Source organism: Schistocerca serialis, chromosome 1, assembly GCF_023864345.2.
Source record: "Schistocerca serialis cubense isolate TAMUIC-IGC-003099 chromosome 1, iqSchSeri2.2, whole genome shotgun sequence".
NCBI lineage: Eukaryota > Metazoa > Arthropoda > Insecta > Orthoptera > Acrididae > Schistocerca > Schistocerca serialis.
Genome location: NC_064638.1, coordinates 485,300,724 through 485,756,894, shown reverse-complemented (window position 1 = coordinate 485,756,894; position 456,171 = coordinate 485,300,724). Strand labels below are relative to the sequence as shown.

General features: G+C 40.5%; 1 protein-coding gene and 1 pseudogene across 1 annotated transcript; both read left to right on the top strand.

The window, feature by feature from the left end:
• Nucleotides 1–390: 390 nt before the first annotated feature.
• On the top strand, nt 391–303,318 carry LOC126484459 (mutS protein homolog 4-like). Its single transcript, XM_050108020.1, has 16 exons — nt 391–613; nt 692–828; nt 13,997–14,145; nt 36,710–36,900; nt 48,794–48,915; nt 78,076–78,296; nt 125,358–125,552; nt 137,138–137,324; nt 175,794–175,933; nt 190,304–190,407; nt 194,049–194,268; nt 194,354–194,455; nt 222,186–222,299; nt 271,014–271,222; nt 300,919–301,114; nt 303,028–303,318. Exons 1-16 carry the CDS (start codon nt 414–416, stop codon nt 303,316–303,318), a joined length of 2,778 nt encoding a protein of 925 aa, XP_049963977.1. The 5' UTR covers nt 391–413.
• Nucleotides 303,319–364,523: 61,205 nt separating this feature from the next.
• Nucleotides 364,524–364,641, top strand: LOC126419811 (5S ribosomal RNA; annotated as a pseudogene).
• Nucleotides 364,642–456,171: the final 91,530 nt, after the last annotated feature.

Genomic DNA, 456,171 nt, shown 5'->3' with positions numbered 1-456,171 from the left:
CCGCAAATTTTTGAAATAAAGAATTTGAGGGGCTTCGTTGAGATTCATTACATATACTTTTTGTATTGAAGATCTATGTTAAACAAAAATGAATGTCATAAGGACGGATAAAACAAATTCCAGAAATAGGGGATGGCCGTTTCTTCAAAACGTACGGGCACAGACAGGTAAGTATCAACTTTTTCTCATTCAGATTTACTGTTCAAGGTACAATAAGTCATATAAATGCTATTTTTTCCGCAGTTGGTATGATTCCAAGAGGAATACGTTCAGGAGTTACAACAGGTATCTCTACATGCCAATCCAACGCTTTCTTTAAGACACCAGGTTATATTACTTCGGCGTCAGTTTCAAGATCGTCGTCCACAGCTCCGAACGCTGAGGAAAGAATAAGTGCTCGCCTTTCTTCGCTAATGGCAAATACTACCCCGCATTCTTCAACGACTACAGATAAAAATCCAAACTCGATTTTGGCTATCTTAAATAAATTTGCAAATAAAACTCCGTCGAATAAACAAATGTCTGTGCTCCCCAGGACATCATCATCGTCATCATCATTTCGAAATGCAGCTACCCGTTGGTCGACGTCGGATGATCAGAAAACGCTTGTAAGGTGCGCTAATTTAAATTATATAAATGCTGATATGGTTTTGTTTTCTACAGACTCAAAAAATAACAATGTGTAAATCAGGACCAGCACTTCCAGTGGCAGTGGAGGTCAGACGCGCAACAGATCATCGACTTCAAGAACTCCAATGAGGACTCCAGTACGAACACCAAAATCAATGACAACTACATCATCAGAAAGTGACGCTACTTGTATCGTTGGTAAATCACTTTGTTTAATTACATTTACTCGTTCTACAGTTCACTAGTCAATGGCCATGCTGTTAATGATCATTACATTACTCTTATAAAGATGACTCTTACTGCTGTGTAGAATGCAATGTATAGAGAACACATTGTGCCTGTTATTGCCATAGTTGCAAGTATTGGAATTTCCAGCAGAAGTATTATGATAAGTTGAGTAAATCGGCAGGTCTCTTAGTTTATAATAATGTATATTTGTTAGCGGCACTATATAGCTAGTTATATCTTTTAATTTACTGTTCTTGAATCTTTGTGCATTTGCCCAAAGATTTTTCTACTTAAAGGTATTAAGTGGGTGGGTGATAAATGACTTAATTATTAAAAACAAAGGAAAAAGTTGTGTTTTATGAACATTGAAAACTTCTTGAACTAGATAGTGTTGTTGGTTGGTGTATATTTTTATTGTTACTACAGTTTTACCAATCTGTCGAATTTTCTGCCTTAGTCAAGATCATAGCATTGTTGTTTACTCATATGAGCATACCAGATTTTGAACCAAACCACTACAATGATGTTTTTAAGTGGAAGAATCATTCCTTGACCACAGTTTTGCTGAAATTTTGGGAAAATCCACATACACATACAGCAGAAAATTGATATTATTGAAAAATGGACATTTAGAATTTTAAAAAATAATGCAGATCACCATCAGTAGCAATTCATTTTCTAGTTCATTCTTTTCACGTTTGCAGGTTGCCTACATAGATGTATTTTGTAGCTAGGAACAATTAATCCATAGAGCATATGGTGCACTTTATTGTAGGTGTAGGTTGTGTTTGAATTTTCTGAAGTTTCTCCTATTGTTGATCTCTGCATGAGCCTGATTACAAGCTGCCATTAACTTTTAGGTTGTGAGGAAGGTACCTCCTGTGAGTGGTTAAATTCACTACTTTGTGCATATGCTTCGTAAAACAGTGATTCATGCATTCAGGCTCCACATTCAGCTTAGGTTACAACAGGTGTGATATGGGAGGTGTAATATTATTTTGGGCACAAAATATTTTGTGTGTTTGAGCTCTAAATTGAGTACATTTACATCTACATCTATACTATGCAAACCACTGTGATGTGCATGGCAGAGGGTACATCCCTTTGTACCAGCTGTTAGGGTTTTACCAGCTATTAGGGTTTCTTCCTGTTCCATTCATGTGTGGAGTGCTGGAAGAATGATTGATTGAAGAATGCTTCTTTGTATGCAGCAATTAAACTAGTGTTATCCTCATGGTCCCTATGTAAGTGATACATTGGGGGTTGTAGCATATTCCTAGAGTAATCACTTAAAGCCGATTCTTGAAACTTTGTTAATAGATGTTCTCAGGATAGTTTACATCTATCTTCAAGAGTTTTCCAATTCAGTTGCTTCAGTATCTGTGACACTCTCCCACAGATTAAGCAAACCTGTCACCATTTGTGCAGCCCTTCTCTGTATACATTCAGTATCCTCTGTTAGTACTATCAGGTACAGATCCCACACACTTGAACAATATTCTAGAGCCAGCTGCACAAGTGAAAGTGATTTGTAAGTAATCTCCTTTGCAAACTGATTGCTCTTCCCCAGTATTCTACCAATAAACCGAAGTGTACCACCTGCAATACCCAAGACTGAGCCTGTGTGATCACCACCTTTCATTTCCCTATAAAGTCTTGCACCATGGTATTTGTATGAGTTGGCCGATTCCAACAGTAACTCATTGTTATTATAGTCACAGGTACTAAGGTGATTTTTTTTTTTTTTTTTTTTTTTTTTTTTTTTTTTTTTTTTTTTAAATGTGCAAAATTTTACATTTCTGAACATTTAAAGAAAATTGCCAATCTCTGAATCACTTTGAAATCTTATCAAGATCTGACTGAATATTTATGCAGCTTCTTTCAGGTAGTACTTCATTATACATAGCTGCATTATTTGCAAAAACCCTGATTTCACTGTTAATATTGTCTGCAAGATCATTAATATACAACATGGACAGCAAAGGTCCCAACACACTTTCCTGGGGCATGCCCAATGTTCCTTATACATCTGACGATGACTCTCCATCCAAGATAACATGCTGCATCCTCCTTACCAAAAAGTTCTCAGTCTGGTCACAAATTTCACTTGATACCCCATATGACTGAACTTTTGACAAGAAGCGTAGGTGTGGTACTGAGTCAAATGCTTTACAAAAATCAATAAATACTGCATGTACCTGATTGCCTTGATCCAAAGCTTTCAGTAAGTCATGTGGTATTGTGGAGGTTATTCTGTTCAAAATATCTCATTATGTTTGAGCTCAGAATATGTGCTAAGATTCTACAGCAAATCGATGTCAAGGATACTGGACGTAAGGGACTGCTGCTTGTGAATTAAATTGAGATTTTTGACAAAGTAGATTCCATATCTCAGAAGTGGTGCTGTGCACTGGCATGGCAAGAAGATATTTGGAAATCGTGCCAACCACTATAAGGCACCGTGCAAAAGCGACATGCAATCACTGCCAATGCCTCATTAGGATTGTTCATGGTGGAAAGCATACGAGGTGTAAGTGCGTGTTGCTGGGTACAGTCTTGGCATGAGTAGGCCAACATCTTGTTATTTTTAGCAAGTCTTGGCTAATAGACATGGTAATGGGTCAATAACTCAAATAGCAGGTGCGTATGTCACTAAGGATGCTGTCAATCTGAGAACTGAATCGAGCTACAGAAAAATCATAATTGCAATCCTGAGCTCTGACAAACTTAACTTTATTTTTCTTTTACAGCTGATTTGACTTTGTTGGCTATATTAGGGATAAAATGAATGTAGTAATTAACTTCACTCCATATACTGAATACTTGTTTGGAGAAAATGACATTTTTATAAATCTTGTTTAACACCTGCATCTTTTGAAGCAATGGATACAAAGTCACAGATTTTGTGTGTAGTTCTGGTAAGTGCTTTTGTTTATCATCTCCTTCTGTGGATTAGGTGTCAATATCACCTTTCCAGTCTCTATCATCTGTCCATCTCTTATGATGTCTGCCTAGTTTTCTCTTTCTGTTCGGATCAACAAGTCATTATCTTTTTAGGCAATCTATTTGCTGTCATTCTCTCAGCATATTGTTCAATTTCATTTTATCCTCTTCCGTATCTTGTCATTAACTGAAAAGATTTTTAAAACTGATCTTATTGTTTCATTCCTTATTTCATCCATTTTATTACAGCCTCTTACATATATTATGAACTTCATCTCTGCTGCTTGCATACCCGATTTTTCTTTTTTTTTCTATTTCCCATGATTCAGAGCCATATGCAAGAGTAAACACCTTCATAACTTCATTGAATTTCATTTGTGTTTCTTCCAGTTGTTCCACAGATGCCTTGATGTTTATTAACCTTCTTCTCAATGTCTTTGTCATAGTTAAAACTAATGTCACCGAAGATAACTGAAGTAGGATACTTCTTCTAAAAATTTATCATTTGTTTTCATTTTCTTGTCACAACATCACCAATATCATCAGTACAAAAAGTAACTAATGGGAGTTATTTCTCTAGGAACCACTGTGAACTTGCTGCTGTGTTATTATTCTCTAAAGGTAAGCACTTGAAACAATACAGCGTGAATGCTGTGTAAATCATGAGCAGCTGTTTAGTTTGGTATGAAGCAGAGATTGCAGGTATGAATTGTACAAACTGGTTTCTGACAAATATGAGGTGAAATCAAAAAGTAAGTGACTTTTGCAATTTCTCACCATAGGGCTTGGTAACACCGCTAGCATACAGGGCTGAGGTATTGTCATATGCAACAATTCCATGCAAACATGTCACTCTTATTCCACGTTAGTTGTTGTATTGTAATAGCTGTGAAACATGGCAGTTCCATTGTTGATCTGCACGAAGGAGGAAATGAGTGCAGTGATTTGCCTTTTGTTTGTGGAAGATGTTAAACCTGTGGAAATTATTCATTGAATGCAAGCACGGTGTGGTGATGGTTGTTTATCACAAAGCAAGATCTATGAATGTTTAGAGCACTTCAAACAGGGAAGAACTTCTCTATGTCACGAAGAAAAATGAGGCAGGCCATCAATGTCAACAACTGACGATACTTTGGAAGTCATTGAGGTTATGGTGATGGAAAACAGATGAATCACAGTGGGCAAAATCACCAACATTTTACTTATCAGTCATGGTTCAGCATATTCCATCTTGCACTACAGGCTAGATTTTTGGAAAGCACGTGCAACATGGGTACCAAAAGAATTGTCAGCATAGCATAAGACACAAAGAATGGACATCTCTCATAAACATCTGGCCCATTATCATCACAAGGGAGATGGATTTTTACTGCAAACCATTACTGTATATGAAACTTGGGTCATCATCACGAACCGGAAAGTAAGGCTACAGGCATGGCTTGGAAACACTCATCATCACCAGAAGTTAAAAAATTTAAATGGCACCCATTAGCTAGTAAGATTATGCTACGGCTATTCTGGGACATGAAGGGTGTGGTAGCCGTTTATTTAATCCCAAGAGCCAAAACTGTAAACAGTGAGAAATATTGTGTTGTGTTGTGTTGTGAACTAAACTGAAACCTGCAATCAGATGCAAATGTCATGGAAAACTGCAAAAAGACATAATACTGCAGCAAGGTAATGCTCAGCCACATTCTGCCAAACAGACAGCTGAAACAATAAAGAAGTTGAGATTCGAATTGCTGGAACACCTGCTGTACCTTCCAGACCTGGATCCAAGCGAATTCAATATGTTTGGACCATTGAAATAAGCTCTCAGGGGAAGAAGATCTGCAACCAATGCAGAAGTCATTGATGTATTGCATAATTGGTTACAGGTGCAACCAAAAAACGTTTTTCCTGACAGATTCAAAAAACTTGTGAAACATTGGACGAATTACATTGAAGTGTAAGGAGGTTACATAGATCAATAATATATGCTCCAGTTTTCTTTCATTAGAATAAATATTCCTTTTCTCAAAAATCCCTTTACTTTTTGACTTCCCCTCGTACTTTTTGCACTATTTTCAAAGGAACAAATTCTTTCAGTGGGATGAAAGATAGAAATCCACTACTGACGAGAATTTATAATAGCCTTGAAGTTACAACATAAACAGTTTCCCTTTATTTTTATGTGTGACTGCTAATAGCAGGACACATTCATTTACAGAAAATTGCTCTGCCATCACTAGAACTATCAGTCTGTCTAATTCATCTTCAAATTTGCTCTGGAGAGGATGAGGAAAAGGCTAAAAAAATACATGCAACGTGATGGATGGAAGTGAAGCAATGTGAGTTTCAGACTACGACACAATAATGTATGTGCATAGGATTCCACTGCTGGTGTTAATTTCAATAAAATCCATGTGGGTTTTAGGCTGCACCATTTTATAGCACTAAAAACAACTATAAAATAAAAGCAACTTCATGTGACAGCATGGAGAATCACAATCATGTAAGTTAGCAGCCTACATGAAAACTTACAGTTTCCACTGGAAACAGAGAGTAATGGCACTGTTTCTTTATTGAATGTAGAAGTATGCAAAACATTTAGGGGCAAACCAGGATGTAAGATGTTTCATGCAAAGTTGCACCATTGTCCAGCACAAAAAAATGATGTGTTGTGTACACTGACAGTGTGGGCTCACCATATAAGCACTGTTGACAACCGTCCTTTTGAACCAAACAAGCTGCACAATGTTCTATGCAAATGGATATGGTTGTAAAAACATAAAATGTGCTATGAGACACAGTGAAGACTAAGTAGATAATGAAACTGAAGAACATCCCATTGCTGCTTGCTTACTATATATGAGAGGTACAACGAAGGAATTTTTCCTATGCTCCAGAGTGACCTTAGAATCTATTGAGACCCACAATTGATTTCATAGATGCTCTCCACACCACAGGTTTTTGCGAACCGCAGTGTGAATGTATTGATGTCTATGTTGGCATAACCGGGAAACTGATTAGTAGTTGCTTTCTGGAGCAAAAATAGTATGTACAACTTAGGAAACACAGCAAACAGCAATAGCCAAATATCACCTGGACTGTGACCAACCTATCAGTTTTCAGGAAGTCCATAAGCTTGCTCAGTAGCCATGGACAAAAAAAACATAAACTAAAACAATCAAATAATGACAGTACAATGAAGAGGGTTGATTGCTACTCACCATATGAAGGAGATGTTAACTCACAGACAGAGACAACAAAATGATTGCTATACATTTTAGCTTTCAGCCAAAAACCTTTTTTCTGAGGTAGGAAACACATTCACACAAGCACAACTCATACTTGCATGAGCACTCTGGTTGCTGTGGCCAGACATAGTCTGCAACTTAACTTCTCCATATGGTGAATAGCAATCTATCTTTTTCATAATGTTGTCGAAACATAAAACAAGAGCTACAGTAATGGCATGGAGGATGGCTACAAGCTACCAACATCCTAGCCACCAATAGTTACAGTCCAATGGGTTGTATGCATTTGTTGTCCAATGGCTTTGCAAGGCCTGAATTCAACACCATAAACAAGCATTCCTCCCATGCAGCATCAGTGTCTTGCTTCAAGGAGTCTCTGTCCCTGGGTATAAGCTCCTGATTTACTGTTATATGCTAATCATCTGCTGCAGTAGCACAGGCAGTTGCCTTCCATACAGCCACCTATCCACAGGCGTCTTAACTTTGGACTATCCGTTGATGTTCAAGAATGATGATGTGGGTTGGTACAAAAGGAAGACACTTGGCAGACTGAGCAGTTTCATTGCTTTGAACAAGACTGCTGTGAAGACAGATGTATTTGTTGTATAGTTATTTTTAGTGTTATAGTATGAAATAGCCTAATACCCAAAAGGATGCTATTGAAAATGAGGTCCTACCTAAACCTAGCACTGTGTGAACATCTAGACTCATCTTCTACTTCTGGAAATCGGAGGGCAAAGCAATATTTGGCATATAAACTCCAAAAGGAAACCAATTCCAAGATATTCTGAACACTTGATGAGACTGTTGTTACAAATATTACTTATGGTACCAAGAACTCTTCCTATAAGACATCTGTACATTAAAACTTCATTTAATAGGATCTTGCTCTCTGCTACAGCTTCCTAATTTGTGCTTAAGGCTGTTAGTGTAGGAGATCAAAGCCAAATAAATGTTTTCCCCAATTACCAATGACTGATGAACCGGTATTGACTTGGAAGTTATAGTCACTGATACAATTCGGAAGCTATTGAAGGCTTCAGTGAAAGAGCTAGATGCAAGATTCCAAGCAATTCCACTGTATTACACCTAAACCAAGGAATTCTTTTGAGCTTAATGCCAACATTTGCAGAGATTATGGCCAGTACCTCAGCAACATTGCCATTACGACCGCTTATATGAACGGATAAATGTGTGTAAATAAGCTACTCACCATATAGTGGAGACTGAGTGGCAGATAGGCACAACAAAAAGACTCACAATTATAGCTTTTGGCCAATAAGGCCTTTGTCAACAATAGACACACACACACACACACACGCACACACAAGTGCAACTTACACACACGACTGCAGTTTCAGGCAACTGAAACCACACTGTGAGTAGCAGCACCAGTGCATGATGGGAATGGTGACTGGGTGGGGGTAAGGAGAAGGGTAGGGTGGGGAGGGGGAGGGATAGTATGGTGGGAGAGGCAGACACTGAAGTGCTGCAGGTTAGATGGAGGGCTGGGGAGAGGGGGGCAGGGGAAGTAGGAGAAAGGGAGATAAATTAGAAGACTGGGTGTGTTGGTGAAATGAGAACTGTGTAGTGCTGGAATGGGAACAGGGAAGGGGCTGGATGGATGAGGACAGGGACTAACAAAGTTTGAGGCCAGCAGGACGGTTACGGGACCGGAGGATGTATTACAGGGAAAGTTCCCACTTGTGTAATTCAGAAAAGCTGGTGTAGTGGGAAGGATCCATGTGTGTGTATTGTTGACGAAGGTCTTAATGGCCAAAAGCTATAATTGTGAGTCTTTTTGTTATGCCTATGTGCGACTCAGCATCTCTGCTATATGGTGAGTAGCAACTTTCTTCTCATAATTTGTTACATTCCATCCTCGATTTTTCATAGTTTGAGTAAATAAGCCCATTAGTTCATATTTAACAATGTGTCACTGTCAGCAGAAAAATGTTGGTGCCAATTTTTGAACAGATAAGGGGGGGGGGGGGTTAATGCTCCATTGACATTAAAGTCATTAGGATAGAACAAATAAGATCTGTGTGAGATTTTCATACCATTTGCCTGTTAAATGTCAAGTCCATCAAAGTTTGAAGTTCTCTGAAAACTTATTCCCCTAATTTAATCTTGATATCTTCCATGGTGGCTGCGACATTTGCTTGTATTTTCATGTATCTATGTTTTTTTTCTTAATGAGTAGTGGTCTCTCCGTAATTCTCTCCAGAGTTTTTATTTTTCTTTTCTATATGCAGACAAACTATTACATCAAAATTTCTATCAATTAACTATCTACTACTAGATACGTGACATTTGTACAGATTATCACACACTTGTTACTGGTATGTTAACTTAAAGTGAATCCTCTGATATGCCATGTACCACAGTTGAAATTCAGGATGTACATTTCACTTATTATTATGTTCCTCTTACTACTGACATAGAAAAATCTGTTTTCTTACATTATGAATCATTTATACTGGCATGCTCTATCTATTTTTTTGTCCAGTGGACAGTCTAACAGTGAGTCTCCAGTGACTAAGACTATACCAACATTTTCCTTCTTTTAAGAGTTCATTGCTTATAATGTGTTGCACTTTACTGCTAATTCACTAGAAATGAAGTCTGATAACAAGGTCAGTAAAATCTCATTTAAGCCGGACAGAAAAATGTATACCATCAGCAGCAGTGTGATGTGGAACAAGACCAATATTACATGCTGTACTGTCAACTAGCTCTGTTTGATTGTGGGGAGGGGGAGTGAGAGTGAGTGAGAGTGTATAGCATGGTAATTTTCTCAATAACTCAAAAGATGTAACCACACAGATAGTGATACAAAATTTTCCCAGGTTTCCAATTTGCACCACTTAGGGCGTTAGGCTGATTACCACCAGTGTCCCTAAATTGTAAGTTCGCCTACTTCTTTATCTAAAAACATAATGTCATGGGCAAAAGCTTACGTATAAATGTACGGTATTTGCAGAGAACCAAGGACATTGGTCAACAGCTAGAATTTCAGGGTGCTAGGCACAGAAGCAGGTTTATAATGTGTTTGTTGCCAACAGATTAATTACTAGTACATATGTTACAAAATCTCTTTATTATATAGCTTTGAAAAATTTACAGTAGCTTTCAGGTCTCAAAGGTACAAGGGTGTGCTGTTAAGCAATGCCTCCAAATGTTTTATGGGAAAACTCTTGAAGCTTTTTAAATGAAACAAACATTATTGACATTCTATATCTTTATTCTTCATGTCTACACATTTGCTGCCCTCTGCCACTAGAGGACTCTGAATTGTAGCATGTAACATGAAAGTGTGTAATGTAACTATGTTGATGTATGAGAAACAGCATGTTGTTATTGAGTTTCAAATTCACAGAGTTCATCCACACATTAAACACCATCTCAGTCAGTATGACAGTGCCACACCACACACAGTCATTGCAACATCTGCGACATTGTGACCTCAGGTCCTTCTGTTCACGATTTGGATTGTCTCTCTCGTTGCTCTTCACCTGCTGATGCCATTGTGATGAAGGTTTCTGCTTTGCACTTCATTGTCTACAGTCGTTGCTTTGGTCTCGTCCTTGTCTGTGCCATGACCATAGACAGTCATCTGTGTTTAGCCTCGCTAGTGCTTGGTGTCATGTTCCCTTCTGTAGCAGCCCTTCTGCCTTGTGGCCGCAGGTGTTTGCCTCCTGGGCTTTGATGTGTGCGCTGGTATCTGGCTACTTGCAGATACAGCAACTGTAGCAGTTTTTAACATGTGTTTTATGCTAATGTATTAACTGACTAGTTCTCCTTTATACTGAGATTCATTTATCACAATCCAGGAGGAAGTGAATGAAGGGGCCTGGTTGTTTGATATAACTTAATTCACAAACAATAGAAATTATTGCTATACATTTCAGCAGAGTCTGACCTGAAAATTTTGTTTTGATTATGAATGGAAACAACAATGAAGGTTGCCATGAAGTCATGTAAACATCACACTCCTTTAGGAAGCCATTAAAAGGCTCTTGACCAGATTATTTAACTAGCTCACAGTGTGAGTACTGAAATCTAGGAAACTTATTAGTTGTTTTTGAAAATACTTGATTCTACAGCTGACAGCCTAGTTCCATTGAGAATGATAATGCAGAATACTTAAATGTGAAGCTGCTATATGGAAGATGCATTTCTTCAGTAAAAAATGCATTGTTACTTTTTTATTTTCTTGAAGATCTCCCCCCCCCCCCTTCCCCCCTCCATCCTTCCAAAGTAGTTTTATGTAAATGACTTCCAGTTTTGCCATAATGTATTGTTCACAGCACTGTTCTTACAGTCTTCTGTCTATGATTTCCTTGATGGGTGGGATCCAAGCCACCCCTTATTTTTTAACCATGTCATTAAAATTCCAACAATATATGTAGCTCTTAATGTGTATGACATCACTCATGGTTAGTCAAGATAGAAATTGTTGCTGAACAGATGCACCTAGATAAATATAAACAGTATCACATTACTATAGGCCTGATCTGATTAAAGGAGGAGTTACTATGTATAGAACAAAGTTGAATTGAGTCATAGGCCATAAAACCCTTGCGAGTACTGCACTGAACACTTCTTTAAGTGCTGTATTTCAGCAGTATAAGTAGAAACAAACATAGTAGTTGTTCTGAAGTGTACAGATCATAAATGGGAAATGTTTTAAACTTTCAGAGTATTTAGACTTAACATAAATAATTGTCCACTGATTGTATTCAGTGATTTCAATGTTGATTACATCCAAATAGTTGTGGACAAAGGCACCTGGAATCACTGATGTCTCTAATTTTGCTCTGATACTTGCAATAACATTTCCAACAAGAATAGGGCATAGTGCCATAACAATTAACAATTTATTTCTAAATCCAACTATATTTCATGAAACAGATGGAAGTCTCATAATATGTCATTTTCTGACCATTATAATCAAGTGGCAGAAATTAAATTTACAAAAAATCAGGTTTAAACTCAGAAGGAAAAAGTAAGATTTCACAGCATTGTAAATACTGCCTCAGATACACTATTCAATGAGAATTTACTTAATGAAAAATGGGAAGAAGTTTACCAAGGACACACAATAGATGAAAAATTTATTTCTCTCATAGAAGTTTTCTTACATTAATATGAATCCAGTTTTTCTTCACAATGGCACGGGCACAGTTATATTGGCAGGTGAGAGAAAGGGAAGCTAACATCTGAGATTAAAATGTCGTGTGCTAGGAGGAAAGTGCTTAATTTATAGCAGGTGAATAACTTTAATCAAGACTCACAAATTCACTACAATCTGTCATGTAAAAATCTTCACTGTGTCAACAAAAAGAAAAAAAATGTACTACACACAAAAATTCATGATTCCAATAACGAAGTAAGGACAGTTTGGATCATTATTGGACATGAAACGAAGAAACCTGATGAAGCAAATGCTACTCAACTTCCTAAAGCCAGTAGCTGTGAGACAGATGATATTAAATTCAATTTGTGGGCCACTAAATTCCTAAAAGTAGCTAAAAACACAGGGATATAAATGATCCATTAAAGGCAGGTCTATTAAATTTACTTAAAAAGTCATTGCATACTCTGCCATCAGTCACCAGTTTTGCTAAATCGCCTGTTAAAAGCCTACAAATATCATTAGGTCACTACAGTAGCAACTCTTGTGACTACGGATGCCGTTATACAGTATTCCAATCTAATGCATAGTTGGTAGCCCCCAGCCCTCCCCTGAGTTACCTTTGTAACGAGCCTATAAGTAAAGGTATATTTCATAAAAGACTGAAATAAGAAGCAGTACCATCCATTTATAGAACTGGATGTATGCTAATTACAGACACACTTACATCATTCCATGTTCTCTGAGTTTTTGGCTTTCATAAAAGCTTCTCTATGGATAAGAATTTATAATATCAGAAAATCACTGCAGTTAGAAGTAAATAAGACGAAGATGTTGGCATTTTCTGTGATATTGCTAACATTTTTGATCATGTAGACAATAAAATTATACTATGGAAAACAAACTGGTATGGCATTAAATGCATTCCGTCTGCAAGGATGGAGGTGCATGTTAGCAACAGAAAATAGATGACCACATTAGAAATGATAGAATAGGAATAAAACTAAATTCAGAGTGGGAAAACCTTAAATGTGGTGTTCCACAAGCTTACATCCTCAATTTCCTCCTCATCTTGGCCTGCATAAATGATTTACTCTGATTATTGGAGACATCTTCAAAAACTATAAAATGTTCTCTAATAACAGAAATAGCCAAATACACCCATACCAGACATAGCCAGGAGAATAATGAAACAAGATTACAACTGGTTCATGGTTCACATCTAGGAGCATAACCCTTAATTTCACAAAAACTCATGTTATGGAGATCCAGACAAATTGTATTCACTTACAGATACCAGAAGTAGAGATCAATGGCCATACACTGGATGGTGCCCCATGTGTGAATTTCCTAAGCAACTGCATCACCCTGTGGATAAGTTAACAAAAAGGCCTCCTTCTGCCTGCTTTGCACATAAAAAAGGTACCTCATTGTGTTGACCTACTGGCAACACTGCTAATATAGTCTTACCATTATATGTATGTAGCTTACATGTGACTGTCTCCCAAGTCTCATCTTTCATAGATGGGCAGAAATTAATGTTTGGCCATTTTTATGTTTAATTTGTGCATTTTGTTGCTTGATGTGTCATATCTTTTCAATGGAATGTAAATTGTTTATCCAATCACAATTTTTTTCTGTACCATAGCGTATTTATGCACTATTCCTTACGCAACTATTATGCTTCGTCTGTGTACTTTATTAGTTGAGAAATCAATGAAAATATTTCTGTTTATATAAGATCTACATGAAAAGAACAGTCATATTGAGTAATTTTCAATAATAATTTTGGACTTTGTTTTTTGTTCTATTGAAAAAGCAATCTGTGAGGGTCGTGGCTATGCTCGAGGAGAAGTGGGAATTGCAGCACTTGATGTTCGACATCCTCATCTGGTCCTCTGTCAAATAAGTGACAGTCAGAGTTATGTCAGTACACTTACAAAAGTGAATATATTCAATCCTGTTGAAGTAAGTTTTACCCTAGCTATATACAAAATTTGTATAAATAATATTTTATTTATTTTTGAAATATGGTGTAATGAAACTGTGATAATTCGGACATTTATTACAGGATTAGTGTTTCTGAATTGTGCAACAGCTGTAGTGATCACTGGTTTTATATCAAAGGGGTCACTAAAAATGTAGCTACTTTGAAGGTTTCATATTATATGATGTGTAGAAATACTGAATAACCTGGCATATGTAAGAAGTACATAATAATACTGAATAACATACCACATGTTACAAAGTTTTGGAGCAAAATGCATTTTTGATTTTACAGCATACCTTATGATCAGAAGATGGCACTCTGTGAAAATCAAAACTGTAATAAAAACTATGTTCATCCAGTGTGATGAAAAATCAGTCGTTTTGACTAGATGCTATTCCCCACAATAACATCTGGAACATGTCGTACTATTTTTTATTTGTATCAAAATTGAATTTCAGTTGTGAAAATTGTTAAATTATAACTAGAAAGAATGGCTTGCCAATAATTACTGTCAGGAAGTGAAATTTCAAGCACTATCAACAGAAACACTTAAAAGCAGAAGTAGTTTGTCTTAGATTGCAGAAATTTTATGTTCCTTCCTCATAGAGAAAACAGTTATTTGTTGGGAGGGTTGTAAAGGGAGGCTGAGAGGGAAGTTGAGATGGACCAATGTGTTGTGAGTACAGAAAGAGACAAAGAAGAAGGGAAAGTCATCAGAGATAGCAGAAGGTCTAAGATAGTGCATTGACAAGCACAGTACCAGTGAGGGTGGAGTAAAGAGAAAGAGAAATAAAAAATCATATTCATAATCCAATTAAGAACCAGGAGAAATGCAGAAAAAGTGTGTGGGAAACCTAAAAGAGAGACATAAAGAAAAATGTAGATAAAATAGAAATTCAATAAATAATAATATTCTTAATCATAAAAAAAATATTTTGGGGTCTTAATGGGTGTTAAGCCCTTGATAGTACTAGGATGCATGGATATATAGAGGACTACGGTCCCATCTATGGTGTTCAAGGAAACTAGTATTCAGCGAGAAGATCCAAACAGTATGTATGGGGTTTAGTGTTTACTCAGGTGTCTTGAATCATGCTGTAGAGTAAATAGATACTGGGTGGCCACAATATGAACAGTTCTTCTGTGTTCATTCAAAGTTCTACCAGTTTAGTTACAGTCATATTTCTATAAAAAAATACATGCAGTGAAAACATTTGTTAGTAAATAACATGCATGGCTTCAAATGTTGCTCTGCCTTTGATGTTGTAAGATTTACCATTGGTGGAGCTGGAGTAAGTGGTAATTGATGGAGACAAGAAACAAGTTTTACAGTGGGAATGACGTGAGAGTTTGAACTGTGCGGTAGGGATAAAGGTACTGGGAGGTCATATGGTTTTACACAAATGCTACAGAGGTTAGATGGGTTACTGTTGGTGACGTGGGAATATTGTCAGAGAGAGATGATCTTATTTCAGGGCTAGACTTGTGAAAGTCTTATCCTTGTTGGTGTACCATAATGAAACGTTTGAGGCCTAGGTGGCACTGTGTAAGAAAGGGGGTGCAGCTGAGTTTTTGAAAGTGGGAGGTGTGTTTGTCAGAAAGTAAGTAGAGGAGATTATCTGGGCAACTTGTTTGTAGGTAAGATTTGTAGTAATAGAGGAAGATTTGAACCTTTCAGCTATGTAGTGGAAAACTACATGAAGCCAAACGGGGCTGTTGTTAAAACGCTATTCTTAAAAAGATGGTACAATGTTGTATTGTAAGCTATCTTCTCAAAAATATTTGAGAATGTGAGAAGAAGAAAAATGAGTCTACAATTAGAGGTCACTTGTGTATCTCCATTTTCTTTATAAATAGTTGTTACTGTTACATTTCAGTCTTTCAGAAAATACATCTTGACTCATCGACTACAGATCAGAGGTTGTTTAGCTGTGGAATATGATAGTATGGCTCTCTTTTTCAGTCACCACATCATTGTTGAGACTGAGATAAGTGGTCATGGAATAGAAAATTAATTGCAATCACTCAACAGAGGAAAAGCATGTGGACCTGATGGTGTACCTGTAATTGTGTATAGATTATGCAATGAAACACTTCTCCTTGCAGTATATACTAATGACTGAAACAAGATTTTTGGTCATAAGTTGTGGTTTCCGCAAGTAATTAAATGAGATTATTGCAATTTCTCCCACAAGTCCAACTCATCAATCACAATGTAGGACATGGGCAAGGGCAGCCTGTAGGGGCAAAGTACAGTGGAGACTGTTTGTGCCCTGAGACCGATTGGTGGTTGTGAAGGTCCTACAGGAACCCTGAAAAGTGATGGTCAGTTGGGTTCTGGTGAAGCTACAATACGTCCAGCAAGCCAGTAATGGATAATCCTATTGCTTTCGTGAATGGAACAAGCCGTGGAAAGGATAGACCAAGAACCTGTGGTGAACATGGATTATCATTTGGAGCAATGAATATTCGCACATTGACAGAGAAGGCTGAGGGAGATATTCATTGACAGAGAAGGTTGAGGGAGATGGTGGATATGATGGAAAGGGGGAAATTGGATTTGTTTGGGTTGGCAGAAACAAGGTGGAAAGGAGAAGGAAGGAGGGAATTGAGAATAGACTGTCAATTATATTTGAGGGGATTACTGATAGAAGGAGAAATGGAATGGGAGTAGTAATGACAGAAAAGTTAAAATAAGATGTGAAGAGAATAAGTGACAGGATGATGATAGTAAAAATATCACTGAAGAGACATACGATGGAGATATTTCAAGTGGGTAGGCTGCACTTCTGCAGAAAAACAAGAATTTTAAGTAGGAATATAGACACAGATGGAGGAAAGAATGTGATTATAATGGGAGTTGAAACAAGCACGTTGGAAGAGAACGGCAAGGCTATGAAGTGTGATTGTACCAGAGGGTTGGGGCAATCAAAATGAGGAAGGTAAAAGACTTGTAAATTTCTGCCAAAGGAATGTTTTGTTGGTCATAAACTGTTGTTTCCAGAAAAAGGAGAGCCACAAGATTACCTGTCACATCAATAATTTCAGTAGAAAGTTGTAGCTGACTATTCAGTATGATTGAGAAATGAATGGGAACATAACAGGTCTCAAGGTAATACCATCAGAGGCCTTGGATAGCAACTATCAACTGCTGATCATGAATGTTAATAAGACTAAAGAAAGGGACAGAAAACCAGGATAGGTTTGTAAGGATATAGAAGCTGAAAGAAGAAGAGAGTAGGGATGATTGCCTCAGAATATCGAAGAAAAGATATCCGAATGGTAGAGGAATTGGATAGATTTGGGACGGGGGGGGGAGGAGGAGTAATGTTCTGTCAACATCAATGTCATTAGAGTTGGGTAGATTTATGAGGACATTAGCTAGTGTGGCAGAAATAGCATGTGGTAAAACAAGCAACAAAAAGAGATGAAAGGAAACACCATGGTGAAAGGAGAGACTGTGGTGAAAGGAAACACCATGGAGGAAGGAAACACCATGGTGGAATTAATAAATGAAAGATATGGTGCAGAAGAAGAATAGATTCTTTAGTGCATGCTTCCTGAAAAGAACAGTAGAGACAAGAGAAGAGTACCAGACAAGAAAGGCAGAGGCAAAAAAGAGTGGTGGCAGAGGACAGAAGAAGGTGGGTGGATGGATGTGTGGAGTAGAATGATGGAGGAAGCTAGTGCAGATTCAGAAAGGTGCTATATGAGATGGTTAAAAGTAAGAGATGGAATTATATGATGGACTATGTTCAAACAGTGAATAAAAGTGGCCAAGAGCTAGAAAATAAAGAACAACTCAAGATCATGTGGTGAGAATAATTTGAAGAACTCTTCACTCCATACGGACACCTGTGGGAGGAGGAAGAAGAGCCGCGTCTTGTGGTGCCCACGTCTTTGCGTGCTTCGGTCTTGTGCCCCCTTCACCAAGGGCACTGGGGTGTGTCTCGCACAAAATCTCTGGCGCGCTGTCATGTGTACTGGCCCGGCATCGACTCTGAAATCGCACACATGGTCGCTGCCTGCGGCCCTTGTGCATCACAGGCCGCTGCCCCGAAGTCATCTTTGTCACCGTGGCCTTCGCCTGAGAAGCCCTGGCAGCGTATTCATGCTGACTTCACAGGACCTTTTTTAGGTACTTATTGGCTTCTCGTTATTGAGTCCTATTCTAACTTTCCTTTCATTGTCCGTTGCACGTCGCCTACCACCGCGGCAACCACCAATGCTCTAGCTCGCATTTTCTCTTTGTAAGGCCTTCCCTCTACTCTTGTTACTGATAATGGCCCGCAATTTGCCTCTTCCGATTTTGCGGATTTTTGTGCCCGTCATGGCGTTATGCATGTCACGGTCCCTCCGTTCCATCCACAGTCAAACGGTGAGGCTGAGTGACTGGTCCGCACATTTAAGGCTCAGATGACGAAACTCCTGACTTCTGCTGATGATGCGCTTCTCCAATTTCTGGCTTCTTACCGTTTCACCCCCATGGGCGACCACAGCCCGGCTGAGCTCTTACATGGCCAACAGCACCGCATGCTACTTCATCTTCTGCGGCTTTCCACCTCACGGCCGCAGGTGCCTTCGCTTGGCCGGTTCACCGCCGATGGCCTTGTATGGGTACAGGGATATGGTAGGCGGCCAAACTGGAGTCCTGGCCGCATCTTACGACACCGTGGCCAACGCCTGTATGAAATCCAGATGGACACGGGTGTTGCCGTGCGCCATTTGGACCAGCTTCGGCCTTGTGTGCCGGCAACGCCTGTTCCAGATGCTGCTACACCACCTTCGGCTCTACCTGACACTCAGAATACTGGAATCTCTCATTACTCACAACACAGTCCTCTCACCATCATATCGGTGCCAGCACAAGAACTGACGCCACCAGGAGACATGCCCATGCAGGAACCAGATGACCATCATCTTTCGGAGCAACTCAACTCGCCTCCTTCTCCTACAGACGCGGACACATCGCCCATGTCTCCTGTTATAACAACCGGACTTGTCACAATGGGCAGATTGGTGCACCGGGCCCCAACAGATTCGACCCCCATGTCTCCTGTCATCTCGACCCGTTATCATCGGGGACACTTCCATCCGTACGGAAAGCCTCCTCCTCGAGACTTTACGGCCAGTCAAACAACACCTATGGACGTTAGCAATCTACAGGCCACCTCCATCAAGACCTGTGCAAAAAATTCAAAGGGGGGAAAAGTGTTGTTACTCACCGATCTTTCAAAGTGCCGCCGCGCAGTTACGCTCGCCCTCTACGTGCAGCGCTGTCTGCAGGTTCGACCCCCACATCTCGTGTCATCTCGACCCGTTGTCATCGGGGACACTTCCATCTGTACGGGAAGCCTCCTCCTTGAGATTTTACGGCCAGTCAAACATCACCTATGGACGTTAGCAATCTACAGGCCACCTCCATCAAGATCTGTGCAAAAAATTCAAAGGGGGGAAAAGTGTTGTGACTCACCGATCTTTCAAAGTGCCGCCACGCAGTTACGCGCGTCCTCTACATGCGACGCTGTCTGCCAGCCATGCAGCAGCAGTGCCACCTAAGCGGCCAGCCAGCCAGCGGCCACTAACCTTGGACTCAGTTATGATTTGACTGTTAAAGTGTACACACATCTTACTCTGTTTACTTGATCTGTGACTTTCATGTATTGCGTCTCCCTTGAAATATATTTGTTCGACTTGAAGTTATTACATAAACTTTCTACATTATTTATAATAATAATTTGCACAAAGAATGTGTGAGAATACTGAAAATCTTGTATGACTGTGCTGTAGCTTAGGTAGCTGTAGCGTAGGTGGGCCAGTTTGAGGTAGTTTCCTGAAATGATAGACCACAAATGTCCTATATCAAATTGGTTGTCTCATTTTCCTATGTAGTACTGTGGTACATTGCGAACACTGACAGTGTTTGACTAATACAGAAAATAAATAACCATGTGCATTAAATGTGTTCTATCTTGCAAATCATTTGGAATAGGGTATCTGTACATATATGAAGTTTTCCATTCAGAATCACTAATACTATCATCCCTTAAAGCATGTACTTTTCCTGCTGACTTACCTTGTAGAATGATTAGTGTAAACTGAAAATCAAGACCTGATAAAAAATATATGTCCATACAATTAAATCATAATGTTTATGAAAGAGATGTACCATATACTTCAGTCTGTTACACTCCCCTCCTCAAATCTCGTACATACAATTTATGGATATTCTGGCAGTACGTCCATGGAACAAGAAAGGGTGGGGAGGGGGGGGGGGTGACATTTTTACGTGTCAGAATTGTGTAGACACTGATTTAACTGACTCACCATGAGTCTATATTTGTTACAAGTGTCCCTGTAAACAGTAACTGTCTGTACTGTTTGCCAGACTGTATTACGCTATACGTAACTCATTAAAATAAAAATAATATTTTAATAATTTTCGTTTTCTTTCTTGTCTCTGGGACCAATCATCCATTTCAATCTCTTTTGCTAGAATCTTGCTTAAATTCCACACCACAGGTATCTTTCCTCATACAAATAATAAATTATAATTAATGTTGAATCAAACCCAGGGCATAAAAGATACAATATTCATCAACAATCTGTAAATGTCAGGTAGATAGATAATATACATAATCAGAAATGTCTCTTTATGTTTTGTCGTATTGAGAAACATGATAATTGAAAATGTGTTCACAACCTATAGATATATATCAATAAACATACAAATGTAAATGCAGTGTAAATAGAATAAGTTCAATGTCCTTGGTAAGCAATCTATCAGATTCTAACCTAATCATGCAACAGGAAATCCAGGATGGATAATTGCTAGCCTAAACTAGTCATGCAGTGGAAAACCCAGTGGAAAATAACAATATGCCAAAGATAAATTTGCTACTCATGACATAGAGGAGGTGTTGAACCACAGACAGGCACATTGGAAAAAAATGCTTGAAATATTCAGCTTCTGGACTAAGTCCTTCATCATACACAGAAAACTCTCATACATTTGCACAAGCACAACTCACACACATGACAATTGTTGTCTCCGGGCCCCAAGGCCCAACTCCAACTGCATCTTAGGTGAACAGGAATCTATCTGAGATGTGTATTTGCAGCTATGTTGGTAGACCACACAGCTGCTTTCACAGGTGGTGCTGCCTTAGGCGGGATAGCAAATGCCTCTGACAGGATTGTACTAGGTGGTAGTGAAAGAATTTATATGCCAGATCATGCATCTATGTCTATGAGGCACAACTGAAGGTGTTGGGAGTAGGAGTGGAGTAGGAGGGACAAGGATCTTGTGTAGATTGGTTGGTTGGCAGAATACCATTGTGGGACGGATATTTCTCATTTCAGATCATGATGAGAGTTAGTCGAAACCCTGACAAAGAATATGATTCAGTTCGCTCCAGTCATGAGGGGTGTGCTCCTTTGTGGCTGGACAGTGGGTTTCTGTGGGATGCTAGGTGACTGAGCGGGCAAGACATGAGACGTCTATTTCTGGACAAGGTTGGGAGAGTAATTTTGGTCAGTGAAGGTCTCAGTGATGATACCCTTGGCTTAATTAGAAAAGGGCTACTCATCGCTACAGATGCAATGACCACAGGTTGTTAAGCTGTATGGAAAGACTTTTTGGAGTGGAATGGGTTGCAGCTATGGAAGTGGAGTTACTGTTGGTGTTTGGTAAGTCTCATGTGGACAGAGGTACTGTTGTAGTCATTTTTGAGATGGAGGTTGACATCAAGTAAGATGGCTTGTTGGATCTCAGGAGGACCATGTGAAGCTAGTGGGGGAGAAGATGTTGAGGTTCTGGAGGAATGTGGATAGGGTGTCCTCACCTTTGGTCAAGATCATGAAGATGTCAGCAGTTAATCTGAACCAGATTATGTGTTCGGGATTCTGGGTGGTTAGGATGGATTCCTCTAGGCGGCCCATAAATAGGTTAGTATTGGATTGTTTGTAAGTGATGCCTTCAAAAAAGAAGTAACTGAAATGAGGATATAGTTGGTCATGCTGACAAGGAAGGAAGTTGTTGGTTTCAAGACAGTTGGGCACTGTGAAAGAGAATGTTCAATAGTAGCAAGGCCATGGGCAATGAGGACAATAGTGTAAAGAGAGTGACACCAACAATGATGAGCAGGGTGGTGCAGGAACAAGAAATGTCAAGTCCAAAGAGGAAGTAGGTGACAGGTAATAATCTGGAGGTGTTAGTCCACAAGTGCAGAGATTTAGTTAGGGCACAGTAATCACCCAAAATGTTGCATCATGGGTGGATGGGTTTACGTACTTTGTAGAAGATAGATGTGTGGGGAATGGTAGGGATGAGGAGAGAATTAGACTCAAGAGAGAAGTTTGGGATGGATCTAAGGACTTGAAGAAGGACTGAAGATGCTGATGGCTTTCAGGAATGGGGTCACTATGACAGCGCATGTCAATGGACTTGACTGACAGCTGACAGAGTCCCTCTGCCAGATAATCCCTGTGATTCATAACCACAGTGTGGAGCCTTTTTTGGCAAGTGGGATGGTAAGTTTGGGATCAGTTTTTAGGTGCAGGATTTCAGTTCTATCGGTGGATGTAAGGCTGGTTTCCATGTTAAGGAATTTGGGGAATGATGGGGAGGTAAAGTTCAAGGTCAGAAAATTTTTGAAAGTTGTCAGGGAATGATATTTAGGGACGTGACAAGTGGGAGGGGGGGCGGTTGGATCATGTTTAGATGTAATAATAGAGTGAGTCAAGCAGATTTCAATATTTGTTTTTGAGTGTGATTAATAGCGTTAGTGACTAAAAAGTGTTTTCACTGTAGTGAATTGAACAAGGAGAAAAGGTCTTTAATAAGCCCAGCGTTATTGAATTTGGGAGTGGGACAAAAGGTGAAGCTTATGGAAAGTATTGATTTGCAGGTGACTGAGGCTTTTGAAGGAGAGGTTCATAACTGTGTTGTGGGTCTGTTTAGGTTCTGGGTTCTGTGGACTGGTGAGAGGAAGAGTCTGATGGTGTGGTAAATGTAATGCATATGTGACGCAGGATTTGGCAGCTGTGAGTGGATGTGGAGCAAGTTTTATGGAGACTGTTGTACTGGCGGTGATAATGGTATTGTTATTCCAAGCCAGTTTATGAATGGTGTTGTGCACACTGCTCATTTTTGCATAATTTCAATAAAAGAATCACTCAAATGGTCTATGGACTTGTAACGAATTAAGTCCTAATTCCTGGAGGGTAAGGGTTTTGATCTGTGAAATGGAATGCAGGAATTCGGGATTGCAGAGCAGAAGGACCTTACTGATGGAGAAGAGTTATTGCAAAGAAATCTGGGCCTGATTTATATGGTTTTGCAAGACTAGGCTGGTGAGAGCTATGGTATGATGGAATTTGAATAGAAAGAGCTCACTGTGAGAGTAGGGGCTGCAGCTGGAGGTGAGCAATTTGAAGGTCAAACTGTTTGGGTGGATTCTGTGAAGGAGGCACCTAGATAGGAACAATATGCAAGTCTTGGTTCTGGCTAGGTATAAGGAAGCTCCTGTGAATTGGTACAGATGGAAAGAGCAAAGATCTGTAGTCAAGCAAAAAAAAAAAAAAAAAAAAAAAAACGTAAAAAATATATGGCAAAATCACAAAAAAATACAAAACGCATGAAGTATAATGAAATGAGAGGAAACCTAAGTAGGAGCTTTAGTGAAAAACAAAAGTGAATTACAATTGATGTGAGAACAGGAAGAGACCAAAACGAAAAAATAAATAATAATGCAATAATAGAGTGGGTGCAGGTCAGTGAGTGGATGTATGTGAAGAGAGGGTCAACAGGTTTTATTGGCTTAGGTGAGATCAGTAAGTCAATAAAGTGTGTGCATCAATAAGGAAAAAGAGGGAGGCAGGCTGTAAGGTATGAGGTACAAGAAAGTACACGAGGTACAGGAAAATGTGCAAAAATATGTCAGGTGAAGGGAGTTGATGAAATCAGCCTGAAGGTCCAGGAATAATTGTATCACTACACATACAATCCATGCTAGCTTATAACTGTGTGTTGTGTGCTGATGAGACCATTGATACAGGGTAGCTCAGAAGTCAGAGATTCACAAGGTGTGTGGTAAGCAGTGGGCAGCGTGTTCAGGTTGAAAGATGACAATAAAACAAGGAAAAAAGTATGGACACTAAGTAATGTAATGTGATACAGAATAGTAAGAAGGAGAATCAGCACTGGGTTGCGTATGGAAGGAAGCCATTAAGTAAAATCAGACACTGACAAATCCAGGATGGAATAACAATATGGAAAGGATAGATTGCTACTCACCCATAGTGAGGCATTGAGTTGCAAACATGCACAAATGGAAAAGAATGCTTGAAATATTCAGTTTTTGGTCTAAGTCCTTCATGAGACACAGAAAACTCACAGAAGCACCTCTCTCACACAGGTGATCACTGTCTTCTGGCTGCTAAGGCCTGACTGTGACTGCATTTGAGGTGAGCAGCATTCTAACTGGGATGGATATATGGGCTACAGAAGAGACATAGGGTGAGGAGGGGGGAGAGACATGGGCTGGGGAGGGGGAGAGATACCAGGGTTGTGGTGTGTATAGGATAGGGCATTTGAGAGTGTTTCAGGGATGTGGTTGGGATAGGATAGGGCTTGAAGGTACAGCATCAGTGGCTGTGTTAGGGGGAAGGGCAGGGGAGAAGAATAGTTGAGAAGGGGAAAAGACTGTGTAGGTGCACTGGCGGAAAAAAGGGGAGTGTAGTATTGGAGTGGGAGCAGGGTAGAGGATAGGCAGGGGGAGGACAGGGAGTAGTGAAGGTTGAGGTCAGGGGTGTTATGGAAATGAATATGTTGCAAGAAGACTTCCCACTTACACAATCAGAAGAGCTGGTGCCCGTGGGAAGGATCCAAATAGTGTAAGCTGTGAAACAATCATTCAAATGACACATATTGTTATTAAACATACTGGAATAGGCCTTTTTGAAATGTTTATGGTAATTTAAAATGCTTCACCTTTACTATTGGTATGCTGCTCCAGATAACTTAATTCTTTGCCGGGCAATGTAATTTCCACATTCTGGATGATAATGTTCTTTATTATAATGAAAGATGGAAAATAACGCTCCATTTTATTATTCTGGAAATGTGACCATGCTCTGAAGCATTGTACCTTTACCAGAATAAGTTCATATTTTTATGTTCTTGCAGCCTGATTGTCTTACATTTATGATATATTTTTTTATGCCTTTGCAAACACTAAGGGTTTAACCAACCCATGTTCTTATCCTTCCTTTCAATAAAAATGTGAAACTCAGTGTACACTTTCATTTGCTGCACATTTTGGTTTCTCCCACTTACCACATCTGCATTTGTTGCTTCAAGTTCCATATGAAGTATGATATCTAACTAGAAAATCTGTCCTGTCTTTCTGAATGCATTCATATCATTTTATCAGATTTACTTCTTTGCTGCTTATTTTCACTGTAATCCATCCATTACTCTATGGGGTCTTCCCAGGACCTGTCATCTCAGTGGCTTTATTAACTTATCGTGGAATATTGTCATCTTATCTTATAGTATTTAAAGCACCCACTATCACTCTATTTAGTTATGTCATTGGTACTTGACAATTATTGCTGTCAGATATGAATCCAGGGTTCATATCTTTGGGGATTTTTGTGTGTGTGTGTGTGTGTGTGTGTGTGTGTGTGTGTTTGGGGGGGGGGGGAGGTGTCTGTTTGTCTTTGGCTAAATATAACTTGTCTTTGTCCTCACTTTCAATGTGCCATAAATGTTTATGATTTTAATAATAGTAATAATAATAACAGTAAGTAGAGAATATTTTAGTATAATAATAATAAATTGTTTAATTATTATAAAATATATTAAACATTTAATAACAATAATAATTTGTTACTGTCAGTGCTTAGTACATCACTGTAGATAACATCCAAGAAATTGCAATTTAGAGAAATGCAGCACTTGAAAAGCATTCATCCAAAAATTTTAGAAGTGCATGTGTCATGCATTTGGTTTAAGAACTATAATAGCAACGACATCATAATTTATACACTATAAAATCAAAGTGTGAACTCACAGTTATCAGAATTTCATATAGCACTGTGATTGTAAACATAAGTTTGCAGACAGTTGCTATGCAAGCATATAACTCAGAGTAATGCCTGATATATGTAAAAATATAAACATTTTTACTACTTTTTTTAGAAAAGTGGGTGAGTGAGTAATGACGCTGATGATGTCCCCTGGTATTCACCCCTGATTGCTGTTGAGTCCACTACAATTCATATTTTCACTGTACATTTTCACCGTTCCACGTGTATATATATTATCAAGAATGTTTAGTGACTCATTTGCTCAACAGCTGAAAAGTATTGCTATCTCTAATGACAGTGCACAGAAGAATTTTAGATATTTCTCATGATTTACCTGAGCAATGACAAGATAAATTAAGTAACAACTATTCTGCACTTCAGTTGGATGAAACACCTGTCATTCACAATAGTGCTCATTTGACTATTTATGTTTATTTCATTGATGAGCTTAATGTTCGAGAGAAAACGCTTTTCTGTTATCTGACACTGAAAAAAGCTGAAACTCTCAGCAGTGGATTCCACTGCTTGCCTCTATTTCCACTTGATGTCCCTGCTGTGAAGTTATGGCAGGTTGCTCTGTGTATTACGTTTGTAAGTGTGGGTCTACAATTGCACTATTCTGACCTGCTGGTACGACTTTATTAAGATCTGCAGTTCCATCTGGTTAGACATGTGCTTCAATTTAGCAAAGAGCCTTTATATGGTTTTTAAAATATTGGAAAAGAAAAAGCTCTCTGCTTGTCCATCTAATTAATATGTGATTCAGAGCCATTTAATTGTTTTTAATATGCTGTAAAAGGAAAATTTTAAGATAATATGAAGATGCCTCATGAAGGTGAAATGCATTGTTAATAAAAAAAATAATAAGTCGGTACCAAGATTGCTTTTAGTTCAAAAACCTTTTTTTTTTAAATCAAGACAGGACATCATGGAATAGGTGCATTGAAGTATGCACAGATGGAGCTCACTCAATGTCTGGAATCCATGTTGGATTGCAAGCAAAAGTTGAATGTGTAGCTCCTGATGCAGTATGGATGCACTGCATGATACACTAGGAGGTTCTGGCTGCTAAAGAACTTTGCCTATACCTTCATTAAGTGCAGCAAACAGTTACAGAAACAGTTAATATTAAAAGGTAAAGTCTATAAATTCAAGGCTTTTTAATGTGCTTTGTGAGAAGATAAACCGTGAACACATTCAACTGCTCTTTTTTTAGTAATGCTTGATAACTTTCAAGGGGTAAAGTATGAAAAAGAATGTTTGAACTGGGAATGAGGTATTCTGTTTCTTAAAGAAGAAAAGTCTCTCAGGAATGAAGATTTTGAGAAACTAAATGTTCTCAACACTTCACTTCAAGATAATCATGTAACTGTACTATCTTGGAATGAAAAAGTGGAGACATTCATTAAGAAATTAGAGTTGTGGCACAATCAAATAGAAAGTGGTTTGCCAAGTATGTTCCTTACTCTAGTGTCACTGCTAGAAGATACAGATAATTTGGAGATAAAACCTTGTCTCCTTTATCATCTGGCAACACTAAAAGTTCACTTCAAAAAGTATTTCAGCAATGATTTTGATAAATTTAATTGGATTAAAAGTCCATTCACAAATGTTCCTGGACCACCATGTCTAAATATAAAAGAACAAGAGCATTTTATTAATCTCATTTGTGATACTTCATTGAAGAGTAAATTTAATAAATGATTGTAAGAGCAGTAAAAATTTGAATTACAGAATTCATTGGAAGGGATGAGCTTGCTTTTGAGAAGAAAGTTTCTCAAGTTGTGGTGTAATAGCAGGAACTTGAAGTTCTTTGCTTACATAGAGTTTTGAATGGTAGTTTGACTTCATAGCTGCAAAACTGAAAAGCCAGTCTCACATAAATATTTTTTGCAAAAGGACACTGGATCTTCATCGCATTTTGGCTCAGCATTGGGAACTCCTTGCTAATTTGTATCCAAAACTCCAACAAAGACACTTTATTAAATTTACTCTTCAATGAAGTATCACAAATGAGTAATAAAATGCTCTTGTTCTTTTATATTTAGACAGGTTAGACAAATGTCTGCTTGTGTCTGTGTATGTGCGGATGGATATGTGTGTGTGTGCGAGTGTATACCTGCCCTTTTTTGCCCCTAAGGTAAGTCTTTCCGCTCCCGGGATTGGAATGACTCCTTACCCTCTCCGTAAAACCCACATCCTTTCGTCTTTCCCTCTCCTTCCCTCTTTCCTGATGAAGCTTGAATTTTGTGTGTATGTTTGTGCTTGTTTGTGTGTCTATTGACCTGCCAGCGCTTTTGTTTGGTAAGTCTCATCATCTTTGTTTTTTTATTTTTATATATATATATATATATATATATATATATATATATATATATATATATATATATATATAAAAACAAAGATGAGGTGACTTACCGAACAAAAGCGCTGGCAGGTCGATAGACACACAAACAAACACAAACACACACACAAAATTCAAGCTTTCGCAACAAACTGTTGCCTCATCAGGAAAGAGGGAAGGAGAGGGGAAGACGAAAGGAAGTGGGTTTTAAGGGAGAGGGTAAGGAGTCATTCCAATCCCGGGAGCGGAAAGACTTACCTTAGGGGGAAAAAAGGACAGGTATACACTCGCACACACGCACATATCCATCCACACATACAGACACAAGCAGACATATTTAAAGACAAAGAGTTTGGGCAGAGATGTCAGTCGTGGCAGAAGTGTAGAGGCAAAGAAGTTGTTGAAAGACAGGTGAGGTATGAGTGGCGGCAACTTGAAATTAGCGGAGATTGAGGCCTGGCGGATGACGAGAAGAGAGGATATACTGAAGGGCAAGTTCCCATCTCCGGAGTTGGGATAGGTTGGTGTTGGTGGGAAGTATCCAGATAACCCGGACGGTGTAACACTGTGCCAAGATGTGCTGGCTGTGCACCAAGGCATGTTTAGCCACAGGGTGATCCTCATTACCAACAAACACTGTCTGCCTGTGTCCATTCATGCGAATGGACAGTTTGTTGCTGGTCATTCCCACATAGAATGCATCACAGTGTAGGCAGGTCAGTTGGTAAATCACGTGGGTGCTTTCACACGTGGCTCTGCCTCTGATCGTGTACACCTTCCGGGTTACAGGACTGGAGTAGGTGGTGGTGGGAGGGTGCATGGGACAGGTTTTGCATCGGGGGCGGTTACAGTTAACCTTTCCTCCAAACCTCTCTCCCAATCCGAAACCTCTGTCCTATCCAAAGGCCTCACCTTCAGCCCCACTCCCCGATTCAACCAAACAGCCCTCGTCAAAGATTTACTGTCCTACACCCGTACTCTCTGCTGGAAGTATCACTTTGCCACGAAGAAAAATGATCCTAATCCTACTCCTAATGATCCGACTCCTCAAGACACCATCCAAATTGAACCCTGCCTGGAACAGTTCCGTCCTCCGTCACAGCGGGACCCACCTCCTCTTCCTCAAAATCACCCTCTCCAAACCTTCCAGGAATTTCTGACTTCCAGCCTTGCATCTCAATCCTTCTTAAAAAACCTTAATCCTACACCCAACATCACCACTGCTGAAGCCCAGGCTATCCGTGATCTGAAGGCTGACCGATCCATCGTCATTCTTCCGGCGGACAAGGGTTCCACGACCGTGGTGCTTGATCGTCGGGAGTATGTGGCTGAGGGACTGCGTCAGCTTACAGACAACACCACATACAAAGTTTGCCAAGGTAACCCCATTCCCGATGTCCAGGCGGAGCTTCGAGGAATCCTCAGAACCTTAGGCCCCCTGCAAAACCTTTCACCTGACTCCATCAACCTCCTGACCCCACCGACACCCCGCACCCCTACCTTCTACCTTCTTCCTAAAATCCACAAACCCAATCATCCCGGCCGCCCCATTGTAGCTGGTTACCAAGCCCCCACAGAACGTATCTCTGCCTACGTAGATCAACACCTTCAACCCATTACATGCAGTCTCCCATCCTTCATCAAGGACACCAACCACTTCCTTGAACGCCTGGAATCCTTACCCAATCTGTTACCCCCGGAAACCATCCTTGTAACCATTGATGCCACGTCCTTATACACAAATATTCCGCACGTCCAGGGCCTCGCTGCGATGGAGCATTTCCTTTCACGCCGATCACCTGCCACCCTACCTAAAACCTCTTTCCTCATCACCTTAGCCAGCTTCATCCTGACCCACAACTTCTTCACTTTTGAGGGCCAGACATACCAACAATTAAAGGGAACAGCCATGGGCACCAGGATGGCCCCCTCGTACGCCAACCTATTCATGGGTCGCTTAGAGGAAGCCTTCTTGGTTACCCAAGTCTGCCAACCCAAAGTTTGGTACAGATTTATTGATGACATCTTCATGATCTGGACTCACAGTGAAGAAGAACTCCAGAACTTCCTCTCCAACCTCAACTCCTTTGGTTCCATCAGTTTCACCTGGTCCTACTCCAAATCCCATGCCACTTTCCTTGACGTTGACCTCCACCTGTCCAATGGCCAACTTCACACGTCGGTCCACATCAAACCCACCAACAAGCAACAGTACCTCCATTATGACAGCTGCCACCCATTCCACATCAAACGGTCCCTTCCCTACAGCCTAGGTCTTCGTGGCAAACGAATCTGCTCCAGTCCGGAATCCCTGAATCATTACACCAACAACCTGAAAACAGCTTTCGCATCCCGCAACTACCCTCCCGACCTGGTACAGAAGCAAATAACCAGAGCCACTTCCTCGTCCCCTCAAACCCAGAATCCCCCACAGAAGAACCACAAAAGTGCCCCACTTGTGACAGGATACTTTCCGGGACTGGACCAGACTCTGAATGTGGCTCTCCAGCAGGGATACGACTTCCTCAAATCCTGCCCTGAAATGAGATCCATCCTTCATGAAATCCTCCCCACTCCGCCAAGAGTGTCTTTCCGCCGTCCACCTAACCTTCGTAACCTGTTAGTTCATCCCTATGAAATCCCCAAACCACCTTCCCTACCCTCTGGCTCCATCCTTGTAACCGCCCCCGATGCAAAACCTGTCCCATGCACCCTCCCACCACCACCTACTCCAGTCCTGTAACCCGGAAGGTGTACACGATCAGAGGCAGAGCCACGTGTGAAAGCACCCACGTGATTTACCAACTGACCTGCCTACACTGTGATGCATTCTATGTGGGAATGACCAGCAACAAACTGTCCATTCGCATGAATGGACACAGGCAGACAGTGTTTGTTGGTAATGAGGATCACCCTGTGGCTAAACATGCCTTGGTGCACAGCCAGCACATCTTGGCACAGTGTTACACCGTCCGGGTTATCTGGATACTTCCCACCAACACCAACCTATCCCAACTCCGGAGATGGGAACTTGCCCTTCAGTATATCCTCTCTTCTCGTCATCCGCCAGGCCTCAATCTCCGCTAATTTCAAGTTGCCGCCACTCATACCTCACCTGTCTTTCAACAACTTCTTTGCCTCTACACTTCTGCCACGACTGACATCTCTGCCCAAACTCTTTGTCTTTAAATATGTCTGCTTGTGTCTGTATGTGTGGATGGATATGTGCGTGTGTGCGAGTGTATACCTGTCCTTTTTTCCCCCTAAGGTAAGTCTTTCCGCTCCCGGGATTGGAATGACTCCTTACCCTCTCCCTTAAAACCCACTTCCTTTCGTCTTCCCCTCTCCTTCCCTCTTTCCTGATGAGGCAACAGTTTGTTGCGAAAGCTTGAATTTTGTGTGTGTGTTTGTGTTTGTTTGTGTGTCTATCGACCTGCCAGCGCTTTTGTTCGGTAAGTCACCTCATCTTTGTTTTTATATATAATTTTTCCCACGTGGAATGTTTCCTTCCATTATATATATATATATGCTGCTGGTAAAGCCAGAGTTTCTGCAACCATATGGGCTTTTTTTCTTGCATTAAGCAGTCCTATTCAAAATCTTATGAGAGGCTAAAAGGACCTTAGAAATCATTTATCATTTGTCAACTTGGCAAATTTCTTCCGGGTAGAAAATAAATATTTTGTTTCATTGTAAAAAAAGTCTTTTGGTTTTCCTGTTACTTCAGGATATTTGATTTCAAGATGTCTCTTTAACTTGTTAGGCTTCACACTATCAGCAGCTGAAATGGTTAAACAAATCATACACTATGGACATTCTTCACTATTGACTGTACTTTCTGTAAAGCCTAGCAATAAATAGTTCTCATCATATATTCTCATTTTTGCGTTTGGAGTATCTCCCTCCCCTCTGCCAGTTGATAGACCACTAGAGTCATCATGTCTGATAGACTGTAAGGGGGCGTTGAGATACATGAGTCAAAACTTGCACCTCACATGATAGTTAAGGGTACAGTCACAGTTCAGCCAACAATAGGTGATTCCACCAATGGCCAACGTTGCCCAGATTGCCTGATCATTGCAAACAGTACAGTTTCATTGTCTTGAAGCTCATCTGGTGTAACACAGATGTTGTGTGAAATTTAACCCAGATCAATGGCATCTTCTTTGTTAAAAGGAGAAAATGAACATAACACTGCATATGTGTCATGTTGGTTTACTGGTCCTCTTCAATCGTGCTGCATAACTGAGTTAATTTGACTTTCACAAAATTCTACAGCTACAGAATCACAACCATGTCAAAATTCTGCAAAGCAAATGCAAACAGTTTTTTTTTCTGAAGTTGGCTCATTATAAGCAGCTGATTGCAGTGATTTTAGGCCGTGGAGTTCGCTCTTTATGAAAATTTTGAAAATGATCTGATGAAAACATTCATGTAAAGCTTCGATTTTTTTCATAGCACTGTTTCTTTAACGGCGCACTGTAATCTAACTACTAAGCAAATTACTAAGCTGGCCATTGTTTTATCAAAATCAAATGATGGCTCTTAAGTGAAAAGTAATGTTGTATCTTAATATCACCATCTAGTGGTCATGTTTAAAAACTTTAAACATGACTTTCATTCATCTGTTGCAGATTGTTAAACGGTAGGAAAGGAAGCATTTGTGGAAAGTGCGACAGCTGTCAAAGTAGAGGTATTGATTATTAATTGGTTTTATATGGACTGGTGTTGGAATGTGAGCTTGGCTGAGATGGAGGTCAAAATCAAGAATGATGGCTTCAAATTGGGAAAAGGTCCAGATAAATATGAGTTAAGAATAATAGTTAAGCTCTTGTGGGAATTGAATTATTCTTCAGCATGAGTCCAGACCACCAAGGTAACATTAATAAACCAGTACCAAGCCTTGCAGCTTAACGTCTGCGTGTTGTAAAATGCCATAAAAAGTTAGTATAGAGTGGCACAATCATGATTCTCATAGCTTTTCCATTGATTTGTTGTGAGTTTGGCCTTCAAATGGCACACGGTTATGTATAAGGATGCAGTTGGTGACGGTGCCAATAAACAAGATTTTTGGGAGACTTTTAGCATATGTAGGACACTGGTTTACAGCAAGGTTTTGTAATGGTGTCAAGAAAGGTTCTGGGTGGGAGAAGGGTGAGAGAGGATTTGAGATGATCGAAGAAGTAACTGTTTCTTTTATGTACGAGGGTAATCCCAAAAGTAAGGTCTCCTATTTTTTTATAAGTACAGAACCCTGTTTGTGTGGTAGTTCATCACACTGTTATGAAGAGTGCTACACACACTGTGTGTAAACATGTGCACACTGTGAAGAGGTACTTAGTCTTGGCTTGACAGCCGTTGAGAATGGAGCTCCCATTGGATGTTACCGCCAAGTGTAAATTGCGCACAGTTATTCGGTTTTTGAACGCAAAGGGCACTGCGCTGATTGCAATCCATCGCCAATTGACGGAAGTGTATGGTGAGTCATGCGTGGATGTCAAAAATGTTCGTAAGTGGTGTAGAGAGTTTGCAGCTGGTCAAACCGAAACTCACGACGAATAAAGGAACGGGAGACCGTCAATGTAGTAACCAAAACCAACCGCAGGAACGCCTTGGGCTGCGGATCGGAGCCGCCAGGCAAGGAAGCCGCCGGTGGTGGAGCACACACCACCAGGTAAACACAAGGACGAGCCGGACGACAGACCAACGACAACCGACAATAACCGACAACGACCAACTATGACCGACACAACAAGGAAGAGATAAACAATGGAGGCTTGTAGAAACCACAACACCAAACACCAACAAAAAATCCACTCGGAACCAGAGCCAGGCGAATGTCAGCAACGAGCAACGACCAGAACGCAGTACCGCCGAGATAGAGACGCAATCCAGAGCGAGTACCAGACTGACTGGACTAGGGCAGAGCAGGTCCCTATATACGAAACCTGAGGGAGCGGCTATTGGCCACGGTCTGCACGTGGTGTAGGGGTGGCACCCTCGCTGCGCGAGAGCCGCTGCGTGGAAGAGCCGCCGCGGACGCGGAGCCCTCTATGGGCTGGCCACGTCCATTTGTTCTGGCGCATGTTCGACTTCCGCGGTGGGAGGTACTAGAGTCAATGTCTGAGGAGACAGTATTGAAGGTTTTGCAAAGCATGCTTGAAGATCGGCAGATCACCCTGGATGATCTCTGCACGTTGGTTCCTGAGGTTTTCCGAAGCACTGCTCACAGCATTTTAACAGAAACATTGAACTACCAGAACGTGTGTGCAAGATGGGTGCCATGCATGCTGACTGAGGACCACATGCAGCAACGAGTTGATGCTTCCTGCGCATTTCTTCACCGCCTTGCAGCTGAACAGGACAACTTTCTGGACTCAATTGTCACCGGTGACAAAACCTGGGCATACCACTTTACACCTGAGACCAAGCAACAATCACGCCAGTGGCAGCATCCTTCTTCACCAAAGCCGCGGAAATTCAAACAAACAGTCTGCCGGTAAAGTCATGACAACAGTTTTTGGGATTCGAAAGGGGTATTGCTGGTCAACTTTATGGCCACTGGGACCACAATTAACACTGACAGGTATGTGAGACTCTGAAAAACTCAAACGGGCAATTCAGAACCAGAGAAGAGGAATGTTGAGCAAAGGCATACACATTCTCCATGACAACGCTCACGCACACATCACTTGGCAAACCGTTGCTCTCCTGCAATAGTTTCAGTGGAACATAATCACCCAACCACCCTATAGTCCTGACTTGGCACCCAGTGACTATCACATGTTCCCTAGGTTAAAAGAACATTTGGCCAGAAAGCGATTCTGCTCCGACGACAAGGTGAAAGAAGAGGTTCATAACTTTCTGAACAGCATGGCAGCGAGCTGGTATGACATGGGCATACAAAAACTGCCACAGTGTCTACAAAAATGCATCAACAGAAATGGTGATTATGTCGAAAAAGAGCTAAATGTTCAAGCTGTAAACTGATATAAACCATTGTAAAAATAAACAGGTCTATGTACATATAAAAAAATAGGAGACCTTACTTTTGGGATTACCCTCGTAGAATAGGAGGCACCATGTGATGGATTGGAAGTGAGGTCTATCAGGTTTGTGATGCATTCAGTAGGGGCTTTGAAGCCTGTTACAGTGAGATGGTTGTTTTTATTTGTTTTATGAAGTACATAGGAGATAAAACCACTTGAGTTAGTAGGTGTAAGCGATTCTATGGGGGCAGTTGTAGACTGTGTGAGGGGTGTAGGGTTTTTAGCAATTTTTGCAGCTTCACCTGGGTGGAAGGCTGTGATCATTAGGAGCAATTTTGTATCTCAAAGTGTCTTTTAGCCAGAAAGGCACCTCTGCCACTTACTAACACTTCTAACAGTGAAGTATCACAGTGGTGGAGCCTTTGTCTTAAGGTAAGATGAGTATCAAGCGATCTGCCTTCAGATCGCAGGAGGCTCATGACGACAAGGTTGAGTAAGGTTTTTGCTATATTTTTCAGAAAGGTATAGGAGGCAAGACTGGAAGCAAGAAATCCCATGTGCACTAGAGAGGATTGTTTTGGGGAAGAGGAGAAGGAACTTTGATGGAGCTGTTCTTTTGATGGAACAGAGGGATTCAGCATGAGAGGTTTAGGTCTGAGCGACGGGTTACTTGTGTAGGGTTTGAATGTGGCTATGGCTACAGCTGAACTTGGATGGAGGATATTCTGGGAGTACAAGGTTAAGCAGGGTGACCTCACTGGGCTTGTTGTCTAGAAAGAGGGGAAGTTCGTGTGGTACATTGTTGTGGATGGTGCTTGTGGGGAAGGAATACCACTTTTGAGGTATTTAACCATCAGGATGAATAGTTTCCTCAGGTGGTGTGAGGCACTTTCTTCAGTTTTTTTACTGACTTCAACAAGAATTACACTGAGTGTGCTCACCGACAAATGAGCTGGAAAGTGGAGGATGGCTCCATCTTATGTCAATACTTTCATGAGCTGAAGAGAAGTGACATTCATCAGCACCCAAAAGCTTGGCTACCTGACTTGGTGCAGCCATTGTTTGTAAAATTCATATTCCAATTTATGAGTCTTATGCAATGATTTCTGTCTGCAGATACTGGTCCCTCACACATTTTGTGAAAATCAACAAACTAGTAAACTCTTTTCAAGCATAAATGAAATGTTTCCTACAGTAACATTAACATCTGTGCAGAGGAGGCACTTTAATGAAACTAGTGGTCTAACACAGGTTCAGCATCTTTGTGCAACAGAGTTTGCAACAGTTGAACTGTTGGTACAACACAAGTAAGTTTCTTTGTTGCAATACTGTTGTTTGATTGTGCCTGTAATATTTGACAAGAACTGTAGCTTATATAACATATCTTAGGAGAAATTCTAAATATTTATGGAGCCAGATTTATATATAATTTCTAGTTTAAAAGGTTCATATAAACTTCTGCAATTTTCATTGGATATACATGTTTAAATATTTGTTTTATCTTTCTGTGTTAAACACTGATATGTGCTTGTCAAAGATCTACTGACTGAAGAATGATTTTTACATCATTGCAATATCTGTAACTGGGCATTCAGAAGAAATAAGTGCTCAGCAATTTGCTTTTAGGAAACCACCTGCTTGTAAAAAGCAGCAGAGTATTTCCATGCACCTGAATATTTGGCATTTGTAAAGATGTGAGATATTATTTTAAATTCCAGTGCCACCACAACATTTCATTTCAGCTTTGATTCATATGTCAAAGCTGTGTGGTGCTGATCTGTTCCAGACTAAAGCCTGTACATCAGAATTACTCATGTCAGATTCAAACAGGCTGTATTCACACATACACTGAGAACTGAATAAAAGTTTGCATGGGTTAAAATTTAAGTACATAGGCACTGCTGTTGCTTATATATTTTGTGAAATAATGTTGGTGTTGCTGACTGCAGGATGTGACGTGAACTTAAGGGGGAATGATATGATGTTGCCATGCATGTGTTATTCCGAATTACAATGCAATGTTCCTTCAGATATGCGTGCATCTCTGAAAGGACAGGCACTGCGATGACTACAGCCATTATGAAAGACATGAAATGTACTTGCAGTTGCAAATATGGACAACCATCAGCTGTATACTAGACTGACAACAATGAAAATTTGTGCTGGACTGGGACTCAGAACCAGATTTCCCACTTTTTGCAAGCAGTCACCTAACCATTTTGCTATCCGAGACGACTCACAGTAAGAGCCTACTTCCATATGTCATCAAGCATGTGTCTGCAACCTGTACTTGTTCATCCATTATGTATATTCCCGTACAGAGAGACATTTTACATGAAAGTCGCTTGCCCGGCATCAGTGGATAAATACGATATTTCAGTGCTGTGTTATTCTGAATTACAATGCTATGCCTGAAGGAACAGGCACTGCAGCGACTACAACTGAAATGTACATGAAATCTATTCACAGTTGTGAATATGGACAACCACCAGATGTATAATGAAATGATGACAATGAAAGTTTGTGCCACACTGGGACACAAACCCAAATTTCCTGCATATCACAACCAGTCGCCTTACCATTTGTCTATCTAAGCATGACTCACAACCAGACCCAAACTTTTGTATGTCGTCAAATGCACATGCATGTCCAAAGGAACATTGCATTGTAATTTGGAATAACATGGGCACTGCAATATCGTATTTATCTGCTGACACCAGGGAAGCGACTTTCAAGTAAAATGTCTCCTCTGTACTGGAATATACATAATGGATGTATGAGTAAAGGGCTGTAGAAACATGGTTGATGACATATGGAAGTCTGGATTAGACCATGAGTCACGCTCGGATAACCAAATGGTAAGGCGACCACTCACGATAAGCGGGAATCTCAGTTTGAATCCTGATCTGGCACAAATTTTCGTTGTTGTCATTCCAGACAACTGTCAATTGTATATTGGAAAGATGTGATACCTCACACTCAAGGAATCGAACATATCACTACAATGCTTGACAACATCGTTTCACACCCTGATGAGGAAGAATTACAATGTGACAAAATTTGTGCATTTTTCTCACCCTCTAACATGATGAGTTTAATGCAGCCTATGGACCAAGGCATTTTACAATGCTTGGAAAAAAGGTATCTTGTCGTCTGCTTCAGATACTTCTACAAACAACAGAATATAAAGAAACCATCAAAGACTATCTAAAAAAAGACATAGTTTATTTGATAGCCGATTCATGATCTGAAATAAAGGTGGAGACATTAAAGAAGTCTTGGAGCCAGATTTTACAGAATGAAATGGATACCTACAGTATATAAGATGAAAAAGATTGCTGGATGTGAAAATGCAAGTGATCTTTCAGAATGGATGAACACTTTGAAGTGACTGATCTTGCAACTGTCAAAATGGTTAGTCAATCCGCTGAAAACAGTGACAACAAGGAATTGCGTAAAGAAATTGTACCAGTGATTACTCGCATCGAGGGTTTGGCAGCACTAAATGTGGCACTGCATTATATCGAGCAACGACTGGAAGCCACTTCAACTAACATTATGCTTCTTAGAAGATGGCACGATATTGTTAGTAAAAATAATGTTCTGTTTTAAAACAAAGAACTATGAACAGTTTCTTTAAAATGTAACTTATATTTTTGCAACTTGGAAATGTGTGCCCATATATGTTCATATAACACAGGTATGTTCTATGTTGTTTTTTTAAATTTATTTTTTTAATCATTATGTGCTCATTAAACATCTATTCATGATTTACTCATTGATTTAGTGATATTTCCATATTATACAAGTTTTTTTGTTATTTGAGGTAGCATCAGAGCCAATTAGCACAAATTACCAGGGTTCTACTGTAATAATAACAGTACTTTGGGAAACATACAAAGCTATAATAGAAGTAAAAATAGAATCATGTTCAACTAAAATTAAAGAACGAAAAAATCCAGAAACAAAAACATAAATTATCTATGGTGTACTTTTATAATATCAATTTATTATTTGTTAGTAATGTATCTTGTAGGCTTAGTTTCCAGTAGCTGTTTCTATGTATTGTTTTACTTCTTGATTCATTCCAAATCCCTACATGGGTACTTCCATGTCAGTTTAGCATAGAAAAGTAATATTTCCAACCTGGCCATCCCAGATTTCCTTCAAATTTGGTGCATCCAGTGATCCAGATAAGAGACGGAAAAATACGAATTTGCAGAGATGTATGACAATTGAAAAGGAAGTTAAAAGTCTGCAAAGTTTGGTACTGTGTGAAATTTAAATATCTCTGTTGCAACATAATTACTATAATTTTAGTTCTAATCCAGATACAGAAAACAAGCTTGTATCATTGCAAAGCCAATGAGTGGAGCTACACATTGATATGCACTGTGCTGTCTTTCTAAGAATTTCCAAATTCAAGGTCACAGACCTCGAATATCTCAAAACACGCCACCTTCAATTTTTTTTTTAAAAAAAAGAAAAAAAAAACATATTCTATTACTCCAATGTCCTACTATAAACACGGTAAATGTCAAGAGGGCACATCAAAGGCATCATACCCAAAAATTTATTTTGTCAGCATCAGTACACTATCAAAATGCACATAAAAATGAAACACAAATTATTAAAAAATACAAAAAACAAGTAATGTCATACAGAAGTATGGTATACATTAGTGTACTGGTATTGTGAACCATATACAGTGTAGCTTCAATGAAAAGGCAATAAAAAGTTGTTACATCTCATTTGATGTGTTTCTAGTTAAATTGTTATGTTCAGCAGATCTGATGCAGGGAGAGAGCATGTCCTTCCAGTTGGTGTCACTGTATCCGGTCCTGTCAGAATGTCATATCTACTTTTCTAACACAAATATGTGGTATGACAGGGAACACAAATGATGGAAATAGTTCATGTGGATGCAAGAAGCTGGCTTGTACTTCATGTCGTTCTTCATAAGCTTAAAAGCCATATGCAACCCACCAATGACTATCATACGTACAAACAAAAGTCCATGTATATATGATAACCCTACCCCTATGAACAATGGACCTTGCCGTTGGTGGGGAGGCTTGCGTGCCTCAGTGATACAGATGGCCTTACCATAGGTGCAACCACAACGGAGGGGTATCTGTTGAGAGGCCAGACAAACATGTGGTTCCTGAAGAGGGGCAGCAGCCTTTTCAGTAGTAGCAGGGGCAACAGTCTCGATGATTGACTGATCTGGCCTTGCAACACTAACCAAAACAGCCTTGCTGTGTTGGTACTGCGAACGGCTGAAAGCAAGGGGAAACTACAGCCGTAATTTTTCCCGAGGGCGTGCAGCTTTGCTGTATGGTTAAATGATCATGGCGTCCTCTTGGGTAAAATATTCCGAAGGTAAAATAGTCCCCCATTTGGATCTCTGGGCGGGGACTACTCAAGAGGACATTGTTATCAGGAGAAAGAAAACTGGCATTCTACGGATCGGAACGCGGAATGTCAGATCCCTTAATTGGGCAGGTAGGTTAGAAAATTTAAAAAGGGAAATGGATAGGTTAAAGTTAGATATCGTGGGAATTAGTGAAGTTTGGTGGCAGGAGGAACAAGACTTTTGGTCAGGTGAATACAGGGTTATAAATACAAAGTCAAATAGGGGTAATGCAGAAGTAGGTTTAATAATGAATAAAAAAATAGGGGTGCGGGTAAGCTACTACAAACAGCATAGTGAACGCATTATTGTGGCCAAGATAGACACAAAGCCCATGCCTACTACAGTAGTACAAGTTTATATGCCAACTAGCTCTGCAGATGATGAAGAAATTGATGAAATGTGTGATGAGATAAAAGAAATTATTCAGGTAGTGAAGGGAGACGAAAATTTAATAGTCATGGGTGACTGGAATTCGAGAGTAGGAAAAGGGAGAGATGGAAACATAGTGGGTGAAAATGGATTGGGGGAGAGAAATGAAAGAGGAAGCCGTCTGGTAGAATTTTGCACAGAGCATAACTTAATCATAGCTAACACTTGGTTCAAGAATCATAAAAGAAAGTTGTATACACGGACAAATCCTGGAGATACTAGAAGGTATCAGATAGATTATATAATGGTAAGACAGAGATTTAGGAACCAGGTTTTAAATTGTAAGACATTTCCAGGGGCAGATGTGGACTCTGACCACAATCTATTGGTTATGAACTGTAGATTAAAACTGAAGAAACTGCAAAAAGATGGGAATTTAAGGAGATGGGACCTCGATAAAATGACTAAACCAGAGGTTGTACAGAGTTTCAGGGAGAGCATAAGGGAACAATTGACAGGAATGGGGGAAAGAAATACAGTACAAGAAGAATGGGTAGCTCTGAGGGATGAAGTAGTGAAGGCAGCAGAGGATCAAGTAGATAAAAAGACGAGGGCTAGTAGAAATCCTTGAGTAACAGAAGAAATACTGAATTTAATTGATGAAAGGAGAAAATATAAAAATGCAATAAATGAAGCAGGCAAAAAGGAATACAAACGTCTCAAAAATGAGATCGACAGGAAGTGTAAAATGGCTAAGCAGGGATGGCTAGAGGACAAATGTAAGGATGTAGAGGCTTATCTCACTAGGGGTAAGATAGATACTGCCTACAGGAAAATTAAAGAGATGCTTGGAGAAAAGAGGGCCACTTGTAAGAATATCAAGAGCTCAGATTGAAACCCAGTTCTAAGCAAAGAAGGGAAAGCAGAAAGGTGGAAGGAGTATATAGAGGGACTATACAAGGGCGATGTACTTGAGGACAATATTATGGTAATGGAAGAGGATGTAGATGACGATGAAATGGGAGATACGATACTGCGTCAAGAGTTTGACAGAGCACTGAAAGACCTGAGTCAAAACAAGGCCCCAGGAGTAGACAACATTCCATTAGACCTACGGACGGCCTTGGGAGAGCCAGCCCTGACAAAACTCTACCATCTGGTGAGCAAGATGTATGAGACAGGTGAAATAACCTCAGACTTCGAGAAGAATATAATAAATCCAATCCCAAAGAAAGCAGGTGTTGACAGATGTGAAAATTACCGAACTGTCAGTTTAATAAGTCACAGCTGCAAAATACTAACGCGAATTCTTTATAGACGAATGGAAAAACTGGTAGAAGCCGACCTCGGCGAAGATCAGTTTGGATTCCGCAGAAATGTTGGAATACGTGAGGCAATACTGACCCTATGACTTATCTTAGAAAATAGATTAAGGAAAGGCAAACCTACATTTCTGGCATTTGTAGACTTAGAGAAAGCTTTTGACAATGTTGACTGGAATACTCTCTTTCAAATCCTAAAGGTGGCAGGGGTAAAATACAGGGAGCGAAAAGCTATTTACAATTTGTACAGAAACCAGATGCCAGTTATAAGAGTCGACGGGCATGAAAGGGAAGCAGCGGTTTGGAAGGGAGTGAGACAGGGTTGTAGCCTGTCCCCAATGTTATTCAATCTGTATATTGAGCAAGCAGTAAAGGAAACAAAAGAAAAATTCAGAGTAGGTATAAAAGTCCATGGAGAAGAAATAAAAATGTTGAGGTTCGCCGATGACATTTTAATTCTGTCAGAGACAGCAAAGGACTTGGAACAGCTGTTGAACGGAATGGACAGTGTCTTGAAAGGAGGATATAAGATGAAGATCAACAAAAGCAAAATGAAGATAATGGAATGTAGTTGAATTAAGTCGGGTGATGCTGAGCGAATTAGATTAGGAAATGAGACAATTAATGTAGTAAAGGAGTTTTGCTATTTGGGGAGCAAAATAACTGATAATGGTTGAAGTAGAGAGGATATAAAATGTAGACTGGCAATGGCAAGGAAAGCGTTTCTGAAGAAGAGAAATTTGTTAACATCGGGTATAGATTTAAGTGTGAGGAAGTCATTTCTGAAAGTATTTGTATGCAGTGTAGCCATGTATGGAAGTGAAACATGGATGATAAATAGTTCGGACAAGAAGAGAATAGAAGCTTTCGAAATGTGGTGCTACAGAAGAATGCTGAAAATTAGATGGTTAGATCACATAACTAATGAGGAGGTATTGAATAGAATTGGGGAGAAGAGCAGTTTGTGGCACAACTTGACAAAAAGAAGGGACCGGTTGGTAGGACATGTTCTGAGGCATCAAGGGATCACAAATTTAGCATTGGAGGGCAGCGTGAAGGGTAAAAATCGTAGAGGGAGACCAAGAGATGAGTACACTAAGCAGATTCAGAAGGATGTAGGTTGCAGTAAGTACTGGGAGATGAAGAAGCTTGCACAGGATAGAGTAGCATGGAGAGCTGCATCAAACCAGTCTCAGGACTGAAGACAACAACAACAACAACAACAACATATGATAACAGAATTTATTTCCACACAGCAATCACTGACTCTTCACTGTTTACTAAAGAAGCAGAACACGTCCTTGTTTTTACAATACCTTTGTTGTTAGGTGTTACACATTGAAGCTTATTGAACCTGGAAACATACTTGAATTCTTGAATTGTTGCTTCAGTCTCTTAATCTTGATTCTAAACAATGTACAATCAAAGACACATGAAGGAATATTTTCTTTGCATGACTGAAACAACAGTCATGGTGTCAAACTATACTTTTCATGATGTTGCTTGCACTCGGCAAGTGTGTTTAATCTCTTTACAGCCCCTTCAACGTCAATTGCTGTAGCATAAAAATGCCATTCAAAATCTTCCTGATGGTAGCACATTCATGAAATTCTTTCTGTTTTTGTAATTTATGAAATTCTTCGTGTTTTTGTATTGGGCGGTACATTCATCTGAAAAGTGATAAATCTGCTTTGGAGTTAGAAAGTGACATTTTAAGAAATTGACAAAATGTGGCTGGATAGCATGCACAAACACATGCTGCATCACACTGAAGGCAATCAGACATTTCCGCATATGACATATGGTGTATTTTGTTGGTATTTGCATCTCTGGAGTAAGCTACAAACAGGTGAATTGCAGCCTGTGAATTATTGCAGTGAAATCCTTGTATTTAACCCTGAATTCTCTTAAAATAACAAACAACAAGATATTCATTTACCTTTTAATTCTTCTTTAGCGGTTTTAAAGATCTGTAACTGCTACCGGGTAGTCCATGAGTGTGGTAGGAGCTGTTGTAAATGCAATACAAACCCATCAATGGACTTGTCTATTGATTTTGTTGTAGTCTCTAATCTGCCCAGCCAGTAGTTAACCATCGTTTGTATGTAATGCAGTTCATACCAAGCAGTTTAAATAGATAATCAGTCTTGTCAAACTTGGACAATAGGAACATGCACAAAAGAAACATTTTGGGAGTGTAGGATTTCATATAACAAGTGCTTTTATGATAGTAATGTTGTTAGTTCTTTCAATTTACACTCTTAAGCCATTAACTTAAAATTCTTGTGTGAGACACACAAACAAGCGGTATGAGTCTCACTGGCATAGACAAGAACACAGTGCTTTGGCTGGAACTCACAAAATTTTGAGAATCCAATATTTACATCTGGGTATTTATCTCTGAAATATGAAATATGCACATAGTCCCTTAAGATCGTGCAACCCTAGATGCTTCTACTTACATACTCTAATTTCATTTTCTTCCACAGACACATAGTCTTTTCTTCCTGACGTCACATGGCTCACATTATGATCACAGTAAAAATCATGTACATGTTGAATGTTCTTTCACAAAATGTCTTTTCTGCCTTTGAATTTTGTGTCACTAGTATACCATGTTCTACTAGTATCATGGTTTTGCTCTTCATACCATGTAATCGGAAGGGGAAAATTCTTTCATGGCTTTCCTTATACTGTAACTCCTGGGAAGTACTCTCAAAATTTGTATTTTGTCATGTGTACATTCTGTATTGTGAAATTTATCATCTTTCAGCTGACCTATTATTTGTCTTTCTTCATTTTTTTCATGCTCTTCTTTTTCCATATGTGCCACCTAAGTATGCTCCAACACTGGGGCAAAGTATTGCTTTGGTACTTTTTGTCTCAATGAAACCTCTTTTTCTTCACAGGAAATTTACCTAAAAACTGAGGACTAGTAATTTAAAAATCCAGTGCCAGATCCAATGCTATTTCATATTCACTTAAGATCTTCTCTGGAAGTACCCAGCACAGCGTAGGCAACACATGTAGGGTTGATGGATTTTGTGATATTTGCTACAAATTTTTCCACCTAGCAGTACATTAGAACACTAGTGTACTATCCACTCCTGAACATTCCTCAAAACACACAAATAAAGAAAAGATGTTATGTGGACATGTGTCCCGAAATGCTTAATTTCTATGTTAGAGCTCATTTTAGTTTCGTCAGTATGTACTGTACTTCCTCGATTCACCGCCAGTTGGCCCAATTGAAGGAAGGTAATGTTGACTTCGGTGCTTGTGTTGACATGCGACTCATTGCTCTACCGTACTAGCATCAAGCACATCAGTACGTAGCATCAACAGGTTAGTGTTCATCACGAACGTGGTTTTGCAGTCAGTGCAATGTTTACAAATGTGGAGTTGGCAGATGCCCATTTGATGTATGGATTAGCACGGGGCAATAGCCGTGGCGCGGTACATTTGTATCGAGACAGATTTCCAGAACGAAGGTGTCCCGACAGGAAGACGTTCGAAACAATTGATCGGCGTCTTAGGGAGCACGGAACATTCCAGCCTACGACTCGCAACTGGGGAAGACCTAGAACGACGAGGACACCTGCAATGGACGAGGTAATTCTTCGTGCAGTTGACGATAACCCAAATGTCAGCGTCAGAGAAGTTGTTGCTGTACAAGGTAACATTGACCACGTCACTGTATGGAGAGTGCTACGGGAGAACCAGTTTTTTCCGAACCATGTACAGCGTGTGCAGGCACTATCAGCAGCTGATTGGCCTCCACAGGTACACTTCTGCGAATGGTTCATCCAACAATGTGTCAATCCTCATTTCAGTGTAAATGTTCTCTTTATGGATGAGGCTTCATTCCAACGCGATCAAATTGTAAATTTTCACAATCAACATATGTTGGCTGACGAGAATCCGCACGCAATTGTGCAATCACGTCATCAACACAGATTTTCTGTGAACGTTTGGGCAGGCATTGTTGGTGATGTCTTGATTGGGCCCCATGTTCTTCCACCTACGCTCAATGGAGCACGTTATCATGATTTCATACGGGATAATCTACCTGTGCTGCTAGAACATGTGCCTTTACAAGTGCAACACAACATGTGGTTCATGCACGAAGAAGCTCCTGCACATTTCAGTCGAAGTGATCGTATGCTTCTCAACAACAGATTCGGTGACCGATGGATTGGTAGAGGTGGATCAATTCCATGGCCTCCACGCTCTCCTGACCTCAACCCTCTTGGCTTTCATTTATGGGGGCATCTGAAAGCTCTTGTTTACGCAACCCCGGTACCAAATCTAGAGACTCTTCGTGCTCGTATGGTGGACGGCTGTGATACAATACGCCATTCTCCAAGGCTGCATCAGCGCATCAGGGATTCCATGCGACGGAGGGTGGATGCATGTATCCTCGCTAACGGAGGAAATTTTGAACATTTCCTGTAACAAAGTGTTTGAAGTCACGCTGGTATTCTGTTGCTGTGTGTTTCCGTTCCATGATTAATGTGATTTGAAGAGAAGTAATAAAATGAGCTCTAACATGGAAAGTAAGCGTTTCCGGACACATGTCCACATAACATATTTTCTTTCGTTGTGTGTGAGGAATGTTTCCTGAAAGTTTGGCCGTACCTTTTATGTAACACCCTGTATATATATCTAAAATGATGTAACTTACCAAACGAAGGTGTTGGTGTGTTGATAGAGACAATAACAAACACAAACACACACACACACACACACAAAATTCAAGCTTTCGCAACCCACGGTTGCTTCATCAGGAAAGAGGGAAAGACGAAAGGATGTGTGTTTTAAGGGAGAGGGTAAGGAGTAGGGTAAGGAGTCATTCCAATCCCAGGAGCGGAAAGACTTACCTTAGGGGGAAAAAAGGACAGGTATACACTCGCTCACACACACATATCGATCCGCACACATACAGACACAGGCTGACATATGTAAAGACCATATATGGGGAGAGATAAAGGTGAACTAGAAAGCAACTGGAGATCTGGTGTGAAAAAAGTTGAAAAAGTGTTGGTTAAAGCTGAGCTATGTTGATCCTGTGGTGAACTTGGGTTGGTAAACAACGATGTGCGCAAAGGTTAGATGGTTGTGTTGCCTCCAAAACACATTAGTGGAGAAATTCGGGAAAATTTCGAAAAACTGCGTGTAAATGTATTAAAAGGAGTGGATTTGTGGTGGCAGATTATGAAAATGAGGCTAACAATTGTCTGACGAAGAAATAATGACGTTAAAACCTGTGGGAAGCAGCTACAAAATGATCAGTGATGTGGGAAAAATGGAAATGGAAATAAAGCAAAAGTTGTTAGAGCTAGCCAAAATGGTTGTTTAATAGGTGAAAGGATATGTTTGTGAACTGGGAACGGTTGATTTTATTGCAGCGGTAGTGTTGAACGCAGAAAAAAATTTTTGGTTATGGTTTGGAAGTAAGTTTTAGATATATTTTTCCCATGTGGAATGTTTCCCTCTATTATATATATATGTAGACCCACACTTACTGAAATTTTTTAGCTTCGTGATACAGGTCATGATGCCTTTGGAGTGCCATCTTGATATTTACCAAGTTTATAGTAGCATTCTGGACTAGATCAGAGGTTAAGATCAATGACTTTGAATGTGAAAATTCTTAGAAACCCACAAAGTTGCATATCAGTGTAAAGCTCTACTCATTAGCTTTTCAGTGGTACAAGATTCATTGTTGTATCTGTATTGGAATCATATTTAGTAATTTATGTTGAGACAGTTGCATGTAAATTTCACACAATTTTCGAACTTTGTAGACCTGTAACTTTCTTCATAATTGTCATATACCTCAGCAAATTGGTAGTTTTCCATGTCTTATCTGAATCATGCAATGCATCAAATTTGAAATAAACATGAGAAGCTTGCGTTGAGTGCTGTGTTGAATTCATATGGTGTATTTTTTTACATGATGATATATAGGGTACAAAATGTGCGACTGAATGAATTTAGAAGTGTAAATGCTTAATATTACTGTTGTTTTTGTATGTACCTTTTTTTAAATTAAAAAGGAAGTTTTTTTTGGAACGCTTTATTTTGCTATAGGTTTTATGCATTAGCATCAGCAGCAGCACTGCTGAAATATGTGGAGTATATGCAGAATATGATATTTGCTGCTAGATCACTGAAGATTGAGTACCAAGGATCTAAAGACACCACACAGATAGGTATTTTTATGAATAAAACGGTACTAATTTCGATCATCAATATTTTTTGTATGTTATCAGCCAGCCACATATCCCTGTGTAATAGTTTAGCATTCTGACTTATTATTAATGTTTTCTTAGAGAGTCAAAGAACATGTGTTCAAATTAATGGCATCTTAAAGGATGTGACACGATGTGATTACTAGTATAACACTCAATAGTTTCTGAGATTCTGCTATGTGGAATTTTTCAGGAATGGGAACCTTGCAGTTGGCAGCAAATTACTAGATTGTTACTTGTGCTATGTTGTCAATGTATCTTTACAACTTGTACATGTACATTGCTCACAGTGTTTACACTTTGACCAACATACTGAAGACAGAAATATTTAATGATTGTACTGGTGGTTCTTTCCAATTTAAGTTCCTCATTATTGTAATTCCTAGGTATTTAGTTGAATTTACAGCCTTTAGACTTGTTTGATTTATTGTGTAACTGAAGTTAATGGATTCCTTTTTGCACTCATGTTGATGACCTCACTCTTTTCATTTTTTAGGGTCGATTGCTAATTTTCACACCTTACAAATACTTTTTCTAAATCATTTTGCAATTTGTTTTGATCTTCTGATGACTTCAGTAGATGATAAATGACAGCATCATTTGCTAACAACCTATGATGGCTGCTTGGATTGTCTCCTCAATCATTTGTATAGATAGGAAAGAAGAAGGCCTATGGGTCATTCCATGTCAATTCAACCAATTTGAGAAAATGTTCCAGCTGATAGCCTCAGATTTGGCTGAAATTTGGCACACCAATGCTACCAAGTGTGGAACACTCATGTACAAAATTTTTAGTTCCCCTGCCAATTAGCTCCAGAATTATGGCATGTGAAAGAAGGTGGCGTTACCCGGAAATTGCAACTCGCATCTGGCAATCTGTCTTCAGACCGAACTTCAGGTCTTAATAACTTTGGAACTATTTCGCACAGTCCAGCGAAATTTTTACAACCCAGTAACATCCACTTAGAGAACACACTCGATGAATCAAAATGCCAACAACATATTTCTGAGGGAAAATAAAAAATTCCAAAATGTGATTAAAAAAATGTAATACGTTAAAAGGTACATAATGTAGGTGCCAAATATAATTCACTCAAAAAGGGTATAAATTTTTTTGTGGTAAGCTTAATGTAGCCCTAACACACACAGAACTCATCTTGCCCATATCAGTCATACAAACAGAATTACATGCACACAAAAATACAAAAATTTGAAAAATTACCTGAAAAATATGGATTTCTGAAGTGTGGTAGCACAAAAGGGACAAGTGGTATCCAAGCCCAATTTCAAACACTGCATAAGTAGACCATAATATAATATGTGGCAAAATTTCAACTTGTTATTGCAAGCCATTTGTGTACAATAAAAGTTGACAGATGTATTTGTTTACATTTCTTTTAACACGATTTAGCAAGTAATAGTGATAATGCAGACAGCGTGTTTCAGATAAAACTGCAGCAATTGTTGGGAACCATTAGAATGAGTCATTGTTTGGCAGAAACAACAAAGGACACAAGCAACAATTACAGGTTACTCATGTTTTTAAGATTCTAGTTCAGACTGGTCAGTACTGTTGTGGAAAGTCAGTATGGAGGCAGAAGAGTGTACTAGTGGTGCTTTTGTTCAAACAAGTTACAGTATTGGTAGAGCACAAGCATCTGAATGTCATAAAACAACATATGGAACAAAATGTGGCATTCACTTTGTACTGTATCATCTGGATGAATCGAACCAAGATTTGTTGCTATGGAGATCTGGGATACACCCTGTGGGCACAAGAAGTACAGTTCCAGGAAACTTTAGTGTTTGTTACCATTATATGAAAGTGTTTCTGGATAAGTATTCTTTCCTACAAAGAAGTTGTTTTGATCCATTTCGTTTTCATAAGAAGACAGTGAAGTGTAGCCTCAGAGAAATTGATATAAAATCGGTATTGAAAGTGAATCAGTGCATGGGACTTAACATGAAACCAGGACAAAAGTTATGTTCCAGGTATGTTACACTGCTAAAAAATGAAGAATATTCTGATAATTTACATGACAGTGATGAAGAGTATCAGCCAGCTACAACCATAGCAGATGAGCAATTATATACTTCAGTGACTGCTCTTGGTTTGTCTTGCATGAAGACACACAAAGTTGGGAAAAGAGACAGGCCCAGATATGGTAGAAGAAAACTACAAGAAGCTCAAATGGAATTAAAACAAAATATCGCTGTCACACTAATGGTGGAAGAGGATGAACTATCTGCTTCAAACGAACAGAAATCATGCCAGAAATGCTCTGATTTGGACAAAATTGTGCATGATCTGAAAGAAAGATCTGAAAGAAAAATGTGCCATATCCACATGCCAGAAAAAAGTAGCTATTCTTACCCTTGCACCTTCCAGCTGGTCTATTGACTACACTGCAAAGGAATTCAATGTTTCTACATATATGGTAAAGCAAGCTAGGAAAATAAGAGCAACCCAAGGAGTGCTTCCACAACTTCAGCAGGCTCAGGGTAAGCAATTGAGTTCAGAAATAAAGGTGCTAGTGTCGGAGATTTATGAAAATAATGACTACAGCCAAATAATGTCTGGAAAAAAAGACTATGTAATGGTGAAAATGGGAAATGTACATGTACAGATGGAAAAAAGACTGTTGCTATGCAACATATCAGAACTATATGTAGAATTCAAGGAAAAGTATCCCAATACCAAAGTAGGTTTATCATCTTTTTTCAATCTTTGGCCAAAATGTGTTGTGCCTGTAAGTGCAAGGGGCACCCACAATGTTTGTGTATGTGAGACCCATCGAAATGCTAAGCTGATGTTTGCTGCTATAAAGGATTCTGGTCCGGAGTACAAAGGTGCAATGAAGCTGCTAGTGTGTGACATCAGTTCCTACCAGTACATGATACACAGGTGTGAAAAGTGTCCTGGTAAGGCAAATCTTGCAGAACACATGAATAACAAACCGTATTGTGAACTCCTTATGGATGACGATGAACTTGCTTCTTATAAACAATAGACACACATGGATCGCACAAGTCTTGAAACAAAGCAAAGTACAGTGGAAGATTTTGTTGAAATGTGTTGTCAAAAAACGGACAAGCTGACCACACACAGCTTTACAGCAACAGCACAATCGGCTTATCTCCAATTTTTTAAGGATAATTTGAAACAAGATGAAATTATAGTAATACTAAACTTTTCTGAAAATTATGCATTTATAGTTCAAGATGCCATCCAAGGATATCATTGGGATAACAGTCGAGCAACTCTCCAGCCATTTGCGATTTACTATAGAGGTGAATCAGGTGATGTGTCTGTCATGAGCCTGTGCGTTTTTAGTGACTGTTTAATTCATGATGCCATTGCAGTTCATGCCCACATTTGCACTGTCATGGCGTATGTGAAAAACAAGCTGCCCCACATACATTTTGCGAAATACGTGGGGCAGCTAGTCAGTACAAAAACTGTAAAAATCTCAAAAATTTATGCATGCATTACCATGATTTTCGGATTCACGCAGAATGGAATTTTTTCGCAACAATTCAGGGTAAAAATGTATGTGATGGTATTGGTGCTACCATTAAGCGCATGGCATCATGAGCTAGTCTGCAGCATCCTACAGAAGTTCACATTCTAGCACCTCTTCAATTATTCTATGTTTCAAAAGATAAATCAGTCAAAGAGTTGCTAAAAAGCAGACTAGAACGTGTTAAAACTGTTGTAGGCACAAGGTGCCATCATCACTTCTCTCCAGCGGACTCTGACAATGTGTAGATGAGCAGGCTGTCCAGTTATAACTATAGGTTCATGCACAACATGTGTCTTCACAGTGTGTCTGACTCAGGATTCAGAAGAAAAAGCAGGAACGTACAACCAGGTTGCTATGTTATTGCTGTTTATGGTGACAAATGGTACTTAGGATGTGTTGCAGAGTGCTGTGAAGCAGAAGGTGATGTATTTGTGAACTTCATGGCACCAGCAGGACCAGCAAGGTCATTTCATTGGCCACGTTTGGCAGACAGGAGTTGGATTCCTTTTGAACATAGTCTTGTGACAGTTCCAGTTCCTACCACAGTGTCAGGAAGACAGTACAATTTGCCACTCAATGTACAGAGTACAGTAGCTAAAGTGTGGGAGAACTTCTGTACGAAGCACGATCGACTGGTTTTTAGCAGTTAAGGTGGAGTAAACATTAATGATAGGTTGTGTTAATCTGTCTATATGTTGTTGCTTAGTGATTAAACAGTTGTGGGAGAGGATAAGAAGAGGCAGAACAGTTTATGATATGTTTTTACAAAATTGTGTTGTGGAACAATGGCCACATCACCAAATACATCTGTGAACTTCCACTGTACACAAATGTCGTGCAATAACTTGCTGAAATTTTGAGATATATATCATTATGGTCTACTTATGCAGTGTAAGAAATTTGGCTTGGATACCACTTGTCCCTTTTGTGCTACCACACTTCAAAAATCCATGTTTTTCAGGTAATTTTTCAAATTTTGTGCCGGCCGATGGGGCCGTGCAGTTCTAGGCGCTTCAGTCTGGAACCGTGTGACCGCTACAGTCGCAGGTTCGAATCCTGCCTCAGGCATGGACGTGTGTGATGTCCTTACGTTAGTTAGGTTTAAGTAGTTCTAAGTTCTAGGGGACTGATGACCTCAGAAGTTAAGTCCCATAGTGCTCAGAGCCATTTGATTTTTCAAATTTTTGTATTTTCGTGTGCATGTAACTTAGTTTTTGTGACTGATATGGGCACGATGAGTTCTGTGTGTGTTTAGGCCACATTAAGCTTACCACAAAAAATTTATACTCTTTTTGAATGAATTATATTTGGCACAGAGGGCACCTACAATATGTTCCTTTTAACGTATTACATTTTTTATCACATTTTGGAATTTTTTGTTTTCCCTCAGAAATAAGTTGTTGGAGTTTTGATTCATGGAGTGTGTTCTCTAAATGGATGTTACTGGGTTGTAAAAATTTCACTGGACTGTGTGGAATAGTTCCAAAGTTATTAAGACCTGAAGTTGGGTCTAAAGATAGATTGCCAGATGCAGGTTGCAATTTCTGGGTCACGCCACCTTCCTTCACAAGTCATAATTCTGGAACTAATTGGCAGGGGAAACTAATACTTTGTACACGAGTGTTCCACACATGGTAGAATTAGTGTACTGAATTTCAGTCAAATATGAGACTATGAGCTGGAGCCTCTGGTTGAACTGACATGGAATGACCCCTATAACACTACCTTGGGTATGCCGGAAATCACTTCTCTTTTACTCAATGACTTTCCATCAGTTACTACAAACTGTCACCTCTCTGACAGGAAATTGCAAATGCAGTCACATAACTGAGATGATATATTCTTAATGCAAAATACAAATTTGCTCAGACATGGGTATTTCTTATTTAATGCCTTACAGACTCAATGAATAGCATGCACAATTCGGGTCGCATGTATTAAGATACAGAACATAGACTTGAGATTGGAGAATGCAAATAATGTGTAAGAAATTTGATTGCTCATTTGATTTCTGGTGCTTTTTGTTGATTTATAGGTGAAGGCATAATTTTCTAAAAGCTTTCTTATCAGACCCAGTCTTTCCATTATTCTTCTTCAGGTATGATTTTATAATGGGGTTGTTGAACTTGGAGAGAGGAATACCATGTGCTAGAAATTCTGCCACTCTTTCACAAAAAAATTAATTTCTCCTTTTTGAAGTCTGAAGATGTCATTGCCTCCAGTCTCACCTTGTTGCAATTCCATATTGGGGAATAATGCTACATACATAGTATTTTCGATGAAACCACACGTTTCCTGTCCCCCACCACCACCCAGATCATTAGGGTTATATAAACCCCAATAGAAAAAAACCACTATCTCAAGGTGTTCCATTTGCCAATGAGACATATGGCTGTTGATGCTGAACGATTTCTGGTGGGCAACTGCTGGGGCACCTGTATGTCTGCTGTATAAGGCTTTCTGAGGTAAGTGGGGTTCTGTCTGGATGGACTGTTGTTTCTCTAGATGCTAAGTGGAGCCATTGGACTTCTCATCCAAGTGGAATGTGTGTACTGCTGCTGGGTACTGACATCCAACCCAGCAAAATGGCTAGTGTAGCCAGCTCTGAGGCTCTCTCTGTCTGGAGTAGAGACTAAAGTATCTACCTTGAAGAGTGGAAGATAAAATAGCATACAACAAAGCCAGTTCAACAATATCTATAAAGCAAAGCTAATTTCCACTTTCGGTACTTCATTCGCTTCAGCTCTCAAAAGGCCCATTCAGAATGCCCACACCTTTATACAAGCGGAAGTTAATTCTGCTTGCACTGACATCTCTATTTGTATGTACAGCTGCAACAGTGCTGTTATTACAAAATCTGTAGCTCCCCCCAGAATATCAAGAAAGGCCACAGTTGCCAATATTATAGAGCATCTGCACCTCAACAGGCAGACTCCAATAAACAGACCAGTAATGCTGCCACCACTGCCACAAATGTTCCTCTGTAGTGGTAAAAGGAAATCCTCCTAGAATATTTTAATTTGATATGGCAGAATACTCTCTTTCAAATTCTAAAGGTGGCAGGGGTAAAATACAGGGAGCGAAAGGCTATTTACAATTTGTACGGAAACCAGATGGCAGTTATAAGAGTCGAGGGGCATGAAAGGGAAGCAGTGGTTGGGAAGGGAGTAAGACAGGGTTGTAGCCTCTCCCCGATGTTGTTCAATCTGTATATTGAGCAAGCAGTAAAGGAAACAAAAGAAAAATTCGGAGTAGGTATTAAAATTCATGGAGAAGAAATAAAAACTTTGAGGTTCGCCGATGACATTGTAATTCTGTCAGAGACAGCAAAGGACTTGGAAGAGCAGTTGAATGGAATGGACAGTGTCTTGAAAGGAGGATATAAGATGAACATCAACAAAAGCAAAACAAGGATAATGGAATGTAGTCTAATTAAGTCGGGTGATGCTGAGGGAATTAGATTAGGAAATGAGGCACTTAAAGTAGTAAAGGAGTTTTGCTATTTGGGGAGCAAAATAACTGATGATGGTCGAAGTAGAGAGGATATAAAATGTAGGCTGGCAATGGCAAGGAAAGCGTTTCTGAAGAAGAGAAATTTGTTTACATCCAGTATTGATTTAAGTGTCAGGAAGTCATTTCTGAAAGTATTCGTATGGAGTGTAGCCATGTATGGAAGTGAAACATGGACGATAAATAGTTTGGACAAGAAGAGAATAGAAGCTTTCGAAATGTGGTGCTACAGAAGAATGCTGAAGATTAGATGGGTAGATCACATAACTAATGAGGAAGTATTGAATAGGATTGGGGAGAAGAGAAGTTTGTGGCACAACTTGACCAGAAGAAGGGATCGGTTGGTGGGACATGTTCTGAGGCATCAAGGGATCACCAATTTAGTATTGGAGGGTAGCGTGGAGGGTAGAAATCGTAGAGGGAGACCAAGAGATGAATACACTAAGCAGATTCAGAAGGATGTAGGTTGCAGTAGGTACTGGGAGATGAAGAAGCTTGCACAGGATAGAGTAGCATGGAGAGCTGCATCAAACCAGTCTCAGGACTGAAGACCACAACAACAACATGGCAGACATGACAGTTTCTCAACTCATGGAGGGAGGCAACTTTGACACCTCTCCTCATAGCGGGAAAGAGCCAAATGTGTCCCAGTGGTTACTGAAGCATCATCTTAATGAGCTGTAAAGGAAAAACATTGGAGTGAGTGGTCAACTGTCATTTGGTCTGGATATTAGAGACCAAGCAGCTCCTTATATGCTCTCAGTGTGGAACAGGTGATGTTGATCCACTGTTGACAATCTGACCCTACATAAACAGCACTGTGTAGTGATATTTTTTTGACATCAGTAAGGTGTACTACACTATTTGGAGGTACAGTCTTTCAGGACAGCTCCACCAGTGGGGCTTTCATGGTCACCTCCTGATATTCATTCAGCCTTCCTATCTAAATGCTTTTTGGGTACTGAGTGACTTTCCGTCAAATAGTTTTGAGTAGAAGAATGATTTTTCCCAGGCCAGTGTTTTAATTTTACTCTCTATGCATAGCCATAAATAGTATAGTGTGTAGGGTAAGGAGTATGGTGCAATGCTCCTTATTTGTGGACGATTTGTCAATTCTCTGTTCCTCCTCCAACCCTACAACTACAGCTCATAAGTTACAAACTACAGCTAAGAGATTTGAGGAGTGAGCTTCAAAGACAAGTTTTCAATATTCTGCAGGTAAGATGTGCATTTGTTGATTTTAATTATTACCTCTCTTGTGTGTGAGGAACACCATTCCACATTTTAAAGACTTGGTGAGATTTCTGGGCCTATTTTTTTATTCAAAATTGTTGTGGATACTACACTTCCAGAAAGCACTGAATATCTTAATGTGCCTTAGCCACAGGTCTTGGGGAGTGGACAGGTCACATCTGCTCCAGTTTTAAAGGGCTTTCAAGAGATCACATTTCAACTGAGAGTGCATAGTGTATGCATCAGCAAGACCTTCTTACCTGAAGATCATTGATGCTATCCATCATGAGGAGATCAGGCTAACCATGGGTGCTTACACAACCAGCCCCATACACAGTCTCTGTGCTGAGATTGGGGAACCATCACTAACCTCCAGTGGAGCACCTCCAGATGTGCCAGGCTTAAAAGTCCCTCACTGTTCCCTTCTCACCAGCTATGGAACACCTTTTCTTAAACTGTCCATGAGCAACAAGGCCATTTGGGAACAACATGAAGCATAGGTTGGCATCATTTGATGTGGGATAATTCCAAACCCAAATCCAGAGTTGGCACTGTCTGTTATTACAGAGTAATTTTGGATTTAGTGCAATACAGGAGAGGCTCATGCTCCTGTGTTTTTAATACAGTATTTTATGACATTTTAAATGAGTGCCATAAGTATATAGTTGTATTCTCAGATGGATCTAAAGATAAGGATTCCCTTAACTACTCTAATGTTTCCCCTGATCATGTCATCAAGACCCCGTTACCTCAACACTTCATTGTGTTCAACCCTGAGTTATATGTGATCTTGAGGGCTTTGGAGCAGATGGAATGTGCTGCAGCTGCTAAATTACTAATCTGATGCAATTCCTTGAGTGCCCTTAACCCTCTACAACACTTGTACCCAACAGATAAAGTAGGTGTAACTATCCAGAATGCTCTTCTCCACCTACAAAGGCTGGGGAAGGAGATATCTTTTTTTCTGCTTACCAGGGTACATAGTTATTAATGGAAACAAAATGGTAGATGTAGCAGCCAAGGAGATGTTTCATGATATTCAGATAGTTCAATGCACCATACCCCTACAGGATCTTACCTCATTGTTGAGTTATATTGTCATTTAAAGATGCAAAGATGAGTGGGTGGAAATCATACACAATAAGCTGCATCTAGTAAAGTCAACAGCTCAGCCATGTCGTATCTCGTTCCAATCATGCAGACAGGATGAAGTCCTTCCTACTCATCTTCTCATAGGACACAGCCCCATGTTGCTTGGATTCTTGCTGTGGAGGGAGGACCCTCCAATGTTCGGTCGTTGTGGTGTGCAGATCACAAAGTGTGCTACAGTTTAATTGACTGTGTTTTATGTTCAGACAAGAGGGCATCAAGTAATCTACCTACAGATTTGCCCTCTGTTTTAACTGACAAAGACAATGATGTGATATGGCTTTTGAGGTTCCATAAAATATTCAACCTTTTTCCTAAAATTTTAGGGAGAAATTTTTTACATATTATGCGTATGGCTCGCTCGTCTACATTTTCTGCGTTATCAGCCAGCCACATATTCCTGTGTAAATTATTTTAGCTTTCCTCTTGTATTACTTACAATTTAATTGACAATTTTAGAACATCTGACCTTTGTGCAATTGTGCGGGTGACCGTGTGAGGTTGGGAGTGCAATTTTGTGTCAGATGACCTCTTACTTCTTTTATAACATTTTTTATATTCTAAACACATTTGTTTTTACTAATTTTCATAAAGGTACCTCTAAACTATACCCCCTCCCCCAAACACACACACTTAAACACATAGTTCCTTATTCTTGGTGTGGTTTTCACTTTTCACTTGCTGCTGAGAATGATTTTGTGCTCCTTTTCATCAGTTGTGATTGAATCATAGTCTCAGCACAGAAATTTATCAACTGCAAGAAAATGTAGCAAATTTATGGAGCACAAGAACCACGTGGTCTAAGCTGAATGTAAACAGTGAGATTCTTAGTTATAGAAATTTTACTAATAGTATAAAAATGTGCCAGAGCTGTAAAACTAGTATTGGGTATGACAATCAGAAAAGCATTTCATATTGTATCATTAACAATGTGACAGAAAAATATAAGATAAAATTGGATAACAGGGTGAAAATGTGCAAAAGTATACCTTCATCACCTGCAGAAAATGTTCACTGCATGGAGGATGACACAAACGAATGTTTCTGCAAAAGAACAACTATCAAAGGAATCGTGAGTGTAAAATGTAAAATAATGTTTCACCTTAGCTGTGCAAAAGCAAACCAAAGAAAAAATGCTGCTGAGTTCAAAGTTTTTGCATCCCAAAACTAAGCCTACAAGAAAGAAGCAAAGAAGAAATCATTTCTGTACTAACTAAAGATGTACAAATGTGGCAAGACAAATACAGAAAGTTACAACTGTCAAAAATGCACACTATTCACCAGGAAAGTGCAACAAATTATACTGTAATTTCAGCAGACAAGATGAACTGTATTGTTACTAATATCAAAAATAGTTCTGGTTAGGTAAACAGTTCAGACGTACAGTGATGAGGGAAAAGAAAACAGGTTGCCTTAATTGATACTATGAAACATATTGAGCTTCAAAATTAACACAAGAAAAAGGACATACGAAAATGCAACTCTCCAGTTTTCAATGAAGATGCACAAGTATCTCCCTGAGATTCTAAGTCATAACACTGTACAGCCCGTATATGTCAAGATACAAAAAAGTGACATGAGATTTATTAGTCTTTGCTGACAGTCATGGTCATGGGGCTGCTACTTGGATCAGTGACATAAAAGCTGGAAAAACAACAGCCTTTGTTAAGCCTGGTGCTCCAATGTCTGAAATAGGAAAATGATCCATCTGCCTGAAGTCAGCAGTTTAACTCATAATGATTTTATTGTGTTATTTGGAGGAGCAAATGATGTATTTAAAAATAAACCTTAACAGCCACTAACAAATTAAAAAAGTGTTTAGGGCATGTGACTCACACAAATTGTCTGTCGATGACTATTCCACACTGATACAAGCTACTACCTTCATGGTTGTATGTAAACAAAGAGATAAGTACTGCAAACGTTCTTCTCGAAAATGTGCACACAATATGAAAATGTAGAAACTATTGACCACAGTGGTATAGGACATATATTTCACACTACATATGGACTATACTTAAATGGCCTAGGGAATCAGTTGGTGGTGGTAAAAATAAGATGTGCCATCAACAAATCGGAGATATGACATACAGTATCAATGAAAACAGATTCATATCCACATCTTCTCCGTTCACCAAAACATCAGTCATCTCCCTCTTATACACAAATGGTCCACAGTTCATTGGAAGAAAAGGTTCGAACTCCAACAACTCAGAAGAAGATTCCAGGCTCCCAAATACATGGACAAATCCTTAACAAGCAAAAATGAGGTTAGTGGTGTAACTCTAATATTAATATAAAAATCAGTACTGATAATCAAATAAATTGCAGCAATAAAGGTCTTATTGTTTGCAATCAAAATATTCAGTCAATAACAAACAAAATATAGATGTAGAGATTTTACTAACTTCAGAACTCCACTTTATATGTTCTGTGCATTACAGAGCACTGGCTAAACATTGATAAAATTGTCTCTTTTTTTCTATATCAACTTATTTATATAGAACCAGTTATAAATATGGAGGCACTGTAATTTTCATCTCTATGGTCTAAAATATAAATTTATTAATACGTTTCAGCATCTCATTGTGGAAAGGGACTTTGAGCTGGCACTCATTGAAGTCACTGAGGCAAATACATTTGTAGCATGTATTTATTGCTTCCAAAATGGAAATTTTAAGTCATTCCTAAATAAGCTTAAATATTTAATAAATAGGCCAAGAAAGCAACATGACATTTGGGGGCTTCAACATTGATTTTCTTGGAACCAGCACATGTAAAGAGCTACTTCTCAACTTCACAGATACTTTCTACTTGAAATAGATGATAACAACCTCAAGAAGAATTACAAAAACTACTTCCCCTGCTCTTATCAGATATTTGTGAATACAAACTGCACTGCAAAATGTTTCACCTTAGCTGTCAAAAGCAGACCGAAGAAAAACTGCTGCTGTGTTTAAAGTATTGCATGCCCTTAGGGAACTCTAATATTAATATAAGAATCAGCACTGGTTAGCACTATTCAAGCAGTTACCCTCCAAAGCTACTCAGTGGCCATCCAGAACTACAAAAGAACTGTAACAGAAGAAGCAAATAATATAGAATTCCCTATTCTCAGGAGAAGTTTTACAAATAAATGACACCAACAAAAACTTCCAGAAATTCTCTAGCTTCTTCAGTGATTTTGAAATTGCATTCCCTCTCAAAATACAACTTATAAGAGGCACAACTCCAAAAGCAAAGAGGTGGATAGCAACAGGTATCAAAATCTTAAGTGTAAGGCAAAGAGAATTACTAGATACAGGAAAAAAACTAACACAACCCTGCTTCTGAACAGCTACATTCAGAAATACATTCGAATCTACAAAAGAGTGATATGCCAGGCAAAAAAATAAAAAAAATGGCCAATGATAAGTTCGTGACATAGTTAGTAAATAAAATCCAAGAAGTATGGAAAGCAATAAGGAAAGAAGCAAATAAAGTGTCCACTAAAATGGATAATATCAGTCTAAACCATGAACAAGAGTGTAACTGATACACAATGCATCCCAAACTCTTTCAGATATCACACATAATAATAAATGGCAAAACAGATACTAGAAAGAAACTGAAAAACAAAGTGCAATCATGTTCTTCTTCAATCTATATTTGTGGACCAAGTCCAGAAGAAATCATCTGTGTTGCATCAACTCTTAAGAAAGTGTCATCTGGAATTGATGGTATTCCTGATTGCATCATAGAGCAATGTGAGGGAATATGGTATAGTTGTAGGTAAACAACTAGAATTCTCTCATATACAGATTTATTCACACTTAGCGTCTACACAGATACAAGTCCGGAGGCTTACTACCGTTAGCTTCCAACATGCTCTCCAAAGCCCCCTCCTCAAAGATAGCACACTTATGCACAGAACAAATATCGATTTTTATGGCGCTCTACGCCACATAGCCGCCCCCCCCCCCCCCCCTCCGCAGTATGGAGTAAGTCCCTGTGAATGGGGGGGGGGGGGGGGTTAGAAGTTAGAAAGGTAATGCACAGTTCTTCTGGGTCTGTGGTCGACTGGTAGGAGACCGGGGGGGTGAAGCCCGGTACGTTGACGGTGAAGTCAGCAAGCGACGCTGGCGGCTGAAGACGACGTCCCGTCCTGGAGTGAAGGTGTAGCACTTCGTCAGCTGGCAGGCGCAGAATCACCTTGCCAGAAGGCCTAACAAAGGCACGCAAATTGCCACACGCAGCACTTCTGCTCAATTTAAAGCGGCGCACCACACGAGATTCTGCACTTCCTCCCTCAATGTTGTCACACACGAGTACCACACACACTGTATCGCCATCTACGACAACAGATAATTTATGTATGTCATCAGGGTGCACATGTGTTGTGAATTCTTGGATGGCACCTGTACGAGCAATGGTAGGGAGGCAGGGAGGTGTGGGAAAGCCATGGCAGGGGGAAGCATCTGCTAAGAGGGGGGTGGCAGGTGCACTAGACTGTGCAGGAGACAACCTCGGGCGATCAGCTGACAGACGAGGGAGCATGACCGAAGGCAACGATGAGCCAGTGTGGGTTGAACGGCGTGACAAAGAGCTGTCACACGAAGGTGGTAACACAATGGTAGAATCCGAGTGGTTGGCAGTTCGACTGCGAGGGCTGTGAGGAGTGAAGCCCCGAAAAGATTGGCCACTCAAATTAGATGAACGCGGAGAAGGAGCAGTGCTCGGCAGAGAAACACGCTGTGGAAAATCAATACCCAAATGCATGGTGTGGGAAGATGGATGGCCGCTCGAAGCAGGAGTGGGAGAAATAGGGGCAGAATCAGGGAGGTTCACCTGAGGCTCAATGAGCTGGTTTCACTCGGTTGAGTGAGACCGTGGTTACAGAGTCTTTTATGAGGAGATCCATGTTATTCTCAGAGCGTTTGATGACCTTGTAAGGACCTGTGTAGGGCGACTGAAGCGGGGCTTTGACTGAGTCATCTCTGAGATACACGTACTCACAAGAGTCTAGCGTGCGCGGTACGTACACGCGCGGAGGTGTATGAGCAGCCGGAGGTGGCGGCTGAATTTTGCTGCAGTGCAAGCGCACCCTCTCGAGAAGTGAAGGGAGTTCAGAGGGCCGTGGAAGTGGGGTCGGAGTGACTAATTCTCCAAGCAAAACCAGAGGTTGGCCATATACAAACTCGGCTACGGACCCCTTGAGGTCTTCCTTGAAAGTCGCACGAAGGCCAAGAAGCACGAAGGGCAGTGCCTCTGTCCATAGTGAGTCATGGCAATGCAAGGCAGACTTCAGGGTGCGATGCCATCGCTCGACAAGCCCTTGCTTTGGGGGTGGTATGCAGAAGTATGAATTTTGACAATACCACACATTTTACATAAGTCAGAGAAAACTGAAGACTCGAATTGTCGCCCCTGGTCAGTGGTGAGGTAAACAGGTGAGCCAAATCTAGAGATCCACGAATCTAAGAATGCTCGACTTACTGTCTCAGAGGTAATGTTTGGAATAGGCACAGCCTCAGCCCACCGAGTCATCCTGTCAATAGCTGTAAACAAGTAACGGAAACCCTCGGAGGGGAGCAAAGGGCCTACGAGGGCGACATGAACATGGTGAAACCAGCCTGGAGGTTGGGCAAAACAGCCAAGGGGTGGAGAAGTGTGCCTGGAAACTTTGTTCTGTTGACACACCATGCATGCCCTTGCCCAAGACTGACAGTCATGGCGCATGTTTCTCCAGACAAACCGTTCAGCTACCAGACGGGTGGAGGCTTTGACACCGGGGTGTGCTAATGTGTGTAGTTTGTCAAAGACCTGGCGTTGAAGGGGCTTAGGAATGAATGGCCGCAACGTACCAGTCGATTCATCACACCACACTAAGTCAGATATGCCAGGGAAAGTAGAGCGTACCGGTTGGAGAGAGGAGCTGTGGTCTGAAATTAGCTGCATGGTATCGGGGTCTGCCGATTGCAACCGAGGTAGGTCCGTTAAGTCAATTAAGGTTGTGACAGCACCAACACGCGAGAGAAAATCAGTGACCACATTGTCCACTCCTCGGATGTAGCGAATGTCATTTGTAAATTGCAAGATGTAATCGATGCAACGGAAGCGTCGTGGGGGCGGATCAGCCGCAGGATTTTTTATGGCAGGAACCAACGGCTTGTGATCAGTGAGCACATAGAAATCTCGTCCCTCAACATCAGTTCTGAAGTGTCTTATGGCCTCGTAAACTGCAAGTAGTTCTCTGTCGAATGCTGAGTATTTCTTCTGCGCGTTGTTTAGCTTTTTTGAGAAAAACTGCAGGGGGGTCGTAACATCGTTGTATGTCTGACTCAGTACTGCGCCTATAGCATTGTCACTAGCGTCAGTAGTGATAAACATTGTGGTGTCCGCCCGTGGGTGAGCAATAGTGACAGCGGAGGCCAACAGCTGTTTGAGTTCATTAAATGCCTTGTCCATGTCTGGTGTCCATGGTACCTGGCAGGTGCCAGAAGTTTGTGGGCCAGCGAGAGCATCTGTGAGAGGAGCCTGCACCGCAGAAGCGGCTGGCAAATGTTTCCGGTAATAATTAACTGTTCCGATGAACCTGCGTAATTCCCTGTAGGTCTGAGGGCTTAGCATCTCGAGAACAGGCTTGATCTTGTCCTGTGGTGGTGTCAGACCGTCCGATGACACAACATAACTTAGGAATGTGACGGATGACTGGTGCAATTGAGTCTTTTTATTGTTCATTTCAATACCAGCGGCTGCTAAAATATCTGTCACGACTTGAACACGCTCCTCACTCTGTTCCAAAGTAGAAGCAAAAACCAATATGTCGTCCATATATACGAAACAAAAGTATAGTTGGGATAAAGTTTGATTGGTGAAACGCTGCCACGTTTGGGGTGCATTTTACAACCCAAATGGCATAAATTTGTATTGGAACAGCCCGAAGGGAGTGGTTATGGCAGTCTTTTCAATGTCCTCCGGAGCCATAGGAATCTGATGAAATGCGTGCTTACAGTCCAAAACAGAGAAGTACTTTGCACCTGCAAGGGCATGATTGAAGTCTGCGATGTGTGGGACCGGATATTTATCAATGATGGTGCGGACATTTAAACGCCTATAGTCTCCGACCATATGCCAAGTACCGTCTTTCTTTTGGTCAAACAGGATAGGACTAGTCCAGCAACCGGAAGAAGGTTCAATTATTCCCTTTTGTAACAGATCGTCCAATTGTTCTTTTGCAATTTTCATAAATTCCGGCTTGAGGCGGCGTGGACGTTGCGATATGGGCGGCCCATCGGTTAGACGTAACCGATGAACTGTGCCGTTAGTGACTACTGCAATACGTGGCGCGGCACGATAGTCAGATGTTCGTGAAGCGGAGCAGGCAGTGGCGGACGGGCCAAGCTGTGGCACTGAGGGCACGGAAGTACAGGTGTGCCACCCGCTCGTAGGCTGCGTAAAGGCCGCACACGTGTTAACATGGGCGAGGTTGGTACACTGGTTCTTGGTAGCGGACCGTGCCGCTACGAGCGCTGTAGGCACAAGTTGGCATGGCTGGACAGCAGATGGCCGTAGTTCATTGCCACAAGCTTGGCAAGTTAATTTTCCATTCGGAACGCAAGGAGCATGAGCACTCGGGCATACCCTATCATTAAAAAAGAAGGTGCTGACACAGTTTACAGAGTTCACAACATTGTCGTTAACGTGCGCGGGCACGGGAACACCAGATTGGCACGGATTGACCTTGTCTGTAGCCAACGAGTCGTCTGCTTGTAGTGCCGCGAGGCATTGTTGTGTGGAGGCCAACTCGTGGTGTATGTCACAGAGATGCAGCAGCATTTCCATACGTTCCATCCGCAACTTAGAAGACTTGGCGCACTCCACTAGCCACTTGTTTGTCCAAGATTGCAGCTCCAAGGATAGGTTTACACACTTCTTAGCACAGCACACATGTTTGGTGTTAGCCGAACTGTCACTCGGCGAAGCGAAAGGAATATGTTTGTTAAAGGAGGGGTAAAACACAGTATTTTGCACAAAATCTAGTGACAACTGATAGTGCTTGAGGAAATCAATTCCGAGAATAGGTTCTTCAATTGTTGACACTAGAAACGTCCACTCCAGCTTGCACTCGGGCGAAAGTTTCACTGTATACAAAGTGGAACCCGAACACTGTAGGGTAGACAAGTTCACTGCACGAAGTACTGTTTTGTGTGGTTGCACTTTATTGGTTGCTAGGCGAACCGGCAGCAAAGAGACGTCTGCGCCAGTGTCTACCAGAAAACATACACCTGATCGTAAATCGCGAACATAGACTCGACCACACTTACTGTTATTGTCCGAAACGGAGTGCAACGTGGGATGGTGCCCATTGTTTACATAGCAGGAGGTGGCACCGTAGCCTACCTGCCGTTGGAGTTTGGGTAAGAACACGGTGACTGGCATTTGCGAGCTTGCTCCCCGAATCTCGCGGGGAAGAAACAGTAAGGTTGGGCGGGCCTGTGCCCTTGTGGGTAGTTGCTAGGTGACGGAGTATGTGCCCCAGAGTCTTCCACAGAGGCCGATGAACTGTCGTTGCGAGGAGTTGAAGGTGCAGGCAGGGCGGCTAGTTTAAAAAACTTGTTATCAGCAGCACCAGACAAGGGCGTGGCGTCAGAAAGCGTCTTAGTGCGGTCACGTCCAGAATGCAGTGCACGGAGCTCACGTTGCCTGGCAGAGTATGCTGTCGGCGGAGCATAAACGTTCATTTACTGGCCTATCTTCATACGCAGAGATTGCAGTCTGGACAGGCAAAGGCAGCTTTTCAGTCCAGATTTCTGCGAGCGTGTCATCAGGCATAACTTGCTCATCGACGAGAAGACGGATGCACCGCCACAGTTGGGACGGAGACCTGTCGCCGAGACGCTCTTCGTAGATGAGCTGTCGCACATTTTCTCTCCTGGTTTGTTTCGCCACAGTATACTTCCCTGCTAGGGGGGGTGCTTTGACCAGGTCATAAATTAAATCGACGCGGTCGTGAAGATGGTTCATGAGGCAGGCGAAGCGTGCGTCGTCGTCCAAAGCACAGACATTGAATGTTTGCTCAACCAGGTTAAACCAGAACTCCGGGTGAGCGGGTTTGAAGTCTGGTAATTTCGGCAGATTCGGCACTGCAGTCACTGCGGAGGTGCGCCTATTACTTCGGACGGAAGTAGAGCATGCAGAAGATTGCGAGTCCGGATTATTGGCGTCCCGTAATGCGGGAATCGCGAAATTCACTTGACGTCAGGGGGGGGGGGGGGGGGGGGCGGCGGCTGAGAAGCGACGGACGCACGAATGGTGTGAGGATCGTAGTCAAAATGTGTATTCTCATTGACGTGGTAGCTCGGAGAGAAGCCACAAGTGCTTAAGTACGCCGGTGAATGTCCGTTATGCACACAGTATTCACTCGACCGTGAGTGGTGGGGCTGGTTGTAGATGTCGGAGTAATTACTATCCAGCACAGAATTGTTGACCTTATTAGAAGCAACACAAGGATCCCACACACGTCCACTAGGATGCACACTCGGTGTGATATTTGCTGTTTGGCGAGCATTGAACACCTGTTGACTAGCCGGCGCGGAAGGATACACACGTGGCGGGAACTGATTCGAGTTTGAATTTACTACTGGATTTTCCAAGGTAGCAAAACCTCGCTCGACGCCACGAACTGTATTGAATTGTGTGTTCGACACAGCAGTAGAAATGTTCCGACCAACACTCTGTGGAGAACACGTGGGAAGGTCCAGGCTAACAAAGCCAGAGTCCACGACCGTTTGCGGTTGGAAGAAACTCGATGAATTCCACTGCATGTTCTGGCTGAAAGATTCCGAAGATTCTTGCGGCATGTCCACTACGACGGCAGGAGTGCTGGAGAGATGTTGCTGGAATCTGGGCGGCGGTGAATGCTGAAAGGCCATTGTCTGGAGCTGAACAAAGGCCCTCACGATCGCGGAGAAACCCGACGCGGTAGGTGCGTAAATAACCTTCAGGCTGTAACTCGGACGCGTATTACACAAAAACGGGGTCACCAGTGAGGGAATATGGTATAGTTGTAGGTAAACAACTAGAATTCTCTCATATACAGATTTATTCACACTTAGCGTCTACACAGATACAAGTCCGGAGGCTAACTACCGTTAGCGTCCAACATGCTCTCCAAAGCCCCCTCCTCAAAGATAGCACACTTACGCACAGAACAAATATCGATTTTTATGGTGCTCTACTCCACAAATGTATTACAAGCAATTCACTGCCTCTTTCAGATATAGTCAATTCATCTTTTTGGAAAGTCACATTTCCAGACTGTTTAGAAACTGTAAAGTGGCCCCTATTCAAGAAAGGAGATAAATCATATATAGAAAACTATAGACCAGTTGCCTTAGAAAATCATATAAAAACTAATGTGTAATATGTTAATGAAATTTTTAGAAAAAAAAAACAAAATTTTCACTGATACTCAGCATGAATCCAGGAAAAATAAATCAACAACTAGTGCCATCTATGGTTTATATACAATGCCCTGCAAACAGTGGACAAAAAGCAAAGTGGTGCCACTGATATTTTTTAGACTTAAGTAAAGCCTTTGACATATTTGAACACAACATAATGTTAGACAAGCTCCAAGCTTGTGGTATTAAAGCAACTGTATTAATATTGTTTACATTGTGCTTAACATACAGGAAACAGAAAATACAAATGAAACATGAACTAAAGGAAAATACTACGATATATTTCTCAGATGCAGAAATCATAAATAAGGTGGCCCTTAGGGATCCATTCTTAGGCCTATCCTTTTTATTCTTATGTAAATAATTTAGTCCTAAATATGGAATCACAAAGAAATACTTTTTTTTTTGCAGACGATGCGAGCATTCTTATTACAGGAAACACCCCAGGTCAGCTACAAGCAGCTGTAAATAAAACTACAGCACAGCTAAATACATGGTTCGAGGTGAATAAACTACTGATAAATAAAAAAAACCAGCATTCCTAAATTTCTGTTTAAAAATAGATGCAAGCAACACCAGTTTGACAATAAACTCCAACAAAAATGTCATCTTCTCTGGGAGCAAAGCAGCTCTTTACCATCGTCCACCCCTTCCCTGCTCTCCTTTTCCCTCCCTGTCCCAGCGTCCTCTTTACCCCCAGCACCCAGACTGCTTCTGCCACGATACATTGCTGCTCACAGTCTGCCTCAGCAGTCAGAGACTGTAGTCGTGTGTGTGTGAGTTCCATTGTGTTAATGTTTGTGCATGTTGACTATTTCAGATGAAGGCCTTTTTAGCCTAAAGCTTACTTGTTTGACGGTCTTTTTGTTGTGTCTGTCTGCAACTCAACATCCCCACTGTACAGTGAGTAGCAATCTATCCTTTTCATAATATTGTCATTATTCCATCCTGGATTTTCCATTGTTTGAATACTAAATAAAATGTGTTATATTCTATGTTTACTCTCTATTAAAGCAAGTTTTAGCACTGTCCAAACTGCCTACTTTGCTCAATTTGATAGCATCCTACTGTAGGGAATTATATTCTGGGATAATACACCATCTATTTCACTCATTTTCCTAACAGGAAAAAAACTGTAAGAGCAATGCAACAAGTTCAACAAACATATTCTTGCAAATACCTCTTTCAAAAGTCGTCAGTCCCCAATACTAGATATATATAAGTATGTTAAAAAGAATTTAAAAGACATAAATGAAAATTTTAATATCCATGAGTCATATACAAGTCCAAAGGAAAAGCTTCATGTATACCGTATTTACTCGAATCTAAGCCGCACCTGAAAAATGAGACTCAAAATTGAGGGAAAAAAAAAATTCCCGAATCTAAGCCGCGTCTGAAATTTGAGACTCGACATTCAAGGGGAGAGAGAAGTTTTAGGCCGCACCTCCAAATCGAAACTAAGTTGGTCTATTGTAATGTGAGACACAATTGAGGTCGAATGAATGACTATACAGCTACAGTAGTTTGGTTCGAGTCGTGTGCTTAGCAGTTAAGCTTTTCCAGGTAGCCATTGCTGTGCGTCAGGTGCTCCGTCCATATTTATACGGGTACCCTTCCTTTCTCACGTGCTTTCTCTGGTTTGAATTGATTGCTTATTTTTCTTTGATCTGACAAGTGCCGTTCTCTTTGTTATAGGTGTTTACGTCACTCTAAGCTGAAAGTGCATTACTGTGCTGTGCCATGCATTGTTTGTCGCATTCTGATAATGAGTGTTTACGACCTATCGCCGCTCGCGGCATGGCTTGCTTTTGTGCGCGCTACCGCCGCTTACAATTTAAATAAAAAAGAGAGGAATCTTCTCATTAGCGTAACAATGGCAAAAGACTGCTATTTGTTGTTACTAACACTGCTGCTTTCTTTGATAATGATCAACAAGAACCAAATAATAGACTGCGTATGATAGAAGATGTTCTGAACGAGAGTTTAGCGAAAATTTTTCTCCGTTTGAAAATCTTTGAAGGCGCCTCTTTAGTACATTACATTCTGCACAGAAATTAGAGTCATCTTAGATTTAAAAATCTAGTCAATTGCCAGTGCTTCATTTGTGACTGTACCACTATAAGGCATAAGAATAATATGAATATAAACATGACATGATATTTATATTCTTCCGCGTTTGCTGTTGTCTCACTCTAGTTTCGTAGTTTATTAGGCAGACAGGATTTAAATGAGATAGCAGCAAACACGAAACAATACATGGCAAAATGGTTATATTCGTATTATCCTTATGGTTAAGAGAACACTGCATGTAATTCACAATTCATAAAAGTTCCTATTAGCAACCATCTCTTCTCACAGGTAGTAAAAAAATCGGAATGTAGAGTTGGCCATATTGACACACATCCCAAACAGTCTTGCCAGTCGGATTTTCGTAGTACATTGAAATGCTGCTACATTCGAAAATGAACAATACGGAATTTGTACTTACTTCTTTGGATAATGTATGAAAATGCAGTGGTTGAAACTCGGGGCGGAGAAAAATGCTCGTCTTCCACCCTTCTTTTAAATTTATTTACTGACGCAGAGGTTTTGGCGCCAGTATTTATCTTTGTGCCTGCAAAGCATGCCTGTGTAGCGCTACATATATTCGACGGCAGAAGGTAGTTGTGGCGGCACCTACCAACATTTTTAAGAACTTCCGCTTGCTTTGCATTCGATTCTAAGCCACAGGCGGTTTTTTGGATTACAAAAACCGGAAAAAAAGTGCGGCTTAGATTCGAGTAAATACGGTAGTCAGTATGGACTTCACCGTACAAAACTTCCATAATAAACAGTGGTATACAGGTTTACAGTAAACTGCACATAGGTAAAAATAATATCTTCATTCACACTCTTTTGTAAAACCCTAAAGGCATTACTGCTATTCATTTGTAGGATTTTTATAACATTTGAGGTACAAGAGACTTGAAATAAGACAGTACAGCTATTGCAAGTAGTGGAAGCTCTCTTGTGGATAAAGCTAAAATTTATATACCTACTGAAATAATACTGATTATGTCACTGTTTTGTTTGGTGTTTGTTCTGTGTCCCACAATCTAGAACGATTTTTTGGTGGATAAATAAATAAACATTACAAATTCTGCATCTTACAACAGACCCATCCAGCACACTGTTACTGTTAAATTGTTTAACAATAGCATACATTCTCCCAATACTCCTTTAGGATTTCAGCATCTTGGATGCAGACAACAAGGAAACATTAAACCACAAGCCTCATAAGCTTCCACTGTATGTGAAGTACTGAACATGAAACAACTACTGCTAATGCAGCAGTCACATTCACACTGCAAACAATCACAAATCAACAATTATTAGAAGTGACTTGCTTAAGTAGTTGGCCCTACAGGGAATATTTGTAATTTTTGACATTTATTCACATAACTAATAGAGATGGACATACTTTTTTGCTTCATTTGATGTTTTTAGCAATTGATTTACTAACAGTTTTTAACCATTTCATCAGTTTTACCTTATTTTGGGTTTAATTTTAGTTTTGTTTGTTATTCATGATGATGTGAGAATAGTGTCTTACATTACCAAATTACACATCTTTCTTCATTGTACATCAGGTCTGAAAAACTTATTGCTGAAAGTAATATGTTGTCTTTTCTATTTCTGTTGGATAAACAGTTGATGTGTAAACAATAAATTTACTGATGGAGATAAATCACTTGAAATAAAAGAATATTCCCTAATATCTTACTTGAGAATGAAAATGGTGTGGAAGGGAAGTAGGATGAGTAGGTGGCAGCAGGCGAGCTTTTAGGCTTATAAGTACTACCCACACAAGGGCATCCAATAAGGCTGAAGATCACTGGAAGGGGTGTATGAACATTTCAGGCAAAAAACCTAAAACGTAAGCCTAACATCAATGACATGAGAAGTTATTCAAAGGCACTTTCAAGGAATGGTGTCATTTACTGTGAGGAAGTAGTCACATAGGAAGGTACTCAACTGCAAAGCAGCCTGAGAGATAAATGATTGTGTTGTAATTCACAACACAAAAACGCGATACACCATTTCCAGAACATTCACACGGTACAACATGGACTGCAGAGATGGTGGAAATGCCATGTGGTAGACAAAACATGACAGTTCAGTAAACATAGTGAGTAGTATGCAGAGTCAGAACAGAAAGAGAGCAATCACCGGGTGACTGTACCACACATAGACAGCAAGTTGCATGTGGTGCTGGGCTACGTCTATGCAGTTATCATGCGCTGATGCACAGCCACGGTGGCATCCCCTAACACCCATGCTCTGCAATAGCGGACATGGAGTGGCTGTTGTCTCTTATGTGCTTGTCTTGCGACAACAGCCGATGTCAGAGATATCGTCCAGTGCCCGATGATTAGGTGGTAGCTCAGTGGTTTACCATATCCATTCTCCCATGGGGAAGTGGTGAGTGGTGTGTCAATAAAGTGACCCTTGCCCAACTGGACACTTGTGGAGCTCTCTAAATCGAGCTGCCATTGTTGGAAGCATGGACGACTTCTCCAGCACAACCAGCTCTCAGTTGGTATGAATGGGGGCGTACAGCCAGAAGGACCCTGTCCAATGACACAGCCATAGTTGTAGTGACACCAGTGCTGGTAGTGGAAACCACGCCATTTCTACATATGGTCTCAGCATGGAGGAGACACCAACAGAAGGGTGTCGCCATCAGGTCTGGTACAGCATCCGGTACTCCATCTGGCACTTGTTCACCACAAGCATCCTGCAAATAGGGGGAGATGAGGATAGGGTTGGCTTGGCAAACAAGGTGGAGAAACTGGGGGCAGGAACAGTTCAGCAGTCCAGGAGTGGGAGAGTAGGGAGCAGATGGTTTTCCGGAGACACTTCTCCCTTATCAGCATTGACTGGTAGGAGCTGAAAAGAAAAGATGAGATATTCATTCATGGGAACATCAGCCACATACTTCTTCATTTGTGTTCTAAAACTTCACACTAGCCATTTGGTCTTATCATTCGACAAAGGGTGAAATGGCGGAGGCAGCAGGTGGTGAATGCAATTTCTGCAACAGAAATTGTGAAAAGCTTGGGAATGAAATTGTGTTGTGGCTCATTGTCCAATGCCATCATGAGAGGAAGTCTTTTAAAGGTGAAGATTCTGCTGAGCACTGCAACCGTAGCCTCTGTACTTGGGAGTGACAGTTGGCCATGTACAGAAAATTGAAGTATGCCTTGTGGACAATCAGCCAGGTGGTATCCAAGAAGAGGCCCATAAAATCAACATGAACCTGCTTTCATGGGTACGAGGGTGTTGGACAGGGAGAGAATATCTGGCATGGAGCTGCCTGTTGTCATTCACATTGTTGTCAGGTGTGAATCAGATGTTCGATCTGCCAGTCTATATCCAGCCAGTACACATGGGGCTAGGTGAGCATTTTGGTGTGAGGGCTACCCCCAGTGACCTTGGTGTAGGAGCCATAAGATTGATGGATGTAGAGGTTCCAGATGGACTACAATGAGAGACCGATCCTGATCCACCAGGATTAACTGGTGATGAAGGTTTAAGTTATGTCGCAATGGGTTGGAAACGCAACTGAGAATGTGATCTGGCCAATCCTGTTGGATGTACCACCGCACCTGCTGCAAGGTGGTGTCCTTGGCCATGGCCACAGCCAGACAGGTCCCCATGACGAGAAAAGTCTTGATTGCCTGTTAAGCCTAAACATCCAGTTATAAACACGAAATCTTGTTTTGGTCAAATTCTAGGTCAGGATCCAGTGGAAGATGGGACACGGTGTCTGCGTTAGCATGTTGAGTGAGTATCATGAAAGTGATTTCGTAATTGTACCTGCTGAGGAAAAGTGACCAGCTCCGGAGTTGGGCAGTCTGCTCAGGTACTTTGGCACATGATTGGAAATGCAAATCACGGCTTGTGATCTGCAGTAATGTGAAACTTTGTACCATGTAGAAAAACATGGAATTTCTTTAGCACCAAAATAATCATAAGGGCTCCTTTTTCAGTTTGCAAATACCTCTTCTGTGTGGCACTGAGCGTCTTTGACACAAATACAGTCAGATGTTCAGAGCGATCCACATCTCTAGGGGCCAGGGTGGCCCTCTGGCCACATTCAGAAGTGTCCACTGCCACGATCAACTATTTCCCGGGTTGAAATGTGACAAGATAATGGGGCGACAAAAGGGCCTGCTTCAGTGTCTGAAATGCCTGGTCACATGCCTTCAACCATACAAAGGGACCACTCTTCTTCTGCAGGTTGCTGAATGGCTATGCAATCGAGTACCACGGCTGAGATAAATTTCCCATAATGGGTAACCTTTTTCAAAAAATGACTGCAGCTCCTTTAAATTTGTGGTGCAATGATGCCTTTCACCAGTTTCTGCCTGGGCTTAATACTGTCACAGGAGGTAATGTTCCTACATGTTCCTCTAATAATTCAGAAAAGGAGAGATTTCTCGAGATTGCATTTGAGACCCACAAACAGGAGGGTGTGGAACAGCCACCACAAGTTCGCTAAGTGTTCTGCTGTTGTGGTCCCTGTCATCACGATGTCATCCAGATAATTAATGCAGTCTGGAACATCCAGTAGCAGTTGCTTAAGAAATCTTTGAAAAGTATCTGGGGCATTAGCCACCCCAAAAACTAAGGATTTGAACCTATATAATCTGTGTGGCATGTTGACACCAAGGCCTTCTGTGATTCTTTAGCCAGGAGTAGTTGCAAGCAATCTTTCAAAAAAGGTTGGCCTCCCATGAATGCAAAGAAAAGCTCATTGGGTTTCAGAATGGGATACATGTTGATCTCAGAAACGGAAATGACTGTAACCTTAAAGTCTCCACATTGGCACAGCTTCTCCAACATTTGTTTGTACTATAACCCAGGGCACTCCCACTCACTTGCAGGTGTGGGTTTAGTGACATTCACTGCTTCCAATCTGTCTAATTCAGCCTTGACAGTACCCTGCAGTGCGAGGTGCATGGCCAACCATGAAAGCATGCCGAAGCCTTTAATGTGATCTGCTCCGTAAAGTTCTTTGCTTTGCCCAGCCACCCAGAGAAAATCTCAGTGAACACCTGACTAAGGGTTTCCAATTCCTGAAACACTATTTGTTCCAAGATCAGCTGAAAAGGCATCAAGGCCAAAGAGATTCTCTGTATCTATGCTGTGGACCAAAAGAAATGCGAGATGTCATACAACAGGTTTGTACTTTGCTGTGATCATGATTTGTCATTTGAGTGGAATGTTTTATTTGTTATATGCCATTAAGAAGTGCACTGTGGAGTAAAGGGGTAAATCACCCAACAGGAGATTTATTTAAAAATTCAACAGGGACATGGAGGCACTGGTGTCAACCTGTAGTCGAACATGTTTACTGCACAATGTGAATGTGCTAAGCATTTTCTGAGGCGAATTTGCCGGGATGCGAGATTCAGACAAGATTACATTAATGTGCATTAGTTCCTGATGAGATGAGTGTTTCTCATCCTTAGTGATGTAGACAGCTGCAAAATTCCCATCCTTCCAGCATACCTCACACTGTGTCTATCTGTCGGAGCAGTCTTCTCGGACATGTGTTCAAAAACAGTCCGGACATGACAAAAACGAGTGTCAATCAGGGGCCCAAGACTTCTTTCCTTGTTTAAGAGACAGAGATGGAGGGCAGATGGTGTTTGTGTATTAGCATTCCTGCAGTGGTTGCATTGGTCAGAGTGAACCCCTCTTTCAGGTCTGACGTGATGGTCGCTATCTTGTCCCAAAACTCTAACCGATGGCCCATGGCCTGGGAAACTTTGAAAGATTGGGCCCACTTTAAAACATCATCCAAAGAAGGAGCTTTGAGACACACTTTGTTATCTGGAGCCGCTCAAACAAATCCACCCTAATCATCTCTTCTGCATGTGATTCTGCAGGGTCAGGAGCCACAAAACTACATTTCATACTGAGTCAGTGCAGTTCAACCACCTATGTGCAGTACGACTGGTTAGGCTGTTTTGACACTGGTAAAACTCCACATGGCATGCAATTACATGGCAATGGCGGTGAAAGTAGGTAGTTAATGAAGTACACATTTTGTCAAAATTCAGGTGCACTGAATTCGTGAGAAGGGGCAGTTTGCATAAAAGCTGATACATACTAGGTGAGAGTCATGACAGGAAAAGTGATTTGATCACAGCTGGTTCCATTGCCTGGAATGTGGTGAAAAGCTGCTGGAGGTGTGGTGAAAAGTTGCTGGATGCGTTTTTTGTATGCCCCTCATTCTTCCACTGACTTGGCGTGTGGTAGGAATGGTGTTGGACTCGCAGCTGCCTGCTAGAAGAGCAATGCGCACAACAAGGCTTCACTACATTTCTCTCCCTCTAACTGTTGCTGGAGGAACTGTTGAAACTTGACTTCCATTGACAAATCTGATAAACTAGCTTGTGGTGCAGACTCCATGGTTCAAAACAAACATGAAAAAATGCCTACGATGGTTGCAATTTTTTTTTAAACTCTCAACATAAAAACATGAAGAGCCGCTTCCAGAACAAGTATATTTAACATTCATATGGTGCAATGTGAATTGCCGCGTGGCAGATAAATACACAACAGTTGAGTAAACGTAGTGAATAGTGAGTGGAGTCAGAACAGAATCAGAGTGATCGCTGGACGACGATTGCATACATAGCTGCAAGTTTGAGGTGGCACTCAGCTGTGCCTACATAGTTGTCACACAATGTTGCTTAGCCACTGTGTCACCCCCTGGCGACCAAGCTCTGCAATAGTGAATGCAGAGTAGCACCCATCTCTTGCACACCTGTCTTGTGGCAACAGCCGATGTCAAAGATGTCATCCGGTAGCTGACGTCTAGGTGGTAGCTCGATGGTATACAATATATTACTTTACAATAATCTACTGAAAAAGTGTAAAAGAAGGCTGGAACTGTACGGATGAAATATTAATGATATCTGCATTTAAATTAATGCTTTCGTCTTTATTTTCCACTCATAATTAATAATTAGTGGCCATTTACTATTGGTGTCCTATGCCCATGGTGTAAGAGGAGATAGATGTATACAACACCTATAAACTTTTCAAAATAATTTCCATTAGCTCACAGGCCAGGAAAACAGGGGACAGTCATATTATGATTATAGACACTCCATTAGTTATAGTGTGCTCTTTTGCAACCTTTTAGTTGCTGTTTACTTCATCAGTTTTTATAAACCTATAAAATGGTTCATATCTTCTTACAGATGTTCATACTTCAAACCGCTTGGAATTAGTAAGAAGTTTGCGTGGATGTGGAGCTCATCACAGTCTTATAGGCATACTAAATCATTGTCATACTGGCTGTGGGAGCAGGTTATTGCGAGCCTCCATTCTGCAACCACCCTTTCTTCTTCCGACAATTACAACCCGCCTGGAGGCTGTGAAAGAGATTGTTGAAACACCTGATCTTCTCAATAGTTTGCAGGTAGGTATGTGGTTTAATATTTGTCTTCTAGTACATCTGTTTCATTACCTTGATCTCATTTCAAAGTAAATTCAGACTTGTTCAGTTCCAGAAAATGTGCTACCTCATTCTCTCAAATGCTTATAAGCCTGTAATGTTCTATCGAGTCTGCAGTTTTCAGGCATTATTCATAATCAAATTATCATTTGGCTTATTAGCATCTGATATTATGCTCTGAAACTGAACGTCCTGGATGGAAAACAGGTAACATAAAGAAGTGTGCTCCCTGCCGCCGTTGGATAAGCAGCTGCAGCAGCAAGTCGTATACCCCTAGCTTACTTATTTGTTACGTAGTTTAATTCTTAATTTCTTTGCGTGTTTTTGGGTACTTGCATTGTTTAATTCATAAATTTCGGGCGTATTATAGTATTTGAGAGTCGTAGCATTGCGCTTTAGCACCTGAATAGTGTAAACTCGCGTAGTCGTCTGTCTTCTGTTTTTGTTTTGAACGGCCAGTGTCGGTTGGTCACAGCCAGTGTGCTCCCTGCCGTCGTTGGATAAGCAGCTGCAGCAGCAGGTTGTATACCCCTAGCTTACTTATTTGTTACATAGTTTAATTCTTAATTTCTTTGTGTGGTTTTGGGTACTTGCATTGTTTAATTCATAAATTTCGGGCGTATTATAGTATTTGAGGATTGTAGCATCGCGCTTTAGCGTTTACTTCATAGATTCTTACTTAAATTGCGTGTGAGTTTCGTATAGGAGGTGTAATTTCGAGTTTTAGTTACTGTAATCGTAAATTCAGGCATATTGTAGCGCAGTAGTTAGGCATTTGTACAGGTTAGTTAATACATTCTTTGCATGTTTCCCTTGCGTTATCTAGGCACGGACTCGTGTTTCAGTAACTGTTGTTCAACATCGGGTAGAATGGACAGGGACTGTGATTGCTGTGTTTGGATGAGGGCTGAGTTGGCATCCCTTTGCTCACAGCTGCAAGTGGCGCTGACTTCGGTCGTGCAGCTTGAGGCTGTTGCCAATGAGCGCCACTGTGGGGAGCCGGACTTGGGTATCACAGGGATGTCAACCTCGTCCCGTCTGTCCCCAGATCGGTCTGCCGCTGTGGTTGCCCCGGTTGCTGCCCGCAGTGGGGCTGAGCTCTCGCCTGTGGTTGATTTGGAGGTCGTTCCAAGGCATGGCAGGCAGCGAAAGACGTCCCCGGAGGCTGATCAGAAAGCCTCCCCGGTGCGTCTGACAAACAGGTTTCAGGCACTGTCTCTGGCTGAGCCAGATGCAGCTGCCTGCCCTGTTTCAGAGGATGATTCTCAGCCTTCAAGGTCCGGGCAATCACAGAGGGTGGGCTTATTGATAGTTGGGAGCTCCAATGTTAGGCGCGTAATGGGGCCCCTTAGGGATATGGCGGCTAAGGAGGGGAAGAAATCCAGTGTGCACTCCGTGTGGAGTCGTTCCTGATGTGGAAAGGGTCCTTCCGGATGCCATGAAGAGCACAGGATGCAGCCAGCTGCAGGTGGTGGCACATGTCGGCACTAATGACGTGTGTCGCTTTGGATCTGAGGAAATTCTCTCTGGATTACAGCAGCTATCTGATCTGGTGAAGGCTGCCGGTCTTGCTTACGAGATGAAGGCAGAGCTCACCATCTGCAGCTTCGTTGACAGAACCGATTGCGGACCTTTGGTGCAGAGCTGGGTGGAGGGTCTGAATCAGAGGCTCAGACAGTTTTGCAACCGTGTTGGCTGCAGATTCCTTGACTTGCGACAGGGTGGTGGGGTTTCGGGTTCTGCTGAATAGGTCAGGAGTTCACTACACTCAGCTGGCGGCTACACGGGTAGCAGAGGCTGTGTGGCGTGGACTGGGCAGTTTTTTAGGTTAGAAGGCCTCGGGAAAGTACGGGATGGGCTGCAATCTCAAAGGGTGCATGGCAAATACAGGACGTGCTTGGATCAAGGAACAGTCGGAATTGTAGTTGTAAATTGTTGTAGTTGTGCTGAGAAAGTCCCTGAGCTTCAAGCGCTAATAGAAAGTACAGAAGCTGAAATCGTTATAGGTACAGAAAGCTGGCTAAAGCCTGAAATAAGTTCTGCAGAAATTTTTACGAAGTCTCAGACGGTGTTCAGGAAAGATAGATTAGGCAGAATTGGTGGTGGAGTGTTTGTGTCTGCCAGTAGTGGTTTATCTTGTAGTGTAGTCGAAGTAGCAAATTGGTATGGGTGGAGGTTATACTTAACAGCCGAACTAAGTTAATAATTGGCTCCTTCTACCGACCCCCAGACTCCGATGATATAGTTGCTGAACAGTTCAGAGAAAATTTGAGTCTCGTAACAAATAAATACCCCACTCATACGGTTATAGTTGGTGGGGACTTCAACCTTCCCTCGATATGTTGGCAAAAATACTTGTTCAAAACCAGTGGTAGGCAGAAAACATCTTCCAAGATTGTCCTAAATGCTTTCTCCGAAAATTATTTCAAGCAGTTAGTCCACGAACCCACACGAATTGTAAATGGTTGCGAAAACACACTTGACCTCTTAGCCACAAACAATCCAGAGCTGATAGAGAGCATCATGACTGATACAGGGATTAGTGATCACAAGGTCGTTGTAGCTAGGCTCAATACCGTTTCTTCCAAATCCACCAGAAACAAACACAAAATAATTTTATTTAAAAAAGCGGATAAAGTGTCACTAGAGGCCTTCCTAAGAGACAATCTCCATTCCTTCCGATCTGACTATGCAAATGTAGACGAGATGTGGCTCAAATTCAAAGATATAGTAGCAACAGCAATTGAGAGATTCATACCTCATAAATTGGTAAGAGATGGAACTGATCCCCCATGGTACACAAAACAGGTCCGAACGCTGTTGCAGAGGCAATGGAAAAAGCATGCGAAGTTCAGAAGAACGCGAAATCCCGAAGATTGGCTACAATTTACAGACGCGCGAAATTTGGCACGGACTTCAATGCGAGATGCCTTTAATAGGTTCCACAATGAAACATTGTCTCGAAATTTGGTAGAAAATCCGAAGAAATTCTGGTCGTATGTAAAGTACACAAGCCGCAAGACGCAATCAATACCTTCGCTGCACAGTGCCGATGGTACTGTTACCGACGACTGTGCCGCTAAAGGGGTTATTGAATGCAGTTTTCCGAAATTCCTTCACCAGGGAAGACGAATGGAATATCCAGAATTTGAAACATGAACAGCTGTTCGCATGAGTTTCTTAGAAGTAGATACCTTAGGGGTTGCGAAACAACTCAAATCGGGCAATACGGGCAAGTCTTCAGGTCCAGATTGTATACCGATTAGGTTCCTTTCAGATTATGCTGATACAATAGCTCCCTACTTAGCAATCATATACAACCGCTCGCTCACCGATAGATCTGTACCTACAGATTGGAAAATTGCGCAGTTCGCACCAGTGTTTAAGAAGGGTATTAGGAGTAATCCATCGAACTACAGACCTATATCACTGACGTCGGTTTGCAGTAGGGTTTTGGAGCATATACTGTATGCAAACATTATGAATCACCTCGAAGGGAACGATCTATTGATGCATAATCAGCAAGGTTTCAGAAAGCATCGTTCTTGTGCAACGCAGCTAGCTCTTTATTCGCGTGAAGTAATGGCCGCTATCGACAGGGGATCTCAAGTTGATTCCGTATTTCTAGATTTCCGGAAAGCTTTTGACGCCGTTCCTCACAAGCGACTTCTAATCAAGCTGTGGGCCTATGGGGTATCGTCTCAGGTGTGCGACTGGATTCGTGATTTCCTGTCAGGAAGGTCGCAGTTCGTAGTAATAGACGGCAAATCATTGAGTAAAACTGAAGTGATATCAGGTGTTCCCCAGGGAAGCGTCCTGGGACCTCTGCTGTTCCTGATCTATATAAATGACCTGGGTGACAATCTGAGCAGTTCTCTTAGGTTGTTCGCAGATGATGCTGTAATTTACCGTCTAGTAAGGTCATCCGAAGACCAGTATCAGTTGCAAAGCGATTTAGAAAAGATTGCTGTATGATGTGGCAGGTGGCAGTTGACGCTAAATAACGAAAAGTGTGAGGTGATCCACATGAGTTCCAAAAGAAATCCGTTAGAATTCGATTACTCGATAAATAGTACAATTCTCAAGGCTGTCAATTCAACTAAGTACCTGGGTGTTAAAATTTCGAACAACTTCAGTTGGAAAGACCACATAGATAATATTGTGGCGAAGTCGAGCCAAAGGTTGCGTTTCATTGGCAGGACACTTAGAAGATGCAACAAGTCCACTAAAGAGACAGCTTACACTACACTCGTTTGTCCTCTGTTAGAATATTGCTGCACTGTGTGGGATCCTTACCAGGTGGGACTGACGAAGGACATCGAAAGGGTGCAAAAAAGGGCAGCTCGTTTTGTATTATCAAGTAATAGGGGAGAGAGTGTGGCAGATATGATACGCGAGTTGGGATGGAAGTCATTAAAGCAAAGACTTTTTCGTCGCGGCGAGATCTATTTACGAAATTTCTGTCGCCAACTTTCTCTTCCGAATGCGAAAATATTTTGTTGAGCCCAACCTACATAGGTAGGAATGATCATCAAAATAAAATAAGAGAAATCAGAGCTCGAACAGAAAGGTTTAGGTGTTCGTTTTTCCCACGCGCTGTTCGGGAGTGGAATGGTAGAGAGATAGTATGATTGTGGTTCGATGAACCCTCTGCCAAGCACTTAAATGTGAATTGCAGAGTAGTCATGTAGATGTAGATGCAGATGAACAATAGTAACCAGTCAACCTGCTATGCTGAAACTATGTTGTCAGACGGGATTCTCTCTCTCTCTCTCTCTCTCTCTCTCTCTCTCTCTCTCTCTGTGTGTGTGTGTGTGTGTGTGTGTGTGTGTGTGTGTGTCTGTGTGTGTGTGTGTGGGCGGGTGGGTGGGTGTGCAAGTGAGTAGTATTAGCTATCTCCAAAGAAGGACATTGCCTGAAGGCTAAGGTGCATTTTCAGTCTTATTGTTTAAGCACCTGTTGACTACTCATCACTTCGACTATTGGGTGAGTGGTTATTTTATACTTCTGGCACTCTTTAATCATGTAGTAGCCGACATAGACTTGGGTACAGTTGTGGAGAAGACTAGTAACACCAGCAAAGATACCCTTACAGCATTCTTTGCATCTGACATTGACTCAGCTCTGTGATGTCTTGGCAGATATATATTGTATGAACTGCTTGTTGTGTTAGCAATCTTCTTGTTAGTAATAAATTACTTCAAGGAGAAGTAGTTTATAACAATTGACAGTAAGTTGGTTTGAACTGTATGTGTAAACTAGCAACTAGCAGAATTGATTATGTAGTGATATTGAAGTACACCATCAAGAGAAAATGAAGCAATTGGACAAGACGTGGCTGTAGTTGATGTAAACAATCAACGACAAAAAATGGTTCAAATGGCTCTGAGCACTATGGGACTCAACAACTTAGGTCATAAGTCCCCTAGAACTTAGAACTACTTAAACCTAACTAACCTAAGGACAGCACACACACCCATGCCCGAGGCAGGATACGAACCTGCGACCGTAGCAGTCCCGCGGTTCCGGACTGCAGCGCCAGAACCGCTAGACCACCGTGGCCGGCCAATCAACGACAAATTGATGCGCAAAATGCTGTGTGGAACACACAGAAGGGCTTTGCACCAGTTATATCCATGTTCCATTCACTCAATGAGGACTCGGATGAGTAAGAGTTGTATCTTAAAGAACTGCATCGATACTTCAAAACTTTTAAGGTAGAGAGTGTACAGGATGATTATAATTAAAGCTCCAGTTTCAAAGTGCTGTAAAAAAGAACTGCTGCTAAGAATGATGTCAAATATGAAAGGGATATTATCAAAGAAGTGGGAAACATCGTGTAAACAAAAAAGATTAACGCGCAATATGCATGACCACACAAGTTTGGCATCCAACAGCTGTGGCACTGTTAGAAAAAGCCATCAACCATGGCAAGGTCATACCACATTGGATTGGAAAAATCTGTTTATAATTGTTCTGAGGCCAAAAACCACGTAACAGCAACAATTGCATTTGTTTTAATTGTCACAAGGCCAAAATCTGCCAAAAAATATTAAAAAAAATGGTTTTTAATTGTCCTGTGCCCAAAACTGCATAAAAAGCAACAATGGAATCAGTATTTAATTGTTGTGAGACTGGCTCAAGACATGTTCGATACACAGTCCACCATTTTTTTGCTACAATTTGAAACTGAGAAACAGCATATTCCACAACAGATCGGAGTGTCTCAGGGGTCATGTTCAGAATGCGTTGTGCAGTGCATGCCTTCAATTCAGTTACATTTGTAATTGGAACACTAAACACAGCATCTTTCTGATAACCCCACAGCCAGAAGTCACATGGATTAAGATCGGTATTGGCAGGCAGAAAGGATACGATGGCTGATATCTCTAGCATTTCAAAAATCCCTTCGCAGCAACTTCTTCACTGGATACTAAATGTGCAGAGGAATGCTATCTCGCATAAAAATGATCCTACCTACACATCCATGCTGTTAATGGGTTGGAATGACGTCTGTTTGCAAAAGGCTCTCATAGCATTTACCAATGATGATACAGGTAACAGGACACATCTAAAAATAACTTGATCCTATGATAAATGCTGCTATCAACCTGCATCACATAGTTGTCTTTGCAGAATGAAGTGGTATTGATTTTTTGTGGCCCATTTTCTGCAAGTCTGTGGATATGGAAACAGGCACGCTGTCTGTCCAAAGAATCTTCCATGGCTATTTATTGTCTGCTTCCAAATGAGCAAGAAATTCTGGAGCAAATGTTTGTCTTACTGGCAGGCCAGCATGAAGCAACTCCTGAATATGGGTTATACAGGCTCTGGCAGTTGGCACTGAACATAAAGAAATGTAACATATTGCGCATACATAGGAAAAGAAATCCATTACCATGTAGCTACGCTATTGATGACAAACTGCTGGAAACAGTATCTGATATAAAATATATAGGAGTCACTATCCACAGTGATCTTAAGTGAAATGACCACATAAAGCATGTAGTGGGAAAAGCAGATGCCAGACTCAGGTTTGTAGGAAAAATTATAACTCATCCATGGAGGAAGTGGCTTATAAGGCACTTGTTCGACTGATTCTTGACTATTGTTCATCTATCTCGGATCCCTACCACGTAGGACTGATTGAATAGACAGAGAAGATCCAGTGAAGAGTGGTGCATTTTGTCATGGGATTGTTTATTCGCCACAAGAGCCTTACGGAGATCCTCAACAAACTCCATTGGCAGACGTTACAAGAGAGATGTTATGCATCACATAAAGATTTACTATTGAAATTTCAAGAGAGTGCTTTCCGAGAAGAGTCGAAAAACATATAATGCCGCTCCCCCCTCCCCAAATACATTTCACATAAATACCATGAGGAGAAAATTCGAGAAATTAGAGCCAGTACAGAGCCTTGCCAACAATCATTCTTCCCACATGCTATTTGCGAGTGGAACAGGGTTGGAGGGCTCAGTTAGTGGTACATAAAGTTTCCTTTGACACACACTGTTAGGTAGCTTGCAGAATATGGTACAAATGTAGGTATAGATTTTGTATGGGTTGCAATGCAGGATGTTCCGTAGAATTTTATGCACTGTGCTCACAGGCATGTCCAAAGTTCGAGCAATTCCCTGTGTGATACATGTTTATAAGTGGTGAGCTGTGCAGTTTATAAGTGGCTGGAAGGAAAACATTAATTACACACACATTAACCAGGAAAGCTTCTGTTACAAGATATTACACATAGTAAAAAAGTCAGAGCATTCATAATTACACCCAAGCAATGCAAAAGATGCTTTAACAAGTGAGGCAAAGTTTTTAAATTCTCTTACCTTCACTAGAATCATGTCTGCACAAAACAAAAATTCAAAATCTATATTTGCAGTGGAAAACATTTTAGCAGCAGATGATGACGAGGTGTTGCCCGAGATTTTGTCGTCAGGTGTGCCAGCATTCAGTCTGAAGTTATATGTTCCACTACAGTGAGTTGGGCGTTTGTGGTATCTACAAACTTCATTTGAACCTTGTAGCTATTAGTCTTAGATAATTCAATTGGTGCCTTATTGTGACACAGTAATATGACAGAATCCTTCTTGGGGTGTGGAGATATTTCACTGTTTAATCTCTGAAGCCATAGAGCCCCTTAACATGCATTCAGCCTCGGTTGTAGATCAGGCTACTGTTGGCTGTTCCTTACTATGTCAGAATATCACTATTCCTTGAGATATAAAAAGATATCCTGTTTTGACATTGTATTCTCATAATCTCTAGCTCAGTCTACATCACAACTACCTATTATGTGGCATTCCTCTTGCATTGAAATGAGACATTCGTAAGTTGTGTTCAAATGGCTCCATTTTTATGCTGGAGGGCAGTGCAAGAGACGAATGAGGGTATTTTTGTCAGTAACTATCGAGTGTTTGAGAGTAAGGAGTGAACTCTCAAATGAGAGAAAGAAGAAGAGGCGTGTGAGAGGTGAGAACTGAGATTGCTTGGTTAATGATCTGAAGTGTTAATTTTTGTAATTTGGTATATTTTGTGATTACTGGGGGAGAAAAGAGTGACTCAATCTGATTTTCATGATATTGCATATTGCAGTTAAATTTGTTGACATGAAATAATGACAAAATTGAGAAAACTGAGCTTGATTGTTGATAATTATAAGGCAGTGTTCCTCATTTTGGCTTTATAATTGTACAAGGTTAAATACAGTGTAGATTGATTTAACAGTAGAAGTATATTATAGGAGACTGATTTTGCAGATATCAATCTTTAAACTTCGTACAGACTCCTGAATACATCGATGAGGAGTAGTCAATTATAACCCATTTTTTGATGGCGTTCAACAAGTTATTGTGAGTGGAAAAATAATTTATTATTTTCGATATCTCAAGGGATGTACTTTGGCAGTTTTCATTGTCTTTTTAGTGTGCAAATTTTATTTTTGTTTTTGTTTTGTGTTCTAATTGATGGTATCAACTGTGCTGGGTCCCATTTTCTAATTATTGCCAGTTGGCTATTCATATTGGCTAACTTTGGTGTGGCACAAATTGGTGTTTCGGTTGGTGTATCAATGTAGTTGTATTGAATTCTTTTTCCACCTAGTCTCAAGTATTTTACTACACTCAGCTTTAGAAGACAGTAGTGTCATATTCTTGGTACCTTTTAGGTATGTAGAGGTACTTTTGGATTTCTGTCATTCAGGCAGTGTGGTATCCCCGGATTATTAAAAAACTGACAGACAATTTCTATAGAGTTAGCCAGATCTGGCCTTGTTCCTAACTGAGTCTACATCAAACTTTCTAATGCTTCAAAATTGGGTTTATTCTGCATAGTTTCTTTCTCCTGTTCTGTTTTTGGACTCATATCATGAGTGAGCACTTAGTCATTGATCAGTGGCACAGATATTGGGCTTACATCATCCATATTGAATCTGTTGAGGATTGGCTTCACATACTGTATCTAGTCTACCCACAAATAACTTTCTTTGCAGTTCCTTGTAATTTTTATACCTAAGTAGTTAGTGGTCTCATTGATCATCTTGAATTTTTCTTTCATGTTGTTCCTGAAGACATCTTTCACTTGTGTATTGTTACTGAGAATTAGTATGGTAACTATAAAAATGTCTGAACCTTGATTTTAACAATAGACACATAGATCAGCTGTTGATCTTTTGAAGTTTAGATTCAACAGTGTACTCTCTAATTGCAGATTCCAGTAATGACCACCTTGCTTCAATCCATGTACTGTCTTTTTTTAGTCTTTTAATACCAATATCTTTCACCATCTTCATAACTGAATTATTTTTAACAGCCATAGTAAATAAATAGCTTAATGAGACTTGACATTGAATCCCGAGCTTTCCGGAGTACATTAAATCCTGAGCTTTCCGGAGTTGCAGCGCATTATGTCAAACCACCTGGTACCTGGGGCTACCAGTATATGCCACACTCAGTGAATTGTTCTTTTCTGGACTTTTGAAAATGACTATAATGTATTTCAGTTATTGTTGCATTTGTTACATACTCAGTGTGTGTTTGCACTCTGGTCAGACAGCATCTGTGTATAGATTTTATGCCTGTAAGTGTGTATATGTGCTTTTATCTGACAAGGGGCCCTATTTAAGTGAGAATGTGTATGAGATTTTATCAGACAATGGGACCTTATGGACTGGCCCTATTAGATTTTCTTTGTGTGTATTTGTGGAATTCAAAAGTCTGTGCACAGACATCAGTTTCCTAATTTGCTGTTTTTGATGTCATGATCTTCAGTCTGAACTTTGGTTTGATGCAACTCTCCACGCTACTCTATCCTGTTCAAGCCTCTTCATCCCCAAATAACTATGTAACCTACATCTTTCTGAATCTGCTTACTGTATTCACCTCTTGTTCTTCTTGTATGATTTTTACCTGCTCCACTTCCCTCCAACACTAAATTGGTGATCCCTTGGTGTCACAGAATGTGTCCTATCAACTGATCACTTCCTTCGGTCAAGTGCTGCCACAGATTTCTTGTCTCCCTGATTCAGTTCAGTACTTCCTCATTGGTTATGTGATCAATCCATCTAATCTTCAACATTCTTCTGTAGCACCACATGCTTAAGCTTCTGTTCTCTCTTTGTCTAAACTATTTATTGTCGACGTTTCACTTCCATATATGGTTACATTCCAGACGCATGCTTTCAGAAAAAACTTCCTTACACTTAAACCTATATTCAATGTTACAATGTTAATAAATTTCTCATCTTCAGGAATGTTTTTCTTGCCATTGCCAGCGTACATTTTATACCCTCTCGACTTCACCCATCATCATTTATTTTACTGCCCAAATAGCAAAACTCACCTACTACTTTAAGTGTATCATTTCCCAATCCCATAGCATCATTGATTTAATTTGACCACATTCCATTATCCTCATTTTGCTTTTGTTGATGTTCATCTTATATACTCCTTTCAAGACACTGCCCATTCCATTCAATTGCTCGTCCAAGTCCTTTGCCGTCTATGACAGAATTACAATGTCATTAGCAAACCTAAAAGTTTGTATTCTTTCTCCATGAACTTTAATCCCTATTCCAAATTTTTCTTTGGTTTCCTTTACTGCTTGTTCAATGTACATATTGAATAACATCAGGTGTAGGCTATAACCCTGTCTCACTCCCATCTCAACTACTACTTCCCTGCCACAATCCTGTCTCCCTCCCTTCCCAACCACTGCTTCCCTTTCATGCCCCTTGACACTTATAACTGTTATTAGGTTTCTACATAAGTTGCAGATAGCCTTTTGATCCCTGTTTTTTACCCCTGCTACCTTCAGAATTTCAAAAAGAATATTCCTGTCAACATTGTGAAAAGCTTTCTCTAAGTCTACAAATGCTATAAATGTAGGTTTGCCTTTCCTTAACTTACCTTCTAAGATAAGCTGTTGGTCAGTTTTCCCTCATGTGTTCCTACATTTCTCTGGAACCCAAACTGAACTTCCCCAAGGCCAACCTCTACCAGGTTTTCCATTCTTCTGTAGAAAATTTATATTATTATTTTTTAACCGAGACTTATAAACTAATAGATCAGTTATTTTCACACCTAACAGCAACTAGTTCCTTTGGAATTGGAATTACTATTTCTTCTTGAAATCTGAAGGTATTTTGCCTATCTCATACATCTTGCTCACCAGATGGAAGAGTTTTGTCATGGCTGGCTCTCCAAAGGCCATCAGTAGCTCTATCGGAATGTTGTCTACTCCCAGGGTCTTTGCCAAATTCTCCACACAGTATCCTATCTCCCTTCCCATCTTCCTCTACATCCTCTTCCACTTCCATAATATTTCCCTCAAGTGGATCTCCCTTCTATAGACCCTCTGTATACTTTTTCCACCTTTCCACTTTCCCTACTTTGCTTAGGATTGGTTTTCCATCTGAGCTCTTGATATTTGTACAGCTGCTTCTCTTTTCCCCAGAGGCCCCTTTAATTTTCCTGCAGGCAGTATCTATCTTTCCCCTAGTGAAATATGCTTCTGGATCCTTACATTTGTCCTCTAGCCATTCCCGCTTAACTATTTTGCACTTCCTGTCACTCCTTTTTTTAAACATTTGTATTCCCTTTCACCTGCTTCCCTTGGCGGATTTTAAATTTTCTCCTTTCATCAGTTAAATTCAATATCTCTTGTGTTATCCAAGGATTTCTACTAGGCATTGTATTTTTACCTATTTGAGCCCCTGCTGCCTTCGCTATTTCGTCTCTTAAAGCCAACCATTCATCTTCTACTGTATTCCTTTCCACTGTTCAACTGTTTCCTAATGCTCCCTGTGAAACTCTCAACAACTTATGGTTCATTCAACTTATCTATATCCCATCTCTTTAATTTCCTACCTTTTCCCAATTTTTTTCAGTTTTAATCTACAGTTCATATCCAATAAATTGTTGCCAGAATCCACATTTGCCCCTGGAAATGTCATACAATTTAAAATCTGGTTCCTAAATCTCTGTCTAACCATTATATAATCAATCTGAAACCTTCTGGTGTCTCCAGGTCTCTTCCACATATACAACCTTCTTTTATGATTCTTTAACCAAGTGTTAGCGATGATTAAATTATGTTCCATGCGAAATTCTGCAAGGTGGCTTCCTCTTTCATTTCTTTCCCCCAGTCCCTATTCACCTATTATTTTTCCTTCTCTTCCTTTTCCTGCTATCAACTTCCAGTCCCCTACCACAGTTAAATTTTTGCCTCCTTTATTATTATCTGAATATTATTATCATTTGTTTCTTCACTCTCCTTACCATCTGTGGAGTTAGTTGGCATATAAACTTTTACTACTGTGGTATGCATGGGCTTCATGTCTATCTTGGCTATGATAATGTGTTCATTACGCTGTTCATAGTAGCTTACCCGCATTCCATTTCCTTATTCATTATTAAACACAATCCTGCATTACACCTAATTTAACTTTGTATTTATTTACTCTGTATTCACCTGACCCGTTCCTCCTGCCACTAAACTTCACTAATTTCCACTATATGTAACTTCAATCTGTTTCCCTTTTTAAATTTTCTAACCCACTGCCCGATTAAGAGATCTAGCATTCTACACTCAGATCCATAAAATGCCAATTTTATTTCTCCTGATCACCACATCCTCCAGAGTAGTCCCTGCCCAGAGATCCAAATGGGGGATTATTTTACCTCTGGATTATTTTACCATCATCATTTAACCATACGGTAGAGCTGCATGTCCTCAGGAAAAATTGTGGCTGTAGTTTCCCCTTGCTTCCAGCCGCTCGCAGTACCAGCACAGCAAGGCTGTTTTGGTTGATGTCACCAGACAATCATCCAGACTACTTCCCATGCAGCTACTGAAAAGGCTGCTGCCCCTGTTCACGAATCACACATTTGTTTGGCCTCTCAACAGATACCCTTCCATTGTGGTTGTACCCATTGTACGGCTATTTGTATCGCTGTTGCATGTGAGACATAATTTTAAAAAAGAAAAAGTTGAACAAGTTGCCTGTAAAACAGATGATTTCCAAGGTACAAAGGAATTCACCAAGTTGAAGCAACCCCTGTGGCTGACTCTCTCTCCCTCTCTCTTTTTTAATTCTATATTTTCTGTCAGGTGGAAATAATAAACGGAATCATAATTTTCTAATGAAAATAAAATCATTTTCTTTTAAATTATGGGGCACATGAAACAAATAAACATTTGATGCTGACATGACAGGCATCTCATTGTTTCTACTATGAATGTTTTAATGTTCAGATATTCCATTTTATCCTGGCCTATATGACACTGTATCTGTCATCAGATCCCTTCTTGTTTGAAACAGTGTATCATATTATTGTTCACATATTCTCTGCCATTATCGATGTTTAGAGCTGATATACTGTTTCAAGATTTGCTTTCAACTAGGTGTCTGAAGTCATGAATTATCTGTTGTGTTTGATTTTTATTTCTGAGAGTATATACAAATACTTTTTCAGGAATAGTGAGTAGGAAGTATTTGGACCCTCCAATTGAGCTAATTTGCATTGGCCCCTACAAATTCAAGTGCACTAGCTTCATAATTTCCATGGTTCTAGAGTTATATCAGAAAAAAGGAAGTATCACTTTCCCTCTAAGCAAACTACACATGGAATATTAACTGCTCTCTCAGACTGAATGCCACTAACAAGACCTTTATGTACTGCTTGAATTACTTCAGAATTCAGATGGTCTAGTCTTTTATGCCACAAGTTTGCATTGTTTGGCTGCAATGCCAATCCTGCTTCAAAATTCCAATCATATAGTTGGTCTAGTCAGTATATTCCATTTGTTATGATACATTATGAACTACATTTTTAGATGTTTCATAAATATGACAGCCTTATCACTCACATAAAATCGAATAACCTTTTTCTGCTATTTTGCTAACAGATATTCAGATATTAGATTTGTGCTCAGTGGAGGTACATACGAAATATACCTTACTTTAGTCTGACCTTTATTTCTGCCCATGAGAACATTTATAAATCACGACTCTATTCCTTTCGCAAGTAATTATTTGCTACTATAACTTGTGAGCATATCACCATTAGAACTTTATTTTCATCACATGAATATGTGCAGTAAAGCATCTCACTTTAATTACCATTCCATTCTTGTATTTTTACCTGCAGGTGCTTTTGAAAAGAATACATGGTGGTCTGCTATGTGGGCTGATGATTTTTCGTCAGTTTTGTCCATGCTGTACTTACAATTACAGAACCTGGAGCCTTTTTCTAATGTAATGGCATCTTAATTTTTCTTGGTTATTCACAGGGTATTGTTGCTAGTCAAGGGCAATGCAAGCATCATTGTTATTTGTAGCAGTAAAATATTTTGTCTGAAGTCTCCTGTGATTAGCAAGCTTGAATTTTCAAATCTTGCAATCATAAGTTTATATTTATCCAGCAGCACTGCAAGTAAAATACACCTAATCCATTCTTCTTTAACTTATAATTTCAATCCATTTAATTTTTAGGGTGTAGAAATTATCTTTGACACATATCCTTCACTCATGGATTATTTTCAAGTCTGGTTGTCAACACTGTCATCATTGGGAGAGGCCAGAGTCTTGCTTTAGCTTGTCTCACACTTTTTTAGCTATAGAGGTATCTTCCAGATGAATACATACCAATGAATGGATGGAGAGTTTAATTTTTGTCCCTTGCTGTACACGCTTTAGTTACACCTGTTATTTTACCACCACTGACACAACCCCACAATTGTTCATGTTCTTGGTAAGTTCACATAGTGAACAGTCACAAACCACAGGTTTCTCTCCCCCTCAGTTTTTCAGTTGGAGGCATTGTGTCAGTGATTAAGTCCTTCTAAATTGCTACTTGTTGCCAAAAATGGTCACTAACCAGTGAACTTGTATTTACAGAATATTGTATTGATGTACACTGCCTGGGTCCATAACTGTTAGCACAGTAATTTACAGTCAGTATTTGTTTGGAACAAAGACATTTATTGCAGCCACATTAATTGTACCAACTTCTTGTACAAGATATTACATGGAGTAAAATCGTGTCAGTGCCCATAGTTGCACCATAGCAACACAAAAGATGCTTAACAAGTGAGCCATGGATTCTAAATTCTTAAAGTTCCACAAGAGAACTCTGATATGTTGCCACTATTGACAAAGTGTGGGCTGAACATTAAAGAAAAAGAAAAAAAGAGTAGTAACAGTTTGTTTAAAATTCAACCTGGTTAAACATGACTAGTGTGGAGTACTGACCTTCAAGGCCTAAGCCATTATTGTAAAATTCAGTGTGAAAATTCCCCATGCACAGTCCTACACAAGATGCTGTGTTAAAGTAGCTCCTGACAAAAAGTGTGGATCACAAGTGCTAAAGACACATCTGTTCATATCAAGAAGAATATGTATCAGCAATGCTACAGTTTACATGTGCCAGCTTGATATCACAGGTCTAGCGTGAATCCATAAAATCAGAAATTGTCAGATTGCAAGAACAAACCATAATAACACCTATTCTACCAAGTTCTTGGTCTTCTCTTCTTATCATGCTACTAAAATTCTCCCTCAGAATCTTGTAGAACCTCAGGCATTTTTGAGAAGGTTAATTGTTATAGTCACTTAATTCCAAATGTGGCCCAGATTTCTAAACAACTAAACAATCATGGAAGAAAGACATAGCATTTGTGTGGTCCACAGAATGTGACAAAGGACTCAGAAGCTCACAACAAAAGCTCCATTCAGCTTCTTGTCTCATCATAGTTTTCGCACGAAAACCCTTGTCCTGGAAACCGATGCATCCAGTTATGAAATAGGTGTTGGTCTGTCATTGTGGGTCTATCACAGAAAGACCAAAATGGTGCCAAGCATTCAATTACATGTACTTAAAAAATATTAAATTTGACATAAGTCAGCTGTTCACAAACCAAAAAGGCATTATACATGCAGTATGCGATTCCATACTTATTTATCCAAGGTGAAGTTTATTCTGCTGGCAGACCACAAACCAGGTCTGTTGATATTTTTAAAAATATCAGGAATCCGATACATCAACATGTAAAAAAATATCACTGTTGGCTCACAATATATCGAAAAAAAGTATCAATACATCGACAACCGGCCTACAAAAATATCAGCTGCACATTGTAAATATACTACAATTTTTAGAGCTGTATATTACATACCAGATTTGTCTGGAACGCTTCATGTTGCCTTCCCAAATTATTATTACTATTATTATTATTATTTTCCCCCTGCCAATGCCAGTAGTCTAGCAGTCATCCTGTCAAAATTATGTGGTGAAGGTAAAGTAGCAGTTTCTGTTGGTAACGCTGAGCACCATTTGGATTAGCATTTACCCTCGCTTGTCTCTGCCCACCACAAAGATCGGTTGTCATTTAGATTTTTGTTCATCACTTTCAGAAACTGTTTTTGAATGATGCTGATGTGAAGAAATAGCACACCAGTTGCATAAAAAATTGTTATTCCATTCACATCTTCACTCTTCAGTGCAATTGGACTTCTTCTTTTTTGCCACCTACAACTGTGTCACACAGTCAAAGAGGAAGACTGGACGCGATGCAAGCTCAAAAAGTAGTAAGACTCGTCCACACAGTGAAAGTAGAATCATGTTCTACTACAATTTCAAAAGAACAGCTTCAAATATGTATCCAAAATTGTGAAAAAGAATCATGTAAAATAACAATATTGTCATTTGATATGACCATTTTGATACTGATATATTGGGGGAAAAATATCGATATATCAGTCTATCAACATTTTATTAACAGCACTACCACAAACCTCTATTCTTCCACTCTGGCCACAGGTCTTCCTTATCACATAACCAGTGCCTACAAAGGTGGACTTTCTTTCTCAGTTCTTACTCATGCACAACTCAGTATAAGTGCACATTTTGTCAACACTGAAGCATTGCGTTGCCTCCCACAAGTCCCCGACTCCAAATTTCACAAACAAGAGGTTGTGTGTTTCCAGTTAGATGAAGAAGCATGTCAAGCACTTCAAGAGTTATGAACATCATGACTGTCAGTAGCTTCACATCCTCAAAAGACTGGATCTTATGGAAGGTCCTTCATTAGGTGCAAAGCATCAGACTAAAGCACTTGTCTTCTGGTATTGATTCACTGTGCAAAACTTACCTTTGGTGAAGTAAAGGTTACCTGTCACACAATATATGCTTCTTCTACTGACAGAGAATGACATATTTTTTGTGATTCTTTCATACTCTGGATGAAGCACTTACACTATGGGTTAGTATTTATATCCTATGATGCCAATACTGATTCACACTTGAAAGCAGAGAATTACATGGTGTTGCTTCATTATGTTATAATTTTTACTTATGACATCTTTATCTTCCCCAAGTTTACTAATATTAATTTCCATTTGTTTGCAGACTTGATATTCTACAGTGTGAGAAGGAAAATTAAAAGGGCGTTAAGAACAGGGATGATGACTGTGATGAAGTATGAACGTATCTGTCATCAATAGCATTCATTAAAATGCCACTGAGTGGCACAGAACTTCTATATCTGGTTCAAAAACATTACTGTGGATAAAATTCTTCCCTTGTACAAAATATTCTCTGACTCTTCCAAAAACAATCTCTTTATGTTTAGAATATAGACATCCTCTGACTTTTCAGCATGCAACAAAAAATATGCCACTTGATAAAAATAATCTTTGTAATCCCAATAAATTGGTGCATGACTTTCCATTAAAATAAGTCAATAATACAACAGCAAGCATCAATCCTGTAGGACCAAAACAAACAATGGTTACAGCTACCACAGTAACAACAGCAGTCGTCAACGTCAGTATTGCCTCAGTCAGTGCCCTTTGCTGCTTTCAGTGAAGGAGAAGCAACCTGTGATGTCTATTTATTGCATATCTTAATATATTGCAAGGCAAACTCCATTTCAGTCCCAGCCCAACAGTGTGGTGTTTTGCTGTCTTATAGTAGTCCCTTATACAAACTGGTGCAAAAATTGCACTCTATAGGTTTCTGTTGTCTGTAGTTTCCTGACAAAACACTACACTTTATAAACTTGCACTACAACTGCAAGAGAGAAATTTAGCCAATGCACCAAACAGATGAATCAATCCCATTCAGCATGTGTCACAGGACAACAGCATTTATCCTGCTGTTGCAATTTCTTATGCTTATCTTGCAAGGTGTCATACCCACCATTACTAATGAAGTGTTGGCAGAAGAGCCAACACTGTGTTGCTAGAGGAGGCCGAAATACACGCGTTTAAGCTCACGCAGGTTGGCATGAGGTCTGGAACAGTTAAGGGAATTTTTAGTAGCAAATAAAGTACGTAGTTGATGTAATACTTAACTTTAATCCACAATTGTAGAACATCTCTCTTGACGGTACATGTTATAACCACAATATAAAATAATATCAAATGCTATGGCGCCTTGCTAGGTCGTAGCAAATGACGTAGCTGAAGGCTATGCTAACTATCGTCTCGGCAAATGAGAGCGTAGTTGTCAGTGTAGCGTCGCTAGCAAAGTCGGCTGTACAACTGGGGCGAGTGCTAGTAAGTCTCTCTAGACCTGCTGTGTGGTGGTGCTTGGTCTGCAATCACTGACAGTGGCGACACGCGGGTCCGACGTATACTAACGGACCGCGGCCGATTTAAAGGCTACCACCTAGCAAGTGTGGTGTCTGGCGGTGACACCACATCTAATTCACAACATCATTGTAGGTTAGCATTTGAGAGATACATCAAAACAAGGGCATTAAGCTATCCATACCAGTCACTTGATGAGGTCCTACAAATAGCACAAGTATCTGCAATGGTCACTTCTGCTCGGCTTCAAGGATAACATTGATGTTTCTACAGCATCTGCTAACAGATGTTGTCAGCTAGCCTAAGTGCAACTGTCATCATCCTGAAGATCATCTTTAAGCCTGCCAAAATGGTGTAAATTAGCTAGTAAATTGCTTATCGCTGTGTTGGTATAGAGTTACAGATTTAAAACATGTAGTTGACTGTTAGGTGACAGTGTGTGTGACATTTCCAAACCTCCATTGCATCTCATTGCTGCCTCAGCTCCATAATGTTAGGTAGCAGAAATTATGCCCTGAGTGTTATTCAAAATATCAGTGCTATTGATGTCCTTATTACAGCATGAAGTGTGATGCATACTGCAAGCTCAGCTACCTAACCAGCGTTTGCTCGGACAAGTGGATGCCAACACTCTCATGACATAATGCACTGCTCTATGCCATTACATTATCACCCTTCATAGAACTTCAAGCAAGCTGCTGATCTAAATAACTATTTGTGGCATCTCTGGCACAGAGCACCATATTTGTGACTCTGACCACTTTGAACTGCTTTTGTTCTATGCCTCTCGGCATGCAACTTGTTACTGCCATGGTTGTTCTTCTTGCCTCGGTGTCTCATAAATGCATTTGTGATATTTAAAGTGTGTTATTACCGACCAGCCTTACGTGATAACCACAGTGGTGACCCCGACGTCATCATTGTGTGATCGCGAGTGATTTTATGCTTCTCTTCATCATTAATGGACTTCGTGTACCACCCCACATTGTTATTGGAACAAGGGATCTACCAGTGTCCTTCGGTGCTAGTGCCATACATCCTATTAACTGTGCTTGTGACCATGAGTGCTCAAGTGTACTTCATATGCCTTTGGTTAAAAGTGAACAATTATCTACGCCCAGCCATGCCAATGGCCACTTAACCTTAACCAGCTCAACACGACCATCGTCAAGTGCGGCAGCTCAACACTGGCCACAACATGGACAGTGCACGCCACCTAATGACACAGTGGATGATCATCCAGTTAAGGATGTTGTGATTTATCCCTCAGCTATGCAGTCTCCTTCAGTTTGGTTTGACGTGCCGACAAAGTTCCAGAACTGTGATTTGAACATTCCTATGCATGGGGTTGCACATGCTTATATGGCTAGTGCTGCAGCACCCCTCCCCACATGTCGTTTCGGTGATGCCGGTCACCTCGACCATGCTGCTTTCTGCGACTGTCTCTCCGTGGTTACACCACAACCGACTTCCGCCTGCTATCATAACAACACCGGCCGTTACAAGTGCACTGCGTTCATCGCTGGCCTGCAGTTTGGACACAACGTGCCGACTTTTGTACCTGCACACTCCACACTGTATGCTACATGCAGCCCCCCCCCCCCCCCCTCCCACACACACACACACAGACCTCAGGCGCTGCACCTTCCACCGCTACTGCACTTCCGGTGTCAGGGGCGTACTGCTCTGCTCGCACGGATCTCCGTCTGCCAGTGCTGCCTCAACATGTGTTACCCGGCAGGTTTCCTAAGCTGCCTGCTTTGCAGAAAGATAAACCAAAGACTTGGTTCGTATTAGTGGATCACCTACTGGATATCCATGGTGTTTCGGATGACAACACACGTTTTGTCTGCCTGGTGAGTCACCTCCACACTCATCCAGACTTCATTAGCGATCTGCTTCTCTCATCACCCGCCTTGCACAAGTATTTGACGGTGAAAGCACTGCTCATCAAGCACCTTTCTCGCCCCCCGGCAGAGACTATCCACCACATTATTCATGATGAGCATCTTGATGACTGCACCTCTTCGCAGCTTTGGTGGCGCCTCCTTGCATTAATTGATGATCAAGCATTACCTGACGCCAAGCTTTGGACATTGTGGATGGTCAAAATGCCTTCAGATCGACAATTTCATCCGCTGTCTCAAGTTGCCGACCCACTCAATGTTCGTTTTCACATAGCTGATCACCGACACCACCTGTCACGGACTACTTCTCCATCACCATCAGTTGGCACACCTGCACCTTCAGTTCCGTGCCCTCCCAGCAGAAGCCAGTGCGCTTGCCTCGGTACTTCAGCTGCCAGTCAAGAGCTGCCACCTGCTACTTAAGGGGACGCCGCATGCAACTGCCGTGTTCCTTGCGCCTACCCAAACGATTCCATGGGCACATTCAGGCACCACGTCCCACCACATTCCTTCACGGTGCCTACCGTCCGATGCCGCACCACTTGCGTCAGTAGCCTCGACGCCACTGACTTGTCATCGGGCAATCGCTTCCTTGTTGATACCTTCATCGATGTCAGTGCTATCCCAGCCAAACACACCGGCAACATACTTTCACCTGCTAACCTCGCTTTGATCATTGCCAATCATTCTCCTATTGTGGTCCGTGGCTCCATAAAGATGTCGCCTCACCTATCATCAGTCCACACCTTCCCTTGAACTTTCCACAATGCTAACATGGATCAGGTTGGACTTTCTACACCATTATGAACTTTCACCAGACCTGCAGGCCACGGCGCTCCTCCACCCATCTGGTTCTACTGTTCCATGCTCTCTGCCTCCTTGGCTACACTTTCCACATGTACATCTCTGCTCTCAATTGTATTACTACACGTCTCTCTGATTTGTCGCACATGCACACACAAATTGATGAACTCAGCACCCAGAATGATGCGTTACGCACTCACATTGCCTGTGCCTCCACTGAATTGTCACACGCACGGCGAACGATACATTGCCTATGTGCAGAACCCCAATGACAAGTACCAACACATGCATCTTCTCACCAATTTGCTCCTGTGTTGAGCATTCCACCACCTGCTGCCATTTTCGCATCACTGTGGATGAATCTCCAGGTCGCTCCTGCTCACACTGCTCCAGATTCCTCACACCACGCGTCTACTGCACCATGCCTTCCATCGTCGACTACAGCCAATGCCCCGCATATGCTGCCCCGATCCAGCAAGGTCAGTGAACTGACATTACCTCCAGACCCCTCTTGATCCCTCTTGCCGGCCTCCCTTCACGAGTATCGGCCATCAGTAATGACACTTCTCATAGGATTCGCACCACAGATGGCCCACCTGTACATTATAAGGCCAGGCACCTTAACGCTTCCAAACTTCTGTGCGCAAAAGAAACCATTCAGGATATATTGGCTTCAGGCGTGCTCAACCCCTCTGATAGCAACTGGTCTTCATCTATTCACCTTGTTCCTAAAAAGGATGGCTCCCTACACATGTGCGGGGACTACAGGTCTCTTAATGCTCACACAATTATTGATAACTACCCCACTTCCCATATACAGGATTTCACACAATTACTTCATGGTTGTAGGTTTTTCTCTGTGTTAGATTGTTCCAAGGCATACCATCAAATCCCTATGCATCCACTGGATATTCTGACGATGGCTATCATCACACCCTTCAGCCTATTTGAATAGTGTTACATGCCTTATTGATTGAAAAATCCTGCACAGACTTGGCAGTGGTTCGTTGATTCCGTTTTGCTACCTCTGCCATTTGCTTATGCATACTTAGATGATATACTGATCTTTTCCTCCTCTGCTGAGGAGCATCAAGTTCACCTTGATGCAGTCATTCGGCCCTCGATGCCAATGTTGTAGTGATCATGTAGTGATAAATCTCAACTCAGTTCCACATCTGTTACCTTCCTAGGCCATTTTGTCTCTGCTGACAGCCTCCATTCAATGAGATTCTTCGTGTCGAAACCGTACTCAATCTTCCTCTTCCTGTGGACTATGCTCAGCTCCATCATTTTCTAGGTATGGCAAACTTTTACCACCACCATATTTCTCAAGCTGCCCTCACCGATGCCCTCTTTGGCAAAAACACCATGGAGACATGGAAGTTGGACTGGACTAAACCCATGTTTGACACATCTAGTAACCTTAAAACTGCCCTCGCAAAAGCCGTTACACTTGCCCACCCTGATCCTGAGGCCCCTGTTTGGATCGCGACTGATGCCAGTGACTCAGTTGTGGGTGCTGTTTAACAACAGCACGCCAAAGACTCAACCCAACCGCTCCGTTTCTTTTCAAAGAAACTGACTAAGAGCCAGTGTAAGTGGTTGGCTTTCGACTGTGAGCTCCTCGTTGTGTACGAGGAGATTAAACACTTCTGTAGTGACCTCGAGGAGCGACCTTTCATGATCCACTCTGATCCAAAGCCTCTTGTGGATGCTATTCATAACACGGCTAAGGACCATCCACCGAGGCATTTCCGCCATATGGACTACATCTGTCAGCACTCTTCCGACACAAGCTATATCCGCGGTGCAGAGAATGTTGTGGCAGACTAACTATCCTGCACCTGCGTGCTAACTGCACCGTTGAATCTGTAAGAGCTCGCCCGACTTCAAACTGAAGATGACAATATACAGTGATTAATTTCAGACAACGAGTCATCGCTCTCTGTCAACCCTATATCCTATATGGGTCGACGACCCCAGTCCTTTGCGACATCTCTACGGGCACTCCCTGCCCCCATGTCCCTACCGCCCTTCGTCAAGGGCCTTTAATGCTTTGCACCACTTGGATCACGCTGGAACATGAGCCATGACAAGGCTGGTTACTAAGCTATTTGTCTGGCCCAGTGTGAAGCATGACTGCCACACTTGGATCCGCTCGTGTGTACCATGCCAGCATATCAAGGTCAGCAGGCATGCTCAGCCTCCATTAGGCAAGTTTGACATTCCAAGAGGGCACCTTCGACACATCCACATTGATTTCGTTGGCCCCTCCCCCCTTTCCAAGGGGTACAGATACATCTTATCAATCATTGACCGTGTAACCCACTGGATCGAGGCAGTCCCTCTTGTTGACATCATGGCCAAGACCATCACTCGTTCTTTCATCTCGGCATGGGTTGCTCATTTCGGCTGTCCCCTGTCTCCCATGACTGGCTAGGGACAAGGATTTGAGTCCATCCTCTTTGCACAACTCTGTGAACTCTGCGGTGTTGCTAAATTCCACACCACGGCTTACCACCCTTAGGCAAATGGCCTGGTCGAAAAGTAACGTCACACTCTCAAGGGCGCACTTATGTGCCACGGTTGCTTATGGTCCAAGGTCCTCCCTTGAGTCCTGCTGGGCATTCGCTCGCCCCCCAAAGAAGACTTGAACGCATTGCTCGCTGAGATTCTATACAGCAAACCTCTCCTCCATCCAGCAGAGTTCATGAGGGATTCACCGTCGGCCGATACTGTGGATCTTCCAGCTCTGGTTGAATGGGTTCGTGAGCATGTTGTACGTCTCCGCACCCCCCTGCCATGCCCTCACTCTACCCTGCCAATGTTCTTCCACAACCGGCGTGGTCATTCTCCAACCTGCCTTCTGATGCTTCTGACCTGCCTTCCCTCGCTGCCGCTCTGCTTCCCAGCGCAGTTGACCTGCCTTCGACCGACATCTATCCGCCTATGCAGCAGTTGCTTGCAAGGGACCCTTGCAGCGCAGTTTGCAACATGCCTACTTCTCACTCCATCCATTGTCTACACCTGCCGCACTGGCATGGCGATTATGAATTCAAGTGATCAAGTTTCCCTCTGCCATGCTCCACACTACCGGAAAGGGGGGGGGGGGGGGGGCTCTGTGGCATCTCAGGTGCAGAGCACTCTATCTTTGATTCTGTCCTCTTTGAACTGCTTTTGTTCTATGTCTCAGGGTGCGCAACTTGTTACTGCCATGTTTGTTCTTCTTGCCCCATGCGTTTACGGTATTTAAAATGTGTTTTTACCGACCAGCCGTACGTGATAACCAAATATTAATAGAGCTCTGGGTGAATGTAGGGACAGCTGTGTCATTAATCAACTAGCACACTGTCATTCGCATTCCTCGGTTACACAGGACAGACATGCAAGCAGCCTGTTACAGTTTCCAGTGCTAGTGAGTGACACCATTCTTCTTCTTTTTAAAAATATGTCGCTGTTAATATATGTAGAAAATTCAAGGACACAGAAAATGCTTAATCAAATATTGACCTCTATCCATTTCCATAGCTGGAGGAGATGCTGGCAAAATTAGCTGGAGGCCGGTGTTTCACTAAATTCATTTGGAACATGCATATTCACAGCTTCCCATATATGATGAATCAAAGAATCTCCTGGTTCTGAACACATCTCTCTGGTCATTCCAGTATAAACAGTTGCCGTTTGGAGTGGCTAGTGTGAATGCTGTATTTTAGAGAGGTCCTGAACGAGAGAGTTGAGTTTTTCCCAATTATGAAAAATTTCACTTCATTACAGACCATAAACTTTTCACCACTTTGTTTAGCACTTGTTTCTGGCTTCTCAAAAAGAACAGCACAGCACTTACAAAGGTGTGCTCTCTACCTCACAAAGCCTGCAAATGCAGACATCATGTCCTGTCAAGCTATGCTCCAGATACAGTACTTGCCAGTTATGAGCCATGTATTTTATGCTCAATGATAACATGAATAAGACTGTAGATTAAGTCCCAATAACTGCTAGTCATATAGCTGCAGCCACAGGGTGGGATGCACTACTTCATTGGCATTGTTGTCAATGCATAGGGATTTCTACAGTGTCCGCAAAAAGGTACTGATCCACAGTACATGACATTCTTTTCTTTGTGTGCCTGCCTCAGTACCAAGGAATGTGTCATATTATTAGCTGCAGAAGAAGTGTAATGTCAAGCTGTCATTCCTTCCTCACTCTAACCCTATAGCCTTCAGTTGTTTCACACATTGCACTGGAGAATGCACCAACACATTGCTATGCTTAGTTGCATGAAATCAAAGTACTGTTGAGGCCTACCAAACTTGTGCCAGCCTCAGCTTAACATTTCTCCTGATGGCCTAAAGCTGAGCATCCATGGGAGAGGGTACACATTGACTTTACTGGCCCATTCAAGGGGCCAATATGGTTACTAGTAATTAATGCATTCTCTGCTTTTACATTCCTGGCATGGGCATCAAGCATCTCTGTGACAGCTATTATCCATGCCCCGGCCACTATTTATTCAACAGAAGGGGCTCCTGTGTCCAGCAATGGTTCCTAGTTGGTTACGGTTGTAGTTCTGTCTCTGTAATAGCTCATAACACCTTATCGCTCTCACTTTCATTCAGCAGTCAATTCCAAGGTGGAAAGTATAGTCAAGATGCGCAGTCCACGAATGTGAAACGCCGTGGTGTCTATGTCAGCTGAGAAACCTGCCAGTAGTTTCCTTATGATATATCAATCCATCCTTTCAGCAGGTGTGGCCTGATCATAATTCCATATGGAAGCAGATGCAACATGTTAGACAACCTTCTGCATCCGACACAGAAAGCCTGGAGTTTGTGTGTGCACGCACACTCTGCAATTGTGTGCACTGTCTGTTCTGTTTAGCATTGGAGAGTAGGCATAATTATCTCACAGAACATTCAAGACATCCACCATGTTACTGCAACAGCTGAGCACATTCACTTGTTAAAGGTAGTCCACCGCCCAGTTTTGATACTGTGTCTTTATTTGTTGCCACTGATGTGAATACCATTGTTCAGCAAGTGCTGTGGAGCCCTGAGTATAGAATCATCTGCTTATTGATAACTGGTCGACTTTTCCAATGAATTATGAGCCAGCTGTTTGACATATGACTGATTTACACTTGTTTCATAAATTTGTGGTGAATAACACTCTTGCCACAGTTTTATCTTTACAATTATTAACTTGAGCAGTATCTGTTGTGCTAGCATCTATTTTGTTATGCTATGATATTAAAATGCATGTTCCAACATCATGTTAACTTCAAAGACATTAAAACTGGAGAACTTGCTCAGATAAATCTGCAAAAAAAGTGTCATAAATGCGATCTACTCGATTGCCTTCCCATTTTTGATTTAGCACTGTGCTTTATAACAGAAAAAAATACCCCAGAATGTTAATGGAATAGTATACTCAGCATTTAAGTTCACGAACTGTTACCTGTCAGTAACAAAGAAAAATATGTGGTGTAACTTGCTCATTTATATAACAAAAGTATTGTGAAAAGGATAGACTGTTACTCACCTGAAAGATGACACTTTGATTTGCAGACAGACACAACAAATAGACTGTTACACATTGAACTTTTGGCCAAAGCACTCTTCATGAAAGAAAACACACACATTCACACAAACAGGCACCATCACATACACATATAAATGACCACTATCTCCTACAGCTATCTTGTTGAACAAAATCAGCAGTTCGGAGTGGGGTGGGGAAAAGGGAAGGACAGTAGGGTATGGCTGCAGGGAGAGAAGAGTGTTGTCAGGTGGAGTGTGTTAGCACTAAGTGGCAGCAGAACAACGCTGCCAGGCACAGCATCGGGAGACTATGGGAGAGAGGGGGAAGAGAGATGGGGAGTAGAAAAGGAGAGAAGCAGAGAAAAGGAAAAGATCAGTGGTGCACAGTTAAGGTAAGAGGATGTGAAATTACGTTGAGGCCAGGATAATTTCAGGAATGGAGAATGTGTTGTAGGGGTAACTTCCATCTGCGCAGTTCAGAAAAGCTGGTGGTAGAAGTGAGAATCCAATGGCCAGGTCGTGAAGCAACCTTTGAAATCAAGTATAATATGTTCAGCTGCATGTTGTGCCACAGTGTGATCATTTTGCTCTTTGCCACAGTTTGGCAGTGACTATTCATCCTGATGGACAGATGGTTGGTACTCATACAACACAAAAAAGCAGTGCAGTGATTGCAGTATAGCTAGTATATGACATGGCTGTTTTCACAGGTGGCCCGGCCTCTGATGTGGTAGGATAAGCCTGTGACAGGACTGGAGTAGGAAATGCTGGTCAGGTGGATTGGGCAGGTCTTGCATCTGGATCTTCCAAAGGGATACGACCCCTGGGGCCTGAAGTCTGGAGTATGAGTGGCATGGGAATTGACCAGGATGTTGTGTAGGTTGGGTGGGTGACAGAATACCATTTTAGGAGGGTCGGGTGGGACCTTGGCTATGATGCCCCTCACTTCTGGCCGGGATGATTGATAATCAAAGCCCTGACAAAGGATATGTTGCAGTTGCTCCAATTTAGGGTGATATTGTGTGACAAGGGGGTGCTCCTTTGTGTCTGATTATTGGAGGTGGTGGGAGGATTATGGGTGTGTGAGGTTATGGCATGGGAAATCTGTTTGTGGACTAGGTTTTGGGGGTATTGCCTGTCTGTGAAGGCCTTTGTGAGGGCTTCAGCATAATGGGCATGGGAGTTCTTGTCACTGCAGGTAGGTCGTCCACAGATGGTTAGACTGTATAGGAGGGATTTTTTGGTGGTTAGTGGATTTAATGTGGCAACAGACGTGGATAGAGCCCTCAGTGAGGTGGAGGTCAATGTCCAGGAAGATGACATTCTGGGTAGAGGAGGACCGTATGAAGTAGAAAAGGGAGAAAAGGTGTTGAGGGTCTGAAGGAATGCGGATAAGGTGTCTTGGTCCTGAGTCCAGATCAGAAGATATCATCAATGAACCTGAAGCAGGCTAGGGGTTGGGAGTCTGGGGAGGCTATGAAGGTTTCCTCTAGGTGGCCCATAAACAGGTAGGTATAGGGGTGTGCCATGCAGGTCCCCATGGCTGTTTTGCAGGTTTATTTGTATACATTCCCTTCAAAGGAGAGGTAGTTGTTTGCTAGGATAAAGTTAGTAAGGTAGAGTCTGAAGGACATTAAGAGAGACAGTGTTCAGCAGTGGCGAGGCCATGGGCATGAGGGATGTTGGCATTTGGGAAGTGGTGTCAACAGTGATGAGTAGGTATCCAGGGGTAAAGGGATGGGGATGGCAGAAGGAAGTGGTTGGTATCATCCAGAATTGTTGGTATTGTGGATTTTGAGGAAGCATTCCTCCCCTTTCCCCACCCCACTCTTAACTGCTGCTTTCATTCAAGAAAAGAGTTGCAGTCTGGCTGCAGCGGCCAGAGATAGTGGTCATGTGTATGTCAGATGTGAGTGCTTCTGTCAACGTGTGTGTGTTTTCTTTTATGAATGATTTTGGCTGAAAGCTCAATGTGTAACAGTCTTTCCATTGTGCCTGTCTGAAATGCAACATGCCATCTTTCCATTGAGTAACAGTCTATCCCTTTTCATAATATTGTTGATATTCCAACCTGGACTTTGTGTTGTTTCATTTATTTAACACTGAGTCATAAATTAATTTGTGATAGTTACTAGTATGTTATTTGTGTTATATCCGAATTCATTATTATTCAGACAGTGAAGGGAGATGGAAATTTAATGGTCATGGGGGACTGGAATTCAATAGTACGAAAAGGAAGAGAAGGAAAAGTAGTAGGTGAATACGGAATGGGGGTAAGGAATGAAAGAGGAAGCCCCCTGGTAGAGTTTTGCACAGAGCATAAGGTAATAATAGCTAACACTTGATTTAAGAATTATGAAAGAAGGTTGTATATGTGTAAGAGGACTGGAGAGACTGGAAGGTTTCAGCTAGATTATATAATGGTATGACAGAGATTCAGGAACCAGGTTTGAAATTGTAATACATTTCCAGGGGCAGATGTGGACTCTGGCCACAATCTATTGGTTATGAACTGTAGATTAAAACTGAAGAAACTGCGAAAAGGTGGGAATTTAAGGAGATGGGACCTGGATAAACTGAAAGAACCAATGGTTGTAGAGAGTTTCAGAGAGCATTAGGGAACTTTAGAGAAGAACAGGGGAAAGAAATACAGTAGAAGAGGAATGGGTAGCTTTGATAGATGAAATAATGAAGGCAGCAGAGGATCAAGTAGGTAAAAAGATGAGGGTTGGTAGAAATCCTTGGGTAACAGAAGAGGTATTGAATTTAATTGATGAAAGGAGAAAATACAAAATGCGGTAAATGAAGCAGGCAAAAAGGAATACAAACATCTCAAAAATGAGATCGACAGGAATTGCAAAGTGGCTAAACAGGGATAGCTAGAGCACAAATGTAAGGATGTAGAAGCATGTATCACAAGGGGTAAGATAAATACTGCCTACAGGAAAATTAATGAGACCTTTGGAGAAAAGAGAACCACTTGTATGAATATCAAGAGCACAGATGGGAAACCAGTTCTAAGCAAAGAAGGGAAAGCAGAAAGGTGGAAGGAATATATGGAGGGTCTATATAATGGTGATGTAATCGAGGGCAATATTATGAAAATGGAACAGGACATATGTAAAGAGTGAAATGGGAGATATGACTCTGCGTGAAGAATTTGACAGAGCACTGAAAGACCCAAGTTGAAACAAGGACCCAGGAGTAGACAACATTCCATTAGAACTACTGATAGCCTTTTGAGAGCCAGCCCTAAAAAAACTCTACCATCTGGTGAGCAAGATGTATGACACAGGTGAAATACCCTCAGACTTCAAGAAGAATATAATAATTCCAATCCCAAAGAAAGCAGGTGCTGACAAGTGTGAAAATTACCAAACTATCAGTTTAATAAGTCACGGCAACAAAACACTGATACAAATGATTTACAGACGAATGGAAAAATTGGTAGAAGCTGACCTTGGGGAAGATCAGTTTGGATTCTGTAAAATGTTGGAACATGTGAGGCAATATTGAGCCTATGACTTATCTTAGAAAATAGATTTAAAAAAGGCAAACCCAGGTTCCTAGCATTTTTAGACTTAGAGAAAGCTTTTGAGAATGTTCACTGGAATACTCTCTTTCAAATTCTGAAGGTGGCAGGTGTCAAATACAGGGAGCGAAAGGTATTTACAATTTGTACAGAAACCAGATGGCGATTATTGGAGTCAAGAGGCATGAAAGGCACGCAGTGGTTTGGAAAGGAGTGAGACAGGGTTGTAGCCTATCCCTGATGTTATTCGATCTATATATTGAGCAAGCAGTAAAGGAAACTAAAGAAAAATTTGGACTAGGAATTAAAATCTATGGAGAAGAAATAAAAACTTTTAGGTTTGCTGATGACATTCTAATTCTGTCAGAGGCGGCAAAGGATCTGAAAGAGCAGCTGAATGAAATGGACAGTGTCTTCAAAGTAGGATATAATATGAAACATCAACAAAAGCAAAACAAGCATAATGGAATGTAGTCGAATTAAATCAGGTGATGCTGAGGGAATTAGATTAGGAAATGAGACACTTCAAGTAGTAGATGCGTTTTGCTAAACACATCAAAAAAAGTTTTGCATCACCTCGGTTCTGAGAGTTCCGGAACCTGTAAGGAAAATTGGAATAGAGATCAACATAAACATCAATTCCGCCCTTTTTATTGGTCATGAAAACCACACATTGCATATTGTACCACCATACAGCAAGACCATCAGAGGTGGTGATCCAGATTGCTCTAAACACTGTGCCTCTAATATCCAGTAGCACGTCCATTTGCGTTGTTGCATGCCTGTATTCATTGTGGCATACTATCTACAAGTTCATCAAGGCACTGTTGGTCCAGATTGTCCCACTCCTCAATGGCGATTCGGCATAGATCTCTCAGAGTGGTTTGTGGGTCACATCTTCCATAAACAGGTCTTTTCAATCTATTCCAGGTGTGTTCGATAGTGTTCATGTCTGTAGAACATGCTAGCCACTCTAGTCGAGCGATGTTGGTACCCTGAAGAAAGTCATTCACAATATGTGCTCGATGGGGCATGAATTGCCGTCCATGAAGATGAATGCCTTGCGAATATGCTTCCAATTAGGTTGCACTATCAGTTAGAAGATGGCATTCACATATCATACAGTCATTACGGCATCTTCATGACCACCAGCGCAGTATGTCGGACCACATAATGCCACCCCAAAACAGCAGGGAACCTCCACCTTGCTGCACTTGCTGGACAGTGTTTCTAAGGTGTTCAGCCTGACCGGGTTGCCTTCAAACACGTCTCCAACAGTCGTCTGGTTGAAGGCACATGCGACACCTATCAGTGAAGAGAACATGATGCCAATCCTGAGCGGTCCATTCGGCATGTTGTAGGGCCCATCTGTACCATGCTGCATGGTATCCTGGTTGCAAAGATGGACCTCACCATGGACATCGGGAGTGAAGTTGCGCATCATGCAGCCTATTGTGCACAGTTTGAGTTGTAACATGATATCCTGTGGCTGCATGAAAAGCATTATTCAACATGGTGGCACTCTGTCAGGATTCCTCTGATACATTGAAGCTTTGTTTGTAGGCTTTCTCTGGATAGTTTAAGTCTGTCTTCAAGAGTCTACCATTTCAGTTTCTTCAGCATCTCTGTGACACTCTCCCATGGGTCAAACAAACCTGTGACCACTCTCACTGTTTTTCTCTGTATATATTGAATGTCCCCTTTTAGTCCTGTTTGATATAGGTTCCACATACTTGAGCAATATTCTAGAACTAGTCACACAAGTCATTTGTAAGCAATTTCCTTTGTACACTGAATGCACTTTCCCAGCACTGTACCAATAAACAACTGGTCTATGTGATCATTCCATTTTATGCCCCTATACTGTGTTACACCCAGGTATTTGTATGAATTGGCTGACTCCAACTGTGTCTCATTTATATTATAGTCAGAGGATACTGTGCTGTTTTTGTTTTTTGTTTTGTGAAGTGCACAATTTTACATTTCTGAACATTTAAAGCAAGTTGCCAATCTTTACACCACCTTGAAATCTTATCGAGATCTGACTGAATATTTATGTAGCTTCTTTCAGACAGTACTCCATTATAGATAACTGCATCATCTGCAAAAAGTTGAGTTTACTGTTAATATTCTCCACTAGGCCATTAATATACAACAAGAACAGCAAGTGTCCCATCATACTTCTCTGGAACATATCTGAAGCTGCATCTACAGCTGACAATGATTCTCCATTCTAAATAACATGCCATGTCTTCCCTACCAAAAGTCCTCAATCCAGTCACAAATTTCACTTGATACACCATATGATCATACTTTTGACAATAAGCTTAGGTGTGGTACTAAGTTGTATGCTTTTTGGAAATCAAGAAATTCTGCATTTACCTGACTGCCTTGATCCAAAGCTTTCAGTATGTCTTGTGCATAAAGTGTGATTGTGTTTCACATGATCAATGTTTTCGGAATCCATGCTGATTGGCATGGAGGAGGTTATTCTGTTCAAGATACCTCATTATGATTGAGCTTGGAATATGTGCTAAGATTCTACAACAAATCAGTATTAAGGATATTGGATTGTAGTTTTGTGGATCACTTCTACTACCCTTCTTGTAGATGGCTCTGACCTGTGCATTCTTCTAACTATTGTGCATGGGTTTTTGTTTGAGGAATCTATGATAGATAACAGAAAGGAGAATGACTAACTCAGCTGCAAATTCAGTATAGAATCTGATAGGGATTCCATCAAGCCCTGGAGCACTGTTCAGTTCTAATGATTTCAGCTTTTTCTCAACACCACTGACACTAACACTTATTGCACTCATATTTTCAATGATGTGAGGATTAAACTGGGACTATTCTTCTGGGTTTACCTGTGTAAAAGAACATTTGAAAACAGAGTTAAGCATTTCATCTTTTACGTTACCACCCCTTGCTGCCATCTCATTCACTAGGGACAGGACACTAATTTTGGTGCCACTAACACCCTTTACATACAATCAGAATTTCTCTGTGTTTTGTGAAAGGTAATTTGACAATATTCTGTTATGGTAGTTATTGAAGACTTCACACATCGTTCCCTTGACAGCCAAACATGTTTCATTGATCTTCTCTCTCGCTTTAGTCTTATTCTTTGTTTTCACCTACTATTCAGTAACTTTTATTCCTTAGAAGTTCCTTTACAGTGACTGTACACCATGGAGAGTTCCATCCATTATGAACTGTTCTACTGGGTACATATCTATCCAGTGAATGGTCAATTATTCTTTTAAACTTGATCCATAGTTTCTCTACGTGCTCCTTCCCTGTGCTGAAAGTTTCAGGTTTCTCATTGAGATATGACACTACTGACTTTTTATCTAGTTTTCTGAACATACATATCTCCTGTTTGTTTTAGCTGTCCTTTGTACTTTGGTAATCATTGATGTTACAACTGTGTTATGGTCACTGATACCAGTTTAAATGTGGATATTCTCAAAGAGACCACTCTATTTGTTGCCATTAGATCCAATATATTTCCATCATGAATGGGGTTCTGAGCTATCTGTTCTATGTAGTTTCCAGAGAAGACATTTAGTAATGTTTCACAGGATGTCTTATTACACCCACTACTAACAAAAGAGCAATTTTCCCAGTTGATTTTTGGGTGAGTAAAGTCTCCACTGATGATTACAGTATGATTGGGAAACTTATGTACAAGTGAACAGAGGTTTTCTCTAAAGGTTTTGGTTACATCATGAGGTGAGTCTAGTGCACAATAGAAGGATCCAATTACCATTTTATGACCATCTCTAATATTGAGTTTTGCCCAAACAGTCTCATGTGCAACTTCAGTTTCTATCCTGGCGTGTTTGAGTTTCTTGTCTACAGCAACAAATGCACCACCTCCATTTTCCATTAGCCTATCCTTATGATATATATTTTCCTCAAAAATCTCATTACTGTCAGATTCAGGTTACAACCAGGTTTCTGCGCCTAGTATTTGTGAGCTTTGCCACTCTTCAGGAGCACTTTGGACTCTGGCATTTTGTTGCAAATGCTTTGGCAGTTAACCTCTAGGATTTTAATACTCTCACCTGTGGGAGACATTTTTTTTTTTATCTTGCACTGTTACTTCTGGATTTCCTACAGCTATTGTTATCTGTATTGGAAGGAGAGTCACCTAATCTATAAAATCCTTGTGTGCAACCTACACACAGTCAGCTACCTGGGTAGCTATAGTGCAAGTCCAGGAAGTCACAGCCTAACTTGTAGCTTGTCACAGACCCCCTTGCCACGCGGAGTGGCCGTGTTGTTTGAGATGCCATGTCATGGATTGCGCGGCCCCTCCCGCTGGAGGTTCCATGCCTCGGGCATGGGTGTGTGGTTTTTTTCTTAGCATAAGTTAGTTTAAGTAGTGTGTAAGTCTAAGGACTGATAGCCTCAGCAGTTTGGTCCCTTATGAATTCACACACACTGGAATAGAACCCTTGAAGCCTCTGGTTCAGTCTTTCGACTCAACTCAGAAAAAAGGGGCCATGACCAGTTTTGGGGACAATGTTCTAAATTGCGAACTTCATTGAAGCTCCATGTGCAAGACTGGTGTTCTCAGCCCTCTCTGCTAATCACTGGAATGATCCAAGTACGACACTGGAGCCCAGTCAGGTATCATTTTTTCCAAAGTGCACTGCAATCAGCAGTTGATTGCGCCCTGTTCCTTCAATGGCTGTTGGAACAGCCTCTTCAACATATTGAATGAGACCCCCAGGCATACACAGAGAGTGCAGTTGGTGTCTTCTCCTGTCCCTTGCTACCATTTCCCTAAGTGGAATTCCTGACACTTAATAAGCCCCTACCCTTTTGTGTTTGTCTTCCCTTTTCACTGGATAAAACAGATTTTCACAAAACAGTCGGAGTAAGTCTTGCTGGCTCAGTTTCAGTGAAAGACAGCACCTCAAACTTCCTGGTTAGTGGGATCGATATACACCCTGAGTCATGCCTTGTTTACGTCCACCTTGTACAGGGTGCATCGATCTACCATTGAAATGCCACTCACAGTCAAGTGGATGAGTAACGTCAGATCCTGTACTACCTGCAGAGGAGACAGTTTCCACAGATGAGGATAGTACTGGAGATACCTTTGGTACCAGTACCACAGATACACGACTCTTTGGAGCACTTCCAACACATTGACTTGCAGCAGCTACCAATTGTATGACAGTAGTCAGGGTGATTTCCAGCTGCTTACAAATGTCAACCAACTCATCCTGTGTTTGGAGCCTGCATTTTTGCTGATGCCTTGTATTACAGAAGAGTGAACAAGCAACTTTAAACTAAGCCTGCTGATTACATTTCTATCTGTTGAGCTAAAATATTACTAATACCCTATAAGAACTGAAGCAAATATGCAAAGCAAGATTTATGTTAAGAATGTAAAACTTTTTGAGGTTAATTATAGTTGTTAGCAAATCCAAAAATAGGGTTAATTTACAATAAATGCAGATAATATATACTCCTCTATAAGGAAAAATTAGATGTAACACAGTATGTTAATTACAATATCTGCTACAGAAATTAAATCATAAACACTGATTTACTACTTATCAGACTATGCACATAACAATGGTAACTTCAGAAAATTCTAATACAATTCTTGTTTACTTTGCAATGATTTACAGGGAAATTCAGATCATCTATTCTTTTGCTATAACTGTGAAACATTAACGCTGATTTGCTATGAAATAACTTATCCAAATCACTCATACCAATAACTTATGAAAATACAGTTTTGTAAGCATCCAAAAATTCTCAAAAAACGCTTTTTCTCACTTAATTATGCAATGAAATCAAAGAATGAGTATTTGAATGAGGACAGACTATTTTCAAAAATTTTAAAGGAGCACAAGTAATTTTAAGCGTACAATTCATGATAACAGTATGAGTTTATCAAGGCATTTGCGAATGTTCGAAATTTCGCTGTATATCACAATACAAGTGAATCGCTGTTTGCAGAAACAACACTTGTCCACTTTTTGGTTAAATTGAGTTTAGAGCTGATTTCCATGTTATGGCACTCCGTCTATTGAATGAATGCAGAAACATTTGTCCATCATTCTTAATGGGACAAACAAGATCCCGATGTTATGAGTGAGAGGAGAAAGAACACTTGCCCAGGACTATTGCTATTTCTGCAGCGAACGTTGGCTAGCTTGTTGTGTCATATCATCTCTGTGTTCGCATGGTTTTTCTTTGTGAAGCACAGCAATGTTGAACAGGGAAGATATGGATGTACATGATGGTGGTGAAAGTAGAAAAAGGAAGAATGTTGAGTATCAGCATGAAATCATAAAAAGGCCGCGAATTAAAGGTTTAGAGTACAAAAACTACAGTGGAAAGTTAGTTTCAAAGAAAAGCATTGGTGTGGACTGCAAGTAAGTAATGTTCTAATCCAGGTTATATGTCAGTAAAATAGTAAACTAATGATTTATTTCATGACTGAAATATCTGTGTAATTTTGTAGATGTCATAGAAGCTGCTTTGGAAGAATTCCTGAAGAGGAAAGAAATGAAGTATTTTCACTTTTCTACAATATGACCATGTACCGTGGACATTGCCATTTGTGGGGAGGCTTGCTTGCCTCAATGATACAGATAGCCGTACCGTAGGTGCAACCACAACGGAGGGGTATCTGTTGAGAGGCCAGACAAACGTGTGGTTCCTGAAGAGGGGCAGCAGCCTTTTCAGTAGTTGCAGGGGCAACAGTCTGGATCATTGACTGATCTGGCCTTGTAACGCTAACCAAAACGTCCTTGCTGTTGTGGTATTGCGAACGGCTGAAAGCAAGGGGAAACTACAGCCGTGATATTTCCCGAGGGCATGCAGCTTTACTGTATGATTAAATGATAATGGCGTCCTCTTGGGTAAAATATTCTGGAGGTAAAATAGTCCCCCATTCGGATCTCTGGGCGGGGACTACTCAAGAGGACGTCGTTATCAGGAGAAAGAAAACTGGCGTTCTACGGATCGGAGCGTGGAATGTCAGATCTCTTAATCAGGCAGGTAGGTTAGAAAATTTGAAAAGGGAAATGGATAGGTTAAAGTTAGATATAGTGGGAATTAGTGAAGTTTGGTGCAGGAGGAACAAGACTTGGTCAGGTGAATACAGGGTTATAAATACAAAATCAAATAGGGGTAATGCAGGAGTAGGTTTAATAATGAATAAAAAATAGGAGTGCGGGTAAGGTACTACAAACAGCATAGTGAACGCATTATTGTGGCTAAGATAGACACGAAGCCCACGCCTACTACAGTAGTACAAGTTTATATGCCAACTAGCTCTGCAGATGATGAAGAAATTGATGAAATGTATGATGAGATAAAAGAAATTATTCAGGTAGTGAAGGGAGATGAAAATTTATTAGTCATTGGTGACTGGAATTCAACAGTAGGAAAAGGAAGAGAAGGAAACGTAGTAGATGAATATGGATTAGGGCTAAGAAATGAAAGAGGAAGCTGCCTGGTAGAATTTTGCACAGAGCATAACTTAATCATAGCTAACACTTGGTTCAAGAATCATGAAAGAAGGTTGTATACATGGAAGAACCCTGGAGATACTAAAAGGTTTCAGATATATTGTATAATGGTAAGACAGAGATTTAGGAACCAGGTTTTAAATTGTAAGACATTTCCAGGGGCAGATGTAGACTCTGACCACAATCTATTGGTTATGAACTGTAGATTAAAACTGAAGAAACTGCAAAAATGTAGGAATTTAAGGAGATAGGACCTAGATAAACTGACTAAACCAGAGGTTGTACAGAGTTTCAGGGAGAGCATAAGGGAAAAATTGACAGGAATGGGGGAAAGAAATACAGTAGAAGAAGAATGGGTAGCTTTGAGGGATGAAGTAGTGAAGGCAGCAAAGGATCAAGTAGGTAAAAAGACAAGGGCTAGTAGAAATCCTTGGATAACAGAAGAGATACTGCATTTAATTGATGAAAGGAGAAAATATAAAAATGCAGTAAATGAAGCAGGCAAAAAGGAATACAAACGTCTCAAAAATGAGATCGACAGGAAGTGTAAAATGGCTAAGCAGGGATGGCTAGAGGACAAATGTAAGGATGTAGAGGCTTATCTCACTAGGGGTAAGATAGATACTGCCTACAGGAAAATTAAAGAGATGCTTGGAGAAAAGAGGGCCACTTGTAAGAATATCAAGAGCTCAGATGGAAACTCAGTTCTAACCAAAGAAGGGAAAGCAGAAAGGTGGAAGGAGTATATAGAGGTTCTATACAGGGGCGATGTTCTTGAGGACAATATTATGGAAATGGAAAACATGCAGACTTCATCGGGACCCTTCTTTGCTACACCTTCGTGATAAATGTAGAATGTTGCATATCCTGTCTTCAGGTTGTGGATATTGCATACATTAACATTGAGTTGCCGAAGGTAGAAAACTTCCTGAACTGGAATGGTAGGAAGGGACAGATTTTGCATAAAATCTATGGCGATACCTGCAACATCCTCATCTTTTTGACACAATACTTGTACTTCACGAATATGAGCAGAAAACTTTGTGGCCCTGCGTTTATGAATCATCATTTCTGCCGCGGCAACCCTCTTAGCCTTTTCATTCAGTATTTTGTTTCGTAATTTTTTTTGCTGCACTTCACAAGTATCACATGTGTCAACTCGTGGTCGACCAAATGTAAGTGAAAAATATTCTTTTAATATTTTTAAGGGGTGTAGGATATCAAACGGGCTGACTTCGAGAAGGAGAGGCACCACAGGACATTTTAATTTGCGCTGTCTATACTTTTACAAATAAATTCATAAAACTTTGTCAGCATGACCAGGAAGGATTCAGGATTCACACTCATAACAGTGGAAGTTCAAAAACACAAAAAAATAATATTTTGTAAATGCGAAATTTCATGATTTTTTTCACTTACTAGTGGCTGCATTTGTTGCTATAGGTATACTTTTCTTCATAAGTAGGAGAGATTCTTCGATGAATTTTGCACAGCTTACAAACCATACTTACAGGTGTATGAAACTCTAGAAATTATTTAATCTATGAAAAAATGAATGGGCTGTTACATTTTAAACTTCGTGTTTAGAGAAAACTCGAATTTTATAGTTAATTATCTCAATTTTTACCACAGTTTTTAACAGATTTGGCAAATTCTAGAGTTTCATACACCTCTAAGTATGGTTTGTATGCTGTGCAAAATTCATCGAAGAATCTCTCTTACTAATGAAGAAAAGTGTACCTACAGCAACAAATGCAGCCAATAATACCAAGTGAAAAAATGATGAAATTTCACATGTAAACAAAATTTGTTTTGTTATGTTTTTGAACTTCTTCTGCTATGAATGTGAATCCTGAATCCTTCCTGGTCACGCTAACAAAGTTTTATGAATTTATTTGTAAAAGTATAGACAGTGTAAATTAAAATGTCCTGTGGTGCCTCTCCTGCTCCAAGTCGGCCCATTTCACATCCTACCCCCCTTAAATAAAATTCGTACTTATTATTACTTGCTTGGGGATGTCGTAATCTGAACTGATCATGCATGATCTTGTCTATTTAAATAACACTGTCCTTTTGTACCATAGTGAGTAATTTTTTGAGGATAGGAATTTATGTGATCAATCAAACTTATTTCTACCCCACCGATTTGATTTCCTGATGGATTTTTCCCCCGCTGGTCACTAGGCGACTTTCCACAAGCAAGCAGATTGCTTATCCATCTCACCCTTTGGTTTGTGACGCCATGGATACTTAAGAAAGCTTTCTTGCATACCTCTGATCGTCCAGTGCTGGAATTAATAAAATACTGAAAATTGTTTCATCTTGGTTTGCAGTTGTCTCCTTCTGGTACTCTTCTTTGTCTTCTGGAAATATTACCTACAGTAATCAGCACTTGGAGATAAGAATCTTGTGCATCCTTTGATGTCATGTTGTTGTTGTTGTTGTGGTCTTCAGTCCAGCAACTGGTTTGATGCAGCTCTCCATGCTACTCTATCCTGTGCAAGCTTCTTCATCTCCCAGTACCTACATCCTTCTGAATCTGCTTAGTGTATTCATCTCTTGGTCTCTCTCTATTATTTTTACCCTCCACACTGCCCTCCAATACTAAATTGGTGATCCCTTGATGCCTCAGAATATGCCCTACCAACTGATCCCTTCTTCTAGTCAAGTTGTACCACAAACTCCTCTTCTCCCCAATTCTATTCAATACCTCCTCATTAGTTATGTGATCTACCCATCTAATCTTCAGCATTCTTCTGTAGCACAACATTTCGAAAGCTTCCATTCTCTTCTTGTCTAAACTATTTATCGTCCATGTTTCATTTCCATACATGGCCACACTCCATACAAATACTTTCAGAAACGACTTCTTGACATTTAAATCAATAATCAATGTTAACAAATTTCTCTTCTTCAGAAACGCTTTCCTTGCCATTGCCAGTCTACATTTTATATCCTCTCTACTTCAACCATCATCAGTTATTTTGCTCCCCAAATAGCAAAACTCCTTTACTACTTTAAGTGTCTCATTTCCTAATCTAATTCCCTCACCATCACCCAGCTTAATTCGACTACATTCCATTACCCTCGTTTTGCTTTTGTTGATCTTCATCTTATATCCTCCTTTCAAGACACTGTCCATTCTGTTCAACAGCTCTTCCAAGTCCTTTGCTGTCTCTGACAGAATTACAATGTCATCGGCGAACCTCAAAGTTTTTATTTCTTCTCCATGGATTTTAATACCTACTCCAAACTTTTCTTTTGTTTCCTTTACTGCTTGCTCATTATACAGATTGAATAGCATCGGGGAGAGGCTACAACCCTGTCTCACTTCCTTCCCAACCACTGCTTCCCTTTCATGTCCCTCGACTCTTATAACTGCCATCTGCTTTCTGTACAAATTGTAAATAGCCCTTCGCTCCCTGTATTTTACCCCTGCCACCTTCAGAACTTGAAAGAGAGTATTCCAGTCAACATTGTCAAAGCTTTCTCTAAGTCTACAAATGCTATAAACCTATGTCTGCCTTTCCTTAATCTTTCTTCTAAGATAAGTCATAGGGTCAGTATTGCCTCACGTGTTCCAACATTTCTACGGAATCCAAACTGATCTTCCCTGAGGTCGGCTTCTACCAGTATGTCCATTCGTCTGTAAAGAATTCGCGTTAGTATCTTGCAGCTGTGACTTATTAAACTAATAGTTCGGTAATTTTCACATCTGTCAACACCTGCTTTCTTTGGGATTGGAATTATTATATTCTTCTTGAAGTCTGAGGGAATTTCGCCTGTCTCATAGACTTGCTCACCAGATGGTAGAGTTTTGTCAGGACTGGCTCTCCCAAGGCTGTCAGTAGTTCTAATGGAATGTTGTCTACGCTGGATTACATACGAAACAAGTTGCCACTAAACATAAAATACCTTCATATATTTTCAGATCGCTGCCCAGGGCAGAATAAGAATAATACTATGATCAGGTTCCTCATGGCAGTTGCAGCATTTCAGCATTTACTCAGAATTTATCATTATTTCCCGGACAGAGGCCATTTATTCTTAACCTGTGACAGGACTTTGCATTGATTAAGAGGAAAGTTCGAGCTGTTGATAGGATTTATAGCATCATGTTTGTAGAACTTACTGTTGCTGCAAGTACCTTTAACAAATACCAGGTTAAAGTTGTTTCAACAGTGTTTGTACTGGCTTTCAAACAATGGTGGCCTAAATTTTACAAACGCAATGCCTTGTTTTTGGAAACAATGAACAGCAAAGTGCTCACAAGGAATGAGAAACAATACTTCACTGTTTCAGAATTCATGGAATTTGAATACAACAGTGAGTGTAGTGGAAACATCATTGCAAAACTATACATTGGAAAGCTGGTGACGCACACTTATCATTTACTTCTTGATTTAAAAACTACAGTAACTCTACTGACAGCTGCAGCATACGAAAAATGTGTACCACTAAGTGAGAAGAAAATAGCTGACCTCAAGAAATTGGAGCCGTATATCCCTGAAGAGCACTTTTACTTTTACAGAGCTCTCTACAACTGGCCTTCAGTAGACAGCAGAGGGCCTGACAGTGAATAATAGACATGGGAATAAGCAATATTTCACTAAGCTTGCTATTTACCTGATTGTAATTTGTAATTAAAAGTAGTTGTTCAGAATCTGTTATGTACACATAAAATAAGAAGTTTGGTAATGAGAAATAATATAGCTGATCTTCAAAAACTGTAATGTAGCCTAATAATAACAATTTTTGTATTGAACATGATAAATTTACAAATAAACTGCTGAATAACACAGACTTACATTTCTGGCAACCAATTGATTTCAGAAACAGCATATGTCCATGAACTTTGCGTATTTAAATCATTATATAATCTAATCATTACATCATTGAAAATGGTGTCTGTACATCACCAGAAACTGTGCCAATCAAAGTAAAATAGAGCTGTTAAAGAAAATAGAATACTCAGGCCCACAAACTTATTTTTCCGTTTTTCTCGAAATAAACATGCATGGACTAATGCTGTTTCTGCAATCAGTGATTCAAGTGGGTATTGACGCAATCAGTGAAAGATTATACAGAAATGATGTGAACAGTAAAATATACGAATCTAGAATTTCAAATCAGCACATGAATCTTGAACATGCAGTTTCAAACAAAGAAAAATTCTGATGTTGACTTTTACATGTAAATAAACATGGAAATTCCATTGATTTTTTACTTACCTGTTTCTGTGCCAACTTCTACACTGGCATCCTGATGATGAGCATTGCAGCATAAGTTTATCCAGTTAAAATCTCAAAAATTCACAGCACAATGCATGTCTTCTGCCTGTTGCAGCTGTGTGGTCGGACACATTCCTGGGATGGTGTTTTGGCAGGTGGACTAGGATGTGGTGTAGGTTTTGTCGGGTGGAACAGGTAAAGGGAGAGAGATTCAGGAGTCAAGAAGATGGGTTGGAGATGAAGAGCTTGCAGTGAGGCAGCAGGTTTGCTGGCTAGGTATGAAGGAGAGAGGAGAGGCATGTGTACAGGCTGGGCCTGTGATAGAAGGGTACTGGAAGTGCAGCACATGATGAAGGTGATGTGGATTGAGAAGTGCTGTCAGGACAGAGGAAGAAGGAACTGTTGGATAGAGGGTGTGTGGACAGTGGGTTAGCAGAGATTGTGACCAGGAAGGTCATGGGAGGGAAGGATGTGTTGCAAGGATACTTTGAATCTGCTTAGTTGAGAGAAGCTGGTGCTGGAGTGAATGATTCAGATGGTATGGGTTGTGGAGGCAGCCATTGAACTCAATCACATTGTGCTCAGTTGCCTATTGTGTCATTGGGTGGTCAGCTTTTTTGGCCACATGTTGGTGGTGGCCATTCATTCCAGTGATTGCTTGGTTCTCATTCCAACATAGAGAGCTATGCATGGATTGCAGCAGAGTTGGTATATGATGTGGTTGCTTTTGCAGGTGGCCCTGCCTCTGACTTGATAGGATAAGTCTGTGACAGGGCTGGAGCAGGAAGTGCTGGGTGGGTGGATTGGGTAGGTCTTGCATTGTATCTTCCACCAGGATACGACCCCTGTTGCAAAAGGTTGGGAGTAAGAGTGACATGGGGATGGACCAGGAAGTTGTGTTGGTTGGGTAGACAAAGAATACCAGTTTAGGAGGGGGGTCTTGGGTAGGATGTCTCTCATTTCTGGCCAGTATGATAGATAATCAAAGCCCTAGCAAAGGATGTTGTTTAGTTGTTCCAGTTCATGGTGGTATTGGGTGACTGGGGGAGTTTCTTGTATCTGATAGTTTATTGGTGATGGTGGGTGATTAGGGTTGTGTATGGATATGGCACAGGAAATCTGTGGACTGACTAGGTTTTGAGGGGAGGGGGGAGGGTAGTGCCTGTTTGTGAAGGCTTTGGTGATACCTTCAACATACTGGGCAAGGAAATTCTTATCATTGCAGTTATGCTGTCTGTGGGTATCAAAATTGTTAGAGAGCAATTTTGTGTGTGGAAGTGATGACAACTGTCAAAATTCAGGTCCAGTTGGTAATTAGTGGCTTTAATATGGACAAGGGTGTTGATGGACCCATCACAGAGGTGGAGGTCCATGTCCAGGAAGGTGGCATGTTAGGCTGAGGGGGACCAGGTGAAGCAGACAGGGGAGGGGATGGTGAGGTTACAGAGAAATGAAGGTAGTTCATCTTGGCCTTGAATATGTGTGTGTGTGTGTGTGTGTGTGTGTGTGTTTGTTTGTGTATGCTAAATTATTTGCAGAGTACAAAATAGATAGAGTTGAAATAATAACAATCAGTCATTGCACAACATAAACCACAATACCAAAATAATCATTATGCATTTGTGGTGCAGCATAGATCTTATCATAAAATACAACAGTTTAAGTTCAGAAGTTCATTCACTTAAATATAGCCAAACAGTTTTTTAATCATCTACAATATTATGAAAAAGATAGATTGTTACTCACCATATAGAAGAGATGATGAGTTGCAGATAGACACAATGAAAAGACTGGTTTACATTCTAACTGTCACCCAAAAGGCCATCTTCTGAAGTAGAAAACACACACACATTCACACAAGCACGGCTCACACATACACGACCACTGTCTCTGGCTGCTATGGCCAGATTAAAATTTTAAATTCTCTGTAATAGAAATTTGTGTCCATTACTGTTGTTTTTGTAACGCAAACATATTAATCTGTCTGGTTGCTTTGTAAGTCTTACAATTAGTACATCCTGCATTACCTTCTCCATCTCAAAGTTATAGCCAAACACAATCCTACCATTACATTTCCAGACAGTCTCTTACCTAATCTAACAATCACATCTAACCTGTGTAATTTTTAATGAAAGCAGATATGACTTTACATTCACTTACTTTGGTAATCTCTCACCTTAGGACTACTGCCAAGTTCTGATTAGCTATTTTTTTCACAAGTGTCAAACATTTGAAATGAATTAACATAATTTACTGCATTAACATTAAGTTCTATCCATTTGACTTATAAATGTCTGCAAAATAAATGCAAGTGCTTCATCCACCATTAAGACTTCAGTGTTCCACAGAATTCTGATAATTTTGTCCGTATAGATTTGTTTGAACAAAATTTAGGATTTACACAACTTTCTGTATCTAATGGTGAAAATTCAGTTGCTACTGTCAAGTCAGACTCCTCATTTTTACTTTCCACAGACACAAAGTCATATTTCAAAGTGAGAAAACAGTTTACATCAACACCTTTTACTGAATTTACATAATCACCACAGAAATTAACTATATTAGCAGTGTACTAACTAAACCAGGTACATCAAAATTTTTAACATTATCTAGAGTGTTAGTTCCACCTTGGAAATCAGTTACTCCTTGATTGATGGTTTAAGATTTGGATTCTGTGTTGGTAAATTTGTCATTTAGCATGCCAAGTTTGCAGTGTTCCATTGAAAACTGATCTTTCAGTTCATCTTTAAATACAGTGATTTTACTGTCCAGTTCTTCTTTAAATAGCAAAAATTTCTTCATTAATTATTTTTATGTTAGTAAAGCTTTTGGAAATTAGATTGTTTGTTCCAGAAGCTTGATTTTTATTTAACACATCTTAACTTTGGGTTGTTTTATTGTTTATTTCAGAAAATTAATTTTTCACCTCACGTAAATTTTGGCAATTTGAATTTTAAAATCATTTTATCTCATCACAGCTTTCAACTATTAACATTGTCATGTCCCTCATGACTCTTTATTTGCTGGACTTATTCTAATTTCCTTGTCTGACACTTTGACTGTTTATGAATAATGGAAATCTGAATGAAAAATTGCATTACACACAAAGGAGAGTCGCAACTAATAAAATTTTGTCATTGTTTTCTACCCAAATGAAATAATTAAAAGAGAAAACTTTCACATAAACCACTGTTGTAGGTCCAGTTATGTCCACTTCATATCCAGTACTATTGTTCACAGGTTGTAATACGTTTTCAGTCAAGTTGCCATACCAATAAATTAGTCAATTTCCTCAATTTTATTTATTTTTTACATTATGGAAATTCATGTTTCATAATTTATTTGTAAGTTATGTTTATTAATATTTAAATGATGAGTAATATAATTGGTTATATATTGTCTCTCTTCAGGTAACCCTACCAAAATTTTCTGACATTGACAAATTGCTGTTGATTTGCATGCATGTTCCACAGCAAGATAGCCTGAAAGCAGCAGAACTACAGCTAAATTATGCCCTAATGCTGAAAACTATTTTGGAGTTGTTACCTGCTCTTAGTGACATACTTGAAAACTGTACTTCAGGATTTCTGTGCTCTGTGCGAGAGGTAAATTTTAAATTATACTGTTCAGTCTTACATAAGTTTGTCCTCAGTTTAAGGGAAAAAGTACTATTTCATCTGTGACTGACTGATTAAGAGATCAGAACACCATCTGTTTATTACCTGTTTTATCAGTTACCAAGCATGTGGAAGAGCGACAAGGGGATGTTGGTAGATCATATTTTTATATTTGAAATGCTGGAAACTGAGCAGAAAGGTAGAAGCAATGGTTCACCCTACCATTACATTTACATTTTGTCAGGGTGTATAGAACCCAGGACAACCGGGAGATCCAGGAAAAACCCGGGAATTTTTTCATCCGGGAGAAAACCAGGAAAAACCCGGGATATTTTTAAAATTCTGGGAATTTTTCATTGTTTTAGTTTTCAGTTAAATTTTTGTAATTTTGACTGAGAGAACCGATACTCTAACAAAGAATATTACTGTATCCCACTACTGCAGAATAATACTTCAACAATAAAACATAAACGAGAGAAAAAAACGAAAATAACTTAAATTGCAAAGGAAATGTGCCATATACAACAATGACACACATTGCTCATGCAAGTGTTTGCCAATTGAAAATGTGTAAAGGCTTTAGGAAGACTACGCAGTGCTTCATAACAACAAATTGCCTCCAATGAACATGAAGTCGCAACTGTTTACATTCGATTTGTTTTAGCAGTTACGCGCGGGCTCATGCACATGCGCAGGTGAGTCACGTTTGAATAGTAGATTCTCCCACTTCTGGCAACAGAAATGTGACTGTTGGCTGTGGAAGCAGTCGCAGCAAGCAGCTAGATGCTACCGGAAAAAGGGGGTGCCAAGTTAATATTCTTGAGGAAAAAAACTTGTTTCACAAAGCACCTAGCATCCAGCGCACATTTGCCTATTGATTATTCATATGATTTTGAAACGTTTCCTTGTTGGTTTTTGAACATATTTTAAGTTGATTTCTGAATGAATCATAAGTTGACTTTTGAATGCATCCATAGTGTACATGATGTCTCTGTCAGGAGAATCCTCGTCGCATCTAGAAATAAACTTTCCTCAGACAAAAGGGGATGGGGCTATACGAGCTGAGGGAGTAAAGCCGAACGGATGAATGCCAATCGCTGTCTGATTATGTGGTTGACTGGGTTTGCGAAAGATCAGCATTGTTATAATTACTAGCAAAATCCATAGATTCAGACTGCCAGAATGGAAATAAACGACTGACAGGAATAACAGGTGAGAAAGATTACGTATTATCTTCTCGGTAGTACAGTCCCCAGCTAGCAGTCACGTAAATTCTATTCTGGAAGTAACGCAGAAAACATGTTGTTCGAACACGTAATAATGCCTAACTGGGAAATAATCGTGGGATAACTAAATTTGTGATTCTGGCAGGGTTATTGAAGTTAATCGGTGAACAAATTTTGACAGTGGCAGCAATAGCTACAGAATTGGTGATGACAAGATTGTTTGTTAGAACGAGGAAGGAGAAGAAACGGGAACATCACACAAATTATGGAAGAATAAGATGATTCCAAATTTATATAAAAATTTCATAATACTACTTTTCGATCTCATGCTTGAGAAGCTGGTGCGTATTAATGAAATGTGAAACTATTTCCTAACATAAAGCTTTTTGCTTGTAGTAGGCCTAATAGGCATTTGATATTGGTACTTATTGGATTATATTCTGATGTTTTATAAAAATGGCCATGTGTGTCAAAACAGTCTTGTTTATTTGGTGTGTTACAAAATTGCTGCCATATTAGAAAGCCCTATTTTGTTTCATCTAGCAGACAGTGGCAAAATAGACGTAATCAGATCGAGAAACCACACCAACCTTGGGTATTATTTGTATTAACAGGTTTTTCAGTATTAGATAACTACATTTCGATTTTTCATGTAGCAAAACATTTGATGAACTTTGATGAGGTAATAGATTCTTTCGCAGAAAGGAAAGCCTGCCATGTAAAGCTGTAGCAAGATTAGAGAGAAAAAAATGCTAGGAGCTAAGGTTTGAAGAAACGTATAATTTCTTGCTTATCTCTTGTCAGTATTGGTTTTATATATCCTATATTTAATTTTATGTCACGCAAAACAGCAAGTTATTAACTAATAGGTAATAAAGAGTTCAGGTTTTCTGAAGAGTTCTTGTTCTCTTGATTACAGATAATCCCATCTGCTATTAATGGCGAGATTTTTTTAAAGAAGGGCAGGCTGTCAAACCGACCAAGTGGGACCAGGAGAGGCACCACAGGACATTTCAATTTCCACTCTCCTGAATATAGTTTGGACATGGGGTAGAAAAATGCTTTATGAATAGGGGTGGCACTGCACTTTGGCATATTTAAGACCAAATAATATGTCTTACATTTCCTCGAATACATATGTTTTATGTTTCAGACTTTTCAGAAAGATGTGCGCTACAAGATAAACATATTTTCAAAATTTGATTTTTTTTAGTATTAACCCAGTTCGCAAATGTCGTAGATCCGGGGCTGATGCGCAGAGCAGTTTGAGTTATAGTGGGTAGTCTCCACGTGACCCGTGTTTACATTTAGTGATTTTGCTGTTTCTCCTGCGTTTTCTGTCACATCAAATGAAAACAAAACAGATATCTGTGGCCGGGAGCTATCAAGTGAATTAAAACAAATTCACATAATTACGGAAGGCTGAAATATGTCACTAGTTTCAGATTTTATTTTATTTCCACCTTTATGACAGTCAAGCATTAATCGGCTTGCAGAACAATGAAGTTATTTTTGTCTGTTTGCTAATGAAATTTGACTTTTGTTAACCTTTTCCGCAGAGGCAGTCAATGTATTTGAAACGAAATGTTTAATTCCACAGTACTGGCTAGTTTCAACTGTTCACTGCATTTCAAGTGCACGTTTTCATTTTCTAGCACGTATGGCATTATGCCATAATAAAGAACCAAACATGATATAATACAGTACTGGTGCTCCAGGAAAATTTACATCCCGAAAACCACACTGAAAAGCTTAATATCAAGTCGAGGTCTACTTCAAAAATGGGTCAAATGGCTCTGTGCACTATGGGACTTAACTTCTGAGGTCATCAGTCCCCTAGAACTTAGAACTAATTAAACCTAACTAACCTAAGGACATCACACACATCCATGCCCGAGGCACAATTCGAACCTGCGACTGTAGCAGTCATGCAGTTCCAGACTTTAGCGCCTAGAACCGCTCGGCCACTCCGGCCGGCTGAGGTCTACTTCATTGGGAATCTGGACATATGAATGTGCCCTTTAAGTATGCACTTTAAATGTGCACATTTTAATATGGTTCACGAAATTCCGATGCGCCTGTGGTATCTTCAGATGTCTTGTTTCTTTTATGACATAATGTATGATCTTTCAATGTTTTACACATACGTACATATGAACTTCCTACATAATGGTTGCTATGCAAGCGCGCGGTGTCGTCTGTTATTCGCGCTCTCTGGCAACTGCTGAAACGAACCTATTTCTAACAGGTCGTGGGAAAATATTGCAAATAGTGGTTTGAAAAGCGCTACTTTCAATATAAATATCCTTTTATGGAAGTTGAGTTATGTGCAAGAATGTACCATGAATTTATTAAATCACAGAGCGTTTGACTCTCAATTAAACATCAACTGTTTGATGATGAGCCATTTAGAAGAATTTCGAACCCTGAAGATCAGAAATTTATGTCATTATTAAAAATATTACTGGCACATTTGTGTGATACATTTTAAAGTGTAACACACGCAAAAAATATCAACGGTATATGGGAAAGCTTAGCTTCTCTTGCAGCTTGAGACCAATATTATATGTGAAAGATTTGCTTTTCTTGTAGCAACACTATGTATATTAATTTAAAATATTAACTTTCCCTGTTTGTGTGTTCGTGCTACAGTGATGTTGCTGCTGGCTGACTACATCACGTGCTATGCTCTGAATATCCGCTGTCATCGGCTGATGAGATCACATGGCATGAGCTACGAACGGCTTACAAAATCACATCGAAATCTTGATTTCAATGATTCAGAAAGTAACATGTGGTGTTTGGTGGAATTCCAATGTATGCTTTCGTAATACGAAAATACACATCATACATGTTGCTGCACATCAAAGATATTTCCAAAACGCGTCTTTTTCCCTGAGTTTAGTTTTCTAAAGTGCCAGGAAATTGTACGCCCGTGTATAAAACCATAACCATTCAAAGGATTGATAAGGGAAAATATACTGTCACCCTGGAGAAAGTGTATTTTTAACCAGGAAATCTGGGATTTTTTTTTCCTTGTCCACGTATACACCCTGTTTTGTGAGCTTTTTATTTGGAAAAAAGCTGAATCCACAAAGATTAAATACAGCTAAGGACTGAACTGAAAGTGAAAGAAACTTGGAGTTAAATAACTCCAATGATACATTTAAACAATTTGAATCAAAAGTCTTTCATTCTGCAACTGTGATCATTCATTAGTAAGCCAAAAATATGAACTACTTTCACCTGAAATGAAAAAAGCTAAACAGATAGAATTATTTAAATATATAAGAAAAATGGTCAAAGAAAACTATCAACCCATCCTTAAATAGCAATGTTCAGGTATGGTATGAGTTAAGTCTTCCATCTTCTCAAGAATCTTCCCTCCAGTAAAGAAAAGTGTTCATAACACTGCTATAATGTTTAGCAGAGTGAATATATGTATGTCTGGGATATCTTCCAAATCCCTGAATCTATTTCAACCAAATTTGGCAAAGAAACAGCAGGCCTCACAAGTGTCAACACTGTAGAGTTTATAATCTTCGGCTTCAGTAGGAGAAGAGAATGGGCAAGCATGTGTTCTTCCAGCCCCTGGTATATGATAAGCAAGTTTTGTGGGAATATTATCTGTCTGCTAAATCAACCTGCTTTGCTAGGCAGCCTATGTGTCAGGGAAAAGAAACGGTTTTCCAGGCCCTGACGTGTAGGGGCTGCCCCGCTTGGCCCTGCTTGAAAGGTGTGTTATGTTAGAATTGTATCAGCCTGCTTTATTGACCTGTGTTACATGACAGCCTGTATGTCAGGTCAAATAAATAATTTTTAAGCTCCTGATATGTAGCCTACCCCGCCATACAGGTATGTTGTGGGAGCAGTATTGGCCTGCTTTATTGAACTATACTGCAGGGGCCAAATGTACCTATGAGAATGGCTGGGGACAGGTTGAGATGGATAGAGGAGGGGATGGACAGAGTGAGGGGGAGGAGAAAATGGACAGAAAGAGAGGGGAAAAGGGAAGGTGCATGAGGCAGATGGAAGTTGTAGAGGACTAGTGGACCAGTGGAAAAGGAAGAGAAGGAGGTGGATATGGAAAGAGAGAAAGAGGGAGGATATGGTCATAGGGAGGGGGAGGAAGATACAATCAGAGAGAAGGTAAGAGGAAATCGACAAAAGGAAAGGGAGATGGAGTTGAAGAGACAGGGAGAGTGGGGAGGAGGAGACAGACAGGAAGAGGTGGGAGGATGGGTGAACAGACATGAGGACATAGAGGTGGACACAGAAAGGGGGAGGAGGAGGAGGAGTATTTGGGATATGTTTTGAATGCATACACAGGCAAAGCCATGGGGAAAACACTAGTTGGACAATAAATTCAAGACTGGCACCAAATAGTTTTTGATTTGAACCATATTGATTTATGTATCAGCAAGGTCGAATAAAACGTCGGGATGTCTGCATCAACATGAAAACATTTCACCTAATGTATAAATCAAGTACTTTCCTGCATTCTATAATTCTGATGCAGTTAATGTATAACATTGATTTAGATACGAGTGATCTTGTTTGTTTACATAATTAATGTCATTCCTCATGCTTGAGGATGGTCTGTTGTTTGACTGAAACTGGAAGTTTCAATAAAAAAAGTGGCATAAGGCTGTTGCAGTAAGTCATGATTTTTCGAAAATATATCCTCACTAGCTAAGTTTAGGAAATCATGACTGTGTGGAATAATTACTTTTATTTTCTACCAGTCATGCAGAAAATTTTTACTTAAAGGTAAAATGTCTTAAGCTAAATTAGCATAGAACTTTTTCGTTCACTGTTCGTTTCTGGAGTGCTATTGTGAATTGTGATTTATTTGTCTCATCATGTATATAATCTAAATCATTTGATTCACATACAGTAGACACATCAAACTGTGGTAAAATTTCACCATAAACAAAGAACAGCTGATCTTAATAGACAGCATCATAATAATAATACAATTTTGTTGTACACTGGAGAGCCAAAGAAACTGGTACACCTGACTAATATCTTGTATGGCCCCCGTGAGCACATAGAAGTGATGCAGCATGATGTGGCTTGGAGTTGACTAACGTCTGAAGTAGTGTTGGAGCGAATTGACACCATGAATCCTGCAGGGCTGTCCATAGATCCATAAGAGTACGAGAGAATGGAGGTCTCTTCTGAACTGCATGTTGCAAGGCACCCCAAATGTGCTCAATAATTTTCATGTCTGGTGAGTTTGGTGGCCAGTGGAAGTGTTTAAACTCAGAAGAGTGTTCCTAGAGCCACTTTGTAGCAATTCTGGGCATGTGGGGTGTCACATTGGCCTGCTGGAATTGCCCAAGTCCGTCGGAATGCACAGTGGACATGAATGGATGCAGGAGTTCAGACAGGAAGCTTACGTATGTCTCACCTGTCAGAGTCATATCTAGATGTATCAGGGGTCCCATATCACTCCAACTGCACATGCCCCATACCATTACAGAGCCTCCACCAGCTTGAACAGCCCCCTGCTGACTTACATGGCCCATGGATTCATGAGGTTGTCTCCATACTCGTATACAATCATCCACTCAATACAATTTGAAATGAGACCTGTCCAACCAGGCAACATGTTTCCAGTCATCAACAGTCAAACGTTGGTGTTGATAGGCCCAGGCAAGGCATAAAGTTTTGTGTCATGCAGTCATCAAGGATACAAGTGCGCCTTCTGCTCTGAAAGCCCGTATCGTTGATGTTTCATTGAATGGTTCACACGCTGATACTTGTTGATGGTACAGCATTGAAATCTGCAGGAACTTGCAGAAGGGTGCACTTCTGTCATGTTGAACAATTCTCTTCAGTCGTCATTGGTCCCATTCTTGCAGGATCTTTTCCAGGTCACAGCGATGTCAGAGATTTGATGTTTTACCAGATTCCTAATATTCACGGTACACTCATGAAATGGTTGTATTGGAAAATTCCCACTTCATTGCTACCTTGGAGATGCTGTGTCGCATCGCTCATGCGCCAACTATAACACCACAATCAAACTCACTTGAATCTTGATAACTTACTATTGTAGCAGCAGTAACCAGTCTAACAACTGCACCACACACTTGTTCTCTTATATAAGCATTGCCAACCACAGTGCTGTATTCTGCCTGTTTACATACCTCTGTATTTGAATATGCATGCCTATACCAGTTTCTTTGGCACTTCAGTGTGCATACATACACTAAAATCTAACACTTAATTACCCCTTGCTCAATTGATCATTTCATCCTCTATGAATCCTTTTATATAGAAAAACAAAGATGAGGTGACTTACCGAACGAAAGCGCTGGCAGGTTGATAGACACACAAACAAACACAAACATACACACAAAATTCAAGCTTTCGCAACAAACTGTTGCCTCATCAGGAAAGAGGGAAGGAGAGGGGAAGACGAAAGGAAGTGGGTTTTAAGGGAGAGGGTAAGGAGTCATTCCAATCCCGGGAGCGGAAAGACTTACCTTAGGGGGAAAAAAGGACAGGTATACACTCGCACACACGCACATATCCATATATCCATCCACACAAGTGTCTGTATGTGTGGATGGATATGTGCGTGTGTGCAAGTGTATACCTGTCCTTTTTTCCCCCTAAGGTAAGTCTTTCCGCTCCCGGGATTGGAATGACTCCTTACCCTCTCCCTTAAAACACACTTCCTTTCGTCTTCCCCTCTCCTTCCCTCTTTCCTGATGAGGCAACAGTTTGTTGCGAAAGCTTGAATTTTGTGTGTATGTTTGTGTTTGTTTGTGTGTCTATCGACCTGCCAGCGCTTTCGTTCGGTAAGTCACCTCATCTTTGTTTTTATATATAATTTTTCCCACGTGGAATGTTTCCCTCTATTATATTGATATCTATGAATCCTTTTATTGAATAGTAGCATTTCTCCCACAGAATCTGCTATAGTCTCATTTTTAAAATTTTTGATTTCATATCAAATATGTTTTTGCCAATTAACTTGTTGTATATTGTCATCCCCATGTACTGCAGAGTCCATGCATATAATTTTAACTGGTGTGTGGGTAGCATAAAATTATTTTTATTTCTTGTGTTGTATGTAAGGTTAAAATGATTCTGCTCAAATAATTTTTGTTTCCTGTGTAGGAAGATTATAATTTCATAAATATATATGGAGGGAACTGTAGTGGTTAATAAAAAAGAAAAAGAGAAGAAAAGAAAAGGTTGAAAATGTGGGAAGAAATGGTGAATAAAAAGGGGGTTTTAAAATCGTAAATGACTGTGAAAAAGGGAAAGAATAAATGCAAATCGGACTCCATATTACAGAAAAGCTATCGGACTTCGTGATTAGGAAAAGCTATTGTTGGGGTGGTCCTTGTGGCGTTTTTGGGCAAAAGTTAAACCAATTTCCACTACAAAAATTATTTGAAAAAAGACAGAGAATAACAAATGTAACTAACAGGGGGAGATGGCGTAGATAAGAGTTCATCCTTTACCAGGTTAACATGTCTTCTTTCATGCGGCATCCAAGTCTTCAAAAATCTCCTACTTCATTTCTGCGTGAAAAGTCTGCCCCGAAATCTTGCAATAAGTTTCATTGTCCAGGAATTTCTAATGTATACAAAACCGTCTTGATATTAAATACAATTTATTTTACGTTGCTTCCCTCCTCCAAATGTCATAACAACTTCCACAATATGTCTACACATTAATAAGTTTTTTTCGTTTTCATCAGATCACGTGTGCATTAAGCTTCTGCTCTCAAGAGACAATAAAGAAATAGAAAAAAGATAGAAAAAAAAGAGTTACCATTTTAGTATTTTCTCTGCCGTCGAGCGCTCATACCGCTGCGACGGTATAATTTATGTCTGAGGGAACAAGTGTAGCGCGGCGAAATTCAAACTCCCGCTACAGAACACTTAGAATTTGCAGTTTTCTAAATAATGGGCGACAAGACTCTGTTTGCTATGCACTATATATGTCTTGGACAATTTTCATTTGCAGTTCCAGTATTTGAGATACACTAGTTGAACTTCTGCAGAAAATTATCCCATATCTAATTACAGATTCAAAATAACTATGATATGTAATTTTTTGTGTGCTCTAGTCGGTGGAATTTGCTAGTATTTGCATTACAAATGCAAAACTGCTTAGTTTATTTGATAGGAAGTCAATATATGTATTCCAGCTTAAGTTATTGCCCGCATTTAGTCCTAGGAATTTGATCGTGTCAACCTCTTTCATAGGCTGATTGTTATGTTGTATTTCAAGTTTCACACATTTCGAATGTTTGGTTATGAACTGTACCAAATGGGTTTCTGCAATGTTCAGTTTCAACCCATTTAACTGTAACCAGTTTTCTAAGGTATTCGTTGTCTTATGGTGGAGCTCGCAAGTTTTTATGCATCATCATCTTCAATTAAAACAGAAGTATCATCTGCAAACGAAACTGATGGGGAATTTGTATTTACGGGTAAGTCATTTATGTTGAATAGGAACAGGATTGGCTCCAAAATGGAACCCTGAGGCACACCTTGTTATGCTGTATTCCATTTAGAATAATAATTCACTGCATCTGAGGTGATAGTTACACTTTGTTTTCTGTTGTGTAAGTATGATGTTAGCCAATTTAGAGCATTGTACTCAGTCCTGCATTTGTCTAATTTGTAGATAAGCAAGTCATGGTTCACAGAGCCGAATGCTTTTGTGAGATCATGGAAGATACCTGCAACTCTGCTCCTCTGATCCAATGATTTGTATATATTTTCATTAACATTATTTACTGCATTCAGAGTGTTTTTTCCTGGTTGAAATCCAAATTGGTTACTAATAATAATATCATTTTGTATAATAAAACTGTTGATCTAGTTTGCAGCTACTTTCTCTAACACTTTTGACAGGACTGGAAGAACAGAAATAGGCCAATAGTTTCCCATATCTTCCCTCGACACTTTCTTGAACAGAGGTCTAACTTTGGCAAACTTCAAAACACCAGGAAAGCACCCCAGTTCAAAAGACTGGTTGAATATTTTAGTTAGGAGAGGTTCTATTATGCCAAGCACTGTTTTAATCACTTTAGCGAGTATCCCATCCCACCCAGCAGAGTTTTTACTTGTTAATGAAAACATAACTTTTTTGACACCCTTTAAGGTAACTTTTTAAAAAGCCATAATATACTCAGCTTCTGTATGGATTCCAAAGGTATTTACTTTACTCTGATACTCTGCTACATCAGCATTTGACTTTCCCACATTTATGAAGAATCCATTTAAACACTCTGATATTTGTACCAGGTGTACAATAAAGCTATCATATGCTTTAATTGTACATATTTCGTTACTACTAACACTTAACTCTGATTTGACAACAGACCACATGGCTTTTGTTTTACTTTTATGTTGTACAATAAACTTCTTATTTGCCATGTGTTTGGCTGCCTTCACAACTTTTTAAATATAGCTTTTTAATGACAAACATCTGTTTCTATTATATTTCAGTTCATTGTGGAGTTTCCTTTTCCTAGCACTAGAAATTTTTATACCCTGGGTTATCCATTTAAATTTATTAGTCGTTTTATTGCCTGTGGTTCTAAGTGAAAAAGTTTCATTAAATATTTCAAGAAAGCTACTTAAAAATTGTTGAAGTTACTATTACTCAAAATACAGCTATTGTAAGGCCATCCAACCTCTCTTAACTTATTTGTAAATGTAATTGAATGTTTTTCATTTAATTTTATTTTCATATGGCTTTTGTTACAAGAAATATGTTTCCTAATTTTTGGTAATTCAGTGAATAATGCAAAGAGATCAGAGATTACTAAATCCATGCAAAATTTATGAAGGCCAGGACACGGCATGTACCGAAAATTGACACACACGGACCGATACCTGCATAAACCTTCAAATCACCACCTGAGGCAGAAAAGAGGCATGATTAATACACTCATAACGTGAGCAAGACTGAGGCACCGAGTGGTTGAAAATCAATGTCAAGTGGTATCTTCTAGTTATGTGGAGCTGCATCTCATTTGTTGTGATTGACGCCACACCCTGTGTAGGATGCAGATTGTTTTGCATTAGTTGTTTTGCATTAGTTGTTATGGTTAATATCTGTGTGACATGCTTTTTATATGTCAGGTGTTCATGTACGATTTTGGTGTCTCAAAGCTTCATTTGCATTTCTTTCTTTCAGATCTAACCAGGGCAACATTTTTAAATTTTGTCCTGTACATGACATAAACAGTCTTGTCATCGATAGATATATTTTGTCTCAATAAACTAGTCACTATGTGAAATTAAAAAAAATAGTTATGATTCTGTAATTTCTCATGGCTTATGATTTTATGTTATTGTTTTCCAGGTTATTAAAGAACCTTCTTATTCAAAAATTTTGAAAAGACTTCTGGATACGTTGCATGAAGATGCTCATGCTGTAAAAGGATTTACAGCATGTCAGATGCAAAGAAGCTTTGCCGTTAAACCTCAAGTAAACATTCTACTTGATGTGGCTCGGAAAACATATTGTGAAGTTATTGATGATATTACAAGTTAGTTCTTAGTGTGAGCCCTACTGTAACTATCTATCTTGTGCTAAAAGTAATGAGAATTCATGTATTTCTGCTAAAGTATGTGCATATGTTCTCTTGACAATTTTTTAATGTTTAATACTAAACATTACCAACTTGATGGAGTTGCAGTATTAGATTGCTAAAGTGGCAATAAATCAATGTTGTCAGAACGTGTAATTTGCCATTGAGATCAAAGTTATGTAAATATTACACACTTTTTGAAAATAACTGGTACATAAAGAAACAAACATCAGTCCACTTAATCTGCTGCTGTTGATGCAGTCCAATCATACCGTCCTCATTCACCCCATCCTCCAACTACTCAAAAGAAAAAAAAAGGCCACATTTCATTGTGTCGACCTCCATTGCTCTCAAAAAAGTGATTCCACAGTTTCATCTTAGTGTAATTACTATCATGAACATGTTATCCACTGTCAGTGGTGTAAGTCTACTTGTTCCACACTAGGCAAATAAAACTGAGTCAGCAGGCAATACAAATAACAGGTGATTGTCCAGAATATGAAACTTGCTGGCAGATTAAAACTGTGTGCTGAACCGAGACTTGAACTCAAGACCTGCGGGCAAGTGCTCTGCCAACTGAGCTACCCAAGGGTGACTCACGACTCGTCCTCACAGCTTCAATTCTGCCAGTACCTCATCTCCCACCTCCCAAACTTCACAGAAGTTCTTCTGCAAACCTTGCAAAACTATCACTCCTGGGAGAAATGGTATTGCGGAGACATCACTTAGCCACAGCCTGAGGGTTGTTTCCAGATGGGATTTTCACTCTGCACTCCTGAGTTTGGGTCTCAGTTTGGCACACAGTTTTAATCTGCCAGGAAATTTCAACAGTTAATCTTAATCAAAGTTTAAGTATGTTCTCAGATTATTCCACATCCCCAATGGCAAATGGTTCCATTTAATTGAGTCTCCTCTTATATTATTATCTATGTAATGTTCATAGCAGTTTGCTGTTTTCATTGGATTAGTTACAGCATCGTTGACTGGTATTTAGAGTCCTTATATTGGGTTTGCTTTTCTAAACCTATGATAATTGTATGGTTTTGTAGTTTACTACTACAAGTCTTGGTATCTTTCTTATGATACAGAAGTATCTGGAAATAGTTTAATCTGTTCTTCTCACTCAAATTTTTTCATAGGACTATGATGAATGAGATGGAAAATGACAGGAGATGATAGGCTAGGACAAGACAGTGGAGAGGGTGGACTAACTGAGACTTAGGTAGGGGGACTGAAAAAATGTAAGATATGCTAAAGGAACAAATCTCTCCTCAGCTATTCAGAGGAACTGGTGTATGGGGGAGAAAGGGGGCTGAACATTCAACTGGTTCAAAATCAGCAAGGCCATGAAAGTGAGATGCAAGTATATGCCACTCAAATGGACAATCAGCTAGGCTACGCTGCTTTGAATGTAACAGAATGGTGTGACTAAGTGAAAAAATCTTGATGAAACATATACATTAACTAAGTACTGAAGTAGCTGTTGAACCCACTGGTTTTACAGCGTGCAGCATCCTCCATAACTGGATGGTTAAGCCATAGTTTGATTATGTTGTTGTTAACTACCCCAAGCAGAAGACATCCTTTATTGGTGCTCTACAATTAATTCCAATTTTCAGTGGGATACAGTGATGCCATAGGGGTCATTTTTGACATGTGGTGGCATAGAAGTTGCTACTAAATAAAGTAATTTTTTATCCGTGCATTCACATGTCCAGTTATTCCTGACGTCCAGTTATTCCTTTGTGTGAGACTTCAAGTGTCAAGTGTATAACATATTTACTAATAATTCAACAGTCTTGTTCTACTGTTGTGTGTTCTCTGTGCTCTGAAGCTACTTATGTCATCAGTGCAGTATTTTCACTTTTTTCCACTGACTGAAGGTTTCATGTAAGCCCCTGTTTGAAATTCTACAATTTCTGCATAAATTTAGATCTTCTGAAGTCGTCTGCTATGGTTTAATATTGTGTTTTGCATATGTTATAACTATCATGTTGTGCTCCACTTAGTACCCCCTTGCCTTTGTCAGTGGTCTATATTATCTATATTTGTCTTACTGTAGCAATGTTTCTGACGCTTTTGTATATGCTTGTTAGTTAGTATAACCTCAATAAAAGTTTGAGATTCAAGGTTACATTCAAGATATCAATAAGAAATCAGTAAATTTTCTCCATGTTTCTCTCTCATTACAACACAGACCACTTCCTTGGGTGATGACGATTCCTTCTGATTTTAAAAGGAAAACTGAAATTCTTGTAGCATAAATGATTATGAAATTAAATATGTGACAAAGCAAGCTGGGATCTCTTTACTTCCTCTCTTGTTCCACCATCTGCCTCTTTAAATTCATTTTACTTTCATTTTTGCCTAATTACCATTAACATGCATGAGTATAAGCTGCATTTCTATAAAAGAGAAAGTTTGACCCTCAGTCTTAAGGAATATTGACCCAGGTCTAATTTTGTACTTAGTTTTGAGTACCGGTATGTAATTAATTCCCTAATTTATTTAGACCATTCCTAGTTAATATCTTTTGCTACAGATCACTATAGGGTGAAATCAGTAATTGTTTTGTGACTTAGACTCTATTGTTGAGTTATAAACAAATATAAATTCTGTGCTAATTATAAATATTTGGAAGAAGAACTACTAGAATTCTTGAAGTATTTATTTGGCTCTATTTAAAAACATATTAGCAAAGCCAGCCCTTAATTAATTCCAAAATAATTACCAGATTTGTGAAAAGTGTAACAATATCTGTTAATTTCATTATTTAAACAAATAATTTGGCCCAACCTTTGTGCTAGAAGGAACTGTTAAAAAGAAGGAATTTTTTTATGTATTCAGTTAATTGAATGAGTTATGTTTTAATTGTAATTCCTGTAACTTAAACAACAAACAATGTATATTTCAGTGCCTATTATTGTAAGGGTATATAAAGGATCGATTTTTGGTCCTGAGACAGTCAGTCCATGGCTGATTTTCAAACGTGAAACATGTATTGGTTAGATTAACAACAATGCATCAACTTAACGGTGGAAAAAGTGTAACGTGAATAGGCTGTGTGTTAGAAGAGTTAATGACAATGTCTGTTTAATTTATTTGAAAAATAGTGTCATATGTACTGTATTATTCTTAAAGAACTGTGAACTGTGTGGTTAGGTTTTTACTGCTCATAGTTGTTCAATAGCAAACTATTGTAGCAGTATGTTGATGTTGCCTGCAACCTATTAATGAGGCTTATCAACATTTGCCAACAGTTTACTGGCCATATAATTGTGTAATATTGGGGGGTTGTGAACAGAACTGTGAAACTCAGTTGTGCAACTGTTGGCTACATTGAACTTCCACCCCCCATTTTTTAGCCATTATAAGAATGCAGTACATTTACACCAAGGACTACCAACAAAGAAATAAAGCAGGTGAATGTCACATATGGTGCCCTTTTGGGCGAGGAACTATTGTATTTGGACACAATAAACAAGACTCATGAACTTTGAACAATGAACAGTGCAGTTTGAACATTGTGACTGAATTTAAAGTACGGGTGGCACTAGTAGTATTGAGAAGAGTGAATAGACTAATTAACAGTGAAAAGTAATTACAGTATTCTGAAACTTTGATCACGCATGAACAAGTAATGTAATAAGAAGCATCAACTACACAGCATAACAACAGAAGATTGTTGGCTGAGGTTATGGAGGCAGCCATTACAAATGTTGGACGCAGCAGCCAATCTGGAATCAAGCTCAGTGAAGCAGCTATTATTACAGCCAACCGGCAATCTAGCTCATCGAGCAGCCATAATGAAGAGGAGCCACAGCAGCTAATCAGCGCACCATCTGGATTCAACACACCTGACGTAAACAAGCAGGTTTTTGGCGAGTGGAAGAAACACAGCAGCAGCAGGAGGTGAGAGAATAAAAATAATTCGTAGCAAAAGCCGTTTTATATTAAGTGATACATAATGAGTGGCTTTAACAAAAAAGACAGTGTGATTAGGGAGAATGGACAACAAGGGAGTGATGTGATTAATAACAATGCTGTAGAGGTTAAGTTTTTAAATGATCAGTAAGACATATTGGGGACTGATTTGGTAGATGATAGTGGTTATAAATCAGACATGAATGTAACTTTAATGATGGGGATGAAAGTCATATTGCAGATGACATGATAAAAGTGTCACCTACATTGTGTGCTGATGTGAGCAAAATGGACAAAACAGTACTGAAGTGGGTGAAACTGTTAAGGCCAAGGAGGAAGAATCTAGTAGCGAAAGTCAGCAAAAACAAAAGTTTATGACAGATGGAAAATTGGAAGTGCTGTTAAGGCAAATTTTGAGTAGTATGAGTATGAAAAAAGATATTAGTAGGGTGGAAAATAAAACTGATAGCACTAAAACTGACATTGCTAATGTAAAGGATGATCTGAAGAAAGAAATTAAAAAAAAAAAATTAAGGTAGTCACTTCTAATCTTTCAGAATTGAATAAGAAGATTTAGGTGGCAGTGAAATATTGTGGTGAAAAGATAAGGAAAGTAGTACAGAATACTAATGAGAAATCAATATTAATGAGTAGAAAATGTGTAGAAGAGAGAGAAAAACTTTCTGATGACTATAGTAGGAGCATGGAGCCTTCCGAGAAACAGTGTGAAGACGAAGTCAAAGCAGCCAGGAAATTTTGTGCTGAAACTAGGGTTGAATTTTTTAATCACATTAAAAATGATTTAGAAACAGAGGTAGAAACCAAGTGTGCAGTAGTGGTAGAGGAAAAACTGATAAAAGTAAATAAAAATGTAGCTTCAAAATTGGCGAAATGGAGAAAAAAGTGAAAGAGGTACAAAATCTAAAGCATAGAGTGTTTAGTGTACCAAACAGTCCTTCATTTGTTAGTTGTAAAAAATATAATAATTTTGAACCATGTGAGGAAGTGCACCCACTGGATTCCATTAGGGAGTTTAATGATTTGCCATAAACATGAAATGACAAAGAGAAAATGTCATTTTCAAGAGGTTTTTTGAAAGGGGGTGCTTATGAATTGGCAGCTCAGGTAGCTGATAGTTGTACTTCATGACATAGTTTTAAGAAAGCATTTTTTTTGGTCCAAAGAGAAGCAGCAGAGAATTTTGAGTGAATTTGTGGAGGGGAGAGATTTGAGTCCAGGAAAGGTGCTGTGAAAGGTTTCTGTCAGTTTTGGATAAGCAAACTTAAATGTTTGGACAAAGAGCTATGTAGTGAACAAATAATTATGGGTTTGGAAACTAAGTTGCCTCAGAAAGTTAGATACTTGCTTGTACTTGCCCCTAGGAGTAGTACTAGTGATTTTTTTAATTATGTTGATAAAGTGCAAAGGATGAAGCGCTCAGTGGAAGATTCGTAGGAGGAATTTTGATGATAATAATCAATCAGGGAGAGAGTTTCAGGTAAACAGGATGAACAGAACTAATTCTAGTAGAAATTAAAGGAATGATTGGGTGGAGGTTAGCCAGAATGGGCACGGAAATGGTAGGAGAAATTCAAGGAACAGAAATGGATGAGAGGAAGGTAGTTCTGGATCAAACCATAGCAATTAGGGGATTCAGCATTCTGTTTTGGATTCAATTATGTGCTGATAATGCTTACCCCAGCTGTCTGTCTCATTTTTAATGTTTCCAGGGTCATTCAGACTCTTCTCCTATCCTATCTGTAGTTTATAAGTGAATCAGAAACATTCTATCTTTGACTTTCATGTGATTTTGACAGCAGGATGCTTTAGTGTAGGAATATTTTAGAAAAGGTTTCTCCAGTGTTATCTAAATATATTATGTTGTGGTAGTGGTAGGTAATGGAATCATAAGATGATGGAAGAAAAGGCAATATAAAAAGGAGCAGAAGTATTTGGTAATAATCCATGAGATACTGTGTTTATTCTGGTTTTATGAAATATGGTGAAAGTAAATTGGTGTCATGGTTAAAGAATTTCTGTCATATAAAGAGATAAAATTAACAGAAAATGAAAGGCGTCAACATATGTAGAGGAGAAGGTGCACAGATTATCTGAAAACTATAAATAACTTCTGAAGTACCAACTCATGTGTGAAATTAGTATAATTTGGTGCAGCAGCAGAGGCAATATGCAGTACAAACCATCTCAAATACTAGTTTGTAATATTAATTGTGGTATTCAGAGCAGTCAATATATGAAAATAACTATCTACGTATAGAAGTGTGTCATGGTACAGCCTCTTCTAACACTAAGGAAATAAAACTTTAAACATAGTTGCCTAGAATAACGTATGTGGAAAGAATAACAAGATTTATATGTATGTCACCCTTCAGGCTAGAATCTCAAGCCATTTGATGAAATTCAGTGAAATAATAGTTTTCTAAGTAATAATTTTGTCTGGCGAGTAATGAGAGTTAAGCTTGCCTTAGCATAAGAATCTGTTACTGTGGAGTGTTTTTCAGTAGTTTCAGTTTTGCATTGAATAAACAGAGCAGGTTTTTATTTATTAGGCAATGAAGCAGTAATGAAATAATGAATAATGTTAGCGTCTTAATGATTAGGAAGCCTGTGTCTGCAGTAGGGATATTTTTTTGAGAATGCACTCCACTAGCTAACGAGGTAAGAAATGTACGTAAAATAAAGTAATGAAAAAGATAACTGTATACAAATAAATGTGATGTAACTATTTTGATGATCTATTTTTGAACTAGGCAACTGTGTATATTGAGCAATTCACGACACTGCAGCTCGGAATGAGGGCTTAACAGAAAGAGCAATATTCTAGTGAGATATAAGTTATATAATGCTGCGTTATCGGCTCTATAGGTTATCTGAAAACTTGTATTTGTGTTCTGAGGAAATATAAGCTTAAAGTGGTAATAATGGAATAAAGAAAAGTAATTTTGCCGGTTAGCTGATAACTGTGGTGCTAGAGTGATGTGAATATTCTGATAGGTCAAGTATTTGGTAACATTTTGTGAGGATTTAATTTTCTGGCTGAATGAGAGTAGTACTCAGAGTGAGTGGAGAAGTAAGTGAAGATTTGATACAACTTCCATCCCCTTAATTTTGATTTGAGTAATAATTACATTATGTGATGGTGACTCTATTCTTTTTTCATAATGTAATTATTAGTAAATCTATGCTACTGCACAACTTCAGTTTTTGCTAGAGGGAATGTACATATTTTAGACACTAAGGTGATACGAGTCCATAAATGGTGTGAATTTCAAACCAGGACTTTGGCATTTTAGTGATTTTTCAAATGGAAAAGAAACCCAAATATTTCAAGTGTAAACAGTTTGGGACAGAGTTATGACCTAGAGTATTGTTTTTAGTGTAATGTCTGCCTAGTTTTAAAATTTTTACTAGTCCCCACCTTTTGTACTATAGTCAATTTTAGTGCTAATTATTGTGACATTATGAGACCTGTGTAATGTATTTATTTATAAAGTAATGACTATTATTTGTCATTAGAGTGAAACATTTTTTTCCTTACACTTAGTTAGAAGTAAAAGTGAGTGTACTAAAGTAGGGTATTTGTCTAATTTTTTCATGTGTTGTGGTGGAGGAGGACCAAATGCCACTTGGACCTGTTGAAGGAGTGGATGACTTGGTGTGAAAATGTGTTAAAACTCATTAAAAGAGTGAAAGTGTTTGTGCAAAACGCTAAACACTTAAAAAGTGGAATTTTCTGTCGGAAAATGAACTGCAAGGTGCAGTGCTATTTAACTTTTTGTAACTTGTATAAAGTGATATGTATCTTAGAATGTAATCTGTGTTTATCCAAAAAGCACATGACTTATGATGAAGATGCCTATTTTTATTAAAAATGTAATTTGTGGATATTTTATGCTATTGTATAGTACACTACATGTAAATATTTTGTATGGGGATTTTCATATGGCCAGTTTGTATACGCAGAAATTTGAAAACCATATGTATTGTAGTTATTGATAAGGAGATTTCTGATGTAATATTCTTTTGTGTGTAGAATATTAAACCCACTTTCTGGGGTCACTTGAGGTCATCGAATTGCTCAATTCGATATTTACAATATCTATATACAATATCTATCAGGTCAATCCAATGAGGGCATTATGTGACAAAGCAAGCTGGGACCTCTTTACATCTTCTCTTGTTTTGCCATCTGCCTCCTTAAATTTAATATTTTCAGTTGTGCCTAATTACCATTTACATGCATGAGTATAATCTGTATTTCCATAAAAGAGAAAGGTTGGTCCTCAGCCTTACGGAATATAGCACCAGGTCTAATTTTGTGCTTAGTTTTGTGTAAGTAATTAATTTCCTAATTTATTTAGACCATTCCTAGTTAATATCTTTTGCTACAGATTATTATAGGGTGAAATCAATAATTGTTTCATGACTTAGATTCCTACTGTTGAATTATAAACATATATAAATTCTGTACTAATTATAAACATTTGGAAGAAGAACTACTAGGATTCTTAAACTATTTATTTAGCTCTATTCAAAAATGTATTAGCAACGCCAGCCCTTAATTAATTCCAAAATAATTATCAGGTTAGTGAAAAGTATTGTTTGTGTAACTATACCTGTTAATTTCATTATTTAAACAAATAATTTGGCCCAACCTTTGTGCTAGAAGGAACTGTTAAAAAGAAGGAATTTTTCGATGTATTCAGCTAATTGAATGAGTTATGTTTTAATTGTAATTCCTGTAACTTAAACAATTAACAATGTATAGTTTCAGTTCCTATTATTGTGAGGGTATATAAAGGAATGATTTTTGGTCCCGAGACAGTCAGTCCATGGCCAATTTTCAGAAGTGAAACATGTATTGGTTAGATTAACAACAATGCATCAACTTAACAGTGGAAAAAGTGTAACGTGAATAGGCTGTGTGTTAGAAGAGTTAATGACAATATCTGTTTAATTTATTTGAAAAATAGTGTCACACGTATTGTATTATTCTTAAAGAACTGTGAACTATGTGGTTAGGTTTTTACTGCTCATAGATGTTCAATAGCAAACTATTGTAGCAGTATGCTGATGTTGCCTGCAACCTATTATTGAGGCTTATCAACATTTGTTAACAGTGTACTGGCCATATAATTGTGTAATATTGGGGGGTTGTGAACAGAACTGTGAAACTCAATTGTGCAACTGTCTGCTACATCATTTACAGTAGTCAGTGTTGAACTTCCCCCCCCCCCCCCCCCCCTATTTTTCAGCCATTATAAGAATGCAGTAATGCAGTACATCGACACCAAGGACTATCGATGAAGAAATAAAGCAGGCAAACGTCACAAACAGAATCAGTGCTGTTTGTTAAGTTACTTGTTTAATGTTGAGAGAAACATTGCATTAGTCAGGATGCAGCCAAACTGTGAATGTTGTTGCTGGGAATTGATGAGCTAGTTGCTATTCATTGGCAGCTGGAGATCACTATCAATTGCTGTCAAGTGATTGGAACCTCTTGTGAATGTGTGTGTTGGACAAACTACTGAGAGTCATGTACCAAATGTACTATCATCTCCATTGAAGCTCTCTCCTGTCCTGGATAAAAAACCTATCACTACCCAATAACTAGACTGTGAGTGATGAGTCACTGATAGGAGTTTCACCAAAGCTCACAGTCTAGATCATTGAGCCATAACTGATTCTGTCCCTCTGTTTCTGAGTCAAGTAGAGGGCTGGAAACAGAGATTTTGAAGGTTCTTTTACAAGTTAGGCTGTTTTCCATCATCAAGTTGAGAATTGTAGGGTTCCTCTTAATGTGCCAGTGATGCACTACACATCAGACACTGCTAACCAGGTGACAGTGTAGAGTGCACACAACAATTGCTTCTCTTGGGTGACTCTATTCAATCCAAAAAATGACCACTGCAGTATTAATGTAATACCCAAAGAAATATTTTTGAATATGTGAATATTAAAATCCTAGTAAGTGACTGCGTCACTAGAGTTTGTAGCACTTCTAAATATCAGCAGAGCTCAATTATACTATGTACAGAAACCTGGCAAAACTCTAAAACTGACCGCAGTGACAATAAATGGGAAGGATAGATTGCTGCTCACCATATATTGTAGATTTTGAGTCACAGACAGGCACAACAAAAAGTCTGCTAAATAAATAGGCGTTAGCTATGTGTAGTAAGGAGGTTACACAGAGGGTGTGGGGGAGAGGGGCAGGAGGAATGGAAAATGAGAGAAGTAAAAATACTGTGGGTGTGTTGGAGGAATAGAAGAGTGTGTAGTGCTGGAGTGGGAGCAAGGAAGGGGATAGGTAGGTGAAGGACAGGGACTAGCAAATATGGGGCTAGGATACTTACAAAGACATAGGACATACTGCAGGGAGAGTTCCCACCTGAGTACACTTGTGCAGGTAGAAAGGATCCAGATGGTATATTGTTTTGAGCAGCTTGCTCAGCAAATGGGTGGTCCAGCTGTTTCTAGGCCACAGTTTGTCATTGGCTATTCATGCTGACAGATAGCTTATTGGTTGTCATGCCCACATAGAACGCGGGACAGTGGTTGCAGATTAGCTTATGTATCAGATGACTGATTTCACTGGCAGGTCTTGCGTTTATGTCTATTATAGGGATATGAACTATGAGGCAAGGGAGTGAGAGCAGGACTGCATAGGGATGGAAGAGGATACTGTATAGGTTCCGTGGTCAGTGGAATATGTCTATGGGAGGGGTGGAAAGGATAGTGGGTAGGACATTCCTCATTCCAGGGAACAACAAGCAGTGGGACATTCGTCATATTTCAAAGCACAAGAGGTACTTGACTCCAGCACTACATAGCCTTCTATTGCAGCAATGCACCCACAGTCTTTTTTCTTCTCTCCTTCTCCACTCCCCCTCCCCCCTCCCGCACCCTCTGTCTAACCTCCCGACTTCACCTAGCTACCCTATTTTCTCCCCATCTCATCCCTGTATGCTCCCACAAGCAGCACATTATTGTCCCTCACCTCTACTCTGTTATCCCCCCCCCCCCCCCCATCCTCCTTCCCCCCCAGTCACCTCCTTACCCCCACCACTCATTTGTTGCTCCCATCATGCGCTGTTGCTCACAGTCTGGCCTCTGCAGCAAGAGACATTGGTCTTCTGTGTGTGACCTGTGTTTGCATGACTTTTTGTGTATGTTGTGTAATTCAGGAGAAGGCCTTTTGGCCAAAAGCTTACTTGTTTAGCAGTCTTTTTGTTGTGCCTGTCTGCGATTCAATGTCTCCACTACATGGTAAGTAGCAATCTATCCTTTCCATAATATTGTCATTATTCCATCCTGGATATTCCATTGTTTAAAATTGACAGCAGTGAGATTATGGGGTAAATATGAGGGTATAACAAAAGGCTAGGCTAATGGGAAAGGGAGGTTGTGTATTTATCACAGCAGACAAGAAACTCAGATCCATTAACATGGAAATTGAAGTCACATGTGAGATTCTTTGGTCAAGACTCAATAGCAAGGGTGAGCATAAACTTATAGTTGGGTTCTTCTATCAACCACCAGATTTACCCCTATATGTAAGCATAAACTTAAACCTTCAGGTCACTAATACTTATGTTCCCCAATTATACTGTCATCATTGGAGGAGACTTAAATCATTCAACTGTTGATTGGGATGATTACAGTTTTAAACGTTGTGGACATAACAAGACAACCTGTAAAATAATACTAGATTCTTTCTCAGTAAACTGTTTGGAACAAATAGTTAGGAAGCCTCTGCATAATAGAAAAATATTAGCTCTACTAGCAATTGAGTAGTGTCATAAATCAACCTATCACGCCAGGCTTTCATGAGTGCTCATCTTTGGCTCGAATGCATCCATGGGCAGCTTCTAAGAGGTGTCTGGCAAGCTCACTCTCTGGCAGACAGTCCATCTAGGAGGCAGGTTGTGCCTAGCTGGAAAATGCATGTGCCATGCAGAGCACTTGGTGGTCCATGGTTGGCAGCTTTCAATGACAGGCATGTGGGCTGCATTCTGCTGTAGCTGATGGTATCTTAGGAAGAGGGGCATTTTCCACCATGGCCTAAGGACTGGTACCAGAGTTCTACTCTACATGCCACCACGGGACTGCAAGCTGCATGTTTCAGTCTCTCCATTAATGCATAATGAGGAACTTTGAAGTGATTGCTTACAATTAGCAGTGCAGCAGTGCTGTTCTAACTGCAATTATTCCACATTATACCAGCTGAGGTGCACTAGCATGGGTAATGCTTGTTAACTGGACAGACCTTTGAGAGAAACAGATACTCACTAATTGTGATCTTGGTATTTAAATAATTTCATTTGTTGGACAAGGTTCATCCTCCTGTGGTAAAACATCCTTCTAATTACATGCTTGCTTTTTATTGCATTGGTCCTTTGGTGAGACAAGTGGACAAGGACATATGTCTTACATTGAGTACATTTTGCTTCTGTATGCATCATAAAGTTTTGGTGTGACCTTAAACACTCCACCTGTGTTCTTGCAGCCATCCTGATGGAGTTGACCCAGCCTCAGCCTTCTAGTTATTAAGGCAATTATTTATTTAAGATTGGTAGTGTGGGTCTTGCAACCAAAAGTTTTCTTCTTCTTCTTCTAAATGAGGCAACATTGTATTAACTTATTGTAGTCCTGTGTTATATCATCTGATACAGGAATTTTTTACTTGTCCTTTCTTAAATTATAAAATGGAGAGTGTAATTTTTTTCTTTCTTTCTACGTAATTCCGTAGCTCTCAATTCGTTCGAGCAATCAATCATTCATGATAGGAAATACAGTCATAGCTCAGTCACTCAAAATGATTCTGAAATTTTACTTGTTAGAATGAAATCAGGCAATGATTCTTCTTCTCTGCAGGCTCGTGCTTTGCGGCAGTCTGCTAGTCTATACAAATAAAATGCCTCGTAATTTTGGGAGCGTTGTATAATCAGTCGGGAAACCTCATATCAAGCGGATATTTGGCTTTGATGAAGTTTAACCTTCCGAAGAAGTAATGGAGCTCTTGGATTACTAAATGCAGGCTCGTATCCAGTCTTTCGGAAGTTCCCTTCTGATTAACAACTACGCAATATATCGATAAATATCATTAATTCTCAAATTTCAAATACACACCTTTGAGCAATCTATATATATATTTCCTCTTAATCGTACATTTTCGTCTCAGTTATCTTCTGTGATAAATCTCAATAATCAGATTACAGTTCTTCCAAACCAAGCTCAGGCTAATCGGCACGAAGACAATCTCGGAAGCTCCCTTTCCTTTTTTTTTTTTTTTTTTTTTTTTTTTTTTTTTTAACAACCACCAGAGAGAGTACTACAAAGAATACTTATGCGCTCATGGCATAGCTATTGTATGAACTACTTTTCGCATGGATTCTGCGAGTATGAAGATAGAAAATTAGTAAACGTCATTCAAGGGTAAAATTGTATCTGAATAATTCATCGCTCGCTCGCAGCGAGCAAAGTTAATGATAATACACTTTGCGAGCTAACAGAAAAAAATTTGTTGGGTTGTTTATTCAAAAGAGGAATATTTTGAATTAGTAGAATTTTGCTATAGAGAGTATGGGTAACATGTTAAGACAATAAGTTACGAGAATACCTAAGCTGTAGCTTTTACATGTACCGGGGTATACCCGCATCCCGAGTACATAACCAGGGAAGATGTAGATTGGTGTAATTACGAAAAAGGTCTACCCATTTGGGAACTGGCCTTCGCAGGGAAACCCTGGAAAACCCGGAAGAATAGACCCCAGCTCAGGTATTAAAGAAGATAGGAAAGCCTAAATCCAGTAATTTTGAAATATATAGAAGCTCCATAGATTAGATCGAAGGAAAAGTGCCCAATAGCCAAAAAAATTTTACAATATTGCTCAAAAAAAATTTCAAAATTCTTCTTTCGACGATGTAGCCGGCGATCTCGTTGTGAAGTCGATGGAACAGGAACACTGGGTACGGACACCGGGTAGGCGACGTACAGCGTTTGGTGGAGGCGGCACGGAGGACAGGCGATGGCTTATGGTACAGGATAGACGCTGGTAATGTGCCGTAGAAACAGGAAGATGATCTCAGGAGCAGATGGTCCGGGACGTGAACATGAAACAGGTTTAAAATGGAATAAGAAAAGGTTCTGACTGAGTAAATCCCTGGAAGAGAGTGTATTAAGGCAACGAAGTCCATATTTCATCGTTGAACTCAAAATCGGAGTCGATTCTTATATTCTTCCATCCGTACTAGACTGGAATATCCATCAGTTCTGACAATCACGAATTTTTTTTTTTGTAGTCCTCAATACCAAAGTTGTTTTGCATTACAACTGCTGATTGTCCAAAACATTGCCATATAGACCGTGGGCATTTAAATTTTGTTGTAGCTCATATCGAATGTATTCCTCTCAAAAAAAATTTTAATCTAATCTTCGTTTTGTTATAGTGCAGGTGGAAGTAGAGCACTGAATCTGTCCGAGGTTTGCTTTCAATTACGAAATTAAGGATAAAATTTAAGTTTACACCTGATGAAAAATTTTAAACATAGGTATATGACACTGACTCCACAAAAGGAATAATTTGAAAAATTTTCATTATTCTTATAATTAATTGATTTATAGATCCACTTGCAAATAAATATCATTAATGATGACGTATGTTCATTTAACAAATCATACAATCGCAGAATCTTCTTCATCCTCTCATGAACATTTATGGAAATATATTTCAACAATTATGTCCATAACATGAAACACACAAACTGCTATTCTTAAAATGTTAGTTAAAATTCTTAAATTAATTCTCCTGGTAAAGAAGGCATAATTAAAAAATCTAAAAATTTTAATAATTTTCTCTCGCGCAACCAGAGAGTTTCTTCAATTGTTTGCAACAGTGACATTATCGACTGTTGCTTCATTTCACAGTTCATTTGTTTTCTTGCGCGAACAGCGCACATCATACACACAGCGTATTTACCTACATATCCCACACTGTTCAAGTTTCACACGCAATTCTCACATAAGTGCCGTGTCTTGAGGAAATGTAGATGCACTTTCATTGTATATCACTGTGGCTTCTGCTCATAGTCCACACTTACAAACACTAGTAATTAACAAATTCTTCTACCTATCTTAAAAATTTTGTGCTAAACTATCACAGGAGTAATCTCACTGTCTCTTAACCTATCACAGGAGTAATCTCACTGTCTCTTAACCTATCACAGGAGTAATCTCACTGTCTCTTAACCTAGCACAGGAGTAGTCTCATTGTCTCTTAACCTCTAGACAACATAAACTTCTTGATATTTATATACACATTCGACTCATAGTCAAATTCCACTCTAAATTCTTCTCCATATTTGGTATCACAGATCTACGATCCTTCAAAAAATTTCTTAATATCATTATGCGGGAATAATCCCTTTATTCTTTTCGATTCGGGATATGCCAACAGGTATGATCCAGGATTTGGTATATTTACAATAACATATGGTCCGGTATAAATAAGATTCCATTTCTTTATGTTCTTCATCAGTTTCGAGGAATGGATGTGTCGCCTCAATAAAACCTTTTCTCCAAGATGAAACGTCTGAATCCGGTGAATCCGTTTATCATATATCAATTTCCGTTGTATTGCCTTTTTAGTTAAATTGACAAGTGCGAGTCGAATCTTTTCCTCCCATTTTAAATTCTGGTCTTCATACTTTTCGTCCGTTGCCTCCAGGTTTTGGAACGACTAAGAGCGGAGAACAATATGGACTAGTTGATGGCTCAATCAAGTTCCATTCTAACATTCTATTTATCTCCCTTTGAACGGATTGTTTTAAACGCCAGGGGATCGGATAGTGCGTGTAACAGTAAGTCTGATGTGGCTTCACTTGTAGGTGACAAATATACCCTTTAATAATTCCTGGTTTCTCATCAAAAATCTCTTCATATGCCTCTAACAAATAATGAAGCTGCTGTCTTTGTTCTCCGGTAAGCTGATTTGATTCACTAGCTTTTATCATTGTTGTTTGGTAAAAGTCCTCCTGTTGTATCAAATCCTTTGAAAGCTGCTTCCAACGACCGTTTGTAGTGTCAATTAATTGAATTATGACACCGCGACAATATTTCTCATGCACCGTTTCCTTTCTATTTAAATCCAGTGCTATCTCTTCTCCATTTAATCTAAATTTAACTATTCCTTCCAAAAAATCTATCTGACAATCGTACTCTTGCATACTCCCAATACCAAGAATACAGTCCACTAATAACTTCTCCACTACAAGGAACGTGCATTTTATTGCTACATTTCCCATTTTCATCTCTAATTGTGTTTGTATTTTGACATTGGGAGAGCGTGCTCCAACAGCTCCGATGATTTTGCAGTTCTGTACTGGCAAAATTGGTACCTTCTTCTTCCTAATAATTCTCCGAATAAGAGCGCCTGAGATGACATTGGCGGAAGCGGCGGTGTCCAATATCACATTCGTTGGAACTTCCTCTATTTCAACACATACTTCCGATACCGGAACACTCGATCTGTCATTATGACACGTTATTAAATCCTTTGTTAACTCTTCAGTCAACAGCTCACCATCATTATATCTTAACAATTGTAATTTTACTGTTTCGCCCCTAACAGATCCCCTGACCGCTCCTCCGGGGCACGATGCGGTCACGTTTAGTTTGACTGACTGTTGGTCCGATTGGTATTTGTCTCTTCAGCTACTTCAGTGATTATCGGTTGTTGTGGTGAATTCGGTCTATATTGTCTTGCTTGATTCGTGTAATTATTGTTGTTGTTTTGCTGGTGTTGGTAGAACTGTCCTGTGTTGCCATACATTGGATTATATCGATTAAAATTCCTATTGTAAATTCCTATTGTTCCTAAAATAGCCCCTCGCTGCACCATTACTAAAGTTTACATTATGATAATAATTATTGTTTGCATTTTGTCCATTGCTAAGTCTCCTCGGAGAGTGTAGTTGGTTATGATTATTGTTACTGCTACCATTACTGCCATTCCCACTCGAGTTGCAGCTCGGATTCGCTTCTGTTGCTCTTCTTTGATATGACATTTCTCTTGCCCTTTTATTGTCCTCCTCAATTATATCAATACGATCAAGCGCAGTCATAAATGAGTCTATATCCTTATCATTTATATATAACAGCTGATTCCTTATACTGGTGGGTAGTCTGGACTTGAGTATTCTAAGTATATCCGACAAAGGAATCGGTACATCCCAATACAAAGATTTATTAATGTATTTCTCAAAATATCTCTTTAGACATCCTCTAGAAAATGAGAAAGGCTCAGGATATAATACTTCCTGCCTAAGTCTTTCTTGTATTCCAGCAGACCAATATTTTGCTAGAAAAGCCTGCTCAAATTCTTTGTAACATTTACAAGAAGATGTTTGTTCGGATGCCCACAATGCTCCTGTTCCTTGTATATATCCAGATACAAAACTAATCTTTTGCCATTCTGTCCAAGATCGTGGAAATAGACCTCTGAAACTTCGAATAAAGACTACAGGATGAACATTCTTTTTTTCAGGGTTAAAGATTTGAAATTGTCTCTGTTTAATCATCTTTTCCTCAACGGTACTACGATTCCAAAAATCATCCTGTTCGTACTCTTCCCTGTGGCTATCCGTTATATCGAATCTAACTTGTGACGTACCAGTTCTGTCTACATTGGATCTTGACGTGGACGGAATGTCACGCACAGATTGAGAGTTTTGTTTCCTACTTCTCGGTGTTTCTAAATCCTCCTGCGAGAGATTTAGTGATCTTTCGATATTTTCTTTCCAACGCGAGAAATCTTCGCCAAGTTGTTCTCGAACTTCCTTTAACCCTTTGTTAAAAAAATTATCCTCGGAACTCTCTGAAATTGACTGTAAAGCTACTTTCACAGTTTCTTCTATCGTTTCCGAAGGAGAATTTTGCCGCTCTAATGTCATTTCTGAAAACTTTCCCGCAAGTACATTCATTCTATGTTCCACTATCTCCTGTTTTTCCTTCACTTCGTCAAATTGCTTCTTTAGATTATCTTGGGATTCTGTTATTTCTGGTATCATAGCTACGGAACACTGTATGTCCTTTTGAGCTTGTATTACTTGAGGAACCAGTTCTACTTGTTTTTGTATCGTGTCAATTTTGACGGATACATATTCGGTTAGTTCCGCTTTTAACTTACTATTGTTTTCTTGGCATTGTTGGCGGACCTGCTCAATTCGAGCAATAAGATTCTGTTCGGTCCTTTCTGCCTGTTCCTTTATTTCCTGTGTCTGGGTATTTAATCTCTGATCTAATTCGGTAAAGGTTGCTCTTAACCGATTTTGTAATTCTGTTTGATTTTCGGCTAATTGATTTTGGAGTTCATTTTGTATAACGGATAAGTCTCGTTTTACCTCCGCTTGTCCTTCGACTAATAGAGACAACTGTTGCATAATAACAACTAATGTGTCAACAACCCTCTGATCAGCTGTTGTATGAATGTTTTCTGAACCAGCGGGAATATTTATATTGCTACCGCTAGGCACAACAGTCTCAGAATTGCTATCCGTGGCCTCTGCTTCTGTGCAAACAGCTGAAGGCTGTTGCACGTCTCGTTGCTGATTCAATGACATTTTAAATGCCACTCTAGTCAGTACCATTAAATAACTGTCAATATCAGGTTCCAGTCACTAAATACAGTTTCAAATTTACTGTCGTACACACACTTAACTTTCAAATTACTTCACAGATGGTATAAAGTTCAATGTCCAGATACGAAAATCACACAATATACAGTTCTACAATCTAACTACTATCTGGAAAAAAGTTCTTTCTAAATTGATTTCAAACTATTTTTACTACAGGATAAAAAAATTAGATTTCTCTGGCCTTGTTCTGTAGTCTCGGTGTTGTCCAATAGTTGAAATCGTTTCTTGGTATCAGCAATCTTTTACTATGGGCACCGAATCTCTCTTCAGATTAGTTACCTCTCGTTCTCGTTGGTTTTCATGAAACAAAAAAAAGACATATATTATATAACAATCCAAGAGAGTCCTGTCACGGTCGCCACTGTAATTTTTTTCTTTCTTTCTACGTAATTCCGTAGCTCTCAATTCGTTCGAGCAATCAATCATTCATGATAGGAAATACAGTCATAGCTCAGTCACTCAAAATGATTCTGAAATTTTACTTGTTAGAATGAAATCAGGCGATGATTCTTCTTCTCTGCAGGCTCGTGCTTTGCGGCAGTCTGCTAGTCTATACAAATAAAATGCCTCGTAATTTTGGGAGCGTTGTATAATCAGTCGGGAAACCTCATATCAAGCGGATATTTGGCTTTGATGAAGTTTAACCTTCCGAAGAAGTAATGGAGCTCTTGGATTACTAAATGCAGGCTCGTATCCAGTCTTTCGGAAGTTCCCTTCTGATTAACAACTACGCAATATATCGATAAATATCATTAATTCTCAAATTTCAAATACACACCTTTGAGCAATCTATATATATATTTCCTCTTAATCGTACATTTTCGTCTCAGTTATCTTCTGTGATAAATCTCAATAATCAGATTACAGTTCTTCCAAACCAAGCTCAGGCTAATCGGCACGAAGACAATCTCGGAAGCTCCCTTTCCTCCTCTTTTTTTTTTTTTTTTTTTTTTTTTTTTTTTTTTTTTTTTTTTTTTAACAACCACCAGAGAGAGTACTACAAAGAATACTTATGCGCTCATGGCATAGCTATTGTATGAACTACTTTTCGCATGGATTCTGCGAGTATGAAGATAGAAAATTAGTAAACGTCATTCAAGGGTAAAATTGTATCTGAATAATTCATCGAATATAAAGAGATATTACAATAGGTATTGAAGAAAGGGATGCAGCTAATCCCTAAATCTAATCCCCAGAGTGTGAGATTCAGCTGTTTGTTGCCACACTATATAGTGTGCTTGTTAATTTTATTGTGTTTGTAATAACAGGCTTGTGTATGTTTTAGAACCAGTTAATTTCAGTTGCTTGGCCATGTTCTTGTGTCATGGGTTCTACAGCCTGGTGCAATCCGCTTGCAATATCAGAAGGTTGCTCAGAATATTTTGTAAAAGTTTCACCTTCAAATTTCTTATTACAATTGTTGTGTATGTCTTTTCTTAAAACATTTTATCAAAATTGATTTAACTGTCACTGGATGTGCCCAGTTAAGGTTCAGTTGGGTGTCACTGTAAGTTTGTGTACATTATTTCACGCACTGCTAAAAGCTTTTAAGAGTTGTTTGGTTATATTTAAAGCATATACCACCAAGATTATATCATTTCACTCTCAAATGCTCACTGATGTAAGGAATATTTGGTAAATTTCATCATACCTAAATCTTTGCCTTGCAGTGCTCTCAATTTAGAAATTGTAACTATACCCTTTGGTTGTGAGTGCCATCCTTTTAAGTTTGCTGAGTTATGTGGAATCTTGTAATCTTAATAAATTGTAATTCAAATGTGCATTGATGAGTGATGTTCAATCCCAATTTGGCCAGGTCGTCCTTGTCTTTCCTAGAAGAGGCACATTGAGGCATCTCAGCCATAAATAGAGGTGATCTCTTTAAGGGCGTCCACATTTAAACTGGTGTCTGTGAGCATGAGGCACTTAGTAAATAATGTACAAAGAGCAACTAGAATGACTAGCAAGAGCTACACATTCAGTAAACTAGATAAAGAGGCAGTCACAAATATCAGAGAGAGGAACTGTGTACATTTACCTGTGTGAAGAGCATGTAGAGCTATTGTGGCTCAAGTTTGAGCTGGATGGATATGCACTTAGTAGAACAGTTTTATGTTGGGAGGAACAATCCATAATCAACAGTGTAAAGAAATTCTCCATAATCAATAGTGTAAAGAAACTCCTAAGGAAACAGAGACTACTGTATAATATTTGTGAAACAAAGTATTCAGCTACAGACAGAGAGATTTTGAATGAAATGCATTTAGCTGCCAAAAGGGTAATGTGTGAAGCCTGCACTGACTACCATATCAGAATCTTAGCAAGGATCTATCACAAAACTGAAAGAAATTCTGGTCATATGTAAAGGCCGTCAATGGCACCAAAATTAGTGTCCCAGACATTCTAGGATTAAACAGAATCCAAAATTGAGAACAACAAAGCTAAAGCCAAAATGCTGAACTCCATTTTTAAATGTTCCTTTAACAAGCAAATATTTTTGAATTAAAAGAGCCACACAATAAAAAAGTTGATGCATTGACTCATCAATAGACACACACAAAAGAGAGGAAACTTGCTACCTCCTTTCAGAGTAATCCTTTCTTTGAGCTTGAGTAAAATACGCACATACACATGCGCGCCCTCACACACACACACACACACACACACACACACACACACACACACACACACACACACACACATACACATACACACTATTCTACCAGAACTTTCCTATGGACTTTACAAAGTAAGATACAGAAGTACTGTCTTGCACCATTGCAAAAGATGAACGATTAGATATTTGTGTCAGTGGTGCTGAAAAACGCAGAAACTGAAATTGCTACAATGGGACAAGACTCCAGGGCCCAATGGAATCCACGTCAGATTCCAGAAAGAATTTACCACTGAGTTAGCTCCCATTTTAATCATAATATGCTCTAGATGCCTCAGACAAGACACTATGCAGAGTGAATGGAAAAAAGTGTAAGTCACATCAGTTTACGAGAATGGTAGCAGAAATGGTCAAGAAAACTATTGTCCAGTTTTGTTGATGTCCATTTGTTGTAACTCAAATATAATGAGATATTTCAAGCAGAACAACCTCCTCCATGACAACCATCATGGATTCCAAAAATATCAGTCAATGGAAACCAAACTAGTGCTTTTCTTGTTACATCCTGAAAGACATGTATCTAGGCAGTCTGGTGGATGCAGGATTTCTTGTCTCAGTATTTAGTACAAAACACTTTTGCATCCCATCTTAGAACATTGGTACATGTTGCACTTTGCCTATCCTTCTAGGGTCATCAAAAACTCGATTCTCAATATTTCATGTAGTTATTGATCAGATTTAAAATGCTATCATAATATGCTCATGTCCGCCCCTGGTAGCTGACTGATCAGCTCGACAGAATGTCAATCCTAAGGGCCCGGGTTCGATTCCTGGCTGGGTCAGAGATTTTCTCCGCTCAGGGACTGGGTATTGTGTTGTCCTAATCATCATCATTTCATCCCCATCAACGCGCAAGTCGCCGAAGTGGCGTCCAAATGAAAGACTTGCACCCGGCAAATGGTCTACCCAACAGGAGGCCCTAGTCACACGACATACAATATACTCATTAAGAGGTATAATCTTATGTTAAAAGTTTAACACAATAAGACCAGAAACTTTTTCTTCCTGATCCCCCCCCCCCCCCTCTCCCGCACACACACAGAATGATGAATGGAGAAAAGTTTATTCCTTGCTACATTTTTGCTGTTCATACAGATTAGATGTAGCATTTTAATTTATTACTTCTTCAGTACCAACTCTATTCACAACACAGTGTGGATAGAGAATCTACATTTACCACTGAATGTACCTGCAAAATTACAACACTGTATGACACACAATTCAGGAGATATGCCACCATAAACATTGAGCTGCATGAAAAATTGCTTCTGCTTAAAATGTACCATGCATTATTCAGACTTTATTTATCTAATGTTTCATGAATGCACTTACCAACTTCCAACAAAGTTTAAGCATACTTTAAAACCTTTTTCAAAATTTTTCTCACTTACATAACAAATGTCCAATATTTAAGACATTAATTCATTTGTAATCACACATTTAAAGCTTTTTTATGCATGAGAGTTAAATTATGTAAAGAATTGAGGGTTTACTGATGTAGGACTAATGGGGGATGTTCAATGTACATAAAAAAGGACAGCACAAATGGTCACAGGTTTCTTTGATTCATGGGGGAGCAGCAGAAGACCACAAGTTAGTTAATTGCATGTTTTACAGCTACAGTGTGCTTTCTCAGTGGAGAATATGGCAACATGCTGCTTGTGTAGATGATTTCTTAAGGCTTTTTCCATATAAAGATTCATACTTAACTACGTTAAATGCCTTTCTCTCCCTCTCCTAAAAACACACACACACACACATTTATTGTATAGAGAGCAGTGGTTCCCAACCTTTTTAAGAACATTACCCCTGAGTGCAATCAGGTATTATCCAATGCTCTCCCTCCCCCTCCTCCTCCCCCCTAACCAAACTTAAGAATGCAAGAGAATTAAGTTTGAATATTTTCATTTTTGAAGTAATGAAAGATAAATGATATTTAATTTATGTAGGTATTTTATTAAACCACTACCTAAAGAGTCATTGAGACAGTTGATAATGCTTATTTCTAACAATCTATTTTTTATATAATGATGAAGCAATTGTCTGTGGATTGTGAATGCTACCTACAACTCCTTATCAGAAGAGAAAGCAAACTATCCCCCACTGACAGTATAAACTTGAAATAAAACATGCTGCCTCTGTACCATTCATGTCCCTAGCAAACCATGTGCCTCCATGTAAAAACAATCAAGTTAAAATTTGGGCTCTTTACTTAGGCCCAGTTTTTGTAAATCACTTGATTGCTGGACTACTTATTTCTGAACTGACAGAACCTGGAAGAATCTGGCGTCAGTGCTTTGCACCTGATCACTGCCACTAATAACAATAGTAATAATAATAATAAAAGTATTTAAGGATTAAAGGAAACCACTCACCGAAAAGCAGAGGCATTGAGTTGTCGATAGGCACACTCAAAAGAAAGAAAACTGGCTAGCTTTCAGAGTTATCCTTTGATGAACTAGAGTAAAAAGCTCACACACACACACACATGTGACTCTATATGGTTCCAGCAAGATTGACAGTGCCAGTGCCTTTCCTCTTGCTGTCTGCAAATTTTCTTTTATCTCATCTGTCATTGCAAATCTTTGTCCTTTCAATGGGATTTTCAACTTTGGAAATTAAAACAAATGTCTGAAAGAGCCAAGACTGAAGAGTACAGAGAATGAGGCAGCACAGTGATTTTGGCTTTTGTGCAATATTCAGGCACTGAGAGGAATGAATGTGTGGGTGTGTTACTGTGACGCAAAAGTCATGAATTGAGTTGCCACATTTCAGGCTGTTTCTTTCTCACATTTTCTTGCAGGCATCACAACATAATCAATTAACATCCATCAATTAACAGTTTGTCTCTCTCGCACAAATTCATGATGAACTAATCCTTCTACGTAAAAGAAAATTATTAGCATGTCTTTGACATGTGACCTGACCTGACAAGCTTTTTTTGGTCTTGGAGATTATTTCACCACTCACTGTGAAGATTGGACCTTGGTCTCAACATCCCAACCATAGACCCAAATCTCATCACCAATTACAATTCTCTTAAGGAACATCTCATTCTCATTGGCACAATCCTAAATCTCTGCACAGATTGCGAGGCAAAGGTCTTCGTGGTCTTGACTCATGATCATTGTGGTGAACTTGGCAGCAGCATGAAGCAATCCGAGATGCTATGTCAGGATTTTATGACATGTTCCAAATGAAATATTACATTCTTCTTCAATCTCTCATACAGTCAGTCTTTGATTGGCATGCCCAGTTTCGTTGACTTCCTGACATGAGTGTTGTCAGTAGACGAAGGATATTCTGAATGAGGGTCATCTTTAACTTCTGTCTGACCATATTTAAACTGTGTGAACCATTGTTAGCACCAAGTATAGCTTAAGTACTTGTCACCTTACGCTTCCTGCATCATTTACTGTGTATCTGTAAAGGTTTTCTTGAGTTTCACACAAAATTTAGTGCAGAGGAGTAGCTGCTCTAACTCTGAAAGCTTGTAATTTGCAAGCTGTGCAACATAGCATTCTACTCAATGGAGCACTGAACAATACATAACTGACATACAACAATGAAACTTCCGGCAGTTACACATTAAACACAATCATGTGTAGGGATGCCAACGGCATTTCGCTCCAACACACCATTGGTGGAAAATTACAAATATTCCGGAATTTTTTGGACAGAACTCGTACGACAAGGCTGCTCTCACATGTGGCCCTGCTTGTGATAGGGTAGGATAAGCCTGTGACAGGACTGGAGTAGGAAGTGCTGGGAGAATGGATTGGACAGCTCTTGCTCTTGGATTTTCCATGGGGATGTGACCGCTGTGTCAAGGGTTTGGGTATAAGAGTGGCAGAGGTATGGACCAGGATGTTATATAGGTGGGTGGACAATAGCATGTGAGGATATGGCATGGGAAATCTGTTTGTGGACTAGGTTTGAGGGGTATTGCCTGTCTGTGAAGGCTTTTGTGAGGCTTTCAGCATACTGGGCAAGGTAGTTCTTGTCATTGCAGATACATCATCCACAGTTAACTAGGCCGTACGGGAGGGATTTTTTGGTGTTGAAGGGAGAGCATCTGTCAAAATACAGGTACAGATGGTGCTTAGTGGGTTTAATGTGGATGGAGCCATCAGTGATGTAGAGGTCAACATCCAGGAAGGTGGCGTGTCGATTAGAGGAGGACCAGGTGAAGCAGATGGGAGAAAAGATGTTGAGGTTGTGAAGGAATGAGGATAAGGGATCGCAGCCCTGAGTTCAGATCATGAAGATATCATCAATAAACCTGAATCAGACTAGGGATTGGTGTAAGAGTGTGTCATGCGGGTGCCCATAGCAATGCCGCAGATTTGTTTGTAAACCTTCCCTTCAAAGCAAAAGTAGTTGTGGGTCAGGCTGTAGTTGGTAAGACATATAAGGAATGAGTTGGTGGGTTTGTAGCCTGAAGGATATTGGGAGAGGTAGTGTTTGATGGCAGCAAGGCCATGGGCGAGAGGGATGTTGGTATATAGGGAGGTGGCATCAACCCATGAGGTAAAGGTGTGGGCATGGTGTAAAGTTGATCAAGGAAGTGGTTAATACTTTGATGATGGAGGCAAGGTTTCAGGAAATTGGTTGGAGGCGGTGGTCGACAAGAGTGGAAATTCTTTCAGTGAGAGCACAATAGCCCGATACAATAAGGCATCCAAGATTATTTAGATTGTGGATTTTGAAGAGTATGTAGAAGGGGGATATGCAGAATGTTGTTAGGGTGAGGAGGGAGGTGGACTCAGCTGAGAAGTTCTGGGATGGGCCTACGGATTTCATTGGGGATTGGAGTTTATTTGGACTTCAGGGATGGGATCATTCTGGCAGAGCTTGTAAGTGGAGGAGTCAGAAAGCTGGCAGTGACAGCACTTCATCTCAAGAGTAATGGAGCCTATATCTGCAGGGAGAATGATTAGGTCTTGATCTGTTTGCAGGTTTGTTATTGCTGTCTTTTCTTCTGCTGAAAGGGTGTGTTCTTAGGAAGGGGCCCGGGAAAGGACAGTGAGACCGAGCTGGAGGTAAGGAATTCCTGGTAGCTGACTAGAGATGGTTAGCTAGTGAGTCAATGGATAGGTCTGAAAACTAGCAAGTTTTATTTCTTTTGTGTGTGCCTATTGACAAATCATTGGTTCTGCTTTTCAGCGAGTGATCTCCTTTAATCTCAAATCTATCAATTTTGTGTGTGCACCACTTCATAGTTTGCATGTGAAGTTTGTGCTTCATTCAGCCATTAGAGGCCACCCGGCCTGCTAATACAACAGCAGTTGCATGTACAGTCTGCCAGCTGTACCCCACTGTTGGAACTAATGACTATTAAGGCCGGAGTGCAAGGCTTTGCTGGCAACTTGTGTATTGCTAATAATATTGTACCTTGTCTTCCGTATGTGTATACTGTTTGAGCAGTGAATTTGAATTAGTGTTCTTTAGTTAGAATACTTTTTGGCAATGAGTACAGTATTTGAATCCATGTGTTCCACTTCAGTCATTGGTCCTTTGAGTTTGATTCTCATGTTTCATGGAGGCAGTGCTTAAATCTCTTCTTGAGCAGTAGCAATCACTGACAATTGCGATTTCCAGTTTAATGACTATACTGACACAACCTGCAGCGCCGTCAACTACGTATCCGCTGACATTCACTGCATATGATGATGCAGAAGAAGACTGGGATGCTTAGAAAAAATGTCTATGATGACATTTCCAGGCATTTGGGATAACAGACATAAACTTGTGCAAAGCCCTTTTTTTGTCATGGAATTCATCTTGCACATATCAGTTGTTGTGCCAGCTCATCCCCATACAAGAGCTTTCAAATCTTTCTTTTGATCATATGTGTGAATTACTCTCTACCTAACACTGTAAATGTACTCATGTTATTGCTGCTCATGTAGAATTTTACTGCTGCCAAAAATGGCCAAAACAATCATATATGGCATGGGCAGCAGAACTACAAGGACTTAGCCATCATTGTAATTTTGTGACAAATGTTCATAAGAAATCCTATGCAGATCAAATAGTTTGTAATGCAATCATGTGTTTTGCTCCTGATAGGAAAGTTCAAGAGCGAGCTCTATAATGTGAAAATCCTACGCTTGTGGAAGTATTGAACATAGCTCAGTCATCTGAAGTTTCATGGGCTGCATGTAGTCAGATAGAAGCCTGGTCTGAAGTTTCAGAAATAAGTTCCTCTCAGTCTTCAGTCAGTTTGCAAGGGAATGTAGACATTATTGCAGCAATCCAGCAGATGGCTGAGCATTTCATAGGTAATCGTCATTCGTGTCAACAGTAGTCCACATCAAAATAGCAGTAGCCCTGTGCCCTGCTAACTTTATGCCCACACTGCTTACTGAACATGAATGAACCACTTGTCCCAAGTGCTTGGCAATGTGTAATTGGTACCATAGGAAAGGACACACTGCTTCTGTATGTAATGCCTTTCCAAACCTCTATGAGAATGAAACAAACATGGATGTGAACAGTGTGTGAGTAGTGACGGTGTCATGAAGCAAGTTATACCCTGAAGTGTGTGAGTTTAACAAACTATTGAGAGTACAGGTGGAAATGAGTGCAGCAGCAATGTTGGTGAATTCTCGTTTTATGTGTATATCAGTTCTGCCCTCTGACTACAGTTGTCACAGAGGCTGGAGAGTAATAACAAACAACAGATTCCCATTCTTGAGCAGTTTTCTGCCTGTGACTTGCAAGACTGTGGATTGTTCATTAACATTCCCAGTTGTGGACAATGCTTACATTGAAAATCTGTTTCGTTTAGATGCTTTTAAAATTTTCCATCAGTGATGAAGTGCATTTGGTTTCTCAACAAGTTCCGTATCAACAGTTAGATGTTCTCTGTGCTTAATTTACCTCTGTTTTCTCCTGGAGGGCCGTGCAACAAAACTTCAGGCTCATATTATGATGAAACAGTCTGCCTGGTCCCATTTTTTCTGGGTCTGCCCATACTGGTAACTTTACAGGATCAAGTACAAGCAGTCTTATATCATCTTCAATCATTTGATGTGTTGTGGACTGGCAAGACAGCCAATCCACAGTGACGGGTAACCGAAAGGCACGTGCTTAAACTCACACAGGCTGGTGTGAGGTCTGAAACAGGATACGTAATGAATGCTGTAAAGAAAAGTACGTAGCTGCTGGAATACTTAACTTTAATCCACAATTGGTGAACATTGGTCTTGTTGATACAGTATATGCGTCATTAGATACATAGCAAAGGATAAATGGCGCCTTGCTAGGTCGTAGCAATTGATTTAGCTGAAGGCTATGCTAACTATCGTCTCGGCAAATGAGAGCATAATTCTCAGTGAACCTTTCCTAGCAAAGTCAGCTGTACAACTGGGGCGAGTGCTAGTAAGTCTCTATAGACCTGCCGTGTGGCGGCGCTCGGTCTGCAATCACTGATAGTGGCGACACGCGGGTCCGACGTATACTAGCGGACCGCGGCCGATTTAAAAGCTACCACCTAGCAAGTGTGGCGTCTGGAGGTGACACCACAGAAATATCGCACCACAAATCGGCGAACGGTTGTATTATAAGGCTTCCGCCCGCCGTGGGGAGGACCCCATGTTGACATTTGCGACGAGGTGGGGAGCCTAACAACAGGCGAGGCTGTGCCACCCGTACCCGGCCATTCGGTCCGAGGGGAGCTAGGAAACGCCTGAAAACCTAGTCCAGGGTGCACGCCAACGTGCGGGGTATGCGCCCGTAAAGAGACAGGAGGGGCCGAAGGGTCGACCTCCATTGCGTCGGGGCACCCGACGGGCGAAGACGACATCTGGTCCGGAGCGGGCAAGAGATCCATGCCGGAGGACAGCTGGTCACGGGAAGCGATCGGCGGCGTGGGACCCAGGGAGGCGCCCGGCGGTTGCAGCGACGCGTCCACTGCGGGCGGCGGCTGCGGCGGCAGCACGTCGCCATGGGGCAAAAGGGAAGGCAGCGTCGGTAACACGTGGGGATGAGGCGTGCCAGTAGATGGGTCCCCAGGGCGCTGACCGGACGGCACCGTCGCTGAAAGCAGATGGGGAGCGGCAGAACCCAGGCGACGACAGAGGCGCAGCTGATTGAGATGCCGACGCACCTCACCAGAGGCCCCCAAAACCAGATACATAGCGCGGCCGAGGCAGCGAAGAATGCGCCCTGCGAGCCAACGCCGTGAACCTCGATAGTTGCGAAAGTATACAACGTCGCCTGGAGCAAAAGCAGGCGTTTGCCGCTGCACAGGAACCTGATGTGGCGGATGCAGCAAAGACATCAAGGTTCGATGAGGACGACCATGGAGCAACTCAGCCGGCGAGCGACCATCTCGGGGCTGAGAGCGATATGAAGACAAAAAGAGCAATAACGCGTCCTCCCGCGAATGTGACTCTTTCAACTTCAACATCTGTGACTTGAAAGTCCAGACCAATCGTTCAGCAGCACCGTTTCAGGCGAAAACGGCGCGAATGTCAGATGTTGAATACCATTGGCCTTGCAGAATGACTGAAATTCTGCGGACATGAATTGTGGGCCATTGTTGGAAACAATAGTCTGCGGAAGACATTCAATGCAAAAGATAGCGGATAACGCTTGGATGGTGACAGATGACGTTGTGGAAGACATCCTGATAACAAAAGGAAAATTACTGAATGAATCAACCACAAACAACCATCGAGCATTCCAGAATGGACCAGCAAAATCGATGTGTAAGTGTTGCCAAGGGGAAGTGGCTTTCGGCCATGCAAAGAATTTCCGCGGTGGTGCGGATTGTTGTGCGGCACACGCCATGCAAGAAGAGCACATATTCGTAATCGCAGCATCGATTCCGAACCAAGTACAGTGCTGACGAGCAAGTTGTTTCGTTCGCACTATACCCCAATGTCCTTGGTGGAGAAGCCATAAGACAGAGGACTGTAACGAACACGGGACCACGACTCTGGACTGATCATTAGCAGAACGCAACAGCAAAACACCACGTCGAACAAAAAGTCTCTCCTTGTGAGCAAAAAATCGGCGAACCAACGGATCCTCAATCCGTGACTTTGACAAGGGCCATTGCGTAGCAACAAAACACAAAACGGTAGCAAGGACAGGGTCAGCAGCTGTGGCTGTAGCTACACGACGAAAATCAATCGGAAACGATTTGACCACATCATCTGTTTCCGAATCAATGAACATGCAAGCAAGTTCGGAGGAATCGAATGCTCTATCCTCAGCAACAGGCAAACGGGACAACGCATCGGCGTTTCCGTGCTTAGCAGTGGACCGATACAAGATATCGTAGCGGTACTGCGAGAGGAAAATAGACCAGCGAATGAATTTCTGCGCTGTACGTGAAGGTACAGGCTTGTTCGGATGAAAAAGCGATGTCAAAGGTTTGTGGTCTGTGATGATGGTAAAGGGATGACCATACAAGAAATCATGAAACTTAGTAACACCAAATACGAGAGCCAAAGCTTCTTTCTCTATCTGTGAATAATTTCTTTGCGCTGATGAGAGCAATTTGGACGCAAAGGCAATAGGGCGATCATGTGATCCATCTTTGTGGGCAAGCACAGCTCCGATCCCGAAATCCGATGCATCTACCATCAACAAAAGGGGTTTCTGGGGATCGAATGGCATAAGGCAAGTATGAGCAAGCAACTGGCGAAAGGCACGTTCGCGTTCCGTCGTCCAGACGAACGGAACACCTTTGCGGCGTAAGCGATGAAGCGGAGCTGAAATGGAAGAGGCATGTGGGATATGGTTATGATAGTTAATTTTTCCCAGCACACTCTGTAGCTGCATCAAATTCTGCGGCGAAGGCAAGTCTTGTATTGCACGGAGGTGCTCTTGACTCGGATGTATGCCTTGAGCATTGATTACATGTCCCAAATATGGTAAGTCATGAGCAAAAACACACATTTGTCCTTTCGCAAGCGAAGACCATTTTGTCGCAAGACCTGAAATAATGTTCGGAGGTTGGCTAAATGTTCTTCTTCCGTCTTTCCGGAGATCACAATATCGTCCAGATAGTTTGCTGCAGTAGGGACCGACGCACAAACAGTTTGCAGATATTGCTGAAACAATGCAGGGGCGGATGCACACCCGAATGGCAGTCTTTTGAATCGATACAAACCAAGATGCGTGTGAAACACCAAAACGCGCTGTGATTCGGCGTCCACCGGTATTTGCAAGTACGCATCTGCTAGGTCCAACTTCGAAAAATATTTACCCGGGCACTGTTTGTCAAAAAGATCTTCCGGGCGGGGTACAGGATGAGTCGCAATCACTAGTTGTGGATTCACCGTAGCCTTGAAGTCCATACAAAGTCTCAATTTTCCGGAAGGTTTTGGGAAAATTACTAAGGGTGAGCCCCAGAGAGAAGCCAGCACACGTTCAATCACACCTTGTGATTCCAAATCGTTTAATGTTCTTGCGACTTCATCACGCAATGCGTGGGGAACATTGCGCGCTCTGAAAAATTTCGGTTGCGCGTTTACTGTCAGTTCCAAATGTGCTTTATAGTTCTTAGCGCAACCAAGGTCTGGTGCAAAAATGTCTGCAAACTCTTCACATAGACGAGAAACACTGGCTGAAGGCACAGTCTGGTTCACTGATAGGACCTGATTGACGATAGACAAGTTAAACAACTGAAATAAATCTAAACCAAACAAGTTCACTGCAGAAGAAGAACGAAGTACGTAAAATGACACAAGTTTTGTTTGTCCCTTGTATGTTGCAAGAAGGCTGCACTATCCTAACACAGGGATATGCTGTCCTGAATAACTATGTAACTTAACATTTGCGGCACGCAACGGAGGTGTGCCCAGTTGTTTGTACGTGTCTTTATTGAACAATGAAACTGCAGCCCCGGTATCGAGCTGGAATGGGATCACATTGCCATCAATGTCCAAGTCTACAAAAAGTTTATTGTCCTGCTGACGACAAGAGTGACTGTCTCGTGCAACGTGAACAGACACTGGTACAGAATCACTTGCGACTTGACGTGATTTCCGTCGATGTCGACGCACACTTTTTGGGGGACGAACACAGGCACTGTTAGAGAGAGTGGCACTAGGCGGAGTGGAATTAACTACATGAATTTCCATGGGTGAAGGTTCACGAGCCTGAGTATTCTTGGTGTGATTCCGGCGCGAAGCAAAGGGCCTGGAATGGTTTTTAGTGTCCGATCTGAGCTTTTTCTGGCAAACACTTTGAACATGTCCTTTTTTATTACAGGAAAAGCAAATAGCGTGGCGTGACGGGCAATTCTCACGTGAATGTCTAGTAGCACACCCTGGGCATGATTTTAGTACTGCATTTGCTTGCTGGAGTGTGACACGTGGCTGCTCGGACGTGTGCGAGGGCTGTTTACAGTTCCGTGCAGCTCGCCCGACGGGCCGGTTAATGTGACACACAGCTGGCGAAGTTTCAAATGATTCCTGAGCAAAGTCAAGTGTGTCTTGCCTATCCAATATGTCTATCACTTGTTGAAGGGAGGGATTGACGAGTTTCAAAATTTGCTCCCGTATACGAACATCAGAAATGTTCTGTGCAATTGCATCACGTATCATAGTATCTGAATAAGGGAGTCCACATTCACACTCAAAAGCACAATCCCTTGTAAGGCCTTGCAAAGTTGCAACCCACTCCCGATTACTTTGATCGACCGTACGTTTTGTACAAAAGAACGTATACCGTTTTGCAACTACATTAACTGATTTTCCATCAGTGATGAAGTGCATTTGGTTTCTCAACAAGTTCCGTATCAACAGTTAGATGTTCTCTGTGCTTAATTTACCTCTGTTTTCTCCTGGAGGGCCGTGCAACAAAACTTCAGGCTCATATTATGATGAAACAGTCTGCCTGGTCCCATTTTTTCTGGGTCTGCCCATACTGGTAACTTTACAGGATCAAGTACAAGCAGTCTTATATCATCTTCAATCATTTGATGTGTTGTGGACTGGCAAGACAGCCAATCCACAGTGACGGGTAACCGAAAGGCATGCGCTTAAACTCACGCAGGCTGGCGTGAGGTCTGAAACAGGATACGTAATGAATGCTATAAAGAAAAGTACGTAGCTGCTGGAATACTTAACTTTAATCCAGAATTGGTGAACATTGGTCTTGTTGATACAGTATGTGCGTCATTAGATACATAGCAAAGGATAAATGGCGCCTTGCTAGGTCGTAGCAATTGACTTAGCTGAAGGCTATGCTAACTATCGTCTCGGCAAATGAGAGCGTAATTCTCAGTGAACCTTTCCTAGCAAAGTCGGCTGTACAACTGGGGCGAGTGCTAGTAAGTCTCTATAGACCTGCCGTGTGGCGGCGCTCAGTCTGCAATCACTGATAGTGGCGACATGCGGGTCCGACGTATACTAGCGGACCGCGGCCGATTTAAAAGCTACCACCTAGCAAGTGTGGTGTCTGGCGGTGACACCACATGATGTATTTCTTCCAGTGAATGGTCAACACTAGTGGTGACAGAAAAAACCTACAGGTAAATTATACCGCTGTGGTGATTTTTGATGTACCTTCGCTCATAATGTGCATGATTTCAGAGATCGTGCATCCATACAGTTCACACAGGCCTTTTTATAGAGGCCACCTGGATCATCTCCCTGGTGCACTCTGGTGAACCTCCAAAGAAACAATATTATTTAAGTGATCGCAAATGAGTGCTCGGCCGGTTCTATAACCTTTACTACTATTCTCCATTCATTGTGTTCAATGCTATTTGCAGTCTGTTCTTCATTGTATTTTATGTTGGCTCTATAAAGTACTATGTTCTATAAATCATTGTTGTTCTTGCTTTAACAATTTTTAAAAATCTACGAGGGTGGTTTGAAAAGTTCTTGAAACAGAATAGAAAAAAAGTACTTACATCAGTGAAACTTTCTTTTTATTTTTCAATGTAGTCTTCTTGTAAATTAATGCACTTGGTCCAACGAAGTTCCAGTGCCTTGATCTCATCTCAAAAATGAGTTTCCTTCAGGCCTGTAAACTAATTGTCAACTCTGGCTATCAGTTCTTCATTTGAAGTGAATCTTCGTCCACCAAGAAAAATTTTCAGTTTTGGGAAGAGATGGAAGTCTGACAGTTCTATATCAGGTGAATAAGGCAGGCGTGGCAACAACTCATACCTTAGTTGATGTAATTTTGCCATGGCAACATCACATGTGTGCGGGTACACAAAACAAGATTCGCGGCACCCATCTTGCAGGTAATTTTTTAATTTCTAATTCTTCAGTTAAAATGTGATATACCCTATCAGATGACATCTGTCAAGTGTGAGCAATTTCACGCACTTTCAATCCTCCATGACCATTTTGTGCACTTTTGCAATGATTTCTGAAGTAGTGATACATCTTGGCCAACCATTGCACGGATCATCATCTAAGCTCTCCTGACCAAATTTAAATTCTTTTTCCACTTGGCAACAGTTGAATATCAAGGAGCAGAGCCCCCAGTGTATTCTGGAAATCAGCATGAATGTCCTTTGCTTTCACACCTATCTTTACGAAGTACTTAATCACTGCTCGAATCTCAATTTTTTCCATCTTCGCAAATCACTACACTGGAGCACCAACAGAGTCACGTCACTGCCACAGGTCTCTTTCAAGAGCAGTGACGTGGCACATGTTTACAGGCAACAGTCCAATGAACATCACGTGAACTTTTCAAACCACCCTTGTATTAATACACAGTCAATCATTGATACCTATCCTTTGCTGCATCCTGACAAGCTGTCAGCAAGATGTCAAATGGCCATTATTTTCAAAGAATGACTTGGCCAAGGCATATTTAGAAGAAGCTAAATGTCTTCTAGTTATCAAACCCCGTCTGTGCATTATCAGTACCAGTGTTTGTCTTTTGGTATGGCAAGTGCACCAGCTCTGTTTCAGTGCTTTTTAGAGCAACTTATTCATCAGTTTCAGGCTTGATCAACTATTTAGATGACATGGTAGTGTCTGGTGCCTCTACAAAAGAACATGTGCAGAACCTTCTTGCTCTATTTTCTGTTTTACAGTATTCAGGGGTAAAGTGCAATTTAGAAAAGACACGTTTTTTCAGTCATCCATTTTTTATTTAGGTTTTGAAATGTCACATTCTGGCATTACACCATTGCACCAAAATATTGATAATATTGCTGCATTGCCACACCCCACTTCCATCAAAGGATTACACGTATTTTTAGGCAAAATTGTGTACTACCACAAATTCATGCTGGATGCTGCTACTGTGGCAAAACCACTCCATGCAATATTACATAAAGATGTTCCTTTCCACTGGTTGCTGGCTTGTGATCAGGCATTCAAGTTGTTGAAATCTAAGCTGCAATCAGCTCCTTGTTTGAGCACTTTTCAGCTGGACCAGACAAATCTCTGGCATGTGCTTCTGATCCTTTCAGAAATTATTTTGTATTACAGGATTATCTTTCTATTTGAGACAAAGAACTGCTGTTAGCTACAGAGATACAGCTCCCTGGGTTGAAGTCCTGTCTGCCGTTTGGCGTGAGGTTATGCATTTATTAGATGTGAACCACTGGGTTGTGTCACACAGTGTTAGCACAAAGACACGTCTTTTGGCCAGACATAGATGGAGAAATAGTGCGAGTTGTTGCAGCCTGCCCACAGTGTGCCGCCCATGAGGCAACTCCCCATGGTTTTTGTTGTTGTGGTTGGATCCAAAGCAGCCTTGAGAAAGAAATTATGTAGATTTTGCAGGATCTTTTTTGAATTTCTACTGGCTTGTTGTAATTGATGCTTATTCTAGGTTTCCATATGTGGTGCGTTGTCTGTCTAGTTCTGTGGTGCAAAAATTTCTGCTTTGTCAAAAACTTTTACAATGGAAGGTCTTCCATGTATATTAGTTACAGACAATGACCCCCAGTTCATTTCTCAGGAATTTGAAAGTTTCTAAAAAATGGTGTCCTTCTTTTCACTCTCAATTGAACAGGGAAGCAGAACAACTAGTCTGAACATTAAGACTCAGATGAAAGAATACATTTTGGATTTGATACCAGAAGTAGCTCTTTACTAGTTCCTCAGTTCTTATAGGTTCAGCCTTGTTGGGGACAAGAGTCTGGGAGTGTTGTTGCACAGTTGTCAGCCCCAGACTCTGTACATCTGCTTTGGCCAATGCCAGGCTGTCCGCTGGCACCGGTGCTACAGTGCTTCTAGCCTGGCACAGCTCTTTGGGCTTGAGAGTTTGGCCTCTGGCCAAAATAGCTGCCAGCAGTACACATTGCTGATGCCTCCGTGTCATCTGCAGGACTGAGGGGAAGGCGCCATTACACTTCGACCAGCTATGACCTAGCATGGCAGCTGCACACCAGGTGAGCCGCCGAGGCCCCTGCATCCTCCGTCTGCCTGGTTGTCTCCTAAATTGCAACCAGTGCCCTTTCCTTCTCTGTTGCCCCTACTGATGTTTCCACAATTGTCTCCTCTGCTGTGGGTGCCCCCTTCAGCTGTTGGGGACCACAGCTGGACCCCAGCACCCACACTGTCACAGCAGACGCCTCTCCTGCTGCTGCCTCCATCATAGCCAGCACTGCTTGTTCTGCCATCTTCACTGTAACCTCCTTCCCTGGTGTTGGACTCAAGTGTGGAAACTGAAGCTGAACCAACATCACCTGTCCTCCCATACAGCCTCTCACAGGGGGGCGGACTTCACACATGCCTGTGCTCACTCTACTTTCAACCCTACACATGACTCAACAACCTACATTGACCACAGAAGAAATAGATGCGAGCACAGTGCTCAGTTCTTCACAAAGGAAGAAGAGTGCTGTAACTACCAATTTTGTGTGTGTGCTGCTTGATAGTTCACGTGTGAAGTTTATGCTTAATTCAGCCACTAGAGGCCATCTGGCCTGCTAATACAATCACAGTTGTGTGCCCAGCCGGCCGATAGCACCCCTTGTTGGAATGAATGACTATGTAGACTGAAACACAAGGCTCCGGCAGCCATGTGTGTATCACAAATTGTATTGTACCTTGTCTTGCATGAATGTGTACTGTTCAACAATAAATTATAGTGCTGTTTGGTTAGAACAATCTACATTCTATTAGAACTTTTCTGCAATGTTATAATAATAAAATTCTGTGTAGAACCTGCAGCAGTTTATTAGCCATTACACAGTTACTGTTGAGCTGTGCTGTCAATTTCTTCCTCCACTATTACAAAGTGAATAATGTAGTAATTTCCAGTCTAATGTGGGAACTACCTACAACTCAGAGAATGCACACACTTCTGTGTGCTGATCATTGCAAAATCTACTTATCTCAATGTTTTTGTACTTCATGTTCTGTCGTAATATATGTAACAACTCCTCCTTTTCCATAATCCCTAAGGTGCTTGAGTGCAATCTTTCACCTAACCCTGTAGGTACATAGTCAGATAGGCACAGGATATCTCTCTTTTCGGGAGTTCTCTAAATTTTCGAGACAAGAAACTCCTCTACCTTATCACTCAATCCTCTAAAATAAGCTAACTTTACTTAATTCTGTGCATTCTTAGTAATTTTGTGGGACTGTTCTGTTATTTGAGCTTCCTTCATAACAGAGTGCCTGAATCCTGATTCTAACCTGAAAAGAGTACCCCTCTCTCTCCATCTCCCTCCCCTCCCCCCATCTCCCCTTCTCTCTCGCTCTCTCCTCTCTCTCTCTCTCTCTCTCTCTCTCTCTCTCTCTCTCTCTCTCTCTCTCTCTCTCTCTCTATCTGACACCAGTAACCACAGGGATCTTGCTTCTTGTGATGGTCCCCACCCCTATACATTTTCTGCAAGAAGCTCAGCCAACCTATCTTTCGCTCTCTTATTCAGGTGTAGACAGGTTGATTGGAATACCTGTGTATTGTGCTTGAATGCTGATGAATTTTTTTGTACTGCTGTATGTGTTTATGCAGCCCCAATCAGTCAACTACAAATGAATTCTTCCTTTCTTCATTTTTGTTTCACACTGAAAATACTTGTTTTACCTGTTCTTACATAATAATGACAATGGGTGGACTGACATGAAAATAAGATGTATTGGGTTTTGCTATATACACCTATTTCACATGTAGTTCTGATATTTGTTAGTGCTGATAATTTATGCTTTGTTTTGTTGCAGGATTAGTGAAAGATCTTGCAGAAGAACACAATTTACCACTGAGAGTTAATCTTAATTCCACCAGGGGCTTTCATATTCAAATGCCAGTTGGGAAGAAACAAAAATTTAATCAGACAGATCTTCCACCAGTTTTCATTCAGGTACTGCTATGTCTTTACGTGTGGACTCAGACAGCTACATTGAACTACGATGCTTTAAAATAAATGTCTTATATGCAATGCATATTGATATGCTCTGTGTGAAATCACATGGTCAGTCTAGTGAATCCCATGCAATGGCTCCAGACAATGACTTTGTTATTGTGTGTAAATAATAACACGACAAAATAATTCTGCTTCATGATCATCATTCCCATCTATTGGCTCATTCTGGTGCTCAGCTTGTTTCAATGATAATTTAGATAGTGAAAAACTCGGTTTTAAGATGTAGGATGAGAGTATAATCCAAGGAATACAAATTTTAAATTACTAAATGTTTTAACTTCAAGATTCAAATTACAGGAATAAATGACAAACACTGTTTTGACTGATGACCATGTAGTTTGGTCCCTTCTACACCCAACAAATGACAACCACTGTTTTCTAATTCTGTGTTGTTATCGTTGTGGTCTTCAGTCCAGAGGCTAGTTTAATGCAGCTCTCCATGGTGCTCTATCCTGCACAAGCCTCTTTATCTCTGAGTAACTACTGCAACCTACATCCTTTTGAATCTGCATAGTGTATTCATCCTTAGGTCTTCCTCTACAATTCTTACCCTCCACACTTCCGTGCAATACTAAATTGGTGATCCCTTGATGCCTCTTAACTTGTCCTACTGACCGATCCCTACTTCTAGTCAATTTGTGCCACAAATTCCTCTTCTTCCCAGTTATGTTTAGTACCTCCTCATTAGTTATATGACCTACCCATCTAATCTTCAGCACTCTTCTGTGGCAATACATTTCAAAAGCTTCTATTTTCTTCTTATCTAAACTATTTATCATCCACATTTCACTTCCATACAAGGATACACTCCACACAAATACTTTCAGAAAAGATTTCCTTACACTTAAATCTATACTCGATGTTAATAAACTTCTCTTATTCAGAAACCCTTTCCTTGCCATTGTCAGTCTACTTTTTATATCCTCTCTCTACTTCAACCACCATCAGTTATTTTGCTGCCTAAATAGCAAAACTCATCTACTACTTTCAGTGTCTCATTTCCTAATCTTACTTCCTCAGCATCACCTGATTTAATTCAACTACATTCCATTATCGTCATTTTGCTTTTGTTGATGTTCATCTTATATCCTCCTTCAAGACACTCTCCATTCCTTTCAGCTGCTCTTCCGGGTCCTTTGCTGTCTCTGACAGAATTACAATGTTATCGGCAAACCACAAAGTTTTTATTTCTTCACTGTGATTTCAATTCCTACTCCAAATTTTTCTTTTGTTTCCTTTACTGCTTGCTCAGTATACAGATTGAATAACACCAGGGATAGACTACAACCCTGTCTCCCTCCCTTCCCCACCACTGCTTCCCTTTCATGCCCCTCGTCTTTTATAAGTGCCATCTGGTTTCTGTACAAATTGTAAATAGCCTTTTACTCACTGTATTTGACCCCTGCCACCCTCAGAATTTGAAAAAGAGTATTCCAGGCATTGTTGCCAAAAGGTTACTTTAAGTCTCTCTTCTAAGATAAGTTGTAGGGCCAGTACTGCCTTGGGCGTTCCAACATTTCTACAGAATCAAAACTGATCTTCCCTGAGGTGTGCGTCTGCCAGTTTTTCCATTCGTCTGTAAAGTATTCACATTCGTATTTTTCAGCTGAGATTTATTAAACTGATAGTTCGGTAATTTTCTTACCTGTCAACACCTGCTTTCTTTGGGACTTACATTGTTGTATTCTTCTTGAAGCCTGAGGGTATTTTGCCTGTCTCGTATATCTTGCCCACCAGATGGAAGAGTTTCATCATGGATGGCTCCCCCCAAGGCTATCAGTAGTTCTAATGGAATGTTGTCTGCTTCCAGGGCCTTCCTTTGACTTAGGTTTTTCAGTGCTCTGTCAACTTCTTCATGCAGTATCATATCTCCCATTTCATCTTCATCTATATCCTCTTCCATTTCCATAATGTTGCCCTCAAGTACATCGCCCTTGTATAGACACTCTATATGCTCCTTCCACCTTTCTGCTTTCCCTTCTTTGCTTAGAACTGGTTTTCCATCTGAGCTCTCGATATTCATACAGGTAGTTTTCTTTTCTCCAAAGATCTCTGTAATTTTCCTGCAGGCAGTATTTATCTTACCCCTTGTGATATATGCTTCTACATCCTTACATTTGTCCTCTAGCTATCCCTGTTTAGCCACTTTGCAATTCCTGTCGATCTCATTTTTGAGATGTTTGTATTCCTTTTCACCTGCTTCATTTACCGTATTTTTATATTTTCTCCTTTCATCAATTAAATTCAATATCTCTTCTGTTACCCAAGGATTTCTACTAGCCCTTGCGTTTTTACCTACTTGATCCTCTGCTGCCTTCACTGTTTCATCTCTCAAAGCTACCCATTCTTCTTCTACTGTATTTATTTCCATCATTCTTGTCAATCATTCCCTAATGCTCTCTCTTAAACTCTCTACAACCTCTGGTTCTTTCAGTTTATCCAGGTCCCATGTCCTTAAATTCCCACCCTTTTGCAGTTTCTTCAGTTTTAATTTACAGTTCATAACCAATAAACTGTGGTCAGAGTCCACATCTGCCCCTGGAAATGTATTACAGTTTAAAACCTAATTCCTACATCTCTGTCTTACCATTGTATAATCTGCGAGGGTGGTTTGAAGAGTTCCCAGAATCACCACAAGAGGTCAGTGTTACTGCAACGAGTTGTTCATGTGGTATTCATTCGGCTGTTGCTGTAATGTCACTTCAGTGCTCTTGGAAGAGAGCTGTGGCAATGATATGGCTCTGTTGTTGTTCCCACATAGTGATTTGCAAATATGGAAAAAATCGAAATTTGAGCAGTGATTAAGTACTTCGTAAAGAAATGTATGAAAGGAAAGGACATTCATCCCAATTTCCAGAATACACTGGGGGACTGCTCCTTCATATTCAACTATTGCCAAGTGGTGAATGAATTTAAATTTGGTCAGGAAAGCTTAGATGATGATCGCTGCAATGGTCGGCCAAGATGTGTCACTACTCCAGAAATCATTGCAAAACTGCACAAAATGATCATGGAGGACTGAAAGTGCATGATATTGCTCACCCTTACCAGATGTCATCTGAAAGGGTGTATCAAAAATGCGTGAAATGGATGTATCGGAACAATGTTTGGCCCGTTTTAGGAGAAACAAACAAGATTTTCTGCACTAGTTTGTGACCACAGATGAAACTTGGGTGCACTACTATACCCCAGAGAAAAAAAAAACAACAGTCAAAGGAGTGGCAACAGCTGATTCTTCACCACCAAAGAAAGCAGAAACAATTATTTTTGCAGGAAAGGCTGTGATATCAGTGTTCTAGGATGCAAAGGGGACTCTGTTAGTAGATTATCTCCCTACTCGGCATACAATTACTGGAGAAAACTATTGTAACCTCCCGGACAAATTGTAACAAAAGATACGCAGATAAAGGCCAGGTTTAGCAAGGAAGAAAGTTATCTTCCATCAAGACAATGCGCACCCGCACACATGTGATGTTGCCATGGCAAAATTACATAAACTAAGGTATGAATTGTTGCCACACCTGTCTTATTCACCTGATGTGGGTCCGTTAGGATTCCATCTATTCCCAAAACTGAACATTTTTCTTGGTGGACACAGATTCACTTCAAACGAAGAACTGATAGCTAGAGTTGACAACTATTTTGCAGGCCTGGAGGAAACTCATTTCCAATATGGGATCAAGGCACTGGAACATCATTGGGCCAGGTGCATAATCTACAAGGAGACTACATTGAAAACTAAAAAAATGTTTCAGTGATGTAAGTACTTTTTTTCTGTTCCTTTTTGAGAACTTTTCAAACCACCCTTGTATCTGAAACCTTCCAGTGTCTCCAGGCCTCTTCCACGAATACAACCACCTTTCATGATTCTTAAACCAAGTGCTAGCTATGATTAAGTTATGCTCTGTGCAGAATTCTACCAGGCAGCTTCCCCTTTCATTCCCTATCCCCATTCCATATTCACCTACTACTTTTCCTTCTCTTCCATTTCCTACTATCAAATTCCTGTCTCCTATGACTATTAAATTTTCATCTCCCTTCACTATCTGTCTCTTCATCATCTGCGGAGCAAGTTAGCATATAAACTTGTACTGCTGTGGTAGCCGTGGGCTTTATGTCTATCTCGGCTACAATAATGCGTTTATTATGCTTTTTATAATAGCTTATCCATGCTCCTATTTTTTATTTATTATTAAACCTACTCCTGCTTTACCCCTATTTGATTTTGTATTTATAACCCAGTATTCACCTGATCAGAAGTCCTATTCTTCCTGCTACTGAACTTCACTAATTCCCACTATATCTAACTTGAACCTATCCATTTCCCTTTTTAAATTTTCTAACCTACCGGCCCGATTAAGGGATCTGACATTCCACGCTCCGATCTGTAGAACACTAGGTTTCTTTCTCCTGATAATGACATCCTCCTGAGTAGTCCCTGTCTGGAGATTCAGATGGGGGACTATTTTGCCTTTTACCTCTGGACTATTTTACCCAGGAGGACACCATCATCATTTAACCTTACAGTAGAACTGCATACCCTCGTGAAGAGTTAAGGCTGTAGTTTCCCCTAGTTTTCAGCTGTTTGTGGTACAAGCACAGTAAGGCCGTTTTGGTTGTGTTACAGTGCCACATCAGTCAATCATCCAGACTGTTGCCCTTGCAACTACTGAAAAGGCTGCTGCCCCTCTTGAGGAATCACACATTTGTCTGGCCTCTCAGCAGATACCCTCCATTTTGGTTGCAACTTCGGCACGGCTATTGGCATTGCTAAGGCACACAAGCCTCCCTGCCAACAGCAAGGTCCATGTTTCATGGACTCTGAAATAAAGATCCTGGCAAGTACTTACCTTTAAGAGGCAATATTTTAGTACTACTGACAGATGCATATGAAAGAATAAGAAACTATCCTACCCCTTAACTCAACAAAGCCTTCCCACCTACACAGAAATTTTATCCCTCCATATTCAAGGACTGCACATTGACTACATCTGAAATCAGAGATGGGGCAGGCAGACAAGTGACCTCGACTAAGTGCTGACTCAGCTTCATGTGCCATATGCTTACTTTAAGGCCCTCATTCAATCCAATGAATGATCCATCAGTCAAAGTCTGTATAGACAGATTAGCAAATTATAATTAATAATATTGAATAAATCCCGAAAGATTAATAATGGTAGACAACACTGCTGAATTATGTTTAAAATCAATTAAAGATTTATTGTAACAAATGAGTAATCAGAAAATTGTAGCCTCACATCAGGTGCAGTTAATAGTCAAATAATGAAACTGTGCAGAACAGTAAAACAGCATAATCGCAAGACATGTGCATACATATTCCCTTGTCATTCCATCAATGTAAGAAAACACATATATCATTCAAAGTTTGGTGGCAATCTTCACTAAAGTAAACCATGTAATATTGTTCATAATTTGGAATAATTTGCATGAAATAACATTAAGTTCTTGAAGCCCAACAGAAACGAACATTAACAGCAGTAAATAATTTCTAAGTTCAGATCTACACCTACTCACCCATTTGCAAAGCTGATGTTCAAATAAAGGCTCTACATCAATTATCAGACTGATTGCATGATACATTAAGTTCTCCACAGAAATACAGTACTAAATAGGACTCAGCATTTGCTCAAAGTCATGCTCATGTCCCACACTTTTCACACAGTTGAATTTTTATCTTGCACTCTAAGTCTACCTCTGCACCTTTGAGGAATGAACTATATCCCATATCCATACACAAAAAATTGAAGTCTTAACTAGTGCGGCTAGCTCACTGCCCAGAGTGTTATCAACATCAGCACCACCCTTGCCTCTGCAAGTGCCTCCAGCGGACTGCACCAAATTAACAACTGTGCCGAATGGCCACAGGGATGCTGACCCATGTCCTATTATGCTCTTGATCTAGTATCAGATAACAATTAATGCAACAACTTTTGTAAATTGACCACCATTCAAAATTAACACCAGTTACATACACACACATGTCAGAATAACTGCTTCTCTTCAAAATTTGTTATTTTGCCTCCTCTCATGATAACAAAAGTGCATCAGAACATGAACTATTAATTAAAACATCAAATTGTGCCACCAGTCCATTCCATTTCAAAGACAAAATGTATATTAAACAAACAGATATGAATAAAGCTGGCTAGCTTATATGGAGTATCTTTCAGCTCTCTATTCATTGGTGTATTCAGATTTTTAATTAATCATTACTTTTATTTTTTTATCATTTGAATAACCAATAAATTCACTATTAAATTATAGAAATCATTGTAAATGAAGAAGATCAGTCAGTGATCGATATATAGAGAAATAAACTGTGATTTAAATGAAAAATGTAATGATCTACGAGCTGTGTTCATAAATTTGAATAAATTCTTAGGTAATAAATGTTTGGGTGAAGACGGTCTTTATTTAAATACGTTAGGATCCAAAATTCTTAGTAAAATGTTCCCTGATTCATGTAAAATTATGAAAAAATAGCGGAAACTGATAAGATTTGATGGGGATGAGAAACAGTGTTTGGTAACGAAAACTGCAATATCAAAATGGTATCCAAGAAAGAGTATGCTTGAGACCATAAATAAGAAAGAACGTGCTTACGTAATGCACTTGAGTATAACTGGTCTAAGTGTTGACTTTTCAAACAAAATCCATAAAGTGGATGAATTACAGATTATTCTATCTGAATGTAGAAATATCAATGTTATTTGTCTCAATGAACACTGGTTTGCATCTGACGATATTAATACTCCCAATAAAATTGAAAAGAGAAATCACCTGGAGACTCTTGCATACTTACTCATTCTGATACAAAATATGAAATAAGAAATGATTTTAATGATTTGAATGGTGTGTGTACATTTGAAAGCTGCTTTATTGAGTGAAGGGACCTAAATCTTGTAGTAGTTTCTATTTATAGGGTATCAGAGAAAGCTACAATTAAAGCTTTTCTGGTGAACTTTCATTACCTACTTGAAAAGCCCAGTAAAGAAAAAAGGACAAAAAAGTAATGGCTGCTGACATCAATATTAACACCGTAGTTGAAAGCAATGACATTTCCAAATTCACAGATTTAACAAAAAGTTTGGCTTCAAAATAAACTTCATGCAACCCACTAGAGTAAATGCACAGTCAGCTACCTGTATTGATAATATTCTAACAAATTATGTGTTTGAAGATGTTTATAAATTTTGCATAGATTATGAATCTCCAACCACTCTGCATTGTTCATTGAACTACCAGAAATTAACAAATAAGTTTCATGTAAGAAAAGCCACACGAAAAGAAACTTAAGTGTCAAAAATTAAGTTACATGTAGAAATAAGTTAAGAGAGACTGAATGGCCTTACAACAGCTGTATTCCGAGTGACAGTAACTTTAATAATTTTCAATTAGCTTTCTTGAAATATTTAATCTAATTTTTCCACTTAGAACCACATGTAACAAAACGACTAATAAACTTAAATGGATAACTCAGGGTATAAAAAATTTCTAGTGCCAGGAAGAGAAAACTCCAAAATGAACTGAAATATAATAGAAACAGATGTTTTAAAGGGTAGTTTCGTCATTATAAAGCTATATTTAAAGAAGTTCTGAAGGCAGTCAGACAAATGGCAAACAATAAGTTCATTGTATGACACAGAAGTAAAACAAAAGCAGTGTGGTTTTTTTAGTCAAATGAGAGTTAGGTGTTAGGGTTAGAAGTAATGAAATTTCTAGGATTAAAGTAGGTGATAGCCTTATTGTAAACTGAGCTCAAATATCAGAGTGTTTAAATCAATTCTTCATAAATGTGGCAAAATCAGATGTTGATGTAGCAGAGTAAAGTAAATCCCTTTGAACTCCACCAAGAAGCTTAGTATCTTATGGATTTAAAAAAAGTCACAATAAAGGATGTGACAAATGTAGTATTATCACTAAAAAATACGAACTCTGCTGGGTGGGATGGAATACCCACTAAAGGATTAAAACAATTGACATAACAGCACCTCCCCTAACTAAAATATTCAGCCAATCTTTTGAATAGGGATGCTTTCCCGATGTTTTGAAGTATGCCAAAGTTAGACCTCTGTTCAAGAAAGGGTTGAGGGAAGACATGGGAAACTTTCGGCCTATTTCTGTTATTCCAGTCCTGTCAAAAGTTTTAGAGAAAGCAGCTGCAAACTAGATCAACAATTTTATTATATAAAATGATATTATTGTTAGTAACCAATTTGGATTTCAACCAGGAAAAAGCAGAATGAGATTTTCACTCTGCAGCAGAGTGTGCACTGATATGAAATTTCCTAGCAGATTAAAACTGTGTGCCGGGCCGAGACTCGAACTCAGGATCTTTGCCTTTCGCAGGCAAGTGCTCTACCAACTGAGCTACCTAAGCACGACTCACAGCTTTACTTCTGTCAGTATCTCGTCTCCTACCTTTCAAACTTTACAGCAGCTCTCCTGCACACAGTTTTAATCTGCTTGGAAGTTTCATATCAGTGCACATTCCACTGCAAAGTGAAAATCTCATTCTGGAAGCATCCGCCTGGCTGTGGCTAAGCCATGTCTCCACAGTATCCTTTCTTTCAGAAGTGCTAGTTCTACAAGATTCGCAGGAGAGCTTCTGTAAAGTCTGGAAGGTAGGTGACGAGGTGCTGGCAGAATTAAAGCTGTGAGGATGGGGTGTGAGTCGTGCTTGGGTAGCTCAGTTGGTAGAGTACTTGCCCGCGAAAGGCAGAGGTCCCAAGTTCGAGTCTCGGCCCGGCACACAGTTTTAATCTGCCAGGAAGTTTCATATCAGTGCACACACTGCTTCAGAGTGAAAATCTCATTCTGAACACAGGAATACTTTGTGGGACTGGGTTGTAGCTAGGGATAAGGGAACTTTTCAATATTGACACAGATGGAAGGAGCAAGGATTCATGGTGGTGGAAAAAATGTGAAAAATTATGAAAAAAATCTTAGAATTACATCTGAAAAAATTTGCAAATATCTGTGAAAAATCACGAGAAGGATGAAACGGATGCAAAAGGGGTAAACAAAATGAAATCTGAGGGAGTTGACGATAGTGAAATGCGAAAACTCACTGAAAACCTAATAACCACCAGCAATACCTTCAGTTCAACAGCTGCCACCCATTCCTTACCAAGAAGTCCCTGCCATACAGCCTAGCCACCAATGGTCATTGCATCTATAGTGATGAGCGGTCCCACTTGAAATATACTGAGAGTCTCACTGAAGTCTTCACAGACCATAATTATCCTGCCAACCCTCTACAAAAATAAATATCCCGTGCCATATCGTTCCAGTCTTCCACCACCTCCCAAAGTCCCATTGTCCAGTCACAGAGGAGCATTCCCCTCATAACTTAGTACCATCCAGGACTGGAGCAACTGAATTACATTCTCCGCCAGAGTTTCTACTATCTCTCGTTGCGCTCTGAAATGTCCTGCCCACCATCCTTCCCATCAGCACCAGCTTTTCTGAATTGTGCAGGGAACTTTCCCTGCTATATATTCTACGTTCCCATAATACTCCCAGCCTCAACCTTTGTTAGTCATTGTCCTCACCCATCCAGCCCCTTCCCTGCTCCCATTACAGCACTACAAAGCCCTGATTCCACCATTGCACACAGTCTTTTTACTTCTCTCCTTTTCCAATATCCCCACCCCCTTCCATCTAATCTGCAGCTCTTCATTGTCTGCAGCCCATACCCTACTATCCCTCCCCTCCATGCCCCAGCCTCGTCCTTACCCCCACTCAGTTGCCACTCCCATCTCGCACTGGTGTTGCTGCTCAGAGTTTGGCCTCAGTTGCGTGGGAGTGTGTGTGTGTGTGTTTTCCATTTTTGACGAAGGCCTTACTGGCTGAAAGCTTTATTTGTGGTAGTCTTATTGTTGTGCCTATCTGCAACTCAGCATCTCTGCTGTATGGGAGTAGCAACTTTCCTTTTCATAATATTGTTATGTTCCATCCTGGACTCTCTAATATCAATTTGAATATGAGTCTTTTCATTATGTTCATCACATTTCTGCTCCATATGACTGAATTGAGCTTCCCAATGACTTTGCTTCTGTCATTAATTTTTTTTATTAATGTATAAATTTCAATTTCCCTCTTTTTCTAAAATGGATCCCATATAGTAAAAGTTGTCAGTTTTTTTGATGTTTTCCTCTCCATGTAAAGTTCATTAGTAAGATATCCTCCTTTTTTATAATTAATTTGTAAAACTCAGTTTTTATATTCAATTGCTAGCTAATTACATATACAACATAATTTGCACCCTCTACATCTTGTACCATAATTACTTGGTCACCAGCAAACAGTAAATGGTGCAGATATGTTCCATCAGTAATCTCTGGCCTCATTCAGACTTCAAAAATGGTTTTACCATATACAATCAGCATCTACCAGAATTTAGATTATTTTAAAAGGAAGGTTTACTTTTAGTGCTGTATTTGTAGATAGGCTGTTGAGTAATGTAACCATTGTGTGAAAAATAATTTTCAGGTGTAGTAGTGTTCTGGGCTGAGACATGTGGAAAATGCAAGTTTTTCTTACGTTGTAGGTGGATATGTATGGGATATGATGATTTAGTTGCATTTCTCTTATAATATTTAAAATTAGTTTATCTGAAAAGCAGGATAGATTTATAAGTAATTTTAAAAAGCAGCAGACTATTTATTTTTAAACAAATGAAATAAGACTACTTACCACTGCCTATCTCTGACCTAATCCACATTAGTCCACCCACTCCATGTGATACTCAGTGAAGCCTCATATATCAACAAAAATAATTCATTTTTGAGAATGTAATGTAAATGGATAGATAAGAAATCTACTCACCAAGCAGTGGCTGGAGAAGACACATAAAAAGGTATTGAAATCTTAAGTTTTTGCAGCCAATGGCTCCTTCTTCTGGCAGATGTATCAAAGGGGAAGGAAGAGGGTAAAGGAAAATGACTGTTGAGGTTTAAGAAATGGAGAGCTTTCAGAAAAGTCACCCCTAACACTGTGTCAGAGGAGACTTACCAGACAGGATGAAAAGGAAGGAATGACTAATTGTTGGGGACTGCACTGGATGAAATTTTCATCCAGTGCATTTCCCAGCAGTCAGTCTTTCCTTCTCATCCTATCCAATAAGTCTCCTCTTGCCCCATTTCCTAAATCTCACACCATTTCCTTCCCCTTCAATCCTTCTCTCAGAAGAAGGAGCCACTGTCTCTGAAAGCTTGAAAATTTCAACACCTTTATATGTGTTTCTTATCTATCCACTTACATTATACGGGGGTCATTCCATAAGTCATGGCAACTATGGTATATTGTATGAACATGTGACATCACGGTTATCACAGTAAATACATTTGAAAGCCCACGGGAAACAGTACAGATATTGATTGACTTAGTGGACAGCCCACATCTACCTGTACTGTCTTTTCAATGACTGTTATTGAACAGTTTTTAACAGAGGACTGGTGTTGGACTGTGCAGGAGTTAACAACACTGATAGATATGTCAAGAGCAACAATTGTTCCACATTTTGCGGCAGGACTTGATGGTGTGCAAGAAGTGTTGAAAATGAGTACCACATCAGTAAACACAGGTACATAAATGGATGCAATACGAGAGCAGCCATATCAGCCTGGAGCAATATGAGCAGGAAGTTGGATTATTGCAATTGATAAAACTTGGGCTTGAGTGTATGAACCAGAATTGAAGATCCAATTAGCAGAATGGTGTTATCCAGGTTCACCATGATGACACAAAGTGCAAGAGAATCCCTCACCCATGAAGGCCCAGCTCATTCTGGCATATGGCAATTACGGTATTGTGGATTGTGACCCTGTTAGGGACAGCTGCACTATCTATGTCCAATATTACTGCAACTTTATGCTGTATCACCTGCAGTGCACACTTCAATGAAAACATACAGCACTGCTGGATAATGCAGTCAGACTACATGATAACACTACAACCCACACAGTGGTGTATGTGGAGCACCCTCGACCACCCACCCTACTCACCAGACCTCAGTCCATGCAATTCCAGAACAGAAGAAACCATTGCATGGGAGACACTTTGCAAACAGTACAAATATCTTCATGGTATTTCAGTGACAGGTAGCATAGATTTACGGCAATCCTAATAGCAGTCAACACCTTTCTCAATGCTGTGTGGCTACATGAGAGGACTATTTTGAAGGACAGTAGTTGATTTTAATTCATTTTTGTTCCACTTGTACTGATGCCCAGTGAATTTGCACAGAGTTTGAATTTGTGTGTGTCATTTCACCCTTTGCCATGACCTCCTGTATTGGAACCAAATTATATGCTAGCATTCAGATACACACTAACTTATTGGTTCAGCACACATTTAGGAACTCCCGTGTTGTCACACTACTGCAAGATATACCATAGTTGCCAAGACTTCTAGAATGACCTTCATATTTTAAGTGAAGCCTCAGTATCAGGAGGATACTGCTAGTGAGCTATATTCTGCTGTTGTTTAGGTATCACAGAGTATCATCTGGATTAGGTGAATTGATGTGGAAGTAGTGACAGCTGGGGAGGGATGTGGTGTGTGTACAGAAGGAGGGCAGCAGGCAAAGAAGATAGCAGTTCAGGTGAAGAAACAGAGATTACCCAACTGCAGCCAGCTTAATTGCTTTTTTAACACAAGAATACAGAGGAACAGAGTTTGAGGGAGGATGTGAAATAGAGAGTGGATGCCAAGAAAACAGTATGCAGAGGGCATATAGTGTGATCTAAGGAGTTATTTGTATACGCAACTGAAGTGAAGACCAGAGGAAATATGAAACTTTTAATGAAGAGGGAGGGAGTTGTGAGTGGAATGGAAATAGGAGATTAGGAAGTGGGAAGAGGTAGGTGGATGACAGGGAATAGTGAAGATAAGGCTGGGAGCAATGCAGGATCAAATGTTGTGTTGGAAGAATAGGTCCTACCAGAGCTCTTTGGAGAAGCTGCTATTGGGATGGATGAACCAGATGATAGAGGTCATGAAAAGCCATTGACTTTGACATGTTGTGCAGAGTAGGTTGCTGTGCAGCTGGGTGGTCAGTTTTGACATTGGCCACTGTTTAGCACTGACCATTCACAGAGGTTGGACAGTTGTTTGGTTGGTGGTCATGGCTATCCAAAAATCTCTGCAGCAGTTGCAGTGAAGTTGATATATCATATGGCTTCTTTCCAAATGGCCTTGGGACCACTGAGGTAGAATACACCAGTGGTAGGAATAGTTAGGAACCAGATTAGTGTAAGGTTGTATCAGTTGGACAGTGGAAAAAAAACCAATTTAGAAGTGGTAAGAAAGATTTTGGTTGGATACTGCAAATTATTATGTCTTGTCAGTGTGTTCCAAGCTTTCCACTGCAAATTGAGGGGGGTGCTAATGTGTGCCTAGTTAGCAGATGTGAGTTTACTATTCAAAGAATATTTCATGTTACATCTTTACACCTTTTTGTGGAACAAATGTGGATGATAGTGCCTGTCACTGAAGAACTTATGCAGAACTTTCAGTGTATTGGTAATGGCATTGTTTTTCACTGCAGATAATGGCTGTGTATGCTAAGACTGCAGGGAAGAGATGTTTTCAAGTGAAAGGAGTGGACACTTCCAAAACTTTCAAAGAGAAAATTTTATTGACACTGGTCTTTTGCAAAGTCACCAGAGAGTTGTTGCTCAATGTCCAGGAAGACAGCTGTTAAAACAGATAAGGATCAAGTGAACTGAATTTGAGAGGAAGTAGTGAGGTTATGAAAAAACATCAATGCTGGGGTATTTAGGGCCTTAAATCATAAAGATGTCATCAGTAAATATGAATTTCATGAAGAGTTTAGGTTTTTGGGTAACTAAGAAGGTCTCCTTTTGGTGGCCAGTAAACCAGCATGAAAATGCTATATCCATATCCATAGCTATGTTGTGGATCTGTTTGTATGTTTGTGAAGTGTAGTAGCTTATGTAGTGGATGAATGTTGAAGATGTTGGGTGACGTATATGACAGCTGGATCATATTTCAAAATATTTGTTTGAGACCTTTATACAGACTCTGTTATGCTACAGAGCTTTGCATAAACTTTTACCTTTTTTCATATTATAATTTTACAACTTCCACTTTTACCTGTATTTCAATAAAACTAGTAATAGATGTCCATATTTCCAGCAGTCTGAAATTTAGTGAACAGTCCTTATAGAGTGGTTCTCTATTTTCAATTATGGTTAGAACTTTATTCTTTCCAATTTCTCATTCCAGTATTAGTATTATTGGTGTTTGCATGTTTTATAGGTTCAAAGAAACAGATCAACATTTTGCTTTACAACAGAGCTTTTAATACAGGCTGATGAAAGATGCAAAGAAGCTTTTCATGAAATTCAGATGCTAAGCAATGTGTAAGTATTTTTTCTGTAAAAAGAAAGCACACTATAAATGCGGGCAACCTTCAATTTCTTTTTTGCTTGTACAAGGAAAATTTAAGGTTTAAATAATATAACCATAAAAATGAAAAAAATTACCAAATTTCAGTAACTAACCTTCATTGCTTATTCAAATTGTGAGTGTTAATTAGCTAATTTAGCACAAAACAAATGCGTTTGTGTTTTCGTTTCTTCCCTATGTCATTTTCATTTTCCACCAGTCCTTTTCCTTTCCTGTTACACATCTATTACTTTTCTCCTCTTATCCATTGACAGTCATTTGACTTATAACAAGACATTAAATATGAACCTACACATTTTTCTCTTTTATTATATTTCACTCAGGTTTTGCCACCCAACAATGGTTTCTCCATGTCATTGTGTCATTGAGTGTCAGGTGTTCATGATAATGATGAGGAGGGCACAAAAAATATCTTCACTCAGCAAATTTGATGGAAAGCTGAAAGCTAATTACTTGTGCAAGACACTGAACAATTCAGTTAAAGACAACTCAATTCAGACATACTGCAGGATTTTTACTGAGTGGGTATGATTGTCACCAGGTTATGAAGCACCCACTGTGGGTTAATAACATTACAAAGTGTCCAGAGAAATGGACTAAAATGCAGTTTCAAGGATAGTTGAACATTTTCTGACAAATAACAGCCAAATAAAAAATAGTATTTGAGAAGTCTGTGACAAACTTGAAAGGCAATTACTATGAACCAAATTCTCAAAAAAACCTAGGAAGGATTAGTTCTTAGTAACGTCATTTAATGTGTGATTTTCACAGTTATTAAGTCAGATAAGTGGTGACTTCTCTATTCTATTCCTGAGTAGTTGAATTTTCTCCAACATTTTTCTTAAACATGTTTTCTGCAACACTTTTCTGCCATATAATAGAGCTTGTTTACACAAGATAAAGCCAATGCAGGATGCAAAAGTACAATGAGCAGTTCAGAACTTGATGAAGTAATACCCCACTATCTCTACTTCCAGTTACCAACAAAACTGTTGCTTATGAACTCAGTCTCACTCATTAGGCTGTCTGGAATGTTGCAAATGAAAACTGCTTGCATGTCTATCATTCACAAAAGATTCTTGCTTTTAATGCAGAAGACTGTACATATTGCTGGAATTTAGAACACTGTCAGCTTCCCAATGATTGTAATCTCTGCTGTATCATTCTATTTACTGTTGTTTTCTGATAGTCATCAGTATGGCAACAATTGACTAAAATATTTGAGCATAGTTGGGTCAGGACAATTAGTTCCCGAGAGTTGCCTCTCAAATTGCCCGATTTAACATCACTGTTCTTTTTGTGGTCTTTTCTGAAGGACACATTTTACCAGGCCTGAATCAACATCATGAAAAGCTAGTTGCAAGAATTTTTGAGATTGCAGATTCATGATATGTCAGTAATATTTTAGGAGGTATTCCAAACATTACTTCGCTAGTGTCCACTTTGTAGTGATGTTGGAGGTAGAAATTTTGACCAGTTTCTGTGAACAAACTGATTTGAGAAAAAAATGTTTGTTTTATTTTTTATCATTTTCTTATCTTACTGTTACTTGTCTACATGTTAGAATAAAAGTTCATTCTTGGTACCTATGCATTAGATAAAATTAAAATATACAGTCTTTAGGATTCATCATTAGCAGCACTGCATTTATGTCTTATGTTAGCTACCTTTCTTCTTGTTGTTTCTGAAGCACTTCTTATTAACAAAACAAATTAATGAATTTATTGTACCCTTAGCTTAGCTGCTTAAATGGTCAAGCTTTACCCAGTAAACATCACGATTACATTTCATCTTCTGCAACCAGCTTTGGGTAAGAATAAAAAGGTTGCCTAGTCTTGGCTGCTCAAGTTAAGCAATTAATTTGAGCAATTAACCAATATCTGTGGCCTTTAACATAAGAGTTGCCAGATGGGACAGTTTAGGATAAATGCCACTCTTCAGAATGTTTATTGCTGATTGGCTGTCCTTTGAAAGTCATAGTTCCACAAAGATGCATTTGTAACCTAAGTTACCTCTAAAATTTTGCTTGATACAATATGTTCTGTTGCCTTCAATTTCTCTCCCTTCTCTCTGTTAGTTGTACAACACAAAATAAAATGCTAATTGTGTCATTGTTGAGTGCCCTAAAATTCCTGAAAAATAAAAAGTTAAGTATTAAACTACGAGGTCTCCTATTTTTTTATAAGTGCAGAACTCTGTTTGTGTGGCAGTTGGTCACACTGTTATGAAAAGTGCTTCAAGCGCTTGTGTAAACGTGCATGCTGCGTGCACTGAGGTGCTCAGTCTTGGCTTGGCAGCCATTGAGAATGGAGCTCACATTGGATGTTATTGCCAAGTGCTAATTGCGTGCAGTTATTCAGTTTTTCAACACAAAGGGCACTGTACTGATTGAAATCCATCACTGATTGACGGAAGTGTATGGTGAGTCATGGATGGATGTCAAAAATGTTCGTAAGTGGTGTAGAGAGTTTGCAGCTGGTCGGGCAAAATTCATGACGAACAAAGGAGCAGGAGACCATAAATTTCTGAGGAGACAATATTGAAGGTTGAGCAAAGTATGCGTGAAGATCAGCAGATCACCCTGTATGATCTCAGCACGTTGGTTCCTGATGGTTTCTGAAGCACCACTCACAGAATTTTAATGGAAACACTGAACTACCGGAAGGCGTACGCAAAAGGGTGCCATGCATGCTGACTGAGGACCACATGCGGCAACAAGATGATGCTTCCTGCGCATTTCTGGACTCAGTTGTCACCGGTGACAAAGCCTGGGCATACCACTTTACACCTGAGACCAAGCAACAATCACGCCAGAGGCAGCATCCTTCTTCACCAAAGCTGCGGAAATTCAAACAGACACAGTCTGCCGGTAAAGTCACGACAACCATTTTTTGGGATCGGAAAGAGGTATTGTTTGTCAACTTTATGCCCTCTGGGAGCACAATTAATGCTGACAGGTACTGTGAGACTCTGAAAAAACTCAAACAGGCAATTTAGAACCAGAGAAGAGGAATGTTGAGCAAGGGCATAGACATTCTCCCTGACAACGCTCACCCACACATCACTCAGCAAACCGTTGCTCTCCTGCAACAGTTTCAGTGGAACATAATCATCCACCCACCCTATAGTCCTGACTTGGTGCCCAGTGTCTATTACCTGTTCCCTAGGTTAAAAGAACATTTAGCCGGAAAGCGATTCAGCTCTGATGACAAGGTGAAAGAAGAGGTTCATAACTTTCCAAACAGTATGGCAGCGAGCTGGTATGACATGGGCATATAAAAACTGCCACAGCATCTACAAAAATGCATCAACAGAAGTGGTGATTTTGTCGAAAAATAGCTAAATGTTCAAGCTGTAAACTGATGTAAATAAACAGGTCTATGTACTTATAAAAATAGGAGGTTTTACATTTCTTTTACAAAAACTGATATATATTATAATTCTTTACATAGACTTGAAATACGATCTTAGTCATTTTTAACATGTGTAATGGTCTTACAATGATTGGATTAACTATTCTAGTCCATAAGTATAATCACCAGATCATTGTATTTAATATTAAAATTATTGTTCTGCTGTTATTTTTATGTTTTAGAGTGATTCTTGATCTACTAAATGAAATTCGGGAAGAAGTTGGATGTCTTTATAAATTATGTGAAAAAATTTCTGAACTTGACATGCTTACATCATTTGCTAAACTAAGTGCTCTGCCAAGTTACATCTGTCCACAATTTGGAGATAGATTAGATGTCAAGAGCTCAAGACATCCCATACTGGATTTCATTAATCCAACTGAGCCAGTCCCTAATGATATTGTAAGATTAATTTCTCTCAGTTTCCCATGTTATAATGATGTAGTGGTATGACAATGTAAACAGTTTCTTACTTTCAAATTTACAGTTTGCCACAGCAGATAAAAATTTTCAAATCGTAACTGGACCAAATATGAGTGGGAAAACCATTTATCTTCGACAGATTGTTTTACTGCAAATAATGGCACAGGTAATGAACCACATTTTCTTGCAGTGACAAAGGATAATTACAAGTGTCATAAAATAAGATTAACATAGCTTCATATTGTACTATCAGATGTTAAAATCTTCAAATGTCTGTGCCTAGCAGCAGTGAAAATGGAAAAAGACTGAGTAGGTTCAAGAGCAGTCTCAATCACTTGAAATAAAAACAAAAAACACTCCTTGTGAATTGGGGAGACATTCTTATTCTGAGGGAAAATTAATACAAAGATATAGCAAACCAAAACACTTAGAAAATCTAATCAAGGGGGCCCTCACTGTAAAAGAATAATCAGAGATAGGCAATAAAAAGGACTCCCCTGTTAAACAGAGTTTAATTTCAATTCAATGTCTTTTGTTCTCACATTTGCTACAAGCTATTTTCTAATGTTTTCCTCTTACTTTTCACTGCTTTGAATACTTCTTCGTTTTCTGTTGTCATAAAATCTGTTCCATTTTCTTCGTATCTGTTTTTGGTCAGCACAATGAGTTTACATGGCAGCATTCAATTTTTGTTATTCCAAATATTTCATAGACTTTGATTGTTGCTCAAGTATTTTAAGCTGAATACTCTGTGCCTCCTGGAAGTTATTATTGTGGACTGTTTGTACACATTGTTGACAAAAAAGAACCATAATTCACTGACTCATCTCTTGATAAAACATCTTTGTTCCAAATCCAATCAACAAGAAATCATAGAATTTTAGACTAGCTGAAGTTCGTTCCACCACACCTGACAGACAGAGTGTAAATCATAGAGGTCACAAAACCTCAGATAAGGCCAAAATTTCAGTGAGACTCTATCAGAATCACATTATATTAATTTAAGAATTCCTCTCTTAGCATTTGAGGACCAGAACTAGTCATGGTCAGTATTAGCGAGCTTGCAGTAGTGTTAATCATGCAGAAAAATTCTCTTAGCTGATGACAGCAGTGCTATAGTCAGTAAGAAAACAAGGAACTCATTGCACATAAGACAAATGAAACCCTCAAGGAAGCTCTTAATGTTGATCAATATGCTGCAAAGTAATATTGAACAGAAAGAAAACAAATGACTGGATTTTAATTTGAATAGGGACAAATGACTATTATATTAAATGTAAACTGCATAACAAATAAAAAATTTCTAGGAATGAATTACGATTCTCAATTAAAATAGTGTGAAAATACAAAGATATTTGCTAACAGAATGCCATCAGCATGTTATGCCCTTGAAGTCTTATCATCAGTGTGTAATAGGCAGTGTCTTTTAGTTACATACAACCTGTGACTGGAAAGTTTTAAGAATGGGCTTGTAATTGTGCAATGGTGGTACTTACATGTTACTGGGATGCATCTCCTTCAAAATAGCCCCCTTCTGACTGAAAACACCGACTCCAACAGTGTTTCCAGTTTTGGAAACATTCCTGGAAATTTTTTTGCTGAAGTGTGTTAAGGATGCTCTCTGTATTTGCCTGGATGTCTTCAATTGAGTCAAATTGCTTCCCTTTCAGTGAAAATTTCAGTTAAGGGAACATGCAGAAGTCCACAGGGGGCCAAATCAGGGGAATATGGCAGTTGTGGAAGCACAGGAATTTTGAATTTGGTCAAAAGTTCAATGATGAAGAAGGCACACTGAGCCAGAGCATTCCACAATGCAAGCCTTTTCTTCTGCACCTTTTTGTGCAAATGCTCGATACATTTGTAGTATTCCTGTTTAATTGTCTGTCCTCCAGGGGTAAATTCATGATGCACAATACTGGTAGAATCAAAAAAACAAATCATCAATGTTGTCTTCATTTTTGACCGACTTTGCCGTGCTTTTTTCGGTCGTGGTGAACCTGGTGTCTTCCACTGCGAAGACTGCACTTTTGTTTCAGGATCATACCCCTATACCCATGATTTGTCACCTGTAATTACCCTATTTAACAAATCTGGGTCATTTTTAGTTCGATTAATCAGTTCTTTGCACACTTCAAGTCGGTATTGTCGCTGGACACTTGACAACAGTTTTGTTATGAATTTTGCGGACACTCAACGCATATTCAGATATTCAGTTAAAATTGACTGAACTGCATAGAAACTTAAATTAAGTTCATCAGCGATGATCAGGGAAGAGCACCATGACCACCGTGGGGGGAGTAGCAAGCAGAGAGTAGAGTGAGTAGATTTCTTGCAGTACTGAGGCATGGGATGGAAAGGTTTTTTGAAACTGAATATTTATATAGATATTTATCTTCCCATGTGGTACATATTTGTAGCACACCACCACAAAGACAAAGAAACTAATGCACACCTGTTCACTGCACACTGAACGACTGTTCACCGCAGTGGTAAACAGTGGCAGGTCACATACATCAGCAGAAGTTGTGAAAAGCACAAAATGTCCCAAATTATGTCAATGAGTTCCAAGCAGAACTATGGGTTTCAGCAAACAAGGGAAAGGGACAGACTACAGTATGTGAAATAACAGCTCCAGCTCTGGTTTTGAACAGGCGGGTGACATGTTGCAACTTGTTTCGTTGCTATACAAAACAAATGTAGGCCTACCCTACAACAAATCTTTATTAAGTAAATGAATGAAAATGCTTGACATGTCAATAAATCAAAACTAAAATTAATGATAAACATCTGTTTATACAATTATCTTATATTGCAGATATTTTTCTTGCTTTGGCAACAGCAAACTACTGTATGACTCCACTGAAACCCAAACATCACCTAGCACTTGTTCAATTGACACTGTTGCCATGCCACACAGTTGTGCTTGGCCCATTGTTGACATCAGGTACACTGCAATCAATTTAAGCTTCCACAAACGTTTTTGTCCACTTGCTACTGTCACTGGTTGTGTTAGCAAAATTTGTAAGGCTACACTTACATGCACACAATGCCATACTCTTTTTATGAGTTTCAAAGTTTCACTTGGTGTGCTACCAGGCTTTACCAACACTGAAACCAATTGAAGTTCATCTTTAAAATTGACAAGTCTGATGTCCTTGGTCTGTCCATGACTAAAACCATCACTCAGTTTTGAGCACTTGTCACTTAGAACATCAGATAACATGTTTTTAATTTTACTAATGTCATACCAAAAAATCACAAAGCTGACTGTGACTTTCAAGCTATTGAAATCTCTCACTGAGAATGCATATTATAAGAAGTCATCAAAAAGATTCCATTTGAAAGCAGTAAAGCCCAGGACCTTTATGTCAATCAGGCAAAATCGTCATGAGCATTGAGGCAATCACCCCACCAATGCATCAGGCTGAAGATACCCATTTAGTAAAATACCACATTCTGCTGTGTGAAGAAGTCTGTAACTGTCTGCTGCACACTCTCGTACAACAGGAAGCATTGACCTTCAATGCCTTTTTATGGGACTGAAGGTGTGGTAACCATATGGGGAGAGATCAAGACTATAGGGTGAGTGCTTGAGTCTCTCCGACTTGAATTGTTGTAACTTCTGTGTTAAGACATTTGTGATATGCGGACATACATTATCAAGACACAACAACACCCCCTGTCACAGTTGTTCCAGACATTTCATCTTAATTCCACAATGGCATTTTTTGACAGACATGCTGTCCCATACACATTCTTCATCCTCTGATGGATGTCTACCAGTGTTTGTCCTTTGGCAGCCATGAAAATAATAACAGCCTGTTGGTCCTGTTTGTATGTGTGTGGTAATAACTTTGCCATAGTTCAGGTTTCCACATTTACCATATGCACGTTGGAAAGACACGAATGCCACACTAATCCCTTGCTTAAATGTCAGTGCTTATATACCTGCAATGGAGTCATACTGTGTTGCATATACATTGCAGTAGCACCCTGAAATAGAAACTTTTTGATTGCCCCTTATGGAACATCCAATACTTTAAAGTGAAATTCTGTTTTGAACTGCATTTCTGGATCTTTAGATTTCTCCTCCTCTACCTTGTATTGGAACTGTTTTTTCTTCTGCCTATTTTATATTTGCATTGTGTCACCTACGGTCAGATTTTCTATACGGAGTTGGGTTGTCAGTTCCTTTGCGTGTATTGCATAATCTTGGAATCTGAGGTCCTCTCAGTAGTATGTAAAATACTCTATTGTCTTTTCGAGTAGGTCAATAGCCTTTGATATATCTGTAGTAATACTTTGTTGTTTTTGCTGACAACATTAATGTGGAATAATATGTCATGCCATATCACCACTAAACAAAGGAACATAAAACCAAAGATAAGGTTTGCTAATTTGCCAGCCTCGTGCACAACTATTGTGTCCACATTTTTGCCTTAACTTGTTTCAACTGGTGCATCATAACCCTCTCCTATTTTATACATGAGAGGGTGACTGCATCAATCCTACTTTGCTATCATGTTATACTTAATGGCTTCAATGTTAGGGAAGATATATGAGCATTGAAAACTTTCCAGTGTCATGTAGAAACAGAAAAGAAATCATACATTTTTTTCACCACACTAAAGAATGAAAATGCATATTCTAATACCTTTGCAGCCTGATTCTATTGCTTATAGCTTCAACACAGAGGAAGAAATGACAGTATGGGAAAACTTAAAAGAAGTTACAGACAAAGTAGAAAAAGTTAATTTAGAGGGGCATGGCAAGAAGAAGAGCAATGCAAATGGTATTATAATGGCAGGGAGTGGGGGATAAAAGATGTATGAAAATTACCACATGTAATCACCGTTTAATCAGAATGTGTGGATTCAAAAGGATAGAGCATATTTTACTTATTCTTTATTTCTTATTTATAAACTGCTTTTCTCAGTGATACAACTATAGGTGTTTTTAGATAGCTGTGTTAGAACTGTTAGACCATCGTAAGCTGACCTTTATCTTTATTTCTTTCATAGCAGCCTCCAGGCTGACATAGGTATATTTCAACTTTTGTGCAGGCACATGATAGAAACCTAGGTGGCAACACACCACTTACAGGCCACACTCAGGGTGACTAGCTCCAGTGCTTCATTTGTCATTTATTTCTCAGTATCATAAATAAGAAACTGCAAAAAGGTGGGAATTTAAGGAGACGGGACCTGGATAAACTGACTAAACCAGAGGTTGTACAGAGTTTCAGGGAGAGCATAAGGGAACAATTGACAGGAATGGGGGGAAGAAATACAGTAGAAGAAGAGTGGGTAGCTTTGAGGGATGTAGTGGTGAAGGCAGCAGAGGATCGAGTAGGCAAAAAGACGAGGGCTAGTAGAAATCCTTGGGTAACAGAAGAAATATTGAATTTAATTGATGAAAGGAGAAAATATAAAAATGCAGTAAATGAAGCAGGCAAAAAGGAATACAAACGTCTCAAAAATGAGATTGACAGGAAGTGCAAAATGGCTAAGCAGGGATGGCTAGAGGACAAATGTAAGGATGTAGAGGCTTATCTCTCTAGGGGTAAGATAGATACTGCCTACAGGAAAATTAAAGAGACCTTTGGAGAAAAGAGAACCACTTGTATGAATATCAAGAGCTCAGATGGAAACCCAGTTCTAAGAAAAGAAGGGAAAGCAGAAAGGTGGAAGGAGTATATAGAGGGTCTATACAAGGGCGATGTACTTGAGGACAATATTATGGAAATGGAAGAGGATGCAGACGAAGATGAAATGGGAGATATGATACTGCGTGAAGAGTTTGACAGAGCACTGAAAGACCTGAGTCACAACAAAGCTCCGGGAGTAGACAACATTCCATTAGAACTACCGACAGCCTTAGGAGAGCCAGTCCTGACAAAACTCTACCATCTGGTGAGCAAGATGTATGAGACAGGCGAAATTCCCTCAGACTTCAAGAAAAATATAATAATTCCAACCCCAAAGAAAGCAGGTGTTGACAGATGTGAAAATTACCGAAGTATCAGTTTAATAAGCCACGGCTGCAAAATACTAGCACGAATTCTATACAGATGAATGGAAAAACTGGTAGAAGCCGACCTCGGGGAAGATCAGTTTGGATTCCGTAGAAATATCGGATCACGTGAGGCAATACTGACCCTACAACTTATCTTAGAAAATAGATTAAGAAAAGGCAAATCTACGTTTCTGGCATTTGTAGACTTGGAGAAAGCTTTTGACAATGTTGACTGGAATACTCTCTTTCAAATTCTGATGGTGGCAGGGGTAAAATACAGGGAGCCAAAAGCTATTTACAATTTGTACAGAAACCAGATGGCAGCTATAAGAGTCGAGGGACATGAAAGGGAAGCAGTGGTTGGGAAGGGAGTGAGACAGGGTTGTAGCCTCTCCCCGATGTTATTCAATCTCTATATTGAACAAGCAGTGAAGGAAACAAAAGAAAAATTCGGAGTAGGTATTAAAATCCATGGAGAAGAAATAAAAACTTTGAGGTTCGCCGATGACATTGTAATTCTGTCAGACACAGCAAAGGACTTAGAAGAGCAGTTGAACGGAATGGATAGTGTCTTGAAAGAAGGATATAAGATGAACATCAACAAAAGCAAAACAAGGATAATGGAATGCAGTCGAATTAAGTCGGGTGATGCTGAGGGAATTAGATTAGGAAATGAGACACTTAAAGTAGTAAAGGAGTTTTGCTATTTGGGGAGCAAAATAACTGATGATGGTCGAAGTAGAGAAGATATAAAATGTAGACTGGCAATGGCAAGGAAAGCATTTCTGAAGAAGAGAAATTTGTTAACATCGAATATAGGTTTAAGTGTCAGGAGGTCGTTTCTGAAAGTATTTTTATGGAGTGCAGCCATGTATGGAAGTGAAACATGGACAGTAAATAGTTTGGACAAGAAGAGAATAGAAGCTTTCGAAATGTGGTGCTACAGAAGAATGCTGAAGATTAGATGGGTAGATCACATAACTAATGAGGAAGTATTGAATAGGATTGGGGAGAAGAGAAGTTTGTGGCACAACTTGACTAGAAGAAGGGATCGGTTGGTAGGACACATTCTGAGGCATCAAGGGATCACCAATTTGGTATTGGAGGGCAGCGTGGAGGGTAAAAGTCATAGAGGGAGACCAAGAGATGAATACACTAAGCAGATTCAGAAGGATGTAGGTTGCAGTAGGTACTGGGAGATGAAGAAGCTTGCGCAGGATAGAGTAGCATGGAGAGCTGCATCAGACCAGTCTCAGGACTGAAGACCACAACAACAACATCATAAATAATTTCCAGTAGGACACTAGATTTTATTTATGATTTGTATTTCCAATATATACTCACACATCTTCATTTATGCAAAGCTTTCATTGTCTTGTTTAACTCATCCTTTTGGAGCTACATTAAAATTTAAGGTTTTACCACCCTCAGAAACCTGCTGTCCTGGGTGCTGGCAAAGTTCACCCCCCCCCCCCCCCCCCTAGAGTTGGCCCTAGTCTTGTGCTAGCATATATAGCATTAATTTATTACAAAGTTTTACTATACATATTTACCATGCCTGCTGTTCTACCAAATAATAGTGTGCGGAAATGTTGATGGGAAAAAAATAAAATTCTTTTAGAGCAGATATACAATATGAAAGTGATCTGTGGATTTACTTTTAAGTGTTGGTCATACACTCACGGAGGATAATGAAACAAACAACAAAAATAATTATTTGTATCTACAGCCAAGACAAAAGAAATAATTTTTTTTTAACTAGCTGAGTCCTATCTTACATTTACATAAGAAACAGTAGAAGTTGATGCCAGAATTTAGTGACCAACATAAAATTAGACAATGGAAAGTCCGGGTTGAAATATGAACAATATTATGAAAAGGGTAGACTGCTGCTCGCTGTAAAGGTGACATGTTGAGCTGCGAACAGGCACAATGAAACCCAATCTCCTTCGCCACGGACTCCTGATGCTGTTGCTGGCAGCCTTGTCCTGCCACGTAGCCCCCACACAATCCACCAGGGAGTGCTGAGTCCTCCCCTCCAACTTTCCCCACCCCCCACCCCCCCCCACCCCCTCCCCCACACACCAGACCTTCTATCCCTCTCCCTTTCCTGCTTCACTCCAGATTGCTGCTTCTGCTCAACGCGATATAATTGTATTCTGTCCACAGCGGCCGGAGATAGCACTCATGTGTGTGAGGTAAGGTATTGTATTGTATTGTATTTATTGGTCCAGTAAATCTTACATGTACAGTACAGCACATCAGATATTGGACAGGTCAAAGTATATCTTACAATTAAAACACTTTAGAAACTAGAAAATTATGTTCACAAAATTTTACAGCACTTCATATACTGGGCAAGTCAGTGTGTAAGTTATAATTAAACCACATTAGAAACTTGAAGTTTACAACTGAATACATGTATAAGCCAATATTAACTATTACAGTATTTGCATGATCCTCGCTTAAGCTCTAAGGATTTTTGAGGAACTCTTCTACACTATGAATTGACATGTACACTAGAGAATTACATTCACAGAATTTAACCTCATATACTGGGCAAGTCGGTATACAACTTATACCTCATTAGAAACTTGAGAATTACATCTGAATGTATTTATAGGCCAGTATTAATGGTTACAGTATTTGCATAATCATCACTTAGACTCTCGAGGATTTTGGAAGAACTCTTCCACGCTATAAAAGCAATGTGTCAACAGATATTCTTTTAATGCTGCTTTAAAATTGTTTACATCAGTCTTTGCTTTAATTTCTTTTGGCAATTTATTGTAGATAATTTTTCCATGGTGTAATGTTCCTTTTTGGCACAAACTGGTTTTTGTATGGAGTACATGAAAGTCAGTTTTCTGTCTTGTATTATGATGATGAACAGTTTCATTTTTGCGGAGGATACTAGGATTTGTTATTGTATATTTCTTTATAAACATTGCACTTTCAAATAGGAAAATACATGGAAGGGGAAGAATCCCCATCCTTTTAAATAATGGTCTACATGGTTTGTTTCTTTTTATTCCAGCCATGATTCTCACTATTCTTTTTTGCATCCTGAAGAGTTTTAGGCAGGATGGCGAGTTACCCCAGAAAGTCATCCCATATTTTAGGACAGAATGTATATTAGAATAATAAACTGTCATTAGACAGTCCTTATGACAGCAGTTTTCTAGCACTCTCATTAAATAACTCATGGTACTTAGCTTCTTTAATATGTTGTCAATGTGAGTTTCCCATCTAAGATTATCCTGTAGCCAGACCCCCAGAAATTTTGTATTAGGCACACTTGCAATATCTGTATCCAACATCTGAATTCTTATATCCTCTTCAGTGTTTCTCTTGACATTATGAAAATTTAATGCTACTGTTTTGCTTTTATTTATTATTAGTTTGTTTTGGTTGAACCAGTTTACAACATTTGTTAATGCCTCAGACAGTCTTGTCTGTAGTATCTCTGCAGTCTTCCCACTGACTAATATGCTTGTGTCATCTGCAAACTGGATAGTGCTATGGTACTGGTTGGTTGATGTTATGTCATTTATATATATCAAAAATAGGATGGGGTCCAGTACCGAGCCCTGCGGTACTCCATATTTTACTGCTTTATAATCAGAATAGTGTCTTGTTGATTTATTGTCTTTGTGAAAATGTATTTCTACTACTTGCTTGCGGTCAGTAAGGTATGATCTAAGCCAGTTGTTAGGCATACCTCTGATACCAATTCTTTCAAGCTTCTGCAGCAATAGGGTGTGGTCTATGATGTCGAAAGCCTTAGACAGATCAAGGCATATGCCAGTTTCTTTTTGTTCACTATCAATTTTTTTGAGTACTTCACCCAGAATTTCATATATTGCTGTTTCTGTTGATCGGCCTTTCTGGAAGCCATGTTGGGTTGTGGATAATATTTTGCACTTTTCTAGAAAATCTAGCAACCTCTTATGAAAAATTTTTTCTAGTATTTTTTAAAATGTAGATAGCAAGGCAATAGGTCTATAATTGGCTATTTCTTCTTTCTTACCCTTTTTGAACAGTGGTTTCAGTTTCACTGTCTTTAAGCAGGAAGGAAAGACTCCATTTGTTAATAAACTGTTGAAAATGTGGGCTAATGGTATTGCAATGAGGTCACCCACATTTTTAATGACATAATCTGGAATCTCATCCACACCTGTTGAAAATTTTGTTTTTAACTCTCTAATTGATAGTATAGTTTCCTTAGGGTTGGTTGGAGTAAGAAATAGGGAGTTGCAGTTTCTATTTTGATTTGATGGTGTTGTAGCAGGATTTTTATTTGAAGATTTTATGTCAGAGAGTAATTTTTCACTAATATTTGCAAAGTATGTATTAAAAGCATTGGCTACTTCTTCTGGATTTGTAATTTTTTTGCCATCTTGGATTACCTGGAGATTTACATTTTGGGAGGACTCATTTCCTACTTGTTCTCTGACTATCTTCCACATGGCTTTCATTTTGTTCCTGGCCATTTTTATATGGTGATCATTTGTTCTTTTCTTAGCTTCTTTTATGACTTTGTGAAACACTCTCTTATAATTCTTGAAATACACCAGAAATTCTTCTGTAACATTTTGTGTTTCTGAGATTTCATAAAGTCTCCTCTTTTCAGCACATGATATTTTAATGCCTTTGATCAGCCATGTAACACTTCTTTTTGTAGTTTTTAATGTTTGGTTTTTAACTGGAAAAGAAATATTGAAATAACGAGAGAATATTGCCATGAACATGTCAAACTTTTTACATGTGTCCTCATAGATTTCTATATCATTCCATGTTTCTCTTTTAGTAAGTGCCTGAAGTGTTCTAGGTTGTGCTTGCTAAAATTTCTACCTTTTCTTGTCATTTGTTGTTCAGTATTTCCTGCAGTCTCTACTGGGAATTCAATAAACTGTGCATAATGATCACTGAAACCTGTATTCATATTGCCAGATTGGTATAAATATTTATCTGTATTTATTAGTATCTGATCTATAGCACTGCTTGACGATTTGGTGACTCTGGTGGGGGATTTGATAGTTGTATGTATATTGTAGGTTTTTAATAAGGCCTCAAGGTTTAATCTGTCTTTTGAGTTCTTGTTGAAATCTATATTAAAGTCACCATATATGATGGTTGTTTTACTAACTATTTTTATACTGTTAAGTGCCTTCTCAAGATTTTCAATGAAAGTAGTTATGTTTCCATCTGGGCTTCTATGTATGCAAATAATAATTATATTTAAATTTGTCAGTTGTGTAGCAGAAATTTCGAAGTTTTGCTCTTCCCCTAGCTGGTTAGTGAACTTTAAATTATCGTGTTTGACGTCCTCTCTAACATATATGCATGTTCCTCCATGCATGGAGGTTTTCCTACAAAAAAAAGATGAAAGGGTAAAGCCCTCTATCCTTGTGTGATGTAACATATTTTCTGATAACCAGTGCTCACTAAAACATATAACTGACACTTCTTTTAGTTCATCTGATAACAATATTTCTATCTCACTAACTTTATTTGATAAGGATTGTACATTTTGGTGCAGGAGCATAAATTTTGACGATGACTTATTTACTAGGTTGTTTTGGCCTACCTTATGTTCGACAGCTGCACATGACATATCATTTTTAACACTTTTATAATTGAAGTTTTCTTTCCAGAGCGATGGTTTAGAAGATGAAATCAACATTTCTCTGGAATCACTTGCCATAAAAAACGTTGTGGTTTTTTCCTGTTTTATGTTGGGCGAGTTGACTTGTAGTGTGATGGCGTTTCTGCTGTAATTTTTGGAGCTGTAATTTGAGGAACTGCAACTAGGCTAGATGGGGATCCTCTTCTTGCTGCTTCAACACTTCCTGAAGTCATTGGAGTAATATGCTCTTCATTTGAAATTGGTGATTCCATTGCTGCTGCTGCTACAATTGGAGGCTGCACTAAGCCTAGCTGATTTCGGTTTAATTGTTCCATGATTGCATCGCACAGTGCTACTTTCCCTTTCATGTTTCTATGCAATCCATGGGTAGTGAAATCTTCTCTTTTTTGACTGTCTGCATTAATATATGTCACATTGCTGAAGAGCTTGCATATTTTCTCGAACTTTCGGTTAGTTGCTTCGATTTCTGCATTCACACACGATGTTTTGATGAGGGCCTGTCTCATAGGGATGCTTATTATGATCACTTTCATGTCCATAACTTTTGCCAATGATTCCCTTAAAGATCGCAAAGCAAATTTTGCCTCGTTCTTGTAGACATCGTTTGCACCAGCTAAAATAATGCAAGAGTTACAACTTCCATGGTTACTGCGTGTGTCAATATGCTGAGTAACTTCTTGCAGTGGAGCACCTGGCTTCACAAATTCAATAACTTTTTCATTTATTAGTTTTTCGTTCATGATCTTTGCCAGTCCTTTCCCATGACTATCAGAAAATAAATAAATAATGCCAGCATCTTGTTTTTTACATTGACTGTTTTCATTTGTTGTTTTCGGTTCTGAAACTTTCGTTTGTATATTTGCTTCACTTTGTCTGTTCATTTTTTCTGATAGCACACTGAATCTGTTTTTGGACACGATATTAGAATCAGTCAATAACTTTCTTTGAGAATTTGACAGTTTACTTTTCACTACCGGTATGTTTGGAGGTTCGCGATTTCGAGGAAAGTTTGATCTGTTTACATGCTTTTCCGCTACCATGCTAGAGTTGTTTGTTTGCACACGTTTTTGTTTACTTTCAGTTCCTTGCAACAGTTTTTCTTCAGATGGCTGTATTCCATGATTTACTACATTCGAATTTTGCACACTGTTTTTTTTGTATTAAAGTTACACTGCTTCTATGAGATTTATCTTCCTGGATAGAATTTTCATCAGTCACTGATTCCCATTTTCCTGTGGAGGCCGTGTCTTCTTGCTTCCCGTATATTCCTGACTGAAGTTCTTTTATATCCTGTTTTAGAATACCAATTATGAATTGTAGACTTTTTATACGTTCATTTAGCTTTGATATCTCGTCCTTACAACTCATACATGATTTCCTTTTTCCATCGAATTTTACTTTTTTTCGCGGATATACACGATTTACTTTAACACTAGCCGCCATCTTTTGGCTGAAAGTTCAATATGTGCCTGTCCGCAACTCTACATGTCATCTTTTCTGTGTTTAGCAGTCTATCCTTTTCATAATATTGTCAACATAAAATTAGCATTGAAAATGCAAAAATTGACCAACACTATCAAATTACATAAATGCTAGAAAGAGTCATATTACACTGAGTATACACAAAGCACAATGCTGAAATACATAGCTAGTAAAAGATACCTAGGTGGACAAACTGGGATCCATGGAAATAGCAGTGGAAGCAGTAAATCAAGCAAGTTGAAATCATCACCCCATAGATGATGGCAACCTGTTCAGCAATCGAAATATTATACCATGATCCTCTTACCTGAGAACTCTGCGTACTTGATTTTACTATTAGTCACAAATACTATTAGGGCATGAATATGAATGATAGAATTCAATTATCTTGCTTTTGCAAGATGTCTTACAATTTCTTCATTGCTCAGTCTGTAAGAGGCATCTGCAAGGTGAGCTGTTATGTGTTTTACACAAGTATGCTGGAGCCATAAGTGAAAAGTTATGCCAAAACTAGGATTTAAACCTGGATTTCCAAGTTGCTTTTTCTGCATACATAATGAATGAAGTAAAGGTAATAACCCACTATACATTTGACGTGTTGAGTGGCCAATAGGTGCATATATAAGATTGAAAACATTCCTAAGCTTCAAGACAATGCCCTTCTTCAGAGCTAGGTAGTACAGACATAACATACACTTATTGTTGTCCTGGCCAACTATATTGTACTTCCTGTACTGGAGGCAGTGCCAATACAATGCAGTACAATGTGTGTATATTCTGTACTAGTTATCTTTGAAGAAAGGCATTGCTCAAATGCTTAGCAACATTTTCAGATTTGCTTATGTTCCTAATGGCCACAAAAATGCCTCAACTGTATAGTGAGTTCTTACCTTTGCTCCTTCCATTAAATGTATTCCACCAAGGACTTCCCATTACCAAAGTAACTTTTTTATCATCTTTCAAATACCATGACTTGATTTTAACTTGTTATCCATTGGTCACACAATAAATATGCATAAAATGTAAATTTTATAGTTTTTGAGTGATCATTTAATATATTTAGTACATAATTTGTTTCCACACCCCACCAAAACTGTACCAGATGACACCATTTAGCTGACAATGACACAACAGTTGGTCAGTCCCATTGGGCCTTCTGAGGCCTGTTAGGACAGAGGAAATCATTTATTTAGGTCAAGATCAGGAACATATCTTGTATACCTACATTTTTATTGTGCAAATCACAGTGAAGTGCATTGACGAGAGTACTATTCATTGTACCACTTAATATGGCTTCTTTCCTTTCCATTCGCATATGGAGCATGGTGAGAATAATTTCTTGAATGCCTCCGTGTGCACTGTAGTTAGTCTGATGTTGTTTTCATGGTCCATAAGGAAGTGATATGTAGGGGTGCTTTTTTTCCAGAGGGCAGTTGGCACCCATCTTCAGTTGTCTGCCAGTTAGTTTTTTCAGCAGTTCTGAGATGCTCTCCCATGGGTCAGTCCAACCTTTGACCATACACATTTCCCTTCTTTGTACATGTTTAATATTCTTTTGCAATGTAGCAGAATAGGATATTATGGAACTATTATATTATTTGAGATATGTGCGTGAACAACATACTGTTGGAAAGAGCAAACTCTTGAGTTTTACATGGTTCCTACTAGGTGGCAGCAGTGTGCACCCACTTCAGTTCTTGTAAAAATGGTGTCGGGACAGTAGAAAGCAGCTTGTGTTCCTCATTTTATGCAGTGCAGGTCAGTAAAACTGTTCAGCATGACTTCTGTACTAGGTATGGTGTGGATCCTCCTACAGCACAGAGCATTAGACGGTGGCATGAACAGTTGAAAGAAACAGGTTGTTTGTGTAAAGGCAAATTGGCAGACTGTCCTCGAGTATCTGACACAGACATCGAATGCATCCGCAGTCCGCAGAAATCCATTCGCTGCGCAGCTTGACCGCTCAACATGCCTCCATTATCCATATAGCGTGTGTTGTGTCAACATTTACACATGAAACCATACAAAATTCAGCTACTGCAAGCTTCTCATCAAGGTGACAAACAACAATGTGTGGAGTTCTGTAATTTCATTCTTGGCAAGATGGAGGATGACAGTTGTGTTTCCATTTAAATGGAGTGATGAACAAACATAATGTGAGCCTATAGGGTATGGAACAACCAAATCAAGTTGTACAACATGGAAGGGACTTGAGAAGAGGTGTGTGGCCCATTTTTCTTTGGTGAAAACACTGTTCCAGGAAGCACATATCTTCTTTCCCCACAGTTGGAGACTGATTCAAAAGACTTCATTTACCAACAGGATGTGGCACTGCCACACTGGCACCTGGAAATGCAGGAATTTTTAAATCAAAGGATTACTGAATGATGGATCGATCACACTGGACCAAATGATTCAGCCTTACATTACTGGCCTCCAAGGTCACCGGCCTGGCAGTATGTGGTTATTTCATGTGACAGTTTATAAAAGACTCTGTTTATGTGCCCCTATTCCCAACAACAATGAATGAATGAACATTACCAACAACAATGCATGAACTGAGACATTACGTAACAGCAACAGTGGAAACTGTAACTCAAAACATGCTGGCTGCAGTGTGGGAACAATTTGAATACTGCATTGACATATACCATGCATCTAAAGGGAGGCCATATTGTACACCTATGAAAAGGTATGAAAAAAAAACTAAATTCATTGTATATGTTTATTAGTTTCAGAAATATAGACATGTCAAATAAAATGATTCTTTTTGATACACCCTGTATATTTTGGAGATTATAATACTAGCATGTGATGCTTACATGAAGTCATACATATATGCAAAACTTTCAATTTTGTTATTGTTCACTTATTGTATCTATGAAAACTGATTAACTTATGAAGAAATTAAGAGTGTAACAAATAATCCTAATAAATTTATGGAAGGATTGTATTGCAAAACCAAAATATGTTGAAACAAATGAAAACACACACTGAGAATGTTCTTTGTAACAACAGTGTACAAAAGAGCAGTAGTAATAACAATAGAAATCAATGTAAAGACACTGTATGCATGTTAGTTTCCAAAGTCACAGTGTAATTATGAAGTAATCAGTGTATTGATATCAGTGATTATTTCATGAATTTTTGATGTAGAAATCCACTTATTTCAACACACTAATTACATCAGGCCTATTGCCACCATTTGCCAAATCAAAATCTATAACCAGTTTCATGAAAACATATGAATTTTTGTGTTCAGTTTAAACAGTTTGTAAAAAGATCCTGTTATTGTTGGATGTTATATAAGGACCAGTGGTGGTGACCATAGGAAATCAGTTTTTTAGCCTAGCATTACACAAATGAGATTTTGGTGAAAGTCTTAGTAAAACTAAATTGGTGAAAGATTAATTCTAATGTGTCAACTATGTCATTTTAATAATTAGTGTACCATCAAAACTGGAACTGTGGTCTAGGGGTAGTGTTTTTGATTAGTGATCAAAACATTTTGATTAATAATTAGCATTGGTGGCCAAAGACTTCTGGCAACAAGAAGTCATCTTCATTCTGCTAACAGCCTTGTCAAAGAGGGTGGAGAAGCAAACGGAGGTTCAGAGGTTCAGGGCACTCTCTTGTCTGGAGGGGGGGGGGGGAACTGCCCCTAAATGGGAAGAATAAGCAATGATCAATGCCATGAGGATGCAGAAGGCAAAGTGTATCCACAGGACATGTGGCCTGTGACTGAAAAAGTATCATGATGATCTCTCCACTGGCAAAAGATTTGAGAATAGTTCCCCTTATGGGTCTCCAGGAGGGGAGGTCACCATGAGAAAAAGACTGAGTAACCAACAAAAGGATAACGTTTTACAAGTCAGGACCTGGACTGTCAGAAGCTTTAATGTGGTAAGGAAGCTAGAAAGTCTCAAATGGGAAATGCAAAGGCTCAAGCTAGATATAGTAGGGGAAAGTGAAGTGAATTGGAAAGAAGACAAGGATTTCTGGTCAGATGAGTATGGGGTGATGTCAGCTGCAGTAGAAAATGGTATAATGGGAGTAGGGTTCATTATGAATAAGAAGGTAGGGCAGAGAGTGTGTTACTGTGAACAGTTCAGTGATAGTGTTGTTCTTATCAGACTCGACAGCAAACCAACTCTGACAATGATAGTTCAGGTATACATGTTGACGTCACAATCTGAACTTGAGGAGATAGAGAAAGTATATGAGGATATTGAAAGAGTAATACAGTACATAAAGGGAGAGGAAAATCTAATAGTCATGGGGGACTGGAAAGCAGTTGTAGGGGAAGGAGCAGAAGAAAAGGTTACAAGAGAAAATGGGCTTGGGACAAGGAATGAGAGAGGAGAAGACTATTTCAGTTCAGCTAGTAATAGCGAATACTCTGTTCAAGAATCACAAGAGGATGAGGAATACTTGGAGAAGACCAAGTGATATGGGAAGATTTCAGTTAGATTTCATCATGGTCAGATAGAGATTCCGAAATCAGGTACCGGATTTAAGGCATACCCAGGAGCAGATATAGGCTCAGATGACAATGTATTAGTGATGCACAGTAGGCTGAAGAATCAGTATGCAAAAAATTGGGATATGCAAGTACTAAGGAATGATGAGACACACTTGATGTTCTCTATGGTTATAGAGACAGCAATAAGGAATAGTTCAGTAGGCAGTACTGTTGCAGAGGAATGGACGTCTCTAAAAGGAGCAACCATGGAAGTTGGAAAGAAAAACATAGGACCAAAAAAGGTAACTGCAAAGAAACCATGGGTAACAGAAGAATTACTTCAATTGATCGACAAAAGAAGAAAAAAATATTCAGGAATACAGAAATACATGTCACTGGTGAGTGAAATAAATAGGAAGTGCAGGGAAGCTAAGATGAAATGGCTGCATGAAAAATGTGAAGAAATTGAAAAAGAAATTATTGTCAACAACCTTCAGTGAAATTAAAAACAAGGATGGTAACATTAAGAGTGCAACAGGAATTCTGCTACTAAATGCAGAGGAGACAGCAGAGAGGTGGAAAGAGTACATTGAAGGCCCCCATGAGGGGGAAGATTTTTCTGATGTGATAAAAGAAGAAACAAGAGTCAATTTAGAAAGGATGGGTGATCCATCATTAGAATCAGAATTTAAGAGAGCTTTGGAGGACTTAAGATCAAATAAGGCAGAAAGGATAGATAACATTCCACGAGAATTTCTAGAATCAGTGGTGGAAGTGGCAATAAAACAGCTGTTCAAGTTGGTGTGTAGAATGTACAAGTCTGGTGACACTGCATCTGACTTTCAGAAAAATATCATCTACACAATTCCGAAGACTGCAAGAGCTGACAAGTGCAAGAATTATCACACAATCAGCTTAACAGCTCATGCATCCAAGTTGCTTACAAGAATGATATACAGAAGAATGGAAAAGAAAATTGAGGATCTGTTAGATTATGATCAGTTTGGCTTCAGGAAAGGTAGAGGCATGAGAGAGGCAATTCTGATGTTGTGGTTGATAATGAAAGCAAGACTAAAGAAAAATCAAAACATGTTGATAAGATTTGTCAATCTAGAAAAGGCATCTGACAATGTAAAATGGTGCAAGATGTTCGAAATTCTCAGAAAAATAGGGTTAACCTATAGGGAGAGGTGGGGAATATACAATATGTACAAGAGCCAAGAGGGAATAATAAGAGTGGATGACCAAGAACAAAGTGCTCAGATTACAAGGGGTGTAAGACACAGATGTCATCTTTCACCCCTTCTGTGCAACCTTTACATCAAAGAAGCAATTATGGAAATAGAAGAAAGATTCAGGAGTGGAATTAAAATCCAGGACAAAAGCATATCAATGATATGATTCATGATGACATTGCTATCCAGAGTGAAAGTGAAGAGGAATTACATGATCTGCTGAGTGGAATGAACAGTCTATTGCGTACAGAATATGGATTGAGAGTAAATTGAAGAAAGACAAACTAATGAGAAGTAGCAGAAATGAGAACAGTGAGAAACTTAACATCAGGATTGATGGTCATGAAGTAGATGAAGTTAGGGAATTCTGATACCCAGGTAGCAAAATAACCAATGATGGACAGAGCAAGGAGGATATCAGAAGCAGCACTGGCAAAAAGGGCATTCATGGCCAAGGGAAGTCTACTCATATCAAACATAGGACTTAATCTGAGGAATAAATTTGTGAGATTGTATGTTTGGAGCACAGCATTGTTGTTGTTGTTGTTGTTGTTGTGGTCTTCACTCCAAAGACAGGTTTGATGCAGCTCTCCATGCTACTCTATCCTGTGCAAGCTTCTTCATCTCCAAGCAACTATTGCAACCTACATCCTTCTGAATCTGTTTAGTGTACTCGTCTCTTGGTCTTTACCATCCACACTGCCTTCTAATACTAAATTGGTGATCCCTTGATGCCTGCCGCGCGGGGTAGCCGTGCGGTCTATGGCGCCTTGTCACGGTCCGTGCGGCTCGCCCCGCAGGAGGTTCGAGTCCTCCCTCGGGCATGGCTGTGTGCGTTGTTCATAGTCAGTTTAAGTTAGATTAAGTTGTGTATAGGCTGAGAGACTGTTGGGCTCAGCAGTTTAGCCCCATAAGACCTTACACCAAATTTCCAATTTTTTTCCTTGATGCCTCAGAACGTTTCCTAACAACCAGGCCCATTTTTGTAGTCAGGTTGTGCCACAATTTCCTCTTCTCCCCAATTCTATTCACTACCTCCTTATTAGTTATGTGATCGAACCATCTAATATCCAGCATTCTTCTGTAACACCACATTTCAAAAGCTTCTATTCTCTTCTTGTCTAAACAATTTATCATCAATGTTTCACTTCCATACATGGCTGCACTTCACACAAATACTTTCAGAAAAGACTTCCCGACACATAAATCTATACTCAATGTTAATAAATCTCTCTTCTTCAGAAACACGTCCTTACCATTGCTATCTACATTTTATATCCTCTCTACTTCGAACATCATCAGTTATTTTTCCCCCCAAATAGCAAAACTCATTTACTACTTTAAGTGTCTCATTTCCTAATCTAATTCCCTCAGCATCACCTAATTTAATTTAACTACATTCCATTATCCTCGGTTTGCTTTTGTTAGTGTTCATCTGATATCCTCCTTTCATGGCACTGACCATTCCGTTCAACTGCTCTTCCAGATCCTTTGATGTCTCTGGCAGAATTACAATGTCATCGGTGAACCACAAAGTTTTTATTTCTTCTCCATGGCTTGTAATTCCTACTGCAAATTTTTCTTTTGTTTCCTTCATTGTTTGCGCAATATACTGATCGAAAAATATCGGAGATAAGCTACAACCCTGTCTTACTCCTTTCCCCACCACTGCTTACCTTTCATGCCCCTCGACTCTTATAACTGCCTTCTGGTTTCTATACATATTGTAAATAGCCTTTCGCTCCCTGTATTTTACCCTGCCACCTTCAGAATTTGAAAGAGAATATTCCAGTCAACATTGTCAAAAGCTCTTGAAGTCTGAGGGCAATTCGCCTGTCTCATACATCTTGCTCACCAGATGGTAGAGTTTTGCCAGGGCTGGCTCTCCCAAGGCTATCAGTAGTTCTAATGGAATGTTGTCTGCTCCCAGGGCCTTGTTCCAACTTAGGTATTGCAGTGCTCTGTCAAATTCTTCACACAGTGTCATATCTCCCATTTCATATTCATCTACAACCTCTTCCATTTCCATAATATTGCCCTCAAGTACATCGCCCTCATATAGACCCTCTAGATACTACTTCTACCTTTCTGATTTCCCCTCTTTGCTTAGAACTGGTTTTCCATCTGAGCTCTTGATATTCATACAAGTGGTTCTCTTTTGTCCAAAGATCTCTTTAATTTTCCTGTAGGCAGATTCTATCTTACCCCTAGTGATGTATGCTTCTACGTTCTTACATTTGTCCTCTAGCCATCCCTGCTTAGCCATAACCATCCCTGCTTAGCCATTTTGCACTTCCTGTCGATCTCATTTTTGAGACGTTTGTATTCCTTTTTGCCTACTTCATTTACTGCGTTTTTATATTTTCTCCTTTCATCAATGTAATTCAATATATCTTCTGTTACCCAAGGATTTCTACTAGCTCTCATATTTTTATCTACTTGATCCTCTGCTGCCTTCACTATTTCATCTCTCAAAGCTATCCATTCTTCTTCTACTGTATTTCTTCCCCCTGTTCTTGTCAATTGTTCCTTAATGCTCTGTCTGAAACACTCTACAACCTCTGGTTCTTTCAGTTTATCCAGGTCCCATCTCTTTAAATTCCTGCCTTTTTGCAGTTTCTTCAGTTTTAATCTGCAGTTCATAACCAATAGATTGTGGTCAGAGTCCACATCTGCCCCTGGAAATGTCCTACAATTTAAAACCTGTCTTACCATTATATGGTTTATTAGGTGGTAGTGAAACATGGACTGTGGAGATTAAAGCATTTGCGGTGTAGTGTTATGGATGAATGTTGAAAGTTGGATGGACCGATAGGGTAAGAAATGAGGAGGTTCTGTGCAGAATTGGAGAGGAAAGGAATATGTGGAAAACACTGACAAGGAGAAGGGACAGGATGATAGCGACATCTGTTAAGACATCAAGGATTGACTTCCATGGTACTAGAGGGAGCTTTAGCTGGCAAAAACTGCTGAGGAAGACAGAGACTGGAATACTTCCAGCAAATAATTGAGGACATAGATTGCAAGGGCTACTCTGAGATGAAGAGGTTGGCACAGAAGAGGAATTTGTGGTTGGCTGCATCAAGCCAATAAGAAGACTAAAAAAAAAAAAAACCTCTCATGATATGTCATATGTGGATACCGGGAATATTTCATAAGAGAAAGATCATTTATTTGCTGGAAATTTACGCCACCCATTCAATGAGAAACAAATGTGAAAGTTAAGTGCAGATTATTTACAGAAGCAGTGAAACATTATGCTTTAATATGGGCCTCTCTCATTTGAGCAGTAAGCTAGGACTGGTTGAATTAGTGTTTCATGTGCAATTCTTGTTGTAGACTGATTGGATTTTTCTAAGATCCTACCAGTCAATAAAAGTCTACCACATACTTTAGTGGTGACTCATTGTATGTGATCATTCTTTTTCCTGTCTCTACAGATTGTTACACCCATGTATTTGTATGAGTTCACTGATACCATTTGCAATTCACATTGATTATAATTGTGTAGTACTAGTTCCTTCATTTAATGAAGTTCACAATTTTGAATTTCTGAACATTTAAAACAAATTTTCAAAACTAGCACTGTACTGAAATCTTAGCACATACTGACTGAAAAATCTGAATTTATTATTAATGTCATCTTACAGATCACTATTATACTACATGAACAGCAAGGCTTCAGTTTGCTTTCCTTGGGTATGCCTCAAGCTTCTTCTATATCTTAATTTGCTTCTTCATCTAATATAAAACACTGTGTCCTCCCTACCAAGAAATCTTCAATCCAGTTTTAAATTTAGTTTGATACCCCAAATGGAAAAAACTGAGGATTTATTAGATAACAATCAGTGTTGCTTTAGGAAAGGTAAAGGCACCAGACAGGCAGTTCTGATATTGCAGTTGATAATGGAAGCAATATTTAAGAAAAATCAAGACATAGTTCAAGGGGATTTGTCAACCTAAAATAGTGTTCAACAATGTAAGATAGTGTAAATTTTCAAGAAAATAGATATAAGTTGTAGGAAAATATGGCCAAAATGCAGTATGTAGGCAAAAAATAACAATGGAAGACTAAGAATAAAGTGCTCGGATTGGAAAGAGTAAAACATAGTATTATATTCTTTCACTCCTGCTGTTCAGTATGTACACCAAAGAAGGAATGATGGAAATAAAAGAGGGGTTCAGAAGTGGGATTAAAATCCAGAGTGAAAGGATATCAGTGAAAAGATTCTCTGATGACATTGCTGTCCTCAGTGAAAAAGAGGAAGAGCTGCATGATCTTTTGAATGGAATGAACAGTCTAATGAGCACACAGTACAGATTGACAGTAAACCAAGGAAGGATGTGGAGTAGTACAAAAGAGATTAGTGGTAAACTTAACTTCAAAACTGGGGACCACGAAGTAGATAAAGTGAAAGAATTCTGCTACCTATGAAGCAAAATAACATGACAGAAGAAGCAAGCAGGCCATACAAATCAGATAAACATAGGCAAAGAGAGCATTCTTGTTGAAAATAAATGTACCAGTATCAAACAACAGTGTTAATTTTAGGGAGAAATTTCTGAGAATGTGCATTTGGAGAGCAGAATTATATGGAAGTGAGCAGTGGACTATGAGAAAATTGGAAAAGAGGGAATCTAAGTGTCTGAGATGTAGTACTATAGAATCATGCTGAAAATTAGTTGGACTCCTAAGATAAGAAATGAGGGGTTCTCTGCAGAATCAATGAGTAGTGTAACACATGGAAGACATTGTCAAGAAGAAAGAACAGGATAGTAAGGGACATATTAAGATGCAAAGGAATAATTTCCATGGTTGTTAAGCTGGTTGTAGAGGGCAAAAACTGTAGGGGAAGACAGAAATTGGAATCTATCTAACAAATAATTGAAGGTGTTGTATCCAAATTTTACTCTGAGATGAAGAGCTTGGTAAAGGAAGGGAATTCGTGACAGGTTGCATCGGCTCCATCAGAAGACAGACGGCAGTACATGGAGAAGATCATTCAGTTCACAAAACCTCATTACATTTGAGCTCAGAATATTTTCTAAGATTCTGAAACATATACCAGCTCTGCATACTGGCCCTTATGGGCCATTCATTGCCAACATGACGCTGTGACATCATTTGGATACAGTATGCAGCTTCCAAAGACATCACTCAGATGCAGTGTGGAGGTTCATGGGGTTAGTACACTTATCGCTTGGCCATTATTAACTTCCTAGACCTTGGAGGTGCTATTTCACTCAGGTATAGTTGAATCAGTGTAAGCTGATCCCTGACAGTTGCAGTGGGCTGGATGCAGCAGCTTCGCAAACCTTCCTTAATCAATAACATAAAGCGATTTTGTAAACTCCGCTATGGCAGTGCCTCAGTGTTGTTACATCTCTGTAGGTGGCTACTGAATTTATCTGCAGCCATTCATGCTTTACAGTTGGAAGCTGACAACAGCACTATGAGCTGTCTGGGCTCTTCTTATTCTGCCTCGAATGTAACTCTCAGCTGGCATCACAAGGCTGAGTGCACCCCTGACCAGTCCTCCTAACAACAAAAAATTCCTGGCAGCACCATAAATTGAACGCAAGTCCTCTTATTGCTTAAGGAGAAGGTATGGTCCTTATAAGAGTGCTGAGGCCCCAAACTTGCTGCTTGAAGGACATGGATACACACCCACATATTGACAAACTGAGTACCGTATGTGTACACATCAACCATCCACGCATTCAGTGGTGCTGAAAACAGAGAAATGGAGGCTTCAGAAGAAGAGCTAATGGATGAAGTGCACTTCCTTTCAGTGGAAGGAGTGCAGGGAATGGAAGTTCACCGAAAATTGCCAATAATGTAGGGGGAGCACAATGTGTCCATAATAATTCCAATGCACCATCTGATCTCTGGTACTGTGGCTGACAGGTTAACTCACTGTTCTTCAATAATGAGGGCTTCCACATGCTGGACAATGGTTTGAGTAGTGCAGTGTGGCATTCCACATCCGTACTTCCTTGAATAGCTTGTGCCACAGCTTGACTTTGGCAATGGATATGCAGTGCTCTTCTTATACATGTGCCATTCATTGCCCACTTTCTGTTCCCCCCATCCTTCTGCTGCCAGTAAATGTGCTACACCACTTCGCTCTACTTTTGAAGCCTCCATTTCATGACTGAGTGCAATGAATGTTTCATGGGTGCATGTGCTTTCCCTATCATCATGTGGGTGTGTGTGAAGGCCCATACCAAACAAACTGGTACTTCCCCACAGTGGGAAGTGCACATTGAAATTGCCAGTAGAAGAAAAGGAGATGAGAGCTGTTGAATTCAGTTGATCACCACAAGATTAGTGAGTGCTCTGCCTGGAGGTAAATAAATGTTACAAAGGATGATTATTGGGGCTGTTTTTACTTGCACAGCTATTGCTTCCAATGTGGTATGGAGGGAAATCCACTCACTGATGACATCTGTGGGAACCAATGTATAGACTCCTCCAGATGCTCTCTTTGGGACAGTAAGGTGCTGGTAGAACACAGGGTAAGCTTAAACAGTTGGAGAATGGTCATCAGTGAAGTGTGTTTCTTGGAGAGTTACACAGATTGCAGAACAAGAGGAAATCAGCTGTTGTAGTTCTGGCAGATGTCACCTTCACAGCAGTTCTGTTGAATATCATGTTGAGGGTGTCCTGGTTACGCATGAAGAGGCCAGGAAGACAAATCATGCCCCAGAATCACTGTCTGTAACCAGTGGGGTTGGAACAACATCAACGAAAATTGACTCAGAGTCCAAAAGCACACTGGGTCTGCTGCCAGTGAGGCCAACAGAGTAGTCTTCTCTTTCATAGCTTTTGGTGGTCAAAGTTCTCATGAGGGCTTATTTGCTGTGGAGGTAGGAAAAGAAGAAGAATAAGCAGCCACAGGACACACCATCCATGGCTCCTTCAGCTGCTGGATAATGTTTGGTCTCTTATCTGTAGATTTCTGGGGAAAAGGTTCCCAAGAGGGAGCCCTGTCACTGGTAGAATGCTGGAGGAGGTTGCAGCTTCTCCAGTCGGATGTGTGGAGTGGTTCCTGGAGGTGGTGCTGTAAGAAGCATGAGGGGGAGGGTCTGTCACTCCCATTTTCAAGTATACTTGCACACCTGCAGTATGTCAATGTTGAAGGAGTAAATACACCAGGTACTGCTGATAACCTGGTTACTGTAGTGACAGAGGTCAATTCCATTGAGACTAGATACAAACATTTACATTTTTGCTAACTTCAGAATACAAGGGGTGATCTGTGATGTTCATTTTCTGGATTTTGTGTTCCTCGAAGAGGGTAGCATACTTTGGGGCTCGGGAGGGTGGTCATTCTAACAATTCACACAGACATATGGTAGCACACCTGGTGAATTTTCCTTAAATAGCCAGCCACAATCTCCACAGATTGATTCATTGTACACATGAAAGCCATATGCCCAAAGTGCTGGCATTTAAAATGCTGCATCAGAGGTGGGAAATATGACTTCACTTTGCTTCGTAACATATGATTTTGACCTTTTCTGGAAGTCAACTCTGTCAAATGTGAGAATTAATGCACTGGTGTCTACCTTGTCTGGTGGTCCTCAACACACAAATTGTATGAAATGGATGCCTCACTTCTCAAAGTGTTTGTGTAGTTCTTCATCTTCCTGCTGCATTAGATCCTGGTGAAACATTAATCCTTGTACTTTGCTGAGGTGCTCACAGTGTGTGATGGTAACAGGTACATTTCCAAACTGTTTACAAGAGAGTGACACCCAGGAGTGGGTAGTATTTACTGTCTTAATTAAAATGTAACCACTTCACAATTTGCTAAAGAAGGGGTTCACCAAATATGTTTTCAATATACTCCAAAAAAAATATTGGTTTGGCAGAGAGAAGGGGACCACCATCTGTCTGAAAATAGCTAGGAGGGAAAGTTCCTAGGGTCATAATGAATGGCAGTGAATCAACAGCTGTCTAAAGAGACTACATGGGCCCCCCTTGCTACTAGATTATATCTTGGGTCATTTCATGAGGCAGGTATCTGCCATGATGTCGCACTCTCCAAACAAGGGCTCCCCATGTGTGCCACCCAGCCAGATAAAATGCTATATGACATTATGGCCAATGCCCAGTGCCACCTGATAGACAGGCTCCTATTCCTCAGCATGCATGGGAAGGTGACATCTCAGGCATCAATAGTGTTATCTCTGCATGGTTCGGGGCTACCACCATATAGGTACTTTATGATCCCCTCATGTGGACTGGCTATGATGCTGTGTATTGGGAAACCTTCCTTGCACAGCTCACACAATCTGTAAAAAAGTTTGAAAAAGACTGAGGTCAAACCCTTGTGTGCTGACCAAACATAAGTTAACTGAAAGATATGGTGTAAAATAAAGGGAACAAAATGGGGAAGTCATAATCAGTATCCTATGAGCAAGCTGTGTTGTAGCAGGTTAGAGAAAGTTGGAGAAAAGATATAAGCAGAAAGTAAAATTGCAGCACACAAAGGAAGAATTACTGCAATGGCTTAGACCCTGAGTTTGCCACATACATACTCACAAAAGAGTTGTGAGCCTCCAGGGATGTGTGCATTTGGTATGCCACATGAGAAAGTATCTTCTTAATTCTGATTAACTGTTTTCTTCTTTAAAATTGCCTCATACAAACTGAAATGCTAGTTAATTTTGTAATACTTGAAACTTCTATACTTTCAAGAATATTTTGGAGTAATGTATTGTACTTCCACACCAATGTCTTTAAATTATTCAGTTCTGTCCCCCCACCCTCAGATCTCATTTCCTCCTCCTCCTCCTCCTGCTCTCTTTTGTGTTCCTTCTTTTTTCCTGTTTACAATCTGTTTCCTTTTGTGGTACAATGTTTAGTGTACTTGGATTCTGTTTGTCTCATTGTTCAGTTTTGGCAGGGTCTTTATGTATGTACTATTTGTTTCTTGAAATGAATAGATAAAATCTATTACAATACTTCTTAGTTTAAAGACTTTGTTATTTCATATTTTAATCACTGTATTACTGTAGTTGTCATGCACTTTTTATATTTCAGATAGGTTGCTATGTTCCAGCTGCAAATGCAATGTTTCGAATTGCTGACAGAATTTATGCCAGAATAGGATTTGATGATAGCATTGAGTGCAATGCTTCCACTTTTGTTCTTGAGGTAGGTCTGTTTCAATTGATATGAAATTGCCAATTTTATATCTTCTACATTATTTCTGAAGAAAAATTTGATTTATGCATTTGTAGCTGGTAAAACATTTTTTAAAGTAGATATTCTATGGCTAGATTTTATTGTTATGTATATTATTTATTTGTATTTCATTATTTGTGAATAGTTTTAGGGTCACAGTCCCATTCTTAAGTGATTATTCTTGTATTCACCTAAACTGTCAATCTGGAAACTGGCATCATCAGTGGTCACAGTTAGACTAAACTTAAACAGAAATTTGGTACCGATATACAGTGACCAAAGATTATACAGTCCTGCCACACATGCAATGTTTTGATTTTCGGAATTTATGCTATAATAGGACTTAATGGTGCAATGCTTCCATTTTTGTCTTTCAGGTAGGTCTGGTTTAATTTATACACATTTGATCAGTGTATACCAGTTCCAAAGCAATTTTAGTGTAATTTTGACTAGTAATGATGTCAGGTTCCAGTTTGACATCAGCTTGGCTGATAACAAGATTGAGCACTTGAAAATGAGGCTTCAACACCAAAATTAGTTTCAGAGAATGAGGTATTCATATATAAAATTAAAAAGAACTTATAAAATGTAGCTGTAAAGTAAACTAGAGTTCTGAATTCTAGTCCTAAATGGGACAGTTGGGCCTGGTAAATTGCCATATCATTCTCTGCCAATGGAGCCATTGGATGCAGTATTAGTGGGGCAAGTAGTCAGCATGCCACTCTCCTGTTCGTTGTCAGGCTTCTTGATCTTGAAACCACTACTGATTGGTCTAGTAACTCCTCAGTTGGCCTCATGGGGCTAAGAACACCCTGTACCAGTCCTCCTAACAAAGAAAAAAATCCCTGGTGGTACTGGGAATCGAACCTGGGTCCTCTGCATGGCAGGCAACCATGCTGGCCACTCAGCTATGGAGATAGACTAAATGTAGCTGTAGAACTTCAATTAAAAAACTGTTCTCTAGAGTAGATTTATAGTGCATTATTTATGAATATATCTTTTGTCAATAGAAAAACATGCAACATAAGACTTGTCAGAAAGAAAGTGGGGTAATTGTGAAGCACCAGTTTAAAATTTAATCAAATAATGTTGATCTGCTTTTTCCTCCTAAATTCCTGTTTTTATTTGGGTTGCTACCACAATCATATGTTAACATTCAGTTCATGTTACTACTATATAGGCAATTTCCATTTTATTAGATGCCACAAGAGTGGGAGAAGGAAGGGCTAAAAAAGAAGAGAAAATTAGGTGTATAAATTGACCTTTTCCAGTTTTCAGGCATTTTGTGAAATTAGTTTGTAGGCAGAAGCAAAGCTATACAACAAAATAAGACAATGAGATGGTTTTTTGAATGAATCAAGCAATAAAACAGGTAAGTGCTAATGACTATCTCTGTGTCATGTAGAAGCAACAGTATGGAAGTACCTTTAAGGTTGAGATTGGGTAAAAATCTTTCACAAGAATAAAATATGTCAAAATTAACTAGCAGCATTTTTGGTTAACAATAAGCACAGCACTACACAGAGGACAACATTACCAATGATAAATATAGCCTCTCAGCTACTTACAGTACAGTGTAGCAAAGAGGAGAGATTGACCAGGTAGAACATGGGGCCTGATGAAAATAAAATACGATACACACACCTACAGAAGGTACTCTAATTCACTGTCACCCCAGTATTGTCACAACTTTTTTATCTACTGGCTAACAGCTGAGACACTTCCATCTGTTGGAAAACAAGAAACCAGTAATGGATCCACTCTCATACTGATACATTGTCCCAATCAAAGACAAATGAGAGAATAATAACTGGTTGGCTCACAACCTATGTGAAAAGATAGCAGCTCATCTCCTCTATCCAAGCAGTCTTTATGTTCCACCACACTATGAATGAACCACTGTTCAAGCTCACATACAATGTTACAAATGGCTTCAACATATGGCACTGCACAGTAGTGATTGTAGATTGTATTTCATTGGTCCTGTTGTCTACATAGCAGCTTATACATAAGACATTGGACAAGTCAAGTTATAAATATACAGGCTGAAAGTAATTTCAAGTCATACATATTTAAGCTTACAATAATACACTTTACACATAAGTATTTATATAACACATTTCATAAATTTAAATATTCTTCAATGGAGTAAAAGCAGTGATGCTGTAAATATGTCTTTAGAGATTTTACAAATGTATTGACCTCAGTGATAGCTTTTATGTTTTCAGGAAGTTTGTTATAAAGCTTAACTCCCAAGTGAAAAGTACCTTTTTGGCACAGTGCTGTGCTGATTTGAGTCATATGTAAGTTTCTGTTTTGTCTGGTAAAGTGCTCATGTATATCACAGTTTTTTGTAGTCTCCGGTCCTTGCCTATTACATTTAATTTAAAGAACAAAAGGGTTTCCATAATGTATACACACGGTAATGGGGGAATACCAGATTTCTTAAACAGGGGTTTACAAGAGTCTCTAGGCTTGCACCCAAACAAGATTCTAATGGCCCTTTTTTGTAGTTTAAAAGTGCTATTAGCTGTTTTAGAGTTTCCCCAGAAGGTGACCCCATATCTAAGACGAGAATGAAAGTACGCATGATATGCATTCAATACTGTTTTCTCACTACAGCATGATTTTAATGAACAAAGAAGATAACGTGTTTTGCTCAGTTCTGCATTGAGATATTCAATATGCTTATTCCATCTGATGTTACTCTGCAGCCAAAGTCCTAAGAATTTGGTTTCAGTACTGTTACCAACTGGTTCATCATTGATAGAGACTGATGGGATAAACATGTCCTTGTAAGGAACATTGTGGAATTTTAGAGCAACGGTTTTCTTACTGTTTATTACAAGCTGATTACTCTGTGCCCAGCTGCTAAGTTGTTTTGTGACCGTGTTTACTGTCTGCTGTAACTGTTCATCGTCGTCTCCTTTTAGTATAATCATGGTGTCATCTGCAAATATGATTGTTTTGTGTGCATCAATATTTAAGCTTAGATCATTTATGTACAGAAGAAACAGAAGGGGTCCCAATACGGATCCTTTGGGTACACCACATTTTATTTGTTTATAGTCAGATAAGTGATTAGATACTGTTTTTAGTTCAATATTTGTGTGCTTGACGCACACTGCCTGCATACGATTTGTCAGGAAGGAACTGATCCACTTGTTGGACAGACCTCGAATACTATATCTTTCTAGCTTTAATAGCAGAATTTTATGGTCCACCATGTCAAAAGCTTTTGACAAGTCAATAAAGACTCCTCCTATTGTTTCCTAATTTTTGTCCATCAGGTTTAGGATGGAATTGATGCACTCATAGACAGCAGTTGTTGTTGACCTCTTATTTCTGAATCCATGTTGTTCATTACATAGGATGCTGTTTTTATTTACAAATTTCATAAGTTTCTCATACATAACTTTTTCCAGTACTTTAGAGATGCAGGAGGAAATTGTGATGGGTCTGTAGTTATTTACATTGTCTTTATCCCCTTTTTTATATACAGGAATAATTTTTGATGTTTTCAACACATCAGGGAAAGTGCCTGCCTGAAGTGAGCAGTCGCATAAATGTGTGAGTACTTCAATTAGGTTTGATGCGCTCTTCTTTAACATTGTTGCAGGTATACCATCAACACCTGCTGATTTGGAATTTTTTAGTCCTTTTATTGCTTTAGCTACTTCATCTTGTGAAACAGAACTGATGTACATTGATCCTCTTCATGCACTTCTTTTATATTCATTTGCCTGGATGCTCTTAAAGTTTGATTGTAAGATATTTTCAGCAACACCTGTGAAAAAGTTGTTAAATGTGTTGGGTACTTCTAAGGGGTTTGTTACTTTTTTATTTTTATGTGATAGTGTTATATTTTTCCAAGGTTGTCTGTATTCTCCACATTCTTTTTTTATAACACTCCACATAGCCTTTGATTTATTAGCTGAATTATAAATGATTTCATCATTATGCATTATTTTTGCTGCTTTTATTACTTTTCTTAATATTTTGGAGTATTTTTATAGCATGCACGTACTACAGGTGAGGAATTTTTTGAGTTACATATTTCATGAAGTAGTCTTTTCTTCTGGCATGAAACCCTTATTCCCTTTGTGATCCAGCTGTTTGTTCTATAGTTTCCCCATATGGTTAATGTTTTCAGTGGGAATGCAAGTTCAAAGAAATGGGTTAATGTATCAATGAAAGTGTTGAATTTTTCATTTATATCGTTCATTTTGTACACTCCTAGCCATTTTTCTTTCTGTAATAAGTTGTTGAGGTAGTTCACATTATGCTGATTATAACTTCGATATGCTGTTCCGAAAGACATGTTGTTAATAATACTGCCTTGTACTTTTATGCTTAATATAATATTTGAGCAAGATGATCACTAAAACCTGCACTGAAAATTTTTAGTGAGGTGTTGTGTAAACTCTTCTTGACTAGAAACTGATCAAGAGCTGTTTGGCAAGTTTCTGAGACTCAGGTAGCTGCTTTTACTTCAGCCTTTAAATTGTAGGATGTTGCAAGGTTCAAAATGGTCTCCCTATTTCCACTATTCGTGAGGAAGTCAATGTTGAAGTCACCACAGATTATCAATTCACAATCCATTTTATTTACTTTATTTAGCAATGACTCCATTTTGTTTAAGAAAAGTTCAAAATTCCCGGACGGTGATTGGTAAACTGTAGCAATAACCAGGTTGAACTGAGTAATTTTTATAGCTGCAATTTCATAATCCTTTTCGACATTTGACCTAGTTAAGTCAGGTAGTGTAATAAAATCTACATTATCCTTTGTGTAAATTGCTACCCCATCCTGCTTGCTGTTTTTCCTGCAGTAGTAAGCAGCCAAGACAAATTTGTTTATTTTCGTATTCTGGATTAATCTTACAGAATCTCGGAACCCTTCATGCCCCTGAGGGATAATTACCCACTGAGGGTTCAATTATGATTCAATCATGAAAGTAAATTGTAAGTACCACTTTCTCATTGGACTAACAATTTTTAAATAGATAACTAATTCTAAAATTTTCAAATATGAGCAGTAATGCATGACTTGATGAGATGGAGGTGACAGTGAATGTGTTAATGACATCATTGAAATTTGCATGCAGTCTGTGATGACAGCTAGCAGGTGCTGACCAATTGTTTGTTGTGCATGTTTATTATCAGCTCCACAGAGTTATTAACTAGCTCATTCATCTTCTTCTGTCAGTCAGTCATTCACTCACCATCCAAGTTGATGGGCACATGAATTGAATGCATTGCTGGTGCCTCTGATTTCACTACCTCCTCAACATCTTTTGGAATGTGCGATGACAACTAGCAGCAACCGACCACATGTTTGGTGCAGCACATTTATTACCAGCTCTACAGAGTTATCAACTAGCTCATTCTTCTCCAGCAGTCTTCTTCACAAGTGAAGTGAATGCACTGTTAATGTCTCCGATTTCACTATTTTCTCAACATATTTCAGATTGTCAGATGAGAAACAGAAGCAGATGAATGAAATTTTTCCTGTTCAAGTACCAACTGTTGGGTAAAACATTGCTAATTAACAACACTGCCTATCATTTACTATTGAACACAAACAACTTAGTTGATAATATGTAAGTACGTTTATCTCTTATTTGTAGTTGTGGTGCCATTGAAGAGTAATTACAAAAAGATCACCACAATCTAAAAATTACTTCATAGTAAGGACAAAACTGAATTCCACATATTATTTAAGCTGACTTTTTCACTGCACAATAAAAATGGCACATACAGTTCTATGATATAAAATCAGTAATTGTGGTTCCAAGCTTAAGAAGTTTTACATTAGGTGAGCATGAGGAAAATTCTTATAGAACTCAATGAGACATAGTTTGTTACAATATTATCGTTAACCTAAAAAGAGAAAGTATACACTGCCATCATCATGCGGTGAGTGGTTTCACTTGCAATCAAAGCTGCAACAAATGTCACATATGGTAATGTTTTGAAAGACAGTGAACAGTTTGCACTATGTACTGTTACCTGCCCTCCCCATTTCATCAAGATGCTTATGTTCATCGAGCTGCCTTCTGAACATGCCTGATCTAGAAGTAGTATAGCCTGTGAGCACTCCACTTGTACAGCTTAGTATGCATTCATACATTGTTCTGCAATTATTTGTGTTGTGACAGTGCCACGACATTTAACAGTGCCGCCACGACAGTACGTGCAAATGGCGATAGAGGCGCTCCGCAACTCGGCTGAGCACGGGAGCGCCACCTAGCTACGAACGGCGCCAGCCACATGTCACGGCACGGCAGTCGAATAAGAGATACTGAGCTGTTATCATGTAATGAGCTATTGTTTCTAAGTGAGTGTGTTTGAATATCCACACAATTATTGGTGATTAAAGGTTATAACACTTTTGGCAACGAGGTCGGATATTTTCACTGCATTGTGGATTTGTGTGTTCGTGATGGGGCAGACATGGAACAGCTTATGCAAGCGCTCATTGAACAACAAACACAGCTGACGGCTGCTATTCAGGTGTTGTCGACATCGCTTACTCATCGTCTGTCTTCCTCTTCTCCACCTCCATTCCCTCCTTACGACGAGGCCGCTGAAGATTGGGAGGATTATGAGAAGCATTTGCGGCAACACTTCTTGGCTTTCGGCGTTGTCGACGCTCCTATGTGTAAGTCGTTATTTCTATCTTGGATTCCCCCACGGATCTATCAGCTGCTATCTCAGTTAGCCCCTCTGCGGGAACCTGCCTCTCTGTCCTTCCAAGAAATGTGTGACTTATTGTCTAACTATTACCAAAAAACACCCACGTCGTTGCCGCCCACGTGGCGTTCTACCGGTGTCGTAAACAGCCCCATCAATCTTACCGGGCTTGGGCGGCGGAACTACACGATCTGAGTAGGAAATGTCAGTTTGTCACGGACACTCATCATTAGTCTTATGCTGATTCAATGGTTAGGGATGCTATTCTATGGCTTGCTCCTGATAAAGAAGTTTGGCAACGTGCCCTACAACTGCCAAACCCGTCGTTGTCGGAAGTTCTAAGCATCGCTCAATCCTTTGAAGTGCCTCACGCTGCTGGCACGCAAATAGATGCGTGGTGTGATGTAGGCGCTGTACAGTCAACTTTCGACACGGACAATTTGCCTGTTTCACAGGAGAACGAAGATGTGGTGGCGGTTCACTCACATAAACAACGTCGCGTTGGGCCGCAACACTCGCAGTGAAAACAACAACCACAGAAGCAGGTTCATTCCACACTTCCTTCTTGTCCACGTTGTTTCGTACAGCATGACAGGGCCGTGTATCCAAAACATTGGGCCACATGTAATTCATGTAGGAAAAAAGGCCACTTTGCTTCTGTGTGTCAGTCCCCTAAAGTTCCTGTCGATGAGGGTGAGGCATCGGACATGGATGTTAACTGTGTGCTTTCTCAAACAAATAAGTTGTTTGTTACTGTTCATGTTCTGGATAAAGACATTCGCATGCAAGTGGACACTGGCTCTGCAGTAACTCTCATTAATTCTCGCACGTATTTGGAGTTGGGCTCCCCTCCCTTGTCTCCAGTTACGCGAAATCTGTGAACTTATAATAAACAGAAAATTCCTATCATTGGCCAGTTTGGTGCTTCCACTGCCTACAAGTCTGTTGTTAGGCCCCTCACGTTTTATGTGGTGGATCATGCGGGCACTGAAAACCTGTTCGGTTATGATGCTTTCCAGTTGTTCGGGTTCTCCATTGATGATGATGTGCATCTCATATCTGAGGATATTCCGTACCAACAGCTGGATGGATTGGGTTCTGAATTTTCGTCCGTGTTCTCTGCTGGTCTGGGTCGTGCCAAGGATTTTGAAGCCCACATTACTCTTAAACCTACAGCTCGCCCTAAGTTTTTCCGGGCACACCCTATTCCGGTGGCGTTGCGTGCACCTGTCAAGGCTGAGATAGACAGGTTAACAGCTTCAGGGATTCTCCTTCCTGTTACCTCCAGCGAATGGGCATCACCAATTGTGGTGGTTTCTAAACCAAACGGGAGTCTGCGATTGTGTGGTGATTTTAAAGCCACTGTCAACGCTCAGAGCCTGATTGACACTTATCCTCTTCCCCATCCTGAGGAGTTATTTACCAAGCTCGCTGGGGGTTAGTTCTTTTCCAAACTTGACTTATCGGAGGCGTACCATCAGTTGCCGTTGGATGCTTCTTCCAAGGAATTTCTCGTCATCAACACTCCTTGTGGGTTGTATCAGTACCAGCGGTTACCATTTGGCGTCGCTATCGCGCTGGCCATTTTTCAGCGGTTTTTGGAACAGCTCACGGCTTCCATTCCCGACTGCATAAACTATCTGGATGACATTGTTGTCACGGGGGCCTCCACTGAGGAGCACCTTCGCAATTTGCGTTCACTGTTTCGGGTTTTGCATTCGGCTGGGTTGAGGTGCAATCTGGACAAGTCACAGTTCTTCCAACCCTCCATTGTGTATCTTGGTTTCCACTTGTCCCGTGAGGGTATACGTCCTCTACGTCAGCACGTTGCGGCCATTAACACTCTACCCCGGCCATCTACGGTCAAAGAACTTCAGGTGTTTCTAGGCAAGATTGCTTATTATCACAAATTCATTCTATCCGCGGCAGCGATAGCTCATCCTCTGCATCAGCTGTTACACAAAAACGTCCCTTTCTGTTGGTCTGACGAGTGTGCGCAGGCTTTTGTCCGCCTGAAGGCTCATTTGCAGTCGGCGCCTTGTCTTGCCACATTCCGTCCGGTTCAGCACTTGGTTCTGGCAACTGACGCGTCACAGTATGGCCTAGGGGCTGTTCTCGCCCATCGGTATGAGGATGGGTTGGAACGGCCCATCGCCTATGCTTCCAAGACCCTCAACGATGCGCAACGGCGTTACCCTCAAATCAAAAAAAAGGCGCTCGCTATCATTTATGCTCTAAAAAAGTTCAGCATTTTTTTGTATGGTTCTAAGCTTCACCTCATCACCGACCACAAGCTGCTGGTCTCTCTGTTCAGCCCATCGGCGTCACTTCCGGATAAGGCAGCTCACCGCCTGCAACGTTGGGCCTTATACTTGTCTCGTTTTCACTGAGATTCACTATCGCCCACGGCCCAGCATGCCAACGCTGACGCATTGTCGCAATTGCTGACGGGCCCCGACCTGGTTTTCGATAGTGATGAACTACTCTGTTTCCACATTGATGAGGAAGAACGTCGCGCGTTTGAGGGTTTTCCACTTACAGGTTCGCAGGTCGCGTCGGCTACTACGCGGGACTCGGTCCTGCGGCAGGTGATCGGTTTATTCAACGGGGTTGGCCAGACAGGACCAAGGGCCGGGCATCGGATCCCCTTCGCAACTACCATGCCTTGCGCCTTCGTCTGTCTGTTCGTGATGGTGTTGTTCTTCTGGCCACGGATGGCGCATCTCCACGGGTCGTGGTGCCAGCCTCTCTTTGGAAAGATGTTCTCAAACTGTTGCATGAAGGCCATTGGGGTATTTCTCAGACTAAGTCCCTGGCCCGCAGGCATGTTCATTGGCCCGGTATTGATTCAGACATTGCCCACATGGTTGCTGCGTGTGGTCAGGGTGCTCAACAACTGGCTGCACCTCGTACAATGCCCTCTCTGTGGCCTGATCCGGCGCAGCCATGGGAACGGGTGCATGCTGACTTTGCCAACCCCTTCCTCGGTACTTATTAGCTACTGTTGATTGACGCCTTCTTGAAGTTTCCGTTTGTTGTTCGATGTCCGTCGCCCACCACTGCGGCGACGACGCTGGCTTTGTCCAAAATCTTTGCGCTAGAAGGTCTTCCATCCACGATCGTCACGGACAATGGCCCTCAGTTCTCTTCATAGGCCTTCCGTGATTTTTGTACTGGACAAAGGATTTATCATGTTACAGCACCGCCCTTCCATCCACAATCGAATTGGGAGGTCGAGCGCCTTGTCCGCACTTTCAAAAGCCAGATGAAAAAATTCCTTAGTAATTTTTCCACAGATAATGCTCTGCTGCAATTTCTGAGTTCTTATTGCTTCACGCCTCTGGGTGATCGCAGCCCTGCTGAACTCTTGCATGGCCGCCAACCGCGCACTCTACTGCACCTGCTTCACCCTATCAGGCTTTGTGCGGTGTCCCCTAGTGCGAGAAAATACTCGGTGGGCGCCGACGTATGGGCACGAGGGTATGGATCTCGCCCTAAATGGATTCCAGGGGTGGTCAAGGCTCCTCGCGACCGCCGGCTTTGTGAAATATGTACGGACGACGGCATGGTTGTTCGCCATTATGACCAGATGCACCCACGAGTGGTGGCCACGCCAGTGCCACCGCCCCTTCCTTCACCTCCACCAGCCCGAGAAGCCAGTCCTGTCGCTGCTGCCGATCTACCATACGTGTTGATGCAGCCGATGTCGCTACTGCTTCCGAGTACGCCAGAACCGGCCCCAGTCGCAACGCCGCCTTCTCCGGGACCCATCTCGCTGGAGCGTACCCCCAGGTCCACGACACCTATGGATGCTGCTCCGGAGTTTTCACCCATCATCTCGTCCAGGAGGCACGTTCCACGCACGAGCTTCCATCCTGGACATTTTCGACCATACTCTCGTGTCTCTCCGTGGGATCTTCTCGGGGCCTCACAAGAGGCCATGGATGTCTCCGCACTGTCCATGTCTCCTAGGAAGTGAGTGTTTCTTTTTTCAAGGGGGGGAAAAGTGTTGTGACAGTGCCACGACATTTAACAGTGCCGCCATGACAGTACGTGCAAACGGCGATAGAGGCGCTCCGCAACTCGGCTGAACGCAGGAGCGCCACCTAGCTCCAAACGGCGCCGGCCACATTTCACGGCATGGCAGTCGAATAAGAGATACTGAGTTGTTATCATGTAATGAGCTATTGCTTCTAAGTGAGTGTGTTTGAATATCCACGCAATTGTTGGTGATTAAAGGTTATAACACTTTGTCACAGACTCTTTGTGACAGACTTTTTCACCCTGCCACACAAACAATCATGTATACATTTAGGTTTGATGTAATGAAAGCTGGAAGCAGAGAACTGAATTGTCTGCTGTGCTGCTAGAAAAAAAAAAGAAAACTTCAGGTAAATGAAGCAAAGCTGTATTACTTGATGAAGTAGTTTTTCAGAAAATGTTTTACTGCTTGCAAAAAAATTAAAAAGTACAGATTTTTAGGTTCACTCTTCTTCTTTCTTTTTTTATTTTGCAATACAATCCTTCTCAAATGATTGCAGGAAAACTATCTGGTAAAAGTATTTGATTTTTTCACATCTTGTAGTCTCATATCATCGCTTGATGATAAAGTGATTATCATTTCATTATTAGTCATAATTGTTATGATACTTCCAAGTTAAATAACTTATTGCTCATTGTTCACAGAATTTGCAGTGAATTATGAGTGCAAAGTGTGATTGCTAATTCGAAGGAAACAGAAGTTTACTGTCTGAAATAATATATATATTTCTAAATGCATTCCCTAACCACCTCTAAAAGTCTTTCACAATCTTCTTTAGCCATCTGCATGGAATTGCTGAATCTCATTCCTCACTCCATTTTTACAGTGCTAAGAAGATTGCATCAAAGTCTGTTTCCTACTACAAGCAGCTCATGAACCCACCAACATTAAGAGCAAAACTGCTACTTTTTGGTTACTGCACTTCAGGTTATACATTGCCGCATGTGAAATGTATTTAGCATTCTGAAATCAAACAATGGAAAATCCAGGATGGAATGTAACAATATCAGAGAAGAAAAGTTGCTACTCACCATGTAGCAGAGATGCTGAGTCACAATAGGCACAACAAAAAGAAACATCTTCTGCTATGTAATCCCAAATTCCTGGAATCCATAATACACATTGAAACTTTTGCCCTGCAGGAACTTGAGCAACATGCACAATGCCACCTCAAAAAGCTCTCCATCCTGCTCACTTCCTATTCTCACCTTGGGGTACCACTGTCCATCACTTCTACAACAACCTCCAAACCTCCCCCACGTCTCCTCATAGCTGACAAACCCTGTCTCACAGGCCCACTACATTTACCCCACCCTCCAAAACTCCCCCCCCCCCCCCCCCCAACCACCACACAGAACCCAGAACCTAAACAGACCCACAACACAGTCCTCCAGAAGCCTTAGTTCCACAGAAATATCAGTGTGTTCCAAAGGCCTCACCTTTTGCCCCACTCCCAAATTCAATCACGCAACACTAGCTAAAGACCTTCTCTCCTTATCCCGGTATCTACAGTGGAAACACTTTTTCGCCACCAGCCTCACTAATCAGACTCAACCAAAGACCAATATTGAACCCTGCCTTACTCAGTCACTCCTCCATCCAACCATGATCCACCACTACTTCCAAACCACCCTATTAACTTTCCAGAATTTCTTAACCTTGAACCTTGCCTCATCATCACTCCCCAAATCCCTCAACATGCAAACTAACCTTACATCCACAGAAAGAACCGCAATCCACCATCTAAAAACTGATCCCGACCTTATAATCCTACCTGCAAACAAGGCTCCACCACTGATGTTTTGAATCGCAAGGATTACATGGTGGAAGGACTCCATCAGCTGTCAGATACTTCCACCTACAAACCTTGCCACAGTGACCCCATTTTAGTAATCCAGCAGGATCTCCAGTCACTGCTCAAATCCTTAGGCCCATCCCAGAACCTCTCCCCAGAGTCTATCTCTCTACTTACCCATACCACTCCCCACACTCCCACCTTCTACATGCTTCCTAAAGTCCCTAAACCCAACCACCCAGGATGCCCCATTGTGGCCGGTTATTGTGCCCCCACTGAGAGAATCTCTGCTCTCGTGGACGAACACCTTCAACCTACTACCCAGAACCTATCCTCCTATATAAATGATACCAACCATTTCCTCCATCGACTCTCCACAGTTCCTGTCCCTTTACCACATGGTGCCTTGCTCGTCACTATTGATGCAACCTCCCCGCACACTAACATTCCTAATGCCCATGGCCTTACTGCTATCGAACACTACATTTTGAGATGCGCTATGGATTCCAAACCAACAACCCCCTTCCTAGTCACCATTACCAACTATATCCTCAACCACAATTACTTCTCCTTTGGAGGCATTACCGACAAACAAATCCGGGTTACAGCTATGGGCACCCACATGGCACCATCCTATGCCAACCTATTCATGGGCCATCTAGAGGAATCCTTCCTAAAACCCAGAATCCTAAACCCCTCACTTGGTTCAGATTCATTGATGACATTTTTGCTATCTGGATTGAAGGTAAGGACATCCTATTCACATTCCTCCAGAACCTCAACAACTTCTCCCCCATTTGCCTCACCTGGTCCTACTCAACCCAACACACCACCTTCCTAGATGTTGACCTCCACCTCAGCAATGGCTACATCAGTACCTCCTTCCATATCAAACCTACTAACCACCAGCAATACCTCCACTTCGACAGCTGCCACCCATTCCATACGAAGCCGTCCCTTCCGTACAGCCTAGCCACCTGTGGAGGTCGCATCTGCAGTGACGAGCAGTCCCTCTCAAAATATACCGAAGGTCTCACTGAAGCCTTCACTGACCACAATTATCCTCCCAAGGTTGTACAAAAACAAATCTCCTACGCCTTATCTTTCCAGTCTCCCACTACCTCCCAAAGTCCCACAGTCCAGCCACAGAGGAGCATTCCCCTCATAACTCAGTACCATCCGGGACTGGAGCAACTGAATTACATTTTCCACCAGAGTTTCGATTACCTCTTGTCATGCCCTGAAATGAGAAATGTCCTGCCCATTATCCTTCCCACCCCTCCTACAGTGGTATTCCGCTGTCCACTGAACCTACATAATATACTCGTCCTTCCTTAAACAACCCATGCTCCCAATCTCTTACTTCATGGCTCATACCCCTGTAATAGACCTAGATGCAAAACCAGTCCCATACATCCTCCTACGACCACCTACTCCATTCTGGTCACTAACATTACCTATCCCATCAAAGACAGGGCTATCTGTGAAACCAGTCATTTGCAAGCTAAGCTATAACCACTGTCCTGCAGTCTGTGTAGGCATGACAACCAACAAGCTGTCTGTCCACATGAATGGCCACCAACAAACTGAGGCCAAAAAAGAAGTGGACCACCCTGTTGCTGAACACGTTGCCAAACATGGTATCCCTCATCTGAATGACTGATTCACAGCCCCTGCCATGTGGATCTTTCCCACCAACATCAGATTTTCTGAGTTGCGCAGGTGGGAAATTTCCCTGCAATACATACTACATTCCCGTAACCCTCCTGGCCTCAACCTTCATTAGTCACTGTCCTCACCCATCCAGCCCCCTCCCTGTTCCCATTCCAGCACTACACAGCCGTCATTTCACCGCTAAACCCAGTCTTTTAATTTCTTTTTATTTCTTTCCTTTCCACAGCACTTCACTGTCCACCACCCCCACCATACTATCCCTCCCCCTCCCCGCCCCAGCCTCCTGCTTACCCTCACCCAGTTGCCACTTCCACCATGCACTGGTGCTGCTGCTCACAGTGTGGTTTCAGTTGTCTGAGACTCCAGATGTGTGTGCACATTGCATTTGTATGAGTGTGTGTGTGTGTGTGTGTGTGTGTGTGTGTGTGTGTGTGTGTGTGTGTGTGTGTTGCTGACAAAGCCCTTAAATCCCTTTGTTGTACCTATCGCGACTCAGCATCTCTGCTATATGGTGAGTAGCAACTTTCCTTCACTAACATTCTGAAATAATTTTTATGATCATAAAAGTCCTATACCTCTTTCCTGCCAGTGTAGATATGTTTATCTGTTATGTGTATAATTTCAAAAGATCCAAACAAATAATATCTGAGTACATTAAGGCATGTCCACACCAAGCATGCCACTCTGAACACATTCTGGCTGTTGCCAGTACATCAAAGGAAATGGAGCATTTGCAAGCACTCAATTTGGACAGCACTGTGTAGAACTGCGCTGCACCATGCATAGTGGTTCCAGTTGGTGGACATATAGGGTCACACCTGGAGTGTGCTTTATCATCATTTAAAAGAGAGGAAAAAACCGCCCTCAGTGGGTGACACAAGTGTTACAAAGTAGAGCATTAAGGTGGAGATAATCTTTTTTTGTGAAGTGCTTGCTGATAGAATGGACAGTTCAAAACTTTTTATTGCATGTCCTTCAAATACTTTGAGCATCTGTTGCATCTGAACCACAAATAATGGACACAAATTGTACAACTGCAATACCTTGCGAAGAGAATCTGTCAATAACTTTTTGCATTCTGGCAACTGGAGATTTCTTTATGTGTTTAATGTATCTATTGAAGACATCCAAAATACACCAAGAATTATCATCAAAGTTAGCCTAGTGTTCCGTACTGCATCAATTTTGCAGCTGACACCACACACAACCCACTGCCAATCATAATTTTTGTTTTGTTTTTATGTGGTGATTATTGTCCTTATGTTCCTACATTTCTCACTTCTCTTTATAAAGATCTATACCTAAGCTGCACAGTTTCTTTGCAGTTCCACACACTGCCACATCATGAATACAGGCTGTAACTTGGTTACCATACCAGCAAACAGAACGCTGTTTACAAAGTATGTGGCATGTTGTATTCTTCATGGTAGCATTGTGCAATATTTACTTGCCAATTACATACATCCACACTGAAAATGTTCTGCAACATTGAATCTGAGAATCCACTTTTGGATTCAAAACATCTTTGAATTACTGCACCACAAGCACAAGATTCAAGATGTCTCAGACTCAAAACACAATGTCATTGACTTATCTTATCTACATGCAGCTCTGTGTCCTAATGTGTACTAAGCTTAAGGTTACTGCAGAGAATGGGTTTATCATCTCTATCTCTTTCTTTCTTGGATATAAATCCAAGGCTGCTACCCTGGCCTGGTCTTGTCTATCCTTGTCATCTGAGTTGCAGTCTACATGCAGCTCTGTGTCCTAATGTGCACTAAGCTTAAGGTTACTGCAGAGAATGGGTTTATCATCTCTATCTCTTTCTTTCTTGGATATAAGTCCAGGGCTGCTACCCTGGCCTGGTCTTGTCTATCCTTGTCAGGTAATCAAGAGTGCAATGTTAACACACACATTAAACTTAAAATGAAGAAAGAATAACAATACAAATATGCATGTACTTTAGACTACTGAACATGTTTTATAAAACATTGTGATGAAACATATGTGGCTAAATATAAATTACATTAATTCAATTGTGAATAGATATAACCATAAAATCATCAGTATAATAAACATCAGTTGCATTAAATTCGTGGCTAATAATGTCATATTTTTGTGATACTTATTTTCTTCATAAATACATTATGGGGTGCTTCTTTCTCTTATGTATGCATACTTAGACAATTTTTCCTTCTTTCAGCAACCATGCTACTTGGGGAAAAAAAGATCATACAAAGAACATTTTCTATGACATGATTTTACAATGAAAGTTGATAAAGCTGATTAAAAGCTCCAGTTTGTTGTGTGAAGTAAAGTGTTAAAAGCAGAGAAATGAAATCCAGCAAATCACTTTAAAAGAAGTCATGCTGAGTTCAGTGGAAAATACATTGACTTCTTCACTGAAAAGTTCACATATACACTCCTGGAAATTGAAATAACAACACCGTGAATTCATTGTCCCAGGAAGGGGAAACTTTATTGACACATTCCTGGGGTCAGATACATCACATGATCACACTGACAGAACCACAGGCACATAGACACAGGCAACAGAGCATGCACAATGTCGGCACTAGTACAGTGTATATCCACCTTTCGCAGCAATGCAGGCTGCTATTCTCCCATGGAGACGATCGTAGAGATGCTGGATGTAGTCCTGTGGAACGGCTTGCCATGCCATTTCCACCTGGCGCCTCAGTTGGACCAGCGTTCGTGCTGGACGTGCAGACCGCGTGCGACGACGCTTCATCCAGTCCCAAACATGCTCAATGGGGTACAGATCCGGAGATCTTGCTGGCCAGGGTAGTTGATTTACACCTTCTAGAGCACGTTGGGTGGCACGGGATACATGCGGACGTGCATTGTCCTGTTGGAACAGCAAGTTCCCTTGCCGGTCTAGGAATGGTAGAACGATGGGTTCGATGACGGTTTGGATGTACCGTACACTATTCAGTGTCCCCTCGACGATCACCAGTGGTGTACGGCCAGTGTAGGAGATCGCTCCCCACACCATGATGCCGGGTGTTGGCCCTGTGTGCCTCGGTCGTATGCAGTCCTGATTGTGGCGCTCACCTGCACGGCGCCAAACACGCATACGACCATCATTGGCACCAAGGCAGAAGCGACTCTCATCGCTGAAGACGACACGTCTCCATTCGTCCCTCCATTCATGCCTGTCGCGACACCACTGGAGGCGGGCTGTACGATGTTGGGGCGTGAGCGGAAGACGGCCTAACGGTGTGCGGGACCGTAGCCCAGCTTCATGGAGACGGTTGCGAATGGTCCTCGCCGATACCCCAGGAGCAACAGTGTCCCTAATTTGCTGGGAAGTGGCGGTGCGGTCCCCTACGGAACTGCGTAGGATCCTACGGTCTTGGCGTGCATCCGTGCGTCGCTGCGGTCCGGTCCCAGGTCGACGGGCACATGCACCTTCCGCCGACCACTGGCGACAACATCGATGTACTGTAGTGACCTCACGCCCCACGTGTTGAGCAATTCGGCGGTACGTCCACCCGGCCTCCCACATGCCCACTATACACCCTCGCTCAAAGTCCGTCAACTGCACATACGGTTCACGTCCACGCTGTCGCGGCATGCTACCAGTGTTAAAGACTGTGATGGAGCTCCGTATGCCACGGCAAACTGGCTGACACTGACGGTGGCGGTGCACAAATGCTGCGCAGCTAGCGCCATTCGACGGCCAACACCGCAGTTCCTGGTGTGTCCGCTGTGCCGTGCGTGTGATCATTGCTTGTACAGCCCTCTCGCAGTGTCCGGAGCAAGTATGGTGGGTCTGACACACCGGTGTCAATGTGTTCTTTTTTCCATTTCCAGGAGTGTAGATTTGTCGTGCACCTTTTTCCACTCAGCAGAAGCTGGTCTTTAAGCTTCATACTGAAATGCTCTTTGAACGGCTGAAACCAAGAAACCTCTTACAACAAAAAAGGATCTCATCAAGCCTTGCTTACTAAATGTAGTGAGTTAGTTCCAGGAGAGCAACATGGGAAAAGATAAACAAGATATCTCTTTCTAACAACGTTCTCAGAAGTCATACTGAGGGCATGAGTTTGGATATTTAGGACGTGGTATCAGTGAAACAAAATCAAGCCTTTTCTTTGCACTGCAGTTAGATGAACCGGCTGACATTGCATCTTCTTCACAGCTGCTTGTCTATGTTCAATACAGAAAAGATGACAGCATGGAAGAAGAATACCTATTCTCAGAATCATTGGACACTAGCACATGCATCCAAGATGTTTTCTGATCAGTGAAGAATGTTGTTGAGAAAATGAGATGCATTGGTCGAAGTTGTTAGATATGTCAATGAATGTAGCACCTTCCATATTGGGAATTTGCTGTGGATTCCATGAACTGATAAAATAAGTTGTCTGAGATGCAATGTTAGGCCACAGCGTTACACATCTTTATGCTTTAACAGTGAAAACACTTTCACCTGATTTGTTGAATGGACTCTCTCAGTCAGTGACTGTTGTAAGGCACATCTGAAGTAGTGCAACAAACACAAGATTTCACAAAGAGTTGTGCAAAAAGGCTGGAGCCAGATTCAATGTACTCTTGTTCCACACAGAAGAATGATGGCTATCATATGGCAAGTTGTTGCATAGAGGGCTCAAGCTTTGACAAGAAATTGCTTCATTTGTGGAAAGGTTGAAGACAGAAAACGAGAAAGACTAACATTCAAAAATAACAAATAATAAATTTACCTCCAAAGTGGAATATCTTGCATATTTCTTTGTATAAATAAATATACTCAAACTTGGCTTGCAAGGAAATATCACGAATATTTTATGGAACTGTGGTTTATTCATCTCATGACATACATTTGCAATCCATTTGGTTTGCACGCAGGAAACATGTCAAAAATTTATAATACAGTCACAATGTTTTTAAACTAATAAATAATAGCACGAAAATAAATAATAACACTATAATGATATTTCTTGGAATATATAACACGTTGTATCCAGCTCAAATTTTCAGTTTGTCCTGCATGTATTCATCCACTGAGTAATAACATTTCAGTGTCAGCGCCTCATATAGCCTTCTTTTAAATGGACCTAAATTCATCTCCATTAACTTGTTCCCTTTTAATTAATTACAAGTTTTCATTCCCTTGTATTGAGGTCCCTGAGCATACAGTTTAAGTGGTGGGTAGGGAGCATAAAATATTTTTTGTATCTAGTATCATGTGAATGAACAAAATAGTTTCCCTCAAATAATTCATATCTGGTGTATGAAAAGATAATTATCTCATATACTTATAGGGATGACAGAGTTAAGTTTTCTAAATAATGGGTGACATGGTTTTTTATGATTTTCAGTGCACATATTTTGAATGATTTATTTTCCTGTACTTTTAGCATCTGCACTATGGTTCTTGAGGTATCCCAAAAAACAATACCGTACCTAATAATAGATTCAAAGTAGATTGTATATGCTACTTTTTGTGGGTCCATGGCAAAAGCAAAGCTGCTCAGTTCGTTTGCTAGGTATTCAAAGTGTGCCTGTCAGCTCAAATTTTTATGTGTGTTTAAATCAAAGAATTTGACTGAGTCATCTTCTTCTGTATCTTATTTGTTGTGAACAATCTTAATCTGCTCCCATTTTGACTGTTTGGTTTTGAATTGCATCGTGTGAGTCTTAGATATGTTTAGATTCAACCTATTTAGCTGAAACCAAGTTTCTAAGGTACTGAGAATACTGGTCACAAATTTGGAAGTTTTCAACAAAGACAGAAGTATCATCTGCCAACAGAACTAAGGGGGAGCTGATATTTAATGGTAAGTCATTAACATAGAAGAGAAATAGGACTGGGCCTAATATGGAGCCTTGTGTAACACCCTGATATATTTTATTTAAGTTAGAAAAATAATTTGTGCCATTTAAAGAGATGCTAACTCTTCACTTTCTGTTTGATAAGTAGAATTGGAGCCATAGTAGGGCACTGCCACTAATGCCATACTTTTCACGTTTGCAAATAAGCAATGCATGGTTTATTGAATCAAACGCATTTGTGAGGTCGCAGAAAATTCCTGCCGCCTTATTTTTCTTGTCTAATGATTTACTTATTTTCTCAGGGAAATTGTTCACTGCATCTGTGGTGAATTTCCCTTATTGAAAACCAAATTGATTGTTTAGAATAATACAGTATTTTGAAATGAAGTTTTAGATTTGGGCAACAGCAAGTTTCTCAATATTTTAGGTGTGGCTGAGGGAATTGATATAGGATGGTAATGTCCCATGATCTCTCTTGATCCCTTCTTTCAATAACTCTTCAAAACATTGATTTATAACTTGAGTTAGTGGGTTCACAATTTTATTGTGTACTGCTTTAAAAACTTTGGTGGATATTCCATCCCAACCAGCAGATTTTTTGTTTTTTAATATTAGGGTAGCATTTTTTACATGCTTCATAGAAACTTTGAAAAATTTTGTAAAGTTTTCAGTTTTCATTTAGGCCAAGGGTATTTACTTTGTTGTGATAATCTGTTACATCTACATAAGACTTTGCAGCATTTATAAAGAATTCATTACCGGTATTTGAGTTGCACTTACAATAATATTTCCTTCAATGTCAATTTTTTAAATTTCTTGTTTACCGGCTTTATCTAATAATGCAGATTTAATGACTGACTATACAGCCTGTGTCTTATTTTTGTGGTTTAAAATTAGCCTCTTATCTGCCAATTGTTTTGTTGCCTTGACACCTCTTTTAAATATGGTTTTATAGAATCTAGCATATTCAATGAAATCAATATCTTTATTGTATTTCCCCTACACTGAAAATTGTTATGCCCTGAGTAATCCACTTTCATTTATTTGTCATTTTATTGCAGCAAGTTTAGGTAGAAGTGTTTCAGTAATGACACCAAGAAAACTATTTAGGAATTTCTCAGAGTTTTCATCAATTGAGTTACAATGATCAAAAGGCCATGTTTTCTCTTTTAGCTTATTACTAAATATTAGCAATTCCTTTCTGCCTGTGGCAGCTCAATGAAAAAAGCACAATTATCTAAATACCTAGATGCAGACAAAATTTATGCACATATTCATATCCATAATTAGTTACAACATTGTCAATACAACATTAAGTTGCCAGTTTTCTTCACAGAGTGGATCTAATTACTTTCTGATATATTTAAAGTTAACTGGTTCATTTCAAACTGACTTTGTAAATATTCCAAAACTTTAGTTGCAGATGTTGGCAATAATTGGTTTGTGGAGCTTTATCAACACAGGGCTGAAGTTAAAGACATTGTAATTTTCCCAGAACTGATAAAGATGCTCAACACCAACAGTGGAAAATGATCATTCACACATGAAATAAGTCAGCAATTGTTGTTGTTGTTGTGGTCATCAGTCCTGAGACTGGTTTGATGCAGCTCTCCATGCTACTCTATCCTGTGCAAGCTTTTTCATCTCCCAGTACCTACTGCAACCTACATCCTTCTGAATCTGCTTAGTGTATTCATCTCTTGGTCTCCCTCTACGATTTTTACCCTCCACGCTGCCCTCCAACACTAAATTGGTGATCCCTTGATGCCTCAGAACATGTCCTACCAACCGATCCCTTCTTCTGGTCAAGTTGTGCCACAAACTTCTCTTCTCCCCAATCCTATTCAATACTTCCTCATTAGTTATGTGATCTACCCATCTAATCTTCAGCATTCTTCTGTAGCACCACATTTCGAAAGCTTCTATTCTCTTCTTGTCCAAACTATTTATCGTCCATGTTTCACTTCCATACATGGCTACACTCCATACGAATACTTTCAGAAATGACTTCCTGACACTCAAATCAATACTGGATGTAAACAAATTTCTCTTCTTCAGAAACGCTTTCCTTGCCATTGCCAGCCTACATTTTATATCCTCTCTACTTCGACCATCATCAGTTATTTTGCTCCCCAAATAGCAAAACTCCTTTACTACTTTAAGTGCCTCATTTCCTAATCTAATTCCCTCAGCATCACCCGACTTAATTAGACTACATTCCATTATCCTTGTTTTGCTTCTGTTGATGTTCATCTTATATCCTCCTTTCAAGACACTGTCCATTCCATTCAACAGCTCTTCCAAGTCCTTTGCTGTCTCTGACAGAATTACAATGTCATCAGCGAACCTCAAAGTTTTTATTTCTTCTCCATGAATTTTAATACCTACTCCGAATTTTTCTTTTGTTTCCTTTACTGCTTGCTCAATATACAGATTGAACAACATCGGGGAGAGGCTACAACCCTGTCTTACTCCCTTCCCAACCACTGCTTGCCTTTCATGTCCCTCGACTCTTATAACTGCCATCTGGTTTCTGTACAAATTGTAAATAGCCTTTCGCTCCCTGTATTTTACCCCTGCCACCTTTAGAATTTGAAAGAGAGTATTCCAGTCAACATTGTCAAAAGCTTTCTCTAAGTCTACAAATGCTAGAAACGTAGGTTTGCCTTTCCTTAATCTTTCTTCTAAGGTAAGTCGTAAGGTCAGTATTGCCTCACGTGTTCCAGTGTTTCTACGGAATCCAAACTGATCTTCCCCGAGGTTGGCTTCTACTAGTTTTTCCATTCGTCTGTAAAGAATTCGTGTTAGTATTTTGCAGCTGTGACTAATTAAGCTGATAGTTCGGTAATTTTCACATCTGTCAACACCTGCTTTCTTTGGGATTGGAATTATTATATTCTTCTTGAAGTCTGAGGGTATTTCGCCTGTTTCATACATCTTGCTCACCAGATGGTAAAGTTTTGTCAGGACTGGCTCTCCCACGGCCGTCAGTAGTTCCAATGGAATATTGTCTACTCCGGGGGCCTTGTTTCGACTGAGGTCTTTCAGTGCTCTGTCAAACTCTTCACGCAGTATCGTATCTCCCATTTCATCTTCATCTACATCCTCTTCCATTTCCATAATATTGTCCTCAAGTACATCGCCCTTGTATAGACCCTCTATATACTCCTTCCACCTTTCTGCTTTCCCTTCTTTGCTTAGAACTGGGTTTCCATCTGAGCTCTTGATATTCATACAAGTCGTTCTCTTATCTCCAAAGGTCTCTTTAATTTTCCTGTAGGCGGTATCTATCTTACCCCTAGTGAGATATGCCTCTACATCCTTACATTTGTCCTCTAGCCATCCCTGCTTAGCCATTTTGCACTTCCTGTCGATCTCATTTTTGAGACGTTTGTATTCCGTTTTGCCTGTTTCACTTACTGCATTTTTATATTTTCTCCTTTCATCAATTAAATTCAATATTTCTTCTGTTACCCAAGGATTTCTACTAGCCCTCGTCTTTTTACCTACTTGATCCTCTGCTGCCTTCACTACTTCATCCCTCAAAGCTACCCATTCTTCTTCTACTGTATTTATTTCCCCCATTCCTGTCAATTGCTCCCTTATGCTCTCCCTGAATCTCTGTACAACCTCTGGTTCTTTTAGTTTATCCAGGTCCCATCTCCTTAAATTCCCACCTTTTTGCAGTTTCTTCAGTTTTAATCTACAGGTCATAACCAATAGATTGTGGTCAGAGTTTACATCTGCCCCTGGAAATGTCTTACAATTTAAAACCTGGTTCCTAAATCTCTGTCTTACCATTATATAATCTATCTGATACCTTTTAGTATCTCCAGGGTTCTTCCATGTATACAACCTTCTTTCATGATTCTTAAACCAAGTGTTAGTTATGATTATGTTGTGCTCTGTGCAAAATTCTACCAGGCGGCTTCCTCTTTCATTTCTGTCCCCCAATCCATATTCACCTACTATGTTTCCTTCTCTCCCTTTTCCTACACTCGAATTGCAGTCACCCATGACTATTAAATTTTCGTCACCCTTCACAATCTGAATAATTTCTTTTATTTCGTCATACATTTCTTCAATTTCTTCGTCATCTGCAGAGCTAGTTGGCATATAAACTTGTACTACTGTAGTAGGTGTGGGCTTCGTATCTATCTTGGCCACAATAATGCGTTCACTATGCTGTTTGTAGTAGCTTACCCGCATTCCTATTTTCCTATTCATTATTAAACCTACTCCTGCATTACCCCTATTTGATTTTGTGTTTATAACCCTGTAGTCACCTGACCAGAAGTCTTGTTCCTCCTGCCACCGAACTTCACTAATTCCCACTATATCTAACTTCAACCTTTCCATTTCCCTTTTTAAATTTTCTAACCTACCTGCCCGATTAAGTGATCTGACATTCCACGCTCCGATCCGTAGAACGCCAGTTTTCTTTCTCCTGATAACGACATCCTCTTGAGTAGTCCCCGCCCGGAGATCCGAATGGGGGACTATTTTACCTCCGGAATATTTTACCCAAGAGGACGCCATTATCATTTAATCATACAGTAAAGCTGCATGCCCTCGGGAAAAATTACGGCTGTAGTTTCCCCTTGCTTTCAGCCGTTCGCAGTACCAGCACAGCAAGGCCGTTTTGGTTATTGTTACAAGGCCAGATCAGTCAATCATCCAGACTGTTGCCCTTGCAACTACTGAAAAGGCTGCTGCCCCTCTTCAGGAACCACACGTTTATCTGGCCTCTCAACAGACACCCCTCCGTTGTGGTTGCACCTACGGTACGGCTATCTATATCGCTGAGGCACGCAAGCCTCCCCACCAACGGCAAGGTCCATGGTTCATCACCAGTAATAAATTCTCTCAGTAACTATTTTCCTGAACTGGAGACTTGACAATTAAACACCTGTATTATAGTACTAGTAGTAGTACTGGTAGTTTATTCATCCAGAGACAATTTGCATTGCATGGATTTCATCACAAAATACATAGCATATAAAAATAAATTTATAGATATAGACACACGCTTATACACATATAATGTTCAAATGGCTCTGAGCACTATGGGACTTAACTTGTGAGGTCATCAGTCCCCTAGAACTTAGAACTACTTAAACCTAACTAACGTAAGGACATCACACACATCCATGCCCGAGGCAGGATTCGAACCTGCGACCGTAGCGGTCACGCGGTTCCAGACTGAAGTGCCTAGAACCGCACGGCCACTTCAGCCACATATAAGGATGTGCAATATTGTACAAATACACAGGTGCACAGTACTCTATACAAACTTCCACTAAACAGTATATAAAACTTTGATTTATTGCATAAAAGATTTTTTTTGTGGATTATTGTTAAGATTGAAATAAAAACAGTTATAGTTGTAACACTTCTGTTCAAAATAGTGATTCAGATCACAACATTTGACTGAAACCACTATTGACATTGACTATGGCGTATAGTATCAGCATAGAACATGAATACAATTACCCGCAATTAGGTTGTTGAAGGTACTTATTTACACTGCAATAGCAGATGGTCATTACTAACTTGATACTGCTTCATTTCTTTTATATGTGCTGAAAGTTTGTTATACAATTTCTACCTTGAATGTTTGTTTGTTTCTGTGTAATAGCCTTATTTACTCTTTTTACACAGACATCAATGTTGTATTATACGAATGCAGATATGAGTTGGTTTTGAAATTTTCAATGCACCTTTTTATGTTAGTTACACTTTTTTGTATGCAGAGGCATGGTAAAGGTAGAATATTTAGCTTTTGAAGTAGCTGCTTGGAGAATGTTAGCCTTGGGCTTTTTGTAATTATTCTAACAGCTCATTTTTGTAGTGTGAAGATTGTTTTTAGATTCTTTGTATTATAACCCCAGAAAATGAAGCCATAGATAACAGCAGTGCGAATGTAAGCAAAGTAGACAGTTCTGCTACACTGTTTACTAGACACATTGCTAATTAAAAATAGTGCAAAGCAAGAAGAACTTAAGTTTCTGGCTAGATAGTTGATGTGGGCATTCCAATATAAATTTTCATTTATGTTGACACCTGACAATTTTGTGGCAACTACTCTCTTAACTTCTTTATTTTGTATTCTGAGGTCCAGGTCATTTTGTGATTTCGTTCTCCTGTCATGAATGTAATTAGTTTTTGAAATATTTAAAGTTAATTTGTTCACTTCAAACCAATTTTGTAAATATTCCAAAACTCTAGTTGCAGATGTTGGCAATACTTTGTTTACATCAGTTACAACAACATTTGTATCAAACTTCCTGGCAGATTAAAACTGTGCCGGACTGAGACTCAAACTTGGGACCTTTGTCTTTCGCATGCAAGTGCTCTACCATCTGAGCTACCCAAGCATGACTCACACCCCATCCTCACAGCTTCAGTTCTGCCAGTATCTCGTCTCCTACCTTCCGAATTTCACAGAAGCTCTCCTGCAAACGTTGCAGAACTAGCAGTCCTGGAAGAAAGGAGATTGCAGAGACATGGCTTAGCCACAGCCTGGGGGATGTTTCCAGAATGAGATTTTCACTCTGCAGTGGAGTGTGCGCTGATATGAAACTTCCTGTCAGATTAAAACTGTGTGCCAGACCGAGACTCGAGCTCGGGACCTTTGCCTTTTGCGGGCACAGTAACACACCCTGATCATCTTTTAAAACAATGTCCTGTTGACTTTGAACTTTCTTGTTTATTTCTTTTTTTGCTATATTTCATATTGCTTATGATGTGTTTGCTGCTGGTTTGTCATTGTGCATTGTTTTAGCTTTTTTAATCACCTTCCTATAAATTTTCTTATACGTTTTAACATAGTCTGCAAAGTGTTTATCTTTGTTGTCTTTTTTATTTGACTAAGATGTTTTCAATTAATGAAGGAATGTTTTAAGACAGTGAAGTTGACGCCAATGCAGAATGTCATGAACTATGTGGGAACAGATTGCTCTGCCATATGGTGTTTTGGTGTGTGTTAGTGAGTGTTTTGACATTGGTAAGGTTGGCTTCAGAGATATATGTTCTGTTACATCACAAGAAACAAGAGAAGATTGTCTTGTTTTAGAGAGTTGTAAATGTATCATTGCCTAAGTAATACGCTGATTCATGTCTCATAAAATTATATAACTAGGAAGTTATAAGTTCTTATTTGTGTGTGTTTACCTTAGTTAGACACCACCTATAAGTGGTGACCACGACATGAACGGTAAGGCAACAAAAAAAAAAAAGCCTCCAATGTAATTAACAGCGAATTGTCCAATGTGGAATCTGCTGAAATTTGTCGCAGACCGTGTTTACTAAAAATACTCAAAATGCCGACAGGAAGGGGACTTGACGGGGGCAATCCAGTGAGTACTCCATAAATCAATAAGGTAAGCATAAAGCTTCCCCCCTTTTGGGTAGAAAAGCCCAATATTTGGTTTTGCCAAGCTGAAGCTCAGTTTACAATCGCTGCTAAAGCAATGGAAGCAACTAAGTTCAATTACCTGCAGGCCCAGCTTGAACTAAAATATGTCGAAAACATCTGGGATCTGGTAACCAGTGATGAAAATAAAAAATATTCGCTGGCAAAAGAATGACTCTTAACAATTTTCAAGGAAAGTGAGGAGCATAAAATAAAAAAAAAAAAAAAACTGTTGAGTGGGTTGGAACTGAGTGATATGAAACCTAGCCAGTTATTACGAAAATGTGAAACTATGCTGGGACCAACTTGTCGGAAAATGCTTTAAAAACATTGTGGCTCAATAAACCTAGTAATAGTTGATGTATATTAGTGATATCGGAAGAAAGGATGAACAAAATCGCACAGATGGCCAATCATATAGTGGAGATGCAGTAAGCTGAGGAGCTTCAAATTAGACTTAGAAAATGAAGTTAAGATGCTTCAAGAACCAAATAGATCCAAATCACACAGCAGAGTAGAAACAGAACACAGTTCATAGCAAATGGTAAATATTGTTATTATCACTTCAGATTTGGTTCACAGTGTAAACCTGAAAAGTGTGTACTGCCTTGTCAATGGAAAAATAAGGAAAGCAAGGAAGGGTAGAGTCAAAAGCAGATGAGTGTTCTACCCTAGTTCCTACAGTAAGCCATCAATATCGATTATTTCTTAAAGATAGAACTTCTGGACGATCTTATCTTGTAGATAGCGGTGCAGATTTGTCTGTTATACCAGTGTCAAAAACTAAGAAACTTCAACCCTCTGACTTTAGTCTCTATGCCACAATGATTCTGAAATAAAAACTTATTGGTCAAAGCTGTTAACCATTGATTTAGGTCTTAAATGTAAGTTTGAATGGCCATTTATAGCAGCAGATGTTTCAAAATGAATATTGGGAGCCGATTTTCTCCATTTCACAGGTGGCTCTCCCTTTGATAACATGTTTTGCCAGTTACAGGGCTATTATAGGTGGTGGTAGGAGGGTGCATAGGGCAAGTCCTGCAGCAGGGACAGCCACAGGGGTAAAGCTATGGGACATAAAGTACAAAAAAAAATCATGGTATTTACATCAGTGACACATTGTTACATACAATGTGAAAATTATGTATGTAGGAACCTTGAAAATTATGTATGTAGGAACCTTGAAAATTATGTATCTAGGAACCCTTTAATCAGTTATTTATTAAAACTTTGTATGAAAATAGTCAGAAGATTATGTCTCTTAAATCTAATTCATCATACTCTTTTATGGAGTAGTATGCTTCCTTCTTAAACCACTCTGCTGGAACATTCTTAAATGTATTATGGGAAACATAATGGGCAGCTTTTGGGAGTCTATTGAAAAATCTGGGGCCTGGACGTTTGTGGCTGCTGGGAACCTTAGCTAGCCTACTGTAGGGCATATCAATTGACTGTCTGGTCCTTATGTTGTGATCATGTACAGACATCTAAAGGTTAAAATTATTTAAATTTTCTTTAACACTGAGAAGGCACATGTAGAGGCTTGGGACCGTCGAAATATTGAGCTCTTTGAAGTGATCTTTACAAGATTCTCTTGGAGTCAGTGCTGCTATAAGTCTGACAGCCTTTTTTTTTGCCACTTGAATACAGTTTTTGACCTGGGCAATTAGCCATATAAGAATTCCACAGGTAAGATGGGAGTGGAAAAATACAAAATATGCATATACTAATAGAGTTTTGCTTACATTATTCCTCAATCTGTACAGCACATAGATCAGTCAAGGAAGTTTACAGCACAATTTTTCTGTATGACTTGTCCAGCTGAGTTTCTGATCTATGTGGAAGTCTAATAGTTTGATTATATTTTGATGTTCATTGGAGACAGATTGAAAAAAAATCTTCAATTTTATTGTTATAATTTGTAAATGATTTGCATGGAACCAGTTGGTACATTAGTCCATTGCTACACGCACATTATGTCACAGCTCCTCTGGATGTGTGATTAGAGATGTGTCATCTGTGTACAGTAATGCCTCACATGGCAAAAATGAGGGCAAGTCATTTATATATACAATGAACAGGAATAGACCCAGTACTGAGCCCTGTGTAACATCTTTTGTAACAGGTTATGAGTCTGATCTGTAGTTGTTTATAGTTATCATCTGCTTTCTGTTGCTTAGGTATGACACAGTAAGGTGCAAAGCATTCTCTCCAACTCTGTAGTACAAGAGCTTTTGATAAGTATACTGTGGGAGACAGTGTCAAAGTTTTCCTCAAACTAAAAGAGTTGCACAGGTTGATTTCTTAGTCTCAAAAGAGTCATATATCTTTGTGATGATAGTCTCAACTGCTTTGACAGTAGAAAGATGAGGTCTCAAACCATATCGTGAGGAGATAAGTTGATTATTTTGCTTGAAGTGCCGCTTCATCTGTTTGTCCAAACAATATTCTATAATTTTTGTATGATTGGTATGAGTGAGATAGGATGATGGTTATCAGGAGATGCTTTGTCACCTTTCTTATAGATAGGTGTTACAACATTAATTTTTAGGAAATACGAGAAGATCCATTTGTGTAGTATTTTGTTGATGATTTTGGTTAGCAGCAGTAGAATTTCTTTTGTTAAGTTTTTTTATTAGATGATTTGAAAGTGCATAGAAGTCTTCTGCGTTTGAGTTGCTAAGTTTGGCAATTGCTTTGCTAACTTCCCTGTAGGATACATTAGTCCAGTGTAAGTTGTCATGTTGCTTATGGTCTAGAGCTGTAAGCAATACCCCAGTTTTATTTGCAGGTGCAGTGAGATTTTTAATTGAGTCAGAACTGATAGTGCACAATTAATGTGATTGGTGAAATTGGAATATTGTTTGTTTATTTTCAGAGCTTATCCCTGTTTTGATAAATTTCCATGCTGGTTTACACTTGTTTGTCGAATGGAATATATAATTGTCATTGGCTTTCTTCTTGACTGCTATAATTTCTGATCTATACACCCTCCTTGCAGCTGTATAACCCTCCTTCTTAGCTTGATTCTGTTGTAAACTCTCTTAGTGCACCATCATTTCTTCCCCAAGTTTGTGCAGGTGTATAGTGTACTAGTTTCTCACTTCTTGAGGTTTATTACTCCAGTTCAGCTTTGTATTTTTTATGATATCTGGGACAACATGAGTCAAGGTTTTCTACTAATAATTCTAAAAATTTCTGTGTTGAATTATTGGCAGACATATCAATATGAGTATTGTATTCGAGTTTATGTAATTAAGATTGGTTTTTACCTGATTCAATTTATGTTCGTTGACTGCCTTGATCCTGAGATTTACAGTACCAAATCCAGTTTTATTTGGCTGAACGTCGGAAATTATGTTATCTAAGCAAGCACTAAGCCTGGTGGGTTTGTCATTTAGACAGCAGATGTTTAATAATCTTAATATGTCTAATAGTTGCTTCACATGTTTGGTCTTATACCTAATATCTATGTTAATATCACCAAATATCAGAAGTCTGCAATTTTTAGTTTTTAAAAGCATCATTATTAATTTTTTGAGATTTTTTATGAATAATTCTGTGTTATTACGAGGAGAGTGGTACACTGATATAGCTAAAATAGCTCTTGACTTGGTACCATTATTGCTGAGACTTCAAAAACTGCTTCTATACACAGTAAACTTACGTCTATCACTTCATATTCTAACAATATTGTTATAACGTCAAGTTGAACACATATATTTCAAAACGTCACAACACATATAAGTCACAGAGCAAGTTGAAAAGCAATACATGTGAACACAGTAACATTTGAATGAGCACTGAGTCCACGTCTAGCGGCCACTGCCTGGCTGGCCGCTTAGGTCGCGCAGCTGCTGCATGGCTCGCAGACAGCGCCGCACGTAGAGGACGCGCGTAATTGCGCGGCGGCACTTTGAATGATCGGTGAGTCACAACACTTTTCCCCCCTTTGAAATTGTTGCACTGGTCTTGATGGAGGTGGCCTGGAGATGGCTAATGTCCATAGGCGTTGTTTGACTGGCCGTAAAGTCTCGAGGAGGAGGCTTCCCGTACTGACCGAAGTGTCCCCGATGATAACAGGTCGAGATGACAGGAGACGTAGGGGTCGAATCTGCTGGGGCCCCGTGCACCAATCTGCCTGTTGCGGCAAGTCCAGTTGATATAACAGGAGACATGGGCGATGTGTCGGCGTCTGTAGGAGGAGGAGGCGAGTAGATTGGCTCTGACAGAGAATGGTCATCCGGTTCCTGCTTGGGCATGTCTCCTGGTGGCGTCTGTTCTTGTGCTGGCACCGCAATGACGGTGAGAGGGCTGCGTTGTGAGTATTGGGATATGCCAAGATCCCGAAGGTGGTGTAGCGGCCTTCGAAACAGGCGTTGCTGGCACACGAAGCCGAAGCTGGTCCGAATGATGCACTGCAACACCCGTGTCCGTCTGGATTTCATACAGGTGTTGGCCACAGTGTTGTAAGATGCAGCCCAGACTCCATTTTGGGCGCCTGCCATATCCCCGGCTCCAGACGAGGTCGTCGGCGGTGAACCGACCAAGTGAAGGCACCTACGGCCGTGAGGTGGAAGGCCGCAGAAGATGAAGTAGCATGCGGGGCTGTCGGCCATGTAAGAGCTCAGCTGGGCTGTGGTCGCCCATGGGGGTGAAAAGGTAAGACGCCAGAAACTGGAGAAGTGCACCATCAGCAGCAGAAGAAGTCAGAAGTTTCCGCATCTGAGGCTTAAATGTGCGGACCAGTCATTTAGCCTCACCGTTTGATTGTGGATGGAATGGTGGGGCCGTGACATGCATAATGCCGTGACGAGCACAAAAATCCGCAAATTTGGAAGAGTCAAATTATGGATCATTGTCAGTAACGAGAGTAGAGGGGAGGCCTTCCAAAGAAAAAATGCGGGCGAGGGCACTAGTGGTTGCCGTGATGGTAGGCGACATGCAACGGACAATGAAAGGAAAGTCAGAGTAGGCGTCAATGATGAGGAGCCAATAAGTAACTAAAAAGGGTCCCACGAAATCAGCATGAATGTGCTCCCAGGTCTTCTCAGGCGAAGGCCACGGTGACAAAGATGACTTCAGGGTGGCGGCCAGTGACGCACAAGGGCCGCAGGCAGCGACCATGTGTGTTATTTCAGAGTCGATGCCAGGCCAGTACACATGACAGCGCGCCAGAGATTTTGTGCGAGACACGCCCCAGTGCCCTTGGTGAAGGAGGCGCAAGACCGAAGCATGCAAAGACGCAGATACCACAACACGCGGTGAAACATTGTCAGTGGAAAGGAGGATAACACTATCCCTACCCCTGAGGCGGTAGCGCAAAGCGTAGTAGTTCCGCAACAGATCAGAAGTCTTAGCGGACGCGTGATCTGGCCAATCCTTCTGACTACAGCGTAAAACCCGGGAGAGGGTAGGGTCAGAACCTGTAGCAGCCGCCAGCCGGTCCCCAGTGATGGGGAACCCGTCCACAACCCGCTGCTCGGCAACATCAAGGTGTAAACACAAAAGTTCGTCCCTATCGAATGCCAGATCAGGACCCATGGAAAGGCGAGACAGAGCATCAGCATTTGCATGTTGAGCCGTTGGCCGGAAATGAATCTCATAATTGAAACGAGACAAGTAAAAAGCCCAATGCTGGAGGCGGTGTGCAGCCTTGTCGGGAAGTGACGTTGATGGATGAAACAAGGAAACAAGTGGTTTGTGATCCGTAACAAGATGAAATTTGGATCCATAGAGAAAAACACCAAACATATGAAGAGCAGAAATAATGGCCAAAGCTTCTTTTTCAATTTGAGAATACTTTTGTTGGGCATCCGTGAGCGTTTTGGAGGCATAAGCAATGGGTTGTTCCGAACTGTCAGAAAAATGGTGCTCGAGGACTGCACCGACCCCATATTGAGAGGCGTCCGTGGCAAGAACAAGATGTTGGCCAGGTCGATAAGTAGCCAGGCATGGGGCCTGTTTCAGCATAGTCTTCAATTTCTGGAAAGCCACATTGCATGACGTGGACCAGTGAAAAGGCACGTTTTTATGCAACAGGCGATGCAACGGCTGAGCCACCGAAGCCGCAGACGTTAAAAACTTGTGATAGTATGCTATTTTCCCCAAGAAGGCCTGCAGTTCCTTAACAGATGTAGGGCGAGGAAGGGCATTGTGAACGCAGCATCAGTTTGCTGAAGCGGACGAATACCATCCCGAGAGAACTGAAACCCCATGTACGTGACAGACACCTGAAAAAATTGTGATTTCTGAAGATTACACTTAAGACTGGCAGTCTGTAAGATATGAAAAAGTGTGCAGAGATTTTGAAGATGTTCTTCAGCGGTAGAGCCAGTGACAACAGTGTCGTCCATGTAATTGATACACCCAGGGACAGGGAGCAATAATTGTTCCAAGAATCGCTGAAAGAGAGCAGGGGTGCTAGAAACCCCGAATGGCAAGCGTTGGTATTGATAGAGGCCAAAAGTTGTGTTAAAGACCAGAAACTGCCGGGAAGCAGCGTCGAGAGGAAGTTGATGATAAGCTTCTGACAGGTCAATTTTAGAAAAATACTGGCCTCCAGCAAGTTTAGTGAACAGTTCTTCAGGTCGGGGCATAGGGTAAGTGTCGACGAGGCATTGAGCATTTACAGTGGCTTTTAAATCACCACAGAGTCGAATATCACCATTTAACAGTGGCAATGACAGGAGAGGACCACTCACTGGAAGTGACAGGAAGCAAGACCCCTGAAGTAGTGAGACAATCCAGCTCCCATTTTACCCAATCACGAAGGGCCACAGGAATGGGCTGAGCCCGAAAAAACTTAGGCCGAGCAGTGGGTTTGAGCATGATATGAGCTTCAAAGTCGTTTGCACGGCCTAACCCAGGAGAAAAAAGGGACAAAAATGTCGTCGACAAGGAATCCATTGAGCATAAGGAATAGCATCAGAGACGATATTGACCGAGTCATCTATGGAGAACCCAAAAATGCGAAAGGCATCAAAACCAAAAAGATTCTCTGCGTTACTCTGGTCGACCAGAAATATGGGAACAGTGCAAACGACGGATTTATAAGATACCTCAGCATTAAATTGTCCCAAGAGAGAAATCTTCTGTGTATTGTACATCCGTAATTGCTGAGTGACAGGTGACTGGAGTGGAGAACCCAACTGAAGATACATCTGAGAATTAATTATAGTGGCAGCAGAACCGGTATCCACCTGCATGCGAACATCTCGACCAAGGATTTGGACAGTGAGGAATAACTTCCCTGAAAGGGAAGAAGTGCAATTGACAGACAACACAGAATCAGAATCAGCGTCATGTTCATGAACATCTTGTATGCAGCCGGATTTGCAAACGGAAGACACATGACCTTTCTTTTTGCAATTGTGACACACAGCCCAACATTGGGGAAAATCCTCGCGTGAATGTTTCGTAAAACACCGCGGACATGAAGGAAGTTGCCGGGGGTTTTGCTGCAGTTTCTTAGCGGGTTGTTTACGGTTAGGCCGAGGCTGCGCGTAGGAGCGCACTGCAGCCACGTCGGCCGGCAGGGACGCGCCGCACACATCATCAACAGCGCACAGAGGTTGTATTTCCCCAACATCACCCCACGCCTCTATTTGCGCCCCAGCGGCACGAGAAATTTCAAAAGACTGTGCGATGGAGAGGACTTCATCTAGAGTCGGATTTGCCAACTGAAGGGCACATTGCCGAACTTCTTTGTTGGGTGCCGACCGGATAATAGCATCCCGTACCATGGAATTGGCATAGGATTCTTTGTGAACGTCAGTAACAAATTGACACTTTGACACTTTCGACTGACGCCGTGAAGTTCAGCAGCCCAAGCGCGATAGGATTGATGCGGCTGTTTTTGACAATGATAAAAGGCAAGATGAGAGGCTACCACATGCATTTGCTTTTGAAAATAGACAGACAGAAGTGAGCACATTTCAGCAAAGGACAAAGACGCAGGATCCTTCAAAGGAGCCAATTGCGACAACAACCGATACATTTGAGGTGAAATCCATGAAAGGAACAGAGACTTACATGGTTGTTCATCCGTGACATGAAATGCCAAGAAATGCTGTCAAAGACGTTTTTCATAATCAGACCAGTCTTCCGCCATCCGTCGTAAGGAGGAAAAGGAGGTATAGCCAACGACGAGAAATGCCCCGCATATGACGCCGCGATGAAATCGCGAATCGCCGATGTTAGAAGCATTTGCTGTTCAATGAGACCTTGCAATAGTTGCTCGACAGTAGCCATGAAAACCTGTGGGTCAACAGTGAAAAGGAAAAATCCCATCCTCATTGCCAATTGTTATAACGTCAAGTTGAACATTTATATTTCAAAATGACACAACACATATAAGTCACAGAGCAAGTTGACATGCAATACATGTGAACACGGTAACATTCGAATGAGCACTGAGTCCAAGTCTAGCGGCCGCTGCCTGGCTGGCCACTTAGGTGGTGCAGCTGCTGCATGGCTGGCAGACAGCGCCGCACATAGAGGACACACGTAATTTCACTGCGGCACTTTGAATGATCGGCGAGTCACAACAAGTATTATGAAAAGGATAATTGCTAGTCACTGTATAGTGGAGATGCTGAGTTGCTACTCACTATATCAGAGATGCTGAGTTGCAACTACCCTTTTCATAATATTGTTACATTCCATTCTGGACTTTCCATTGTTTGACTTCATATTCTAAACTATTTATTTCTTTGATAAAGATTGAAACACCACCATAATTCAAATTTGTTCTACAGTAATATGTTGCTAATTGGTATCAATAAGATGCACTTGATTCATGTTCACTATGAGTTAACCAGTGTACATTTACTAGAAGAACATCACAATTTAATTCTTCCAACCACTATTCCATTTCTATGAGTTTATAACATCCAGATCCTCCAAAAATAAATGCAAAATAGATATATTTAATAAAAACTGGTAAATGTTGGTTTGGCGCCTTCCCAAGACACATTCTCCATTCCTTCCATTCTATGCATGACTCAACCAAATAAGACTCAAATTCAATGAATTAGTGTTGATGACAGTTGAGAGTTTTATATGAAGTAAATTAATAAGAGGTGGGCAGATCATCATGATATGCAAACATGTCAGGACGCTGTTGCAGAAGCAACAAAAAATGAATGTCAGTTTTAATAAAACACAAAATTGCCGAAATGCTCAACAGTTTAGAGATGCTCAAAACGTACAAGAGAACTGTCAAATCTGACATGTCAAAACCTGCCCTGAAATTATTTATACAGGAAGAACACGGTAAAAGAAAGGCAGAGTCAAAATTTTAGCTGATAAGACACACTACAAGTATTTTTAAAAAATGTTGAAATTTGCCAAATTGATAACTCAACTCATGAAATACACACTCCTGCTATAGATGTAGCAGACGGCATGCACAGCATGGCAGGTACACATCCATTGTTGACAGCACATCAGTAAACAGATAATATGGTTCAATGCAACTGTAATTTGTTAAATGAATTTCAGTTTCCATTGATAGTTGCTTTGACACAGTTGTTCATAGTTATTATTTACTCAGATTCGCAGCAGCTCATTTAATATCTGTAATAATTAATTGTTGTCTTTGTGGTATTGCCAAGTGTTGACAATGGAGGTAAGACAGAATTAGTTTTCTTTGAAATTTTTTGGTACATGCTTGCTAGTATCATCTGTCTTTGTACAGGTTCCAGAGTTTCACAGCATCCAGTTAATGTTTCAACTTGCAAATATGAAACACACAGAACATGGTGTGCTATCAAAATCACCTACTTCACCTTCAATGATGTCGACATTTCAGTAGAAATTTTGGAAACATTAGAAGCAACATGAAATACTCAGACAAAATATGTGAATTGTAGTTAAATAGTGATCGTTGTGCTAATTAAGGTCCAGAATAAAAATAGAGTACCTTCCAAGCCCATAGAAAAATGTACAGTCACAGTTTTAATGAGAAAGAAAACGCTGTAAATCTTTTGGTTAGACAATGGAAGGAACTGTATAAATGGAAGAAAGATTTGCACAAAATACATGCCAAAATGAAACTCAGAAACATGTGAAAGAAAATTTTGAAAGATTTAGAACTGCTCGTGAGAGTCAGTGCACCATTACTATGGAGATCTATGAGACCAGGTGCTCCAAATTGCAAAGCAGTTGAATATTACTGATTTCCAGGCTTCTTCAACCTGGTTAAAGAGATTCAGTTAATATACAGAAAAGAAAGTCACAAAACTACAAAGTTTACCTTATATAAATGCATAGAGGATACCTCATTAACATGTAATACTATAGAGAAATTGGTAGCTAATGTGAAGATGAAGCTTCTTGTTATCCCATAAAAGCTGCATATAACACCAATCAGTCAGGTTTCCTGCAGACATTTTATCATTCTGAGAAAAAAAAGACAGAGTCACTTGTGCAGTCGAATGCTATTACACATTCGTATACACCAATGTCAGTGATTCTTATCAGTGGATTACTGTTTATGCGGGTTTATCTCTGTATTCAGAAACATTAAGGCAAATCAGGGCCAAAAATGAAGAAAAAAAGAAACAGGACTGTTTATTTCCAAAAGTCTTGTAATGGATTAGCAAAATCTGGAAAAATGAGAGAGAATAATTTTCAGTGTTACAGCTAAAACTTCTTACCATTTGCAGAAAATAATTCATTGCTTTTGTTGGGCTTTTGGCCTGGATATAATGACACCTTTTTAGGAGGATGACAAAAAAATGAAATGATCATGTGGCATTGTTGGCCGGGAGGCCCCATCTGGTGAATTTCGGATGCCCTGTGCAAGTATTATTTCAGGTAATGCCACGTTGAGCAACTTGCGCATCAGTGGTGATAAGATGATAATGAGGACAACACAGCACTCATTCCAAGGGAGGACAAAATCTCCAACCTGGCCTATAATTCAGATTCCACCTGGAACTAATAGAGTAATTTGGCCTCTTGTTAAATAAAAAAATTCATCATTGTGCAGCACTTTTCATAAAATTGTCGGGCAATATAATTTCCAGTTTCTCTTTGTTGTTTCAGGTTTATCAGTGGAACAGTATTGTTAAACTTCAGTCATTTGTGCATTGTCATTATGCATCACCACATTTTACTAATTTGATCAAGTGTCCCTGCTATGCTGGCAGAATATGCAGAACAGTGGCCACAGCCATTTCTTTCACCAATCCAGTAAATAAATAAAACTAATAATTTCTGTGAAATGCCTGAATGGATCATTTTTTTTATCAGGTGTGCTTGGTGTGAGGAAAATGTTTGTTTTCGTCATCCAATAGACACTTTGCATTTTTGTGACAACTATGGTGAACAAGCAAAGTACTCTTTCATTGTTAGCAAAATATACATTATTCAAAAATTATCATAAGAACTGTGTCACAGGAATTGTTATAAAATCTTTAATGTCAACAAATTAAAGTCCCAAACAATGGAAGTTTCTGTAATGTAACATCATACACTGTCTTAATTTTCTTTCCTCTGATAGACACTTTTTTGTAACAATTTCATCTACATCAATTTAACTGCCATTGAGAACTGCATGTTATTCAGAAAATTAATGAGTTAATGTATCTTTGGTATAGTTTAGGTGCTTAAAATTCACATGTATGCACTTCGGATTTCGCGCTACGTGGTGCTACGTCCTCTTGTCATGACTGCATCTGCTTATTCACTGATTTGCACACTAGGCCTGTACAAACGACTGTCATAAGTACTTCTTCATGTGGCAACAATTAGTAATTTTAACATTTTTTTGAAAATACTTGCAATGTGCCTCAGCAGCTAAAATTTCGGCAGTTCATTTCCTTAAGTGTATTATTCCTGCATGAAAAATTTCAGTTTAGGTTCTGACATGTCAAATTGGACCAATCCCATTCCTATTCATCATGAGATGCATTACATAGTTTCCAAAACAAAACTCTGTCTCAAAATCTGTCTGAAAATTCACAGAGATTCTGGTCGCAAGTGAAGAATATCAGCAGCAATTCAAAATCAATACCTTCACTGCATGATAGCAGTACTAATGTTACTGATGACAGCACCACTAAAGGGAAGCTACTAAGCATGGTTTTCCATAATTCTTTCATCAGAGGAGATGCAATAAATGCTATAGTATTTAATCAAGAACTGCTGCCCACGTGAATAAGTTGGAGATAGATACCCTTAGTGTAAAGGAGCAACTTAAGCCACTTATTAAAAGAAAGTTTGCCATTCCAGACTGTAACTGGTTAGATTACTTCAGGAGTTTGCTGACAAAGTAGCTCAATTTTTAGCAATCCTGTATAACTGGTCTCATGACAAAAGATCTGTACCTGAAGACTGGGAAGTTGCACAGGTCACACCACTCACTAAAAAGGAAACAAAAGTAATCCAAAGAATTATAGACCCATATCATTGGCATCAATCTGAAGGATTTTGGAACATATGCTGTGTTCAGCATTATGAAGTACCTCAGAGAAAACTACCTATTGAAAAGTAACCAGCACTTTTTCAGAAAATATTCTTCTTGTGGAATATAACTAGGTCTTTATTCATACAAAGTGATGAGTGCAGTGACAGGAGATCTCATATTCATCCCATATTTCTTAATTTACAGAAGGCTTTTGACATGGATCCTCACAAGCAATTTGTAATCAAATTGTGTGCTTATGGGGTATCATCTCATATGTATGACTTGCAAAAGCAAAGAGAGCTTCACTCCAAGTTTAAACGCAGCCAAAACCTCTCAGACAAACAAAGGCTAAATGATGTCAAAGTTAGCGTAAGGAGGGCTATGCGTGAAGCGTTCAGTGAATTCGAAAGTAAAATTCTATGTACCGACTTGACAAAAAATCCTAGGAAGTTCAGGTCTTACGTTAAATCAGTAAGTGGCTCGAAACAGCATATTCAGACACTCCGGGATGATGATGGCATTGAAACAGAGGATGACATGCGTAAAGCTGAAATACTAAACACCTTTTTCCAAAGCTGTTTCACAAAGGAAGACCACACTGCAGTTCCTTCTCTAAATCCTCACACAAACGAAAAAATGGCTGACATCGAAATAAGTATCCAAGGAATAGAAAAGCAACTGGAATCACTCAACAGAGGAAAGTCCACTGGACCTGACGGGATACCAATTCGATTCTACACAAAGTACGCAAAAGAACTTGCCCCCCTTCTAACAGCCGTGTACCGCAAGTCTCTAGAGGAACGGAAAGTTCCAAATGATTGGAAAAGAGCACAGGTAGTCCCAGTCTTCAAGAAGGGTCGTCGAGCAGATGCACAAAACTATAGACCTATATCTCTCTGACATCGATCTGTTGTAGAATTTTAGAACATGTTTTTTGCTCGAGTATCATGTTTTTGGAAACCCAGAATCTACTCTGTAGGAATCAACATGGATTCTGGAAACAGCAATCGTGTGAGACCCAACTCACTTTATTTGTTTATGAGACCCAGAAAATATTAGATACAGGCTCCCAGGTAGATGCTATTTTCCTTGACTTCCGGAAGGCGTTCGATACAGTCCCACACTGTCACCTGATAAACAAAGAAAGAGCCTACGGAATATCAGACCAGCTGTGTGGCTGGATTGAAGAGTTTTTAGCAAACAGAACACAGCATGTTGTTATCAATGGAGAGACATCTACAGACATTAAAGTAACCTCTGGCGTGCCACAGATGAGTGTTATGGGACCATTGCTTTCCACAATATATATAAATGACCTAGTAGATAGTGTCGGAAGTTCCTTGCGGCTTTTTGCAGATGATGCTGTAGTATACAGAGAAGTTGCAGCATTAGAAAATTGTAGCGAAATGCAGGAAGATCTGCAGTGGATAGGCGCTTGGTGCAGCGAGTGGCAACTGACCCTTACCGTAGACAAATGTAATGTATTGTGAATACACAGAAAGAAGGATCTTTTATTGTATGATTATATGATAGCGGAACAAACACTGGTAGCAGTTACTTCTGTAAAATATCTGGGTATATGCGTGCGGAACGATTTGAAGTGGAATGATCATATAAAATTAATTGTTGGAAAGGCGGGTACCAGGTTGAGATTCATTGGGAGAGTCCTTAGAAAATGTAGTCCATCAACAAAGGAGGTGGCTTACAAAACACTCATTTGACCTACCATATTTACGCGAATCTAAGCCAGACTTTTTTTCCAGTTTTTGTAATCCAAAAAACCGCCTGCGGCTTAGAATCAAGTGCAAATCAAGCGGAAGTTCTGAAAAATGTTGGTGGGTGCCACCACAACTAACTTCTGCCGTCGAATATATGTAGCGCTACACAGGCATGCTTTGTAGGCACAAAGATAAATAATGGCACCAAAACCTCTGCGTCAGTAAATAAATTTAAAAAAAAAGGTGGAAGACGAGCTTTTTTCCTCCGCCCCGAATTTCGACCACTGCATTTTGGTACATTATCCAACGAAGTAAATACAAATTCCGTATTGTACATCTTCGAATGCAGCAGCATTTCAATGTACTATGAAAATCCGACTGGCAAGACTGTTTGGGAGGTTTGTCAATATGGCCAACTCTACGTTCTGAATTTTTTCCTACCTGTGAGAAGAGATGGTTGCTAATAGGAACTTTTATGAATTGTGAATCACATGCAGTATTTTCTTCACCATAAGAATAATAGGAATATAAGCATTTTGCCATGTATTGTTTCGTGTTTGCTGCTATCTCATTTAAATCCTGTCTGCCTAATAAACTACTAAACTAGAGTAAGACAACAGCAAACGCGGAAGAATATACATATCATGTCATGTTTATATTCGCATTATTCTTATGCCTAATAGCGATACAGTCAGAAATGAAGCACGGCAATTGACTAGATTTTTAAATCTAAGATGACTCTGATTTCTGTGCAGAATGTAATGAACTAAAGAGGCACCAGCAAAGATTTTCAAACGGAGAAAAATTTTCGCCAAACTTTCGTTCAGAACATCATCTATCATACGCAGTCTATTATTTGGTTCTTGTTGATCATTATCAAAGAAAGCAGTAGTGTAATTAACAACAAACAGCAGTCTCTTGCCATTGTTTTGCTAATGAGACGATTCCTCTCTTTTTTTTTTTTTTTTTTATTGTAAGCGGTGGTAGCGAGCACAAAAGCAAGCCATGCTGCGAGCGGCGAAAGGCCGTAAACGCGCCCTATCAGAATGCAACAATCAATGCACGACACAGTACAGTAATGCATTTTCAGCGTAGAGTGACGTAAACACCTATAACAAAGAAAACGGCACTTATCAGATCAAAGAAAAATAAGCAATCAATTCAAAGCAGACGAAGCACGTGAAAAAGGAAGGGTACCTGTATAAATACAGACGGAGCGCCTGACGCATAGCAATGGCTACCTGGTAAACCTTAACTGCTAAGCTTACGACTCAAACCAAACTACTGTAGCCGTATCGTCATTCATTCGACCTAAATTGTGTCTCATATTACAATAGACCAACTTTGTTTCGATTTGGAGATGGCCTAAAACTTTTCTCTCCCCTTGAATTTCGAGTCTCAAATTTCAGGTGCGGCTTAGATTCGGGAAATTTTTTTTTCCTTGATTTTGAGTCTCATTTTTCAGGGATGGCTTAGATTCGATATTGCTCATTAGTGTGGGATCCGTACCAGATTGGGTTGACGGAGGAGATAGAGAAGATCCAAAGAAGAGCGGCGTGTTTCATCACAGGGTTATTTGGTAACCGTGATAGCGTTACGGAGATGTTTAGCAAACTCAAGTGGCAGACTCTACAAGAGAGGCGCTCTGCATAGCGGTGTAGCTTGCTCGCCAGGTTTTGAGAGGGTGTGTTTCTGGATGAGGTATCGAATATATTGCTTCCCCCTACTTATACCTCCCGAGGAGATCACGAATGTAAAATTAGAGAATTTTTAGTGCGCACGGAGACTTTCAAACAGTCGTTCTTCCCACGAACCATACGCGACTGGAACAGAAAAGGGAGGTAATGACAGTGGCACGTAAAGTGCCCTCCGCCACACACCGTTGGGTGGCTTGCGGAGTATGAATGTAGATGTAGATGTAGATATGTGATTTCCTGTCATAAAAGTCATGGTTCATAGTAACTTCTCTTCTTAACATGTATAAATCATTTAGGAGACAATCAGAATACCCATATTAGATTGCTTGCAGTGACGTTATCAGAAAATGAAAATGAATTGCTAAATTATTTAGACAAGACACCTTCATGGTGTGAAAATGCCCATTGGCCTCGAATAATAAAATGTGTAAAGTCTTCCATGTGAATACTGAGAAAAATCCATTAAATTTCAGTTACATGATAAATGAAACAAATTTAGTAGTTGTTGATTCAACTACATACAAAGGGACTGCAATTGTGAACTGCTTAAATTAGAACTATCACAGAAAATGCTGAGGGAAAGGCAGACCAGAGAAGGGGAAGGCAAACCAGACACTATGTTTTATTAGTAGAACAATTAAAATGAGCAACAGATGTAGCAGAGAGCCAACCTATACTATACTTGTCCATCCTCTTCTGGAGTGTCACTGTGCAATGTGGGATTCTTACCAGAGATGATGAATTAGGTTGCAGTCATCAAAACAAAGGAGTTTTTCATGTGCTGAGGTTTTATCATGAGATTTCAATCAACAATATTTTGTTGACTTCCACCTGCATGGAAAGAAATTACCCTAATGATAAAATAAGAGAAATCAGAGTTTGCATGGAAAGATTTAGATGTTTTCATTTTTCCCACATGCTATTCAAGAGTAGAACAGCGGAGAAAAGTCTGAAAGTGTTTGTGATGGTGCAATACACAAAATGAGAGGATGGCAACCATTCATCTAGAGTGGACTAATGCATGGAATGCACCAATCCCCTATAGATGAGTCGTTGTCTTGTCATATTTTATGTACTGCATAGTAATTATGTAGATGTACCAGATTAAGAACACAAATCTTGTAACAAAAAGCTGTGACAGCTGGAAAATTGGATGGCCAAACAATCATTCCAACCTCATAAAAATGCCAGCTGGATGAAAGGGACATAAATTAAACCTCTCAGATACTTCTCATAGTCTGAAAGATACAGTCAAGTACCTTTGGGTGCACTTATACAGATACCTGAACTGGCACACCCATGTACTCCATATCCTCCACAAAGCCCTATTACAACAAAACTTTATAAGCAAGGCTACTTCCACTGGTGCTTACAATCACATCTGCTTCATAAATTTGAGCATACACACCCATGAACAAGCAGCAACAATTATTACCACAGCACACGAGCTGAAATACCACAAACGCAACTGGTTAAACTTTGAATGATATATGGGTGACACACCTTCCAAAATGAGGAAAATATGGAAGACATCATAATAGACATGTCAAAAACACTCCAAACACAAATACATATACTCTGCACACACTGTTGCACAAAGCACATTACACATATACACCAAAATGAAAAAATATGTAAAATAAGCGAAAGGCAATCACTTACCTATGGAGGATTGATGCATGGTGCACAGAAACACATAATAGAAAAAAATTAACACTAGCTTTTGAGCTCTTGCTGTTTTTCTTGTATGAGTATCCACACACACAAAACCACAAAGACACCTAAACACCCACACTTGCAGTAGCAGTGAATGCTACTGTGAACATGGGCATTTGCTTGTGTGTGTGTGTGTGTGTGTGTGTGTGTGTGTGTGTGTGTGTGTGTGCGTGCACGCACTTGCAAAAAGCACACCACACACAGCAGTTTCATCCCATGAAACTTAGCAAGGAAACTATCCTGTGGCAAGGAAACAATACTTCTTTGAAAAAAACAGACCAAAATGCAAGCCCATCTTGACAACTTAAGGAATTTGCAACTCCAAACACACAACAGACAAAAAAATATGATGCCACTAGATGCAGAACTAGAACAGAAAGCAAAACACACACACACACACACACAAATGAAAATTAACAGAACAAGCAGAATTGTTGCTTCACAGAAATGCAGATGCAGGGTCAGCATGATACTGTACAATCTGTAACATGCTATGAAAACCCTCCTCCAGCAATCTTCTGTCAACATCTCTCTACTAACCATCAAACCATTGCACCCATTAATTAAAAGACAATAAAAGAAAATAAAGTAAAATTAAGAATCAGTATTTACTTAAAGTACTTTTTTAGCATGACAGAATAAAATGTAACATTAGGAACAGTTATTTGTGATAGTCAGTCACAAATTCTTCTACACTATAATAATATTTACTTACTAGGTATTTTTTTAAATGATGTCCATATTCTTCTGGTTCATAATTTTTAAATTTTTCATGAACTTTATATCCCAGCCTCATATCCATATAGTAAGTTGTCTTCTCCAGCAGTTTTAGCCTATGAGTTGGTAGCTTATACTGATATTTGTTTCTTGTTTCATAATCATGCTTAAACAGTTCCTCAAAACAGTCCTCAAAAAGTTGTGGGTTTTGTTTAGAAAACTTAATTGTCTCATACATATAGAAGCCAGGAACAGTCATAAGATCAAGGGCCTTGAAAAGAGGTCTGCACGATTGTCTTTTTTCTGCACCTGCCATTTTCTGTAGCCTAAAGACTCTCTGTAAGTTTGTTTTCTCTGATCCCCAAAAAATTGTACCGTATCTAATCACAGATACAAAATATGCATGATATACAACTTTTTTGACTGGTATTTCTATTATACTGCTTATAACATTCATTGCAAATATTAGACTATTTAGACGGTGACACATGGCATCTACATGGCCTGTCCTTGATAAATTCTTGTTCGGCATTACACCTAGAAATTTGATACAGTCTGTGTTGGCAAGGTGATTGTCCTCATGTGGTATTTCTAGTATATCCTGTACAGCTTGTTTTGTGCTAAAGTAAATGATTTGTGTCTTTCTTAGATTTAATTTCAGACCATTATTTCTCACCCAGGTCTTAATTTGTGCCAGAGGCTGCTGAAGGTGACTAATTAAATTTTCACTTTTCTTGCAACAGACTATTGCTGTAGAGTTGTCTGCATGAAAAACAGTGTCTGAATTTATGTTAGTTGACAGGTCATTTATATAATATAAGAACAATATTGGCCCAAGGACAGATCTTTGTGGCACACCTTGTTCTATCTTTTTCCAACTTGAAAAGAATGTCTTACCCATTTCTTCTATTACTATTCTTTGTTTCCTGTTCAATAGGTAAGATGACATCCATCTCAGCGAATTTTCACTAAAACCATATGCTTGCAGCTTGCGAAGTGGTAGTTTGTGATCTACTGTGTCAAAGGCTCTACTTTGGTCACAAAAGATGCCCAATACATTCATATTTTTATTTAGATTACTACTAATTTTTGTAATAATGGCTTGCACAGTGCAGTGCCCTCTTTGGAAACCATGCTGATTGTTCTGGATAATATTATGTAGCTCATTATAATTAACTATCTGGTTAATACGGCTCTTTCAGATGTTTTGGAAAATATTGATAACAATGAGATTGGTCGATAATTGCTAAATTCATCGTGTCTGCCTTTTTTTTAAATGGGTTATATTTCAGCATACTTCAGTCTATTGGGAAAACATCCTTCCTTGAAAGATTAATTCATTATAAGGGACAGAGGATGTGCAATACTATGGGTGATTGCCTTTATTATTTTTGAAAGAATTTCATCCCATCCTACAGAATTTAAATTCATCAAGGACTTTATGATATCAGCTACTTCAGAATAGGATATACAGATGAATTTAAATTTAGTGGGGTTACATAAACTGGAAACAGGGTACACATTTGGCAATGTATGTTCATCAGTTTTACATGAATTTATGAAGGGGCTGGTTGTTGATGAAGATAAGAAACAGTAAAGGTCTTGCTACTGCATATTTTTTAAGATGCCATCAGTACTCTCAAGTACCACCTTCTGCTTTCTGCTGTGTAGATATGACCCAATCCACCACCCAGTCCACCTCCTGGTTGCTACCATTCAAACCATAAAAATCAGCTTTCTCTAAGAATATATTGTGTTCTACACAGTCAACAGCTTTTGACAAGTCACCGAAAATTCCAATAGGTGACATTGTGTTATTCATTGACTCAAGAATTTCATTTGTTACAGATAAAATAGCCAAGTATGGTGACCTGTTTTTTTGAAAGCTAAACTGGTTTTTGTTGAGGGTGTTGTGAGTATTGAAGCGGTCTACAATTCTTTTACACACCAATTTCTCTAATATTTTTGAGAAGCAATGTAGCAGAGATATTGGACAGTAGTTGGACACATTAGATTCAACTCCTTTATTAAAAAGTGGTTTTGCTGTAGCAAACTTACAACACCTTGCTGCATTGAAAATGTGATGCAGTTAAAGAGAGAGCCGACTCGTGGTGATAACATATTAGACCTTCTAGTGACAAACAGATCCGAACTATTTGAAACAGTTAATGCAGAGCAGGGAATCAGCGATCATAAAGCGGTTACTGCATCGATGATTTCAGCCATAAATAGAAATATTAAAAAAGGTAGGAAGATTTTTCTGTTTAGCAAAAGTGACAAAAAGGAGATTACAGAGTACCTGACGGCTCAGCACAAAAGTTTTGTCTCAAGTACAGATAGTGTTGGGGATCAGTGGATAAAGTTCAAAACCATCGTACAATATGCATTAGATGAGTATGTGCCAAGCAATATCGTAAGAGATGGAAAAGAGCTACTGTGGTACAACAACCGAGTTAGAAAACTGCTGCGGAAGCAAAGGGAACTTCACAGCAAACATAAACATAGCCAAAGCCTTGCAGACAAAAAAAAATTATGCGAAGTGAAATGTAGTGTGATGAGGGCTATGCGAGAGGTGTTCAATGAATTCGAAGTAAAGTTCTATGTACTGACTTGGCAGAAAATCCTAAGAAATTTTGGTGTTATGTCCAGACACCCTGTGACCAAAATGGTACTGAAACAGAGGATGACAGACTAAAGGCCAAATTACTAAATGTCTTTTTCCAAAGCTGTTTCACAGAGGAAGACTGCACTGTGGTTCCTGCTCTAGACTATACATATAGAAGGAGGGGTGTGCTATAAAACTGAAAATGTATACCTGGTCATAGTGCGATTTTGATACTCATGTAAAAATGACAGAACTTCGATTGGTATAATGTTACAAAATGTCATGCACAGAACTGAAATTTAACTTTAGTCAGATGGCTGCATCCTTAGATTCAATCACATTAACCCGTCGTCGTATGTCCATTTTAGTAAAACAATGTAATTCTTGGTTGTTACAGGTGAAAGAGGTACAATGCATTCTTCAAACAATGACAGATTCATCTTTGGTTGTAATGGATGAACTATGTCGAGGCACATCATGCGAAGAGGGCACTGCTATGGCATGGGCATTGTGTGAAGATTTTCTGCGTACAAAAACATTTGCTTTTCTGACAACACACTTTATGTTTCTTACTAATCTTGAAAAATCACATACTAATGTTGTGAAGTAAGTGAGAATATAACATTATGTTTTATATAGTCAATTTGAAAGTAAAGAATTTTTTGACATGCATTTGTTTACTTCTGGATGCTCAAACTAGATATGAATAATCAAAGTGAAATCATGAAGAAGGCTAAAAGGTAAGCTAGCAGCTATAAAAATGTTTGATTCGAGGATAACCTTTTCTTAATGCCACTAACTTATCAAATATCCCTACAGTTAAACTTGTTTGACATTCTTTTGTGAAAAATGAAAACGTATCTTTTAGAATTTTGTTCTCTTTCAACATAAAATGAAAACATATATCCAGCTCTCCCCCCCCCCCCCCCCCCCCTCCCAATATTTCCCTTCCTATTTAATGCTTCCTTTTCCAAAACTTGAGACCCATTCATTGTTTTTATGTTCAATTATACATAGCCTTCCATATTTCATACTAGTAAACAGATGTTATGTCTGTTCACATTGGGTTTAAATTTCATTTTGTCCATCTTTTCCAGCTTAAATGCCTTTTTGACATGCCTATGAAAATTGTTTTGAGCATCTGTTTTTTTTATCTGCTTATTCTATAAAAGTTACAGGGATACATCAGCAATGAGCTTATCCTCTATTTGGAACCTGCTGAGGCTATGATTAGAAACATTTAGTTGGACATCTAATTTCAATCACATAAAAAGGAACATCAGATCAGTTGAGATACACAGTTGGCAACAATGAGGTTAAGAGTATGATAGATGACAATTCTGTATTCAGACATACCGACAGAGGGTTAAGAGATACTGTAAGTCTGCTGGCATTCATGTAGATGTGTCTAACAGCTTCAGTGCCCTGGAAGCTGTGGACAACATCGTGCAGGTAACCCAAGGCATTAAAAAAAAGTCAAAGTAGGGAAATATGCAAGCCAACACTAATAGTAATCAGAGGCCTAAGAATATCAGAGGGGCCCTTCTGCTAAGGATTATTCACTGGAGGGACAGTCTACTAACTTTGGATAAAGTATAACATCTAACTACGAGGGCGGTTTGAAAAGTTCTTGGAATCACCGCGAGAGGTCAGTACGTGTGCAACGAGTTGTTCACGTGATATTCATTGGACTGTTTCCTGTAAACATATGTTACATCAGTGCTCTTGGAAGAGAGCTGTGGCGGTAATGTGGCTCTGTTGTTCCCATGTAGTGATTTGCAAAGGTGGAAAAAATCGAGATTCGAGCAGTGCTTAAGTACTTCACACAGTAAAGTATGAAAGCAAAGGACATTAATGCCAATTTCCAGAACACACTGGGGGACTCTGCTCCTTCATATTCAAATGTTGCCAAGTGGAAAAAAGAATTTAAATTTGGTCCGGAGAGCTTAGATAATGATCCATGCCGTGGTCGGCCAAGATGTGTCACCTCCATGAATCATTGCAAAAATGCACAAAACGGTCATGGAGGATCGCTGATTGAAAGTGCATGAAAGTGATCATGCTTGCCAGATGTCATTTGAAAGAGTTATATATTACATTTTAACTGAAGAATTAGAAGTGAAAAAATTATCTGGAAGATGAGTGCTGCAACTCCTGGTGCTGGATCAAAAACATGTGCTGTCGCCATGGCAGAATTACACAAACTAAGCTATGAAATGTCGCCACACCCACCTTATTCACCTGATATGACTCTGTCAGCTTCCATCTCTTCCCAAAACTGAAAATTTTTATTGATGGACGAAAATTCACTTCAAATGAAGAACTGATAGCTGGAGTTCACAATTATTTTACAGGCCTGGAGGAAACTCATTTTCAAGATGCGATCAAGGCACTGGAACATTGTTGGACCAAGTGCATTAATCTATAAGGAGACTACACTGAAAAATAAAAAAGGTTTTGGTGATGTAAGTACTATTTTTCTTTTCCGTTTTGAGAACTTTTCAAACCACCCTCGTAGTAATTTTAAATCAAGAACAGGATTCAGAGACATCACATGTGATTTGGACTTTCTAGCAAAATATCTTGGTAAAGAAATTCATTTAGTGATTATTGTGGATGCTGGGAACAAAGGAGGCTATAAGCTCAATTATACCACTAAGGATGATATCAGGCACATTACTTAGAATGATACCCATCAAGTTTCATGAAGAATTGTGAATTGTGTTTTATTCATCTCATGACATACATTTGCAATCGATTTGGTTTGCATACAAGAGACATGTCAAAAATTTATAAAACAATTACAATGATTTTTACATTAATAAGTAATAGCACTATAATAATTAACAACACTATAAGGATAACACATTGTACCCAGCTCAAATTTCCAGTTTGTCCTGCATGAATACATCTGCTGAGTAATAACACTTCAGTGTCAGTTCCTCAAATAGCTTTCTCTTAAGTGAACCTAAATTCATCTGTGTCAATTTGTTCCCTTTTAATTTATTACAAATTTTCATTCACATGTATTGAGGTCCCTTGTCATACAGACTGAGGCGGTGGGTGGGGAGCTTAAAATTTTCTTTGTTTCGGGTATCATGTGAGTGGACAAAATAGTTTCCATCAAATAATTCATGTCTGATGTACAAAAATATAATAATCTCATATATGTATAAGGATGGCAGAGTTAATATTTTAAGTTTTCTAAATAATGGTCGACATGGTTCCTTGTGATTTGCAGTGCGCATATTTCGTATGATTTTTTTCTGTATTTTTAGTATCTGCACTATGTTTGTTGAGTTACCCGAAAAAACAATACCATACGTAATAATGTATGTGAAGTAGCTTGTATATACTACTTTTCATGTGTCCATGCCAGTTGCAGTTGACAATATTTGCATTGCAAATGCAAAGCTGCTCAATTTGTTTGCCAGGTATTCAATGTGTGCCCGCCAGCTCATATTTTTATCTGCACTTAAACCTAAGAATTTGACTGGGTCAACTTCTTCTATACCTTGGTTGTTGTGTACGATTGTAATCTACTCACATTTTGACTATATGGTTCTGAACTGCATCACGTGAGTCTTAGATAAATTTAGATTCAACCCATTCAGCTGAAACCAAGTTTCTAAGGTACTGAGGGTACTGATCACAGAGTTTTTTCCGAGTCCTGATCTTCGACTAAGACAGAAGTATCATCTGCGAACAGAACTGATGTGTAGCTGATATTTAATGGTAAGTCATTAACTTAAAAGAGAAATAGGACTGGGCCTAATATGGAGCCTTGTGGAACACCCTGAGATATTTTTTTCCAGTCAGAAAAATAATATGTGCCATTTGAAGAAATGCTAACTCTTTAGTTTCTGTTGGATAAGTAGGATTTGAGCCCTTGTAGAGTACTGCCACTAATGCCATACTTTTCTAGTTTGTAAACAAGCAATGCATGGTTTACAGAAACAAACGCCTTTGTGAGGTTGCAGAAAATTCCTCCCACCTTATTTTTCTTGTCTAATGATGTGCTTATTTTCTCAATGAAGTTGTTTACTGCATCGATGGTGTTTTTACCCTGCTCAAAACCAAATTGTTTGTTTAGAATAACAGAATATTTTGCAATGAAATTTTGGATTTATGCAACAGCAAGTTTGTCAAATATTTTAGATAGGACTGGGAGAATCGAGTTAGGACGATAATTTCCCATGATATCTCTTGATCCCTTCTTGAAGAGTGGTTTGACATCAGCATATTTCAGTACCTCTGGGAAACAGCCCTCTTCAAAAAATTGATTTATTATTTGAGCTAGTGGGTTTGCAATTCTGTTGTGTACCACTTTAATAACTTTGGTGGGTATTCCATCCCAACCTGCAGGTTTTTTGTTTCTTAATGTTAGAATAGCATTTTCTACATCCTGCACAGAAACTTTTGAGAATTTTGTAAGGTTTTCAGAGTGTTCGTCTAGGCCAAAGGGATTTACTTTGTTGTGATAATCTGTTACATCTACATAAGACTTTGCTACATTTATAAAGAATTCATTAAAGTACTCTGGTATTTGAGTTGGATTTCCAATAGTATTTCCTTCAATATCAACTTCTGAAATTTCTTGGTTACAGGTTTTAACACCTAACTCAGATTTAATGACAGACCACACAGCCTTTGTCTCATTTTTATGATTTAAAATTAGCCTGTTATTTGCCACTTGTTTTGCTGTCTTGACAACTCTTTTAAATATGGTTTGATGGAGTCTAACATATTTAATGAAATCAATATTTTTATTATATTTTAGTTCTCTGTGCAGTTGCCTTTTCCTGACACTGGAAATTTTTATGCCCTGGGTAATCCACTTTACTGTATTTGTTATTTTACTGCTGCAGAGTCTGGGTGGAAATGTTTCATTAAAGTCTCCAAGAAAACTGTTTAGGAATTTCTTAAAGTTTTCGTCACTTGAGTTACAATAATCAAAAGGCCATGTTTTATCTCTTAGCTTCTCACTAAATGTTAGCAACTTTTCTTTGCTAAAGTTCCTGCTCATATGGGTTCTCATACGTGAAATGTTCCTGTCTGTCTGGTCAATGCATGTTGCTGATTGCCCATTGTCTCTGGTAGATTCAAAGAAATTCAATTTGAAATCATATTTCTTTACTAAATCAGTGAAACATGACGCATGGCTCTATCACATGTGATATCAATATTAAAATCAGCAGCTATTACAACTTTTTTCTTTTTTTCTCTGAAAAGGTCTTCTAGCATAATTTGAAGCTTAGATAAGAATAGTTCTGTTGTTGACGTCCCTGGAATTCTGTATATTGAGATTATTATAACATTTGCTAGTGAGTCCACTATTTCTACACAATAGCTCTCATTCTTCATTTAAATAATGAAAACAGTTTCTGGTCTCATAATTTATATCACTATGTAGAAGTATACATGAGCCTCCACATGACTTGTTTCTTCTGCAAAAGCTACTTGCTAATCTGAAGTTCCTTATTTTGTTTAGAATTTTAATTGTGTCTTCAGTAAATCAGTGCTCATTTAAACAAACAACTTTAATCTTTGCACATTCTGACAGAATGATTTCCAATTCATCTATTTTGGTGCTTTTATTGTTAGAAGCATCAATGTTTAAGCCATTTATATTCCAGTGGATAACATACCTACTTTGACTATCACTTACAGGCTTTAGAACATTTAATGCCAGATAATGGTTTGGTTCTATCTTTCTTAATGCTACACAAGTTTTTTCACCCCCATCACTAATTATAAGTTTCCCTAATTTTTTATGATCTGGTAAGTATCTAGGAACATCTTACTGAATATTTTTGAGCCCAACCTATTCAGATATAGACCATCTTTGGCAAGACACTTTGCACTTAGAAATTTGTTGGGATCAATGAAAACGACTCCTAGTTTATTGCACTGTTCTTTAATATTGCTGTTTATTCTCTGCATATAGCTGTCACTCACCGAGCTTCTGTACACAATGTCATTTATTATTATTCTGGAATTCGGGTAGAGTCTTCTGGCCAGTCGGATGAGGCTTCGCGTGTGGTTTACAATTTCTTCCTCACTGTTGTTTCGAAACGAATTTGTTCCCACATGGATAAAAACACCTTTTGGATTTCTGCTATGCTTATCTGCTGCGTTCTTTCTTGAGTTTAAGACATTGTTTAGGTGTGTATGCAATTGATGTGTCCTGATTCCAGGTCAAACGCCGATTTCAGAGTTTGGTACGACTATGGTTTTCAACAATGAGTAACCTATAATAAGGAATTCACTTTCTGTCTTATTATAATGCTTCATACTGTCTTTTTTTGTAGATTACCCTGGTCCACTTATATTTGTTTGATTCTTCAGTTTCTTTTTCTTTCATAATGGCGGCTGAATTTTTTCGTAGTTTGTCAGTTGTATCACTCCGCGTATTTGCCGAAGTAGGTCCATCTAAGACTGAAGTTTTTTCACATGCACAACACTTTTCAAGTTTCAGTGCAATATTTTCTTGCTTTAGGAACGCCAGTTCTGCTTTCAGAGCATCAATGTCATTTTGAAGTAGACGAATAATTTTGTCCTTAGAACTTAGTGCGGATGTTATTTGTGCATTCTCGTCACTAGTACAGTCGAGGCATGTCCACTGAATATACTCATTTATAAATTTAAGATACACATTTGCACACTTCTCATATAATCAAAAGTTGCACTTAATGCATCAAATTCCCTTGACTACACGTTTTTTACACTTTCTGCACGAAGAACCATTTAATTTCAATTGATTTTGCAGCATCCTATCACCACACAATCCTACCGGCGCCATCTTGACTCTCTGATGAGAGAACATTCCCAAGTGTCAATAAATGATCTTGATAAAACTTTGTGGGTGTATAGAAGGGGCAAAAAAAAAAAAAAAAAAACACATCCTTTCGTCTTTCCCTCTCCTTCCCTCTTTCCTGATGAGGCAACCGTTGGTTGCAAAAGCTAGAATTTTGTGTGTATGTTTGTGTTTGTTTGTGTGTCTGTCGACCTGCCAGCGCTTTCGTATGGTGAGTCACATCATCTTTGTTTTTTATTTATATATATATATATATATCAAAAAACAAAGATGATGTGACTTACCAAACGAAAGCGCTGGCAGGTCGAAAGACACACAAACAAACACAAACATACACACAAAATTGAAGCTTTCATAACAAACTGTTGCCTCATCAGGAAAGAGGGAAGGAGAGGGAAAGACGAAAGGATGTGGGTTTTAAGGGAGAGGGTAAGGAGTCATTCTAATCCCGAGAGTGGAAAGACTTACCTTAGGGGGAAAAAAGGGCAGGTATACACTTGCACACACACACATATCCATCCGCACATACACAGACTCAAGCAGACATTTGTAAAGGCAAAGAGTTTGGGCAGAGATGTCAGTCGGGCAGAAGTAAAGAGGCAAAGATGTTGCTGAAAGACAGGTGAGGTATGAGCGGCGGCAAATTGAAATTAGCGGAGATTGAGGCCTGGCGGATAACGAGAAGAGAGGATATACTGAAGGGCAAGTTCCCATCTCCGGAGTTCTGACAGGTTGGTGTTAGTGGGAAGTATCCAGATAACCCGGACGGTGTGACACTGTGCCAAGATGTGCTGGCCGTGCACCAAGGCATGTTTAGCCACAGGGTGATCCTCATTACCAACAAACACTGTCTGCCTGTGTCCATTCATGCGAATGGACAGTTTGTTGCTGGTCATTCCGACATAGAAAGCTTCACAGTGTAGGCAGGTCAGTTGTTAATCACGTGGGTGCTTTCACACGTGGCTCTGCCTTTGATCGTGTACACCTTCCGGGTTACAGGACTGGAGTAGGTGGTGGTGGGAGGGTGCATGGGTCAGGTTTTACATCGGGGGCAGTTACAAGGGTAGGAGCCAGAGGGTAGGGAAGGTGGTTTGGAGATTTCATAGGGATGAACTAAGAGGCTACGAAGGTTATGTGGACGGCGGAAAGACACTCTTGGTGGAGTGGCGAGGATTTCATGAAGGATGGATCTCATTTCAGGGCAGGATTTGAGGAAGTCATATTCTTGCTGCAGAGCCACATTCAGAGTCTGATCCAGTCCCAGAAAGTATCCTGTCACAAGTGGGGCACTTTTGGAGTTCTTCTGTGCGAGGTTCTGGCTTTGAGGAGATGAGGAAGTGGCTCTGGTTATTTGCTTCTGTACCAGGTCGGGAGGGTAGTTGCGGGATGCAAAAGCTGTTTTCAGGTTGTTGGTGTAATGGTTGAAGAATTCCGGACTGGAGCAGATTCGTTTGCCACGAAGACCTAGGCTATAGGGAAGGGATCATTTGGTGTGGAATGGGTGGCAGCTGTCATAATGGAGGTACTGTTGCTTGTTGGTGGGTTTGATGTGGATGGACGTGTGAAGCTGGCCATTGGAATGGTGGAGGTCAACGTCAAGGAAAGTGGCATGGGATTTTGAGTAGTACCAGGTGTATCTGATGGAACCAAAGGAGCTGAGGTTGGAGAGGAAATTCTGAAGTTCTTCTTCACTGTGAGTTCAGATCATGAAGATTTCATCAATAAATCTGTACCAGACTTTGGGTTGGCAGGCCTGGGTAACCAAGAAGGCTTCCTCTAAGCGACCCATGAATAGGTTGGCGTACGAGGGGGCCATCCTGGTACCCATGGCTGTTCCCTTTAATTGTTGGTATGTCTGGCCTTCGAAAGTGAAGAAGTTGTGGGTCAGGATGAAGCTGGCTAAGGTAATAAGGAAAGAGGTTTTTGGTAGGGTGGCAGGTGATCGGCGTGAAAGGAAGTGCTCCATCGCAGCGAGGCCCTGGACGTGCGGAATATTTGTGTTTAAGAAAGTGGCATCAATGGTTACAAGGATGGTTTTTCGGGGGTAACAGACTGGGTAGGGATTCCAGGCGTTCGAGAAAGTGGTTGGTGTCTTTGATGAAGGATGGGAGACTGCATGTGATGGGTTGAAGGTGTTGATCTACGTAGGCAGAGATACGTTCTGTGGGGGCTTGGTAGCCAGCTACAATGGGGCGGCCGGGATGATTGGGTTTGTGAATTTTAGGAAGAAGGTAGAAGGTCGGGGTGCGGGGTGTCGGTGGGGTCAGGAGGTTGATGGAGTCAGGTGAAAGGTTTTGTAGGGGGCCTAAGGGTCTGAGGATTCCTTGAAGCTCCGCCTGGACATCAGGAATGGAATTACCTTGGCAAACTTTGTATGTAGTGTTATCTGAAAGCTGACGCAGTCCCTCAGCCACATACTCCTGACGATCAAGTACCACGGTTGTGGAACCCTTGTCCGCCGGAAGAATTACGATGGATCGGTTAGCCTTCAGATCACGGATAGCTTGGGCTTCAGCAGTGGTGATGTTGGAAGTAGGATTAAGGTTTTTTCAGAAGGATTGAGAGGCAAGGCTGGAAGTCAGAAATTCCTGGATAGTTTGGAGAGGGTGATTTTGAGGAACAGGATGTGGGTCCCGCTGTGACGGAGGACGGAACTGTTCCAGGCAGGGTTCAATTTGGATAGTGTCTTGGGGAGTTGGACCATTAGGAGTAGGATTAGGATCATTTTTCTTCGTGGCAAAGTGATATTTCCAACAGAGAGTACGGGTGTAGGACAGTAAATCTTTGACAAGGGCTGTTTGGTTAAATCTGGGAGTGGGGCTGAAGGTGAGGCCTTTGGATAGGACAGAGGTTTCAGATTGGGAGAGAGGTTTGGAGGAAAGGTTAACTACTGAATTAGGGTGTTGTGGTTCCAGATTGTGTTGATTGGAATTTTGAGGTTTTGGAGGGAGTGGTGGAGCTGGAAGTGGGAGATTGAGTGACATGTCTGCCCAAACTCTTTGCCTTTACAAATGTCTGCTTGTGTCTGTGTATGTGCGGATGGATATGTGTGTGTGTGCGAGTGTATACCTGTCCTTTTTTCCCCCTAAGGTAAGTCTTTCCGCTCCCGGGATTGGAATGACTCCTTACCCTCTCCCTTAACACCCACTTCCTTTCGTCTTCCCCTCTCCTTCCCTCTTTCCTGATGAGGCAATAGTTTGTTGCGAAAGCTTGAATTTTGTGTGTATGTTTGTGTTTGTTTGTGTGTCTATCGACCTGCCAGCGCTTTTGTTCGGTAAGTCACCTCATCTTTGTTTTTATATATATATATATATATATATATATATATATATATATATATATATATATATATATAAAAACAAAGATGAGGTGACTTACCGAACATATATATATATATATATATATATATATATATATATATATATATATATATATATAAAAACAAAGATGAGGTGACTTACCGAACAAAAGCGCTGGCAGGTCGATAGACACACAAACAAACACAAACACACACACAAAATTCAAGCTTTCGCAACAAACTGTTGCCTCATCAGGAAAGAGGGAAGGAGAGGGGAAGACGAAAGGAAGTGGGTTTTAAGGGAGAGGGTAAGGAGTCATTCCAATCCCGGGAGCGGAAAGACTTACCTTAGGGGGAAAAAAGGACAGGTATACACTCGCACACACGCACATATCCATCCACACATACAGACACAAGCAGACATATTTGGTCTTTAAATATGTCTGCTTGTGTCTGTATGTGTGGATGGATATGTGCGTGTGTGCGAGTGTATACCTGTCCTTTTTTCCCCCTAAGGTAAGTCTTTCCGCTCCCGGGATTGGAATGACTCCTTACCCTCTCCCTTAAAACCCACTTCCTTTCGTCTTCCCCTCTCCTTCCCTCTTTCCTGATGAGGCAACAGTTTGTTGCGAAAGCTTGAATTTTGTGTGTGTGTTTGTGTTTGTTTGTGTGTCTATCGACCTGCCAGCGCTTTTGTTCGGTAAGTCACCTCATCTTTGTTTTTATATATAATTTTTCCCACGTGGAATGTTTCCTTCCATTATATATATATATATATATATATATATATATATATATATATATATATATATATATATATATATATATAATGGAAGGAAACATTCCACGTGGGAAAAATTATATATAAAAACAAAGATGAGGTGACTTACCGAACAAAAGCGCTGGCAGGTCGATAGACACACAAGCATGCTACTCTATCCTGTGCAAGCTTCTTCATCTCCCAATACGTACTGCAGCCTACATCCTTCTGAATCTGTTTAATGTATTCATATCTTGGTCTCCCCCTACGATTTTTACCCTCCATGCTGCCCACAATACTATATTTGTGATCCCTTGATGCCTCAGAACATGTCCTACCAACTGATCCCTTCTTCTTGTCAAGTTGTGCCACAAACTCCTCTTCTCCCCAATCCTATTCAATACTTCCTCATTAGTTACGTGATCTACCCATCTAATCTTCAGCATTCTTCTGTAGCACCACATTTCAAGGGCTTCTATTCTATTCTTGTCCAAACTATTTATCGTCCATGTTTCACTTCCATACATGGCTACACTCCATACAAATACTTTCAGAAACGACTTCCTGACATTTAAATCTATACTCGATGTTAACAAATTTCTCTTCTTCAGAAACGCTTTCCTTGCCATTGCCAGTCTACATTTTATATCCTCTCTACTTCGACCATCATCAGTTACTTTGCTCCCCAAACAGCAAAACTCATTTACTACTTTAAGTGTCTCATTTCCTAATCTAATTCCCTCAGTATCGCTCGACTTAATTCGACTACATTCCATTATTCTCGTTTTGCTTTTTTTGATGTTCATCTTATATCCTCCCTTCAAGACACTGTCCATTCCGTTCAACTGCTCTTCCAAGTCCTTTGCTGTCTCTCACAGAATTACAATGTCATCGACGAACCTTAAAGTTTTTATTTCTTCTCCGTGGATTTTAATACCTACTCCAAATTTTTCTTTTGTTTCCTTTACTGCTTGCTCAATATACAGATTGAATAACATTGGGGAGAGGCTACAACCCTGTCTCACTCCCTTCCCAACCACTGCTTCCCTTTCATGTTCCTCGACTCTTATAACTGCCATCTGGTTTCTGTACAAATTGTAAATAGCCTTTCCCTTCCTGTATTTTACCCCTGCCGCCTTCAGAGTTTGAAAGAGATTATTCCAGTCAACATTATCAAAAGCTTTCTCCAAGTCTACAAATGCTAGAAACGTAGATTTGCCTTTTCTTAATCTAGCTTCTAAGATAAGTCGTAGGGTCAGTATTGCCTCATGTGTTCCCATATTTCTACGGAATCCAAACTGATCTTCCCCGAGGTCGGCTTCTACCAGTTTTTCCATTTGTCTGTACAGAATTCGCGTTAGTATTTTACAACTGTGACTTATTAAACTGATAGTTCGGTAATTTTCACATCTGTCAACACCTGCTTTCTTTGGGATTGGAATTATTATATTCTTCTTGAAGTCTGAGGGTATTTCACCTGTCTCATACATTTTGCTCACCAGATGGTAGAGTTTTGTCATTACTGGCTCTCCCAAGGCTGTCAGAAGTTCTAATGGAATGTTGTCTACTCCCGGGGCCTTGTTTCGACTTAGGTCTTTCAGTGCTCTATCAAATTCTTCACGCAGTATCATATCTCCCACTTCATCTTCATCTACTTCCTCTTCCATTTCCATAATATTGTCCTCAAGAACATCGCTCTTGTATAGTCCCTCTATATACTCCTTCCACCTTTCTGGTTTCCCTTCTTTGCTTAGAACTGGGTTTCCATCTGAGCCCTTGATATTCATACAAGTGGTTCTCTTCCCTCCAAAGGTCTCTTTAATTTTCCTGTAGGCAGTATCTATCTTACCCCTAGTGAGATAAGCCTCTACATCCTTACATTTGTCCTCTAGCCATGCCTGCTTAGCCATTTTGCACTTCCTGTCGATCTCATTTTTGAGACGTTTGTATTCCTTTTTGCTTGCTTCATTTATTGCATTTTTATATTTTCTCCTTTCAACAATTAAATTCAGTATTTCTTCTGTCACCCAAGGATTTCTACTAGCCCTCGTCTTTTTACCTACTTGATCTTTCTGCTGCCTTCACCACTTCATCCCTCAAAGCTATCCATTCTTCTTCTACTGTATTTCTTTCCCCCATTCTTGTCAACTGTTCCTTTATGCTCTTCCTGAAACTCTCTACAACCTCTAGTTCCTTCAGTTTATCCAGGTCCCATCTCCTTAAATTCCCACCTTTTTGCGGTTTCTTCCGTTTTAATCTACAGTTCATAACCAATAGATTGAGGTCTGAGTCCACATCTGCCCATGGAAATGTCTTACAATTTAAAACCTGGTTCCTAAATCTCTGTCTTGTTGTTGTTGTTGTTGTTGTGGTCTTCAGTCCTGAGACTGGTTTGATGCAGCTCTCCATGCTACTCTATCCTGTGCAAGCTTCTTCATCTCCCAGTACCTACTGCAACCTACATCCTTCTGAATCTGCTTAGTGTATTCATCTCTTGGTCTCCCCCTACGATTTTTACCCTCCACGCTGCCCTCCAATACTAAATTAGTGATCCCTTGATGCCTCAGAACATGTCCTACCAACCGATGCCTTCTTCTGGTCAAGTTGTGCCACAAACTCCTCTTCTCCCCAATCCTATTCAGTACCTCCTCATTAGTTATGTGATCTACCCATCTAATCTTCAGCATTCTTCTGTAGCACCACAATTCGAAAGCTTCTATTCTCTTCTTGTCCAAACTATTTACCGTCCATGTTTCACTTCCATACATGGCTACACTCCATACAAATACTTTCGGAAACGACTTCCTGACATTTAAATCAATACTCGATGTTAACAAATTTCTCTTCTTCAGAAACGCTTTCCTTGCCATTGCCAGTCTACATTTTATATCCTCTCTACTTCGACCATCATCAGTTATTTTGCTCCCCAAATAGCAAAACTCCTTTACGACTTTAAGTGTCTCATTTCCTAATCTAATACCCTCAACATCACCCGACTTAATTCGACTACATTCCATTATCCTCGTTTTGCTTTTGTTGATGTTCATCTTATATTCTCCCTTCAAGACACCATCCATTCCGTTCAACTGCTCTTCCAAGTCCTTTGCTGTCTCTGACAGAATTACAATGTCATCGGCGAACCTCAAAGTTTTTATTTCTTCTCCATGGATTTTAATACCTACTCCAAATTATTCTTTTGTTTCCTTCACTGCTTGCTCAATATACAGATTGAATAACATCGGGGAAAGGCTACAACCCTGTCTTACTCCCTTCCCAACCACTGCTTCCCTTTCATGTCCCTCGACTCTTATAACTGCCATCTGGTTTCTGTACAAATTGTAAATAGCCTTTCGCTCCCTGTATTTTACCCCTGCCACCTTTAGAATTTGAAAGAGATTATTTCAGTCAACATTGTCAAAAGCTTTCTCTAAGTCTACAAATGCTAGAAACGTAGGTTTGCCTTTCCTTAATCTTTCTTCTAAGATAAGTCGTAAGGTCAGTATTGCCTCACATGTTCCAGTACTTCTACGGAATCCAAACTGATCTTCCCCGAGGTCGGCATCTACTAGTTTTTCCATTTGTCTGTACAGAATTCGTGTTAATATTTTGCAGCTGTGGCTTATTAAACTGATTGTTTGGTAATTCTCACATCTGTCAACACCTGCTTTCTTTGGGATTGGAATTATTATATTCTTCTTGAAGTCTGAGGTTATTTTGCCTGTTTCATACATCTTGCTCACCAGATGGTAGAGTTTTGTCAGGACTGGCTCTCCCAAGGCCGTCAGTAGTTCCAATGGAATGTTGTCTACTCCGGGGGCCTTGTTTTGACTCAGGTCTTTCAGTGCTCTGTCAAACTCTTCACGCAGTATCGTATCTCCCATTTCATCTTCATCTACATCCTCTTCCATTTCCATAATATTGTCCTCAAGTACATCGCCCTTGTATAGACCCTCTATATACTCCTTCCACCTTTTTGCTTTCCCTTCTTTGCTTAGAACTGGGTTTCCATCTGAGCTCTTGATGTTCATACAAGGGGTCTCTTATCTCCAAAGATCTCTTTAATTTTCCTGTAGGCAGTATCTATCTTACCCTTAGTGAGATAAGCCTCTACATCCTTACATTTGTCCTCTAGCCATCCCTGCTTAGCCATTTTGCACTTCCTGTCGATCTCATTTTTGAGACGTTTGTATTCCTTTTTGGCTGCTTCATTTACTGCATTTTTATATTTTCTCCTTTCATCAATTAAATTCAATATTTTGTCTGTTACCCAAGGATTTCTACTAGCCCTCGTCTTTTTACCTACTTGATCCTCTGGTGCCTTCACTACTTCATCCCTCAAAGCTACCCATTCTTCTTCTACTGTATTTCTTTCCCCCATTTCTGTCAATTGTTCACTTATGCTCTCCCTGAAACTCTGTACAACCTCGGGTTCTTTCAGTTTATCCAGGTCCCATCTCCTTAAATTCCCACCTTTTTGCAGTTTCTTCAGTTTTAATCTACAGGTCATAACCAATAGATTGTGGTCAGAGTCCAACTCTGCCCCTGGAAATGTCTTACAATTTAAAACCTGGTTCCTAAATCTCTGTCTTACCATTATATAATCTAACTGATACCTTTTAGTATCTCCAGGGTTCTTCCATGTATACAACCTTCTATCATGATTCTTAAACCAAGTGTTAGCTATGATTAAGTTGTGCTCTGTGCAAAATTCTACCAGGCGGCTTCCTCTTTCATTTCTTAGCCCCAATCCATATTCACCTACTACGTTTCCTTCTCTCCCTTTTCCTACACTCGAATTCCAGTCACCCATGACTATTAAATTTTCGTCTCCCTTCACTATCTGAATAATTTCTTTTATTTCATCATACATTTCTTCAATTTCTTTGTCATCTGCAGAGCTAGTTGGCATATAAGCTTGTACTACTGTAGTAGGTGTGGGCTTCGTATCTATCTTGGCCACAATAATGCATTCACTATGCTGTTTGTAGTAGCTTACCCGCGTTCCTACTTTCCTATTCATTATTAAACCTACTCCTGCATTACCCCTATTTGATTTTGTGTTTATAACCCTGTAGTCACCTGACCAGAAGTCTTGTTCCTCCTGCCACCGAACTTCACTAATTCCCACTATATCTAACTTTAACCTATCCATTTCCCTTTTCAAATTTTCTAACCTACCTGCCCGATTAAGGGACCTGACATTCCACGCTCCGATCCGTAGAACGCCAGTTTTCTTTCTCCTGATAATGACATCCTCTTGAGTAGTCCCCGCCCGGAGATCCGAATGTGGGACTATTTTACCTCCGGAATATTTTACCCAAGAGGACGCCATCATCATTTAATCATACAGTAAAGCTGCATGCCCTCGGGAAAAATTACGGCCGTAGTTTCCCCTTGCTTTCAGCCGTTCACAGTACCAGCACAGCAAGGCCGTTTTGGTTATTGTTACAAGGCCAGATCAGTCAATCATCCAGACTGTTGCCCTTGCAACTACTGAAAAGGCTGCTGCCCCTCTTCAGGAGCCACACGTTTGTCTGGCCTCTCAACAGATACCCCTCCGTTGTGGTTGTACCTACAGTACGGCTATCTGTATCGCTGAGGCACGCAAGCCTCCCCACCAACGGCAAGGTCCACGCTTCACGTACCATTACATAATCTATCTGATATCTTCTAGTATCTCCAGGGTTCTTCCATGTATACAACCTTCTTTCATGATTCTTGAACCAAGTGTTAGCTATGATTAAGTTATGCTCTGCACAAAGTTCTACTAGGCGGCTTCCTCTTGCATTTCTTAGCCCCAATGCATATTCACCTACTATGTTTCATTCTCTCCCTTTTCCTACTCTCGAATTCCAATCACCCATGACTATTAAATTTTCATCTCCCTTCACTACCTGAATAATTTCTTTTATCTCATCATTCATTTCATCAATTTCTTCGTCATCTGCGGAGCTAGTTGGCATATAGTCTTGTACTACTGTTGTAGGCATGGGCTTCGTGTCTATCTTGGCCACAATAATGTGTTCACTATGTTGTTGGTAGTAGCTTACCCGAACTCCTATTTTTTTATTCATTATTAAACCTACTCCTGCATTACCCCTATTTGATTTTGAATTTATGATCCTGTATTCGCCTGACCAAAAGTCTTGTTCCTCCTGCCACTGAACTTCACTAATTCCCACTATATCTAACTGTAACCTATCCATTTCCCTTTTTAAATTTTCTAACCTACATGCCCGATTAAGGGATCTGACATTCCACGCTCCGATCCGTAGAACGCGTTTTCTTTCTCCTGATAACGACGTCCTCCTGAGTAGTCCCTGCCCGGAGATCCGAATGGGGGAATATTTTACCTCCGGAATATTTTACCCAAGAGGATGCCATCATCATTTAATCATACAGTAAAGCTGCATGCCCTCGGGAAAAATTACTGCCGTAATTTCCCCTTGCTTTCAGCCGTTCGCAGTACCAGCACAGCAAGGCCGTTTTGGTTAATGTTACAAGGCCAGATCAGTCAATCATCCAGACTGTTGCCCCTGCAACTACTGAAAAGGCTGCTGCCCCTCTTCAGGAACCATACATTTGTCTGGCCTCTCAACAGATACCCCTCCGTTGTGGTTGCACCTACGGTACGGCTATCTGTGTCGCTGAGGCACGCAAGCCTCCCCACCAACGGCAAGGTCTATGGTTCATGGGGTGAGGTTTGGAAAATAAGCTCTAAACAATGTGCTGTCAGAGTATTTTGAACATACCTAATTAGAATATTGAAAAAAATTAATGTGAAACATAAAATAACAATTTAAAACAAAAAACAAATATAAGCAAAATAAGATACTAGACAAATAATGAATGTTTTGCTGTTTTAATTAGATGTGTTGAAAATACTCTAACAGCACATTGTGTACAGCTTGTTTTCCAAAAATGGTATTTCAGAAACCAAATTTATTATACTTTTTTTACACAGGGATGTATGTGGCTTGAAAGCTTCTTTAATATATGTTGAAACAAAAGTTTTCATTTATCAGAATTAATTATTGGTCATTGGATATTTTGCAAAATTTCAAATTATTACAAAAGTTGATTATACAGTTTCCAAGAACATTAGTTACGTATAAATATGAAACATATTTTTTATTTATCATTGTTTTGAAGAAATTTCCTCTAAACCTATAATGCCAAATTATTTTCAGAGTGTATTTTACCTCTTAAAAGTGGAAATGTGCACAAAAAAATTCTTGTTGCACTATTTTGCCTGCTCTACACATCTGCCAAGTTTCAACAAGATTGTTTACTGACACTTAGGAATACTCCCTTGCTAGCCTCTAAATCATATGACAGCTTTGTTGCTGATTGTCATGCCCACTTAGAAAGCAACATAATGGTTACATGTTGCCTTTTAGATCACATATCTGCTTTCACAGGATAGGAGTTGCCTGTGACCAGACTGGAGTAGATGGTGATGGGAGGATAAATGGGAGAAGTCTTTCATCTATGTCTATTGCAGAGATATGAGGTTAGGGGTTGGGGTTTGGACTCCAAACCTACAACCTTCTTCCTGGTCCACTTTCTCATCCACAATTACTTCCACACAGTATAGCAGTGGGCGCCCACATATCACTATTGTATGCCAGCCTGTTCATGGGCCATTTAGAGAAATCCTTCCTATCCATCCAGAATTCCAAACCTCTCACCAGGTTCAGATTCAATGATGACATCTTCGTGATCTGGACCAAGGATGAGGACATCCTATCTACATTCCTCCAGAACCTCAACACCTTCTCCCCATTGACTTAATATGGTCGTCCTCAACCCACTATGCCATCTTTCTCATTGTTGACGTGCACCTCAAGGATGGCTATGTGAGTACCTCTGTCCACAACAAACCTACCAACCACCAGCAATATCTCCACTTCAGTGGCTGCCCCCCATTCCATACCCAGAAGTCCCTTCCATACAGCTTAGCTACCCATGGTCATTATATCTGTAGTCATGAGCAGTCCCTCTCCAAGTATACCAATGTTCTCACTGAGGCCTTCACGTACCAAAATTATCCTCCCAACCATCTATGGAAACAGATCTCCTGTACCTTGTCTCTTCCACAAACCCATCGTCCAACCACAAAGGAACCCTGCCCTCACGACTCAGTACCATCCAGGACTGGAGCAACTGACTCACATTCTGTACTGTGATTTTGACTACCCCCTCCCCCTATGCCCTGAAATGAATATCCTGCTAAAATATCCTTGTCCATACCTACTCCATCTCTGCCCCCAACCATTTGCCTTATGACTCACATCCTTGCAATAGACCCAGATGCAAGACCTGTCCTTTATATACTCCCATTACCAACCACTCCAATCCAGGCACAGGCATCTCCTATTCCATCAAAGGCAGGGTTACCTGTGAAAGCAGGCATGTTATCTACAAACTAATCTGCAACCACTGAGTTGCTTTATATGTGGGTATGACAACCAACAAGCTGTCTGTCTACATGAACAGCCACCGATAAACTGTAGCCAAGAGGCAACTGCACTACCCAGTCACTGAACAGATATCCAACACAATGTGCTTGACTATGATGTTTGCTTCACAACCTGTGCTATCTGGATCCTTCATATCAACACCAGCTTTTCTGAAGTACTCAGGTGTAAACTATCCCGGCAATGTGTCCTATGTCCTTGGTACACCCTGACTCAGCCTTCATTAGTCCCCATCCTTCACCTACCTATCCCCTTCCCTGCTGCCACTCCAGCGCTATACAGTCTTCTATTACGCCAAAGCATCATTAGTCTTTTTCCCCTTCTTTACTTCTCTTCTTTTCCATCCTCATCCTCTCCCATTTTCCTCCTTCCTATGAACATAAATGCTGTTTCTAGCCAAGCCTGCAGGTTGCACTTTTGTATTTGCCCATGAATGCCCCTGTGCAAGGCACTCAATACTTTGCAAATGTCAGTAGTCGTCTGAACCATGTTACAAGCAGTCATGAGTGCATTATGTCAGAGCTAAGTGAATTCGAATGTGAGCAGATTGTTGGTGCTTCTATTGAGGGTGTCTCTGCTGATGTGTTTGGTGTTTCAGGAGGCAACATAGCGAAGATTTATGCCGCATATAGAGAAAGTGGAAAAACATCATTCACTAAGTCACGAGGTGAATGGAAGAGTGTGTCAAATGATCATAATGGATGGTTGTTGAAGAGGATTGTGACAAAAAATAAGAAAGCCATGTGTGCAAAAGTTGCTATGAACCCTGTCAGGACCAAAACAACACATAGGTAGTGCCACAAGCAAGGAATTGTAGGGCAGGCTGTAATTCCAAAACTGCTCATTGGTGATGAAAATGCCCATAACAGGACAACAAAGTGTCAAGCCCATAAAATCTGCATTGTGGAGCAATGGGGAAAAGCCATTGGTCATATGAGTCTTATCTCACACTGTTTCCAGCCTCTGGCTGAGTTTATGTCCCAAGTGTGAAACATGTCAGGGGTTCGGTGATGACCTGGGAAACCATATCATGGTGTTGTGTGGGCCCCATGGCTACTCTGCAACATCATATTACTCCCAATGATTATGTGACTATTTTGGCTGATGGGGTCCACCTCATGGCACAATGTTTGTTCCCCAATGGTGATGCAGTGTTCCAAGATGACAGGGCCCCTGTTCAGACAGCTTGCATCATCCAGGGCTGGTTTTGTGGGCACAGGGTTGGATTATTGCATCTCCCCTGGCCACCACAGTCACCAGATCTCAGCGTTATTTGTATTTTTGATAGAAGGATGTGTGATAGCTTTCCACCTATTTGCAAGAAGAATCATGTAGTTGGTGTTAAAAGCCATACATGCTCTACCCATTCTAAGATGAATGGAAGCTGTTTTGAATGCCAAGGGTTTTCTTACACCATATTAGGCAGGGTAATGTGTTGCATTTGTAATGCATTCGTATTTTTGTCCACATCCTGTGTCTCTGATTGTTGTGGGTTTTTGGTAGTAAGGTCAGCTTATTGATGGCTGATAGATTCATGGCAAGAGTTACACATCCACTGCAGGTACCTAGAGTCACATCAATACAAGAGCTGATGCTCCCGTCTTCGCATGACTAGCAGTAGTAAATTAAGACTAAACTTACGTGCAGAAATGAGAGGGCACTGAAGAGGATTATTACCTCATAGGACAACCATAGCTGTGGATATGACTACTGAATAATAATAATGGAAATTCCTGGATGGAACAGTACTCAAAATAAAGGAAAGGCAACCACACGTCTTTTGCAAACTGATATGTGGTGCACAGTCACATATAACAGAACGCAGTATTCTGTTTCCTGTGACTTTGCAACAAAAATCAGTCTGTTAAAGGTGAATGGTTGCCTTTCCTTTATTTTGCGTAATATAGTTACTGAGTTTAGTATGCATCAATAGATAATGGGAACTGCACTTTTAGGCTTATGTTAAAGTTTTCCTTTCATTTTCACTGTTCTCTTATTTCCTTTTGAACAATACCAGCACTTGTGTGCTTGTAGCGTTCAAAATGGAAGAAAAAGCTCTAAACAAATTTGTTCAAGATACAAATACAGAATTGCTATGTTCTTCTTATATGCTTCTGCATTAAGGTATTGCCGGCATTTCATAAGCATTTTCACCCTTCCAGTCAACTGTTCATAAAAGCTTCTAAACATTTCCTCCACCCATTTCTGACAATGTTCACATTGTTCTGACAGTGGTCATCACTGTATTACACCTTTGAATATCAGTGTCTCAAACCAGCATCTCAGTGTCTTCAAGTTCATCTGAACCCCAGAAAACTTCCAAATTTTAAAGCAAAGTTTTTTCTAAACTTTATCTTAAATTTAAGGAAAATGTATGGTGTTGGTATTGTGTCCATCCAAAATATTTTCATGTTGTGAAAAGTTCTTGTAGAATGTAAATAAATTGAATTGTTGATAGGCACACACAAAAGGAAGAAAACTTGCTAACTTAGATTTTATCCTTTGACAGGCCAGAGTAAAATAAAATACACACACACACGCACGCACGCGTAGGTGTAGTTACATATATGCTGACACATGCCTATGCCCCTACATTGTGCCAGCTAGAAGGGAAATGCCAATGCTCTTTGGTGGCAGGTGGACTGGTTGCTGTGGGGGTAGTGTCAAGTGGGGTGGGAGGAGGGAGAAGGAGGCAGGGAGAGGGATTGAGGGTGGGTAGCTAGCAACTCAGATGCAGGCAGCCAGTTTGCAGATTAGGAATGCTGGAGGGGGGGGGGGGGGTTGGCAGGTATATGGGCCGGCACGATTGTAGTGGCCAGTGGATAGTGGCACCGGCTGAAAGCAACATAGGGACATCAATTGAGAGAGGGTGACAGAAAAGAGGGCGCAAGGACAGTGGCTTACATGCGATTGAGGCCACAATGTTTATAGGAGTGGAGGATGTGTTGTAAGATATCTTCTGTGTGTGTAGTTCCGAGAAGATATTCTTATAACAGGTCCTTTGCTCCCTTAATCATGCTGATCTCAATCTCAGGTAACCCACTGTCCATAAATCCTCCATCAGTTTCTACTTCCTCCATGCTGTCACACACTTCCAGTCAATTTACCCATATCACCATCAGTGCGTGCCACTTCCCACTGGTTGCTACAGTTGTGCCAGCCCATATAACTGTGTCATGCCTCCTTCCCACATTCCTAGCTAGCAAACTGGCCACCTCTGCCCTAGCTGCTAGCCACCCAACCCCCTTCCCTCTCCCTACCTCCCACGTCACCCGACACTACCCCAACCACAACCAGTCCACCTGCCGCAAAAGAGCACTGGCACTGTCAGTGTAGCTGGCAACATGAAGGGGCATAGGCACATGTCTGCATGTGTATAAATGTGTGTGTGTGTATTTTATTTAACTCTTTCTTGCCAAAGAATAAAATCCTAAACATAGCAAGTTTTCTTCCTTTTGTGTGTGCCCATCGATAGCTCAACACTTCCTAATATTATTATGTTCTACAATAACCACCATTATTGTTAATTCAAAATAAAAATAACTCACTGCAGAATACACAATGTGCCACATGATATGTGGCGTGCAGCTTGATGTGGGTGATACTTGCTCTTCTCAAACTTCCTTTTGACCAGTTACCTCAATATCTGACCATTTCGTCTTCATTTTATGCTCTTTGAAGTATATCACCATCACAATCTGAACTCAATAAATATTTTAATTCAGAGCCCATTGGAAAACAGAACCTTCAGGCTTTTGGAAAAAAAATTGAGGTGCACATTAACAGAGACAAGACGTTATTAAAAACGAAATCTGTTCATTGGATTAACAATGAACTATCATTACAGTGGTATATACTATTTGTACTTTGTAAAATTAGGAATAAAGCTACTACTTTGAAGAAAGCTGATAGCATTGTATCTACATGACCAAACTGAGGTAACAACAGATATCTGTGTGTATGAACATTACCACTTGTCATGTAGCTTACATTTTTCATTAGAACTTGAACGTATATTACTTTCTGATAACCACAATCAGTAACTTTTCCTTTTTTTCACGGTCAGTTTTGGAAGAATACCTTCCATTTTGAAAGCTGAAACTAATTTTCCAAAACTAGTAATATAGTTAAAGAAACTAAACTGGTTGTAGCCATTGGTGTGTCATTTGTACTGCTTGTATTCAAATTGGGGCCATGGACTCACAGACACCAATAAGACTTAATTTGCTAATAAATTGTACTTGTTTGTTTAAAATTTCTCAATATTACGATACTTCTACAAACATGAGTGTCCCTTTCTTAAGTCTTCATTTAATACTTTTTACCACATTCTTTTTTATTTCTGCTTTCATTTACATTCTTATCACTTTTTTATGGATGAGTTTGTATATTTAAATATTATTTTTACTTTATTTTACAGTTTTCCCCGTATTATTTATTCATGTACTTCTATTTTGAGTATAATTTAATATTTTCTCAGCTTCTTATGACTGCCATGGCACCATATTATGAAAGTACTGTGTCCATCAATGGGAAATTAGAGGTCACTCAGTTTTCAAGCATCAAGTAGAAAAGTTGGAAGGAAATAAAATTAAAGTGCAGATCAACGCTCATATATCTGCTAATAGGATTGCATCACATTCACTGTCCCCATCAAGAGCACCAAAGGATAAAACTCATACAAGATTCATCAGATGCTGACTTACATTACTCAAAAAGACCACTAATGAACAATATAACTTCTCAAGAACTTTCTCTATATCTGAAATTTCTGCTGGCCTTAAAGCTTTAAAATCTGGAAAGACACCAGGAAAAGATGGAATCCACCCAGAATGTCTTCTGCACAGTGTGAACTATACAAAAAGATGGCTGGAGGATTCTTCTCTGACATTATGCTATCTGGCTCAGTCCCACAAAAAATAAAGCAGCCAAAAATCGTAGCGGTACTCAAACCCGGCAAGACATCAGACCAGCCTAAGAACTATCACCTAATTGCTCTATGGAGCACTATGTATTAGTTCCTTGAAAGAATTCTACACAATCAGATTAGTCTAGTCATCTTTCAGAATCTTCCTTTTGAGCAAACTGGAATCTGAACAGGACGGAGCTGTGCTAATCAAGCCTTATCTTTAACAACATCTATTGAAGCAGGATACCAAATGAAGCAGAGAACATCAGTTGCTTTCATTGATCTAAGTGCAGCATATGATACAGTTTGGAGGCATGGGCTGCTTTATACACTCCTGGAAATTGAAATAAGAACACCGTGAATTCATTGTCCCAGGAAGGGGAAACTTTATTGACACATTCCTGGGGTCAGATACATCACATGATCACACTGACAGAACCACAGGCACATAGACACAGGCAACAGAGCATGCACAAAGTCGGCACTAGTACAGTGTATATCCACCTTTCGCAGCAATGCAGGCTGCTTTTCTCCCATGGAGACGATCGTAGAGATGCTGGATGTAGTCCTGTGGAACGGCTTGCCATGCCATTTCCACCTGGCGCCTCAGTTGGACCAGCGTTCATGCTGGACGTGCAGACCGCGTGAGACGACGCTTCATCCGGTCCCAAACATGCTCAATGGGGGACAGATCCGGAGATCTTGCTGGCCAGGGTAGTTGACTTACACCTTCTAGAGCACGTTGGGTGGCACAGGATACATGCGGACGTGCATTGTCCTGTTGGAACAGCAAGTTCCCTTGCCGGTCTAGGAATGGTAGAACGATGGGTTCGATGACGGTTTGGATGTACCGTGCACTATTCAGTGTCCCCTCGACGATCACCAGTGGTGTACGGCCAGTGTAGGAGATCGCTCCCCACACCATGATGCCGGGTGTTGGCCCTGTGTGCCTCGGTCGTATGCAGTCCTGATTGTGGCGCTCACCTGCACGGTGCCAAACACGCATACGACCATCATTGGCACCAAGGCAGAAGCGACTCTCATCGCTGAAGACGACACGTCTCCATTCGTCCCTCCATTCACGCCTGTCGCGACACCACTGGAGGCGGGCTGCACGATGTTGGGGCGTGAGCGGAAGACGGCCTAACGGTGTGCGTGACCGTAGCCCAGCTTCATGGAGACGGTTGCGAATGGTCCTCGCCGATACCCCAGGAGCAACAGTGTCCCTAATTTGCTGGGAAGTGGCGGTGCGGTCCCCTACGGCACTGCGTAGGATCCTATGGTCTTGGCGTGCATCCGTGCGTCGCTGCGGTCCGGTCCCAGGTCGACGGGCACGTGCACCTTCCGCCGACCACTGGCGACAACATCGATGTACTGTGGAGACCTCACGCCCCACGTGTTGAGCAATTCGGCGGTACGTCCACCCGGCCTCCCGCATGCCCACTATACGCCCTCGCTCAAAGTCCGTCAACTGCACATACGGTTCACGTCCACGCTGTCGCGGCATGCTACCAGTGTTAAAGACTGCGATGGAGCTCCGTATACCACGGCAAACTGGCTGACACTGACGGCGGCGGTGCACAAATGCTGCGCAGCTAGCGCCATTCGACGGCCAACACCGCGGTTCCTGGTGTGTCCGCTGTGCCGTGCGTGTGATCATTGCTTGTACAGCCCTCTCGCAGTGTTCGGAGCAAGTATGGTGGGTCTGACACACCGGTGTCAATGTGTTCTTTTTTCCATTTCCAGGAGTGTAAATTATTACAACTCGTCCCATGCAAAAGCACAACAAAACTGACAACAAGTTAGCTGGAAGGACATTTACAGTAACTACAAAGAAAGACACTGCCTGCCCAAAAGTATTGAATAGAAACTGGTATAGGCATGTGCATTCAAATACAGAGATATTTAAACAGGCAGAATACAGCACTGCGCTCAGCAATGCCTATATGAGACAACAACCATCTTGCGCAGTTGTCAGATAAGTTACTGCTGCTACAATGGCAGGTTATCAAGATTTCTGTAAGTTTGAATGTGGTGTTATAATTGGTGCATGAGCGATGGGACACAGCATCTCCAAGCTAGCGATGAAGTGGGGATTTTCCCATATGACCATTTCACGGATGTACTGTGAATATCAGGAATGTGGTAAAACATTAAATCTCCGATATGGCTGCTGCCGGAAAAAGGTCCCGCAAGAATAGGACCAACGATGACTGAAGAGAATCATTTAGCATGACAGAAGTGCAACCCTTCCACAAATTGGTGCAATACTGGGCCATCAAGAAGTGTCAGCGTGCAAACCATTCAATGAAACACCATCAGTATGCGTCCACTTATGTACCCTTGATGACTGCATGACACAAAAGTTTATGCCTCATCTGGGCCCGTCAACAGCGACATTGGACTGCTGATGACTGGAAACATGTTGATGGTCAGACAAGTCTCATTTCAAATTGTATCGAGCGGATGAATGTGTACAGGTATGGAGACAACCTCATGAATCCATGGACCCTGCATGTCACCAGAGGACTGTTCAAGCTGGTGGAGCCTCTGTATGGGTGTGGGGCATGTGCTGTTGGTGTGATATGGGACGCCTGAGACATCTAGATATGGCTCTGACAGGTGACACCTACATAAGCATACTGTCTGATCACCTGCATCCATTCATGTTCATTGTTCAATACTTTGGCAATTCCAGCAGGACAACGTGACACCCCACACGTCCAGAATTGCTACAAAGTGGCTCCAGGAACACTCTTCTGAGTTTAAAAACTTCTGCTGGCCACCAAACTCCACAGACATGAATATTATTGAGCATGTCTGGGATGCCTTGCAACTTGCTATTCAGAAGAGATTTCTACCCCCTTGTACTCTTACAGATTTATGGACAGCCTTGCAAGATACATGGTGTCAATTCCCTCCAGCACTATTTCAGACATTAGTCAAATCCATGCCACATCATGTTGTGGCACTTCTGCATGCTCGTGGAGGCCCTTTGTGATATTAGGCATGTGTACCAGTTTCTTTGACTCTTTAGTGTATATATCTGAAGTTCCTCCAGCACAGTCCAGAAAGCTTGGCTATGCAGACAACTGGGCAATAACTACCTGACACAAACCCTTTGAAACAACTGAAGAAATCCTAACTTCTGATCTATACATCTTAAGACACTATTTCTGTAAATGAAGGTTACAGCCAAACTCAAATAAAATAGAAGTGTCATGTTTTCATCTGTCCAATAGATTGGCACACAGAGCCCTTGACATCTGTTTCGAGGGAGACAAAATTCATCATAATATGCATCGAAAATACCTTGGGATCACTTTGGATAGGACACTTTGTTTTAAAGGGCATTTGACATGAACATTTGCTAAGTTCAAAGGCAGAAACAACATTGTCTGTAAACTCTGTGGCTCTCATGGGGGATTGTCAGCAGATGTTCTCTGGGTATCAGCTCTTGGAATGGTATACTCAGCAGCAGAGTACCGTGTGCCTGTCTGGTTTAATAGTCTCCATGTCAAAAAGATAGATGTACAACTTCACGGGACCATGTGCTTTGATAGTGAGTCAAAACAATCTTCTCCTGCATACTGGATACGTGTCGTGAGCCACATTCCACCTCCTGATATCAGATGGAAGAGCATACTACCACGTGAATACCAGAAGATTGCTAGACCACAACATATTGTTAAATAAGTTAGATGAACTTGGAATAAGGGGACTTGTGAAAAAGTGGTTCCAGTCATATCTAAAAAATAGAAGACAGATAACTGAAATCTCACATATTTCAAGTTGCTCAAACTATATTGTAAAGTATACTTCAGACCCAAATTATGTAAATATAGGTGTCCCACAGGGTAGTGTCCTTGGCCCAGTACTATTCCTCATTTATATAAACGACTTCCCACATAGCATCAAGCACGGACAAACAATACTGTTTGCAGATGACTCAAATGTTCTAATCAGTGACAAATCACCAGATGCACTAAAAGAAAAAGCCGAACAGACACTAAACAGTGTACGTGAGTGGGCATCCAATAATAAACTAACACTAAATCTTAAAAAAACAAATGCTGTTAACTTCTATGTCTGCAAAAAACCACACTATAACAACTTTAAGTTAAACATTGAAACTATAGAATGTGTAGACTACACAAAATTTCTTGGTATGCATGTTGACAGTCAGTTAAAGTGGGAAGAACATATTAAAATACTTAGTAACAGAATCGCTACAGCATGCTATGCTCTGAGAATTCTGACTGCAGTTTGTGATACTACATGTGTCAGATCTGTATATTTTTCTTATATCCACTCTGTTATTACCTATGGAATAATATGTTGGGGAGTCAACAGTAAAAATATTCAAATAGTTTTCAAATTACAGAAAAGAGCAATTCGTATAATAACCAAGAGTGGCAGTAGGGCTCACTGCCTTGAACATTTCCAAAAGCTGGAAATCCTAACTGTCCCCTGTGAATACATTTTTCAAAGTGTTATGTATGTAAAAAAAAATATTGACTGCTATATGAAAAATTCTTTAGTACACAGCTATGAAACTAGAAACCAATACAATCTGCATCTAGAGAGGAAAAATAAAGTTAAAACTCAGCAGAGCTTGTTGTACAATGCTGTTAAATTATATAATAAATTGCCCCAAAAAATAAAAGATATTGACACAATCGGACAGTTCAAAACAAAACTAAAATTTTTTTTATTAAATAAAAGTTATTACACAGTAACGGACTATCTGAATTAAAACATGTAGTGTAATTAAAGTAGCCTGCATTGTAATACATGAGGAAATAATTATAATATGAAATCAAAAATTGTACAGTACTATAAGAAAATTACAAATTACACAAGGATATAAAACTAATTTTAGATACCTCAAAAATGTGTGTAAATACTAATTTTATGTATACAATTGTAGGTATATTGTATTGTATATGATTTTGCTGACGAAATCCACACAATGTAATTTGTTACATGGATTAATAGAGAAATCAAATCAAATCAAATCAAACACCAATCTTTTAATAGTGGACAGTGTATTCCCTGTGGAGCAGAAAAGACGTAAGATCCAAGACAGCCCACTCTCATCACAGCCAACTCTCAAGGAAACTGAATTCAATACCATCAATGAATGGAAACATTACTGGCAATGAAACTGTTCTCCACCATGTCTGAAACTGCCTTGCATCCAAAAGAAACTCTCGATCAACCATGGACAATTTGCACTACCTTGAACCACCTCAAAACGAGCCATGGACAATGTGCAGACACTCTCTACAAGTGGAGCAAATCTTCATCACCATCGTGTCACAGTGGTGTGAATTGACAGACAGTTGCTCATGTTGTATCAACATGTCCCACACATGCCTACAAGAGTCCTTTCAGAAATTTCCTGACAATGATGTATGATGTTATACAATATGTAAAAGATCTAGATACCAACATATAGCTGTTTTCATTTGTGATATTTTATGCTGGAGAGCTGTGTTTAAATGTTGATGTATATTAGTTTTATAATCTTTATGTATTTGTATTGCCATACAATAAACAAATTAATTTTCTTCCACACATTTTCTACATTAACATTACCTTTATTGTGTGCATTGAAGTGTGACTGTATCTAGATGAGAATCATTCAGTGCTGTAAATTTAATATGAAACTTCAGTTGCTTGGATTAATCCAACAGCATTTAGTAATTTTTCATGGGCCATGTAGTTACCCTGCCCCCATTGTTAACATTCTACAATTTGGTGTAGTATATTAATTTGTAGGAATTTGCCAGTACACTTATTGGAATACTATTATAGAACTATATTAGATAAGAGTATATACATACGTATACCCACTACCAATGCTGAAAATCCCAAAAACAAAAACACTCCTCAAGAATGCTTGCAAATCAAGGGTGCACTTACTGGTTTTTCAAAGAATGGCTTTCAAACAAACATCATAACATTCACTGCATTGACTTTTAAGAAATGCTAACAGTTCTTTTTTTAAACTTTAATCTTTTTCTTTCTTCCAGCCACCACTTTGAAACACTGGAAGTGAATGAGAATGGTAAAATTTACTTGAAATATACTCATCATCTACTACAAGGCATCACAAATGTCAAACATTATGGACTGCACCTTGCTCAGACATTGTGTATGCCAGATTCTGTAATAGAACGAGGACTGGAAATAGCTCAGCATATAGCTGAGCAGAAAATAGGACGTGAGGTGAAATCAATGTGAAACTGCTTTCTTTTTTATATTAATTCCTGGTAAAGTATCTGATTCAATAGACATTTGATCCAGCATTTAAATACTGACAAAGGTTTTAACAGTTTAGCACAGAAGGCAGCATTATTAATCCAGTGATTAGTGTCATGAATCATAAGAACATTGTTGTACTAATTTAGTGTTTGAACGTGTGCCTCATTAACACTGTTCAAAATTATATGGAATCATCAGATTCACAGATGTATAAAGATAATTATTACTCTTTGTACCACTATCATATGCAAGAAAGAAGTAAGCCAGATGCATTTTCATTATTAATTAGTAGAGTACTGCACAACTTGCGAATATTTTTGGAAGGGCATCTGGCCACCCTATACCACTAAAATATTCAAAACCAGGTCTACATGCTGATTCTGAGTAGACGTGAGACAAGGCCAGGAAGAAGAAGGAAATTAGTGCAGTATCATATCTGCATAACACATACTGAAATGAAAAATACTGGATACAGATTTGTTTTTTCAGATAGATCACAGAAATATATAATAATCGAGTTAAAGAGCCACAAATAAAAGGTGAAACTAATAATAGCTTGCAGAACTGGAGGTGTTCTTGTTTAAATATATATAAGATTAGTCATCTTGCAGTAATTTGAAAACAATACCTCAAGCCTCATTGAAAATCATCATGAATATGTTTTACTGCTATATTTGATATTTTTGTACAAGAACCATAATACATTACATGGCAGGTAGCAAAACATGGCAAAATTTTCCCATACTGTTTCAAAACAAAGAAGGAAGATAATCACTTTAACAGCCTTTCAGTAGTCAGATCATTTGAGAAGGAGCACAGGCTCAGATTGGTGATGCATAGTGCATGAAATCAGTCATTGTCATTTTATTTTCAGATGAACTATTAATGATGGGCAACCTAAATCTGTATGGCTGACGGGCTGGAAATTTTGGTGGCCATCACCATGAATGTGAGTGCAGTGTATTACCACTGTGTCACCTTGCTCAGCCATACTGATTTGGAAATTACAGCTGTGTCTGAGTAACTGATTTTGTTTTTGGTAACCTATGCCTTTTCTCGTGTAGAAAATCTTATTTACTTATGTATAATTAAAGTAACTCAACAAAATTTGATCTACATTGAATACAATTCTCATAACAATTGGAGAAATGGGCCTTGTGGTCTCTATTTATGTAGAAACAAGATACTATTCTTTTAGAGGCTTGTAAACAGTAATTCTTCCCACGTTCCACATGTGAATGGAACGACAAGAAAATCTTGTATGTTGTGCAACAGAAAGTATCTTCTGCCGAGCACTTCACAGTGGTTTGCAGAGTATGGATTTAGATGTAGAATAAAATCCAAGCTTAAGCAGATACAGTGCATGAAATCTCGTCTATGTTCTCTTGTTTCACTATTTGAGGCTCTGACCAATAAATAGACAGAAATTCTTCTTCTCAATCATTACTCATTGACTTCTAAATAATCAGTGAGTAGTTCACTATTCTCTGCTGTGTCTTCAGTAGCATCTGCAGTGTAATGAGTATCATTGACATTCATAATGGAAGTTCAGGTGCTGCCTATCAAATTATAGTAAATACTGTTGAATTTGCAGCCCAGATGGCTGCCAGAAAGGAAACACATTAGCATTCAAACCCTAGCTGAAATATCAAGATTTCTAATGGTTCTTGTGTCAGCTGTCACAATATAGACATAGTTAAAATCTACACTTATAGATCTGTATAATATTTGTCAAATTCTCTTAATTTATTGATAAATAAATGTCTTAGTCAGTAAATGTGTTGTACATCATGATAATGACAAACTATTGGCATTTTATTTATATTTAATCAATCCGTATCTGACATTAAATAAATCAACTACAATGACATTTTCAGCTGGAAGACTGTAGCTCAATTACAGCTGCAGCTTGTGAGCTTGCAGATGAACTGCTGTCCCTTAAAGAATCAAGTGAGCTGACACCTGACAAATGTAAAAATCTGAAGGAAAAGTATCAGTTTCTACAAAGTCAGCTCCCAGACCATTTTCTACAGCAAACCCCAGATAAAATACATACATCAAAACGTGATGATTCAGGTATCGGAGTGCTGTCAACTGTTGATGAAGTTTGTGCTGGGGTCCTCTCTGATATTATTATGGCTATAACAAAAGAAAAAGTCCTCCCATAAAGGAATGTCAATGAATGTAAATGCTATACCACTTACAAAAATATTTATTGACAATGGGAAAAGAGTTGCAAAGGATCACTGAAGATTGAATTATAACATAATCAGTGTTAACTCATAAGAGTAATGAATCACATGTAGAATTTTTAAAAATAATCTTAATAACATTAAATACTCTTTTTAGTTATTAAAAATAATGAATTTGTCAATAAAGGAAATTTATTTTATGTCTAATTGCTTTGACTTCATAATCTTCACTTGTGTACATGTGTTCCACAAATTTTTCAATAAGATATAGCTGACCTGAAATGAAAGAATTAAAACGATTATAATATTGATGTGACTGGACATTTGCCCGCATCTCGTGGTCGTGCGGTAGCGTTCTCGCTTCCCACGCCCGGGTTCCCGGGTTCGATTCCCGGCGGGGTCAGGGATTTTCTCTGCCTCGTGATGGCTGGGTGTTATGTGCTGTCCTTAGGTTAGTTAGGTTTAATTAGTTCTAAGTTCTAGGCGACTGATGACCTCAGCAGTTGAGTCGCATAGTGCTCAGAGCCATTTTTTTTTACTGGACATTTGTCGTTGGAACAATCTAAAGAACAATTCCAACAAATTTCCATACTAATGGTTGGCCCACTGCCTTCACCATTAGGATCTCTTGCACTTGTTTGAGACAGTGACAGGCACTCCAGTAGATCTAGCTACTCACATTGTAATGTAGTAGCATGCAAAACTAAACTGATCCAACAACTTATCTTAGAAGATACACTGTAAGAGGGGAAACATACACTTCTTGCGTTTGTAGATTTAGAAAAAAATCTTTTGCCAAATGTTGATTACATTACACTGTTTGAAATTCTGATATTATAAGGAAAAAAAGGCAGGAAGTGAAAGATTATCCATCACTTCTTTTGAAAGCAGATAACAATTCTGTCAAAGGACTTTGAAGATAGGCAGTAGCTGAGACGGTAGTGAGCAGGGTTGTAGCATATCCTCCATGTTGTTTAGTCTTTACACAAATCAGTCAACAAAGGAAACCACACATATATATGAAAAAGGAATTAAGGAACAGGGGGAAGAAATAAACACTTCAGGGTTTGCGAGTGGGACTGTAATTCCTTCAGAGATGAGAAGGACTTGAAAGACTTGTTGAATGGAAAGGATAGTGTCTTCAAAAGGTGTTATAAAATAAACAACAAAAGTATAGCAAGGCTAATGGAATGTAGTTTAATTGAATCAGGTGATCATGAGGGAATTAGATTAGGAAATAATATATTAAAGTAGTAAATGAGTTCTGCTATTTGACCAGCAAAATAACTGGTTATGGCAGACAAAGAAGCTATAAAAGCAGGGATGCAATAACATGAAGGGCTTTTCTAAAAAATAGAACACTGAATATAAATGTAACTATTATGTAACCTTTTATGAAAGTATTTGTCTGGAGTGTAACATCATACTGAAGTGAATCAATTGAAATATACCAATGTGGTTAGGATAAGTACGACACGAAGGGTTGGTCTCAGATATCAGGCCGCCACATTTACAGGCTTTTGTACCAACCTTATTTTAGTTATCTATTCTTTTAGAATTCAGTTTATTATACTGATTCATATTCTGTTATTAATTTCATTCCAACTTTAGTAAGCATACATATATCTCCGCACTGGTTTGGCTGTTACTAGTCGATATTTGAACATAAAACAAATATTTTTTTTTGTAAATGCAGGATATTTTTGTAAGGATTAAAATTAACATTCCACTTGTATTTGTGTAATAAACTCACAGATCTGTTAGCAAGATTTTCCAGCCAGTAATCTTCGTGATATAAGCAACTTTATAAAAAACATTGTTAGCGAACACATTTTACAAATTTCAATACTGAAAGCTAAAAGCCATATAGAACTTTACATTGCAATGTGAGAGGAGTGAGTTAAGATGTAACTGAATGATAACAGTCTGTGTTCACTTGCAAGATTTCGATTGTAATCCATAAATTTTCTGTTTTTAATAATGGATTATGTAGGCAGTAAGTGCATAATACTGACATCACAAGAACAGTGGAAAAATCATAAAAAAAGATGGAGATTGGTTTTAACGTACTGTTGACATTGAGGTCATTAGAGACAGGTGGAAAAATCATCAGTGCCCTTGATGTCCTGGTCATAGATAGCCAGGACAGGACATAAGTTTATGTCCAGCAGAGAGCTCTGATTCTTGTTGTCAAAGATTTCTAGAACTAACTCCTCGTTTACATCTTCTGCCTCAGATGCCAACAGAATATTCCTGTCATTACCACATGTGGGTTCAGAAACCGTTCCCCATTCAGTTCCTTGGTAGAAGACAATTATGGCTGAAATCATATACTACTCTCAGCAGCATGAGCCACACATAACACTAAGTGGGGGCTTTGTGATTTTAGTCACTTGTCAACTGGCAGGATTTGCTGCCATATATATAAGGAGTAGCAAATCAGCCATGGGGGTGTCAGGTTTCCAAATGTATTTGTAAGCCAGTTTTGTTACAGTATTATGCAGTAAACATGTGATTTTGAAAGAGGACATGAATTTCTTGAAATTTCAATTAGCATTGCCAAATCAATAGCTACACTGTCGGGAACTTAGCAAGTTGCAGTAAATCCTGGTGGAGCACATAATTTGTGAATTCTTTTACAGCCACTGCAGCATTGGAGATTGCCAAGAAATAAAGATGAGTATTTGCTAATTAATTGTTATATATTGCTATATTTCATGGTACAGGCAAGATAACAAGAGAATGTAGAGTTATAGATAAATGCCAATGCTTTTATGTGTAGACTGGATAACTAATGAGGTGGTACTGAATTGAATTGTGGAGAAAATAAACTTTTGTACAAACTGACTTAAAGGATACCTTGATAGAACTCATCCTAAGGCATCAAGTGGTAGTTAATATGGCAACATAGTGAAGTATGGGAAGGAGGGGGTAAGAATTGTAGAGGGAGACCAAGATTTGACTATAGTAAAGGGTCAAACTGGATCTAGAATGTAATAGCTATGCAGAGACAAGAGAGCTGCTCATAACAAACTAATGTGGAGACATGTATCAAACCAGTAGTTGGACTGATGACTAAAACAACACAAATTTAACTTGTGTGAACACTGATAGTTTGTAGCAGTTTAATGACAATCAGTTAATAATGCAGTTTTAACAACTGCTTCAATTTTTATTGTATATCTATATTGGTTTCACATTGCTGAAATTTCTCCTTCATGGTGTGATTGTGAGCATGGGATTCAGTGAATGAACTAATGTCCAAGTTATATAAACATTTGGTAACTGGCTCTTTAGTGCATCCAATGTCCTGTGACTCATTTTTAGTGACGTAGTGTGTGACATCCAGGAACAGGGTGTTATTCTAGTAATTTGTATGTTTCTCGTTTATGGTTATTTTTCAAGTGTCAGAATGACATGTATTGAGAGACTGAACACTCAGTACAAACACCACCACAATACAGGTCCAGCGCCAAGTATATCACTTGCATTACTGTGAACCTCCGTCCAAAAGAAGAACCCAATAGTCCACTTGTAGAATTATTTCAGACTCCAAGCCCAGTCCAGTCATTGAAGCAACAGAGGAGAGCTGATAAAATATTGTACAGGCAAGGGGAGAATGATCAAGAGTGTCCTCGTATCAGCTAATATGGTATTCAAGAGTGCATAATACTGACATCACAAGAACAGTAGAAAAATCATTAAAAAAAGGAGGAGATTGGTTTTAACGTACTGTCAACATTGAGGTCATTAGAGATGGGTGAAAAAATCATCAATGCCCTTGATGTCCTGGTCATAGATAGCCAGGACAAGACATAAGTTTATGACCAGCAGAGAGCTCTGATTCTCGTTGTCAAAGATTTCTAGAACGAACTCTTTGTTTACATCTTCTGCTTCAGATGCCAACAGAATATTCCTGTCATTACCACAGACACATGGAAAAAATGAAGTACATTTCTATTATTTCAAAATTAATTGCCTTAATGGTTAATACATTTATCCTACTGTAAGACAAGATGGGCAATATCTTCATAAAAATCTGTTTGTGTTTGCATATGGAACCATGATTGGACCCAGGCACTCACATCTTCATCCGAAGAAAACTGACAACCATGGGTGTCTTCCTTCAGGGCTCCATAAATATGGAAAACACGTGGGGAGAGATTGAGACTGTGCGGAATATGTGTAAGGACTTGTTTGTAAGGCCTTCCCAGTAAAAACTCCTGCAGCGTAGTCAAAACAACATTGGTAATATGTAGGCAGGCATTTCATACAAGATATTACTCATTGTTCCCATAAACAATCAACAATTAAATGTGATTTCTAAATGAGAAATCGGCAGCTGCCTTTTCTAGGAAGGTGATATGTCAACCAGCATATGTCAGTTTTCAAAAGTAGCAGAATGATCTAACGAGACTGCAGTTTATTGTTCCTTAAAATAGCTGATCACACTCATCAGGATCCCTTGACCATCATGGAAATATAGAACTGTTTGTTTCCAGGGGGCTTACTCAATGACATACAGGATTTCAACTTTCCCAAGTGGCTAGTGCCTAAGAGGGCACACATATTGACATGTCATTACCAGAATCGAGCCAATATCTGGAAGCAGGGTCATCAGTGAAGTACAACATCTAGCACACTGAAAGCAAGTTTATTACAAACACCAACATTCAAGCAGAACTGAACTAAACTCCTGGATGGAGAGTTCAGCTATTTATATAAATGTAGAATATTTCAGAATAGATAAACATTGCAAACATACAAAATTTCTAGAACCATCCGAAACTGAGAAATACAAAATGCGAAATAATTGCTGGTGATCAGGTTTCATCTGGTGACCTGCATATTCCGCCTAGTATGATAATCACAGTACCACACTGTGTGCAGCACAACTTGTTATGCAGCACAACATGTTATGCTGCACTGTATGCAGCACAGTTTGCAACATTTCTCCCTGTCTCAGAAAAACAGTAACCAGCTGTTTCAAAGGTTCTCACTGTGGCTAACTACAGCAGCCTGGATCTAGATCTTGTAAGTGGTCCTCTGTTGGCAGATCTTCACATTCTGGTCATGTTGTCACATCCCCTTCACTATAACAAGCATCAAATGTAGCCCCTTCCAATGAAACTTCATGATTGTCCAGTGGGCTTCAGTTCCTGTGAACACATAGCCCTCATCACCAATCGGGGCCTCAGGATTGTAGTAGGTTTTCCTACAGAGGACATGGAAAATGTGTCTCCACTTTTTTCTTCTTGATGAAAAAGACATAACCTTCAATTTTGTAAGTGACACTGAACAAGCTGTGAAGGATACAGTAAGTCCCAAGTGGTTCTTTAGTAACTGTTCTGCTACTCTTACCTTCCACACAACTGTAAAAATCCAAATCAGATTTACTGTGCTGTATCTCACTGGACAAAGCTTCGTGCTATAGCACTCTCAGTCCTCCTCCTAGGCACCCAGGGTCCATGTACAAGCCCACTGGCTTGTTTCTTCTGTCCTGGTGGTGGGGTTTTTCATAAAGCCATCCTGAGTATTGTCCAGTTGAAATGAGAACAGGGCATCCTTTGTCGTTTTGGCCTCCCACCATGGAACAGAAATGAAAGTATGAAGCTGTAGTGTCTTGCATCACTGTGTTGTTTGAAAATGTCTCGACTAGCAGTATTGTTTTAAAATCTCTCTGTTCAGTCTCAAGTTGCATCGAAAATATATCTGCCAATGTCTTATTGAAGCAAGCTGTGAAACTATTTGTCTGTGACTGGCAGGCAGTTGTCATCCTGTGGGTGATGTAGCAGTGTACGATTATGTTCTTTGGTTGGTTTCTCATTCTTAGAGGCTCCTATGTTTTTCATCTTTACTGGATTTTTCCTCTGGTCTGCAGCAATGACTGAAATTCCATCCATGCTACTGTGTTCAGCCACAAGGTTCCTTGAAAGGTACTCAGCATCCCAATGTTTGTGCCAATTTTTGTGTACCACTGTGGCATCACATACCTGAAGTCTCAGTTCCCATTTCACCATTTGATCCAACAGATCCTTCAGGCTAGTCAACTAGCATAGAGAATGGTGGTCCACTGCAACAGTGAATGGTTTGTCAAATAAATACACCTGGGCCTTGGAGAGTACACTGGAAGCACAAGATATCACTGTCTCACCAGCTTAAGGACAAGCACTGTTCTTAATTGCAACTCTTTACAGGAAAATTTGGCATCTACCTGCAGTAGTTCCCTGTCTCTCACAGGTCATCATAGTTTTGTTCTTTGGTTTTTCAGTTGTGTGTAATGGTTGTCTGTCATGTAAAGGGTGTTTTTGTTATGCACTGATGGTGCTGTGGTTCTGCTGTACTTTTGTGGCTTTTAGAATAATGGCATTTGGTGTTTTGTCTATATGGTAGCAGATGTGCCTGGGTGATAACATTTTCACAAAGCGTGACAGTTGTAGTCAATTTCCACAATAACTGGACATCGTAGAGATAATGGTCAATGAAAAACAGCAAATTGAAAAGCTCACTGGCAAAGAAAATTGGGAGACTTGGAGAATCATAACGACAATTATCTTAGAAAATGGTGAAATCTTTGGCATGGTAAATGCTGAACTGCTTAAGCCAGAAGAAAGTGGATGAAATTACAAAACCGACCTTGCTAAATGGACAGAGGCTAATGCAAATGTAAGGAAACAGCTAATTTTAACACTTGGCAAAGCATTTACTTCATGTTCGAGGATGCAAGTTTCCTAAAGAGATTTGGGATAAGCTACATAAAATTTATGATGTTCACTCAGCTAAAAACATTGATCTGCTTTGACACAAATTTCATAACATTATGTAGCAATATAATGTAAATAGATAGATAGAAAATATATTCACCGAGTGGCGGCAGGGGAAACCACGCACAAAAGGATTTCACTTTTACAAGCTTTCGGAGCCAGTGGCTCCTTCCTCTGGCAGAGGTGTTGAAGGGGAAGAAAGAGGGGTGAAGGAAAAGGACTGGAGAGGTTTAGGAAACAGGGTTACAGCTCATAAAAGTCACCAAGAACCCCAGGTCAGGGGAGACACTTTCAGATACACCAAGGAACTATAAGGAAGCAGTATACTCAGAAAATTCTGAAGAATGGAAGAAAGTGATGGAAGAAGAAATGAGTGCTCTAAAAGGAAATAAAAAATGGGAAAAGTCCACAAAACTAATACAAAGAAGATGACTGAAAATCAGTGGGTCTTTTCTACAAAATTAAATGCACATAATGAAGTAGTTTGACATAAGGCTAGATTGGTAGCAGAAGGATATACTCAACACTTTGGAATAGATTATGTTGACGTGTTTAGCCCTGTTGCAAGGTGTGAGATAATGAGAGCTGTGCTGAGTATTGCAATTCAGCATGACTGATGTATAAGGCAATTTGATGTTAAGGACAACATTTCTCAATGGTATTCTGAAGGAGGAAATGTACGTGTATCAACCAGAAGGCTTTGATGATGGTACAAGATGTGTATTTATATTAGAGGAGTCTGTACGGTTTAAAGCAAGCTTCAAAATGCTGGTATGAATGTCTTGTTAAATTTCTTAATGAATGTAATTTACAGGAGAGCTGTTCAGATCCATGTACGTTCAATGGTGAAAACCTGATGCTACTGTTATATGTTGATGATGGATTGGCCATAGGTTCTAGTGATTGAACAACTTAGTTTATTGAACAGTTGGACAAATGTTTTCAAGTTACTGTAGAAAATGATGATTCCCTCTCAGGATTAAAAATTAAGAAATTTAGCCACTGTGCTCAAATAAATCAATCTGCATATATGAAGAGAATTTTCAAGAAATATGGTATGATAAATACAAAACTGTTATCTTTACCCGCCGATCCAGGATGGATACTGGGTGAGTTGCCTCCTTTTAATAATACTAAACTCTGTAGACAAATGGTTGGAAGTTTGATGTATTTAACATAAGGTACAAAACCAAATCTATCATATGCTGTTAATGTTGCATTGAAAGTTCAAGACTCACCAACACAGGCTCATTTTGCATTGTGTATGGGAATATTCAGGTATCTTAAATCAAAAATTACAGATGCCATTAAGTTTGAAAACAATGAAAACTGTAATGTTGAATATTATAGAGAAGCTGATCATTGTGGGGGCAGAAGCACAAGACGATCAACAAGTGGCATCCTACTCATGTTCCGTGGATGAAAAGTGAATTACAGCAGCATGTTGCTCTTTCTTCAATGGAGGCAGAACATGTGGCTGCAAGTGAAGGTTGCAAATCGCTTGTGTGATTAGATTAACTTCTGAAAGAAATTGCACCTTATCATTACATTCATCACCTAGTTAAAGAGAAGAAGGTTAGAGTGGATTACACACCAACCAATAGACAGGCAGCAAACATTCTGACAAAAGGATTACCATTTGCAAAATTACAGATGATGAAGGAACTTTGTACAGTGTCTACTTCATCATATATATGAAAACATTGCAGTAGGGTATGAAAGTAGTAGTGTTTTCAATGTTGCTATATACAAAAGTACCAAACATTGTACAGTCATCATACATATGTCATTTTGAACAGAAACCCTTAAAGTTTTTTTTCATGTATATCGCCATAGCACAGTTTGGTTATTTGCTGATAGCACTAGTCGCAAACATGGTGAGTTCAGGTGCAGAGTGAGCTTTCTGTGTGTTGTAGTTAGATAAAAACAAGTGTGCTACAGCTGTTCGATGGATGTTTAGAACCAAGTATGGTTAGAAGCCACCAACAAGGATGACCATTTACCACTGGCACAACAAATTCGTTATGATTGGTTGCTTGTTCTCGGCAAAGAGAAGCAGATGTCCCAGTGTGAGTGAAGTGAATGTGGGGTGCGTACAAAAGACATTCACGAGGAGGCCAAAGAAATCGGTGCATCGTGCATCCCATGAACTCGAAATGGCACCAATGACAGTGTGGAAAGTCCTGTGACAGAAGCTGCCTATGAAACCATTCAAATTGGAGCTAGTGCAGAAGCTCAATGATGATGACAAAGACAAGCATTTTGAGTTTTGTTTCCTGTTGCAACAATTTAATGAAGATGGAGATGGCATTGTTGACCACTTAATTTTTAGTGACAAAGCCACTTTTCACACTAATGGGAAAGTGAACAGGCATAATTGTCGAATCTGGGGTACAAAGCATCCACATGAATGCATTGAATCTGAGATTGATTGCCCAAAGAAAAATGTTTTTTTGTGCCTTGTCACGTTGAAAATTGTACGGGCCATTCTTCTTTGCCGGGAGCACTGTTACTGGATATTCCTACTTGGACATGTTGCAGCAATGGCTGATGCCTCAAATGCAGTTGGACTCTCCATTTATCTTTCAGCAGGTTAGGGGTCCACTCCATTCTTATCGTGAAGTTCATGGGTACCTGAACATGAAGCAGCCACATCGATTGATCAGGATTGCTACAGACGGGGACAGCTGTTTCACAAAATGGCCTCCCCAATCACCAGATCTCACTCCGTGTGACTTTTTTCTGTGGGGACAAATTAAAAATCTGGTGTATGTACTGCCTCTACCATGTGATGTAGCAGAGCTCTGGGAGAGAATACGGGAAGTGACTGCCACAGTCGACAATACCATGCTGGGACGGGTACGGCAAGTATTCGATTACCGTATTGATGTCTGCCAGGTCACTCATGGTTCGCATATCGAGTGTTTGTAAAAAAACTTTCAGTTTTTCCCTTCAAAATGCAATATGTATGACATCTGTACAATGTTTAGTTCTTGTGCAATGTTGTTGTTGTTGTGGTCTTGAGTCCTGAGACTGGTTTGATGCAGCTCTCCACGCTACTCTATCCCGTGCAAGCTTCTTCATCTCCCAGTGCCTACTGCAGCCTACATCCTTCTGAATCTGCTTAGTGTATTCATCTCTTGGTCTCCCTCTTCGATTTTTACCCTCCACGCTGCCCTCCAATACTAAATTGCTGATCCCTCGATGTCTCAGAACATGTCCTAACAACTGATCCCTTCTTTTAGTCAAATTGTGCCACAAGCTCCTCTTCTCCCCAATCCTATTCAATACTTCCTCATTAGTTATGTGATCTACCCATCTAATCTTCAGCATTCTTCTGTAGCACCACATTTCAAGGGCTTCTATTCTATTCTTGTCCAAACTATTTATCGTCCATGTTTCACTTCCATACATGGCTACACCCCATACAAATACTTTCAGAAACGACTTCCTGACATTTAAATCTATACTCGATGTTAACAAATTTCTCTTCTTCAGAAACGCTTTCCTTGCCATTGCCAGTCTACATTTTATATCCTCTCTACTTCGACCATCATCAGTTACTTTGCTCCCCAAACAGCAAAACTCATTTACTACTTTAAGTGTCTCATTTCCTAATCTAATTCCCTCAGTATTGCCCGACTTAATTCGACTACATTCCATTATTCTCGTTTTGCTTTTGTTGATGTTCATCTTATATCCTCCCTTCAAGACACTGTCCATTCCGTTCAACTGCTCTTCCAAGTCCTTTGCTGTCTCTCACAGAATTACAATGTCATCGACGAACCTTAAAGTTTTTATTTCTTCTCCGTGGATTTTAATACCTACTCCAAATTTTTCTTTTGTTTCCTTTACTGCTTGCTCAATATACAGATTGAATAACATTGGGGAGAGGCTACAACCCTGTCTCACTCCCTTCCCAACCACTACTTCCCTTTCATACCCCTCGACCCTTATAACTGACACCTGGTTTCTGTACAAATTGTAAATAGCCTTTCGCTCCCTGTATTTTACCCCTGTCACCTTCAGAAGTTGAAAGAGAGTATTCCAATCAACATTGCCAAAAGCTTTCTCCAAGTCTACAAATGCTAGAAATGTAGGTTTGCCTTTCCTTAATCTTTCTTCTAAGATAAGTCGTAGGGTCAGTATTGTCTCATGTGTTCCAACATTTCTATGGAATCCAAACTGATCTTCCCCGAGGTCGGCTTCTATCAGTTTTTCCATTCGTCTGTAAAGAATTTGCGTTAGTATTTTGCTACTGTGTCTTATTAAACTGATAGTTTGGTAATTTTCACATCTGTCAACACCTGCTTTCTTTGGGATTGGAATTATTATATTCTTCTTGAAGTCTGAGGGTATTTTGCCTGTCTCATACATCTTACTCACCAGATGGTAGAGTTTTGTTGGGACTGGCTCTCCCAAGGCTGTCAGTAGTTCTAATGGCATGTTGTCTACTCCGGGGGCCTTGTTTCGACTCCGGTCTTTCGGTGCTCTGTCAAACTCTTCATGCAGTATCATATCTCCCATTTCATCTTCATCTCCATACTTTTCCATTTCCATAATATTGTCCTCAAGAACATCGCCCATGTATAGACCCTCCATATACTCCTTCCACCTTTCTGCTTTCCCTTCTTTGCTTAGAACTGGGTTTCCATCAAAGCTCTTGACATTCATGCAAGTGGTTCTCCTAACTCCAAAGGTCTCTTTAATTTTCCTGTACGCAGTATCTATCTTACCCCTAGTGAGATAAGCCTCTACATCCTTACATTTGTCCTCTAGCCATCCCTGCTTAGCCATTTTGCACTTCCTGTCGATCTCAGTTTTGAGACGTTTGTATTCCTTTTTGCCTGCTTCATTTACTGCATTTTTATATTTTCTCCTTTCATCAATTAAATTCAATGTACCTTCTGTTACCTAAGGATTTCTACTAGCCCTCGTCTTTTCACCTACTTGATCCTCTGCTGCCTTCACCACTTCATCCCTCAAAGCTATCCATTCTTCTTCTACTGTATTTCTTTCCCCCATTCCTGTCAATTGTTCCCTTATGCCCTCCCTGTAACCCTGTACAACCTCTGGTTCTTTCAGTTTATCCAGGTCCCATCTCCTTCAATTCCCATCTTTCTGCAGTTTCTTCAGTTTTAATGTACAGTCCATAACCAATAGATTGTGGTCAGAGTCCAACTCTGCCCCTGGAAATGTCTTACAATTTAAAACCTGGTTCCTAAATCTCTGTCTTACCATTATATAATCTATCTGATATCTTCTAGTATCTCCAGGGTTCTTCCATGTATACAACCTTCTTTCATGATTCTTGAACCAAGTGTTAGATATGCTCTGCGCAAAATTCTACCAGGCGGCTTCCTCTTTCATTTCTTAGCCCCAATCCATATTCACCTACTACGTTTCCTTCTCTCCCTTTTCCTACTCTCGAATTCCAGTCACATATGACTATTAAATTTTCATCTCCCTTCACTACCTGAATAATTTCTTTTACCTCATCATACATTTCATCAGTTTCTTCGTCATCTGCAGAGCTAGTTGGCATATAAACTTGTACTACTGTAGTAGGTGTGGGCTTCATGTCTATCTTGGCCACAATAATGCGTTCACTATGCTGTTTGTATTAGCTTACGCGTACTCCTATTTTTTTGTTCATTATTAAACCTACTCCTGCATTACCCCTATTTGGTTTTGTATTTATAACCCTGTATTCATCTGACCAAAAGTCTTGTTCCTCCTGGCACCGAACTTCACTAATTCCCACTATATCTTACTTTAACCTACCCATTTCCCTTTTTAAATTTTCTAACCTACATGCCCGATTAAGGGATCTGACATTCCACGCTCCGATCCGTAGAACGCCAGTTTTCTTTCTCCTGATAACGACGTCCTCTTGAGTAGTCCCCGCCTGGAGATCCGAATGGGGGACAATTTTATCTCCGTAATATTTTACCCAAGAGGACGCCATCATCATTTAATCATACAGTAAAGCTGCATGCCCTCGGGAAAAATTACGGCTGTAGTTTCCCCTTGCTTTCAGCTGTTCGCAGTACCAGAACAGCAAGGCCATTTTGGTTAGTGTTACAAGGCCAGATCAGTCAATCATCGAGACTGTTGCCCCTGCAACTACTGAAAAGGCTGCTGTCCCTCTTCAGGAACCACACGTTTGTCTGGCCTCTCAACAAATACCCCTCTGTTGTGGTTGCACCTACGGTACGGCTATCTGTATCATTGAGGCACGCAAGCCTCCCCACCAACGGCAAGGTCCGTGGTTCATGGGGGGGGGTTGGGGGGTGGGAGGGGGGGGGGGGTGTCTTGTGCAATAAATAATTGAAAGTGTTCCCAGACTATGTACACCCCCTGTGTGTGTATATATATATAATGGAAGGAAACATTCCACGTGGGAAAAATTTAAATATGTCTGCTTGTGTCTGTATGTGTGGATGGATATGTGCGTGTGTGCGAGTGTATACCTGTCCTTTTTTCCCCCTAAGGTAAGTCTTTCCACTCCCGGGATTGGAATGACTCCTTACCCTCTCCCTTAAAACCCACTTCCTTTCGTCTTCCCCTCTCCTTCCCTCTTTCCTGATGAGGCAACAGTTTGTTGCGAAAGCTTGAATTTTGTGTGTATGTTTGTGTTTGTTTGTGTGTCTATCGACCTGCCAGCGCTTTTTTTTATATATATATATATATATATATATAGTGTTTGTGTGTATTGTTATATTAACAATCTTTGGAAGGTGTCTCTCACAGGTCATCATAGTTTTCTTCTTTAGGGTTTTTCAGTTGTGTGTAATTGCTGTCCTTGGTGTAAAGGGTGTTTTTGTTATTCACAGTACCAAATATTGTGGTACTGTCATTCTTTTGTGATTTTCAAATGAAAGTTTCTTTTCAAAATGGAATTTGATGTTTTGTCAACATGAATAATCAGTAGTACAGGAACATGTGCCAGGAAGTCAAAAAACCTGTGACAGCTCTTATTTTTTCTGGACTGTGACAGACTCCATTACCATTTAGTAGGTGGCCTAAGATTTTTATTTCTTTGGCAACAAAGAGGCACTTCTTTTGATTCAGTTAGAGGTCTGCACTCTGACCACACTTCAGTACAGTTGTCAGAGAATTTAAATGTTTTAGATGTTCTTCAAATATCTTTGAAGAAATGTCAATGTCATCCAGATAGCAAAGACACATCATCCATTTAAGATGTTGAAGGTGGCTGGAACATTACTTGATCCAAATAACATAACGTTGACCTCATAAAGGCCATCAGGAATTACGAAGGCAGTCTTCCTCTGGTCAGCCTCATCAACCTCAATTTGACAGTAGCCATCTCCTTGTCCATACCTGAGAAATATTTTGCTCCTCTCAAGCAGTGTAGGGTTTCACCAATGAGCAGCAGTGGGTTGATCCTTGTCCATAGCTGAGAAACATTTTGCTCCTGTCAAGCAGTGTAGGGTTTCACCAATGAGCAGCAATGGGTAGAAATCTTTTTTGTGATTTTGTTCAGTCATCTGCATGTGATTACCAATTCCTTTCTAAGGGTTCAATAATGTCATCTTGTGGTGTCTTCTCCACTTCCCCTTGGATTATCTGTCATTCAGTGAGTGAATCCCTATACAAGTGCTGGCTGATTGGTGTATGATCCCCAGTGTTGATATGATGTTTTATCATGGACCACCTGGTCTGTGATTTCCTCACTCTGGATTTAAAAGAATCCAAACAGTGATGCAGAATGGCTATCATTCACTGATGCTGTTCCTTGGTCAGGCCAGATCCTATTTGTAGTTTGATAGTAGCTTTCTCCCCGGCAATAATGGAGCATGGTTCTTCATTGGTTGACACTAGACTGCTCTTCCTGGACTGGTTCTGATGACCCTATGTACATACCTTTAGAAGTGAGTTATAGCTGCTCATGACAATTAATGATCCGAAGTTATTTCTGACCACCTACAATGCTTATGATCATCACTGGCTTATATATTTCTTTCATGACCTTCAGTAGCCTTTTGCTATTCAAATTTCACCATTTACATGAGCATCTAGACTGATGACTGGAACTATCTCATTGATGATGGTGGAATAACAATGTCTTCAACAGCAAACAACCACCCAGAGAAATTTTTGTTATGAGTGCTCATTGAAATAACTTTGCCAGTCTTGAGTTCTGATCTTCCGCAGTCTATGTCTTCTTGTGATGCCAGCAAGAAGTCCCATCCCAGAATGACATTATGACTACATTCTGATAAAACAACAAATTCGAAGAGCTGTTTTCCATTGATAGTTATTTTGTCAGCTGACATATTTCTTGTTTGTGAGCATCAGAACAATCACTTTTGTGTCACAAAACAGTCTTCTTCAGCTGGTCACAATAAGCATTTGACATTACAGAAAGTAAGCCCCTGAGTCAACTAGCACCCAAACAGGTTGGCCATTGATGATGATATCAATGAAATCTGCTGACATCTTGATGGCTTAGCCCAGGAGGATCTTCACCTGTGGTGGCCTCACCTTCATTAATGTCACCTCACTTAGTTTTCTCAAATTTAAGGTCTAAGAAAGCAACTGGTACTTCTGCATAGCGATAGGCAACAGCTATAGTGCTTTGAGGAGTGACTTTGTCTAGGATACAGTGATGGGCTTCATCCCAAAGGTCAGCTATTATCGTCTACAGGTGACTGCTGTGATAGAACTGTTGTGATGAATGACATCTGGCAAAGTAATTGTCGTTGAAACCTTGTCTTCTTTTTCTGCAGTAGTGTATGGCATGTCCAGGATATCCAAAATGGAAACATACTAATGTGTTGTCCTCTGCCCTAAAAATGTCTGTTCTTCTGTGGGACGTTATACTTGGTGGAGGAATGGCCAACCAGAGGCTGCATCGGAAGATGAGCTTCCCACAGGGCAAATTACTAAAAAAATACTTATTAAAAATAATTAGCCACTGCAAGCATTTGAGGTGACAACTATTACAAGGAAATTCATTTTGTGATAACAATAATTAGTTTATTTTAGCATAATACAGAATAACTAACATAAAATATGTGTAGCCACTCAATGGCTGCCTTCCGTATCGCGAAATAAAACAGTGTGTGTACCATAAAATACGCCCTTCCTCCTCAGCCGTAAAATCGCGTCTCTTTCGATCCTTTTTTATTTTCATAGACATTAAATAAAGATGCCACTCTTAAATTATCGCTGCATATCACTTGTTTCAAGAACTTTTAACTGTATCTTTTATACTAATTATATTCATAAAATACGTTAACTACAGTTTACAACCGATAAAAACGTCAATATTTATGTGACGTACTGTCACAACAGCTGTGACATAAGTCAAAGTTGGCTGAGTCAATTCTTCCTTGGGCATCTGACTGGTGGTGGAGATTGATGCTAAAGATCAATACACCTATTCTTCAACAATCTTTATTTCCTCTTGCCATATGGGCTAGACATTCATGGCTGCTATTTCTTGCTTATTTGGTCCAACACTTTTGGCTACCATTAAATGCTATACCTTTACTTTTACAACATGGTGTATGAGAGAACTGAGGTCACTGTGGTCTTCTGCAACTGATACAAACCACATCTGGTAGTCGGTCACATCTCTTTCATTTCCCCTCTTTCTCTGTTGCAGTTCCATGATGCACTGGCACCACATGTTGAATTCCTTGATTGTTGTGAAATCCTTTGCTAGGAGAGCTTGGTACATGTCTTCTATGACTTTTTTTCATCAAGTGTTAGATCTTGCCAGCTTCTGTCACACCGAGCGAGGTGGCGCAGTGGTTAGCACACTGGACTCGCATTCGGGAGGACGACGGTTCAATACCGCGTCCGACCATCCTGATTTAGGTTTTCCGTGATTTCCCTAGATCACTTCAGGCAAATGCCGGGATGGTTCCTTCGAAAGGGCACGGCCGATTTCCTTCCCCATCCTTCCCTACTCCGAGCTTGTGCTGCGTCTCTAATGACCTCTTTGTCGACGGGACGTTAAACGCTAATCTCCTCCTCCTCCTCCTCCTCCTTCTGTCATATTCAGATTCACAATGTGACATAGGGATAACACATTCTATGTGTAGGACTGTGATATTTCCCCAAGTCACTGGGCCCTGTTCCTTAATTATATTAGTGCTAAGTGTACTTGCTGGCAAACGTTTTATTCAGCTCAACCTGGAATTTACCCCAGCTAGCAAGCTTCTCTTCATTGCTCTTGAACCACTGTAGCTCTGCACCACCCATGTAAAAGTACACAGCATTTCATCCCACTGTTATATCTGGCAACTTGGTCAAATCCTTTCAGCCATTCTTTTTGGGGCCAGGCCTGCTGGGAAACACTGATAGATGCCTGATGTATAGCAGACTTACTGCTGTTTTGGGATCTATTGGTGACATGAATATATGGACAACGGCAATGGTATTCTGCTTGTATTCCAGTTCCTGTCAGTGTGGGTGACAGCTTTTACATTACCTATTTGAAGAATATGTATTGAATTACCCAGGGTCTCCACCAAACAATATTACATCACAACCAGGATAAAGTCCAGCATCAAAAACAGGGACATTAGTGAAATACAATACTTATCACTGAAGTACATTTGTTACGAACTCCAACAGACAGCTATAAAAGAATTGAGCCCCTGGACAGAGAGTGCAGTTATTTATACAAACACTGAATATTCCAGAACATACAAACATACAAAATCTCTAGAACCTTCCAGAACTGGTAAATACAAAATGGCAAATAATTGCAGGTGGTCAGGTTAGAACTGGTGACAGCAGTAGGCTAGCCAGCATTGCCAATCACGAAGCCACACTGTGTGAAGCACAGCTCGTAATTTTGTTCAATAGACTGTGCAGAATTTACAGCCATGTCACACATCTTGAACCAGAAAATGGGTTTATTTTCAGTGAGACAAATATCCACACAGTCATCAGAACAGTGTATGGGCTGCTACAGACTGTCAGCACGTGACTGTGACCATCGTTGCGGCTTCCCTTAACACAGCAGCAGAGAGAGAGCAGGGCCAGCAGCAGTGTGGTCATGGCAACAGTGGACACAGGAGTAGCATCACATTATCTTTACAGATTGTCCCAGTTTTTTGCATGTACTTTTTTTTAAATCTTCTAACCAGACTGATGTGGCCCACCATGAATTCCTCTCCTGCACTAACGTCTTTATCACATGTAGCATTGCACCCTACATCCTCAATTTCATTTGTTGGATATATTCCAGTCTCTGTACTCTGTCTTCCACTACAGTTTTTAACCCTCTACTTCTCCCTCTAGAATCAAGGAGACAATTCCCTGATGTCTTTATACATCTCCTATCATCCTGTTCGTTCTTCTTGTCAGTGTTTTCCACATATTCCTTTCTTTGCCGATTCTGTGTAGAACCTCCTCATTCTTTATCAGTTCCCCTAATTTTCAACATTCTTTTGTAGCAGCACATCTCAGAAGCTTTTATTCTCCTTTGTTCGCTTTCCCACTCAGTTACTTTGCTTCCGAGGTAGCAGAATTCCGTAACTATGTCTACTTCGTGATTATCAGTTTTGATGTTAAGTTTCTCACTGTTCTCATTTCCGCTGCTTCTTCTTACTTTTGTCTTTTGTTGGTTTACTGTCAATCTGTATTCTGTGCTCATTAAACTGTTCAACCCATTCAACAGATCCTATAATTCTTCTTCACTTTCACTGAGGATAGAAATGCTATTAGCGAATCTAATCATTGATGTCTTTTCACCCTGAATTTTATCTCCACTCTTGAAACTTTCTTTTATTTCTGTCAGTGTTTTTCCAATGTAGAGATTGAACAGTAGGGGTGACAGACTGCATCCCTGTCTTATACCCTTTTCAATCTGAGCACTTCATTGTTGGTCTTCCAGTCTTATTGTTTCCACTTGGTTTCGTAATATTATATATATTATCCATATTTCCTTATAGATAACTCATTTTTCTCAGAATTTCGTACATCTTGCACCCTTTTACATTCTGAAACACTTTTTCTAGGCCAACAAAACTTACGAGTAAGTCTTTATTTTTCTTCAGTTTGTGGGGATCGAAATGTTACGTACGATAATATCGAACCCAACATATTCACTCGTTTATCATGAATTAACTTTATTTTGATCATGTTGGCACAAACACATCCGCTTGAATACAGAGTTCGGAACACACTAAGATCAACAGTTTTCAAAGAAGTTCATTCTCAAAGATGAAGCGGTCGACTCTTGTAGTCGATAACTGCCACAGAGCCCCTGCCGGTAGTGTGGAGCACGATAAGGATGATGAGAGGCATGTGTGCACCCGGCCGGCTGATGGCACAGGTGCACGTGGCCAATTGTGTCGTGGCAGGTGCTAGTGCGAGGCGCGATCGGACCATTTCTCGATGTCTTGGTAGGCACGACCAGCGGAGGGAAAGAGGCGCAGAAGGCGTCCACAGGTTGACCGTGCCATGCTGCTGATGGCACGGTGGAAGCAGAAGGCAGCAGCATGTCAGTGGGGAGAACATCGTCGAGCCGAGGCCGTGCGGCACAGCAGGGTTTCGATCCGATCAAAGGCGCGGAGCGCATCAGAGATGCAATGCGATTTATTGCCAAAGTATTTGCCGGCGAGTGCCGCAGTAGGTGCAACGTGTTTGGCAACAGTTTGTTACTGGCCGTATGACATAAAGGAGCAAGCATGTTGTGGCTAACAGGTTGTGTAAGAGAAATGAGCAACATTTCTCAGTAATGATGGAGTTATAGAGGTGCTTGATGTCGCAGCAGGGGAGAAAACAGCAAGTTACACATGACTGACCTTGGCGGCGGCGGATGACTTCGGTGTAGACGGAAACGTCACCTCAGAGTCCATGGACAGTGAGTGTATTACAGCGGTAGATGGCAGGATGTTCCAAGCTGAGCTGACAGTGTCGGTGTATTGATGTGCGAAACAGCCATGATCGAAGGTTGGGGGGTATGGCCGTCAGCCCTGTGCATGAGGCATGGCGATGGCGAGAGGTGGTGGAAGGCGGACGTGGTCAGCGGAACCATGGTTGGAGCAGGAAGGCAATGAGATGTGAACATGAAGAAGTCGAATCGGTGGATGAACTACTGGTCCGTGGCAGAGAGGTGACACAGTTCGGCGAAACTGGAGCTGCGTGTGCTGTTGCTGTCGGCGCTGCGGTCAAGTCGTAAGGCTGCAAGCTGCTCGCGCGAAACTGCTGCACGGTCGTGTGTCGGAGCCGATAGATGATTACTTGTCGAAGCAGAAACGGCAGATGTGTTGGTCGTACATTGCAGAGATAGTGAAGAGGACGGCAAAGCAAGCGGCACTGGAATGCGGCTGGTTATGCCGTGGTACAGAAACGAAGTGTCTGGAACTACCAGGGAAAGGTGGCAGTGGCGTAACTAAGTTGCTTCACATCAGTAACGTAGAATTTCCAATTGAGGCGGCGTGATGATGACAGTTGTGACATCTGGGACATAGGACCATGTAGCGTGATTGTCAGGGTATTAGTTGTAGCTGATAGTAACGGTGAAGGGTCATCAGCAGTCGGAGGCGGAACAATGACAGGAGCATCTCGTTGCATGTCGTGCTTGGTCGGTGTCGGCTGCAGCATATGTAACTGATCTTGTACCAACAAGTTGTATGTCGCAATTTGCTCAAGTAGCTGTTGCAGTTGTTTAGGCAAAATGTATGTCGTGAAGCAGTCTGCTGCGTATCACTGAGTAAGATGGGCTCGAAATCAGAATCTGTCTCTATCAAAGGGTAACCTGGCGTACATGACAAGGTCGGCGGCACAGTATTGACGTAACAGTTCGAGTAGAAGAGATCGTGTGTGCGATCGCGAATGTGAAACTCAGTACTCGGCGGTGGCGGAGTGAGAACCCGTTCACTGCTGTATGAAGCATTGATACGGCTAAAATCGTCTTCTGGGGTGGGTGAACAAGTTGCGGGCACAATCGAGTAGTGAACGGCCGGGCGGTAAGCGTGCATAGTGTCGGCGAGTTGTTGACAAGATGCAGGTGCGGTAGCCGTGGCGGGATCGTATGTCGCGCAACTGTTTGTTTTCACTGGGTCGAGGTCAGTGAGCCAGCAGGCGGTGGCTGTGATGTTGCTGTCGGTAGCGGTTGAGCAGAATCGGTGCGGCTCAGGTGCTGTGTTGAGGGAGGCATGGCACGTGCAGTGCTGCAGTGAGAAACAGCCAGCATTGTTGTCGGTGTAATTGGTGCATTGTCATTGATCGGTAGGATGTCCTTGATGAAATTGTTCCTGTGATGTTGGTGACAGGCGCTGAATTAAAGCGGCTTTCGTTCTGGTGTACTTGTCACTTAAATTGTCACAGATAATGTCCGTAATTATATAATGATAGTCCTTTAGGTGCCTGAAGAGTACGAGGTATTTTTCACTTTCGTCGGTGATGCCATAAGAGGAGAATATATACACTGCGTCCATGAACCACATTGGAAGTTGGTCCGAGAGAAATGTTGGTAGTTGAATGCTGCAAATGAGGGACAAGCGCGGAGAAGTGGCGGAAAAGTTGGCGTGAACATTTGAACTCTGGAAGACGGGCTGTGCAGAAACCGGGTCGAACGAATTTGCACGTGGCGTGGAAGATGCGGTAGCCATGACGGGCGTTTGTGAATTCGACCAAGCATGCGATTTAGCCGTAGTTCGGAGTTCATATGAAATGGGATTTGCAACATAGTCCCCAACTGTTGCAGTCCATTGTTTGGCACGATTGTCTGATGTGTAAGCACTGCACAAAGTTAACTCATTACACAAAAGCCAGTCAAAATTGTCTAAACTAATTGGCGAAGGAGCACTGCACTGTCCGGAAGTGAAATTACCGACGGGTTGAGTGTGTTTCAACAGATGACATGTGCGCCTCAGTCGCATTGTCGATGTGTGAGAAGGTGACGAAAGTAACCAAAAAGCACGATTCACACAAGAGTCGGGAGTTTACTCACTAATTACACTTCCTGTACACTGCATCCAGATGAGGCGCAGTGTGAAGTCGATGGACGTAGAAATCCGACAAAGGGTTGCTGCATTGTTTGTCCATGGCGATGTTCCAGTACACATTTCTGGCATCGTAAGTGGCATTTGTGAGCGTTGGGGTCACCAGTGTGGGGATCGAGATGTTACGTATGGTACTATCGAACCCAACATCAAGTACTCACTCGTTTATAATGAATTAACTTTATTTTGATCATGTCGGTACAAACACATCTGCTCGAATACAGAGTTCGGAACACACTAAGATCAACAGTTTTCAAAGAAGTTTGTTCTCAAAGATGAGGCGGTTGACTCTTGCAGTCGATAACCGCCACAAGTTAAAATGGATCTGGCCACGACGTCAGTGTGGTGTGGGGTGTGTATAAATGTATTAATAATAATTAAAATACTTGCAGACTTTTACAAAAATTTAAAATTTATGCCAAAAGTTTCACAGCCACAATAACAACGTGAACCCCGAGAATTTAAAAAATTGGCATCCACCAGCTGAGATGCAATTACTTCAATAAATTGACTGAACTGAAAAATGCAGAACTGATCATTAACTTAGAGATGAAATGTTGCTATCAATAAGTTCGTGAAATTTACATAACTTATAGATCTTCATTCTTGAGGTGTAGCTTTGCTGCAATTCTCCTGTATTCTTCTGCTACGCTGCTGTGCAAAACTCATCTTGTAATGTAGGAAATAAAGTCAATGGATAGATTTTCCACAATATTGTTATATTCGCATGCAAGATGTTCGGTGACGAAACATATGTAGTCTAAGTTCTACATGCTGTGCATGTTGGTTGGTAACACACTGCCCCTCCGTACTGTACGCAAATCGCTAGTATTTATATGATAATACATAGAGAAAATTACTAAAATAATACTTTACTATTTTGTGTGGACTCGGACATACTTTCGTAAGAATTCCGAAGTAATTTACAAACTTCCAGAAAATAAAAATACATATTACATTTTAGTTCATTACAATCGAAAGAAAAACAGAAAAGTGTTCCTACCATATTTATGAATTTTAAATAATATGTTTATCAAAAATAGCTAGTCAATTTGCCGAAAATAAACTTGAATATTTGTGCAGGAAAACGGGCTAACCCTCAAATGTCAAAACTTATTAGCTTAGAGATAAGTAATGCCATATGTTGCTGAGTAGGGGTGAGACCAATATCAATTTTGATAGTTCCCGTACCCAGCAAAAGATGGCAGCACTTATCTCTAAGTTTTTATAGTTATGGGTTAGCTCCAGTGATCTCCATACTAACAGAGATCACTGGTTAGCCCCTTTCTCCACGCATACCTAGTCATTTGTAAGCTGCAAAATACGCTTTGTACTCATCGGCGTAGGAAATTTAGATCAATTACTTAATCATTATTGAAAATAAAATAGTCCTAGCATGTTCACAAACCTATAACTGTGTACAGAATACAATAGCAAGCTCAAATTGTACGTAAGTTGCCTCAAACAGACTAATTAGTGGTGTAGGTGCACGTTTCACCTAACAGATCCTCAGTTTTCTTTTCCATTCTTCTGTGTATTATTCTTGTCAGCAGCTTCAAGGCGTTGTTGTTATCTGTCTTTGGAATTGTGTGGATAATATTTTTCCGAAAATCTGATGGTACTTCGCCAGTATCATAGGTTCTACACACCATCTTGAATAGTCGTTGGGTTGTCACCCTGCCACCCCCCCTCCACCTCCCGAACGATTATAGAACTTGAGATGGAATGTTATCTGTCCCTTCTGTCTTATTTGAGCTCAGGTCCTCGCAAGCCCCTTTAAATTCTGACTCGAATACTAGTTTCCCTACGTCTTCCATACCGACTAAAATTTCTCCTATCACGGCAAAAGATAAGTCCTTTCCTTCATAGAGGTCTTCAATGTACTCTTTCCACTAATCCGCTCTCTCCTCCGCATTTAACATGGAATTCGCTTTGCACTCGGGGGTATAAATTGTTAAGTCTGGACTACTTTAATAAATTACTTCTGTAGTAATATACTCTTTTAGTAGCTGTTGGAGAGCTCAGTTTCTATTTACTTCCATAGTTGTAACCAGGGGCGGTGGCAAGGGGGGGGGGGTATAGGCCCCCTCCCCCAATGGAGTGACATATTACACTGGATAAAATGACTTAAGAAATCAGTGAATATATTACTCCAACAGGTTCAATCATTTTTTTATAATTATGTAGCAATTTGCAATGTATTTGAAACACATTTTAACAAATAAATAACACCAGCAAACAGCTTACTATCTAAACCAATAAATAGCATTTAGCTTAAAATGGACGTCTTATCATTTATTAATACACATTTTTTTACCCTGAACTCCAAAACGGTTACCAAAAATTACTTTAAGCTAAACCAAATGTTACCAGAATGAGATTTTCACTCTGCAGCGGAGTGTGCGCTGATATGAAACATCCTGGCAGATCAAAACTGTGTGCCCGACCGAGACTCAAACTCAGGAACTTTGCCTTTCGTGAGCAAGTGCTCTACCATCTGAGCTACCGAAGCACGACTCACGCCCAGTCCTCACAGCTTTACTTCTGCCAGTATCTTGTCTCCTACCTTCCAAACTTTACAGAAGCTCTTCGCAGAAAGCAAAGCCTTTACGTATTTATCGACAGAACTGAACTACATTATTTATTACCACTTTTTCATTTGAGTGTGCTCTCCAATAACGTATATTTCCGCGATAACTATACATTTCAGCAGACGCTAAGAAAACGCATCAGCCGCGCGGGGTTAGCCGAGCGGTCTTAGGCGCAGCAGTCATGGACTGTGCGGCTGGTACCGGTGGAGGTTCGAGTCCTCCCTCGGGCATGGGTGTGTGTGTTTGTCCTTAGGGCGATTTAGGTTAAGTAGTGTGTAAGCTTAGGGACTGATGACCTTAGCAGTGCAGTCCCATAAGATTTCACGCACATTTGAACAACACGCATCAGTTGCAGTACCGGTGTACCACAGTATCTCTATGACTTGACTGTACGGCACCGAACGGCCTGGGTCATTCGGGTATCGTTTAATATTGTCGGGCGGCTTTGGTCACGTCTGCACGTAAACGAGGTTTAGTTCCTCGTTCTGCCATCGGCAACTTGTAAATGAATAAATAAACTCACCAGTCAGCGAAATTTGCGTCTGGCTTTGACGGCAGAAAAAAATGGCTCTAAGCACTATGGGACTTAGCTTCGGAGGTCATCAGTCCCCTAGAACTTAGAACTACTTAAACCTAACTAACCTAAGGACAACTCACACATCCGCGCCCGAGGCAGGATTCGAACCTGCGACCGTAGCGGTCGCGCGGTTCCAGACTGTAGCGCCTAGAACCTCTCGGTTACCCTGGCCGGCTTTACGGCAGAAAACTCGTTGCTCGTATCTTCATAGCCCAGACGGTTATCAGTTAGGAGGTCGGCTTCGATGTGAAGAATGGACAAGGTGTTCAATCTCTCCTCAGACAACGTATAACGTAGGTACGATTCCAGTCTTTTAAGAGCCGAAAACGAGCGTTCTTCTGCACAATATGTAGAAATATTCTAAGAGCAATATCAACACTCGGAAACACGGACTGAACCTCTCTTTTCGTAAAAATTTACTCCTTTCCACTGGTATATCACTAATCTCAGAAGATTTCAAAAGTTCCGCAAATTGTACACATTCACAAGGGAAGGAAGGCTATAAATCTGTGTCATATGATGCTTGGAGTTTTGCTGCAGGTTCAGCAACATGGTTCAAATGGCTCTGAGCGCTATGGGACTTAATATCTGAGGTCATCAGTCCCCTAACTAACCTAAGGACATCACACGCATCCATGCCCGAGGCAGGATTCGAACCTGCGACCGTAGCGGTTGCGCGGTTCCAGACTGAAGCGCCTAGAACCGCTTGGCCACATCGGTCGGCCGTTCAGCATTATCGTCAGGTGAACTGCTCTTAAGGTTACTGAAGACTGTGGAGTCCAACAGTGTTGTATAGCTCTCCTTCCTCCTCACTAATTCGGCGTACAAGTTGTCGAGTACTGGGAGAAATGTTTCGACCGTAAATTTTTCCCTTCCAGTCAGAAAAACCTCTTCAGAGTCTGCTTCTTCGTCATCATGAAGTTTGCGTTTTCGTGATCTTTTATAGGTACATTCATAACGCCCTCTCAGTTTTCGTATAGACTTACACACGCTTCCTCTCTCGCTGACCAACTTGCTTTTGATAAACGTTTTACTGTTTTGCGTCCTGGTTTCATGAAAGAAAGAAGTTTATCCCAGCACTGTGTAGAAGGAGAGAAAAAAATCATAAAGGTTTTGCACTACATTGAACAATGAACATGCTTCCCGAAAACAGCTTGCAGAACTAGTGCCGACTAAATTCAAAGAATGTGCTGCACAAGGCACATAATGCGCTCTCGGATTTCGTTCTTTAATGCGTGCCTGCAAACCAGTGTAGGTCCCTGTCATACTGCTCGCGTTGTCATATAACTGGCCTCTACAGTCAGTAACATCAATGGAATTTGTAGACAGGACATTTTAGTACAGCCTTAGCTAAGTTTTCGAACATATGTTCCGGGTTTGTTAAAAACAGAAGGAAACGTACAACAGGTTCGCCATTCTCGTTCATATATCTTAATGTGAAAGATAATTGATCAATGTGTGAAATGTCCGCACTAGAAACCACTATTATAGAGAAATATTTGGCCTGATTTATTTCACTTATGACAATTCTTTTTATTCGTTCAGAAAGAAGCTCTATTATTTCATCACAGATTGTTGAAGAAAGATAACTTGTATGTCCTTGCCTCGGATTTCCATATCATTCAATGTGCTCTGCGAGAAAAGGATCAGACTCAGCTATAAGTTCAAAAGACGTTATAAATTGACCATTATGTAATGAATGGAATCTTTCAACGTGTCCACGTAGGGGAAGGCTCAAAAATGGTTCAAATGGCTCTGAGCACATGCGACTCAACTGCTGAGGTCATCAGTCGCCTAGAACGTAGAACTAATTAAACCTAACTAACCTAAGGACATCAAACACATCAATGCCCGAGGCAGGATTCGAACCTGCGACCGTAGCGGTCACGCGGTTCCAGACTGAAGCGCCTTTAACCGCACGGCCACACCGGCCGGCTCGTAGGAGAAGTCCACGACTTGTTAGCATTTTCACTACCGCAAACACCTTTTTCAACATACTGCGCCAGTACATTTTTTCTGCCTCGACATATGACTCGAGATGGTTATCTATTGTTCCAAGTGACTTTTTTCTTGTTAAGTGTGATAACTCAGAATTTTTGTGTTCAAGTGAATTCTTTTTAGAGATGTCCACTTCTCTTCAATGGAACTACCTACTCTGGTATTCCTTATCGCAGTATTCATCCTTAGCGAACTTCAAATGTATCTCAGTACTTCAGAATCTCACTTCCTTCCACACAGTTTTTTTTCTTATAGATTATTCTCTTAAATACCTGTCGACTCTTCATCATTACTAAATTGTTATCTGAATCTTTGTCTTTACTTGAGTACGCTTTACAATTCAATATCTGATTTCGAAATTTCTTTGTGGCCATGTCGTAATCCAGCTAGACTTTTCATATGTCTCCCAGTTGTTTCGAAGCATACCTCCTCCTGTTGTGAATTTTGAATAGAGCACTCGCTATTACCATCTGAAATTTATTACAGAACTCAAATAAACTTTCTCCTTTCTCATTCCTGTTGCTAAGCTCGTGTCTCCCATTAACATTTTTTTTTTATTCCTTCCTCTGCAACTGCATCCAATAAGATTTGCATCTATCTATACATACAGACTTATCCATTCAATACCCTCATATACTTTCTCTACCTCTTTACTTTCTGCTTGTGACATTGGCATGTATATCTGAATTACTATTGTCGGCACTGTTCTGCCTTCGCGTCTGTTGAGAACAGCTCTATCACCGAATTGTTCACAGTAGCTCACGCTCTGCCTCGCTTTCTATTCATAGTGAATCCCACTCTTGTTATACACTGCAGCGCCAAAGAAACGGTTATAGGAATGTGTATTCAAATACAGAGATATATAAACCGGCAGAATACGGCGCTGCGGTCAGCAAAGCCTTGTAAGACAAGTGTCTGGCGCAGTTGTTAGATCAGTTACTGCTGCTACAGTGGCAGGTTATCAAGATTTAAGTGAGTTTGACAAAGTGGCGGATACATATGCAGGGCGCCCCCCCCCCCCCCTTCCGGGGCCGCCAGCATTGCTACCCACGCCACCCTCACCTGTAAGCCCGCACCCTATTCGTTCGTTTCTTTCGTCAGTCGACTCGACTGAATCGAGTTATCGAGTAATTGCACTTTCCTATGTTGCGCGCAGCTCCGCGTCATAGTATTTTACACGTTTCTGTCTGGCGTATAGATAGCTAACAAATACTTACCAAGAAAGTCGCGACCATTCTGGTGAACTCGATACGTTATTCTGTCTGGCATTTGTTAGAGAAAAGTCGCGAATGTTCTACTGTTTTCTTGCACAGAGAACCTTGGATACGTAGCGTTATAAATACGGACTTTTCGCCGAATAGGAAGCTAGTTTACATTCAGAAGCAGAAACATTAAGACTGAAGAAAGAATAAGTAAAAAGTCCTTGTTGTAGCAAGTCCAAGTGTCAAGATTAGTCAAGAGTGAGAGTGATCAGTTGATTGTGAAGTATTGTTACGAAACTCGTAACAATATTTTTACTAATAACGTAACAATAGTTTCCCATACCTAACTAGTATTAAGAGTTAGGTATGGTAAACTACTGATGCGTATATCTGCGCTAATAGTGACTTGCGAGAAGATTCCTAAAAAACGCATTGTTACTATATAGGCCCTCTATCGAATACACTAGAAAGGAACGGAATCAACAATAAAGGAAGAGAACCACAATTGTAACTTTTTTATATTATAAGATGGCATTTCTTGTATGTGTATATAATCAGTTTAAATAAAACTTTCGTGAACTTTGCGTGTGACTTGATTATTTTTTATGATTGTAAAAGTAAGGGTAACTCAAGATATCTTTAGCGCCCTCTCCTTGAGGTTTTTCTGTATCGCCACTGGTTTGAACGTGGTGTTACAGTCGGCGTACGAGCGATGGGACACAGAGCATCTCTAAGGTAGCGATGAAGTGGGGATTTTCCCGTACGACCATTTCAGGAGTGTTCCGTGAACATTAGGAATCCGGTAAAACATCAAATCTCCAACATCACTACGGACGGAAGAAGAGCCTGCAAGAACGGGACCAACAACGACTGACGAGAATCGTTGAACGTGACAGAAGTGCAACCCTTCTGCACATTGCTGCAGACTTCAATGCTGTGCCATCAACAAGTGTCAGCATGCGAACCGTGTAACGAAACGTCATCGACATGGGCTTTCGGAGCCGGAAGCCCACTCGTGTACCATTGATGACTGCACGACACAAACCTTTACACCTCATCTGGACCCATCAACAGCGATATTGGCCTGTTGATGACTAGAAATACATTGTCAGGTCGCACATTTCTCGTTTTAAATTGTATCGAGCGGATGGACGTGTATGGGTATGGAGACAACCTCATGAATCCATGGACCCTGCAGTAGGGGACTGTTCAAGATGGTGGAGGCTCTGTAATAGTATTGGGTATTTGCAGTTGGAATGGTATGGGACCCCTGATACTTCTATATATGACTCTGACAGATGACGTTTGATAGCATCCTGTCTGATCACCTGCATCCATTTATGTTCATTGTTCAATACTTTGGCAATTCCAACAGGACAATGTGACATCCCACACGTCCATAATTGCTACAGAGTGGCTCCAGGAACACTGTTCTGAGTTCAAACACTTGGGCAGGCCACTAGACTCCCTAGACATGAACATTATTGAGCATATCTAGGATGCCTTGCAACGTGCTGTTCAGAATAGATCTCCACCCCCCCCCCCCCCCCCGGACTTTTACGTGTTTATAGACAGTCCTGCAGGATTCACGGTGTCAGTTCCCTACAGCACTACTTCAGACATTAGTTGAGTCCATGACATGTCGTATTGTGGCGTTTCTGCATGCTCGCCGGGACCCTACACTATGTCAGGCAGATGTACCAGTTTCTTTCGCTCTTCACTGTATAATTTTCTGCTGCTGTTGATATTATCGAATATTTGTCTGACCAGAAGTCCTTATCTTCTTACTAATTCACTTTACCAAGCCCAACCATATCTAGAGTGAGCCTCTCTATTTATCTTTACAGATATATAGCTTCCTACTATGAAATGGGTGCTTGTGTTGTGAATACTTATTAGTGTCAGTTACTTACGGCAAATGAAAATTTGTGTCACACTAGGATTCGAACCCAGGTTTCCCGCTTGTCATTAGCGGTTGCCTTAATCTCTTTGGCTATCTGAGCACACCCCCAGTGCAAGACCTAACCTCCGTGTGTCATGCAGTCACAACCTGAATGCTCGCACATTCTTGCGACTAAATATGGTAAGACCATTGTCACTATTTTGTATTGTCATTTTAGCCCCGCCAGGGGAACTCTCAAGCGTCCTCACCTCCAGCGATGTCACGATGAATGCTGCTGAACACCATCCCCTTCCACAACTGGCAGTCAAGCGACGACGCTTTCGCCCATACCCTCGTTCCGTTCCCGACAACAGTGTATCGAGGGCATCCCCGCATACCTGTTTTGGGGGGGGGGGGGTGAGATATGGTATTGGATGCCGCAGAGGTTGAATGCTCACCACAGTAGATGAACTTAGACGGCTGTTAGGGGGCACTACAGCTACACAGCTCTGTGCTTGCACAGCGAGAGCGCCAGTGTCTCACCACGTGAGTATGGTGGCCAGTAGCATTCCACACAGCTGGTATATAGGTGATCGTGCAGCTCGCAGCTAGTTAATTCAGTGCTCGTGCTTGTATTGTCAGATCGATCTTCACTGAACCAGGACTGCTTGGTAACTATCTTGCTTGAAACACAATAACTGGCTTTAGTCATGTCTTGGATTTGCCTCGCTACTGCTCACGCCCTTGTTGTCATTGTTGTGGTGAAGGCTTCGTTTATCACCTCTTTGTTGCTTAGACTGTTTGTCCTCGACTTGGTCTGTTGTTTGTCTGCAGTCTGTCGCAGTTTGTTTGCCTACTATTAGACTGAGTTACTCTTTTGTAGGCTTCTATCCCCCCTGGTGGCTTCCTCTCTTTCTCCAGTTCTTCCAGAGCTCCGATGTGTGTGCCAATATCTGGCTACCCAAGAATATAACAGAAATATAAAGCATTCTCTTTGTTTTACAGGATAATTTGATTCCCGTAGTGAACCACAGTCCCTTGCTGTCACTCAGTTTGGTTCTTTTTGAAATTCTCTTACGAAATGCAGCTTCCACTAGTGTAGTAAATTCATTCAGGTGTAGGTTAAGTATATCATTGACGTTTTTAACCAGATATACTGTTCCCAATAAAACTAATGCAAATGTTTGTTGAAAATTTGCAGGTTTTTAACACTAATTAAAGAATATGTCGATAAAAATAAACTTGCTAGTAGTGCTTACATGATGTTTTTAAACAGCTATTGCATAGTAAACAATAATTACAGACATCTAATGCCCAAGCTGTGGAACCATAGACTTCTGTTTCAGATCATGTAGGACATAGGTCTCAAGTGCAATCGGGATAAATTGCATTTCTCATCGGGGATCCAGCTGACAAGAAGGCATGTTGTGGCTACTGAGGCCCTCTTTCAACCCATTAACGTAAAGGCCATCCAGTCTTAATTACTGCCACTCCAGAATGAGAACAGAGGCAGAGCTGACCACATGAGCAATACAGGAGCTTGTAATATTGAACTCAACTGCAGTCTGCTGAGGTGCTATGTTCGGGGATTTTCTCCGCTCAGGGACTGGGTGTTGTGTTGTCTTCCTCATCATTTCATCCCCATCTGGCTCGTAGGTCGCCCAATGTGGCGCCGAATGTAATAAGACCTGCACCAAGGCGGCCGGACCTGCCCTGTAAGGAGTCTCCCAGCCAATGACGCCAAACGCTCATTTACATTTTTTTCCCCTCTTGGTGCACTATTTTCAATGTTGCTGAGTATATATCGTCAGTTCTTAGTTCGTGGTTAGGCATTAGCCTAGGAGCACAGTGTAAATTTCCGCTAAAAAAAAGAGTGGTAATGATATTTAGATTCTTGCTTGTTACAGATACACTGAGCAGCCAGAACATTATGTCCGCCGACCTACTATCGATATAAGCCCTTCCAGACGATAGCAGCGTCACCTGGCTCAGAATGACTGCTAATCAGACACACGCATGGTGCATATAGTATCTGTGAACGTGCTGACCGAGGACATATTGTGATGGTCTGGAGGCTCGGCATGAGCATTTCAGAAACTGCGCGACTTCGGTGTTCGAGTGCTGTGGTGATTGTCTTCAGCACGTGGCGAAACCAAGATAAAACAATGTCCAGAAGTCATGGACTTGGTGGGCCACCCATCATTACAGATGTCGAACATTATAGGCCGATCATACTGGTTAAACTGGACAGGAGGCGAACTGTGGCGATCTAACATAAGACTTTAATGCTGGGTGGGTCACAAGTGTATCTGAACACGCCTTGCACTGAACACTCCTAATGACGGGCCTCGACAACTGACGAACCATGCATGTGTTAATGTTAACTCCATGACATCGGCAACTACGACTGAAATGAGCATGTGACCACTGGCACTGAATGTTGGCAAAGTGGCAGAGCGTTGCATGATCTGATGAGTCCTGTGCTATTGACGACGTGGGCCGCAGCCTGGGTTTTCTACATTCCAATTTCAGAATGATGAGTCACTCGACGGGACCGCAAAACTTGATAGTAGTCGACCCAGTAAGCTGGGAGTTTACTAACTTCTACTGAGTGCGAGTGGACTCTCTGAAATCGCGACATATTCGCGGTTTTAGAAAGCATCGCTCCTGCGAAACTCCGCTTACTCTTTTCTCACATGATATACTGCGAACTATGGATGAAGGGCAGCAGACAAACTCCATATTTCTAGATTTACGGAAAGCGTTTGACACGGTGCTCCATTGCTGCCTGTTAACGAAGGTACGAGCATATGGAATAAAATCACGGATATTTGAATGGCTCAAACATTTCTAAAGTAATACAACCTAGTGCGTTGTTCTCGACGGCAAATGTTCATCAGAGACAAGGGCACGTCAGGGGTGCCCCAGGAAAATATGACAGGACCGCTGTTGTTCTGTATACCCATAAATGATTTGGCCGACATAGTGGGCTTCAATCTGCGGTCGTTTGCTGATGATACCATGGTGTATGGTAACGTGATGAAGTTGAGTGACTGCAAGAAGATACAAGATGACTTAGACAAAATTTTAAGTTGGAGTGATGAATGGCAGCTAGCACTAAATGTGGAAAAATGTAAGTCAGAGCGAATGAGTAGGAAGAACAAACCTGTAATGTTCGGATACATCATTATTAGTGTCCTTCTCGACGCATTAAAGCGCTTTAAATGTCTGGGCGTTACGTTGCAAAGTGATATGAGATGTAACGAACATGTGAGAACTGTGGTAGGGAAGGTGTAAGGTCGACTTTGGTTTATTGAGACAATGTCAGGAAAGAGTGGTTCATCTGTAAAGGAAACCGCATATAGGATGCTGGAGTGACCTATTATTGAGTACTGCTCGAGTGTTTGGGATCTGTACCACGTTAGATTGAAGGATCACGTCGAGGCAATTCAGAGGTGAGCTGCTAGATTTGTTACCGGTAGGTTCAGACAACATGTAAATGTCACAGAGATACTTCAGGAAATCAAATGAAAATCCCTGGAGCGAATACGACGTTCTTTCGAGAAAAACTTGAGAAGATTCAGAAAACCGGTATTTTAAGCTGACTGCCGAAAGATACTACTGCCGCCGACATACATTGCTCATAAATACCACGAAGATAACATTCGAGAAATTATCGCTGATATGGAAGTATATAGATGATCGTTTCTCCCCCGCTGTATTTGCGGGTGGAACAAGAACCCATAGCGTTATAGGGTACCCTCCGCCACGCGCCGTACGGTGGCTTGCTGCGTAACTATGTGGATGTAGAAGTTGGAAAAAGCTAAATACACCGATCAGCCAGAACATTATCACCACCTGCCTAACAGACGGTATGTTCACCTCTGACACGGATAACAGTGGCGACATGTTCTGGCATGGAAGGAATGAGGCTTTGGTAGGTCGCTGGAGGGAGCTGGCACCACATCTGCACACACAAGCCACCTAATTCCGGTAAATTGCGGGGAGGAGGGCGATGAGCTCTGACGCCACATTCAAATACATCTCACATGTATTCGATCAGTTTCAGATCTGGCGAGTTGGGGGTGGGGATGGCAGCATATCAATTAGAGCTCGCCACTGAGTTCCTCGAACCACCCCATCATATTGCTGACCAGGTGACATAATTCATTATCTTGCTGAAAAATGCCACTGCCAATGGGAAACATGATCATCATGTAGGGGTGTATCATGAAGGGGGGTATGTGGTCTGAAACCAATGTATGATACTCCTTGGCCGCCATGGGGCCTTGGACAGGCTCCACTGGACACATCGGTGCCAATGTGAATGTTCCCCAGAGCATAATGGAGCGACCAGCAACTTGTTCCTTCTATCAGTATAGGTGTCAAGGAGCTGTCCCACTGGAAGACAATGGATTCGCGCCCTCCCATTGGTATGATGAAGAAAGTATAAGGATTCATCAGACCATGCAACGCTCTGGTACTTTGCCAACATTCAGTGCTAGTGGTAACATGCTCATTTCAGTCGTAGTTGCCGATGTCATGGTGTTAACATTGATACATGCATGGTTCGTCGGTTGTCAAGGCCCGTTTAGGAGTGTTCAGTGCAAGGCGTGTTCAGATACACTTGTAACCCGTCCAGTATTAAAGTCTTACGTTAGATCCGCCACAGTTCGCCTCCTGTCCAGTCAAACCAGTCTGACCAGCCTATAATGTTCGACATCTGTAATGATGGGTGGCCCACCAAGTCCATGGCTTCTGGACATTGTTTTATCTTGGTTTCGCCACGTGCTGAAGACATGCTCATGCCGAGCCTCCAGACCATCACAATATGTCCTCGGTCAGCACGTTCACAGATACTATATGCACCATGCGTGTGTCTGATTAGCAGTCATTCTGAGCCAGGTGACGCTGCTATCGTCTGGAAGGGCTTATATCGATAGTAGGTCGGCGGACATAATGTTCTGGCTGCTCAGTGTATCTGTAACAAGCAAGAATCTAAATATCATTACCACTCTTTTTTTTTTAGCGGAAATTTACACTGTGCTCCTAGGCTAATGCCTAACCACGAACTAAGAACTGACGATATATACTCAGCAACATTGAAAATAGTGCACCAAGCGGGGAAAAATGTAAATGAGCGTTTGGCGTCATTGGCTGGGAGGCTCCTTACAGGGCAGGTCCGGCCGCCTTGGTGCAGGTCTTATTACATTCGACGCCACATTGGGCGACCTACGAGCCAGATGGGGATGAAATGATGAGGAAGACAACACAACACCCAGTCCCTGATCGGAGAAAATCCCCGAATATAGCACCTCAGCAGACTGTAGATGGGTTCAGTATTACAGGCCCCTGTATTGCTCATGTGGTCAGCTCTGGCTCTGTTCTCATTCTGGAGTGGCAGTAAATGAGATTGGGTGGCCTTTACGTTAACGTGTTGAAAGAGGGCCTCCATAGCCACAACATGCTTTCTTGTCAGCTGGATCCCCGATGAGAAATTCAGTTTATCCCGATTGCACTTGAGACCTATGTCCTACATGATCTGAGACAGAAGTCTATGGTTCCACAGCTTGGGCATTAGATGTCTGTAATTATTGTTTACTATGCCATAGACCGACTCTGTTGACAGTGTAATTTTGTTGACTGCTGAAGCCGGCCTGTGTGGCCGAGCGGCTCTAGGCGCTTCAGTCTGGAACCGCGCGACCTCTACGGTCGCAGGTTCGAATCCTGCCTCGGGCATGAGTGTGTGTGATGTCCTTAGGTTAGTTAGGTTTAAGCAGTTCTAAGTTCTAGGGGACTGATGACTTCAGATGTTAAGTCCCATAGTGCTCGGAGCCAGTTTTTTTTTTTTTTTTTACTGCTGAACACGCAGCAGCACAGGTGGTCATTCCAACTTCCCTCAGGTTGGTTATGCTTTCCCATGGTTATGCTTTCCCACTTAAACCATGGACACTGAGGCGGGAAGGGGGGGGGGGGGGGGCAGTGAAAGACGAAGATTCTTGCTTCCCAACACACCTGCTGTCTGAGGGTCAATTGTGAGAGTCAACATTTCATTACTGCGTGTCCCAAGTGTGCAGGTCACCAAGCCATGCCATGGCTGTGTTACTAGTGTGACAGGAAACTTCACAGCTAGGGAGCGTGTCCATCTGGATTTTGGGGGCCCCTTTTTGGACGCATATTGGTTCATTGTCATAGATGCCTGCTGCCAGTTCGTGTACATCGTAAATTGCCGTTTCACAACGGTGGAATTGACGGTTCAGCACCTTACATGGATCTTCCCCATAGAAAACCTCCCTCACAACCTGGCGATGGACAGTGGCCTGCAGATTATCTCACAGATTTTTAAAGATTTTTGTGCTGCTATGGGATCCACCACATGAGAGCAGCCCCATTCCACTCTCGGTCGAACTAGGAAGTAGAACGCTTTGTATAGACTTCTAAAACATAGATGAAGAGGTTCATCAGAGATTCCCCAGAGAAGAAGCGCTAACACATTTTCATAGTTCTTACAGAAGAGACAAGGACCCAGTTGAGCTGCTGCATGGTAGTCGCTAACATAATGAGACACAAGGTTCGATGATTAGACTTGCCCAGATCTGCACCTGATGCTGGAAGTCCGGCAGTCAGGTGGCAGGATGATCAAACGTTGAAGGCAGCACCGAATCAAGGTCAGCATGCAAAGCCAAGGTCAGTACCCCCTCGAGAGATTGACAAGCAGTCTACCTGATATAAGCCTGGAGCAAAGTGCACTCGTCTTCGTTATGTGTTTGCTTGTGTTAACTTGACTCCACTTTTGGGACTGTCTTCATTGTATTGGGTTCAGCCAGGCACTGTACTCTGATTGTGTATGATACATCTGAACTGTATTTTCATTAAAGTGATTTACGCTCTAAGTGTGTACTTATTTGTGTGTGTAATTACTATGATTATGTTTCACTGAACGTCATGTGAAGGAATGGATTGAAATGACGCAACGAGATAAATACAGTTTAGCGGTTTATTACACTAGAAATACAATGAAGAAACGTGGAGTGATAATGTTAGTTAAAAATAATGTAGCATATAATTGTGTATATCTATAATATTAGTGTTGATCAACAGATTAAGGCTTATGGCATTGAACTCCTTGTTAATACACTGTATATTTATGTGATTACTGTTTATTGAGCTCCCTCAGGAAAATTGAGTATAGTCCTCAAGCAAATACATTGAATAATTTTTAATTCGTCTGCTCTCAAAAAGCAATGAAATAATCATGGTTTGTGATTTTTGTGTAAATTTTCTAGCCTGTAATGATGAGAGGACAGATTTTGAGAATGTAACAAACTCTTTTAATCTGACAGCAGTTGTTGACTTTCGCACAAGTCGAAGGAGTTGGACTAGCAAAGTTAACAATATTTTTATACATAATAACAGAATTGGTAACACTTGTGTAAGACAAATTTAAGTGGTCCATCTGACCCTCATGGTCAGCTGTTTAAAAACATCGTGTAAGCAATACTAGCAAGTTTAATTTTATCAACATATCCTTTAATTAGTGTTGAAAACCTGCAAATTTTCAACAAACATTTGCATTAGTTTTAGTGGGAACAGTATATCTCGTTAAAAACGTCAATGATATACTTAACCTACACCTGAATGAATTTACTACACTAGTGGAAGCTACATTTCGTAAGAGAATTTCAAAAAGAACCAAACTGAGTGACAGCAAGGGACTGTGGTTCACTACGGGAATCAAATTATCCTGTAAAACAAAGAGAATGCTTTATATTTCTGTTATATTCTTGGGTAGCCAGATACTGACACACACATCGGAGCTCTGGAAGAACTGGAGAAAGAGAGGAAGCCACCAGGTTTTGCAAATGCTTCTTACTGAAGGGTCTAATAAGAATGAGATCTTCCAGATAATTCACACAAGCTGGAAAGCGCTGTATCAGTTGTTCCAGACACCTTTGGAAAATTGTGGGGGACAAGCCACTGCCAAACATCAGTCGCTTGTACCTGTATAAAGATGTGTTGACGACAGCGATGTTCTGAGATTCCTTGTCTAAAAAGGGCAACAAAAGGTAAACATTGGCAAGGTCAATCTTTGAGCAATATTCCCCTCTAATTATTTCGATAAGGAGGTTTCCTGTCAGGGGAGTAGGATGAGTTTCAGCCTGTGACTGTGCATTAATTGGTGCCTTGAAATCCTCACATAATCGAACAGAACCGTTGGGCTTTCTAATGACGACTAGTGAGGTGGACCATGCACTAGTTTTCACTAGTTCGATAACTCCAGCAGCGTGGAGACGCTCAAGCTCCTGTTTCACCGCAATACACAAGGCCACCATAATTCGTCTGGCATGATAAAAACGAGACCTGGCGTCTGTGCGCCTGAAAATCAGCGGCCCACTCCAAATCCGATTTAAATAGACATGCAAACGCTGATCAAAGATCGCCCAATATCAGGGAAGGGGCTGTAATACATAGATAAGACCTTGACTTCGACAGAGACAGAAAAAGCAAACATGGCAAGGCAAAAAATGCTAATAGCTGATGGGTGGTTGACAACAAATTACGTAAGTAGCCATGTAACGTGTTTGTAACAGGGGAACAGAACTGTCTCCGTAGGTCACCAAATGTCTTGGGGGTATGTCCACCTGAAAATGGACATCTTGGTTATAAATGAGGAGCCTGTGAAATAGCTTCCCCATGAAGGGGTCATAGAGCAGGACTACTGACAGCAGCACATGTACGGTGGGTGCCCTGAGGTCCTCATAGGCAGGACGAAAGTGAGTTGTAAGCCTCTCTTTTACATAAACATGCAGGACACCCAGCGATCAAGACAGTCTACCTGGGAGTGGGAGGAGAACACAGTGGACACAAAGGGATATGTGTCGTGGTGCGCCCAGAGGTTCAGATGCTATAGAGACGTCAAACGAGGACGAATCACAACTGTGCTTCGGCCTGAGGGCTGTCCTACACCAGCAGCGCGAGAGTGGAAGGTGTGGAGGCGTACTGAACGCCATAACTTGTGGCCTCTCCAGAGTCGTTTGTTAGCCACCTGTGTAATTTCGAACGAGAGTGAAATGCACAAAATCGCTTCCAATGATGGAGTTATCTAGTTCCAATGCTGCAGTGCAGACCTCCAGATCTGATGTAAGCTGGACCACCACATGACGAATCAAGAAGTCCACATACAAAGCATTGTAGCCTTGATTGGTGTAAGTGAAATCACATTTGAGGCTGAGATATTACAAGTCAATGAACAAAGAGCTGTATGAATGTTCCAGCTATTTATGGTACTGACGGAACTTGAGCCTGGAGGTAACCACATAGTGTCTCTGAGAATAGAATTACTCAACATAATGCACACCTCCTGAAAGTGGAGTGCGAAAGGGTTTGATAACGGGGACAGCTTTCAGAGAAGAAAGAACATGTCTGGCGATGCCCAAGACAAAAATAACGATCGCTGCAGTGAATCATCCGTGACCTGAAACTCAGTGAAATAATGTTTCAGATGATGCAAGTATGTGTCACAATCCTCCTTAGTGTCAATGAAAGGTGAAACTGAAGCCTGTCATCTGCAGCTGAAGTTATTTTTGTAGGAAGTCTCACTGGACCTGCTGTGTTAACTGCTGCCGTTGCTGCAGCAGTCGTACCAGTTAAGCGTCCGTGCAACGAAATAACTCCCTATTCCCTCGTCGCCACTGCTTAATCCTCGGGTAGCTGGATATCAGTTCGCTCGTGGAATCTCCGGAAGAATTGGAGAAATGGAATTAGCCGCTAGGCTGGAAAGTCGCCTGCGGAAAACAGCCTACACGAAAGGCAGCCGAGCGAAACGCGCAAGAGAGATTTGGGTACGACAACAGACAAGCACAAACAGCCTATACGGCAATGAGGTGCTAAGCGAAGCCTTTGCCACAACGATGACAACAATGGCAAGAGCATCGGCAAGACAAATCCTATACATGAACAAAGAGAGTAATCAGATGACAAGCAGACTAGTTATCAAGCAGTTCTAGTACAGCGAAATGATTAGACAATATCGAGCGCTAGCACTGAACTGACCAGCTGTGCGCTGGGCGACTGCCGATATACTGGTTGCATGGAACACTATTGGCCACCGTATTCTCATGGAGACATGGCCACGCTCTTACCGTGCACATCGCTGCGGAGCCGAGGTGCCTCCTAATCGTTATTCAAGTCCGTCTCCTCTGGCCGGCATTCAACCTCCAAGGCGCCCAATACCAGAAGTTCACTCAGCGAATCTAACAAATCTCAGGATAGAGAACATTACATATTATACTGTGAAATCCTAAAGAATGTGTTGAAAAAATCTAAGAGCATGTTCCTTACATGCGAAACTGACAGTTCAAGTAACAAAATAAAAACAATTTGGAAGGTGGTACAAAGAGAAACAGGCAAAAGTTTAGAGGATCTGTGTCATTATGGCAGCGCGATAAATGGAGCTGAAACAGAAATAGTTGCCAATGTTTTCGTCAGCCACTTTTGGACAGCAACTGATCAAATTGGTTGTAAAGGACTTATGGCCGAAACCATGAAACTTCTACAAAAATCAGCGCAGGACTAAATTAGCCAGATTCTGGAAGACGCTGAAATAATATGTGGTGACAAAAACACGAAAGATGAATCTTCCAGACCATAGTTCACATCCTTGATCTCTGTAAAAGACTGAATTTGCCAGCATTTGCCATGCACTCGATTGCACTTATTTGTGACCTGGAACAATCAGAGCAGCAATCCTTGGATCTTCCCAGTCACTTGCGACAAAGCCAACATATTCTGTGGAAGCAAGTAAAGTCCTTATCTCACAGAAGAGTGCCTTCAGAACTAAGCGGTAGAGTGCAGAAGCTCTCGCAGAATTTTTTTTCCAAAGTACTGGAGATCCTCACCATCCCATTGTAGTACTTCGAGAATTTCCGCGTAAATTCTAGAAACACTCGTCCTTCTACCGTCTCGAACACACGATATTTTAAATATAAGTGGTTGAGTGAAAGCGTATCTACTGCCCCACCTGCTTCTGTGTGCAGGTTGGAAGTTTGTTATGAGAAGACTGTAAGAGTGGCGGTCCACTGACGACGATAAGTGTTTACCTCTGGCGCCCAGACGCTGTGTGAAAGAACAAAGAGTAATTGTAGGCTATTCTTTGCCGTGTTAGTGAATGTGATTATTGTGATAAGATAAACGAACAATTGATTTTAGACTTTTATCTTACTTCATGTCTTAGCGCTGTACGAGGCAAGACGTATGTGATGTCCATAAATCGTTTGGTTGTTAGACGAATGTTATTATAAATATGTTTAATAGAGTCTAATATTTGATGACTAAGTTGACTTGCAGAAGTTGTTGTCTATGAAAGTTGAAAATATATTATGAGTGAATTGAAAGTATTCTACGAGTACCCAATTATTTCAAAATGGAGAGTCTAATTAATTCCTACAACTAGCGAAAATCTTCAGAGAAGAAGCTTCTGGCAGATCGTCGTAGCTGAATATCCAGAGAAGAGGATCAGCTAGTCACATCACGTAAGTCAACTGATGAGAGTGAGGTGTGATTTGTGAATGTAATCCATTTTCTCACCCCTTCTCGTGTCGTCAAAACTGTTAGATCTTGGCGACCGTGTCAGGACTCGAAGAAAATGGGAATTTTAGGATGGAAACGGGAAGAAGATATTTTGAGTTGCCATAGCAACCAGGCATTACAAGATAAGAGAACTGTTTCGAGTAATTGGATTGAGTCCAAGGAACCAAATGGAAGAAAGTTGCAAATGCAACACAGTAAAAGATTTAAGAAAGTAATAACGTCAAAGGAAGGGAGAAGGGACTTCAACATTTTAGACTTAGAAGAGTTACGCTGAGAGTACTTCGACTAAGAAGATTTGGCGTGGAGAGTACACAGCTCTCACACACATCGCGACTGACGCCGACGCAGTAACCAGTATTACATCCGACGACGCCGACACCAGTTGCTGCTCACCAGTGCTGACTCCACATCCGCTCGTCGATGCCGACGCTGAAACCAACATTTGACGCCGCCATCGACGGTGCTGTTCACAGGAGCTGAATACACATCTGTTCACCGACGCAGCCCAGAACTCTACACTGGGTGAGCGTAAAACGATAATTGTTTGAGTATAAGGTTGAAGGTACTTGTGAAAGACTGTATTATTGTAGTCATTATAAGTAGAGTAGAATTCTTTTTAGTGCTCACAAGGTCTAAAACCTCTAAAGTTATGGATTAAGAACAGCAACTAGGAGAAATTTCAGAACAAGCTACGGCTATTAGAGTAGTAAGGAGGTGCCAGACTAGTCTGAAGTAGTGAATTTAATTAAAGCCCAGCGTGCAGATTCAGCGGCTTTAAGACAGGAACTAAGTCTTAAATTGGATACAGTGAGTACTCAATTAAATAATAAAATAGACGACCAGGGGGCTTCTTTATGTAAGTAACTAAATGAAACACTACGAAAAGAAATAAGTTTGGTATAAATAAACAAAATTAAGTCCTAAAGGGGGAAGCAACAAATATAGGTTTACCAAGGAATGAATTTGACACTCTAAACCATAAAGTAGAAAATCTGAAAGTAGATTTAGAGAAAGAATTAACGAGTTCTCTAAACATTCATGTAAACCAGTTGTCCACTGACTTTAAGCAGACACAGAGTAAGAAATTTCAGAATTTGACAAAGAAGCTAGAATTTGATATTGAAGACAAATATAATAATGTAGAATCTGAATTTAGTGAAAAATTAGGATCATTTCAGAGTGTATGTAATGTTACATTTGATGCTGTAAAGCTAAGATTACACACTTTAAAGGAAAGTGTTGAGAAGAAGGACAAGCTAATTCCTATAGTCCAATCGCAAATTGCAGGCGTTAACACTCCAGTTGATAATGTGTAAAGGAATTTTAAAGAGGAACTAGCCACTTTAGACATAATAAATATTAGTAATCTGGAGGAAAAGGTAGAAGAGATGATAGATCAAGGAGTTGCCACGAGAGTAATTTCTGGAAACATTTCGAATATTGATTCTTCCAAACTTAATAATACCAGCAAAGTTATAGGCGACTTGTGGAAAGTATTCAAATTTATCCAGGATAGAGCAGAAAATAGAATAACTTTACCTCATGTTGTGTTACCTAGAAAAGTGGTGACTGTTTTGCCGTGGGGAGACTTTCACACAAAATTTAACGAGAAGTACTGGTTTTCACTTGTTCAAGTGAAGTTAATATCAGATCCATGGTATCCGGGCGGAGTCACCTTTACCCACCCAGGGACGTTAACATTCTGAGTTAACAGGCGGAGTGACGACCGCCGTATCCCGAGCTGTTTTCGGTGTTTCTTCAAAATTAGTTTTCCTACACCGAATTCTCTTCAAATCTTTAACTATTCTGTTATCTATTAATGAATTCCTAAACTATCCTATAATTTTGGCGTATAGAAAGCTGGATATGACAGAAAAATAATAGACATAAGAGAATCATGGAAAAACAGTTATCTCTAAACATGAAATGAGACGAATGGAATATAGTATTAATGGAAAAATAATATGGTAATATTCAAACAGAGTGATATCAGGATGACATAAACTGAACAGAGTATTTTGTGTGTGTATAAAATATAGTATAAACTGAATAACTAAACAACTATTTGATTGTAGTGTATAATTTTTTTATTTGATATAGAATATTTTATACCTTTTATGAATTTGAGGTAAAGAGGAGGGCTTGTACTAGTTTTGGATAGGGTGGGTACTGTAGATTAAAGCATGATTTCCACCAACAGACAAATCAGTGCTAACACAGAACATACACCACACCTTCCAAACGACCCTCGCAAACAAGTGTGACTGATTCTTCACCATTTGCCGTCCCATAGGTTTTGCTAAGATTTTCTTTGGGGACGTCAAGGGTGAAGGTGAGAATGTCCGTTCTGTAGGAGACGATTTAACACCATACCTCCTCCGGCTTCTCACTCTAGTATTGGCGAGGTAGGGATCCTGGGGAAGGGTGGTGGGAAGGGTTCCCTGTCTTATTCTTGGATCTTAGCAACCATTTCTACTTTTTCCTTTCTTACTTCTCATTTGAGTACCTATCTATCTTTCCCTCTTTCCATATTCAACTACTTCTATTGCAGAAGTCCTTCTCGATTTCCGTGGTTTCCAATAACTTACAACTTATTTCATATAAGTAGGCCAAAGAATCAGGCTTCACAAACACACATCAACATACACACAAAGATACACTTAAAAACAAACATGTAGATTACAAAGTAGAAAACTGAAGCGATGTCAGAACCGCGAAGGGATGTAGGGGAATTAAGATATACGAGTATGTACATCTGGGTAGATGCACACATTACATCGCTTTTATAAGTTACGGTTCTACATCGTTCCCCTTTTTTTCGTCTCTTCTTATATATATGGACAGGTATATAAAGAAAGAAGGATAGCAATCATCCCATGCGCTTAAAGAGACAGTAGTAGGAGAGCTGAGTTAATCGAGATAACTGTTTGAGAAAAGTCAGGGTAGCTAATACTCTGGTGAGTTATAGAGAAGCGGGACTTGATCATTATGTGTAGACATAGTATCTACTAAGAGTTGGTTAATACAGGTAGGCATAGCATTTACTATGAGTTGAACAATATGTGTATACATAGTATATACTAAGAGTTGGTTAATGCAGGTAGACTTTGCATCTCTTATGAGTCAAACAATATGTGTAGACGTAGTATCTGCTTATATGGCAGAAGTGAGAAGTGGAAGAGGACTCAAGGGTATTAAATGGAGTATTAGAAAGTGGAGTTGAGGTGTAAAATAGATGTGTAACTTTACTAGAGATTATTTAATGATAGTGTACATAAAGATGTATACTAGGGCAATGAACCATGAAGCTTACTCAGGAAGGATAAGGGGGGCGCACCCAGCATTTATTGAATATAAAAGGCAGGTAGGCAGACCTAAGAAATGTTAACCTATACTGTGCGGACAGGGGCACCAAGAACAGGATTGACCTGTACCATAGGAGAGTAGGAATTAAGAGTGGCGTACCTACTGAAACAGAAGGAGAGAGTGCACTCATAGGGTCAACCTATATGTGATGTACAGGTACTATTCCTAAAGCGGAAAAAGACAGTATCGTGACAAAAGTCACAGGTTTTATAGGAATTAGTCTGGTAAGTATGCATTCTATGCATCACCAGTCTTATTACGTTTTATGTTTATTAGTGTAAAAGAAAAAGAACTTTTATTTTACCCAGATTTCCTCCAAACAATAAAAAAATACATACTTAGAAAAAGTAGTACAGCAAGTAGGAACAGACAGTAGATTGCTCATGAGTCATGCACACCTGGAATTTACCACTGGAAAAAGAGCAGAAAACAAAGCAGTTTGGGTCCTCCCGATTTCAAATTTTGAAAGAGCTAACTCTAACATGGATTGAAAGGTTCACGTTTCATAGCTGTAGTGAAATGGGAAAAAGGAATGACCAGACAATAAGAACAAGAGTATTTACGATTATTAATAGAAAATGTATTGTTGAGAAATGAAGTGTTATCCTACGTGATATTAATGTACATGATGATTATGTATAAAATATCGCGTGTTCGAGCTGAGGGGAGGAATATGTAGTGCTTCAAGCATTTCCGCGTTAATTCTAGAATCACTCGTCTATCTACCGTCTCGAACACACGATATTTTAAATATAAGTGGGAGAGTGAAAGCGTATCTACTGCGCCACCTGTTTCTGTGTGCAGGTTGGAAGTTTGTTATGAGAAGATTGTAAGAGTGGCGGTCCACTGACGACGACAAGTGTTTGCCGTTAGCGCCACAGACGCTGTCTGAAAGAATACAGAATAACTGTAGGCTATTCTTTGCTGTGTTAATGAATGTGATTATTGTTAAAACAAACGAACAATTGATTAAAGTCTTTTGTCTTACTTCATGTCTTAGCGCTGTACGAGGCAAGATGTATGTGATGTCCATAAATCATTTGGTTGTTAGACCAATGTTGTTATAAATATATTTAATAGAGTCTAATGTTTGATGACTAAGTTGACTTGCAGAAGTTGTTGTCTGTGAAAGTTGAAAATATATTATGATTGAACTGAAAGTATTCTATGAGTACCCAATTATTTCAAAATAGAGAGGCTAATTAATTCTTATAACCAGCGAAAATCTTCAGAGAAGAAGGTTTTGGGAGATCATCGTAGCTGAATATCCGGAGAAGAGTATCGGCTAGTCACATCACGTAAGTCAACTGATGAGATTGAGGTGTAAATTGTGAATGTAATCCAGTTTCGCACCGTTTCTCGGGTCGTCAAAACTATTAGACCATGAAAACATATCATTCACTTATGTATTTTGTCAACGTGACTAGTACAATTTACAAGATAAAGAGTGTATATCATGATCATGATACAAGAAGTAAAAATTATCGTCACAGAGATATAAAAATATTTCATCGTGTTACAGAAGGGAGTCTATTATTCAAGCATAAAGATTTACAACAAACTTCCAGTTCATGTCAATTCAGTCGCCCTGAATCTGAATAAATTAAAAAACAACTAAAACTTTATCCTTTGGATAGCTCTTTCAATTCTTCACATGAACTTTTTGACAGTATGTAATTCTTTGTGAACTGAATTTCATTTAAGAATTACTATATGAACTTACCAAGTACCACTGGTATTTCACTTCCCGAGAGAATGCTTCATATATTATGAATTACAGTGAAAACTTTATAATTTGAGTGACTGTTATTACTACAATTATCTGAATTATTATCAGAGCACTTGAACCTCACTTTTCATGTATACTGGTGCGTGTTTATACAGGATGTAATGGGTATAAGTGCAGATATTTCTATTGGGACTGATGATGGTGTACTGGACGAAATTACATCAATGTTTACGACGTTTGCAGACTAATAATTATAGCCATTACAATTTGTTTGTTTTTAGGTTTTTTTGTTCTCCTAAGTCCATGTGGCAAAAGCAAGCTCTATTGCTTATTTTCCCTCTGCAGCTGGTCAAGTACTGAAATTTGGAAACGTGGATGCAAAATGGATAGTTTTATACATAGGCAGAGTCCACTTCGTGGTGCAGTTACAACCATGTAGAAAACATCAGGTCATGAAGTTCATGACGCGTTTGAGGGAAGACTGTGACCGCTCGATGATGAGAAAAAACAATCAACACACTGATGTGCGTACATATTAAGATGTCATATATGAAAGTATCTGCACTTATACCCTTTACTCCCTCTGTATGGTTTAGATTGGGAGAGACAGCCCTGACAAAACTCTACCATCTCGTGAGCAAGATGTATGAGACAGGCGAAATGACCCCAGACTTCAAGAAGAATATAGTAATTAAAATACCAAAGAAAGCAGGTGTTGACAGGTGTCGAAATTAATGAACTATCGGTTTAATAAGTCATAGCTCCAAAATACTAGCACGAATTCTTTACAAACGAATGGAGAAACTGGTAGAAGCTGACCTTGGGGAAGATCAGTTTGGATTCTGTAGAAATTTTGGGACACATGAGGCAATACTGACCCTATGACTTATCTTAGAAGATAGATTAAGGAAAGCCAAACCTACGTTTCCTCCATTTGTAGAAAGCTTTTGATAATGTCGACAGCAATACTCTCCTTTTTTAAATTCTGAAGGTGGCAGGGGTCAAATACGGAGAACGAAAGGCTATTTACAGTTTTTACAGAAACCAGATGACGGTTATAAGAGTCGAGGGGCATGAAAAGGAAGCAGTGGTTTAGAAGGGGTGTAGCCTATCCCCGATGTTATTCAATCTGTATATTGAGCAAGCAGTAAAGGAAACGAAAGAAAAGTTCGGAGTAGGAATTAAAATCAATGGAGAAGAAATAAAAATTTTGAGGTTTGCCGATGGCATTGTAATTCTGTCAGAGACAGCAAAGGACCTGGAAGAGCAGTTGAACGGAATGGACAGTGTGTTGAAAGGAGGATATAAAATGAACATCAATAAAAGCAAAACGAGAATAATGGAATATCGTCGAATTAAATGAAGTGATGCTGAGGGAATTAGATTAGGAAATGAGACACATAAAGTAGTAGACAAGTTTTGCTATTTGGGGAGCAAAATAACTGATGACGGTCGAAGTAGAGAGGATATAAAATGTAGGATTGCAATGGCAAGGAAAGCGTTTCTGAAGAAGAGAAATTTATTAACATCGAGTATAGATTTGAGTGTCAGGAAGTCTTTTCTGATAATATTTGTATGGAGTGTAGCTATGTATGGATGTGAAACATGGTCGATAAATAGTTTAGGCAAAAAGAGAATAGAAGCTTTCCAAATATGGTGCTACAGAAGAATCCTGAACATTAGATGAGTAGATCATGTAACTAATAAGGAGGCAATCAACAGAATTGGGGAGAAGAGGACTTTGTGGCACAACATGACTAGAAGAAGGGGTAGGTTGATAGGACACGTTCTGAGGCATCGAGGGATCACCAGTTTAGTATTGCGGGGAAGTGTGGAGGGTAAAACTCGTAGAGGGAGACTGAGGGACGAATACACTAAGCAGATTCAGAAGCATGTAGGTTGCAGTAGGTACTGGGAAATGAAGAAGCTTGCACAGGATAGCGTAGCATGGAGAGCTGCATCAAACAAATCTCTGGACTGAAGACTGCAACAACAACTAAAGATTTTCTCGGAAATTGACCAAATGCTCTGTCCACGCTACCTAAGCCAAATATTCTGTAAACAAGCCTCTTCTGAAGAAAGAAATATAACGGTAATGAATATCATCTCGAAGAAACTAAACACTCGTCTTGAGAACACGTAAAATTCTTCTTAAGAAGTAATAAAACTATCCTTCAAAAAAATACAATGTTAAGCGTCTTGAAGCTTCTTAGTAGTACTAGTAGTAGTAGTAGTTTTATTCATTCGTAGATCTCTTTTTACAAAGATATAGGACATGTCAAAGTATTTACAAGCTTAGACCAACTTAAAATAAGCTAATTCATATATACATATGTTTACAGACTTCTAGTTAGAAACAATTATTAGATTTACTCCCGGTATACAATACTTTTTTTATAAATAACTTATTAAATAATGTAATGCCACACTGTTCACTCATATCTCACTATCAGTCACAGCATACACTATACACACATTGTTTCATAACACTTTACTCACTACACACACACACACACACACACACACACACACACACACACACACACACACACACACTGGTGATCTCTGGGCCATTTTCTGTACCACAACTTCCCATTTGCTATTCTGAAAAACTGAGTCAGCGTCCCTCTGTAATGAGTGAGATGTTGAGCTCAGATAGAGGAAGAGGTGTTAGTACTGTGCTATGCATAGCTTAAGAATAAGTATTTCTAGAAAGGAAAATACCAGGAAACAAACATAAAGTGAATGTGTTATGTGGAATGTTGGATGTTTTATAATAATAATAATTATTATTATTTATTTGTATAACATTTTTTTAGCAAACCCCTACTCTGTTTTGTCTGAGTAATCGTTCAATGTATAAAATGTATTGCATAACAGGTACTTTTTAGCTGCCTTTTTAAATAAGTGTATTTTTGCAATTTCTTTTATCTCTTTTGGCAATTTATTGTAGAGTTTTATTCCTTGGCAGAAAATGCTGTTTTGAGTTTTATGGTTTTTTTTTTTTTTTTTTTTTTTTTTTTTGTAAATGTAAGTTGAGTCTACCTCTTGTTGCAAGGTCATGGACAGAACTGTTTGTGCAGTAATTATCAATGTTATTTTTGATGTCTACAACTGACTGGGAAAGGTATTCACATGGAGCAGTTAAAATCTCCAGTGTTTTGAACAGATCTACACAATGAGCTCGACTAGTATTTTTTGTTATTATTGTTACGGTTCTTTTCTGGACTTTGAAAATTGTGTTCATATTTTGTGCGTTTGTTCCCCAAAAAAGAATGCCATAGCTAAGAACTGAGTGTATATATGAATAATATGTAACTAAGAGACGGTGTTCAGGAAAGACAGATTAGGCAGAATTGGTGGTGGAGTGTTTGTGTCTGTCAGTAGTGGTTCATCTTGTAATGAAGTCGAAGTAGATACTCCGTGCGAATTGGTATGGGTGGAGGTTATACCTAACAGCCGAACTAAGTTAATAATTGGGTCCTTCCACCTACCCCCAGACTCCGATGATGGTTGCTGAACAGTTCAGAGAAAATTTGAGTCTCGTAACAAATAAATACCCCACTCATACGGTTATAGTTGGTGGGGACTTCAACCTTCCCTCGATATGTTGGCAAAAATACTTGTTCAAAACCGGCGGTAGGCAGAAAACATCTTCCGAAATTGTCCTAAATGCTTTCTCCGAAAATTATTTCGAGCAGTTAGTCCACGAACCCACGCGAATTGTAAATGGTTGCGTAAACACACTTGACCTCTTAGCCACAAACAATCCAGAGCTAATAGAGAGCATCGTGACTGATACAGGGATTAGAGATCACAAGGTCGTTGTAGCTGTGCTCAATACCGTTTCTTCCAAATCCACCAGAAACAAACGCAAAATAATTTTATTTAAAAAAGCGGGTAAAGTGTCACTAGAAGCCTTCCTAAGAGACAATCTCCATTCCTTCCAAACTGACTATGCAAATGTAGACGAGATGTGGCTCAAATTCAACGATATAGTAGCAACAGCAATTGAGAGAATCATACCTCATAAATTGGTAAGAGATGGAACTAATCCCCCGTGGTACACAAAACAGGTCCGAACGCTGTTGCAGAGGCAACGGAAAAAGCATGCGAAGCTCAGAAGAACGCGAAATCCCGAAGATTGGTTAAAATTTACAGACACGCGAAATTTGGCACGAACTTCAATGCGAGATGCCTTTCATAGGTTCCACAACGAAACATTGTCTCGAAATTTGGTAGGAAATCCGAAGAAATTCTGGTCGTATGTAAAGTACACAAGCGGCAAGACGCAGTCAATACCTTCGCTGCGCAGTGCCGATGGTACTGTTACCGACGACTGTGCCGCTAAAGCGGAGTTATTGAACGTAGTTTTCCGAAATTCCTTCACCAGGGAAGACGAATGGAATATTCCAGAATTTGAAACACGAACAGCTGCTAGCATGAGTTTCTTAGAAGTAGATGATACGTGCAAGTCTTCAGGTCCAGATTGTATACCGAATAGGTTCCTTTCAGATTACGCTGATACAATAGCTCCCTACTTAGCAATCATATACAACCGCTCGCTCACCGATAGATCTATACCTACAGATTGGAAAACTGCGCAGGTCGCACCAGTGTTTAAGAAGGGTAGTAGGAGTAATCCATCGAACTACAGACCTATATCATTGACGTCGGTTTGCAGTAGGGTTTTGGAGCATATACTGTATTCAAACATTATGAATCAACTCGAAGGGAACGGTCTATTGATACGTAATCAGCATGGTTTCAGAAGACATCGTTCTTGTGCAACGCAGCTAGCTCTTTATTCGCACGAAGTAATGGCCGCTATCGACAGGGAATCTCAGGTTGATTCCGTATTTTTGGATTTCCGGAAAGCTTTTGACACCGTTCCTCACAAGCGACTTCTAATCAAGCTGTGGGCCTATGGGGTATCGTCTCAGTAGTGCGACTGGATTCGTGATTTCCTGTCAGGAAAGTCGCAGTTCGTAGTAATAGACGGCAAATCATAGGGTAAAACTGAAGTGATATCAGGTGTTCCCCAGGGAAGTCCTGGGACCCCTGCTGTTCCTGATCTATATAAATGACCTGGGTGACAATCTGAGCAGTTCTCTTAGGTTGTTCGCAGATGATGCTGTAATTTACCGTCTAGTAAGGTCATCCGAAGACCAGTATCAGTTGCAAAGCGATTTAGAAAAGATTGCTGTATGGTGTGGCAAGTGGCAGTTGACGCTAATTAACGAAAAGTGTGAGGTGATCCACATGAGTTCCAAAAGAAATCCGTTGGAATTCGCCGCTGTTCGGGAGTGGAATGGTAGAGAGATAGTATGATTGTGGTTCGATGAACCCTCTGCCAAGCAATTAAACGTGAATTGCAGAGTAGTCATGTAGATTTAGATGAAGAGACACTGCATGTTACACACTGATGATAGGATTCTAAGGACATAGCATGCTGATGACAAACTGAGTGTATATATGAATAATATGTAACTAAAAGACCCTGCATGTTACACACTGATGATAGGATTCTAAAGGCATAACATGCTGATGACATTCCGTTTGCAAGTACCAGTGTGTGTTCACATCACTTCAACTGAGAATCAATCATCATTCCTAGAAATTTTGCATTTGGTAGACAGTCTATAGAGGTACCATCTAGATTTAATTTAACATTGTAATTTTTCCTCTTCAAACTGAAATTCATGGCATTTGTTTTCTTCATGTTCAATGTCACTTTATTGCTTATTGATGAATCATAAACATCCTTTAGAGTTTCATTTGTTTTCTCGGCAAGGAGTTCTCTTGTTTTCTCAGTGACTATAATATTGCTGTCATCAGTGAAGAGAATTTTTTCACCATGAGTAACAATACTGGGAAAATCATTGATGTATATCAGAAATAGGATTGGTCCTAACATGCTACCTTACGCAACCCCTATATCAATGTATTTTGGTTCTGATAAGTGTTTTACTAAATGTTTAGATCTATTTGAAGTATGTGTTATCTCTACCTTTTGTACACTATCTGCTAGGTATGATCGAAACCAGTCATTAGCTAACCCTCTTATTCCTAATGTTTCTAATTTATTTAATAGAATTTTGTGGTCGACTGTATCAAATGCCTTAGAAAGATCCAAAAATATAGCTGTGACACACTCATCTTTATCAAGAGCATCAAGTACAACTTTTGTGAATTCTGCCACTTCGGAAACCAGACTGTGGTTTGCTTAAAAGATTGTATTTATTCAGGTAATTCATTAATCTGTCTTTCATAATTGCTTCTATTTTTTTTTTTTTTTTTTTTTTGAGAACGCTGACAGCAGGGAAATGGGCCAGTAATTTTCTACGGCTTCTGCATTACCTTTCTTAAGCAAAGACACAGCTCATGCCTGTTTTAACTACTCTGGAAATGTCCCTGATGTGAGGGATTCATTCATTATATTTGTTAAAGGGCCTTATGTAATCCCTATGCATTGTTTCAGTACACACATTGGTACTTCATTTAAGCCTACTGACTTTTTATTTTTTAGTTTTTGAACAGTTTTATTGACTTCATTCTCTGTGGTTGGAAGTAACATCATGACATTTAGTGCAACATCATTTACAGGTGTTATATCTGTTTGGGAGAATTTTTGCTATAACCTCTTTGTAATATTTGAAAAATCCGCGTTTACATAGTTTGTTAAATGTTGTGGATCATGTATTACCTTATCCCCATCACTTAGCAGTATGTTATTCTGTGTTAGTTTGCCTCTCCCCATTTCCTTTTTTATAACATCCCAAACTGCTTTGCTTTTATTCTCTGCATTATATATTATTTTGTCATTAAATGACTTTTTTGTACCAATCAGCACCTTCCTATAGATTTTTTGTATCTATGATAGAAATTTAAGAATTCTGGATCATTGTGAATCTTTTTCATGGAACTGAGGTATTTAAGTATTTGAGAGGACTTCTTAATACCTGCTGTTATCCATCTGTTTTTGTGAGATTTTGATACAGACATGCATACTTTTGGAAATGCCTTTTCAAAGTTCAATTTAAACAATGTGGAGAATTTAGAGAATTTCATATTCACATTGATTTCCTTATACACTACATTCCAGCTTTCTTTTTCTAGTTCTTTTGAAAAATCTTTTATTTTGATTTCTGATAGGTGTCATTTGTCAGCTTGTAGTTTAGGGAATGATTCGATGCCTGATTTTACTGGTGTTATTTGGCAGAGACAGTCTGAGAGTCCGAGATTTTTTACAGCTACATCACATTTTTCCCTGTCCATATTTGTGGCCAATGGTCAATTACTGATGCAGTCATTGTAGTAACCCTTGTTGCAATATTGACCAATAGGGACATGATAAAACTTTGAAGGATGTGATGAAGGTGCTGCTGGATTCATTTATGATATTAGTGTTGATGTTAATATCCCCACACAGAATTATGTTGATCTTTGTACTTGAGACTTTATCTAGAACTTCTGTTAACGTATTGAAAAAAGTGTCCACACTACTACTGGGAGATCTATACACACACAAAATGATCACTTTCTTGGTGATATTCAATAGCTGATATTTCAAAGTACTTGTCTTTACTTACTATACTGAGGTCATGTCTTGATTTGAACTGTGTTCCTTTTCTGATATAAATGAAGTAGTTCTGTAGTGAGATTTTGCCCTTTCATACAATGTTAATATTACATGTTGGATTTCTGTGTCTCTACACCATTGCTCAGTAATACAAACTACTGTGCGGTTCGCAGATTGGAGCTCAACTTCTAGTAGTTGTATTTTATTTTTTATTGATTGCATGTTTTGATGGAGGATTCTTAAGTCTGTGAAATGCTGCACATTACTCTTTCCAATGGTTTATTTTTCTTTGTGACATCTGGTATGTGTGATATTTGAAGTGTTAAAATCTGTCTTGTGACTGATTATTTCAGTATTTTTTAAACTGCTGGAGATACTCTTTAGGCAGGGGAACCTATTGTCTGGGTTTATCCTAAAAAAGACCTACTTTTCCTACCTATGACAACAGGTATTTGACCATGTGTGGCCCGAGATCCAACCCCCACTACTTTCTTGAATCAGCTGTACCAATCTTCCCTTCCTAGTCCTGCTTAGGTGTAGGCCATGCCTAGTGAAACCCCATCTCTTAAAAGTCCTCATGAGCACCAGAGAAACATGATCAAAGTTGGCTGTCCGCAGAGCCATCCCTAACCCCACATTTATTCACCTGACAGCTCCATCAAGGTGTGGTCGATCATGAAGCTGGAGCATCTCAACAAAGTGTACGTTGGTGCCACGAGTCAGGGAAGCTATGTTGTCCAGGTAACCACCTATGCCATATGTCCCATCCATGTCCAAAATGTTTCCCACCCCACCCACTATCACTACATGGTCCTCTTTTGTGAAGTCCTTATATAAAGACGCTAGGTCCTCTATCACATGACTTAACCCTGCATTTGGCTCGAAGATACTGGTGGCCTGGTAAGCTGCCCCTAAACTTTCCTGTAACTGAGGGCCTACACCTCGCTGATGGCTACTACCTAGTAGCAGCACTCTCTTCTTCCTAACACTTTGTACATTCGTAGGCTTCTTGGCCTCAGTTAAAGTGTGCTGCAGATTTCCTGTTCCTCGTTCTACCTGAGGCTCTTCTCAACTCTGGCAGTGGTAGATACCTGTTTTTGGTGTTGATGATAAAGCTGTCAGATCGCATTCTCTTTCTTCCTATCCTCCTAGCAGCTGCCAGTTCCCAACCACCCTCCTCCCCCCTGTCTCCCTTGATCCTTATGAGTTCCTTCCCTGCTTCCTCCAACTGTGCCTGGAGGGCACAGATTTTCCTTTCCTGTTCCCCAATCAAAATGTTCCTACTGCATACTCTGCAATTCCAGGAGAGAGCCTCTTCTGTTCTCCCAACAGTCTCCCCACTGCATCCCCCCCCCCCCTCAGTGCAAATATTTCCTACAAGATTGGCAACAAATCCCTCTACTTACTAATCTATAACAGCTCCCACATTTCTCACTCATGGTCAGTTTCGAAAGAATAATTAAGTTTAAAGAAATGATGAACGTTTTCTCATAAAACAGTATTCTTGGTAGACATTAAAAATTTCTCTTAACAACTGTAAACTACTGTGGAAACAATAAAACTCCTCTTGAAACAGCCGCTGCTGATTAATGGTATGAAGAGACTAAATACCTAAGGTCATCAGTCTCTTATACACCTCCCAGGACGGAATTTGTCTACCCCATCTGTCTGCATCTAGAGTTAATCATTTCTGTAAGGGTGAGAACGTCTTCTAAATGCTATATTGCTGTGCCTGTGTTATTCTGATTATGATACAAGTATGTCCACCTTATGGCTATCCATTCATGACTCACGGCCAGACCCAACCTCCCATATGTCGTCAACCATGCAGCAAGACCTCTACTTGTACGTCATTATGCTTATTCCTGTAAAGGGCAGATGTTGCACTTGAAAGTCGCTTGCCCGATCTGGCACAAATTGTCATTGTCGTCATCCCTTTCTATAGCTGATGGTTGACCTTATTCGCAATTACGAATTCATTTCATGTTTTCTACATGTTTGTGTAACATGTATCAAAGGAGAGACGCGAGTCCCAGCCGAGTATTCACATAATGGGATGTGGAAAACCACCTAAAATCCACATCTAGGTTGGGCGGCGCTTGAGTCGACGTTAATCCACAAAGCGGAGAGCTACGACCTGGGTGAGGCTAGCCTCTTCAAGTGCCGGAAGGCGCCTCATCGCGTACGGCTATCAAGGCGACTGTCGAAATTAGAAAGCAATATTGCAATTCTAAATCGTCCCACATTACACCGTGAGAGCTCCAGAAATATAACTGGTATTTATTGCCGAGTTTATCTAATACGATTGAATGTTGGCGTCGATAGTTTCACCAGTCACTTGTCAGTGTTGACTCTGAACGTGACCATAGAGACTGTCTAACGCTGTGGTTAACATGGAAAAACAAGTATTCATGTTATAAATGCTCGTACAGACATCCTGATGTAGATTTCTGCAGTTTCACTGAACTCTTCACGTGATTTATTCGGACATGGAGATCGCTTAAACAGGTCAGTGAGGCTTGTTTCCCCCATTCTTTTTTAAAAAAGCTTATATTTCCATAATATGGCAACATAACAATTGTGAAGCTGTATTACTGTACACCCGGCGGATCGAAGAATAAATCCTGTGTCTCTCTGTCTGAAACATTATGAGTGAATATAAGTTTTTCTTGTTGAATTGAAAAGAAACAGCCGAAGTTTCACTCATTTACATTGCTACTCACGAACAATCTTCCACATTATCGTGAAGTTTCAAAATTTGTCGATTTCTTTTTTCTCCCTCACGATGTGTCAACAAAATTGTGAAGTCATTGGTGAAATTTTCATAATTTTGAGCTCACACGTTATGAGTCTATTTTCTTTTTTAATTAAATACAGCATAAAAGAAGATTTTCGCTATTATCGGTATTGTTGATTGACTAGACAGTGGAACATTGACCAATAAATAATAAATATGAGACGGTGCTCAAGGAAAGGTGACGGGAAATAAAAATAACTTGTCCGAAGGCCCGCAAGAGCAGTAAATCACTTAACACGATTTGCGGGACAAAAAGGCTGCGTGAAGCAAAGAGAGACTTTCCAGTGAAAGAAAGAAGAGGTGACTGATGCACTGCTCATGCATTTAATGAATTATTGTGCCTCCTGGTGATTTCGGTCACCGTACTCGTAGGACAGTAAGAAATAATGTTCGACTAAGTACATTAACGCCGGCCAAAAAAGGTATTCTATGCTTCACATTCTGGTGTCGTGCACAAGTTTTTTAAACTAAATTCCGTCTGAAAAAAAAAAACTATTTAAGAACAATAAGATATCACTTCTTTGATTTCTGTCAGACCCATCAGTAGAAACTCGCTCTGTTCGCGGACGTCACCTTTGCATGATAACAATCGACGGAATTTTGCTCCATTCTTTTGACATCTACGCTTTATTACTCGGGCCAAAAGACAGAAATATCCTAAGCAAACAAAAGCTAGACGTCACAAACAGATCCCACTGATAAATGCAAGCAATCGCTGACAATTCCAACTGTCATTGACGGTACACAACTGCTATCATTTCTTCTAGCGGGAGCAGTAGACAAAGTTGATCATTGTTAGTGGCTGAGAAGCCGTGTAGGAGTTCAGTCGCTTAAGTCGGAAAAGCTTCCCTTATTTGTTTCGCTCTGGGTAATTTTCCTCAGTCAATGAGACACTGCGAAGAGCGCTGGAACTTAACTCTGGCTGCTGACGCACAGTCCCGTGATACACAATTGTAGATGATGAAAATTTCTTCAACACCAGCATTCGCAGCGACAACATCGGTATTGAAGTGCTAAGGTGAAGCAAACGGCACACATCTCCATCATCAAATTAACTGATCCACTTATTCTTATAGCATTTTCGACTCTAATGGTATCATTGTCTACAGAACGTTGAAACGTGTTCTTGATTTGTTCTTACGATAGTATGTAGTCTGCGCATGGCACAGATAGCAATTCAGCTTTCGTATTGTGGGCTCCACTTATTTTATTTCTTACACAAAAAGGGAAGAAAAATGTGATCCATCCAGATAATTCAAGGATGTTTTCTTTTACTATTCCATATATCAGTTACAGATACTGCTGAGTGTTTACTGTAATTGTTTTTTCCCTCTCTAACTAATGAAAGTTTATTCAGTTAACAGCTGGAAAATTCTGGCACCTTTATCAATAACTATTATCTAACTGCTGAAAAAGAAAATTGTGACATCATGAAGGGACTGTAGAGAAGGTGTATACTGCATATTTTGCGGCATATGAATAATACAGACATAAATTCCTTACTGTAATCGGTCTCTGAGAGCCCTGTCTATCGATTGGGATCTTCATCTTCACACTGTCTTGCTTGGACTGACCCATGTTATGTTTCTCTACGTCTTTCATGCAAAGCCTCCCGCTTCTAACTTTTCACTTCCTATTTCGGTGGCAAGCGCTGTAGTAATAGAGGAGAAAGTGTATATACAGGCACCGTCTTTTGTTTTTGACTGAAAGGTGCAGTAATTTCTTTTGGAAACATCTTATATTTTTTACCATCATTAACAACTGTAAAAAAATTATAGGGGACCAAACGTTATTTTATTCAAAATGAATTTCACGAAAAGCATATCTAAAAGAAAAATTTGTGTTAAAGCACTAAAAACGGGATATAAATTTGCTCTCCTCTCCTCAAAAAAAGATCAAAAATATGTTTATAATATTTTAATAGAACTGCGTAAAACAATACCAAACGGTAGATAAAGACTACAAATAGAAACTTGCATATTTTCCTGAAATGCACAAGTTGCTCTTTGTAGACTAGCCCAGAGTTTTGTATTATTTAATGAAAATTTATTCAAATCTTTCTTAAATGAACATCAAACCAAAAACTGTTTACAGAAATCGCTAGTAGCCCTTTCAGCCTCAGCGCAGTCTAAGTGTTTCCACATTTGGCACATAACGCAGTCATTTAACCCACACTTTTCCCGAGTGCCTTGAGAGAACCTTTCACGAGAAAAGATACAAGATGCATTACACGAGTCTGATGTGTACCCGTTAATAATATCCAGGTCATTCATCGCCGTCCACAAGAGCAGTTTCACAGGAATCTGCTGAGTTCGTAAGATGAATTTTTCTTTTTTTGGAAGTCTTCGGTTCGCCCACCTCTGCTCCCTGGCTGGCCTTTCCCGGGACAACTAAACGACCTCTTCTTGATGTCACATTTGACAAGTGACTTGATCAACTGATTTTTATATGGAGTTCCAGTGATGAGGCTGGTGTTTGCTGCTTTGTGCCCCATAGTGGAGGTTATCTTTTTAATGTTGGAGACAAGAGACTACATTTTATATCCTCGGAGAACATTTGCAGTGTTTCAGCAACCTCATCAATTGGCATAGCTAGAGCCTGATGTCCTTGTATATTAGGATAAGTTGAAGCAAAATCAGATGATGTCGATGGTCCAGGAAAAGCGTATAGTAGAGCATAAGATTCATAAACATTGTTTTCTACTGCAGAACAAGTTTTTCTTGCAAGCAATTAAACTGCTATAAAGGCAGAGTTGGTGAAGAGGTAGAGGTTCATAGAATATAACACGTTTTGTTCGAACCCGTTTATGTTTCCTCGGCCGTTTGGGCACGAAGATGGACTTGGCCGAAAACCTCTGCAAAGACGAAGAATGTGAGAGGACATCCATTCTGATGCAACCATACTCTCACTGCATCGCTGTAGTACGTTTTCAGAGGCTCCATGAACGTCTTATCTAGAGGCTGCAGTTCGTGGGTGCAATGAGGAGGAAGTGAGATGATAGTCACGTGGTATATTCTGGCCAAGTAAGTGACATCTCGATTACGATTTTGGCTACAATGACCACCCAAGTTGAGGAAACAGCCTTAGGGCATGTCTTCTCAATTAAATGAACGAATCATTCGATGAAAAAATTGTTTTGAACCCTTCCTGAACGACGGACTCTATCAACTGCACAAGCAGGGTATTCTCTCATCAGAGCTTGGATATTGCTGGTTCTGGGAAGAATTACCACTGGCGGGACATAAAGACCCTACCTTCCCATTCATGCTATAACTGTGATTGTAGCTCCTCTCTCTGCGGACGTTACGGCTGCAGTTTATTTGCTCCCCTTTCATCCCTGTCACTTTAGGAATTATGCTCTGGACAATAGGCAAGCCTATCTCATCCATGTTGTACACTCGGTCTGCTGGATATGAGTGTTTGTTGAAAGCGTCTGCCAGTAGAACAAAGAAACCCAAGGCTCTAGCATATAATGCTCGACAAGGATTGCAAATTGACAGCTGATCCTTGTATCTCCGAAGAAAAAGATCAGCTCGAGCTCTTCCTGCTTCTCCTCCCTTGAAACGGGTTGTCGAGCTATTTCTCTGGGCAAGTAAATGTGTCATTCTCAGGTATGACAAAGTACAACCAAAGAATTTTCTGCTCCGTCACACACAAGGGGTAAGAAACTAATAGCTAATCGAGCTTTACATTTAAAAAATGTTTTGTTTCAAGACTTGCCACTTGAACCACTTGCTTCGGGGTTTTATCGAGTTTAAGAAATTTCTCAATTCTTACGTTGTACTCCGAACGTTCTTGCAGCACCTTACATGTAAGCCCGTTTGGCTTTCACAGCTGCTGTAGTACATAGCAGCAGAGGTTTATCCCATTGATTCTTCTGGTTATTGCATTCCTAACGTTTCTTCATTCTCGGCATTCTGCAACAACCAGAAAAAAATCATTATTAGTAGAATCTGAAACACAAGATTTAGATACATTTATTACTATGTTAGTTACGGTTATCAAATTAATCGAAATCCGAGTAGACGTTTGCCATAAAAATTATCAAGATGTTATATGTTGTTTAAGAGGAAAGAAGGAATAATTACCGTCACCTTTATGTGGGGGCGTCAACGGCCTTGTCGCAGTGGTAACACCGGTTCCCGTCAGATCACCGAAGTTAAGCGCTGTCGGGGTGGGCTAGCACTCGGATGGGTGACCATCCGGTCTGCCAACCGCTGCTGGCAAGCGAGGTGCACTCAGCCCTTGTGAGGCAAATTGAGGAGCTACTTGATTGAGAAGTAGTGACTCCGGTCTCGTAAACTGACATTCGGCCGGGAGAGCGGTGTGCTGACCACATGCACCTTCATATCCGTATCCGGGGACGCCTGTGGGCTGAGGATGACACGGCGGCCGGTCTGTATCATTGGGCCTTCCGTGGCCAGTTCGGAAGGAGTTAAATTTTTAAATGGGGGCACATATTTGCATCATTCCCACCTAAGCAAGACGGCGTCAATCACATGTAAATAACGGAGGTCATGACTCAAGACACGCTTCTGAAAGTTGCTTAGGATTCTGCTTCCCGCAGATCATTGTAAAATTATTTTAAAGTAACCAAAATAAAACGATTTCACATACCTGCCAAACGTTTGCTATCCAGAACGAACGCCAGTCCGCACAATACCCGGTGCTTCATCTACGCTACTTCAAGGAAAGGTTCCAGGCGTTTATTGTCCTCTTCTATCAACAAGTGTCACCGTTCACAATTCCTGGCCGCTACTCTGCAGAATCTGCTATAACCGCTTAGGGAGTGGTGCCCAGATTTACATGTTTCCCTACATCAGACCAGATCCCAAAGGCTTCATCATTCGGGTGCAATTTTGTTTAAACAGGAAGTTAGTAGTTCCTGAAACACGAGCTGGTCGGAGAAACGGACTTGGCTTAAGTTATACGAGTGGAATGCCGTTTCTGTGTAAATTGAAATGTAAGATTTTATATCCCTGAATTCCTATACTGAGACCTTTTTTTATCTTTTTAAGAAGTGAATTGTTACACCACTTTAGTTTAGGCCAGTTTAATAAGTTATTGTGATACTCATATATGTTATAGACATCGCCATTTATCTCTAAAAGCAAATAGTATTCGCTACACTTCATTACAACAACGTTTAATGGGGAACCACGTATATTTCCAGAGGAAAGAAAAATTCTTTGCGCAGATGCGCCACAGTTCAGAGCACCCGAATGCTACAAACTTTATCATCCGCCTTTGAATGGTTGATTGATCAGCAAGGTCCGGAGAAAGTGATTTATTACTTTTGAGTTTCTTTCTTAGACAATGTGAAATCGGCCTTGACCTTTCCTTCCTCACTTTCGAAACGAAATCTGCCTGCCGAGCTGTGGGTGCTACATAATACGCCCGAACATTTCCTAATGGCGGACACCTTCTCTGCAAGTCAAACGTGAGGCCCGTGCGTTGACGAAGGTAGTTTAGCGTATCTGGCGTGGTATTTGGGAAACGTTATCAAACTAACTCATCTCTGCAGCGGAAACACTAGCTGGAATAGGAGACAAAAAGACATGCAGCTAAATCACAAAATTGCAACTTTGAATTTCATAAATTTTTGAGTTACACTTCTCATCCAGAAAGTAAAATGAGCCCACGGGTTAATGCCTCGCTGACTGTGGGGTCATCCCGGTGCGCCTTGATGGTAATTGTGGATATAACGAACTTCTAATTGGGGTCATATAGTATTATTCATGTACATACTCGTTATTTTGAATGGAGCTTAGGATCTGCCTTACACTAAGAGACTGGTTAACGGTTCCATGTCAGATAACTTTTGTAATCTGAAGCTGTACAAAACTCCCTAAAAAGATCTGCGTTACAATCTGAAAGACTACCATTACTTCCCTCTTCTTAGTTTCAAAAGGAAATGATATTATGAAAAAGTTTTTCGTCGTTTCAAATTCGAGTTTATAAGCTCAATCGGTTTCCTGCCGAATAAATCATTACTTTTATTGGCATTGGGAGTATCGCCGAAACACTGTAGCTGTCTTTCAGCATCAGGAAACTGATTCAACGAATTATATAGCCTCTCTGAACGATTGAGGAAGCCGAAACGTGGTTTTCGGCAAACCATAGTATCCACAGAGACGCATAATTTAGTTGTTAATTCTTGTATCAACCGAGTTATTGAAGAAAACGTGATTTTTTTTAACGTGACAATATACTTTTTAACGACAATCGAAAGCTCTAGAACAGACCAGTACAGTGATACGATATTTATTAATTTCGACGTTGAAACTTTTCGCAAAAATGTCGGAGAAACGTGTTCAGATTGAGAGGTAAAGGCGGCTGGACTCGGCTATTGCGGCGTAATCATCGCCAAGGGGACTGTCGTTTCAGGTTGTGTCGTCGTATCACGTCTGTAGGTTGTGTAGTTGTTTCCACAGCAGCTGTCCACTTAAACATGGGTAAGTAATCGCATTCGAAATAGCTTTCCTCAGCGCCATTTTACAGGCTAGAAGTCAGCATTCAGTTCCATTTACGAAAACCGTAGCTGACACTGCATTATACTACTGTATAAAGACAAGACGTTGCTTAACGTTGTTACCAAAAATCTCGAAAAGTCCTTGGCCGATTTACTTCTAATTTTCACACGATACTCTAATTCGGACGGAAAAACACCATATATTTTTAATTATGTATTGATATATACGTAATATGCAGGGCGAGCCACCAAACACTTGCACCGCAAGCATTTCAGACATGGTAAACACTATCGATACGCTGTTTTCGCAAAACTGAATTTTGGGCAAGGACGCGTTTTTACAGCCAGTTCAAAAACGTTCACGAAAGTGCAGTTTTTTACAACAGTTATATATATTTTAAATGGGACAATGCCTCTTGGCAGAGAAATCCTAAAAGTAGCGTAAATGAGAATGGTGTTTGTTGCAGGGAGCTAGTGCGAGTAGTTTGCGAGCTATCGTACTGTGAACATTGTAAACACCAACAGCTGTTTCTTCCATCCTATTGCTTAGATGCTAGACGACGCAGTTATGTTTGTTTACATTGTGTTGAGCATACACTAATTGCATTGCGACGGTTCTGTCACTGTGGGATTGTGGATGTATTAAGACGTGCTTAGAAGATCATATTTCCCAGTGCGAAAAAAAGAAAAACGGACATGCTCATGGATTATGGTGAATAAAGGAAACATGCCGTTCATTCGTGTACTGTGTACCCCGAAAGATATCCCAATAGACGTCAACTCTTTCAAACAATTACAGATGATACGAAACGGCCTACTACTGCTGCCTGCGCTGCAGTTTCTGCTGAAATACCAAAACGTCTGCAGCAGTCGTTGCACAGTAAACTACCAGCTTGTACTGACGCTGTTGTGGTCATTTTGAACACAGGCCGTGAGGGTGCATTCGTTCTTTACGTGTCAAGATTCCACAGAGGTACTATATTCATTTTTGTTTGTCTTTCGTTTGTCTTAGGCAAGGTCCCATTTAATAACACTACATCATCGGAGATATTAACAATTGCGCAGGCTTCACATACGCACCCATCTGAAATTCACACTCGTTTGTGCTACAGTGTGGATCCACCTAAACTTTTTGGTAATAAAATTATACTGCGTTACACCCTGATCTTCCCTCGTAAAAGAAATCAACAATGTCATACGAGTACTGCAGATTTAGAACGTGCTGAAAGCTAAATTCAACATTTTTATGAATAAATTGTCATAAAAATTGTGATAGACACTATTGGCGGAAGATTCAAGAAGCGGCTAAAACGGTCACCCCGTCACCGAATTCTAGTTGCAGGTTGCCTATCTAACAGCCTCCATGTGCAACAAAAATTTGATTTTTACTATTTTGTAAGTTGACTGAATTTAAAAAATTTAAGTGCTGCCACAATAGCTTTATTAAGAGGTATAATCTTATGTTCAATTTTCAACAGCGGTTAGTAAAGTATTAGTCAGAACTGTGTATATGGTTTGAGCAGGGTAGCTCATGGCGCACAAATTACCCAGATTACACTCATCCAGTATTTGAGAATGAGAGCACTTAGCGACTTCCAACAAATTTTACACGTAATTTCAAACCGTTTCAAGGCCTTTTCTTGGTGATGCTCGCACAAAATAATAACAGGAAAAAGTTATAGCTTACAATTTCGCTGCTCATGCAGTAAAATTTCAGCCTCCAGCACAACGTTTTAGTTTATTACTTCTGTAGCACTTACTCTATTCGCAACACATTTTGCAGTCAGTATCCTCATATACCACTGAAAGTGCCTGCAAAATTATATCACTTCACGACACACAGTTGAGGAGACACGACGTCATAAACACTGAGATGTTTTTCTTAAAACGGGTTTGACATACATAATATCAAATTTGTTACACACTAACTTACTGGTAAAGTAATAAAATGTTTGAAACTCTTCTGTACATGGGAGTTTGATTCTTTAAAAGGCTGGGAGTAGGGACAGGGCTTACTGGAAAGTAAACCGATACAGATTATCCAGTGTGAAGTTCTGGTGTAAAGAAACGGAGTGCACATGCAGTGGTGTAGTTGTTGACTAAACGGAAAATGTTCCATCATTTCGAAATGATATTGGGAGAGTCGAAGTGTGTTTCGAACTTCTGGCATAGTTATTTGACTGATCAGGAAATTGGGATATATCATTACATCCCAGTTAGATTAGATTAGATTCAGTTTTCGTTCCATAGACACAAAAAATGAGATGATTCTCGTGAATGTGGAACATGTCAGAATGTATAACATAAAAACATAAAACATTTGAATATAACACTTGATATGCTGGACATTTGTCAGGAGATTGTCGAAATACGTGAATAAAATGCGGTAAACTGGAACAGCTAAAATTTACAGAACTAATACGCTCACAGAATGAAACACTGTTATGCACTATTAATGAATTTATCATACATAAAATACCTAATCTTGACTGTTGTGATCAAGTGCTGTCAAAACTGAAATCTACAGATATTTTTACTTAAATCGGCTCAACAGACTCTTAAGATTTTCATTTATGGAGTAGAAGGAGTTGCCTATAAAAAATTCTTTCAAACTCTGTTTAAACCGTGCTTTATCTGAAACCAAGTTTTTAATGGTTGCTGGCAATTTATTGAAAATGTGTGTTCCTGAATATTCGACCCTTTTTTGGATCAAGGTAAGTAATTTTAGGTTTTAATGTAGATTGTTCTTACTCCTAGTATTGATACTATGTATTGAGCTATTGGTTAGAAATAGAGGTGTATTACTTACAACAAATTTAATTAAGGAATAAACATATTGAGAAGCAGTGGTTGGAATACAAAGTTCCTTGAACAGATTTCTATATGATGTTCTTGAATTTACACCACAAATGATTCTTATCACACACTTCTGCACCCTAAAAACTTTTGCTCAGTTTGATGAATTGCCCCAGAATATGATCCCATATGAGATAATACAATGAAAGTAAGCAAATTTTTTTATATTTATATCTCCTACATCTGACATCATTCTCATGGAAAATACATACTTGTTTAGGCACTTAATCAATTCTGTGGTATGCCCTTCCCACTGAATTTATTATCAAGTTGTAATCTCAGAAATTTAACACTGTCAACCCCTTCGATCTGCATGTCTTCATATGTTATATGCATGCTGGAAGGAAATCTCTTACAGGTTCTGAACTTCATATAGTGGGTCTTCTCAAAGTTTAATGACAGTGAATTAGCTTTAAAACATTTATGAATCTCAGTAAAAATTTGATTAGCAGCTATTTCCAAATCTGTACTTGACTTGCTACTTATTGCAATGTTTGTATCATCTGCAAACAAAACAAACTTAGCATCTTGCAAAGTAACAGATGAGAGATCATTAATGCACATAAGAAAAAGCAATGGATCCAAGATGGAACCTTGAGGAACAACACATGCAATTAATTCCCAGTCAGATGAAAACTGACTCGTTACTGCACAGGTATTTGGCAACAACACCCTTTATTTCATGTCAGATAGATAGGACTCAAACCATTTTGCAGCATAATATTCTAATTTACTTAAGAGAATGCTGTGGTTCACACAGTGAAAGACTTTTGGCAGACCAGAGAAAATGCCAATAGCCTCTAATTTACTATCTAATGAATTAAGTACATTCTCACTGTAAGTGTAAATAGCTTTCTATATATCAGAACCCTTAAGAAATCCAAACTGTGACTTGGACAATACATTATTTGCAGTCAGATGCTTAAGGAGATTCTAGAACACAATCTTTCCAAATATTTTTGTAAAAGCCGGCAAACGTGAAACTGGTCGATAGTTTGATGGTATCTCTTTATCCCCCTTCTTGCAAAGAGGCTTAACTTCAGCATACTTTAGCCAGTCTGGAAATGTTCCGCTGATAAGAGATTGATAGCACAAATAACTTAAGATTTTTGATTACCTTTGTTGATATGATTAGATTTTAAGGATTTTATGATGATTGCTACTTCTTTGGGAGATGTGAGCGTCATTTCCATTTTACTGAAGTTATTTTTAAAGACTGGTCTCAGATATTCCATTGCACTATTCACTGAACCTGATAACCCCAAGCTGTCAGCAACAGAAATGAAGTACTTGTTTAAAAGGTTTGCAACACTACATGTAGTTGTTACCAAAGTCTCATTTATTTTTAGAGCTATTTGTTCGTCTTCCTTTTTGGCCCCACCTGTTTCTGTCTTCACTATATCCCATGTAGTTTTTATTTTGTTGCCTGATGTAATTATCATTTTCTCATAATAAAGCTGCTTTAATTTCTGGATTACTTGATTCAACATTCTGCTGTATTCTTTGTAATACATTAAAATTCTAACATCAGAGCTGTTCCTAGATAGTAGATACAGTCTCCTTTTTGTCCCATGTGGTATCTTTATTCCTTGTGTAATCCACAGTTTATTTTTTGACTTCTATGTGGTTTGAGGTACCTTTACGGGAAAGCAATTTTCAAAAGTGAGGTAACTTTATTAATGAATGCTTTGTATTTTCCATTTGAGCCAGAAATATTGTAAACATCAATCCAGTTTATGTCTTTGAGCAATTTCCCGAATTTCTCAATTTTTGACTTATTTATTACCCTCCTGTACTCAGATTTAATAGATTTTTATCCTGACAAGTTTCAGCATTTAACATAAGATGCCGCATGTCATGATCAGATAGCCCATTTACTATTGGTTTCATGATATGAGTTTTTCCCTAGATTTGTCTACAAAAGTATTATCAATAGCAGTCTCAGATCATTTACATATCCTAGTAGCAAAGTTCACAATAGGAACTAAATTGAAGATAGTGTTAGTGATTGCAGTAATTGTTCACTGACAGAGATTTTCAATAAATCCCCATTAAAATCACCAGTAACCACTATTTCCTTGTTTTTTACCATGAGGTGGGACAGCAGAACTTCCAGATTTTTTTATAAAGAGGTTAAAATTTCCTAAAGGTGATCTGTATATACCTACTATTATAGAGTGTTTACCTCATCATCATCATCATTATGAAATACTACTTTTGTTGCACAAGCTTCTAAGTGCTGCTCTGAGCAAAATGTATTAATATCAATATTGTTGAAATTAAAACAGTTTCTGACAAATGTGGGTGTGGCATCTCCTCCTTTCTCCAGAAGTACGAAGTTAACTTGAATCCTGTAACATTTAACATATCTATACCAGTGGCCACATGATGTTCGGAGAGACAGATTATATCAACTGGTTTGCTCAACTCTAATTCTTCAACACAAATAAGCAGCTCATTTAGCTTACCCTTTAGTCCTCGGATATTCTGATGCAATAACGATAACTGACTTTGAGCACTGGCTGAATACAACTGGATGAACCTAATTTCCATACCAATTTTTGAGTGTCTCTAGTTTCAATCAGAGGCTGTCTGCATGAATTTTGTACATTAAACTTTGCTTTCTGGCTGCCTGTTTTATCAATGTGAATGTCATTTTCAGCCCGTCTCTGAACATCTTGTTTCTGCCCTCCCTACCCTAAAAAACTGCTTATCTGTCACTTGTAACCACTGGTACTTTATCACTTGTGACAGTGCCCCCTTAAGTTATTTGCTATTAGCCCAGACAGTTTTCCTTTCCCTTTCCTGTTGAGATGAAGGCCATGCCTAGTATAGTCCCACCTGCTTATGGAGTCAACAGAACCACAGTGATACGAGACCCCATACCTGATCCAAGCAGCCGTTCCACCTCTAAATTAACTCTCCTAAAAGAAGAGTTTAAATGAGACCGGTCATGGCACCTCAGAACAGACACAAGCCCAACACCAGTATGTCTCGTTGCTGAAGCTATATCATATAAAATAGCGGTAAAAACACTTGTTGACTGAAGGTGGAAGTCTGCATCTGGTGTAATCCAAGGAATAGTGCGAACGTGTTCAGATGTCTGCGAGTCGATACACATGCTCACATGTACATGTATTTATCCAAAAATAACGTTAACATTGTAACTTGCAGTATTTCATAGTAGTAGAGGGGGAAAAACCGTTATTTTAAGAGATTGGATCAGAACAACACAACCACTGGAATGAGCTAGCTCTTAAAGAATCACCACGCTCTCATAGACGTAAATGAAAGGAAATCATCTTGCCATTTTAATTCAGGTTTCCTGATTTAGTCCTACGTTGAAAGTTCATAGAGGGAAAAGCAGTAAGTTAGTGCTGGGTCCCTACTACTTTTGACATTTTAAGTTCTGCATTCCATCTACATCTACATCCATGCTCCGCAAGCCACCTGACGGTGTGTGGCGGAGGGTACTTTGAGTACCTCTATCGGTTCTCCCTTCTATTCCAGTCTCGTATTATTCGTGGGAAGAAAGATTGTCGGTATGCCTCTGTGTGGGCTCTAATCTCTCTGATTTTATCCTCATGGTCTCTTCGCGAGATATACGTAAGAGGGAGCAATATACTGCTTGACTCCTCGGTGAAGGTATGTTCTCGAAACTTCAACAAAAGCCCGTACCGAGCTACTGAGCGTCTCTCCTGCAACGTCTTCCACTGGAGTTTCTATCATCTCCGTAATGCTTTCGCGATTACTAAATGATCCTGTAACGAAGCGCGCTGCTCTCCGTTGGATCTTCTCTATCTCTTCTATCAACCCCATCTGGTACGGATCCCACACTGCTGAGCAGTATTCAAGCAGTGGGCAAACAAGTGTTCTGTAACCTACTTCCTTTGTTTTCGGATTGCATTTCCTTATGATTCTTCCAATGAATCTCAGTCTGGCATCTGCTTTGACGACGATCAACTTAATATGATCATTCCATTTTAAATCACTCCTAATGCGTACTCCCAAATAATTTATGGAATTAACTACTTCCAGTTGCGACCTGCTATATTGTAGCTAAATGATAAAGGATCTTTCTTTCTATATATTCGCAGCACATTACGCTTGTCTACATTGACATTCAATTGCGATTCCCTGCACCATGCGTCAATTCTTTGCAGATCCTCCTGCATTTCGGTACAGTTTTCCATTGTTGTAACCTCTCGATATACCACAGAATCAACCGCAAGAAGCCTCAGTGAACTACCGATGTTATCCATGAGGTCATTTATGTATATTGTGAATATCAACGGTCCTACAACACTCTCCTGCGGCACACCTGAAATCATTCTTACTTCGGAAGACTTCTCTCCATTGAGAATGACATGCTGCGTTCTGTTATCTAGGAACTCTTCAATCCAATCACACAATTGGTCTGATAGTCCATATGCTCTTACTTTGTTCATTAAGCAACTGTGGGGAAGTGTATCGAACGCCTTGCGGAAGTCGAGAAACACGGCGTCTACCTATGAACCCGTGTCTATGACCCTCTGAGTCTCGTGGACGAATAGCGCGAGCTGGGTTTCACACGATCGTCTTTTTCGAAACCCATGTTGATTCCTACAAGATAGATTTCTAGTCTCCAGAAAATTCATTATACTCGAACATAAAACGTGTTCGAAAATTCTACAACTGATCGACGTTAGAGATGTAGGTCTATAGTTCTGCACATCTGCTGTAAAAACTGAAAATATTATAACAAAATTCTAAATATTTTTTATCAAGAGGAAACATTTTAAAAGTAAGAACGATTCTTGTCATGATGTCTTTTCTCAGTGCATATTGGTTCTCCTTTTGAAAAGATGCACCCACAGTGCACTGCCATAGGCGGTATACAGAATATTTCCATTACCAGTGGCATGGCGTTGGGGGCAGCAATTTCCTCATTTCCCACGAGAGAAAAGGATTACAGTTTCTAGGTAAATATGCCTCTGTCTAGTTGGTTCAAATGGCTCTGAGCACTATGGGACTTAACATCTGAGGTCATCAGTCCCCTAGAACTTAGAACTACTTAAACCTAACTAACCTAAGGACGTCACACACATCCATGCCCGAGGCAGGATTCGAACCTGCGACCGTAGTGGTCGCGCGGTTCCAGACTGTAGCGCCTAGAACCGCTCGGCCACTCCGGCCGGCTCTTTCTAGTTCGACCATTGCCACACATCGTGGGTCATGACTTCCTTGGAGCTGAAAAACAATCCAGACAGCTGCCAGCATTTCATCCAATCGTTCCCAGGTATAATATGTTTGTACCTTCATAAAGGACCAGAGTTACAGCTTTCAGGGCCAGAAGACACCATTCCCAGCAAAATAATAATGAATGATTGGGAAATAGAAAGAATAACCCCATTCATTGTCTTAGGAAATACTATCTCATTCATGACATAAATCGCCATACAAAAGAAAGTAGAAAGATTTAATTACATTAACAGAACAATGTACAGGACCCTCAGAACTAAAGTTCGAAAGGAAACTCTACCTCTACCTAAGTTGTACAAAATGATATCAGAACCAACTATGACATTTGGGAGTGAGTCATAAACTGTAACAAATGAAGAGTACCTGGGTAAACACTGTTTGACAGGAGGATGAATACCAGTATCGGAGAACAGGGAATGAAAAGTTTAAATGAGCATATTAAAGACCACAACAACAACTGAACGGACTATGTCATAAGAACGGAAGATGACAGAGTGCAGTGGGATTTAGGTCTTTAAGAAGACCGAATAAAATGCCGAAAGATCAATAATTTCAACCAAGAGGGTGTAAGAGACAGTTGCCTAATACATGCATGTAAAAGAAGGCTTCTCATATTAACAATGTTATGATTTTTGAAGTATCTATCAAGTAATAAGTCTTGAAATTTCATATAAGACCATGGTCCTATGTAAGAGGTGTCCTGAAGGCATTAATCTGATCAGGGAAATAAAAAATAAAAAAAATATGTAAATGCATTATCACACAAGTAAAAAATAATTATGTAAATGCATACTGTTATTACGATAAAGAACAATAACGGTAACGCCAAACCCAGATGGGGAGGTGCTGAGTCAGAAAAGCAAACTACAAACTAGATCAGTGAGTGGGCCAAGAGTGCAGAGAGCAGAGTGACTCCAGAGTTGCTTTACAATCCAGTCTGTTCATCAGCTGGTGATCATTTGGGATCAGCTGGCAATCAGAATCCACCAGTGATTGGGATCGGTGGACACACAGGATCGGCAGGTGATTAGAATCAGCCAATGGTCAGGATTGGCTGTCGCACAATGTCCACCAGCAATCAGGGTACACCGGCGATCGTGGATCAGATGGCACGTGGGATCTGCTGGTGATCAGGATCTGCCAGCGCTTGTGATCAGCATGCAATTAGGGTTGGTGAAAATGCAGGATCTGCTGGCGATCAGGTCTGCTGGCGATCATGATCGGCTGACACTTGGATTGGATGTTGCATGGGATCCACTGGTGATCAGGATCTGTCAGCGATTGTGATAACTTGATGCTCAGGATAGGATGAGGTTTGGGATCCAGTAATGATAAGGGTTTGCTAGCTATCATGATCAGCCAGCGATCAGGATCAGCAATTGCATGGGATCTGGTGACAATCGGGGTCCACTGGCAGGCATGATCAGCCGATGATCGGGATCGGCCAGTGCATGGGATTGGCTGGCGATTGGGAGCGGCTGCCAAGTCTTAGGGAGAGGTCAATCTTAGATCTGCTCCAGAAGAGTGGTGGCCGAAGGTCACTTTTCATGCAACTTACAGGATCACTGACAACATATTATGAGGGAAATGTTATGTCAAAGGCTAAGAAGGGACAAGTCATTCAATAGTGTTGAACTTCTGAAATTTGAGATTTTCTTTGGAAATCAAGAGCGAGGATACAGGATATAAAAGATAAAGGTTGACTATGTACCACAGTAGTGTAGAGGAAATCGAGACGAACAGGTTGATGTTGGACACCTGTGGTCCATGAAGTCAGGAAACTGTCTTAAACTTTTCAATACCCTATGTAAGTTAAGGCACATGAGCTTCTCAAGAGATTTTCAATATTCTCTCAGTCTCTTAGCGCGAAGTATTAGGCCTAGAGAAACAATGAACAGACATTTTATTGTAGACTATTTAATTGATATTTGATTTTGTATGGGATACGTTTCCGCTAGAGGCCGCGTTTTTCAAGTTCTTCAAGGAAAACATACGAAAGTGACCATCAAACCAGGCCCCAGACACATCTCGTACCAGTTGAAATTTGTAGTATGTAGTTCATTGTGCTCCTACACACCACTGCACAAAATCGTGCGAGAACAAGAATTATTTTCCATAGTCGACCTTTCTGATTTTCACTGACTGGGATATTAGGCCATCGGCTTAGTCGCTTATTTTGTTGACATCAATTTACACTTTCCCAGGAGAGTAATGAAAGAAAAAAGCGTTATGCAGAAGCTAATTACATTCACAGTTCAGTCTAAACCATTAAAAGCACAGTAGGTTCGTAGTAAGAAGGCCAGACAAACAAAACAATTTCATTGTTAGTTTTATGCTGTCAGAACTCAAAAAACTGTGAAATAAAGCTTACACAAAAGTCCATTTTACACTCTGAGCGTGCACAACTAAACTGGTAGCATAATAGCCCAGTCAACAAAGAGCAAAACAAGTCGTATATGGGAAATAATTTCTGTACTCGCGGATTTCTAAACAATGGTACGAGGAAATGGCATCAACAACATAATAAAAATACTGACGTGAGGCATGAGTATGGGGTTGGGGGTGCATTTGAGGGTCACTTTTGTACGTTTTTCTAGAATAACTTGAAAAACGCAACGTCTTGCGAGAACGTATTCCAGTACAAAATTAAACTAGTTAAATTTCCTACAAAAAAGGTCATATTCATTATTTCTTCTGGACTAATAGTTTATGTGAACGCAGCGAGCGAATATTGAAAATCCCGCGCGATGCACAATCGCTGTAGCTTAGGTAATTTTTGTAGGCCAATTTAAAGTCGTTTCCTGACATAACAGACAAGTGTCCTATATCACATTATTTCTTCTCAACTTCCTCTACACCACTGTGGTACGTCGTAAACAATTAACACTTACACACAGAATAAGGCACAAAGTCTTTTCCACATTAACGCAGTGTTCTGAAGGACTTTTCTTTCTTTATTTTCTGTTCTTTTCATGGCTGAGAAAAGCTGCACGCATTACTTGTACTTAGATCTGCAAATCCATATATGCACCTGTTCCATAGGACATATTTTGCAGCTTAGGAAACGTTTCCTTCAGCATGTGTCGCGGGATACTGTTGCAGCAGCCTGCCACAAAATCTTTGTTCTGTTCACTAATCGTATCACTTTCGTATCAGAGGAGCTAATGCTCCTTTCCTCTGAGACACCAACTGCTCACTCCTTAGAGGAATCGGACTCTTTGAATCAATTCAGAAATGTATCACCCACCTCTGCTTGATGGGGTACTTGAAAGTGTCCAAAAATGTAGCGTACCAAGGGGGCTACGAGGGATGTGGTCTGCACCGAGTACCAGCTCTATGGGGTTGACAAAACTTCCTAGATTCTGTGGCATGAGTTGTAAAAATATTTGTTTTTGTAGTTTCACTCCTGACATGGGAGAATGCAGGCATCTAAAGAGTTCATGGACTAGGCTAGACCACCACCTCTGTGGGTGGTGGTGGCTAGACCCATTTACATGTGCACATTCAACCACTACAATAGGTTGTAAATAAAACAGTGTATTTTCTTTTATTGTCTACACGTCTGGCACCCCTGTAGTTGACACAACCTAGTAGCTAACATACCCCAGTAGCTGATATCTCCAGCTGCCAAGATAATCTCTATGATTTATAGACCTCTGTATATTCCCTCATCCACCTCTCTGTAATGCTTACTTTAACGAGGCAACAACATTGTAATATATAACAAAGCGAATCAATGTAATACAGTTTTCCCCAGTAGCTAATACCCCATCATAACTTTCCCCAAACAGGTATCAACTTGCCCCAAAAAGGTATTGAGTAGCCTAGAACAGTATCAGCTTGCTCTGAATGTGTAATGAATTTAACTTGCCCCCAAAAAGTATTTACTCATCCCAGACAGGTATTAGCGTGCCCCTAAAACATATCAACTTGCCTCAAAAAATGTACGAATTTGCCCTGAAAGTGTGACAACTTTCTCCGTATGAGTAATGTATCAACTTGCCCCTAAAAACGTATGAACTCACCCTGAAAGTTTTATTATAAGAAGTTTACAATGACTGTGGAAAATAGAGTGAAAGACTCAATGGTAAGCTGCACACTAAAACATTTAGTATTACCTAGATCAAAACGATGAACATACTCCAGTGAACTGGACCCTTCCTGACTCTACAGAGACTGGGTAAGATAATGATACTGAATGGGGAACAGATTCCAACAGCAACTTCCTGGCCAATACAAACTGTGTTCTGGACCGAGGCTTGAACTCAGGATCTTTGCATTCTGGGGCAAGGGCTTTACCTGCTGAGCTACCCAGGCATGACTCACAACACGTCCTCACTTTTTTTTGCGGCATTACCTCGTCTCCTAACTTTCAAACTTCACATAAGTTCTCCTGTATAACCCACAAAACTAGCACTCCTGGAAGGAAGTATATTGCAGAGACATGGTGTAGCCGTAGCCCGGAGGATATTTCCAGAATGAAATTTTCACTCTGCAGTGGAGTATGCGCTGATATGAAACTTCCAGGCAGATTAAAACTGTGTGCTAGACTAAGATTCTACCGACTGAGCTATCCAAGCAAACTCAGGAACCATCTTCACAGCTTTATTTCCGCCAGAAATTTAACTCACATGTTCAACTCAACGAGCACCCAACTCCTACACTCATGGTTCTTTTAACACATTGAGCTCATTCTACTTCAGTGACTATAGGTAGCTATAATAATAAACGTAATATACTTTTCTTGGAGAAGTCATTGTTTGTTCATGCATTTAGTCCATATTGTTGTTTGTAGATTTAACCAGATTTTGTTTTGTCCTGGTATGTTTTCCATGAAGAATTTATTTTCTGAAGGATTTGGTTTTTTAAAAGAAAGTTATTCCAAGTTTTAATAAAATATTTTCATCAAAAATCCCTGTGTTATGAGGAAGTATCCCCATTCATATCAGATTATGCCAATTCGTCTCTAGGAGTAGATCAGCTAAACCTGCCTGGGGTATGGCATAGTTGCAAGTTTTTAGGAAAACTGTTTTTGGGGTTACCTAAACATATATTTAATTAATGGTAGTCTCCCCTCCTGTTGTCGATAAGTATGGTTTAAGCCAGTGGTTCCCAACAGGTGGTCCGCGGATCCCCAGGGGTCCGCGAGCTATGCCAGAGGGGTCCACAAGATGCTATTAGAATAAAAAAAATATACTAAATGTATTTCGTATGATAACAGATTTTTTGTTTTGGCCGCTTCCTGCATGAGCAGAGCTTTAGCGAACGCTAACTTGTGCGTTTCATCTCATAATCAATTTTTATTTTTTTAAGGAGTTTGTTATACTAAACACCCAGATTTGAAGACTTTAGGATTTGAGCAATAATCAAAATTTTATCAGTAACAATGATGGCTAAAATGAAAAAGTTTTAAGCTCAATATTTTTTCAATAATGAATATGTCAATGTCTTTTGTTAGTACCAAAAATAGAAAACGTATAAAAAGACTCTTAATTTGGCTTTTTTAGGTACTTGATACTGTGATATGACAAGGTACCAATCATGCTCGATTAGGGTGTCGCCGAGAAAATTTTGTTGGGAACCCCTGCTTTAAGCAGTGGAGCCCATGTGTGTTTTGCAAGGTGGCATGCATATCATATTACACCGATTAGATATCAGCAAGAATAGTCTTGCTGGAACAAGCAAAATACTCAGTCAGCGAGTTTAGTCTTGCTAATTCCTGATCAGCATGTGTATATTACGCCGATTGAATGTCACATCAAGACAAGGCTTGTTGGAATGAGCAAAATGTTCAGTCAGTGAGTTAAGTCTTGCATGTGCCTCCCTGATTGTCTGCATGCCTGTTTACACATGAATAGAAATACTGCAAGTTAAACCCTTTACATAATATTTGGGATAAATATATGACACAAAAAAATTTCAGTGACTGAATACTTTTTAGCACAGTCAGGATGACTACATTGTGAGTGGCTGTTTCATTTTAATGGCCTGTAAAGTACTTTTAGATGTGGAAATACTGCAAGTTACACCATTTATGTATTTTTTGGATAAATACCTTTGAACACAGGGGGAAGATCAGCACAGCCAAAAATACTGCAGGTTATAGTCTTTATGTGACTTTTTGGTTAAATACTTTTGAGTATGACACAAAAAATACAGCATATGGATATTTTTGGATAGTGTCCTAAATGTTGCAAATTATACTCTTTCCAAAGTTTTTTGGAGAAACATTTTTGATAATGATGCAAAGAAAATTCAAAGTGTTTTGATACTTTTGAGCAGAATACAAAATACCCTTTACATAATTTTTTGAATAAATTCTTCTGAACATGGTGCAAAAAAATTAGTTCATTCATATGCTTTTGAACACAGTCTAAAATACTGGATAATATACCATATACATAACTTTTAGTCGAATATGATACAAAAAAATGCAGAGAGTTCGGACATTTTTGTGCGAAACCAAAAATACTGCAAGTATACCCTACAGGTAATTTTTCTGCGTATTGTGTGTGTGTGTGTGTGTGTGTGTGTGTGTGTTTGTGTGTGTGTGTGTGTGTATGTGCGCGCGCTAGTGTGGGAGGGCTGTCCGCTATTTTGTGCAGATGGACAAATTACGAGACTTTCAGCAGCAAAACTATTTTGCATGGATCGGGAAAAAAAATACAGTAGCCATATTGCACTGATGGTAAACCCTGCAAAAGTGGTCTGCAGATCATGAAATAAAGAAAGTACTGCCAAAGATAGTTCTTCAATTACACTGCTCTGTTACTGTCGAGGAAAGCTTGAATTTTTCAGCATGAAACCGATCTCCAACAGGGCTATATCACCACACACCATATTGATGTAGTAAACACAATTCGTATACTGCACCATACAAAATAATCACTTCTGCATCCCGCATATAGCTGTCAACCACCAGAGACTCGTACATATACCATGAAGACAGACAGATTCCAAATAAACATAAACACATGTACTGTATATAGTCTTCACAGCACTAGACATTTCCCACGAGGTCCCCCAGTCATCCACCGTGGCCAACGGTCACGAGTAAACTGCCCTTGCAGACGTTTGCCTGATACACAATCAGAGCACCCTCAGCAGACCATGGTCACCTTCCAGACTGGTACAAAAGGGCTGGGACGGTCCCCCCCACCTCAACCCCCTTTCCTCCCCTCCCCCGCCCCCCGTCCCCTCCCCACCAGCACAAAGGTCTTACTGTTTCCGGCTACGGTCTGCTCCCTTGCTGCCATAATTTTTACAGCCATCTCCAGACTCTGGGATTACAAGAACATATGTGTTTTCACATGGTTTGCCACAATATCACAACAGTTCTTGATATCAGCCACGTAGCAGTATGCTACAGACTACCAGCACAGTATAATACTGAAGATAAAGAGTGGAAATTATATCTCTAGAAATCCGAAACTTGAGCGAGGTGCAGCGAGGCGAAATGTGCTGCAAACCACTGACGAACTAGAAACTTATTTCATCAGTGAAGATCTTTATGCGAAAACTCGACAAAAATAGAGCAAACTGGTACCTCCATTCACATTTTTAAGGAATATTTATGTCAACGATATAACAGAGTCCATGTACTTTATACTTGTACAATCAACTAAGGTGTTTCTCATGTCCAGAGTACCAACAAATGTCTCTTAAACATCTTTTTCACCATCTAGATGCACACGACACACATCACAATCGATGTTCTCTCAACCTCAGTATAGCAGGGCAGGGATTAATTGTCCATATTGAATCTTCTAATATTTCCACAGGGGGGACACGCGATGACGAAGGCTGCTGGACACATACTGAGTTCACCCGCCTAGAGGGCGACACAGGTCAGCTGCATTCTTCTACTACAGCCTGTCTAGTTGGGGCGGCTCCCGCTGTAAGCCGGAACTGTCAATCGTTCCAGCCACACACTCTCCACACACCAGGCAGAGTCGTCCTAGGAAACCAGTCACATATTTGTTGCTGTACTTACAATTAAATATTACGATTGCAGCTTCAATCTGTTGACATTCGACAGCGTGTAATGTATTGGAAATACCCCTCGTGACAACTGTGGCTGTGGAAATATGAAAATCTATATCCTTCTTAGACTGGACATACTTTCAAACGTAAAAAAAATCTTTCATTCCCCTTACGACTACCGTAATTTTCCACATCAAATCCATACCTTCCTTACGACAGGACAAAGCCATTTTCTTGGCACATATCGGAACACTGGCCACAGTACACATACTTTATAACCCTGCTGATGACAACGAATCTATCGCCCAACCCCTACTAATACTTCGTCAATAACAGGATGATGGTGACACCAAACAATATTGAGCGAAAATCAGCGTTGGATGGACATGCTTCATTTGTTTTTCTTGCAAGTAGCACCACTGTGTCTTAGGAAGAGAGACATAATCGTCTTAGAAGCCAGATATTAAAAAACACAATCGCAACTGCTATGTTACTGTCGCCCTGCATAGGAAACGGTCTTGGTTTACCGGCACACACAAGTATTGTTAACGATATCCCTGATAAAAACTATACAAGCCTTATAAATCGAGGTATGCTATTACTTCTGAATGAAGTGGTCTTCCACACAATTACCGCAAAACTGAATATAGACAGTGATTGCGGGGTCTGTAATGACATACTGAAAGTGCGGATGCATGTCGCCGGTTGTGTTAGCTCGTAATAAAATCATCTAACTTAGGAAGTGATTCGGCTAAGGAGCGTGATATTAAGCCTGCTTGTATTTGCGACTCCCCCATGCCGCCGCTAGGTATTTCTCCAGCATTTGTAACACATTCTATCGCGATGCCATGTCACAGGTTCTGCGGTATACCCACGGGCTTACTGGCGCGGGAGATGGTGGTTGATTGAGGATGATCACATACAATAAATGGGTGTGGGATGTGACGAATCAATTTTTAAAAAATGCAATGCAAGATTGAGGTCATAAAAAAGTACAAAATCTATGACCAATAACCTGGCTTTTCAGATCTATAGTATTATGTTTTCTGGTAGAAATACTAAGTGTGATTTGTAGTCAAGTCTTTCCATTCAATCAAATACCTGCGTTGGATCCTATGGAGATGTCTTTTAATGATTACAGCCACTAGTGAAACATATTCATGGCACTCTCATATATCAAAACAAGTCATCCTTTTCGAAATTCTCTGCTACATTAAAACTCCAACGCTGTTTTAGACAGTCCTTCTGCATCCTGTAACTCTTCCTCAGTCTCTGTCCCGCCATCCCTGCAGCTTTGTGCATGAGATCTTCCCAATTTAAGTCGGAATTGAGCAGATGTCAGAGAGCGCTATATCTAAGACCTTCTACAAACCATCGAGAAACAGGGTGAACTGAGTTAATGCAACAGGACCATCTTTTTTGAGCACTCGGTGGATGATGGGAATATGTTGTCATAGCTCTGCCAACTGTGTTCAATGTGTAAGACCAACGACAAATAAAGTTTGCTCCTGTAACTCGGGGTAGTAGAAAAGACAGTACAGGAACTGGGAGAAGGACAAGGATTTTGCTACTGCATTGTGAGGCATTACCAAACTACATACAGGTACTGCAGTCCAGAGGAGATCTGTCTCCTTCAGGGTGCATTCATGTATGTCACCCAAACATTATCTATCATTGTTATTTTGCACCATCCAACAGAGAAAAACCTACAAACTACAAAAGCTCCACTAACGTCATTAAACAGAGAACTCAATATATTTATCTAAAAGAAATACTGACTGTGAGCTGACATCGAGCATAAGTGGCGATCCTTTAAAATATACAGGTGTTGGTCCATTGGAGCAGGTGACTAGTGATCGAAGTCACCTGTACAGACCAATGTAAAGGTTCATCGCCTGTACTGTAGGAGGACTATATACCACAGACTATCAGTTGCAAGAGTGTGTTTCTGCTTTGCTGTTTGATACATTGCTTTTTCTGCTGTATAATACATACATTTTGTTTTTCCCACCACGAGTTCGAGGTCTGTGCCAGGTTGTAAACTGACATTAATATGTTTCAATCCATTGGCTCTCACAGAAAACTTGGCATTGCAAGGTGTAAATTATGCTGCTGCTCCCACAACACACACACAAGATGACTGAAATGGAAGAGAGAGGCAGTGTTTCTTATTGACAAAAATGCAGAAGAAATCACAACGTATGGAAACTGGAAGAGTTTTGCGGCATTGTGGAGCATTTCCAAACAGCTGCCTAAAGGTAATGATCTATATGTTTAAACTCGTCTTTCACAGTTTTCCATTTCGACTGATTCCTCATATTGCGGTCTTGAATGTGGTCACTAGCCAAGCCTGGAAGGTGTAATTTCAACGCCAAACAATGACACCGCAGCATGCTTCCCAGTTTCCGTATCATCACTAAACCACCCCTCAACTCTTTGCAAGTACTATATACTAGATTATGAATGTGAAGAGATGACTGTGCAGGATGTCCATTCATTGTTAATCCTCGAACATATATATCAAAGTATATCAGACAGCAATCTACATATTTCTAGAACTTTGATCATAGTGAGTAATTTAAAATTACGATTGCTCATCTTTCCATATACGGATGAGAGTCAAGAGCAATCTCGCATTCTTAGGATAAAGTTAGAGATTGAAAGATCTCCTCGCATTGTCTCTGACCAATCCTCACTGCAACACTATATTCGATTTAATCTGCAGATGACCAGAAGTAGACTGCTACATTTCGCGTCTCGTGAAGGAACAGAGCGAGCAGACTTCATAACTGCTGTACCGCATCAAGTTTACTCACAACACCCGTTCAAGTGCACAAGATTTCTCCAGATGCGCGCATGTCGATGGAGTCAGCACCCCTTACCGGTGTGTAGCAGATATGAAAATGTTGTGGTGACACAACAGATTTTTAAGAAAAAGAAAGGTGTAGTTTTTATGCATGATGGAGCCCCAGATAGACGGAGTTTAAAGTATTTTACGTAACTGCGCTATTGATTCTAAAGTGTTCTAGTGCCTGGGTCAGTACCAAGAAGGTATTGGTAAGAGAGAACATAAACACACGCACTCTAATGCAGGACATAAATGTCCATCATCTGACATTAATCCACACTGCAAGTTTTCTGTCCCACTTTCTACGGTGACAAACTTTAGTAAGATGAAACTATTTCCTTAAAACATAGAGTCTTTGTGATACATGCACAACAAAGCTTTCGAGAGGTGTTAGCGCCCACTGCTAACATCTGATGCTCGCATCAGTCCTTTAAAAAAATAAAAATAAAAATAAAAAAAATAACGGAGAATGCGTCTTAAAATGGAACAGACAAACGCGTAGCAGTGATGTTTGACATGAGACATTACACGTCATGCTGTAAATAACTCCGTAAATAGAACATCTGTCAAGGAAATGCATACAGTGGGATTGCAGTACCTCACAAACTTAGAATCATCGTAGGTATGAAACTGAAGACTCGAGTTAATGCCCAAGGTGCGCAGGGGAATGGAGTGCGTCGCATAAATCTTAGAGAATGGTGCCGAAACAGGATGGACATGTTTCATCATCATCACACACGTGTTGGAAGTCCTCTGATAATTGTGGTATGGAGGAGGTTGCTGTTAAACGATCGCAGGTAGATAGTGCTCTGGGTCACACACAGAGTACACAGTTGCATACGAGTCGAACACAGGAAATGCCACACAACTGATACACCCCGACAGAACAACAGAACAAAATGGATAAATGATGCATCAATATCTCCCTCTCTCTCTAGAATGAGTCATCAGTCTAACATTAAATCATAGCTCGTTTCAACTCCACCTCAAGCGATCACTTCATCCACCTTCTGTCATCCTTTAAGACAGTTGCAAGTCAATTTAGAGGCAGATGGTTATCTTGCTTCCAGGAAAGCATAAAAGACAGCGGTCAACTAGCATGTATCACTATTACCGCTATAGACATACAGTTGAATGTTGCCATATAGTAACTGTTAGCTGGCACTGCAAGGTTGTTATTGGCGGAGATACAGAGCAGCCCGCTGTTTGTTAGGTTTTGAAACACATAATCAGTCCCGCACAGGATGAAACACGCTATCCATTCTGGAACTGTATAATGCAGTTCCTCAACGGGTAATACAATCCCCATTAAAAGAAATCTACATAGGCTCCAGAGCAGGTATGTGGCTGAATGGAAAGACTTGATTCCAAATTGCACACAGCTTTTCTACCAGAAAGCGTAACACAAAAGACTTGAAAAGCCATTGTATTGGTCATAAGATTTTGTACATTTCTTACGACCTCAATCTAGCGTTGCCCTGTTTTAAACTGATTCGTCTCATAGCACATCATCTACTGTACGCGACCATTCTCAGTCAACCATCATCCTTCTTCGCCTATAAGCCAGTGCGTACACTGCAGAACCTGTGACATGGCATTAGTCTAGAATGTGTTACAAATACTGGAAAAATATCAAGCGGCGACTTAGGGGAGTCGCAACTACCGGCTTAATACCACGTTCCTTAGCCGAATCACTTTCTAAATTTGGTGATTTTATTACGAGCTTACACGTGTGTCATTGTGCACCCGCACTTTCGATCTGTTACTGCACACCTCGCAATCACCGTCTACATTCAATTTCGCGGTATTTATGTGGAAACCACTTCATTCAGAAGTGTGTTGTGTGCATATAAATGGTGAAAAAAAGGTGTAACGTTTGCTTGTTCTCTAGGCATGAGAAACATCTTCGTTGACTTTCTAAAGTACAAGGATGATTTGGAATCTGTTATATCATTGACATAGGCATTCCTTAAAAATTACCACTGGAAGTACCAGTTTGCTCTATTTTATCGAGTTTTTGCATAAAGATCTTCGCAGACGAGATAAGTTTCTCGTTAGTTAGTGGTTTGCAGCAGGTCCAACGTCGCTAAAGTTTCGGGTTTCTAGAGAAATAATTTTCACACAGTATCTTCAGAATCACTCTGTGCAAGCGATCGGTAGCATACTGCTGTGTGCTTGATATCGGGAACTACCGCGTAAATGGTATAATATTCTTGCAAACCATATGAAATGCATATGAAGCAAGCAAGCAGGTCGCGCCCGGAAACAGCAACGCCTTTGTGCCTGGGAGAACCAGCCCAGCCTTTTTACACCAGTTCGGAAAGTGACCGTGGTCCGTTGAGGGCGCTCTGATCGCGTATCTGGCACCTGTGTGTGGTGGGCGGTTGACTCGTGACCGTTGGCGGGGATGGACGACTGACCGACCTCCCGGGAAATATCTAGTGCGGCGGGGTCTACGTAAGGTGCATGTGGATCTGTCTGCCTTCGCGATATATATATATGAGTGTCTTGAAGCCGACAGCTTTATGCAGGATGCAGAAGTCATGAATTGTGTTTACTGCATTGATACGGCATTTGGTGATGTAGCCCGGTTGGAGATCGGATTCATGCTGAAAAATTCAAGCTTTTCTCGGCAGTAACAGAGCAGTGTGACTGAGGAACTTTCTTTGGCAGTGGTTTCCGTATTTCATGATCTGTACACCACTTTTACAGGGTTTAACTGTCAGTGCAATATGGCTGCTGTATGTTTTTTCCGATCAGTGCAAAATAGCTTTGCTGCTTAAATTCACGAAATTTTCAGTCTGCAGAAAAAAGGCAGGAAATGCTTCCAGACAGGCAGCAGCAGCAGTTTGGCGGGTAAATTCAGTAAGAGCCAATCCAAATGCTCCATTCACAAAAAGGTCCACGATGTTAAAGAGTCACAAGTCATCCTTTGTGCGACGCATAGGGGCTTCTACAGACTGGTTCGAACAACATGGGGGCAAGGTATCTATGGAAAGTTCTGTGACGTCTGAGAGTCACGTGATGTCTTCTTTGTTTGAGTGTTCGGAGACAAGTCCAAGCAGACCATTTTCTTCTGGTTTGGATGGGTGGGCTTCTGTCCCTACCCGCCATTGTGGCTTCAGAGCGTCTCTAGACCAGCACCTGTAGGACGTCGAAAATTCACCGAAAATTCCTCCAATTTTTCTCGTCTATAGGACAGTGCTTCGATTTCTGTTTATGTAATTGTTCTGATTTTCCCGTCCTCTTTTAGACAACAGTGTGTGCTTCGAGAAATGGGGAAAATAATGTCCCTGACACGAGCAGAAAATATAAACTAAGCCCACTCATCGTTTCAGAAAAGTGATGAACAATGCAGCAGACGTAAGACTTAGAAATTCTTCTCTCTCTCTCTCTCTGTCTCTGGTAGAACCTTCAGACAATCAGCTAAAATTCGAAAAGTGATGAGCGTCCTGTTTAGAGTTACAGAAATATTTATTTCGACTTCCAAACGTCGTCGTTTTCGCGTGTAAAATCAGATATTGCAACTGATTTCAGTTTCGGGATCCGTCTCCCACAAAAGTGTGTGAAGTGTCTCAGCGAGGTTTCCCAAGTGTGCAGCGATCTTTTAAGAGCCAGTGTTCAAGTGTGGTAGTATACACCGCAAAACTGAGGCAAACTACTGTGGAGCAATCCTATTGAAAGTGTATTTAGAGACATATTCCACTGTATTTAGCAACTCTTGAAGGAGCTCATGTTCAAAGAGAAGGGTATTGCCCACAAAAGCGTTCGAAGTATCTCAGGGACAGCTTCACAAGTGCGTCGCGATTTTTTTTAGAGACGGTGTTCAAGTGCAGTGCTGGTATTCCTCGGATTAAAACGTTAATTACATCGCAAATTGCTTAAATATTCTTGTGTCATCTAAAAAGCTCTCTCTATTTTTGCAGTGATACATTTAGTTCCTGTGACATCTTCAAGTTATCTATGGAACAGTTTTCTGCACATTGCTTAAAAACCAGATATAATAACTCCCAAAGCAGTTAGTGTTCAACGACAAAGGGTACCCAGGTGCCAGTCCATACTCTGAGAATGGGAAGGAGGAAGGCTGCGGTTATTTCCAACACGACAGGAAATACCTACACAGCTGGGGTTAGGCTAGTAGAGGTAGCCCAGCCGACCTATTTTCCGACCAAAATTTGAAATTCCCGCCATGACGTCAGTACGATGCTGCCATATATGTTGCCGCCATCTTGGATCCGCCATCTTGTATAAATTTGGCAGCAATGCAGAGTGGGGTGGTGCTCTCTTTGTCTCAATTAGATTAGATTAGTATTTGTTCCATAGATCATGAACACGACATTTCGTAATGATGTGGAACGTGTCAAGTTAATAAAATGTGTCTATACAAGATATTACATTACACAAAATATTACATGACACTCAGACACTCAATATTTTTAATTTTTGTTTTGTTTTTGTGGGGGTTGGGGAAATTACCCACTTACTATATCCAAAAATTCATCTAGTGAGTACAAGGAGTTGCCATTATGAAATTCTATTAATTTCCTTTAAAATGCTATATGGCTATCTGTCAGACTTTTGATGCTATTTGGTAAGTGACCAAAGACTTTTGTGGCAGCATAATTTACCCCCTTCTGAGCCAAAGTTAGATTTAACCTTGAGTAGTGAAGATCATCCTTTCTCCTAGTGTTGTAGCCATGTACACTGCCATTACTTTTGAATTCTCATTGCCGATTATATATCATCACGAATGTACTGCAATGATTATTACCATTATTATTATTATTATTATTATTATAGAATTATTTTATTATACCTCTCCAAAGAAAGAATATTCGTTCTGACGATACGAGTGTTTGGTGGAATGCAATATGAACAAACTTCAGGCTTTACTTTAGGTTAGTTTGCGCATATTTTGCACCTTACAGGAAAAAGTGCAACCTGTTCAAGAAACCCATCGTTCAGGTGAAAAACTGACGCTTATTTTCTCCTGTAATACACAAATTTTTGTTTTGTCGCCTTTCTTATAGTTTAATAACTTGTAATGTTTTAACACAACATAGGGCATTAAGTAATTCCTCATTTATCATTAAAAACGAATGTTTTCATGTGGTAATTGCACACTTTCCTGCTGCATGCTGTCAAATTTCTCCTTGAAAGTGAAAGCACTGAAACGTTTGGAAAATAGCTACTTATTAACACTTGAATATCATGTGGGTAATAGCTTCTGCATAGCACTGAGTCACTGTGATAAAAGTCCTTATCTACTGTCCCTCCGTCGACAGGTTTACAGCAACGAAGAGAGAGAGAGAACTTACTGTAAAGTGTACTCATTGAAATGGAAAACTGCTTTTAAGTAAGTTACAAAATTTGGTAAAAAATTAAACAACACTTTAATTTTATTTTAAAAGGAAATTCATCATGCTCCTAAGATCACCATTATCAAATAACATCAGTCTGCTCTTAGAATTTTACGCTTCTCTTGTTTGAGTTTTATATCCATCACTTAATTCCTAAGTTACATATGCTTTTTTGACACAACTAAAATAGTGAGGTGGGGTGTTCTTATAAATCTGTCGTTTCTTTCGAACAAGAGTTACATCTTGTCCTCAACACTCATTTTCTTCCTCTTACGTAAACTTGTGCCACTGGTATCAAGACATTTGTTTATCTGCTCGGAAATTGTATGTCCATCTGAAACAGTTAACGGAGCTTGTATCTCTCTCTCATCTCAGGCTCTGCCAGGATAAATGATATGGATACAACTTCTGTATTGTCTCTGGAATCAGTCACAATGTTGAAAACAATACTGTCGGTCTTTTCTTCCGGCTGGAAGAGTCAAATATTGGAGACACATCTGCAATAGAATATGTCCTGTTGTAGTTCGTCAGATGTACCAACACAGTGGTTGCAGAATGTTTACGGACACTTCTAAATTTCGTTGAATCCTCATGTGTTCACCTCACTAACAATATTTCAGTCAGTGTTTTACACGATGTTGTTAGAGATATGAAATACGAGTTTATAGTTAAAATTTCACTGCTCTAGCTCTAATACTTTTGGATATTTAACGTTTTTCAGTTTAGTAAATAGAGCTAAAAAATCCTGTTTTCCGTCTAAAATATTATCTTTCTCTAAAACTGCTAGTTCTACTACTATTAAACTTTAAATGCCGCTTCATCATACCACAGCAATCACAAGAATAATAATACAACAAGCGAAAAAAAAATTTATTGATTTGGTTATCCCTCAGACAAGACTATTTTTAAATTACACTGTAGGAAATACTGCAACGAGCCACAAGTTTTCTTGAAATGATTATATTCTACCATTATTAGTTTCCACCCTGAGGGTCTCCAGATGTGGCGTTGGCTTCTTTTATATTTGTGCCATCCTGAAAAGCCCTCCTATAATATGTTAAGGAGGGCTTTTCGGGATGAAACAAGTGTAAAAGAAGTTAACGCTACCATCTGACGATGGGCGCAGGCCCGAAAATGGTAATGGTGTAATAAAATCATTTCAAGAAAACTTGTGGCAGGTTGTAGTATTTTCTACTGTGAAATTACGAAAACAGCTGCGGTGTTCTCCAACCAAAATGGATAACGTAATAAGATTATTTTACACCGGTGAATTAGGTGCCAAATTGACTAGTTTCTTTCCACGGTAAATACCGACTGGCAACATTTAAGACAATACTGACCACGCATTTGCTTTCTCCCTGTCTTTTTTCTGGAGTTATCGCGGAATGAAGCTGACTGTTTCTGCCACCAAATTTAACGAGGAAAAATTTTGCTTGAGAGGTGACGAAATGAGTAGTTAGTACTTGTGTGATTCCTATGCTGTAATAAAACAGCACTAAAAATATCAGGGGGTGTTATCATTAAACTTTCCCAATTTAGCACGTTATAACACGGAAACTAATCACCGTACGAGTATCACACTTGGTGGCATTAATGTCCAGAGTATGGGGTGACTGATTTCTATGCGCTACAGCGCCACCGTCCAGTTCCAACTATTAGAATTATATTAATACCTTCAGCTGCTGACGGGCGTTGATACGTACCAACAGGGACAGGTGAAGAAAATGTGTGCCCCGACCGGTACTCGAATCCGGGGTCTCCTGCTTACATGGCAGACGCTCTACCCATCTAAGCCACCGAGGCACAGAGGTTAGTGCGACTGCAGGGACTATCTGGCGCACGCCTCCCGCGAGATCCACATTCTCACCTTGTATGTCCACACACTACATTCGTAGTGTCCCACCCCGACACACTCATTACTCGTGGAAGACTTTCTTATTAAGTCCCGTAAGAGTCCGAGGAATATGTGTGCATCCGCACAGAAGAAGGTCGTGGCTGGCATTGCCAGAACTATATACTTATATGGATATGGTGTCTGTTCTTTCGGACATGTCCGAGAGACATATCTATGTAAGTGTATAGTTCCAACTATGGTCACCAGCTGCCATGATCAGTCATCGTGATTCATAGTCTCACACACCTGACCAGTCGCATTGCACTTGTTGACGTGTCAACATCAGCTTGAACAAAGGGAACAGATCATTATTTGGTGAAGCTCTATTGTCAAAACAATAGTAATGCTGCAGCTGCACTTCGAGAATATCGCTGGCTGAAAGGATTACGGAATGGTCCTCTTTCTCCACCTGCTGCGAGGAGCAAACAACTGGAGAACTGGGCATCCTTCCATGAAGAGGCCGAAGACCGGTTGCGCCACAGGTGGTTGATGAAACCGCTGTTGCTGTGGAAGACAACGCTGCGCGCAATTCCCGATCGTCAGGCAGTGCGCGCCTTGTGTCACGACATTCGAACATCCCGTGGTCCACTGCACCGAAGATGGTTCGAACCATTCTCAAATGATATCCGTACAAGCTTGCAGCACAGGACGCACAACGACGTGTTGACTTCGCTGTCCACTTTCTTGCAAGGATTGAAGCTGACGAGAGCTGACCCTGGACCACCCTATGGGCAGACGAAGCTCATTTTTCTCTGACGGGTGAGGTGAACACACAGAACTGCCGAGTGTGGGGATCTTCACTGATGGGCGCCATATTGAGCCCGTTTTCAGCATGAATGGTGTCTGTGTGTAACGGTGTCATGGTAGCAGCACATTAAATGTGTTTCAATTGAATTGATTCTGCACTATTTCTCTTCCCCATGTCCTTGACATTAATGCGACCAAGTTTGATACTCGTACGTTAATTAGTTACCATTTTAGATAGGGAGAGTATAATTATAATCACCCGGCACCTTAGGTGTAGGAGTAGCAGTTTTCGAGAAAGTAACATTTTAATCAGAAAAACAGGATTTTTTAGTGATAGTATTTGTATGATTCCTGTGCTGTAATAAAACAGCAGTACAGATTTCATAGCTGTAGGATTAGCAGTTTCCAGAAAGGAAAGACTAAGTCTGAAAACGCTAAAATATTCCATTACTGCAGTTACAACAGTGAAATTTAACTGAAACCCTCAATTAAGATGACTAACAACATCATGTAAAACATAGTCTGAAATGCTGTTACATTAGGAGCATGTGCGGATTCAACTAAATTGAGGCCTGACCTTAAATTTCCTGCAAGCGCTTTAGCAGCCCAAATTTATTTTTCCCGAAGGAAAAGAAGCGGTAACTACCGGCAGAGTTAGGTAGTATGCTTAAAATCAAGAAATTTATTTATTGTTTTCCATGTTGAACTGTACCCAGGATAACCTAGTGATCATACAGGATCCATTTCTTTGGTTTCACTGAGACATTTGATCCCGTTCGAAGTATTCTTTCTCTTCTATTTCTACGACATGAATCCCTAATTGTTCTCCATATGTTCCTGAAAATATCACCTAAGTGCCATGAAATATGAACTTACTAAAAATAAAAGTGTACTAGTTTAATTAGCTTTTATTCAGGATTTTGACAACACGAGAACCTTTCCCATCTCTAGTATTTTCCTCCCGAATCTCTACGGAATACGTCAGCAGAATTGTGGAAGAATTACTCTCCGCATTTGTCTACAGACGTCCTCCTATTTATTTCCAGTTCCTTGAACAGAAAAACTTTGAGATGGAAAGGAAGTTTCGACTAGATGGCAGTTTCCCAACTGTGGCGGTGCTGGATCAATGCGCCCTTGTGCTTATGACGCTTTAATTCTAAATACATTGATGCTGAGAGTGTAACTCACATAATATTACTTTCTGTGAGTGTCTCATTGTAGTTTTCTTTGCGTAGGCATAGTGAGACACCTTTTACGTTGCGTTCTATATGAGCGACAGAAGCGACCGACAGCGTGGGGCATATGGACGTGTGACATTCCTGCTACAAGCTGCAGCATGGGGTTATACCCTTCGGTGCCCCATGTGCGAGTCACAAATTCCATAAGAGCTGACCAGCTGTTTCTAAAAAATAACGCCTATAAACAGTAAAAGGCAACAAAATTAGGCAGCAAAATTAGCTTTATTTAGGAAAATAAGGCAAAATAGCAGTGCTGTAAATGAAACTTACAAAGGAAAGAATCTTCATGCGAAATTTCATAATTTATATCAATTACGAAGATCGCCAGCCAAATTCTTCAAATATATGAGGATGATCACAGATACGTACGACTACATCAGTGAGTTAAAGACGAGTGTTTCGTAAGCGACAACGACCTCTCAGCAGCCGATACGTACGGAGAATGACTGATTATCGCAAGTATCGAAGAGGTTTCGGTCGTTCAGCAGTAGCATCTTCGGCTAGTAAACTGACTGACTGTGTGTCCCAGGCTTCGGACTTGCCTGCCTCTGAAATTTTAACTGACTCAATTACAAACCAATCACGTTTTGCGTGTATTAAGTTTTATATATACTGTTCACATTGCATCTCGAAGTAGATTTTTAAGGTATTGTCGAAGTACTTAAAATCTATACACACCTATCACAATATGTCACACACATTAAGTTCCTAATAAAACACATTGTACAACCAAGGAATGTACTGGTATTTGATTGGTGGGAATGCAATTCATCAGCAGTCAATGTTAATGGCGAGTTTTTCAGTTAATCTAAATAGTCTTCATAAATAAAGCATATTTCTCTTTAAAAAGGTAAGATGTTTTGTGAAATGATGTTTTTTTAAGTAAGAAATAAAATAGATTAGAGAAACATTTGATGCACCACGTTTGCTGTACATGATTTACAGCGTCTTTGAAAGGCACGCAAAATTTTTCTGTAATTTCTTTTATATCTTACTTTTAAGCAAATCATTTCACTAAACATTTGGCCAATTTTTTCATTTTTTTTCATTTTCAAGTTTTATTCAGAAAGCATGATCTTATTGACAACTCATTTACCTTTCTTGCATCTCCTGTTCTCGAAATGTCCTAATTGTAACACTTGATTCGAAGGAAACTTTTTTGACAGTTAAATACCAAACCAACGATTTTTTTCATGCACAAAAACGCTACGCTTTGTAGAGGTGAACTTTCTGACATTTCGTTTACTTAGCTAGCAGCAAGTGTTTGTGAAGTATTTCAATTTTCCCTCAACTCACTAATTATCCTGATCACTGTCAAGTAGCTTTTCTTTTTTTTTATTTTTTTTTATTTTTTTCAAAACTAGACCTCACGCTGGTCAATTTCATGCACCATTTATTAGTTTCTCTCTCTTCGCGTGGCTATGAAAATTCGGACAAAAACCCATTGTATAATTTAGAGTGTCTCGTTTTCGCTCCGCTCAAACATTTGACCGGAACCTTTCCAGTATTAACCAGACGACACAATGTGTCCCTTTTGGCGAGCTTTCATTTTGAGCCCTCATCTACATTTACATTTACATCTACATAGATACTCGGCAAGCCTCCGTACGGTGTGTGGCGGAGCGGACCCTGTACCACTACTGCGCATTTGCCTTCCTGTTCCACTCGCAAATAGAACGACGGAAAAACGACTATCTATGTTCAAATGTTTGTGAAATCTTATGGGACTTAACTGCTAAGGTCATCAGTCCCTAAGCTTACACACTACTTAACCTAAATTATCCTAAGGACAAACACACACACCCATGCCCGAGGGAGGACTCGAAACTCCGCCGGGACCAGCCGCACAGTCCATGACTGCAGCGCCTAAGACTGCTCGGCTAATCCCGCGCGGCAGAACGACTATCTATATGCCTCCGTACGGGCCCTAATTTCTCGGATCTTATCTGCGGGTCCTGCTGCACTTTGAGTGTTGGCGACAGTAGAATCGTTCGGCAGTCAGCTTCAAATGCCGGTTCTCTCAATTCTCTCAGTAGTGTTCCTCGAAAAGTAAGTCGCCTTCTCTCCAGAGATTCCCGCTTGTGTTCCCGAAGCATCTCTGTAACACTTACGTTTTGTTCGAACCTACCGGTAACAAATCTAGCAGTTCGACTCTCAACTGCTTCGATATCTTCCTTTAATCCGACCTGGTACGGATCCCACACACACAAGGAGTACTCAAGACTAGGTCGCACCGGCCAATTGCACTAATGCCACTGCTCGGTGGTTGGCGCTCTCTTGCGCTATTCCACAGGCTCGTGTAACTTTAAACTATGATTTCTTGAAAACGCTAGAGAAGTGCATCGTATTAGAGCAGCAGAGGTTACATCTAAGTACGTTCTACAATTGAGCAAAATCGGTGAACTTTTTGGTATACATTTCCCTTGTTTGAACCAAATAATTCGAGAAAAGGAGTATTCTGAATCATTTCATTGTCAGACATAATGGTTCCAGATGCTAAGTATGCCCTATGCACCGAGCGAGGTGGCGCAGTGGTTAGCACACTGGACTCGCATTCGGGAGGACGACGGTTCAATCCCACGTCCGGCCATCCTGATTTAGGTTTTCCGTGATTTCCCTACATCACTTCAGGCAAATGCCGGGATGGTTCCTTTGAAAGGGCACTGCCGGTTTCCTTCCCCATCCTTCCCTAATCCGAGCTTGTGCTCCGTCTCTAATGACCTCGTTGTCGAGGGGACGTTAAACACTAATTTCCTCCTTTCTCCTCCTATGCCCTATGAATGGTCGTTTTTGTGTCGCCTGTAGATACAGGCCGGCGAGCCGCGCATTGAACTCGCCGACGGTCGCACGTCTGTTCCCAAGGGGGCCGCTTCGCGGGAGGCCGACACGACGTCCGTCGCTCACGTGGTCGGCCTTTAATGACTCCAAGGCCGTCCCCTTCCCACTTGACCGACACGCGCGTTCACTCTCGCTCCCGAGCCACACATTTCGGCGTCGCTATGCACGCGCAGTGATGTACAGTGGCTGTCATTTATACTCGCGTTCTTCAGCTATGTGACTATCTTTTATTTTTACATGTATATTTAACAAACAAAATAAAATCCAGAAATTGAAAACCACACTCTCTCGATAAACGTAAACTGCATTATATAATTTTTTAGGTGATATAACAAGACGGTATTCTCTTAGTTAAGAATTCACAGATTAACAATATAGTGTGTTCAGTTTTCGGCCACAACATAACTGTTTTCGAATACAGCAATGATAATGTGATATTCCCCTATGCTTTTTAACCGCTTGCGAACGCTCTCGTATGTTACCAACTATATTTTGAGTTGTATTGAGGTCCAGTTAGTTCCTGTTCTTCTTTCACACACACACACACACACACACACACACACACATCTTTCGACACGAAAACCCCTTGGATTATTGTATTCGTTCCATTAACTTTCTCTGGGCGAACAAACTGTTGTCCGAACAACAGTTTTAAAAAACCCATTCTTTTACGAGATGTGACATGTGCTTTCAGTCTTATCTTGGAAAAATTTGGACGTAGTTCTTACCCACATCATTTCTGCAAACCTACCCAAAATTTTCTTCGGAATGAAAGCCTATCCATCCTTGTTTAGCGTACTGTCCAAGAAAGTGGTTTCTTCCACACGAGGTGACGAAATACAACCCTGTAATACAAAATCAAATAGGGGTAATGCAGGAGGAGGTTTAATAATGAATAAAAAAAAATAGGAGTGCCGGTAAGCTACTACAAGCAGCATAGTGAACGAATTATTGTGGCCAAGATAGACACGAAGCCCATGCCTACTACAGTAGTATAAGTTTATATGCCAACTGGCTCTGCAGATGATGAAGAAATTGAAGAAATGTATGATGAGGTAAAAGAAATTATTCAGGTAGTGAAGGGAGAAGAAAATTTAATAGTCATGGGTGACTGAAATTCGAGAGTAGGAAAAGGGAGAGAAGGAAACATAGTGGGTGAATATGGATTGGGGGAGAGAAATGAAAGAGGAAGCCGTCTGGTAGAATTTTGCACAGAGCATAACTTAATCATAGCTAACACTTGGTTCAAGAATGATAAAAGAAGGTTGTATACATGGAAGAACCCTGGAGATACTAGAAGATATCAGATAGATTATATAATGGTAAGACAGAGATTTAGGAACCAGGTTTTAAATTGTAAGACATTTCCAGGGGCAGAATTGGACTCTGACCACAATCTATTGGTTATGGACTGTAGATTAAAACTGAAGAAACTGCAGAAAGATGGGAATTGAAGGAGATGGGACCTGGATAAACTGAAAGAACCAGAGGTTGTACAGGGTTACAGGGAGGGCATAAGGGAACAATTGACAGGAATGGGGGAAAGAAATACAGTAGAAGAAGAATGGATAGCTTTGAGGGATGAAGTGGTGAAGGCAGCAGAGGATCAAGTAGGTAAAAAGACGTGGGCTAGTAGAAATCCTTGGGTAACAGAAGGTACATTGAATTTAATTGATGAAAGGAGAAAATATAAAAATGCAGTAAATGAAGCAGGCAAAAAGGAATTCAAACGTCTCAAAAATGAGATTGACAGGAAGTGCAAAACGGCTAAGCTGGGATGGCTAGAGTATAAATGTAAGGATGTAGAGGCTTATTTCACTAGGGGTAAGATAGATACCGCCTACATCAAAATTAAAGAGACCTTTGGAGAAAAGAGAGCCACTTGTATGAATATCAAGAGCTCAGATGGAAACCCAGTTCTAAGCAAAGAAAGGAAAGCAGAAAGGTGGAAGGAGTATATAGAGGGTCTATACAAGGGCGATGTACTTGAGGACAATATTATGGAAATTGAAGAGGATGTAGATGAAGATGAAATGGGAGACACGATACTGCGTTAAGAGTTTGACAGAGCACTGAAAGACCTGAGTCGAAACAACGCCCCGGGAGTAGACAACATTCCATTGGAACTACTGACAGCCTTGGGAGAGCCAGTCCTGACAAACCTCTACCATCTGGTGAGCAAGATGTATGAGACAGGCGAAATACCCTCAGACTTCAAGAAGAATATAATAATTCCAATCACAAAGAAAGAAGGTGTTGACAGATGTGAAAATTACCGAACTATCAGTTTAATAAGTCACTGCTGCAAAATACTAACGCAAATTCATTACAAACGAATGGAAACACTGGTAGAAGCTGACCTCGGGAAAGATCAGTCTGGATTCCGCAGAAATGTTGGAACACGTCAGGCAATACTGACCCTACGATTTATCTTAGAAAGTAGATTAAGGAAAGGCAAACCTACGTTTCTAGCATTTGTAGACTTAGAGAAAGCTTTTGACAATGTTGACTGGAATACTCTCTTTCAAATCCTAAAGATGGTAGGGGTAAAATACAGGGAGCGAAAGGCTATTTACAATTTGAACAGAAACCAGATGGCAGTTATAAGAGTCGAGGGGCATGAAAGGGACAGAGGAAGGGAGTGATACAGGGTTGTAGCCTGTCCCCAGTTTTATTCAATCTGTATATTGAGCAAGCAGTAAAGGAAACAAAAGAAAAATTCGGGGTAGGTATTAAATCCATGGAGAAGAAATAAAAATGTTGAGGTTCGCCGATGATATTGTAATTCTGTCAGGGACAGCAAAGGACTTGGAAGAGCAGTTGAACGGAATGGCCAGTGTCTTGAAAGGAGGATATAAGATGAACATCAACAAAAGCAAAACGAGGATAATGGAATGTAGTCGAATTAAGTCGGGTGATGCTGAGGGAATTAGATTAGGAAATGAGACACCTAAAGTAGTAAAGGAGTTTTGCTATTTGGGGAGCAAAATAACTGATGATGGTCGAAGTAGAGAGGATATAAAATGTAGACTGGCAATGGCAAGGAAAGCGTTTCTGAAGAAGAGAAGTTTGTTAACATCGAGTATAGATTTAAGTGTAAGGAAGTCGTTTCTGAAAGTATTTGTATGGAGTGTAGCCATGTATGGAAGTGAAACATGGACGATAAATAGTTTGGACAAGAAGAGAATAGAAGCTTTCGAAATTTGGTGCTACAGAAGAATGGTGAAGATTAGATGGGTAGATCACATAACTAATGAGGAAGTATTGAATAGGCTTGGGGAGAAGAGAAGTTTGTGGCACAACTTGACCAGAAGAAGGGATCGGTTGGTAGGACATGTTCTGAGGCATCAAGGGATCACCAATTTAGTATTTGAGGGCAGCGTTGAGGGTAAAAATCGTAGAGGGAGACCAAGAGATGAATACACTAAGCAGATTCAGAAGGATGTAGGTTGCAGTAGGTACTGGGAGATGAAGAAGCTTGCACAGGATAGAGTAGCATGGAGAGCTGCATCAAACCAGTCTCAGGACTGAAGACAACAACGAAAACAGTTCCTCCGTCGTGAATTGCAATAGGTCGGAAATGTTTAGCGTGCAGCTCGTAATTTATTTTCGCCACACCACAGTACTTCCATGTATTGAAAAGATCTTTAATTTCCTCTCATCAGCCCACAGCTCTGATCATTTGTTAACGTGATTCCTTGCAAACAGTAGTCTTTTGCCTCGGTTCATTTTGGGCACGTACGACTTTTTCCTTGCCGCTGTTCCGTTGTACCCTTCTTTTCTGGTAACAGTCCAGACAGTTTATTCGCTTACTTGTTTATAACGTTTCTATAGTGGCTGGAATGAGTTTTAGACGCACTTAATAGAGAGTTACGCTCAGTATTTCTTATGACTTCTCACCTCTCTTTTTCATTTTGCTTCCCTGGCTGCCCATTTCGGGGGAGAAAACCTATGCGATCTTTCTCTTCAAATCGTCTCATTACGAATACATCCCAAACCGTACTTCTCTGTACATCCAGCTCACTAGCAGTACCTCTGTGACTGCGGCCCTTCTTCGTACGCTGAAAGATGGCAGATTGTCACTGTTTGACTGCTTTGTCAGTTCACTTGCGTCCAATTGATATCTCGTAAACCACGTGGCAGTACAGAACAATAACAATAAATGACCCGTTATCAAAGGTTAATTCCTTTGCGTCCTTTTCAAATTAACTATTACCAAAAAAGGTTTATTGATATTTTATAGTGTCTCAACCAAACTTAGTGATTTAACCCCTACCTCTCTACTGAGTCTGAGCATTTTTGCGAACATTTGATACGTACTCACTCAGTCGATTTCAAAAATTCTTAAAACAGCGCCCCTAACAGTACTGTCTGCCACTGTGGCCGAGCGGTTCAGGCGCTTCAGTCCGGAACCGCGCTGCTGCTACGCTCGCAGGTTCGAATCCTGCCTCGGGCATGGATTTGTGTGATGTCCTTAGGTTCGTTAGGTATAATTAGTTCTAAGTCTAGGGGGCTGATGATCTCAGACATTAAGTCCCATAGTGCTTGGAGCCATTTGATTTTTCTAACAGTACTCGACAGCTTGTTGAGAGAAGGCTACACAGATCCGAAACTGGCTGTCGATTTAGCTCTGACAGCCTGCCGTCACGATTGAGAGTCAGCTAGCATGTTTGTTAACTGCCGCTTACATCTGCTATCACCGTGTTTACTATTAACACACGCTAATCAAAGCAGTTCGGAGAACTCATACATCATGTAGAGATAAGCTTTTAATTCACTTTGATATCATACATATGCTTTCGACTGGGATATAATATTATGTAATAAACTGTGACTGTAATTGAGGACTATATGGTATAAGTGACCAGGAACAAGCCTAACAATGAGTAAGAAAATATGAATGCCGATTAGCTACAACGAAACATTATCATAATCAAGCTAGACACAAAACCAACAACCACCGCAATAATCCAAGTATATTTGCCTATCAGCTTCGCAGATGATGAAGAAAACAGGCTGTGACATGAGATAAAATACATTACTCAGATCGCTAAGGGAGACGAAAATTTGACAGCGATGAAAGACTGAAATTCAGTGGTAGGAAAAGGAAGAGAAGAAGAAATACTAGGGAAACATAGACTGAGGGAAGAGAATGAAAGGGGAAGCCGTCCTGGTAGAATTTTGCGCAAAGCAGAATTTAACATTGCTAGTGCATAATTTTAGAAGCTGTGTACGTGGAAGAGACGAGGAGACCCGGAAGTTTCATATAGATTATATAGTGGTGAGACAGAGATTTTGAAACCAGTTTTTAATCTCTACAACATTTCCAAGTGCGTTATGGACTATGACCTTAATTTATTGGTTATGAGATGCGGATTAAAACTGAAGAAATTGCAGAAAGGTACAAAATTAGGGATATGGGAGCTGCATAAATTGAAAAAAATCTGCTGCTAGTTGAGAAAACAAAGGAAGGAAGTTGTTAGCGTCCCGTCGACATCGAGATCATTAGAGACGGAGCACAAGCTCGGATTACGGAGAGGTAGGAGAGGAAATCGGACGTGCCGTTTAAAAGGAACCATCCCGATATTTGGCTTAAGCAATTTAGGGAAACCACGTAAAACCTACTAATAATTCAGCGTGGCAAATATTTAAACCGTTGTTCTGGCGAATGCGAGTCCAGCGTGGTAACCACTGTACTATCTGGCTCTGTTGGTATCTGAGACTTTCAAAGGCAGTATTAGGCAACGATTAACTGAAACAGGGGAAGGAATACAACAGAGGACGAATGGGTGGGTCTGAGAGATGAAATAATGAAGGTAACGGAAAATCGAATAATCAGAATGACAAGGACCAATAAAAATCCTTGGATAACCCAGTAGATATTTAATTTAACTGACGAAAGCAGAAAATATCAAAAAGCAGCAACTGAAGCAGGCAAAAGGGAATACAGACGTCTAAAAATAAGACTGCCAGAAAGTGCAAAATAGCAAAACTAGAGAGGAAATGCAAAGCAACAGAAGTATACATTACTATAAGAAAGATAGACGCCTACTATAGGAAAATTAAAGAAACATTTGGAGGAAAGTCAACAAGCTGTATGAATATTAAATGTTCAAATGACAAGCCAGTACTAAGTAAACGAGGGAAAGCTGTAAGGTGAGAGGAATATACCGAAGGGCTAAATGCAGGAAGCCAACTCGAAAATAATCACAAAGAAAAGGATGAGGAAGTAGATGTAGATGTGATAGTGCGAGAAGAATTTGACAGACCACTTTAGGACCAAAGTCGAAACAAGTCATCTGGAGCAGACGACATTTCCTCAGAATTATTGAGATCTTTAGAAGAACGTAACATGACAAAACCATTCCTTCCGGTTTATAGGATATATAAGACAGATGAAATATCGTGAGACCTCAAGAAGAGTGTAATACCGCAATTCCAAAGAAGACAGGTGCTGACAAGTATGAGGATTACAGATCAATAAGTCACGGTTCTAAAAAACCAACACGAATTATTCACAGAAGAACGAAAAAATCGGTAGCAAATCACATCAGGGAAGATTAGTTTGGGTTCTAGAGGAACGTACATGCGAAGCAGTACTAACCTTACGACTTATCTTAGAAGACAGACTGAAGCATAGATACGTTTATAACGTTTATTCATATAGAGAAAGCTTTTAACTATATTGACTGGAATAGACCCTCTGTCCCGCAGAAGGTAGCAAGGATAAAATACAGGGAGCAGAAGGTTATATGCAACTTGTATACAGACCAGACTGCAGAACTAATAGTTGAAAGACACGAAAGGAAAGCAGTAGTTGAGTAGGGAGTGAAACAGGGTTGTATGCTATCGCTCATTTTATCCTGTTTTTAAATTGAGCAAACAGTAAAGAAAACCAAGGAGAAATTTGGACAGCGAATTAAGGTTCAGAGTGACGAAATAAATGCTTCGCATACTGACAATAGCATGAAAATCGTTTCTGAAAATAAATTTCTTAACATCGAATACAAATTTATGTTTAAGGAAGTCTTTTGTGAATGTGTTTGTGTGTTGTGCAGCCACGTATGGAAGTGAAACATGGCTGATGAATAGTTTAGGCAAGAAGAGAATAGAAGCTTTCAAAATTCTGAAGATTAGATGTGTAGATTACGTAACTAAAGAGAAGGTACTGAATAGAATTGGGGAGAAGAGGAATTTGTGGTACAACTTGACTAGAAGAAGGGATCGGTTGGTAGGACACGTTCTGAGGCATCAAGGGAAGACCACTTTAGTATTGGAGGGAAGCGTGGAGGGTAAAAATCGCAGAGGGAGACCGAGAGATGAATACGGTAAGCAGATTTAGAAGGATGTAGGTTGCAGTAGGTACATGGGTATGAAGAAGCTTGCACAGCGTAGAGTAACATAGAGCTGCATCAAACCAGTCTCTGGACAGAAGACCATAACAACAACAACAACAACTAAAGATTCTACTTGTTTCTGCTTTAAAGGAACGGCAATTCCGGCAGTAAAAGCAACATATACTTAGATATTGTTGTCGACGAGTACGGCTGTGATTGAGATAGGATGTGTCGAAAGTTCCATGAAATTCTGGTTAGTTCCAGAATGTCAGCTTTCTGAACAAGAAATACAGTATGAGCAAACTAAAATTGGTCAGGAAAATATTTATAAGACTGAGACGGAATTGTCCATTATTAATGATCAGTAGAAATGTTCGTCACAGAAAATACTGGAAATCGTGATTCGGATGCACCAAGTGGTTGCTGTCACAATGTCCAGTGTCTGCGCTGGCGCATCTCACACTTTCTCTGTCCCGAGTACTTCGCTGTGTCGTTAGCTTTGAGTGCGTGAGAGGAGCAGGTGTGTTTAGAGACCAGATAAGCCCAACAAAAAATGATACTAAGTTGTTGAGCGTAATGCGAAGAACAATTTGTGGAAAAGGTGCGGAACAGTTTTCACGTTACTTTAAGATTGGTAGTGTTTTAGCAAAGCCTGCAGTGCAACATGTAGAGACAAAGTGGTGAAAAGTGGGCTCTGTAACGAATAAAAACCGTAACTAACAGAAACAATTCGGAAATCAGGAAACACTGTTCGAGTGAAGGAAAACCTGGAACAAAGTCCAACGAAATCTCAACACCGTTTATCAGTGCAAGAGGGAATTACGAGACCGGCGTGTCGAAACAAAACCAAAAAGGACTTGCATCTGTATCCTTACAAATTTACTGTTGTTTTTGAGTTAAAGCGTCCAGACGAACGTTCACGTGATGCGTTCTGCCGATGGTCTCTGAATGAAGTGGAATCAGGACTTGCATATCCTCAATTTTTGATTTCTTCAGATGAGGCTTGGTTCAGCTTGTCGGGGAATGTGAACTCGCAGAAAATGCGCCATTATGAATTGGAAAATCAACATCAGTACTTTGAAGAGCCATTGTACAGTCTCAAGATTGATGTTTAGTGCGCAATGGCTAGTGTCCGCATCGTAACACGATTCTTTCACCAAACTGTTAATGCTAACAGGTACTTCCAGAAACTGTTTAATCGATATGTGGATCAACTCACAGCAAATGGACGATTATACGAATATTTTCAGCAGACGAAGCAGCTGCATCCGCGACCTTCACAAACTTGTCACGAGTGCATGAAGTATTCTTTGAAAAGAGGACAATTAGCAGAGGGAGTGCAAACTGCTGGCCACCTCGATCGCCTGATCTCTCTTCCTGCGATGTTTACCTCCGTGGCAACTTGGAGGGACACAGTGGGAGAGCTTCAGCAGAAGGCTAAAGCGCTATTGCAGCTGCCCCTCAGACACGTGCCTCACAGTGTGATAAGTCAAGCACAGAGTTTTGTCGATGTCAGTGGTGGCCGTTTCCAGCATCTTGTGTGATCACCAGCACCAATCCCGCGTCAGTCCCACTGTAAATATTTTAGAGGCCAGCTTGATTTTTCCCACATGTAGTATTGGATGTTTTCAGAGAATCTCCTACTGTTAGGATTATTTGCGTTGTTAGTTGTTTAGTGCACGTATGATTATCTAAAATGCTGCAACCTAATTCAAGCGACGTACCGCTGAGGCCGCTGCTACTGCTTCCGCTTGCGTAGAAGTCGTGTCAAATTCCAGATTCACTGACATTATCAGATGAACCAGTGTCCGCGAAGTGCGTCAGCGAACGTAATACATCTTGCGTCACAGCACTCTCCTCCTCTTCAGGATTGATGCAATTCTAGTTGCGTGAAAGACTTTTTTTTGGCCACGCAATCAAGTTCTAGATCAACATAGATATTCCGCAATCTGTACATTCCATTGCGGAATGAGCATTGTACCGTTATTTCTGCCTCCCTTTCCCGTTACACACGAACGAAATTCGTGAAAAATAACTGTCTCCTCTTCCGTATGCAATCTCTAGTATCTCGTCCTTACGGTCCTCTTTCGAGATAAATCATAGCCAACAGTATCATTTTAATCTTTGTCTAGGGTACCTAGTTCTTAAATTTATCCAGTAGCGATTCCCGAATAGAACGTCGTCCTTCGTAAGATTCCTAAGTATCCCCAGAACAGTCTTCCACTGGCTGAAGCGACAGATAAATTGAGCAGTACGCATCAGAATTACGGAAGGTTTGAAACTACCGATACCGGTCTTCGGCGTGAACCAGTGACGTAATAATGTGACGCGTAACGTCATGGTGCGCAGACAAAGATAGAACAGAATACTGACAACATGTATGCTTCTATTTTACTTTTTGGTTCAAAATGGTTCAAATGGCTCTGAGCACTATGGGACTTAACATCTATGGTCATCAGTCCCCTAGAACTTAGAACTACTTAAACCTAACTAACCTAAGGACATCACACACATCCATGCCCGAGGCAGGATTCGAACCTGCGACCGTAGCGGTCACGCGGTTCCAGACTGAAGCGCCTAGAACCGCACGGCCACACCGGCCGGCCTTACTTTTTGGAATGTGGGTTGTAGTGACAGGTGGATTTAACTTAGGTTAGAATGTGACAGTTTGGTTAAAGTTGGCGATGTCAGTGAGAAACGAAATCTCAGTTGTGATGAGAGACTGATCTGCAGCGTAACATGAGCTCTAGCTTACAATGGGAATTGCACCTACTTATCAACAACGTTCACATTTCTTGTATATGCAGGGCTTGGCAGCAAATGGAAGTGAGTGCTTCAGGTGGCCAAGTGTTTAGAAAATACAGCATTTATGTCACAGGTCGGGTGACGTATGAGCCATTTAGGTATCGTAGTTTCAACGTAGCGCACTCCCAATGCAAAGAGAACGCAACGATAATCGGAGAGTTCTGGGGTCGAGTCGCTATGTGGCAACTTTTTATTTTAAATTTTTGCGTTATTTACATCACAAGTAAACTGAAATAATGCTCAGTATATTGTATTTGTTAATATTTTCATATAGAGCACGTAAAGAAAAGACAATGTATAATTTTACATGGCAAATAAATTTCCAAGAAGGGATTGTAAGGCGTACACAAGAACTTCGTCTATGAAATTAGATACTTTCATTATTTTACAGTTGATGATATACACGCGGTGGCCGGCTGGGGTGGCCGAGCGGTTCTAGGCGCTACAGTCTGGAACCGCGTGACCGCTACAGTCGCAGGTTCGAATCCTGCCTCGGGCATGGATATGTGTGATGTCCTTAGGTTAGTTAAGTTTAAATAGTTCTAAATTCTAGGGGACTGATGACCTCAGAAGTTAAGTCCCATAGTGCTCAGAGCCATTTGAAACATATACACGCGATGGGCTGATATTCACCGTAAAAACAAGAGAGCAGTAATTTTCTCGGCATCTTGCATACGCTATAAATGCCTTGTTTGTACAATAACATATTGTTTTAAAGTTTCTATAGAAAACCAGACTTGATTTGCATTCGTAAAAGGTTCTTTCTCATCGCACTGTTTGGCAGCAAACCACGCGTAACGCATAGTTCCGCCATATATCGGCGAGGATTGCTGGTGATGTACAATGATGCAGTCTTCTCGGGATGTGATTTCTTTCTCTCTCTCGATGAGACAGAGCAATTTTGTAGATTTTTGATCAAATTGTTTAGCTAATGGTAAAAACAGACATCGCCGGGTTGAAATTGCGGAGTGCATTTTGGTGAAATCACTTTAATACTGAACGATGGCAATCCTTCTTCATCTTGAAACATCTCGTCGTATAATTATGGAGTTGTATGTCGACCCCACGGCTAAATTACAGAAGAAATTTGTCCTTCTCCGCGTAGGGCTTCCACACATCAGTCAAAAAGTTTTTGTATAAGGCTGTTCTAAGTTATCCAGATTTTGATGAAGTAATGAAAACATTCCTATATTTTGCCGCGTCCTCATCCACCGTGTTTTGAGTCTTCAGTTTAAATTATTCACTACTCTCTTGAAGGCATAGATAGACTATAGATAGAAAGTGGTACAGCATATTGAACTGTATGTTAATGGATTACTTTGTTCGTATCCTGTCTTTTCATGAGAACTAGTTTTATCCCTCGATGGTCCAGGTTTCTGTTGTAAGTCGATTGGTACTGGCAACCTGGAAGGAGAACATAACAATGTACATATTGTATTGTACGTGACGTTAAAAAGAGTACTTTGATTGACGTCTACGAACGAGTTTTCTCGACTTGTCTGTCTGATCGGACACTTTTCTTGCAATCGCTTCTTAGAAAGTTGTTTGCAGAGCCTTTCATGGAGGCTGTAGAACAATTCTTTCTTAAAAATTTATTCTCAATCCTAACTTTTCCTTTGCTTTTTCTTTTTATACTCTATGAAAATTTTACCATATACAGTATACCGATCATTATTGCAGTCCACTTGTAGTGTAAGTAACGCAAAAACTGAAAATAAAGTTTTCACATAGTGACTCGACCTCATGACCCTCCGATTATCGTTCTGTTTCTTTCTGCTGCCGAGGGCGCTAGTGCAGTAGTTAGCACACTGGGCTCGCATTCGGAAGGACGACGGCTCAAACCCGCGTCCGGCTATCCCGGTTTAGGTTTGCCGTGATTTCCTTAAGCCGCATAAGACTAATGCTGGATGATTCTTTCGAAAGGGCACAGCCGCTTTCCTTCTACATCCTTCCCTAATCCGAGCTTGTGCTCCGTATCTAATGACCTCGCTGCCGAAGAGACCTCAACCTCGTCTTTCTTTCCGGTGGGTTACTTGCTGCGTGAAACGTCCGCTAACTACACTGAAGAGCCAAAAAACTGGTACACCTGCCTAATATCGTGTAGGGCCCCCGCGAGCACGCAGAAGTGCCGCAACACGGCATGGCACTGAGTCGACTAATGTCTAAAGTAGAGCTGGAGGGAATTGACACCATGAACCCTGCAGGGCTGTTCATAAATCCGTAAGACTAAGAGGGGATGGAGATATCTTCCGAGCAGCACGTCGCAAGGCATCCCAGATATGCTCAATAATGTTCATGTCTGGGGAGTTTGGGGCCAGCGGGAGTGTTTAAGCTCAGAAGAGTGTTCCTGGAGCCACTCTGTAGCAGTTCTTGACACGTGGGGTGTCGCATTGTCCTTCTGGAATTGCCCAAGTCCGTCGGAATGCACAATGGACATGAATGGATGCAGGTGACCAGATAGGATGCTTACGCACGTGTCAACTGTCAGAGTCGTAGCCAGCTTGAGTGGCCGAGCGGTTCTAGGCGCTACAGTCTGGAACCGCGCGACCGCTACGGTCGCTGGTTCGAATCCTGCCTCGGGCATGGATGTGTGTGATGTCCTTAGGTTAGTTAGGTTTATGTAGTTGTAAGTTTTATGGGACTGATGACCTCAGAAGTTAAGTCCCATAGAGCTCAGAGCCATTTTTTTTTTTTTTTGTCAGAGTCGTATAGGCGTATCCGGGGTTCCATGTCACTTCAACCGCACAAGCCCCACACCATTACAGACCCTCCACAAACTTCAACAGCCCCTGCTGAGATGCAAGATCTATGGATTCATGAGGATGTCTCCACACTCGTACACGTCTGTCCGCTCGATACAATTTGAAACAAGCCTCGTTCGACCATGTAACATGTTTCCAGTCGTCAACAGTCCAAAGTCCGTGCTGACGGGCCTAGGCGAGGCGTAAAGCTTTGTGTCGTACAGTCATCAAGGGTACACGGGTGGGCCTTGGGCTCTGAAAGCCCATATCGATGGCGTTTCGTTGAATGGTTCGCACGCTGACACTTGTTGATGGCCCAGCATTGAAACAAATGGGTCAAATGGCTCTGAGCCCTATGGGACTTAACATCTGTGGTCATCAGTCCCCTAGAACTTAGAACTACTTAAACCTAACTAACCTAAGGACATCACACACATCCATGCCCGAGGCAGGGTTCGTACCTGCGACCGTAGCGGTCACACGGTTCCAGACTGAAGCGCCTAGAACCGCACGGCCACACCGGCCGGCAGCATCGAAACCTGTAGCAATCTGCGGAAGGGTTGCACCTCTGCCGCTTTGAACGACTCTCTTCAATCGTCGTTGGTCCCGTTCTTGCAGGATCATTTTCGGGCCACGACGATGTTGAGATATGATATTTTACCAGATTCCTTATATCCACGGCATGCTACCATTGTAGCAGCAGTAACCGACCTAACAACTGCGCCAGATACTTTTCGTCTTATAAGGCGTTACCGACGGTACTGCCGTATTCTGCCTGTTTGCATATATCTGTACTGGAATACGCATGCCTATACCAGATTCTTTGGCGCTTGTAAACGGCTCATGTGTCACCTGACCAATGACATAAATGCTATATTTCCAGAACGCTTGATCATCTGGAGCATCCACTTGTATCATTCTTATTTCCGTCCAAGGCCTCATATTACATTAACTTGAGCGAAACCAGTAACGGCTGGTAGGCGCTGTTTCTTTGTTAGATTGATAGCTGACAGCCTCGTTGGAAGTTGGAGTAGGCAACGAATATGATGTTATTATTATAGCATAGCTACGAATCTTATTAGTTTTTGCGAGTACTGGTGTCATTGAGTGACTTGTTTTCTTGATTCTGATGTCATCATGGGTCAAAATAGATGGCTAGTATCGAGAGGTCCAATATTTCCAGAATTCCTTCGATTTGCTCTTTTAATTAAATTTGGCGGGATCCTAAAAACTTTAGTAGTACTCAAGACTAGAACACAACAGTGTCTTGCAAGTGGTCTCGTTTCAGCTATTCTTGAAAAAATCATTGACTGTCCAGTTGCTTTGCGTAATCCGGGACCTGGTTCTGGTGTCTGGATAAAGGGAGCTACGTTCATGCCTGGAGAGGATGGGCTGACTTTTCCCTAATCCTGGTAAATGGATTGTGCCTGCATCGACTAGGCTTGTTTAAGGGCTTGTGATTTCCCATGACGGCCTGTACTTTCCAACGCGCGTCTAGGCCAGAAGCAACACCTTACAGTTATTAGTTTTGCAAGAAAATAGTCAACGAAAAAGGAAATAGCAACTGAAAATGCCTGCCTTTTGCTCCTGATTCTGATTGGCTGAAAGGGATAAATTTTAAATAATTTCATGGGACATTTTTAGAGCTAACAAAACCGGAAATCGACCAGTAGTCCTCGTGAGGTACAGGAGCCAAGTTATGTTCCGTCTTACGGGGAGGTGACGTTGCTGAGTTGTTTTGAAATTCGGTAGTCGAGGATCCTCAGCGATCAATCAAGTTGTTCTGCCCGAGCGGATAGCTTCGGAAGAGTTCGGATGTGTGTTTCCGTGAGCAGACCTGATAGCTGGCCGGTTTTCAAGGTGAGCGTTAACGCACTCGGTAGGAGCCGTGCTGGAACATCGCATGACTCCACGGAAGCTCGGACTTCGTAGAGATGACGATTATCGCTGAACAGTCGGTTTCTGATTATAACGTTCTTTTCCACGCCAGTTTAACCTGAATGTTAAAGCCGCTCAAAATAACCGGTTTTTAAAATAACCGAGTTTCGGTTTTCTATTCTATTATTTTTTGTAATAAACGTCTAAATCGAACAAAAGCCCTTAAATTTTTGACTCTCTCAGTTTCAAGATACACAAAATCAGAGTAGCAAATTGAAAAGGCAAGTAAAAGAAAACTTAGCCCGTTCACCGTCCGCTGCTTTTCTCGGAAAGTAATAAGTGGTTGGTTGCTCATTTGGGGGAGGGGGCCAAACAGCGAGGTCATCGGTCCCGTCGGATGAGGCTAGGAAGGGGAAGGAAGTCGGCCGTGCCCTTTCAGATGGATCATCCGGGTATTTACCTGAAGCGATTTAGAGAAACCACAGACAACCTAAATCAGGATGGCCGGACGTGGATTTGAACCGTCGTCCTCCCGAATGTGAGTCCACTGTGCTAACCACTGCACCACCTCGCTCCATGATAAAATCACCAGTATTCCACTGTTGATTCTAATTTTTTGAACCTCTGCTCAACAATCGTGTTGTAATCGGCGATCATACTACTATTTGGGCGCTATGAATAGTCAGTGCTAAAGGGTGAAAACTGAGGTCGAAGAACTCTGTTTTTCGTGTGAAGTTGTCCGTTTTCAATCGATACAAGCAGATAAAAGTATATTATGTAGACACAGCAGATGGAATATTTTCTGTTTTTATTGTATATTATGAATGCTGTTAAGTTTTCAATTTAATACTGCTACCATAATTTCCTTCCTCTTTTATTATTTCATATAAATGGCAGACGAATCTTCAATCTTTCAAACCAAATTGCTACGTCACTTTGTAAAAATATTTCCAGACTGGGGATGGTGCTATTCTGCAATACAAATTATGTCCGGCGACGAAAGGGAGAAACTACCGCGTAGGGCAGGTACCAATTCTTAGGCCGAGTGTTGTTCGTTTCTGCCGGCATTGTTATTAAAATAGCACTGATCACTTTCCCCATTTTCTATAATAACGCAATATTACACACCAAAGTAAATTTTGCGAATAGCTGGCCGGAATGGCCGTGCGGTTCTAGGCGCTGCAGTCTGGAGCCGAGCGACCGCTACGGTCGCAGGTTCGAATCCTGCCTCGGGCATGGATGTGTGTGATGTCTTTAGGTTAGTTAGGTTTAATTAGTTCTAAGTTCTAGGCGACTGATGACCTCAGAAGTTAAGTCACATAGTGCTCAGAGCCATTTGAACCTTTTTTTTGCGAATAAAAATTACTCTTTTTTTAGAAATTGGTAATTTGTGGTAAGGTCTTATGGGATTAAACTGCTGAGGTCATCGGTCCCTAAGCTTACACATTACTTTATCTAACTTAAACTAACTTACGCTAAACACACATACCCATGCCCGAGGGAGGACTCGAACCTCCGACAGGGGAAGCCGCGTGGCTTTCTTTTAGAAAAGATTTATGTAACAACAAAAAATTTTAGAAGTGTTGCTATGCATTATAGTACTTCATTTCTTATTGTTATTAGTAAAAAATTAAAACTATGTTTTAACCGAAACCAAACAAACACCTAAAAATACCGCTTATTCAGAACGAAAAGACCATTATTGGTTTTAACCGGTCGGTTTTTTCCCATCCCTAGTTCAAAGGACGGACAAGAAAGAACGTTCCATGTAAAACATGTAAAATAACGGATAAAATATGAGCAACTCCCTGTTAGATATATGATAGGGCCTTATGGCCACAGTCTTGTCACGATAACTAACTTCACAGATAAAAATGGATAAAGTAAGGCGTCCACTGGGTGTCCATACCACTAATTTGAACGTTCGTTCCGCTTCATATCTCTTCGCAATGTAGCGTCTACTTACACCACCTGACAAAAAAGTGAAGTACGTAGAGGAGATGATTGGATGACAATGTAACTTCCTAAACGCATGCTCCATCGGCGGGTATGGAAATGATAAGATTTGCAATTCTCTGTGACAAGTAGAAAGCCCAGCCCTTGTAGGATATACAGAGGATACTAGGAAAGTTTTGTAATACGATGCAACAATAAGTCGCAGGAGGCTGGTTGTTGCTGTGTTCTGATTATACCTCATATTTGCATTGTAGCTGCTGTGCCAAATCTGTAGGCGCAGTCGTGCACTAGCAGGGTTTGTTTGAAGTGCTTGTTATGCCATGGTGGTCACGAAGTGAGATTCGGGCAGTTTTGCGGTACAATTTCGGGCGTGGTTTAAACACAGATCAGGGCTTTGAAGAAATGGCTGTTGCACTCGATGATGTGTGTGTCCACATCGTACAACTATAGTCAAGTGATACAGATAGTTCCAAAGAGGAAATTTCACTCTGGAGGACGCTGAGAGGACAGGAAGGCCACGATCATCAGTTACGAAAGAAAACATTGATGTTGTGAGGAAAATGCTAGACGAAGGCAGGCGAGTGACCTATAAGCAGATAGTGGATACCTAGGGCTAAATGACGAGCAATTCCTTCGATTCATCATGATAATTTGCAAGAAAAGAAAGTTCGTTGTCTCTGGGTGCCGCATAGACTGACAGAAGAGCAGATGACACGACGAGTGACTTGGTGCCGGGTGATGTTAAAGAAGTTTTGTAAGGGACAATCTCAGTATGTGAGTAACATCGTGACAGGTGACCAGATTTGGCTGTACTAATACGACACGCCGATTAAGACTCAAAACAAAGTTTGGGTCTTTAAAGATGACGACACACTCGTAGCTGTCAGAAAATCCCAATCAGTAAAGGAGAAAATGATAGCTGATTTTTCTTCCAAATCGAGTGGAAATGTGGAGCGTGTTGTTTTGGACACAATGAAGACAGTCACAGCTAAGTGGTACACTGAGCAGTGCCTGCCCAAAGTCATCCAATCTTTGAAGAACCTGCGACCGAAGTCAAGAATGGACCCTGAGTTCCTCCATCATGACAACGCTCTGGCTCACTTCGCCGAAGCATGCGCCAAATATTTGCAGGCTGCAGGACTGAAACTTCTTGAGCACCGTCCTTACAGCACAGACCTTGCTCCTTGCTGCTTTTCACTGTTCTCGCATGTGAAAATGAAGCTGGAAGGATCGCAGTTTTCAGCTGATGAGGACCTCCTGAGGGCTTGGGACAAGGAGTGTGCCTTACTACCTACAGAAACTTGGGAGAACAGGTTTCTGTGGGCGGAGAGTTGTATTTAATGTGGCGTAAATTACTTGGAGAAAATTAAATAAATAAAGCTGTATTGGAAAACTTTTCTATCGCCCTTTGTATAATTGGCATGAACAGTGTCAAATGTTGAGAGATCGCTGCCAAAGTACACGGAAATGCTGCTATCATGTGAGACAGCGTTATCAGCACCTGATAGAGTTTGAAACGGGCCTCACTGTGCTCTCCATGGTTCAAATGGCTCTCAGCACTATGGGACTTAACTTCTGAGGTCATCAGTCCCCTATAACTTAGAACTACTTAAACCTGACTAACCTAAGGACATCACACACATCCATGCCCAAGGAAGGATTCGAATCTGCGACCGTAGCGGTCGCGCGGTTCCAGACTGAAGCGCTTAGAACCGCTCGACCACACCGGCCGGCTGTGCTCTCCATCTGGCCGGATTGGCGAATAGCGCAGTATCCAGACTTGGGGGGGGGGGGGGGGGGGTTCGGATGCAGCAGAGGCCCGATACTGAACAGAGTGCGAACGCGAGGACAGGTACACCCGTCGTCGCGATGTTCCTGCCTCCCATGTCTGACCACCATCGGCATGGATCACCGTATTGTGTAATAAACACATCGTAACCATTCACGCCTGTGGCTGCCATCGGAGAACAAGTAATGAACTCCCTTCAACATACTGTATCATCCTGCGCCATTTGTCGGATACAAGGAGCACCCAGGCTAGCAAAGTCCCGCCTCATGCGTTGCCTGCTGTCAACACCACACTACAAACGGCTGCGTTCGGAGTGTGACGTAACGGGGAAGCATGCACTGCTGATGAACGGCATCGCATTTCGGTCGGCAATGACATGCGGCTCTGCACATCCCGGATGGCTACTGTCGCCGATTATGATGGCGGGCTGGGGAGAGGTCCAACTCTTCCAGTGCTTTGGAGAGCCATGGTATGGGGAGCCATCGGGTATGACTTCTGGTCACGGCTGGTAGTGATTGTGGGATCTCTGACAGCACAACTGTTTGTCACGTTTCCTCTCACCCAGTGGTATCGTGGTGTCATTGTTCAACAGGACAATGCTCCTCCATACACGACACTTGTCTCTGTGAACTGTTTGCGTGATGTCGAGGTACTACCTTAGCCAGAAAGATTCCTAGACCTGTTCCCAATAAAACATACGTGGAACCAGCTCGGAAGTCACTCTGTCTCAGTGCCATCTCTATACAGTAACATCAGCTGTGGGCTAGCTTGCCTCATCAGAGGCACATTTCGCAACCCAGTCAGTGCATGCATCCTCGCCAGAGTGGGTGCGACGTAAAGCTGCTAAGTGGGCTCATAATGCCAAGATCTTTGTATATTTCACTGGAATCAGTGAAAGAACTTCACATGCTCTCTCGACCCGTGAAATTTCGTTTACTGCTCCTTTTATGAGTGCTTCACTTTTTTGTCGGGTGGAGTAATTAAATGCTGTGATTGTGTCCGGCCCTGTTTCCCTAGCAAAACCTCAATAATTTCCGGATTTCTGATCCTATCCATGACTATGGTGACGCGTTTACTCCAACGTAAAACCAATTGACACTGATTGCGCTAAGTGACTGTATTTGTTTGTCGCTCTGAACTTCCCTGCAGTTACATCCTACTTTCCATTACGTAAGAGTTCGGTAGGAAAACAAACTGAAGTGCTCCACTGTCGTACAGATCTTTATATGTACTGAAAACAACAACTGGCCTGTAATGCTTTCTTACGTCACTCTCGACATTATCTTTGTTTTTCAAAGCCACAGGTTCCTCTCAAGTTTCAGCTTACTTTATGTAATCTGTAAGACGTTCTCTGTACTAAAATCGGCATTTGATACGCATTTATTTAAAAAAAATCAAAGGACTACACTGTCAGGTCGGCCTTATTCTGCACGATCACGAATATAGGGGACCTGCTTTATATTTTTTGAGGTAAATGGGTATGATTTATCCATGCGTTAAGATTCTCTGTGTCACCCTCAGCAAGATACGAGCTTAGGAAATATCGAAATTTGTGACAGGATTCAGGACTTCATAGCAAACTGATTTCAAAACCGGGCTAAAACATCAGTTGTAAATGTGATTATATATACATGTATAAGATCTGGAGAATAACGTCGGAACCTTCATGAGACAAAACATTTCAAGAATGATTGCAGTTTTGTGGACTGGGGCCGCTGAAATCCCTATCAGGTTCTATAAGAATGTCCAGCTGAGTTGGCCCTATTTTAATCATAATATACCGTAGATCCCACGAACAAAGAGCTGTGTCCAGCAGTTGAAATATAGCACAATTGAAACCAGTCTACAAGAAGGCAAGAAGGGTAGCGGAAGTGATCCACAGAACTACCGCCCAATATATCCTTGATATCGGTCTGTTGTAAGCTCTACTGTGATGAGGTACCTGGAATTAAATGACCTTCTCCATACCATCCAGCATGAATTCCGAAAACATCGGCCACGTGAAACACAAGTCACGTTTTTCACATATGCCGTTCCTTGAAATCCCGAAATAATTTGACTCAGTACCACACTTACGCTTATTATCGGAGGTGCAACAGTATGGCGTATCTAGCGAAATTCGTAACTAGGTTGAGGATTTTTTGGTAGGCAGGACGCAGCACGTTAATTCGGATGGCGAGTCATCGACAGAAGTAGAAGGAACTTCAGGAGTACTTCAGAGGAGTGTTGTGAACCCCATGTAGTTCATGTTGTATATTAACGCACTGGCAGTCAGTTTTAATAGTAACGTAAGACTTAATGCAGACGATGCAGTTAGCATAAATGGAGCCCTGTCGGGAAAAAGCTACTCAAATGTCAGTCTTGTGATGAATTTTAAATGTTCAGAAATGTAAAACTGTACACGCTACATACTATAATAGCAACGCCTCACAGTTAGAGTCAGTAAACTCAAACAAATAACTGGGAGTAACAATCTGTAGGGGTACAACGATCCCGTAGGCTCAGTCGTACGTAAAGCACGTGGAAGGCTCCGGTTCATTGGTGTACACTAAGAAATGCAATCAGTCTACAAAAGAGATAGCTCACAAATCACTCGCGCGACTCATCGTAGAATATATGTCAAGTGTGGTACTCGTACCAAAAAGGAGTAACGGGGGGGGGAGGGGGGGAGGGGGGGGTATTGAACGTACACAGAGAAGGGCAGCACGAATGGTTACTGGCTTATTTGACCCATGGGCGAGAGCCACAGAGATGCTGAAAAAACTGAACTGGCAGGCGCTTGACGATAGACGCAAACTAACTCACGAAAGTCTACGTGCATAGTTTCAGGACACAGCATTAAGTGAGGAGTTAGGAATTACTACAGTCCCTATTGCAGCACTCTTGTGAGGATCACGAATACAAGATTACACTAATTACGGCTCGCACAGGGAAGTTTAAGGTGTCATTCTTCTCTCGCGAATGGAATGGGAAGAACCCCAAGTAAGAGGTACTGGAGGAACTAACCTCTGCTATGAACTCCACACTGGTTCGTAACGTGTAGATGTAGACATTTCGCTACGGAAGCGTTTAGTAACTCCAGAACAGTTATGCTCAGCTGACTTCAGTGGAAAATACGAGTGGAGTTGTGCATCACGAAGTGATTTTCTGCTAAAATTTCGAAAGCGTACATTCAGGAAGGGTCAATCAATATATTACCTTCTCCCCAAACGTATCTCGCGTTATGACCGTGACAGGTACATCAGAGAAATCCGCGATTATACTGAGTATTACTGATTCATTCTTTTCGCTTACCATTAACGAGTGGCTCAGGAAAAGGAGGAAAAAATGGATGTATGCAAAGCACCCCCCACCTCACACCGAAGGGTTGGATGGGGAGTATAGATGTAGATGTCTCGTGCACCGTTGGCAAACGAATCATACTTTAGTTTCAGTCCTTCTGTTATACTAGACAATTGCTCACGTACCCCGCGGACAATCGTTCTCGAGTTGCCATTTGTCTAAACGAGGTAATACACCCCGTTAAGTCAGCTACAGTTCGCTTCTCCGTGGTTTGCCTAAATCAGCGAAAGTTACTGCCGGAGTTATTCCTTTGACGGGGACACATCCAATTTTGTTCGTTAACCTTCTCCAGTCTGAATCTATACTCTGTTACTAATCAACTCATTGTTCACGAGACCTTAAATCACAATGTTCTTTCATTGTCTTCTCCTACAGTAATCAGATTGCCCGTAATTCCTCTACTCGCGTCGTACTCTTATGTGAAGTCCATAAGTCGCTACTGGGTAACCTGTTGTTGTATAGACTAGGCAAATTTCTACACCAAACAGTAGTACCTCGACTGGGATAGTGATGAAATCCCCAATTAGGAGGTGATGTACCATCCATCTTCAACGATTACTTTCATCCGTATGTGGTGATCGGCATCTCGATGGAGAATGAAGTTAACTAGGCCTCAACACGCTGCAAAAAGTGTACGCAAGCACAAGAAAGATTGCCAAATATTTTCGTGGCCTTCATATTACCCGAATCTTAACCGAACTCATCACAGGTTTAGCAGCCAGGATCGCCGTGTTCACTGTGCGTACTTTTTTTATCAGTTTTTATCTGTGTGTACTTTTCATCAGCTTTTATCAGCACCTCTCTAGGCACATGTGGATGCCTATCAGAAACTGAGTGACCCAGTTCGTTTGCCTGCTGTGTATGCAACAAGTGCCAATTACTTACTACTATGTGGTCATAGTAACAGAACTCAACTGTTTATCAGCATTTTTCCAACTTTTCCTCATGGCAGTCATTTTAATATCAGTTTTCTGAACTCATTTTAATATCAGTATTCTGAACTCTCAATTACAACTATGCGGAAACGGTTAATGAAGTTTTTCTTCGAAATATTCGTTAATTACTGTGAAATACATTTTTTGGCATTTCAAGGACTGGAACCCATAAGAGCCGGAATTGTTATAGATGCATAAATAATTGAGCAAGTAATAGAGTTTAAATATTTAAGATGCAATTTTAAATTTCCCAAGTCAGATGGGATTAGTCAAGAACTAAATGTTGAACCTGTTACAAATATAATTGAAAAATATCGACTGAACTGGAAAGAGGATGTCCAACGTGTGCCTAACGATAGAATAACTAAAGCAGCAATGCAATCTAACCCAGCTGGCAAGAGGAACGTTGGGCGTCCCTTACCTTAAAGGGATGGCGTGAACAACGCTGAGGCGGAACAAACCAAAAGGCCAAAAGGCCTAACCCTTGAAGAAGATGGCGATGATGATGATGATATTTTTTCAGTCAGTTTGCATTGAACTGACACATTAATAAGATATTCATACCTTGATTTACCGCTAATATGTTTTAATAATGTTGATATTAGTAAGTTCAATCTTACAGTGTGGTAGCGTCAAAGCTGACATGATTTTTGTATTTCTGAGGTTGAAATGTTGCTCACGTACCCCGCGGACAATCGTTCTCGAGTTGCCATTTGTCTAAACGAGGTAATACACCCCGTTAAGTCAGCTACAGTTCGCTTCTCCGTGGTTTGCCTAAATCAGCGAAAGTTACTGCCGGAGTTATTCCTTTGACGGGGACACAACCTCTGCTATGAACTTCACACTGGTTCGTAACGTGCAGATGTAGACATTTCGCTACGGAAGCGTTTAGTAACTCCAGAACAGTTATGCTCAGCTGACTTCAGCTTATGATAATGCTTATGAGGAGACTGCACTTACTGTCGGTTAAGTAATCGGTGCGGTAATCTAGACTTCTTTTGCAGATTACATGTTGAAATGACAGCCACCATATAGGGACAAAAGATCTGCTTCTGTGTATGGTGCAGATAGCAATCTGAGCCTTTGCTTTTAACAGAAGCCAGGTGGAAACGATGTGACGACAGTACTGCAGGTGTTCGTGTGGTTCAAGCTATTTCGTAACAGGTATCCAAGATATCAGCGATTCGGACCTCAGTATGTACCAAAGAAACATTAAGCGAAAAAAAAACACCTAATAAACGAGAAGACAAACAATCGACGACATTGTCTCTAAAATTCATATGTATCTCTTGAGGCTGTCCGCAGAAATAAGTATCAGATGCTGCTATCTTGGCGTAGGGAACCTAGGGAAACCGTTGAAGGCGAACTCTGTTGTATACGACATGTTTCAGAAAACCATCGTAAGTGGAGATGAAAACTGTTTTCTGTGCGACGGCAGCAAAAGTTCAGTCAGTTCAATAGATTTCAAGAACACTTCCAAGGAAGTAAAAATTTCTCGTGGACAAAAGCAGGTAAAAAGGACTTTGCAGGTGTTTTCTGATCATGTAGCCGTTAATCATTGCCAGTTCGTCCATGCAGTGACAATATATTTACCATAAACAACGAAAAGTCAGTTTACAGACGCGCATAACTGTCACTGACTTCGTAAAAGCTTTGACAATGGGAACAGAAAGAAACTATGCGACATAATGACTAAATCTGGTTGCCCTACATATCTTACGGAAGCTACAAAAACTTTACAAAAGGTCAGAAAGAAATACAGGGTGTCCGAAAAGACTTTCCCTGATTACATAAATTGATAACTCAGGCTAGAAGTAAGATACAAATATGAAACTTGTGTCGAATTGTTTACAACTATCAAAGCTTTTTTTCTGTTTTAGGTTCGCAGTACGTAAGTAGTGGATGAGGTGCAGTGCCCAAGAAGCCATGTTAACCAATCAGGAGAAGGCACAGTGTGTCCTGTGGTACCATGAGGCACGATCACCAACCACAGTGCAGAGAAACTTCCAGACAACATTTGGAAGGAATCCACCTGATGTCAAGAGCATTAAAGCCTGTCTGAGGTGTGGGGTTGATCTGTTATTCCATTATTCTGCGCAACGGATTAATCTGAGATGTACCCTCTACCCTTTGGCTCCTGCAAGATGCAATTTCCACCCCCACACTACTACAGAAGTCAGACAGACGCTCCTAACGTTCTAAAGAGAAATGCCTGAAAAACTTTCAGCAATAAATATCTTCTGGAGTCGTCCGCTGTAAGGATAGGATTCAATAATGAAATTTCTATACAAAGTTTAAGATGGTTGTTGACTTGGCAGAATGACTGAGAGGTGCGCCTACTCAACTTGAATAATTATTCTTTAGAATATTGCTAGGTACGGTCGAGGCTGTCACGTGTGAAATGCAGTGAAGTGTACTGTTGTGGAGGAAATATGGGGCTCGCAATAGCTGTAGCGCACAATACCATATGCTGCGATGACTGCTGTCTGCGCCGCTCGCTGCTCACAAATAAGATAACTCTCGTTCTATCTGGATTGACCTTCGCCAATCAAACTCTCCCTATGCCTTGATGAAGTCAAGGACTCCTATTCGTCCCTAGTCTAACTATTGGCTTGGTACACCGGTCAGATAATCAGTCCACCGCAATGCCACTCAAAATTCGCTCGCAGGCGCTTAGCTATAACTCTGTCCATTCTCACCTCACAATAAGTGTGTCGGCCAACACAGTGAACAACACTGAATCGCAAGGACTCTATATAGAGTAGCACTTCGATTCGCTCTCGACAGAGGTGCTCTCCCAATGAAGTACTGAGGAGAGACTTGTTCCTCGCTCCAAGAGCGACAATGGAACGGCGCCTCTCCACGCCAGACGTGAAGGGGTATATCTTTCGGTCTCTTCCATTATTCCTTCAGCTCAAGGCGCCAGAAATATCGTCTGCCGATCAGCATTGTTCTTTTAAAACGGGAGAATGACGTTTCGTTTAAGGCGACCAATCCGGAAACCTGTACCATTCGCGTTTGGCGTTTACTATCTCCCTGTGAAAATCTCTGAAACTGCGTGCTATGTGTAAAGAATGCGTAGGCTGGCCGCTCCCACACAATGTAGCGGAATTTGCTTTTAAGCCAAACATGGGGTTGTTCCCCCCTTTCACTTGGGCCCACGCTGTCCGCTACACGGGCGATCACCAGCCGACATAGGCTGGGTTGTCCTCTGAAGGGACCGGCGTCCCGTTGTGCGGTTTCTCTCCCGAACTAAAAGCTTCTGTGACTGTCGTGGCTGGAATCTATGTATGTACGCCAGCCTCGAGTATTTCAACCACGGTGCGCTTACTTGTTAATTGCATATCGTTTACATGAATTCATACAACATTGACTTTATCTTATCGAGTTTGGGTTCGAATGAAGCGTCTTGATGTGCGGAATATGATTGTGAGGGCGGAATATGTGAGCAATGAAGGTCAGAAGACCACGACGTCTTACTTACCTCCCTCCTTCAGACAAAATTGTTGTCTGGGGTTTGTCAATGCCGAGGAAAACATTGACAAAGTCAGGAAAAAAATTGTTCTTTTAGATTTTCCAATAAACTTTTCTCGGCCATTCTTAACAATTTTTTTCTAATGATTTCTTTATAGCTATTGTTTCTATTTTTTAATTCTACAATGTATGTTTTGTTGTTTGGCAAATATAGGCTTTACAAAGGTTGTTATTCTTTGTCGTTGCCAGTATGTGTCTGTTTTTCTTTTTCATTTCCAAGAATTTGTTTTTACAATATTAATTTTTCTAAACTCGTAAGTGTACAGTAAATCATGTTTTAGTGTGGTTATATCTTTTCTTTACTTAAGCTTGCGTAAATGTTCGCAAAAGCCCTGTTGTGCTACTTTGTTTTATTTATTTAAGCAATATCTTTTTCTTTATGTGGCATTTTTTTTTTTTTTTTTTTTTTGTGTAAGAATGAAGAAGCGTTTCCTCTTAATTCTATCCTCGGTATTAATATTATTACCCCAAAAAGGTGTCTTTTAATGTTACTTAAAGAAGAAAATCCTGCACAAATCCTTTTCTAATTTTACATATAAAAGAAATAAATAGACTTTCCATGAGTTTGTGAGATTATATAACTATACTAAGTTTCTTTACAAAAGGTTTTAGGTATCTATAAATTGTGGACTTTACATACATAATAAAAATAATTACTTTTACAAGAAAGGAGAAAGGTACTTTTACAAATATATCATTTCCTTAATTCTACCTTTGTATTATATCAGCCGTTTCCTTTTTTTTTTTTTTTTTTTGCTGCGTCAGTTTCTGTGCTACATGATCCCCACTGAAATGCTGGAAGGCGTCGACTCATTTGTATGGGTGTCACAAATCACGAGAGAAGCACTCTAGCATGCGATGCCGAGTCTTACTTGTTGACATAGTCATCATGGAGTGGTACTTTTGACTGATGATGATGACTGTGGTTTACTGCATCAACAGTGATGTCTTGGTACTCCTTTGCTGTCACACCTGGGACGGTGTGGCAGTTCGATGATTGTAGTTGAGTACCGACGATCGTCACCCAATATTGTGCTGTGACGTCTTGGTACTTCACACCTGGTTCGGTATGGCAGTTTGATGATGTGGTAGGGAGAATACTGTTCATTTTGCTGAATCTGTTTCTAGATAATGTTGGTTGGTACTACTTAATATTCTGTTTGCCGTTCGCTTGTATTTGTTTGACGATTGAAGGTTTATTTTTGGAGAGGTGGTTGTGGTAGTTGCTATGACTCAAAGTTCATGGAACGACGTTTGTAGCAATTTGCTTTGTAGGATAGGAAAGAAAGGTATCTTGTTGTCTTCTGCCCTTCTTCATCTTGCATCTTCTGCTCTTCTCTTCTTTCTTGCATTCTTCTGTTCTTCTTGGTCCAGGAATATGTGAATTTTAGTGTAGGAGTGATATAGGATTTGTAGGACCTGACTGCCTTTCCAACTGTTGCTTGATGAGTTTGTAGATCTTAGTAATTTCTTTGTACCTTCATTGTCGTCTCGTCATATTGTGATTCTCCCCACACTCCTCTGTTGTGTAGCAGTGTCGTGACATATGAAATGTCCATGCTGCACGTTGTCCTCCTGTAGTCCAACCTGGTTGCAACCTGCATTTCCAGTGTGGCGTTGGTCTTCATGTTGTTGTTATTGCTCTAAGTGCTTTCTCAACATGTCTGTACCCTCTCCGTCGCTATCTCGAAGCATCTGGTGTTAAGGGAGCTGGTGACTGGTGTTGGTGGCGATGTCCCTCTGACGCGTAGAAATATTTACAATTTTTGTTTTACATATATTTGTTATTTACAAAAAAACTCTGATTTTATATAATGCAAAAATTTCTAATAGTGGCAAAAATTATTGTGTATATATATATATATATATATATATATATATATATATATATATATATATATATATATATATATATATTCTTTATTCTAATTATGTCCTACCAGTTCTTCATTCTTTTACTTGTTGTGTAACATTCATTGTTTGTGTGCATATTGTAGTGTACTTGACACTACAAGATATTGTTAGTGTGTATTGTGTTTCTTTTTTCTTTTAATTAATGTGTTATTTTGTTGATTCTTAATTTATTTTTTGATTTAGTGGTTAGTATAAGATAGGGTGGACGTTAGTTTCCCTAGACTCTTCCGCATTTTTTCAATTCAATCCTTACTTTTTGCAGTATTCGGCGGCCAAACTTCTACATTTGGTTTCTCTTTGCTGTGTTGTTCTTGTCTTTGTGGACCATAATTTCCTCGGTAATTATTCGCGCCCTGATCTCGCCCGTTGCTATTTATGACATTGTGCCCTCTTTCAAAGTACCCTTGACCGTTGGCATTTTGATTCCTAAATCCATATTCGCCACTGTATGAGTGTCCATTACCGTTCCTATTTCGGTACCAATTATTCTGGTTATCGTTTCTATGCCAATTGTCTCCATTGTACCACTGTCCTTGTCTCTTAAATTGCCTGAAATTATTGGTGTTAGGATTACGATTATTATTATTATTGGAATATTCCTTCCTAGTCCTCTCCATTTGCTGTTCCCTTTCGTTTCTTTTTTCTTTCACCTCGTCTTCTTTAAACATAAATTCAAGTTCCCTTAAAACCTCTTTGAATTCTTCGGTATTTTCATTTTTTCCTACTGTTGCCTGTTGAAACTTTACCGGTAATTTCATTCTACACAGACGTATCAGCTCTCCGTTACTGTATGGTTTGTCTAGGCATTGATTCTTTTTGCCCATTGTATCAAAGAATTTTATCACGTTTTTATCTCCTGAGTTTTAATATGGTGTCATCTGAAGTAACTCGTATTTTTTTTTTTTTTTTTTTTTTTTTTTGCGCCTCCTTGGACCAATATCTTTCGAGAAATGCTGCTCTGAACTGTAGGTAAGACGTACAGGTAGCCGCGATCTTTTGCATCACCTCTGCTACTGCCCCTGACATGTGTGCACAAATGAAGTCAAGTTTGTGAGCTACGCTCCAGTTGTTTGGTAAGCCTACTTGAAATTGGTCGATGAATGTGCTACCGCCTTCTTCCTTGAAATGTTGAAATTTTCTAACTGTAGGGAAGTGGTCTGTATCATATCTACTCATAAATCCGGTTTGTGGCTGATTCATGGACTCAAATAATCTGCCATTGCTTGTGTCGTCGTGTTTATTCTCTGGTAATCTACTGCCTGTCTGCCTATTCTCAGTTTCCTGACTCATATCCGCGTCATATCGTATCATTGGTGAACAAAAGTGTTGTTCATGTGTTTCTACTCTCGTCGTTCGTGGTATAGTACCTGTGCTGCTATTATGTTGTGTCATTGGATTTACTGGTTCAGTTGCCTGTCTTTCGATTGATATCGGCTGAATGTATGTGTTCCGTTTTCCTGGGTATTGTGCCTGGTCCTGTGGCATGTCATGTATTACTTTAATCGGGGTTTTCTGTTTCGATTTCTGCGCGAGTGTTACGTCTAGCCTTGGTTTTACTTGAACTTTCTTAGACGGCGCGTGTTCGTGTGCTGAATTAATGCTTGACGCGTTAGTTGTTTCGCTACAGGTATAACCGGTCTCGATCTTTTCTTCGATAGTTTGTATCATCTCTGTTCGAAGCTATTCAAACTGATCTTTGTTTTTAAGTTTTATTTTATTAATCCGCTGATCATACTTTTTCAGTGCAACCTTTGCGACCTTGCTTTGAATTGCTTGTTCTTCCGAAATTTGTATTGCTGTTCGAGTGGCTTTTTTCGTAAAACGTTCCACCTTTTTGTCAACGTTTACGATGTCCAATTGGACCTTGTCCACGTCAGTGCGTAACTGCTGCTGACCTTGTGTTAGTACCTGAATTCTTTCTCTAGATTCTTTCACGTCTTTGTTTATCTGAGTGATCTGGCTATCAATTCTAGCGATCCGTTCTTCCATCTGAATTTTGACCTGTTGAATCTATGTCTTTATCTCTTGTCTCAAGTTCTAATTATCCTTTTGGATCTGTTTCTTAATATCCTGATTCTGTTCCGCCATACTAGCATTCATTTTTTGTAACATCTCCATGATCGCGTCTTGTCCTGTAACACTACCTTCTGCTGAACTATGTATTCTTCATCTATTGTTTTCTACTCTGTCAATTACGTCGTTTACTGGGCTTTGCTGTGGCGTTTCTAAGTTTGATAACTGCAATAACCCGTGGTGTCTGTGTTGAGGACCAGTTGCGTTTGTCATTGAACCATTACGTGGCGCAAACACTTCCGCATTCTGCCCTCTCTGTTGTGTATGTTTTGTGTTTGCAGGTACAGTTGCGTCTCTTACGGAACCTTTTCGTGGCGCTCGTAACTCCGCAAAATTCTGTGTCTGCTTTTGGGGCATATTTAGAATGTGTACGATAGGTTCAACGTATTCTAAATGTTTCCCCTCTTCCTCACCGTCTACTTCTCTTTGAACGTTAGCTAACTGCCGGTTCATTGACTGTACTGACACGTATTCTGTCCCTGAATATGCGGCAAACAAAGGCGTTTCCTGTGTTCGTTTCGCTTCTAATCTTTGCCATTTCCTACGTGGGTTGTCTATTTCTGGCTCAGAATGTGCCCTACCTGGAATTTCATATTCTGGAAATTCGATGTTATCATCCCTTCCATTCCCATCTGTCTGATCTGTCCCAAGTTTATCCCAGTCTAACTGAGCCTGCTGATTCTGCAGCTCCCCGACTCTCCAATTCTCTGATTCACCGTCAGTCCTATTTTCGGGTTCACCTTCTGTCCTATTCTCAATAAGCTCGTTTACTTGCTGTCTATCTGGCTGATTCTCCCCCATCTTGTCTACTTGCGGTCTCTCACGTATCCTTTTGGCTTGTGCTCTCGTTATCAATGAAATTCTTTCAACACACCACAACCCTATCTACAAAACTGTACGACCACTTACCAGTTGGTTGAACCAACAACAACAACAACGTCGTGACTTCTGGGCTAATGTTCTGTCTGCTCTGCTAGAGTTCCCATCTCTACCTGTGCGCTTGCAAAGGGAGAAAAATGTTATTTCTTAATTCTAATTTATGTGATGCTGCATCACAACGCGTCTCTGCGTCACTCTGCGTCTGTACCTATCACATGAAAATTCTATGCCCTAAGAGCTACACAAAAATAGTAAAAAAATGCAAAATTTTCCAACACAATAACAAACGCCCTTTTCCCTACAATTCTGCTTTCTTCACTACCTGTATCTATTCTGATCCCAATCTTTGCAAATAGCTATTTAATACATGAAAGAAAGTTCTTCAAAGTGCTACTGCTGCGACCTGCCGTACCTAACTATCCTGACACTTTCCTATCCTGGTAGCTTACCTATTTTACCCATCCTGGCAGGGTCGCCATTTTCTGTGATAAACCGGGGGTTGATCTGTTATTCTGCGCAACGGATTAATCTGAGATGTACCCTTTACCCTGTGGCTCCTGCCAGATGCAATTTCCACCCTCACACTACTACAGAAGTCAGACAGACGCTCCTAACGTTCTAAAGAGAAATGCTTCAAAGACATTCAGCAATAAATATCTTCTGGAGTCATCCACTGTAAGGATATGACACAAAAATTCACAAAATTTCTTACGTGACTAGTGGGATACTTGGGTACTGGAGTAGTGCTAGTTAGTGTAAGAAAAACATGAAACTAACGAAAGTTATTATTTATTTTTGCAAAAATTCTGAGAAATCCCAAAGGCACTTTTAGTTATGGATTGAACAAGTTATATCCTGGTTCTTTTCGGAATGTGAAGTTACCTCTCAAGGATAGGATTCGCTAATGAAATTTCTATACAAAGCTTAAGATGGTTGTTGACTTGGCAGAATGGCTGAGAGGCGCGCCTAGTCAACTTGAATAATTATCCTTTAGAATGTTGCTAGGTACGGTCGACGCTGTCGCATGTGAAATGCAGTGAAGTGTACTGTTGTGGAGGAAATATGGGGCTCGCAATAGCTGTAGCGCACAATACCATATGCTGCAATGACTGCTGTCTGCGCTGCTCGCTGCTCACAAATAAGATAACTCTCGTTCTATCTGGATTGACCTTCGCCAATCAAACTCTCCCTATGCCTTGATGAAGTCAAGGATTCCTATTCGCCCCTAGTCTAACTATTGGCGTGGTACACCGGTCAGATAATCAGTCCACTGCATTGCCACTCAAAATTCGCTCGCAGGCGCTTAACTATAGCTCTGTCCATTCACACCGCACAATAAGTGTGTCGGCAAACACAGTGAACAACGCTTAATCGCAAGGACTCAATATAGAGTAGCACTTCGAATTGCTCTCGACAGAGGTGCTCTCCCAGTGAAGTACTGAGGAGAGACTTGTTCCTCACTCCAAGAGCGACACTGGAACGGCACCTCTCCATGCCAGACGTGAAGGGGTATATCTCTTCCATTATTCCTTCAGCTCAAGGCGCCAGAAATATCGTCTGCCAATCAGCATTGCTCTTCTAAAACGGGAGAATGACGTTTCGTTTAAGGCGACCAATCCGGAAACCTGTAGCATTGGCGTTTGGCGTTTGCTGTCTCCCTGTGAAAATCTCTGAAACTGCATGCTATGAGTAAAGAATGCATAGGCTGGCCACTCCCACACAATGTAGCGGAATTTGCTTTTAAGTCAAACATGGGGTTGTTCCCCCCTTTCACTTGGGTCCACGCTGTCCGCTACACGGGCGGTCACCGGCCGACATAGGCTGAGTTGTCTTCTGAAGGGATCGGCGTCCCGTTGTGCGGTTTATCTCCCGAACTAAAAGCTTCTGTGACCGTCGTGTCTGGAATGTATGTGTGTACGCCAGCCTCAAGTATTTCAACCACGGTGCGCTTACTTGTTAATTACATATCGTTTACATGAATTCATACAACATTGACTTTATCTTATCGAGTTTGGGTTCGAATGAAGCGTATTGATGTGCGGAATATGATTGTGAGGGCGGAATATGTAAGGAATGAAGGTCAGGAGACCACTACCTCTTACACCTGGTATGAGAAGTTCAAGAACACAGGATCGGTTGTCGACCTTCCGAGGTCTGGTCGACCAAGAACCTCAGCAGACAGGGTGGAAGCTGTAAGGCAGTCTTTTCTGCGAAGTCCGAAGAAATTGGTGCGCAGGGTCTCACCTGAACTGCAGATGCCAAAAAGCTCTCTCCATGCCATTTTACACAAATGTTTATTGTTTCGTGCACACAAAGTGCAAATCGTTCAGACCTTGTTGCCCAATGACAGTACATGTCGAAATGACTTTGCGGTCGAAATGCTATCACGTATTGAGGACAAAATGATGGTTATCTCAGACGAATTGCGTTTTCCGACCTTTTTTGCCAATGGAGTAGTGAATCGCCATAATGTGCGGATTTAGGGATCACAACCCCCTGGCGAGTTCATGGAGTGCACCAGAGGCAGCCCAAAGTTGAATGTTTGGTGCACGCTATTGCACGATCGAATAATCAGGCCATTCTTCTTCACTGAGGCTACCATCATATCTGCAGTGTATCTGGACATGTCGCAATTGTATGCTGTTCCTCAGTATCACCCCGATGTCATGTTTCAGCAAGACGGTCCACCACCTCATTGGGGTTTGGACGTCCGTGCCTATCCCGACATTACCTTTCCTAGGTGATAAATTGGTCATGATGGGCCAACAGTTTGGCCTCCACGCTCTCCTGACATAACCCCTTTAGACTTCTTTTTATGGCGTTATGTCAAGGACGAGGTCTACCGAACACGTGTACCAGATCTTGAAACCCTGCGGCAACAGATAACCACAGTCGTTGAATAGATTCCTCCAGTGATGTTGGCTAATGTGTGGACGGAAACTGAATATCGCCTAGATGTGCTACGTGCTACCAAGGGTGCTCATGTGGAAGTTAACTGATGTGTGAAAAAAACTTTGATAGGTTGCAAACAATTAGACACCAATTTCATATTTGTATCTTATTTCTAGCCTACTGTAATAAATGTTGGAAATAATGTAAATGAAGAAATTAGTACCCACGAGGACGTAAAACAAGACTGTAGACTGTCACCAACCTTATTTACTGTATTAACGTTTTGTTTAAGATCTGTAGACAGGAAGTAAATCCGGGTATACAGTTTAATGTAAACATGAATGTTCAGACCCTCATATACGCAGATGATGTAACATTTTGGAAGAAAGTGAAGATGAGCTACAAAAAGCAGTGTTTAAACTACGAAATACCCCAACCGCTCGAAAATAATAAAAGATAGTATCCCACTTGAACAGGTCTCCAACTTAAACTTTTTAGTATGTGATGTGAGCTATGACGTGGACAAGGCCATAAAAAATAAAATTCACAAATATCAGTCAGTATACAGAAAGATAAAGAAAACATTCCAAAACAAAATATATAAGGAACAAAATCAAAATTTTATAAAACCATGGCTACACCTGTATTGCTGCATGGAAGTGAGTCATGGAGCCCTAAAAAACTCAATACAAGAAAACTGAAAGCAGCAGAAATGAGATTTCACAGGAAAATTACAGGTGTTGCCTGGGAAGATCATATATGAAATGAGGATTTAGGAATCAACAACATATTTATGATATTAGTGAAAAGACTGAACAAAATAAAACATTGTGGAAATATCAAATGATTCAAATGGCTCTGAGCACTATGGGTGCTGAGGTCATCAGTCCCCTAGACTTAGAACTACTTAAACCTAACTAACCTAAGGATAACACACACATCCATGTCCGAGGTAGGATTCGAACCTGCGACCGTAGCGGTCGCGGGGTTCCAGACTGTAGCGCCTAGAACCGCTCGGCCACTCCGGCCGGCTGTGGAAATATCAGCTACAAAGAATGGATGTAGAGCGAATCCCACGACAGTCTATGTTTTACCACCCAAAATGAAGAATGGACGTAGGAAGACTCAGAACGAGTTGCCAGTGAAACATGGAGATGGAACAGGAACACGTGCCTTACACTTGAAGTGCAGAAGAGGAAGACTCACAGACTGTGACCAAAGAACTTCAGTAAACATCTCCTGGCCCTTACGAAGCTGTCAGAAGTGAACGTCCACAAAAATGAGCGGAAAACAATTAACTTTCTGGTGTGTGACAAAACCCCGTACACCAGTCGTTACTGGTTAAGCGTTAAGAAATAACTCACCGAAAATAATACTATATCACAGAAAAGCCCTCACAATTCATTCGACCTAGCATCTCCCGACCGATAACAATAGAACTAAAGGGTCAAAGTTTCACAAAATCTGACTACCGGTACTGGAAAACGAAGGGCGACTACAGAAGACACTTCCTGCTGGAGCATTGTGCGTAATTACTCGAACGTTATCTTAAATGCGTTAACGTCGAGGAGAAAATTTCAAGTATACGCAGCTTAAAACAACGTAAATACTATACCTAAAAAATAGTTTCAGCCAGTCATAGGCTTTGCTTCATATAATGGTATCTTCAATAATCAGAAGCAAGCGTTGACAGTAATGATTAATTTTTATAGATACAGTGGGCACGGAGAAAACAATTTGTCAGAACTTCGCTTCAGACATTATAACTGCCGAAGCTTTCTTCTTTTGTTTACATTATATGTCTCGACAGGTGAAATACTATCAGTTCCAAAATGTATAGCCCCAGCTTCAGTTTCATAACTGCATTGGGAAAAGTGAGCTCAAATTTTTTCCTGTTTCATTTCCACGGTTAAATGAACGTAGAAATTGTTACGTACAGATGTGGACAAAAATATGGAAACATAAAAAATAAACACATTACCACACTGAGCACATTGTTGGGAAACCGTGGGCACTCAACAGCTTTCAGTCGTCTCGGGATGGTTAAATTCAGATCCTGTATGATAGTCAAGTAAAGTGCAAAGTGGTGGCGACCTCAGTTAACGATGATGGGGATGGACAGCGATCACACACCGTTCTCTTCGAAGTAGAACACAAAATCTACATAATATTATCCGGTGACTATGGTGGCCAGGGGAAATGTCATAATTCATCCTCGTACTCACAAAATTAGTCCTGGACGATATGGGTTGTGCTGACAGGGGCTCCTGTCCTCTTGCAACGCGTCATAACCATTGGGAAGCAAACATTGTACCATGGTAGGGAGCTAATGAGCCACAATGGTCTCATAATCCTTGGCAGTAATGTGATCTAGCAGAATACCCATGGGGCGCATGGAGTACCACGATTTGGCTGCCCAAATCATCACCGAACCCCACATTGTCTACTCTTGGGACGTAAACTCGGCCAGAAGTTGGACACAGTCTGAAACAAGACTCATCCGAACAAATTAATTTCTTCCATTGTTCCACAGTCCAGGATTTATGGCTTTTCCTCTTACGGGCATTTGCATCACTCATGGGTGGATTTGGAACTATAGCTCGCCCTGCAGTTCCCTGCTTACGGGGCTCCCTTCGCGTTATTTTGAGGCTGACAGGGTTTTTTTTTTAGTTGATCTCATTTTGTTCTATATTGTTCGTTGAACCGTTCAGGTTCTTCGTTGATCCGTTCATTCAGTTTTTTTTATTACAGAGGATAGCTAACCCTCTGACCGAACACGCTGAGCTACCGTGCCGGCATTGACATTCAGTTCTGCAGTGACTCTTGGCGCTGTCGTTCTATTATTTTCCTCACAATCATCTTCAATGACCGTCTGTCACGATTACTCAATTCACACTATCGTCAACGTTGTGACTTAGCAGATAATGTTTTTTACCGTTCTCTCTGTATGCGACATAAATCTTTGATATGATGGCTCCTGAAACACTAAACACTCAGGGTTACGAAAGCACCCACAAGACGAGCACCAACAATTTGCCCACATTCGAATTACCTTAGCTCCGACATAATGCACTCACGACTACACAGTATACCGTCCTACCACCAGTGACACTTAAAACATATTGAGGACATTGCACAGATGCCGTTCGTTGTCAAGTACAGCGCAGCCTGCAGGCTTTGCTACAATTGCATTTATGTTCAAGCAAGCATTTCTCGCGCTGTTCCCATATTTTTATCCAACCACTGTATCTCATGTTTGCCGTTTCTTGTGTAAGAAAGGTTCAAGCGCATGGTTCACTCTCCACAGCGACCGCAATGAGTGACGTGACAGTAGTTAAGACGCTAGACTTGCATCCGTGGACCGAGTGAGGCGTCACATTGATAAAGCACTCCCTCGTATTCGGGAGGACGGTGGTTCAAACCCTGCATGTGTTCGCTTGAGGCAAATGCTTTAAATAGGGTACGGCCGATTTTCTTCCCCATCCAATCCCAATACGAGCTTGTGCTCTGTCTGTAGTGACCTAATGGTCAACAGGATATCAAACCCTAATCTTCCTTCCTTTTTGTATTCGGGCGGAGCAGGCTCAAATACCTATCAAACCAGCTAGGCCGATTTCCTACAACTACATCTTCATGAGTACTCTGCAGTCAGGCTTATGAACCTTCCTCGAACTACCTTCAGACTATTTCTCCGCCGTTCCAACCTCAAACGGAGAAACAGGGCGATTGGAGAAAAGAACACTTCCATAAGACTTCTGATTGCTCTTCTTTTATTACGTTATCATTTCTCCCTATGCAGGTCAGCGTCATAAAAATGTTTTCACATTCGGAGGAGAAAACTGGTGGTCGAAATTTCGTGCAAAGATCTCGTTTTAATGATTATTAGGAGAAAACGTTTCCAAATTCTCGAAAAGCTTTTGAAAGATTTACTTCAAATTTGTACACGATGCTCAATGAACATTTGGACACACGTAGAAAAGGTGTGTCAAATACTTTGAAAGGTGGTAGTTCTCGTCGAAACAAGAAAAATAAGTCCAATAAACATGGGACCGCAAGTGCGTACTTTCTGAGATAAGTCAAATAAAAATGAGTCCGGAAATGCATACTTTCTGTGGTAAACGTGTGTTTACAGGAGGTGTCCAACATGGCGTCCATTCATGACGATGCACCCGTCTGCCCTCCGGCGTAAGGAATGTTGCACCCTCTGAAGTATACCCAGTTGTTGTTGTACCTGCTGGCGCGCATTGAAGACGTGCGATCCTGTAGTGTCCACACATCGTTCGCTGGCGTGACGTAGACCAATTCCTTCATGTCCCAATGACCAGAAGTCTGGGGGATTGAGGTCTGGGGAACGAGCAGCCAAGGTGTCCCGCCTCCCTCCCGACCAATCCCGCGGTCCTGAAATGTCTGCATCACATGTTCGCGTACATTGTCACGAAAGTGTGCTGGTGCGCCATCATGCATGAACCAAGTTTGTACTCGTTGCTGCAATGGCACAGCCTCCAGAAAGTTAGGCAATACATTAAAGAGAACTGTTCAGATAACGCGCCCCAGTTAGCACATATGGCCCTGTTAATATATCGCCTTGTGCGCCTGCCCATACGTTGATTGAAAATCGGTTTTTGATGCGCTCTTTCCTGAATTGCTTGGGATTTACATCTGCCGATTGACGCTGGTTATGGAATTTCACATCATCATCTCCTGTGAACCCCGTCTCATCGGTAAATAAAATCTTGGATGTGAGCAATGGATCTGCGGCATACTTCTGCAACAGCCATTGACAGAACCGCCGTCTGCCATGATAATCCTGTGGCCTTAGTGCCTTAACGCGCTGAATGTGATATGGCAATAGCAGTTGTTCATGAAGTATCCCGCCCCCTCCAGATAAGGGAGTCAGAAACGCCTTCTGCCACTGCCAACCGTCACACACTGGTCCCAGAGGTTTCTTCGGCCGAACGTAGCACACGCTCCTTCATGTCAAGCGTGCGCACTATGCGGGGCCTCCCACCGTCAGTCTTCTGTGGTGGAAGAGTACCTGTGTCCCTCAGAAGCTGGAAAAGTCTGCCGAACAGCTTATCAGAGGACACCGTGCGCTGTGGATATTTTTCAGCGTTGAGTGCGCGGGCTCGCAGGCTACGTCCATTTGCTAAACCACAGCAGAATAATATATCCACCACTACATTGTCGAGTAGTAGGCTTCAGTCACTATGGGACTTAATATCTGAGATCATCTGTCTCCTAGACTTAGAACTGCTTAAACCTAACTAACCTAGGGACATACACACATCCATGCTCGAGGCAGGATTCGAACCTGCGACCGTAGCAGCAAACCACTCCGGACTGAAACGCCTAGAACCGCTCGGCCACAGCGGCTGCCTAGAAGGCTTCCATTGCTAACAAGTGGTGGAAGAGAGAAAATGTAAATGTACTGCACATTTTGTATATCCATATAGCGCAATAACAGTAAACGCCGGCCGGTGTGGCCGTGCGGTTCTAAGCGCTTCAGTTTGGAACCGCGTGACCGTTACGGTCGCAGGTTCGAATCCTGCCTCGGGCATGGATGTGTGTGATGTCCTTAGGTTAGTTAGGTTTCAGTAGTTCTAAGTTCTAGGGGACTGATGACCACAGATGTTAAGTCCCACAGTGCTCAGAGCCGTTTGAACCATTTTTGAATAACAGTAAACACACAAGGAACCTGCGTTTGGAAGAGGATAAAACACAATGATACGTATCCAGGGTTGACAGTACTACACAATACGGCACACAAACACGTCGAAAACTAACGTAGCCTACGATACGACACGAACCACACAACTGGCTGCAGACCACCTAAAGGTAGGTAGACTACTGAGAGTAAGACATCATAATATCCCGCCGACATATTAGACGGGGCGCCAATTTAACGACTGCTTATATCCACAACTAAGTGTCGTGCAGCCCTTTCAATAAACACATGTTTATCTCGGATAGAATTCGTTTTCGGACCCATGTTTATTGGACTTATTTTTCTTGTTTCGATAAGCACTACCACCTCTGACAGTATTCGAAACGTCTTTGAACGCCCAGATATATATGTATAATTGTTACCAAAAATCTCGAAAAGTTCTTTCCCGATTTACTTAAGATTTTTACACGATACTCTAATGAATATTTGGACGGGTATAGGCCATAAATTTTTCATATACGCTGACGGAGAAAAACGCAGCACCCTAAGATAATTAATGTAGAATAACGAAATTTCGGGAATACGTTTGTTTAGTTAACATACTAAAGTGATTAACATTGCAAGAACGCGGGTTAATGTAGCGCGAGACAAGTCGTTGCAAATGTGAAATACTGGTACATTAAGAACCAGTCTAACCGCCAGAACGTTGAATGCAGCTTGCGTTGTGTTGCATAGGTGCCGGATGTCAGTTTGTGGGATGGAATTCCGTGCCTGTTGCACTTGGTCGGTCAATACAATGACGGTTAAGGCTAGTTGTGGATGACGCTAGGCTGTCCTCCAATGATATCCCAAATGTGCTCGACTGGTGACAGATGTGGTGATCGAGCAAGCCAAGGCAACATGTCGACACTATATAGAGCATGTTGGGTTACAACAGCGGTAAGTGGGCGAGCTTTATCTTGTTGACGAACACCCCCCTGGAATGGTGTTCATAAATGGCAGCACAAGTCGAATCACGAGACTGATGTACAGACTTGTAGTCAGGGTGCCTGGGATAACCACGAGAGTGCTGCTGCTTTCATACGAAATCGCACCCCAGTCCGTGTAGGTTCAGTGTGTATACCACGCAGACAGGCCTAACGACCACCCAGCTAGCCATCACTGGCGCATAGACAGAACCAGCTTCCATCAGAAAACACAACAGACCTCCACCCCGCCCTCTTATGAGCTCTCGCTTGACAACACTGAAATCGCAAATGACGATGGTATGGGGTCAGTGGAATGCACGCGTCAGGTTCGGAACTGTCCTTGAAGTAACCGATCCGTAACGGTTCGTCGTGTCACCGTGGTGCCAAATGCTGCTCTAACTGCTGCTGCAGATGCGGTACGGTGCACCAGAGCCATACGCTCTACACGGTGGTCTTCCCTCTTGGTAGTGTCTGCCACCTTTTGATTTATTTCCCCATGAAATTGAAGTTAAATTATTATGACTGAATAATATCTAGTTACTTGGATGGAAACTTCTGGACGAGAGAAGTCGGTTAATTATTAGGTGAATTCTCAACTGTATACAACAAAATGATTAAAAGTTACAGTTTGTAATCATATTCTGTCTGCCTCTCGATGTCAAAGTCAGCACCTGGAACAAAATTTCTGTGGCTGTGCAAAACCTCGGCGATCGTCGACTCTGGAAGTTCTTAAAATAGTCAGAGGCACAATTGTATGCCATGGGGAAACCGTCGTGAGTGCTACGACGTACTCACTCTGCAGCATGCGAATCAATGCCCAAGTTGGGTATTTCAATAAAATGTAGAATTTAATCTCTTAAAATAGAACACAAACAACCGTGGTGCAGGCTCTACCGATTTCCCATGGTACAAAGTTCCCTACGAGTTACGACACAGCAAATAATGTTCGGAGCCACAGACAAGAGAGAAGTCAAAATAACCAAAGAACTGAATGTACCTTTTCCACTCATGGAATTATATTTTTCCGTAAATAATCTTCGCAGCTACATTTCAGGATACAACATTCTCTTGTGTGAGATGAAATGTTAGCGTAATTAATTGAATTGCATTCTGTATTCCAAATGGCAGCTTACAACAACACCGCTAATTATAGTTCCGCTGCGACCATACTCTCCACAATTCTAAATCAGGCGTAAGTCCATTGTACACGTAATGTTCCACATTACGTCCATGGAGTTTTTATATCGCGAGTCAAAGATAATACGTCTTTCGCAGCCGTAACAAGTCTTTGAGCGGTATAAATCACTTGTACAGTTGCGCATAAGCTTTTGGGCTATCAGTGAAATGAAATGACAGAAAACGGGTGATACCACATCCTGGCCGTCGGGAACCCGGCGCCGCTGCGACCGCTCATTCCCGTGACCACCACCACCAGCAGCAATGCACAGCGGCCACACTCCTACCAAAGCCCCGCAGTACGAGTAACGCAGAAGGAACATCCAGCTTCTCCCATTTCTACTACACGAACTCATTGAAGCTCAGTGAGGCACTGATAATGGTCTTTTTGTCGCCTTAAAGGCGCTCCTGATTAACTTCAACTCACCATGTCCTACCTCAAAGGTACCTAAGACTCACGACCAGTACAGCGAGTATTTAAATCAAACCTGATTTGCACCCGCACAGCGGCGCTACTAGCGCCACTTCAATGCGAGTGTCGCGAAATTCCCATGTACAAACCCGCCTATCAACTTCGTTCATGTAGCGCAAATTCTTCTTGGTGTTGCGATTTTTTCCCGTCAGTAATATAAATGTAATATTTAAAGGGGATGCGATGCTAGCATTTGAAAATGTACAGTTTCGTTTTCTTTCTTGCGGTCAGTGCCAACTACGATAGCAGGGCGTGTAGACCATTAACCAAATTACTTCTCCCATACATATTCTTTGAAACAAAAATTGTATACACAACAACGCGCTCTTCTGTTTCTTTTCTCGTTTTCGGTTATGCATAAAACAGGAAAGTTGTCTTTATGGCTTATCGACTTATGACTGGAATACTACTTCGGAATCTAAATCGTCCGTAACTTTATAATCCTACCCATTCGTATATTAAAAGCAAGCGAAATACTGTCGTTGAAGCTGTTATACTTACACATCCGGCAGCTGCAGAGGTCTCTCTCGTACCCCGTACCCTAATGATCCCAACCGATTTACCCTTTCATTTTAAGCGACTTCTACTCACAATCAAGGTTTCGTTTGCAGTAACAATAAACAAGGCTTATGACCAGAGAGTGGGGTAAGAGGACAGAGAAGAGGGGGAGGGGGGAGATAATGGACATAGACTGGGGGGAGGAGATGGATAGAAAAACGGGGGAGGAAGAGGTGATGCACTAAGAGAGGACGGAAGGAAGAGGAGATTGACGAAGAGAAAGGGGGGGGGGGAGAATTGCTATGTTCACTAGTCATTGATATACGAGTAGATTAGAAACAGCAGACGGCCTATGACACTTCCTTGCCGAACGCCAAATATCGCTTCTGTTCTACTCGGTGACAACATCAGTTACTACAAACTGTGACCTCTCTCACAGAAAATCACAAATCCAGTCGCACAACTGAGACGTTTCTCCATAGGCACTCATTTTGACTAGAAGTTCCTTGTGAGGAACTGTATCAAAAGCCTTTTGGAAATCTAGAAATATGGAGTCAATTTAAGATCCCTTATCGATAACACTCATTACATCGTTTCAGTAAAGAGGATGTCGTGTTTCATAAGAACGATATTTTAAGAAGTCTAACTGTGTGTTAATGCGTCTTTTCTTCATGATGTTTGAACATAATATATGTTCCAAAATCCTAATGTAAAACAACGTCAGTGATATGGGTCTGTAATTCAGCAGATTACTGTTTTTTCCTTTCCTTTCCTTTCCTTTCCTTTCCTTTCCTTTCTTTTGCTTTCTGTCCAATTTTCCAGTGTTTGGGCACCGACCTTAAGACGAGCGAGCAGTTGTATACGATTGTTAAATGAGGTGCTGTTACACTGAGGTGACAGAAGTATTGGGATGCCTTTTAATATCACGTCGCACCTCCTTTTGCTCGGCGAGGTGGCATTGACCCAACAAATCGTTGGAAGTCCCCTGCTGAAAAAATGAGCCATGCTGCCTCTACAGCCGTCCATAATTGCGAAAGTGTTTCCGATGCAGGATTTTGTGCACGAAGTGACCTCTCATTTATGTCCCATAAACGTTCTATGGATTTCATGTCGGGCGATCTGGGTGCCCAAATCGTTTGCTCGTATTGTCCAGAATGTTCTTCAAACCTGTTGTGAACAACTGTGGCCAAGTGATATGACACATTATCGTCCATAAAAATTCCATCGTTGTTTGGTAACATGAAGTCCATGAATGGCTGCAAATGGTTTCTAAATAGCCGAACAGAGCCATTCGCAGTCAACGACCGGTTCAGTTAGACCAGAGGACTCATTCCATTCCATGTAAGTGCAGGTCACACCATTATAGAACAGCCACCAGCTTGCACAGTGCTTTGTTGACAACTTGGTTCCATGGCTTCGTGGCGTCTGCTCCACACTCGACCCTGCCATCAGCTCTTAAACTGAAATCGGAACTCATCTGACCAGGCCTCGTTTTTCCAGTCGTCTAGAGTCCAACCGACATTGCCACAAGTCCAGGAGAGGCGCTACAGGCGATGACGTGCAACAGCAAAGGCACTTGCGCCGTTCGTCTCCACGCAAATGCCACTGCTCTCGATTGCTAAGCGAAGGCCGTCCGGTAATGCCTGAAATTTGGTATTCTCGACTCACTCTTCACACTATGGTTCTCAGAATACTGATTTCCCTAACAATTTCCGAAATGGAGTGTCCCACTCATCTAGCTTCAACTATCATCTACATCTACATCCATACTCCGCAAGCCACCTGACGATGTGTGGCGGAGGGTACCTTGAGTACCTCTATCGGTTCTCCCTTCTATTCCAGTCTCGTATTGTTCGTGGAAAGAAAGATTGTCGGTATGCCTCTGTGTGGGCTCTAATCTCTCTGATTTTATCCTCATGGTCTCTTCGCGAGGTATACGTAGGAGGGAGCAATATACCGCTTGACTCCTCGGTGAAGGTATGTTCTCGAAACTTCAACAAAAGCCCGTACCGAGCTACTGAGCGTCTCTCCTGCAGAGTCTTCGACTGGAGTTTATCTATCATCTCCGTAACGCTTTCGCGATTACTAAATGATCCTGTAACGAAGCCTGCTGCTCTCCGTTGTATCTTCTCTATCTCTTCTATCAACTCCATCTGATACGGATCCCACACTGCTGAGCAGTATTCAAGCAGTGGGCGAACAAGCGTAATGTAACCTCCTTCCTCTGTTTTCGGATTGCATTTCCTTAGGATTCTTCCAATGAATTTCAGTCTGGCATCTGCTTTACCAACGATCAACTTTATATGATCATTCCATTTTAAATCACTCCTAATGCCTACTCCCAGATAATTTATGGAATTAACTGCTTCCAGTTGCTGACCTGCTATATTGTAGCTAAATGATAACGGGTCTTTCTTTCTATGTATTCGCAGCACATTACACTTGTCCACATTGAGATTCAATTGCCATTCCCTGCACCCTGCGTCAATTCGCTGCAGATCCTCCTGCATTTCAGTACAATTTTCCATTGTTACAACCTCTCGATATACCACAGCATCATCCGCAAAAAGCCTCAGTGAACTTCCGATGTCATCCACAAGCTCATTTATGGATATTGTGAATAGCAACGGTCCTACGGCACTCCCCTGCGGCACACCTGAAATCACTCTTACTTCGGAAGACTTCTCTCCATTGAGAATGACATGCTGCGTTCTGTTATCTAGGAACTCTTCAATCCAATCACACAATTGGTCTGATAGTCCATATGCTCTTACTTTGTTCATTAAACAACTGTGGAGAAGTGTATCGAACGCCTTGCGGAAGTCAAGAAACACTTCATCTACCTGTGAACCCGTGTCTATGGCCCTCTGAGTCTCGTGGACGAATAGCGCGAGCTGGGTTTCACACGACCGTCTTTTTCGAAACCCATGCTGATTCCTAAAAAGTAGATTTATAGTCTCCAGAAAAGTCATTATACTCGAACATAATACGTGTTCCAAAATTCTACAACTGATCAACGTTAGAGATATAGGTCTATAGCTCTGCACATCTGTTCGACGTCCCTTCTTGAAAACGGGGATGACCTGTGCCCTTTTCCAATCCTTTGGAACGCTACGCTCTTCTAGAGACCTACGGTACACCGCTGCAAGAAGGGGGGCAAGTTCCTTCGTGTACTCTGTGTAAAATCGAACTGGTATCCCATCAGGTCCAGCGGCCTTTCCTCTTTTGAGTGATTTTAATTGTTTCGCTATCCCTCTGTCGTCTATTTCGATATCTTCCATTTTGTCATCTGTGCGACAATCTAGAGAAGGAACTACAGTGCAGTCTTCCTCTGTGAAACAGCTTTGGAAAAAGACATTTAGTATTTCGGCCTTTAGTCTGTCATCCTCTGTTTCAGTACCATTTTGGTCACGGAGTGTCTGGACATTTTATTTTGATCTACCTACCGCTTTGACATAAGACCAAAATTTCTTAGGATTTTCTGCCAAGTCAGTACATAGGACTTTACTTTCAAATTCATTGAACGCCTCTCGCATAGCCCTCCTCACACTACATTTCGCTTCGCGTAATTATTGTTTGTCTGCAAGGCTTTGGCTATGTTTATGTTTGCTGTGAAGTTCGCTTTACTTCCGCAGCAGTTTTCTAACTCGGTTGTTGCATCACAGTGGCCGTCGTGCGGCCATCGTGCGGCCATAAACAAGTCGGAAACATTTTCACGTTGAGTACAAATGACAGCTCCAACAATGCACCCCCCTTTACCTTGTGTACGTGTTAATACCGCCATCTGCACGTGTGCGTATCGCTATCCCACGAATTCTACCACCACAATGTACATCAGCATATTCTGAAAGGAATGAAGTTGGTATACAGTATGGACCAGAAGACTTGGCTTTATTAAGTGATTTAAGGTGCTTTGCCACACCGAGTATGTCTACTTCTAAGTCACTCATGTTGGCAGCTGTTCTTGACAGTAATTCTGGAATATTTACTACACCTTATTTGGTGAAGGAAATGCGGAAAACCGTCTTTAGTAAATATGCTTTAGTGGCACTGTCATCGGTAATATTACCATTGCTATCGCGCAGTGAAGGTATTGATTGAGTCTTGCCGTTGGTGTATTTTAGACTCAACCTTTTCTCCAATCGGAATTTGGGCTTCCTGTCTAATTAAATAATCAATGACGACACGATAAATCCTAATATTAGTTCCTCCATGATTCACCTAACTCAATAAGTTACCATTATATCTGTCAGTTCTGTAGATACTACGGCGTAACTAGCTTTGAGAAGCTATTTTGTAACCAGTGGTTGCTTTCCTAAATACCCCACTCTCGTTTTGTACACGACCGTTACGTACGTCTATCTTAAGTCACTGGGCTGCAAAAGAGCTAATCTGCTTCACTTGCACTACGCGTGTGACCTAATGCGTAGTCACCATCAGAGTCAATAGACAAAGGAACGCGCATTCTTTCAATGATCGTGTGAATTGAGCCTTTGTTGAGTCGCCGCTGTTCGGCATCGCGTCGTGACGTTGGTGTTATTGTCATGTGAAACCTTCCTTAACACCTGAAACTCTTGAAGCAATCTAAGTCACCGTTTGATAGTCGGCAGAGCTTGTTACAGACTTACGAGGCAGTGAGAAGGCAAGCAATTTGTGCTTCTACCGGAGCAATGCATTTTCCCCTTGTACCGTTTGCCCTCTGTTACGGACGACCAATTTGCGAGTACGATTTCCTCATTCTGGCTGTACTCAGCGGAAAAGATATGGAGGGGCCTCCGAGGTTTCGGAATAGCGTCGTCCGTGTATAACGCTGAGGTCACGAGCTCCGGAAGCGTCAAGAGCATGGGCGCTCCAAGGAGTGATACGACATAGGAGCCCGTCAACAGTGATGGCATCAGATACTGACTGTGAGAACAAAACTCGGAAAGGACAAAGATTGGTCGGCCGGTGTGGCCGAGCGGTTCTAGGCTCTACAGTCTGGAACCGCGAGACCGCTACGGTCGCAGGTTCGAATCCTGCCTTGGGCATGGATGTGTGTGATGTCCTTAGGTTAGTTAGGTTTAAGTAGTTCTAAGTTCTAGGGGACTGATGACCTCAGTAGTTAAGTCCAATAGTGCTCAGAGCCATTTGGACCATTTGACAAAGATGGGCAAGAAAACAAGTCGCATCCTTTTCCAAAATACACTGAAGCGACAAAGAAAGTGGTATAGGCATGCGCATTCAAATACAGAGACATACAGGGTGTTTCAAAAATGACCGGTATATTTGAAACGGCAATAAAAACTAAACGAGCAGCGATAGAAATACACCGTTTGTTGCAATATGCTTGGGACAACAGTACATTTTCAGGCAGACAAACTTTCTAAATTACAGTAGTTACAATTTTCAACAACAGATGGCGCTGCGGTCTGGGAAACTCTATAGTACGATATTTTCCACATATCCACCATGCGTAGCAATAATATGGCGTAGTCTCTGAATGAAATTACCCGAAACCTTTGACAACGTGTCTGGCGGAATGGCTTCACATGCAGATGAGATGTACTGCTTCAGCTGTTCAATTGTTTCTGGATTCTGGCGGTACACCTGGTCTTTCAAGTGTCCCCACAGACAGAAGTCACAGGGGTTCATGTCTGGCGAATAGGGAGGCCAATCCACGCCGCCTCCTGTATGTTTCGGATAGCCCAAAGCAATCACACGATCATCGAAATATTCATTCAGGAAATTAAAGACGTCGGCCGTGCGATGTGGCCGGGCACCGTCTTGCATAAACCACGAGGTGTTCGCAGTGTTGTCTAAGGCAGTTTGTACCGCCACAAATTCACGAAGAATGTCCAGATAGCGTGATGCAGTAATCGTTTCGGATCTGAAAAATGGGCCAATGATTCCTTTGGAAGAAATGGCGGCCCAGACCAGTACTTTTTGAGGATGCAGGGACGATGGGACTGCAACATGGGGCTTTTCGGTTACCCATATGCGCCAGTTCTGTTTATTGACGAAGCCGTCCAGCTAAAAATAAGCTTCGTCAGTAAACCAAATGCTGCCCACATGCATATCGCCGTCATCAATCCTGTGCACTATATCGTTAGCGAATGTGTCTCGTGCAGCAATGGTAGCGGCGCTGAGGGGTTGCCGCGTTTGAATTTTGTATGGATAGAGGTGTAAACTCTGGCGCATGAGACGATACGTGGACGTTGGCGTCATTTGGACCGCAGCTGCAACACGGCGAACGGAAACCGGAGGCCGCTGTTGGATCACCTGCTGCACTAGCTGCGCGTTGCCCTCTGTGGTTGCCGTACGCGGTCGCCCTACCTTTCCAGCACGTTCATCCGTCACGTTCCCAGTCCGTTGAAATTTTTCAAACAGATCCTTTATTCTATCGCTTTTCGGTCCTTTGGTTACATTAAACCTCCATTGAAAACTTCGTCTTGTTGCAACAACACTGTGTTCTAGGCGGTGGAATTGAAACACCAGAAAAATCCTCTGTTCTAAGGAATAAACCATGTTGTCTACAGCACACTTGCACGTTGTGAACAGCACACGCTTACAGCAGAAAGACGACGTACAGAATGGCGCACGCACAGACTGCGTTGTCTTCTATATCTTTCACATCACTTGCAGCGCCATCTGTTGTTGAAAATTGTAACTACTGTAATTTCGAAAGTTTGTCCGCCTGAAAATGTACTGTTGTCCCAAGCATATTGCAACAAACGGTGTATTTCTATCGCTGCTCGTTTAGTTTTTACTGCCGTTTCAAATATACCGGTCATTTTTGAAAAACCCTGTATAAACAGTCAGAATACGACACTGCTGCCGGCAATGCCTACATAAGACAACTGTCGCGCAGTTGTTAGATCGGTTACTGCTGCTACAATGGCAGGTTATCAATATTTAAGTGAGTTGGAACGTGGTGTTAAAGGCGGCGCACGAGGGATGGGACACAGCATCTCCACAGTAGCGATGAAGTGGGGATTTTCCCATGCGACCATTTCACGAGTGTACCGTGAATATCAGGAAATCCGGTAAAACATCAAATCACCGAGATCGCTGCGGCCGGAAAACCTGCAAGAACGGGACCAACAACGACTGAAGAGAATCGTTCAAAGTGACACACGTGCAACCCTTCCGCAAATTGCTGTAGATTTCAGTGCTGGACCATCAGCAAGTATCAGCGTGCGAAAAATTCAAAGAAACATCATCGGTATGGGCTTTCGGAGCCGAAGGCCCACTCGTACACCCTTGATGACTGCACGATACAAAGCCTTATGCCTCGTCTGGGGCCGTCAACACAAACATAGGACTGTTGATGACTGGAAACATGTTGCCTGGTCAGACGAGTCTCGTTTCAAATTGTATCGAGCGGATGGGTGTGCACGGGTATGGAGACAACCACATGAATCCATGGACGCTGCATATCAGCAGGGGACTGTTAAAGCTGGTTGAGGCTCTGTAATGGTGCAGTTCGAGTGATATGGGACCCCTGATATGTCTATATATGACTCTGACAGGTGCCACGTACGTAAGCATCCTGTCTACTCACCTGCATCCATTCATGTCCATTGTGTATTCCTACGGACTTGGGAAATTCCAACAGGACAATGCGACACCCCACACGATTGCTACAGAGTGGCTCCAGGAACGCTTTTCTCAGTTTAAACACTTCCGCTGGCCACCAAACTCGCCAGACATGATCATTATTGAGCTTATCTGTGATGTCTTGCAACGAGCTGCTCCAAGAGATTTGCACTCCCTCGTAATCTTATGGATTACGAGGGATCTCCATAGGACAGCCCTGCAGGGTTCGTGGTGTCAGTTCCCTCCAGCATTACTTCAGTCATTAGTCGAGTGTATGCCACGTTGTGCTGCGGCACCTCTGCGTGCCCGCGCGGGCCCTACACGGTATTAGGCAAGTATACCAGTTTCTTTGGCTCTTCAGTGTACAAGGCGACTGTGTCTTAGTATGGCACGTGATATTCATGCAGGGCATCCCTCCAGAGAGTCGTCAGGCGCATTTTCTCTGGTGTTTCGACAGATATTTACAATTTCGATTTTGCAACGTGTAGCTGGAGCAACCCGACGAATTCTGCCCATCACGTCTTTCCTGCGAAGTCCATTGTCGACGGAAATCGTCGGTTTGTGTCCCGACACAAACGCTTTTCGAAATGTATTAACAGAGACAGGGAAATAGAATGATAAACGGTATTTCAACAGCCACAGCACGGCCTTGGGCCGCGCTAACTGCAACCGCCATGCAGCAGCGCTGCTCTAACGCTGCAGGAGTACTGGCTACTCTTCATGTTTCACTGTATCTATTAAAGCATACCGCTAAACCCGATATCATGCTAGACCAATTAGTGACCGCTATATCGAAAGGGCATGAAACATTCCGTTTTCAAAATAACTTTATTTGTTACAGGAAACAAACTGACGCTTTCCCCCGACACTGGGCGCCACAAGAAAGACGTGACAAGCGGAATATGTTTGGGCTGTCTCCAGTTGCATGCTGCAAGAACGAAACTGCAAGTATCTGCTGAAACACCGGAGAAAATGCACCCAATGTAAAAGGAGGCGGGGAGTATTTCGTTGTCTTAAGAGAAGCAGTTAGAGCTATTGGGATAGCTCAGTGACTTCGAACGTGGACTAGTCATTGGATGCCACGTGAACAACAAATCCATCAGCGGCATTTCAACCCTTCTGAAGCTGCCCAAGGCGACTGTTGGCGATGTAACTATGTTGTGGAAACGCGGAGGGACAACCACAGCTAAATCAAGACCTCATGTATTGAAGGACAGGGACCGTCGAGCATATGGAAGGTTTGTGTAAAAAATCGCGTGAAATAAGTGGGAGGGATCACTCGTTAACTGTAATTTCCTTACAGAAGTCCAGCTAGCATAAAGACTGTGCATAGGGAGTTAAAAAGAATGGGGTAGATTGGTCGAGCAACTGATAAGCCACACAGTTCTGTAGTCAACGCTAAGTGACATTTGAGGTGATGTAAAGAACGCCGCCACTAGACAGTGTGTGACTGAAAACGAGTGGTTTGGTGTGACGGATCACTCTATACCCTATGGCTATCCGATGGAAGGGTCTGGGTTTGGCGAATGCCTGGAGAACGTTACCTGTCATAATGTGTTGTACCAACTGTGGAGTAAGGAGGATGTAGTATTATGGCGAGGGGGCGTTTTTCCTACATGATGGGTGGTCGCCATATGCTGCTTAAGAAAACGATAAATGCGGAAAGATATGAAGACATTTTACAGCATTGTATGCTGCGTACTGTAGAGGGACAGTTCGAAGACGTTGTTTGTATCAATATGACAATGCACCCTGTTGTTTAGCAGCATCTGTGAGGCAACAGTTTGTGAACAATAATATGCATGAAATGGACTGGGCTGCCCAGAGTCCCACCCGGATCCCAATGGAATGCCTTTGGGAAGAGCTGGGACCGGGCTCGCAGGCTGTACCCAGCCACGAGTGTTAAGCACTCAGCCCCGCTGCACATTTCCCCCACTGCCACACCACGTTGTCCGGGTGCGAGGAGGGGGAAGAGCAGAAAACTGCGAACATGCAGTCGCACTGCATATGACTTGGTTTTGTTTCACACTCAAGTTTTCGCATAATTATGACTTGTTTAGTTTCTTAATTGGCAAAAGTTCTTTTACACAAATATGTCGATCAAGATAATGTAATACTTTTGCAACCTCATTATGCTGACTTAGAAACTCTACGTGATGAAAGCAATGTAGACGTCCCAGACAGTTTTAACGTTAATTCGGAAGTTACCTTCCTGATCAGTCAGTTACATCTGTGAATGCGCAATGCCGCTTTCAATTGAAATGGTAAATGGTCTCGAAAACAGCTCGAAAGTACATGTAAGATCGATATTGTCCTCAAAACCTTTATAAAACTATTTTTCTAATATAATTTTAAGGCCACAACGAATTCTTCAAATCTCTCGTTTTCTTTAATCCAGTGAGCTTAGGGACCTAGAATGTCTTTGTCAGAATGTGTCCCCTTTTAAATGCATCCCATCAAATCTGAGAGAAGTTATCTTGCAGTGTCTTACTGTGGGCAATGTCCAGTCAAGTCCACTTAAAATGTAAAATCTGCAATCTATTCTGGATGTTCTAATTTTCGTTCATGCACTCCTTTTTCCTTCATAAATTCAACAATTGCGAGTTTTAAATCGAAAAATCATTGCACGCATTGTGAGTTAACGCGATATTCGCTCTCATTTAAGCATATGGCCGAAAGAGTCAGCCTTCAGGAACTGTGAAACGAACCCTGTCGTCCACGACCGTGTGCGACAAAGAGCGCAGATACGCCACTAGATGGGGAAATTCACAGGCGTATATTGTGCTGAATGAGGCCTAAGTGCTGTAGTGTGCGAGTGAGCCAGAAGAAACCGTGAGTCATAGGGAAACCCCGTAGAAGCTGTTTGTGGCCAGGGAGACATAGCAGTGTTAAATATGAAGGACCTAAGATTGGCCATAAAGAAAATCATTTATGAAAACTATTTAATTCTGTAGTAATTCAGGAATGAAGCCACAGCAATTTTAACCTACCTTCCTTCATAAATTTCCATGATGATCCCAATAAAATTTGAATATTGATCATATTTATAATAGTTTATAGTTTAGGATTTACTGTTAGAGTGAAATTAACACGTTTTGTAACAAAGACCAGAATGCTAAAATCTGAACGCTTTGGTCGATCTTAATGATCGACATTCCATATAGAAGCGCATCATTAAAATGACAGATGTTGTAAATCTCAACTCTGTAACTTTATTTGTTCAAAAGATATAGTAAATTAAAATTATCTGTATTTTCAGTTAAGCATCAAATCATCATTTCCTCCACACAAAACAAATTGAACGATGATAGCATGACATCTTATTGAATCATTAGGTAATAGAATATTTGTTGTAAAGTATACTGCATAATAGTTACTTTTGTTCTTTATTTATTTATGAGAAAGCACATTGGTGCAAGGCTACTCGCCGTGACATTCAAAGTTAAGAAGTACGAGTAGACTGTATTGGTTTTATGTAAAAGACTTTAATGTTTATTATGTAATGGACATTATTGTTACTTTATTTAGAACCTGAAAGTAGCCAAACCTTGATTATTTAAATAATTTAGAAAAACCTGTAGCCAATCAGAAGGACGGCCTCAGGAAAGGGAAGTCCGCCCCCGGTAGCTGAATGGTCAGCGTGACGGATTGTCAATCCTCTGGGCCCGGGTTCAATTACCGGCTGCGTCGGGGAATTATCTCCGCCCAGGGACTGGGTGTTGTGCTGTCCTCATCATCATCATCTTATCATCCTCATCGACTGCAGGTCGCCGAAGTGGCGTCAAAGTGAAAGACCGGCAACCGGCGAGCGGCCTGCCCGACGGGGGGCCCTACCCATATGATTAAATAAATAAGGAAAGGAAACTACACTAGTCAGTTGAGCGAGGATGTTCGGCGCGCGGGAACCGAGGCCAGGGACGGGCAGAGGGACAGTGCTGTTAGAGACGCGAAAGCGGACAGTCGGTCTTTAGGTAGCTATGAAGTGAAACGACTTAGAAAATTTCGTGTGTGTGGCACCGCGGAACTTAGTCTCTGAGCGGTGAGCAGCTGCGCACCTGGTCTGAACTCAAACTTTTCGTGTAGTTAACGAGGTGGAGTATTGGACTTATAATTCATGATGAGATTGTGACTGATCGAACTGTGTCAAATGGATATGCGCTCGAGTGTAATAGTAATTCTAAATAAGACCACTTTCGCTATTACTTTGCTTTCTGAATAAACATTACTCTTACCAAATCGCAACTGTGTGGCCTACATCATTTGTGTTGTTGTGTTCTTCAGTTCAGAGACTGGGTTTGATGCAGCTCTCCTTGCTACTCTATCCTGTGCAGGCTTCTTCACCTCCCAGTACCTACTGCAACCTACATCCTTCTGAATCTGCTTAGTGTATTCATCTCTTGGTCTCCCCCTATGACTTTTACCCTCCACGCTGCCCTCCAATACTAAATTGGTGTGCCGGCTGGAGTGGCCAAGCGGTTCTAGGCGCTGCAGTCTGGAACCGCGCGATCGCTACGGTCGCAGGTTCGAATCCTGCCTCGGTCATGGATGTGTGTGATGTCCTTAGGTTAGTTAGGTTTAAGTAGTTCTAAGTTCTAGGGGACTGATGACCACAGCAGTTAAGTCCCATAGTGCTCAGAGCCATTTGAACCATTTGAACTAAATTGGTGATCCCTTGATGCCTCAGAACATGTCCTACCAACCGATCCCTTCTTCTAGTCAAGTTGTGCCACAAGTTTCTCATCTCGCCAATTCTATTCAAGACCTCCTCATTAGTTATGCGATCTACCCATCTAATCTTCAGCATTCTTCTTTAGCACCACATTTCGAAAGCTTCTGTTCTCTTTTTGTCTAAACTATTTATCGTCCATGTTTCAATTCCATACATGGCTACACCCGCTAAAAACGTGGCCACAGCTTCCATCATGACGTTGTTACTCCCACATCGTTTGATAGTGGCAGAGTTATTGATGTAGAGGCTCTAATAAACTATTGTCGGGATTGTTGAAGTGAATTACCTAATCATAAATGTAACAAAAACTATGTTGGGTATAGTGGAGGTCGAGACTACTGTAGACATTGTCAAACGATCGGTGCATGAAAACGGTGTGTGCTATTTACAATACCTCAGTGGTGGTGAAGGGTATCTGTCGGTGATGGACCTGGTTGGGGATCGGTACTCGTGATGAAGCTGTCCATAAAAATGAGATGTCTATTAACATAGAAGGTTCGAAGTCGTTATTTGGATATACATGAAAGAAAAACCTTTGATGTTTAAATGAACTCGAGTTGCGAGATCTGCACATTTACGACAGTTAAATAAATATTAAATAAATAACTTGGCCATATTAATCTGTTGCACAACGGATAACATTAGGACGTAAAAATCGAGGTTTGCGAGAGACTACGTAAGCACGTGCTCCGGTAAAAGACACAACTGAAAAAACAAATAAACTAAACAGCTTGCTGTTCTATATAACGTTTTTGGCTGGGTTACAAAATTGCATTTACAGCTGTGTCTTGGACAACCGAGCAAGATTTATCGTTGATTATTAATTATGGAAGGGTCAGAGGAATATTTGAATGGTGACGTTCACGCATGTATACACATGTAACAGATATTCAGGACAAATACAAGAATAAAGAAAAACTTCCAGGATGCAAATGGCTGGCAAACGGCCGTCCCCTTGGCTTGAGCGCACGAAGCAAGTGAACAAGAATTCATCGGTAAGAATAAACTCTTAATAGTTGCAACATAGAAGAAGTTCTGAAACTAATTTGTAAGTCTCACCCCAAGAATCAGTAACTGTGACATGTAACATTTCCCACAATCTGCGAACACGTGGTCGTCACAAACAAAAATTCTGCATAAAATGAGCGGTAAAATTTAGAATAGACCAAATTGGACAGGATACGTTACTGTGAGTCATTATCTGGCTCTCAGATCCGTGCTTAATACGTGCTGAGACAACGAATACATATGGAAACTAGATTCCGAACTGAAATTCATTCAATTACACTATACTTGTGAGATCACCAACGATCTAAATCGCACTGAACTGAGAAGATACTTCACGAGTCCACATGTTTAAACAGAGGTAAAGCATAACAATGGCTTCCAGCCGTGGCCAAGTGCAACTGGTTATAATGTTCCGATACTGACCAGAATAATTCCGTATACCGCTCAACCGCTCAGTGAGAGCAAGAAATTAATTTTGACTGGAGCTGAAATCTGCAGACATCTGCTGACAGTTTAAGCTGTGATGTTGAAACTATCGTCATGAAGGTATATTCACACTTTTACATATATACTGTTAGAACAGAGAGTCTTAAGGAGTTCTGTGATTATGTGGGAACTGAATATATGAATGTAATGTGTCAACTCGGTGGTTATCACTGTTTCCAACAGTTGAAAGAGTAATCCGCCTGTTTGAACCGTTAAAATATTTTTTCCTAAATGAAGACAAAGCCCACAAAATATTGGTGCAGTTTTTCAGTAACTCTTTAAGTGAAGCCTAATTATGGTTCATTCACAGTCAGCTTAGCACTTTGCAGTATGGGACAAAGGAAATTGAGGGAAGCACGAAAAGTGTAATAGAGGTAAATGATATTTTGAGAAATACTCTGGAAACTGTTACTAAGAGGAGAGAACAGCAGTTCATTTCTTTTAATGTTAAATCTGTCCTTAAAAGAGCAGAAGTATCAGAAGCAGCGGTAAGGAGTTTTAGTGAAGACGTTAACAAGTTTTACGACACCTGTGTAGAATATCTCAGCAAGTGGAGCGCCTCATATTTACCCTCGTCGCCGGTGTTTGATTGGATGTTACTGAAGAGAGTGCCAAAATGGGAAAGTGTTGAAGAGACAGTTTATTATTTGAAGAGTAAAGAGATTGAAATCGATGATTCCATTCTCTTTAATCAGTTCGGCATACTGACAAATTTTGTTGAAGAAAGTCTTCACAAGTGGAATGATGAAAAAAAAGACACCATTGGAATGTCATGAGAAGTGGGTGAGTTTTTTTTAAAGCTGTGACTGTCTTCAGCATTACTCTGAGTTGGTAATAATTGCAAGGTATTTATTTGCAATCCCAGCCCATAATGCCAATGTGGAAAGAATATTTTCGTTCATGAATATCCAGTGGACTGATGAAAGAAACAGAATGGAAGTGGAATCTCTTGAAGCAATCCTGCAGATGCTGTACAATTACAGAATGGATTGTGCCGAGTTTTATCACTGTGTCTCAAAGAACAAAGACATGATCAAGAAGGCTGGAGGCAGTGAAAAATACCCTTTTCTCCAAGGACAGTCAATTCCATTCACAAGTGCTCAGTAATATTAAAGCTCATGTTAATATTAATTGATTAAAAGTTGAATGGCTATAAAATTTTATAAAATCGTAATATATTTCTTTATTACTGTATACGTTTATTAAATGTCATTAATTATACAGATAATCTAGATTATATCAATCTTTTGTATCCTCTTATTAGTTATAATAATCGGGTTAACAAAATGTATCAACAAAACATTAATATTTAAAATTAAGAAACCTGGGTACATGTGGAATGAGGTGTGCATTGGCACCCGGGTGAATGTGTCCCGGTTTTCACCGAAAATAATTTGGTCCCCCTGCCCTACACGAACCTCACAGCAGTCTTCTGACCGTGACAGTATAATTCTGACACCTTTTTTACTATTTAATAACCCAAGTAATTGCAGACGTTCTTGACTACATGGGTCCTCAATAATGTCCCATAACGCCGAAAGGTTGTCAGGGAAATAATTGAAACTGTACAGTGCTCCATTGTTGCCGACTCAAATCCTAATAATCCACGGTATGCTCAAGTGCATTA

Bases quoted from the DNA above. Each gene is read 5' to 3' on its own strand.
- LOC126484459 (XM_050108020.1), top strand. From the start codon at position 414: ATGGCAAATACTACCCCGCATTCTTCAACGACTACAGATAAAAATCCA. The intron at 36,901-48,793 runs GTAAGTTTCTTT...ATTTTGCTATAG, and splicing joins GAACTGTTGGTACAACACAA to GTTTTATGCATTAGCATCAG. The intron at 271,223-300,918 runs GTAAGTGAGAAT...TCTTTCTTCCAG, and splicing joins TCACATACTAATGTTGTGAA to CCACCACTTTGAAACACTGG.